Raw genomic sequence first — 572,922 nt, forward strand, 5'->3', positions numbered from 1 at the left:
CTTTCTCAGATCTCACGGATGGAAGGTGAACATAGAAAAAAGTTCTCTGTCTCCGTCAACAAGAGTTCCCTTCTTGGGAACAATAATAGATTCCTTAGAAATTAGGATTTTTCTGACACATGTCAGAAAGTCAAAACTTCTAAGCACTTGTCAAGTTCTTCACTCTGTTCCACGTCCTTCCATCGCTCAGTGCATGGAAGTAGTAGGGTTGATGGTTGCAGCAATGGACATAGTTCCTTTTGCACGAATTCATCTAAGACCATTACAACTGTGCATGCTCAAACAGTGGAATGGGGACTATACAGACTTGTCTCCAGTGATTCAAGTAGATCAGAAGACCAGAGATTCACTCCGTTGGTGGCTGACCCTGGACCATCTATCCCAGGGAATGAGCTTCCGCAGACCAGAGTGGGTCATTGTCACGACCGACGCCAGTCTAGTGGGCTGGGGCGCGGTCTGGGAATCCCTGAAAGCTCGGGGACTATGGTCTCGGGAATAGTCTCTTCTCCCGATAAACATTCTGGAACTAAGAGCGATATTCAATGCTCTCAGGGCTTGGCCTCAGCTTGCAAAGGCCGGATTCATAAGATTCCAATCAGACAACATGACGACTGTTGCGTATATCAATCATCAGGGGAGAACAAGGAGTTCCCTAGCGATGAAAGAAGTGACCAAAATAATACAATGGGCGGAGGATCACTCCTGCCATCTATCTGCGATCCACATCCCAGGTGTGGAAAACTGGGAAGCGGATTATCTGAGTCGTCAGACATTCCATCCGGGGGAGTGGGAACTCCACCCGGAGATCTTTGCCCAGTTGACTCAATTATGGGGCATTCCAGACATGGATCTGATGGCGTCTCGTCAGAACTTCAAGGTTCCTTGCTATGGGTCCAGATCCAGAGATCCCAAGGCGACTCTAGTGGATGCACTAGTAGCACCTTGGACCTTCAACCTAGCTTATGTGTTTCCACCGTTTCCTCTCATTCCCAGGCTGGTAGCCAGGATCAAACAGGAGAGGGCCTCGGTGATCTTGATAGCTCCTGCGTGGCCACGCAGGACTTGGTATGCAGACCTGGTGAATATGTCATCGGTTCCACCATGGAAGCTATCTTTGAGACAGGACCTTCTTGTTCAGGGTCCATTCCAACATCCAAATCTGGTCTCCCTCCAGCTGACGGCTTGGAGATTGAACGCTTGATTCTATCAAACCGTGGGTTTTCAGATTCTGTGATAGATACTCTGGTTCAGGCCAGAAAACCGGTAACTAGAAAGATTTACCATAAAATATGGAAAAGATATATCTGTTGGTGTGAATCCAAGGCATTCCCATGGAATAAGATAAAAATTCCTAAGATTCTTTCCTTTCTGCAGGAAGGTTTGGATAAAGGATTATCTGCGAGTTCTCTAAAGGGACAGATTTCTGCTTTATCTGTCTTACTTCACAAACGACTGGCAGCTGTGCCAGATGTTCAAGCATTTGTTCAGGCTCTGGTTAGGATAAAGCCTGTTTACAGACCTTTGACTCCTCCCTGGAGTCTAAATCTAGTTCTTTCAGTTCTTCAAGGGGTTCCGTTTGAACCTCTACATTCCATAGATATTAAGTTATTATCTTGGAAAGTTTTGTTTTTGGTTGCTATTTCTTCTGCTAGAAGAGTTTCAGAGTTATCTGCTCTGCAGTGTTCTCCGCCCTATCTGGTGTTCCATTCAGATAAAGTTGTTTTGCGTACTAAGCCTGGTTTTCTTCCAAAGGTTGTTTCCAACAAGAATATTAACCAGGAGATAGTTGTACCTTCTTTGTGTCCTGAACCAGTTTCAAAGAAGGAACGTTTGCTACACAATTTAGATGTAGTCCGTGCTCTAAAATTCTACTTAGAAGCTACAAAAGATTTCAGACAAACATCTTCTTTGTTTGTCGTCTATTCTGGTAAAAGGAGAGGTCAAAAAGCAACTTCTACCTCTCTTTCATTTTGGCTTAAAAGCATCATCCGATTGGCTTATGAGACTGCCGGACGGCAGCCTCCTGAAAGAATCACAGCTCACTCCACTAGGGCTTTGGCTTCCACATGGGCCTTCAAGAACGAGGCTTCTGTTGATCAGATATGTAAGGCAGCGACTTGGTCTTCACTGCACACTTTTGCCAAATTTTACAAATTTGATACTTTTGCTTCTTCGGAGGCTATTTTTGGGAGAAAGGTTTTGCAAGCCGTGGTGCCTTCCGTTTAGGTAACCTGATTTGCTCCCTCCCTTCATCCGTGTCCTAAAGCTTTGGTATTGGTTCCCACAAGTAAGGATGACGCCGTGGACCGGACACACCAATGTTGGAGAAAACAGAATTTATGCTTACCTGATAAATTACTTTCTCCAACGGTGTGTCCGGTCCACGGCCCGCCCTGGTTTTTTAATCCGGTCTGATGAATTATTTTCTCTAACTACAGTCACCACGGTACCATATGGTTTCTCCTATATTTTTCCTCCTGTCCGTCGGTCGAATGACTGGGGTGGGCGGAGCCTAGGAGGGACTATATGGCCAGCTTTGCTGGGACTCTTTGCCATTTCCTGTTGGGGAAGAGATATTCCCACAAGTAAGGATGACGCCGTGGACCGGACACACCGTTGGAGAAAGTAATTTATCAGGTAAGCATAAATTCTGTTTTATGTAAGAACTTACCTGATAAATTAATTTCTTTCATATTAGCAAGAGTCCATGAGGCCCACCCTTTTTATGGTGGTTATGATTTTTTTGTATAAAGCACAATTATTCCAATTCCTTATTTTTTATGCTTTCGCACTTTTTTCTTATCACCCCACTTCTTGGCTATTCGTTAAACTGATTTGTGGGTGTGGTGAGGGGTGTATTTATAGGCATTTGAGGTTTGGGAAACTTTGCCCCTCCTGGTAGGAATGTATATTCCATACGTCACTAGCTCATGAACTCTTGCTAATATGAAAGAAATGAATTTATCAGATAAGTTCTTACATAAATTATGGGGTTTTTTTTGTTTTGTTTTTATCTTCCGTGATAAAAGGAGAATAACTCTTTGAGCACTATATCAAGATCTTGGTTTTCTGCTATCCTTCCTTCCTTTTTTTTTTTTTTTTTTTTTAAGGATACATAATCTGTTTTCATTCATTTCCATATTGAAAATGGTTTGTGAGGGCTTCCAAAGTCTACATTTTTTTTTTTTTAATGTATATTTTTTTTTCATTCTGGCTGTGGAGCCAAAGCATTTCCCAACCAAAGAAGGCAACCATTAATGAATGGAGACCCCTCTCTGGTCTCAAATGGTAGATCTCGGTTTTCTAGTTTAGTTGGATATATGGTAAACTCTTGATGAGGTAAAAATAGAAACTCGGGGCCAGGGAATCTTCCAGGGATGCATTTCCTTTGTTTTGTTTATCATGTAAAGAGAAAGTAGCAGAACAAGAATAGTTCTATGAATAGTCAAATAGATGGCGGGAATAATACAAATTATAAACTTTATAACACCGATAGCATGTTCTTCTTGGAAAATATTTCAGTCCTAGACTGATAAGGAGCCAATACAAAGTTAGGAGCTGTTCTGGGCCTTATAACAACTAGTATGTACCTCGAAATAGGCGGATTATTTCCAATCCTAATCTTATATCTGAGCAATAAGGAATACATATCGTGCACATCACTTGACCACTCTATAGTTGTATAAAGAGGTAGTGCGTGATTCTGAGATACCCCTTGATGCTGTTAAAGCGAAGGAATTCCTGCTACATTGGTAGGCCTATTGCGAAATTATTTCAGTCTAGTGGGGTAACTCTGAGTCTATGGAAGATCCCAAGGCAATTTACTAAAAAGCCATCGTCTATCTAGGGAACCTTTCTCATGCTTCACCATTGAGCATTGCCTCTTATCATTGGGTCAACCAATATGTTCGACTAGCTCTCAGCAACGCATTACTGCTCGGGGGCTGACTTTATTTGTGTGTTTAACCCATATACAAGGATTAAATGTGTAGTTAAGGCATTTTAGCATTGCACTGTTGTCTGCACTTTTATCTGCCTTTATAAGTTCTGCATTCTCACTAATAAATAACAGCAAATGTTTGTTAATCTTTATTTGAACCTTAAAAGTTTTTTTTTAATTATTTTATTTATTTCTAGGGAAAAGAAATGGGTAACCGTTGGGGACACTTCCCTTAGGATCTACAAATGGGTGCCTGTGGCAGAACCTAAAGTAGATGATGTAAGTGCTAGTAAAATGTTTTTACGCCTCTCATTTTATCATCAAATATATAAATATATATTAACAGTTGTTGCATATCACATAATGACGTTTCTTGAAAATAAATGGATTTAAAAATAAAATATCTCTGTTTGGAAATAACCTTGGTACACACATGCAGTATAATATATAAAAAGACACAGTATTTTTTGTGCAATTGTGTAGTTTTTATTTTTTTTATTTTAAAAGTGTGTGTGTATATATCTCTATTCCTCTATTTCTCTATATCTCTATTCTCTAATCCTCTATTCACTAATCTCTTGCACACATTAATAGCATAATTTCTCGTAAATATTTGCTAATATTGGCTTAAATTGTAACCATGTGGGTAAAATAATTTTGAATATGGCTGCAGGCTGTGGCATTCAGCTATTTATTTTATTAGATGGTTAGAGTCCGTGAGTCATCACGTGCGGGAATTCTCCTGAACACTAGGGGGAAGCAAAGATACACACCAGAGCTTTAAATCTCTCATACTTCCCATGATCCTTGGTCCTATTTGGTTGCAGGAGAACTCCCCAAGAACATTACTGCTCATTCTACTAGAGCAGATTTTGTAACAAGGCTTCTATTGATCAGATTTGCAAGGCAGTGACTTGGTGGTCTTTGCATACTTTTTCTCAAAGTTTTATCACTCGTCTGAATCTGCTTTTGGCAGGAAAGTTCTGTAGTGATTGATCAGTAATGTACCTGCCTTCATTCTTTGTCTGTCCTTATTTCATGGAGATGTTGTGGACTTCACTGATTCCCATATGTGATGACTTGTGGACTCCCACCTGATGAAAGAAAACATTTACACAGATATTTGTGTGTTGTACTTTTACACTTTTTTCTCTTTTTTTAATTTTTTTTTTTTTATTTATTTCTCTTTTTTCTTTCTTTTTCTTTCTTTTTTTCTTGTGACTAGAGCATCAGTCTTTAAACACTATTTACTAGAAACATTTTTGCTAATGGAAGCTGCTGCAAAAAAAGTTTCTAATCAAAATTGAAATGCTCCCATGCACTCCAATTTTTACCTTTCTAATATTTTAAATGCTCGTTGCATTATGTGCTCATATTTCTGCCATTGGGTGTCTCTTCTCCAAGCAGTTGTTGCACATCCTTATGTTTATAATATTGCCACAGCAACCCTGCTTAATGTTTTCTACACACAAATGAAACCTTTTTTACAAGGTAAAAAAAAATAACTTGCACACAGTTGGGAAGTTTGTTTTTGTGATCACTGCAAAATTAAAGCCAATACACTTTCTTAGTTGCAAGTTTAAAGGGACATGAAACCCAAAATGTTTCTTCATAATTCAGATAGAGAATACAATTTTAAACAACATTCCAATTTACTTCTATTATCTAATTTGATTCAGTCTTTTCGTATCCTTTTGTTGAAGAAATAGCAATGCACATAGGAAAGCCAATAACACGAGGGATCTATGTGCAGCTACTGATCCTATTTAGATATCCCTTTCAACAAGGAATATTAAGGGACTTAAAGGGACATTAAACACTAAATACATGCTAGATTGAATGATGCATTCAAAGAAAAGATTAGTCCATGAGTAACATGTAGATGTATTTTTTAAAGTTTCATTAGTTGTTTAAAAAGTGACAAAATAAGTGTAAAGTTTTAGTGTCTATAAAACACTGGGAGCTGCCATGTTGTAACTTGTGTTACCTTCTCTGTTGTGGCCAATTAGGGACCGTTATAAATAGGTCACTAGAGTGTGCAGCCAATGGTTGTGCTGGATTTAACAGTGTTCTGCACTTCCATTTCTAACAGGAACTGAAAAGCTCACAATTTCAGAATGAAATTACAGGCAAAGAGGACAAAATAAATAATAAAAGTATATTGCAGAGAAGGGCGGAGCCGACCATGGACTGAAATGGTCGCATAGTACTGAAGCTCTGTAAATCAATAGACACAGTTGGGGCATAAAACCTTATTTATTCATGCTTTACTCAAAGAAATATGTTCTGCAACATCACCAAACTCTACAGAACAGAGAAAGCTAATTATAAAGTGTGAGTATCAAAGCAATCACTATTTGTAACGGAGCACAGTTATCCAGCAATCAGCCTTTACCTATTAGGGAAGCTAAATTCGTAGTGACAGGACCGCAAGTCAATCTAAGTGTCACTCCTAAGAAAAAGTAATCACCCGTTCACTAAGCGAGTGAGCCGGTGTTTTGACAGATCGGGTATCGATGAGAAGCTACAGGAAGCGGCCGTCTCGTCGCTAGCGCAAGTGAAAGGTGAGCGCCGTCTTTACACGCAGCAAAATATAAGCGACCAGACTTACCCTCACCGCTGCAAACATAAATACATGCCATACGGAGTTTATCGCCACAAGCACCGGGTGGGAAGTCCTCCGCTACAACTAGCGCTGCCGGCCACACGGCTAATAGGAGCTGTTTTGGATCCACTGTGTCAGACACAGCGGTAGGCCTATGCATATTGACCTCGTGGTACCGGATCAGATTATCTGCACATTAAGGTTTGACACCTACCTCCCCACTGCATAGCGCCCAAATGACTGACTCCCCAGATAGATTTTAATAAGTTGGCTCATTTTAAGAGAGGTTTGGGAGAAGGTTTGGGCTGTTCTCTTTCCCTTGCACCTAATCATCCAGAGGCCTTTACTGTTCACGCAGAATTCACTGCTGTGAGATCAAAGAGAGATTACAGCTTTATGCTCTGGTTATAACCTACAACATAATTCAAGAGACATATAATCAAACAGCATAAACCTGAAAAGGGTACACATAGAGAACAGAGGTGAGGGAAGGAGAGTGAAGCAAAGAAAATCAAAGAAAGGAGAGAGAGAGGGAGAGTGAAGGAGAGAAGAGGAAAGGGAAAATTGATAACAATCTGGAACATAATATTTCCTTCAATTTAAGCTGTACTCTCACGACAAAAGCCTATATCCTGGGGAGGAAAGCTGTATTGTTTAACACCCGCTAAGACCTCAAATATGGCATCAAGGAGGTCAGTTAAAGGGGATAAAAATGCAAAAAACAACCCCAATAAGATGAGTATGTTCTTTAAAACGACACAGGCGTTGACAATGGAAGATGATGATTCATCTCAGACCCCAGAAGAAATAGAAATCCATCAAGATGTGGCGATGGATACCCCACTCACCAGAGCTGATCTAAAAGATCTTCCCACGAAGGGAGATTTCACCTCATTTATTCAACAAGTAGGTCGCATGATTAAGGATGGGCTGGCGGAGGTGAGGAAAGAAGTTAATGAGCTTGGAAATAGAGTGGAGTTTCTGGAGGAACAGACAGAAACTCATCCATCTGATATGGATCTAATAAACAGAAAACTCCTGGCACAAGAATCACAAATATCCTTCCTGCAGGAAAAATTGGAAGATTTGGACAATAGAGGGAGGAGACAGAACATAAGGATAAGAGGATTGCCAGAAAGGATTTCCACTGAAAACCTGCACTCCTCCCTCCAAGATTTGTTCAAAACCATCCTACGAGAATCTGAGTATGAGATACCACTTGATAGAGCCCACAGGGCATTACGTCCACAACCCAAAGAAAAAGATCCCCCAAGGGATGTAATCATAAAGTTCCATAAATACTCGGATAAAGAGAGGATAATGAAAGAGTCGAGACAACAGAAATCCATATCCTATCAGGACCACCAGTTACAACTTTACTCTGACCTTAGCCCACTCACGCTACAGAATAGAAAAGAAACAAGATTTTTGACGCAGCATCTCCAAGACAACGGAATCCCTTACAGATGGGGGTTTCCCTTTAGTGTTAAAGTGTTGAAAAACAACCGCATACATATCTACAAATCAGTCGACGACTTGGAAACCTTTTGCACTCAACTTGGAATACCTCAACCCTCCTTACCATCTCTGCATGAAACAAGGGCCCCAGTGGAACCCAACCCACTACAACAAAGACTACGCTGGCAAACTGTACAGCGAAAACGTCCAAGGGCTCCTGCCACAGGGGGTCCATCTACAGCACAGGACTCTGAGGATGGTTGACTCATTGCATTGTAAATAAAGCATAGATCTTTTGGAGAAACCGGGGGTTTGAAAATATCCCTCTGGTTCACCTCTGCCTTGAAGAGGCTGATTCTCATCTGCTCAGGTAACTCTGTTGATGTTTTTTATGCTGTTTTGTTCAGAGCCCTCCAGGAACAGGTATCACCTTTACACACTAAAGACTTAGATGTGGACTCAAACGCAGTTATAGTTTGTTCTTTTCTTTTTTTTAAAAAAAAAAAGGGAAAAAATTCTTTATTGTTGATGTCACTGACAGATTTTGCATTCATAATCAATCACCATAGTCTCTAGAGCCTACTGAATAACTATTCAATATAGGTATTGAAAGTATTAATAAACAAAAAAAAAAAACAAAAAAATTACAATAGAAAAATTTTGCAAACAGTGAGCGTAATTTTTTTTTCACTTTGTTCCCCAACTGTGTCTAGACCTAATATGGTCTTTGGATTCCCCTGCTCTTTTCTTTTTCTTTTCTTTTTTACTTTTTCCTCTTGTCTCTATATCTCAAGAGAAAAAATGATACTGACAATGAGGTTTATAGTTTCAATGTTGAAATTGTTATATATTGTTTTCAAGTTATGTTTGGTTTTTATGTATTGTCGATCACCACTATATATGAGGTATTACTGTATTGTCCACCCGATTGAACGCATATATATACTAGGTCTTAATCAATGTCTCAAGAGATAAAATTAATATCACAAAACTGTAAAGGTTTGAACTCCCCCACCAAGAGATCAATCGCCCTGACGTGGTTTCAAAAATCCCAGGGATCGATAGTGTTTCTACAAGAAACTCACTTCCCCAAACAGAGAGAACCAACGCTATACTCCAAATATTACACTCAAAATTTCTTCAACTCTAACGTCAGTAAAAAGAATGGGGTCGGCATTCTAATAAGCAAAGATGTACCTTTCCAAATTTTAGATAAATTCTCAGATGAAGAAGGCAGGTACTTAATACTAGTGGGTACAATATATAACACTCAGTTAACCATGATGAATATATATGCGCCCAATACAGGACAGCGGGCTTTCTTAAATAAGGCTTTAACCAAATTGGGAGAAGTTCGAAAAGGGGTGGTATTAGTGGGCGGGGATTTAAACATTACTTTGAATCCACTTATAGATTGCTCCACAGGGGAAAGCCAAATAACTCAGAAAAATAGAATGGGGCTCCTCCAAAAACTAGATACCCTTTTACTGATGGATGTTTGGAGGCTACACCACCCCAGAACCCGTAGTTATTCCTTTTACTCACACCCGGGTCATTCTTATTCTAGAATAGACTACTGGCTGTTAGACCATAATAATATAGCTCTAGCCTCTGACACAGAGATTCTGCCGATATCATGGTCCGATCATGCTTCTATTACCCTAGAACTTAAATGGCCATCAATGCCCAAACGCCAACCTTTGTGGCGGATGGACTCTACTCTATTACATAATCCACCTATTAAAAATCAGATAAGCGAACATATAAAAGAATTTTTTCGACACAACACTTCAGGAGACACAAATAATATGAATAATTGGCTAGCACACAAAGCAACTATTAGGGGAGAGCTAATCAAACAAAGAGCAACCCTCCGCAAACAATATGACACAGAGTTTCAAACACTACTCTCTAATTTAAAGATAGCAGAACAGCGACATAAACTCAACCCCACAAACGATGTTCTCACAAGGTTAGTGTGCGAGGCAAGAGTCGCCTTGCGAACATTACTACAAAAAGATGCCAACAAAAAAGCATTCTATCTTAAAAAAATGTATTTTCACAACAGCAATAAAGCTGGTACGTGGTTGGCTAAATCCCTAGCAAAAAAGATATATCAGGCCCATATTTTCAAAATTGAAAATGATAAGGGACAGACCGAGACGGAGCCGAAAAATATAGCAAATGTATTTGGTAACTATTATGCTAAATTATATAATATAGCGAATCAAGATGCATTGGGAAACTCAGAAGCCCTTAATCAATACCTACATTCGGTTGATACACCTAAAATTTCAGCACAAGAGGCGGATGCCCTGGATTCCCCAATCACACTGAAAGAGGTCTTAGATGCTATTGAGTCGCTACCCAATAATAAAAGCCCTGGCCCAGATGGCTTTTCGAATAGTTATTATAAAATGTACAAAACACTTATAGCCCCACATCTATTAAAAGCATTCCAATACATTGATGAATTGGGGAGTTTCCCAGCAGAGTGTTTAGAAGCCTATATTTCCGTACTCCCTAAACCAAATAAGCCAGCTAATCAACCAAGCAGCTACAGACCCATATCTCTACTCAACACAGACCTCAAACTTTACGCAAAGATTCTGGCTGGGCGTATCAATAAAATCTTACCCCAAATTGTACACTTGGACCAAGCAGGTTTTGTCCCGGGGAGGGAAGCGAGAGACAACACCATTAGAACACTACAACTAATTGACTACGCTAAATTTAATAAACTAGAAATGGTGGTTGTCTCCGCTGACGCTGAAAAAGCGTTTGATCGCCTAGACTGGAGATTTTTACAAGCAATATTACGGAAAATGGGATTTGGGGATACAATTATAAAAAGAATCTTTAGTTTATATCACAATCCCTCAGCTAAAGTGAAAGCAAATAATATATTATCTGATAAGTTTTTCATCCAGAATGGAACCCGACAGGGATGTCCTTTGTCCCCCCTTTTGTTTGTGTTGAGTATGGAAGTTCTGGCCCACAAAATTAGACAAAACAAGAAAATCTTAGGAATAAAAATAGGACAAAATAACTATAAACTGTCGCTTTATGCTGATGATGTGCTACTCACATTATCTAATCCGTCTGAGTCGATCCCAGAAGTGCTGAGGGAGTTTAAGGAATTTGGGGTTTTCTCCAATTTCCTATTGAACGATCAAAAATCGGAAATTTTAAATATCACCATGCCAAGTAAAGAATATTCTGAATTATTAAAGAAATGCCCTTTCATTCCCCAGAAAAAAGCCATCAAATATTTGGGGATCCACTTGTCGCCTAGGCCCAGCACCCTATTTGAGAAAAACTACCAAAACTTATACAATGATTTAGCTAAAGACCTAAATAGATGGAGCGATAAATCGATCTCGTGGTGGGGCCGTATGCAGGCAGTAAAGATGACCGCATTGCCCAAAGTTCTATATATGCTCCAAACTGTACCAATTGCACTAACTATTCCATTCCGCAATAAACTCCAAAAACTGTTCAATACATATATATGGGGTAAAATTAAACCAAGAATCAATAAGTCCACAATGTATAGACCTACAAGTAGTGGAGGTCTAGGACTCCCAAATGTCGAATTATATTATAAAGCAAAATGCCTACAAAAAATATTAGATTGGCACCGAAATGCAGACAATAAGGCCTGGGTGACAATGGATTCCCATATTCTGAGGGCCCCTTCTCCGGGGTGCTGTGCTGGATAGAAAGAAAGAGTCGCCCAACTTGGATTAAAACTTATCCATTGTATCAACATGTATTCGACATTTGGGATAGCACTATAGCGGGCAAAAATAGTATATCGTCCCTTAGGTCCCCAATGTCTCCAGTTTCACCTAATGCAGAACTACATGGAGGCTTAGAACAAAAACTTAGTAAGCAGCTCGACTGGGAAATAGGATACACAACGCCCATACATAAATTTTTAACTAGCGGTAAACTTAAGCCGAGAACAGATCTTGGGGACATAATGGGGGGAGCCTTCTCGAGGTGGCTGAAATATTTGCAACTTCAGCACTTCCTGACCACCTCCCCAGATAAGGAAAAACTTACTAGACAGCCCACTTTGTTCGAACAACAATGTCTCAGTAATCAACCCCTGTGTCACACTTTGATGTGGGCCAAAAAGGCATTGTCACTTGGTGAATTAACCAAAGTTCCTAACTATGTGGGTAGATGGCAAAGGGAGTTGGGGAAAGAACTAAATGAACAGGAATGGAAATATATTATACAGAATACCAGAAAATCCTCGACATCTGCTAGAGCCTTAGAATTAAATTTTAAAATCCTGACAAGGTGGTACCTAACCCCGGCGAGAATCAAGACAATATACCCGACAGCCTCTGATATGTGCTGGAGGGGGTGTGGAGGTAGGGGTTCCATGTTACATATCTGGTGGTCCTGTTCCAAGTTGCAACCTTTCTGGCTTAAGATAGGGGAATATATTAAATCTGTTAGTAATCAAAACGATGAGTATCAAATGCAACCCACAACAGCATTACTAAACTTACTCCCAAAATGCAAATGCAAGATACGTAGGAAATTAATACAATTAGCTCTAAATTCAGCTAAATCCCTAATAGCTACTAAATGGAAATCACAAGAAATCCCCACATATGAGGCCTGGGAGGCGTCAATGAATCATACAATCCAATTAGAGGAATATGGCTACTTTATAAGAAAAGATATGGAAATGTTTAACAATGTAAAGTTCTATTGGGAAACACGAATGCACGCACATTAACTACAAATATATAAATTAGGAGCAACTTTATAGCAAATGGGAGAAGAGAGCTCGGTTAGAAATCTTATAGACATTGTATAATTCATTATAATCTTATATCGGGATAGACATGAGAATCTTCAGTGTTCGCATAGATGTGGTGATCGACTTTTGGTTTTATATTTCTTAGTAAGTTGTATAAGTTGTTTGATAACCCTCGAAAATACAATACAGGATGTTAAGCTTTTGTACAGCATAATTTGACATGCCTACATGTACTCACTTTGCTCTGAAATGTATCACGATGTATTGTCATAATTTCTTTCATCCAATAAAAATATATTTAAAAAAAAAAAAAAAAAAGTATATTGCAGAGTTGTTTTATTATATACAATTTATCATTTTATATTAGCATCTCAAAGTGTTTAATGTCCCTTTAAGCAACTTGGATAATAGAAGTAAATTGAAAAGTTGTTTAAAATTGCATGCTCAATCTGAATGAGAGAAACATCTGGGTTTCATGTCCCTTTAAGTAGTGTTAGAAAAGAGTAAAGTGACAGAGCAGCCTGTGAGGATGCAGCTTTTTTGCTAAGAGCTCAAAACAAGTGGCTGCCACCCAGCCAGTGAATTTCTCTGAACACCACTGCAAAGCGCATGGGCATGTTTACTGGCGCATGCACCTCTTCTTGTCTGTCGCTCTCTGCAAGAGCCACTATACCAGGAGGATTCTCAGAAGTGAGCCAGGAGGAAGAGCGCACGTCTTCCGTTTTTGCCAGGTGTACATAAAACACAGAGGAGGAGCTGAGATTGCTAGTTCTGCAACTTACTGCTTCCGAGTTTTTTTGTTGTTGTTTGTTTTTTAAGGCACTCTGGCACTTTTGTCTTATTCTATATCTTCTATATCCTAAAATAATAATAATCTACATAAGATAGGTGCTGTTTTAGTTTGTGCAGTGTGGTTAAGCTCAGCTTGTTTTATCTGAGTTTGTCATGCAGTGTGATATGACTGCATTTGACACATTGTACACCTATATTAAAGGGACATGAAACCCCAAATTTTTCTTTCATGATTCAGGTAGAGAATACAATTTTAAACAACTTTCCAATTTACTTCTATTATTTAATTTGCTTCCTTCTCTTGTTATCCTTTGCTGAAATGTTTATCTAGGCAAGTTCATTAGCAGCAGAGAACCTAGATTCTAACTTGATTGGTGGCTGAATATATATAAATATCTCTCTCTCTCTCTCTCTCTCTCTCTCTCTCTCTCTCTCTCTCTCTCTCTCTCTCTATATATATATATATATATATATATATATATATATATATATATATATATATATATATATATATATATGAGATTGGTGATAGAGAGTATTTTTTCTAATAGCGCTTGCAGAAGATGTTCCTCATAGGTAAGAAATTGGAGAGAGGAAAACAAAAATGGGAAATTTTTCCCAGATGAATATGGGTAATGAAAGGTAATTAAAGACAATAATAAATGCTCACCTGTTAGATCACAGGGACCAGCAATCAACGACGAATGGAAATGGATGGTGTGTATAAACACCAAAATTCAAGGATAGGACACAAAAAACAAATAAATATGTGCCCCAAAGGGATATCAATATGTATATATGAACCGGAGACTGCTTGTGGGAACCTCTAGTTCTTACCACACTGTATTTGTGAACAGAGGGTAAAGAGGAAAGAAGTTCCTATTTATTATAAGCTGATACACAAAAACCATAACATTTTGAAAAATATTAATGCGTGAATATTAAAAACAATGGTAATTTATTAATAGACTATTAAAAACGAAATACTTATTAAAAAATATATATATATATATGTGACAGGTTTAAAAAATGTGACAGGTTTAAAAAATGGGGAAGAGTATGAAAACAGGATAAAAAAGGGGGTTAAATACATAAACCGTTAAAAGGAAACAATGTGGTAAAATAGCCACGGTGCGAGTAAGGTGCCGTCAAATGGCAGAAATAACTTACTATGAAAATAACAAAAATGCTGCTGCTGATGGAGTAAGCCCTATGTGGGGTTCCAAAAATATCTGAAAAGCGATCGATTAGGAGAGAAATAGAGACCACCAACGCTGCCCGGTGCAGCTCGGTCTCTGTTGGTAATTCGGAATTCGGAATTCCTGAAGTGACGTCACGAACGTGCGTCACGTGCCTTACGCGTTTCGTGAGCGTATCAGCTCACTTCATCAGAGGCTAGCACCGGGCAGCGTTGGTGGTCTCTATTTCTCTCCTAATCGATCGCTTTTCAGATATTTTTGGAACCCCACATAGGGCTTACTCCATCAGCAGCAGCATTTTTGTTATTTTCATAGTAAGTTATTTCTGCCATTTGACGGCACCTTACTCGCACCGTGGCTATTTTACCACATTGTTTCCTTTTAACGGTTTATGTATTTAACCCCCTTTTTTATCCTGTTTTCATACTCTTCCCCATTTTTTAAACCTGTCACATTTTTTAAACCTGTCACATTTTTTAAACCTGTCACATATATATATATATTTTCTCCAACATAGGTGTGTCCGGTCCACGGCGTCATCCTTACTTGTGGGATATTCTCTTCCCCAACAGGAAATGGCAAAGAGCCCAGCAAAGCTGGTCACATGTTCCCTCCTAGGCTCCGCCTACCCCAGTCATTCTCTTTGCCGTTGTACAGGCAACATCTCCACGGAGATGGCTTAGAGTTTTTTAGTGTTTAACTGTAGTTTTTTATTATTCAATCAAGAGTTTGTTATTTTAAAATAGTGCTGGTATGTACTATTTACTCAGAAACAGAAAAGAGATGAAGATTTCTGTTTGTATGAGGAAAATGATTTTAGCAACCGTAACTAAAATCCATGGCTGTTCCACACAGGACTGTTGAGAGCAATTAACTTCAGTTGGGGGAACAGTGTGCAGTCTCTTGCTGCTTGAGGTATGACACATTCTAACAAGACGATGTAATGCTGGAAGCTGTCATTTTCCCTATGGGATCCGGTAAGCCATATTTATTACGATCGTAAATAAGGGCTTTACAAGGGCTTATTTAGACTGTAGACTTTTCTGGGCTAAATCGATTCATTATTAGCACATATTTAGCCTTGAGGAATCATTTTATATGGGTATTTTGATATAATAATATCGGCAGGCACTGTATTAGACACCTTATTTCTTAGGGGCTTTCCCAAAGCATAAGCAGAGTCTCATTTTCGCGCCGGTGTGGCGCACTTGTTTTTGAGAGGCATGGCATGCAGTCGCATGTGAGAGGAGCTCTGATACTTAGAAAAGACTTTCTGAAGGCGCCATTTGGTATCGTATTCCCCTTTGGGCTTGGTTGGGTCTCAGCAAAGCAGATACCAGGGACTGTAAAGGGGTTAAAGCTTATAACGGCTCCGGTTCCGTTATTTTAAGGGTTAAAGCTTCCAAATTTGGTGTGCAATATTTTTAAGGCTTTAAGACACTGTGGTGAAAATTTTGTGATTTTTGAACAATTCCTTCATGTTTTTTCGCAATTGCAGTAACAAAGTGTGTTCAGTTTAAAATTTAAAGTGACAGTAACGGTTTTATTTTAAAACGTTTTTTGTACTTTCTTATCAAGTTTATGCCTGTTTAACATGTCTGAACTACCAGATAGACTGTGTTCTGAATGTGGGGAAGCCAGAATTCCTATTCATTTAAATAAATGTGATTTATGTGATAATGACAATGATGCCCAAGATGATTCCTCAAGTGAGGGGAGTAAGCATGGTACTGCATCATTCCCTCCTTCGTCTACACGAGTCTTGCCCACTCAGGAGGCCCCTAGTACATCTAGCGCGCCAATACTCCTTACTATGCAACAATTAACGGCTGTAATGGATAATTCTGTCAAAAACATTTTAGCCAAAATGAACCCTTGTCAGCGTAAGCGTGGCTGCTCTGTTTTAGTTACTGAAGAGCATGACGACGCTGATATTAATATCTCTGAAGGGCCCCTAATCCAGTTTGAGGGGGCCAGGGAGGTTTTGTCTGAGGGAGAAATTACTGATTCAGGGAACATTTCTCATCAGGCTGAATCTGATGTGATTACATTTAAATTTAAGTTGGAACATCTCCGCATTTTGCTTAAGGAGGTATTATCCACTCTGGATGATTGTGAAAAGTTGGTCATTCCAGAGAAACTATGTAAAATGGACAAGTTCCTAGAGGTGCCGGGGCTCCCAGAAGCTTTTCCTATACCCAAGCGGGTGGCGGACATTGTTAATAAAGAATGGGAAAGGCCCGGTATTCCTTTCGTCCCTCCCCCCATATTTAAAAAATTGTTTCCTATGGTCGACCCCAGAAAGGACTTATGGCAGTCAGTCCCCAAGGTCGAGGGAGCGGTTTCTACTTTAAACAAACGCACCACTATACCCATAGAGGATAGTTGTGCTTTCAAAGATCCTATGGATAAAAAATTAGAAGGTTTGCTTAAAAAGATGTTTGTTCAGCAGGGTTACCTTCTACAACCCATTTCATGCATTGTCCCTGTCACTACAGCTGCATATTTCTGGTTTGATGAACTGATTAAGGTGCTCGATAGTGATTCTCCTCCTTATGAGGAGATTATGGACAGAATCAATGCTCTCAAATTGGCTAATTCTTTCACTCTAGACGCCACTTTGCAAGTGGCTAGGTTAGCGGCTAAGAATTCTGGGTTTGCTATTGTGGCGCGCAGAGCGCTTTGGTTGAAATCTTGGTCGGCTGATGCGTCTTCCAAGAACAAGTTACTAAACATTCCTTTCAAGGGGAAAACGCTGTTTGGCCCTGACTTGAAAGAGATTATCTCTGATATCACTGGGGGTAAGGGCCACGCCCTTCCTCAGGATAGGCCTTTCAAGGCAAAAAATAGACCTAATTTTCGTCCCTTTCGTAAAAACGGACCAGCCCAAAGTGCTACGTCCTCTAAGCAAGAGGGTAATACTTCTCAAGCCAAGCCAGCTTGGAGACCAATGCAAGGCTGGAACAAGGGAAAGCAGGCCAAGAAACCTGTCACTGCTACCAAGACAGCATGAAATATTGGCCCCCGATCCGGGACCGGATCTGGTGGGGGGCAGACTCTCTCTCTTCGCTCAGGCTTGGGCAAGAGATGTTCTGGATCCTTGGGCGCTAGAAATAGTCTCCCAGGGTTATCTTCTGGAATTCAAGGGACTTCCCCCAAGGGGGAGGTTCCACAGGTCTCAGTTGTCTTCAGACCACATAAAAAGACAGGCGTTCTTACATTGTGTAGAAGACCTGTTAAAAATGGGAGTGATTCATCCTGTTCCATTAAGAGAACAAGGGATGGGGTTCTACTCCAATCTGTTCATAGTTCCCAAAAAAGAGGGAACGTTCAGACCAATCTTAGATCTCAAGATCTTAAACAAATTTCTCAAGGTCCCATCGTTCAAGATGGAAACCATTCGAACTATCCTTCCTTCCATCCAGGAAGGTCAATTCATGACCACGGTGGATTTAAAGGATGCGTATCTACATATTCCTATCCACAAGGAACATCATCGGTTCCTAAGGTTTGCATTCCTGGACAAACATTACCAGTTTGTGGCGCTTCCTTTCGGATTAGCCACTGCTCCAAGGATTTTCACAAAGGTACTAGGGTCCCTTCTAGCGGTACTAAGACCAAGGGGCATTGCAGTAGTACCTTACCTGGACGACATTTTGATTCAAGCGTCGTCCCTCCCTCGAGCAAAGGCTCACACGGACATCGTCCTGGCCTTTCTCAGATCTCACGGCTGGAAAGTGAACGTGGAAAAGAGTTCTCTATCCCCGTCAACAAGGGTTCCCTTCTTGGGAACAATTATAGACTCCTCAGAAATGAGGATTTTTCTAACAGAGGCCAGAAAGACAAAGCTTCTGGACTCTTGTCGGATACTTCATTCCGTTCCTCTTCCTTCCGTAGCTCAGTGCATGGAAGTGATCGGGTTGATGGTAGCGGCAATGGACATAGTTCCTTTTGCGCGCATTCATCTAAAACCATTACAACTGTGCATGCTCAGTCAGTGGAATGGGGACTATACAGACTTGTCTCCAAAGATACAAGTAAATCAGAGGACCAGAGACTCACTCCGTTGGTGGCTGTCCCTGGACAACCTGTCACGAGGGATGACATTCCGCAGACCAGAGTGGGTCATTGTCACGACCGACGCCAGCCTGATGGGCTGGGGCGCGGTCTGGGGATCCCTGAAAGCTCAGGGTCTTTGGTCTCGGGAAGAATCTCTTCTACCGATAAATATTCTGGAACTGAGAGCGATATTCAATGCTCTCAAGGCTTGGCCTCAGCTAGCGAGGACCAAGTTCATTCGGTTTCAATCAGACAACATGACGACTGTTGCGTACATCAACCATCAGGGGGGAACAAGGAGTTCCCTAGCGATGGAAGAAGTGACCAAGATTATTCTATGGGCGGAGTCTCACTCCTGCCACCTGTCTGCTATCCACATCCCGGGAGTGGAAAATTGGGAAGCGGATTTTCTGAGTCGTCAGACATTGCATCCGGGGGAGTGGGAACTCCATCCGGAAATCTTTGCCCAAGTCACTCAACTATGGGGCATTCCAGACATGGATCTGATGGCCTCTCGTCAGAACTTCAAAGTTCCTTGCTACGGGTCCAGATCCAGGGATCCCAAGGCGGCTCTAGTGGATGCACTAGTAGCACCTTGGACCTTCAAACTAGCTTATGTGTTCCCGCCGTTTCCTCTCATCCCCAGGCTGGTAGCCAGGATCAATCAGGAGAGGGCGTCGGTGATCTTGATAGCTCCTGCGTGGCCACGCAGGACTTGGTATGCAGATCTGGTGAATATGTCATCGGCTCCACCTTGGAAGCTACCTTTGAGACGAGACCTTCTTGTTCAGGGTCCGTTCGAACATCCGAATCTGGTTTCACTCCAGCTGACTGCTTGGAGATTGAACGCTTGATTTTATCGAAGCGAGGTTTCTCAGATTCTGTTATCGATACTCTTGTTCAGGCCAGAAGGCCTGTAACTAGAAAGATTTACCACAAAATTTGGAAAAAATATATCTGTTGGTGTGAATCTAAAGGATTCCCTTGGGACAAGGTTAAGATTCCTAGGATTCTATCCTTCCTTCAAGAAGGATTGGAAAAAGGATTATCGGCAAGTTCCCTGAAGGGACAGATTTCTGCCTTGTCGGTGTTACTTCACAAAAAACTGGCAGCTGTGCCAGATGTTCAAGCCTTTGTTCAGGCTCTGGTTAGAATCAAGCCTGTTTACAAACCTTTGACTCCTCCTTGGAGTCTCAATTTAGTTCTTTCAGTTCTTCAGGGGGTTCCGTTTGAACCCTTACATTCCGTTGATATTAAGTTATTATCTTGGAAAGTTTTGTTTTTAGTTGCAATTTCTTCTGCTAGAAGAGTTTCAGAATTATCTGCTCTGCAGTGTTCTCCTCCTTATCTGGTGTTCCATGCAGATAAGGTGGTTTTACGTACTAAACCTGGTTTTCTTCCAAAAGTTGTTTCTAACAAAAACATTAACCAGGAGATTATCGTACCTTCTCTGTGTCCGAAACCAGTTTCAAAGAAGGAACGCTTGTTGCACAATTTGGATGTTGTTCGCGCTCTAAAATTCTATTTGGATGCTACAAAGGATTTTAGACAAACATCTTCCTTGTTTGTTGTTTATTCAGGTAAAAGGAGAGGTCAAAAAGCAACTTCTACCTCTCTCTCTTTTTGGATTAAAAGCATCATCAGATTGGCTTACGAGACTGCCGGACGGCAGCCTCCCGAAAGAATCACAGCTCATTCCACTAGGGCTGTGGCTTCCACATGGGCCTTCAAGAACGAGGCTTCTGTTGATCAGATATGTAGGGCAGCGACTTGGTCTTCACTGCACACTTTTACCAAATTTTACAAGTTTGATACTTTTGCTTCTTCTGAGGCTATTTTTGGGAGAAAGGTTTTGCAAGCCGTGGTGCCTTCCATTTAGGTGACCTGATTTGCTCCCTCCCTTCATCCGTGTCCTAAAGCTTTGGTATTGGTTCCCACAAGTAAGGATGACGCCGTGGACCGGACACACCTATGTTGGAGAAAACAGAATTTATGTTTACCTGATAAATTTCTTTCTCCAACGGTGTGTCCGGTCCACGGCCCGCCCTGGTTTTTTTAATCAGGTCTGATAATTTATTTTCTTTAACTACAGTCACCACGGTACCATATGGTTTCTCCTATGCTATTATTCCTCCTTAACGTCGGTCGAATGACTGGGGTAGGCGGAGCCTAGGAGGGATCATGTGACCAGCTTTGCTGGGCTCTTTGCCATTTCCTGTTGGGGAAGAGAATATCCCACAAGTAAGGATGACGCCGTGGACCGGACACACCGTTGGAGAAAGAAATTTATCAGGTAAACATAAATTCTGTTTTTTAATAAGTATTTCGTTTTTAATAGTCTATTAATAAATTACCATTGTTTTTAATATTCACGCATTAATATTTTTCAAAATGTTATGGTTTTTGTGTATCAGCTTATAATAAATAGGAACTTCTTTCCTCTTTACCCTCTGTTCACAAATACAGTGTGGTAAGAACTAGAGGTTCCCACAAGCAGTCTCCGGTTCATATATACATATTGATATCCCTTTGGGGCACATATTTATTTGTTTTTTGTGTCCTATCCTTGAATTTTGGTGTTTATACACACCATCCATTTCCATTCGTCGTTGATTGCTGGTCCCTGTGATCTAACAGGTGAGCATTTATTATTGTCTTTAATTACCTTTCATTACCCATATTCATCTGGGAAAAATTTCCCATTTTTGTTTTCCTCTCTCCAATTTCTTACCTATGAGGAACATCTTCTGCAAGCGCTATTAGAAAAAATACTCTCTATCACCAATCTCAAAATTCTAGTCTGACTCAGGAGGAATCAGACAACACTAATAGCAGCAGGCACTGGACATCCTCTAAGGGTATTTAACTACTATACTCTTGTTGTGGCGCAACTACCAAAAACCCTCACCCTACTATATATATATATATATATATATATATATATATATCTATATATATATATATCTATATATATATATCTATATATATATATCTATATATATATATCTATATATATATATCTATATATATATATCTATATATATATATCTATATATATATATCTATATATATATATCTATATATATATATCTATATATATATATATATATATATATATATATATATATATATATATACCCATGACTCACCCATGAATTCAGTTAGAAACCATTAGTGCATTGCTGCTTCTTCAACAAATGATACCAAGAGAATAAAACAACTTAGATAATAGAAGTAAATTAGAAAGTTGTTTAAAATTGTATTTTCTATCTGAATCATGAGAGAAAAACATTTGGGTTTCATGTCCCTTTAAGGTACAAAAGTTACCTGGTTTATGCTGCATCAAAAATGTAGGAAAACTCTAGGATATATTAAATTGTATAACAATGTCGATTATCCACAGAATACAAATTTGTTTTAATCTATAAATGCAGTATCATTTTTATGTTTTTAAATAATTGAACACTGTCTTATATACTACTGTTTGTAATCTGTATTGCTAATTTGATTAAAATGTTTTTTTTCTTTTAATGTTCAATATTATGTTTTTGCAAACCTGAAAATGAGACCTCATTCCCAGTCCTGTTCCAGATTACCATCAGCAAGGGCTGCCTTTAAATTTATTTATATTTTTTTAATAAAAAGCAAAGTTCACAAATTGATGACTGCATTAGACAGTTAATTTTCAAATATTCTTTCTAAATTTTACATAGACCTTTTTCCTCAAAATCTGAATTGGATCATTTACATTTCTACATTTCTTTTCCTTCAGATTGATTTGAAAGTGACAGATGAGAACTCTGGACTCCTGAGGCGGACAAAACCCTGTGGAAAAGTCAGATTCTGCCTTTTCTACCACCTTTTTTTTCTTGAATCTATTAGGAGTGTGCTTTTATGTACTAACAAGCATGCATTGAAAGCTTCCTCTAACATGAGTTTGATCTGCAGGAAATGGTTAATATGCTTCATGGAACAGGGATGGAGCAATTCTTAATTACTGTCATATAGCAAAACCTATTTCACCATTGTTCTTTTGAATCTCTTCTCACACTAAGACCATAATTTATGTTTTACATTGTCTGTTACCTGACTTCTGAATAAGAGGAGACTACACTTTTAATCATCTGTATAAAAAAAAACATAAAACTTAAAAGGGCATTGTACTGTAAAATGTTATCCCCTTTTAATGTATTCCCAATGGTCAAGTTTACCTGCTTAATGTATTCAATTGTTTACATAAGAACAATTTACCTTTATTTTGTCATTTAAAATAGCAGCTTTTTTTGTTGATATTACCACATATACTGAAATTTAATACTGCAGTTTTGGCTTTAGAAAAGATACGTAACAAGAGAACACAATCTACGTCCTGCTGGGGTGCGAGAGTTCCTGTAACAATTAACTCTTGTCAGCAGTTTTCCTGAGTCCCCTTTAATGTTTTTAATAAAACTGCAAAGCAATGCCAAAGAGAGACTTATCACAGAGAACATTTTTTATTTAATGGACCAGAGTGTAGCTTATACCTAAGAGTAACAAATAAAGCATAATCTATGGTCATGAAGCTCTTTGATTCACAGTCCTCGGGAGTCACAAACAAGCCCAGGATTACAGTATTTAACTGCCTTCATAAATTACTAATTTGATTATTAAGCTGGCCTGTTTGTGACTTCTAAGTTTGATATTTAAACCTTTCTTTTTTTAGTAATTGGAGATCTGTACCTGTAAAGCACAAATCGGTTGCACATATCAATTCCACTTCCCTTTGCTTCTTTTACCTGACTCTTTTGCTTTGGGTTTCATGTAAACTGTCCCATATTATTGATATTTCATGTTGCTTCTGTTCTGTGGAGATGCAGCAGGGACTAAATTCACTGATTTTTCGTTTTTATTTGTAGAAAACCAAGAATAAGAAAAAGTCTAAGGATGAAAAATGTGGCTCTGAACTCACTACCCCTGAAAATAGCTCTTCTCCAGGAATGATGGATATGCAGGGTAAACTAACACAAATCTACTTCTCCAGTAATGCAGTATGAGGTTTATGTTACTACTGAACTCGGAAAATGATCTTATTTGCTATGCTAGCTTCCCTGCAATACATATGGATTACCCCATCTAACTGTAATTTTTTTTTAAATGTTATGCAGTAGTGGGATAACCTCATGGGGGGGGGGGGGGAAGTGTTTCTCAAAATATTTTTTTTAAAACAAATGCCTTATTTTTTTCCTAATGGGAAAGACTCCACAGCCGCATTCATTACTTGTGGGAGATAAGAATCTGGCCACCAGGCGGAGGCAAAAACACACCAGCCAAAGGCTTAAATACTCCTCCCACTTCCCATATCCCCCTGTCATTCTTTGTCTTTCGTCCCAGGAGGTTGGCAGAAAACGGTCAGTTTTATTTTTTTAAAGAAAATACTTTTGTTAATTTTTACGTAAAGTGTGTCTCTCATGGAGGGTAGTACTCTTTGCAATGGGGCAGGAGTTTTAAGTAGTCCTGTTAGTCTCTCAGTGAGGGCCTGGGCGAATGTTAGTTGGGAGATGCAGTGGGAGTTCTCTCTGCGACACCATCCCGATTCGTATTAACAGCTCCTCTAGCACTTGGCGTTGCCGATCCTTCGCTTCGCTACCTGCTGTCTTCTCACAAGTCCATGACTGAGGCGACACTACTATCCGTCACACTTGAAGGGCCGTTTTCCTGTTCTACGGTGTAGATTCCTGTAAGATCGTTTTATTTTATCAATATGAATGTTGTGACAGATAGGTATGGGACTCAGTGAGACTCCTCTGTACGGATCTGGGAATCATGGGATAATTCCTTCCTTAGGAGGGATTTGTGAACAGGGTGCAGGGTGGGGGGGGGGTTCCTTAATCATGTTTCTTATGTTATCTCCCTGCTTTGTGTAGTGGGTATTGGCTCTGGGGCTGAGACAGGAGAATTGCTTGAAGGATTTAGTGGGCCTAGTTGCCGCTTTTTTGGACTATACGGTTCACCTTCTGACCGGGCGTTGTTATGCTGAGTTTTCACACTTCCGCATTACTGACCGTGTGGCGACAGACTTTCTGCTTCGTTTGGATCTGGTCAGAGGAGGTGGTGAGTGCCCCAGCCATTGTGGGTGTCGGTGCTGTTCTGTTTTTTTTTTTTTTTTATTGTCCTAATTTTCTCTTTGGTTTTAACCATGGAGGATTCTGAAGCTGAGACTGTTGTTTCTGATTCCGATTCTTCCTCTTGTGAGGAAGATACTTCGGCCCCACTGACGCAAGTTTATCAGTCCTGTCTCCTGTGCCTTCTTAGAGCGCCTGGTTCCTCCAGGCTCAGGGAACCAGGGGCCTATTGAGCCATCAGCCTCTGGGAGCTCTGTCCCTTAAGCAGCGGATTCCCAACAGCACCCTTCTTCTACATTTGCGGGTAGCCCTAATATTAATTCTCCCTCCGCACAGGGTGGCTTGTTTCCACTGGAGATGGCGGGTCATTACCGCTTCAATATATTGATGGCACTGGTTCGCCTGCAGGATCCGGAGGTTTCTGCATGGTTGTGTTCTTGCCTGGGTGTCCAGACATCGGGTGGGTCTATTCAGTTCCCTCCGGGGGTAAATATTCCTCCATGTTGCACCTTTCGTTATCGGATCGCGTGGATGTTCGTTCTACTCAGTCGTCTTTTCGACTTACTGGGGGACCCTCTCCTCTATCAGTCGGGGAATGTGTCCTCGAATGGTGCTTCGAGCTAGACTATTGGGGATGTTGATATTCTCCTGTCGGTCCCTCGTGTCCTTTTCCCAGAGTTTTTTTGGCGTATGCCTTCAGGCTGCCTTATTTTCTTTCATCTGGTTAGGATATTTTTTTTTTATTTGAGGATTCCTTTGGGAAATTCTGGGATGGACTTGCTTTTTGTTACTTCCTTGGAAGTTGTTCGCTGACTGTTGGGTCCGGGTGTTTGTGTGCACTTTGTTGTGTTGTCATTGACGCCTGTTGTACCTGGTGGGTCCGGCGGGACCTCAGGTGTGTTGTTTTATTGTTTTGTTTGTTTTCACAAACTACACTATACAGCTACATCTGGACTTTTGGGCCCGCATACCGGGAGAGATTGGGCATGCCACTCTATTCCCGGGACTTGGTCGGTGACTTCGCTGCGTCGCTTTAGTTCTCCTTTCAGGGGGCGGGGCCTTCTCCGCTATGGCGGTTTTTGAGCCTTGGTCTTCTTGCTACCCTTTGGGGGGTGGTTTAGACTCCTAGGGTCTCTGGACCTCGTTTCGTTACGCTTTTAATGGATCCTCTTCGTGAATTAGCAGTGGAGCGCTTGATTGGTATCCGAGACATAGCGGGATCATGCCTGCATTCTCTGTGATCCGACAACTGTGCTGTGGGGTGGCTAGCCTGTGACTTCCAACGCGGGGGCCTGGTTTGCCGCCTTCGCTGCTGGAGGTCTCTTCTAGCTGGAACCCGGTTTTATTGGGGTCGCCTTATTTCGGTTCTGTTTTTTTTTTCCAGAATTTTATCCACCCTTTAGGGTCGGGTGCCAACGTGGGACCATAGTTTCTGAATGTCGCAGAGTTTGGTTTTGTGTTGTGGGTTCTGTCGCCTTGAGATCAGTTCTGCTTTTTTTCGCGGCCTTTTTCTTAGGGTTCTGATAGAGTTCCCGTTGTTTTCAGGTTCCTTCCTCGGGTGAGGAGTGTCTGACCGGAATTTTGGTTAGGGTCCTCTTCTTCAGGTCTATTAGTGGGTCTGGGATTGGGCTGGGGTTCTGGGGGAGGTTGGTATAGCTCTGTCTATGCTTGTCCCGGTTTTTCCCTCTGTTGTTCGGGTTGCATCTGGAAGGGGTTCTTTTTCTCTCTTTAGAGAGCCTGGTCCCCTTCTTATGGATGCTCGGGGCCTTTTGTTTTATGTGTGGGAATGTGTTCTGGACTTCCTTTGGGGACCGTTGTTCTGGTGCTCTGACCTTGCATCAGCATTCCTGTGTAGTGCCTTGGTAAGGGTCACTTTGTCCTCATATCTTCCCCACCAGTATCTGTTGTGGGAGCCAGAGATTGCTACCCTGGGTAGTCTCTGCTCCTTTGGGGGCTGGCTCGTTTTGGGTTCGTTTTGACTCCTGTGTCGAGTTTTGTGTCGGGGGGGGGGGGCAAGGTTTCCCTTGTACTCAGTCTTCCCTTGGGGGACTTTTGTCTCTGGGGGGTGTGTTCCTATTTGTCCCTGGTTCAGGGATGGAGATGCCCTTGTGAATAGACTTCTGGGTTCAGTGTACCTCTGGTTCTGGTGGGACTCTGCCCGTGTTTCTGGTCACACTCTTTCGAGGTGGCTGGTGGTGTTCCACCCTCTCGTTCAAGAGGGGGGTGAGACGCTGTCCCTGGACTTTTTACTGTCGTTGACTGTGCGTGGGCGGTCCTCGGTAGTTGAGGGCGGATCTGCGGTAGTTGAGGGCGTCCCTGTTTATCTCAGGATCCTAAGCTGTGGTTCTGGTTATCTTTTGACTTTTCAGATGTCTGTTTCATTTGGATACAGTGGGTCCCTGTTGAGGTGCTCTCGGGGGGTTTTGGATCTCTGATGTTTCGTCTAGGAACTTTGGTTTTTGCTGGTTCCTTTTCTCCATGGTTCCCTCCAGCTGGGGAGCTGGTCAATGGTTTTTGTCCCCTTTTATCTGTGGCTGCACTATAGCGTGCTACTTAATCGTCTGTGCGGTTTCTGTTTCTCAAGATACTTTTTGTTCTTTCAGTCTCCGACTTGGTCATGTTTGGCTGATGCCCTTTTTTTCTGGCGTTTCGTGAGGCTTTCTGGAGTCTCCCGAGCTAGTTTGATCTGTCTTTTGGAAGACAGGGTTCTGGTTAGTTATCCCTCTACCTTGCTTCTTCCTTTGGGGAGTTGTTGGTCAGGGTTCCCTTATGGGAGCGTGTGTATGGGATCTGCCTTTGCGTTTAGAGTCCTGTTGGCTCGGTGCTGTTGAATGTGGTTTTTTACCCAGGCTTGGGACTGTCGTTTGTGTTCTTGGGGCCCTTTTTTTTTTTCCTCATGTTTTTGTTCCCTGCTTTTGGATGTAGCAGGACTTTTTTGTTTATGGGATGTGGTTCAGTCCTGGTGCCCTCAGATTGGGCTGCCTCTTACCCTCCCGTTCTTGGCATTCATTGTCCTCTTTGGCTTGGGTATCATTTTCCCACAAGTAATGAATGCGGCTGTGGATTCTTTCCTATTAGGAAGAAAAACATAAATTATGCTTACCTGATAATTTCATTTTCCACTGCCCCCCGCCTGTGTTTTTTTTTTTTTTTTTTTTTTTTTTTTTTTTTTTTTTTAGGCGTTTTTAGTGTATAGTCTTCTGGCACCCTTTCATCTTGATATTTCTTCCACTGATCCTTGTTCCTCGGCAGAATGACTGGAGGATAGGGGAAGCAAGTTTTTAAGCCTTTGGCTGGTGTGTCTTTGCCTCCTCCTGGTGGCCAAGTTCTTATTTCCCATAAGTAATGAATGCGGCTGTGGACTCTTTCCTACGCAAGAAAATTAAATTATCTGGTAAGCATAAATTTGTTTTTACTGTGCTTAAGATCTGCAGAGTTGGTTATGTACTAAGGCAAAGTTCATTGCTGCTGCTAGAAAAGAAACAGCCTGTGGTTGGTGGGTACATACATACTCAACTCCTGTGTCCTTTCCAGTAGCAATAATATATTGCTCCTGGCTCTGTGACTTCATGTGTTTTAATTCCTTTGGCTGAGCTAAATACACATTGAAACAAGGATATCTGCCACTTTTAACTATCATGAATGATTAAAAGGTATGAAGCTAGTAACATTATAGTGAAATTATAGATTGCTATATAAAATATTGCATTTTACAAATTAATACAACTTTGCAATATGAGGTGCCGGTTTGCCCTTATTTCCTGTAATTTGGAAGCAGACTCACAAACCTAACCCTGTCGCACATCTTTCTCTGACTTTAGCAGAGGGATATGGGGGAGCAAGCTCTGTCCACTCTAGTAAAAAGGCTGCATCGGCTCCTCAAAATAAGGCAGGTGGTGAAAGGGAAGTTTGGCTATTGAAAAACAATTGCAACAAAATGTATTCTGAAATATGCATATGGATACACGTATTCCTTTTAAAGCCCACAGTTGTGCAAATGTTTTGTATTACTGAAGACAAGTACGTTTTCTAGCTGTGTTTTTTTTTTTTTTCTACTTTATTTGATCAGTTCTGCACAAAAATTTTAAGGAAAAATGCAAACCTTTAGAATTTAATTTTACTTTAATTTTGTTTCAGATGAAAACAGCAACCAGAGTTCCATAGCGGATGCCTCACCAGTAAAGCAAGAGAACAGTAGTAATTGCAGCCCTGCACCTGAGCTGGGCTTACCCTCACAAACAGATGGCACTGAAGTCAAATCTGAAGAGGTTCATTCTAATGCCAGTGAGCCCCACGATTCTGAAGGTAAATGGAAAACGCTCTCAGAAATGGCAGCATGTTTTTTTTTTTTCTCTTTTCCCTTTTCTTTGAAAAGAACAGTGTACCCTTTTTAAAGAGGGTTAACACAACATTTTGTATCAAAGGTGTGGAGCATTATGATCTTTCTTACATGCAGGACTTTTTATACAACCCAGTAGATATTTTATTGTCCTCGTCTGCTACCTAGAAATGAAATCCACCATTTGAAAGAGGTTAAATTAATTTACACATTAATAGTGCTGTGGTGTAGATTAGTTTTTTTACCTGCCCATACTGTAAATACATTAGGTAGTTTGCTATCACTAATCACCTACCACTAAGAGAAATCTGTGCTTAATATTGTTGGTAGCCTTTGAGACTCTATTCTCCTACAGGAGGCCCTTAATATCTTGTGAAAAAAATACATTTACAGCCATTACCTACAGCTTAGTGGCATTAGACTCTACATTGGACTGTTGCAGTTGGTAGAAGTTTTATTAGAGCCCTATGTAGCATTCTTATATGGTGTCTTGCACCAATGCATTATTATAGCACTATTCATCACGTGCATTATCAAATGAGGGATCAGATGAGTTTTTTTCCACCTCCAGATAGTAACACTGATAGGGACATAAAACCCACATTTTTCCTTCATGATTCAAATAGAGCATGTCATTTTTATACTACTAATTTACTTCTATTATCAAACTTTCTGGTACACTATATGGTAGCAGTTTTGCAGGAATGATTCTATTTGTGAGAGCACTAGATGGCGGCACTATTTCCTGCCATATAGTGCCCCAGACACCTACCTAGGTGTATCTTCAACAAAGAATATTATTGGAACAAAGCAAATTTGATTAGAAGTAAATTGAAAACCTTTTTAAAACGTCCAAGGGTCCAAATAATTTTTGTACCTCACATTCACAGCATTGCATTTAAAGTGCCATAAGCCTTTTTTCAGATATCTTTTCTTCTTAAATGAACAGAAACCCCCAAAATGTTCTTTCTTGATTCAGATAGAACATACAATTTTAAACAACTTTCCAATTTACTTCTATTATCAAAGTTGCTTAAAGCGACACTGAACCCAAATTTGTTCATTTGTAATTCAGAAAGAGCATGCAATTTTAAGCAAATTTCTAATTAACTCCTATTATCAATTTTTCTTCGTTCTCTTGCTGTCATTATTTGAAAAAGAAGGCATCTAAGCTTTTTTTTGGTTTCAGTACTCTGGACAGCACTTTTTTCTTGGTGGATGAATTTATCCACCAATCAGCAAGGACAACCCAGGTTGTTCACCAAAAATGGGCCGGCATCTAAACTTACATTCTTGCATTTCAAATAAAGATACCAAGAGAATGAAGAAAATTTGATAATAGGAGTAAATTAGAAATTTGCATAAAATTTCATGCTCAGTCTGAATCACGAAATTAAATTTTTGGGTACAGTGTCCCTTTAATTTTCCTTTGCTGAAGGAAAAGTATTGCATTACTGGCAGATAGCTGAACACATATAGTTAGCCAATCACAAGAGACAAATGTGTCAGACACCAATCAGCAGCTTAACTCCCACTAGTGTAGGATATGTGCATATTTTTTTTTCTCAAAAAGTGAAACTAAGAGCACGAAGTACAATTGGAAATAGAAGTGAATTTAAAAGTGCCTTAAAATGACATGCTTTATCTGAACCATGGACGTTTTATTTGGACTTTCCTAATCCCTTTAAGTTATCGCATTTCTGCTTGTATGAGTGCTCCAAACCGACTTAGGGCTTTTACCAGTTACATTGGAGGCAAATGCACACGTATGCGATTTACCACTGAATATGTATATATCAAGTCACATGAACACTACATTTATTGTAGCAGTGATATTTTTAAGAAAACTTTAGGATGTGTTTGTTCAAACACAGGACTATTGCAAAATGCTTCTAATAGTAAGTTTTTGAAGTGTACTACTCTGCAATTTTCATATATAGCTTTTGTTAAAGGGACATGAAACCCAGATTTTTTTTTCTTTCATGATTCAGATAAAGCATATGATTTTAAACAACGTTTACTTCTATTATCAAATTTGCTTAAAGGGACAGTCTACACCAGCAGTTTTATTATTTTAAAAGATAGATAATCCCTTTTATTACCCATTCCCCAGTTTTGCATAACCAACACAGTTATATTAATATACTTTTAACCTCTGTGATTATCTTGTATCTAAGCCTCTGCAAACTGCCCCTTTATTTCAGTTCTTTTGACAGACTTGCAGTTTAGCCAATCAGTGCCTGCTCCCAGATAACTTCACGTGCACGAGCCCAGTGTTATCTATAGGAAATACATGAACTAAACACCTCTAGTGGTGAAAAACTGTTAAAATGCATTCTGAAAAGAGGTGGCCTTCAAGGTCTAAGAAATTAGCATATGAACCTCCTAGGTTAAGCTTTCAACTAAGAATACCAAGAGAACAAAGCAAAATTGGTGATAAAAGTAAATTGGAAAATTGTTTAAAATTACATGCTCTATCTGAATCATGAAAGTTTATTTTGGCCTAGACTGTCCCTTTAATTGTCTTGGTATATTGTGTTGAATGAACAGTAATGTACTACTGGGAGCTAGCTAAACACATTTAGTGACAAGAATTATATTTGCAGCCACCAATCGTCAGCTAGCTCCCAGTAGTGCATTGCTGCTCCTGAGCATACCTAGGTATGGTTTTAAACAAAGGATACCAAGAGAACAAAGCAAATTAGAAAATTGAGCGTGCATTTTAAAACAAATTTCCAATTTACTCCGATCTACTTCATGAAGTTTAATTTTGACTTTATTATCCCTTTTTAAAGCCTGTTATATTTATTCATCTATTTTGAACCAAGAACGTTTGCTTAATCCTGTCTAGGGAAAGCTACCTCACAGGCAGTCAATATTTATAGTGCATCCTTCACAGCAAAGTTGTAAGACTTGTATCTCCCTTGAAGCTTGGCTATGCATAGAAGGTGAAATAGTGATTATTTTGTATCAGCTCTGAGATAGTCTGCTAAAAATGCTTCATTTCTAACTGCCACATGCTGTCACACTGTGTAAGGAAAGATTTATTTGTACTTTGTTATTGGGAAGAATATATAGATATGACATAGCAATGGTAATTTATTCAGTTTACCCAAGCAAGATGTCAGTGAATATCATTTTTATCTGCCTTTCCTTTAATATCGCCTAAAGTGACCTGTTCATATCTAATCTTGACCTTGGTTTTTTTATACATCTTCAGCACAGGCAAGTGTATCTGCCAAGCCAAAAGTACATACCCAAAGAATTAGTATCACTAAACCTTGTGTGATAACCACTCTTAAGTTTATCAGTATGTAACTCTCTGTATATACTTTTTCTGAATAGTACACTTGGTGGGTGTCTACAACTAACCAGTATTTTATTTTCAGTTACTTCAGGACAAAATTCCCAGTCATCAGTTGAAAGCTCACTAACCAATTCAGAGAAAGCGGATAATCAATCCTCTGGGGATAAAGAAATAGCTACAGAGGGATCCAAAAATTCTCAGGTAACGATGCAGATTTGCACAGCAAATTCAGTGAAGTTGGAAATTGTAATATATTTTTTTTATTTTAAGCAAAATTATTTCCACTTTTTTTTTTCTGATTGTATTTCTTCTGTTAAGTGTGATCAGTCCACGGGTCATCATTACTTCTGGGATATTACTCCTCCCCAACAGGAAGTGCAAGAGGATTCACCCAGCAGAGCTGCATATAGCTCCTCCCCTCTACGTCACTCCCAGTCATTCTCTTGCACCCAACGACTAGATAGGATGTGTGAGAGGACTATGGTGATTATACTTAGTTTTATATCTTCAATCAAAAGTTTGTTATTTTAAAATAGCACCGGAGTGTGTTATTACCTCTCTGGCAGAGTTTGAAGAAGAATCTACCAGAGTTTTGCTATGATTTTAGCCGGAGTAGTTAAGATCATATTGCTGTTCTCGGCCATCTGAGGAGTGAGGTAAACTTCAGATCAGGGGACAGCGGGCAGATGAATCTGCATAGAGGTATGTAGCAGTTTTTATTTTCTGACAATGGAATTGATGAGAAAATCCTGCCATACCGATATAATGTCATGTATGTATACTTTACACTTCAGTATTCTGGGGAATGGTACTTCACTAGAATTACACTGTAAGAAATACATAAAGCTGTTTAATAACTAGAGATTATGTTTAACGTTTTTGCTGGAATGTAAAATCGTTTTCATTTGCTGAGGTACTGTGTGAATAAATGTTTGGGCACTATTTTTCCACTTGGCAGTTGCTTAATCTGTTTTCTGACAGTTTCTGTTCTCCCTCACTGCTGTGTGTGAGGGGGAGGGGCCGTTTTTTGGCGCTTTTACTACGCATCAAATATTTCAGTCAGCAACTCATTGTATTCCCTGCATGATCCGGTTCATCTCTACAGAGCTCAGGGGTCTTCAAAACTTATTTTGAGGGAGGTAATTTCTCTCAGCAGAGCTGTGAGAATTATAGTTTGACTGAGATAAAAAACGTTTATTCTGTAATTTGTTTCCTGCTTTCAGAATTTGTTATCTTTGCTAATGGGATTAAACCTTTGCTAAAGTGGGTTGTTTACAAGGATTGAGGCTATAACTGTTTCAATTTATTAATTTTCAACTGTCATAGATCTTCTGTGCTTCTTAAAGGCACAGTACGTTTTAATATTATTCTAATTGAATTGTATTTCCAAGTTGCAAGTTTATTTGCTAGTGTGTTAAACATGTCTGATTCAGAGGATGATACCTGTGTCATTTGTTGCAATGCCAAAGTGGAGCCCAATAGAAATTTATGTACTAACTGTATTGATGCTACTTTAAATAAAAGTCAATCTGTACAAATTGAACAAATTTCACCAAACAACGAGGGGAGAGTTATGCCGACTAACTTGCCTCACGTGTCAGTACCTACATCTCCCGCTCAGAGGGAGGTGCGTGATATTGTAGCGCCGAGTACATCTGGGCGGCCATTACAAATCACATTACAGGATATGGCTACTGTTATGACTGAGGTTTTGGCTAAATTACCAGAACTAAGAGGTAAGCGTGATCACTCTGGGGTGAGAACAGAGTGCGCTGATAATATTAGGGCCATGTCAGACACTGCGTCACAGGTGGCAGAACATGAGGACGGAGAACTTCATTCTGTGGGTGACGGTTCTGATCCAAACAGACTGGATTCAGATATTTCAAATTTTAAATTTAAACTGGAAAACCTCCGTGTATTACTAGGGGAGGTGTTAGCGGCTCTGAATGATTGTAACACAGTTGCAATACCAGAGAAAATGTGTAGGTTGGATAAATATTTTGCGGTACCGACGAGTACTGAGGTTTTTCCTATACCTAAGAGACTTACTGAAATTGTTACTAAGGAGTGGGATAGACCCGGTGTGCCGTTCTCACCCCCTCCGATATTTAGAAAAATGTTTCCAATAGACGCCACCACAAGGGACTTATGGCAAACGGTCCCTAAGGTGGAGGGAGCAGTTTCTACCTTAGCTAAGCGTACCACTATCCCGGTGGAGGATAGCTGTGCTTTTTCAGATAAAATGGATAAAAAGTTAGAGGGTTACCTTAAGAAAATGTTTGTTCAACAAGGTTTTATATTGCAACCCCTTGCATGCATTGCGCCGATCACGGCTGCAGCGGCATTCTGGATTGAGTCTCTGGAAGAGAACATTGGTTCAGCTACTCTGGACGACATTACGGACAGGCTTAGAGTCCTTAAACTAGCTAATTCATTCATTTCGGAGGCCGTAGTACATCTTACTAAACTTACGGCGAAGAATTCAGGATTCGCCATTCAGGCACGCAGGGCGCTGTGGCTAAAATCCTGGTCAGCTGATGTTACTTCTAAGTCTAAATTGCTTAATATACCTTTCAAAGGGCAGACCTTATTCGGGCCCGGGTTGAAAGAGATTATCGCTGACATTACAGGAGGTAAAGGCCATGCCCTGCCTCAGGACAAAGCCAAAGCCAAGACTAGACAGTCTAATTTTCGTTCCTTTCGTAATTTCAAAGCAGGAGCAGCATCAACTTCCTCTGCACCAAAACAGGAAGGAGCTGTTGCTCGCTACAGACAAGGCTGGAAACCTAACCAGTCCTGGAACAAGGGCAAGCAGACTAGGAAACCTGCTGCTGCCCCTAAAACAGCATGAATTGAGGGCCCCCGATCCGGGATCGGATCTAGTGGGGGGCAGACTTTCTCTCTTCGCCCAGGCTTGGGCAAGAGATGTTCAGGATCCCTGGGCGCTAGAGATAATATCTCAGGGATACCTTCTGGACTTCAAATACTCTCCTCCAAGAGAGAGATTTCATCTGTCAAGATTGTCAACAATCCAGACAAAGAAAGAGGCGTTTCTACGCTGCGTACAAGAGCTCTTGTTAATGGGAGTAATCCATCCAGTTCCACGATCGGAACAGGGACAGGGGTTTTACTCAAATCTGTTTGTGGTTCCCAAAAAAGAGGGAACTTTCAGACCAATCCTGGACTTAAAGATCCTAAACAAATTCCTAAGAGTTCCATCGTTCAAGATGGAGACTATTCGGACAATTTTACCTATGATCCAAGAGGGTCAGTACATGACCACTGTAGATTTAAAAGATGCTTACCTTCACATACCGATTCACAAAGATCATTATCGGTACCTAAGGTTTGCCTTCCTAGACAGGCATTACCAGTTTGTGGCTCTTCCATTCGGATTGGCTACAGCTCCAAGAATCTTCACAAAGGTTCTGGGTGCTCTTCTGGCGGTACTAAGACCGCGGGGAATCTCGGTAGCTCCATACCTAGACGACATTCTGATACAAGCTTCAAGCTTTCAAACTGCCAAGTCTCATACAGAGTTAGTGCTGGCATTTCTAAGGTCACATGGATGGAAGGTGAACGAAAAGAAAAGTTCACTCGTTCCACTCACAAGAGTTCCCTTCCTGGGGACTCTTATAGATTCTGTAGAAATGAAGATTTACCTGACAGAGGACAGGCTAACAAGACTTCAAGGTGCTTGCCGCACCCTTCATTCCATTCAACACCCGTCAGTGGCTCAATGCATGGAGGTAATCGGCTTAATGGTAGCGGCAATGGACATAGTACCTTTTGCACGCTTACACCTCAGACCACTGCAACTGTGCATGCTAAGTCAGTGGAATGGGGATTACTCAGACTTATCCCCTTCTCTGAATCTGGATCAAGAGACCAGAAATTCTCTTCTATGGTGGCTTTCTCGGCCACATCTGTCCAGGGGGATGCCATTCAGCAGACCAGACTGGACAATTGTAACAACAGACGCCAGCCTTCTAGGTTGGGGTGCCGTCTGGAATTCTCTGAAGGCTCAGGGACAATGGAGTCAGGAGGAGAGTCTCCTGCCAATAAACATTCTGGAATTGAGAGCAGTTCTCAATGCCCTCCTGGCTTGGCCCCAGTTGACAACTCGGGGGTTCATCAGGTTTCAGTCGGACAACATCACGACTGTAGCTTACATCAACCATCAGGGAGGGACAAGAAGCTCCCTAGCTATGATGGAAGTATCAAAGATAATTCGCTGGGCAGAGTCTCACTCTTGCCACCTGTCAGCAATCCACCTCCCGGGAGTGGAGAACTGGGAGGCGGATTTCTTAAGTCGTCAGACTTTTCATCCGGGGGAGTGGGAACTTCATCCGGAGGTCTTTGCCCAAATACTTCGACGTTGGGGCAAACCAGAGATAGATCTCATGGCGTCTCGACAGAACGCCAAGCTTCCTCGTTACAGGTCCAGATCCAGGGATCCAGGAGCAGTCCTGATAGATGCTCTGACAGCACCTTGGGACTTCAGGAAGGCTTACGTGTTTCCACCCTTCCCGTTGCTTCCTTGATTGATTGCCAGAATCAAACAAGAGAGAGCATCAGTGATTCTAATAGCACCTGCGTGGCCACGCAGGACTTGGTATGCACACCTGGTGGACATGTCATTCTGTCCACCTTGGTCTCTACCTCTGAAACAGGACCTTCTGATACAGGGTCCCTTCAAACATCAAAATCTAACTTCTCTGAAGCTGACTGCTTGGAAATTGAACGCTTGATTTTATCAAGACGTGGATTTTCTGAGTCAGTTATTGATACCTTAATACAGGCTAGGAAGCCTGTTACCAGAAAGATTTACCATAAGATATGGCGTAAATACCTATATTGGTGTGAATCCAAAGGTTACTCTTGGAGTAAGGTTAGGATTCCTAGGATATTGTCTTTTCTACAAGAAGGTTTAGAAAAGGGTTTATCTGCTAGTTCATTAAAGGGACAGATCTCAGCTCTGTCCATTCTGTTACACAAACGTCTGTCAGAAGTTCCTGACGTCCAGGCTTTTTGTCAGGCTTTGGCCAGGATTAAGCCTGTGTTTAAAACTGTTGCTCCACCATGGAGTTTAAACCTTGTTCTTAATGTTTTACAGGGCGTTCCGTTTGAACCCCTTCATTCCATTGATATAAAGTTATTATCTTGGAAAGTTCTATTTTTAATGGCTATTTCCTCGGCTCGAAGAGTCTCTGAATTATCAGCCTTACATTGTGATTCTCCTTATTTGATTTTTCATTCGGATAAGGTAGTCCTGCGTACTAAACCTGGGTTCTTACCTAAGGTAGTTACTAACAGGAATATCAATCAAGAGATTGTTGTTCCTTCTTTATGCCCAAATCCTTCTTCAAAGAAGGAACGTCTACTGCACAACCTGGATGTAGTCCGTGCTCTAAAATTTTACTTACAGGCAACTAAGGAATTTCGACAAACGTCTTCTCTGTTTGTCATTTACTCTGGGCAGAGGAGAGGTCAAAAAGCTTCCGCTACCTCTCTTTCTTTTTGGCTTCGTAGCATAATTCGTTTAGCTTATGAGACTGCTGGACAGCAGCCTCCTGAAAGAATTACAGCTCATTCTACTAGAGCTGTGGCTTCCACTTGGGCCTTCAAGAATGAGGCCTCTGTTGAACAGATTTGCAAGGCTGCAACTTGGTCTTCGCTTCATACTTTTTCCAAATTTTACAAATTTGACACTTTTGCTTCATTGGAGGCTATTTTTGGGAGAAAGGTTCTTCAGGCAGTGGTTCCTTCTGTATAAAGAGCCTGCCTATCCCTCCCGTCATCCGTGTACTTTTGCTTTGGTATTGGTATCCCAGAAGTAATGATGACCCGTGGACTGATCACACTTAACAGAAGAAAACATAATTTATGCTTACCTGATAAATTCCTTTCTTCTGTAGTGTGATCAGTCCACGGCCCGCCCTGTTTTTAAGGCAGGTAAATATTTTTTAATTTATACTCCAGTCACCACTTCACCCTTGGCTTTTCCTTTCTCGTTGGTCCTTGGTCGAATGACTGGGAGTGACGTAGAGGGGAGGAGCTATATGCAGCTCTGCTGGGTGAATCCTCTTGCACTTCCTGTTGGGGAGGAGTAATATCCCAGAAGTAATGATGACCCGTGGACTGATCACACTACAGAAGAAAGGAATTTATCAGGTAAGCATAAATTGTTTTTTTTTTGCATCAATGGGAGTTTGCGTTTGCAAATTATTATTTTTAAAATGCATTTTCACTGTATTGTGCTTTTAATTCATTGTCATTTTATAAAATTGTTGCTTTTGTGATACATATATATTGTATTAAAGGAACCACTAAACACAGTAGAATAGCATAAACAATAAACACATTATAAAGAGGCTATGCAAAAGTGCTTAGTTTAAATCTCAACTGAGTAGTAGATTATTTGCATTTTTCTTCCTAACGCATCATGTGACAGCTATCAGCCAATCACAAAATGCATGTATGTATATCCTGTGAATCTTGCACATGCTCAGTAGGAGCTGGTGCCTCAAAGTGTTAAGTTTGTGCACATCTAGATAATGGAAGTGAATAAGAAAGTTGTTTAAAATTGTCTACTCTATCTGAATAATGCAAGTTCAATTATGACTTGTCCTTTTAATTCATAGATTACTTTCTTTCTCTTCTGTTTTAGGATTTAGATGATGGAGCCCCGCCTTGCAAAAAAGTTAAAGGAGACGGTTCTCAGCAAAACACTGAGACAAACTAGACTTGCTCTATTTAAATGTATTTCTTTGGGTTCAGTTTACTGTAAGGTACATTGGTTATCTTAACTATAGGACAGCCTTACTTGCATCTTCTCTTGAAAGAGAAAAGGACTTTTTACGGTTTTAACCTACAAAGCAAAAATCCAACCATGCCTGGGAAAGGAGACCAGGACTTCAAAGAAACTGAAAAAACTTTTGAGCACTCAAGACTGCCAGTGACTTTGAAGGGGATTAAGTAAACACTCAGGAGGGTCTACGCACTGTTTTCTGTAGTCAATTTTACATGTATTGCTGCTGTATATATATATTTTTTTTCCATTTCTCTATTTAACATGTATGATATTTAAAATATGGTACCAAGTTGGTTTTAACCTTCATGTGAATTTTTATTTGTTTTTGCTTTGGTTTTTTGTGCCTTGTGCCCTAGATTTGATTTGCATACCTACCAATTCACAATGCCACGGTAAAATCAAATAATTGTAGCAATGTTAGAAGTGGTAACAAGCCATTTTCACCTCTGATATAACCATTTTTATTTCTTTATTCATTATTTGTGGATGCCTTCATTTTCAAGACTATGATTATTGTTGATACATTCCAAAATCCGCATCTGAAACTTGTTTTAATCTTTGGCATATGTTACAGAAATCAGACTCTTAAATGTCTCACTTTTGGGAAACTAAATGTTACAGACCAATGATGGTTTACACAACATTGTGGATTTCTGTAAACAAATATCAATTTGTGTTTTGCATTCAGTTCCAAGATCAAGTGTTAATCCAAGTAGTATCATGTTCTGTAATAAACGGCTACTTTTTAGTAAATTCCTTTTTATTGCTCTTTTTTTCTGTTTACACTCCCAATTGTTGTTTAGCACTTATAATTTGTTTCAATTTACTTCTATTATCAAATTTGCTTTGTTCTATTGGTATAGTTTATTGAAGAGGATGCCACTATGTGGCAGCACAGCTTGTTGCACTGTTTAAAGGGACATTAAAATGCTGAGTAAAACTACAATCAAATGGTTACTACTCATAATGCTATTGTTTTCTTTCATAAAGGTGGTAAGAGTCCATGATCCATTACTCCTGGGAAATACCTTCCCTGCCACTAGGAGGCAAAGATTCCCAAACCCCAAAAGCTCTATATAACCCCTCACACCTCTGTGATCGTTAGTCTTATCTTTGGAAAGTGATGAATGGTGATGTGCAGATTTCTTAATTGAGAGGGGTTCTCAGACCAAGTTGAGGCCCATTTCCCCTCAGAGCAGTGTTTGTCAAGAGGTAAGTTTAACCCCTTAGTGACCAGACCATTTTTCAATTTTCTTACCTTTAGGGACATTTCTGCAGTGTTTGTTTAGCTGTAGTTTTCCTCTCTCATTTAATGTACCCACACATTATTTTTCTAACTTTGACCCCTAAAATCTGTTACACATCTACAACCACCAAAAAACACCCATGCTTAAAGGGACATGAAACCCAAAATTTTTCTTTAGTACTTCAGACAGAGCATATAATTTTAAACTACTTTCCAATTTACTTCTATTATTAGGTGGCCAGCAACGAAGTTGCAGCACAACCTATTGTTAGGATTATTAATAATAATAATAATAATAATAATATTTTTCTTTTTATTCAATTGCCCATAAATGCTTAACTGTTTGTGCAAAGCTCTTGAAATCAGGTATACCGATACAGCTTATTGCTCTGCTACATCTCATGCAAAATTGAACTCATAGGTCACATGCTTTGGCAGCCATGTTGCTTTTTACGACTAATTTCGAAAAACGCTTAAAAATCTTTACCTCTGGAACTGCTTATGTTACAACTTTGAAACTTGCTGTGCTTAGTGCTACTATAACCTAGATTTTCTATTGCTCAAGAGAAGTGCCTTGGTCACATGATGTGGCAGCCATCTTGCATTTTGCGAAAATCTTTAAACATCTCCTCTTAAACTGCTTAGTGCCATGATGCGCAATTTTGCACATATAGGCCCCCATTTATCATTGTGCGGACGGACATGATCCGCTATAGCGAACCATGTCCGTTGCACATCGATAAATGCCAACAGCATACGCTGTCTGCATTTATCATTGCCAGAAACACGGGTCATCAAGCTCCTTGCAAGGTCCTCTACCAAGTTTGTTCAAACTGATTTTTCAATAATCAACATGGCTGCCGTGAGACATTTAACCTTTTTATCGACATTTAATTGCGTAAATTTGCACTTTATACATTTATAAAAAAGCTTCTTCTCTGAAACCGTTTGAGACAGACGTGAAATTTTGGTTTATAGAGTTATCTTATGACCAAAATTCAGATTTGTTCAAGAGAAGTCAATTGGTCATGTGGTTTGGCAGCCATTTTGAATTGTTCAAAATTGGTTAACAATATTTTTAAATTAATAATAAAACAAAAACCGTTGACCAAAATGCTTTATTGTTGCCTTGCTTATTGACATCTATGGTGAGCAATATTGTGCGTAATATGTAGGCTGTATATCTTATGATCGAGCAGCCATCTTGGTTTACGCGAAAATATCGAAAGTCTATTTTCTCTGCAACCGCTTTATGTAAGAACTGAAATTTGCTGTATAGTCTTATATGGTGACCTAGATTCACAATTGCTCCTTAGGAGAGAATCAGTCACATGATGCGGCAGCAATATTGGTTTTATGTTTATCGTAATTATTTGTAATTCAATACCTGCCTCTTGAGTCAATTACTCACAAAACATTACTTATGCTAAACTTTCGAAATCGGGTATGCTGGTACAGCCTATTGCAATGCTACATGCAACGTTGAACTCATAGGTCATATGGTTAGGCAGCCATTTTGTTTTTTGCAACAAATTTCGAGAAATGCTTAAAAATCTTCAGCTCTGGAACTGCTTATGTTACAACTTTGAAACTTGCTGTGCTGAGTGCTGCTATGACCTAGATTTGCCATTGCTCAACAGAAGTGCCTTGGTCACATGATGTAGCAGCCATCTTGCATTTTGCGAAAATGTTTAAACATCTTCTCTTAAACCGCTTAGTGCAATAAAGCACAATTTTGCACATATACTTCATGTAATGTCCTCTACCAAGTTTGCTCAAACTGCAATTTTTCCATAATCAACATGGCTGCCGTGGGACAACCTTTTTTTTATTGACATTTAATTGCGTAAATTTACACTTTATGCATTAGTTTTAAAATATTTAACAATATTACAGTGTAATAGAGTGTATACAAAAGTGATGATAAGAGTATCAAAGTGAATCATAAAAAAATAAAATAAGACTCCCAATATTTGAAAATCAAAACAGTGTGATAAAATCCTAAAAAGTTTAATTGTGATCAAATTAAATGTTTCTGGGTCTATTTAAAACAGTGTAAATAGAAATGTGCTAGATAGCTAAATTAGGGGTAGACGGTAAAATCTACACTACCATATTCGTATGCTGATGGAGGTTATTACACACAAGCAAGTCTAAAGGACTGTGTTGTTTATATCGGATCCTACGCCGCTGGATGTCATAATTGTTTTTGGAGATAATCACATGGAAGACATTACAACACTGTTACACAACAATATATAAATATATATATATATATATATATATATATATATATATATATATATATATTAATACATTATATCTCTTAAGGTGGTATTTTTTTCTTGGTGCTTATTGGGAGACGTCCCTAATAGGTTCTTTACTGGACTTGTTATTGGTTTTAGTGTTTTAAATACTGTATATGTATGTTTTCCTATATTGTTTTTATATTCATCTGCATGAGATTACATGCTGCATTGTGACATAAAATTTCTCACACAGAGATTATAGCACCTATAACTGTATGGTACCATCTTTACTAGGACTTTACTTCTAGCAGTTACTTGAATTCTTATTTTGTCCATGCATATGCAAGATATCCTATAATATAAAAGGCCAAGTGTGTTTGTCTGAAGCTGTCATGCGTAGTAGAGCCAGCGCAAGGACAAACGCACCTGATCTGCTGTCCGCCACACGAACAGTGGGCGGGAATGGCTGAGACGGGGAAGGGCGTGCTGGAAGCAGGCGTTGCAGGGCGGGAGCTGACGTGGGGGTGTGGCTGGGTGGGAGTGGGCATGTTCGTGAGAGCGCAAAAGAGGGGGGAAGGGGAGCAAAAGAGAGGAGAGAGTGCAAAAGAGGTGTGAGAGGGGGGAGAGAGAGCAAAAGAGAGGGGGGGGGGGAGAGAGAGCAAAAGAGAGAACAGTGCAGAATATGGGGAGAGAGCAAAAGAGAGGAGAGAGCAAAAGAGGTGTAAGAGAAAAGAGAGGGGGGAGAGAGACAGCAAAAGAGAGGGGAGAGGTGAGAGAGCAAAAGAGGGAGGGAGAGAGCAATAGAGGGGAGAGAGAGCAAAAGAGGGGGGAGAGATCAAATGAGAGAGGAGAGGGACAGAGCGCAAAATATGGGGAGAGCAAAAGGGGGGAGGGAGAACAAAAGAGGGGAGGGAGAGCAAAAGAGAGGGGGGAGGGGGAGAGAGAACAAATGAAAGGGAAGACGGCAAAAAAAGGGGAGAGAGAGCAAAAGAGATGGGAGAGCAAAAGAGGCTGAAAGAGAGAGCAAAAGAGAGGCTAAAAGAGAGGAGAGAGAGCAAAAGAGGTGTAAGAGAAAAGAGGGGAGAGAGAGACAGCAAAAGAGAGGGGAGAGCAAAATATGGGGGAGAGAGCAAAAGAGGGATGGGAGAGAGAGCAAAAGAGGGGGGAGAGATCAAATGAGAGAAGAGAGAGAGCGCAAAATATGGGGGGGGGGAGCAAAAGAGGGGGGGGAGCAAAAGAGATGGGAGAGCAAAAGAGAGGGGGGAGGGAGAACAAAAGAGGGGGAGAGAGCAAAAGAGATGGGAGAGCAAAAGAGAGGGGGGAGGGAGAGCAAAAGAGAGGGGGGAGGGAACAAATGAAAGGGAAGACGGCAAAAAAAGGGGAGAGAGAGCAAAAGAGAGGGGGAGGGAGAGCGCAAAAGAGATGGGAGAGCAAAAGAGGCTGAAAGAGAGGAGAGAGAGCAAAAGAGGTGTAAGAGAAAAGAGAGGGGAGAGCAAAATATGGGGGAGAGGGCAAGAGAGGGGGGGAGGGAGAACAAAAGAGGGGAGGGAGAGCAAAAGAGAGGGGGGGGAGGGAGAGCAAAAGAGAGGGGGAGAGAGAACAAATGAAAGGGAAGACGGCAAAAAAAAAGGGGACAGAGAGCAAAAGAGATGGGAGAGCAAAAGAGAGGGGGAGGGAGAGCGCAAAAGAGATGGGAGAGCAAAAGAGGCTGAAAGAGAGAGCAAAAGAGAGGAGAGAGAGAGAGCAAAAGAGGTGTAAGAGAGGGGAGAGAGAGACAGCAAAAGAGAGGGGAGAGCAAAAGAGGGAGGGAGAAAGCAATAGAGGGGAGAGAGAGAGAGCAAAAGAGGGGGGAGAGATCAAATGAGAGAGGAGAGAGCGCAAAATATGGGGAGAGCAAAAGGGAGGGGGGAGGGAGCAAAAGAGATGGGAGAGCAAAAGAGAGGGGGGAGGGAGAGCAAAGGAGAGGGGGAGAGAGAACAAATGAAAGGGAAGACGGCAAAAAAAGGGGAGAGAGAGCAAAAGATATGGGAGAGCAAAAGAGAGGGGGAGAGAGCAAAAGAGAGGCTGAAAGAGAGAGCAAAAGAGAGGCTGAAAGGGGAAGAGTGCGAAACGGAGAGGAGAGAGAGGGGGAGACAGAGATCAAAGGAGAAGGGGCAGAGAGAGCAAAAGAAGGGGGCAAAAGAGAAGGGTGGGACCGCTGAACTGAAAAAATGGTCCGTGTACACGGGCTTTGGGACTAGACCTATATAATAAAAGGCCAAGTGTGTTTGTCCGAAGATGTCATGCGCTGTAGAGACTGCGCGCAAGGACAAACACACCTGGCCTTTCAACTGACCTGGCGTGTTGTGGGGGTGACTGGGGGTGTGCAATGTGGGTGGGGCCCGGGCGTGACATGGGCACGGCGCAGGCGGGGCCAGAGGCCGGGTCCAACAGAGAGCTCTAAATAGAGGGATAGAGAGAGCAGAAGAGGGGGAATAAAGAGGGGGAGAGAGACAGCAAAAGAGAGGGGGGAGAGAGCGCAAAAGAGAGGGAGGGAGAGAGAGAGCAAAAAAAGGAGAGCGCAAATGAGAAGAGAGAACAAGAGGGGGGGGAGAAAGAGAGCGAGAGAGAGCAAACGAGAGGGGAGAAAAAGAGAGGGGGGGATAGAGAGAGAGCAAGGGGTGGGACCGCTGTACTGCAAAAAATGGCCCGTGTACAGGGGCTTTAGGACTAGTATTTAATAAACTATAAGTTATTATACATCCTTCTGTTTTTGTTTCTATTTCTTCTGTTATGTGTGATCAGTCCACGGGTCATCATTACTTCTGGGATATAACTCCTCCCCAACAGGAAATGCAAGAGGATTCACCCAGCAGAGCTGCATATAGCTCCTCCCCTCTACGTCAGTCCCAGTCATTCTCTTGCACCCAACGACTAGATAGGATGTGTGAGAGGACTATGGTGATTATACTTAGTTTTTATGACTTCAATCAAAAGTTTGTTATTTTACAATAGCACCGGAGCGTGTTATTACTTCTCTGGCAGAGTTTGAGGAAGAATCTACCAGAGTTTTTTACTATGATTTTAACCGGAGTAGTTAAGATCATATTGCTGTTCTCGGCCATCTGAGGGAGGTAAAAGCTTCAGATCAGGGGACAGCGGGCAGATGAATCTGCATTGAGGTATGTAGCAGTTTTTATTTTCTGAATGGAATTGATGAGAAAATCCTGCCATACCGTTATAATGACATGTATGTATACACTTCAGTATTCTGGGGATGGTATTTCACCGGAACTACTCTGTTAAAAGTCACTAATCCTTTTAATAAGTATTTATCATGTTAAACGTTTTTGCTGGAATGTAGAATCGTTTACATTTCTGAGGTACTGAGTGAATAAATATTTGGGCATTATTTTCCACTTGGCAGTTGTTTGGTTTTAATTGTGACAGTTTCGTTTCTCTTCACTGCTGTGTGTGAGGGAGGGGCCGTTTTTGGCGCTCTTTGCTACGCATCAAAAATTTCCAGTCAGTTACTCTTATATTTCCTGCATGATCCGGTTCATCTCCGACAGATCTCAGGGGTCTTCAAACTTCTTTAGAGGGAGGTAGATTCTCTCAGCAGAGCTGTGAGAATTTTATATTGACTGTGAATAAAAACGTTGCTCTGTAATTTTTATGTCAAATTTAATTATTGTTATTTTACTATGGGAACAAAACCTTTGCTAAAAGTTGTGTTGTTTTAAAGTTTGATGTTATAACTGTTTTTTCAGTTCATTATTTCAACTGTCATTTAATCGTTTAGTACCTCTTTGAGGCACAGTACGTTTTTGCTAAAAAAGATTATAACCAAGTTGCAAGTTTATTGCTAGTGTGTTAAACATGTCTGACTCAGAGGAAGATATCTGTGTCATTTGTTCCAATGCCAAGGTGGAGCCCAATAGAAATTTATGTACTAACTGTATTGATGCTACTTTAAATAAAAGTCAATCTGTACAATTTGAACAAATTTCACCAAACAGCGAGGGGAGAGTTATGCCGACTAACTCGCCTCACGCGGCAGTACCTGCATCTCCCGCCCGGGAGGTGCGTGATATTATGGCGCCTTGTACATCTGGGCGGCCATTACAGATAACATTACAAGATATGGCTACTGTTATGACTGAAGTTTTGTCTAAATTACCAGAACTAAGAGGCAAGCGTGATCACTCTGGGGTGAGAACAGAGTGCGCTGACAATACTAGGGCCATGTCTGATACTGCGTCACAGCTTGCAGAGCATGAGGACGGAGAGCTTCATTCTGTGGGTGACGGTTCTGATCCAAACAGATTGGATTCAGATATTTCAAATTTTAAATTTAAATTGGAGAACCTCCGTGTATTACTAGGGGAGGTTTTAGCAGCTCTCAATGATTGTAACACCGTTGCAATACCAGAGAAACTGTGTAGGTTGGATAAATACTTTGCGGTACCGGCGAGTACTGACGTTTTTCCTATACCTAAGAGACTAACTGAAATTGTTACTAAGGAGTGGGATAGACCCGGTGTGCCGTTCTCACCCCCTCCAATATTTAGAAAGATGTTTCCAATAGACGCCACCACTCGGGACTTATGGCAAACGGTCCCTAAGGTGGAGGGAGCAGTTTCTACTTTAGCTAAGCGTACCACTATCCCGGTGGAGGATAGCTGTGCTTTTTCAGATCCAATGGATAAAAAATTAGAGGGTTACCTTAAGAAAATGTTTGTTCAACAAGGTTTTATATTGCAACCCCTTGCATGTATCGCGCCGATTACGGCTGCGGCAGCATTTTGGATTGATTCTCTGGAAGAGAACCTTAGTTCATCTACGCTAGACGACATTACGGACAGGCTTAGAGTCCTTAAACTAGCTAATTCATTCATTTCGGAGGCCGTAGTACATTTAACCAAACTTACGGCTAAGAACTCAGGATTCGCCATCCAGGCACGTAGGGCGCTGTGGCTAAAATCCTGGTCAGCTGATGTTACTTCTAAGTCCAAATTACTTAATATACCTTTCAAGGGGCAGTCTTTATTTGGGCCCGGTTTGAAAGAAATTATCGCTGACATTACAGGAGGTAAGGGCCACGCCCTACCTCAAGACAAAGCCAAAGCTAAGGCTAGACAGTCTAATTTTCGTCCCTTTCGGAATTTCAAAACAGGAGCAGCATCAACCTCCACTGCACCAAAACAGGAGGGAGCTGTTGCTCGTTACAGGCAAGGCTGGAAGCCTAACCAGTCCTGGAACAAGGGCAAGCAGGCCAGGAAACCTGCTGCTGCCCCAAAGACAGCATGAACCGAGAGCCCCCGATCCGGGACCGGATCTAGTGGGGGGCAGACTTTCTCTCTTCGCCCAGGCCTGGGCAAGAGATGTTCAGGATCCCTGGGCGCTAGAGATCATATCTCAGGGATACCTTCTAGACTTCAAATTATCTCCCCCAAGAGGGAGATTTCATCTGTCAAGGTTGTCAACAAACCAGATAAAGAAAGAAGCGTTTCTACGCTGTGTACAAGATCTGTTATTAATGGGAGTGATCCAGCCGGTTCCGCGGTCGGAACAAGGACAAGGGTTCTACTCAAACCTGTTTGTGGTTCCCAAAAAAGAGGGAACTTTCAGGCCAATCTTAGATTTAAAGATTCTAAACAAATTCCTAAGAGTTCCATCGTTCAAAATGGAAACTATTCGGACAATCTTACCCATGATCCAAAAGGGTCAGTACATGACCACAGTGGATTTAAAAGATGCTTACCTTCACATACCGATTCACAAAGATCATCACCGGTATCTACGGTTTGCCTTCCTAGACAGGCACTACCAGTTTGTAGCTCTTCCATTCGGATTGGCTACGGCTCCAAGAATCTTCACAAAGGTTCTGGGTGCCCTTCTGGCGGTACTAAGACCGCGAGGGATTTCGGTAGCTCCGTACCTAGACGACATTCTAATACAAGCTTCAAGCTTTCAAACTGCCAAGTCTCATACAGAGTTAGTTCTGGCATTTCTAAGGTCGCATGGATGGAAAGTGAACGAAAAGAAGAGTTCTCTTTTTCCTCTCACAAGAGTTCCATTCTTGGGGACTCTTATAGATTCTGTAGAAATGAAGATTTACCTGACAGAAGACAGGTTAACAAAGCTTCAAAATGCATGCCGTGTCCTTCATTCCATTCAACACCCGTCAGTAGCTCAATGCATGGAGGTGATCGGCTTAATGGTAGCGGCAATGGACATAGTACCTTTTGCACGCCTACACCTCAGACCGCTGCAATTGTGCATGCTAAGTCAGTGGAATGGGGATTACTCAGATTTGTCCCCTACTCTGAATCTGAATCAAGAGACCAGAAATTCTCTTCTATGGTGGCTTTATCGGCCACACCTGTCCAGGGGGATGCCATTCAGCAGGCCAGACTGGACAATTGTAACAACAGACGCCAGCCTACTAGGTTGGGGCGCTGTCTGGAATTCTCTGAAGGCTCAGGGACTATGGAATCAGGAGGAGAGTCTCCTTCCAATAAACATTCTGGAATTGAGAGCAGTTCTCAATGCCCTTCTGGCTTGGCCCCAATTAACAACTCGGGGGTTCATCAGGTTTCAGTCGGACAACATCACGACTGTAGCTTACATCAACCATCAGGGAGGGACAAGAAGCTCCCTAGCAATGATGGAAGTATCAAAGATAATTCGCTGGGCAGAGTCTCACTCTTGCCACCTGTCAGCAATCCACATCCCGGGAGTGGAGAACTGGGAGGCGGATTTCTTGAGTCGCCAGACTTTTCATCCGGGGGATTGGGAACTTCATCCGGAGGTCTTTGCCCAAATACTTCGATGTTGGGGCAAACCAGAGATAGATCTCATGGCGTCTCGCCAGAACGCCAAACTTCCTCACTACGGGTCCAGATCCAGGGATCCGGGAGCGGTTCTGATAGATGCTTTGACAGCACCTTGGAACTTCGGGATGGCTTATGTGTTTCCACCCTTCCCGCTGCTTCCTCGATTGATTGCCAAAATCAAACAGGAGAGAGCATCAGTGATTCTAATAGCGCCTGCATGGCCACGCAGGACTTGGTATGCAGATCTAGTGGACATGTCATCCTGTCCGCCTTGGTCTCTACCTCTAAGACAGGACCTTCTGATACAGGGTCCATTCAAACATCAAAATCTAACTTCTCTGAAGCTGACTGCTTGGAAATTGAACGCTTGATTTTATCAAAACGTGGTTTTTCTGAGTCGGTTATTGATACCCTGATACAGGCTAGGAAGCCTGTTACCAGAAAGATTTACCATAAAATATGGCGTAAATACCTATACTGGTGCGAATCCAAACGTTACTCCTGGAGTAAGGTTAGGATCCCTAGGATATTGTCCTTTCTACAAGAAGGTTTAGAAAAGGGTTTATCAGCTAGTTCATTAAAGGGACAGATTTCAGCTCTGTCCATCTTGTTACACAGGCGTCTGTCAGAAAATCCAGACGTCCAGGCCTTTTGTCAGGCTTTAGCTAGGATCAAGCCTGTGTTTAAAGCTGTTGCTCCGCCATGGAGTTTAAACTTAGTTCTTAACGTTTTACAGGGTGTTCCGTTTGAACCCCTTCATTCCATTGATATAAAATTGTTATCTTGGAAAGTTCTGTTTTTAATGGCTATTTCCTCGGCTCGAAGAGTCTCTGAGTTATCAGCCTTACATTGTGATTCTCCTTATCTGATTTTTCACTCAGACAAGGTAGTTCTGCATACTAAACCTGGGTTCTTACCTAAGGTAGTCACTAACAGGAATATCAATCAAGAGATTGTTGTTCCATCCTTGTGTCCAAATCCTTCTTCAAAGAAGGAACGTCTTCTACACAATCTGGATGTAGTTCGTGCCCTCAAGTTCTACTTGCAGGCAACTAAAGATTTTCGCCAAACTTCTTCCCTGTTTGTCGTTTATTCTGGACAGAGGAGAGGTCAAAAAGCTTCTGCTACCTCTCTCTCTTTTTGGCTTCGTAGCATAATACGTTTAGCCTATGAGACTGCTGGACAGCAGCCTCCTGAAAGAATTACAGCTCACTCCACTAGAGCTGTGGCTTCCACTTGGGCCTTTAAGAATGAGGCCTCTGTTGAACAGATTTGCAAGGCTGCAACTTGGTCTTCGCTTCATACTTTTTCCAAATTTTACAAATTTGACACTTTTGCTTCTTCGGAGGCTATTTTTGGGAGAAAGGTTCTTCAGGCAGTGGTTCCTTCTGTATAATGAGCCTGCCTATCCCTCCCGTCATCCGTGTACTTTTGCTTTGGTATTGGTATCCCAGAAGTAATGATGACCCGTGGACTGATCACACATAACAGAAGAAAACATAATTTATGCTTACCTGATAAATTCCTTTCTTCTGTTGTGTGATCAGTCCACGGCCCGCCCTGTTTTAAGGCAGGTAAATATCTTTTAAATTATACTCCAGTCACCACTTCACCCTTGGTTACTCCTTTCTCGTTGATTCTTGGTCGAATGACTGGGACTGACGTAGAGGGGAGGAGCTATATGCAGCTCTGCTGGGTGAATCCTCTTGCATTTCCTGTTGGGGAGGAGTTATATCCCAGAAGTAATGATGACCCGTGGACTGATCACACAACAGAAGAAAGGAATTTATCAGGTAAGCATAAATTATGTTTTTGAGCTGCCCTTTGTGCCTATTCAGACATCAGGGCTTCCATTACATATGCAGCCGGCGACGCCAGTTTTTACACGATTTTGGTATTTCATATACGGCGTAGCACACAAGTTACGTGCGTATATTTCACCCGTCGCTCGCAATTATTACTCCCATAGGCTAACATGGGACCGCGTCATAAATCTGTATCCAATATCCAGTGCAAGGCCTTACGTGGCGAAAATGGAGAAATCTTACTCCATTTTTACCTCACCATAAAAGGCAGCCGTAGCAGGCCTTGCGCTGAGTATGGGAGCACCGTAACTCCCGAAAATGCCTGTGCAATGTGTCTCTACCTGTCAACCGTAATCCCCCACCGCAATAACTAATAGTCTATTAACCCCTATATCCGCCGCAAGTAATAACTAAATTATTAACCCCTAAACCGCCATAGCCCACAACGCAATTAACCTATTCAAGTATTAACCCCTAAACCGCCATAGCCCACATAGCCTATTAAATGTATTAACCCCTAATCTGCCGCCGCCAACGTTGCTGCCACTATAATAGTTATTAACCCCTAAACCTAAGTCTAAGCCTAACACCCCCCTAACTTAAATATTATTTAAATAAATTTACTATTATTAACTAAATTATTCCTATTTAAAACTAAATACCTATAAAATAAACCCTAAGATAGCTCCAATATAATTAATAATTACATTGTAGCTATTTTAGGATTTATTTTTATAGTATAGTATTATTTTTATAGTATATATTTAATAGCTACCTAGTTAAAATAAATGCAAATTTACCTGTAAAATAAATCCTAACCTAAGTTACAATTACACCTAACACTACACTATCATTAAATAAATTAAATTAACTACAATTACCTAAAATTAAATATAATTAAATAAAATAAACTAAAGTACAAAACCCCCCCACTAAATTACAGAAAATAAAAAATTTACAAGAAGTTTAAACTAATTACACATAATCTAAGCCCCCTAATAAAATAAAAAAGCCCCCCAAAATAATAAAATTCCCTACCCTATACTAAATTACAAATAGCCCTTAAAAGGGCGTTTTGCGGGGCATTGCCCCAAAGTAATCAGCTCTATTACCTGTAAAAAAAAAAAATACAATACCCCCCCAACATTAAAACCTACCACCCACACACCCAACCTTACTCTAAAACCCACCCAATCCCCCCTTAAAAATCCCAAAAACTAACCCCTTGATGATCACCCTACCTTGAGCCGTCTTCACCCAGCCGGGCAGAAGTCTTCATCCGATCCGGGCAGAAGTCTTCATCCGATCCGGGCAGAAGAGGTCCTCTAGATGGGCAGAAGTCTTCATCCAGGCGGCATCTTCTATCTTCTTCCATCCAGAGCGGAGCGGGTCCATCTTGAAGACATCCGACGCGGAGCATCCTCTTCCATCCGACGGTGACTGAAGAATGAAGGTTCCTTTAAATGAGGTCATCCAAGATGGCGTCCCTTCAATTCCGATTGGCTGATAGAATTCTATCAGCCAATCGGAATTAAGGTAGGAAAAATCCTATTGGCTGATGCAATCAGCCAATAGGATTGAGCTTGCATTCTATTGGATTGAGCTTGCAGCCAATAGAATGCAAGGTCAATCCTATTGGCTGATTGGATCAGCCAATCGGATTGAACTTCAATCCTATTGGCTGATTGCATCTGTATAACCTTATATTGTGGCCTAGAGTTACAGAATTAGTCACAAGCTGTGGCAGCCATATTGGTTTACGTGAAAATTTTGAAAATGTGTTTACTTTCCAATCGCTTATGTTAAAGTTTTGAAATTTGCTGTATAACCATATATTGTCACCTAGAGTTTGTTCATGTTGAAAGTATAGGTCATATGGTGTGGCAGCCATTTTAAAAAATGCAAAAATTTTGAAAATGTTTTTTTTCCAAATGCTTGTTAGAACTGTAAAAACTTGTGTAGCTTTATATTGTGACGTAGCTGCTTGTATGCCATTGCAAAAGTGATGCGCTTGGCCACCTCTATTGCTGCTTGCAGCTATATTTTAATTTGCTTCTTTCTCTTGTTATTCTTTGCTAAAATGTTTATCTAGGTAAGCTCGGGAACAGCAAAGAACCTAGGTTCTAGCTGCTTATTGGTGGCTGCAGAAATAACGATTGTCTTTAGCTCACCTATGTGTTCAGTTACAAACCAGTAATGCATTGCTGCTCCTTCAACAAATAATACCAAGAGAATTAAACAAATTAGATAAAAGTAAAATAGAAGGTTGTTTAAAATTGTATTCTCTATCTGAATCATGAAATAATTTTTTGGGGGTTTCATGTTCCTTTAAAATGTTTCCAAATTTTGTCCTGAGTTTAGAAATACCCAATGTTTACATGTTCTTCTTTTTTGCAAGTTATAGGGCAATAAGTACAAGTATCACTTTGCTATTTCCTAACCCTCCTCCCTCTACCTATTAGCTGCTATATTATGTAATGGCAGCTGTCTGCCAGTACCCAATTTGCTATATTTTTTATATATATATATATATATAGTTTATATATGAGATCTTTTAATTAAACTATTATCCCCTTCTCCTTCCTTCCTACTTTTTCCTTAGTATAAGTGCTCCCGCCCCTCTTACAACCCTTCTGCCCCCTCCAGCGATGACCCGCCTTCCTCCTATCCCTCCCACGCCACCAACGATCGGCACCATCACTGACCAATGCAGAGAGGGCCACAGAGTGACCCTCTCTGCATCGGTTGCTTACCAGAGAGTATTGCACGATGCCTCAATATCGAGGCATCACTGCAATACCCTGGAAGCAATCACGATCACTTCCAGTGCTTAAAACCCCTGAGGACGTACAGCGTAGGACGTACCCTGTGTGTCCTTGGTCGTTAAAGGGACATGAAACCCAAAAATGTTCTCTTATTATTCAGGTAACGAATACAATTGTAAACAACTTTCTAATTTTACTTCAATGATCTAATTTGCCTCATTCTCTTGGTATCCTTTGTTGAAGGAGCAGCAATGCATCACTGGATACTAGCTAAACACATCAATAAGCAATCACAAGAGGCATAAATGTTCAGACAACAATTAGTAGCTCCTGAGCCAACCTAGGTATCTTTTTTTTTTTTTTTTTCAACAAGATACCAAGAGAACAAAACAATATTGATAATAGAAGTAAATTGGAAGTTGTTTAAAATCACATGCTCTGCTTAAATCATGAAATAAGATTTTTAGGTTTCATGTCCCTTTAAAGGGACATGAAACCCAAACATTTTCTTTCCTGATTTTATATAGAGCATGTAATTATTATTATTTATTTTACTTCTATTGTCAATTTTACCTCATTCTCTTGGTATCCTTTATTGAAGGTGCAGCAATGCACTACTGGGAACTACCCGAAAACATTTAACCAATGACGAGGTGTGTGTGTGTGTGTGCAGCCACCAATCAGCAGACAGCTCCTGAGCCTACCTAAGTATCCTTTTCAACAAAGGATACATAGAGGACAAAGCAAGTTAGATAATAGATGTAAATTGGAAAGTTGTTTAAAATGTAATGCTGTATCTAAGTTTAGGGTGTGCCTGATTTTTTTTTCCCCCATGAAAATTGAAGTCCCTATACTTGCAAGGATGTCGCAGGGACTTGCCTTTTGCCTCCTCCTATTGGGTCTATGGTTAACTCGTATAGTGTGTCCTCTGCCGATATGTTTTGAGTACAGGACTGTTTTTGTTTTTTTCCTGCTATCAAGCAAAGTAGGAGAGTGTTTTAGGTAAGTGACTATTATTGATGTTGAATAACTTAACACTAGTTTAAAACCTATACCTGGCATTTACAATTGATATATAGTCGCGGACCTGAATACGTTCTCCAAAGTTACCAAAAAAACTGTCAAAAGGCAGCGCACCAAGTACGGGGCGATGAGCAGCGGACTGTTGTTAACTAACAGTCATCGATCTCGCTGCTATTCGGCTTTTTCCCAGCTTTATTGGTATACTGTCACAAAACACCCAGACTATACTATACTGTTTACCCCCTATACCGCCGCTCCCGGAGCCCACCGCAACTCTAATAAATGTATTAACCCCTAAACCACCACTCACGGAGCCCACCGCCACCTACATTATACTTAATAATCCCTAATCTGCCGCCCCCTACACCGCTGCCACCTACATTATACTTATTAACCCCTAATCTGCCCCCCTACACCGCTGCCACCTACATTATATTTATTAACCCCTAATCTGCCGCCCCTACACCACCGCCACCTACATTATACTTATTAACCCCTAATCTGCCCCCCCCCACACCGCCGCCACTATATTAAATTTATTAACCCCTTAACCTAAGTCTAACCCTAACACCCCCTAACTTAAATATAATTTAAATAAATCTAAATAAATATTCCTATAATTAAATAAATTATTCCTATTTAAAACTAAATACTTACCTATAAAATAAACCCTAAGATAGCTACAATATAACTAATAGTTACATTGTAGCTAGCTTAGGGTTTATTTTTATTTTACAGGCAAGTTTGTATTTATTTTAACTAGATAGAATAGTTATTAAATAGTTATTAACTATTTAATAACTTCCTAGTTAAAATAAATACAAAAGTACCTGTAAAATAAAACCTAACCTAAGTTACACTAATACCTAACACTACACTATAATTAAATTAATTCCCTACATTAAATACAATTAAATACAATTATCTAAAGTACAACAAAAAACAAACACTAAATTACAGAAAATAATAAACAAATTACAAGATTTTTAAACTAATTACACCTAATCTAATCCCCCTAACATAATAAAAAAGCCCCCCCAAAATAAAAAAAAGCCTTACCCTACACTAAATTACAAATAACCCTTAAAAGGGCCTTTTCCGGGGCATTGCCCCAAAGTAATCAGCTCTTTTACCTGTAAAAAAAATTACAAATCCCCCCCAACTTTAAAACCCACCACCCACACAACCAACCCTACTCTAAAACCCACCCAATACCCCCTTAAAAAAACCTAACACTAACCCCTTGAAGATCACCTTACCGGGAGAAGTCTTCACCCAACCAGGCCGAAGTCCTCAACGAATCCGGCAGAAGTGGTCCTCCAGACGGGCAGAAGTCTTCATCCAGACGGCATCTTCTATCTTCATCCATCCGGCGCTGAGCGGCTCCATCTTCAAGACATCCGACGCGGCCAATCGGACTTAAGGTAGAAAAAATCCTGTTGGCTGATGCAATCAGCCAATAGGATTTAAGTTTAATCCTATTGGCTGATCCAATCAGCCAATAGTATTGAGCTCGCATTCTATTGGCTGTTCCAATCAGCCAATAGAATGCGAGCTCAATCCTTTGGCTGATTGCATCAGCCAATACGATTTTTTCTACCTAATTCCGATTGGCTGATAGAATTCTATCAGCCAATCGGAATCTAAGGGACGCCATCTTGGATGACGTCACTTAAAGGTACCTTCATTCAACAAGAAGACGTCGGCCGAAGAGGATGCTCTGCGTCGGATGTCTTGAAGATGGAGCCGCTCCGCGCCGGATGGATGAAGATAGAAGATGCCGTCTGGATGAAGACTTCTGCCCGTCTGGAGGACCACTTCTGCCCCTCTGGAGGACCACTTCTGCCGGATTCGTTGAGGACTTTGGCCCGGTTGGGTGAAGAGTAAGACTTCTCCCGGTAAGGTGATCTTCAAGGGGTTAGTGTTAGGTTTTTTTAAGGGGGTATTGGGTGGGTTTTAGAGTAGGGTTGGTTGTGTGGGTGGTGGGTTTTAATGTTGGGGGGGGGATTTGTAATTTTTTTTTTTTACAGGTAAAAGAGGTGATTTCTTTGGGGCAATGCCCCGCAAAAGGCCCTTTTAAGGGCTATTTGTAAATTAGTGTAGGGTAGGGTTTTTTTATTTTGGGGGGGCTTTTTTATTTTGTAAGGGGGATTAGATTAGGTGTAATTTAGTGTTTGTTTTTGTACTTTAGATAATTTTATTTAATTGTATTTAATTGTATTTAATGTAGGGAATTCTTTTAATTATAGTGTAGTGTTAGGTGTTAGTGTGGGGGGGGGCAGATTAGGGGTTAATAAGTATAATGTAGGTGGCGGCGGTGTAGGGGGGGCAGATTAGGGGTTAATAACTTTATGTAGATGGTGTCGGGGCGGCAGATTAGGGGTTAATAAGTATAATGTAGGTGGCGGCGGTGTAGGGGGGGCAGATTAGGGGTTAATAAGTATAATGTAGGTGGTGGCGGTGTCGGGGGAACAGATTAGGGGTTAATAAGTATAATGTAGGTGGCAGCAGTGTAGGGGGGGCAGATAAGGGGTTAATAAGTATAATGTAGGTGGTGGCAGTGTGGGGGGGCAGATTAGGGGTTAATAAGTATAATGTAGGTGGTGGCAGTGTGGGGGGGGCAGATTAGGGGTTAATAAGTATAATGTAGGTGGCGGCGGTGTAGGTGGCAAATTAGGGGTTAATAAGTATAATGCAGGTGGCGGCGGTATAGGGGGGCAGATTATTGGTTAATAAGTATAATGTAGGTGGCAGCAGTATCGGGGCGGCAGATTAGGGGTGTTTAGACTCGGGGTACATGTTAGGGTGTTAGGTGTAAACATTACCATAGGAATCAATGGGATATCGGGCAGCAGCGAACATAAGCTTTCGCTGCTTTCAGACTCCCATTGATTCCTATGGTATCCGCCGCCTCCAGGGCGACGGATTGAAAAGCAGGTACGCTGGGCTGGAATAGTGACGAGCGTACCTGTTAGGAATTTGTTAACTAGCAAAAGTAGTCAGATAGTGCCGAATTTGCATTCGGAACATCTGTAATGATGTAAGCATCGATCTGTGTCGGACTTTGCCCGGCGGAACGTATGTTACGTCACAAAATTCTACTTTTGCCAGTCTGCAGGCTTTGATAACTAAGGGGAATCAGGCTCGCCACAAATACGCTGCGGAATTCCAGCGTATTTGCGGTTGACGGCTTGATAAGTAGATGCCATAGCCTGGGATCAGATTCATTACACCCCATATATAAGGGACTCTGTTTTGGTTTAATACTCCTGGGTGATATTATTTAGAACTATAAAACATTGAATTTTTTTAAATTTGAAAGAACTTTTTCCTGGCCACACGTGTGCTTGCGGGTGCGCATATTGCTGGATGTGCGCTCTTAAATTTGCCATTTGTTTAGGTGCCTCCAGCTATAGCTGTGATCCCAGGAGGGGGTATTGTAAACGCATTCCCTAAGAGCTTGTTTGTTTTTTGGGGTTATTATTTTTGTGTTTTCTATATGGAATCTTCTGAATCTGTCCCTAATCCTCCTCTGGAAGCTGAAGTTTCTGAACACCTTTCTACCAACATTAAGTGTGTTTACTGTAAACAGACTTGAGTTATAACCTCCTTATTTATATGATACCTGTTAATGTTTTGATGCATTCAGATCAATCTAATGTACTTGCTTTCAAAGTTATTTATTGCTTCTGTTTGTTCATTACAGGAAGGTCCAGCTCAAATCCCTCCTGGCATATGAGTTTGAGGCTACAGTATCTGAAATTAGCATGGTTTTATGAGAAATAGATCATGTCAAACTAATCTAATTAGATTTTACAAGGAAGTAAAAATATAGATAAAGGGGAATCACTGGATGTGATGTACTTGGATTTTGCGAATGTAATACAGTGCCAGAGGAGATTAATGTACAAAATTAAAAGACTGGGGATAGCTGAAAATGTTAGCTCATGGATAAATAACTGAATAAAAGGCAGGAAGCAACGAGTAGTCGTAAACGGATCATACTCAGATTGGAATGGGCCCTGTTCTTTTTAATATTTTTATTGATGACTTGGAGCAAGGATTAAATAGCAGCATCTCAATTTTTGCAGATGATACAAAGTTGTGTAAGGAGATTTAGGTCAAGGCAGGATGAATTTGCTTTACAAGGGGATCTACAAAAATTTCAAGAATGGGCAGGTAAATGGAAAATTATATTTAATACTGGAAAATGCAATGTTTTACATTTTGGTAGGAAAAATAAGCAGGCAGTCTATAATTTAAATGGGACTAGACTAAGCCAAACAGAGGAGGAAATGGATTTGGGAGTATTAATAGTTAACAAGCTAAAGATGGGTCCACAATGCAGGGCAGTGGCTTATAAGATGCTAGCATGTACTGAGGCATTGATGCAAGGGAGGGAGCATAATTCTGTCACTGTATAAATCCCTGGTAAGTCCTCACCTTTAGTATGGAGTGCAATTCTGGGCACTGATCTAAAAAAAAGACATTGCAGGGAAAAAGTTCAGAGAAGGGCCACAAAACTAATAAGGGGAATGGAGAATTTAAGCTATGAGGAGAGGTTAGCCAAACTGGGTCTGTTTTCTCTAGAAAAAAAGACGCTTGAGAGGTGGCATGATTACTTAATATTTTTTTTTATTAAAGGCCCATATACAGAGATGGCAGAAGCTCTGTTTATTCCAATAAAATTGTTTGTAACAAGGGGTCACAATTTAAGGCTGGAGGAAAGGAGATTTAATCTCCTGCAACATTTTTTTTTCTTTCCTAAGATATGGTAAGTCTAAGGCAGAATCTTCTATTACTGTTGGGAATATCACTCCTGGCCAGCAGGAGGAGGCAAAGAGCACCACAGCAAAGCTGTTAAAGGGACGCTGAACCCAAATTTTTTCTTTCATGATTCAGATAGAGCATGCAATTTTAAGCAACTTTCTAATTTACTCCTATTATCAAATTTTCTTTGTTCTCTTGCTATCTTTATTTAAAAAAAGAAAGCATCTAAGCTAAGGAGCCAGCAATTTTTTGGTTTGGAACCATGGACAGCATTTGTTTATTGGTGCTGTCCAATCAGCAAGGACAACCCAGGTTGTTCACCAAAAATGGGCCGGCATCTAAACTTACATTCTTGCTTTTCAAATACAGGGAGTGCAGAATTATTAGGCAAGTTGTATTTTTGAGGATTAATTTTATTATTGAACAACAACCATGTTCTCAATGAACCCAAAAAAACTCATTAATATCAAAGCTGAATAGTTTTGGAAGTAGTTTTTAGTTTGTTTTTAGTTATAGCTATTTTAGGGGGATATCTGTGTGTGCAGGTAACTATTACTGTGCATAATTATTAGGCAACTTAACAAAAAACAAATATATACCCATTTCAATTATTTATTTTTACCAGTGAAACCAATATAACATCTCAACATTCACAAATATACATTTCTGACATTCAAAAACAAAACAAAAACAAATCAGTGACCAATATAGCCACCTTTCTTTGCAAGGACACTCAAAAGCCTGCCATCCATGGATTCTGTCAGTGTTTTGATCTGTTCACCATTAACATTGCGTGCAGCAGCAACCACAGCCTCCCAGACACTGTTCAGAGAGGTGTACTGTTTTCCCTCCTTGTAAATCTCACATTTGATGATGGACCACAGGTTCTCAATGGGGTTCAGATCAGGTGAACAAGGAGGCCATGTCATTAGATTTTCTTCTTTTATACCCTTTCTTGCCAGCCACGCTGTGGAATACTTGGACGCGTGTGATGGAGCATTGTCCTGCATGAAAATCATGTTTTTCTTGAAGGATGCAGACTTCTTCCTGTACCACTGCTTGAAGAAGGTGTCTTCCAGAAACTGGCAGTAGGACTGGGAGTTGAGCTTGACTCCATCCTCAACCCGAAAAGGCCCCACAAGCTCATCTTTGATGATACCAGCCCAAACCAGTACTCCACCTCCACCTTGCTGGCGTCTGAGTCGGACTGGAGCTCTCTGCCCTTTACCAATCCAGCCACGGGCCCATCCATCTGGCCCATCAAGACTCACTCTCATTTTATCAGTCCATAAAACCTTAGAAAAATCAGTCTTGAGATATTTCTTGGCCCAGTCTTGACGTTTCAGCTTGTGTGTCTTGTTCAGTGGTGGTCGTCTTTCAGCCTTTCTTACCTTGGCCATGTCTCTGAGTATTGCACACCTTGTGCTTTTGGGCACTCCAGTGATGTTGCAGCTCTGAAATATAGCCAAACTCGTGGCAAGTGGCATCTTGGCAGCTGCACGCTTGACTTTTCTCAGTTCATGGGCAGTTATTTTGCGCCTTGGTTTTTCCACACGCTTCTTGCGACCCTGTTGACTATTTTGAATGAAACGCTTGATTGTTCGATGATCACGCTTCAGAAGCTTTGCAATTTTAAGAGTGCTGCATCCCTCTGCAAGATATCTCACTATTTTTGACTTTTCTGAGCCTGTCAAGTCCTTCTTTTGACCCATTTTGCCAAAGGAAAGGAAGTTGCCTAATAATTATGCACACCTGATATAGGGTGTTGATGTCATTAGACCACACCCCTTCTCATTACAGAGATGCACATCACCTAATATGCTTAATTGGTAGTAGGCTTTCGAGCCTATACAGCTTGGAGTAAGACAACATGCATAAAGAGGATGATGTGGTCAAAATACTCATTTGCCTAATAATTCTGCACTCCCTGTAAACATACCAAGAGAATAAAGAAAATTTCATAATAGGAGTAAATTTGAAAGTTGCTTAAAATTGCATGCTCTATTTGAATCATGAACGAAAAAATTTGGGTTCAGTGTCCCTTTAACCCCTTAATGACCGAGGACGTGCAGGGTACGTCCTCAAAAAAAAGGCAGTTAACGCCTGAGGACGTACCCTGCACGTCCTCGGTGTGGAAAGCAGCTGGAAGCGATCCTGCTCGCTTCCAGCTGCTTTCCGGTTATTGCAGTGATGCCTCGATATGGAGGCATCCTGCAATAACCTCACATGGCCATCCGATGCAGAGAGAGCCACTCTGTGGCCCTCTCTGCACCGGACATCGATGGCCGGTATCGTTGGTGGGTGGGAGCCGAATTGGGAGGCGGGTGGGCGGCCATCGGTGTTGCGCGTGACGTCACGGGGGGCGGGATCGGGGGCGGGACCGTCGGGGGCGCGCACGGGCACGGAGGGTGGCGGGCGGGCGCGTGCACGGGGCGGGAGCGGGTGGGAACCGCTACACTACGGAAAATCTTTTCATAAAATCTGCCTAATCTTGTTTGTGCAAAAGCACAAAAAGCGATCGTGGAGGGGTGGGGGGTTGGTTTGTGTGTGGGGAAGCTAAACTTTCAACAAATTAAAAAAACAAACAATTTTTTCTTCTAAACTGGGTACTGACAGACAGCTGCCAGTACCCAAGATGGCGCCCATTAAGTTAGAGTGGGAGGGGATAGAGCTGTTTGGGGGGGGGGGGGGATCAGTGAGGTTGGGGGCTAAGGGGGGATAGTACACAGCAGCATATGTAAATATGCTTAAAAAATCATTAAAAAAAATATATATAGCTTTTATTTTAGTACTGGCAGACTTTCTGCCAGTACTTAAGATGGCGGGGACAATTGTGGGGTGGGGGAGGGAAGAGAGCTGTTTGGGAGGGATCAGGGGGTCTGATGTTTCAGGTGGGAGGCTGAGCTCTACACTAAATCTAATATTAACCCTGCAAGCTCCCTACAAGCTACCTAATTAACCCCTTCACTGCTAGCCATAATACACGTGTGATGCGCAGCGGCATTTAGCGGCCTTCTAAATACCAAAAAGCAACGCCAAAGCCATATATGTCTGCTATTTCTGAACAAAGGGGATCCCAGAGAAGCATTTACAACCATTTGTGCCATAACTGCACAAGCTGTTTGTAAATGATTTCAGTGAGAAACCTAAAATTGTGAAAAATTTTACGTTTTTTTTAATTTGATCGCATTTGGCTGTGAAATGGTGGCATGAAATATACCAAAATGGGCCTAGATCAATACTTGGGGTTGTCTACTACACTACACTAAAGATAAAATTAACCCTACAAGCTCCCTACATGCTCCCTAATTAACCCCTTCACTGCTGGGCATAATACACGTGTGGTGCGCAGTGGCATTTAGTGGCATTCTAAATACCAAAAAGCAACACCAAAGCCATATAAGTCTGCTATTTCTGAACAAAGGGGATCACAGAGAAGAATTTACAACCATTTGTGCCATAATTGCACAAACTATTTGTAAATAATTTCAGTGAGAAACCTAAAGTTTGTGAAAAAAATTGTGAAAAAGTGAACGATTTTTTTTATTTGATCGCATTTGGCGGTGAAATGGTGGCATGAAATATACCAAAATTGGCCTAGATCAATACTTTGGGTTGTCTACTAAAAAAAAATATATACATGTCAAGGGATATTCAGGGATTCCTGAAAGATATTAGTGTTCTAATGTAACTAGCGCTAATTTTGAAAAAAAAGTGGTTTGCAAATAGCAAAGTGCTACTTGTATTTATGGCCCTATAACTTACAAAAAAAGCAAAGAAGATGTAAACATTGGGTATTTCTAAACTCAGGACAAAATTTAGAAACTATTTAGCATAGGTGTTTTTTGGTGGTTGTAGATGTGTAACAGATTTTGGGGGTCAAAGTTAGAAAAAGTGTTTTTTTTTTCAATTTTTCCTCATATTTTATAATTTTTTTATAGTAAATTATAAGATATGATGAAAATAATGGTATCTTTTGAAAGTCCATTTAATGGCGAGAAAAACGGTATATAATATGTGTGGGTACAGTAAATGAGTAAGAGGAAAATTACAGCTAAACACAAACACCGCAAAAATGTAAAAATAGCCTTGGTCCCAAACGGACAGAAAATGGAAAAGTGCTGCGGTCATTAAGGGGTTAAATATCACTTCCCTACCCACAACCCCCAGTCATTCTCTTTGCCTGCGGTGCAAGGAGGAGGTGAAGTTTTTTTGGTGTCTGAAAAGAAGTTCAATCAAGATTTTATTATTTTAAAAGCAGAGTAGGTTTGCTCTGATCTTTCCTTGGGTCTAGCCGGACCCCATGCCAGTCTCTTCAGTAGGGCAGTGGTGGCTTTTAAGCAATTGGGAACTTGTGAGGTACAACCATCACTGCGTTTTCTTAACAGGTTTGCTGCCCTATTCAGAAAGCCTGAGTAAGTTTACTCTGATCTATCTTTATTCACAGGTCCATGTGAGGAGTGGCATCCTCTCAAACCAGGTGAGCTGTCCTTTCTACCGCACAGCCTGAGGTGCAGGTAAGTGCTAAAAAGTTTTGTTATTTACATAAAGGGACTATGGCACTTTAAGAAGATTGCTGCATAGGGACATTTACATTTAATCCTGGGGGGATTATCTGTTTTATGGTAGAAGAGCGGGCATTGGTGACTTGTTAGAGAAGGGTTTTGTGTTTAACCCTACTTTGGTGGCTCAGACTGAATTTTTTTTCCTTATTCTGGTGTAGCTACCGGTTACAGGAGTTTTCTAATTGCGGTGGCAATTTTTGTTAACACAGGAGTGCCGTGTTTGTTTAATGGCCGCCGGGACCGCCCATGTTACAATGAGAGAGGTGGTCCGTTTCACTGTGGCGGCAGTTTAATAGAGTGTGCACGCTTTTCAGAAGAGGAAAAATGCAGTTTATATTGACAGCCAGAAGTAGTCTCCGGCTTCGCATCTAGATCGGAAAGATCAGGAGTTCCGGAGTGAGCTGGGACTGCTACGTTTTAATTTGCTGTCAGCAGGGGCAGGTAGGCACCTCAGCTGAATGGTTGAGGTGTAGAGTGTCAGAGGGGTTTCGTTAGTCCTGAATCTCAGTATATTTGAGATATTTTGTGCCTTAAAGGGACAGTAATCGATATTGTTTGCTAATAAAAAAAAGTTTATTTTTTAAATCTTAAGTGTTATTGTTGCAAGATGGACCAAGAGGCCTTGCTTAATGTTGCATGCACGCTCTGTTTTAACTCCCAAGTAGAGCCCCCTCTTCCATTCTGTTCATCATGTATTGAAATAACTTTATTTCACAAGGATAGACTTTTTGTATCTGAGCCATCATTCTCTAAGGCTGATGCTGTTCAGGTTTCTCCTGTATCAGATATGCCGCAGCTTTCTCCTCAAATGTCCCAATCCTTTTCGTCACCTCATGCAGTGCCCTGCGGTTCCTCTCATGCTCCTGTAGGAGTTTATTTGCAAGACATTGCTGCCCATGTATCCTCTGCGGTATCTGAAGCATTATCTGCCTTTCCTATGCTTCAGGGAAGACGCAAGAGGAAATTTAAAGATTCAGTTGGTAAGGTTTCTGATCCAGTTGTGGCTAAACAGGTTGCTCTTTCTCAGAAGTCTGAGGAGGAAGACACATCGGTAGCCTCTGAGGGTGAAATCTCAGAGAGTATAATTCCTTCTGCTGATGCTGAAGTTGTATCCTTCAGATTTGAGCTAGAACACCTTCGTATGTTGTTAAAGAAGGTTTTGGCTATCTTGGACGACCATACAACTATCGTAGTTGACCCTAAGAAATCTAGTAAGCTAAATAAATACTTTGATGTATTTGGAGGTATTTAGAGGTATTTCCTGTTCCGGACCATGCTACAGAAATTATTGCACAGGAGTGGGAGAGGCCTGGAATTCCTTTTTCTCCATTTCCAATTTTCAAGAAAATGTTTCCAGTGGCTGATTCAATTAAGGAGTTGTGGCAGACGGTTCCTAAAGTGGAAAGAGCAATCTCCACCTTGGTTAAGAGAACCACTATTCCCTCAGAGGATAGATGTTCTTTCAAGGATCCAATGGATAAAAAGCTTGAGGCCTTGCTAAAGAAGATGTATGTCCATCAAGGCCTTCAATGTCAACCTGCAGTGTGCTTTGCCACTGTGACCAGTGCAGCAGCCTACTGGCTATTTATTCAGAAAATCCCCTGGAGGAGATTAAGGCTCTTAAATTAGCCAACTCCTTTATCACTGATGCTTCCTTACAAGTCATTAAGTTGGGAGCAAAAATATCTGGTTTTGCTATTCTAGCCCGCAGAGCCTTATGGTTGAAATCCTGGTCTGCAGATGTTTCATCTAAGTCCAAGCTTTAGCAATTCCTTACAAGGGTAAGACCTTGTTTGGACCTGGCTTGTCTGAGATCATTTCAGATATCACAGGTGGAAAAGGATGGCAGAGAAATTTTCGTTCCTTTTGTAACTTCAGAGGTAAGCCTTCCCCTCCCTCTTCCAAGCAGGATCAGTTCAAGCCTTCTTGAAAGCCCAATCAGTCTTGGAACAATGGGTAGCAATCAAAGAAACCAGCAGCTGATTCCAGATCAGCATGATGGGTTTGCCCCCAATCCGGGATCGGATCCATTGGGGGGCAGACTTTCTCTTTTCTCTCAAGCTTGGATACCGGATGTCCCAGATCTCTGGGCAGTGGACATCGTATCCCTGGGCTACAAGTTAGAATTCAAGACCTTTCCTCCCAGGATTTTTCTGACAGAGGTCAGAAAGTCCAAGATCTTCGACTCTTGCCCTGCCCTTCAGTCCTCTCTTTGGCCATCAGTGGTGCAATGCATGGAAGTTGAAAGAGAAGAACAGAAGTGCCACATGGCCCAATATTGTAGGGTAATAGGAGTCAGATAAAAGTGATGGTTTCACTCACATGTGGTAATACACCCCTAATGGTGTGAAAGGAGCAGTCTGGGATCAATTGACAGTCACCCAGAAGACTGGCCTTCGATCAAGGTGTAGTGACCTGAAGAGGGTAGTATAAAGCACAAAAGGGTGTCTATATGGCCTAGTCCCGTTGGAACAAAATATATAATATATGTGTATTATATTCACTCACATTTGGTAGAGCACCTCCCTTGGTGCTGTAGAGGCAAGCTGGGATCAATATGGTCACCCAGTAGACTTAAAACTCCAGCAGATCAGGAACTCTCAGTAGTCCAAAAAATTTGTAGGGAACTTACTTTTAATAAAAAGATAAAATATTAGCAATGCGTTTCTCAGCCAGACAAAGGCTGTTTCATTAATTAATTAATTAATTAATTAATTAAGCCTGATGAAACAGCCTTTGTCCTTCTTCTGTGTCCTCTAGCTTGGGTATTGATTCCCAACAGTAATTGAAGATTCTGCCATGGACTCACCATATCTTAGGAAAGAAAACAACATTCATGCTTACCTGATAATTTTCTTTCTTTCCGTATATGGTGAGTCCACAGCCCCACCCTTTAATTTACAACTGTTATTTTTACGGAAACCTCAGGCACCTTTACACCTTGTGTTGCTTCTTTTTCTCCAGTGATACTTAACAGCTTTGCTGTGGTGCTCTTTGCCATCCTCCTGCTGGCCAGGAGTGATATTCTCAACAGTAATTGAAGATTCTGCCGTAGACTCACCATATCCGGAATGAAAGAAATTTATCAGGAAAGCATAAATTTTGTTTTTTCACTGTAAGAACAATCAAATTGTGGAACTCATTACCTGAGGAGGTAGTAAATGCCAATACCTTAGATACATTTAAAAATGGCTTTGATACATTTCTAGCTAGAAACAGAATTCAGGGATATGATTGCTTGTGTTAAATGGGTCACCTTTTTAAATGGGATTAATTTAAACTCAAATGAAGCTTTTTTGTAAGTAAATTAAGATTTGTATAGGTTGAACTTAATTGACTTTTTTCAACTACTATGCTACCATGTTAAATGTTGGCAGTCATTCTGCCTTTAGGTAAGCATAAAAGGTCAGTACAAGATATTCCTTTTACTAGTAGCAATATTCCTGTGTCTCATGAGGCTAATACAGCTTCTGAGTGTGTTTCTTTTTTTTCTGATGATCAGGGGCCGACCTCTGATCCTGAGCTTGCTTCTTTCTCCTCTTTAAGATTGATCACATTCATTCATTATTAAGAGGTTTTGCTTATGTTAGAAATTAAGGATATTTCTGTTTCTGAAGAGGGCCTTACCAGTCGTTTAGATTTTTATCATTAACCTACTAAGGATTCTTCTGAAGTTTTTTCCAGAGGCTGATGCTGTGGCTGGGATTATTTCTTAAGAATGGTCAAACTTCAATCAATATAAAGCATCAGCAATGTCCTTTTGTGTAAAGTGCATTTTTTAAGCAGAGGCTCACTGCTTTGCCTCAAAAGTATCCAAGTATACAGAGTAGCACCAAAACAGCAACACTGTTGCAAAACAAACAGTAGTATTTTATTGGCAGAATACAGATCCAACAGGAATCCAGAAACGTTTTGAGCTCTCAACCCTTAGCATGACTAAGGGCTGAGAGCCCAAAACATTGCTGGATTCCTGTTGGATCTGTTTTCTGCCAATAAAATATTACTTGTTTTGCAACAGTGTTGCTGTTTAAGTGCTGGGAACCTACTCTGTATAGCTTTTAAGAATGGTCTAAACCTTGTAGTTCATTTAATATTTCTGCAAGGTTTAAAAAGATGTATCATGGGGGCGGAGCTATACACCAGTGCGATAGGTCGCACAGAGAAAGAGCTCCTGCAAATATTACTTAATTTTATGGCTTTTACACAAAATAAGTATATTTCGTTTGGATTCTACCTAATATAGAAGAAACCACCCTGTGATGCATCCTAATGAACCTCAAGGTACCAACTAAGCATAAGACCCTAGTGTCTGCTTCTATATGAGGCATGGGGCGGTCAAGCCTATAAATCTACATATATATATTGAGGAGCTTTTACTGAGATCAAAGGAACCAGAAAATTAGATTACTGTTTCCCAATTAGGGCACTGATCACAGTAAGTGGAGATCTAACTGAATCTCAGCCCAATATTTTATGGAGACAGTACCCGATACTCAAAATGGAGTCCAGTACTTTGATTCAGGAAATCGGCTTTATGTTACAGCGATATCAAGAGGACTTAACAGCTTTGTTTAAAGCTGCATATAACTCCTATTACTACTACCTCTGCCACGCTCTTCGGTGACAGTTCTACTAGTGAGCTTCACAATGGCAATGTTTTGGGGGCCCAGCAACCATCATCTTGTGAATTATTGGATCTACAGATACAGAGGCACACTAGCCTATCTGCGAGGGATTGTAGTTATTCGGCAGCCACTGCTGATCTGTTTCAAGACGACGCAACTGACTTGGACTTTACCAGCACAGATCTAAGAACGGAGAGGTAGTTGGTTTTCCTACGGCAGACCGAGGAGGAAGAAAACCATGTATTGAATGGGACTCTACTAGGGATGCACAGCAGTAAACTATTGATTGTCAACCTCAGTCACTCAAGAATACATGGCTGATTGCCCATGGTTTACCCGTATGTTTATGAAGACATGCCTCTGAAGATTGTCCCGTTTTGCTTTAGCTTCTTTCACACATCTACACAGGATGATTTGCCTAGAGGTAATCGGCATTACGGACATTCATCGACATTAGCACAAGATGGCTTCAAACTAGGCATTGGCTAAACTCACTACAGGAATATATCTCCCTTTTTACTTGCTGATTGGCAAGCTATTTGTAATGGATGTCACTGGCAATTAACGCCACAACATTTCTTCTTATATTAGCTAGTAGATTTCTCTTATTACAGTTAAATATGTTAATTTTGTGCTCATTTTTCAAAGACAAAAAAAGTTCCTGGTTATATAATTTAAGATTAACTCTCTATCACATTTTTTGGCTTAACATATTACTATCACTCTGGAGAATAGCTCTTCTTTTTATGGGCCCTTTGGATAGAAAACTTCAAACATTTCCTAGAAAGGCTTATCTGCAGGCAGTTTATCTTTTCAGACCAGCTATCGCTGTTTCTGCTGCTGCTTCCAGTTGGTTGGATAGTCTTTCTGATCAGACTTCTTAGGATTCTGACAGTGAAGATTTTCATAACCTTTTACGTTTGCTTAAAGGTCCATGATACCCAACTGTTGAAACACTTGAAAGTGATACAGCATAGCTGTATAAAGCTGACTAGAAAATATCACCTGAACATCTCTATGTAAAAAAAAAAAGATATTTTACCTAAAATGTCCTAAGTATTCGCATCCCATTGTAAAGGACTTTAAGCAGCAAATCAGTATGCCTGTCCCGGGACATGCAAGGGAGCGAGCCTCGTGCACACTCATTTTATTTCCCTATTCAGTTTAAGGAAGTTTACTGTTAAATCTCATGAGAGTTAAGTGAAATCTCATGAGATCACAGTAAAAGAGTTCATGACCTCAGCACTGCTGATGCTGATTGGCTGCTGTGAATTTCTTTCTTTTATTTTTTTTTATTTTTTTAACCTGCAGCTGGGCAGTAACATTTTACACAGCACTTACTCTGCTGAGCTAAGAAAATTGTGAGGTAAAATATCTTCCTTTTTTACATAGAGATTCTCAGGTGATATTTTCCTGTTTTACAGTTATGCTGCATAACTTTCAAGTGATTTAGCTTATGAGTATTATGTCCCTTTACATGTGCTAATTCCTTTATTGGAGATACTATTTTGGATATAATTAGGATTAATGCTAAGAGGATGTTCTTATTTGTCCTTTCTAGATGGGCCTTATGGTTAAAATCATGGTCTGCTGATGCAGTTCCTAAACCAGACACTGGTCAAGGAAAAAAATTGTTTGGGGTGGACCTAGATTACATTATTTCGATCATTACTGGTGGTAAGAGAGCTTTTTTTCCCCCCAAGATAAGAAATCTACGGGTACATTTAAGTCTTCTAATAGTTTTTGTTCCTTTCATCAATATAAGGAGCAAAAATCATATTCCTCTACATCTAAGCAAGGTTCCTCAGGTTGGAAACTAAGGTCTAATTGGAAAAGGCCTAAGCAGCCCAAAAAGTCTACTCCTGCTCCCAAGTAAGCATGAAGGTGCTGCCCTCAATCCAGATTCTCTGGTAAGGGGCAGCCTATTTCTCAGGAGACATGGGAGGGGTTATATAAAGATCTTGACTTTTGGGAATCTTTGCCTACTCCTAGTGGAGAGTGGAACTCAAGTGCAGGAATAGATACAAAGGGAGCAAAAAGTTTATTAAAGGGCTTTAATAAAGTAAGACAAACTGTGACTGAGAATTGGCCAAAGGTTCAAGTACCAGGAGATTAGTACAGCAACAAGGTACCAATGGATAAGGCAAGAGCAGAGTCCAAAGACGGACCAAAGTTCGGGTGCCATGAGATCAGTCCAGCAACAAGGTACCAAGATGTAAAGCAGGAGCAAAATCCAAGGAAAGGCCAAAGGTTGGGTACAGTGAGATCAGTCCAGCAACAAGGTACCAAGGAAGAAAGCAGGAGCAAAGGCCAAGGACAGGACAAATGTTAGGTACAGGTATATCAATCCAACTACAAGGTACAAGAGATTCAGCAGGAACAGGAAACCCAGCAGGTACAGGTGGTGGGGCTGATATGGGATACCAGATAGGTACACAATGATACAGGTAAGTTGCTACTGGTACATCAAGTACAGGAGACTCAGTAGGCACAGGAAACTGAGCAGGTACAGTTGGTGAGGTTGGTACAGGATAGTAAGTTACCACTGGTACAGTAAGTACAGGAGACTCAGCAGGCACAGGAAACCTAGCAGCTACAGGTGGTGAGGCCGGTGTGCTCATGGCACACTTCAAGTTTGCATCATACCAGTTAAAAAACATTTGTAAAGAACTGCTTTATTTTAATTTAAGCATGCTACATTTACATTAAGGACAATGTATGAGGAGGGAGAGGGAGGGGGGAATAAATGTTGGGAAAGGGATCTGGGAGGGGTAGGGGTAGGGTATTGAGGGGGGAGCAGCTACACTACAGAAAATTTGTTTATTTTATAAAAAAAAAATATATATATATATATATATATATATATATATATATATATTTTTTTTTTAGCAAACTGGGTACTGGCAGACAGCTGCCAGTACCCAAGATGGCAGCAAATAGGTAGAGGGGGGGAGGGTTAGAGAGCAGTTTGGGGTGGGATCAGGGAGGTTGGGGGCTAAGGGGGGATCCAACACTGCAGAATAAATATAAAACTAAAAATAAATAAAATTTTAAAAAAATGCCTTTTATTTTAGTACTGGCAGACTTTCTGACAGTACTTAAGATGGCGGTGTCAATTGTGAGGTGGGGGAGGGAAGAGAGCTGTTTGAGGGGGGGTCAGGGAGGGATCAGGGGTGGGATGTGTCAGGTGGGAGGCTGAGCTCTACACTAAAGCTAAACGTAACCCTACAGGCTACCTAATTAACTCCTTAACTGCTGGGCATAATACAAGTGGGGTGCGCAGTGGCATTTAGAGGCCTTCTAATTACCAAAAAGCAATGCCAAAGCCATATATGTCTGTAATTTCTGAACAAAGGGGATCCCAGAGAAGCATTTACAACCATGTGTGCCATAATTGCACAAGCTGTTTGTAAATAATTTCAAAATTCATTAAAATTATGGGGGGAGATAAAAAACTGAAATTAAAATTCTCCATGTCTCAAAATTAAATCAATGTAAATATTTGCATAGGAAATTAGCAAATCTAGGCAAGATTCCCCGCTTGCTTTTTCCCAGAAATACTTAATATACAATGTTAGCAATGCACAAGAGAATTCTGTGTAAGATATGCAAATTAGATATGCAAATTCTCAGGTTTTTTGCTTCAAAATACTGTTTTAACACAGCGATCCTTTTAACAGGATTATTGCAGCAAACCAGAAATCACTCACTAGACAGCCTGTTTCGTTCTTTTTGGAACTCATCAGTAGGAGATAGATTTCTGGTTGCTACATTGGTAAAGCTATTTTCATGGTTAAACCAAAATTCATTAAAATTATGGGGGGAGATAAAAAACTGAAATTAAAATCCTCCATGTCTCAAAATTAAATCAATGTAAATATTTGCATAGGAAATTAGCACATCTAGGCAAGATTCCCCACTTGCTTTTTCCCAGAAATACTTAATATACAATGTTACCAATGCACAAGAGAATTCTGGGTAAGATATGCAAATTAGATATGCAAATTCTCCGTTTTTTTGCTTCAAAATACTGTTTTAACACAGCAATCCTTTTAACAGGATTATTGGAGCAAACCAGAAATCACTCACTAGACAGCCTGTTTCGTTCTTTTTGGAACTCATCAGTAGGAGATAGATTTCTGGTTGCTGCATTGGTAAAGCTATGTTCATGGTTAAACCAAAATTCATTAAAATTATGGGGGGAGATAAAAAACTGAAATTAAAATCCTCCATGTCTCAAAATTAAATCAATCTAAATATTTGCATAGGAAATTAGCACATCTAGGCAAGATTCCCCGCTAAAGCTATTTTCATGGTTAAACCAATAACCATGAAAATAATAATCCTGTTAAAAGGATCGCTGTGTTAAAACAGTATTTTGAAGCAAAAAAACTGAGAATTTGCATATCTAATTTGCATATCTTACCCAGAATTCTCTTGTGCATTGGTAACATTGTATATTAAGTATTTCTGGGAAAAAGCAAGCGGGGAATCTTGCCTAGATGTGCTAATTTCCTATGCAAATATTTACATTGATTTAAATAATTTCAGTGAGAAACCTAAAGTTAGTGAAAAAGTTAACAATTTTTTTTATTTGATCGCATTTGGCGGTGAAATGATGGCAAGAAATATACCAAAATGGGCCTAGATCAATACTTTGGGTTGTCCAAAAAAAAAATATACATGTGAAGGGTTATTCAGGGATTTCAGACAGATATCAGTGTCCCAATGTAACTATCGCTATTTTAAAAAAAAAATAAAAAATGGTTTGGAAATAGCAAAGTGCTACTTGTACTTATTGCCTTATAACTTGCAAAAAAAGCAAAGAACATGTAAAAGTTGGGTATTTCTAAACTCAGGACAAAATTTAGAAACTATTTAGCATGGGTGTTTTTTGGTGGTTGTAGATGCGTAACAGATTTTGGGGGTCAAAGTTAGAAAAAGTTTGTTTTTTTTCAATTTTTTCATCATATTTTTTTTAATAGTAAATTATAAGATATGATGAAAATAATGGTATCTTTATAAAGTCCATTTAATGGCGAGAAAAACGGTATATAATATGTGTGGGTACAGTAAATGAGTAAGAGGAAAATTACAGCTAATTACAAACACAGCAGTAATGTAAAAATAGTTCTGGTCCCAAACGGTAAGAAAATTGAAAAATGCTCTGGTCACTAAGGGGTTAATATAACTAAACAAAGTTCACACAATTGGCATAAAGCCATTTTCTATTGAGTAACATGCACTGATTATGGTCCAAGATTGGCTCCTTTGAAAACCTTATTCATATTCTTTTAGATCCTGTTGTATATTGTTCATCTACAATCCCTTTTGTTCATAAAATAGTTAAGTACAGTTACAAAAAAGTTCAATGTACATTATTATTATTACTTTACCAATAATTTACCTAAACTCCTCCTCTCTTTTGTCTCTCACTTTCTCTTTGTCCTCTCTGCTCCTTCTCTCTCCCTTTGTGTTTTTTCTCTTTCCTTTTTTCTTCTTCCGAGGTTTCTCTCTCCTCTCTTCTGTGTCCTCTATCCTCCCCTTCTGTTTTTTTCTCTCTCCTTTTTCTCTCTTTGTCCTCCTTTTCTCTCTCTCACTCCTCTTCCTCTTATTTTTCTCTCTTCTCCATCCTCTTTCCTCATCTTTGTTTATTCAATTCTCTCTCTCTTCTTTCTCTGCCATCAATTATCTCTCCTCCTCTCCCTCTGTTTTTTCTCTTTTTTCTCCCATCTCCTCTTCCTCTCCCTTCTCCCTTTTCTCCCTCTCTACCCCATTTTTCTCTCTCTATCTCCCTTCCTCTTCTCTTTTCCATTTCTTCTCCTCTCTCTGCCCTCTCTTTTATCCTCTTTACTCCCTCTTTTCTTTTGTCTTCTCCTCCTCCTCTGTTTTCTTTGCCATCTTTTTTGTCCTCCCTCTCTGTTTCCTCTCCTTTCTTTTTCTCTCCCTTTTCATTTTCTCTCCTTTCTCTGCCATCTCTTTTCTGCCCACTATGTGCCCTCTATTTTCTCTCTTCCATCTCTTTCTTTCCACTCTCTCTTCTCTCTGTTTTCTTCTGTGTTTTCTATCTTTTCTCTCTGTCCTCTCTCTCACCTCTTCTCTATTCTCTGTTCAACTTTGTTTTCTCTATTCTCTCTCTCTCTTCATTTTCTCTCTCTCCTCCTCTCTTCTCTGTACTTTCTCCTCTATTTCTCCCTCTGTGGTTTCCCTTTTCTTCCTCGTCCATTTACCTTCTCTTTCTCCTGGTGTATTGTTTAATTCATCATATTGTATATAGAAATAAAATAGATGTTTATATTTAAATAGAGAACATACTAGATGATCTGCTCCTATATAAAGCATCCATCACTAGGTTATTACCTTTAAAACATTTTCAGGTTTGGCGAAATTTAAGGTTAAAGTGTGCACATATTTTAGCCACTTGGTCAAGAATTACACATGGCAAACTTTTTGCACTTAGGGCTCAAAAAAATTAAGGAAACTAGGTTGTTGCAACACAGGATACAGGGTGAGCTGATCGCAGGTAAGAACAAGGTGATCTGCTCAATACAGGAATTCCCCTCACCTGTTGCCATTTAGGTAGGAGTTCCTATAATAGGCATGGCCCCTTTAAATTAGCGTAGCCACTGCAGGCGTCATGCTTCGTCATTTCATGTGGAAGAAAGCTGAAACAGGAGCCCTTCGCTGGAGCGTTGCCAATAAGTACCTGACATGGTGTCATCCTAGGCCTGAACAGCCTGGATATGAATGGCAGAATAGAATCTTAAAATGGTTACACTCATCAGTTCTTCTAATAATACTAATAATAATAATGCAGAAGCTCTATATTGATACACAGATTAGCTGATACGACACATTCACAGCTACTCCATCACAGTCACTGATATTTCTTCCTGCCATGACACACTCAACTCATTATCTATGTTTTTAACAACAGTATTCTGATACATTGGTAAACTATCTGTACATATTTAGTTGCCATTAAACAGTTATGGCTGATAGCATATGACCATCAACATTGCTGCATACTAAATGCTCACTCTCTATAACCTATATGTCACCCCCTTAATTAGCTTCTTTAACGCCAAGCTACAGTACTGTTACTTTGCTTACTTTGTGCATTGGTGTTTGCTGTCATGTCACCATGCCTTACCTACTCCAGTTTTTCATAACCAATACAGTTATATTAATATACATTTTGCTTCTGTAATTACCTTGTATCTAAGCTTCTACTGACTGCCCCCTTATTTCAGTTCTTTTGACAGACTTGCATTTTAGCCAATCAGTGCTCACTCCTAGGTCACTTCACGTGCATGAGCTCAATGTTATCTATATGAAACACATGAACTAATGCCCTCTAGTGGTCAAAATGCATTCAGATTAGAGGCAGTCTTCAAGGTCTAAGAAATTAGCATATGAACCTCCTAGGTTTAGCTTTCAACTAAGAATACCAAGAGAGCAAAGCAAAATTGGTGATAAAAGTAAATTGGGAAGTTGTTTATAATAGCATGCCCTATTTAAATCATGAAAGTTTTTTTTGGACTTGACTGTTCCGTTAAAGTTCAAAGAAGAAATCATAATTTACAACAGTAAAAATTGTAACCAAAATATGAGTTATAACACCCGTGTATGGCAGGAGGGCCATACACGGGTGTTCCTTGATGTAAATATTCACAGTTGATATTATATTGCTTAATTCTGTAGATATCACTGATATAACTAATTGTATGCTGGTGAGTGTGTATCTAAATGGACATAATGCTTATTACAATGACATAACTATATGTATATACAAGATAAAATACAATGCAACCACCGCAATTTGATTTGTTTTTGCTTCAGCAGTAGGTGCTCTCTCAGTTAGAGAGCTTTATTGTTTTCTATGGGAAGCAACTCACACATCTCTCTGGGTCTGGACTTGCAAGTTCAGTAAGTGTTCTATGACAATGTCTGCCATTGAGAAATCTGCAAGATGATTTCATTTCATGCTGACAAGTTTTTGAGAATAAGGCCCTAACTTTTTCTCAGACCAAGGCAAAACAAGGTCTTCCAGAATACAAACTTACTAAACATTATGGGCTACATTACAAGTGGAACTAAAAAAAAAAAAAACAGAACCCATAGTTTTTATTTATTTATTTTTTGCCTCATGATAATTTTGTTAGCAGTAATTATCTATCCTGCTAGCAAAACCATTAACCCCTAAACTGCCACAGCCCCCCGCTACCAAAAGTCCGTAAACTGCCAAAACCTCAGCACAAAAACCCTTTGCTAAAACTCCCTAACCACTAAACCCCTAAACCGCGAGGGGAAAAAATCCTCCGCTACTAGCCACTAAAAAGTTAACGCATCCAATGCTAAAATCCCATAACCCCTACACCAATAAATCTTCCAAAGCAAACTCTCCTATGCTATTAGCTCTTATATCGCCAAAACCCTTATGCAAAAAAAAATGTTTTAACCACTAAAATAATAAAATACCCTAAGCGCTCTCACATTTAAACTCTCCTCATCACTATTAACTCCTAATATAAAAACAAAACAGTAATCGCCTAAAACTACCTAATATGACCCCTAACCTATTTCCCAACCTACCCTACCTAATATGACCCCTAACCTTTCTCCCAACCTTATGTTCCCTCACCTAGCTCCCAACCTACCCTACCTAATATGACCCCTAACCTAGCTCCTTACCTACCCTAGCTAATATGACCCCTAATTTAGCTCCCTACATACCCTACCTAATATGACCCCTAACCCAGCTCCCAACCTACCCTACCTAATATGACCCCTAACCCAGCTCCCAACCTACCCTACCTAATATGACCCTTAACCTAGCTCCCAACCTACCCTACCTAATATGACCCCTAACCTAGCTCCCAACCTACCCTAGCTAATATGACCCCTAACTTAGCTCCCTACATACCCTACCTAATATGACCCCTAACTTAGCTCCCCACATACCCTACCTAATATGACCCCTAACTTAGCTCCCAACTTACCCTACCTAATGACCCCTAACCCAGCTCCCAACCTACCCTACCTAATATGACCCCTAACCTATCTCCCAACCTACCCTACCTAATATGACCCCTAACCTAGCTCCCAACGTACCCTACCTAATATGACCCCTAACCTAGCTCCCTACCTAATATGACCCCTAACCTAGCTCCAACCTATCCTACATAATATGACCCCTAACCTAACTCCCAACCTAACCTATCTAATATGACCCCTAACCTAGCTCCCTCCCTACCTACCGTACCTAATATGACCCCTAACCTATTTCCCAACCTACCCTACCTAATATGACCCCTAACCTTTATCCCAACCTTATATGTTCCCTCACCTAGCTCCCAACCTACCCTACCTAATATGACCCCTAACCTATCTCCCAACCTACCCTACCTAATATGACCCCTAACTTAGCTCCCTACATACCCTAGCTAATATGACTCCTAACTTAGCTCCCTACATACCCTACCTAATATGACCCATAACCCAGCTCCTGACCTACCCTACCTAATATGACTCCTAACCTAGCTCCTGACCTACCCTACCTAAAATATGTTTCCAATTTACTTCTATTATCAAATTTGCGTAGTTTTAATGGTATTCTTTGTTGAAGAGATACCTAGGTCAGTGTCTGGAGCACTACAATGCAGGAAATAGTGTTCTGGCAAATGGATAACAGCTGTCATAAAGTGCTCAAGACACATGCACTCTTGTGATCTTTTTTCAACAAAAGATACCAAGAAAACAAAACAATTTAATAATAGGAGTAAATTAGAATGTTGTGTAAAATTGCATGCTCTATGTGAATCATGAAGGAAACATTCTGGGTTTCATGTCCCTTGAAGCTTTTATATTTTCAGTTTTATCATTGCCACTAGGTGGTGCCACTTTTATGTATTTTGTTAAAATCACGGCAAAATGCTTTGGATAAAAAAGGCATCAATGAGCAAAGGCAATCAGTACAAACGTCAGTATTGCTGCTGTTATTGCCATATGCCAAGCAGCCTCTGAAGCAAAAGGTTTGTACCAGGACCTTTGTGCCACATTCATTTTAGGCTTTGCCATAGCAAACACGTGTGTATATATACAGTATATATGTGAAAATGAGTCCATCTGCCTTGCTCATGAGAAAATGTGTTTTAAACTGTAACAACTTCTTGTGGACACTTCTCATAACCAATGTTATCATTTGTTGAAATGAATGTAACTTTCAGTAGATTTTTATACATTTTAATAGAACAACATATAAGATGTTGCATTTGTTAAAGGGATATTAGAGTCAGAATGAAACTTCCATGACAATTTTTAAAAAAAGGTTCTAATTTACTTCTTTTATGTGTTTGCAATAATGGTTATGCATATAGAGCCCGATTCTCATAAATCTGCTGGCATGGATATAAATCAACAGCTTATTTTACTGGGCATTATATTGTAAATAAAGTGTCTCTCCTTAAAGTGAATGTCAATTTTTATGCTAAAGTGCCTGTTTTTTAAAAATTCGATTAAAAACAGGGGCACTTTAATTCATCAAAATTTACATTTCACACCTGTTGAGAAAAACAACTTACCTTTTAAACTTGACAGCCGCTCCAGCTTCCTCCACCTGTTGCAAAGCCTCTTCCTGGATCTAAAATGGGGAATCCGGCTTCCTCCAATCACAGCATTGAATCAGACACTGATTCCCCCGGGGGGGAAGCCATGATTGAAGGATGACCTATCCATCATTTCTGATGTCAGAAATGGCTTGCAACGACCGGAGGAAGCTGGAGCTGCTGTCAATATTAAAAGGTAAGGTTTTTTCACAACAGGAGTGAAATGTAAATTTTGATAAATTAAAGTGCCCCTGTTTTTAATCAAATTTTTAAAAACCGGGCACTTTAGCATCAAAATTGACATTCACTTTAACATAAAGCATATTAGTGGCTTCTTTCTTTAAAATACTCCCTGCTGGGCCTCATAATAATGAAAAGGCATCTTACAGAATCGACCCAGACCAGAGAGCTTTAGAGAATCAGGCGTAAAGTTCACAAGATGTGCACACTAGTGAAACTACCCCAGTATGCTCTCATGTATATGATATCATGATTCATACCTGATGTTAAATCACATTCTGATTGCATGGTAAAAAAAGATTATAGAACCCCATGGTATCTCTGTATTGGTATTAATCCATTACTGACAGTCTTCTAACAAATGGGCAGCCTGATAATCAAAATCTGGTCCTCCTGGTGAGCAATCGTGCAATATCCTGGAGGGGGGATAGACCCTATTACTGTAATGTATGTGTCTCTCCTTCACAACCAGATCCCTGCATAGATAGATAAAGAACTATCTATGTAAAATCTGCCTTTTTTTCAATCATATGAGGGACCTCTGACAAGACTTCTGAAACTCAGCAGAGAGTCTGAGTCTGTAATGCCTATTTCTTTAGAAAGAGAGACACAGAGACTGCTAATAGTGTCTATATGGATAACAGGCTTTTCAAATTTCTATTTTATAAAAACAATGATTGAAAGTATCCAACATGTCTTCAAAACTACACTGTCTGCAGATCTAATAAAAACATGTTAAACTGTTATGTAAATCATAATTAATACCTAGACAGTTGGCTAAACAGTGCCCCAATGTTTCAAGTGTCACTTCCCAAGTCAAACATTCAACTACAAAATGCATCAATTCTGCCAGAATTTTTTTGTCTCAAAAAATATGCGAAAGTTCTGTTTCAAGCTAAAAACCCAAATTTTTTTTCTAGACATTGATAAACAACATTTAAAATATTTTAATATGATTGAAACACTTAACCATTTGAGTGCCATTTGAGGGAGATCTGGGGGCTGGGTGTACCCTCTGTCTGTTCCAGAGAATTGTGCTATGGAGAAGTATGTTGCAGATGCTCTGTCATGGGGGATCATCCGCAAATCCTGCTCTCCTGCAGGGGCTGACTTCTTCTTTGTGAAGAAAAAGGGTGGTGAGTTAAGGGACCATGCATCAATTATAGTGGTCTTAATCGTCTTACCATTAAGAATGCTTACCCTATTCCGCTTGTTACTGAACTCAAGGGAGCTTCAGTCTTTACTAAACTTGATTTGAGAGGAGCGTACAATCTCGTTAGGATTAAGGAGGGCCACAAATGGAAAACAGCATTTAACACCAGGAGCGGGCATTATGAGTATCTTGTAATGCCCTTTGGCCTATGTAATGCTCCTGCTGTTTTTCAGTAATTTATTAATGATGTCTTACGATATATGTTGCAACAGTGTGTTGTGGTGTACTTAGACGACATCCTCATACACTCACCCACACTTGAGGCTCATCGTTCTGATGTTACACGGGTTCTTCAGAGACTATGTGAGAACAGCCTGTTTTGTAAACTCGAGAAATGTGAGTTCCATCAGACTCAAGTAACCTTCCTAGGTTATGTTATCTCCGTTGCAGGGTTCTCCATGGATCCTGACAAGTTATCTGCAGTTCTGCAGTGGCCTCACCCAGTTGGTCTTCGGCCTATTCAACGTTTTTTGGGGTTCGCCAATTACTATATTACTTATTAAAAAACTTTTCTTCCTTGGTCAAACCTATCACAGACATGACCCGTAAAGAGAATGATCCACTCCATTGGTCACCTACTGCCATTAAGGCCTTTGATAGTCTTAAGAATTTGCCTTTGCTGCCGCTCCAGTTCTGGCTCATCCTAACCCTGTCCTGCCTTTCATTCTTGAGGTCGATGCGTCTGAGAGTGGAGTAGGTGCCCTCTTGTCTCAACGTCCTACGCCTGACGGTTCTTTGCATCCATGTGGTTTCTTCTCTAAGAAATTGTCTCCAGCGGAGTGCAATTATGAAATTGGCGACAGGGAATTACTGGCCATAATTTTGGCACTCAAGGAATGGAGGCATCTTCTCGAGGGTACTAGCATGCCAGTGCTCATTCTTACTGACCACAAGAATTTAACTTATCTATCTGAAGCAAAACGTTTGTCGCCCCGACAGGCCAGATTAGCGCTATTTTTGTCTCGGTTTAATTATGTGGTCTCCTACCTGCCTGGTAGTAAGAATGTTAGGGCTGATGCCCTCTCTCAACAATTTTTGCCTCTGTCCAAGGAGGAGTCTGTACCTACTCCTGTTATACCTCCTGACCATATATTGGCTACCATACATCCTAATTTGACTTCTTCCTTGGGGGAGGAGATCCTTGCTGCACAAACCAATGTATCTCCTGAGAAACCTAGTGGTAAGTGTTTTGTTCCTGAGAATCTTTGAACTAAACTTTTGCACACTTTCCTAAAGCCGCAGGTCACCCAGGCAAGAACCAAATGATTTGGTCTGTCACTCGACAATTCTGGTGGCCAGGTCTTTGTTCTGATGTTGCTGCGTATGTTGCCTCCTGCTCAGTTTGTGCACAGAATAAGACTCCTCAACGTCTTCCTGTGGGTCTTCTTCAACCTATTGCTAATGGTGAGCATCCTTGGACACATCTATCCATGGACTTCATTGTTGAGTTCCCTGTTTCCAATGGCAATACTGTTATCCTTATGGTGGTTGACCGTTTTTCTAAAATGTCACATTGCATTCCCTTGATGAAGCTGCCTACCGCTCAGGAGCTTGCTTCAATTTTTGCCCGTGAGGTCTTCCGTTTACATGGGTTACCCAAGGAGATAGTGTCGGATCGGGGTAGCCAGTTTTTCTCCATATTTTGGTGCTCCTTTTGTGCTCAAATGGGGATCCACCTTTCCTTCTCCTCGGCATATCACCCTCAATCCAATGGGGCTGCAAAATGGTCTAATCAAGCTCTGGAACAGTTCCTCCGTTGCTATGTCTCAGATCACCACAATAATTGGTCTGAACTGTTACCTTGGGCAGAGTTTGCTCGTAATAGTGCTATTAATGCTTCCTCCAAGTTATCCCCATTCATGGCGAATTATGGGTTTCAACCACCCAATTCATTCATGTCTCAGGGTATTCCGGCTTTGGAGGAGCATCTCCGGCAACTCCGTTCCACATGGGTGCAGATTCAGTTCTATGCAGCGCCAAAAGTTCCAGGCTGATCGTAGGCGTCTGCCTGCACCTTCCTACCAGGTTGGTGAGAGAGTTTGGCTGTCCTTCCGCAACTTGAACCTTCGTGTGCCTTCCAATAAATTGGCTCCCCATTATGTTGGTCCTTTTCGAATACTCCGACGGGTTAATCCTGTGGCCTACGCTCTTGACCTTCCTCCTGCTATGCGCATCTCCAATGTTTTTCATGTCTCCCTCTTGAAACCATTGGTTTGTAATCAGTTTACCACTGTGTTGCCTCGTCCCCGTCCTATCTTTGTTGACAACCATGAGGAGTATGAGGTCAGCAGCATTATTGACTCTCGTATGTCCAAGAACCATGTACAGTATTTGGTTCATTGGAGGGGCTACGGTCCGGAGGAGCGTTCTTGGGTTCCCTCCTCTGATGTTCATGCTCCCGCCCTCCTCCGTGCCTTCCATGCCCGTTTCCCCAATAAGCCTTTTGTCCTCCCGTGGGGGAGGGGTCGTTGAGGGGAGAGTACTGTCAGGGTTTTTTCCCTGTTTTGTTTGCCATGTGTTGCTGGCAGCCATTTTACTCACTTCTCTTGCTGACTATGGTGCATTGTGGGGGATGCTGCTCATTTCCTGCACTTTCTTTTATGGCCAGACTGGTGTGCATCATCCGTGTGAGACAGGATGCAGTCTCAGAATTGTGATGTCATCACTTATTATTTAAAGGGCCTCTGTTCAGTATGCTTTGCCTTTGCGTTGTCTCAGACCTGTTTGTGAGAGTTCCTGTGTATTACCTGGCTGCCTGACGTCCTTCTTGGTTCCTGATCCCTGGCTTGTTCCGGACCCTGCTGTTTTCCTTGTTCCTGATTCCGGCTCATCTGACTATTCGCTTTGGCTCCTGAATCGGCTCGTCTGACTACCAGCTCTGGTTTTGACTCCTGGCTTGTTATTTTTTGCTATTAATAAAGGTGTGATTATTTTTGCACTTCTCGTCTCAGTCTGATTCCTGGCACCCTGACAGGAAGATCTAATTCTCATGATCGCAGCTTCAGATGCAATTCCATTTACATGTTTTGACATGAGGCCTTTTCATTTTTGTATGTTTGTTTGTCAGTGGTGCAGAGATTATACTCAGCTGTTTTAAAGGATATTATTGGATCCCAGTACAAGTCAGTCTCTAACTTGGGGGCTGGGTCATCAGTTTATTATTCAGGGGGCTTCTTTTGCTTGTCCTACCTAGACTGTAATCACTAAAGATGCAAGTCTCCTAGGTTGAGGAGCTATTTGGGGGCCTCTGAGAGCACAGGGAGTTTGGGATCCTTGGGAGGCAAAGTTACCAATTAATATTCTAGAACTCCATGTAATTTTCAGGGCTCTTCAAGCTTGGCCTCTGTTGAAAAGAGAGTCTCATCTCTGTTTCCAGACAGACATTGTCATGGCAGTAGCTTATGTCAACCATCAGGGGGGAACTCACCATTTCTTAGCAATGATGTAGGTGTCTTGAATTCTCTCATGGGCACAAACCAATTCCTGTCTAGTCTCTCTGATTCATATTCCAGGGGTGAAAAACTGGGAGGCAGACTTTCTCTGTCGTCAGTCTCTGCATCCAGGGGAGTGGTTTCTTCACCAGGATGTGTTCAATTGGGTTTTCCCAGAGATAAATCTGATGGCCTCTCATTTGAAGAATAAACTTCCCAGGTACTTTGCAAGGTACTGGGATCCTCAGGCACAGTTGGCGGATGCTCTAGTAGTTCCTTGGTCTTTTCAGCTTGCTTAACTGTTTCCTTCTCTGGTTCATTTTCCCAGACTGATCTCCAAGATAAGCCTAGAGAAGTCACCAGTAATCCTGATTGCCCCAGCATGGCCTTGCAGGATTTGGTATTCAAATATGGTTCAGATGTCCACCTGTCCGCCTTGGCCTCTGTGGTCAGACCTTTTGTATCAGGATCTCAGGTTTCTAAACTTGATGGCATAGAAATTAAACATTTAGTCCTTAGATATAGGGGTTTCTCTGATTCTGTAATTGAAACCTTGATTAATGCTCATAAACCTGTAACTAGGAGAATCTATCACAAGGTCTGGAAGGCCTTTATTTCTTGGTGTATAGATCATGGTTTTTTTGTGGAATTATAAAAGAATTCCCAGGATTTTGCAGTTATTGCAGGATGGTCCTCTGAAGGGGCAGATTTCTGCTCTTTCAGTTTTGTTTATTTTCCTGATATTCATAGTTTTGTTCAGGCTCTGGTCCATATTAAAACTATAATCAAGCCGATTTCTACTCCATAGAATCTTAACTTGATTTTAAGGGTTTTGCAGGCTTCTCCCTTTGAGCCTATGCATAAGATGGATATTAAACTATTTTCTTTGAAAGTGTTATTTCTTCTGGCTATTTCTTCTGCTAGAGGAGTTTCTGAGTTATCTACCCTTTCTTGTGATCCTCCTTATCTGATTTTTTTTAAGGCTGTTTTACTGACTATTTTATTTTTTGCCTAAGGTTGTTTCTTCAGATAAAATTAGCAGAGATGGTTGCTCCTTATTTGTATCCTAATCCTAAGAATGCTTCAGAGAGATCATTGCATTCTTTCAACATTGTTAGGACATTGAAATATTACATTGATGATACTAAGGATTTTAGACAAACTTCTAGTTTGTTCATTCATTTTTCTGGTCCAAGAAAGGTCAGAAAGTTTCTGCTGTTTTTTTTTTTTTTTGGCCTCTTGGTTGAAATGTTTGATTCGCAAAGCCTATTTGGAGGCAGGCCAGCCTCCACCACAGTGGATTACTGCTCATTCTACTCGTCAGTTGACACTTTGTGAGCTTACAAGAATGAAGCTTTAGTTGATCGAATTTGTACGGCAGCTAGTCTTTTTAGCATACTTTTAAAAATGTCTACCATTTTGATGTTTTTGCTTCTTCTGAAGCAGTTTTTGGTAGGAAGGTTCTTCAGGCAGCTGTCTCAGTTAATTTTTTTGCCTGTTTATTTGCATGTTGATTTATTTTAAGTGCATTAAAAAAAACATTTTCTTGGGGTTGTGGATTTAATTTCTCAGTGAAAAAATATGTTTTTAAATCCCTCCCTTTATGTTATTACTCGTGTAATATATATATATAAAAAGAACTATGAATAACAGTGCTTTGAAGATAGTATATGGAATTGTGTACACATGAAAGAAGCAGGGAGCTTGAACACCTGAAGAAATTGCTTCAAGTTCCCACACTTTCAAGCAGAAATCTTTCAGGAAGTCAAAACTTTGTACCGTCTGTAAACAGCCTGTGGGCAATCAAGGCATTTCATGCAGAGTTTGCAAGTATGTTTTGCCAAGGTGTTGACTCCATGCTTTTTACCAGTGAATTATGAATTGAATACACAAAGAGGAAATCTTTCTGCAAGGGGCATTGAAGGAAGCAGATCTACCTTAATTCTAAACACATGAATAGAATTAATTGATTAATTTCTGGTAACAGACATTATTATATTGGTTTAGTATTTAGTTAAATTAAAACGCTAATACAATTTTGACAAACAAGAGTAAAAAATATTATATTTTCAAAAATATTAATATTAATTTTGAAATATGAAAAATCAATTTTTAAAAAAAAATTGTTTTAATAATATTTCAAGATATTAATATTAATTTTGAAATATTTAATCACAAAAAATAATAATAATTTTTTTTTTTTAGATTCATTTTTTTTTTCTCTTTTTTTTATTTTATAATTTCTATTTACTGAAAATATATCATATCAATGGGATAAATATTAATAATATCTAAGCAGTGTGCCTCCAAATAATATGTCAGTATATGGCCGGGTTATAATACAATATATTTAATAATTATTCTTATATACAAAACAATCAAAATTAATGTAAATTCCTAAATTCTTTATATTCGTTAAAATTTATAGACACATTGAATTATATTTATAGGAACACGGTTATGAATTAAACTATACACGTTTATGTTGTTATAATATGCTATACAAAGATCATAAAAATTATATACCAAAAGACAAAAGAAAGAGCGGAGTCTACCGGTGTAAGGTAAACCCCATAAAAAGACCAGGGTACCTGCACTCTCTTAAAAAATAATAATAGTAACTATGACACACAGATATTAAACCAAATGTGATTTATTAGTGCACAATTGTGCAGCACCACAACACTGGGATTCCCCCAGCCTAAGCCGTGCCTTTAACTGGTGCCTGTGTGGAGGAGGAGTGAGTCGGACAAAAACCGCAACCAGTCTGATATATGTAGTCAGTTGAAGAGAGGTAACAGCTGGGCTCACTGAGTCTATTAATTATTGTATCTCCACGGATGAATCTTTGTTGATGTACCTCACTGACACATATCCATTACTCATGTGGATACCCCACACAGGGCGTGTATAAGAAAAAGGAGAGACACTTTACACAATAATCAATCAATTGCTAATAATTTGTCTTTGCACCAGTCACTTTACTATCGTGCTGTTCAGTATTAACATGCTGTCTGTTGGCTGATGAACTGCATATGACAAACTGCAGCCTTGCACTTTACTATGAATTTTGCATTGCAACAATAACACGCTGCTTGCTGGCAAATTAACTGCTTATAACAAAACTGCTGCTTTGCACACTGTTTATTAAAAATCCTGCATCTAACATACTGCTTGCTGACCTATGAACTGTGTATCACAAATTGCTGCTTTGCTTGCTGGCAAATGAACTGTGTATAACAATTTGCTGCTTTGCACATTACTCATTAAGAATTTTGGATTTCAGCATTAATATCTTGCTTGCTGGTAATTGAACTGTGTATAACAACCTGCTGCTTTGCACATTATTTATTAACAATTCTGGATTTCAGCATTTAACATCTTGCTTGCTGGCTAACAGTTTTTTTTTTAGCACAGTAGCACTTTAACAGTGTCTGTACCTATTTGCTGCCGGCTTGTATAACTTAGGTGGTGTATGTGGGGCCCAGTGTTGTTGTTGTCCTTTGTATGTGTTGTCATATATGTTCTATTCATGAATTCATTTTTGGGTAATTTATTTATTTATTAATTGTGCACTAATAAATCACATTTGGTTTAATACCTGTGTGTCATAGTTACTATTATTATTTTTTAAGAGAGTGCAGGTACCCTGGTCTTTTTATGGGGTTTACCTTACACCGGTAGACTCCGCTCTTTCTTTTGTCTTTTGGTATATAAATTCGTTACCAGATTGCACCTCTTTATATATTGATGGTTTAAGATATATCACAAAGAAATGCAAAGGTATGGTTTGTAAACTCCAAGACAAATATACTTAAAGGGCCACTGAAAGTAAATATTTTCTATGCCTGTTACTAACTAACTACCCCAAATACGCTTTTTATCAATAGCATTTCATTAACATATCTCTACCGTATATCAGAAATCTTGTCTGCAAATTTAATTGTTTTCCAAACCCACTCCGTGGGTATCCTTTGCTCTGTACCAATCCGTTTACAACACCTAGGTTTCAAAATGGTGCTTTAAACACAAAGTAATTGGTTTAAGTATTTTGAACACACAGTGCTGAAAATAGTGGGCAGGATAACGTGACATCATCGGCGAATAAAAGATATAACTTTTAGAACGTTATGAAACTTTGTTTTGGTGAAAATATAGGTCAGTAGGTTTTAATTAATGTTTATTAACTTTAATATGTTGGTTGTTTAGCTTAAAAATTATAACAGAAAGTAATCCTTTAAGCTATTTAGCCCACAAATGATTCTATACAACTCTAATTAAAACATCAAAAGTTATATATATTCTTAATGTAAACAGACAGTTTATGTGCCAATTTACCTAAGCTGAATTAAATTCTTAATTATCTACAATTAAGACAAATTCTAAAATATATTTATATAGCTACAATTATAAATTCGATTTAGAGTCTTTTTATGCAAGCTGAAAACATCAAGGCTACTATTTGGGATCTAAAGTGTATGCTGGAACTGCTCTCTGGTTTTAAATACACTTTTTATTTGCTTAAAGCATCAAGACTGCTGTTTGTGATCTGATTTGCAAACTGGAACTACTCTTTTGGATTTAAAGATACTTCAGGGTACTGATTGCGATCTGACTTATGTGCTGTTCTGTTTACTTCGTGGATACACTGCCTAATGGGAAAATTAGGCCTTGCTCAGACCAGCATTGTGGCAGCTTCTGAAAATAGCAGATTTTAGGCCCGCTTGAAATTTTGGATTTCCTATTAAAGATAGGGGAGTTGAGGATAGCTATCTCTTCAGGTGAGGCCGAGGGGCAAGTAATTTTATTCCAGAATTCTGTGGCTTGAGAAGCATCATATCCTCTGCTGGTGTATATATTTCAAAAGTATTCAGTAAATACTAATCCACAGGAAGCTCAAGGGATATATCTACCATCAGAAGCACATCCCTGCATACTCCAGGAGGCTAACGAAAATCCAAACAGCCACTTCATCTGGATACAAGGAGGAGATCAAATTCTCTACATATACCCCCAGTGCGGCATACTTACCTCATTAGATTGGGGTAATATCTGGTAAGGGTATTATATACCACCTATTACTTCATCACATCTGAATGTTGGAGATATACCATGGACCTAATACATCTAAATGACCTAAATGAACTATTTGTTTATAATTTCTTTATTCATATCATTTCACATATCTGATATACGTAGTGGATATATAGGCGCTGTCTAATCCTTGTACCTACATTCTCTCCTACTGTCTGAGGTTACATATCTCATTCAGTATTTGTCCTACATAGCTGCCACTATATCCTATCCATTTTTTGACTAGCGCCTACTATAGAATAACGCTTGCATCTACTCAGTATGCTGAGTGGATTCACTCTACTTGCACCTCTACAATTATAAATTACTTGGCAAACAAAAGATTAGTTTTAAAACTACACAGGATTATGAATGCAAGCTAAAATACAAAGTGTCCTTTTAAAATTACTAACTGCAATTTAGTTATAGCTACCAAATACCTTTGATTTAAATATTAAAAATATAGAACAGTCATACATCACCAAATAAGTAAATAATTTTTTTCCAGGGTTCCACTGATAAATCCAATTTCACCTCATAAATTAAAAGAGGTAAGTTTTGCAAGATGGATAAAAATCAGGCCCAGGTTGCTTTATAATAGACTGGATCCCAAAACAGCAGTTTGTCAGTCAAAAATTCAGCAGCAGCCCTCTTTTTCTCTCTTGCCTGGGGTTATATCACGCAATATAATTCCTCCCCTTTTTATTTTACTCATTAGTAAAATTAGGATTATAGGCCCTTCAGAAGCTTGTTCCTGATTGGTTATTTGGGAGATGCCTCCCTGATTGGCTACTGGGAAATTTCATTTTCAACAGCCAAATGTCTTTTGGCTGTAATACTGGATTTAGGCCATAGGGAACAGAAGATAGAGACAAACAGTTTCATTCAAATATTGCTGCAGTTCAATTATCTAATCTATAAAATGTTTATCAAATACACTATTTCTTTATATTAATAAACCTGTCTGGTCATATGTTTAATATACATTGATAATATTTTATCATTTGAATATGAAACATCAGTATTATTTATTTTTGAGTGTATAAAACATATGATATTATTTAAAACACCAACCATACATGTACTTATTAGATGCCTGAAAAATATAAAGAAATAGGCCATTAAAATTGGACATTTTAAATTGACTGCATTGCTATCTATCAAATTCAGCATATATATCCCAACTCATCCCCCAGATGTCCGGCACTGCACTGTATCTCAATAGGAATGCAACATATTTCATATTTCTAATAAATTTTGATTGCATGGAACACCAGATGCAGGTCTAAAATTAAAGAAATATTGTTGTTAAAAATGTCAAATATTTATACATCTATTTGCAATTATTCATTTAATTCCAGTATACACTTATCTAATATGCTACTGTTAGGCATTTCTTCTCAGGATAAATATATATATATTTATACAGTCTGAGAATCAATTATACTTGAAATTTAAATACAAGTTGTATTTTAAAAATTAATTTAACAGCCACAACACAATATATGTTTCTGCCTGGCCAAACCTTCATCTAGAAGTAACTTCTAGAATTTGTGGATTCAACACAACAGGGGCAATCAACTTTTGCATACATTTAGGCCATGTCTATTTATTTACAGGGTCTGATAAGTTTATTACCCATCCTGGGCAGGAAATAAAAAAACAGAGCAGCCACGTGGTTATTGTCTAATCTTTGAAATGACTGCCTGCACTAATTAGACCAAATATTTCAGAGCAAGAAGAAGGGGGATGTCTCACCCAGCCAAGACCATCACATATCACATTGGATTTTTAGCTACAAAATGAAATATTAAATATCTATGATATATCTGTAGTTTATTTAATTTTACTTACAGATACCCTGACAACTTGTAAATACGTGCTCAGTTAGATAGGATGGGCCATGTATTGGACATATAGTTTATTAAAGCTAGGAAATTATGAGTGCCAAAAATAGACATTTTTATAAATATATATATATATATATATATATATATATATATATCCCTGTAATTGAGAAACAGAATATTTTAAAAAGGTGCATGTCTCATTCCCATTCCTGTTGTTGTTCCCCCGATGGGCTAAAACCAGTACTACAGCCAAAAGGTTTGGCTGTTAAGAGAGCTACATTTCCCAGTAACCTATGAGAGGTGAGCTCCGGCTCAAAGGGCATATCTAGATTCTATAAGGAATGATTAGAGAATGGAGTGGCTTATCACTGATATAAGCTGCCACTATGCAAGAAAAAACATAATTTATGTAAGAACTCACCTGATAAATTCATTTCTTTCCATGAGCTAGTGACGTATGGGATATACAATCCTACCAGGAGGGGCAAAGTTTCCCAAACCTCAAAATGCCTATAAATACACCCCTCACCACACCCACAATTAAGTTTAACGAATAGCCAAGTAGTGGGGTGATAAAAGAAAGGAGTAAAAAGCATCAACAAAGGAATTTGGAAATAATTGTGCTTTATACAAAAAAATCATAACCACCATAAAAAGGGTGGGCCTCATGGACTCTTGCCAATATGAAAGAAATTAATTTATCAGGTAAGGTCTTACATAAGTTATGTTTTCTTTCATGTAATTGGCAAGAGTCCATGAGCTAGTGACGTATGGGATAGCAATACCCAAGATGTGGAACTCTACGGAAGAGTCACTAGAGAGGGAGGGATAAAATAATAACAGCTATTTTCTGCTGAAAATTAATCCACAAACCAAAATATAAGTTATTCTCATGAAGAAAAGAAAAAACGTAATTATAAGCAGAGGAATCAAACTGAAACAGCTGCCTGAAGAATTTTTCTACCAAAAACTGCTTCTGAAGAAGCAAATACATCAAAACAGTAGAATTTAGCAAATGTATGCAAAGAAGACCAAGTCGCTGCTTTGCAAATCTGATCAACTGAAGCTTCATTCTTAAATGCCCATGAAGTAGAGACTGATCTAGTAGAAAGAGCAGTAATTCTCTGAGGCGGGGCCTGGCCCGACTCTAAATAAGCCTAATGAATCACAAAGCTTTAACCAGGATTCCAAGGAAATAGCAGAAGCCTTCTGACCTTTCCTTGAACCAGAAAAGATAACAAATAGACTAGAAGTCTTCCTGAAATCTTTATTATCTTCAACATAATATTTCAAAGCTCTAACCACATCCAAATAATGTAAGGATCTTTCCAAAGAATTCTTAGGATTAGGACACAAAGAAGGGACAACAATTTCTCTATTAATGTTGTTAGAATTCACAACCTTAGGAAGAAATTTAAATGAAGTCCGCAAAACTGACTTATCCTAATGAAAAATCAAAAAAGAGATTCACAAGAAAGGGCAGACAATTCAGAAACTCTTCTAGCAGAAGAGATGGCTAAAAGGAACAACACTTTTCAAGAAAGTAGTTTAATGTCCAAAGAATCCATAGGCTCAAACGGAGGAGCCTGTAAAGCCTTTAAAACCAAATTAAGACTCCAAGGAGGAGAGATTGATTTAATGACAGGCTTGATATGGACCAAAGTCTGTACGAAACAGTGAATATCAGGAAGCTTAGCAATTTTTCTGTGAAATAAAAAAGAAAGAGCCGAGATCTGTAATTTCAAGGAACTTGCAGACAAACCTTTATCCAAACCATCCTGAAGAAACGGTAAAATTCTAGGAATTCCAAAAGAATGCCAGGAGAATATGATAAGAACACCATGAAATATAGGTCTTCCAAACTCGATAATATATCTTCCTAGAAACAGATTTACGAGCCTGTAACATAGTATTAATCACTGAGTCAGATAAACCTCTATGACTAAGCACTAGGCATTCAATTTCCATACCTTCAAATTTAATGATTTGAGATCCTGATGGAAAAATGGACGTTGAGACAAAAGGTCTGGCCTTAATGTAAGTGGCCAATGTTGGCAAATTGACATCCGAACAAGATCCGCATACCAAAACCTGTGAGGCCATGCTGGAGCTACCAGCAGCACAAACGATTGTTCCATGATGATCTTGGAAATCACTCTTGAAAGCAGAACCAGAGGCGGAAAAATATAAGCAGGTTGGTAACACCAAGGAACTGCTAATGCATCCACTGCCTCCGCTTGAGGATCCCTGGACCTGGACAGGTACATGGGAAGTTTCTTGTTTAGATAGGAAGCCATCAGATCTATTTCTGGAAGTCCCCATATCTGAACAATCTGAGAAAACACAACTGGATGGAGCGACCACTCCCCCGCATGTAAAGTCTGACGGCTGAGATAATTCACCTCCCAATTGTCTACACCTGGGATATGAACCACAGAAATTAGACAGGAGCTAGATTCCGCCCAAGCAAGTATCTGAGATACTTCTTCATAGCTTGGGGACTGTGAGTCCCACCCTGATGATTGACATATGCCACAGTTGTGATATTGTCTGTCTGGAAACAAATGAACATCTCTCTCTTCAATAGGGGCCAAACCTGAAGAGCCCTGAAAATAGCATGGAGTTCTAAAATATTGATTGGTAACCTCGCCTCTTGAGATTTCCAAACCCCTTGTGCTGTCAGAGATCCCCAGACAGCTCTCCAACCTGAAAGACTTGCATCTGTTGTGATCACGGTCCAGGTTGGATGAACAAAAGAGGCCCCCTGAAACATACAATGGTGATCTAACCACCAAGTCAGAGAGAGTTGAACATTGGGATTTAAGGATATTAATTGTGATATCTTTGTATAATCCCTGCACCATTGATTCAGCATACAAAGCTGGAGATGTCTCATATGAAAACGAGCAAAGGGGATTGCATCCAATGCTGCAGTCATAAGACCTAAAACTTCCATGCACATAGCCACTGAAGGGAACGATTGAGACTGAAGGTTCCGACAAGCTGAAACCAATTTTAATTGTCTCTTGTTTGTTAAAGACAGAGTCATGGACACTGAATCTATGTGGAAACCTAAAAAGGTGACCCTTGTCTGAGGAATCAAAGAACTTTTTGGTAAATTGATCCTTCAACCATGTCTTGAAGAAACAACACTAGTTGATTTGTGTGAGATTCTGCAGAATGTAAAGACTGAGCTAGTACCAAGATATCGTCCAAATAAGGAAACACCACAATACCCCGATCTCTTATTACAGAGAGAAGGGCACCTAGAACCTTTGAAAAGATTCCTGGAGCTGTGGCTAGGCCAAACGGAAGAGCGACAAATTGGTAATGCTTGTCTAGAAAAGAGAATCTTAGAAACTGATAGTGATCTGGATGAATCAAAATATGAAGATATGCATCCTGTAAGTCTATTGTGGGCACATAATGCCCTTGCTGAACAAAAGGCAGAATAGACCTTATAAACACCATTTTGAAAAATTGGCACTTTTACATATCGATTCAAATTTTTTAGATCCAAAACTGATCTGAATGAATTTTCTTTCTTGGGACAATGAATAGATTTAAATAAAACCCCAGACCCTGTTCGTGAAATAAAACTGGCATGATTACCCCAGATAACTCCAGGCCTGAAACACACTTCAGGAAGCCTGAGCCTTACTGGGTTTGCTGGAATGCGTGAGAGAAAAAAAAGTGGTCTTACTCTGAATCCTATTCTGTACCCATGAAAGACAATACTCTGAATCCAATGATTTTGGACCGAATTGATCCAAACATCTTAGAAAAATCTTAATCTGCCCCGTACCAGCTGAGCTGGCACCTTCATGCGGACTTGGGGGCTGGCTTTAATCTCTTAAATGGCTTGGATTTATTTCAATTTGAAGAAGGCTTCCAATTGGAAACAGATTCCTTGGGGAAGAATTAGATTTCTGTTCCTTATTTAAGAAAGAAAACGGTTAGAAGCTTTAGATTTACCCTTAGATCTTAATCTTGAGGCAAAAAAACTCCCTTCCCCCCAGTGACGGTTGAAATTATTGAATGCAACTGTGATCCAAATAATTTATTACCTTGGAAGGAAAGAAATAGCAATCTCGACATAGAAGTCATATCAGCATTCCAAGATTAAAGCCACAAAGCTCTTCTAGCTAAAATAGCTAAATACCTAGATTTAACATCAATCTTGATGGTATCAAAAAAGGCATCACAAATGAAATTATTAGCATGTTAATAATGGTAGACAAATCATGATCTGATACTTGTTGCGCTAATGTTTCCAACCAAAAAGTTGAAGCAGCTGCAACAATAGCCAAAGACATTACAGGCCTAAGAAAAAGACCTGAAAATAAATAAACTCTCCTTAGATAAGATACAAGTTTCCTATCTAAAGGATCTTAAAATAAATACTATCTTCCATAGGAATAGTAGTACGTTTAGCAAGAGTAGAGATAGCCCCATCTTTGTTTTTGTTTTTCCCAAAACTCCAATCTTAATTGCTGACAAAGGATACAATTTTAAAAACCTTAAAGAACGAATAAAAGAAGTACCAGGCCTATTCCATTCCTAAGAAAACATATCAGAAATAGCATTAGGAACTGGTAAAACCTCTGGAATAACCACAGGAGGTTTATAAACATAATTTAAACGTTTACTAGTTTTAATTTCAAGAGGACTAGTCTCCTCAATATCCAATAATGAACACTTCTTCAACAAAGAATGAATCTACTCAATTTTAATTAAATAAGTAGATTTGTCAGTGTCAATATCTGAGAAGGATCTTCTGAATCAGATAGATCCTCATCAGAGGAGGATAATTAAGTATGTTGTCAGTCATTTGAAATTTCATCAACTTATGAGAAGTTTAAAAAGACCTTTACATTTATTAGAAGGCGGGATGGTGGACAAAAGCCTTCTGGATAAAAACAGCAATAAATTGTTATAAATTCAAAGGTATATTTTGTACATTAGAAGTTTAAAGAACAACAACAGGCAATGTACTATTACTGATGGACACATTCTCTGCATGTAAAAGTTTATCATGACAACTTATTACAAACCACAGCATTACAACAAATGTACTTAGCTTTGGAAGAACTGATATCAGTTAGCAGGATTCCAACAGTGACTTCTGAGACAGGATCAGAATGAGACATCTTGCAAATGTAAGAGAAAAAACAACATATAAAGCAAAATTATCAATTTATATGTCAGTTTCAGGAATGGGGGAAAAATGCAAACAGCATAGCCCTCTGAAGAAAAAAAGGCAAGAGGCATATAGGAATGGGGTTTAAAATAATGAAAATATTTGGTGCCAAGTATGACACACAAACAAACAGAAACATTTTTTGGCGCTAACAACATCTGGAAATGACACACTCGCGTCATTGAAGACGCAACCTTGTGAAAGGAAATGACAAATTTGCGTCATCAAACGTAACTTTGAGCCAAAAAAAATCTCACGCCAAAAATGACGCAATATAGTTTGGCATTTTGCGCCCTTGCGAGCCTAATTCTGCTCGCGAATTTAAAATGTCAGTCGATTTGAAAAAAGACTATACCCCAAGTAAGAAATAAGTTTTCCTAAAAAATACATTTCCCAAATATGAAACTGACAGTCTGCAAAAGGAAATATACTGAAACCTGAATCATGGCAAATATAAGTACAATACATATATTTAGAACTTTATATTAATGCATAAAGTGCCGAACCATAGCTGAGGTGTCTTAAGTAATAAAAACATACTTACCAAAAAGACACCCATCCACATATAGCAGATAGCCAAACCAGTACTGAAACAGTTATCAGTAGAGGTAATGGTATATATGAGAGTATATCGTCGATCTGAAAAGGGAGGTAGGAGATGAATGTCTACGACTGATAACAGAGAACCTATGAAATATATCTCCCGTGAGGAAAACCATTGCATTCAATAGGCTTCACATCCCTCTGACATTCACTGTACTCCAAGAGGAACAGGGATTCAAAAATGCTGAGAAGTGTATATCAACATAGAAATCTTAGCACAAACTTACTTCACCACCTCCATAGGAGACAAAGTTTGTAAAAACTGAATTGTGGTTGTGGTGAGGGGTGTATTTATAGGCATTTTGAGGTTTGGGAAACTTTGCCCCTCCTGGTAGGATTGTATATCCCATATGTCACTAGCTCATGGACTCTTGCCAATTACATGAAAGAAAGACAGACTCACTTTGTAAAAGAGAGATACACATGTTTGGGGCCTACTTTTCTCTGAATCCTGGCTTGGACAAGAGAAATACACTGTGACCTGTGCCCTTGCAATACAGTGATACCTTCGCGTATGACCATAAGAAATATCTTGAATATTGGTTACTGCTAATGTATTAAGCATTTTGATGTTTTATATTTTAATGTTTTAAAGCAAAGATATTCTTTATTGCTGTAGTTTAATTGAAGCTGGTATTTAAAGAGGTACTTTATAGTTGCAACGCTAGTATTAAATAGACCAGTGTATTTAATATATTAAATATACTAGCGCTAAGGCAGTTATTATTGAGAAAAGGGTCAGGCATTAATATTTATTAAGTCGTTGGAGCTACTGTGATATATTTTAAAAATTGCATGTATTATTGTGGTTAAATCTCTGGTTGCTGTTAATTAAGCATTGTAAGTTAGTAATCCATATTTTGGCATTGAACTAGGGCTAATTACAAATTGTTCTTGTAAAATTTAATGATAATACTTGATGTTTAATTAATTTTGGGTCAAGGTTAATTTATAGACATATTGTGTCCATAATATAAAGGTACCAGACGAGTAATTGAATATTGATTAATCTAAATATTCTTATAGCTTGCTTTATATTGAGTATTGTTAAAACTAGACATATATATTTGGTCATAATTAATACACTATTTTCTGCATAAATATAATAATTTTTTTTATAGATATTAACTGGTCAGAACTCAGGAATTAATTTAATTTGAGATAAAATATTAATGTTCATAATAATTTTGTCATAATTTCTAGATACCTCATTAGCATTTTAGAATACACTACAGAGATTATATAACATTTCACTGGAGTGTATTGACAAATTCTACCATATCAGAATTGATATTGCTGACGATAATTTTATGATTGATTATTAATATTCATAATTCCATTAATCAAACATATTGTTACGTAAATATATAATACGTTGGAGGTTACTGCTGAGATAGAATTAAATAAATATTGTAACCTAGGATATATAAAACATTGGAGGCACTGAGCTGTAGATAATTATTCTTTATCACATTGATATAATATATTTTGTAAATAGAAATTATAAATAAAAAAAAAATAGCAAATTTTTTAAATTGTGTTGGTGATTTAAGTTAATTAAATACTAAGCTAAAATCAAAATGTCTATCACTAGAAGTGACTCAAATGAATCTATACACAGTATTGAAATGTCCCCCCCCAAGATTACCCCTTACAAAGGCTGACTCCCTTAGAGTGGGGCTGAAATGGGGCCTACACAGCTGACGCCATCTTGCAGCCTGGAACAGCCGACTGAGAACTGCGCCACCACAGAGGCTGAGACTATCCAGATGTATATTAATTTAAGTAAGGCAATGGTATAAAACTTGTGGCATAAACGGACCACCAATCTTTCATTATGGCAGTTTGAGCATCGCAGCCATGTCCGATGGGGATCACACAAATGTTCTTTAAACTGTCTGAAAACTGCAGTAGATTCTAAGACACAGGGGGCATGTATAAACAACAATTTCCACAAGCTAGTTAAACAATACCCCTATTACAACAAATGTAAATCACAATAGTGTCCACAACACTCCTTTATATATATATAATTATCCACAACACCATCAGAAGATGAAGATTATGACACAGAAGATACTATGCAAATACCTAAAGCACTACTAAACGTTATGCCTTCAAAACAAGATTTTGATAACTTAGTGGTGCAGGTCCACCAATGTATTAAGGAAGAGATAGCAGGTCTCAGAAAAGAGGTTACAGAAGTGGAAGCATTAGAAGAAGATAATGACTATAATCAGTCTGAACTATCTACCCTGCAAACCACAACAAATACACACGATTTGCAGGTTATCCAACTCCAAGATAAAATAGAGGACCTGGAGAACAGGGAGACGCAGCAAAACCTACGTATAAGAAGAATATCAGAAACAATTATTCCTAACACCCTCCCTGAGTTTTTGAAAGGACAGTTCTCCCATCTTTTAGGTCCATCCACAACCTGCAACATAACTATGGACAGAGCGCATAGGACGATTAGGCCTAAACTTTCAGATCAAGCACCACCAAGGGATGTTGTATTAAAATTGAAAGATTATCAAGCACAAGAAGACATTCTAAGGGCTGCAAAACAGCATAAAGCAATTACTTATCAAAACTGTCACATTCAAGTCTTTGCAGACCTGGAGCCACGTACCCTGCAGAGAAGAAGAGAGTTCCAACCCCTAACTACAATTTTGAGGACATGGGGAATTCCCTTGCTTCCTCACAATTATGCACCAAAGTGGAAAACACATCTGCAAATCCATGGAAGAAGCGTTGATTCTTTGTATAACACTAGGAATACCTCCGCCAAAAGAACTTTCTACACCAGAAGATCAGGCAACATCATGACAATCTTCTCAATCCCGACCTCCACAAGCCCTGTGACAATTAGCCATTGCCAAAAAATCCAAGACACATCCTTCGGCACCTCCAAAAGATCATACTTGAAGGACAGGACACTATGCTTTAATGCAAGTAACAAGGTATTTGTGGATGCCATACTGTTTGTGCAGCTTTATTTGTCTTTAAATAGATAACTTCTTTGTTAGTTAGTTATTTGATGGTTCAACATGTTTAAATAACTGTACTTAATTATTTTTATAATTACAAAAGTTCAATCTATGTAATCCCCTTAAAGTGATTACACAGTTATGTGCCTCCTACTTTGCAACACATAATGTCGTTTTTCTTGTTTTTATTTTCATTGTTTAATTGTTGTTTGTTAGTAATTGACAGAAATCACTCATTGATAAAATGTCTCTCACTTCACATTGAGTTTGATGATTTTGTTTGTATGTACATTATAATTCTCTGTTCACAGTGTTATAGAACACGCATTATTACCACTCATAACTATAAACATTGTATTGCAAATAAACCATGATTAATAGCAACAGAGGAAAACCACTACAACTTCTCACACTGAATGTTAAAGGACTAAATGATTCCCACAAAAAGCGTATAGCTTTTAATGATATCAACCACAAACAAATAGATATCTTATTTATACAAGAAACTCACTTCATAACAGGGAAAGAACCCCCATTCTATGCATTCCCTACACATAACCACAGCAGCCACAAGTCCAAATAGATCTGTGGAGTTGGTGTTCTAAAACACAGATCTATTCCATTCCAGCTACAACAGATGGAGAAAGATGAAGAGAGGAGATATATAGCAATTTTGGGGCTTCTGTTTAGCAGACCAATAACCTTAGTAAACATCTATGCCCCAAACAATCACCAAGCTCATTTTTTTCATAAAATCACTAATTCAATTTTATCTTTTTACAAAGGCCCATTAATCATTTGAGAAGATCTTAATACTCCTTAATACCCTAGATAACTCAACCAGCCAGTCTCATATCTCTGAACGAACACTCAAATCCATACAAGAAGACATATTATTAATGGGAGGTCATGATACTTGGAGATACCAGCATCCCAACACCAAAAATTATACTTATTTCTCCGCACCTAGCCGTACATATACACATATAGATTATTTCTCAATAGATCATATCACGTTATCCTTATTACTCGATACTCAAAACATGCCCATTGTCTGGTCAGACCATTCAGCAGTCCTATTTAAAATAAATTGGTCAGTAACTTCCCTACAGCCTTTCCAATGGTGCCTTGATGATACATTATTAAAAGATAAACTTATATCTCAACCGATCGAACAAGCCCTACAATAATTTTTTTTCAAATAAATAACACTCCAGAAATAAACCCATACACATTATGGGAAACTCATAAATGTTTTTTAAGAGGAGAACTAATTAAAATAAAATCAGCACAAACTAAAGAAAATATGAAAATGTATACCGATTTAATTAATCAATTACAACACTGGGATAAAGCACATAAACTTAAACCAAATGACGATATAATTTCAACAAATTTAGACCAAACAAAAGCTAGGCTGAAAGAATTCTTACAACACACAACACAAAATTAAGCATTCAGATTGCAACAAAACAATTTATCAAGGGAAATAAGCCAGGTAAAATGCTAGCAAGAGCCCTGAAAACTAAGCAAACTGCCAATTATGTTATCCAAATACAAGACACTCATAATAACCCAATAGTAGACTCCATAGGGATAGCGACTAGTTTTAGAAATTTCTACTCTAAACTATACAACTTAACCGCTGATAGAGATGGAACAAATTATACCCACAAATGCGACTAATATTTACAATCTATGAATCTACCTATCATACCACAAGAACGTATAGACCAGCTTAAACAACCAATTGTAGCAAAAGAAATTGAAATAGCAATAAAATCATTGAAAAATTGAAAACAGGTAAAAGCCCAGGACCGGACAGTCTCACAGGAAGCTACTATAAGAAATTTAAGCATATCTTGATTCCGCATTTGCTAACTATGTTTAATCACATAGATAAAGGCAACAACCTATCCCCATCCATGTTAGAGGCAATAGTCACTGTAATACCCAAACCAAACAAAGATCCAATGCTTCCCTCCAGCTATCGCCCCATATCACTTTTAAACGTTGATATAAAAATTTGTTCCAAAATATTGGCCAATAGATTAAATACATTTTTGCCCTTACTTATTCACCCAGACCAGGTAGGGTTAGTGTCGCGGAGAGAAGCGAAAGACAATACAGTTAAAGTTCTACACCTTATGCAATATGCAACACAACACAAGTTCCCTTTTGTTCTATTATCGACTGACTGTGAAAAAGCATTCAAGAGACTGGACTGGACATTTTTAAAAATAACCCTGAAAAAAATTGGTTTCCCTGAATGCTTCATACACAGAATTTTTGCATTATACTCCTCCCCTACAGCAAGAATAAAAGTAAATGGAATTCTGTCTACCCCCTTCAAAATTACAAATGGCACGTGTCAGGGATGCCCCTTGTCGCCTCTATTATTTGTCTTATCGATAGAAGTACTAGCAACAAAATTACGCATGAACCCCGACATACAAGGAATCATATTAGACAACAATCATTATAAATTTGTATTATATGCATATGATTTACTACTGACATTGACATCACCCACTTCTCTCTGTGCAGTGCAGACCACATTGGAAACATATGGATCATTGTCAAATTATTCCATAAACTTTAATAAATCAGAAATCCTCCCTATTAACTTTACAGACATAGCCATTAAGAAACTGCTGCAACAAACACAATATTCGGTTCAAGGTAAATACCTAAAATATTTAGGAATACACCTTTCTACATGTTCACAACAACTATTTGATCTAAATTCTAAAAACACTTACTAAAGATACCTCTAACTGGCTACATAAAAATTATCTCCTGGATAGGAAAAGTCAGTGTAGCAAAGATGACTCTCCTCCCCAAATTTCTTTATGTGTTCCAAACTCTCCCTATACCACTCCCAGATACATATATTCCCAAATTACAAAATATGATGAACTCATATAGCTGGAAAAAAAATGCCTAGAGTTGCCAAAGCCACATTGTATCTCCCTAAACTAGCGGGAGGTCTGGGAATGCCAGACATGACGATATACCGAACATCTGTATTCTTGAGGAGAATCCTTGAGTGGTGCACCTATACAACTGATTGCAACAAAACATGGATACACCTAGAACACGCAATCACTGCAATACCTCAACTAGGTGCGTTCTGCTGGCAACTACCAGCTAACTATCTGAACTCTTTAAAGACGTACCCAGTCATAAAGGAGACATTGGATGTATGAACAAGCTTAATACGTAAATACCCTAACTTATCTTCAATTCCCTCCCCAATGACAACAATTTTCTCAAATCCAGATTTCCCGATAGGAACCTCTTTAACACCACCCCAAATAAATAACCTACACAATCTCTTGCCGTTCTACACTTTGATATATTCGGATAGATTAATCTCAAAACAACATCTCATAGCTTTTAATATCAAACAGTTCTCACAATTGTTCAGATACCTTCAATTAAGGCATTTCTTTGACACCCATAAATATAAAAATCTTATAATAAGAGATCCTATGTACATCAGAAACACCACCTTCTCATACAATATCCATACTTTACTCACTATTAATAACCCCCTCTACAATAATGCACACTACCACGGTTGTCTCCTGGCACAAAGATTTACCATACACACTAACCGAAAAAGAATGGTTCACAATATTTTCTAGAACAAACAAATCTGCTCACTCTACTACCCTTTTAGAAACAAACTACAAATTCCTTCTTAGGTGGTACCTCACCCCACAGCGAGTAAAATATAGATTTCCCGAAGCTGCTGATCGTTGCTGGCAAAAGTGCACAGGAAAAGGCACATCTTATCACATATGGTGGACCTGTTCAAAAATAAAGAAATTTTGTCAAGACATCAATGCCTCTATAAGTGCCATTTTAGATTTTGAAATCACTTTAGATCCCTTAATATACTTGTTCCTTACAATTCCTACATTACCCTCCAAACAACATGTAGCTCTCCTCCAAATAGCCATATGTAGTGCTAAACAACTAATTCCAAGACTGTGGAAGTCAGAAACTACCCCTACCTTTAACATGTGGAATACCCAGATGAACCAAAATTTGACCCTAGAGAGATATTTCTACTACACAATTGACAAACTAGACTTTTATGCCAAAATTATGTATTACTGGGAAACACAACATCCTCCCAGGCCCTGATAGATTAGTTCAGATTACAGCTAATATTAACTATGACCCTCCTGAGAAAATATACCCTGACACCTGAATCAGAGAAAACAAACATTAAATACAGGGAGTGCAGAATTATTAGGCAAGTTGTATTTTTGAGGATTAATTTTATTATTGAACAACAACCATGTTCTCAATGAACCCAAAAAACTAATTAATATCAAAGCTGAATAGTTTTGGAAGTAGTTTTTAGTTTGTTTTTAGTTATAGCTATTTTAGGGGGATATCTGTGTGTGCAGGTGACTATTACTGTGCATAATTATTAGGCAAGTTAACAAAAAACAAATATATACCCATTTCAATTATTTATTTTTACCAGTGAAACCAATATAACATCTCAACATTCACAAATATACATTTCTGACATTCAAAAACAAAACAAAAACAAATCAGTGACCAATACAGAGAGTGCAGAATTATTAGGCAAATTAGTATTTTGACCACATCATCCTCTTTATGCATGTTGTCTTACTCCAAGCTGTATAGGCTCAAAAGCCTACTACCAATTAAGCATATTAGGTGATGTGCATCTCTGTAATGAGAAGGGGTGTGGTCTAATGACATCAACACCCTATATCAGGTGTGCATAATTATTAGGCAACTTCCTTTCCTTTGGCAAAATGGGTCAAAAGAAGGACTTGACAGGCTCAGAAAAGTCAAAAATAGTGAGATATCTTGCAGAGGGATGCAGCACTCTTAAAATTGCAAAGCTTCTGAAGCGTGATCATCGAACAATCAAGCGTTTCATTCAAAATAGTCAACAGGGTCGCAAGAAGCGTGTGGAAAAACCAAGGCGCAAAATAACTGCCCATGAACTGAGAAAAGTCAAGCGTGCAGCTGCCAAGTTGCCACTTGCCACCAGTTTGGCCATAATTCAGAGCTGCAACATCACTGGAGTGCCCAAAAGCACAAGGTGTGCAATACTCAGAGACATGGCCAAGGTAAGAAAGGCTGAAAGACGACCACCACTGAACAAGACACACAAGCTGAAACGTCAAGACTGGGCCAAGAAATATCTCAAGACTGATTTTTCTAAGATTTTATGGACTGATGAAATGAGAGTGAGTCTTGATGGGCCAGATGGATGGGCCCGTTGATGGATTGGTAAAGGGCGGAGAGCTCCAGTCCGAGTCAGACGCCAGCAAGGTGGAGGTGGAGTACTGGTTTGGGCTGGTATCATCAAAGATGAGCTTGTGGGGCCTTTTCGGGTTGAGGATGGAGTCAAGCTCAACTCCCAGTCCTACTGCCAGTTTCTGGAAGACACCTTCTTCAAGCAGTGGTACAGGAAGAAGACTGCATCCTTCAAGAAAAACATGATTTTCATGCAGGACAATGCTCCATCACACGCGTCCAAGTACTCCACAGCGTGGCTGGCAAGAAAGGGTATAAAAGAAGAAAATCTAATGACATGGCCTCCTTGTTCACCTGATCTGAACCCCATTGAGAACATGTGGTCCATCATCAAATGTGAGATTTACAAGGAGGGAAAACAGTACACCTCTCTGAACAGTGTCTGGGAGGCTGTGGTTGCTGCTGCACGCAATGTTGATGGTGAACAGATCAAAACACTGACAGAATCCATGGATGGCAGGGGATTTCTATAGTGAGTCAGAGGGCGGAGCCATCTACCCAGATAGCCCATATAATTATAATACACATAAGGGATCTCCCCATAGTAAAAATAGGACAGATAGGGGGCGCTCCAGCCCTAATAATAAGTCCCCTAGGAGAACCCAAAATGTACCGCATAAGGTGTATGACACCTCTCAAGTAATTCAATTCTTAAGCAATGCAGTACCAGTGGGGGACCACTTCTATAATTGATCACTTAGAGGCCTATGAAAGTGCTTTGTCTATACTAAATGTTAATAGTGAGCAGTAAAAAAAATAATTTCTGCCAGGGGTATTTGATGCTAAACACCGGAAATTCTTTGCTTCACTAAAAGATATAAATATCAATTCTTGGAGTAAAACAAAGCAACAGTGTAAAAGGGAATTCGGGCAGAATCGCACCGCCACCGCGGCGTAAGCGGCTGTATACGGTTTGAAATGTGGCTCCAACCAAAGCCCAATCAAATTCCTTTCTACACTAAAAGGTGCTTACAGTATGGCTGAAAACAATCCCAAATTTGAAAGCTCAGAATTTGTAAATTTATTTTATGAAGCACTACCCTCACACATCAAAGTAAATCTGGCTAGAGACTTTGATAATAACTTTTCATTGGATTGGCTGATTAGAGAGAGTACCAAATTATACTCTATTCAGCAGTCCAGTGAACAGGGGGTTAAAAGAGGGGTTAAGAGGGGTTAAAAGAGAGCAAAGGCCCAACCCTAAAGTAGTAGCCCCCTCAATTTTGAATCCAAAAGCAAAACATATACAAAAGTGGCCAGAGGAAACCGGCCTTCCCCACAAAGTTTTGCGTCTGTCCCTCCCCCACCAAGGGCTGAGGCGCAGAATACGCAAGCTGATAGAAGGGAATACACTCAAAATGGGTGGCATACCCAGATAAATAGGTATCCCCAAAGAGACAAACACCCACAAGGTAATCAGTATCCCCGTAGAAATAGACACCATAAGTGGAGCAGATACTCTCAGGATAACCATACACCCCAATTAAATAGTGCACCCCAGGATATTAACGCCAGACAAGTTGAACCCCAAAGACAACCACGTCAAGATAAACAAAACAGCTATGATTCTGGAGGATACCAAGGATCCAGGAATCAATACCCTGGGGCATAAAAAAATCGGTCCATGTGTAGAAATAGCTTGTATAATCAAGTCAGTCAACTAGGTAAGCAACTGGCTAAATTATCTGAACAATTTGCTAATATGAGTCAAGCTCTTATGGCTCAGCAACCTAATTATCCTTTTTTAGGGGTACCGCCAGTGTCCAATAGTGCGCCACAGGTACAAGCATAAATACCTGGGGGGGGGAGAGAAATACCAAAGGGGATAATGAATGTTAATAATGATACTAATCAAATTCTCTCCCTACAGACCAGCAACGGAAAGCCTGACTGTGATGATGTGTGCTCAGCCTGGAAGTATTAATAACTCTCCTCTTTTGCAGTTGTCCCTAAGCCTTATTCCCACAGCTGCAGTACACAGGAATCCTGTCATCCCTATTGTAGAGGAAGCGACTTGCAAGAATGAAAATTCCTGCATCAGGTAAAGTGGCTGATTCAGGTAACTCGTGGCAAAGCCCACAAATGTGTAAATATGCTAATTTTATGTGTGAAATGGTAGAAACTGCAGGGAGATATTATGTATTAGCTGAGCTCCAGAATTCAGTTACCAACCCTATCATGGGACTAATTGATACTGGATCTCAGGCAACTATTTTATCCCACAGGTACTACACACAGTTAAATGAGCTAACACCCCACAAACCTAAACTCAGGGAATTTGATGTGGTTTTTTTTTTCAAAAAAGCTTTATTAAATGAACTTGCTTAGCAGTACATAATTATACATTTTGCAGATCTAACAACATACAGTAATGAATATTTGCAAATCTGGAGCTTCAGATCTTATATAATTGCTAATAGCTCCGACAAGTATATTATGTTTGTTCATTGCTTATAATAGAATAAATAACTATACATAACAAATAATATAAATTTGGAAACTGTGCTTATTAATTTTCTCGGCAGACCAGGTATGCCGGGTTTAGTTTGCCTTAGATATGCATACTCATGTTCCTTGATTCATAGAATAGGAGTAGGTTGATAGCACAACCGGTCTACCCAATAGCCTACTATAGTAGCAGACCTAGAAGTAACAGAGGGGGGAAGGTAGAAAAAAGTGTGCCAAGAAAGGGGGAGAGAGGAAAGAAAAAAGGCGAGAGAAAAAAAAAAGGGGAGGGGAGGGGGAGGAAAGGACTAAGAGTGGGAGAGAAAACAATGGGCATGACAGGGAAGCAGATACTTATACTTAGCCACTCTAAATGTTAGTCATTCCAGAATTCTTCTCCTGGGACAGTGTTCTATCTCTACAATATTTTACCTTCCCAGAGTAGTAACATGTATTCATGTGTTGCCAATTTTACTATTTTGAGATAGTGATATCTTTCCAAATTAAGCAAGTCCCCAACTCTAGTTCTCCATTCTCCTAAACTGGGTACCTGTGTTGATTTCCAGTGCCTTGGGAAGAGCCCCTTAGCACAGTTCAGCATCAGTGAGAACAATCTTTGTTTTGCTTCCTCAGAGATTTTAAGGAGTTTATGAAGCAGTAAGTAGTTTGGGTCGGGGGGTATGATAATAGTCAGGATCCTACTGCATTCCAAGAACACACTTTCTTAAAACGGTCTCATGAGGGGGCATGTCCACCAAATGTGAAGCAGTGTGCCTTCCTTGCCACAGCCCCTCCAGCAATCCCACCCAGTGTGAGGATAGATCTTTTTTAACTTTTGAGGAGTGAGATACCACCTACTAAGAAACTACTAAGTGCATCTCTTGCATGCGTGCCGAGACAAAGTTTTTTTTGCTTTATCAAAATGTTTTAACCATGCTTTGGTGTCAAGGTCAGTGCCAAGCTCCTTGTGCCATGCATCCACATAGGAAGGTAGGGTGCCCTCATCTCTAAGCAGCAATAGTTTATATAGATATGAGATTAAATGACCAGGTGTCCTGTCTATGGTGCATAGCACCTCAAAAGGCGTTTTCTGCCTGGATAATGATGTCCTATCTTTAAGGCTATCATAACAGTGATGAAACTGCACAACACGAAACCACGATGCAAACATCCATCCATCCCACTCAACAAGATCGGCTTGGGTCTTAATTTTCCCCTGATGAATCGAGTTGGATATGGCTGCTTCTGCCAGGGTATAGGGCGAGCCCTGGAAGTATGGTTTATTGGCTAAACCATTGTCTGGGTTATCCCGCACCGGGGTGACAGGTGCATTCGGAGTTGAGATTTTGCTGTCAGCTTTGATTAGCTCATCCCAGGTTCGAAAGACATCTCCCAGAAGGGGATACTGTTGGATCTGCCCGGGGCGCTTAGGGGCCGTAACCCAGGTCAATGAGCCAACATTACCCCTCTGTAATATTTCATTGTCCAATCCTATCCAGGCCTTATTGGTGGAATTGTGACACCATTCTATTAGGCGCTGCAGGTCTATGGACTTACGATAGGTGGGCAGGTGGGGGACTCCCAGTCCTCCCCTGTCTCTTGGAAGATATAGTGACCTTCTGCTCACCCTAGGTTTAATCCCATTCCAGATATAAGTTTCAATTGCCGATTGTATTTGATGGATTATATGCGATGCAGAGGAGAGCGGGATCATCTGGATGATGTACAAGACTCTAGGCAAGATGTTCATCTTGGCAACGTGTATACGCCCAATCCAGGATATTGTTTTATTTTTCCATGTATTCAGATCTCGTATAACATCATCTCTGATACTCTTATAGTTCATGTCTACAACTTCTCTTACCGTCGGGGCAAGTGTGATTCCAAGGTACCTCAGACGCCCAGGGGAAATCTGGAGTAGGCCTTGTGCTAGTAATGTGTCTATGACACTCTGTGGTTCCGAAATGTTGAGAATTTCTGACTTAGCCGGATTAAGCAAGAAGTTGGACACTTCCCCGTAATTTTTAAATTCAGTAATGGTGGCCTGAAGAGAAGAGGTGGTATTGGTCAATGTCAGCATAGCCAGCTTGTGTTCTGTACTGCCGATTTTAATACCCTGAATATAAGGGTTGGCGCGGATCTTGCATGCTAGCACTTCTGCAACTAGTGCAAATAATAACGGGGAGAGAGGACACCCCTGTGTCTTGAAAAAGGCCCCATCAAAGGGTCGAAACGCGTAGACGGATTGGAAAGATTTGTGAGGCTCATTTACTATCAGGACCATGGCATTTTGGGTAAGTCTATTACCAATAGACTCTATCTCATAGGCCTTCTGTTTAGTGTACTTTTGTTTATTTTTCTAGGTTATTTGGATATCATTGGACAAAGGATTTGGGACTCTTGTCACTGATTTCAGACTGTTGTTTTTCATCGGACATTTTGGATATTTTTCTGGGACTTTGTTGGGGACTTTTACCACTAATAATTTTATGTTTTGGGGCCACCCAAACCACCATTTTGTGATACACCTGTGTTATTTGATGTTCATTTAATCTTTTGTATTTGTTTATTTCTTGTACGATTTGGTTTGAGTTATATCTGTAGAAGAGAAATTCCTACAGATAAGGTTATTGTAATAATTGTTAGTCAGTTTCAATGTGTTAAGTTACACTGGGATATTCACATATTTATCCACCATATTACTACGATTCATTTGAACAATAATTCGTAAGGTTTTTTTGATCATACCGTTATTCGATCCTGCCACATATATACTTTTTTAATTTTTATTCACATTTTTTTTCACATTTAATTTTGTCACATTGATCACTAAGCATTTTTTATGTAGTTTTTTTCCCTTTACCACATTTGTGTGTTGATTTTATCGTTTCTCTCATAGTTTGGTCACCACCTCCACAAAACACATTTAGTTGTCAAACGTTCAGCTGTCACCAAATTTGAAATAGGAGTACATTATACACTATCCTTGAATCAATTCTCTCCACTTGGAATTGTTTGTGATAAGAGATGACTAGAGGTCATTAATTGATATCATATAATCTATTGATTGATACCTAATTTTTTAAGTCGATCTTATTAGTAATAAGATTTGGTCTGCATTCAGATCTCATTGAGATCACAATAGCTTTTCCCACTATACCGATTGTTTTTATCTCTTTTAAATTCTGTTTTTAATGTTCTTATGTTCTTTATATATGAATTAAATGTTTGTAAATTTTCTGTACATTGGTATAGAAGTGTTATTTAGTACCATCAATACACCTAAGCATACTTTTAGGTGTTGTTGGATAACAGACCTGCAGTTTACCTTAGCCATTGGCGCTCCTATACTAACTTTCAACTTGTACAAATTAGGACCTTATTAGGGGGTCTGTTTATAGTGCAGCAGGTAAACAAATCTAGGCGCTAGTTGTCTAATCCCCAATATAGAGAGGACACCCCTGCCTGGTGCCGTTCGTAATCTGAAAAGGTGTAGAGAGAATGCTGTTTACGCATACTCTCGCCGTAGGCGCTGAGTATAGCGAGAAGACTCTTTGAGTAAAGCTAGGACCGAATCCAAATTTTTCAAGGGCATGTTTCATAAACATCCAGTTAACCCGGTCAAATGCCTTCTCCGCATCCACTGACACTAATGCCAACGGTGCGGAGGTAGCCCGAGCATGGGAGATCACCTGAAAGACCTCAAGGTGTTATCTCGCGCCTCCCTGGATGGAATGAAGCCAGTCTGGTCCATAGCTATCAGACGGGGTAAGATGCTTCTGAGTCGGTTGGCGATAACTTTTGCCAAAATCTTGACATCAGAATTAAGAAGAGAAATTGGTCTATAGTTCCCAGGCAAATCAGTAGACTTGCCAGGTTTGGGTATCACTGTAATGAATGCCTCAAGCATTGTGTGTGGCAGGACTGGTTTCTCTGATAGTTGATTAAACATATGAAGCAGGCGAGGTACCAGCACGTCCAAAAAGGAATTATAATATCTGATGCCAAATCCGCCTAGACCAGGGCTCTTGCCCGTAGGGAGGTCTTTAACCGCCAGTGCAATCTCCTCCGCTGTGAATGGTGTCTCCATTCGATCCGTTTCTTCTTTAGTCAGCGCAGGGGTTTCAACTCCCGAAAGATAGTCTATTATCGCTTGCTCAGCAGCGGAGACTCCTCCTTGTCCCGGTCGCTTATTGCTAGGTGGGTGAATGTTGTAAAGTGTTTTGTAGTACTCTCCGAATGCATTCACGATTGACTGTCCATCCCTATGATTGTTCCCTCTTTGATCTGAAAGCTCATATACATATTTCTTGAGTCTTCCCCTTGAGTTTCCCCGCTTTGTTGCCTTGCTCAAAAAAAAGTTGTCTGAGTTTCAGCGCCGTAGCCTGATTCTCCGCTTGTAGGTAGTGCAAGAGTGCTTTCCTAGCTAGAACTAAGTCATGCTTTAATGTATCATTCGCAGGTGAGTTTTTGTGTGCTTGCTCCGTTTGCGAAACTTTAGATAAGAGAGTCTCATATTGCTCTCCTCTTGCGATTTTGTATTGATTTGTTCCTGATCAAAATGCCCTGAATCACACATTTGTGTGCCTCCCACACAGTGGTAGGGCACACAGAACCATCTGAATTTAAACAAAAATATTCATCAGTACTACTGCGTAGTTCTTGGCTGAGTAGGGGATTATCAATCATGGAATCGTCCAGTCGCCACACAAAAGGAGTAACTGGCATATCAGGCCAGTCTATTGAACATTTCACAGGTGCATGATCTGACCATGTGATCGGACCAATGCTACTACTGGCTATCAAAGAGAGCCCTGCTGAATCGGTAAAAAGGTAGTCTATTCTTGTGTACTTCCCATGTGGATGTGAATAGAAGGTATAGTTCCTAGTGGTAGGATGAAACATGCGCCAAATATCATGCAAAACTAGGTCTCTAAGGGTTCTGGTGAGGTGTTTAAGCACTTTGAGGGAAATGCTAGAGAGACCATCCAAGGTGTCTATCTCAGGGCTAAGCGAAGCATTAAAGTCTCCTCCCACAAAAAGGGTCCCTTTCTGTATCTCTAAGATCTTATGTGCAACTTTTTTAAGGAATATGTCCTGTGAGGAGCTTGGAGAATATAAATTAGCTAGGGTGATGGGTCTGTTGTAGAGTACCCCAGTTAATACCAGATATCTACCCTCAGGATCTTTATAAATTTGATCAAGTTGAAAAGGAATCTTGAAATGAATTAAGATGCCCACCCCATTTTTTTTTATGGGGCCCGAGGCAAAATATGCCGTTGGGTATTGATAGATATACCATTTGGGCTCACTATGTCTGGAGAAGTGAGTCTCCTGAATGAAGACCACGTCTCCTCCCATCTTGTGGAGGTCCCTGGTGACAATAGATCTTTTCCCTGGGTTATTGAAGCCTTTTACGTTTATGGTGATGAGGTCTATGGGACTAGGTCCCCTGTGTTTCCCTGTAAGGGGGTCATTGTGGGAGGGAAGGTCTGGGGGAGAGGGGGAGGGAGGGAGAGGGGGGTATGGAGAAAAAAAAAAGAGAAGGGGCGGCACACCACCATCCCATATATATACATACATACATACATACATACATACATACACACACACACACTGTACTGTGCTGTCATTCCATGCCTTCTACAAACTATACATGACATATTGACATTCCTTCACAAACAATCATAATGAGTGTCTGTGAATGAATGTCAATATGTCATGGTTGTAAATGATGCCTGATGAGTCTGTCACATACCTCCCAATATTTCAAAATTTGAAAGAGGGACACCCCCGCACTGGAAAAAGTCGTCCCCCTCCCGCGCACCGGGAAAAGTGTTATCTGTGGAGCACAAGATTATATGTGGAGCACCTCCCTCTAACTCTCCAGTGAGTCTCCAGTCCTCCAGTCATGTTCCTTGTGCTGAGAAGGAACGTGAGTGACGTGACCTGGTTGGAACTGTTCTGGAGGAGGAGCAAAGCTGCGCCAGCATGCATGGGGGATTGAAGTGTCGCGTGGTGCTGAGTGTAGAGCCGGCACTAGGCACATGTTGTAGTGGGTGGGGTTTCCTTCTAAGTGTGAACACGGGTCGGGGAGGCGAGCTGTCGCTGCGCAGTTACCCTCAGTCATCATCTCACTCAAAATAAAAAAATGGCCCAGAATAAAAAACAATCAAAATTTAAAAAATATGTCACTCTGTTGTCAGTCTGCCACAGCACACCTGAGGATCTCTCAAGGCACACTAGTGTGCCACGGCACACTGGTTGAAAAACACTGCTGTGTAGTATTAGAGGAACTGATAAATGTTAGTAGGGATCAGTGTAGTTTTCCTCTGATCTTTAAGATAGTGCAATAGTGGGATAGTTGGATTCTAGGAACTCCAAAGACCAATGGTCCTATTAGGGTCACCAGATAGTAGAGTGAAAGCAAGAAAGGAAAGATTAGCAATCAAATAAACTTACAAAGTATAAAATTAACGAGGGGTAGTAACCCCATTACTCTCAGTTATTGAAATATGTATTTATATAAAAACCTTTGTAGGTTAATGCAACCTAATACTTTTAACATGCTAGTGCAATTGCAAGAAATCTCAAACATTTTCAAACATTTAAACCTTAAGTTATGTCCTATATTCTTCCTAAATAGCAAAGAGTGCCTGCGCTAGGTCACCTGAGTCATATATAGTTACATGTGTAGCTTTAACCCAAGGAATCACTAATATCTCTCAGAGTTGCTTCTCTAGCACCCCTCTTACCTGTGGGCATTCAGGGCTATATTATTAGTGCTAATGCTGTAATGCATGGATAACGTATAGTAGATGACCTCTCTTATGTCTATAAATAAAAACCCATAACAGGATGCAAAGTTGTATATTACCATTTCTTGATCACTGATGAATCCCATTTCTGGCCTGCTGACCAAAGCCGTATGATCCAACTAAACATATATAAACTATACATAAACAAGACAACAATACATGCATTTTAATAACAGAATAAGCATTGCAGTAAAAAGTGCACAGAATATCATTTAGGATTCTTATTCTTCCAAATAGTCATAATTTCTCAATGTCCCAGAAGCATACGAACACTATCAGTGGTATATGGCCAAGATCTCAGCAGGGCAACGACCACATGGTCAGCACCTTGAGAAGCAGATTATTAACATCCCTTTACATGTAAATATAATGGGAAAGGGTTGTGACGGGAATAGCCACATACATTTCTTGGCAATTGGACACCTATTGCTTAAATAAAAGTGTGTAATAAGATGCAAAAGTCTCTTACGACTCCAAGAGTCCATACAGTTCCCAAACCTCTGATGTGATGGCAAGTTATCTATGATGGATGGGAGGCCAAGGCCCCGACATAACAAGGGCCACACATCTATCAACTGAATAAGTAGGCTACACTAAGGACTCTGCGTAATCAGGCACTATTGTTGAAAATAGGAACTTTTCTGTCTGATGATTGAGTAAAGGATGTCTCTCCGGCAATCCAAAAAGGTTAGCGGGCCACACTGGAACAACTGGGCCTTTATTCAGCCAGGGCGGATTTCATCTTCATGAGCTCCAGGGGCAAGGGGAGCAGGGACTATTATCTGATTCAGAGGCTGTATTTGTATGCCCAAAGCTTGGTTAAATGCAGGCAAGTCCGCTGGTGTTTTAAAAGTGGCTGTAACTCCATCCTTGGATGCTATAAGGCAGGTGGGAAATCCCCATCTGTATGATATGTTCTGAGCTTGTAGAGCTGTTGTGATGCATCTGAGATCCCTTCGCTTTTGAAGAGTAGCCGGGCATAAATCAGTAAACACCTTGATCTCAGTGCCGTCATATGTGACATGTTGTTTGTTTCTGGCGTGTCTGAGGATCTCCTCTTTATCACGGTATGATAGGAGCTTAACAATAATGTCTCTTGGCGGTGCTCTGGATGGCGGTTTAGGCCTGAGGGCTCTATGCGCCCGTTCTATTTGGACATTTTCGGCATTAGGTGTGTTCTTTATAAATTTAAAGAGCTCTTGAATGTAGTGTGTTATCTCAGGTGGGTTAACTGACTCAGGGATCCCTCTAAGTCGCAGATTGTTACAGCTACTTCTGTTCTCAAGATCTTCTATTCTCTCAGTCAGATTATGTACAATTGTTTCTTGAGATTGAAGACAGCTGGACTGGTGCTGGCAGAGATTCCTGTGTTTCTTCCACCACCACTACTCTGTGGTCTATTGCAGTAATATCTTGTTTAAGTTCCCCAAACATCCGCTTTACATCAAGCATGACTTCCCTGATATCATGCTTAGAGGATAGGTGTTTAATGTCCTCCTTAGTAACGTAATCATGCTGTGGCTGTTCTGCATGTTGTATCTGAGCTACAATGTCATGCCCACATGGCTTGGAATGGTCTTTAGCCAAACCTGATGCTGTTTCAGGTGCTATTAGGTAGCTTTCCAGATTTGAGGATTGAGAACCTTTAGAAGGTTTAGCCACTCTTTTATTGGCCATAATAATATAACTGAGGAGCCAGACTTATATGTTTTACAAAAAGTCCACAAATAGTGACCAATGGATAAGCAGTGTTATTGTCCACTTTCTTCTCTGTTTATTTTAGCCTAATAGGTGTAAGTCAGCCAAATTACATTCACAGGGTGTGCTGCTGGAGAGACCAATATTCCTTTACATGTGTGATAGCAAGGAACAGGTCTGTGTGGTAGCAGTCTTACCAGTCTCTTCAGATTGCTTGCGATCCGTGCTTTAAGTAAGGCCCACTGTAAGTTATATGCTCCAAATATGAACGGCACCCCTGCTCACTGCATTCACCACCGCAAGTCAGTCTGTCGCCGAGATGCAGATCCACACTTGATCCGGACTTTAATTACAGCCACCGCCGCCACCAGCTTTCTATTTTCAGTCCAGGAGTCGTAATTCACTCCAGCGTTAGAGCTGTGCAGTTGTTGCTCCGTCACAACCAGGAGGAGGTAGGCCCAATGCGCGCAGTTATCAGGCTGTTAGTTAGCTTGTTGTCTAACTCTGTCCTGCCCGGATAAGACAATCCCAATTATCCAGAGCAATACCGGCACCTTTAGATTAATTAAAAATGAGGTATTGTAGGTTCTAGGTTGCACAACTCTGTATCTGAGAGCTTTGGAGTTTCAGAGCGCGATCAATATGCGGCCATTAGGTATTGTGGCCAGGCTCCGAACCCCAGGGAATTTGATGGTTTACTAATAGGTGTTGAGGGTGACTCTCTCAAAGTCTGGGGTACTACATGGTTAAAGCTAAAACTGGGATACAGGATAATAAAAAACCCTGTCATTATAGTGGATCTGCCAAATGATCGTTTAATAATTGTTATTGATCTTCCTAAGCGATTAAGTACTGTAATTGATTGCATAAATAATATTATTTGGTCGCAAGTCAAAAGACCTATTAATTATGAACGGTCCAGCATACCTCACACCAGACATAACTGTCATGTGGTGGAAGGGAAGCCAGATGCTGTTGAGATTCATTTCAGGAATAGCTCTCCTGAAATAACTGTCCTACAAATAGATGATCAGACTCCCCTAAGTGGCTCTGATGGTCATACTATTACATTTTTGCCTGGGAAAATAGCCAATAATTACCTAGACAGCGATGTATTAACCATATCACTACACAAAGGAGATCCTAAATTCCCTAAAGGGGGCGATCACTCAATTCCTTGCAGAAATTGAGAAAATGAAGGATGATTTATTTATCCCTATGCAAGTGCATGACCTGGGAAAAAACAAGTATGCTAAATTAAACTTAAAACAGGAAGCTAGCTATATAAGCAAAGGCTTATTGGCGCAGATAGCTGAACCTAAAGTAATTAAATATCTTTCTATCCAAGATCACTGGGTCCATGACCTAGATGATTACTCTGAAAGCTATAGCATTACAGGTAAATGTTTATTATCTATCTCCATAGGTAATAAATCAGTGAAACACCTGTTTTTAGTTTTAAATATTCCCCATAATCAAATATACATTGGCAATGATCTCTTGCATAGATATGTCATACAAATAGATTTGATTAACCTTTGTCTCTGGAGCAGGTTTAAAGGGGACCCTGAAATCAAACCAGCAAATGCCATATGCTGTGAATATGCAGGTGTCTAATAATATTGTAATCCCTGCTGAGGCTGATAAATTTCTCTTACCCTTACAGGTAAAAAGGGGTCAGAAGTTAAAATCTTCTGAAGCGCTAATTTGCATCTCCCAGAAAATGCAAAATATGGGTATGACAATGACACATACTCCTATGGTAAATATTGTAACTATTCCTATACATGCTATTGTGCATAACATGACCCCACAGGATATCACCTTATCCAAGGGAACTACCATAAAATATGCTCTGAAATCCAGTTATTACACTTTTGGATTCCAGAATGATGTAATCGGGCTAATACCTGAAAGGTACTTAACTGAAGAGCAGTTAATAGAACAAGCATATGCATTGTCAGTATTTATGATAAGAATCTAAGTAGTGCTCTCCAAATAATATATCAGCTTATGGCAGGGTTATAACACAATACAAATAATAATTATCCTTAAAAATAGAAACCCTTAACTAACATGCATCTACTAGAAACATACAATTAATATAAATACCTGAATTCTTTTATTTAGTTAATATCCATGAACATTTTGAAATATATATAATATGAAACACTATTATACACGTTAAAAACAACTATTAAGATATGCTTTACTTCTTACAAACCCCAGAGAAATTTTACCTTTAAAACCAGCCTTATTTACAAATAGCCTTTAATTCAGTTTACACGATGAGACTAAAATCTTTATCTTTTAACATCCAAGCAATACAATTCTAACAGTGCTTATAATCGATAGGATAATATATATATTCTGCTATTTAACTGCAATTTATCCTAATACAATATTAATTTACAATATCAGAACTTGCACAGATAGGTTACTTAGCCTACCAGATACAAATTTAAACAATATATAGGCTGTGACTACCAATTTAAAATACAATTTATTTCTCTGACTCTGCCAAACCCAGCAACAATGAATGCTTATTTTAAATTGTTTTTGCATACAAACAGGCCAGCTGTCAGGGATTTTTCTCTTTTCATGCTGTACCTTTAAGAAAGTGAACTCACTAGCCCTATTTAAGGCTCCTCCCAACAGAACTCATTCCTTGGTAATTTGTTGCTCAGTGACAAGCTGCTTCTGAAGAGACCTAGCCGTTTATACAATTCTGTATTTCACTTCATTGCTCTCCAAACTCACCCTGAGTTTCTGCATGCTTGAATCAACCTGCAGATGATCTTTTGTGCCTGAAGATTTTCACAGTTTATTCCAGTCAGAGACTTCTCTCCTGTATTGAAGTTACTCCCTGCAGCGTGTGACGTCACGCCCGACATTCTCCCGCCGCGGTTCTCTGTCAGACTCGCTGTGATACCGCTGGGACTGTTTGCTGTCTGGTAACAGTATTACTCCGTTCATTTGCCATCTCCTGTAATACTGGTCTGTATATATTGCATTATATGAAGTGTGTGTACTACTGCAACTTCATTATACTCAAGCTTGCCATATTAACTGTGTAACTCTCACCTGCTGAGGATTCATATACACTTCAGATGACAAATATGCACTAAACTATTTCTTCTACTTACTAACTTGCATACAAATAACTGTGACAAAGATTCATATTGCTACCATTTCTCATAAACGGACTTCCTAAGCATACTTCAGTCTTTATCACAATTCACCTTCATATCTGCTTGCAAATAACTGTTTGTATAACTTCAACTTTACCTGTTTCATGAGATTAACACAGCTTCTTATGCTTTCATTGAACAAGTTTGGAAATAACTAATATTCATTATCAAATTATGGATTATATAATGCCCTCAGCTTAATTTTTTCATTCAGATAACAAAGTACTGTGTGAATTTTGGTGTGTTTGCTAAAGCCTGCTGCATAAACTATTTTACACTGCTTGTGTGAGTGAATCAAGGCATCTGCAGTAATTAACTCTTTCACTACTGCTGAAGTTACATTCCTCTAAGAATTACTCTCCTTTCTGCTGCTAGCAGTTATTGTTGCGTGAAGGTTCCGTTTTCACTCAGCTACCCTGCTGTAGTGACCCTCAGATCAATGAGCATATCAGGGTTCCCTTAAGTTCAATCTGTGGGAATCCGAGGTAAGGTGTGAGACTGAGTGGTCCTACATTAGTAGTAAGCTGTTGTAGTAGTGTTTTCTAAAAGAACTTAGCAAATCCTAACATATTACCAAGCCTTAAAAAAAAGAATACTACTAACAGCTAAAATCATGGATATAAGTGAACTGTCCAGGAGAGTTGGTTCTCTAGCTCAGAGTATGGATCACATGATTCAAGGCTTAAGGGATATTCAATTAGAGAATCAGAATATAAAAAAAATTATTAATGATCACCTTGCTAACAAAACTCCTAATGTTGAGTCAACCCCAGAACCCATTGTTAGTCCGCCTGAAAAGTTCTCTGGGGACAGATCTATGTTCAGGGATTTCAGGAATTCCTGCACTCTGCTTTTTACTTTGAAACCTAAGTCATACCCAACTGACAGGATTAGAGTTCTAACTGTAATTTCATTTCTCAGAGGTGAGGCCAGGTCATGGGCCAATGCTTTTTATGAAAAATATGATCCCATCTTAAATTCCCTAGAAGATTTTTTTTCTGCTATGTCTCTCTTATATGAAGATCACAATAAAAAAAATACTGCTGAAACTGCCATTAGATCTTTAAGGCAGGGCAAAAGAATGGTAGAAGATTACATTACTGAATTCAAAAGATGGGCTCCTGACACCCTTTGGAATATTCCTGCTCTACGCAATCAGTTCCATTTGGGGCTCAATGATGCTGTTAAGGATGAGTTGGCAAGGGGTGTGATTCCAGAGGACTTGGATGCCTTGATGACTCTCTCTATTGGCATAGATTGTCGACTTAGGGAAAGGAAGTCAGAAAGATCTTATTCGGAGAGTACCACCAGAAGGACTCCCAATTATTATCACTCAACTCCTTCCACAGTATCCACTAGATCCATAGAAGAACTCATGGATGTTGCAGTTTTTAGGGGACCCTTAAGACCTGAAGAGAAAGCAAGGCGTAAGCTTCTAAACTTATGTTTATACTGTGCTGAAAAGAACCATGGAGTTAGGGACTGTCCCTCTCTGATTCGACAAAAGAAGGGTAAGACTTCATCTAATGACCATACAGTTAATTTGGTTAACAGCATAAAATCTCATCTATCTATTTATGTCTTCTTACAGTGGTCCCATCAGAAGATAAACGTTCAGGCCATAATTGACTCTGGGGCTTCTGGGAATTTTGCTGATAACACTTTTGTTGTTAATAATCACATACCCCTAATAAAAAAGAATGTTGCACTAGCTATTCGTCTGGTTGACGGTTCATTCTTTAGCTCTGGTCCCATAACTCACCACACTATCCCACTCAAAGTGGTTACCCCTTCAGGTCACACAGAGCTTATTTCGTTTGATGTCCTTCCATCTTCTGTTTATCCACTAATTCTTGGGTTGAATTGGTTAATAAAACATAACCCCACTATTTTGTGGTCTACAGCATCAGTGGTTTTCGATTCAAATTATTGTAAGCAATCCTGTTTTGGGGTACACACACTTTGTCAAATCACTGAACATAAGTTACCAGAATGCTATAGTGAGTTTGCTGATGTTTTTGATAAAAAAGAGGCTGAGTCCTTACCTCCACACAGAGACTATGACTGTCCTATTGATCTTATACCTGGAAGCTCCATACCATACGGTCATATAAATCCGTTGTCACAGCCAGAGTTAAATCATTTAAAAGAATATTTAGATGACAACTTGAAAAAAGGGTTTATTAGACCTTCCACCTCCTCTGCAGCTGCAGCAATGTTCTTTGTAAAAAATAAAGATGGCAGTCTTAGGCCTATCATCGATTATAGGCAGTTGAACAAATGCACAAAAAAGAACAGATACCCCCTGCCCCCCATACCTGAACTTATTGAACGTTTACAAGGTGCCACAGTTTTTACTAAACTAGACCTCAGAGGTGCCTATAATTTGATCAGGATGAGGGCAGGGGATGAATGGTTAACTGCATTCCGTACTAGATACGGTTTGTATGAATACACTGTAATGCCCTTCGGGTTGTGCAATGCCCCAGCGACATTTCAATGTTTTATAAATGATGTCTTTCATGATTTGTTAGATGTCTGTATTGTCGTATACTTGGATGACATCTTGGTTTATTCAAATTCTCTACAGGCTCACATTGTACATGTCAAACAAGTATTAACACGTTTAAGGGCACACCATCTCTTTGCAAAGCTTGAAAAGTGTATTTTTAACACAAACACCATATCATTCCTTGGATATTGCATCTCACCAGCTGGAATTTCAATGGAGTCAAGCAAAGTGGACGCTATCACTAACTGGCCTATTCCACGTAATAAAAAAGATGTTCAAAGATTCCTTGGCTTTGCGAACTTTTATAGAAAGTTCATTAAAGATTTCTCTCTTATTGTCAGACCTCTCACTACGCTAACACGTAAGCAAGTTAAGTTTGTTTGGAATCAAGATGCTGATCATTCCTTTAATATTCTAAAAAGTAAATTTGTCTCAGCCCCTATTTTACAATTTCCAGATCCCACATGTCAATTTACGCTGGAAGTTGATGCTTCTGAGTTTGCTGTGGGGGCTGTTTTATCTCAAAGACATTCTGATAAAGAACCTTTGCATCCTGTCTCCTACTATTCTAGAACCATGAGTTCAGCGGAGATAATTTATGGAATTGGTGATAAGGAACTTCTTGCAATCAAATCAGCTTTGGAGTTTTGGCGACACCTCCTGGAGGGTGCAACATATCCAATCACCATCTATACTGATCACCGTAATTTAGAATATTTAAAATCAAACAAGACCCTTACTACTCGCCAGGTTCGATGGAGTTTGTTCTTTTCTCGTTTTGATTACATTATAACTTATAGACCAGGATCCAAAAATATGAAAGCCGATGCTCTTTCTAGAAAGACCCTCGTCCTACTGATGTGGTTTCTCCTTCATCTATCATACCTTTGGATAGAATTATTTGTCTAACAACTGATTTTAAAACCACTCTACAAGAACATCTAAGGTATGATTCATCTTTGGATCAATTGGATGTACTAAAACATTCGGACAACTTATACTACCATGGCACTCTATTATATATACCTCCTTCTCTCAGTAATGAGGTACTTACCTTTGCCCACGACTCCTTGTTGGCTGGTCATCCTGGAGTTCATAGAACTGCTCATTTGATTAAAAGGAATTATTGGTGGCCTAAGATGCATGATACTATTCAACAGTAGATTGAATCCTGTGTGGTATGTACAACTAAGAAACATCAGCATAAGAGTCCCTATGGTTACCTTCTCTCCTTACCAGTACCAGATAGACCTTGGGCAGCGATTGTTATGGATTTCATTGTTGATCTACCTTCATCTGCTAATTATAACACCATATTAGTAGTAGTGGACTTATTTTCTAAAATGGCACATTTCCTACCACATAGAGGATTGCCTACAGCTTCAGAAACTGCCTCACTTTTTCTGAATCACATTTTGAAATTACATGGTCTACCTGAGTCAATTACCACAGATAGAGGTACGCAATTCACTTCAAGGTTTTGGAATCAACTGTGCTCCTCTCTCAACATTTCCAAACGTTTGAGTACCGCTTATCATCCACAAACGAATGGTCAAACAGAAAGGACAAATCAAACATTAGAGCAGTGCCTTCTTTGCTACTGCACCCAACAACAAGATAACTGGCATTCTCTACTTGCTACTGCCGAATTTGCCCATAATAATGCTGTAAATTCGTCAACTAAAATGACACCATTTAACATCAACTATGGATTTCATCTTTCATATTACCCAAATCGGACCAACAATTCCGACATGCCTATAGTCAATGATCTTGTTAACACCATTGCCACTAATTTCACAACATTGAAACAAGTCTTACAAGAAGCTCAGGCTGTTCAGAAACACCACTATGATCTACGTAGATCCAAGCCCCCAGATTACAAGATTGGCGACAAAGTCTGGTTAAGCACTAAACATTTAAGGTTACAAGTTCCTTCTAAAAAACTCGCTTCTCTATATTTAGGGCCTTATCCAATACAAAAGGTTGTCAATGTTAATGCTGTAACACTTCAGCTACCAGATTCTCTAAAGATACATCCCACATTCCACGTTTCTCTCTTGAAACCGTACAGTACAAACAGAGAGACGACTCAGAATGACACGGTGGATCCTTCAGTTATTGATGGCATGGAGTATGAGATTGAGTCTATCCTAGACTCTCGTTACCATCATAATCAACTTCAATATCTTGTCAGTTGGAAAGGGTTTGGTCCGGAGGAGGACTCTTGGGAACCTTCCACTAATGTCTCTACTCCCCGTCTTGTCTCCTTGTTTCATCGTAGGAATCCTGATCGTCCTGGTCCTTGATCCGCGGAGCGGCTCCTTGGAGGGGGGGTGTCCTGTCAGGGATTTTTCTCTTTTCATGCTGTACCTTTAAGAAAGTGAACTCACTAGCCCTATTTAAGGCACCTCCCAACAGAACTCATTGCTTGGTAATTTGTTGCTCAGTGACAAGCTGCTTCTGAAGAGACCTAGCCGTTTATACAATTCTGTATTTCACTTCATTGCTCTCCAAACTCACCCTGAGTTTCTGCATGCTTGAATCAACCTGCAGATGATCTTTTGTGCCTGAAGATTTTCACCGTTTATTCCAGTCAGAGACTTCTCTGTCTCTCTCCTGTATTGAAGTTACTCCCTGCAGCGTGTGACGTCACGCCCGACATTCTCCCGCCGCGGTTCTCTGTCAGACTCGCTGTGATACCGCTGGGACTGTTTGCTGTCTGGTAACAGTATTACTCCGTTCATTTGCCATCTCCTGTAATACTGGTCTGTATATATTGCATTATATGAAGTGTGTGTACTACTGCAACTTCATTATACTCAAGCTTGCCATATTAACTGTGTAACTCTCACCTGCTGAGGATTCATATACGCTTCAGATGACAAATATGCACTAAACTATTTCTTCTACTTACTAACTTGCATACAAATAACTGTGACAAAGATTCATATTGCTACCATTTCTCATAAACGGACTTCCTAAGCATACTTCAGTCTTTATCACAATTCACCTTCATATCTGCTTGCAAATAACTGTTTGTATAACTTCAACTTTACCTGTTTCATGAGATTAACACAGCTTCTTATGCTTTCATTGAACAAGTTTGGAAATAACTAATATTCATTATCAAATTATGGATTATATAATGCCCTCAGCTTAATTTTTTCATTCAGATAACAAAGTACTGTGTGAATTTTGGTGTGTTTGCTAAAGCCTGCTGCATAAACTATTTTACACTGCTTGTGTGAGTGAATCAAGGCATCTGCAGTAATTAACTCTTTCACTACTGCTGAAGTTACATTCCTCTAAGAATTACTCTCCTTTCTGCTGCTAGCAGTTATTGTTGCGTGAAGGTTCCGTTTTCACTCAGCTACCCTGCTGTAGTGACCCTCAGATCAATGAGCATATCAGGGTTCCCTTAAGTTCAATCTGTGGGAATCCGAGGTAAGGTGTGAGACTGAGTGGCCCTACATTAGCAGTAAGCTGTTGTAGTAGTGTTTTCTAAAAGAACTTAGCAAATCCTAACACCAGCTAAGAACTATCCAAAACAATGACACACAGTTTAAAAGTGCAATCTGCTCTTTAAATCTATTCATTATAGCAATCTCTTAATACATTACCAAAAAGGGTACCAAATCGATATCCAATATTCCTTGATAGGAATATTTTCACCTCAGAAAATACCAATAAGTATAATTTGCAGTCAATGAGAAGAATAGATCAGCTTTGCTTGAGTAAATGGTATTTCACGCCCAGCAGGAACCAGTTACAAATTTAGCTCAGCAGGAATCTCTTTCTCTTTCTTGCCTTAAGCTTATATGGGTTTCTCCTCATTGGTGAAATTATGGGTGGCCCTCCTTGTCTCTTCTGATTGGGTATTTGGAATACCTGATTGGATTGGCCCTTAACGGAGTTGAGCATGTTTACCATGGCAACGCATCTTTTGAACAGTTAAATTCCCTTAACTGTCCTACCGGTATTGGCCCTTAGGTGGCAGCAGACATACAGACAAAACAAATTCACCTTTAACATTTCTAAGCATTTTTAACAAGTTAATTATTCTCATAAGATGGTTATTTAATCAGACCACAACTCTCTGCATTAATCACATATAACGCCAATTATAGATGGGTAGTATTAGATAATTTTTTCTGATTATTCTGATACCAAATATGTTATATTATTAACCTTGTATTATATTAAGGCAATTTAATACTGCTAATTATTAGCTTAAAATGTATTACAATTTTATCAGTATCCTGTCATTTCTATATCTAATATGTTTTCACATAATATAGTATGCTCTATGTCTCGCACAATTCTTGCATGCAGGAATTTTGCCCATGGTCCACTTGAAATGAAATAATAAGTGTCATTAATCATTTCTTTTTGGGTCCACAAATATCTATTTATATTCGTTAAAAACACAGAGGCTAAGGTATTCATGCTTTCAAAGAGATACATATATATATTTACATACATATACACACACATATATATATATATATATATATATATATATATATATATATATATATATATATTACATTTTAAAATGTGCCTTTTGTTAAAAGCCATTTTTTTTTAAACCCCCATTGCTCTTTCTTCTAAATCAGTTCCCAGACTCTTCGTCTTTTACTCACCACATGGGGTCTTTTTGCACCTGAGAGTAATGCTGAAATTCTCACAAAACATGTCATTTTGGAGATCATATCACACCTTTCCAGTTTGAAAGACAAATGGTATCCTGAGATGCTTGTCAAAGTTTAACAAGCCAAATGTTTATTTCCCTCACTGGGGTGTTAGAATAATTTCTGCATACTAAATGGGGGGGAGAGCTGAACAATGAGTTTGCACTTCCAATTAAGAGCAAATGTTGCCTTTTGAATAACTTTACCTGTTCAGTGGGGGGAGAATTACACATGATTGAAGTCAGTTTGTCTGACAGAAATGAATCATTTTCTACTGACCAGTCAGATCTGAATAAATATATATATTTATTAACCTTAAAATATATGATTAAAATATATATTTATTAACCTTACATATACCTTGACAGCATCCATGCCAGAAGGATTATTCACAATTCAGTCTATTTATCCTTTCAGCTCAGAGGAAGGCATCTGCAAAATTGAAGAAGCCTCCCTGGTATTTGATGAACCGATCGTAGAGCAAGAATACCCCAATACCCAGAATCACCCAGAACTCCTAATGGAATACCAGGATATTTTTGCTAGGGATTCTTATGACTGTGGGCCTACAGACCTACACATTGCAAGAATCCAAACAGATCCCATGCACCACCTGTATTTGTTAAACAATACAGACTTCCCTTAGCGTCCTATGATTCTCTAGCAGAAATCATAAGGAACTTGGAAGAAAGGGGTATCATCAGACAGGTGCATAGCTCTTATAATAATAATTCTAGGTTTTCTTAAACCCAATGGACAATGGCGTTTGTGTACTGACTTAAGACAGCTAAACAAATGAGTGTACATGTCTGGCTGGCCTGTGCCATATATTGACCAGTGCCTAGCGCAGATGCAGGGATCCAAAATATTTACTGCCATTTATTGTGCCCAGGGATATTGGACCATAAAGGTGCATGAGGAAGACCAGTATAAGCTCGCATTCTCCTTTCATTCAGTAAAAAAATATTTTTTCAGACGTGATAACCAGTGCTTGATGTAATGCTAATACATATTATATCAGATACAAACTTATTCTTCTCAGTGTAAATCCAAAGGTGTAAGCACACATCCAAAGTACATCAGAGTCCAGCAGCTCCTCTTAATACGGTCAGTCCTCAGACCTCAAAGAATAACACTATAAAGAAAAGAAGGAGAGGAGCGCAAACTCAAATGCAGAGTATAAATTATTTTAATACAGCCACACGCAAGACAAGTGGCAACTTACAAGATAAAAAGATAAAAATAGCATTTGATACAATATATGTGATGTACATATATAACTTATCCCCACGGCTTCCACTGCAAAGGCACCTCCAGTTAGAAGGGAATCCCTCTGACGTCCGGAACCGTTCAGTAACGTGATCTCCAGAGGCAGTTCCCAATGCATAAGTGTCCGTGATCTCAGTACAGCAGCCAATACATGTCTCTAACACACCGGTGTCCAATAATACTACCAGTATCAAATGTTCACATACGATCCTCGGCTCACAAACCAAACCGTTCCTTCCAACAGTCCGGGAACGTTTGGCGGCTTCACAGGATCCAATAGCTAGCTAGATGGGCGGTCCTCTACGTGTTTCATCTCGTCACAGCGAGACTTTGTCAAAAATAATTCACTCAGGTATCACCCGGCTCTTTTGAAGGAAATTTGAATATGCACTCCCATATATTTAGACCAATCAGAATATGTCTAGGAAAAATATCAGAAGTTATAAAAAGAGTGAGGCAGGGGGCGGAGCCAGCTATAGAAGCGATAAGACGTCTACATCTCGAGCTCCTGCAAAATTCATTGATTCATAGCATATAAACTATATAATTTTTACTTTTGAACCTTTTTCCAGATTGCCTCTATCATAAAAGGGAGAGCAACTTCCATATAACTATATTTCAGGCGTTTTTAGTACCTACTCTGACTCCTAAACAGTGAAAACCTACAAGACAGCTTCATATGGCATCGGGGATACAGAGCTATACCGCATTCTATATTGGATTCTAGGCTATACTACTAGCCATGGCGGACTTCACTGAGCTGGTAAGAGAGTCGCTGCAGAAATTGACCCAGCAACTGGACGCCAACTTTCAGAGTCTGGTATCTATACTTAAAGAGCAACGTGGCGCATTCACTAATTCTGCAACTAAAATGGCGGCTCCTGTCGACCCCGACGGGAGTGATGAGGCCTCACAGATAAACAACAGAGAGCCAAGTACTGAGCTGGGGCTGCCACGAACATGCATAGAATCTACTACACGGGAATCGCATTTAGGAGTAGATGCGAGCCTGGCAGGTGAGGTGAACCCAATTTCACTCGGAAAGGAGCTGAGGGCTAGGATCGGAACAGCTAGACTGGCTGCAATCCCGCTGCAGGCAGGCGGCTCTCTCCTATTATTGGAGAACTTGATCCCCAGTTGGGATGGATCTTTTGATACCGTGCACATCGGTGGAACTGGTAGCTTACCCGCTGTGACAGAGCCGCTCTCACTGGATTTTAGTGATGCCTCCTGTCTTCAAGAAACTATGCCGCTCTTTGCTTGGAGAACCGTAGTGAAATACATCAAACCGGGTGAGCTTGACAGCACTACAGACAGCACACTATACTCCTTTGGCAAGATATCACCTACCGCAGCCTGTATAAGGGTAAATCAGGCTTTATATGATTATAGCAGGGAGCTAACACCTGTGTTTTGGCGCAAAGTACCTAGAAATGGTGTAGGATAAACGAAGCGTAATTTGACCAACGATATACCTACTGACAGTTACTATGATTCACCCTATTCCCCCTCATTTTCTGAGAGAACCAGCAGTTTGTTTCCCCTTATGCGCTTCCCGGATGGGTATCTAAATGGTCTCTGAGCTGGAGGAGGCTGGAGTGACTGATGAGATTTCAGCAGACATCTATCTTTTCAGAGAATTCTACCCCTATGACTTCTTTACAGATGGGGGTTCCACAAGTATGACTTATTGGTATGCACCAGCGAACTGCCAGTTTAACATGTTTTGCTATACCTATGGGTGGCTGTCTCCAGTGGCAACCCATGTTTATATAGAGCTACACTTAGAGACATTGACCCTTTATCAAGCATATAGTTGTTAAAAGTTCTGTTTAATAATGTTTTCCTTCTTCCTCTACACCTGAGTTTATCGTAGCTGATTCATTTGTAGTGAACATGGAGTAAGTTTCTAAACAGCTGCAGAGGGAATGAGCTTCTCTTTGACAATTGCCCCTATATCCCACAGAGGTGAATGACTTAAGACAACAGACGAAGCCAGAGTCCCAGTTTCTTTATATAAAATGTTTAGAATTTTATTTGCTCTGGCTCTTATGCTAATCAACAGATGCCTAGATAGCTTTGTTTATTAAATAAAAGGGTTGGAGGCGTGGTATTAATACTCTATGTGCATGGGTCAACTATTGCTTTTCTGAATTTATGTAAATGCCCACTGCAGGACCACTACAACCTCCATCTATATTTCTCTAGGGCATAGTGCTTGTGGCAAGACGATATACTAGATATCTATCTTATAGTGCCCAAACACTGAACACCGCCTAATAATTTATATAATGATTAACATCTCATTTACCCTAATACTCTGTAGAATAGTCTCTTTTACATATGTACTATTCTTCTAAGCATTTCACATGGTTAATGTTTGATCAATGAACATAAGCTAACTTACTTAATACCTATTTTCTCGGCTCTCAAATTTCTGGGATATAGTATAAGTCCTCGCCATTTCCACACATATTTGCCTGTATATCCAAGCAGATACAGGGGCTATTTGCTCAGTAGTTTAGATACGAACTGTGATAATGTAGTGCTCTTTATGCTGGGGTTTTGTATGTTTGATTATTTTACTATTGCTTGATATCAAGCTATGAAGGCAGAAGCTTACCTTCACAAAGTTTGCAATATTCTTTCTGGGATAAGGTGAACCTTCTTGGATAGCCACTAGATTAGACTATTATCTGAAACAGAGAATTTAAGTTCCATATTTCTGGCTGACATGTATTACATGAATTCATTCACCTTAATCCTCTTCTATTGCTGCTAGTTACTACTTTAACTCACGGTATTAAGCACTTGTTTATTTGATTGGGTCAGTTATAATACAGGCTTAACTTGTGTAGAATAATAAATATGTCATACCCAGGTATGTTCCTTAGCCTACTTTAGTTATATTTTCACATTGGCGATACATGGTGTTTTATGCTATTTACATATATGAATAAGACCATTTTAGAGTAGTGGCAATTCAATTTTCACAGTTGAAAGCTTATTTTCACCTATTATACTATATACCCAAGTGTTTAATCAATATTTTTGCCCTAGTTTACCATCCAATATTACAGTTAACTTGTGACCTGGGCTCCGAAAAATGCTATTCTTCTGATCACACTAATGTAGATTATATATGCATTGGGTTCATTTACATGTTTTTGATTCCAATTGTCAGCGTGCTTGACAATTTAGCTAGTTTATAAACAAATTCATAATTCTATTACTCATGTTTAATGTTTTGTATGATAGGGGACTCCTAATCATAAATGTGAATGTCTATAATATTGTTGATATTTATCAGTGTCGCCCTACAGCTTGTACAGATTGTATTCAAAGTTGCATGTTTTAGATAATGGCATACCCCCTACGTAGAGTTAATCGGTTACACAAACTGTCTGCCCTTGCTGAGCTCCTCTCTTCCCTTTCCCGCCGGTGCATGGTGTCTGCGGGTCATATCCCTACTCCTTTTTCCCACATCGCTTATAGCTAGCACTCCCCCAGGAGAGGAGCTCACCTAGAAGTCTTTTATGCCCCATACTTACTAATATACCCCATATTGCATAGCCTTATTCTGGTCACAACCAACATAATCCCCTAACCTTCTGTCCCATAGCTTATAAACCTTACGGTTATGACAATGCTAAGCCATTTTAAGCCCTGATCCACACTTTCTATCTACCCCGCTCTTACAGAACTTCACTATGGTCAAAACCAACCTATTCTCATAATCTCCTGGCCAGCAGTTTATAAGTCTTGCTGTGATGACAGTATTAAGCCATTCTATGCCCTGATAATGTCCCTCTATTAGCTAACTTCCCTTTAACACTATAGTTACAACCATATTAATAGAGGGGAAGCTTATTGACAGGGAATTCCCTAACCCGCTAATTGATAGATATAATATTCCTTAGAAAACCCTAGGACCCCCTCTCTTGGGCATTTCTAATATCCCAGCACATACTCTAAACTCTACATACACATATAAGGCTCCGTCCCACCCCCCTCCCCCCTTCCCCTATATGTATAGCGGTGCTTACCCGCTGACTATCCCCCCCCCCTGTATTTCTCAGCCCAAGAGTGGCTGACGCATAAGCTAATTCTCCACAGCCTGACATCCCTAACTCTGATACTCTATTGATTATTTTCTACAGTACTGTGGATATCATTCATTAATAATATAATATAAAATGAAGTTATATTCCACCTCGCCTAAACTTATTGTCTATTTTCAGGTTGCGATTTGATATGTAATTATATTGTTACATGTATATCCTGTTCTTCTCCTTCTAATAATGTCAACTTATAGACAATGTATTATTTACACTGGTGTAACTTTGGCCTCAGGGCGAAGCTTGTATGTTATTCTATAAGTTAAACTTCAATAAAAAGTGAGTGAGGCAACATCTGAACCCTACAGAAAAACATTATATTTACGATAAATACACTTCTTACATATTAACTCTATACATATAAAAAGACATCCAAGGGTTATACAAATACATCCATATTATAAAAACAGACCTTAATTTTATACATACCTACATACAATTCATATTGAATAAAAAAAGTTAAAAAGAAAACTAATAAAATTCATTAAGATAGTGATTATGCAAATCATATACTTGCATGAACACCCATATCTTAAGACTCATACTTATTTCGATAAAACCCTAATAAATATATTTAAAAAATACAAAAGCAATATTCAGATAAATACTAAGATTAATAATTATATGGTTACAAAAAGGCTTACAAATCTATTTCTATGTTTAACCCATTGGGTTCCAAGCTATTTAATGTTTTGATCCAGAAGGTTTCCCTTCTTATAAGTCTCAAAAGCCTATTGGTTTTCCCAAACACTTGGTTTAACCCATTCTATGATTTCCACATTTAGCTCGGAGGGGTAACGATTATGGTAGATATTAAAATGGCGAGAAACACCATGGTTATCAAAACCTGACTTTATATTATTAATATGTTCTCTTATCCTATACTTGATTTTACGTTTTGTGCGCCCAATATAAATAAGCCCACATCCGCAGGTTAGCTGATATACCACATAAGTGGAGTGGCAAGTGCATCTGTCTTTACAGACAAATTTTTTTGTGCCATTATAGTTGGCAAACTGAGTGCTATTATTCAGTATCACAGGACACATCACACAATCTGTTTTTTTACATGCGTAAAGGCCATTTTTTCCCCCACACCAACTGTTGATGGATTCGACCTTCTTTGTAGATTTTCAGACGGATAGATTTAGAGTTTGGCGTTAGCCGTCAAAACCAGCGTTAGAGGCTCCTAACGCTGGTTTTGGGCTACCGCTGGTATTTAGAGTTAGTCAGGAAAGGGTCTAACGCTCACTTTGCAGCCGCGACTTTTCCATACCGCAGATCCCCTTACGTCAATTGCGTATCCTATCTTTTCAATGGGATCTTTCTAATGCTGGTATTTAGAGTCGTGGCTGAAGTGAGCGTTAGAAATCTAATGACAAGACTCCAGCCGCAGAAAAAAGTCAGTAGTTAAGAGCTTTCTGGGCTAACGCCGGTTTATAAAGCTCTTAACTACTGTGCTCTAAAGTACACTAACACCCATAAACTACCTATGTACCCCTAAACCGAGGCCCCCCACATCGCCGCCACTCTATTAAATTTTTTTAACCCCTAATCTGCCGCTCCGTACACCACCGCCACCTACGTTATCCCTATGTACCCCTAATCTGCTGCCCCTAACACACCCCTATATTATATTTATTAACCCCTAATCTGCCGCCCCCAACGTCGCCTCCACCTACCTACAATTATTAAGCCCTAATCTGCCGACCGGACTACACCGCTACTATAATAAATGTATTAACCCCTAAAGCTAAGTCTAACCCTAACCCTAACACCCCCCTAACTTAAATATAATTTAAATCTAACTAAATAAATTAACTATTATTAAATAAATTATTCCTATTTAAAGCTAAATACTTACCTGTAAAATAAATCCTAATATAGCTACAATATAAATTATAATTATATTGTAGCTATTTTAGGATTAATATTTATTTTACAGGCAACTTTGTAATTATTTTAACCAGGTACAATAGCTATTAAATAGTTAATAACTATTTGATAGTTACCTAGTTAAAATAATTACAAACACTACACTATCAATAAATAAATTAAATTAAATACCTTCAATTATCTACAATTAAACCTAACACTACACTATCAATAAATTAATTAAATAAATACAATACCTACAAATAAATACAATTAAATAAACTAACTAAAGTACACAAAATAAAAAAGAACTAAGTTACAAAAAATAAAAAAAATATTTACAAACATTAGAAAAATATTACAACAATTTTAAACTAATTACACCTACTCTAAGCCCCCTAATAAAATAACAAAGACCCCCAAAATAAAAAAATGCCCTACCCTATTCTAAAATTAAAATAGAAAAGCTCTTTTACCTTACCAGCCCTGAAAAAGGCCCTTTGCGGGGCATGCCCCAAATAATTCAGCTCTTTTGCCTGTAAAAAAAACATACAATACCCCCCCAACATTACAACCCACCACCCACATACCCCTAATCTAACCCAAACCCCCCTTAAATAAACCTAACACTAAGCCCCTGAAGATCTCCCTACCTTGTCTTCACCACACCGGGTCCCGATCTGTCCAGAAGAGCCTCCGAAATCTTCATCCAAGCCCAAGCGGGGGCTGAAGAGTGACGTCCCTCCTCCGGCTGAAGTCTGGATCCAAGCGGCGGCTAAAGAATTCCATCTTCGGGCAGAAGTCTTCATCCTATCCGGGCAGAAGAGTCGATCCGGACCGGCAAACATCTTCATCCAAGCCGCATCTTCTCTGTTTTTCCATCCGATGACGACCGGCTCCATCTTGAAGACCTCCGGCGCGGATCCATCCTCTTCTTGCGACGTCCTAAGTCCGAATGAAGGTTCCTTTAAATGACGTCATCCAAGATGGCGTCCCTCGAATTCCGATTGGCTGATAGGATTCTATCAGCCAATCGGAATTAAGGTAGGAAAATTCTGATTGGCTGATGGAATCAGCCAATCAGAATCAAGTTCAATCCGATTGGCTGATCCGATCAGCCAATCAGATTGAGCTTGAATTCTATTGGCTGTTCCGATCAGCCAATAGAATGCAAGCTTAATCTGATTGGCTGATCGGATCAGCCAATCGGATTGAACTTGATTCTGATTGGCTGATTCCATCAGCCAATCAGAATTTTCCTACCTTAATTCCGATTGGCTGATAGAATCCTATCAGCCAATCGGAATTCGAGGGACGCCATCTTGGATGACGTCCCTTAAAGGAACCGTCATTCGTCGGGAAGCCGTCGGTGAAGATGGATGTTCCGCGTCGGTGAGATGACCATGGATCCGGAAGAAAGAAGATTGAAGATGCCGCTTGATAGAAGACTTCAGCCCGATCATGAACCTCTTCAGCTCTGGCTTGGATCAAGACATCGGAGGCTCTTCTGGATCTATCGGTGAACCCGGCGTGGTGAAGACAAGGTAGGGAGATCTTCAGGGGCTTAGTGTTAGGTTTATTTAAGGGGGGTTTGGGTTAGATTAGGGGTATGTGGGTGGTGGGTTGTAATGTTGGGGGGGTGGTATTGTATGTTTTTTTTTTACAGGCAAAAGAGCTGAATTCTTTGGGGCAGGGCCCTTTTCAGGGCTGGTAAGGTAAAAGAGCTTTTCTATTTTAATTTTAGAATAGGGTAGGGCATTTTTTTATTTTGGGGGTCTTTGTTATTTTATTAGGGGGCTTAGAGTAGGTGTAATTAGTTTAATTAATTGTTGTAATATTTTTCTAATGTTTGTAAATATTTTTTTATTTTTTGTAACTTAGTTCTTTTTTATTTTTTGTACTTTAGTTAGTTTATTTCATTGTATTTATTTGTAGTGATGTCGCGAACCTAAAATTTTCGGTTCGCGAACCGCGGACTCGAACTTCCGGTATTGTTCGCGAACGCGCGAACCGCGCGAACCACCATTGAATTCAATAGGCAGGCGAACTTTAAAACCTACAAGGACTCTTTCTGGCCACAATAGTGATGGAAAAGTTGTTTCAAGGGTCCTAACACCTGGACTGTTGCATGCTGGAGGGGGATCCCTGGCAAAACTCCCATGGAAAATTACATAGTTGATGCAGAGTCTGCTTTTAAGCCATAATGGGTCTAAATCAACTAACATTCCCAAAGTGGCTGTCTCAAAACATCCCGGACAGAAGATAGATTGATAGTGATAGATAGGATAGATAGATATACATAGATTGATAGTTAGATAGAATCGATAGAAGAGAAATAGATATATTTGTTAGATATATAATTACCCTAATAAATTCTAATAATCAAACATGCGTTCTTGGACCCAACTAGCTTGTGTCAATTAGTACTTTTCTTAGCACTTTAATCCCTGTTCCCCCCCCCCCCCCCTATCGTGGGAGTTCTATATGGCCTGCCAGATTACCCTGAAAAATTATAATAATAAGACATGTGGTCTGCTACCTATTTTAACGAGGTTGTGTTTTAAGTACTACCATTCTTAGCACTTTAATCTCTGTAACTCCCCCTATTTGGTGAGGTCTATACGGCCTGGATGATTACCCATACAAAATATAATAATAAGACATCTGCTCTTGGTCTGCGACCCATGGTAACTATGTTGTGTTAATTAGTAATGTCCTTCGCATTTTAATAGCTGTTACTCATACTCACCCTATCGGTGGAGGTCTATATGGCCTGCATGATTACCCTTACAAAATATAACAACCAAACATATGTTCTGGGACCCATGCTAAGTAGGTTGTGTTATGTAGTACTGTTCTTTGCATTTTCATACCTGTTACAACACCAAATGGTGGCAGGTCTATCTGTCCTTCATGATTAGCTGCACCCAAACCCAAAAAAAAGCCGAGTGGTCTTAGACTAACACCCATGGCTAACTCTGTTGTTTCAATTAGTACTATTCTTAGCACTTTCATCCCTGTTACGGGCGGTCTACATGGCCATCATGATTAGCCGAACAAAATACTACAATCCAACCTTTGCTCAGTCTTCATAGGCCCTTCATTGTCTGTATTTTGATAGTACAGTTCTTATTATTTTTGCAAACTGACGATTCAAATCACAGCAACTATTACCAAAAATTTTAATTTTTAATTATTAGAATACTGTCACAACAAATATGATTGGTGTAAATATTTTTTAAGTAGGCCTGGCACACAGGCTTGGAAGGCTGTAGACAACTGAATTCAAAGGCACGAGCAAACTGAGGGTTAAGATCATCAACAATAAAGATTTTTTTAATTATAATTAGTAACTATACTGTGACAAAAAATTAGGATTGGTGTAAATAGTTGGCAAGACGGCCTGGCACAAAAGGATGGCAGGCAGGAGGGAGATGCAATTCAAGAACACTAGAAGACTGATTACTGACAGTCTAAACAGTGATGATTGACAATTTTTGCAATACTGTTAACAGAAATATGATTGCTGACAACAATTGGCTAGGTAGGGGCCTGGCTCACAGCAGGCTGCAAGGCAGGAGGAAAGTGCGTTTCAATGGCACCAGCAAACTGACGATTCAAATCACAGCAACTATTACCAAAAATTTTAATTTTTAATTATTAGAATACTGTCACAACAAATATGATTGGTGTAAATATTTTTTTAAGTAGGCCTGGCACACAGGCTTGGAAGGCTGTAGAAAAGTGCAATTCAAAGGCACAAGCAAACTGAGGGTTAAGATCAACACTAAAAAATGTTTTTATTTAAATTAATAACTATACTGTCTGACTGTGACAACAATTATGATTGGTGTAAATAGTTGGCTAGACGGCCTGGCACAAAAGGCTGGCAGTGGCAGGCAGGAGGTAAATGAAATTCAATGGCCCTAGGAGACTGAATATTTGCAGTCCAAAAAATTATGATTTTTTTTATTTTTATTACTGTTACAAGAATTGTGATTGGTGCCACTAATTGGCTACTTGGGCCTGGCAGACAGGCTGGCAGATATGAGTCGTGGATGGTAGGTAGGGCAGTAATTGAACACAGTATGCTGTGTAAGTGACAAAAACACAGGACTGATAGAAAATTAAGTTACATTACACTAGCAAAATATTTTAAAATTTTAGATTTTAATATTAAAATTATGTTAAGAAGTGCAATGCACATATGACTCTATGAGTGGTCGCACTTGCTGGCTGCTACGTAGGGCAGCAATTATAACAACAGTATGCTGTGTAAGTCAGATAGACAGTTAGACACAGGCCTGATAGAAAATACAATTAGATTACACTAGCATAATGATTTAAAGACTTTTTTTTGGAAATTTTAAGAAAAAGGTTAAGCACATACATATGAGTCGTGGCTGATAGCCTTGGAAGGGCAGCTATTAAAAACAGTAGGCTATGTATGTCGGATACACACACGCCTGATAGAAAATACTATTAGATTACACTAGAAAAATGATTGAAATTATTTTTTGGGGGGGGAAATTAAAAAAAGGTTAAACACATATGAGTCGTGGCTCATAGACTAGGGAGGGCAGCAAGTAAACACAGTAGGCTCTCTATGGCCTAGATTTGGAGTTCGGCGGTAGCCGTCAAAACCAGCGTTAGAGGCTCCTAACGCTGGTTTTGGCCGCCCGCTGGTATTTGGAGTCAGTGATTAAAGGGTCTAATGCTCACTTTTCAGCCGCGACTTTTCCATACCGCAGATCCCCCTACGCCATTTGCGTAGCCTATCTTTTCAATGGGATCTTTCTAACGCTGGTATTTAGAGTCGTTTCTGAAGTGAGCGTTAGAGCTCTAACGACAAGATTCCAGCCGCCTGAAAATAGCAGGAGTTAAGAGCTTTCTGGCTAACGCCGGTTTATAAAGCTCTTAACTACTGTACCCTAAAGTACACTAACACCCATAAACTACCTATGTACCCCTAAACCGAGCTCCCCCCACATCGCCGCCACTCGATTAAAATTTTTAACCCCTAATCTGCCGACCGCCACCTACGTTATACTTATGTACCCCTAATCTGCTGCCCCTAACCCCGCCGACCCCTATATTATGTTTCTTAACCCCTAACTTGCCCCCCACAACGTCGCCGCAAGCTACTTAAAATAATTAACCCCTAATCTTCCGACCGCAAATCGCCGCCACCTACGTTATCCCTATGTACCCCTAATCTGCTACCCCTAACACCGCCGACCCCTATATTATATTTATTAACCCCTAATCTGCCCCCCTCAACGTCGCCGACACCTGCCTACACTTATTAACCCCTAATCTGCCGAGCGGACCTGAGCGCTACTATAATAAAGTTATTAACCCCTAATCCACCTCACTAACCCTATCATAAATAGTATTAACCCCTAATCTGCCCTCCCTAACATCGCCGACACCTAACTTCAATTATTAACCCCTAATCTGACGACCGGAGCTCACCGCTATTCTAATAAATGTATTAACCCTTAAAGCTAAGTCTAACCCTAACACTAACACCCCCCTAAGTTAAATATAATTTTTATCTAACGAAATAAATTAACTCTTATTAAATAAATGATTCCTATTTAAAGCTAAATACTTACCTGTAAAATACATCCTAATATAGCTACAATATAAATTATAATTATATTATAGCTATTTTAGGATTAATATTTATTTTACAGGTAACTTTGTAATTATTTTAACCAGGTACAATAGCTATTAAATAGTTAAGAACTATTTAATAGTTACCTAGTTAAAATAATAACAAAATTACCTGTAAAATAAGTCCTAACCTAAGATATAATTAAACCTAACACTACCCTATCAATAAAATAATTAAATAAACTACCTACAATTACCTACAATTAACCTAACACTACACTATCAATAAATTAATTAAACACAATTCCTACAAATAAATACAATTAAATAAACTAGCTAAAGTACAAAAAATAAAAAAGATCTAAGTTACAGAAAATAAAAAAATATTTACAAACATAATAAAAATATTACAACAATTTTAAACTAATTACACCTACTCTAAGCCCCCTAATAAAATAACAAAGCCCCCCAAAATAAAAAATTCCCTACCCTATTCTAAATTAAAAAAGTTACAAGCTCTTTTACCTTACCAGCCCTGAACAGGGCCCTTTGCGGGGCATGCCCCAAGAATTTCAGCTCTTTTGCCTGTAAAAGAATAAATACAATACCCCCCCCCAACATTACAACCCACCACCCACAAACCCCTAATCTAACCCAAACCCCCCTTAAATAAACCTAACACTAAGCCCCTGAAGATCTTCCTACCTTGTCTTCACCATACCAGGTTCACCGATCCGTCCTGAAGAGCTCCTCCGATGTCCTGATCCAAGCCCAAGCGGGGGCTGAAGAGGTCCATGATCCGGTCAAAGTCTTCATCCAAGCGGGGCAGAAGAGGATCTTCCATCCGATTGAAGTCATCATCCAGGCGGCATCTTCGATCTTCTTCCATCCGGAGCGAAGCGGCAGGATCCTGAAGACATCCAGCGCGGAACATCCATCCGGACCGACGACTGAACGACGAATGACTGTTCCTTTAAGGGACGTCATCCAAGATGGCGTCCCTCAAATTCCGATTGGCTGATAGGATTCTATCAGCCAATCGGAATTAAGGTAGGAATTTTCTGATTGGCTGATGGAATCAGCCAATCAGAATCTAGTTCAATCCGATTGGCTGATCCAATCAGCCAATCAGATTGAGCTCGCATTCTATTGGCTGTTCCGATCAGCCAATAGAATGCGAGCTCAATCTGATTGGCTGATTGGATCGGCCAATCGGATTGAACTAGATTCTGATTGGCTGATTCCATCAGCCAATCAGAAAATTCCTACCTTAATTCCGATTGGCTGATAGAATCCTATCAGCCAATCGGAATTCGAGGGACGCCATCTTGGATGACGTCCCTTAAAGGAACAGTCATTCGTCGTTCAGTCGTCGGTCCGGATGGATGTTCCGCGCTGGATGTCTTCAGGATCCTGCCGCTTCGCTCCGGATGGAAGAAGATCGAAGATGCCGCCTGGATGATGACTTCAATCGGATGGAAGATCCTCTTCTGCCCCGCTTGGATGAAGACTTTGACCGGATCATGGACCTCTTCAGCCCCCGCTTGGGCTTGGATCAGGACATCGGAGGAGCTCTTCAGGACGGATCGGTGAACCTGGTATGGTGAAGACAAGGTAGGAAGATCTTCAGGGGCTTAGTGTTAGGTTTATTTAAGGGGGGTTTGGGTTAGATTAGGGGTATGTGGGTGGTGGGTTGTAATGTTGTGGGGGGGGGGGTATTGTATTTATTCTTTTACAGGCAAAAGAGCTGAAATTCTTGGGGCATGCCCCGCAAAGGGCCCTGTTCAGGGCTGGTAAGGTAAAAGAGCTTGTAACTTTTTTTAATTTAGAATAGGGTAGGGAATTTTTTATTTTGGGGGCTTTGTTATTTTATTAGGGGGCTTAGAGTAGGTGTAATTAGTTTAAAATTGTTGTAATATTTTTATTATGTTTGTAAATATTTTTTTATTTTCTGTAACTTAGATCTTTTTTATTTTTTGTACTTTAGCTAGTTTATTTAATTGTATTTATTTGTAGGAATTGTATTTAATTAATTTATTGATAGTGTAGTGTTAGGTTAATTGTAGGTAATTGTAGGTAGTTTATTTAATTAATTTATTGATAGGGTAGTGTTAGGTTTAATTATATCTTAGGTTAGGACTTATTTTACAGGTAATTTTGTTATTATTTTAACTAGGTAACTATTAAATAGTTCTTAACTATTTAATAGCTATTGTACCTGGTTAAAATAATTACAAAGTTACCTGTAAAATAAATATTAATCCTAAAATAGCTATAATATAATTATAATTTATATTGTAGCTATATTAGGATGTATTTTACAGGTAAGTATTTAGCTTTAAATAGGAATCATTTATTTAATAAGAGTTAATTTATTTCGTTAGATAAAAATTATATTTAACTTAGGGGGGTGTTAGTGTTAGGGTTAGACTTAGCTTTAGGGGTTAATACATTTATTAGAATAGCGGTGAGCTCCGGTCGGCAGATTAGGGGTTAATAATTGAAGTTAGGTGTCGGCGATGTTAGGGAGGGCAGATTAGGGGTTAATACTATTTATGATAGGGTTAGTGAGGCGGATTAGGGGTTAATAACTTTATTATAGTAGCGCTCAGGTCCGCTCGGCAGATTAGGGGTTAATAAGTGTAGGCAGGTGTCGGCGACGTTGAGGGGGGCAGATTAGGGGTTAATAAATATAATATAGGGGTCGGCGATGTTAGGGCAGCAGATTAGGGGTACATAGGGATAACGTAGGTTGCGGCGGTTTACGGAGCGGCAGATTAGGGGTTTAACAAAATATGCAGGGGTCAGCGATAGCGGGGGCGGCAGATTAGGGGTTAATAAGTGTAAGGTTAGGGGTGTTTAGACTCGGGGTACATGTTAGAGTGTTAGGTGCAGACGTAGGAAGTGTTTCCCCATAGGAAACAATGGGGCTGCGTTAGGAGCTGAACGCTGCTTTTTTGCAGGTGTTAGGTTTTTTTTCAGCTCAAACAGCCCCATTGTTTCCTATGGGAGAATCGTGCACGAGCACGTTTTTGAGGCCGGCCGCGTCAGTAAGCAACTCTGGTATCGAGAGTTGCATTTGCGGTAAAAATGCTCTACGCTCCTTTTTTGGAGCCTAACGCAGCATTTGATTAAACTCTCGATACCAGAGTTAAATTTATGGTGGGGCCAGAAAAAAGCCCGCGGAGCGTTAGCAGCCCTTTTACCGCCGAACTCCAAATCTAGGCCTATGTCAGCAAAACACACAGGCCGGATAGAAAATTAGATTTGATTACACTAGCAAACAAATTTAAACTTTTTTTTTTTTATATTAAAATTAAGGTGAAAGAAAAATAGATATGAGTGCTGGGTGGCTGCCTGGCACAGACCAATTAACCAAAAGACTGAAAAAAAAGAAGTATATTAATGCTGAGTGAGCCTGACAGACACAGGCATGATAGTAAATGTAATTAGATTACACTAGAAAAATATTTTTTTGTGTTTTTTTTTAAAATTAAAAATAATGTTATAAACGGATATTAACACTGCTGGCTGGCACAGAGCAATGAACCAGAGTATATGCTGTGTGACACAGGCCTGATAGAAAATGAAAAAAAATTACACTAGAAAAATAATTATATTTTTGGGTTAGTTAAATTTAAACTAATGTTGTTAGGGAGATATCAGTGGTGGCAGTAGTCACAGCATATGCTGTGAGCCTTAAACACACAGCTGAAAGCCAGGCAAATGCTAATAAAAAAACAAAAAAACAAAAAAAAAACGGCACGAAATATAGCCCTAAAAAGGGCTTTTTGGGGTGCTGTGCTTGCAGCAGAGATGACTGGAGTCCTTCTGGACTGTAAATACACTAGCCTAGCTATGTTTTTACTATTAATGTCAGGAGCGAAAACACAACACGTCCTCTCATTAAAAAGGCAAGGTCGTTATGAGTCTAAAATGGCGGATTCCGAGTAGCTGGGAGTGTCTGTGAGGGAGTGTCTGATGTTGATTGGCTCTAATGTGTCAGGCGGCTGTGACATAAAGGGTCAAAGTTTCCACAATGATGACACATAGGGGCGGATCGAACATCGCCATGTGTTCGCCCACAAACGCGAACGCGAACAAGCTATGTTCGCTGTGAACCGTTCGCGGGCGAACAGTTCGGGACATCACTATTTATTTGTAGGTATTGTATTTAATTAATTTATTGATAGTGTAGTGTTAGGTTTAATTGTAGGTAATTGTAGGTATTTTATTTAATTTATTTATTGATAGTGTAGTGTTAGGTTTAATTGTAACAGGTTAGGATTTATTTTACAGGTAATTTTGTAATTATTTTAACTAGGTAACTATTAAATAGTTATTAACTATTTAATAGCTATTGTACCTGGTTAAAATAATTACAAAGTTGCATGTAAAATAAATATTAATCCTGGGGGGGCGGAGCTAGCCTTCAAGGGAGCAAGACGTGTTCCGATGTAGCTCATGGCTATATGTGCTTAGTAATAGATAACATCCCTATAAATTCCCACTTAGTGTGTCACAAATTCAACTAAAGAAGGGACAACAGCAACTTCTGATATAAGAGATGACCGGAGGCATAGAAATCTTCAGAAGAATTAGATATTCTGTCTGAGACATCCACGCGGCCTCCCACATCACTACCTAGAGAACTGTTAGGTGCCGAGGTCCGTGGGAGGCAGTGACTTGACTAATGAACATCTGAACAGCGCTACTATTGATATTCCAACAACGCGCAACATACTATCTTTTAAAGCTAATCACTCGATAGGCCCACTTTACTATTATTGACCTAAATCCATACTCAAGATGGCGCAGATACTCCTACTACTACAACGGCTGGGGGATAAAATGGACGCTCACTTTCTCAAGCTGCGGGCAGAAATTATATTGCAGCGGACTCCTATAAAAGAGGATTGCGGACCCAGCGGGGAGAACACTCAGATTCAGGACAATCTACCAGTTACCTCCTCTGCCTTCCTAGCGCAGGGACCTGAGGATGATTGCTGCTTTGCTGGCCCGTGCACGGACGCTTATCAATCCACTCCCCTAGAAGCCAATGTGTGGTTTTTACGGCATACGCCTATCTGGACAAAGCAGCCTGACTCATTCTCTGATAACAGTGAGCACCACTCGGAACTTGCTGAACTAGTCTGTCCAACGGATCCCTATGTTCGAGGAGGTAATCACACTGTTCCCCCAGATACTGATATCAAGGCTTCAGACACCGGTCAGAGCTTGTCAGTGCATATCATTCCAGATGACGACTTCATCATACAGAAGGTGAACACCGACACAGACAGACACTGGCGACCAACGGAGCTTCTCCTATATACCGAAGCTACACGAGAATATTACAAGACTGCATATAAAAGAACTCTAATGTATCCCTCCAGAGCCCAGAGACTGCTGCTTATGGCTCTCTACTCAGGCCTCCTCACTACAGGAGTTGGGTAAAGAACTCAATTGTTTTAAGTTGGCCCCGTTGAGGACATATGTCGCAGAGGCTCTATACCCTAGCTTAAAAGTTCATAATAGTTTATTGGTTATTCTAGTTTTATTCTACAACACATGGGACTTCCTCTTTTGTACCTTCTGGTTGCTGAAGACTCATAGCAATGTTTTTTCTTAATTATAGATTAGCATATAGTTTTTATGTTTTATGAAGAGGGTTTAATGTTCATAGCGAGCCCTGATCTTTGACCCCCTATTGTTCCTTACTTCAGTTCTTTTTTTTTTTTCTTCTTTTTCTAAATGACCCTAAAACTACCTTCTTTGTAAGACCTTTATATTATGTAGCCCCCCTTGATTCACGGGTCATCTGTGAATATATAACGAGTGGACATTTCTGTGAGAACATTACAGTTGCCTCAGTTTGGTTGTTTAACTGAATTTCAATGTTTCATAGTATAACTACCAGCAGCTATTAAATGTGGTAGTATAGGTTTGGTTCTCAAGTGTTTGTAGAAACTTCTGGGATTCTGCCTAGGTTAAACCAGACTGTAAGGCTATAACATGTTTTGATATAACCTGTATTTGCATTACCTATCTTAACTTATATAAGTGTATAGTTTAGTATGTTTCCTTCTCTATGCCGTGATATCTCCTGTAGTTTGCAAATGTTCTAGCAGAAGTTATATAGCTAGGCACAATTTGTTTATCAGTATGTGTGTGTGTTCTGTTTATTCATTATTATAGTCTGAGAGCTATCTCCATGTATATCTATCACAGTTTAAATTGCCTTCTGTGTAATTGAACTATCTCAACCATACATCTTACACGTTTGCTTTGTGTTGGAGCACAACTTTTCTTCCCTGTTGAGTATGCTCTTGCTGTATTTTAAATCTAGCAACTTAAAGCTTCTGATTTATAGCTGGTCTACTCAGAGGTGTTCAGTCTTAAGCTCATATATTTATTTTAGTCGCAGATACTATTATCTCTTGACTCATAAGCCTTGACCATGCTTAACTTAGTAATATGTATTACTCGGCCCCTTCTTGCTTGATAATTTATCTTCTTAAGAAATATACTATACTCAAAAGCCCGCCATGTCATACTCACACATAGTATAAGTTTACAGCTTCATTAGACCCCAGCAGAGGTTATGATAATATAGATATCTCATTAGCTATACCATGTGATATCTTAATTTTCCTTCAGCTAACTCTCTCTATTTTTAATTATATGTAGTAGTTAGGGCTCAATTAACAATGACAGGTAGGTGCTGCTTATATTATATATGCTGTATGAGACTGCAAAAGCCCCCCCCGTTAGTATCCCCTTTGGCAATTTCCCTTACATCCACGTGCCCTAGTTTTCATATTTTAGAGATGTTTTTCAGGAGTATACTCAAAAGCCCTGAGATCCTACTCCATTCCATTTCACATTGCCCTGTAGTTTATATTTTTAAGACAAATTATCTAGCTCCACCCCCCCTTCCCTTCCCCTCTCCCCTCTCCCCCCCATTATGAGCGGCTCTTGCCCGCTGCATCCCTCATCCCCCTATATACGCAGGCCTACGGGAGGCCTGATAAATGCCAGCTCCCTTCCTCTCACTATTTCCAGCGTATAGAATACCCCTTATTTGAGAGTAGGGACCACTAGTTACCTGTATTATAAAACTGAGACTTCATTTCTATATGCCCCAGTCACACATGTTTTGATCTCACTGTGCGCATTCAGTATTTAAGGTCATAAAGTCGGTGCTATAATTAACATCAAATGTTATCTCTCTGTTCTCAACCTAGATATCTTCCATATCATTGACTCCTATTATTATATAAATATTGAAACTTTATTGTCTAGATAATATCTTAACAAATCTTATATTAGCACACCAATGTCTTATGTACCTTTCATATGTGATCTGTAACAGTTACTTTTCTTTTTGTATTTGTCTTGTGCTGGGACACACTCCCTTTTCTGTTACTTTTATCCATTGTCTCAATAAAAAATTATTTAAAAAAAAATTAAAAAAAAATAAATAAATATTAATCCTAAAATAGCTACAATATAATTATAATTTATATTGTAGCTATATGAGGGTTTATTTTACAGGTAAGTATTTAGCTTTAAATAGGAATAATTTATTTAATAATAGTTAATTTATTTTGTTAGATTTAAATTATATTTAAGTTAGGGGGGTGTTAGGGTTAGGGTTAGACTTAGCTTTAGGGGTTAATACATTTATTATAGTAGCGGTGTGGTCCGGTCGGCAGATTAGGGGTTAATAATTGTAGGTAGGTGGAGGCGACGTTGGGGGCGGCAGATTAGGGGTTAATAAATATAATATAGGGGTCGACTGTGTTAGGGGCAGCAGATTAGGGGTACATAGGTATAATGTAGGTTGCGGCGGTGTACAGAGCGGCAGATTAGGGGTTAATAATAATATGCAGGGGTCAGCGATAGCGGGGGCGGCAGATTAGGGGTTAATAAATATAATGTAGGGGTCGGCGGTGTTAGGGGCAGCAGATTAGGGGTACATAGGGATAATGTAGGTGGCGGCGGTGTACGGAGCGGCAGATTAGGGGTTAATAATAATATGCAGGGGTCAGCGATAGCGGGGGCGGCAGATTAGGGGTTAATAAGTGTAGTTAGGTAGCAGCGACGTTGGGGGCGGCAGATTAGGGGTTAATAAATATAATATAGGTCTCGGCGATGTTAGGGGCAGCAGATTAGGGGTTTATAGGGATAATGTAGGTTGCCGCGGTGTAAGGAGAGGCAGATTAGGGGTTAATTTTAATATGCAGGGGTCAGCGATAGCGGGGGCGGCAGATTAGGGGTTAATAAGTGTAAGGTTAGGGGTGTTTAGACTCGGGGTTCATGTTAGGGTGTTAGGTGCAGACTTAGGAAGTGTTTCCCCATAGTAAACAATGGGGCTGCGTTAGGAGCTGAACGCTGCTTTTTTTGCAGGTGTTAGGGTTTTTTTCAGCTCAAACTGTCCCATTGTTTCCTATGGGGGAATCGTGCACGAGCACGTTTTTGAAGCTGGCCGCGTCCGTAAGCACCGCTGGTATCGAGAGTTGAAGTGGCGGTAAATATGCTCTACGCTCCCCGGTATTTAAAAGGTGCGGGGGAAAAAAAGCATGCGTAGCTAACGCACCCCTTTGGCCGCAGAACTCTAAATCTAGCTGTTAATTTGGTAGGAGCAATATAATTTTTAATGTCCTTGTTTTTTCTAAAAACAACCTCTGGTTTATCCCCTAAAATCTGATTCAAAACAGGATCTAGTTTAAGGACTTTCCAATGTTTATTTAGAATCTGCTTTATTTTATAGTGTTGATTGTTATATTGTGTCACAAATTTAGGATTTTTCTTCTTATTCTTTTGAAATTTCTTTTCAGACTGGTTATGTACAAGGGAAGGTCTATCCATCATTGCAACTTTATTTCTACTCTCTTCTAACAGTGTTACATTATAGCCTTTCTCTTGAAACTTACAAGTGAGGATTCTAGCTTCCTCATTAAAATCCTCTATCGTAGTGCAATTACGCCTCAGTCTTTGATATTGACCTAACGGGATGTTTTGCTTCCATTGTTTCAAATGGCCGCTTTTAATGTTGAGTAGACTATTCCTATCTGTCAGTTTATGATAGTTCTTAACAGCTACGGAGTGGGTATCTGTATTCTAATACAGTATCAAGTCTAAAAATGAAATTGACGTAGGTGAATGTTCGTAACTGAATTTCAAATTATATGTATTATTATTTATATGGTCCAAGAACTTACTAATTACTAATCTGAAATTCACTCACGAACATTCACCTACATCAATTTCATTTATCAGCAATAATTTACACTTGTTAAAGCACCTCATATCTCTCACTCTCCTAATACTGGGTTAACAATGTTTATATAAGCAATTTAGTTCAAGCATATATCCTTATGGTCTTGCAACAAAAGGATTATAACATGTGCATTATATAGCTCATTATTGTATCTGAGTCCGGTAGATCACCTTACATGTAGTACCTATGTACCACACATCTAACCATAGGTTGTGTGGCATTTGAGATATTTCCGTTGACTAAGTCTTATTTATCAGAGTACTAAATATAACATTTGAATCACAGGGACAGACCATAATTGAAATAATATAAGTAACTATTTGCAAAGTGTTCATGCACTTTACATCATTCACTCCTCCAACTACCGAGGAGAATACTTCAATACAGCAATTCTATTGTAGTACTTTTATAGAATTATGAACCCATACTAGCCCCAGGATATATACTATACATTTATATTTGGAACCCCGGCTATGTATATGACTCACAAGTAAACAATATTTACTGTTAGGGAAATATTAATCTACGGGATAGAATTTCAGTGTTTACCAATAAACACCTTATGTCCCAGTGATATATATTTACTACCTAGTACTCTATACTGTTAGTTTATATGTGACCACACTTTATTATCAATCCCATACTATTTATGGCAATCCTGTGTTAGATACTAGTACCCCCCCCCCCCCCCCCACAAGGTACTGACAGTTAGGAGATCAAATCTTGACCGTTTATAATAAACACATATCCACTATATCTAGTCACGATTATAAGTGTATGCTATTACCTGAATTATTACTTTGGCTATCACACCACAGAGGCCTATTTGATTAGACTGAAACCAGCTAATCTATCTATGACCACCCAATCCTAGGTTTTTAAATTTATTTTTTTGTAGTAATTCCCTTTTTATTATTGCACAATAAAAGTTATGTTTTATAATTACCTACACTATCCCGCCTTCTTGTAATCAGGACAGTGAATGCTAATTTCGCATTCTTAGTGGGAATCTCTCTTGTATTCCCACACCTTTGCTATTATTGATTTTGTGTGAAGCACCCCTCCCTCTTAATAATAATCTATCACGTATTACAATACTTTCAATCTATTATTGATATAGATTGGGGAGCTTGTCCATTTGCAGTGCCACTGCTCTATCTTTTTGTCACTAATATTCTTTATTGCTGTAGTTTAATTGAAGCTGGTATTTAAAGAGGTACTTTATAGTTGCAACGCTAGTATTAAATAGACCAGTGTATTTCATATATTAAATATACTAGTGCTAAGGCAATTATTGAGAAAAGGGTCAGGCATTAATATTTATTAAGTCATTAGAGCTACTGTGATATATTTTAAAAATTGCATGTATTATTGTGGTTAAATCTCTGGTTGCTGTTAATTAAGCATTGTAAATTAGTAATCCATATTTTGGCATTGGACTAGTGTTGCTGGCTAATTACAAATTGTTCTTGTAAAACTTAATGATAATACTCAATGTTTAATTCATTTTGGGTTAAGGTTAATTTATAGAACTATTGAGGCCCATTTATCAAGCTCCATACGGAGCTTGAGGGCCTGTGTTTCTGGCGAGCCTGCAGGATCGCCAAAAACAACAGTTATGAAGCAGCGGTCTAAAGACCGCTGCTCCATGACCCTGTCCGCCTGCTCTGAGCAGGCGGACAGAGATCGCCACAATTCAACCCGATCGAGTATGATCAGGTTGATTGACACCTCCCTGCTGGCGACCAATTGGCCATGAGTCTGCAGGGGGCGGCGTTGCACCAGCAGCTCTTGTGAGCTGCTGCTGCAATGCTGAATACGGAGAGTGTATTGCTCTCCGCATTCAGCGATGTCTGTCGGACCTGATCCGCACTGTCAGATCAGTTCCGACAGACATTTGACAAATGGGCCTCATTGTGTCCATAATATAGAGGTACCAGACGAGTAATTGAATATTGATTAATCTAAATATTTTTATAGCTTGCTTTATATTGAGTATTGTTAAAACTAGACATATATATTTGGTCATAATTAATACACTATTTAAATGCTAAATATAATCAATTTGTTTATAGAGATTAACTGGTCAGAACTAAGGAATTCATTTAATTTGAGATTAAATATTAATGTTCATAATAATTTGATTGTCATAATTTCTAGATACCTCATTAGCATTTTGGAATACACTACAGAGATTATATAACGTTTCACTGGAGTGTATTGACAAATTCTACCATATCAGAATTGATATTGTTGAAGAAAATGTTATGATTGATTAGTAATATTCATAATTTAATTAATCAAAAATATTGTTACGTAAATATATTACACGTTGGAGGTTACTGCTGAGATAGAATTAAATAATATTGTAGCCTAGGATATATAACAATACTGGCAAACAGACTCAAGAGAATCCTTCCAGAATTGGTTCGCTCAGACCAGGTAGGCTTTGTGACAGAACGTGAAGCACCTGACAATGTCAGTAGAACATTAGCTTTGGTAGACTACCTGGTTGGGACTGGAATGCCTTCTCTGCTCCTATCGCTAGACGCAGAGAAGGCGTTTGATAGAGTAGACTGAACCTACATAACAACAATATTGACGGAGATGGGATTTGAGGGATCCTTTATGCAAGCTATAAAAGGGATATATTCAGTGGCATGGCAGTTATCAGAGCAGCAGGATACCAATCCAAAACCATTAATATTCTACATGGCACACGACAGGGGTGCCCACTGTCACTATTGTTGTTTGCACTTTGTATCGAACCTTTAGTTGCACACATCAGGAACACACCAGAGATAACAGGAGTAAAAGGGATTCTGAATACAAACTTTTGCTTTTTGCAGAAAACATCCTATTAACTCTTACCAGACCATTAATTTCACTCCCTAATTCACACCAAACCCTACATGATTTTTCCAGAATTTTAGGATACAAAATCAACCTAGATAAGTGTGAAGCACTGCCCCTTTCATTACCTCTACATATGAAGAAATTAATTGAAGCTAATTTTGAATTTACATGGGTATCAAAATCTCAGATTCCTACACAAACTTATATAATCTAAATTATATACCAATCTACAAGACAATTAATAAAGATCTAGGAAAATTGAGAAAAGGCAAATTCTCATGATATGATCGCTTATCAGTCATTACATATCCTTCCGAGAATCTTATATCTTATTAGGGCCTTACCAATTAAGATTCCCAAACTAGACCTACAAAAATTACAGTCAGCTCTTAACGCGATCCTGAGGAGAGATAGACAGGCGAGAACAGCTTCTTATACCCTGACTCAACACAGACAGATGGGGAGGATTACCTAATTTGATGAAGTACTACGAGGCAGCTAGGTTGGCTCAAGCCTCTCTACTAAACAAGAATACAAATAATATTCTCTGGACAAAAATTAAAGCAAACCTAGGGGGATATGACACCCCAGCAGAAAGGCTATCGGACTTTCTATAAGTCACCTGTCATAGCAGACACAATCCAACTTTGGAAATCACTCCCGGGTTCACTAAATTTAATACATCAAAAATCTAGAGCCATACCAGTTAAAATCCTATTACCCTCAGAGTTAAATAGGCATATAAGGAAATGAACAAATAAGGGACTATAGGGATTAACTGACGTTTTAGAAAAAGGACGCTTATTAACATTCTCACAGTACAAGACAAAATGCACTCTTTTAAAATTACATTAGTTCTTATATCTTCAAATATCTGCAGCTATCACAAAACACTGTGCCCCATGGGCACAAAAATCTTATACCACCCTAGAAAGGATTTGTAGTTCTCCTAATAGACAGAATTCGATGATATCTGGGCTGTATTTAACCCTACAGGGTGGTAAAAGTACCAATAAATCAACCTTAATAACAAATTAGGAAAGATATACAGACTTAGACCTTCCAAAAGATAAATGGGAACAGATATTCTATGACTCTTGTAGGGGGTTGATTAGTGCTGATCTCAGAGAAAACTGTTTTAAAAATGTCTTTCAATGGTACCTCACTCCAGAGAGAACATCCCACTGTTCTCAGACGGTTTGAGTCTTTTTCTATAGAGGATACAGGGAAAGTGGTACCTATCTCCACATGTGGTGGGAGTGCCCTAGTATTAAAACTATATGGGACCAACTTCAGAAACTATTGAGTAGGACACTACAGGAACCTATCTCTTTGACAGTATCTCAGGCTCTCCTGAATCGACACCTTAAGCCCTACAACTCAGCAATCAATAAATTCATTAAAACCTTCTGTAAAGCTACTAGAATCTGCATTGCCAGACACTGGAAGGTAGGGTCCCCAACATAGCAGGAGATTCTAGATAAAATAAATCAGACTTACACTATGTCAGAAATGGCCTCTACAATTCAAGGAACTAGGGACCACTTCACCAAGATCTGGTTTTATTGGATTATGAGGGGAGATGGGGACACAGACTTTAGTGAGGAGACAGAAAGGAGACGTACAGGAACTGAACAGGGAACAGATTAGTAATATTCAGCAATTAAGCTACACCCAGTCCAGTTTGTTTAAAAGCTCATCAGGTAAACTTCAATATATCGCACCCTTCTCCGGTTGGAACAAATTGTATTCAATTATCTTTCAGTTTGAACGACTGCACAAAACACCACAACACTGTTATGAATTGGTTTATTGGTTAAGTAGTTTGGTTTATTTATTTATTTTCAAAAAAAGATGAGAACAATAAGATGACTAGCGATATAAATAAGTTCACAAGAGAGTTAAGTATAAAGAATAATCAACAATATTAATGGAGACAGTCCAAATCTCAAGAAAAATTATACCCCAACACCCAAAGAGGAAAGGAGGAGAGACTTGTATATGAACAGCAATAAACTACAGGATTTATCTGGCTCATTAAAAGGACTCTAAGACGGCATATAAGGAATTGATTCCAGAGATTAACTATATTATGCTTTCTCCTCTAACACTCAGAAGTTGAATAGTTTATTCCAAGGTTGGGAATGCTAAATGTAAATTCCTTTGTCTCTCATTGATATGCGTTCTAGTGCGATCTTGTTTTTATAATATCAATAAAATATATTTTAACTAAATGTACATGGCCTTGAGAAAAAGATTTGATTGTTTAAATGAGCAAAAATAGCTATTTAAAAATATTAATAATTTACCACACATTTAATACCCTGCAGTAGGTATAACAAGCCATTTGTAACACATTAAGGGGAAACACATTTTACAGTACACTGTCCCTATAAAGCATTGTTTCGAAGTATTGTGTTCATTAGGTTTTTTCAGTACAATAAAATATGATTTTCCGATAATGAATTATCTTCCTTTTTACATAGAGATATTCAGGTGATATTTTCCTGTCAGCTTTCTACAGTTATGCTGCATCACTTTCAAGTGATTTAGCATATGAGTATTATTTCCCTTTTAAGTTTTCCCTTATCATTCCTTCCTGCTGAGGACAATTAGGGAAAGATATAAAGCAAATAGAAACAAAGTAAAGGAGACAGGAGCACCGGTAGATGAAATAATAGCGTTTATTTTCCACAATAATGCTAAGTATAATTTATCACAAATTTAGTTGATTATAAATACAAGCTGTTCTTAAGCTGTGCTCAATAGACACTGACAGCAGCTGGTTGTCCAAAGTGGTGATAGAAGGGGGGGCGGAGCCAACTGTGAAGCTGCTAGGTCGCACATCTTAGGAGCTCCGGTTATTTCAAAAATACTTGATCAATTTGGTGCATATACAAGCTTGCAATTTGAACCATCATTGAAGACCAACTAGCAGGGTTGACTTCTGCACTTATTCTTACAGCGAATGTCGCTGCACTGTTGAATTCTTACAGACATCGGGCACAATCTGAGAGCAAGCGGCTGGAGGAGCCGCCATCTTTTGGCCTACAAAGTGATTGCGGGGATGCATAAGGCTGTCTAACGGAAAGTGAGATTCTCCTAAACCTGCCGCTTCTCAACACTCTTAACCATGGCCACTGCTGAGCACATCATGGAAGAGATTCACTACTTCTTAAACGGCTGCCTCGAGGCACTTACCCGTTCTAGCACATCCACATCGCGACAGCCAAAAACAGTCCCTAACGCTCGCCCTGATCACGCCTCTGCTGTTCATGCTATGCCCGAGAGGGAGGATGCTGTGGGGCCCCGGCATTCCTCACCTACTCGGCACCTTTCACAGAGCACTTTGAGTACGGAGAGCGTGATGGCAGTGGCTCACCTGCGTGCACTTGAAACTGGAGACGGCCTGTCTAAAGTTGAACTCTTCTCATCCCTGAACACTATTAACATCGCCCACAACGCATCGGCTCTAGTGGATCATAACCTCCTGGCATGGCCCCATGTATTTTCTACCGTGACCCGTAGTGGAGTGTTTGGTCTGAGACATGCGGCCTGGGTAGTTGAGAACACAGCCCGACATGGACTTTACGTTACTATCTTGGATCCCTCTTCACTCTTGGTCTGCCCTGCACAGATTAATCCTTTTACCACAACCCAGTATCTCAAGCTTCACGAATGCCCTATGAAGTATACCTTGAAATCCGGAGGGGATTTACAATCATGGCCACACTTGCAGCGCTCATCTAGCTGTCTCTATGCAACAGGCATTGGGTAAAGAAATAGAGTCTACCATAGTAAGCTGGAGATAAACTTTCTGAACATTCCAGACTTTCCCTCATCGAACTTTGTGACATAAGTCTTCTGTTGTTAAAGCATTATATCTTTTGACACCTAAGGTCATTATCAGTGCGGTTATTATAGTTTCAAATGTCTTAATGTTTGCAGAAATTCTTTCAAGCCCTTGTGACTGTTTGAGCTTGACTATATTTGCTTTTAGTCCTGAAGCCCTGACTGGAGAAATCCAGGTTAAATTGATGAAAATGTTATCAGTTTACATAGGTTTTACATTATTCTTTCATTTTGCATATTATGTCTTTTGCACACTGTATCTGACATACTGAGGTATGTATTTCTTTATTGTCTCATATGCTTGACTAACTACCTGCAAGCTAATATACCCACCTATGTATGCTCCCATATAACCCTTATACGCATCTTTCCTCACTGTGCTTAAGGATAACATATGCTGAGGTCCCTGAGCTATATGCTGTCCCCGTATAAAGTGAGATATCCTAGTATATGAGATTATAGGGATAGTTTAGTTTAGCTTAGTTTGTAAGAAATGTATTAAAATAGTGTTGCTCTTGTGTAAGAACTAAATTAAGCCCATTAAGCATATGACACACTTGCCTATCTATCTTATACAGCCGATATTTTTCTGCTTTTATATTCTTTGAATGTTGAGTCCTATTTCCCTATAGCATAGGCGTAGCCAGCGGCCAAGGCAGCGCCTTAACATTTCCTATACTCAGCATTATAGCTATCATATCAAGCTCAATTGTCTTGCTCCATTTCTTATTATGCTACTATTCCTCTAGTACTAGTATCTAATTTGTACCGCAGTGTGTTGTTTGTTCCCACAGTCCCTCAAGCTATGGGGTTCAGCTGATACTTTAGGAGCAGTCTTTCATAATTAGAGACGTTTTCTACTATAAGGAGCTCATTCTAATTCTCACACTCCACCTTTGCCTACACTATGTATACCTTCTCCTATGAGTCACTTCTCCTACACTTAAAGTAAACAGCAGCAAATAGGTTGGCTGCCAACACATAGTACATGCTTGATATCCCTTACTTCATATATATTAGTTCTACGCAAATAGTTCTTGACCTACTCTAATATATTTATACTGTGCAGGTTCACCATACCTGTCTATAGCCGGTACCTAACGTTTAAAAATTCAACTTACCACCTCCCCCCCCCCCACATAATATACCTCCTTACTTAGGAGGTCTACCTACGCGGCTTATCTAACCTATGCCGCAACCTAATTATTGGTTTCTATTAATAATCCCTGTGGTTCTGTAAGATGTTGACCTTGTTTATTATAATTAGTGTCTCAGGATTGCTCGAGTTTCTAGCATAATTCTACCTATATATTTTATCATACTATTTACATAAGTTTATAAACCCAAATGTGACCATTCAAACTGCTAGTTCTAATTTATGTAAAATAGAGAAAAAGAGGTTCCATTTTTTTCTTTTCTTCCATTAGATTTATTTTCGTTGGGAATTTTATCCTTCTGTATATATGGAAGTCGACATTTTGAAATGTAATATGTATGTTTGCTTTCATGATATGTCGGTTCTTATAAGTTGTATTGTTGTCGCACAACCTCAATAAAAATTATAATAAAAAAAATAATAAAAAAAAAACTTTTTTGACTGTTAAAAAAAAAAAAAAAAAAAAAAAACAAAGTGGTGATAGAAGGTGCCAAACAGCTGACGCGTTTTGGCTAGAGAGGCATAGTCTTAGCTGATAAAATAACTAAAAACAGGCCCTCTTTTTCAAGGGCTAACCCTCATCCCATTGGGCAACCAGTTGAGCCAATCCTAGCTCATTTGTAATTAACAAGAAAATCACGCTTTAATGCACTTGATTAAATTTCATTCATAATTCCAAGAAGTAAAGTAACAATGGCTTAATATTGACTGTTCCATACGGTATACATATTTAACCTAAAGGTGCATATTACCTGATGAATATTTTTCATCCATACCATAGCGGTACATTGAACACTCCTCCGCTAACAATGTCTATTGTAAAACAACATAAATTATTGTAGTTGCTAGCCTGGGGGTACAAATATTCTGTCATCAGCTAAGACTACGGCTCTCTAGCCGAAATGCGTCAGCTGTTTGCCACCTTCTATCACCACTTTGGACAACCATCTGCTGTCAGTGTCTATTGAGTCCAGCTTAAGAACAGCTTGTATTTATAATCAACGAAATTTGTGCTATATTATACTTAGCGTTATTGTGGAAAATAAACGCTATTATTTCATCTACCGGTGCTCCTGTCTCCTTTACTTTGTTTCTATTGACTTTTGGATTCCCTCACAGTGAGCACGGACACAGGCTTTCCCTACAGTGAAGAGCCTCCTCCCCTCCCCCTCTCCCGGATTGGACCGGCGATATACTAAGCAGTGACGTCCAGGGTTGTCGACCAATCAAGTGAGCCGCACGTGTCTGAGGAGGGCGTGGTCTGAACAGAGACGTGTAGCTGGCAGAACCGAGGAGTTCCTGGGCACCACGGACGAAAAGGCATCGCAGGATAGAGAAAGGGTCCCTGAGGAGCAAGGACCGTCAGCATCCTGTGTCCAAAAGCCATACCGGGAACAGATCACCCCCAATGACCGGACACAGTGAGTCAGCCTATTGGGTCGCAAAAGCTTTGTTTATGGTGTGTAGGACTTTTGACTTTTCTGACAAAGATATAAAGCAGCCAATAAAAGTGACTGTCCGAACAAGGCCTTATAGAACTTAGGATTTTCCTTAAGGGTTTCTACAAGAACAGCACAAAGTTCAAACAAAGTTTATAGTAACTAAAGTAATTTATAGAAACTAAACCTCTAACTTACATTTTCAATATTTAACAACTAATATAATTGTAAAACATACATCTACATATTATTCTGTGGCTAATCTTAGCATTGAGTGCATCACTAGCATTTATTTTCTGTTTAACAACCCTTTAAAGTAATTCTAAAGAGTAATCAGCAGCTTTGTGAAATTTGGATCTCATTCAGCAGTTCTCAAATAATTTGTCAAGCCAAGAAAGCTATAGTTTATTATTTAATTTAGCCTCCAAGCTACACTCAGATAATAAGGCTTATTCAAGGTCATCTGGAGCCAGCCTATGTCTGTGAGGTCTCTCTCTATCTCTCTTAATGCCAGTCATTTTTATTTCCTGCTAAAACCATCAAAAAAATATTCAGAGGACAGAATAACATTTCTTTTTGTTTACATGCAATGAAATGTAGGTGAAGGGTGGATCATTTTAAAGGGACATAAAACCTAAACATTTTTATTTCATGATTCAGATAGAGCATGCCATTTTAAACAACTTTCCAATATACTTAAATTATCAAAATTTCTTAGTTTTCTTGTTATCCTTTGTTAAAAAGCAGGTATGTAAGCCTCAGAGTGTGCACGTGTCTGCAGCACTATATCACAGCAGTTTTGTAACAATATTATACATTAGCAAGAGTACTAGAGGGCAGCACTATTTCCTGTTATGTAGTGCTTCAAGCATGTGCACGCTATCTACCTAGGTATCTCTTAAACAAAAGACAGAAAAGGAGGCGCCACATCGAACAATATCGTCAGGACTAATGAAACAAAAACGACAAACAAATGGCAACTCACATGAGAAGGGGCACAAACAGTGCCATCAACAGCAAGCCGGGACCTCTTAGTCGCCCGACAGACACACTCTCGGTATCCATAGACCGGTCACATGGTGTCGTCTCACTAACCAGGAAACGTCGGGCCCCAGTGCGTTCAATGCCTGCACCAATCAGCTGGATCAGAACCGGGGGTTCTACAGCCTGATGAAATGGCACTGTTGGCCAAGAAACACGTTGCTGTGTTTTAAACTTGTTTTTAATAAACTTGTTTTTTATATATTCACCCTTGCTCTGTTAATAAATCCACTTTTGCTTGTGTGTGGGGTTCACTGTGTCTATATCGTATATACGAGAGGCGAACCTAGCCCTTCACACACCCCCGGTTCTGATCCAGCTGATTGTTGCCCCTTCTCATGTGAGTCGCCATTTGTTTGTCATCTTTTGTCATTAGTCCTGACGATATTGTTCAATGTGGCGCCTCCTTTTCTGTCTCTACAGGATCTTCACTTGACTACATCTTCTGGGAGAACGGCCACCATTGCGAGTTTCTGTCCTTCAAGCACTCCCTGGATTGGACTATATTTCTTTTTGTCTTTATTTAAGCGCACCTCTATAGGGTTCCCTAATCCTATTTTGTACCATATCTCTTCAACAAAGAATAACATGAGAACAAAGCAAACTTTATATTAGAAGTAAATTGGAATCTTTTTTTTAAATTGAATTCTCCATCTGATTAATTAAATAATTGTTGTGGGTTTCATGTCCCTTTAATCATATCTCTTGCTCTTTATAAAAGAGGAAGTATGGCATATCATTCTTTTTTGAAGATCTGAAGTAAAGAGGAACAGAGAAATATTGTATTTGTTTATTAGATGAAATAGGGAAAATACATATGTATTTAATAAAGAGTTTATAGCATTCATCTATTGAACATTGTCAGTGATCCAAGCCGCCCAGTGTTTTATGGGCAAGTACTGGTTTGGGAACTCTGTCCCTTACCCCAATCCCTATTTATATTTATTTATATACAATGTCCTTGATGCCACTGCTATTAGGTGACCTCTCTGTACCAGGATCACTAAGTACATGAACATTTCCTCTCTGAACATTATTTCCTCTCCGAACATTAAATATGACAAATGGGCATTAAATTCCAGTGTTTGTGGAACTCTGGTGTGCAACAATGTGCTGGGTACATATAGATATCTTTTTTTCACTTTTTTTCAATTTTGTAGAATCCCTCTAATTTATACAAACCCATAAATACACACACACACACACCTAGATCCAAATCTCGTTAGCAGAATACACTGTTAACAGGCCAACCAAGTCTACTGCATTACAAACCCTTCCACACCCTGCTGAGTCTAACTCTTTTTTAACAGTAACACCTGAATATGTTGCATCCACTCTCACAAATATAACACAGCTTGGTCCTGTTTGTTTTAGGTGTCATTTTTACAAATATATCATAGCAATTCAATGATAAAATGCTCTAACTGTTCCAGTATTTTATTATTGTACAAATATTCCTTGTGTTGTACCCACTCAAAGGGGTGAAACACATACTTATGCTCACTCGCAGCTGAATATGGTGACTAGCGGTTGTATGCATGTTACTAATGATTGTCTCAGTGGTCAAGTCCTGCTCAGAAGTGGAAATGAATTGCAGCTCAAAAGCCAGATGTTTACAATTTGCATAACCAATTTGAAAGGGATAAACATATCTACAAAGGACATTTGGGCACAAATCGAATGGCATAACATATATGAGCATCATATTATTGCATTACCACACCCCCTTAAGTACACAAACATTTTCTTACATCTACATAAAATACTCACAATTATACTTGCATACATTTAGGTCCTCAAAAAAGAATGCGTAATTTGTCAAACATATGCTCTTAATCCACATACAATTCATTGTGTTGGAGAAACACAATGAGGAACCATCATTTTGTGTATTCAACCCTATACAAAATCTCTGCGTTATGAATTGAAGATGTCAAAGTTTGATTAACCAGTCCGTAAAACCTTTTTTCCAGACTTCAGTAGACCACTGATGGTACTTAATGACTCAAACAAGCATCTTTTTCTTATTTTTCCAATGGCTTTCTTACTGCCATTTCTCTTCCCAGTTGAAAGTGACACTTGCTTATTTCGATCAATGTTAAGCTGTGCTTGAAGCTGTGTTAAATATTTTCCATGCAAACTGTTGACCCTCAGAAACTTGTCTTTTGTTTGTGGATTTGGGTCCCCAAGACTTCTCTCTGTTCAAGTTCCCTTCAGTTTCCAAATGCCTTTTGATGGTGTAGGAAACTGTACGTACCGACACCTGAAAAGGCCTATGTTTATAACTCTAAAATGTGCATTATTTTTCAGACTTTGGCAACCAAAACATGTTTCTTTAACAGAGCTTACCTTTGTAACATTTCAGGCAATTTACTGGACTTAAATTTCAAATAAAAACTGGAAAATGTTAGGAGTTCTAAAACTTTTATACTTTTTCATACATACAGAATCCCACAAAAGTGAGTACACCCCTCACATTTTTGTAAATATTTTATTGTATCTCTTCATGTGACAACACTGAAGAATTGACACTTTGCTACAATGTAAAGTAGTGAGTGTACAGCCTGTATAACAGTGTAAATTTGCTGTCCCCTCAAAATAACTCAACACACAGCCATTAATGTCTAAACCGTTGGCAACAAAAAAGAGTACACCCCTAAGTGGAAATGTCCAAATTGGGCCCAATTAGCCATTTTTCCTCCCCGGTGTCATGTGACTCATTAGTGTTACAAGGTCTCAGGTGTGAATGGGGAGCAGGTGTGTTAAATTTGCTGTTATCGCTCTCACAATCTTTCATACTAGTCAGTGGAAATTCAACATGGCACCTCATGGCAAAGAACTCTCTGAGGATCTGAAAAAAATGATTGTTGCTCTACATAAAGATGGCATTGGCTATAAGAATATTGCCAAGACCCTAAAACTGAGCTGCAGCACGGTGGGCAAGACCATACAGCAGTTTCACAGGACAGGTTCCACTCAGAACAGCCCTCACCATGGTCGACCAAAGAAGTTGAGTGCACGTGCTCAGCGTCATATCCAGAGGTTGTCTTTGGGAAATATATGTATGAGTGCTGCCAGCATTGCTTCAGAGGTTGAAGGGGTGGGGGGTCAGCCTGTCAGTGCTCAGACCATATGCCACACACTGCATCAAATTGTTCTGCATGGCTGTCATCCCAGAAGGAAGCCTCTTCTAAAGATGATGCACAAGAAAGCCCACAAACAGTTTGCTGAAGACAAGCAGACTAAGGAAATCATGGATTACTGGAACCATGTCCTGTGGTCCGATGAGACCAAGATAAACTTATTTGGTTCAGATGGTGTCAAGCGTGTGTGGCAGCAACCATGTGAAGAGTACAAAGACAAGTGTGTCTTGCCTACAGTAAAGCATGGTGGTGGGAGTGTCATGGTCTGGGCCTGCATTAGTGCTGCCGGCACTGGGGAGCTACAGTTCATTGAGGGAACCATGAATGCCAACATGTACTGCAACATACTGAAGCAGAGCATGATCCCCTCCCTTCGGAGACTGGGTCGCAGGGCAGTATTCCAACATGATAATGCCCCCAAACACGACCACTGCCTTGCTAAAGAAGCTGAGTGTAAAGGTGATGGACTGGCCAAGCATGTCTCTAGACCTAAACCCTATTGAACATCTGTGTGGCTTCCTCAAATGGAAGATGGGGAAGCGCAAGGTCTCTAACATCCACCAGCTCTGTGATGGCGTCAAGGAGGAGTGGAAGAGGACTCCAGTGGCAACCTGTGAAGCTCTGGTGAACTCCATGCCCAAGATGGTTAAGGCAGTGCTGGAAAATAATGGTGGCCACACACAATATTGACACTTTGGGCCCAATTTGGATATCTCCACTTGTACTCATTTTTGTTGCCAACGGTTTAGACATTAATGGCTGTGTGTTGAGTTATTTTGAGGGGTCAGCAAATTTACTCTGTTATACAGGCTGCACACTCACTACTTTACAGTGTAGCACAGTGTCATTTATTCAATGTTGTCACATGAAAAGATATAATAAAATATTTACAAAAATGTGAGGGGTGTATTCACTTTTGTGGAATACTGTATGTATGACTACCGGTCAAATGTTTTAGAACTCCTAGCATCTTCCAGTTTTTATTTGAAATTTGTGGAATACAGTATATGTGATTTATATAATAATAAAGTATGTGATACTTAGAATATCATCTCCATTTTATGGAGTTCATATAAATGTATGTTATACAGTGAGTGCAGAATTATTAGGCAAATTAGTATTTTGACCACATCATCCTCTTTATGCATGTTGTCTTACTCCAAGCTGTATAGGCTCGAAAGCCTACTACCAATTAAGCATATTAGGTGATGTGCATCTCTGTAATGAGAAGGGGTGTGGTCTAATGACATCAACACCCTATATCAGGTGTGAATAATTATTAGGCAACTTCCTTTCCTTTGGCAAAATGGGTCAAAAGAAGGACTTGACAGGCTCAGAAAAGTCAAAAATAGTGAGATATCTTGCAGAGGGATGCAGCACTCTTAAAATTGCAAAGCTTCTGAAGCGTGATCATCGAACAATCAAGCGTTTCATTCAAAATAGTCAACAGGGTCGCAAGAAGCGTGTGGAAAAACCAAGGCGCAAAATAACTGCCCATGAACTGAGAAAAGTCAAGCGTGCAGCTGCCAAGATGCCACTTGCCACCAGTTTGGCCATATTTCAGAGCTGCAACATCACTGGAGTGCCCAAAAGCACAAGGTGTGCAATACTCAGAGACATGGCCAAGGTAAGAAAGGCTGAAAGACGACCACCACTGAACAAGACACACAAGCTGAAACGTCAAGACTGGGCCAAGAAATATCTCAAGACTGATTTTTCTAAGGTTTTATGGACTGATGAAATGAGAGTGAGTCTTGATGGGCCAGATGGATGGGCCCGTGGCTGGATTGGTAAAGGGCAGAGAGCTCCAGTCCGACTCAGACGCCAGCAAGGTGGAGGTGGAGCACTGGTTTGGGCTGGTATCATCAAAGATGAGCTTGTGGGGCCTTTTCGGGTTGAGGATGGAGTCAAGCTCAACTCCCAGTCCTACTGCCAGTTTCTGGAAGACACCTTCTTCAAGCAGTGGTACAGGAAGAAGTCTGCATCCTTCAAGAAAAACATGATTTTCATGCAGGACAATGCTCCATCACACGCGTCCCAAGTACTCCACAGCGTGGCTGGCAAGAAAGGTATAAAAGAAGAAAATCTAATGACATGGCCTCCTTGTTCACCTGATCTGAACCCCATTGAGAACCTGTGGTCCGTCATCAAATGTGAGATTTACAAGGAGGGAAAACAGTACACCTCTCTGAACAGTGTCTGGGAGGCTGTGGCTGCTGCTGCACGCAATGTTGATGGTGAACAGATCAAAACACTGACAGAATCCATGGATGGCAGGCTTTTGAGTGTCCTTGCAAAGAAAGGTGGCTATATTGGTCACTGATTTGTTTTTGTTTTGTTTTTGAATGTCAGAAATGTATATTTGTGAATGTTAAGATGTTATATTGGTTTCACTGGTAAAAATAAATAATTGAAATGGGTATATATTTGTTTTTTGTCAAGTTGCCTAATAATTATGCACAGTAATAGTCACCTGCACACACAGATATCCCCCTAAAATAGCTAAAACTAAAAAAAAACTAAAAACTACTTCCAAAACTATTCAGCTTTGATATTAATGAGTTTTTTGGGTTCATTGAGAACATGGCTGTTGTTCAATAATAAAATTAATCCTCAAAAATACAACTTGCCTAATAATTCTGCACTCCCTGTATTGTTAAACAAGTGCTTGTAGCCATGTGAATATATGATCGGGGATCAATAAATAAAATAAATCTCCTCTATTTCAAAGGGAGCTTTATTAATTTTTAACTGAAACCAACTTTTGTCTGTCCATACCAAGATTGGTTATTGATATCTGAGGTATATGAATAGATTGCCAAGCAGCAAGGGAAGATGAAAGTTGGCAAAAAGTGCAGGATTTACCAAGAAGGAGTGTGTGTGTGGAGGTAAGGACTGTGGGCCTGATGATATAAAGCTCTCTGCTCAGACAAGATGATATAAAGTGGTCTTCCAGCAGCGCAAGTGAAACTCTAAAAAGGCAGATTTTGCTATACTTCTCCAAATAAAACTGAAAAACTGACAGCTTCAGTGCAGAATTCACAGGGGCTGAACTCACTGTATTCATAGAGATATGAGAGATGCCTTCCGTAGAAAGTAATGAGGCTCTCTGGGATACAGAATTTTACAGGGGAGAGAACAGTTAATAGGAGAACACCTGGGGCTGATATAAAGTCTCAGTTTGCAGCAAATACAAATTAAACTGAAATGTTTTCATTACAATTTAACTTGTTTTCCCCAGTAGTATACATTTAGTATCTATTACAGTACTTGTATGTCAATTAACCCCTTAATGACCACAGCACTTTTGGGCCCGTTTGGGACCAAGGCTATTTTTACATTTTTGCTTTGTTTGTGTGTTAGCTGTAATTTTCCTCTTACTCATTTACTGTACCCACACATATTATATACTGTTTTTCTCGCCATTAAATGGACTTTCTAAAGATACCATTATTTTCATCATATCTTATAATTTACTATAAAAATATTATAAAATATGAGGAAAAAATGGAAAAAAACACTTTTTCTAACTTTGACCCCCAAAATCTGTTACACATCTACAACCACCAAAAAACAACCATGCTAAATAGTTTCTAAATGTTGTCTTGAGTTTAGAAATACCCAATGTTTACATTTTCTTTGCTTTTTTTTGCAAGTTATAGGGCAATAAGTACAAATAGCACTTTGCTATTTCCAAACCACTTTTTTTCAAAATTAGCGCTAGTTACTTTGGGACACTGATATCTTTCAGGAATCCCTGAATATCCCTTGACATGTTTATAAAAATTTTTAGAAGACATCCCAAAGTATTGATTTAGGCCCATTTTGGTATATTTCATGCCACCATTTCACAGCCAAATGCGATCAAATAAAAAAAATCGTTCACTTTTTCACATATCTTTTCACAAACTTTAGGTTTCTCACTGAAATTATTTACAAACAACTTGTGCTATTATGGCACAAATGGTTGTAAATGCTTCTCTGGGATCCCCTTTGTTTAGAAATAGCAGACATATATGGCTTTAGTTTTGCTTTTTGGTAATTAGAAGGCCGCTAAATGCCACTGCACATCACACGTGTATGATGCCCAGCAGTGAAGGGGTTAGTATGGGAGCATTTAGGGAGCTTCTAGGGTTAATTTTAGCTTTAGTGTAGTGTAGTAGACAACCCCAAGTATTGATCTAGGCCAATCTTGGTATATTTCATGCCACCATTTCAACGCCAAATGCGATCAAATTTAAAAAATCATTAAATGTTTCACAATTTTAGGTTTCTCACTGAAATTATTTACAAACAGCTTTTGCAATTATGGCACAAATGGTTGTAAATGCTTCTCTGGGATCCCCTTTGTTTCGAAATAGCAGACAGATATGGCTTTATCATTGCTTTTTGGTAATTAGAAGGCTGCTAAATGCCACTGCGCATCACACGTGTATTATGGCTAGCAGTCAAGGGGTTAATTAGGTAGCTTGCAGGGTTAATTTTAGCTTTAGTGTAGAGATCAGCCTTCCACCTGACACATCACACCCCCTGATACCGCCCCAAACAGCTCCATTCCCTCCCCCACCCCACAATTGTCCCCGCCATCTTAAGTACTGGTAGAAAGTCTGCCAGTACTAAAATAAAAGCTATCTTTTAATTTTTATATTTTTTAGCATATTTACATATGCTGCTGTGTAGGATCCACCTTAGCCCCCAAACATCCTGATCTCCCCCCCAAACAGCTCTCTAACCCTCCCCCTCTAACTTATTAGGAGCCATCTTGGGTACTGGCAGCTGTCTGCCAGTACCCGGTTTACAAAAAAATATTTAATTTTTAATTATTTTTTTTTTCTGTAGTGTAGCTTCCCCCCCTAAAGATCAACCCCCACCCCCTCCCAGAGCCCATAGACACATTTGATTTTTATTTCCCACCCCCCTCTCTCCCACTTTTCATACAAACATTTTCCATAGTATAGCGGTTCCCACCCGCTCCCTCCCCGTGCACCCACCCGCCACCCCCGTGCGTGTCCGTGCATGCCCCCGGTGACCATGCCCCCGATCCCGCCCCCCTCTCTCTATAACAAGCCATCAATGGCCGTCCACCCGCCTCCCACTTCGGCTCCCACCCCCCAACGATTGCGGCCATTGATGGCCAGTGCAGAGAGGGCCACAGAGTGGCTTTCTTTGCACCGGAGGGGTAAAAAAGGTTATTGCAGGGTGCCTCGATACAGAGGTATCACTGCAATAACCGGAAAGTGGCAGGAAGCGATCAAGATCGCTTCCACTGCTTTCCCAGACCGACAACGTACAGGGTACGTCCTCGGTCGTTAAGGGTGTTTTTTTGGAGGACGTACCAAGAGTGGCTCTCTCTTCACCGGAGGGGTAAAAAAGGTTATTGCAGGATGCCTCAATATCGAGGTATCACTGCAATAACTGGAAAGCGGCTGGAAGCGATCAGGATCGATTCCACTGCTTTCCCAGACTGACGACGTACAGTGTACATCCTCGGTTGGTAAGGGTATTTATTTAAAGGACGTACCCTGCACATCATCGGTCATTAAGGGGTTAAATAAGTGTATTGTGAATTTTGAGAAAACTTCACCTGCATACAGCTGGTGAGATAATTCAGTGAGACCAGCTTGTTTAAATTGCTAACAGCATTTTACAACTCCCCTGTTCGGCCCAGGGAACTCCGCTGTCCCTCCCACTTTCCAAATCTTTGTTTTATTTTACAGTAAAGAAAAGTTGTAAAATATGCACAGAAATATACAAAGTATCCTAATTTGTTAAATGGACAGTCTACACCAGAATTTTTATTGTTTAACCCCTTAAGGACAAGGCCATTTTTCAATTTCTTTCCCTTAAAGACCAGGGCTTTTTTTACATTTCTGGGGTTTTTGTGTTTAGTTGTAATTTTCCTCTTACTCATTTACTGTACCCACACATATTATATACTCTTTTTCTCGCCATTAAATGGACTTTCTAAATATAACATTATTTTCATCATATCTTATAATTTACTAAAAATAAATTATAAAATATGAGGAAAAAATGAAAAAAACATACTTTTTCTAACTTTGACCCCCAAAATCTGTTACACATCTACAACCACCAAAAAACACCCATGCTAAATAGTTTCTAAATTTTGTCCTGAGTTTAGAAATACCCAATGTTTACATGTTCTTTGCTTTTTTTGTAAGTTATAGGGCAATAAATACAAGTAGCACTTTGCTATATCCAAACCACTTTTTTTCAAAATTAGCGCTAGTTACATTGGGACACTGATATCTTTCAGGAATCGCTAAATATGCCTTGACATGTATATATATTTTTTTAGAAGACATCCCAAAATATTGATCAAGGCCCATTTTGGTATATTTCATGCCACCATTTCACCGCCAAATGCGATCAAATAAAAAAAATTGTTCACTTTTTCACAAATGTTTTCACAAACTTTAGGTTTCTCACTGAAATTATTTACAAACAACTTGTGCAATTATGGCATAAATGGTTGTATATGCTTCTCTGGGATCCTCTTTGTTCAGAAATAGCAGACATATATGGCTTTGGTGTTGCTTTTTGGCAATTAGAAGGCTGCTAAATGCCACTGCGCACCACACGTGAATTACGCCCAGCAGTGAAGGGGTTAATTAGGGAGCATGTAGGGAGCTTCTAGTGTTAATTTTAGCTTTAGTGTAGTGTAGTAGACAACCCCAAGTATTGAGCTAGGCCCATCTTGGTATATTTCATGCCACCATTTCACCGCCAAATGCGATCAAATAAAAAAAAATGTAAAATTTTTCACAATTTTAGGTTTCTCACTGAAATTATTTACAAACAATCCCCTTTGTTCAGAAATATCAGACATATATGGCTTTGGCGTTGCTTTTTGGTAATTAGAAGGCCGCTAAATGCTGCTGCGCATCACACGTGTATTATGCCCAGCAGTGCAGGGGTTAATTAGATAGCTTGTAGGGAGCTTGCAGGGTTAATTTTAGCTTTAGTGTAGAGATCAGCCTCCCACCTGACACATCCCACCCCCTGATCCCTCCCAAACATCTCTCTTCCCTCCCCCAGCCCACAATTGTCCCCGCCATCTTAAGTACTGGCAGAAAGTCTGCCAGTACTAAAATAAAAGGCTTTTTTTTTTTATTAATTTTTTTTTTTTTAAATATCTGTCTAGCTGTGATGGACCCCCCCCCCCTTAGCCCCCAACATCTCTGATCCCCCCCAAACAGCTCTATAACCCTTGCCCACTACCTATTTGCTGCCATCTTGGGTACTGGCAGCTGTCTGCCAGTACCCAATTTGCCTCCCAAAAATGTTTTTTTCATTTTTTTTTTTATGTTACTAATTTTTTTCTGTAGTGTAGCTGCCCCCCATCAATACCCTCCTCCCTCTCCAACTCCCAGATTCTTTTAATGGTTATTTCCCCCCCCTCCCTCTCCCTGTGTCCCATTCACTCTTTCATTGGTGGCAGTGGTTGTTGCGCAATTGTGCGCACACATGCGCACGCTCCCTGCAGGCCCCCCGCATGCTTCCGGCACCCGGCGTGCACATTCCACATTCAGGAACCGGATGCCGGGTAGCGATGGGCCGCCCACCCGCCTCCCTGCAGCTGCTCCCACCCACCAACGATCGGACCCATCGCTACCGGTGCAAAGAGGGCCACAGAGTGGCTCTCTCAGCATCGGTTTTGGAAAAAAGGTATTGCAGTGATGCCTCAATATCGAGGCATCACAGCAATACCTTGAAAGCGGCTGGAAGCGATCAGGATCGCTTTCAGACGCTTTAAACCCTGATGTCGTACAGGGTACGTCGCTGGTCTTTAAAGACCAGGTTGTGTGCGACGTACCCTGTACGACATGCGTCGTTAAAGGGTTAAAAAGATAGATAATCCCTTTATTACCCATTCCTGGGTTTTGCATAACCAGCACTGCTATAATAATACACATTTTACCTCTGTAATTACCTTGTTCCTAAGCTTCTGTAGACTGTCTGTTTATCTCAGTTCTTTTGACAGACATGCATTTTAGCCAATCGATGCTGACTCATAAAAAAACTCCACAGTAGTGAGCACATGAACTAGCGCTGTCTAGCTGTAAAAAAAAAATAGCAAAATGCACTGAAATAAAATGTGGCCTTCAAGGGCTTAGAAATTAGCATATGACCCTACCTAGATTTAGCTTTCCACAAAGAATACATTTGATGATAAAAGTAAATTGGAAAGTTGTTTAACATTGCATGCCCTATTGGAATTGTGAAAGTTTAATTTTGACTAGATTGTCCCTTTAAAGTAATGCAGAGGCTTTCAACGCATAATCAGAATTTGTAAAAAGCACTGCTGGATGTAAATCTAAATATTAATGTATTAAAATATAAAATAGAAAGTCTAAAGCTTAAATGTAATAATACTGAAAGGACCCAATCTGAAGTGTATAGAAATATAGAATACAAAGCTCAAAGGGTACGTGTAACAAAACTCTCATATCATGCAGTGCTATATTGCAAAGGGTGTGTCTTTCCTTCACATATAGAAATGCAGAGAATACCCTTTAGACAAGTAAAGCAACATTTCCCTGTCTAGAATCTTGTGAGAAATCTCGCAGTGCTGGAAGATTCCACCCTTTTTCTTTTAGCATTCAGTGAGATCAGCCCCTTTGAAGTCTGCACTATAATTTATCTCAAAGCAGGAGAATCTTTTAACATCAGGCCCTGTGTCACAGTTGGTGATTAAAAAGGGAATAGCTGTGTGTTGTAGATTTGTAGGTGTGGGGCTTGGGAGTGACCCCAGATATTTTCAGTGGAAGTCTGGCTCTTTTCCACTAAGCCATTAGAGAACTGATTCTTTTCAAGAGTATTGGGAGTTGGTTGCCTGTGTAATTCCCAGTTGTGCTGTGTTCCCTCCTTAACAGTTTATAAAATGTTTCTCTCCTTCTACCAGTCCTTCGACAGTGCGGTGAATAATTCCTATGTTGTGATCTGAATTCTGTGATTGACTTGTTTCATAGCAAACAGTCAATATCACTGTCCAGCACCTTCCTTGTTCCTCACGTGCAAGCTGCAGGGGCCTGCAACCCTAAAAAAATCAAGATAATAATACAATACCAGCAGCACTGTGAATTTGAAATATGTATTCAACTTTATTCCAGCATAGAGGGAACAGAGAAAGACAATGTTTTGTGCTCTCTGCCCTTATTCATGTCATAACAGGTAATACCAAAAATGCTCACCTTTATACACAACACCATACCTGGTGGTTAATTAACCATCTCATTAACATTCTAATTAACTCCTTCATACCTTTTACAGAGCTACTTATGTTATATCCCCACCTAGTGTTGTCTAATATAATTACATTAAAAACAAAATATTACATTTTAGCAGCGAATACCTACACAAATAAATTCCACTCCATATCCCTATTCATTCCTTTTGGATACATAGAATCTAACGTATAAATCCAGTGCGCTTCTCGCCTCTTAAGATATAGCTTTCTATTACCACCCCTTCTTAAAGAGGCAACATTCTCAATAATCTGGAACCTGAGTTGAGAGACAGAATGACCAGCTTCAACAAAATGGTGGGCCACAGGGGCTTCCTTATCTTATCTTATTGTCTTATTACTGATTTATGCTGTATCATTCTGTCCCTCACTTTTTGGGTCGTCTCGCCCAAGTAAATAATCCCACACGGACATTTAATTAAATAAACTACATAAGTAATGTTAGACGTGTGGAATCCAGAAATTTTACATTTCTGACCTGTCAGGGGATTTATAAACGTGTCTCCTTTAATCATGCTGTTACAATTTGAACAAGATAGGCAAGGGAAGCAACCGTTCCTCTTAGATGTCATATATCCTGTGTTGTCTCTTTTGTTAGTGCCTACTTCTGCCCTCACCAATCTATCTTTAATATTGCAAGACCTTATGTAAGCTGAAAGGGGATAATTCTTAAAAACCTCATATAATGGATGACAATCCCTTAATATATGCCAGTATTTCCTCACAATCCCTGAAATATGTTTACTTAACACATTATACTTAGAAACAAAAACCATTATATCTTGTTTTTTATTTTCCCCTTCATTTATTTTGGTTCTCAACACCTCTGTTCTGGGAATTTCATGGACATTTTTGATAGTTTCCTGAATATTTGATTTAGGGTAACCCCTTTCAATAAATCTCATCATCTTGTACAATCTGTCTCACTCTCAGCAATTGACTATATGGAAGGGACTTGAGTAGGGTCTCCAGATGTGCACTAGTAAAGTGCAACAAACTATTACAATATGTCTCCTTAGTATATAAATCTGTTTTTAAAACATTACCTTCTTTATATACTAACGTATCCAAAAAAGGGACAGATATTTCACTATGTGTCAAAGGGAACTTAATATGGAATGTGGCAGCATTAAGGGTAGATACAAATTTCTCCAGGGATCCAATATCCCCCCACCATACACCAAAAATGTCATCTATGTAGCGCCACCAGGTGGCACCACATAATAAGAACAATTCATTTTCAAACACAAATTTTTCTTCAAATTGGTTCATGTATATATTGGCGTAGGTAGGGGCGACATTGGATACCATGGAAGTTCCCTGTCTCTGCGTATAGAAAGTAACAATTCTATGATGAATTCCTGTTGGATAATAGAGTAATCATTTGTAGAGGACAATGTTTTCCTTATAGCTCCTAACCCACTAGAGTGGGTAATAGATGTATATAAGCTAGTTACATCTAGGGTATACAATATACATTTATTGGAAGCAATATCTAGATTTTCTAATTTCACCAAGCAATCACTAGTGTCTTTTATATATGACATAGATTTAACCACATACGGTTGTAATAGTTTTTTTTAAAAAAAAATGGAAATATTTGAGAATATAGAGTTTGTACTAGCCACAATGGGTCTCCCAGGTGGTGTAGATCTATTTTTATGAATCTTTGGGAGCGTGTAAAATACAGGAATAACAGCATCCTCAACCAACAAAAACTTTTTGGTCTCTAAATCTATAATGCCATTTTCTTCGGCTCTTTCCACACACTCAAAGATTTCTTTCTTAATTAATCCTGTGGGGTCATTAGTCAATTTTTTTCATCAAATAATTTTTATTGTTTTCAAAAAGAAGAACAAAGAATCAAATACAAACAAACAATAGACAAATCAGTTCAGATGTACCAAAAAATCATAAGCAGCAGATTACAAATATTTGACAGATAGTGATCACATGTGTAGCTTAGGTTAAATGCTAGATGAAGGCTTAAAATCAGTTTTAAACTCGTGAATACAGCTGAGACAGTTTAACCTAGATCGGAAATGGTCTCGCAAGGAGATACATTAGTCAGGCAAGTCACATTGAGCCAGATTACATGGCGGATTCCACCCTAAATGTATTATCATTATTTTGCTGTTCCCAAATGAAAATTACGTCTGAGATAACATCTTGCTTCCCTTTGTACGTATAGTACAACTTTTCTAGATCTAACATGTAGCTCACTTCTTTTATCCACATATTGTAGGTAGGAGGGGTGGATTTTTTCCAGAACCTAGGGACCAAACGTCTAGCGCAGCCAAGCATACAATGCAACAATTTCTTTCGATATAAGCAGGGTATTTTAGGGATGTCACTCAGTAGCACTAGGCTAGGGGTAAATGTGATTGGTCTCCCCAGTATTCAGTCCACATGTCTATTTATGTTGTCCCAGTAAGAGTTAAGAAGTGGGCATGACCACCAAATATGTGAGAGTGTACCCACCCCCCCACAGTGTCTCCAGCATAGGGAAGAGGAGTTAGGGAATATGCTTCGAAGGCGATGTGGGGTAAGATACCACCTTGAAAGTAGTTTGTAATTCATTTCAACCATCGTCAGAGACAGAGAGGATTTTTTAGTTTCAGAGAAGATATGAAGCCATTAGGCCTCGGTGAATTCTATATTTAACTCCCTCTCCCATTTCACAATAAATGTTGGTTTCTTATAAGGGAAGGAACCTCTAAGCAGCTTGTATATAGTAGAAACATGGGATTTGGCGATTGTAGGAGATGTACACAGAGTTTCAAAGGGGGTCAGGGGTCCTACAAGGTCTGACTTATAAGTGCTAGTAGAAATAGTATGTCTAATTTGCAAATACAGGTACCATAAGTGAAAGGGGGCTCCCAGTTGGTGGTGTAAGTCCGCTTGAGTCTTAATAATTCCGTTGTGTAACACTATGTGCGTCAGGATGTTAGTAGGGATGCCTGAAATAAGTGGCGAAGGAAAGGTATGTGGTTGCAACATCAAGGGGTTGTTAAGTAAAGGGGTTAAGGGGGAGATCCGTGACGAGAACTGCTTATCCTCAGATAGAAGTCTATCCCATGTTCTAAGGGTGGCAGCAATGTAGTGATTCCCCCAAACGTCTGTTGGTCTTTGTTTACTTGGTATCCAACATTGGTCACCCAAATTCAGACCACCTGCTAAGCAGGATTCTATTTGGATCCAGGGTTTCCCAGCCGGGGAGTGCTTCCATGCAACTATACGGGCCATGTGGGCCGACTTGTTATAATTCAGGAGGTTCGGAGAACCCAATCCCCCATCTTCTTTGTGTAAAAATAAGGTGTTCCTAGCTACTCTGGATCTCTTATTATCCCATATAAATGTGTCTAGCATTTTTTGTTGTTTTCTTAAATACTGTAAGGGGAGGTCTATGGGGAGTACTTGAAATAAATATAGGTACTTAGGGAGAAGGTTCATTTTTATAGCGTTAATATGCCCCATCCACGAAAGATGGCCCCGTTTGCTCCAGAGTTCTAATGACTTACTAGTTTCCTGTTGAAGGGGCATGTAATTAAGGCTGAACAGCTCTGTATACTTAGGTGATATGTCAATCCCCAGGTAATGTATTTTATTCGTCATTTGAAATGAGGTGTGAGTCGAAATAAACTGTAGTTCTTCCTCCCTAAGGTGTATCGGCATTAACATTGATTTTCCCATGTTAATAGAAAAATTTGAGACTGATTTATAATCCTCCAGTTCATGTAGGAGGGTGGGGATAGATATTAGCGGGGAATGTATTGTAAATATAATGTCGTCCGCATACAGAAGACATTTTTGGTGGATCTCCCCAAAGGAGACTCCACCAATAAGAGGGTTATTTCTGACTCGTACAGCCAGTACTTCCACCACTAAGGCAAATAGTAGTGGAGAAAGAGGGCACCCTTGTCGAGTGCCGTTATTTATATAAATTACTTGCGAGAGTGTGCTGTTTGCGCTAACTCACGCCGATGGGCTCACATACAGAGACTTAATGCGGGATATTAAAGTATGTGAGAATCCAAATTTTGACAGGGTGGACCAGAGGAAGTCCCAGTCCACCCTGTCAAAAGCTTTTTCCGCATCCGTGGACAGTATGGCTAGGGGCTTTTCCATAGATGATGCAGAAAGTAAAGTATGCAACACCCGGATGGTATTGTCTTTAGCCTCTCTGCCTGGTATAAATCCGGTTTGGTCCGGGTTCACCAGGAAGGGTAAGTATTTATTTATTCTGGTAGCGATCAGTTTGGCGTATAGTTTAATATCTATATTTATTAGGGAAATGGGGCGGTAGTTAGATACTTTGTCACAAGGTTTATTTGGTTTGGGGATAACTGAAATAGTTGCTTCCAAAAGGGATGGGGTCAATTGTCCTTCCTGGTCTAAGGAGTGATACATATTTAATAAAGGGGGACAAAGCAGGGACTTAAACTGATGATAAAATTTAGGTGTAAACCCATCGGGGCCTGGGGCTTTGCCTTGAGGGAGGTTTTTGATAGCTATCATAAGCTCTTGGCCCGAGAATTTCTCGTCTAATGCCTCGCAGTCCGACGCAAGTAGTGTAGGGAGTTGATTCTCTGACAAATAATTGTTAATTTTAGCAAGTTTGGTCTCTGTGTCTAGAGTTGGAAGGTTATACAGTGTAGAGTAATATTGCGCAAATTGATTAACAATGTCAGCATTTGTGGTATAAATTACGCCCTCCGGATCTGTTATTTTATCTATGAATGTTTTGTAACGCTTCTTCTTCAGGGACCTAGCAAGGAGGCGCCCCGCTTTATTGCTCTCAATAAAGAATTTTGATTTGGATGTTAAGGCCCGCATGTAGGCGTTCTTAATTAAGTATTGGTGTAACTCCTCTCTAGCCTGTTGAGATTTCTGCAACAATATTTGGGACTGCGGATTTTGCTTAAGTTCTCTTTCACAGTTATTGTAGTTAGAGGTCAGTAAGTTATATTGGGCTCTTCGTTGCTTGCGCTGTTTATGTGTGTGCCCCATTATTACCCCCCTGATAAAACACTTATACGCTTCCCAGTTGTTGGTTGCTGAGGTAGCTAAAGGATCGTTAAAGGAAAAGAACTCGGCTGTCTTTTCAGCCAAGTCCTTCGTGATCAGAGGGTCTAAGAAAATTTGGTCGCTCAGTCTCCAATTTTGTTGGTATTGTGGCTTAGTTGACCACTGGAAGCTAGAGCATACCATACTATGGTAAGACCAAGCGGTATGGTAGAGCCTGGATTCACATAGGGAGGAAAGCGTCTGCTGTTCGCAGAAGATATAATCTAAGCGGGTGTATGAGCGTTGTGGGTTTGAGAAGAATGTGAAGTCCCTGGTGGTTGGATTAGCCACTCTCCAGGAGTCAAATAAGGGCATGGCTCTTATAGCCTGCCAGTTAGCTTTTATTTGCGAGCTCTGCATGTATGAACGGCCTGAGGAAGTGTCTAGCATGGGGCTCATTGGGAAGTTAAAGTCGCCGCCTAAGAATACCGGGCCTTTCGAAATGTCTAGGATTTGATTGATTACTTTGCGAAAAAATGGGGGTCTAGGGCGAATAGGGGCATATATATTTACTAGGGTAATGGGCCTGCCATAAAAAAGTCCTACTAGAATTAGTATTCGTCCATCTGTGTCTGAGTATTTATCGAGTAATACAAATGAGGTGCCCTTTCTAAAGGAAATACACACACCATTGTGCCTTGTCGGCCCTGAGCCTAAAAAGTGTTGGTCATAGTGGAGCTGTGAAAGCTTGGGCTCATTAGTTTTTTTAAAGTGAGTCTCTTGCATCATAATGATGTCGACTGTCTTTTTATAAAAATCATGGAATGCTATTGATCTTTTCTGTGGGGAGAGAAAGCCCTTTACATTTTGTGTGGCTATGCGAAACTGGTTAGGTCGGTCTCGGTCTGTCATGTAGTTCTAGCTGCGATTGTCACAATCAGTACAACAAGTGATGGAAACAGTTATGTGTGGTCGTAATCTTCCTGCCACTGCCTGAACACAGATAAATACTGATTTTTCAAGTACACTTCAAACAAAACAAACAATTAAACAAATAAACAAACAGTTCTCTAATACCTCCTACTCCTTGGACTGCAATTTGAAAAGAGACTGAGGAAAGAGAAAGAAGGTCCAGAAGTAGAGAGTAAAGAGTAGAGGGATTGGAGAAAAGGGTAGTAGGGTAGGAAAGCAACTAGGGAAGAGAAGGAAGGAGCAAGTTGGGTTAGAAAAGAGGTAAAGATTAAGTAGAGGTTGTAAGAGGGGAAAGAGCAGCACGACGGAGCCTCCTCATCAGGCCAAGATCAGGAGGACACAAAATCAAGAACCCATACTCAGAACTAGAGCAGAGATGTGCAACAATGTAAACGTTTGAAACATGGTTAACTGTAGATTGAATAGACTGTGGAACATACAGTTACATAAAACGTATAAATTTCAATGCAAAAGTCTTCTCATATAAATTAGTCAATTTTTTATATACACTTTTGTTATTAAGCTGTGTTAATATTTCATTGACATAATACCCCTTGTCCAAAAGAACAGTTGCACCGCCCTTATCTGCCTGTTTGCAAATAATATTTCTATTTTTCTTTAGATTATCTAATGCAGCATATTCCAATTTAGACATGTTTTTATTAAACCTTAATGATTTCTGTTTCAACTTTAATGCTTCAATATCTTTATTGACTAAATCAATAAATGTATCCACGCTACTGTGGTAGTTATTGGGTGTAAATTTGCTCTTATTCCTTAAGCCCACTGATTTTATGCTTAAGCAACCAACAATATCAGCATTATTAACATTATTGAATTCAAGGGTATTGGAATTTTTGATGTATTAACAGTCCCAGTGTCCATCATGCATTGCAGTCCAAAAAATGACTTTAACTTAAGATTCCTGTAGAATGACTTGTTTCATGATTCCTTTGTTTGCTGCCTGACCTATGGGGAGTTTCTGGCTTTGCCTGCTTCTGGAGCCTTCACTGCTTTTGGCTTACTGGGACTTTATGGATTCCTGCCATAGATCTGCGGCCTGCTGGTACTCTAGGTTCAGTATCTTTTCTGCTACAGACTTCTGTCTTTGGTAGGGTGACCATATTGCAGCTTTAAAAGGGACATATTTGAAAAATACATATGTAAGGGCTGTTTAAAGAAAGGTTTTAAATAAGTTCCATTAAAAGAACCCTTACATATGTATTTTTCATATGTGTCCCTTTTTAAAGCAGCAATATGGTCACCCTAGTCATTGGCCCACCAGCAAGGGCAAAACTACTATTGGTGCAGCAGGAGTTGTGGCACCAGGGCCCGAGTGTTGGGGATGCCCATAGTAGCAGTCTATATACAGACAAATGCAGAATGTGTATAATCCTAATGCAGGACAGCCTTCTATCCTCAAAATCATTATACAGAGTAGCATGTATATTATTACTATTGCTTACTACTTAGTTACCTTGGGGGATCCAAAAATGTTTTTGCACCAGGACCCTCTGTTGAGTAGTTTCACTACTGCAGTCACCCGATAACTTCCACTAGCTCCCAGTAGTGATTTGTTGTACCTTCAACAAAGGATCCCAAGAGAATGAAGCAAATTTTATAAAATAAGTACATTTGAGAGTTTTATGCTCTATCTAAATTGTGAAAGAAAATCTCTGGGTTTCATGTCCCTTTACTGCCATCCACATTGATGTAACTACACAGCCACCATTCAGTCCTATGTTTCTGTAGATAAATAGATTATAACCCAGAATTTGGCAAAAACATATGTAAAAACTCAATACAGTTATATCTGTATCTTCAGTAACATAGATCATATATTAGACAAATCCAGAGCATAATAAATACATATTTAATATGAACAAAAAATATTCACTGTGCATTTAAATTGAAACAATTAACATACAAAATTACATAACACAAACAAATTAAAATAAAAATGAGAATATAGCAGAACGTATTACTTTACCAACATAATTTTCTATCCCAAGGGAGATTGGAGAAAGAAATGTCCTTCCATGTAATTGTCCATTGCCTCCCAAGTGAATTTCACAGTGTGCATTAAATACAGTTTGGGCTCATATCTATTTACTGGCCATGCCCTTTTTTCAAGAAGGAAAGGTGTTTAAACCCCTCTTTAGGGCAGAAGATAAACCAGTCCCCAAAACATAGATAAAAATATGAAATATATATCTACCTATTGGTAATGATCATACTGAACCTTATAATGATACTGAGTATCTGTGCACTGGTACACTGGCAGTGACCACACTGTGCTGTATAATTAAATGTATAGACTGGCTGCTATGCCTCCCCAAGCAACTGAGCCCTGGTGCCACTGCACCTGCTGCCCCTGGACACAATGTACTACTAGGACTTAGCTGAACACATCTGTTGAGCCAATAATAAGTGGGATATGTATGTAGCCACCAATCACCAGATAGCTTTCAGTAGTGCATCGCTGATGATCCTGAACCCACCTAGGTATGTTTTTCAACAAAGGATACTAAAATAAAAAAATAAATGGGACAATAGAAATAGATTGAAATGAAAAGTCTCTTAAATTGGATGTTGTGTCTCAACCATGAAAATGTTATCTTGCCTTCCTGGCCCTTTAATATAAAATCATTATCCTGAGATATCAGTTGTCTATTAGCAAATATGACTTTTTTTTCTCTTGGACAACTCTAGCCATGATACCCAATCCAGTGAAGAAACTAAATAAATTGTGGTAAAAGAATCAATCAATGAAAGATACTGAAGAAACAATTTTAAATTGGTTACCAGACCTTCAAGAAACAATGAGGGCCTGATCACTGGCAGTCTGAAGGCCCAATGAGAGACTTCAGTCAGTGAAAAACACAAATACAGAGGCACACGTATTACAATAAGATGAAACTGTCCTTGTGTCACACCCTCAAGGACCTAAAAATGTAGCTGGAAGAGATTCTATGTAATGGACTTTACTTGTTTTTTATAGTATATATTGTTGTGTTATTGATATTATTTGTTTGTTTGCAAGTCTTTTTGTCTTTATTTGTTAGTCTGCTCTTTCTTTTATTGAGAAGGGTGATGTGATGTGCAGTATACTGACAGCTGTGTAACACACATCGATACCTTACTTGAAAAGTAGAAAAATGTTTTCAGTGGACTTGGTAAACTCCCCATTAAATATATGTAGCTCTTTGTCATTTTGCTTCAGGGATTAACTGCACTTTGCCCTTTGCTCAACCCTGCATCACATGGTAGTGAGAGCCAATCAGAGGCTGGCAGTTTTTCAGAGACTTCCTGTGAGGAGAGTTTAGTCAGAGCTGTTCAGGGCTGCTAAAAGATGTGTGTGTGATTCTGCCTGGGATGATAAAGGCTGCATCCAGGACCCTGCATGCTGTGAACACTCAGCCTTATGTCACAGTAAGAAGCAGCTACAGTAGGACTAGAGTGAGCTGTCATTTCAGACTGTCAGCACATAGGTGGAAATAAAGCATCCAGGACCCTGCATGCTGTGAACACTCAGCCTGATGTCACAGTAAGAAGCAGCTACAGTAGGACTAGAGTGAGCTGTCATTTCAGACTGTCAGCACTTAAGTGGAAAAGCAAGCAGCAGAGAAAGCAGCCAGACCTTTTCTAGAACATTCTACAGGAGGATTCAGGTAGTGGAACAGTTACAGTTATCCCTCACACTACAGATATCTGAAACTTACTAAGGGCCCCAACGTGCACCACCACAAGGGACTTTACTTAGCAGTGTATTTTGGGAAAAAGGGTACCCTGCAAAGTGTGGGACTGTTATGTTATTTATATGTTGTTCTATTTGCATTTAAATATATTCTGTGTTACTTTATTATCTGCTTCTGTTTATTATTGCATGTTGTGGGGAACTCATTGTCTCCGTGTTGTGGGTTCCCTGAGAATTGTTATCACTGAGTGGAGGCACTGTACGTTACATTAATCAAGATGTCCCAGACTCCCTACTCCAGCGGAGACTTAGGTCATTCCTGTGAAGCCACAGCGTCAAAGGTGACCGTCCAACCTGTATCATTCTCACCAAAGATAGATAAGGAAGGGGTTACAGATGGAGGCAACGCTGAGATGAACTGGGACAGTAAGAAGTGTTTAAGCAAGACCCCTGTTCCATCACCCAGAGATGTTAGAGAGTGGGCTAGAATAATGAGGGTTCCTCCCCAGAAGGTTGTGGCTGTGCAAACTCCTATTGGACTCAGCAGGAGGAAGTTTATAGATGCCCTAAAACTGATCCCTGGGTTGGAAAACCCTGCCATAGTTCAGGCGAAGAAAACAGGAACTCATGGTGTGACCCTTGTTCAGGGGGACCAGGATATAAATCCAGAAAAAGGAACAACTAGAATCCCTATACCTGGAGCAGACCCTAAAGGGTTCCTGATAGTATACCCAGAAGGAGATTCTGACCACGAGGAGGGTGATGATTCTGACCTGATATTTCAAAATAGTGACAGTGAGTCTGAAGATGATTTAAATGTAAATGATTCTGAAGGCAGTTCTATAGTAAGTGAAAGGAGACTAAAGAATGATTCTCCTAAGCAAGAGATTTCTTCTCCCATAACAAATGTACTTAAACAATTAGCGGTGGAACTGACCCAAGCTCAACACATTCACAATTACAAGAGATTGAAGATTTTCTCTGGGATTGACCCTACTCCTGTTGGAGAAGAGTGCTTCAAATCCTGGAGAGACACTACTTTGCAGCTTCTTAGAGAATGGGCTTGTTCTGAGGATGTGAAACGACAAAGGCTCATAGAAGGTTTAAAAGGTCCGGCCTTAGATCTGGTAAGGCACCATCAAATTATCCATCCTCAAGCTTCTGCATCAGAGCTCCTTCAAATTATAATGACTGCATATGCAGAGGAAGAAGATGAGTTTGAGTTGAGAGAACGATATGCAAATACAATTCAAGTAAAAGGTGAAAAAGTGTCAGCCTATGTTGTGAGAGTAGAACTCATAGTAGGAACATTAGTGGAGAAAGGGATCATTCCCGCATCTGAAATTGACAAATACCGGTGCAAACAGCTCCTTAGAGGAACACTACCTGGAGACTCCTGTGCAGCCACCTTGGAGAATCTTTTATGTATTAAAAAGGTTCTATCTTTTGCTGAAGTAATGAAGGAAGTAAGGACTATAGAGAAGACTCATCTTACTCGTTCACGGATAAGAGCTCCTGAGAAATCCTCTGCTCAGGACAGTTCCCAGAAAATCAAAAGTACAAAAGAGAAAAAAGAACCTCAACCCAGAAATTGTGAATCAATCAATTCAACTACCCAGGATAATAAACATGACAAACCTCTCAGGTGTTTTAGATGTAATGGGCTTGGGCATATAGCATCCCATTGTACACATAAAGAAGATGTTCTTCAGGTTGAAACCTTTGTCACAGATACCTTACCCAAAAGAAAAGTTTCTAGAAAAAAAAAGTGGACTCATTGGAAGAAGTGTCACAATAAGAACCTTGAAACAGCTGCAAGTATCAGAGTTGGACCCAAGCCACTGGTATCACTTATGGTTGAGGGCATCCCAGCTTCTGCATTGCTAGACACTGGATCCCAGGTGACCATTATCTTCAGATCATTTTATGATGCTCACCTACGTCACTTACCTATTGCCACAGCTAAAGATGTCAGTTTATGGGGGCTAGGTTCACAAGCCTGTACAGTAGAAGAAGTAGTCAGAGTGCAGATTGTCATCCCACAACTGAACACTGGAAAGACTTGCTCCATGGATGTGGAGGCTCTGTTGTGCCCTACCCCTAAACAATCAAGTTTCTCCATTCTCCTGGGAACCAATACTAGTATGGTTCGAAACTTGTTTAGATCCTACTTGCAAGAGGTAGGAAATGTATCCATTAATCAGATGGCTGAATTGGAGCCTGCCCTAAGACACGAATGTCACAAATTAGTTCAAGAATCACTGACTGGGCAGTTCCATTACTGGGGCCCCCAGCCTTTGACTTTACGACCTGGAGAAATGAAATCTGTTAAAGCTGTGCCCACCTTACAGGAGGGTATGATTAATTGTGCACAGATCTACTGTGTAGAATCTATTCCTGAAGAGGACATTCGAAAGGGCTGGACGATAATGCCTGAAGTCAAGGATTGGCAGAAAGGCACAACAGGCATTTTTGCTGTAACTGTCTGTAATATGTCCCCAAGAGATGTCCATATTGATCATTGTCAAGAATTGGGAATCCTTCACCTCTTAGAGGAAATAACCCCTATTTCTGCCCTTCCCATATAACCAGCAGTCAACTCCTCAGGAGAATTGGAGTTTGATTTTGAAGACTCAAGTTTACCATTTGAATGGAAAGAGAGATTGCTTAAAGCTCTAAAAACCAGAAGAGGAGTCTTCTCAACTAAAGACATGGATGTAGGGTGTTGCAAGAGTGCACAACACACCATAAGATTGATGGACTCTGCTCCCTTTCGTGAGAGGTCTCGACGTATAGCACCACGAGATGTGGAGGATGTGAGAAACATCTTGCAAGAAATGGAAGATACTGGCATTATCAAAGAATCTAGAAGTCCCTATGCTTCTCCCATTGTAGTGGTGAGGAAAAAGAATGGCTCTGTGCGATTGTGTATAGACTATCAAACTTTAAATAAACGAACAATTCCTGACCAGTATACACTACCCCGAATAGAAGATCTACTAAATGCTCTATCTGGTAGCAAATGGTTTAGTGTATTGGATCTCCGCTCTGGATATTATCAAGTTCCCATGAAAAAAGAAGACCAAGAGAAAACAGCATTCATCTGCCCTTTGGGTTTCTACCAGTTTACCTGTATGCCACAAGGGATTACCGGGGCCCCAGCAACTTTCCAGAGATTAATGGAAAAGACCCTTGGGGACCTTAGTCCAAGAGAGTGCCTTGTTTATCTGGATGATATAATAATTTTTGGAAGAACCCCTGAAGAACACGAAAATCGGTTGCTGAGGGTGTTAGATCGATTGCAAGCTGACGGTCTGAAGTTATCAGTTGACAAATGCAAATTTGCAAGAAGCTCAGTGACTTATGTTGGACATATAGTTTCTGCAGAAGGTGTGGCCACAGACCCAGCAAAAATAGAAGCAGTGGTAAATTGGCCAAGACCAAAGAATATTGAAGAGCTACGTTCATTCTTGGGGTTCTGCGGTTACTACCGTCGTTTTGTAGAAGGTTATTCCAAGATAGCCAGAAGTCTTCACAATCTTCTGAAATTGGAGCCTGGAGAGAATGCCAAGCAGAAGAGCCTGCATTCCAAGAAACCCATAGGAGATAAGTGGACTAATTCCTGTGAAGAGGCTTTTCAACTACTTAAAAGTAAGATGACTGAAGCTCCTGTACTGGCATATGCAGATCTTGAGAAACCATTTGTGCTTCATGTAGATGCCAGCATGGAAGGGCTTGGAGGCATTCTCCACCAGGCACATCCTGAGGGGCTGAGGCCTGTTGCCTACATTAGTCAGAGCTTGTCTAAAGCTGAAAAGAATTACCCAGTGCATAAACTAGAATTTCTGGCATTGAAGTGGGCTATCGTAGATAAACTACATGATTACCTGTATGGTGCAGAATTTGAGGTGAGGACCGACAACAATCCCCTCACCTATATCTTGACCAGAGCTAAACTAGATGCCACTGGACATCGCTGGCTTACAGCTTTGTCCAACTATAGCTTCTCATTGAAATACAAGCCTGGATCTACTAATGTGGGAGCTGATGCTTTATCTCGGAGACCTGGACTTCCTCCAGAGACAGATAAAGAAGATTGGATTGAAATTCCTGGCCCTGGAGTAAGGGCATTGTGTCAGACCTCTATCACTGAAGATGGGTGGGTTAACTTTTCTGAATTGAGATGCATCGACTCACTCAGTTGTAGTGCTGAGGCAGTTCCAGAGGCTATGTGTTACCCAGTTAACCTGCCCCAGTGGACAAGCATCAGTAATGAGGATAAACAACAAACTCAAGCTCAAGATCCAACAGTGGGCCCCTTATTAAAAGCTGTTAAGAATGGGTGCCAAAAATACTTGAACTGTTTACCTGCTGAGTTGCAACAACTATTCAAGAGAGAATGGAGCCGTTTCCGTATTGAGAAGGGACTTCTCTATAGGCTCATTCAATATCATGATCACCCAGGACGAAGACAGTTGGTATTACCAGAAATGTATAGAGGAATGGTACTAAGATCCTTGCATGACCAACATGGACACCTGGGGGTGGACAAAACTTTTGGATTGATGCAAGATCGTTTCTTCTGGCCAAAAATGAGAGAGTCTGTGGAGAGGCATTGTCATAATTGCCGAAGGTGTATTCAGAGGAAAACTCTACCTACCCGAGCTGCACTAATGGGCCACCTAAAGAGCTCTGGCCCCATGGATCTAGTCTGTATGGATTTTCTGTGTATTGAGACTGATTCAGCAGGAGTAGGAAATGTACTGGTAGTGACTGATCATTTCAACAGGTATGCTCAAGCTTACCCTACTAAAGACCAGAAAGCCACCACAGTTGCCAAAGTGCTATGGCAGAACTTTTTCATTCACTACGGGTTACCTAGACGAATTCATTCTGATCAGGGTCGTGACTTTGAAAGCAGACTCATAAAAGAACTTTTGAAACTTCTAAACATTGAAAAGTCCAGAACTACCCCTTACCATTCTGAAAGGGATGCTCTTCCTGAAAGGTTCAACCGTACCCTGTTGGACATGTTAGGGACCCTTAACGATACAGAGAAAAGAACCTGGAGTAGGCATGTTGAAGCCATGGTTCACGCATACAATTGTACAAGACATGAATCTACAGGATATTCTCCTTATTACTTGCTTTTTGGTCGAGAAGCAAGGCTTCCAATAGATCTTCAGTTTGATGTCTCTTCTGATGGAATGGCCCATGTCCCACATTACCAATATGTTTGCAACTTGAAACAGAGTCTACAAAGAGCCTATGACCTGGCAGAGAAGGCTAGTTCCCGGATTAACGAAAATAACAAAAGATGTTATGACGCTAAAGTCAGGCATAGTGAAATTCAGCCAGGAGATAAGGTACTCCTTAAAAACCTAGGTATTATTGGAAAACACAAACTCGCTGACTGGTGGAAAGGCACCCTTTTTGAAGTGGTTTCCAAGCTTCCAGGACTTCCTGTATACAAAATAAAAGGGCCTGAAGGCCGAATTAAGGCATGGCATCGAAATCATTTGTTACCTGTTGGTCAACCGGAAGTGAAGGAAGCAGATAATTCTAGTGAAGGAAACCATGACAATTCAGGTTTAGATCAAGAGTGGTGGACACCTCCTGATGCTCAGCCAGAAGCTTCTGACCCTCCTGTTGCTTCTCCTCAATCAGATCTTAATCCTGAAAGCCCCAACTTCATCCCTAGATCTACTGACACAGATACACATTCTATGGGGAGACCTAGGCCTCAAGCTATAGCACCTTTTCCAAACAGAGCAGTGAGAAGATCTACTTCTGGAGGAATTCAACAGTTGCCACAAAGAGACTCAAGAGGAAGTCAAAGACATAGGCGTCCACCAAGATTATTCACTTATGACCGAGTAGGGGAACCCACATACTGGCAAGAGTCCCACTCCAAGGTCATACAAGTATTACATGCCCTTGACACCTTGAATACATTGTTAGGTACAGGAACACAGCTGTATTAGATTAGTTGTTACTTGTGCCAGAGTGATGTTTAATTATTTAATGTATCTGCCCTGCCAGTGGAAGGCGGGAATTTTACAGGGGGGAGAATGTAGCCCTTTGTCATTTTGCTGCAGGGATTAACTGCACTTTGCACTTTGCCCTTTGCTCAACCCTGCATCACATAGTAGTGAGAGCCAATCTGAGGCTGGCAGTTTTTCAGAGACTTCCTGTGAGGAGAGTTTGGTCAGAGCTGTTCAGGACTGCTAAAAGATGTGTGTGTGATTCTGCCTGGGATGATAAAGGCTGCATCCAGGACCCTGCATGCTGTGAACACTCAGCCTGATGTCACAGTAAGAAGCAGCTACAGTAGGACTAGAGTGAGATGTCATTTCAGACTCTCAGCACATAGGTGGAAATAAAGCATCCAGGACCCTGCATGCTGTGAACACTCAGCCTGATGTCACAGTAAGAAGCAGCTACAGTAGCACTAGAGTGAGCTGTCATTTCAGACTGTCAGCACTTAAGTGGAAAAGCAAGCAGCAGAGAAAGCAGCCAGACCTTTTCTAGAACATTCTACAGGAGGATTCAGGTAGTGGAACAGTTACAGTTATCCCTCACACTAAACAGATATCTGAAACTTACTAAGGGCCCCAACGTGCACCACCACAAGGGACTTTACTTAGCAGTGTATTTTGGGAAAAGGGTACCCTGCAAAGTGTGGGACTGTTATGTTATTTATATGTTGTTCTATTTGCATTTAAATATATTCTGTGTTACTTTATTATCTGCTTCTGTTTATTATTGCATGTTGTGGGGAACTCATTGTCTCAGTGTTGTGGGTTCCCTGAGAATTGTTATCACTGAGTGGAGGCCCTGTACGTTACATTAATCAAGATGTCCCAGACTCCCTACTCCAGCGGAGACTTAGGTCATTCCTGTGAAGCCACAGCGTCAAAAGTGACCGTCCAACCTGTATCATTCTCACCAAAGATAGATAAGGAAGGGGTTACATATAAAATTGCTTTAAAGCCAGGAGCATTGCCTGTGATTCCTGCTCCATGCAAAGTACCAGTACCCTTACGAGAAAAACTTAAAAAAGAACTACAGTGCTTGATAAAGATGGATGTTCTAGAGCAGGTAAATGAACCAATGAAATGGGTTCATTCTTTGGTTATTGGTTATTGTGGCATTGGGGAAAGAATTATGAGGCTGAATTTGTATTACTAAAGGAATTGCTAATGACAGCACCTACACTACAGTTTTTTGATGCTTCATGTAAAACAAAAATTTCCACAAATGCATCCAAAGATGGACTTGGTGCAGTGCTGTTACAACATGATGGCACAGAGTGGAGGCCTATTGCATATGCAGGCAGGGCTTTTACAGAAACTAAATACAAGTATGCTCAGATAGAAAAGGAGACGCTTGGCATAGCATTTGGCTGTGAAGCATTTCACAATTTTGTTTACGGGACTTCATTTGTAATTGAAACTGATCATAAGCCCCTAATAACAATTTCTCAGAAAGAGTTATGGAAAGCTCCACCTAGAATTCAGAGACTGCTGCTCAAGCTGCAAAAATATGACTATATATTGAAGTTTTCTCCTGGCAGACATCTGTTAATCGCAGATACCTTGTCAAGAATTTGGTCTAAGCCGACCAGGTCTCTGGATGATGGCAGGGATGCTGATGTGGATGTGCATATTAACAGCATCGTGATGTCAGTCATTTCAGCCAGCCAGTCCAAAATAACCTTTACTGCAGGAAGGTATGATAAAGATTCCTTGGCATACAGTGGGAGTAGATTTGTTTTCACTTGATGGACATGATTACCTAGCAATGCTGGACTCTTACTCATCATACACAGAGGTTGCCAAACTCAGGAATACATCATCAGAGCATGTATGCAGGAAATTACTAGCTATATTTTCAAGGTTTGGCATCCCTACAATCCTAAAAACAGACAATGGACCCCAGTTCTCCTGCAGGTACTTTAAGGCATATTCTGAAGAGTTTGGATTTCTTCACAGAACATCAAGTCCCAAATATTCTCAAGGGAATAGATTAGCCGAGTGCGGAGTCAAAATCATTAAGACTATTTACAAAGGCTAGTCACTCAGGTGAGGAACCACAGATAGCTTTGCTTAATTATCGAGCAACACCTTTGGAAGGGGGCAAATCTCCTGCAGAATTATTCTTCGGGCATCAGATAAAGACAAAGCTACCACAATTGCATTTTACACAGTATCATTATGGCAGAAACTTGCATACTTCCTACATAGAAAAGAAGGAAGGAATAAGGGAACATCAGAAAAGGAACTATGACAAAAGTGCAAGGAATGTAAATATGCTGCACGTTGGGGACACCGTAAAGATCTAGACAGGTCAATGCTGGATGAATGAAGCTTGTCCAGAACTGCAACAGAATGTAATTGATCGGGATACATTTCTGGTAAATGAACCTGACGAAGAGTCATCTTTTGAGGAAACTGACAGTACAGAGGACATTCCTTCCCCAGTACAGTATCCAGGAGGAACACTACAAAAGCCCTCACAAGGGGGCCAACATACTACAAGTGGCAGAGCTGTCAGAAGGCCGCAAAGACTCATTGAAGAATGTTAACTGCATTTGACGCTAACTCATTGCTACTACATTTTGTGTTATACTTAGTTTAGTTGTTCTAGGTTTATTGTCATGCCAGAAAATGTAGACATCTTGTTTTGTGAAAACTTGTCCTATAGTTAATTATGAATGTTTGTTTTTGCGTTGTTGTTTGTTTTGTTTAGAAAAGGAGAGATGTGCTGAGCTGACCCTGTAATGCAGATGCATAATGGTCAGATAACAGGAAGGGAGCTGATGCCCCAGGAAGCGATCAGCTCTGCAACATTCAGTGTCATTCTCAGTGCCACTTTTATTATAAGTAAAGTTGCTATGTGTTTTTAAAGTGCACACATTCACATATTTTATTTTTAACTTATGTTGATTTAATAAAAGTTATGTTTTAATTTTCTTCTCAACCCTTTGGCTTACAGTGGTTGTTTAAGTTTCATATTAATATCAATATCTTCTCCAGGAACTGAAGTGCTACTTAGGTGCATTCTTTTAGTCTCTATCTTCTCTGATATAGACTACAGTTGTAACCAGTATCGTTTTATGCACCAGCACTCAAGCTCACTAGGTATATATGTATATACCTATTAAAAATACAGAAATTTAATAAATCCACACATGGTATCCTAATATACCCATAGAAAAGGATACACAATTGAAAATAACTTGAACACATTTTCTGTATATACTAAAGTATTAAATTGAGCGTTCCTATCTCATCAGTGTAGTGCTCTTGCTACTTTTTGCTAAACTAATTACAATATATTCCTATATCTTATATAGGATTCCAGCAACTACAGCACATACCATTATTATATTGAAGCTATGGCTAGTAAGTTCGAGACTGATAGGCAAACAAGAGAGCAAAAAAGGCTTGCCGATATGAATGAGGTTTTCAATAATTCCATAACTACCAGTACAGATACTACACCAAACAATCTAGATACCTTACTGAGAGAATTACACAAAAACCTCTTTAAACAAGACAAACTCTGGTGGGACAAACAATTCTGTGAGCAGTATATTCAGAGGAACCTAATACCTAGGGGCCTAAGAATACAACTCTTCCCAGCATTCGAATTCAAACAAAAAAATTTAAGTATGGAATGGGAAGAAGCCCTAAGCGAATGCTCTGCAAAATTAATGAAAATTCTCATTAAACATGATTCCTCTGAATATGAGAGACTGGAAGAGATAATTCAAAGCCAAAATGAGCAACTAAAACAATTTGAGCAAATGCAAGAATTTGAAACTGCATACAAAAAATATCAAAAAGAATTGGATAAGTACGAAAATGAAATTAAGACAACTAAAAAGGGCAAATTACAAAGAGACATACAGGATTTCAACAATAACAAAGTCTACAAATTGCGAAATAAAACCAATACAACCAACTTCAGATCACAGAGAAGAGTAAACATTGTGGAAACTGACATATCCGATACAGATAATGAAGACACAGACCAGGAAACAGCTCCTCAAGCATCCACTTCCAGCAACACAACTATAGTGGAAAATAGAAAAAGAAAATCTTTTTTAGAAGAGGATTCAAGTACCGATTCAGAACCACCAGAAGAGGCGGGTGGAAAAAACAAAAGACAAACCAGAAACAAAAAGAATCAGAAAGACAAACAACAGACCAGCAAACCACCCAAAAGGAATCCGAGCCCATTCTCCCTAATAAGGATGAGAAATTAAGAATTATAAATCTATCTAATCGGGTCTTAACCTCTCTTCACATTAATGTGCTATCAAAAGGCTTGTCCTTCTGTCCACACAATAATCTGGACACATTTGAGGTAATCAAAGATATACAATTGTTTCTGCGTAAACTTCTTCTAAAAAGACATTTCACTAACAAAGAACCAGATATTCCACCTGTTGACTGGACTGAAGATGAATTGGAATCTTTACAAATATTAAATGATCTCAGTTCAGAACAAGATAATTTTGAAAGACCTAATTGGCGAAAGACGCTGAAAACCAAATCAAAATACGTTCCCCCTAACAATACATGTCCTAACATTGAAGTCTTCAACCAAATTGTATGTCAAAGTATCAACAAATTAGATATTACTTCCAACAACAAAATCTATCTAAAAGAGAAAGAGACACTCTTACTGAAATGGAATCCTGGAATGATGTCATAATTCGCAATGCCGACAAGGGTGGTAATATTGTAATATGGCCCATAGAAATGTATTTGGATGAGGCTAAACTGCAATTAAAGAACAAAACCTGTTATAAAGAACTATGGAGTAACCCTACAGGTGACTTCCACATGCAATACAATAAACTGATGGACTCAGCCTTCAAAAATGGCTTAATCAACACTAAGGAAAAGAAGTTTCTGACTATAATGCACCCTAAAGTGGCTACATTTTACCTGATCCCAAAAGTTCACAAAAAAATGCCAAAAACCACCGGGCAGACCCATCGTTTCCGGTAATGAGAACTTAACAGAAAAGGCGAGTCAATATGTAGATTTAAGATTAAGACCATTTCTAACACAACTATCATCTTATGTGAAAGACACCATGGAAGTGCTACAAATAATACAGGATATTAACATCTCTAAAAACACCTGGTTAGTCTCCTGTGACGTGGAATCGCTGTACACCAGCATTGACCACAAACTTGGATTACATGCCATCCAATACTTTCTTAATATGTCTTCTGATGAAAGTCCAGACCACAACCAATTCACATTTAACTTGCTCAAATTTGTGCTAACCAAAAATTATTTTCTCTTCAACAATAAGTTCTACCTCCAAACCCAAGGAACTGCCATGGGCACGGCTTGTGCTCCCACCTACGCTAATTTATTCTTGGGGTGGTGGGAGCAAACCACGGTATTCTGTGACACAAATGATGAGTATTCAGACAAAATTCCAGTATGGATTCGATACATAGACGACATCCTGTTCTTATGGGAAGGCACTGAAGAAGATCTCGATACCTTTCTATTAAGATTAAACCAGAATAATCTGAATATCAAATTAACCCATCACAAAAGTCAGACAAATATCTCCTTTTTGGATTTATTAATCTGTAAGGAAGAAGATGGCTCCCTAAGCACAGACTTGTATCGAAAGGATACAGCTACCAACAATGTCTTATTTGCCACCAGTGCCCATGCACCCAACACTACAAAATCTTTACCAGTCGGAGAATTTTTAAGACTAAGGAGAAATTGTTCACAAGATATGACTTTTAAGATAAGAGCCGCAGAATTGGAAAAACGTTTACTCCTGAGGGGCTACAGCAAGAGATCTATTCACAAGGCTAAAACGAGAGCATTAAAAACTGCTAGATCTGAACTATTAAGAACTAAAACCAAAAAAGGTGACAATAAAACCAGACTAGTATTAACGTATAACCAGCAAACAAAGCAAATTGTGAATATAATTAACAACCACTGGCATATACTACAAGCGGACCCCCATCTAAAGGACTTAATAGGAGAAAGGGTTCAACTGAGCTATCGTAGAAATAGAAACCTAAAGGAAATGCTGAGCCCTAGTCATTTTGTACAAAAAAACAACCAAACCAGGCCTCCAGAAAAAGGTTCATTTTTATGTGGAAACTGCTCTTCATGCGGCAATATGATCAAAAAGAAATCAATCACTGATAGGTTTGGTAAAGACCACCAAATTAAGAGTTACATCAATTGCAACTCCAGTGGAGTAATCTATGTCCTCCAGTGTAAATGTCCCAGATTGTATATCGGTATGACTACTAGAACTATACATACCAGACTGATGGAACATTTGCAAAATATTCGCAACGCCCCGAAAGATCTATCTAAGGACAAAAAAATTACGTCCGTAGCTTCGCATTTCTTTAAACACCACCAATCTAAAACCTCTGAATTAAAATGTTTTGGAATCCAGAAGATATCTCTGGGATTAAGAGGAGGTGACCTTGAAACAGCGCTACTCAAGGCAGAAGCAAAATGGATATACTTAATGGATAGTGTATACCCCAAAGGCATGAACGAACAGAACAATTACTCGATGTTCATATGAAGGAAGATAATATCTTTGATACATTAAATAAGAAGAATTGTTGTAAACATATATCATAACACTAAGTGTATAAAATAAAATCTAGGTTAAGATTCAAGAACAATCTTGTTCAATATAGAGCTTCGAATATTAAATAAATAATATATAAAGCTATACAACTAAAACAAAAAAAAACAATATCTAAATCAATTTAGTTTTTCCATCTCTACTTTAATCAGTATCTCTCAAATTGATATTATAAGAGAGATACCGTAATCAATTATTGTAGGATGTTTTCATCACTTCCCTTATCACCATTCATTGGTAATCACATTCACTACCATCTTCACCTTCACTTTTATTTTCATTTTTTATCTTATTTTATTATTTTTTCCATTAATGTATCCCTAACATCACTACCCTTTTTTTATTGTTTATTTATTTTGTTTTCAAAAAGTTTACATCCAGTAGAATGTGCACAACACCATCACACTTTTATTCCCCAACACATTTGGCACGGGGTCATATATTTATTTCTCAACCCTAACCTTAATATATTACAACTCTCCGCCATACATACCTTTTATACTCCCTTCGTTTGTATGTATTGACTCATTTAATTATTTAACACAGTGTTTTATATAAAAATAAATTAAGTGGATATTTATAGTAGTATATCACCCCAGTAATTTTAAATCACTTTCATTCTAATAGTTGAAATCACGCTACACTGTTTTTACCTATATACATAATTTTTTCTCTCTCTTTTAGTATAATATTAACAACATCACATTCCCCCATCACTGTTCCTCACATGACAGTTCACATCCAGAAGATCCAATAAATACCATATATATATAACTTTTTTTATATGAGAGAATCATAGCCAGAAGTTTTTTATTTTATAACATTAGATATGTAGTAACAATATCTGAATTCCATCTTCAGCATAATAAATATTGTTTACAATTTCAATTTATGCCAAAAATGATATGAGGGTGACTTTAATGGAGGGCAATACGGACATGCTTATAATGGAAAGAATAGAATTTACAGAATATGACCCAGATTGAAAAGTATAACGGATGGTCTCACAAATAAATATATACACATATCCTGGATACAACTCATGAAGGGTATATAATTCAGGGAACAAACAATAAATCTATCCTAAGGAATATACTTCTCCCATAGAGAAAGGGAAGAAATAAATCATTACCTAACACTCGACGGGCACATACGATCATAATATAAATTTTCCTACGTTATACAAGGTCAGTAAGAAACCCCATTATAGTACACTCTATGTCACTTTAATGTCATGAAACTTCTGTCACATACTTAATCCAATTCCATCAGCAAGTACGGCAAAAAGTTTTGTAACATCACAAATGCCAATCATGTTCAAATCACGCCTCCTCAAGGTTTCAGAGGGCAATGATTGGTTGAAATGTAACCAATGGGTTTCTTTCCATGCATTTAAATACCCTGAGACGCCGGCGCGCGTCACCTTTGAAAAAGCCGAAACGATATCGGCGAAACATGTTAGGGATGGGTATCTGTTAATACCCTGTTGTTGTTTCTCTTTTTTAATGGCATAGCTAACTTTAAATTAATATACAGATATAGTGGCAACTGGGTCTATACTATTAATATTTTGGGCATTATCTCTAAACTACCAGTGGCAACTGTTAAAGGCAATCTATATGTTAATATTATAACAGCCACAACCGACAACCGCTGAAATTAGCTGCCTTTGATATAAATCCAAACAACTATGTGCTGATATTATAAGGCTACAGCGGCGAGCCAGTGGCAACGGCTAATGGCAAATTAAGGGTCATTATTTTAATGTTATAATTGTTAGTCACTTACTTTGGCAGCTTCAAGATATACCCTAAAAATCATCTGTTGGTAGTACAAACTTATAGAAGCTAGGCGCTGAGACTGACAGTGTCAAACCTTACTTCGATAATACAACTATAAGCATCTCAAACGATATAAAGCCATAACAATCAACCGCTTATTACGGCTACTTTAGAAGAAATTAAAGATAAATACATTTTTTGCTAGTTCTAAGCAACAGCGGGTAGACGCTTATATTGACTATCTAAACCTACACCGTAGCCACTAACAACTGGCCACAGATACGCCAACAAGTGGATTGCATATACACAATATTTAAAATATACTTATATAAATATTTAAAATATTGCTTTCCACTTATCGAATGCTGTATATAATAAAGGCAAAACACGGAAAGTCCGCCAAGTGACTAGATATTACATTTGATATAGAAAGCTAGATAACTTTTGCCACAAGGTATAAATCAATCAAGTTCGAAAATTAGTGAAATATATATACCACTACTGACTATAACACAAACTTTAAACCTACAAGATAAGTTGTGTCAAAGTACACCAAGCACCTATACATGCCATATATAAATTCAAGTCCTCACAAAAAAACCCTGTTACAATAACTGTTTAACTATACAGTATATATTATTAATAAAATATATTTATCTAGGCTATTCAAGCCATTTTTTGATATTCCATTGAAGAATAAAATGGAACAGTGAAAAATTATATACTGTTATTATATATTGTATATACACACAAACAATAGAATTTATTGCAACAGAAGTGAGAATACATCAATACTAAATGCAATCTGCATTGTGAATTTACAATTATCAGAGACCCAGTGATTTAACTGAAGGAGTGAATAATCCTTATAAAAACACTCACAGATAGCAGATACCAATCTGTTATTTATGTCTCACAAATGGTTGCTCAAATGTATATGATAATATCTGCATGATGAAATCTTGAACTTTATAATACAATGTGTACAATACTAAAGGATATAAGCCAAGTATCCATCAGATAGATTCACATTAATTAGTATTAGTATAATCTAAGAACACTTCAAATCAGAGGTAATCTACCCACTAGATTCTCAGTGCCACTTTTATTATAAGTAAAGTTGCTATGTGTTTTTAAAGTGCACACATTCACATATTTTATTTTTAACTTATGTTGATTTAATAAAAGTTATGTTTTAATTTTCTTCTCAACCCTTTGGCTTACAGTGGTTGTTTAAGTTTCATATTAATATCAATATCTTCTCCAGGAACTGAAGTGCTACTTAGGTGCATTCTTTTAGTCTCTATCTTCTCTGATATAGACTACAGTTGTAACCAACATTCAGGAAGCGCTCAGCAGACAGAAAGCAGCTCAGGTGTCAGGGCTCAGATATAATAAATACATTTATTTAAAGGAACCTTGTGGATCATTTCAGTACATTATACAGCTGAACAACACAGTGGTGACCGTTGTCAGGTCAAGAAGCAAGTAAAGGAGTTGCCAGTTCCTAGGAGGTCAGTGAAAGAGCAACACATATATCTGTCCTGTCCAGAACATCTTGCTGGGTATAATTTATTCCTTCTGATCATTTATTCTACAACTGATTAAGTCTTGTAGACATATTTATAGCACTAAATAATACTTCAGAGGCGAGGTCTTACTGTACGTGTCACCTGATGCTACTAAAGTGTATCTACTCTATGTAGTCATAGTCCTTCAAGATAACAGGCAACAAGCACTTTTCATCATGTCTCAGCTACATTAACAGAAACAGACACCACAGTATATAGTTTATAGAAATGTATATGCTTATCATGATTTAAGACTCCTGCTATATCATGATTTAAGACTCCTGCTATATGATGATTTAAGACTCCTGCTATATGATGATTCAAGACTCCTGGAAACTTGAAGAAAAACACAATTACATAATGAAATAATGAAAGTGCATTACAAAAGGTGCTATACACAGTTAAACATTACAGTTCAGATTAAAATGTAAGCACTAAAATGCAAGAGGTCAGGAGTATGTATTACAAGTATATGGTTAATTTTTATTGTGTGCACTACACTTTTCATTTTGTATAGCACAAATGAGTAATTTCCTTTAGATAACATATTTATCACTAAAATGTATTCTTTCATAAAAAGGGATCATTTTATTCACTATACACCTGGTGGTGGGGGTAATCACCCATCTTGTACTAGCCTTGTGCTCCTTATAGATAGATATACTCTTGCACTTCATGGAGGTCTGTGGCCATTGAGCTGCAGTTTGGGAGTAGAGTGCTTTTGTGTAAGTGTTTGGTTTTTTTTGTTTGTTTTTTTAAAAGCTTTATTTTGTTAAGTGCAATAACATGTCATAAAAAACAATATTTTAAATTAGTGTACAGAACCTTTTGATTCTTTTTGTCTGCAATAACATATATACATCACAGTCCTTATAAGCTTCTGATTGTTTTGCTTCATTGATCAAATGCACTTTTATAACCTTGATGTTCTTGGCTGTGGGTTAAAAAGTCCCCAGCCACAATATGTGTCCATAGTTATGTTTTCAGAAGCTTCTGCAAATTTCTTCAGGTTTGCTTTATGTATCATCATATTTCTACAACTTACTTTACACACACAGTTGTAGGTGCACAGAAACCTGAACTGGTCACCGAATAAGTGACCAGGGGTGGGAGGGGGAGGGGAATGGGTTGGAGTGGTTGGGGTAGTGAAATAAAGTGTGCTTTTGTTGAGTGGGATGGATTGGTGGGAGAGGAAGAGAGGAGAAAAAAAAAAAAGGGGTAGGGAAAGGACTGATGGGGGTGGGGGGGGGGGGAGATGAGAAGGGGTGGCGGTGGGGAAGCAAAATTAGATCATTACAAGCCTGTACTTAGTTTTCTAGGCGTTCAGAGGTTATTTAGACTCCTTTGCCCTCCCATGTCAGTACCATCATTTTGTGTGTACCGATTTTGCAGATTTTGAGGTAATGGTACCTTTCCAGTCGAATCAGTTCCCCCACCCTTTGCCTCCATTCTTGCAGGCTGGGAGCGCGCTGTTTTTTCCACAGTGCAGGTATGAGTCCCTTTGCCCCATTTAACATTAACAGAAACAGGAGATACCTGTCCTCGCCTATTATCTTAGGCAATTCGTGATATATCAGATACGATGCTCTGGGTGGGATTATAATCTTGAGTAGTCTGCTAATCTCACCAAACACCCCTTCCCAGAATGGGTGGATAAGTGGACACGTCCATCATATATGGAGGTATGTTCCCCCCTCGCCACAACCCCTCCAGCACCCCCCATTTGCATGTGGATATATTTTTTGGAGTCTTTGGGGCGTCATGTACCATCTGCTCAGAAACTTGTAATGCATTTCTTGGATGCGCATGGAGACTGACGCCCTCTTGGCTTTGTCGAAAATTTTGATCCAGTCCTTCAAGTCAATGTCTAAGCTCAATTCGGTTTGCCAGGCTTCTGCATAGGTCGGGAGGGCAGTCTTCCCACCGGTCAGGAGAAGTCTGTAAAGTTGTGAAATTAGGTGCTTGGGGGCTTGTGTCATTATGCATAGTACCTCAAATAGAGTCCTATCTCTCGTCAAGTCTGATCTTTCTTTGTGCGTACTAAAAAAGTGTGTGAGCTGTGCCACTCTAAACCATGAAGCATATATGTCGGGTCTCAGGTCAGCAAGGTCACTTTGAGTTTTAAGTCTATGTTGATGGATAAGGTTAAAGAACGCTGTTTCCGCTAGCGCATATGGAGCCTTATGGGATCCGCAATCCCCCTCAATGCCCATGTCTGGGTTTTCTTGAGCCGGGGTCACCGGTGAAGTTGGAGTGGAGACGTGGGGCGCCCCCCCGATTAATTTGTCCCAGGTCTTAAACACTTCCGCGATAAGGGGATATTGTGCAATGCTAACTGGACGATTTTTGTGCGTAATCCAGGCAAGCGCACCCACGTTCCCCCTCCGCAGAATCTCTCTATCTACCTGCGTCCAGGCCTTATTTGGTGAATTATGACACCACTCAACCAGTCTCCGTAGAGATATTGCTCTCAGGTACTCTGTCAAGGTCGGCACTCCCAAGCCTCCTCTGTCTCTGGGCAAGTATGTGGTGCTCTTGCGGATTCGCGGTCTCTGCCCATTCCAAATGTAGGCCTCAATTGCTAATTGTATGTGATGGATTTGTTGTGAGATCGGCCGAACCGGGACAGTCTGCATGATGTAAAGCACTCTTGGTAGGATGTTCATTTTGACTACCCCAATCCGGCCCATCCATGAGATAGTTTTGTTTTTCCAACTAGCTAAGTCACTTACTACGTCTTCCGCAATTTGTCTGTAGTTAGTCTCTACTATGTCTTTAAGAGAAGATGTGAGTGTAATCCCAAGGTATTTTATGGAATTCTTAGCTATTTTTATCGGGCAGTTAGACTTGAGGGCCTCAAAGCTTTCAGGGGTCTCTGGGATGTTCAATATTTCTGATTTCATGGGATTTAGTAGGAAGTTGGATACCTTTCCAAATTGAGAGAATTCGGTCAGAACCTCCCGGAGCGAGTTTGATGTGTCCGACAATGTCAGAAGGACATCATCAGCGTACATGGCAAGTTTGTGCTCATGTTCACCTACCACTATCCCCTTTATCAGTGCATTAATTCTAATTTTCCCAGCCAGTACCTCCATAACAAGGGTAAACAGTAGGGGCGAAAGTGGGCAGCCCTGCCTAGTCCCGTTTTTTATCTGGAATGTTTTGGATAGAGTTCCGTTAACTCTCACTCTTGCGTTTGGCGTGGAGTAGAGTGACATGACCATATTAACCATCTTAGGGCCAAACCCGAACTTATTCAGGGTGTGTCTCATAAATGACCAGTCAACCCGGTCGAACGCCTTTTTGGCGTCGGTTGTAACTAAGGTTAATGGTTTCTGGTTGTTCTGAGCATAGGTTATTAATTGCAAGACTTTGAGAGTGTTATCTCTTGCCTCACAGGCTGGGATAAAGACGACCTGGTCAGTAGAGACCAGCCCAGGGAGATATTTGTTTAGACGGTTGGCCAGGGTCCTGGCGAGTATCTTTACATCAGAATTGAGCAAAGATATCGGTCTATAATTCTCCGGTTTGTCAGGAAGCTTCCCCGGCTTGGGGATTACAGCTATGTAGCCTTCAAGCATTGTGTGCGGTAGTGTAGGATGGTCAGGAAGGGAGTTAAAAATAGTTACCAATTCAGGGCCAATGTATTTACAAATAGTTTGTAGTACTTGATTCCAAAGCCATCCGGACCCAGGCTTTTCCCTGTCGAGAGATCTTTTATGGCCTTTTTCACTTTGTTTACCGTAATGGGAGACTCAAGCGAGTCCCTCTCCTGTTCCGAGAGGCTAGGGAGAGTCACCCCGCCAGTGTATGTAAGGAGATCCTGCTCTGTTGGTAATTCTTGCAGGACAGCTCCTTCTGCTCTGCGCTTACCCTGGATATTATACAAAGACTCATAGTATTCACTGAAAACATCAGCCACAGACGCCCCCGTCAGCCTTGACCTCCCCATCCTGATTCCGTATTTCATAGACGTAAGTTTTAAGCTTTTTACGCGCTATTGCCCTGGCCAGCAATCTACCGGCTTTATCACCGTGTTCAAAGTAACTCTGTCTTAGCATTAGAGCCTTTTTTTGATATCCCTCTTGTAAATACACAAGTAATTCCGCCCTTGCATGCGCAAGCGTTTTTAATAGGTTCTCATCCACCGGGGATTTCTTATGCTCTTTCTCTGCATCTGATACCCGCTTCAAAAGGTCCTGGTAGCGCTCTCTCCTCTGCCTATTTAGGTATGCCCGCTTCCTAATCATTAGACCTCTAATGGTGCATTTATGGGCCTCCCAGACAGTACAACTCTGCATTTGATCGTTTGCATTTGTTTGGAAGAACTGAGTCAATGATTCTTGGGTCTCCGCGTGAAAAACCGGGTCATCGAGCAATGTGTCGTCCAGCCTCCAAACATATGGAGTGACCGGCGTGTTTGGCCATTGAATGGCGCAACTAACCGGCGCGTGGTCTGACCAAGTGATCAAGTGAATGTTACTGCTAGTGGTTATCGTGAGGCCTGTCGTGTCCATAAATAGGTAGTTGATTGTAACTAAGGTTAATGGTTTCTGGTTGTTCTGAGCATAGGTTATTAATTGCAAGACTTTGAGAGTGTTATCTCTTGCCTCACAGGCTGGGATAAAGCCGACCTGGTCAGTAGAGACCAGCCCAGGGAGATATTTGTTTAGACGGTTGGCCAGGGTCCTGGCGAGTATCTTTACATCAGAATTGAGCAAAGATATCGGTCTATAATTCTCCGGTTTGTCAGGAGGCTTCCCCGGCTTTGGGATTACAGCTATGTAGCCTTCAAGCATTGTGTGCGGTAGTGTAGGATGGTCAGGAAGGGAGTTAAAAATAGTTACCAATTCAGGGGCCAATGTATTTACAAATAGTTTGTAGTACTTGATTCCAAAGCCATCCGGACCCAGGCTTTTCCCTGTCGAGAGATCTTTTATGGCCTTTTTCACTTTGTTTACCGTAATGGGAGACTCAAGCGAGTCCCTCTCCTGTTCCGAGAGGCTAGGGAGAGTCACCCCGCCAGTGTATGTAAGGAGATCCTGCTCTGTTGGTAATTCTTGCAGGACAGCTCCTTCTGCTCTGCGCTTACCCTGGATATTATACAAAGATTCATAGTATTCACTGAAAACATCAGCCACAGACGCCCCCGTCAGCCTTGACCTCCCCATCCTGATTCCGTATTTCATAGACGTAAGTTTTAAGCTTTTTACGCGCTATTGCCCTGGCCAGCAATCTACCGGCTTTATCACCGTGTTCAAAGTAACTCTGTCTTAGCATTAGAGCCTTTTTTTGATATCCCTCTTGTAAATACACAAGTAATTCCGCCCTTGCATGCGCAAGCGTTTTTAATAGGCTCTCATCCACCGGGGATTTCTTATGCTCTTTCTCTGCATCTGATACCCGCTTCAAAAGGTCCTGGTAGCGCTCTCTCCTCTGCCTATTTAGGTATGCCCGCTTCCTAATCATTAGACCTCTAATGGTGCATTTATGGGCCTCCCAGACAGTACAACTCTGCATTTGATCGTTTGCATTTGTTTGGAAGAACTGAGTCAATGATTCTTGGGTCTCCGCGTGAAAAACCGGGTCATCGAGCAATGTGTCGTCCAGCCTCCAAACATATGGAGTGACCGGCGTGTTTGGCCATTGAATGGCGCAACTAACCGGCGCGTGGTCTGACCAAGTGATCAAGTGAATGTTACTGCTAGTGGTTATCGTGAGGCCTGTCGTGTCCATAAATAGGTAGTTGATTCTTGAGTACTTTCTATGTGGGTGTGAGTAGAATGAGTAATTTCTTGTGAGGGGGTGGTGTAGGCGCCAAATGTCATGTGTGACAAGTTCAGTCAGGGAGTCGTGGATGCGTTTAAGGATCTTGTGAGGGGTGCTGGAGATTCCGTTGGACGTGTCAAGTGTGGGGTCCAAGGGCGCTTTAAGGTCCCCTCCCATATACAACACTCCCCTTTGAACTTCAAGTAGTTTGCGCGTAACTTCTTGTAAAAAGAGGTGCTGGGATTGATTAGGGCAATATATGTTGGCCAAAGTGATTGGCCTACCAAAAAGGCAGCCTGTGAGTATGATGTATCTGCCGTCTGGGTCTCTAAAGACTTGGTCGACCTGAAATGGCATATTTGCACTAAGTAGTATTCCCACCCCATTTTTCTTTTTGGGCCCCGATGCAAAATATGCTGTTGGGTATCTACGGCTGTACCACTTTGGTTCATGATTCCTGGCAAAATGAGTCTCTTGTAGATATACTATCTCCCCTCCCATTCTGTGTAGGTCATTGAGGGCAATGGATCGCTTACTGGGGCTGTTAAATCCCTTAACATGTGATAAGTTCTACTGAGAGAGTTTTCCCCCTTCTCGGCTGGAGGGCCATATTGTGTTAGTGTGTCCGGATTGGGGGGGGAATGAGAGGAGAGAAGAAGGAAAAAAAAAAAGAAGAAAAAAAAGGGGGGGTTAAGGAGGAGGGGGGGAAAGAAAGGAGAGGGACTGAGTAGAATAGGTGAAAATTAGAGGATTGAAAAAAAGGGGGGTTAAGGAGGAGGGGGGAAAGAAAGGAGAGGGACTGAGTAGAATAGGTGAAAAGGAGAGGATTGAGTCAGTGGGTAGAGGGTGATGGGAAGGGTTTGGATCCAATATATGTAGCAAGCAAATGCAACAATTGTGTCTCAAGCCTTTGGCTCAAGACAAAAACAATATTTATAATTTAAGAGAAGAAAAAACAGAAAATCAGGGGTAGTTATCCCTGAGCGAACATAAACTTTTGAACATTTTCATTTGTTTCAGAACGTACAAGAAAATAATTATAAGTTGAACAGTTCTATGTACATAGCCAAGCTATTGATCCTAGCATTACCATGTCCTGCATCTCGTGCAATGTACCTGTTGTTAGGTGCTATATGGGGGGGGGGGGGAGTGTTGCAGGTAATGTTTAACCATTAATGTTATCTTGACAGGGGGGACCAGGGGAGTTATCTAAAGTTCTAATCTGCAGGCTACTGGGTCTGGAATGGAGTCCTGCGTGAAGTGGCAGTATGTATATGCTTCCCTGTCTAAGGGTGAAGTGTGAGTTATGTGGATGTGTTAGGGGTTAGGGGATAATGGATAGGTGTTGGTAAATGGATAGGCCGGTTGCGTCCTTTTTACGGGCGCACCTAACACACCGGTGTCTTTTAGGGTATGAATGATTTGTGTATCAGTCATCTTATAAAACTTGTGATGGTCTCGTAAGTGAGGTGTGGTTAACAGCTGTCTCGCCATATGTGTCTTTGGAGCCATGATGTGTCTTTGTGTCATTTGTATGAGTAAAGGGTCTCGTGCCTATCAATTTTTACTTAGGCCCCTTCATCTGTTCTCATGGGTTACTTTTGAGAGACCTCTGCACCCCTGCCCAATCTGCCCCATTAGTGTTATTATGTGGCCCCCCTCCTCTTCATCCTTACCTCCCCACGTCCCGACAACAGTCCACGGCAGTAGAAATAAATTGTTCTTTTTCAACCATAGTTAACTCTATATAAACAGTATCTTCTTTTAAATAATATAACATAACTTTGGATTACAACAAGCTCAGCTTACTAACTTAATTTTAAACTTATCTGTGTGTGTTTGCTGAGTGCAGTCCATGATAAGCCCAGGTTTATCATAATGGTAGGTGGCTTGGGCCGCAAGGCTCTGTGGGCTCTTTCTATGGGGATTTCTGTTGCTGCTTCATTATTTTTAAGATATTTGATAAAGTCCTGTATATATTCCAAAAGGGCAGGAGGGTCAACACTTTCTGGAACACCACGCAATCTTATGTTGTTCCTCCTGCTCCTGTTTTCTAAGTCCTCTATTCTATCCATTAGCGTATGAACCACACTTTCCTGCGCTTGAGAAACACTAGACTGGTGCTGTAGGTCAGAGCAAATGGATTCCTGCTTCTCTTCAATATATGTGACTCTTTGCTCCACAGCCGAAATTTCATTTTTAAGTTCCCCGAACATAGACTTAAAGTCCTTCATTGCCTCTTTTATGTCATCCTTTGATGAGAGGTGCTTGATGTCGTCTTTTGTGAGATAGTTCTGATGCTGTGTGCTGTAGTCCGCATTATGAATCTGGGCCTGCGTGTTGTGTGTGCCCATAGTGCCTGTGTCATCTGTTACCCTGGATTGCTGTGATGCGGCTTCTGCGGATATCAAATAATTTTCTTTTGCTGTGTTCTGTGAGCCTTTTGCTGGCTTGACGCTTCTCTTTCCTGACATTATATTGTTCTGTTTTTTCTGACTGATAACTGGCAAGCAGGATGTCTTTCCTATTTTGTGTGTGAGGCTATTTGTTGTCCCTGAGTACCTTCTTTTACTCTTCTAATAAAGCGTGGCAGTCCGTTAGTAAATTGCTTTTGCAGGAGTTTTTGCCGCAATTGAATTTGCAGGGTTGCACTAGGGAGAAAGCTCTTAATCTTGTAGGCCACTGCTGCCAAGCATGGAGACTGGATCAGTGTCTTAGTTCTGTTTTGTACTTGGGCCGCTTTTTCACTAGTTGTTCTCAGTGATTGGCCTGCTTCTATACCAGGCCTCAGGCCCTGGAAGTTCGATCTAGCTCTGAGCTGTCCTGAGAGCAACCTCTTTTAGTGTTAGTTAGGGTCCCCACATGTGTAGCTTGTATGTTGGGCCAATCTAGTTATGAGGAGGCTCCGTAACAGGTGCACGTATGTGCCCCAAATTACCTCGTGGCAGTGGCCTGCTGCTACTCCCGGTCCGGTCTTCCGTGTGTGCCCGCTGCTGTTTTCTCGCCTGGGCTGGTGTTAGTGCCTGGGAGGATGCTCCCTGTGTGTCGGGTTGTCAACTGGCCGAGGTGACAGCGATTTTATGTTGCGGCGTCCTGATCTTTAGGCCCCGACACCGCCGAGTCTCGCTGGAGCCCCCCTCTCCTGACTCCCTTCTGAGTGTTGCCGCGGTCTTCCGGAGTAGTAATAACAGCAGTCGGTGCTTCACTGAGGATCTGGGGAGTCTTTGTGCCCCAGCTGTGCTGATTGTACGTTCTGGATTTAGGTGTTTCACATCAGGGACTACAGAGCTCCGTTAGTGAGCAGCCATCTCTGATCGTGGCTAAGCTCCACCCCCTGTGTAAGTGTTTTTTAATTGATTTTAATAAATCCTTATTTTTTGCATAATAAATAAAAGTTATGTTTTATTTTATAGGCTCTCCATTTTCATGTGTATGCTAAATATATTGATATTCACTGTTTTGTACACTACACCCATGGTATATAGCACCTTAGTGTGCCAGTATATGCCTCTTTTCTTTCTTTTCTCTTTTATACAAGATATTTGCTATACATACGTATTTTTGAATGAACCGTAGCAAGTGATAACTGTACCTGGATTTTAAAAGCAATAAAAAAACAACATAATTTATGTAAGAACTTATTTGATAAATTCATTTCTTTCATATTGACAAGAGTCCATGAGCTAATGACGTATGGGATATACAATCCAGCCAGGAGGGGCAAAGTTTCCCAAACCTCAAAATGCCTATAAATACACCCCTCACCACACCCACAATTCAGTTTAACGAATAGCCAAGTAGTGGGGTGACAAAGAAAGGAGTAAAAAGCATCAAAAAAGGAATTTGGAAATAATTGTGCTTTATTCAAAAAAATATAACCACCATAAAAAGGGTGGGTCTCATGGACTCTTGCAAATATGAAAGAAATTAATTTATCAGGTAAGTTCTTACATAAATTATGTTTTCTTTCATGTAATTGGCAAGAGTCCATGAGCTAGTGACATATGGGATAGTAATACCCAAGATGTGGAACTCCACAGAAGAGTCACTAGATAGGGAGGGATAAAAATAAAAACAGCCATTTTTTGCTGAAAGAATTAATCCACAACCTAAAATATAAGTTTATTCTCATAAATGAAAAGAAAAACTTAAACATAAGCAGAGAAATCAAACTGAAACAGCTGCCTGAAGAACTTTTCTACCAAAAATTGCTTCCGAAGAAGCAAATACATCAAAACGGTAGAATTTAGTAAATGTATGCAAAGAAGACCAAGTTGCTGCTTTGCAAATCTGATCAACTGAAGCTTCATTCTTAAAAGTGGAGACTGATCTAGTAGAATGAGCAGTAATTCCTGACCTGACTCCAAATAAGCCTGATGAATCAAAAGCTTTAACCAAGATGCCAAGGAAATGGCAGAAGCCTTCTGACCTTTCCTAGAAACAGAAAAGATAACAAATAGACTAGAAGTCTTCCTGAAATCTTTAGTAGCTTCAACATAATATTTCAAAGCTCTTACAACATCCAAAGAATGTAAGGATCTCTCTTAAGAATGCTTAGGATTAGGACACAAAGAAGGAACAATAATTTCTCTATTAATGTTGTTAGAATTCAAAACCTTAGGTAGAAATTTAAATGAAGTCCGCAAAACTGCCTTATCCTGATGGAAAATCAAAAAAGGAGATTCACAAGAAAGAGCAGATAATTCGGAAACTCTTCTAGCAGAAGAGATGGCCAAAAGGAACAACACTTTCCAAGAAAGTAGTTTAATGTCCAAAGAATGCATAGGCTCAAACGGAGGAGCCTGTAAAGCCTTCAAAACCAAATTAAGACTCCAAGGAGGAGAGATTGATTTAATGACAAGCTTGATACAGACCAAAGCTTGTACAAAACAGTGAATATCAGGAAGCTTAGTAATCTTTCTGTGAAATAAAACAGAAAGAGCAGAGATTTGTCCCTTCAAGGAACTTGCAGACAAACCTTTATCCAAACCATCCTGAAGAAATTGTAAAATTCTAGGAATTCTAAAAGAATGCCAGGAGAATTTATGAGAAGAACACCATGAAATATAAGTCTTCCAAACTCGATAATAAATCTTCCTAGAAACAGATTTACGAGCCTGCAACATATTATTAATCACTGAGTCAGAGAAACCTCTATGACTAAGCACTAGGTGTTCAATTTCCAATCCTTCAAATTTAATGATTTGAGATGCTGATGGAAAAACGGACCTTGGGCCAGAAGGTCTGGTCTTAAAGGAAGTGGCCAAGGTTGGCAACTGGACATCCGAACAAGATCTGCATACCAAAACCTATGAGGCCATGCTGGAGCTACCAGCAACACAAACAATTGTTCCATGATGATCTTGGAGATCATTCTTGGAAGAAGAACTAGAGGCGGAAAAATATAAGCAGGTTGGTAACACCAAGGAACTGCTAATGCACCCACCGCCTCTGCCTGAGGATCCCTGGACCTAGACAGGTACCTGGGAAGTTTCTTGTTTAGATGGGAAGCCATCAGATCTATTTCTGGAAGACCCCACATCTGAACAATCTGAGAAAACACATCTGGATGGAGGGACCACTCCCCCGGATGTAAAGTCTGACGGCTGAGATAATCCGATTCCCAATTGTCTACACCTGGGATATGAACCGCAGAAATTAGACAGGAGCTGGATTCTGCCCAAACAAGTATCTGAGATACTTATTTCATAGCTTGGGGACTGTGAGTCCCACCCTGATGATTGACATATGCCACAGTTGTGATATTGTCTGTCTGAAAACAAATGAACGGTTCTCTCTACAACAGAGGCCAAACCTGAAGAGCCCTGAAAATAGCACTGAGTTTTAAAATATTGATTGGTAACCTCGCCTCTTGAGATTTCCAAACCCCTTGTGCTGTCAGAGATCCCCAGACAGCTTCCCAACCTGAAAGACTTGCATCTGTTGTGATCACAGTCCAGGTTGGGTGAACAAAAGAGGCCCCTTGAACTATACAATGGTGATCTAACCACCAAGTCAGAGAGAGTCGAACATTGGGATTTAAGGATATTAATTGTGATATCTTTGTATAATCCCTGCACCATTGATTCAGCATACAAAGCTGGGGAGGTCTCATATGAAAACGAGCAAAGGGGATCGCCTCCGATGCTGCAGTCATGAGACATAAAACTTCCATGCACATAGCTACTGAAGGGAATGATTGAGACTGAAGGTTCCGACAAGCTGAAACCAATTTTATTCGTCTCTTGTCTGTTAGAGACAGAGTCATGGACACCTAAAAAGGTGACCCTTGTCTGAGGAATCAAGGAACTTTTTGGTAAAGTGATCCTCCAACCATGTCTTTGAAGAAACAACACTAGTTGATTCATGTGAGATTCTGCAGAATGTAAAGACTGAGCTAGTACCAAGATATCGTCCAAATAAGGAAACACCGCAATACCCTGTTCTCTGATTACAGAGAGTAGGGCACAGAGAACCTTTGAAAATATTCTTGGAGCTGTCGCTAGGCCAAATGAAAGAGCGACAAATTGGTAATGCTTGTCTAGAAAAGAGAATCTCAGAAACTGATAATGGTCTGGATGAATCGGAATATGAAGATATGCATCCTGTAAGTCTATCGTGGACATATAATGCCCTTGCTGAACAAAAGGCAGAGTAGTCATTATAGTCACCATTTTAAAAGTTGTTGACTCCAAACTAACTGCTGGCAAAGGATACAATTGTTTAAACCCTGAAGAAGGGATAAAAGAAGTACCAGGCCTATTCCATTCCTTAGAAATCATATCAGAAATAGCATCAGGAACAGGAAAAACCTCTGGAGTAACCACAGGAGGTTTATAAACAGAATTTAAACGTTTACTAGTATCAAGAGGACTAGTTTCCTCAATATCCAATGTAATCAACACCTCTTTAACAAGGAATGAATATACTCCATTTTAAATAAATAAGTAGATTTGTCAGTGTCAATATCTGAGGAAGGATCTTCTGAAACAGATAGATCCTCATCAGAGGAGGATAATTCAGTATGTTGTCGATCATTTGAAATTTCATCAATTTTATGAGAAGTTTTAAAAGACCTTTTACATTTATTAGAAGGCGGGATAGCAGACAAAGCCTTTTGAATCGCATCACCAATAAAATATTTTATATTCACAGGGATATCATGTACATTAGATGTTGAAGGAACAACAGGCATTGTACTAGTACTGATGGATACATTCTCTGCATGTAAAAGTTTATTATTACAACTGTTACATACTACCGCTGGAGATATAATCTCAACTAATTTACAACAGATACACTTATCTTTGGTAGAACTGTTATCAGGCAGCAGGAATCCAACAGTGGTTTCTGAGACAGGATCAGATTGAGACATCTTGCAAATGTAAGAGAAAAAACAACATATAAAGCAAAATCATCAATTTCCTTATATGGCAGTTTCAGAAATGGGAAAAAATGCAAACAGCATAATAACCCTCTGACATAGAAAAAGGCAAGAGGCATATAAGAATGGGGCTTTAATATGAAATTATTTGGCACCAAGTATGACGCACAACGCAAAATGAATTTTTTTGGCGCTAACAACTTCCAGAAATGACACACTTGCGTCATTGCAGACGCAACCTTGTGCAAGGAAACTCGGCGTCAACTAAGACGCCGGAAATTACGAATTTGCGTCGCCAGATGTACCTTTGCGCCAAAAAAATTCTCGAGCCAAGAATGATGCAATAATCATCAGTATTTTGCGCCCTCACGAGCCGAATTTTGCCTGTGAAAATTTAATGAAAAGCAGTCAATTTGAAAAAAGACTATACTCCAGGTAAGAAAAAATATTTTCCTAAATATGTTTTTCCCAAATATGAAACTGATAGTCTGCAAAAGGAAATATACATAAACCTGACTCATGACAAATATAAGTACAAAACATATATTTAGAACTTTATATTAATACATAAAGTGTCAAACCATAGCTGTGTCAAGGTGCCAGGAATCAGACTGAGACGAGAAGTGCAAAAATAATCACACCTTTATTAATAGCAAAAAATAATAAAAAGTTCACAAGTCAAATAACAAGCCAGGAGTCAAAACCAGAGCTGGTAGTCAGACGAGCCGAGTCAGGAGCCAAAGCGAATAGTCAGACGAGCCGGAATCAGGAACAAGGAAAACAGCAGAGTCAGGAACAAGCCAGGGATCAGGAACCAGGAAGGACGTCAGGCAGCCAGGTAATACACAGGAACTCTCACAAACAGGTCTGAGACAACGCAAAGGCAAAGCATACTGAACAGAGGCCCTTTAAATAATAAGTGATGACATCACAATTCTGAGACTGCATCCTGTCTCACATGGATGATGCACACCAGTCTGGCCATAAAAGGAAGTGTAGGAAATGAGCAGCATCCCCCACAATGCACCATAGTCAGGAAGAGAGGTGAGTAAAATGGCTGCCAGCAGCACATGGCAAACAACAGGGAAAAAACCCTGACAGTACCCTCCCCTTAACGACCCCTCCCCCGCAGGAGGACAAAAGGCTTATTGGGGAAACGGGCATGGAAGGCACGGAGGAGGGCGGGAGCATGAACATCAGAGGAGGGAACCCAAGAACGCTCCTCCGGATCGTAGCCCCTCCGGTGAACCAAATACTGTACACGGCCCCATGACATATGAGAGTCAATAATGCTGCTGACCTCATACTCCTCATGGTTGTCAACAAAGATAGGACGGGGACAAGGCAACACAGTGGTAAACCGATTACAAACCAATGGTTTCAAGAGGGAGACATGAAAAACATTGGAGATGCACCATAGCAGGAGGAAGGTCAAGAGCGTAGGCCACAGGATTAAACCGTCAAAGTATTCGAAAAGGACCAACATAACGGGGAGCCAATTTATTGGAAGGCACACGAAGGTTCAAGTTGCGGGAGGACAACCAAACTCACTCACCAACCTGGTAGGAAGGTGCGGGCAGATGCGTACGATCAGCCTGGAACTTTTGGCGCTGCATAGAACGATGAAGGCAATCCTGAATCTGCACCCACGTGGAACGAAGTTGCTGGAGATCCCGGAATACCCTGAGACATGAATGAATCGGGCAACAAGGATGGTTGAAACCCATAATTCGCCATGAACGGGAAAACTTGGAGGAAGCATTAATAGCACTATTACGAGCAAACTCTGCCCAAGGTAACAGTTCAGACCAATTATTGTGGTGATCTGAGACATAGCATCGGAGGAACTGTTCCAGAGCTTGATTAGACCGTTCCGCAGCCCCATTGGATTGAGGGTGATATGCCGAGGAGAAGGAAAGCTGGATCCCCATTTGAGCACAAAAGGAACGCCAAAATCTGGAGACAAACTGGCTACCCCGGTCCGACACTATCTCCTTGGGTAACCCATGTAAACGGAAGACCTCCCGGGCAAAAATTGAAGCAAGCTCCTGAGCGGTAGGCAGCTTCATCAAGGGAATGCAATGTGACATTTTAGAAAAACAGTCAACCACCATAAGGATAACAGTATTGCCATTGGAAACAGGGATCTCGACAATGAAGTCCATGGAAAGATGTGTCCAAGGATGCTCACCGTTAGCAATAGGTTGAAGAAGACCCACAGGAAGACGTTGAGGAGTCTTATTCTGTGCACAAACTGAGCAGGAGGCAACATACGCAGCAATATCAGAACGAAGACCTGGCCACCAGAATTGTCGAGTGACAGACCAAATCATTTGGTTCTTGCCTGGGTGACCTGCGGCTTTAGGATAGTGGTAAGTGTGCAAAAGTTTAGTTCGAAGATTCTCAGGAACAAAACACTTACCACTAGGTTTCTCAGAAGGTGCATTGGTTTGTGCAGCCAGGATCTCCTCCCCCAAGGGAGAAGTCAAATTAGTACGTATGGTAGCCAAAATATGGTAAGGAGGTATAACAGGAGTAGGTACAGACTCCTTCTTGGACAGAGGCGAAAATTGACGAGAGAGGGCATCAGCCCTAACATTCTTACTACCAGGCAGGTAGGAGACCACATAATTAAACCGAGATAAAAATAGCGCCCATCTGGCCTGTCGGGGCGACAAACGTTTTGCTTCAGATAGATAAGTTAAATTCTTGTGGTCAGTAAGAATGAGCACTGGCACGCTAGTACCCTCGAGAAGATGCCTCCATTCCTTGAGTGCCAAAATTATGGCCAGTAATTCCCTGTTGCCAATTTCATAATTGCACTCCGCTGGAGACAATTTCTTAGAGAAGAAACCACACGGATGCAAGGAACCGTCAGGCGTAGGACGTTGAGACAAGAGGGCACCTACTCCAGTCTCAGACGCATCGACCTCAAGAACAAAAGGCATGACAGGGTTAGGATGAGCCAGAACTGGAGCGGCAGCAAAGGCAGTCTTAAAACTATCAAAGGCCTTAATGGCAGTAGGTGACCAATGGAGTGGATCATTCTATTTACGGGTCATGTCTGTGATAGGTTTGACCAAGGAAGAAAAGTTTTTAATAAACTTTCTATAGTAATTGGCAAACCCCAAAAAACGTTGAATAGACCGAAGACCAACTGGGCGAGGCCACTGCAGAACTGCAGATAACATGTCAGGATCCATGGAGAACCCTGCAACGGAGATAACATAACCTAGGAAGGTTACTTGAGTCTGATGGAACTCACATTTCTCGAGTTTACAAAACAGGCCGTTCTCACGTAGTCTCTGAAGAACCTGTGTAACATCAGAACGATGAGCCTCAAGTGTGGGTGAGTGTATGAGGATGTCGTCTAAGTACACCACAACACACTGTTGCAACATATCTCGTAGGACATCATTAATAAATTCCTGAAAAACAGCAGGAGCATTACATAGGCCAAAGGGCATTACAAGATACTCATAATGCCCGCTCCTAGTGTAGTGTTAAATGCTGTTTTCCATTTGTGACCCTCCTTAATCCTAACGAGATTGTATGCTCCTCTCAAATCAAGTTTAGTAAAGACCGTAGCTCCCTTGAGGCGTTCAAAGAGTTCCGTAATGAGCGGAATAGGGTAAGCATTCTTAATGGTAAGACGATTAAGACCCCTATAATCGATACATGGTCTTAACGCGCCACCCTTTTTCTTCACAAAGAAGAAGCCAGCCCATGCAGGAGAGCAGGATTTGCGGATGATTCCCCGCGACAGAGCATCGGCAACATACTCCTCCATAGCACAATTCTCTGCAACAGACAGAGGGTACACCCGGTCCCGAGGGTTGCAGGTCTATGGCACAATTGTAAGACTGGTGAGGAGGCAACGTACCAGCACGCACCTTGTCAAAGACGTCTAAGAACTCTCTGTACTCCTCTGGCAATTGAGATACCGAAGAAGTGCACAAGACTTTAACTGGTTTCCGAAGACAAGTGGAAATACATTGCGGGAACCACGACAAAATTTCAGACCTGTCGAGACTGGAATTGTGCTTTTGGAGCCAGGGATAATGCAGAACAACCGGAAAATGCAGAGAGTTTATCACCTGGAACTGGAGGGTTTCAAAATGGAGAGCCCCAACAGCCATGGACAATGGAGCAGTTCCGTGAGTAATGAGTGCGGGCTGAAGGGGCCTGCCATCAATGGCCTCAATAGCAAGCGGAACAGACCGAGGCAAAACAGGAATGGAGTGCTTTGATATAAAAGCACTGTCAATGAAATAGCCCGCAGCACCGGAGTCAACAAGAGCCTGAGTGACTATGGAGGAGTCCACCCAGGAAAGGACAACTGTGACAAAAGGTTTCTCCTTAAGCGGCTCCGGGGACGAGGATAAACCACCTAAGGTCTGCCCCACGACAGGACCTTAGGTGTGAGCGTTTCCCGGCCGTGTAGGACAAGACTTCAAAAGGTGGCCCTGTAACCCACAATAGAGTCAGAGCCCCTCCCTCCTCCTAAAGGCCCTCTCCACCGCGGAGAGACGCGTGAATCCAAACTGCATTGGCTCAGCACTACCTTGTGACTCGGGACCAGGAGGCATAGGAGGAGAGGGAGGCATGGGTGGGAACGAACACGTAGGAGACAACGGAACAGGAGGCTTCCGCAAGCGTTCCTTGAAAGAGGGCCTCTCTCTGAGTCTGATGTCAATTAGGATAAAAAAAGACACCAATGCCTCAAGATCCTCTGGTAAATCTCTGGCAGCAACTTCGTCTTTAATCGCATCAGAGAGCCCATGAAAGAAGGCGGCAACAAGGGCTTCATTGTTCCAACCTACCTCTGCGGCAAGCGTACGGAACTCAATAGCATACTGAGCAACAGATCTTGTACCTTGCTGAATGGACATGAGTCGTTTAGCAGCAAAGGAGGAGCGAGCTGGAACATCAAATACCCTTCGAAAGGAGGCCACAAATTCAGGGTAATTTGAAATCACAGGTTTATTAGTCTCCCACAAGGGATTAGCCCAGGCAAGAGCTGTGTCAGAGAGTAACGAGATGAGAAATCCCACCTTAGCTCTGTCAGAGGGAAACGCCTGAGGTAACATCTCAAAGTAAATGCCCACCTGGTTCAAAAACCCTCTGCACTGAATAGGATCGCCTCCATATCGCTGAGGTTGAGGTGCAGAACCGGACATGCTCCTGGTAGGCATAGGTGCAGCAGCGGAAACAGGAGCAGCCATAACTTGTGGGACACTTTGGTCCAAATGTGCAGTGCGAGTCAGCAGAGTTTGCAGGGCTAGTGCAAATTGATCCAAGTGGTGATCCTGTTCATCCATCCTGGAAATGATGGCAGGTAAAGGTGGGTTATTAGCACCATCAGGATTCATGGCCTTTGCGTAATGTCAGGGTGCCAGGAATCAGACTGAGACGAGACCTTTATTAACAGCAAAAAAATAATAAAAAGTCCACAAGTCAAATAACAAGCCAGGAGTCAAAACCAGAGCTGGTAGTCAGACGAGCCGAGTCATGAGCCAAAGCGAATAGTCAGACGAGCCGGAATTAGGAACAAGGAAAACAGCAGAGTCAGGAACAAGCCAGGGATCAGGAACCAGGAAGGACATCAGGCAGCCAGGTAATACACAGGAACTCTCACAAACAGGTCTGAGACAACGCAAAGGCAAAGCATACTGAACAGAGGCCCTTTAAATAATAAGTGATTACATCACAATTCTGAGACTGCATCCTGTCTCACATGGATGATGCACACCAGTCTGGCCATAAAAGGAAGTGTAGAAAATGAGCAGCATCCCCCACAATAAACCATAGTCAGGAAGAGAGGTGAGTAAAATGGCTGCCAGCAGCACATGGCAAACAACAGGAAAAAAACTCTGACAAGCTGAGAGTGTCTTAAGTAATGAAAACATACTTATCGCAAGACACCCATTCACATATAGCAGACAGCCAAACCAGTACTGAAACGGTTAACAGTAGAGGTAATGGAATATGAAAGTATATCATCGATCTGAAAAGGGAGGTAGGAGATGAATCTCTACGACCGATAACAGAGAACCTATGAAATAGATCTCCCGTGAGGAAAACCATAGCATTCAATAGGTGATACTCTCTTCACATCCCTCTGACATTCGCTGTACTCTGAGAGAAATCGGGCTTCAAAATGCTGAGAAGCGCATATCAACGTAGAAAATCAAGCACAAACTTACTTCACCACCTCCATAGGAGGCAAAGTTTGTAAAACTGAATTGTGGGTGTGGTGAGGGTGTATTTATAGGCATTTTGAGGTTTGGGAAACTTTGCCCCTCCTGGTAGGAATGTATATCCCATACGTCACTAGCTCATGGACTCTTGCCAATTACATGAAAGAAAAGCTGTGTTTCAAATACAGCACAAGCTCAACAATTAACTGACAACTTGTAAAACGAGCACAATAGGCACGCTATTACCGCTTCCCATTGAAAGTATAGTGTGTTGATGTGTTGCTTAAACATTTTAACCAATAACTTGTAACACCTAATCATACTTCATTGATTGTGCAAGCCAGAGTACAAAATAACTCACGTGCCGCCAATAGAACTCAACTTGTAATCTAGGCCTTTACGCCTAATAGATTTTCAATTTAATGTCCCTTTAAATTGTTGTTTACCGGGGGAGTACTATAAGGCATTTAGGGAGGTCTTAGTGCCACATTTAATAACGTTTGCAAATCACATTATGAAGGGAGGTCCAATACCAGAGGAACTTCTTAGAGCCAAAATCGTGGTCATACCAAAACAGGGGAAAAATACTAATTTGTGTAGCAGTTACAGGCCCATCTCCCTTATTAACCAAGATGTTAAAATAGTGACAAAAATCCTGGCCAACCGACTCAAAAATATTCTACCCAATATTATTCATCCTGACCAGGTGGGATTTATTAAAGATAGGGAAGCCCCAGACAATATCCGCAGGATGGTATCGATAATAGATTTACTGCGAGATAGAAAAATGCCTTCTCTGATCCTTTCATTGGATGCGGAGAAGGCATTTGATAGGGTTGATTGGAAATACATGTTAGATCTTCTATCACGTATGGGATTTGAGGGCAATTTCCTGAAAGCGATACGAGGGCTATATTCCAGACCCACAGCTTTTGTTCGGGCAATAGGGCATCAATCAAATAATTTTCCCATACTTAATGGCACTAGACAAGGCTGCCCTCTTTCACCTCTGATCTTTGCCATATGCATTGAGCCATTGGCAGCATATATACGCAACTGTCCGGATATATCAGGCCTAGTGGTAGGAAAACTCCATCATAAAATCACCCTATTTGCGGACGATGTGTTACTGACTATCTCTAAACCCCTACAGTCATTGCCGTATGTATATCAAGCAATACAGCAGTTCTCTCAAATATCGGGATACAAAATTAATATAGACAAATGTGAGGCACTTCCCCTTTCCATTCCTAAACACACTATCAAATTGATAGAAGCAAACTTTGATTTTAAGTGGGCTCCAGATGGGTTGAAATATTTGGGTATTAAATTAATGTCACATTCCTCGAAGCTGTATGAAGCAAACTACACCCCTTTACTTAAAATGATCAGATCCGATCTGGGAAAATGGAAGAAAATGGGTTTTTCTTGGTATGGGAGACTATCTGCGGTAAAAATGACGATCCTACCCAGAGTGTTATATTTATTCAGGGTGCTCCCGATTAGAATTAATGTTACAGAAATAACCAACCTTCAGAGAGACATACATAGCTTCTTAAGAGATAATAAACATCCGAGAATACCCCACACTATCTTAAACAGACACCGGCAACTGGGGGGGATCGGTATCCCCAACTTACTTGACTACTATAGGGCAGCAAGACTGGCTCAAGACTCCCTCTTAGGTAGGAGACAGCAATATGTAACATGGCCTCTTTTAGAGGCAGAGATGCTGGGACAGGAGACTCCGGATGGCATCCTTTGATGTAAAGACCTGACTAAGGGACACGTTATATACCGAAACAAAACCACATTACTCACTAGACGACAGTGGCCAACCTCCAGAAACATGGAAAGAATTCTCCCTTCGCGTTCTAGGATGCTACCCCTGAAATATATAGTTAATGACGAATTTAAATATCACATTAGAAAATGGGAAAACAAGGGACTATATAGAGTAGCTGACATATACTCCCAAGGTAATCCGCTAACTTTCACCCAGCTCCAACAGAAATGTGACTCTAAAACAACATTAATGGCAAATTGGGAGGCAGACCTAGATAAAGAACTAGAGCGAGACAGATGGCAAGAAACATTGCACCAAACCTGTAAGGGCCTCATTGGTGCTGACCTGAGGGAAAATGCACTTAAGACATCTTTCAGATGGTACCTAACCCCAACTAAAACAGCCCACATGGGAAAAGAAAGCTCTAAATTCTGCTACAGAGGGTGCAGAGAGGTAGGTTCATACCTTCACATGTGGTGGGAATGTCCTAAAGTGTATCAGGTTTGGCAGAACTTGTCTTTACTACTTGAGAGGGTGTTAGACGAGAGGATCAGTCTCACTCCCGCCCAGGCTCTCTTACATGAACGCATCCCTAGATTGAACAAACACATTAATATGTTTATTAGAATACTGTGCACTACGACTAGGATAGTGATAGCCAAATATTGGAAAACAGAGGTACCGTCGTGGTTAGAGGTAATAGCCAGAATTAAATTGGTGTACTCAATGTATGAGTCAGCAGCACAAATTCAAGACACAGAGGTCCAATTTCAGAAAGGATGGTTTTATTGGATATTATCTGGGGATAATGGCCGTACCTCGGCAGTAGCTGAGGGGGAAGTGGAACGGGAAGGAGTGAGAGGTACTGATCAAGAGGAGAGGAGGGGTGGCGGGGATTAGAATCAGCTGGTTAGATTAGGAGCAAAACAGGATGAGCAAATAACTCCTTAGAGTGTTAAAACGATAAAATACAACGCTGAAGTATTGAGATTTGAGTTTGAATCGTGCATTGATGGTTATTGTTTTTATGTTTACACAGTTTTTAGTTCTAAGTTTTTTGTTATAGGGATTGAGAACCCTCGATAGTTATGCCTCATACATATCACGTGCTCCCCAAACGGATAAAATATGATGGGCACTGTTAAGAAAATGTTTGGGGGATCGTGGGTTTATGTTTAAACAACACACTTCTGGCTGAAAATGTACAGCAGACTCCATAAAACGAAGGGGACTGTTCTGGTCAAAATTACAGAGTGGAAATCCGTCTACTGTCCTTGGTAGTAGCTTAATATAGCAACATGGATGTACTTTCAAATACAGGAGAGACTTTTTGAAATCAGAAGTGACATTGAAAGACACTCTTTTTGAAATATGATTACTGTTCCCCAAGCAATGATGCTATTTAATGATTGAAAGTCTGTATTTTCTTTGCTGTTGGAGGAGTGTGGTTAATAAAAATATATTTCAACTAAATTGTTGTTTACCTCTATAGAATAGCTCTCAATTACAGATAAAAGTGGGCCATAACCTTAAAGAGGAAGGGAAATTTAACCAAGTTGAATATTTATGAGCTGTGTAAAGTGGCTGCATTAGCTCTGTTAAGATTACATATTAAAAGGCAGCAAACTATCTGGATGAAGTGCATGCAAATAAAACAAGCTTGTGCCTACTAGTTAGCTATTTTTGAAAGCACAAGATAGAAGAGTCAAACAGTTTGGGACATATAAGAGTTGCATCATTACAACATTGTAAAAATACCAAAGTCAATCAGGAATTATAATTGTTATTCGTATTTGTTGTTTCCCCTTTGTTTTTGCATGATCAGTGTTTATTAATATATTTTTTAGCAAGGGTTGCATACACTACATGGTGTTGTGATTCAGTTTAAAACGTTAGTTTATAACTAATGAGGCAAAAAAAAAATCTGTTCACATATCATAAAGATGTTTGTTTATTTAATATGGAAATCTTTCCCAGCCAGATTTAATCCATGTAAAATATTATCAGAATCCTAGTCACCAGCTACCAAGAAACCCAAGTCAAATCCCTGATGTATAAATATCCACCTAAAATGAGAGACAATAGCAGCATTACATTACCAAATGCGAACACATAACACAGAGCTAAAATTTTAGACGACTAGTGTGTGCTTCTTAGTAATTGATTCTGTAAACGTAAAAATCTATGTAGCATGCACTTAACTGATTATTAATAACAGCGAATACTATACTATAAATAGGTGTAGGCTGTGCTCTTTAAACAATAGAAAGTGGAAGTAGCTCTCTTTTTTTTTGTCAACACATTTCACAACACATTATCTGGCACTTCTGCCGTCAACGTCATTTAGTAGGCGTTGTCGGGGCTGGTTAACATCTGGACCAATCAAACACAATGCCACGCCCCGCTTGATGGTATGCGCTCATTCAATTGGATATTATTTTCTGTGACGTTAGCTGCGCCCCCTCCGAATTCCCCGGCCTCGTCGGCTGTCTGTAGCGACAATAACGCAGCCAGAATTGGGCTCTGTGGACGGGGATGTCCCGGGGCTGGGATACGGAGGGATGATGATGATGGCTAAAGCATATCCCGTGCCCTTGTCTCACACCCACGTGATGGTCAAGCAGGAAGCGGACGATGATTCGGACACAGACGAGCCCAATATGTTGCTCAAGAAGTCGGATAGCAACGAGGCTCAAATAATCCACAGCGGCCACTTCATGGTGTCCTCCCCGCACAGCGAGCACCCGCCCAAGAAAGGATACGATTTCGATACGGTCAACGAGCAGGCCTGCCAGACATACAGCTTCGGAAAGACCAGCACATGTCACCTTTCTATAGACGCGTCACTCACTAAACTGCTGGAGTGCATGACACTGGCATACAGGTACCGGCTGCTGAGATTCTTATACCCGCTATATATACCATGCTGCTCTTGTCCATTATCCGCCTTGATTGACAACTCACATCTGTCTGCCTATGTTTCTTGTAAATAACTTGTATGTATGTATGTATGTATGTGGGTGTGGGTGTCACCCAGGGTGTGTGTGTGTGTGTATGTCTGTGTGTGTGTGTATGTCTGTGTGTGTGTGTATGTCTGTGTGTGTGTGTGTGTATATATATATATATATATATATATATATATATATATATATATATATATATATATCCACATAATAAAGCAGGCACTCTCCGTTTTAATTTTATCGTTTAATGGTAAACGTTTTCGGGGTCTCCCCCGTCCTCAGGGTCTGAGGACGGGGGAGACCCCGAAAACGTTTACCATTAAACGATAAAATTAAAACGGAGAGTGCCTGCTTTATTATGTGGATATTTGTTTGCTTGCAAGTGCACCCCGGCAGCTGAATATAAAGAAAGTGTGCTGGTTCCCTGCTTCTGGTGGTATTTATATATATATATATATATATATATATATATATATATATATATATATATATATATATATATATATATATATATACACTCAACATTGGTATCACATAAAGGCAATGTAAACACAGATTTGTGTATATAATTGTACCTTGACTAGAAGTGGGCTATCCAGTGTGCAAGATCTCATCAATTCTAACTTTTATTGTTCATGTCCCCAATCCTATGGTTTTACATCCCTGAGTTACACACAGAACAAATAATTAACCAGGGAAATATTCCAAAACATAAGACCATACTGCTGGCACATGCATTTTCTATAAAAAGGTTTGAAAGTACAGAGGTCATTGCTTCTAAAATTCTGGTTATATCTCTAAACTTTCAAAATTTGCTGCATTCATTTTATATAAAAATAAAAAAAGCATTAAATGTGCTTTTTGTTCCGCTTAAAAATAAGATTATTCAGTATTATGGGTTTCTAAAAATTCTTCTGTATTTTGTGAATGTAACACATGCATGTTATGATCTATTGAAGATAGGGACTCATAAAGCGACATAAATCTGTATTTTGCAAGTTGAAACTGCAACTCCATAATGAAAATTGGAATTTGTCCTTGTGTATAGAAAAGATTAGTGGATCTTCCTTCCGTGCAGACTCAGTATATTTGAATGGGCATTCTCTTGAAGATTGTGGTTTCAATTAGTAAAACAAACTATTTCATATAAAATAATAACCTAAAGCAATTTCCCTACATTTAATACTTGCAGCTGGTATAACAAGTCAGTGCGTGGGGACTTATTTCACAGTAGTGTCCCTTTAACGTGAGACAATAGTAGTGTGTTTGTGGAGAGCATTATTTTTGTTTGCATTTCAGCAAAAAGCCCATCTAATCAACATGCTTATCCAGCAAATGCATTCTAGAATAAACCTTTATGCAAAGCAAACATTTGCTGGAAAAAAAAGAGACCAGTTGTGTGTCTTACATTTGGTTTAACTCCTTTGCTAACAAATGTGTCGGTTTATTAAAAAAAAAAAAAAAATGAGAACCCCCCCATCCCCCAAAAAAACAAACCTGCCAGACATGGTTCTCTTTTATATGTGTGTGTGTGTATGTATGTATGTATGTGTATATATATATTTTATTCCCCCCCCCCCCCCCCCGCCTGTAAATCACAATCTTCTGTCTTTGGTTTAATGTTTGTGTTATAAAATGCAAATATTAGTCTATAATTATTTAAAGCAACAACTAATACCGTTTTGATTACAGTACTGTACAATCTTTCTGCGGGTACCATGTGTACAAAAGTATTACAAATGATATAAAACTACCTTTAGGTTGTATGTATAAGCTGTATTATGACGTGTAAATATTGCCTGAATGACCGAAGATATGGTTGTTTTACACACGGTCCCATCCCCTTTTTTAAACTGTCCTATTTTACAGATGCAAATATTCCAAAATTCAAACCTCTTCTGGCCCAAAGCAGTTTTGGATAAACTGTATATACAGTGTTTTCCCCATGACCTTTTTATGGGTATACCACCCAGCTACAATGTTAGCCAATATTAAGCTAAAATTAGCTGACATTACATTTTATTTTAATTTTTATTGCACAAATTATCATTAATTATGCAATTATTTTGTGTCTTGGATAGCAGAAAATATTAAAGTATTAAACTGTCCTCACCCAGCTACTTCATAACGCCACCAGGCTGGAGAACACTGATATATATATATATATATATATATATATATATATATATATATATTATATATTTTTCTGTGAAAGTAAAAACTCATATTTGGCATAATAAGCTTTATGCCATTTCTGTACAAGGCTCTACTTGGACTGGAAATTTATTTTTGGGTGCTCTACAATTTTGTTTTTTAGTGCCCCACAAATAGGGTTGTTAGCTGTCTTCCATAAAAATACTGGGGTGGTAGGTGGGGGCCAAGATTCATCCTCAGATGAGTTCCCATGGCTCTGTAGCACCTCGTGAAGACACATGCTTGCATCGGATATCAGGTCAGACCCTTGCCCTGCTGATGATTGCATCCGTCCTCAGATTAGAATGGTGGTACTGCAGCCTCTGTACCAGCCCCACGCCTGCATCAATCCTCGGATAAGACTCGTTGGCTCTGTAGCTACAGTGTCACCTATGTGAGTACAATAGTTCCCCTGTTAAACACTGCTTGAGACTTTTTGTGCAATGGGAGTAGGAGTAAGAGACCACTGGGTCTTGCTCTCTCACTGCATGATAGGCTAACAAAAACAAAAAAAAAGTTATAGGTAGCGAAAAGTGGTATCACCAAAAGCCCCCTCAATAACCCCCATCAAATTTTGTAAAATGAAATATCCTGCAGTTTGTAATCTCTTCTGGGCAGTTTTTTTATGCCTTATGTATTTTTGTTTAGTAGGTATCTGTTTTCCTTTTTTTGTGCCATGAATCAGTGTGATTGTGTAGCCAGCACTATGACAATTTGCATTGCTCTACAAATAACAGTAATACTAATAACAATTTGCTTTACTTGACAACCATTTGAAATATCTGGCAATCCTACTCCTGAACCCAACCGTAAAGAGATGAAGTTCTGGTATGTCCTCCTTTTCTTTTGCTCTAATCTTTATAGCACAGTGCTGCATCAGGTTCCCATGTAGAGAAGCCCGGGGAGAATACCTCGGGCATGGTATTCCTTATCAGCATGAAACAGAAAAGGCAGTATTTTTCCTATCCTAATAGTGCAATCAGTTGCTGAATGTAAAAATGAAACTCTTATTTAACTCTGCTTAAAGTGAATGTAAACTTTAATCAATTAGTGCCCATTTTTTAAATATACTGTTAAAAACAGGGGCACTTTCATTGATGAAAGTTTACATTGCACTTCTTTAAAGCCGGATCGGCATCCCCCGCTTCCACGTCCTCTGTAAATACGTCCCCAATGATGAAACCGGCTTCTTCCAATCACGACAGGGCCTCATGAGATGGACGCTCTGGGGGTGAAGCCGTGATTGGAGGAAGCCGGTTTCGTCATTGGTGACGTATTTACAGAGGACCTGCAGGCGGGGAATGCCGATCCGACTTTGAAGAAGTAAAAGGTATTTGAAAAAAAATACAGTGCAATGTAAACTTTCATCATTGAAAGTGCCCCTGTTTTTAATAGTATATTTAAAAACTGGCACTAATTGATGAAAGTTTACATTCACTTTAAAGGAATAGGAAAGTCAAAATTAAACTTGCATGATTCAGATAGAGTATGTCATTTTAAGACACTTTTTTAAAAAAAATTCAATTCTATTTTCAAATGTTTCGTTCTCTTGCTATCCCTTGTTGAAAAAGAATATGCACTTATCCTACACCAGTGGGAGGTATTATCCCTTGTTGAAAAAGAATACGCACTTATCCTACACCAGTGGGAGGTATCTGCTAAATTGGTGCCTGCCCACATTTGTCTCTGTGATTGGCTAACTAGATGTGTTCAGCTAGCTGCCAGTAGTGCAATGCTGTTCCTTCAGCAAAGGATAACGAGAATGATCAAATTTGATAATAGAAGTAAATTGGAAACTTGTTTAAAATTGTATGTTCTATCCAAATCATGAAATAAAATGTTGGTGTTTTTCTGTCCCTTTAAGAATCTTTAAAGGTACATTCTAGTGTACAAAAGACATGGTTTCATTTGTTAAAAAATACTATGTTGTGACTGAGGTGCTAACTCTGTACAGTATTTAACAGCTGCAAAGGGTTTAAGCACATTGTAAAAGTTCTGCTTTCCTTGGCAGCTGCAGATCGTGCGGGTCTGAACAGAGTTGGGGCGTCAATAGAGCAAAATTTGTGTGCTCTAATTCCTTAGAGCATGTAATTTTTGGTTTAGAATGTCCCTATTTGGAAGGTAGAACATATGTTCCCCCTTCATATTTTGGTTTTGCCACCAAATGTTTGTATAGAATAAATATTTGAATGTTCTATTCTGTTTGTTGAATGGATATTCAGAGTGTAAGTGAATCAAGTGCAGATGTTCATTTTCTATTTTCTTCCTCTAGTTGTTAAAGGTATATGAAACAGTGCTCCTTTGGTAAAAACAACTATGTTGAATCAAAGTAGACAGAAAAAAGAAACAGATTTTGTAAAAATCCGCAAACTACTTGTGTTTTTTACCATAATGAGCACATGGAAATTCTCAGTTTAGCTGCTGCCCCCCTGTGATAAAAGAGCTGACATGTTGGAAACTTAGGTTACGTTCTGACTTATCTGAGCATGAGCAAATCTGACTCCCTGTTACCAAGTGTGCTCACTTTATAGTAAACAATCATGTTATTCTAGAAGTTATGTGACATCAGGCTACATAAACCTTCCTGGTTGAGGCCACAGCCTCCTTGTATAGCTGTGACAGAAAGTAATGGACACTGCACAGATGTAGTGTAAACCAAAGAAATAAAAGGTAAAATCTATTTAAAATGATGAATATTACATATTGCAGTGCTTTCTAATAAGTATAACTGCTTTTAGTATTTTTTTTTTTAATTACAACAATTAAACAGAATGCTTAACATTCCTTTTAAAGGACCACTAATTACAGTGGAATTGAATAGCTGACAAATACACAACAAAAAGGCAATGCAATAGCACTTAATTTGAAATGAGCAGAAGAATGTTTTCTGGCATATTTCAAAGTGAATTCAATTTTCTCTCCTCCTGTACCATATGACAGCCATCAGCCAATCACAAAATGCATATACGTATTTACTATGCACTTTTGCACATGCTCAGTAGTAGCTAGAGCTTTAGAAAGGGCACATATAAAGAATGTGCATGTTTTGATAATGGAAGTATATAGGAAAGTTGTTGGTTTTTTTTTGTTTGTTTTTTAAAAGCTTTATTGGGTTTTCAAATATAATAAACAAGTACAACATTAGTACAGCTAAAGCGTACAATTTCAATGACATAACATAAATAACTGACACACAGAGAAGCACAGAATGTGCATGAAATGATCATAAAAACATACTTCACTTAAATCTGAAGTGAGTGTAGAGGGGGGGGGGAAGGGGAGGGCTGGGGGGGGGGGGAAGGGGATCATCCATGGGAAAGGGGGGGTCAGGGGGGGGGGGAAGGGAACAGGACCTGGAAAAAAGGGTATGGGCTTACTAAGGACTTTATCAAAGTGGAATAGGTGTGGGAAGTGCACCAAGACTACTGAGGAAGGATATATTGTCTTAAGTCTCAAAGCTAGGCAGCCATGTTGTGTCAAACCTATTCTTCCATTCAGCCCAAATTAGTTCAAATAAGTCTACTCTACCTTTAGAGTAATATATAGTCTTTTCCATGGTGTAGATATAGGCCATGGTTTGGGTAATGTCAGACCAAGATGGGGGGTTAGTTCTCTTCCAAGCTCTGGCAATATTAAGCTTAACAGCCGAAAGGAGGTAAATACATAATGGCGCGTAGTGCCTGGGGTGCCTGCTAGTACCTATATGAAGCAGGGCGGCTTCTGGGGTTCTGGGGAGAGATATACCCATGTTCGAGAGCTGTGAAAAGCACTTGCTCCAGATGGGACCCAGCTTGGGGAAGGACCACCAAGTGTGCGTCATGTCATCTACCATGCCACAGCCCCTCCAACAAATGGGAGAAGCCTCAGGGAAAATTGCAGTTAATCTAGCAGGCACAAAATACCATTGTGTGAGCAATTTGATATAGTTCTCGTGCATAGTGACACAGTGAAGAGTTTTATTTGTGAGAAGAAGTGTACGGTGCCATTCTTTGGCGGAGGCAGTGAACTCGAGTTTCTGTTCCCATTTAGTGATGTGCAATGCTTTGTCTGTGGGGGCTGCTCCCTCCATGATAGAGTAATGGAAAGATAGCGGCTTTCCCAGCTTCAGACCCTGTTGCCACCTGGCCTCCCAGATGGTTAATGGCCGAGAGAGGGATGGTTTGAAACCCCAACTAGACAGAAAGCTGAGGACCCGTACGTATTCAAAACGCATATAGGGCGGAGGAGGCGACGGACCGCCTATTCGGTCAAAGGAAACAAAAGAATCACACTTGTGCGAGGGCCAAAGGTCTGCTACTCTCAGAACGCCAAGTTTCAGCCATACTGATGGGTGCGAGTCAGGGATGCCAGATAGGAGGCCAGTGAATGAAGTGATGGGAGATGGATGGGGAGCCACATGGGGATAATGTCTCAGTTGCTCCCACATAGCAAGGCAGGAAAGTTGTTTTATGCTCTATCTAAATCAGGGCTCGACAAACCCAGGAGCCTGGGAGCCACTGGCTACTAGAATTTTACCCTTGGCTCCTAACTTTCTGTGTTGTTCTCCATTTATCTATATTCAAATAGCACTATCTGGCTCCTAAAAGTATGTCTAAATCTCCTTACTGGCTCCTAATTTTTAAACAAATTTGTCGAGCACTGATCTAAATCATAAAACTTAAATTTTGACTTTAGTGTCTCTTTTATGGAAACTTGAAATAGTAGCAACAACAACAACAAATGTAGCACAGATTTAAATTTCTATCAGAAGGAAAAATGTAGCATAGTTATTTAAAATGAACCATATATACACAATCCTTTCTTTGTCATCTCATAACTTTCCTGCTTTCATTGTTCTAGTCAAGTCCCCTTTTCAGACATATTTTTGTGTGTGACTTGCTGTCATCAATACTGCAGGCCTGATGATCGGTTATTCTTTCTTGGCCATTTAATGTATTAGGAGTATGGATGTCCATTTCAAACAGCTGTTAGTAGCTGCTGGTCTGTTCCTGGGTTTAGCACAAGCAAGCGGCGTGTGCCAGGCATGTCTTCGGGGATTAATGCTCACTGCTGCTCCCGGCTTGCCTCTGAAATAGGTTTTTCCTATATCTATGTCTTTGCAAATCCTCCCCTCAGGGTGATGCTGCCTGGCACAACTCCTCTTTAGTGTGGGTCATGACCTTATTAGGAAGCTCACTTGGCATAACTACAGCTCCTCTGCAACCTACCAGATCATTTCAGGGGATACAGAATTTAGCATTACTGTGAGCAGCACTGATGCTGTCATCATGCACATACATTTTATAGTATCTTTGAAAACATTTTTAAGAGACATGGAAAGTATAATTTTTCTCACATGATTCAGATAGATCCTACAATTTTAAACAACTGATTTGCATCATTCTGTTATCCTTTGTTAAAGAGCAGCAATGCACTACTGGGAACTAGATGGGCATATTGGGTGAGCCAATGACAAGAGACATCTGTGCAACCACCAATAGGCAGCTAGCTGCCGGTAGTACATTGCTGCTTTTGTGCATACCTAGGTATGCTTTTGGACGAATGCTGTGGAGTCAGAACACAAAACTTCTGACTCCTCAATGTTATAAATCTCCAACTCCTTCATAAAGTTCAATATGTACTAAAAATAGCAAACTAATAATACTCCTAAGACATTTCCCCACCACCATCTGAATAATCAGAATACTTTTTTAGATTTCTAACTTTAAGTAGACTGTTTGATCAATAAGAGGTATATTTGTGTATGCTCTCCCACTAGTGTGCACTACCTGTCTGTGTCAAAATAAACAGCTTGAAATTAATCTTGAAACTTTGAAATATTGCATGTACATACTCTTTTTAGGCTTAGTTCACTTTATTTTCATTTTTGAAAAAGCATTTAGAAATGAAGGCTGTTACATTAGATACATACAAATGTATTAATAATGCTCCAGCTTGTTACTATATATATATATATATATATATATATATATATATATATATATATATATATATATATAGTAATTTCACAAATAGTTTAACCCCTGTAAAAGGAGCAATCTTGTTCTGTTTCTTTGTGTGTGTGTGTATATACATACATACATACATACATACATACATACATAGCCCTCGGTTTACAACGGTTCAATTTGCACCGTTTCAGAATAACAACCTTTTTTTTCAGTCATGTGACTGCTATTGAAAAGCATTGAGAAGCAGTGCATTGATTAAAATAGCCAGTAGGTGGAGCTGTCCGCTTGTGTTGCAGCAAAGGTATGCAAGCCAAGCAAGCTGAAATTAATCGGTTTAACAGACCTGAGCTATCAAGCAGCTTGCAAAGGAACAAAATCTTCCTGTCTATAAATCAGTCCAGATTGGAATGCATAGAAAGAACTGTTTGCAGAAAAATGCAAGTAAAGTCTGTGTTGTGTGATATTTTATTAGGTTTATAATGCTGTTTAGCATTTAAAGTCTTCATTTCATAGCTTTAAAAATAATGTATTAGGTATTACTTATGCCAATTTTGAGAGGGGCCTGGAACCGAACTCCCTCACTTCCCATTGACTTACATTATAAACTGGGTTTCAATTTACAACGGTTTCGATTTACAACCATTCCTTCTGGAACCTAACCCCGGTGTAAACTGAGGGCTACCTGTATATATACTTGTTTTTAGTTATATTACATTTTTCATTAGAATTTTTTGCTTTTAACCCCCCCCCCCATCAATATGCTTTAAAGTTGCTCACCCAATATTATGCTCCTGTGTTGCTTCTAAGTAGGACGCAGGTGGTGATAGGTGAATACTTACATATATTGCTTCTGATTGGTTCTGTGCCTGTGTCCTCGGGAGTGGCATTGGTTTACAGCTCCTGAGATCACCTTTATGGGGTCACAAACACCTTTCCTTATGTGAAGGAGCCAATCGAGACTTGAATCTGCAGATGACATTACTGCAGCAGTAATAAAAAGATAACTACAAATTAGGGACATATGTGGCAGGGTTAGGCTTATTAAGCCTGTCATGTGCAATGGGAGCTTTTTATTATTACACTTAAAGGGCCATAATACCCAAATGTTTAAACACTTGAAAGTGCTGCAGCATAGCTGTAAAAAGCAGACTAGAAAATATCACCTGAACATCTCTATGTAAAAAAGAAAGATATTTTACCTCAAAAGTTCCTCAGTAGCCACCTCCCATTGTAAAGGATTTCTAAGCAGCATTTTAGTGTGTCTGTCCTGGGACATCTGAAGGGACTAGCATCGTGCACTCTCATCTTATTTCACCAATCAGGTAAAGGAAGCTTACTATGAAATCTCATGAGAGTTAAGTGAAATCTCATGAGATCACAGTAAAAGAGTTCATGACCTCAGCACTGCTGATGCTGATTGGCTGCTGTTCATTTCTTAATTTTTTTCATTGTTTTACCTGCAGCTGGGAGCAGCTGAGTATAAGTTTTTACACAGAACTTACTCTGCTGAGCTGAGGAGATTGTGAGGTAAAATATCTTCCTTTTTTACATAGAGATGCTCAGGTGATATTTTCCTGTCAGCTTTTTACAGTTATACTGCATCAGTTTCAAGTGATTTAGCATATGAGTATTATGTCCCTTTAACTTCATTATTACATCACCAGTGTTTGTAAAGAGAATAATCAGTACCAGAATAAATGTAATTTGTAATGTAGTAAGCAGCAATTGTGGTACTGTCACAGGTATCTGGTTAGACCAAAAAAGTTAATTATCAGTAACTTTATAGCTTAGTTTAGCTTTACCCCTTTATCAACCTTGAATTTTGCAAGCAAAAGCGTCGTCTTATTTTGTGTATATATAGGTGATTTTCCTTTGTATTTAGCACTTGTCTCATATATGAGAAAATAAATTATTCTCTTTTGCTTGAGGTGCGTTTTTGCCTCAAAGCTGTAACTGTTTGTCGTAAGTGATTTAAAATCTGTTGCACGCAAACCCTGTTAAGTTGAATGATAAAACTTTTCTAAGAATTTTTGCACAAGCTTTTAGAGAACAGCTGTCTGTCCTGCCCTTCAGGATTTCAAGGTTTCTTGAGGATGGATTAGCTGCTGATAAGGAACCTAAATGCTTCGTTCAGATTGGCTGATGCAAAATAATGAACCACAGTGTCTTGATGTGAGCGCTTTCTATATTTGCTGACCCCAGGTTCAAGGAAAGCAGCAAGAAGGGAAGTTGCAAAGTATATATTGTATTTTTATTTAGATTTAGTTAGATGGGGGGAAAAAAAGTTTACTTGCTCTGGTTTAGTACTAGCAGATTTAGTTCAGGTAACTTGTGACTTGTTCTTTATTAACCCCTTAGTGACTACAGCACTTTTCAATTTTCTTACTGTTTGGGACCAGGGCTATTTTTTTTTACATTTCTGTGGTGTTTGTGTTTAGCTGCCACTACTAAAATAAAAAGCTTTTTTTTTCTCTCTTTTTTTTATTTTTATATTGATTCTGCAGTGTTGGATCCCCCCAAACAGCTCTCAAACCTTCCCCTCTCTACTTATTTTCCACCATCTTGGGTACTGGCACCCCCTCCCTCTCCCTCTCATCCCATACATTCCCACCTCCTCGAACACACTTCAGTGTAACAGGGCCTCCTGAAATGGCTCCCACACACCGTCGTCGTCGGTGGCTAAAAAAAGGATATTGCAGGATACCTCAATATCGAGGCATCACTGCAATATCCTGGAAGCGCTTCCAGCGCTTGAAACCCCAGATGACGTGTCAGGCACGTCCTTGGTCCTTAGCTGACACTTTTTGGAGGATATGCATCTGATGCTTTATGGCTTAGTTAGGAGTCTGATAATCAGCACAATGTTATTAAAAATAAATAAATAAGAAAAACTATGTCACAAAACACTCCCAGATGGGCTATATAAAAAGATCTACAAAACATTTATACAAAGAAAAATCTAGTGTACAATGTCCCTTTAATAACAAGATGGCCACTCAGTGCTAATAATAATATTTATTTAAAGTTGCTGCAACTCTGTATGGGGAAGTGAGCTTAAAGGGACAGTCTACACCAGAATTTTTATTGTTTTAAAAGATAGATAATCCCTTTATTACCCATTCCCCAGTTTTGCATAACCAACACAGTTATAATAAAATACTTTTAACCTCTGTGATTATCTTGTATCTAAGCCTCTGCAAACTGCCCCTTTATTTCAGTTCTGTTGACAGACTTGCAGTTTAGCCAATCAGTGCCTGCTCCCAGATAACTTCACATGCACGAGCACAGTGTTATCTATATGAAATATGTGAACTAACACCCTCTAGTGATGAAAAACTGTTAAAATGCATTCTGAAAAGAGGTGGCCTTCAAGGTCTAAGAAATTAGCATATGAACCTCCTAGGTTAAGCTTTCAACTAAGAATACCAAGAGAACAAAGCAAAATTGGTGATAAAAGTAAACTGGAAAATTGTTTAAAATTACATGCTCTATCTGAATCATGAAAGTTAATTTTGGCCTAGACTGTCCCTTTAAAGGGCCATGATACCCAAATGTTGAAACACTTGAAAGTGATGCAGCATCGCTGTAAAAAGCTAACTAGAAAATATCACCTGAACATCTCTATGTAAAAAAAGAAAGATATTTTACCTCAAAATGTCCTAAGTATTCACACCCCATTGTAAAGGACTTTAAGCAGCAAATCAGTATGTCTGTCCCGGGACCTGCAAGGGAGCGAGCTTAATGCACACTCATGTTATTTCCCTATTCAGTTTAAGGAAATTTACCATGGCCGCGCTCGGCAAGTGTTCAGAGCCAGAGATGACGTGGCGCTAGGAGACGTCACAAGTGAGGGAGCTTAGAAAAAACGCTTGCATGCGCAAAGGGATCTGCTACACAATAAGGAAGTACTCCAATATAATTCATATGTGAGAAGCTTAGACGCTTCTATTTGCATGCAATATTTCTAATACCTTTTAAGTATTAGAAATATTGCATGCAAATAGAAACGTCTCACATATGAATTATATATATGTACTCCAATATTGTGCAGCAGATCCCCTTGCACATGCATTGTATAAGATATATATATATATATATATATATATATATATATATATATATATATATATATATATATATATATATATATATATATATATATATATATATATATATATATATATATATATATATATATATATATATATATATATATATATATATATATATATATATATATATATATATATATATATATATAATGAAGATAGAAAAAATACCAGGGTATATAAGATTACCCTAGAACAGCAAGGGATAAATACACGGCACACATAAAAGACCTTCAAAAATTTATTTATAATTGGTTCCCAAAAAATACACTCAAGTATATAGCGGTATCTTATCTGTCAGTTTCAGTCACCACTATAGACGGCAAAATCTAAAACATTTAAAGTGCACTGAGACCTAGTTCTTTCCCTGTACTATAAATAAAAAAAAAACAACAACATCAAAAACAATAAGGGGTTAACCAAAAAACTTATATTTCTAACAAATAGTACATTGAAACTAATGTTTATAGGACATATATGGTAAGTAGGCAAAATACATGTCCAAACAGAGGTGAACTATATTTTGTATAGAAAAGCGCTTATTTTCACTCTTTGTATATACCAGGGAATCTCCTCTTAAGGCAGATAGACGTACCGCAATTAGTACTGCTGGATAAAGAGTCACTAGCGAGTATAATAATTAGGTGGAAAACACAGCATATACTTAGCTTAAGTCCTCCGGTTTTTGTTGTTTCCACTTGTCTTCTGCTTGCAAGCACCTGTGATGATTACTTGGCGTGTGACGTCAACAACTGTGGGAGTGGTGTAGCGTCACCAGGGACTGTGAGTGGCTGTAAACAGAAGGATCCAGTTGAATCGATATTGCGTTGTGAATTTTGCCAAGAGCTTTGGCAAAGTTATGTGTACATTCACCTATCGTATAGGCACATCTTCCATTGCATTCCAATAGCACACTCCTCAAACCACTTACTCCACTGTCGGAGTCACACCAGAAAAACTCGTAGCTCACTTGAGATGTACAGCTGCATGTATAAAGCCAAAATGTCTCTGAAGAAACATGAGATTCAGGGAATAGGTCTAGACAGGTGCACTAGAAATCCTGGCCCACGGTACATTCGACAGGTACCTGGGTTCTCATAAACACATAGTGCCAACGCACGTTTCTCCCCCACCTCCAGTATGTGTTACAGGGGATCATCAGGGCATGTAGAGTCCTCAATGGACTTCCTCTTTTATGCAGATACCTAATTGCTTACAGGTGTTTTTCCCAAGTATCCTTGCAACACCTTAAAGCTGTATCACTTTTAACCCTGTATTCAAAAAAGCCTATCAAAACTCTATATTGTGTTAGAAAGTAATAACTAAATATATTTTGGTTCAACCTAATTCCTGGTTACCCCCAGTACTTTCAAATACACAACAGAAGATAGATAGAAATTACCCTCTATCCTGGCGCACACTTCAAATAGATGTTTATTACATTTAAAAATAGATATTTATAAAAAGTGGACAAATTCAAGCTTATCATTTAAACCTTTTGGTAATCTAGTTCCCAGTCTGTAGATCCATTTCGCCTCTTTTTGCAGGAGGACCCTATCATTATTACCACCACGTCCATTTGTGATGCCTTTACTGGGGGTAACCAGGAATTAGGTTGAACCAAAATATATTTAGTTATTACTTTCTAACACAATATAGAGTTTTGATAGGCTTTTTTGAATACAGGGATAAAAGTGATACAGCTTTAAGGTGTTGCAAGGATACTTGGGAAAAACACCTGTAAGCAATTAGGTATCTGCATAAAAGAGGAAGTCCATTGAGGACTCTACATGCCCTGATGATCCCCTGTAACACATACTGGAGGTGGGGGAGAAACGTGCGTTGGCACTATGTGTTTATGAGAACCCAGGTACCTGTCGAATGTACCGTGGGCCAGGATTTCTAGTGCACCCGTCTAGACCTATTCCCTGAATCTCATGTTTCTTCAGAGACATTTTGGCTTTATACATGCAGCTGTACATCTCAAGTGAGCTACGAGTTTTTCTGGTGTGACTCCGACAGTGGAGTAAGTGGTTTGAGGAGTGTGCTATTGGAATGCAATGGAAGATGTGCCTATACGATAGGTGAATGTACACATAACTTTGCGATACAGCACTTTGCCAAAGCTCTTGGCAAAATTCACAACGCAATATCGATTCAACTGGATCCTTCTGTTTACAGCCACTCACAGTCCCTGGTGACGCTACACCACTCCCACTGTTGTTGACGTCACACGCCAAGTAATCATCACAGGTGCTTGCAAGCAGAAGACAAGTGGAAACAACAAAAACCGGAGGACTTAAGCTAAGTATATGCTGTGTTTTCCACCTAATTATTATACTTGCTAGTGACTCTTTATCCAGCAGTACTAATTGCGGTACGTCTATCTGCCTTAAGAGGAGATTCCCTGGTATATACAAAGAGTGAAAATAAGCGCTTTTCTATACAAAATATAGTTCACCTCTGTTTTGGACATGTATTTTGCCTACTTACCATATATGTCCTATACACATTAGTTTCAATGTACTATTTGTTAGAAATATAAGTTTTTTTGGTTAACCCCTCATTGTTTTTGATGTTGTTTTTTTTTTTATTTATAGTACAGGGAAAGAACTAGGTCTCAGTGCACTTTAAATGTTTTAGATTTTGCTGTCTATAGTGGTGACTGAAACTGACAGATAAGATACCGCTATATACTTGAGTGTATTTTTTGGGAACCAATTATAAATAAATTTTTAAAGGTCTTTTATGTGTGCCGTGTATTTATCCCTTGCTGTTCTAGGGTAATCTTATATACCCTGGTATTTTTTCTATCTTCATTATATATTTTTTATATTTACTAGAAGGGTGGCACCATTTAGAGCAAATTAGCAATATTACCTACTCTCTCACACCCTATATATATATATATATATATATATATATATATATATATATATATATATATATATATATATATATATATATATATATATATATATATATATATATATATATATATATATATATATATATATATATATATATATATATATATATATTATACACCACACGTGTTACTTGTGGAGGCTGCCATGTTTACAAGCGTCTGAGCTTGCTCTGAAAAGTTCCAGCTGGAAACGCTGGGACTTTCATCATCAGTGCACTGAGCGAACACCCAGCGCTGAGCTTTGAAGTCTTCACAAAACGCTCTAAGCGAGCTCTGAGTAGCTTGGAGCGATTGCCGAACGTAGCTATAGAGATGTTAAGTTGATATTTTCCTGTCAGCTTTTTACAGTTATACTGCATCAGTTTCAAGTGATTTAGCATATGAGTATTATGTCAGAGGCAGGGGTTGACAATTTTTTTTTAAATTTAGTAGCGGTAAGAATATCTAGGAGCCAGACAGTGGTATTTGTATATAGATATATGGAGAATAACCCAAACAGCTACGACAGGAGCCAGGGGTAAAATTCTAGGAGCCATTGGCTCCATGGCTCCTGGGTTTGTTGAGCCCTGGTTTAAGGGGATATAACAATTGTGCAAAAAGAATATTCTTTAATATGTTATAGCATGTTGATATTACACTATTGCTTTCATGTATTGCTTGCCTGAAAAGGGGTTAAACAAAGTTAAAATCGGTTCCAGAGCAACAGTGCACTGTTGGGGCCTGACTGAACACATCTGGTGAGCCAATGACAAGTGGTACTTGTGTGTGTAATCACAACTAGCTCCCAGTAGTGAATTGCTACCTAGGTATACTTTCAATAAAGGATACTAATATAATGAAGTAACCTGGATAATATAGTAAACTTAAAAATGCATTCTGTATCTGAATCAAGACAATGTGACCTTCATGTCTCTTTAACCCCTTAACGACCAAGGACGTTTCAAGCGGTGTAAGATATCACTTTGCGCCCCTTTCCAGGTATTGCAGTGATGCCTTTTTTTTTTTTTCCACCGATGCACAGAGAGCCACTCTGTGGCCCTCTCTGCATCGAACAGTGATGGTGCCGATCGTTGGTGGGTGGGATCCATAGCAGGGAAGCGGGTGGGCGGCCCATCGCCATTGCGAGTTCCGGATCCTGTTTGCAAGTGTCCGTGAGCATGCAAGGAGGCGGGGGGCAGGGCTTGGGAGATCAGCCGAAGGAGGGAGAGGGGAAAAGGGATAAGGTAGGGGGGAAAATTGTTTGGAAAGGGATCTGGGAGGGGGAGAGGGGGTAGGGTATTGAGGGGAGAAGCTGCACTACAGAAAATAGGGGGTTTATATTTCTCCAACATTGGTGTGTCCGGTCCACGGCGTCATCCTTACTTGTGGGATATTCTCTTCCTCAACAGGAAATGGCAAAGAGTCCCAGCAAAGCTGGTCACATGATCCCTCCTAGGCTCCGCCCACCCCAGTCATTCTCTTTGTCGTTGCACAGGCAACATCTCCACGGAGATGGTTAAGAGTTTTTTGTAGTTTTATTCTTCTATCAAGTGTTTGTTATTTTAAAATAGTGCTGGTATGTACTATTTACTCTGAAACAGAAAAGGATGAAGATTTCTGTTTGTAAGAGGAAGATGATTTTTAGCAGACAGTAACTAAAATCGATTGCTGTTTCCACACAGGACTGTTGAGATGAAGTAACTTCAGTTGGGGGAAACAGTTAGCAGTCTTTTCTGCTTAAGGTATGACTAGCCATATTTCTAACAAGACCATGTAATGCTGGAAGGCTGTCATTTCCCCTCATGGGGACCGGTAAGCCATTTTCTTAGTTAAACATAAAAGAATAAAGGGCTTCAAAAAGGGCTTAAAAACTGGTAGACATTTTTCTGGGCTAAAACAATTGCTTTACTAGGCATATTATGCAGATTCTAACTAATTATTGGTATTATAATCTTGGGGAACGTTTAGAAAAACGGCAGGCACTGTGTTGGACACCTTTTTCAGATGGGGGCCTTTCTAGTTATAGACAGAGCCTCATTCTGGGACTGAATAGGGGTTAAATGTAAAAACGGCTCCGGTTCCGTTAATTTAAGGGTTAAAGCTCTGAAATTTGGTGTGCAATACTTTTAATGCTTTAAGACACTGTGGTGAAATTTTGGTGAATTTTGAACAATTCCTTCATACTTTTTCACATATTCAGTAATAAAGTGTTTTCAGTTTGAAAGACAGTAACGGTTTTATTTTAAAACGTTTTTTGTGCTTTGTTGACAAGTTTAAGCCTGTTTAACATGTCTGTACCATCAGATAAGCTATGTTCTATATGTATGAAAGCCAATGTGTCTCCCCATTTAAATTTGTGATAATTGTGCCATAGTGTCCAAACAAAGTAAGGACAGTAATGCAACAGATAATGATATTGCCCAAGATGATTCCTCAAATGAGGGGAGTAAACATGATACTACATCATCCCCTACTGTGTCTACACCAGTTATGCCCACACAGGAGGCCCCTAGTACATCTAGTGCGCCAATACTTATTACCATGCAACAATTAACGGCTGTAATGGATAACTCCATAGCAAATCTTTTATCCAAAATGCCTACTTATCAGAGAAAGCGCGATTGCTCTGTTTTAAACACTGAAGAGCAAGAGGACGCTGATGATAACTGTTCTGACATACCCTCACACCAATCTCAAGGGGCCATGAGGGAGGTTTTGTCTGATGGAGAAATTTCAGATTCAGGAAAAATTTCTCATCAAGCTGAACCTGATGTTGTGACATTTAAATTTAAATTAGAACATCTCCGCGCACTGCTTAAGGAGGTGTTATCTACTCTGGATGATTGTGACAATTTGGTCATTCCAGAGAAATTATGTAAGATGGACAAGTTCCTAGAGGTTCCGGTGCCCCCCCCGACGCTTTTCCTATACCCAAGCGGGTGGCGGACATAGTAAATAAAGAGTGGGAAAGGCCCGGCATACCTTTTGTTCCCCCCCCTATATTTAAGAAATTATTTCCTATAGTCGACCCCAGAAAGGACTTATGGCAGACAGTCCCCAAGGTCGAGGGGGCGGTTTCTACTCTAAACAAACGCACTACTATTCCTATCGAAGATAGTTGTGCTTTCAAAGATCCTATGGATAAGAAATTAGAGGGTTTGCTTAAAAAGATTTTTGTACAGCAAGGTTACCTTCTACAACCAATTTCATGCATTGTTCCTGTCACTACGGCAGCGTGTTTCTGGTTCAAGGAACTAGAAACATCGCTCAGTAAAGAATCTTCGTATGAGGAGGTTATGGACAGAATTCAAGCACTTAAATTGGCTAACTCTTTTGTTTTAGATGCCGCTTTGCAATTAGCTAGATTAGCTGCGAAAAATTCAGGGTTTGCTGTCGTGGCGCGCAGAGTGCTTTGGCTAAAGTCTTGGTCAGCGGATGTGTCTTCCAAGACAAAATTGCTTAACATTCCTTTCAAAGGTAAAACATTATTTGGACCTGATTTGAAAGAGATTATTTCAGACATCACTGGGGGAAAGGGCCACGCCCTCCCACAGGATAGGTCTTTTAAGGCTAATAATAAGCCTAATTTTCGTCCCTTTCGCAGAAACGGACCAGTCTCTAATTCTGTATCCTCTAAGCAAGAGGGTAATACTTCACAACCCAAACCAGCCTGGAAACCAATGCAAGGCTGGAACAAGGGTAAGCAGGCCAAGAAGCCTACCACTGCTACCAAAACAGCATGAAGGGATAGCCCCCGATCCGGGACCGGATCTAGTGGGGGGCAGACTTTCTTTCTTTGCTCAGGCTTGGGCAAGAGATGTTCAGGATCCTTGGGCGCTAGAAATAGTTTCTCAAGGTTATCTCCTGGAATTCAAGGAACTACCCCCAAGGGGAAGGTTCCACAGGTCTCAATTATCTTCAAACCAAATAAAGAGACAGGCATTCTTACATTGTGTAGAAGACCTGTTAAAGATGGGAGTGATACATCCAGTTCCAATAAGAGAACAAGGAATGGGATTTTATTCCAATCTGTTCATAGTTCCCAAAAAAGAGGGAACATTCAGACCAATTTTGGATCTAAAGATCCTAAACAAATTTCTCAGGGTACCATCGTTCAAAATGGAAACTATTCGAACGATCCTACCTACTATCCAGGAAAATCAATTTGACTACCGTGGATTTAAAGGATGCGTACCTACATATTCCTATCCACAAGGAACATCATCAGTTCCTAAGGTTCGCTTTTCTGGACAAGCATTACCAGTTTATGGCACTTCCATTTGGATTAGCCACTGCTCCAAGGATTTTCACAAAGGTACTAGGGTCCCTTCTAGCGGTTCTAAGACCAAGGGGCATTGCAGTAGTACCTTACTTGGACGACATCCTGATTCAAGCGTCGTCCCTGTCAAAAGCAAAGGCTCATACGGACATCGTCCTAGCCTTTCTCAGATCTCACGGATGGAAGGTGAACAAAGAAAAAAGTTCTCTGTCCCTGTCAACAAGAGTTCCCTTCTTGGGAACAATAATAGATTCCTTAGAAATGAGGATTTTTCTGACAGAGGTCAGAAAATCAAAACTTCTAAGCTCTTGTCAAGTACTTCATTCTGTTCCTCGTCCTTCCATAGCGCAGTGCATGGAAGTAATAGGATTGATGGTTGCAACAATGGACATAGTTCCTTTTGCACGAATTCATCTAAGACCATTACAACTGTGCATGCTCAGACAGTGGAATGGGGATTATACAGACTTGTCTCCGACGATTCAAGTAGATCAAAAGACCAGAGATTCATTCCGTTGGTGGCTGACCCTGGACAATCTGTCACAGGGAATGAGCTTCCGCAGACCAGAGTGGGTCATTGTCACGACCGACGCCAGCCTAGTGGGCTGGGGCGCGGTCTGGGAATCCCTGAAAGCTCAGGGTCTATGGTCTCGGGAAGAGTCTCTTCTCCCGATAAACATTCTGGAACTGAGAGCGATATTCCATGCTCTCAGAGCTTGGCCTCAACTAGCAAAGGCCAAATTCATAAGGTTTCAGTCAGACAACATGACGACCGTTGCATATATCAATCATCAGGGGGGAACAAGGACTTCCCTGGCGATGAAAGAAGTGACCAAGATAATTCAATGGGCGGAGGATCACTCCTGCCACTTGTCTGCGATCCACATCCCAGGAGTGGAAAATTGGGAAGCGGATTTTCTGAGTCGTCAGACATTCCATCCGGGGGAGTGGGAACTCCATCCGGAAATCTTTGCCCAAATAACTCAATTATGGGGCATTCCAGACATGGATCTGATGGCGCCTCGTCAGAACTTCAAGGTTCCTTGCTACGGGTCCAGATCCAGGGATCCCAAGGCAACCCTAGTAGATGCACTAGTAGCACCTTGGACCTTCAACCTAGCTTATGTATTCCCACCGTTTCCTCTCATCCCCAGGCTGGTAGCCAGGATCAATCAGGAGAGGGCCTCAGTGATCTTGATAGCTCCTGCGTGGCCACGCAGGACTTGGTATGCAGACCTAGTGAATATGTCATCGGCTCCACCATGGAAGCTACTTTTGAGACAGGACCTTCTTGTTCAGGGTCCATTCGAACATCCGAATCTGGTTTCCCTCCAACTGACGGCTTGGAGATTGAACGCTTGTTTTTATCAAAGCGTGGGTTTTCAGATTCTGTAATAGATACTCTGATTCAGGCTAGAAAGCCTGTAACTAGAAAAATTTACCATAAAATATGGAAAAAATATATCTGTTGGTGTGAATCTAAAGGATTCCCATGGAACAAGATAAAAATTCCTAAGATTCTATCCTTTCTACAAGAAGGTTTGGAGAAAGGATTATCTGCAAGTTCTCTGAAGGGACAGATCTCTGCTTTATCTGTTTTACTTCACAAAAGACTGGCAGCTGTGCCAGATGTTCAAGCGTTTGTTCAGGCTCTGGTTAGGATCAAGCCAGTTTACAGACCTTTGACTCCTCCCTGGAGTCTAAATCTAGTTCTTTCAGTTCTTCAAGGGGTTCCGTTTGAACCCTTACATTCCTTAGATATTAAGTTATTATCTTGGAAAGTTTTGTTTTTGGTTGCAATTTCTTCTGCTAGAAGAGTTTCAGAGTTATCTGCTCTGCAGTGTTCTCCGCCCTATCTGGTGTTCCATGCAGATAAGGTGGTTTTGCGTACTAAGCCTGGTTTTCTTCCGAAAGTTGTTTCCAACAAAAATATTAACCAGGAGATAGTTGTATCTTCTTTGTGTCCGAATCTAGTTTCAAAGAAGGAACGTTTGTTACACAATTTGGACGTAGTCCGTGCTCTAAAATTCTATTTAGAGGCTACTAAAGATTTCAGACAAACATCTTCCTTGTTTGTTGTTTATTCTGGTAAAAGGAGAGGTCAAAAAGCGACTTCTACCTCTCTTTCCTTTTGGCTTAAAAGCATTATCCGATTGGCTTATGAGACTGCCGGACGGCAGCCTCCTGAAAGAATCACAGCTCACTCCACTAGGGCTGTGGCTTCCACATGGGCCTTCAAGAACGAGGCTTCTGTTGACCAGATATGTAAGGCAGCGACTTGGTCTTCACTGCACACTTTTGCCAAATTTTACAAATTTGATACTTTTGCTTCTTCAGAGGCTATTTTTGGGAGAAAGGTTTTGCAAGCCGTGGTGCCTTCCATTTAGGTGAGCTGATTTGCTCCCTCCCTTCATCCGTGTCCTAAAGCTTTGGTATTGGTTCCCACAAGTAAGGATGACGCCGTGGACCGGACACACCAATGTTGGAGAAAACAGAATTTATGCTTACCTGATAAATTACTTTCTCCAACGGTGTGTCCGGTCCACGGCCCGCCCTGGTTTTTTAATCAGGTCTGATTAATTATTTTCTCTAACTACAGTCACCACGGTATCATATGGTTTCTCCTATATATATTTCCTCCTGTCCGTCGGTCGAATGACTGGGGTGGGCGGAGCCTAGGAGGGATCATGTGACCAGCTTTGCTGGGACTCTTTGCCATTTCCTTTTGGGGAAGAGAATATCCCACAAGTAAGGATGACGCCGTGGACCGGACACACCGTTGGAGAAAGTAATTTATCAGGTAAGCATAAATTCTGTTTTTTTTTTACAAAAAAAGGGCAAATTTGCCAGTACCTAAGATGGTGGCCAATAGGTCGAGGGGGGGGGATCAGGGAGGTTGGGGGGTAATGGGGGATCCTACACTTTATATAAAATATATAAAAAAAAAAACTCCTTTATTTTTATAATGGCAGACTTTCTGCCAGTACTTAAAGGACATTAAACCCCATCAATACAGTATTCAGATACAGAATACAATTTAAAAAAAGTTTCCAATTTACTTCTATTATCAAATTTGCTTTGTTCTCCTGTTATTCTTTGTTGAAGGGATACCTAGGTAGGTAGCGTGCACATGCCTGAAGCACTACAGGACAGGAAATAGTGCCCACATCTAGTGCTCCTGCTAATGTATAACATTGTTGCAAAACTGCTGCCATATAGTGCTGTAGACACATGCACACTCATGAGCTTGCATCCCAGCTTTTCAACAAAGAAAATTTGATAAGGGAAGTAAATTGGAAAGTTGTTTAAAATTGTATATTCTGTCAGACTCATGAGAGAACATTTTTGGGTTTTATGTCCCTTTAAGATGGCGGCGACAATTGTGATGTGGGGGGTGGGATGCTGCTCTCTACACTAAAGCTAAAATTAACCCTACAAGCTACCTAATTAACCCCTTCACTGCTGGGCATGATACAAGTGTGGTGCGCAGTGGCATTTAGCGGCCTTCTAATTACCAAAAAGCAATGCCAAAGCCATATATGTCTATTTCTGAACAAAGGGGACCCCAGAGAAGCATTTACAACCATTTGTGCTATAATTGCACAAGCTCTTTGTAAATTAATTTCAGTGAGAAACCTAAAGTTTGTGAAAAAGTGAGATTTTTTTTTTTTATTTGATCGCATTTGGCGGTGAAATGGTGGCATGAAATATACCAAAATGGGCCTAGATCAATACTTTGGGTTGTCTACTAAAACAAAAAAATATATACATGTAAAGGGATATTCAGGGATTCCTGACAGATATCAGCGTTCCAATGTAACTATCGCTAATTTTTGGGGGAAAAAATGGTTTGGAAATAGCAAAGTGCTTCTTGTATTTATTGCCCTATAACTTACAAAAAAAGCACAGAACATGTAAATATTGGGCATTTCTAAACTCAGGACAAAATTTAGAAACTATTTAGCATGGGTGGTTTTTGGTGGTTGTAGATGTGTAACAGATTTTGGGGTCAAAGTTAGTTAGAAAAAGTGTGTCTCCCCCCCCCCCCCATTTTTTTTTTTTTTTTTTTTTTTTTTTTTTAATAGTAAATTATAAGATTATAATGAAAATAATGGTATATTTAGAAAGTCCATTTAATGGCTAGAAAAGCTGTATATAATGTGTGGGTACAGTAAATAAGTAAGGGGGGAATTACAGCTAATTACAAACACAGCAGTAATAGTTCTGGTCCCAAACGGTCAGAAAATTGAAAAGTGCTCTGGTCACTAAGGGGTTAAACTTGTAGACTCTATGGAATGTAATCTTTGTTTTAAATTAATTTTGTAATTACATTTGTCTACAAGCTACACTTTTATGAAAGACAGAGAGATCTGTGTCCAAAGTTAACATTTTAATAAAAAAAAAAGAATGGCAAGTTGTTGCTACAGTAGGTGACCTATGAAGGGGTTTAGCTTAAAGGGGCATTTTACAGCTCGGCATAGTTAAATATATGGGTTAGAGTGCACTAGAGCTTTACATTTTTTTGCAAAATCTGGATTAGTCCTATATTATTCCTAAGGGCTTTTTAATACATTATGTAACTTTTCAACTGTTATAAAATAATAAAAAAATTGCACAGGTGTAAAGCGTCTGCTTTATATTGTGCACACTAAACCAAAGCACATCATACAGCTGTCAAAAAGCCGGTAACTTCACTGATCAATGTGACAGCTTCTGTCACCAAGCTGATGGTGCCCAGAATTAAGATGCTGAGTTTCACCAATCGGTGCTTGTATGGGGTTAAAATAGGAGCACAGCTTTTGAGGAGATCTGCAAGCATAGAAGGAAAAACAATTGCATAAGGGATAGTAACCATGCTATTGTACATGGGACCAGCAGTTTAATGTCCCTTTTAATAAGTTAAAGGGATATGAAACTGAAAGAATTTACTTTTGTGATTCAATTTTAAAAAAATAAAAAGTTTCCAGTTTACTTTAAATTTGCTTTGTTCTTATTGTATTCTTTGTTGGAGAAATACCCTCACTCCAGCTCTTACTCACATATTTAACCTATACCTTTCTACCGGCTCATTCCCTGCCCGGCTCATTCCCTGCCTCCTTCAAACATGCAAAGGTCACCCCCATCCTCAAAAAACCCTCCCTTGACCCTAACTCCCCTGCAAACTACCGCCCCATATCACTGCTCCCGCTAGCTTCAACATTCATTGAAAAACTAGTTTTCAATCGCCTAACCCACTTCCTGTCCTCCAACTCATTGCTCGACCCCCTGCAACCTGGTTTCCGTCCCCAACACTCAGCTGAGACTGCCCTCACCAAGGTTACTAGCGATCTCCTTTCTGCTAAAAACAAAGGGTACTACTCTATACTCATCTTAGTTGACCACTCTGCTGCCTTTGACACTGTTGACCATCCCCTTCTCCTACGGATTCTCAGCTCTCTTGGTCTCTGTGACACTGCCCTCCTGGATTCACTCTTATCTCTCTAACAGATCCTTCTCAGTCACTTTTGCTGGTGACTCCTCCTCTCTATTGCCCCTGTCTGTTGGAGTACCTCAAGGCTCCATCCTGGGTCCTCTACTTTTCTCCATTTATACTTCTTCACTGGGTAAACTTATTAACAGCTATGGCCTCAGCTATCACCTCTATGCTGATGATACCCAGATCTACCTTTCCACCCCTGCACTCTCCCCTTCTGTCAACTCTCACATCAGCGACTGATTATCTGGCATTTGGCCTCTCACCACCTAAAAATAAATATGTCCAAGATCGAACTACTTCTAATTCCCCCCTCTAACTCTACCCCAGTTTCTAATTTATCACTGTTGGCGGCACCACTATCTCCCCATCACCCCGAGTCCGCTGCTTCGGAGTCACGCTTGACTCAAATCTGTCCTTCATTCCCCACATCCAACTGCTCTCTTCATCCTGCCGCAACCACCTACGCAATATCTCCAAAATTCATCCATTTCTGAGTGCTGAAACTACTAAACAGCGAATCCACTCCCTGGTAATTTCCCGACTTGACTACTGTAACAACTTATTAACTGGCCCCCCTCTCTCCCGCCTCTCTCCCCTCCAATCCATCCTAAATGCATCTGCCAGGCTAATCCACCTCTCTCTCGACGCTCTGTTTCTGCTGCGCCTCTCCGTGAGTCCCTTCACTGGCTCCCCATTCACAACAGAGTTAAATTCAAAATTCTCACCCTGACCTACAAAGCCCTTGCCAATGCTGCCCCACCCTACCTGTCCTCACTCAACAACAAATATACTCCTGCCCGTCCCCTAAGATCCAACAACGACCTGCTTCTTGCGTCCTCTACCATCACCTCCTCTCATGCTAGATTACAGGACTTCTCTCGTGTGGCACCAACCCTCTGGAACGCACTTCCTCAAGATGTCAGACTTGCCCCAAACCTCTCCTCCTTTAAACGTTCCCTAAAGACCTTTCTGTTCAGGGAAGCTTATCACCCGACTTATTAACAAACTAACTTAACTAACAGTTGCCCTCATCTATCTCCTCACTAATATCATTCTCACCTCTGCAGTCCCCACCTCCTTTTTCCCATCCTCCTACCCATCTAGATTGTAAGTTCCCACGGGAGTAGGGCCCTCAATTCCCCCTGTATTTGTCTGTAAAATTTTGTCTTTTATCGTATTGTTTCTCCATTGTACCGTTATCCTTGTACCCATGGGCAGCGCTGCGGGAATCTGTTGGCGCTTTACAAATAAAGAATAATAATAGGTAGGCATCTGGAGCACTGCATGGAAGGAAATAGTGCTGCCATCTAGTGCTTTTGTAAATGGATAACATTCTTGCAAAATTGTTTCCATATAGTGCTACAGAAATGGGCAGACTCCTAAGCACAGGTACCTGCTTTTCAACAAAAGATACCAACAGAACACAGAAACAATAATAGAAGTCAATTAGAAAGTTGTTTAAAATTGCGTGCTCTATCTGAATCATGAAATTAAATTTTTGGTATTCATATCTCTTTAAGGGAAAAATTGTATGTCTATGAGAATAACCATCATTAATCCTTTTATAGACAATCTTCTTGTTTCCCTTGCCTCTCCCAGTAAACTCTCTCCAGCGATGTTCCCTGTTATACGCTCTTCTTTACATCGTGTGGGCCCCAATGTTGTAGTACAAGCTGTTTCATTTTTTTTTTATTTTTATGGTGCGTGTGTGTGTGTGTGTATGTGTGTGTGTATATATATATATATATATATATATCTCAGTGTGGAAGAAGGGCACTCTCAGGATTTGTATAGAGAAGAATATTTTCTTTATTCTTAGAACATTAATACATGGTCGACGTTTCGGCCCTCATTTGGGCCTTCATCAGGACAGGTATGATCTTTAAACTGCCGAGTGGCAGTAATCATAGATCCAAACAGGCTATCAGAACCCTACTTTTTTTTTATTTTCCGGTCTGTCCTTCTCTTCATCCCGTTACACTCACATTGTACAAACAACCTGCTGTGCTGCCCGTGTCTGCGCTGGGCTGTGCTGTGGGATGTAATGCTGCTAAACTCAGTGAGACGTTCATATCTCCACTCCAAGCACTCAAAATTTGTTAGGTCAGATGAAAAATGAAAATATGTAACATAGATTTATTAAAAAGATATTTTACACTAGATTTTTCTTTGCATAAATGTTTTGAATATGATCCATTTATATAGCCCACCTGGAAGTGTTTTTGTAACAATGTATAGTTTTGCTTATTTTTTATTAACAATGTGCTGATTTTCTCCTAACTGTTAGATGTATACGTTTGTTTTATAGACTCCTGTTTATATAATCTGTCTTTTCATATGCAGGGTGTATGGTGTTCCCAGCCCCTTATACTGGGTGTCCCAGCCTAACAACATCAACCGTGCTAAACTGGGAGATTCTAAGTAAGGTTTTAAGGCAACCTTATATTAGTGGTTAGCCTTGTTGTCTGTGTGCTAAAGCCCAAATAGGCAGATGGTGGGTGATGTTTGACTATTGTAAAATAATTACAGTAAAAGGGTGTTCATTTGTTTTAAGAACATTAGGACTTGGCTGATATGTTTTTCTATAGCAACACAACAGAAATATTTTGTGATTACAAGGTGTTTACTGACCCTTTTAATGCACATGGTTTTGGAATAGGATGTATAATAAGCTCATATAAGTGAGATGGTCAGGTGTCCACATACTTTTGGCCATATAGTTTATCATCTTTAACATACCTTATGGGGTTCCTTCTATGTCCCCAGGAATATAATGACCTCTTTGCTCATATATGCTATTTAATGCACCCTCACCCTGAAGTATTTTTTGTCCCTTTTCATTATGCCATCTAAGGAATTGTCAGATACTTCATACCGCAGTCATGCAGAGCAGTTCCTTAGGCTGATGCTGTAATAATGACTACAAAGGGCTTAAAGTGAGGGTAAATCTGAGCATTTAACTAACACTCGGGTTTACCATCCCTAAAAATCAAGTGGGAGGTTAAGTAATCAAATATGTACAAAAGGGTGTTAAACTAAGTGGCTCCGGCCGCCCGCGGCACATTGGTCTTCTACTAATGAGGTGCTGCTCGTTCCTCTGAACCAATAGCCGCGTGTGCATACAGAAACCTGTAAGTTGACACGCACGGCTATTGGTTCAGAGGTGTAAACATCACCTCATTAAAGGAGATAAATGTACTGTGGGCGGCCAGAGCTTCTGAGCTTAGCTCTGTGCAATGGCACAGAAAGGGTGAGTTTATCACCCTTTTTTTTTTTTTTTTTTTTTTTTTTTTTTTTTTTTTTTTTTTACATATTTGATCGCTTAACCTCCACTTTATTTTTAGTGATAGTAAATCATAGCATTTGTTATACTCTTGGATTTACCATCAGTTTAAACTGATTATTGTAATTTGTAGCAAATTAATGTATTTATCAGTGTTCAGATTATAGAAATAGTTATCCTCTTTAAGAACATGTCAGATCCAATTTAATCAAACTGTTCTCGATCTCCCAAAGCAAATATTTAATTCAGAATTAAAGCCACGTAAAAGTGCAAAATGAAAGTGCTTTAATATGTTCGAGTATTTTATTATTGCTCTGTTGCATGTATTTAAAGGGACAGTCTACACCTTAGTCATCTTAAAGTCTTACCTTAGATGAAGCTGCAAATAGACTCTTGCACCCCTTTCTATATCATGCCGCAGGAACAGTTAAAAAGTTTTTTTTTATTTTAAATAATGATCTGGGCTGCATCTAGGCTTAGCATTGCCAGTCTGTGAGCCTTTTGTGATTGGATGCCATATGCAGCCCAGAATGTGATGTTATCAGTGGCGAATCTTGGCAGCCATTTAAAAGTGGCCAGACACAATATTCATTTTAAAATAACTTTTACTGCATGATATAGAAAATGTGCAGGAGGCTATTTGTAGCTTAATCTAAGGTAAGACTTTAAGATTACCTATGTTTCACCAATTAACGTTTGGCTTGTCAAGAATCTGACAAACCCAAGCGTTAATTGGTGAAACTTACGTCGGAATTAATTGTGTGACGTCACTGTATGGGCGGAGACTGACCTGAGCCATACACTGTAACAAAGACCTTGTTCAAGCTATTAGGGTCTGTGTTAGCGGATGCACTTGCCTTGGTTTGTTCTCTTGTAAGCCTGGTGATATCCACGTTTTGTTTTAATAAATGTTTTATGAGTATCCAGCTTGAGTTCACTTCTCTGTCTCTGTTTATAAGTGCTCAGTGGAGACTCCTATCTAGAGCTTGATATGAAGCTCTAGAATATGTGAGTATACTGCTTGCATATATTTCATATCTGAGTATATCACAGGACTTCACCATTGCAGCATTTTTCTTTTTTTCCTTGAGGTGCAATCCCTGGAAGCTGTCAGCAAATCCTATATTTGGGACTGAACCAAACAGATTTTTTATATATCCTTATAGCCAGGGCTCGACAAACACAGGAGCTAGGGAGCCACTGGCTCCTAGAATTTTACCCCTGGCTCCTAACTTTTTGGGTTATTCTCCATATTTCTATATAGAAATACCACTGTCTGGCTCCTAAATATTCTTACTGGCTCCTAAATTTTAAACAGATTTGTCGACCCCTGCTTATAGCACTAACACATTGTTTTGGTTTTTGAAATAATAGAATGAGCACGTTCCAGAGGTGTTCATGGTATTCTCGTTAGGGCACGCTCCTTCTAGACCTACAATCTTTGGTTGGGTTGTACAGATGATCTCTAAGGCTTACAGACATTATCTTAACTTTATCTTATCTTCTCTACGGTGGCCATGTAAGGACAATAATAATTGTATAACCAGTGTAACATTCTCCCAATGTTTTAATGCCCTTTTAAATAGCCATGGATATTCAGCTTACAGAGCGATGTCTTTTCTCTTCTCGAACCTGCAGAAATATGTATCTCTATTTACGATTTTTGGTCCTTGATTTTGAGGTTTTATTAAAGGGATAGAAAGGTGAAAACTGAAATGTGCATGGGTTCATTTCAGTTTTAAATAGTAGCATTTAAAAAAAAATATATTTCCATTAGCAAAAATGCTTCTAGTAAAAGTTATTACTGTTTATCAGCGACATACGCACATATGCTGTCAGGGCCTGTACACCAGTATTCAAATGCCATGCCTGCTCAGAAAGTCAGCAGTGGCTTGTATTACACAAATTAAAGGGACACTGAACCCAAAAAAATTATTTCACGATTCAGCTAGAGCATGAAATTTTAAGCAACTTTCTAATTTACGCCTGTGATCAATTTTTCTTCATTCTCTTGCTATCTTTATTTGAAAAGCAAGAATGTAAGTTTAGAAGCCGGCCCATTTTTGTTTCACAACCTGGGTTGTCCTTGCTGATTGGACAGCACCAATAAACCAGTGCTGTCCAGGGTCTGAACCAAAAATTGTCTGGCTCCTTAGCTTAGATGCCTTCTTTTTCAAATAAAGATTACAAAAGAAAATTGTCAATAGGAGTAAATTTAGAAAGTTGCTTAAAATTGTATGCTCTTTCTGAATCCTAAAAGAAAAAATTTGGTTTTAGTGTCCCTTTAAGGCTTCAGAGACATAATACCCACCAGCAGCTATCTGAGCTTGAATACTGGTGCTTGTTTGTGTTTGGATGGCTAAAGCAAACTAGAACTGTGTCTGTGGTTAAAACAGATGATTTTTGTGTCTCACATGCCCTAGAATTAGCACTTTTGTGGTTTTATTCTACAGGAGACATTTAGGTCTGATGATTTAGTTGTGACAATCTGGGGATGTGGCATGCTGATTCTTTTCTATAAACAGTACACAAGTATTGAATCATTCAGTATAGGTAGGAAATGCACTCCAGCAAGTAAAATGGATCATTGGGAGAAAATGTTTACAAAATGTTGTCCCTTTTTAAGGAATAAACCTATGACATTCTGACATGACATTTGAACATACATGGTTTGAGGCAATAAGGGTGTAAACTGTTTTCTGGTTTGTGACAAATATAACTGCCATTGCAAATCTTACATTTATGGTATGTGCTACAGGACAAAATCAAGTTTAACCCTGTCTGTCTCCCTGCATCACACAATATAACTGCTGCTTTTTTTTTTTTTTTCCTTCCTTTGTCTTCCACTTTTGATAAGAAAAGTACCATCTGCATTGTTTGTTTAGGCCTTGTTTCATCCTGCTGTAATTTTATTACCTATGCTAATTACAACCATGTGACTGCTATTACCCATAAATTGAATACCCCTAGCTTGTGTGTGTGTGTGTGTAGTTCTCTAAGAGCTCAATTTATCAAGCTACGGCGGACAGGTGTACGTATGCGCCCCTGTCCACTGCAGCTTGACTCTGGTGGACAGAATTCCGCTGGCGGAATTTAGCATTGCACAAGAACGCTATTTTACGCTCTTGTACAGCGCCGCCCCTCTATCCGCGCACAGCCAATCACCCGTGGGCAGGAGCTGTCATTCTCCCTGGTCAAACGAGACCTTGGAGATTGAAAGTCTCCACCTAAGAGGTGGAGAAGAGTTAGGGAAGCAGCGGTCTGATGTCTGCTGCTTCATAAATATGGACTGCAGGTTCTCTTGGGAGAACCTGCAGTCGAAGGAAGGAGAAGGCAGGTGAAGCCTTTGATAAATCGACCCCTAAGTGTGTTAGTTCATAAGTGTAGGGACTCGGGGAGTTATAACAAGGAGTTAGACAAAGGAGTGGACAATTTAGAAACAAGTACTTTCAAATCTCCCTAAATTTCTCTGCAAAAATGCTACTCTTTCTCCTGTTTGCCTTTACCTTCTCCTCCTTTCTTCTTAAAATCACAGCTCTTCCTTTTCACAAAAAGCCCTCAGATCATTCATATCTGTCCTTCTCTTCTACCTTCGCCCCTCTACAATAACGTAACCCTCTCAACCTCATATATTGCACTCCTGTTAATTAACTGCAATTCTCTTGTCCTCTTTGGAATGCACAATCTGTATGCAATAATCTTGCTATCTATTCACGACCTAGTGATATCACAATCACTTAACCTGTTTAGCCCTCTATGAAACTTGGCTCTCCTTCTCTAAAGCAACTGCTATAGCCTCTCTGTCCTATGGCAGCCTACACTTCAGTTACACACCCAGGCCAGGAGACAAACAAGGAGCGGGAGTAGGAATTCTTCTGTCTTCATACATTATCTTCCACTGCATTCCTTCACACGCACCCCCCCCCCCCCTTTCGTCATCTTTGAGGTTCACTCTATTCACATCTTTTTCCCTGGAGCTCTCCCTGTTGCTATCTATTGGCCCCCTGGCTCAGCATCACAATTTCTGGGCCACTTTGAAGTCTGGCTTCCAAACTTTCTCTCTTGCAATGTCCATTCTCTCATCTTAGGGGGACTTCAACATTCCTGTTGACAATTTTAACATGCTTGCTGCCTCTAAACTTCTATCTCTTGCCATCTCTTTAAGCCTGATCATCTCCAACCCACTGTGAAGGCATCTAAATTGACCTGGTCTTCACCAATCTCAAACTTCCCCTTTCCTTTCTCTGACCACCATCTGCTAGCTTTCTCTCTTTCTTTATCTGCTGCTTCTTTGCAAGCCTGCAAACAACTGCTACCTTATAGGAATTTAAATTATTTGGATCTCAGACTTTCCACTCAACTGAATCCTCTACTCTCCAACATTTCACCCCTCTCTTGCCCAGACCTTGTAGCCTCACAGTATAATTTGGCACTAAAATCAACACTTCACTTGACAAAGCTGCACCATACACCATTCACTCAACAACCGTGGCACACCAAACAGCCCCGATATCTTCAGCAATGTTCAGACTGCTGAACGGCAATGGAGGAAATCACGAACTGTGCCGATTTCTTGCATTTATAAATTCATTAAGTCATACAACTCTGCCCTCAGCCTGGCCAAACAAACAAGTATTTTTCTCCTTCCTTGTGTTAACTCGCGCATTAAACCCCAGTAAGCTGGTTTTAACCTTTTTAACTCCCTTCTACGTCCACCTGCACCCACTACCAAACTCACTGTTCAGATTATTGCTGATCACTTCAAAAATAAAATTGACACAATTAGAACAGACATACTCTGTCTCCAGAATACAATTTAAATTATTAACCCTAACTTACAAAGCACTCAACAGCCTCACTCCCAACTATATTTCCTCTCTCATCTCCAAATATTCCCCGACCTATCCTCTTTGATCAACCTCTGACCTAAGTCTCTAAATTCCTATTATCTCTACGTCCCACTTCCACCACCAAAACTTTTCATGTGCTGCTCCTGTCCTCTGGAATGCTCTACCCCTCTCCATAAGATTGTCTCCAAACTTGTATAGCTTCAGACGCTCCTTGACAACTCGCCTATTCAGAGAGGCTTACCATCTCTCCTCCATCTCTCTCATCCTAACCAAAATAATTCTTGAACTGCGTTGACTCACTGCTGCAACTACAATCCATGTGACAAGCTAACCCCAACCTTATGTCTCTGCATCCCCAACCTGTAGACTGTAAGCTCTCCCTCTTCCTCCTGTACTAGATTTGTTTAGTCTGTTATGTTTTGTATCTTTTCACAAATCCTTGTATACACCTATCTCTTGTACCCAGCACTACGTAATTTTGCGGTGCTATACACATTGATGGTAATGGTATTATTTCTTTGTTATTTGACTAAAAACAAAAGATGAAAAATACATTGATTATACCCATTTAAAAGTATAGGAAATCAAAAGTAAAAATAAGTATTTAGTAAAATTTGCTATTTTTATTCAAAAGCTAAAATATCAGCCCAGATGTGCCACCCGTAGCCATAGGCTATTATACACTAGCATTATGAACACCCTGGTTAAGAATCACTTCTTGAGATGAAGATGAGATGATGGTCTTAAAAGGAGGTTCTATGCTATAATTACTCTAACTGGATTGCACATTATATTATTGCATAATTGCTTGCTGGTAAATACCTGCAGCAGGGTTAAACGCAGATTAAGTCAGCAATGCATTGCTGCATCAACCAGTGAGCCAATCAGGAGCTGTGTATTCTTCACTGTATTGTGACCATCTTGGAAATGCATCTGATTTGCAAGAGTAAAAGACCATTACATACAGTAGAATTGCACGATCCGCAAGTGTATAATAAAAAAACAATGCAAAGCATTTAGGGCGAGATTACATATGAGGTGCAGGCTTCAGCGCAACTACTGAAACCCGTGTCGCCCGTAAGTTCACCTCGCACATCGGGTGAATCACATATACGGCGCAGTCAGATCATAAACTGCCGTAAGTCGGATAAACTGGCGATGTTCATAAATGTGCGCAAATACACTTTATTTATTTTAATGGCCAGCAAGAGAGCTGAGGTGTTTATTATTTTTTTTATTTTTTTTTTTTATTGGGGGGGGGGGGGGGTTGTTGGGTTGGGGTTATTTTTAAGGGGTATTAGATTAGGTTTAATTTTTATTATTTTGGATAATTTCATTTATTTTCTCACTGTAATTTTTAGATTTTATTTTTTTGGAAATTTAGATTAATTTTTTTTAATGTAATGTTAATATTTTAATTTTAACTTAGTATTTTTTTTATGTAATTGGGGTTAATTTAGGGGGTGTTAGGTTAGGGGGCTTATTAATTAGATTAGTTCTTTGTGTTGTCGGGGATGGCGGTTTAGGGGTTAATAGTTTAATTAGGTTTATTGCGTTATGGGGGGGGATGGCGGATTAGGGGTTAATAGATTTTTATAGTATTTGCGGTGGGGTATGGCGATTAACAGGTAGATATTGCGCAGGCGTTAGTTGTTAATACTTTAAGGGAGTTACGGTGCTCACATATTCAGCGCAAGACTTGCTGTGCCTGCCTATGTGTTGCAAGGTGAAAATGGAGTAAATTTTCTCCATTTTCGCTGCGTAAGTCCTTGCGCTGAATATCTGATACCGACAGCCAACATCGGTTCTGTGTTAGTTTATTGGAGTAAAAACGGCAGGCAATGTAAATGTGATCGCTCACTTCAACTAAAAACTGCCATCGCCGGCTTTTGCGAGTGACGCCGCATATGTAATCTATGTCAGAATTTCAAATGAGTAGTAGCTTTATTTTTCTGACAAATTTCAGTTAGTTCATTTTCCTTCCCCTTGCATCAGCCATCAGCCAATCACAAAATGTATATACAGTACTCTAGCTGCTCATTAGCAGCAGAAAGTGTGCATATAACAGATTACACATTTTGATTTTTATTGTATGCTGTCATGCATGCTTTTTTTTGTAGTTAATGTCTTTCAACATTTTTTTTTTTTTTTCTTGCTTTCTTTAGTGCGAACAAACACTTTGTCAAGGCTAATTATAACAGAAGTGACCAATGTATTGCTGTGAACCTTTTTTAAAAAAAAAAAAATAAAAAAAAAAAAATGTATGTATATATATATGTGTATATATATATATATATATATATATATATATATATATATATATATATTTGTGCTCATAAGTTTACATACCCTGGCAGAATTTATGATTTCTTGGCCATTTTTCAGAGAATATGAACGATAACACAAAAACTTTCCTTTCACTCATGGTTAGTGTTTGGCTGAAGCCATTTATTATCAATCACCCGTGTTTACTCTTTTTAAATCATAATGACAACAGAAACTACCCAAATGACCCTGATCAAAAGTTTACATACCCTGGTGATTTTGGCCTGATAACATGCACACAAGTTGACACAAAGGGGTTTGAATGGCTATTAAAGGTAACCATCCTCACCTGTGATTTGTTTGCTTGTAATTAGTGTGTATGTATAAAAGGTCAATGAGTTTCTGGACTCCTGAAAGACCCTTGCATCTTTCATCCTGTTCTGCACTGACGAGTCATGGGGAAAGAAAAATAATTGTCAAAGGATCTGTGGGAAAAGGTAGTTGAACTGTATAAAACAGGAAAGGGATATAAAAAGATATCCAAAGAATTGAGAATGCAAATCAGCAGTGTTCAAACTCTAATCAAGAAGTGGAAAATGAGGGGTTCTGTTTGATAACATACTGCATTCATCTTGCCATCAATTCTGACCAAATTTCCTGTGCCTTTTTGTAGCGCACATATCCCCAAAACATCAGCGATCCACCCCCGTGTTTCACAGTAGGAATGGTGTACCTTTCATCATAGGCCTTGTTGACTCCTCTCTAAATGTAGCGTTTATGGTTGTGGCCAAAAAGCAAAATTTTGGTCTCGTCACTCTATATGACTTTGTGCCAGAAGGTTTGAGGCTTGTCTCTGTGCTGTTTAGCGTATTGTAAGTGGGATACTTTGTGGCATTTGCTTAGTAATGGCTATCTTCTGGCGACTCGACCATGCAGCCCATCTTTCTTCAAGTGCCTCCTAATTGTGCATCTTGAAACAGCCACACCACATGTCCTGTATTTCACCTGAAGTTATTTGTGGGTTTGTCTTTGCATCCCGAACAATTTTCCTGGCAGTTGTGGCTGAAATTTTAGTTGGTCTACCTGACCGTGGTTTGGTTTCAACAGAACCCCTCATTTTCCACTTCTTGATTAGAGTTTGAACACTGCTGATTTGCATTCTCAATTCTTTGGATATCTTTTTATATCCCTTTCCTGTTTTATACAGTTCAACTACCTTTTCCCGCAGATCTTTTGACAATTCTTTTGCTTTCCCCATGACTCAGAATCCAGAAACGTCAGTGCAAGCACTAGATGAAAGATGCAAGGGTCTGTCAGGAGTCCAGAAACTCTTTGCATATTATCAGGCCAAAATCACCAGGGTATTTAAACTTTTGATCAGGGTCATTTGGGTAGTTTCTGTTGTCATTATGATTTAAAAAGGGTAAACACAGTTGATTGATAATAAATGGCTTCAGCCAAACACTAACCATGAGTGAAAGTAAAGTTTTTGTGTTGTCATTCATATTCTCTGAAAAATGGTCAAGAAATCCTAAATTCTGCCAGGGTATGTAAACTTATGAGCACAACTGTGTATATATGTAACTATATATATTATATATATATATATATAGATATATATATATATATATATATATATTATAATATCCAACAAGCACTCCAGAGAGAGAGACCCTGTGAATGTAGTAACAAAAGGCGCACTCCACAGGTCTTGTATAAGATAAATGGACACTTTATTGTGAACGTTTTGGTTTCAGAAGAACAGTGAGTGTGTGCACGTATATTAGAGAGCTATAGATATGTGTATATATAATATACGTGCACACACGTATGTTTGTGCACAATAAATCACATACTGAAATATGATACAAATTACTACTGAGCAAATAAATAGACTACATCAACAAATTGCGCAAGAGCAGGGAATGTCGATCACTCCGAATAAGCGAGAGTCGGGGGATTGCTCTCGCCACCTCTAAAGTGGCAGAGAGGCGCAAAAGCAGTTTCTGTTTCTTAAATTTGTGACAGCGAGCCTGCTCCTCATAGCCTCAAAAGCTGTAAATGCTGCTTCAGAAATCCACCCAGTGATGTTTGACTTCATATAGGTAAATCTCACAAAATAAAATAGTGTCCTAAATTAGTTTTTACTGCTCCATCATTAAGTGGACGTGTTAGGCGGTAATGTGCTTTGACACTATCATGAGTGAGTTGACATAAAGCAGTGTTTTAGAGATAGCACTGTGTGTTGTGCGTTCTCTGGCAAGATTTCTTGCAGTATTATGCTTGGTCTGTACAGCTGTGCATACTATTGACTACTGGATACTTTCAACACTCCAGATATTTACTTTGCTTTGTTTGCTTAGAAGGATTTTAGAACATTGTGTATGTTTTCAACATTGGTGACACGTTCTTGATGATCTGGAGTGGTGCTTTAAATGATAATTGCTGTGAAGGTTTAACATAGCTCTCTTATGATGTTTTGAAAGGCCTCTTGAGTCATTATCTGTATTTTGTATTTGGCACATTAAAGGGACAGTAAAGTAAAAAATTAACTTTCATGATTCAGATAGAGCATGCACTGTTAAAGTGAAGGTAAACTTGAACATAGTCGCTCAAATCATAAGAAAGAATTTAAAAAAAATGAATGAGACTTTCATTCAGCAAATGTGTAGGATATACTTATCTTCTGCGAATTTTACCTTGTAATGATAGGATAAGCGCCGTTCCTCCGCCCACCATATTCATCAATTGATTGACAGATGACGAACCTGCAATCAACAAATTCAGCCACTTTGCAAAAACGTCATGGCCCGGGGGGGAAAAAACGATTGGTGAATCATCTGTCAATCAATTGATGAATATGACAGGCGGAGGAACATCTTATATCACATAGACAGATAAAATATAAGAAAGCAAGTGTGTGCTGTGTATACAAAGTGATAAAAAAAAATCTGATTTTTGCCTTCCGCTAACCATAGATCCATCAAGTCTTCCCAAAATCCCCTTAAAGTGTAAGCTTATTTAGTAATTAATTGTCAAGAAGTGTGGTGATCGCTGACTATTCATCCCCTTTGCTGGCACAGCCTCTCACTACTTACATCTTCCTAACTGCCTCAGGCTTACTGCTTTCCTTCTTCCCTGAAATCTTGGACACAGCTCTGATGGCCAATAGCAAGGCACCGTGTACAGGTAACCTGCCTTAGCGGTTAATAAAAACGTTAAATCACTGCTTTGAATGTGTTCTGGAAAATCCAGTGTAAAATCACAACTGCGTATCTTTTTTTTTTTTTTTTTTTTATTTTGTGAGGGGACCATTAATCACTGCTTTAAGTATGTAATTGACAGTAAGGGGTTAAATCACTGCTGCTTTTATGTTACTAGAAACTAATGCATTTTGGTTAGTAATAAACAGACAAGTGTAAAGGTTTTTTTCGATAAAGTTATGATTGCCACCATGTTTAAACTTTTTTCCCCATAATCTACCTGCTGAGGATCGTTATAAAATGGGCAGTAAGGATTGTGCAAAACAAGGATGTGTGTAAACCTACTTTAAAACATAGCCTTGTTGCATTTATATTGATCTCTATCCTAATTGTCTTCAGCAGGAAAGATAGATTAGGGGCACCCACTACTTTATAGAGACTCAGTGGTATATAGAACACTGACCGGTTTCAGAGTTAATTTACAGGAAAGGGGACAAAATGAATAATGAAAGTATATTGGAAAATGTTATAACTATGCATAATTAAACATTTTACATTACAATATTATACTGTTTAATCCGTTTAAATAGCAAGATGCTAATGGGCCACTTTATCAGGGCTGTATTATTTGCAAACAACTATTTACACATTAGTGTTTATTTTTAAAATATTAATTTAAGTGATCATAGTGTATTTTAATTCTGACTTTACTGTCAGAAGGTAGCGCTTCCAATTCTCAGAATTGGGAAAACCCATGGTTTTCAAAACTAAATTGCATTTGAAGAGGGCAAAATAAATGATTATAGTATACCACTGTGTTTTTTTTTTTCTTTTCTATGTATAAATAAATATTTAATGTTACCCTCTTAAAGTTACAGTAATGTTTTGTTCTAAAAGAAAACTTTATATGATACTTCAGGTTTCCGGGAACGGAGCAAGCCCTGGTTTGCTTGCCGAGTCTTATTACAAAGATTCTGACTTGCTTCTAGCAGTGAAGCTGTGGCAGATGGTACATGAGTATGATCTGTCTCCCTTAAAGGAGTTGATAGCTGAAATAACTTGCAGCAACAGCTGTATTACTGTTTACTATACGGGGACCTTACTGAGTGTCACATTCTTATTACATAGTGGACATTATACAGTAATTCTCATATACTCAGTCAACTATTTCATATTTAAACACAAAATGATTACCAGATTCAGTAAATAGTATATAATTTGTAAAACCCTGCATTAAAGGGACAGTAAAGTGAAAATGAAACCTTCATGATTCAGATAGGGCGTTCAATTTTAAACAACTTTCCAATTTACTTCTGTTATCAAATTTACTTTGTTCTCTTTGTATCTTTTATTGACGAGTAACACTAGGCAGGCTCATAAGAAAGAGCTCAGGAGTGTGCACGTGTCTTTAGTACTCTACGGCACCAGTGTTTTGCAGCATTATTTGTAGCTTTGTTATACAATGTTGCTAAATACTGCTGCCAAAGAGTACAAAGACACGTGCACATTCCTGAGCTCTCTTATATTAGCCTACCTAGTGTTACTCTTTTTATATGCACGCTCTCTGAGGCACCAGCTCCTACTGAGCATGTAAAAGAATTCTCAAAATACGTATATGCATTTTGTGATTGGCTGATGGCTGCCACATAATGCAGGGGAAAGGAAAATTGAACTAATTTTGAAATTTGTCAGAAAAAGTTCTACTATTACGTTGAAATTTAAACAATTCACTGTTGGTTATGCAATTCTACTGTATTTAAAGGGCCATAAAACCCAATATTTTTATTTTATGGTTCAGATAGAATATAGAATTTTAAACAACATTACAATTTACTTCTATCAAATTTCTTGTTACCCTTTGTTGAAAAACAGGAAGGTGAGTTCAGGAGTAGGGATTAGCGAATGTGGTCAAAGGGACAGTTTACTCAAAAATTTATCCCCTTTAATTTGGTTCCCATTGAGCCACTTTACTGCTGGAGTGTATTAAATTGTTTACCAAGTATTTCCATTACCCTTATAATGGCATTTGAAATAGATTATTTAGCCTGTGGTATCCCCACCCATCTGAAGTTTTTGGCCTCAAGGCCAAGCTGTGTAAGGGACAGTCAACACCCAAAATACACTTACTTTATTGTGATAGTTGCCACCCGATTAGTCTATACATTGTTATTCACAGGAGTAGTCCACACGGAATAGTTACTTTCTTCTGTTAAGTGTGATCAGTCCACGGGGTCATCATTACTTCTGGGATATTACTCCTCCCAACAGGAAGTGCAAGAGGATTCACCCAGCAGAGCTGCATATAGCTCCTCCCCTCTACGTCACTCCCAGTCATTCTCTTGCACCCAACGAACTAGATAGGATCGATGTGAGAGGGACTATGGTGATTATACTTAGTTTTATATCTTCAATCAAAAGTTTGTTATTTTAAAATAGCACCGGATGTGTTATTACCTCTCTGGCAGAGTTTGAAGAAGAATCTACCAGAGTTTTGCTAGTGATTTTAGCCGGAGTAGTTAAGATCATATTGCTGTTCTCGGCCATCTGAGGAGTGAGGTAAACTTCAGATCAGGGGACAGCGGGCAGATGAATCTGCATAGAGGTATGTAGCAGTTTTTATTTTCTGACAATGGAATTGATGAGAAAATCCTGCCATACCGATATAATGTCAATTATGTATACTTAACACTTCAGTATTCTGGGAGAATGGTACCTTCACTAGAATTACACTGTAAGAAATACATAAAGCTGTTTAATAACTAGAGATTATGTTTAACGTTTTTGCTGGAATGTAAAATCGTTTTCATTTGCTGAGGGTACTGAGTGAATAAATGTTTGGGCACCTATTTTTCCACTTGGCAGTTGCTTAAATCTGTTTTTTCTGTCAGTTTCTGTTCTCACCTCACTGCTGTGTGTGTGGGGGAGGGGCCGCTTTTTTGGCGCTTTACTATGCATCAAATATTTCAGTCCAGCAACTCATTGTATTCCCTGCATGATCTGGTTCATCTCTACAGAGCTCAGGGGTCTTCAAAACTTATTTTGAGGGAGGTAATTTCTCTCAGCAGAGCTGTGAGATTGTAGTTTGAACTGAGATAAAAACGTTTATTCTGTAATTTGTTTCCTGCTATTCAGAAATTGTTATCTTTGCTAATGGGATTAAACCTTTGCTAAAGTTGTGTTGTTTACAAGGATTGAGGCTATAACTGTTTCAATTTATTAATTTTTCAACTGTCATAGATCTTCTGTGCTTCTTAAAGGCACAGTACGTTTTAATATTATTCTAATTGAATTGTATTTCCAAGTTGCAAGTTTATTTGCTAGTGTGTTAAACATGTCTGATTCAGAAGATGATACCTGTGTCATTTGTTGCAATGCCAAAGTGGAGCCCAATAGAAATTTATGTACTAACTGTATTGATGCTACTTTAAATAAAAAGTCAATCTGTACAAATTGAACAAATTTCACCCAAACAACGAGGGGAGAGTTATGCCGACTAACTCGCCTCACGTGTCAGTACCTACATCTCCCGCTCAGAGGGAGGTGCGTGATATTGTAGCGCCGAGTACATCTGGGCGGCCATTACAAATCACATTACAGGATATGGCTACTGTTATGACTGAAGGTTTTGGCTAAATTACCAGAACTAAGAGGTAGCTTGATCACTCTGGGGTGAGAACAGAGTGCGCTGATAATATTAGGGCCATGTCAGACACTGCGTCACAGGTGGCAGAACATGAGGACGGAGAACTTCATTCTGTGGGTGACGGGTTCTGATCCAAACAGACTGGATTCAGATATTTCAAATTTTAAATTTAAACTGGAAAACCTCCGTGTATTACTAGGGGAGGTGGTTAGCGGCTCTGAATGATTGTAACACGTTGCAATACCAGAGAAAATGTGTAGGTTGGATAAATATTTTGCGGTACCGACGAGTACTGAGGTTTTTCCTATACCTAAGAGACTTACTGAAATTGTTACTAAGGAGTGGGATAGACCCGGTGTTGCCGTTCTCACCCCTCCGATATTTAGGAAAAATGTTTCCAATAGACGCCACCACAAGGGACTTATGGCAAACGGTCCCTAAGGTGGGGGAGCAGTTTCTACCTTAGCTAAGCGTACCACTATCCCGGTGGAGGATAGCTGTGCTTTTTCAGATCCAATGGATAAAAAGTTAGAGGGTTACCTTAAGAAAATGTTTTGTTCAACAAGGTTTTATATTGCAACCCTTGCATGCATTGCGCCGAACACGGCTGCAGCGGCATTCTGGATTGAGTCTCTGGAAGAGAACATTGGTTCAGCTACTCCTGGGACGACATTACGGACAGGCTTAGAGTCCTTAAACTAGCTAATTCATTCATTTCGGAGGCCGTAGTACATCTTACTAAACTTACGGCGAAGAATTCAGGATTCGCCATTCCAGGCACCGCAGGGCGCTGTGGCTAAAATCCTGGTCAAGCTGATGTTACTTCTAAGTCTAAATTGCTTAATATACCTTTCAAAGGGCAGACCTTATTCGGGCCCGGGTTGAAAGAGATTATCGCTGACATTACAGGAGGTAAAGGCCATGCCCTGCCTCAGGACAAAGCCAAGCCAAGACTAGACAGTCTAGTTTTCGTTCCTTTCGTAATTTCAAAGCAGGAGCAGCATCAACTTCCTCTGCACCAAAACAGGAAGGAGCTGTTGCTCGCTACAGACAAGGCTGGAACCTAACCAGTCCTGGAACAAGGGCAAGCAGACTAGGAAACCTGCTGCTGCCCCCTAAAACAGCATGAATTGAGGGCCCCCGATCCGGGATCGGATCTAGTGGGGGGGCAGACTTTCTCTCTTCGCCCAGGCTTGGGCAAGAGATGTTCAGGATCCCTGGGCGCTAGAGATAATATCTCAGGGATACCTTCTGGACTTCAAATACTCTCCTCCAAGAGAGAGATTTCATCTGTCAAGATTGTCAACAATCCAGACAAAGAAAGAGGCTTTTCTACGCTGCGTACAAGAGCTCTTGTTAATGGGAGTAATCCATCCAGTTCCACGATCGGAACAGGGACAGGGTTTTACTCAAATCTGTTTGTGGTTCCCAAAAAGAGGGAACTTTCAGACCAATCCTGGACTTAAAGATCTAAACAAATTCCTAAGAGTTCCATCGTTCAAGATAGAGACTATTCGGACAATTTTACCTATGATCCAAGAGGGTCAATACATGACCACTGTAGATTTAAAAGATGCTTACCTTCACATACCGATTCACAAAGATCATTACTCGGTACCTAAGGTTTGCCTTCCTAGACAGGCCATTACCAGTTTGTGGCTCTTCATTCGGATTGGCTACAGCTCCAAGAATCTTCACAAAGGTTCTGGGTGCTCATTCTGGCGGGTACTAAGACGCGGGGAATCTCGGTAGCTCCATACCTAGACGACATTCTGATACAAGCTTCAAGCTTTCAAACTGCCCAAGTCTCATACAGAGTTAGTGCTGGCATTTCTAGGTCCACATGGATGGAAGCGTGAACGAAAAGAAAAGTTCACTCGTTCCGCTCACAAGAGTTCCCCTACCTGGGGGGACTCTTATAGATTCTGTAGAAATGAAGATTTACTGACAGAGGACAGGCCTAACAAGACTTCAAAAGATGCTTAGCCCGCACCCTTCATTCCATTCAACACCCGTAGTGGTCAATGATGGAGGTAATCGGCATTAATGGTAGCGGCAATGGACATAGTACCCTTTGCACGCTTACCCTCAGACCACTGCAACTGTGCATGCTAAGTCAGTGGAATGGGAATACTCAGACTTCATCCCTTCTCTGATCTGGATCAAGAGACCAGAACTTCTCTTCTATGGTGGCTTTCTCGGCCACATCTGTCCAGGGGGATGCCTTTCAGCAGACCAGACTGGACAATTGTAACAACAGACGCCAGCCTTCTAGGTTGGGGTGCCGTCTGGAATTCTCTGAAGGCTCAGGGGACAATGGGAGTCAGGAGGAGAGTCTCCTGCCAAATAAACATTCTGGAATTGAGTGAGCAGTTCTCAATGCCCTCCTGGTTGGCCCCAGGTTGACAACTCGGGGGTTCATCAGGTTTCAGTCGGACAACATAGACTGTAGCTTACACTCAACCCTCAGGGAGGGACAGAAGCTCCCTAGCTATGATGGAAGTATCAAAGATAATTGCTGGGCAGAGTCTCACTCTTGCCACCTGTCAGCAATCCACTCCCGGGATGTGGAGAAACTGGGAGGCGGATTTCTTAAGTCGTCAGACTTTTCATCCGGGGGAGTGGGAACTTCATCGGAGGTCTCTTGCCCAAATACTTCGACGTTGGGGGCAAACCAGAGATAGGATCTCATGGCGTCTCGACAGCACGCCCAAGCTTCTCGTTACGGGTCCAGATCCAGGGATCCAGGAGCAGTCTGATAGGATGCTCTGACAGCACCCCTTGGGACTTCAGGATGGCTTACGTGTTTCACCCTTCCCGTTGCTTCCTCGATTGATAGCCAGAATCAAACAAGAGAAGAGCATCAGTGATTCTAATAGCACCCTGCGTGGCCACGCAGGACTTGGTATGCAGACCTGGTGGACATGTCATCCTGTCCCCTCCATGGTCTCTACCTCTGAAACAGGACCTTCTGATACAGGGTCCCTTCACAACATCAAAATCTAACTTCTCTGAAGCTGACTGCTTGGAAATTGAACGCTTGATTTTATCAAGACGTGGATTTTCTGAGTCAGTTATTGATACCTTAATACAGGCTAGGAAACCTGTTACAGCAAGATTTGCCATAAGATATGGCCGTAAATACCTATATTGGTGTGAATCCAAAGGTTACTCTTGGAGTAAGGTTAGGATTCCTAGGATATTGTCTTTTCTACAAGACGGTTTAGAAAGGGTTTATCTGCTAGTTCATTAAAGGGACAGATCTCAGCTCTGTCCCATTCTGTTACACAAACGTCTGTCAGAAGTACCTGACGTTCCAGGCTTTTTGTCAGGCTTTGGCCAGATTAAGCCTGTGTTTAAAACTGTTGCTCCACCATGGAGTTTAAACCTTGTTCTTAATGTTTTACAGGGCGTTCCGTCTATGAACCCCTTCATTCCAATTGACTATAAAGTTGTTATCTAGGAAAGTTCTATTTTTAATGGCTATTTCCGCGGCTCGAAGAGTCTCTGAATTATCAGCCTTACATTGTGATTCTCCCTTATCTGATTTTTCATTCGGATAAGGTAGTCCTGGTACTAAACCTGGGTTCTTACCTAAGGTAGTTACTAACCAGGAATATCAATCAAGAGATTGTTGTCCCTTCTTTATGCCCAACATCCTTCCTTCAAAGAAGGAACGTCCCTACTGCCCAACCTGGATGTCGTCCGTGCTTCTAAATTTTACTTACAGGCAACTAAGGATATTCGACAAACGTCTTCTCTGTTTGTCATTTACTCTGGGCAGAGGAGAGGTCAAAAAGCTTCCGCTACCTCTCTTTCTTTTTGGCTTCGTAGCATAATTCGTTTAGCTTATCGAGACTGCTGGACAGCAGCCTCATGAAAGAATTACAGCTCATTCTACTAGAGCTGGGCTTCCACTTGGGCCTTCAAGAATGAGGCCTCTGTTTGAACAGATTTGCAAGGCTGCAACTTGGTCTTCGCTTCATACCCTTTTTCCCAAATTTTACACATTTGACACCTTTTGCTTCATCGGAGGCTATTTTTGGGAGAAAGGTTCTTCAGGCAGTGGTTCCTTCTGTATAAAGAGCTCTGCCTATCCCTCCCGTCATCCGTGTACTTCTTGCTTTGGTATTGGTATCCCAGAAGTAATGATGACCCGTGGACTGATCACAACTTAACAGAAGAAAACATAATTTATGCTTACCTGATAAATTCCTTTCCTTCTGTAGTGTGATCAGTCCACGGCCCCCGCCCTGTTTTTAAGGCAGGCTAAATATTTTTTAATTTTACTCCAGTCACCACTTCACCTGGCTTTTCCTTTCTCGTTGGTCCTTGGTCGAATTACTGGGAGTGACGTAGAGGGGAGGAGCTATATGCAGCTCTGCTGGGTGAATCCTCTTGCACTTCCTGTTGGGGAGGAGTAATATCCCAGAAGTAATGATGACCCGTGGACTGATCACACTACAGAAGAAAGGAATTTATCAGGTAAGCATAAATTGTTTTTTTGTAAAAGTTTAGTGCCGTTTCGAAAAAAACATGGATCCCAAACTCCTCCTCATAGTCTTCTTCCCCACAGCTTCTTTTGCTTTTTTTTTTTTTTTAATGCTCTCGTGCCTGGCAAAGTTGATGACATCAGGAGGCCGAGCTTTTAGCTTAACGCATGCGCATTCTCTTCGCTTTGTGTAATACAATGGGAACCTTTCCATAGTTCCGTGCATAAAAAACAGAGCGACGATTTGAACAAACTGCGCATGCGCAATTGACTGTGAACAAGGAGTCGTCGTCGTGGCCGACACTTAGGCGATTTGCGGGGAAAATCAGGATCAAAGTGACATAGATGTAGGAGGAGTTTGGGATCCATGTGTTTTTTTTTCCAAAACGGCACTAAACTTTTACAAAAAAAAGTAGCTATTGCGTGTGGACTAATCCTGTGAATAATGATGTATAGACTAATCGAGTGGAAACTAATACAATAAAGTAAGTGTATTTTGGGTGTTGACTATCCCTTTAACACAGCCAGTAGAATAAATAACACTCCCAGTGGGTTATAGAAGAGATAAGGTAATAACATCTTAATTTTATAGTATACTGTCCCTTTAAAGTGCTATTCATTTGGTAGAACGAATAGTCCTGTGGACATTTGTCTTGGACAATCAAATGTTAAGAACGAAAATCCATTACAATTCGGTAACCAAATGTTTCTGGTTTTCGAATGTTACTTTCTGGCTCGACTGTTCATAATTAGATCGAATATTCATATTAGAAATTTTACATGTTTTCGATTTAACAAATACTATTCAGAAGTTCAGTAGTTTTATGTGGTAGATAATTTAGTAAATTGATACATAATAGATACATTTGAATCAATATATTTGTATCTATTTAGAATATAGCATAAATATTACATTTTAAAGGTAAAGTATAGTCAAATTTAAACTTTTATGATTCCGATAAGGCATGCAATTTTAAACGATTTTCCAATTTACTTTTATCAAATTTGCTTTGTTCTCTTGGTATTCTTAATGGAAAGCTAAACCTAGATTGGCTTATATGCTAATTACTAAGTCCTTGAAGGCCACCTCTAATGTCAGTGCATTTGGACCGTTTTTCACAGCTAAAGGGGGTTAGTTCATGTTTGCCATATAGATAACATTGTGCTCACGCTGTGGAGTTACCTAGGAATCAGCACTGATTGGCTAAAATGCAAGTCTGAAATGCAAGAACTGAAATAAGGGGGCAGTTTGCAGAGGCTTAGGTACAAGGTAAATTACAGAGGTAAAAAGTATATTAATATGTGTGTTGGTTATGCAAAACTTGGGAATGTGTAATAAAGGGATTCTCTATCCTTTTTTTTTAAACCATGAACATTTTTGGTGTTGACTGTCCCTTTAAAGACAGCATTAGAAATACTATAACTCAATTCAAATTTTTCTAATTTAAATATTGCATAACTCTTTTCGAATTATGCAATATTCGAATTAAGTATTTTTAATGCTGTCTTTAAATGCAATATTCAATTTGAATTGATCTATTACATTAAACAAATGTTCGAATTTTGTACAAACATTTAAAACGAACAATGTGTTATAATTCGTTTCATTTGCATTCTCTATGTGAATCATGAAAGAAAAAAATGGGGTTTTCATGTCCCTTTAATGAGCTACAGAAACTACTGTAAGTGAGCCAGTGACAATAGATGTGTGTAGCCAACAATCACCAGACGTGTATATCTCTGGAACACAAGTGCGTTGCTGCTTTGGAGCTGATTTTAACCACTGCATAGTTGGATGCAAGTATCCGTGCAATAATAAAATGTTCTATTTTCTTATTGTATTTATCTCCCTTCAATGCAGGGTAGCAAAGATGTTCTGGAGTTTTACCTATTTGTCCATCACCTTTTATTTATTTATTTATTTATTTTCCCCCGTCAGTAAATATCCAGTCTACTAGATTAACTAGTAACCCCCCAGTGGGAAAAACATTCATTCAAATCATGTGGAAATGATCTGTGACTGAGGGTTCATGTTAGTAGCAACTACCTCCATTAACCCCTTCCCGTCTGTACTTATTTGTCTACATCGCAACAAAGTTCTAATGTAAACAAATAAGTAAAAACATTAAATTGATTCCAGTGATGGGATTGGTTGGTTCAGGGGGGAGTGGCTATGATGCTAGGCATGCCCTCCAGCTCGCAATACCATTTATGTAGAGTCTTTGACTTTAGTACAGCATAAGGGCTATGACGTTCTATACCGTTCTAAGGGCTTTAACGTCTGTGTGGTTAGGATGGCATAGAATGTCATAAGGTCGTGAAGGGGTTAAAGTATTAAACCATCTAGTACCTATTGTTTACTTTGTACCCTTTGACAAAGTTTGCAACTGGAATGCAAACCAGCTCTTATTGACATCTAATGTTGATGGACTAACGCTAACCAACGTTTGCACCCCTGTAAAAACACAGACTGTGTACACACTAGACGTGATCAAAGTAATGCTCAATGTTCATTCAGCGGTTTTTATTTAGTTTGAATTTTTCAGCCGAGATGTCCTGCGCCTGTTTTAGCCACGAGTTTCTCTCAATTGGTATGTGCATTTCAGAAGAAATTAAATGTTTTGCATTTTGTTAGTAAGCACAGCAGATTTATTTTTCTTTCTGCATTTTTGTGTCGGGTGTCATTTTTAATTGTAATATAAAGTTTTGTTGAATTGAACATGAAGCTGTTTTACTATAAAAGGTTGTTAAAGACCAAATTGGATCTCAAGTTTTACAACTGTTTGGTAAAGTAAGACTGTTGCCTGAAATTTCTATCTGTGCATGAGGCCTAGGAATGGTAAAGAGAACTCTACATTACTAGAAGGTCGTAGTTCAAGGCTTATCATAGTTCTGACACTTTTTTATCTTTGGGTACAACCATTTACTGTACTTGTGATGTCCTGACATGCACCACTAGAAACTATTCTAGAGCATAAACTCTGCACGTGAATCATAGGTAGTAAGTGAAAGGGAACACTGAGTAGGATAGGCCTCCCTTAAAGGAGTTGAATGCTGTAATACAATTAAAGGGACAGAATACACTAATTTTAATTGAAATGCATGTAATAGACACAGCTATAAAGAATAATATGCACAGATAGTGATCTAACAATTCAGTATAAAACCGTTTAATAACTTACTTAGAAGCTCCCAGTTTAGCTCTATTAAAAAGGTAGCTGGAAGACCCACTGCAAATGGGGAAAAACAGACCTCCCCCTTCCTTTGCATATGAAAAGACCCTTTACACAAACAGGAGCAAGCTGGAGAAGGTATACGTCGGTAATCGCCTAAAACTTTGGAGTCTGAAAATCAGAGCAATGTTATTACAAAATAAGCAAACTATACCTTTAAAAAAACCCCCACCTGTATGGGCTATATAAATGGATCATCTACAAAACATTTATGCAAAGAAAAATCTAGTGTATGATGTCCCTTTAAGGAGCAGCTGTGTTACTGTTTTCATTGTACTGGGACGTTGGTGTCTTATAACATAATTCTACAATAGTGGATATATCATATTATACAGTAACTCTCATATACTCTATTTTAGTATTTAAACTTAAAATAATAACCAGATCCAGTAAATAATTTGTAACTCCCTGTATTAAATATTACTTCAGATCCAAGTGCCAACAAGAACATTGAGGGCATAGCCACACCATTGTTTGTGTTTTTATAGAGGAAGATGTAGAACAGTCCAAGATACATTCTATACAAAGGCTTTAACAGTGATTCTCATATATTCATTTGTTTTAGTATTTGAACCCAAAATGATCACCAGATCCAGTAAATACATTATAAATCCCTGTATTAACCCCTTAACGACTGAGGACGTGCAGGGTACGTCCTCAGAAAAAAGGCAGTTAATGCCTGAGAACGTACCCTGCACGTCCTCAGTGTGGAAAGCAGCTGGAAGCGATCCTGCTCGCTTCCAGCTGCTTTCCGGTTATTGCAGTGATGCCTCGATATGGAGGCATCCTGCAATAACCTTTTTAAGTAATCCGGTGCAGAGAGAGCCACTCTGTGGCCCTCTCTGCACCGGAGATCGGTTGCTCCCTGTGTTGGTGGGTGGGAGCCGGACCGGGAGGCGGGGGTGGCGGCCATCGATGGGCCCTGTGGATGTGAAGGGGGGCGGGATCGTGGGCGGCTGGGGGCGCGCACGTGCACGGGAGGGTGGGGGCGGGCGCGTGCACGGGGCGGGAGCGGGTGGGAACCGCTACACTGCAGAAAATGTGCAAATAAAAAAGATAAAAAAATTGAAAATTAAAATAATCAGCAAGGTGGTGGGGGTTTGTCTGTGGGGGGTGGGGGGGGGGAAGCTACACTACAGGAAAAAAAAAACAAAGAAAAAAAAAGCACTTTTTATTGTAAACTGGGTACTGGCAGACAGCTGCCAGTACCCAAGATGGGCCCCCAATAAGGCAGAGGGGAGGGTTAGAGAGCGGTTTTGGGGTGGATCAGGGAGGTTGGGGCTAAGGGGGGGATCCTACACAGTAGCATATGTAAATATGCTAAAAAAAAAATTTCATTTTTTTTTTAAAACCCTTTTATTTTAGTACTGGCAGAAAGTCTGCCAGTACTTAAGATGGCGGGGACAATTGTGGGGTGGGGGAGGGAAGGGAGCTGTTTGGGAGGGATCAGGGGGGTGGGATGTGTCAGATGGGAGGCTGATCTCTACACTAAAGCTAAAATTAACCCTGCAAGCTCACTACAAACTCCCTAATTAACCCTTTCACTGCTAGCCATAATACACGTGTGAGGCGCAACAGGATTTAGTGGCCTTCTAATTACCAGAAAGCAACGCCAAAGTCATATATGTCTGCTATTTCTGAACAAAGGGGATCCCAGACAAGCATTTACAACCATTTGTGCCATAATTGCACAAGCTGTTTGTAAATGATTTCAGTGAGAAACCTAAAATTGTGAAAAATTTTACGTTTTTTTTTAATTTGATCGCATTTGGCGGTGAAATGGTGGCATGAAATATACCAAAATGTGCCTAGATCAATACTTGGGGTTGTCTACTACACTACACTAAAGCTAAAATTAACCCTACAAGCTCCTAAAAGCTCCTTAATTAACCCCTTAACTGCTGGGCATGATACACTTGTGGTGCGCAGTGGCATTTAGCGGCCTTCTAATTACCAAAAAGCAACGCCAAAGCCAATATGTGTGCTATTTCTGAACAAAGGGGATCCCAGAGAAGAATTTACAACCATTTATGCCATAATTGCACAAGTTGTTTGTAAATAATTTCAGTGAGAAACCTAAAGTTTGTGAAAAAATTTGTGAAAAAGTGAACAATTTTTTGTATTTGATCGCATTTGGCGGTGAAATGGTGGTATGAAATATACCAAAATTGGCCTAGATCAATACTTTGGGATGTCTACTAAAAAAAATATATAAATGTCAAGGGATATTCAGGTATTCCTGAAAGATATCAGTGTTCTAATGTAACTAGCGCTAATTTTGGAAAAAAATGGTTTGGAAATAGCAAAGTGCTACTTGTATTTATGGCCCTATAACTTGCAAAAAAAGCAAAGAACATGTAAACATTGGGTATTTCTAAACTCAGGACAAAATTTAGAAACTATTTAGCATGGGTGTTTTTGGTGGTTTTAGATATGTAACAGATTTTGGGGGTCAAAGTTAGAAAAAAGTGTGTTTTTTTTCCATTTTTTCCTCATATTTTATCATTTTTTTTATAGTAAATTATAAGATATGATGAAAATAATGGTATCTTTAGAAAGTCCATTTAATGGCGAGGAAAAACGGTATATAATATGTGTGGGTACAGTAAATGAGTAAGAAGAAAATTACAGCTAAACACAAACACCGCAAAAATGTAAAAATAGCCTTGGTCCCAAACGGACAGAAAATGGAAAAGTGCTCTGGTCACTAAGGGGTTAAAGGGACAGTCTACATCAGAGTTTTATTGTTTAAAAAGATAGATAATCCCTTTTATTACCCATTCCCTAGTTTTGCACAACCAACACCACAGTTATATAAATACACTTTTTACCTCTGTGATTATCTTGTATCTAAACCCTTTGCAAAACTGCCCCTTATTTCAGTTCTTTTGACAGACAACCATTTTAGCCAATCAGAACTGGCTCACCTGAACTCCATGTGCGTGAGCACAGTGTTATTATCTATGTGGACACACATGAACTTACACCCTCTAGTGGTGAAAAACTGTCAAAATGCCCTGAGAGAAGAGGGGGCCTTCAAGGGCTTAGAAATTAGCATACGAACCCTCCTAGGTTTAGCTTTCAACTAAGAAATACCAAGAGAACAAAGCAAAATCGGTTGTTATTATTATCATCATTTATTTGTATAGCGCCGCCAATTTTCGTAGCGCTGGGTACAATGATAGGGGTATACAATGACAACATTTTTGCTAAAAATACAAAACGTAAAACTAAACAACTCAGTAGTACAGGAGGAAGAGGGCCCTGCTCTGGAGAGCTCACAGTCTATAGGTTTAGGGTGCAGAGACATAAGGTTGGGGTAGCTTGTTACCATCAGTTGTATTTGCAGCAGTGAGTCAGGCAGTTCATGTATTAGTTTGGTTTGGATGAGAGATGGTAAGCCTCTCTGAATAGGTGGGTTTTCAAGGAGCGTCTGAAGCTATACAAGGTTGGAGACAGTCTTATGGAGCGTGGTAGAGCGTTCCAGAGGACAGGAGCAGCACGTGCAAAGTCTTGGAGACGGGGAGTGGGATGTAGAGACTACAGGAGTGGAGAGACCGTAGGTCAGAGGTTGATCGAAGAGGACGGGATGGGGTTTATTTCACGATAAAGAGAGGAAATATAGGTTGGGAGTTAGGACTGTTTAGTGCTTTGTAAGTTAGGGTTAATAACTGTATTCTGGAGTGTATGGGGAGCCAGTGTAGAGATTTGCAGAGCGGAGTCGCTGATGTAGATCGGCAACTTAAGTGGATGAGTCTAGCAGAAGCATTCATAATAGATTGGAGGGAGGAGAGGTCGGTGTTTTGGAAGGCCATTTTAGGAGTAGGTTGCAATAATCAATGCGTGACAAAATGAGGGAATGAATAAGTATTTTTGTCGTTTTTTGAGTAAGAAAGGGGCGAACTCTAGAAATGTTGCGTAGGTGTGAATGGCAGGATTTGGTAAGCGCTTGTATATGTGGGTTGAATGTGAGCTCTGAGTCTAGTGTGACCCCAAGACAGCGGACCCTGGGGTGAGGTGTTGAGAATAGTCTCCAACATCCAAGAGTAAATTGCAGAGGCGCAGTTGGAAATCTGGTTGAGTAAAGAGGGAGAAATATCAGGAGAGGAAAGATAGATTTGGGTATCATCAGCATATAAGTGGTACTGGAATTCAAAGGAGGCTATAAGTTTTCCAAGGGAGGATGTATAGAGAGAGAAAAGCAAGGGACTCAAGACAGAGCCTTGCGGTACTCCAACTGAGAGAGGCATAGGATCGCAAGATATGTTTAAGGAAACTGAAAACGAGCGGTTTGAGAGATATGAGGCAAACCAGGAGATGGCTGTGTCTCGGATGCAAATGAATGTAGTATTTCTTCTGTTAAGTGTGAATCAGTCCACGGGTCATCATTACTTCTGGGATATTACTCCTCCCCAACAGGAAGTGCAAGAGGATTCACCCAGCAGAGCTGCATATAGCTCCTCCCCCTCTACGTCACTCCCAGTCATTCTCTTGCACCCAACGACTAGATAGGATGTGTGAGAGGACTATGGTGATTATACTTAGTTTTATATCTTCAATCAAAAGTTTGTTATTTTAAACTAGCACCGGAGTGTGTTATTACCTCTCTGGCAGAGTTTGAAGAAGAATCTACCAGAGTTTTGCTATGATTTTAGCCGGAGTAGTTAAGATCATATTGCTGTTCTCGGCCATCTGAGAGTGAGGTAAACTTCAGATCTGGGGGACAGCGGGCAGATGAATCTGCATAGAGGTATGTAGCAGTTTTTATTTTCTGACAATGGAATTGATGAGAAAATCCTGCCATACCGATATAATGTCATGTATGTATACTTTACACTTCAGTATTCTGGGGAATGGTACTTCACTAGAATTACACTGTAAGAAATACATAAAGCATGTTTAATAACTAGAGATTATGTTTAACGTTTTTGCTGGAATGTAAAATCGTTTTCATTTGCTGAGGTACTGTGTGAATAAATGTTTGGGCAACTATTTTTCCACTTGGCAGTTGATTATCTGTTTTTCTGACAGTTTCTGTTCTCCCTCACTGCATGTGTGTGAGGGGGAGGGGCCGTTTTTTGGCGCTTTTACTATGCATCAAATATTTCAGTCAGCAACTCATTGTATTCCCTGCATGATCCGGTTCATCTCTACAGAGCTCAGGGGTCTTCAAAACTTATTTTGAGGTGAGGTAATTTCTCTCAGCAGAGCTGTGAGAATTGTAGTTTGACTGAGATAAAAAACGTTTATTCTGTAATTTGTTTCCTGCTTTCAGAATTTGTTATCTTTGCTAATGGGATTAAACCTTTGCTAAAGTTGTGTTGTTTACAAGGATTGAGGCTATAACTGTTTCAATTTATTAATTTTCAACTGTCATAGATCTTCTGTGCTTCTTAAAGGCACAGTACGTTTTAATATTATTCTAATATGAATTGTATTTCCAAGTTGCAAGTTTATTTGCTAGTGTGTTAAACATGTCTGATTCAGAGGATGATACCTGTGTCATTTGTTGCAATGCCAAAGTGGAGCCCAATAGAAATTTATGTACTAACTGTATATGATGCTACTTTAAATAAAAGTCAATCTGTACAAATTGAACAAATTTCACCAAACAACGAGGGGAGAGTTATGCCGACTAACTCGCCTCACGTGTCAGTACCTACATCTCCCGCTCAGAGGGAGGTGCGTGAATATTGTAGCGCGCGAGTAACATCTGGCGGCCATTACAAATCACATTACAGGATATGGCTACTGTTATGACTGAGGTTTTGGCTAAATTACCAGAACTAAGAGGTAAGCGTGATCACTCTGGGGGTGAGAACAGAGTGCGCTGATAATATTAGGGCCATGTCAGACACTGCGTCACAGGTGGCAGAACATGAGGACGGAGAACTTCATTCTGTGGGTGACGGTTCTGATCCAAACAGACTGGATTCAGATATTTCAAATTTTAAATTTAAACTGGAAAACCTCCGTGTATTACTAGGGGAGGTGTTAGCGGCTCTGAATGATTGTAACACAGTTGCAATACCAGAGAAAATGTGTAGGTTGGATAAATATTTTGCGGGACCGACGAGTACTGAGGTTTTTCCTATACCTAAGAGACTTACTGAAATTGTTACTAAGGAGTGGGATAGACCCGGTGTGCCGTTCTCACCCCCTCCGATATTTAGAAAAATGTTTCCAATAGACGCCACCACAAGGGACTTATGGCAAACGGTCCCTAAGGTGGAGGGAGCAGTTTCTACCTTAGCTAAGCGTACCACTATCCCGGTGGAGGATAGCTGTGCTTTTTCAGATCCAATGGATAAAAAGTTAGAGGGTTACCTTAAGAAAATGTTTGTTCAACAAGGTTTTATATTGCAACCCCTTGCATGCATTGCGCCGATCACGGCTGCAGCAGCGCATTCTGGATTGAGTCTCTGGAAGGAAACATGGTTCAGCTACTCTGGACGACATTACGGACAGGCTTAGAGTCCTTAAACTAGCTAATTCATTCATTTCGGAGGCCGTAGTACATCTTACTAAACTTACGGCGAAGAATTCAGGATTCGCCATTCAGGCACGCAGGGCGCTGTGGCTAAAATCCTGGTCAGCTGATGTTACTTCTAAGTCTCTAAATTGCTTAATATACCTTACAAAGGGCAGACCTTATTCGGGCCCGGGTTGAAAGAGATTATCGCTGACATTACAGGAGGTAAAGGCCATGCCCTGCCTCAGGGACAAAGCCAAAGCCAAGACTAGACAGTCTAATTTTCGTTCCTTTCGTAATTTCAAAGCAGGAGCAGCATCAACTTCCTCTGCACCAAAACAGGAAGGGAGCTGTTGCTCGCTACAGACAAGGCTGGAAACCTAACCAGTCCTGGAACAAGGGCAAGCAGACTAGGAAACCTGCTGCTGCCCCTAAAACAGCATGAATTGAGGGCCCCCCGATCCGGGATCGGATCTAGTGGGGGGCAGACTTTCTCTCTTCGCCCAGGCTTGGGCAAGAGATGTTCAGGATCCCTGGGCGCTAGAGATAATATCTCAGGGATACCTTCTGGACTTCAAATACTCTCCTCCAAGAGAGAGATTTCATCTGTCAAGATTGTCAACAATCCAGACAAAGAAAGAGGCGTTTCTACGCTGCGTACAAGAGCTCTTGTTAATGGGAGTAATCCATCCAGTTCCACGATCGGAAACAGGGACAGGGGTTTTACTCAAATCTGTTTGTGGTTCCCAAAAAAGAGGGAACTTTCAGACCAATCCTGGACTTAAAGATCCTAAACAAATTCCTAAGAGTTCCATCGTTCAAGATAGAGACTATTCGGACAATTTTACCTATGATCCAAGAGGGTCAATACATGACCACTGTAGATTTAAAAGATGCTTACCTTCACATACCGATTCACAAAGATCATTATCGGTACCTAAGGTTTGCCTTCCTAGACAGGCATTACCAGTTTGTGGCTCTTCCATTCGGATTGGCTACAGCTCCAAGAATCTTCACAAAGGTTCTGGGTGCTCTTCTGGCGGTACTAAGACCGCGGGGAATCTCGGTAGCTCCATACCTAGACGACATTCTGATACAAGCTTCAAGCTTTCAAACTGCCAAGTCTCATACAGAGTTAGTGCTGGCATTTCTAAGGTCACATGGATGGAAGGTGAACGAAAAGAAAAGTTCACTCGTTCCGCTCACAAGAGTTCCCTTCCTGGGGACTCTTATAGATTCTGTAGAAATGAAGATTTACCTGACAGAGGACAGGCTAACAAGACTTCAAGTGCTTGCCGCACCCTTCATTCCATTCAACACCCGTCAGTGGCTCAATGCATGGAGGTAATCGGCTTAATGGTAGCGGCAATGGACATAGTACCCTTTGCACGCTTACACCTCAGACCACTGCAACTGTGCATGCTAAGTCAGTGGAATGGGGATTACTCAGACTTATCCCCTTCTCTGAATCTGGATCAAGAGACCAGAAATTCTCTTCTATGGTGGCTTTCTCGGCCACATCTGTCCCAGGGGGATGCCTTTCAGCAGACCAGACTGGACAATTGTAACAACAGACGCCAGCCTTCTAGGTTGGGGTGCCGTCTGGAATTCTCTGAAGGCTCAGGGACAATGGAGTCAGGAGGAGAGTCTCCTGCCAATAAACATTCTGGAATTGAGAGCAGTTCTCAATGCCCTCCTGGCTTGGCCCCAGTTGACAACTCGGGGGTTCATCAGGTTTCAGTCGGACAACATCAACGACTGTAGCTTACATCAACCATCAGGGAGGGACAAGAAGCTCCCTAGCTATGATGGAAGTATCAAAGATAATTTGCTGGGCAGAGTCTCACTCTTGCCACCTGTCAGCAATCCACATCCCGGGAGTGGAGAACTGGGAGGCGGATTTCTTAAGTCGTCAGACTTTTCATCCGGGGGAGTGGGAACTTCATCCGGAGGTCTTTGCCAAATACTTCGACGTTGGGGCAAACCAGAGATAGATCTCATGGCGTCTCGACAGAACGCCAAGCTTCCTCGTTACGGGTCCAGATCCAGGGATCCAGGAGCAGTCCTGATAGATGCTCTGACAGCACCTTGGGACTTCAGGATGGCTTACGTGTTTCCACCCTTCCCGTTGCTTCCTCGATTGATAGCCAGAATCAAACAAGAGAGAGCATCAGTGATTCTAATAGCACCTGCGTGGCCACGCAGGACTTGGTATGCAGACCTGGTGGACATGTCATCCTGTCCACCTTGGTCTCTACCTCTGAAACAGGACCTTCTGATACAGGGTCCCTTCAAACATCAAAATCTAACTTCTCTGAAGCTGACTGCTTGGAAATTGAACGCTTGATTTTATCAAGACGTGGATTTTCTGAGTCAGTTATTGATACCTTAATACAGGCTAGGAAACCTGTTACCAGAAAGATTTGCCATAAGATATGGCGTAAATACCTATATTGGTGTGAATCCAAAGGTTACTCTTGGAGTAAGGTTAGGATTCCTAGGATATTGTCTTTTCTACAAGAAGGTTTAGAAAAGGGTTTATCTGCTAGTTCATTAAAGGGACAGATCTCAGCTCTGTCCATTCTGTTACACAAACGTCTGTCAGAAGTTCCTGACGTCCAGGCTTTTTGTCAGGCTTTGGCCACAATTAAGCCTGGTGTTTAAAACTGTTGCTCCACCATGGAGTTTAAACCTTGGTTCTTAATGTTTTACAGGGCGTTCCGTTTGAACCCCTTCATTCCATTGATATAAAGTTGTTATCTTGGAAAGTTCTATTTTTTAATGGCTATTTCCTCGCTCGAAGAGTCTCTGAATTATCAGCCTTACATTGTGATTCTCCTTATTTGATTTTTCATTCGGATAAGGTAGTCCTGCGTACTAAACCTGGGTTCTACCTAAGGTAGTTACTAACAGGAATATCAATCAAGAGATTGTTGTTCCTTCTTTATGCCCAAATCCTTCTTCAAAGAAGGAACGTCTACTGCACAACCTGGATGTAGTCCGTGCTCTAAAATTTTACTTACAGGCAACTAAGGAATTTCGACAAACGTCTTCTCTGTTTGTCATTTACTCTGGGCAGAGGAGAGGTCAAAAAGCTTCCGCTACCTCTCTTTCTTTTGGGCTTCGTAGCATAATTCGTTTAGCTTATGAGACTGCTGGACAGCAGCCTCCTGAAAGAATTACAGCTCATTCTACTAGAGCTGTGGCTTCCACTTGGGCCTTCAAGAATGAGGCCTCTGTTGAACAGATTTGCAAGGCTGCAACTTGGTCTTCGCTTCATACTTTTTCCAAATTTTACAAATTGACACTTTTGCTTCATCGGAGGCTATTTTTGGGAGAAAGGGTTCTTCAGGCAGTGGTTTCCTTCTGTATAAGAGAGCCTGCTATCCCTCCCGTCATCCGTGTACTTTTGCTTTGGTATTGGTATCCCAGGAAGTAATGATGACCCGTGGACTGATCACACTTAACAGAAGAAAACATAATTTATGCTTACCTGATAAATTCCTTTCTTCTGTAGTGTGATCAGTCCACGGCCCGCCCTGTTTTTAAGGCAGGTAAATATTTTTAATTTATACTCCAGTCACCACTTCACCCTTGGCTTTTCCTTTCTCGTTGGTCCTTGGTCGAATTACTGGGGAGTTGACGTAGAGGGGAGGAGCTATATGCCAGCTCTGCTGGGTGAATCCTCTTGCACTTCCTGTTGGGAGGAGTAATATCCCAGAAGTAATGATGACCCGTGGACTGATCACACTACAGAAGAAAGGAATTTATCAGGTAAGCATAAATTGTTTTTTTGTAAAAGTTTAGTGCCGTTTCGAAAAAAACATGGATCCCAAACTCCTCCTCATAGTCTTCTTCCCCACAGCTTCTTTTGCTTTTTTTTTTTTTTAATGCTCTCGTGCCTGGCAAAGTTGATGACATCAGGAGGCCGAGCTTTTAGCTTAACGCATGCGCATTCTCTTCGCTTTGTGTAATACAATGGGAACCTTTCCATAGTTCCGTGCATAAAAAACAGAGCGACGATTTGAACAAACTGCGCATGCGCAATTGACTGTGAACAAGGAGTCGTCGTCGTGGCCGACACTTAGGCGATTTGCGGGGAAAATCAGGATCAAAGTGACATAGATGTAGGAGGAGTTTGGGATCCATGTGTTTTTTTTTTCCAAAACGGCACTAAACTTTTACAAAAAAAAGTAGCTATTGCGTGTGGACTAATCCTGTGAATAATGATGTATAGACTAATCGAGTGGAAACTAATACAATAAAGTAAGTGTATTTTGGGTGTTGACTATCCCTTTAACACAGCCAGTAGAATAAATAACACTCCCAGTGGGTTATAGAAGAGATAAGGTAATAACATCTTAATTTTATAGTATACTGTCCCTTTAAAGTGCTATTCATTTGGTAGAACGAATAGTCCTGTGGACATTTGTCTTGGACAATCAAATGTTAAGAACGAAAATCCATTACAATTCGGTAACCAAATGTTTCTGGTTTTCGAATGTTACTTTCTGGCTCGACTGTTCATAATTAGATCGAATATTCATATTAGAAATTTTACATGTTTTCGATTTAACAAATACTATTCAGAAGTTCAGTAGTTTTTATGTGGTAGATAATTTAGTAAATTGATACATAATAGATACATTTGAATCAATATATTTGTATCTATTTAGAATATAGCATAAATATTACATTTTAAAGGTAAAGTATAGTCAAATTTAAACTTTTATGATTCCGATAAGGCATGCAATTTAACGATTTTCCAATTTACTTTTATCAAATTTGCTTTGTTCTCTTGGTATTCTTAATGGAAAGCTAAACCTAGATTGGCTTATATGCTAATTACTAAGTCCTTGAAGGCCACCTCTAATGTCAGTGCATTTGGGACCGTTTTTCACAGCTAAAGGGGGTTAGTTCATGTTTGCCATATAGATAACATTGTGCTCACGCTGTGGAGTTACCTAGGAATCAGCACTGATTGGCTAAAATGCAAGTCTGAAATGCAAGAACTGAAATAAGGGGCAGTTTGCAGAGGCTTAGGTACAAGGTAAATTACAGAGGTAAAAAGTATATTAATATGTGTGTTGGTTATGCAAAACTTGGGAATGTGTAATAAAGGTATTCTCTATCCTTTTTTTTAAACCATGAACATTTTTGGTGTTGACTGTCCCTTTAAAGACAGCATTAGAAATACTATAACTCAATTCAAATTTTTCTAATTTAAATATTGCATAACTCTTTTCGAATTATGCAATATTCGAATTAAGTATTTTTAATGCTGTCTTTAAATGCAATATTCAATTTGAATTGATCTATTACATTAAACAAATGTTCGAATTTTGTACAAACATTTAAAACGAACAATGTGTTATAATTCGTTTCATTTGCATTCTCTATGTGAATCATGAAAGAAAAAAATGGGGTTTTCATGTCCCTTTAATGAGCTACAGAAACTACTGTAAGTGAGCCAGTGACAATAGATGTGTGTAGCCAACAATCACCAGACGTGTATATCTCTGGAACACAAGTGCGTTGCTGCTTTGGAGCTGATTTTAACCACTGCATAGTTGGATGCAAGTATCCGTGCAATAATAAAATGTTCTATTTTCTTATTGTATTTATCTCCCTTCAATGCAGGGTAGCAAAGATGTTCTGGAGTTTTACCTATTTGTCCATCACCTTTTATTTATTTATTTATTTATTTTCCCCCGTCAGTAAATATCCAGTCTACTAGATTAACTAGTAACCCCCCAGTGGGAAAAACATTCATTCAAATCATGTGGAAATGATCTGTGACTGAGGGTTCATGTTAGTAGCAACTACCTCCATTAACCCCTTCCCGTCTGTACTTATTTGTCTACATCGCAACAAAGTTCTAATGTAAACAAATAAGTAAAAACATTAAATTGATTCCAGTGATGGGATTGGTTGGTTCAGGGGGGAGTGGCTATGATGCTAGGCATGCCCTCCAGCTCGCAATACCATTTATGTAGAGTCTTTGACTTTAGTACAGCATAAGGGGCTATGACGTTCTATACCGTTCTAAGGGCTTTAAACGTCTGTGTGGTTAGGATGGCATAGAATGTCATAAGGTCGTGAAGGGGTTAAAGTATTAAACCATCTAGTACCTATTGTTTACTTTGTACCCTTTGACAAAGTTTGCAACTGGAATGCAAACCAGCTCTTATTGACATCTAATGTTGATGGACTAACGCTAACCAACGTTTGCACCCCTGTAAAAACACAGACTGTGTACACACTAGACGTGATCAAAGTAATGCTCAATGTTCATTCAGCGGTTTTTATTTAGTTTGAATTTTTCAGCCGAGATGTCCTGCGCCTGTTTTAGCCACGAGTTTCTCTCAATTGGTATGTGCATTTCAGAAGAAATTAAATGTTGTGCATTTTGTAGTAAGGCACAGCAGATTTATTTTTCTTTCTGCATTTTTGTGTCGGGGTGTCATTTTAATTGTAATATAAAGTTTTGTTGAATTGAACATGAAGCTGTTTTACTATAAAAGGTTGTTAAAGACCAAATTGGATCTCAAGTTTTACAACTGTTTGGTAAAGTAAGACTGTTGCCTGAAATTTCTATCTGTGCATGAGGCCTAGGAATGGTAAAGAGAACTCTACATTACTAGAAGGTCGTAGTTCAAGGCTTATCATAGTTCTGACACTTTTTTAATCTTTGGGTACAACCATTTACTGTACTTGTGATGTCCTGACATGCACCACTAGAAACTATTCTAGAGCATAAACTCTGCACGTGAATCATAGGTAGTAAGTGAAAGGGAACACTGAGTAGGATAGGCCTCCCTTAAAGGAGTTGAATGCTGTAATACAATTAAAGGGACAGAATACACTAATTTTAATTGAAATGCATGTAATAGACACAGCTATAAAGAATAATATGCACAGATAGTGATCTAACAATTCAGTATAAAACCGTTTAATACTTACTTAGAAGCTCCCAGTTTAGCTCTATTAAAAAGGTAGCTGGAAGACCCACTGCAAATGGGGAAAAACAGACCTCCCCCTTCCTTTGCATATGAAAAGACCCTTTACACAAACAGGAGCAAGCTGGAGAAGGTATACGTCGGTAATCGCCTAAAACTTTGGAGTCTGAAAATCAGAGCAATGTTATTACAAAATAAGCAAACTATACCTTTAAAAAAACCCCCACCTGTATGGGCTATATAAATGGATCATCTACAAAACATTTATGCAAAGAAAAAATCTAGTGTATGATGTCCCTTTAAGGAGCAGCTGTGTTACTGTTTTCATTGTACTGGGACGTTGGTGTCTTATAACATAATTCTACAATAGTGGATATATCATATTATACAGTAACTCTCATATACTCTATTTTTAGTATTTAAACTTAAAATAATAACCAGATCCAGTAAATAATTTGTAACTCCCTGTATTAAATATTACTTCAGATCCAAGTGCCAACAAGAACATTGAGGGCATAGCCCACACCATTGTTTGTGTTTTTATAGAGGAAGATGTAGAACAGTCCAAGATACATTCTATACAAAGGCTTTAACAGTGATTCTCATATATTCATTTGTTTTAGTATTTGAACCCAAAATGATCACCAGATCCAGTAAATACATTATAAATCCCTGTATTAACCCCTTAACGACTGAGGACGTGCAGGGTACGTCCTCAGAAAAAAGGCAGTAAATGCCTGAGAACGTACCCTGCACGTCCTCAGTGTGGAAAGCAGCTGGAAGCGATCCTGCTCGCTTCCAGCTGCTTTCCGGTTATTGCAGTGATGCCTCGATATGGAGGCATCCTGCAATAACCTTTTTAAGTAATCCGTGCAGAGAGAGCCACTCTGTGGGCCCTCTCTGCACCGGAGATCGGTTGCTCCCTGTGTTGGTGGGTGGGAGCCGGACCGGGAGGGCGGGTGGCGGCCATCGATGGCCCTGTGGATGTGAAGGGGGGCGGGATCGTGGGCGGCTGGGGGCGCGCACGTGCACGGGAGGGTGGGGGGCGGGCGCGTGCACGGGGAGGGAGCGGGTGGGAACCGCTACACTGCAGAAAATGTGCAAATAAAAAAGATAAAAAAATTGAAAATTAAAATAATCAGCAAGGTGGTGGGGGTTTGTCTGTGGGGGGTGGGGGGGGGGAAGCTACACTACAGGAAAAAAAAAACAAACAAAAAAAAAAGCACTTTTTATTGTAAACTGGGTACTGGCAGACAGCTGCCAGTACCCAAGATGGCCCCCAATAAGGCAGAGGGGAGGGTTAGAGAGCGGTTTTGGGGTGGATCAGGGAGGTTGGGGGCTAAGGGGGGGATCCTACACAGTAGCATATGTAAATATGCTAAAAAAAAAATTTCATTTTTTTTTTAAAACCCTTTTATTTTAGTACTGGCAGACTTTCTGCCAGTACTTAAGATGGCGGGGGACAATTGTGGGGTGGGGGAGGGAAGGGAGCTGTTTGGGAGGGATCAGGGGGTGGGATGTGTCAGATGGGAGGCTGATCTCTACACTAAAGCTAAAATTAACCCTGCAAGCTCACTACAAACTCCCTAATTAACCCTTTCACTGCTAGCCATAATACACGTGTGAGGCGCAACAGGATTTAGTGGCCTTCTAATTACCAGAAAGCAACGCCAAAGTCATATATGTCTGCTATTTCTGAACAAAGGGGATCCCAGACAAGCATTTACAACCATTTGTGCCATAATTGCACAAGCTGTTTGTAAATGATTTCAGTGAGAAACCTAAAATTGTGAAAAATTTTACGTTTTTTTTAATTTGATCGCATTTGGCGGTGAAATGGTGGCATGAAATATACCAAAATGTGCCTAGATCAATACTTGGGGTTGTCTACTACACTACACTAAAGCTAAAATTAACCCTACAAGCTCCCTAAAAGCTCCTTAATTAACCCCTTAACTGCTGGGCATGATACACTTGTGGTGCGCAGTGGCATTTAGCGGCCTTCTAATTACCAAAAAGCAACGCCAAAGCCATATATGTGTGCTATTTCTGAACAAAGGGGATCCCAGAGAAGAATTTACAACCATTTATGCCATAATTGCACAAGTTGTTTGTAAATAATTTCAGTGAGAAACCTAAAGTTTGTGAAAAAATTTGTGAAAAAGTGAACAATTTTTTGTATTTGATCGCATTTGGCGGTGAAATGGTGGTATGAAATATACCAAAATTGGCCTAGATCAATACTTTGGGATGTCTACTAAAAAAAAATATATAAATGTCAAGGGATATTCAGGTATTCCTGAAAGATATCAGTGTTCTAATGTAACTAGCGCTAATTTTGGAAAAAAATGGTTTGGAAATAGCAAAGTGCTACTTGTATTTATGGCCCTATAACTTGCAAAAAAAGCAAAGAACATGTAAACATTGGGTATTTCTAAACTCAGGACAAAATTTAGAAACTATTTAGCATGGGTGTTTTTTGGTGGTTTTAGATATGTAACAGATTTTGGGGGTCAAAGTTAGAAAAAGTGTGTTTTTTTCCATTTTTCCTCATATTTTATCATTTTTTTTATAGTAAATTATAAGATATGATGAAAATAATGGTATCTTTAGAAAGTCCATTTAATGGCGAGAAAAACGGTATATAATATGTGTGGGTACAGTAAATGAGTAAGAAGAAAATTACAGCTAAACACAAACACCGCAAAAATGTAAAAATAGCCTTGGTCCCAAACGGACAGAAAATGGAAAAGTGCTCTGGTCACTAAGGGGTTAAAGGGACAGTCTACATCAGAGTTTTATTGTTTAAAAAGATAGATAATCCCTTTTATTACCCATTCCCTAGTTTTGCACAACCAACACCACAGTTATATAAATACACTTTTTACCTCTGTGATTATCTTGTATCTAACCCTTTGCAAACTGCCCCCTTATTTCAGTTCTTTTGACAGACAACCATTTTAGCCAATCAGAACTGGCTCACCTGAACTCCATGTGCGTGAGCACAGTGTTATTATCTATGTGACACACATGAACTTACACCCTCTAGTGGTGAAAAACTGTCAAAATGCCCTGAGAGAAGAGGGGGCCTTCAAGGGCTTAGAAATTAGCATACGAACCCTCCTAGGTTTAGCTTTCAACTAAGAATACCAAGAGAACAAAGCAAAATCGGTTGTTATTATTATCATCATTTATTTGTATAGCGCCGCCAAATTTCGTAGCGCTGGGTACAATGATAGGGGTATACAATGACAACATTTTTGCTAAAAATACAAAACGTAAAACTAAACAACTCAGTAGTACAGGAGGAAGAGGGCCCTGCTCTGGAGAGCTCACAGTCTATAGGTTTAGGGTGCAGAGACATAAGGTTGGGGTAGCTTGTTACATCAGTTGTATTTGCAGCAGTGAGTCAGGCAGTTCATGTATTAGTTTGGTTTGGATGAGAGATGGTAAGCCTCTCTGAATAGGTGGGTTTTCAAGGAGCGTCTGAAGCTATACAAGGTTGGAGACAGTCTTATGGAGCGTGGTAGAGCGTTCCAGAGGACAGGAGCAGCACGTGCAAAGTCTTGGAGACGGGAGTGGGATGTAGAGATAACAGGAGTGGAGAGACGTAGGTCAGAGGTTGATCGAAGAGGACGGGATGGGGTTTATTTCACGATAAGAGAGGAAATATAGTTGGGAGTTAGACTGTTTAGTGCTTTGTAAGTTAGGGTTAATAACTGTATTCTGGAGTGTATGGGGAGCCAGTGTAGAGATTTGCAGAGCGGAGTCGCTGATGTAGATCGGCAACTTAAGTGGATGAGTCTAGCAGAAGCATTCATAATAGATTGGAGGGAGGAGAGGCGGTGTTTTGGAAGGCCATTTTAGGAGTAGGTTGCAATAATCAATGCGTGACAAAATGAGGGAATGAATAAGTATTTTTGTCGTTTTTTGAGTAAGAAAGGGGCGAACTCTAGAAATGTTGCGTAGGTGTGAATGGCAGGATTTGGTAAGCGCTTGTATATGTGGGTTGAATGTGAGCTCTGAGTCTAGTGTGACCCCAAGACAGCGGACCTGGGGTGAGGTGTTGAGAATAGTCTCCAACATCCAAGAGTAAATTGCAGAGGCGCAGTTGGAAATCTGGTTGAGTAAAGAGGGAGAAATATCAGGAGAGGAAAGATAGATTTGGGTATCATCAGCATATAAGTGGTACTGGAATTCAAAGGAGGCTATAAGTTTTCCAAGGGAGGATGTATAGAGAGAGAAAAGCAAGGGACTCAAGACAGAGCCTTGCGGTACTCCAACTGAGAGAGGCATAGGATCGCAAGATATGTTTAAGGAAACTGAAAACGAGCGGTTTGAGAGATATGAGGCAAACCAGGAGATGGCTGTGTCTCGGATGCCAAATGAATGTAGTATTTCTTCTGTTAAGTGTGATCAGTCCACGGGTCATCATTACTTCTGGGATATTACTCCTCCCCAACAGGAAGTGCAAGAGGATTCACCCAGCAGAGCTGCATATAGCTCCTCCCCTCTACGTCACTCCCAGTCATTCTCTTGCACCCAACGACTAGATAGGATGTGTGAGAGGACTATGGTGATTATACTTAGTTTTATATCTTCAATCAAAAGTTTGTTATTTTAAAATAGCACCGGAGTGTGTTATTACCTCTCTGGCAGAGTTTGAAGAAGAATCTACCAGAGTTTTGCTATGATTTTAGCCGGAGTAGTTAAGATCATATTGCTGTTCTCGGCCATCTGAGGAGTGAGGTAAACTTCAGATCTGGGGACAGCGGGCAGATGAATCTGCATAGAGGTATGTAGCAGTTTTTATTTCTGACAATGGAATTGATGAGAAAATCCTGCCATACCGATATAATGTCATGTATGTATACTTTACACTTCAGTATTCTGGGGAATGGTACTTCACTAGAATTACACTGTAAGAAATACATAAAGCTGTTTAATAACTAGAGATTATGTTTAACGTTTTTGCTGGAATGTAAAATCGTTTTCATTTGCTGAGGTACTGTGTGAATAAATGTTTGGGCACTATTTTTCCACTTGGCAGTTGCTTAATCTGTTTTTCTGACAGTTTCTGTTCTCCCTCACTGCTGTGTGTGAGGGGGAGGGGCCGTTTTTTGGCGCTTTTTCTATGCATCAAATATTTCAGTCAGCAACTCATTGTATTCCCTGCATGATCCGGTTCATCTCTACAGAGCTCAGGGGTCTTCAAAACTTATTTTGAGGGAGGTAATTTCTCTCAGCAGAGCTGTGAGAATTATAGTTTGACTGAGAGAAAAAACGTTTATTCTGTAATTTGTTTCCTGCTTTCAGAATTTGTTATCTTTGCTAATGGGATTAAACCTTTGCTAAAGTTGTGTTGTTTACAAGGATTGAGGCTATAACTGTTTCAATTTATTAATTGTCAACTGTCATAGATCTTCTGTGCTTCTTAAAGGCACAGTACATTTTAATATTATTCTAATTGAATTGTATTTCCAAGTTGCAAGTTTATTTGCTAGTGTGTTAAACATGTCTGATTCAGAGGATGATACCTGTGTCATTTGTTGCAATGCCAAAGTGGAGCCCAATAGAAATTTATGTACTAACTGTATTGATGCTACTTTAAATAAAAGTCAATCTGTACAAATTGAACAAATTTCACCAAACAACGAGGGGAGAGTTATGCCGACTAACTCGCCTCACGTGTCAGTACCTACATCTCCCGCTCAGAGGGAGGTGCGTGATATTGTAGCGCCGAGTACATCTGGGCGGCCATTACAAATCACATTACAGGATATGGCTACTGTTATGACTGAGGTTTTGGCTAAATTACCAGAACTAAGAGGTAAGCGTGATCACTCTGGGGTGAGAACAGAGTGCGCTGATAATATTAGGGCCATGTCAGACACTGCGTCACAGGTGGCAGAACATGAGGACGGAGAACTTCATTCTGTGGGTGACGGTTCTGATCCAAACAGACTGGATTCAGATATTTCAAATTTTAAATTTAAACTGGAAAACCTCCGTGTATTACTAGGGGAGGTGTTAGCGGCTCTGAATGATTGTAACACAGTTGCAATACCAGAGAAAATGTGTAGGTTGGATAAATATTTTGCGGTACCGACGAGTACTGAGGTTTTTCCTATACCTAAGAGACTTACTGAAATTGTTACTAAGGAGTGGGATAGACCCGGTGTGCCGTTCTCACCCCCTCCGATATTTAGAAAAATGTTTCCAATAGACGCCACCACAAGGGACTTATGGCAAACGGTCCCTAAGGTGGAGGGAGCAGTTTCTACCTTAGCTAAGCGTACCACTATCCCGGTGGAGGATAGCTGTGCTTTTTCAGATCCAATGGATAAAAAGTTAGAGGGTTACCTTAAGAAAATGTTTGTTCAACAAGGTTTTATATTGCAACCCCTTGCATGCATTGCGCCGATCACGGCTGCAGCTGCATTCTGGATTGAGTCTCTGGAAGAGAACATTGGTTCAGCTACTCTGGACGACATTACGGACAGGCTTAGAGTCCTTAAACTAGCTAATTCATTCATTTCGGAGGCCGTAGTACATCTTACTAAACTTACGGCGAAAAATTCAGGATTCGCCATTCAGGCACGCAGGGCGCTGTGGCTAAAATCCTGGTCAGCTGATGTTACTTCTAAGTCTAAATTGCTTAATATACCTTTCAAAGGGCAGACCTTATTCGGGCCCGGGTTGAAAGAGATTATCGCTGACATTACAGGAGGTAAAGGCCATGCCCTGCCTCAGGACAAAGCCAAAGCCAAGACTAGACAGTCTAATTTTCGTTCCTTTCGTAATTTCAAAGCAGGAGCAGCATCAACTTCCTCTGCACCAAAACAGGAAGGAGCTGTTGCTCGCTACAGACAAGGCTGGAAACCTAACCAGTCCTGGAACAAGGGCAAGCAGACTAGGAAACCTGCTGCTGCCCCTAAAACAGCATGAATTGAGGGCCCCCGATCCGGGATCGGATCTAGTGGGGGGCAGACTTTCTCTCTTCGCCCAGGCTTGGGCAAGAGATGTTCAGGATCCCTGGGCGCTAGAGATAATATCTCAGGGATACCTTCTGGACTTCAAATACTATCCTCCAAGAGAGAGATTTCATCTGTCAAGATTGTCAACAATCCAGACAAAGAAAGAGGCGTTTCTACGCTGCGTACAAGAGCTCTTGTTAATGGGAGTAATCCATCCAGTTCCACGATCGGAACAGGGACAGGGGTTTTACTCAAATCTGTTTGTGGTTCCCAAAAAAGAGGGAACTTTCAGACCAATCCTGGACTTAAAGATCCTAAACAAATTCCTAAGAGTTCCATCGTTCAAGATGGAGACTATTCGGACAATTTTACCTATGATCCAAGAGGGTCAATACATGACCACTGTAGATTTAAAAGATGCTTACCTTCACATACCGATTCACAAAGATCATTATCGGTACCTAAGGTTTGCCTTCCTAGACAGGCATTACCAGTTTGTGGCTCTTCCATTCGGATTGGCTACAGCTCCAAGAATCTTCACAAAGGTTCTGGGTGCTCTTCTGGCGGTACTAAGACCGCGGGGAATCTCGGTAGCTCCATACCTAGACGACATTCTGATACAAGCTTCAAGCTTTCAAACTGCCAAGTCTCATACAGAGTTAGTGCTGGCATTTCTAAGGTCACATGGATGGAAGGTGAACGAAAAGAAAAGTTCACTCGTTCCACTCACAAGAGTTCCCTTCCTGGGGACTCTTATAGATTCTGTAGAAATGAAGATTTACCTGACAGAGGACAGGCTAACAAGACTTCAAAGTGCTTGCCGCACCCTTCATTCCATTCAACACCCATCAGTGGCTCAATGCATGGAGGTAATCGGCTTAATGGTAGCGGCAATGGACATAGTACCCTTTGCACGCTTACACCTCAGACCACTGCAACTGTGCATGCTAAGTCAGTGGAATGGGGATTACTCAGACTTATCCCCTTCTCTGAATCTGGATCAAGAGACCAGAAATTCTCTTCTATGGTGGCTTTCTCGGCCACATCTGTCCAGGGGGATGCCATTCAGCAGACCAGACTGGACAATTGTAACAACAGACGCCAGCCTTCTAGGTTGGGGTGCCGTCTGGAATTCTCTGAAGGCTCAGGGACAATGGAGTCAGGAGGAGAGTCTCCTGCCAATAAACATTCTGGAATTGAGAGCAGTTCTCAATGCCCTCCTGGCTTGGCCCCAGTTGACAACTCGGGGGTTCATCAGGTTTCAGTCGGACAACATCACGACTGTAGCTTACATCAACCATCAGGGAGGGACAAGAAGCTCCCTAGCTATGATGGAAGTATCAAAGATAATTTGCTGGGCAGAGTCTCACTCTTGCCACCTGTCAGCAATCCACATCCCGGGAGTGGAGAACTGGGAGGCGGATTTCTTAAGTCGTCAGACTTTTCATCCGGGGGAGTGGGAACTTCATCCGGAGGTCTTTGCCCAAATACTTCGACGTTGGGGCAAACCAGAGATAGATCTCATGGCGTCTCGACAGAACGCCAAGCTTCCTCGTTACGGGTCCAGATCCAGGGATCCAGGAGCAGTCCTGATAGATGCTCTGACAGCACCTTGGGACTTCAGGATGGCTTACGTGTTTCCACCCTTCCCGTTGCTTCCTCGATTGATTGCCAGAATCAAACAAGAGAGAGCATCAGTGATTCTAATAGCACCTGCGTGGCCACGCAGGACTTGGTATGCAGACCTGGTGGACATGTCATCCGGTCCACCTTGGTCTCTACCTCTGAAACAGGACCTTCTGATACAGGGTCCCTTCAAACATCAAAATCTAACTTCTCTGAAGCTGACTGCTTGGAAATTGAACGCTTGATTTTATCAAGACGTGGATTTTCTGAGTCAGTTATTGATACCTTAATACAGGCTAGGAAACCTGTTACCAGAAAGATTTACCATAAGATATGGCGTAAATACCTATATTGGTGTGAATCCAAAGGTTACTCTTGGAGTAAGGTTAGGATTCCTAGGATATTGTCTTTTCTACAAGAAGGTTTAGAAAAGGGTTTATCTGCTAGTTCATTAAAGGGACAGATCTCAGCTCTGTCCATTCTGTTACACAAACGTCTGTCAGAAGTTCCTGACGTCCAGGCTTTTTGTCAGGCTTTGGCCAGAATTAAGCCTGTGTTTAAAACTGTTGCTCCACCATGGAGTTTAAACCTTGTTCTTAATGTTTTACAGGGCGTTCCGTTTGAACCCCTTCATTCCATTGATATAAAGTTGTTATCTTGGAAAGTTCTATTTTTAATGGCTATTTCCTCGGCTCGAAGAGTCTCTGAATTATCAGCCTTACATTGTGATTCTCCTTATTTGATTTTTCATTCGGATAAGGTAGTCCTGCGTACTAAACCTGGGTTCTTACCTAAGGTAGTTACTAACAGGAATATCAATCAAGAGATTGTTGTTCCTTCCTTATGCCCAAATCCTTCTTCAAAGAAGGAACGTCTACTGCACAACCTGGATGTAGTCCGTGCTCTAAAATTTTACTTACAGGCAACTAAGGAATTTCGACAAACGTCTTCTCTGTTTGTCATTTACTCTGGGCAGAGGAGAGGTCAAAAAGCTTCCGCTACCTCTCTTTCTTTTTGGCTTCGTAGCATAATTTGTTTAGCTTATGAGACTGCTGGACAGCAGCCTCCTGAAAGAATTACAGCTCATTCTACTAGAGCTGTGGCTTCCACTTGGGCCTTCAAGAATGAGGCCTCTGTTGAACAGATTTGCAAGGCTGCAACTTGGTCTTCGCTTCATACTTTTTCCAAATTTTACAAATTTGACACTTTTGCTTCATCGGAGGCTATTTTTGGGAGAAATGTTCTTCAGGCAGTGGTTCCTTCTGTATAAAGAGCCTGCCTATCCCTCCCGTCATCCGTGTACTTTTGCTTTGGTATTGGTATCCCAGAAGTAATGATGACCCGTGGACTGATCACACTTAACAGAAGAAAACATAATTTATGCTTACCTGATAAATTCCTTTCTTCTGTAGTGTGATCAGTCCACGGCCCGCCCTGTTTTTAAGGCAGGTAAATATTTTTTGATTTATACTCCAGTCACCACTTCACCCTTGGCTTTTCCTTTCTCGTTGGTCCTTGGTCGAATGACTGGGAGTGACGTAGAGGGGAGGAGCTATATGCAGCTTTGCTGGGTGAATCCTCTTGCACTTCCTGTTGGGGAGGAGTAATATCCCAGAAGTAATGATGACCCGTGGACTGATCACACTACAGAAGAAAGGAATTTATCAGGTAAGCATAAATTATGTTTTTTAGGAGGAGAGGATGGTTGACTGTCAAAAGCAGTGGATAGGTCAAGAAGAACTAGTAAGGAGTAGTGGCCTTTTGCTTTAGCTGATAACAGGTCATTTGTTACTTTAGCAAGAGCAGTTTCTGTTGAGTGTTTAGGGCGGAAACCAGATTATAGTGGATCAAGTAAGGAGTTGTGAGAAATTGAGTTAGCCGATTGTAGACCAGTCGTTCCCTTTGCTTCAAAATTATTGGTAGTAAGGAGACCGGTCGATAGTTAGAAGGGGTGGAGGGGTCAAGCGAGGGCTTTTTTAATATTGGTATGATTGACACATGCTTGAATGTATCTGGAAATGTGCCGGCGGTGAGACATTGGTTAAAGAGATTAAATAGGGTAGGGGTTAGTGAAGCAGAGAGAGATGGAATAAGTTGTGAAGGAATAGGGTCAAGAGGGCAGGTTGTGAGATGAGCCTAGGATAGGAGTACAGAGACTTCTTCCTCTGTTATGGGGGGAAGTAGCATAGAATTTTGTTATTAGAAGGGGTGGGTAGGATTGCTGGGTTTGAAGGGTGTGATGTGCAGATCTCTTTTTCTAATGGTGCCAATTTTATTTTTGAAGTGATCAGCAATAATCTGAGCAGTGAGGTTGGTAGTGGGCAGGGGTGCAGGCGGACGTAGAAGGGAGTTAAAGGTTAAAAGTAAATTGGAAAAATGTTTAAAATTACATGCCCTATCTGAATCATGAAAGTTTATTTTGGGCTAGACTGTCCCTTTTTAAATATTATTTCAGATCTAAGAGCAAGCCACACCTGTGAACAGGTTCATGTGGAGTCTCTCTAATTGATCACCTTTTCCCAGGTCACAATGAATGGTTTTAAAAGATGCTAAAAAATAAATGTATCTGGTGCTTGCACACCTTGCATTACAGCACTGACCTTGAGAGATGGCGAAAAGCTGCCTCTGTTTGAAATGAATTTTATACAGAAACTGGAAAATTAGTTTTGATTTTTTTTTATATAAAGCATATAACTATATTAAAGAGACTTGCAAGTCATCACTCAATGCCCCTTGCCTCAGGCAGTTTTTGGGTTTCCTGGCTATTAAGGGATGTTTGGAGTCTAAATTTTGCATTATTTTAATTGACATGCAGTGTAATGATCCCCAGAACCTTTTTAATGGGTGCATCACATGGCTAATTTAACTGACTACCTTGCTAAAATGTTAGCCATAAATAAGCTCAAATCAGTTATTGCTCTAATCACTATTAAATGCATTTGTTAAATTATGCAATTGATATGTGCTTTGGATAGCAGAATGTTATCATACTTGAAGGTATTACATTGCTCCCACATGGCTACTTTATAATGCCATTCAGCTGTCTAACTTTTCTGTGGAGAACTGGATGAGATATACATTGTGACCAATTTACAAATATTTTGGGAAATGGCTTATTTGTGGAATTTGTTGTCATTAAATTATACGAGTGAACCTGTTTTTTATTTAACGGGACAGTAAAGTCAAAATTAAACTTTCCATGGTCAAGATAGTGCATGCAATTTTTTAAACATTTTAATTTATTTCTAATATCAAATTTGCTGATGAGTAACCCTAAGTAGGCTCATGGTAGGAAGCCCAGGAGTGTGCATGGCCTTAGTACTCTGACAGTACTGTTATACATAGTTGTAAACACTGCCATAGAGTACTAAAGACTCATATATACTCTTGACTTGAAGTCCTAGGGGCTTACCTAGGTTTACTCTTCAACAAAGGAAACCAAGAGAACAAAGTAAATTTGATATAAGTAAAATGAAGTTGTTTAAAATTGCACACTCCATGTGAAGAAGTTTTAACTTTACTGTTTGTTCTGTGTAAGTTATCCTCTACATAACCACCTACTATAATTTAATTTATCTTCACATCCTTATAATAATGTTTATTTAGATATGTGTTGGCCTATTCACGTGTTCAACAAGCCCCCCCCCCCTTCCCTTGCTCCACTGGCTGGGGGTTTCCTTTTTTGCTCAGCCCTAAGATAGATAACTTCTGATTGCATGTGTGATAACTGAATGTGACAGCTGCACAACAAGTAGGTAGTAATGAGGATAACAAAACAGTCAACATACCATTACCCTAGGTCAGAGCTTTCCAAACTTTTCATGTTGGTGACACACTTTTTAGACCTACATCATTTTGCGGCACAGTAATTCAGTTGTACTAGCAAACAGGAGGTTAAACTAATTTGTTTTAAGAGATACGGACACATACATAAATGATAACTAAATGTATTTACAAGTAACAGTAAGTATGTGCAATCATTAAAACAAAGTTTAATAACACCAATAGCTACTTACTATTTTAATGGAATGTACTGTATGAGGTTTATGGGATGAACACAGTTTCTGAATATTTGGTGAAATATTAGATAAAGACACTCGCATTTCATCATCAAGCATTTTTAAACTTCCACTTCCTATCCATATATCAAGAGCAGGAGCAGCAATGCACTTCTGGGAGCTAGCTGCAAAAAAAAAACACAACCCTTTGACTTTTGACTTCAGCTAAGCATTTAAGATGCCACCCTTAGAGCTCTGCGAGTCCGACTGACTACTGCCCGCGTAGCAAACACACTGCTGTCCCACTCACTGACTACACATGCAGTCACGAGCCGATTGAGGAGACTACATGTGCAGTCAGGAGATAATGTGCCGCCAATGGGAACAGTTTCAGTTCCCGCTGAGCTGCGCCAATAGGTTAAGATGATCTGTTACCCACTAGGTATCAAACACGTGTCAACCACGTGATATGCGTAGCATTCAGGCAGAAAGTCAGAAACCCAATTTTTTTTTTAAAATTCAAAACAATTTGTGTTGAAGCAGGGACACACCTACACACTGCTGCCGACACACTGTGTCCCGACACACAGTTTGGAAAGCACTGCCCTAGGTCCTAGGAAATGTCCTACAACTCTTAAAGGGACACTGAACCCAAATTTTTTCTTTTGCGATTCAGATAGAACATGCAATTTTAAGCAACTTTCTAATTTACTCCTGTTATCAAATATATATATCATTTGGATTTGGAATTTATACTGCTGTATTGTGCATTTTGTTTGACAGATACAGGTCCCAAGCTGTAGAGTCAAACACAGCATGGTACAATAATGAAGCTGCCTGTAACTGAATATCTGGCCCTAGCCTACTAGTACATTTTAAAATATTGAAAACCATAATAATAGAATTATATTATATATATTTAATATGAGAGGGAGATATCCCCCACCCAAGATTTTTGTTGTATGTGTGTTTTTATATATTTGTTTTTGGTATTGTATCTCTGGGATATTTTTGGTACTAGACAGGAACTTGATCCTTGGGAATGTTGGCTTCATTATTATGAATTTGGAAGGTGATCCTAGCAGTGTCATAATCTATATTTATCCCTCTCCTCTTGTAATGTGCAGAATGTAACTATCTTTTTTTTTTTTTGGGAGAGTGGGGAGAGTGGGGAGATTGGGTGTTTCTACTCTTCAGTTGCAGAGTAGTAATTTAGAAGTACATTTTGGTGACGTAGAAATGAAATTGTAGGGAAGAAAAACTAGAGCAGTTTTTAAAAAAAACTATTCTAATATAATGGTTGTGGTTTTCAATATTTTAAATGTACTAATAGGCTAGGCCCAGACATTCAGTTACAGGCAGCTTCATTAGTGTACCATGCTGTGTATGACTCTACAGCTTGGGACCTGTATCTGTCATACAAAATGCACAATACAGCAGTATAAATGCCAAATTATATGCAATTTTAAACATCTTTCCAATTTACTTCAATTAACAAAATGTGCATAGTCTTTTTTTTTAGATTTACACTTTGGGAGTCACCATTTCCTACTGGGCATGTGCAAGAATTCACAGAATATACGTATATGCATTTGTGATTGGCTGATGGCTGTCACATGATGAAGGGGGAGTAGAAATAGACCTAACCCTGAAATTTGTAAGAAAAAAAAATCTACTAATTTGAAGTTTAGACAAACTGCTATTGGTTTTGTACATGCAATTGCTTTTTTTTTCTAATTGAAAACACAACTCTTTTCAATGGGATGAGCTTGCAGAAAGAGCAGACATCCCTATCTCTCTATAAATATGCGATTCCTTATATTATCTTTGTCTATAAATAGACTGATATTTAGCAGTTGTCGCTGAAAATAAGTTGGATATTTATGTGAGAATACTGCAACCATCTTGTAGTATTTTAATTGTAAAGTGATATTGACCTATCGGGAACACTAATCTGTAATAGGTGAAGTCTATCTTGCACTATTACCGGTTTAATGATACCAATGCTACTACAGTTTATCAGCCTTCCTTTTCATAAACACAGCAAAATATCTACAAACTAAATTTGTAAATTCAATTACATTCTTTTAAAATTAGAATTTAGAAGGTTTCTTTCACAAACTGACTTGTTTCTTGGACAGCTACAGCGTTTACTGGGTAATTACATTGTTTTAAACATGGCTAAAGGGACAGTGAACACTTAAAGATTTTAGTATAAAACGATTTTGTTGTGTAGTTAAACTTTGTTTATATACGTTCATGATTTAGTTTGCCCTTTTCATGTCATTTAGGTCTGATAATTGTGTGGCTTTTCTATTAAAGGGACATAATACTCATATGCTAAATCACTTGAAACTTATTCAGTATAACTGTAAAAAGCTGACAGGAAGATATCACCTGAGCATCTCTATGTAAAAAAAGGAAGATATTTTACCTCACAATCTCCTCAGCTCAGTAGAGTTAGTTCTGTGTAAAAAGTTATACTCAGCTGCTCCCAGCTGCAGGTAAAAAAAATTAAAAAATGAAGAAATGAACAGCAGCCAATCAGCATCAGCAGTGCTGAGGTCATGAACTCTTACTGTGATCTCATTATATTTGACTTAACTCTCATGAGATTTCATAGTAAGCTTCCTTTACCTGATTGGTGAAATAATATGAGAGTTCACGATGCTCATCCCTTCAGTTGTCCCGGGACAGACACACTAATATGCTGCTTAGAAATCCTTTTACAATGGGAGGTGGCTACTGAGGATTTTTTGAGGTAAAATATCTTTCTTTTTTACATAGAGATGTTCAGGTGATATTTTCTAGTCAGCTTTTTACAGCTATGCTGCATCACTTTCAAGTGTTTAAACATTTGGGTATTATGGCCCTTTAAGACTAATCCTGCTATATATATTTCCCTAAAACAAGACACGTTATACTAACATAATGACCATGGCTACCTTTGTTGGGTTGGCGGTCCTAATAAGACACATGGTAGATGAAGTTTGGCTTTTGAAAAACAAATGTTTAAACTTGATCTGTCGTCTTGCTATAGAATAACATGTCTTGTAATTTACAAGCTGTTTTATTGTCCCTTTTTAATAACTGTGTAATTCAATCTCATAGTCTCTTGATTTATTATCATATGCAAACCAATGTAATTAATTGCCATGCTGTGAGCAAAATATTGTCAATACAGGGCGTTCAAAGCTTATTGTGCAGCCAACTTGGATAAAGGTTAAACAACTCCACGTGCTTTGTGTGTGCAGTGGTTAAAGATCCATGCACATAATGGTCTCTGGAATAGCATATTCAAATTCATTCTGCTAGTAGCTTTAGCAGGTTTACATTTTGCAAATGAACCTCTCTAAAAATGTTACTGCTTTTGTAAGTAAATCTACTGTCATAAAAATGTTATAGTTTTATAATTGTTTAAATATCAAATCATTTAAAAACACACACACACTTCTTTCTCCCCATGACACCACTCGGCTAAAATGTAAGCCAAATTAGCCAAAATGATATTTTTCAATGTTTATTGCACAAATTATCATTAAATACATGTGTTAAATGATGCAGTCAGTTTATGCTTTAGGTAGCAGAAAAAGTTATAATATTGAAAAGTATTACACTGCCCCACCCCGACCACTTCATAATACCACCCAGCAGGCAATATTGTCACTCACATTAAAGTACCATTAAATACAGTAATTTGCATAATCAACAAATACATAATAACCAGACAACGCAATAGCTTTTAGTCTGAACTTCAAATGAGTAGTACATTTTTATTTTTATTTTTTTTCAGACAAATTTCAGTTATGTCTATTTCCACTCCCACTGCATTATGTAACGGCCATCAGCCAATCACAAATGCATATAATATGTATATTCTACGAATTCTTACACATGCTCAGAAAGAGCCGGTGATTTAAAAAGTTTAAATATTAAATGGCTGTGCACATTTTGTTAATGGAAGTAAATTGAATCATGAAAGTTTAATTTTGACTTGAGTGTCCCTTGAAAGAATATGGTCTGATGTCAGGAATTATGTCATTGTCTGATGTCAGCAATGTTTTAAATTATATCATGCCTGTGATGCCTATACATTTAATACTTATTTAAAAAAAAAAAAAAAAAAAAAAAAGATGCGAACGTTGTAAGCAGATGGTTTTTGTTGGCCATAGATCCCAATCCCAAACTGGGATTATGTCCTGCAAGCCTACCCACCACCTTGCATGTTTAGGCTTTGTATAGGCAGACTGGAACAGTTGTAACTGTGCCCTAAACCACAAAGAAACTCCGTCCTATACCCTTACTGACCATCATCATCCTACTAACCCTTATTTAAGCACAAAAAAATGTATTTTCTCTTGTAAGATGTATCGAGTCCACGGATTCATCCATACTTGTGGGATATTCTCCTTCCCTACAGGAAGTGGCAGAGAGAGAACCCACAGCAGAGCTGTCTATATAGCTCCTCCCTTAGCTCCACCCCCAGTCATTCTCTCTGCCTGCTTAACTGCTAGGAAGGGCAAGTGAGTGTGGTGACAAAAATGTTAGTTTTTATTTTCTTAAGCAAAAGTTTGTTATTTTAAATGGTACCGGTGTGTACTATTTACTCTCTGGCAGAAAAGGGATGAAGATTTCTGCAGGGAGGATGATGATTTTAGCACTTTGTAACTAAAATCCACTGCTGTTCTCACAAGGGCTGAAGAGTACAGGAAAACTTCAGTTGGGGGAACAGTTTGCAGGCTAAACTGCTTTGAGGCATGTTCAGTCTAATTTTTTCTAGACAGACTGTGTTAATACTAGAAAAGGCTGACAATATCCCCATGAGGGAAGGGTAAGCTGTATTCAGAGACTTAGTAAGAATCTCACCTTACACAAAGGGCTCATTAGTTACTGGTGACACTGATAAGGATAAACGTTTTTGTTATTATTGCAATAAAGTTTTTTTGATGGACTTTAAGGGGTCTTTGTGGCTTGTTTAAGGGTTATTAACCCACATGGCTAGTTTAGGAGACACTCTGTTGTTTTTCCTTTAGGCCCCATGACATCGAGTGAGGTGGGAGGGGCCTATTTTCGCACCTCAGTTGTGCAGTTTCTTTTCCTCAGAGACATCCAACTGCTTCTCCAGAGGGTCCTGCTGTGTTTGAGGGCTGTAAAGAAGTTTTTTCCCCCACAAATCGTTAATAAAGGGCAGGTAGGCACCACAGCAGAGCTGTGGCAAGGTGCTGAATGTTTTTTACCGGTTTTTGACGTTTTGTCAATCCGGTTTTTACATTAAGGGGTTAATTGTTTATTTGCATAGCTGTGCAAAGTTACTAAGGCTTTATGATGCTACTGTCAAAAAAATGTTGAGTTTAATGCTTTTTACACTGTTTTGCAGAGTTTGTGCAGCTTTTTTTCTCTTAAAGGCACAGTACCGTTTTTTTCTAAGTATTATTTACTTTGAATAAAGTGTTTTCCAAGCTTGCTTGTTTCATTACTAGCCTGTTTAAACAAGGATTTTCCTTAGTGTCAGACATGTTAATGTGTTTGGAAGCCATTGTGGAACCCCCTCTTAGAATGTGTCCCACTTGCACTGATATGTCTATAAATTATAAAGAGCATATTTTAGCAATGAAAAATATAGCAATAGATGATTCTCATACAGAAGGAAATGAGTTTTTGACATCTATCTCTCCCCAAGTGTCACAACCAGTAACGCCCGCACAAGTGACGCCAAGTACCTCTAATGCGTCAAATTCATTTACTTTACAAGACATGGCCACAGTTATGAATAAAACCCTCACAGAGTTTTTTTCTAAACTGCCTGGTTTACAAGGAAAGCGTGACAGCTCTGGGTTAAGTAAAGCTGAGCAGTCTGACGCTTTAGTAGCCGTATCTGATATACCCTCACAATGTTCTGAAGTAGGGGTAAGGGATTTGTTATCTGAGGGAGAAATTTCTGATTCAGGAAAGACGCTCAGTCAGACAGATTCTGACATGACAGCCTTTAAATTTAAGCTTGAACACCTCCGCTTATTGCTCAGGGAGGTATTGGCGACTCTAGATGATTGTGACCCCATAGTGGTCCCAGAGAAATTGTGTAAAATGGACAAATACTTAGAGGTTCCTGTTTACACTGATGTTTTTCCAGTCCCTAAGAGGATTGTGAATATTGTTACTAAGGAGTGGGATAAACAAGGTATTCCGTTTGCTCCCCCTCCTGTTTTTAAGAAAATGTTTCCCATATCTGACACCATGCGGGACTCGTGGTTAAGGCTCTTAAGTTGGCTAATTCTTTCATTACAGATGCCGCTTTCCAACTGGCTAAGTTAGCGGCAAATAATTCAGGTTTTGCCATTTTAGCACGCAGGGCGTTATGGCTTAAGTCCTGGTCTGCTGATGTATCATCAAAATCTAAACTTTTGAACATCCCTTTCAAAAGGAAAGACCCTATTTGGGCCTGAACTGAAAGAGATTATTTCAGACATCACTGGAGGGAAAGGCCATGCTCTCCCTCAGGATAAGACAAATAAATTGAGGACCAAACAAAATAATTTTTGTTCCTTTTGGAATTTCAAGGGTGGTCCCACTTCAGCTTCCCCTGCTGCAAAGCAAGAGGGGAATTTTACCCAATCCAGGTCAGTCTGGAGACCTAACCAGGCTTGGATCAAGGGCAAACAGGCCAAGAAGCCTGCAGCTGCCTCTAAGACAGCATGAAGGGGTAGCCCCCGATCCGGGACCGGATCTAGTTGGGGGCAGTCTCTCTCTCTCTCTCTCTCTCTCTCTCTCTCTCTCTCTCTCTCTCTCTCTCTCTCTCTCTCTCTCTCTCTCTCTCTCTCTCTCTCTCTCTCTCTCTCTCTCTCTCTCTCTCTCTCTCTCTCTCTCTCTCTCTCTCTCTCTCTCTCTCTCTCTCTCTCTCTCTCTCTCTCTCTCTCTCTCTCTCTCTCTCTCTCTCTCTCTCTCTCTCTCTCTCTCTCTCTCTCTCTCTCTCTCTCTCTCTCTCTCTCTCTCTCTCTCTCTTTCTCTTTCTCTTTCTCTTTCTCTTTCTCTTTCTCTTTCTCTTTCTCTTTCTCTTTCTCTTTCTCTTTCTCTTTCTCTTTCTCTTTCTCTTTCTCTTTCTCTTTCTCTTTCTCTTTCTCTTTCTCTTTCTCTTTCTCTTTCTCTTTCTCTTTCTCTTTCTCTTTCTCTTTCTCTTTCTCTTTCTCTTTCTCTTTCTCTTTCTCTTTCTCTCTCTCTTTCTCTCTCTCTTTCTCTCTCTTTCTTTCTCTCTTTCTCTCTCTTTCTTTCTCTCTTTCTTTCTCTCTTTCTTTCTCTCTTTCTTTCTCTCTTTCTTTCTCTCTTTCTTTCTCTCTTTCTTTCTCTCTTTCTTTCTCTCTTTCTCTCTCTCTTTCTCTCTCTCTTTCTCTCTCTTTCTCTCTCTTTTTCTCTCTCTTTCTCTCTCTTTCTCTCTCTTTCTCTTTCTTTCTCTCTCTTTCTCTCTCTTTCTCTCTTTCTTTCTCTCTTTCTTTCTCTCTTTCTTTCTCTCTTTCTCTCTCTCTTTCTCTCTCTCTTTCTCTCTCTCTGTCTCTCTCTCTCTCTTTCTCTCTCTTTCTCTCTCTTTCTCTCTCTTTCTCTCTCTTTCTCTCTCTTTCTCTCTCTTTCTCTCTCTTTCTCTCTCTTTCTCTCTCTTTCTCTCTCTTTCTCTCTCTTTCTCTCTTTCTTTCTCTCTTTCTTTCTCTCTTTCTTTCTCTCTTTCTTTCTTTCTTTCTTTCTCTCTTTCTTTCCTTTTTTTTTTTTTTTCTCTCCTTTAGAAATTGTGTCCCAGGGATATCTTCTGGACTTCAAAGACTCCCCCCCCCCCCCCCCCCCAAAGGGGAGATTTCACACTTCTCAATTGTCTGCAAACCAGACAAAGAGTGAGGCGTTCTTACGCTGTGTAGAAGACCTACATACCATGGGATGATCCGCCCAGTTCCAAAAGGGGAACAAGGGCTAGGGTTTTACTCAAACCTGTTTGTGGTTCCCAAAAAAGAGGGAACTTTCAGACCAATCTTGTATCTCAAAATTCTAAACAAGTTCTTCAAAGTACCATCATTCAAGATGGAGACTATTCGGACTATTCTACCTCTGATCCAGGATGGTCAATATATGACTACCGTGGACTTAAAGGATGCGTATCTACACATCCCTATTCAAAGTTCATCATCAATTCCTCAGAGTCGCCTTTCTGGACAGGCATTACCAGTTTGTGGCCCTTCTCTTCGGGTTGGCCACGGCTCCCAGAATTTTCACAAAGGTGCTAGGGTCCCTTTTGGCGGTTCTAAGGACGTGGGGCATAGCAGTGGCGCCTTATCTAGACGACATCTTAATTCAGGCGTCGACTTTCCAACTAGCCAAGTCTCACACGGACATCGTGTTGGCTTTTCTGAGATCTCACGGGTGGAAGGTGAACATAAAAAAAGAGTTCTCTCTTCCCTCTCATAAGAGTTTCCTTCCTAGGGACTCTGATAGACTCGGTAGAAATGAAAATATTTCTGACGGAGGTCAGAAAATCCAAACTCTTAACCACTTGCCGAGCTCTTCATTCCATTCCTCTGCCATCAGTGGCTCAGTGCATGGAGGTAATCGGACTCATGGTAGTGGCAATGGACATAGTCCCTTTTGCCCGCCTACACCTCAGACCACTGCAACTATGCATGCTCAAACAGTGGAATGGGGATTATGCAGATTTATCTCCTCAACTGCATCTGGACCATATATATTCAATGCGCTTCAGGCGTGGCCCCAGCTTGCTGCGGCCAAATTCATCAGATTTCAGTCGAACAACATCACGACTGTAGCTTATATCAGTCATCAAGGAGGAACACTGAGTTCTCTAGCGATGATGGAGCTAACCAAAATAATCCGATGGGCGGAGGATCACTCTTGCCATCTCTCAGCAAACCATATCCCAGGAGTAGAAAACTGGGAGGCGGATTTCCTAAGTCGTCAGACTTTTCATCCGGGGGAGTGGGAGCTCCATCCGGAGGTATTTGCCCAGCTGACTCGGCTATGGGGCACACCAGAATTGGATCTGATGGCGTCCCGTCAGAATGCCAAACTTCCTCGTTACGGGTCCAGGTACCGGGATCCCAAGGCGGTACTGATAGATGCTCTAGCAGTGCCCTAGTCCTTCAATCTGGCCTATGTATTTCCACAGTTTCCTCTCCTCCCACGTCTGGTTGCGAGAATCAAGCAGGAGAGAGCTTAGGTGATTCTAATAGTACCTGCGTGGCCACGCAGGACTTGGTATGCAGACCTAGTGGACATGTCATTGGTTCCACCGTGGACTCTGCCAATCTAATCCAAGGTCCATTCACGCATCCAAATCTAATTTATCTGCGTCTGACTGCTTGGAGATTGAACGCCTGATTCTATCAAAGCGTGGTTTCTCTGAGTCGGTCATTGATACCCGGATTCAAGCTAGAAAGCCTGTCACCAGGAAGATCTATCATAAGATTTGGCGCAAATATTTTTATTGGTGTGAATCCAAGGGTTACTCATGGAGTAAGATTAGGAGTAAGATTAGGATTCCTAGAATATTGTCCTTTCTCCAAGAAGGATTGGAGAAGGGATTATCAGCTAGTTCCTTAAAAGGACAAATATCGGCTTTGTCTATTCTTTTACACAAACATCTGGCAGATGTCCCAGACGTTCAAGCCTTTAGTCAGGCCTTGGTTAGGATCAAGCCTGTATTGGTTCTTAAAGTTCTTCAAGGGGTTCCGTTTTAACCTATGCATTCCATAGATATTAAGCTTCTATCTTGGAAAGTTTTGTTTTTAGTAGCTATCTCTTCGTCTCGAAGAGTTTCTGAGCTATATGCTTTACAGTGTGATTCACCTTACCTTGTTTTCCATGCAGATAAGGTGGTTTTGCGTACCAAACCTGGGTTTCTTCCTAAGGTTGTTTCTAATAGGAATATCAATCAGGAGATTGTTGTTCCTTCACTGTGTCCTAATCCTTCATCAAAGAAGGAACGTCTGTTGCACAATCTTGATGTGGTTCATGCTTTAAAGTTCTACTTACAAGCAACTAAAGATTTCCGTCAAACATCTTCATTGTTTGTTGTTTATTCTGGTAAACGGAAAGGTCAAAAGGCTACGGCTACCTCTCTTTCCTTTTGGTTGAAAAGCATCATCCGTTTGGCTTATGAGACTGCTGGCCAGCAGCCTCCTGAAAGAATTACTGCTCATTCTACTAGAGCAGTGGCTTCCACATGGGCTTTTAAAAATGAGGATTCTGTTGAACAGATTTGTAAGGCGGCGACTTGGGCGAAGCTATATAGACGGCTCTGCTGTGGGTTCTCTCTCTGCCACTTCCTGTAGGGAAGGAGAATATCCCACAAGTATGGATGAATCCGTGGACTCGATACATCACAAGAGAGAGAAATTTATCAGGTAAGCATAAATTCTGTTTTTCATACTCTTAATTAGTTTGAAAGAAGAATTTTTCACTTTTTCAAAAAAGCAAAAAAAAAAACAAAACACATTAACTGTTCCATGTTCTGACTCAGTAAGTTGCCCATTCTATCTTAATATATCCTAACTCATGCATTGCGCATTTTGCCACCCCGAGCTACTACATTTACTGGTTTTATGTCTTCCATTTATTAGAATAAACCATAACTGGGTTGCACTTTTACTGCTAACCCTAGAGCAGACTGGATTCAAAATCCTTTAGGGAATCACTGCAAACTAAATTCTTCTATGCACTCTTGGACATAAAGCAGCACATGTTAAAATGTAACATGAAAAAATTAAGTTCCAAATGTTGGCACAGCCCTTTCCTAACTTTAGTCTTCATTTTGGTAATCCTAAAACGGTGGCACTCAAACCATAACCTGTATTCGCAAATGCAGAGATGAAGGATCATATGTTTTACTCACTCAGCATGTCCACTGTTCCGAGGACCAGTGGGAACTGTGGTACGTAACCACTCCCTTCCCTCTATACCGGTTTCACAATCCACGACAAAGAATACCATAACCACCTCTGCCAGAACCTCCATTAATCCTCTTTGCCCACCTCTCTGCTCCCATGCACACTGCAGTCTCCTACGGGATCAAGAGGTGGCTGTGAGCATTGCAATCTAAATGCTTGGTGTCAGTCCAATTACAAACGCCAGTCTAGGTTATCTATCTTTATTTGAAAAAGCAGAAATTTAAGCTAAGGAGCCGGCCCATTTTTGGTTCAGCACCCTGGATACTTACATTTAGCCACCAATCCGCAAGCGCAACCCAGGTGCTGAAACAAAAATGGGATGGCTGCTATTAGAAGTCCTTTGGAAAGCATTTAAAGGACAGTATAGCTGATATTGACCAAATCTATTCTTGAGGATCTTACCCTGTCTGATGTTGAGGCCTCAGCAGCCCAATATAGGATAGACCTTCAGCCTACAGTGTGTTCATCTGCTTACCCTGAGGGACGTCGACTGAAATACCACCAACTTTACAAGCGGTGCAGTAGCTACCTTTGGGACATTGCTTAGAGAACAGCTTTACCTGTGTGATGTGATTCCCCCCTTGAGTGTTTAAGCATGTTATTAATGTTGGCTCCTTTAAGGATTTGAACACCCTCTATGGCCCCTGTAGACGCAGTAACTCTTTCCTTGCTGGACACAGCTGCTATAATCTTTATAATTGATCTAATTATCTAAGCTTATGTATCAAGTGTATTTATACATTTTTAATGATCTAAGGAACTTGAAATCTAGCACAGTTGTTTATAATAGTTATCTTTCCTAATTGACACATGTTCACTGTTGGTTTGTGATAGTTTGTCAAGTATAATGAGAACACTATGATCTGCAACTGTGTGATATAACCGTCTAGTCTGTATATTGCTATGTGGATAGGCTTGTTTCAATTTTACTTTTGCAGAGGATTGACAGCTGGACTATAGTTTAAATTTGTTTATTAGCATTTGAAATGGTTTTCTAATAAAACTTTATGCTGTGCAGTGGTTATATTTATTTATTGATAAGTTTTTTTTACTGTTCTACATCTATCTGGCTGATTAAGTATTTTTTTGTTTGACCTTGATTTGTTAATGAGAGCTTATACATCTGCATTGAGTCGGTAGTCTAATTGCTAAATTATATAATGCATAAAGTGCTCATCCTGGTGGAAATGTTTTATTAGACCTATGGTGATACCTACATGTTATATCTAACCACAATTTCTTCTGTTATGTGTGATCAGTCCACGGGTCATCATTACTTCTGGGATATTATCTGCTCCCCTACAGGAAGTGCAAGAGGATTCACCCAGCAGAGTTGCTATATAGCTCCTCCCCTCTACGTCACCTCCAGTCATTCTCTTGCACCCAAAGACTAGATAGGAGGTGTGAGAGGACTATGGTGATTATACTTAGTTTTTATAACTTCAATCAAAAGTTTGTTATTTTACAATAGCACCGGAGCGTGTTATTACTTCTCTGGCAGAGTTTGAAGAAGAATCTACCAGAGTTTTTCTTATGATTTTAACCGGAGTAGTTAAGATCATATTGCTGTTTCTCGGCCATCTGAGGGAGGTAAAAGCTTCAGATCAGGGGACAGCGGGCAGTTGAATCTGCATTGAGGTATGTAGCAGTTTTTATTTTCTGAATGGAATTGATGAGAAAATCCTGCCATACCGTTATAATGACATGTATGTATACTCTACACTTCAGTATTCTGGGGATGGTATTTCACCGGAATTACTCTGTAAAAGTACATTAAACCTTTTAATAGGTATTTAATTCATGTTAAACGTTTTTGCTGGAATGTAGAATCGTTTGCATTTCTGAGGTACTGAGTGAATAAATATTTGGGCATTATTTTTCCACTTGGCAGTTTGCTTGTTTTGATTATGACAGTTTCGTTTCTCTCTCACTGCTGTGTGTGAGGGGGAGGGGTCGTTTTTGGCGCTCTTTGCTACGCATCAAAAATTTCCAGTCAGTTACTCTTGTATTTTCTGCATGATCCGTTTCATCTCTAACAGAACTCAGGGGTCTTCAAACTTCTTTGAAGGGAGGTAGATTCTCTCAGCAGAGCTGTGAGACTTATGTAGTGACTGTGTTTTAAAATTGCTCTGTGATTTTTATGTTTAAAATTTAATTAGTGTTACTTTACTAATGGGAACAAATCTTTGCTAACAAGTTGTGTTGGTTTTTAAAGAGTGATGCTATAACTGTTTTTCAGTTCATTATTTCAACTGTCATTTAATCGTTTAGTGCTTCTTTGAGGCACAGTACGTTTTTGTTAAATAAGATTGTAACCAAGTTGCATGTTTATTGCTAGTGTGTTAAACATGTCTGATTCAGAGGAAGATACCTGTGTCATTTGTTCCAATGCCAAGGTGGAGCCCAATAGAAATTTATGTACTAACTGTATTGATGCTACTTTAAATAAAAGCCAATCTGTACAAATTGAACAAATTTCACCAAACAGCGAGGGGAGAGTTATGCCGTCTAACTCGCCTCACGTGTCAGTACCTGCGTCTCCCGCCCGGGAGGTGCGTGATATTATGGCGCCTAGTACATCTGGGCAGCCATTACAGATAACATTACAAGATATGGCTACTGTTATGACTGAAGTTTTGGCTAAGTTACCAGAACTAAGAGGCAAGCGTGATCACTCTGGGGTGAGAACAGAGTGCGCTGATAATTCTAGGGCCATGTCTGATACTGCGTCACAGCTTGCAGAGCATGAGGACGGAGAGCTTCATTCTGTAGGTGACGGTTCTGATCCAAGCAGATTGGATTCAGATATTTCAAATTTTAAATTTAAATTGGAAAACCTCCGTGTATTACTAGGGGAGGTCTTAGCGGCTCTTAACGATTGTAACACTGTTGCAATACCAGAGAAAATGTGTAGGTTGGATAAATACTTTGCGGTACCGGCGAGTACTGACGTTTTTCCTATACCTAAGAGATTAACTGAAATTGTTACTAAGGAGTGGGATAGACCCGGTGTGCCGTTCTCACCCCCTCCAATATTTAGAAAGATGTTTCCAATAGACGCCACCACACGGGACTTATGGCAAACGGTCCCTAAGGTGGAGGGAGCAGTTTCTACTTTAGCTAAGCGCACCACTATCCCGGTGGAGGATAGCTGTGCTTTTTCAGATCCTATGGATAAAAAATTAGAGGGTTACCTTAAGAAAATGTTTGTTCAACAAGGTTTTATATTGCAACCCCTTGCATGCATCGCGCCGATTACGGCTGCGGCAGCATTTTGGATTGAGTCTCTGGAAGAGAACCTTAGTTCAGCTACGCTGGACGACATTACGGACAGGCTTAGAGTCCTTAAACTAGCTAATTCATTCATTTCGGAGGCCGTAGTACATTTAACCAAACTTACGGCTAAGAATTCAGGATTCGCCATTCAGGCACGTAGGGCGCTGTGGCTAAAATCCTGGTCGGCTGATGTAACTTCTAAGTCCAAATTACTTAATATACCTTTCAAGGGGCAAACTTTATTTGGGCCCGGTTTGAAAGACATTATCGCTGACATTACAGGAGGTAAGGGCCACGCTCTACCTCAAGACAAAGCCAAAGCTAAGGCTAGACAGTCTAATTTTCGTCCCTTTCGGAATTTCAAAGCAGGTGCAGCATCAACTTCCACTGCACCAAAACAGGAAGGAGCTGTTGCTCGTTACAGACAAGGCTGGAAACCTAACCAGTCCTGGAATAAGGGCAAGCAGGCCAGAAAACCTGCTGCTGCCCCTAAGACAGCATGAACCGAGGGCCCCCGATCCGGAACCGGATCTAGTGGGGGGCAGACTCTCTCTCTTCGCCCAGGCTTGGGCAAGAGATGTCCAGGATCCCTGGGCGCTAGAGATCATATCTCAGGGATACCTTCTAGACTTCAAATTATCTCCCCCAAGAGGGAGATTTCATCTGTCAAGGTTGTCAACAAACCAAATAAAGAAAGACGCGTTTCTACGCTGTGTACAAGATCTATTATTAATGGGAGTGATCCATCCGGTTCCGCGGTCGGAACAAGGACAAGGGTTTTACTCAAACCTGTTTGTGGTTCCCAAAAAAGAGGGAACTTTCAGGCCAATCTTGGATTTAAAGATCCTAAACAAATTCCTAAGAGTTCCATCGTTCAAAATGGAAACTATTCGGACAATCTTACCCATGATCCAAAAGGGTCAGTACATGACCACAGTGGATTTAAAGGATGCTTACCTTCACATACCGATTCACAAAGATCATTACCGGTATCTAAGGTTTGCCTTCTTAGACAGGCATTACCAGTTTGTAGCCCTTCCATTCGGATTGGCTACGGCTCCAAGAATCTTCACAAAGGTTCTGGGTGCCCTTCTAGCGGTTCTGAGACCGCGAGGAATTTCGGTAGCTCCGTACCTAGACGACATTTTGATACAAGCTTCAAGCTTTCAAACTGCCAAGTCTCATACAGAGTTAGTTCTGGCATTTCTAAGGTCGCATGGATGGAAAGTGAACGAAAAGAAGAGTTCTCTCTTGCCTCTCACAAGAGTTCCATTCTTGGGGACTCTTATAGATTCTGTAGAAATGAAGATTTATCTGACAGAAGACAGATTAACAAAGCTTCTAAATACATGCCGTGTCCTTCATTCCATTCAACTCCCGTCAGTAGCTCAATGCATGGAGGTGATCGGCTTAATGGTAGCAGCAATGGACATAGTACCCTTTGCACGCCTACATCTCAGACCGCTGCAATTGTGCATGCTGAGTCAGTGGAATGGGGATTACTCAGATTTGTCCCCCACTCTGAATCTGGATCAAGAGACCAGAAACTCTCTTCTATGGTGGCTTTCTCGGCCACATCTGTCCAGGGGGATGCCGTTCAGCAGGCCGGACTGGACAATTGTAACAACAGACGCCAGCCTTCTAGGTTGGGGCGCTGTCTGGAATTCTCTGAAGGCTCAGGGACAATGGAGTCAGGAGGAAAGTCTCCTGCCAATAAACATTCTGGAATTGAGAGCAGTTCTCAATGCCCTTCTAGCTTGGCCCCAGTTAAAGACTCGGGGGTTCATCAGGTTTCAGTCGGACAACATCACGACTGTAGCTTACATCAACCATCAGGGAGGGACAAGAAGCTCCCTAGCAATGATGGAAGTATCAAAGATAATTCGCTGGGCAGAGTCTCACTCTTGCCACCTGTCAGCAATCCACATCCCGGGAGTGGAGAACTGGGAGGCGGATTTCTTGAGTCGCCAGACTCTTCATCCGGGGGAGTGGGAACTTCATCCGGAGGTCTTTGCCCAAATACTTCGACGTTGGGGCAAACCAGAGATAGATCTCATGGCGTCTCGCCAGAACGCCAAACTTCCTCGCTACGGATCCAGATCCAGGGATCCGGGAGCGGTTCTGATAGATGCTTTGACAGCACCTTGGAACTTCAGGATGGCTTATGTGTTTCCACCCTTCCCGCTGCTTCCTCGATTGATTGCCAAAATCAAACAGGAGAGAGCATCAGTGATTCTAATAGCGCCTGCATGGCCGCGCAGGACTTGGTATGCAGATCTAGTGGACATGTCATCCTGTCCGCCTTGGTCTCTACCTCTAAGACAGGACCTTCTGATTCAGGGTCCATTCAAACATCAAAGTCTAACTTCTCTGAAGCTGACTGCTTGGAAATTGAACGCTTGATTTTATCAAAACGTGGTTTTTCTGAGTCGGTTATTGATACCCTGATACAGGCTAGGAAGCCTGTTACCAGAAAGATTTACCATAAAATATGGCGTAAATACCTATACTGGTGTGAATCCAAAGATTACTCCTGGAGTAAGGTTAGGATTCCTAGGATATTGTCTTTTCTACAAGAAGGTTTAGAAAAGGGTTTATCGGCTAGCTCATTAAAGGGACAGATCTCAGCTCTGTCCATCTTGTTACACAGGCGTCTGTCAGAAAATTCAGACGTCCAGGCCTTTTGTCAGGCTTTAGCTAGGATCAAGCCTGTGTTTAAAACTGTTGCTCCGCCATGGAGTTTAAACTTAGTTCTTAACGTTTTACAGGGTGTTCCGTTTGAACCCCTTCATTCCATTGATATAAAATTGTTATCTTGGAAAGTTCTATTTTTAATGGCTATTTCCTCGGCTCGAAGAGTCTCTGAGTTATCAGCCCTACATTGTGATTCTCCTTATCTGATCTTTCACTCAGACAAGGTAGTTCTGCGTACTAAACCTGGGTTCTTACCTAAGGTTGTCTCTAACAGGAATATCAATCAAGAGATTGTTGTTCCATCCTTGTGTCCAAATCCTTCTTCAAAGAAGGAACGTCTTCTACACAATCTGGATGTAGTTCGTGCCCTCAAGTTCTACTTGCAGGCAACTAAAGATTTTCGCCAAACTTCTTCCCTGTTTGTCGTTTATTCTGGACAGAGGAGAGGTCAAAAAGCTTCTGCTACCTCTCTCTCTTTTTGGCTTCGTAGCATAATACGTTTAGCCTATGAGACTGCTGGACAGCAGCCTCCTGAAAGAATTACAGCTCATTCCACTAGAGCTGTGGCTTCCACTTGGGCCTTTAAGAATGAGGCCTCTGTTGAACAGATTTGCAAGGCTGCAACTTGGTCTTCGCTTCATACTTTTTCCAAATTTTACAAATTTGACACTTTTGCTTCTTCGGAGGCTATTTTTGGGAGAAAGGTTCTTCAGGCAGTGGTTCCTTCTGTATAATGAGCCTGCCTATCCCTCCCGTCATCCGTGTACTTTTGCTTTGGTATTGGTATCCCAGAAGTAATGATGACCCGTGGACTGATCACACATAACAGAAGAAAACATAATTTATGCTTACCTGATGATAAATTCCTTTCTTCTGTTGTGTGATCAGTCCACGGCCCGCCCTGTTTTTTAAGGCAGGTACATATTTTTTAAATTATAATTCAGTCACCACTACACCCTTGGCTTCTCCTTTCTCGTTGGTCTTTGGTCGAATGACTGGAGGTGACGTAGAGGGGAGGAGCTATATAGCAACTCTGCTGGGTGAATCCTCTTGCACTTCCTGTAGGGGAGCAGATAATATCCCAGAAGTAATGATGACCCGTGGACTGATCACACAACAGAAGAAAGGAATTTATCAGGTAAGCATAAATTATGTTTTTGAACATTTGGTGATGGACGCAATATTGGTTATCTGTACCTGTGTTTCTTTGTGATTATTTCCATCTTAATATGAGGAAAGTTCACGGCTTCATTCCTTACTTGTGGGAAATACAGAACCTGGCCACCAGGAGTAGGCAAAGACACCCCAGCCATAGTCTTAAATACTTCCCCCACTCCCCAGTCATTCTTTGCCTTTCATCACAGGAGGATGACAGAGAAGTGTCGGAAGATTCGGAGTAGTCTCTTATGGAGGGTAGTACTCTTTGCTATGGGACTGGAGTTTTAACTAGTCTTGTCAGCCTCTCAGTAAGAGCATTGACGAATGTTAGGGTCTGGAGATGCAGGGAGAGTCTTTCTGCGAAACCATCCTGACTCGTATTAACAACTCCTAAGCAATCGGTGTTGACGAGTTTCACTACCTGCTTCTCTCACTCAAGTCCATGTCAGGTGCAATGCTACAAGACTGTCAAACTTGAGAGGCTGTGTGTCTGTTCCACGGCGATGATTACGGTAAGATTGTTTCATTTTATCTTATATGATGACTTAAGAAGACAGGGTCACAGTGTGACGCCTTTATCTGTATGGAATTGAGGGTTAATATCTCCGGAAGGGGATTATTGAACAGTGGGGATTATACATGATTAGGGCTGCAACTAACGATTATTTTCATAATCGATTAATTGGCCGATTATTTTTTCGATTATATGAATACATTTTTTCCTATATTTAAAATAAAATCCACAAACTGAGTGTTATAAATATAAACTTCCAACTAAAACTTTACAGTAACACAACTGTTGGTCCAATTTTTTTAAGCAGCAGAGCACATTTTTATAATTAAGCAAAACAAAACCACAAACTGTTTGAAAAGAGGTAGAACTAGTAATAGGTAGACTATCACTGTTAAAAACATTCTGTTATTCACTCTTTCAGAAACTTTGCATTGAAATGCAAAAATGTCAACATGTTCACATGCTCCTGGCTGATCTTTTTTTCCGTGATTTTGCCTACAGCAGAGAAGAGGCACTCAGATGGTGTTGAGGTGCCTGAGATGCATAAATAGGGTTTTGCCAATTTCACCAAGGTGGGCTATTTATCTTTGTTAGCCTCTCAACAAAGTAAGCCTGGACTTAATTTTAACATAAAAATATCTTGAATGTCTATATGAAGTGGTAAATAACCATCTATAAGGTTTTTGGGGAAAATATCTATTCCACTCTTAAAATAACAGATATATACTTACAGAGGTTGAATTTGGTACATATTCCAATTAATTAAAAATAGAAAAAAAAGGCAAAAGGGCTAAATACTATATATCCGTAACAGGGCACAGCCTTACACATTTATCTTTAGAGTACATATATCGGCAATAGCAAGCAATCTGCTAAAAAATTGTCCAAACAGGTAATAGTGACATCAATTCATATAACAAATGCCATCAATCTAGGGCTAAGTGTAAATAACAAGCTCAACACTATATCATGCAAAGCATAGTCCCAAATAACCTGATTTAATATAAACAATACAAATTATGACTCCTATTTTATTTCTGGGTTGCACATAAGACCGGAGTAGTTGTAAACTTAAAAAGAAACTTGGTGTCCTAAAAAAGTGAAAAGTAAAAGCCTAAAGGACGTCTACAGACAAAGGGCATAACCTTAAAAGAGAATACCATGTGCAGGAGCTCATTGGAGTAAAGCAGCTGGTGCTGTGCACAGACCAACTAATTGCAAACCAACTAATCGATTATCAGATTCGTTGACAACTATTTTCATAATCGATTGTTATCGATTATGCCGATTAGTTGTTGCAGCTCTATACATGATTTACTTTATTATGTTTAATGCTGCGACATGTGTAAGATGTAGCTGTGGCAGATGTGAGAACATTCAGGTTTTACTTTAATTTTGGATAAATGTGCAGCCTGTCAGTTTGGCACGCTTTTCTCCTTGCAGCAGGGGCTGTCCTGCATGGCACTCCATGTGACCGGGTGTGGCCTCATTAACTTCCTCTTTACTGACCATGCGGTGGCTGTAGCCGCTACCTATTGGTGTGATTCTCTGTCTGAGATGATCGAGGTGGAAACTCTCCTCTATGAAATCCAGGAAAGAATTAAAGGGACAGTTCACCCAAAAACTTTCTCCCCTTTAAATTATTCCCAATGATCCTTTTTACCTGCTAGAGTGTATTAAATTGGTTGCAAGTAGCTCCTTTACTCATATTTCAGCATTTGAAATAGCTTGTGGTTTCCCAACCTATACTGAAAGTTTTGATACTGGCGTATACGCTATTGACAAGCCTAAGTAAACACAGCCAGCAGAAGAGATTACACCCTCAGTGGGGGGCATGATAGTTAAGTAGTAAAATTATAATTTTCCATTGTTCTCTCTATGTATTGAGCTTTGGTGTTCCAGACAAATATAAGATAAGGAAGCAAGTCTGTTTACATAAAAGTGATAACATAATGAGATCTGATATTACCTGAAGCTCAACGCATTGTAATAGGCTGTGGTTTCAAAGCACACAACCAGCTACTTCAGATACACAAATAAACCCGAAAATGCAATTTCTCAAATATGTTATACTCTGCAGTTGGTATAACAAGTAATTTAAAATACTTTTATGGAAAAACAATTTTACAGTGTACTGTCCCTTTAAGGCTTTGAGGGTAGCTAATTTGTTTATTTGTAATGCAAATATGCAGATTATCCGCTTGAATGCCAAGACATCATGCTTTTCTGTTCTAGCCCATAGGACTCTATGGTTGAAGTCTTGGTCTGCTGACCTAACTTCTAAATCTAGATTACTTTGCCTTACATTTAAGGGTAAGGTTCTTTTCAGTCCAGGATTGCAATAAAGCTAAAGGACAGGGTCCTAATTTTCGTCCTTTTCGTTCGGATAAATCCCAACGCCAGCAGCCTTCCGCGAAGCCTGATTAGTCCAAGGGAACTTGGAAACCTCAGTCTTGGAAAAACTCCAAGCAGACCAAGAAGTCCACCGAGACTAAATCGGCATGAAGGGGCGGCCCCCGATCCATCACTGGATCTTGTTGGGGACAGACTATCTCTTTTTGTGGAGGCTTGGCTGGGAGACGTGCAAGACCCTTGGGTTCTGGAGGTCATTGCTCAAGGTTACAGGATAGGTTTCAAATCTCTCATCCACTTATCAAACCTGTCTTCAAGACCAGAAAAACAGGATGCCTTTCTAGGGGGCGTAAGGGGTCTCTCCTCCCTAGGAGTCATTGTACCAGTGCCTCGAGCAGAGAGGTCTGGGATACTACTCAAATCTTTTGGTAGTCCCAAAGAAAGAGGGTACGTTTCGCCTGATTCTGAACCTAAAGTGCTTAAACAAGTTTCTGTCTGTGCCATCGTTCAACATGGAGACGATAAGGTCTATTCTGCCTTTGGTTCAAGAGGGAGAGTTCATGACCACGATAGACTTGAAGGATGCTTACCTTTATGTGCCAATACACAAGGATCTTGTCAAGTTCCTACAATTCACTTTTCTGGATCAGCAATTCTAGTTTGTAGCTCTCCCCTTTGGTCTGGCTACTGCTCCAAGAGTCTTTATGGGCTCTGCTCACGGTGGCGAGATCCAGAGGTATTGCAGTAGCACCTTATTTGGACGACATTCTGGTCCAAGTTCCGTCCTGCCAGCTGGCAGAAGAATAATCGAGAGCTCTTCTTCAAGCTCATGGATGAAAGATAAACTTAAGAAAGAGTTCTCTGGTTCCCAGTACCTGAGTGGAATTCCTGGGCACGATAATAGATTCCAGATCTATGAAGATTTTTTTTCTCAGACCAGAGATATTGCAAAATTACTTCCAGTTGTCTTGCCCTACAGACCTCCTTAAGGCCATCTGTGGCCCAGTGTGTGTATGGAGGTGATTGGGCTCATGGTGTCCAGCATAGATATCATCCCATTTGAAAGGTTCCATCTCAGACCTCTACAGTTGTGCTTGCTGAGGCAATGGAACGGCGATCACTTGATCTATCCCAACAGATTTCTATGGACAACCGATCGAGAGAATCACTCTCTTTTGGTGGCTTTGTCCAGATCACCTGTCCCAGGGGACATCCTTCTTAAAGGGACAGTAAAGTAAAAACAAAAATATTTCATGATTAAATAGGGCATGTCATTTTAAACAACTTTCCAATTTACTTGTATTACCAATTTTGCTGAGTTCTCTTGGTATTCTTAGTTGAAAGCTAAATCTAGGAGGTTCATGTGCTAATTTCTTAGACCTTGAAGACTGCCTCTAATCTGAAAGCATCATGACATTTTTTCACCACTAGAGGGCGTTAGTTTATGTGTTTCATATAGATAACATTGAGCTCAGGCACGTGAAGCTCCTAGGAGTCAGCAATGATTGGATAAAAATGCAAGTCTGAAATAAGGGGGCAGTTTGCAAAGGCATAGATACAAGGTAATCACACAGGTAAAAAGTATATTATTGTAACTGTGTTGGTTATACAAAATTGAGGAATGGGTAATAAAGGGATTATCTACCTTTTTTAAACACAAATTCTGGTGTTTACTGTCCCTTTAAGACCATCCTGGGAGATTGTGACTACAGATGCGTCTATTCAACGCTCTGAAGGCTTGGCCTCTTCTGGGTTTGTCCCAGTTTATCAGATTCCAATTGGACAACATTACTTCGGTGGCTTACATCAACCATCAGGGGGGAACGAGAAGCTCCCTAGCCATGAGGGAAGTATCTCAGACTTTGGATTGGGCGGAGGCCCACAACTGCTCGCTGTTAGCGATCCACATTCCGGGTGTGGACAACTGGATAGCGGTTTTTCTCAGCAGACAATCATTTCATCCGGGGGAATGGTCTCTCCATCCCGAGGTGTTTGTGGAGATTTGCAACAGACGGGGGACCCTGGAGATAGATCTCATTGCGTCCAGACTCAATACCAAGCTACCCAGATACAAGTTGCGGTCCAGGGATCCCCAGGCAAAACTGATGGATGCCTTAGCAGTACCTTGGGGGTTCAACCTAGTTTACATTTTCCTCTGTTGCCTCTTCTACCTCGAGTAGTGGCCCACTTCAAGCAGGAGCAAGCTTCAACTATTCCAATTGCTCCATCGTGGCCATAAAGGATGTGGTTTGCGGACCTGGTGGGGATGTCTTTATCTCCTCCATGGAGGTTACCTTGTCGCAGGGATCTGCTGGTACAGGGTCCTTTTGTTCATCAAAATCTAGATTCTCTGAGGCTGACTGCGTGGAGATTGAACGCCTAGTCCTAGCCAAGAGAGGTTTTTCTGAGAGGGTGATCGATACCCTCATTCAAGCTAGAAAGCCGGTCACCCATCGCATCTATCATAAGGTGTGGAGGACCTACTTTTACTGGTGTGAGGAATGTGGCTTCTCTGGGCATAAGGTCAAGGTATCCAGGATTCTTTCCTTTCTCCAGGATGGTTTGGAGAAGGGACTTGCTGCTAGTTCCTTTAAAGGGACAGATTTCGGCTCTATCTGTGTTATTGCACAAGAGTCTCGCTGAGCTTTCTGATATACAGTCTTTTTTTTTTTCAGGCTCTGTCTAGAATCAGGTCTATGTTTTAGACATTCTGCTCCTTCTTGGAGTTTGAATTTAGTTCTTAAGGTTTGACAGAGGACTCCATTTGAGCCCATGCATTCGGTTGACATTAAGTTACTGTCTTGGAATGTTCTTTTTCTATTGGCTATTGCTTTGGCACGCAGAGTCTGAGATGGCGGCCTTGCAATGTGAGCTTTCTTACCTAGTTTTTCATGCTGATAAGGCTGTTCTTCGCACTGGGTTGGATTTTCTCCCTAAGGTTGTGTTTGATCGCAGCATCAATCAGGAGATCGTGGTTCCTTCTTTGTGTCCTAATCCTCCTCCTTCGAAGGAGTGATTACTTCATAATTTGGATGTGGTTCCGGCTTTGAAATTCTATCTTCAGGCTACAAAAGATTTTAGACAGACTTCTTCATTGATTGTTGTATATTCTGTGAAGGGCAAGGGGCAGAAGGCTTCTTCAACTTCCCTATCTTTTTGGTTGAGGAGCATTATTCGCTTAGCATATGAGACAGCGGGACTTAAGCCTCCTCAGAGGATTATGGCTCATTCAACTAGAGCTGTGGCTTCTTCTTGGGCCTTCAAAAATGAGGTCTCTATGGAACAGATTTGTAGGGCGGCTACCTGGTCCTCCTTACATACTTTTTTCAAAAGTTTTACAAATTTGATGTGTTTGCTTTGGCTGAAGCGGCTTTTGGGAGAGAGGTTTTGCCTGCTGTGGTGCCCTCAGAATAGGGTCCGCCTCCTTTTTTGCCCTCCCGTTTTCATTCAGTATGCTCTAGAGCTTGGGTATATGTTTCCCACAAGTAAGGAATGAAGCCGTGGACTCTCCTCATATTAAGATGGAAAACATAAATGATGCTTACCTGATCATTTAATTTCCATATGTATGAGGAGAGTTGACTGCTCCCACCCGTTTTCTCCATTAGACGGACCTACATTTTTGTTGGTTTATCTGGCACCATTTATACCATGATATTTCTCCTACTGTTCCTTGTTCCCTCTGCAGAATGACTGGGGAATGAAGGGAGTGGGGGAAGTATTTAAACCTTTGGCTCGGGTGTCTTTGCCTCCTCCTGGTGGCAGGTTCTGTATTTCCCACAAGTAAGGAATGAAGCCGTGGACTCTCCTCATACAGCTGGAAATGAAATTATTAGGTAAGCATAATTTGTTTTTGTTTTTTTTCTTATCCTTATGTCTTCCTATTGCAAACACACAGAGAGCGTCACACAGTTATGTCAGTTATGTCTGCCAGGAACGAACAGCAGCATCAATAGCTTGTTCTATGGCCCGGTTACCACCTGGAAGTAGCTTCTTTCTGCTCAATTCTGCTTTTCACAGAGGAAAACTTTCCTTTAGTATATCAGTCTGATCCCGCCGACATGGTGTGCTTAGAGGGATATGGCTGCACCTCTCTGACGAGGCCCACAGAAGGCCGAAACGATCATCTGGGGTTGCCTTTTCCTTTTTCAGAGGAGAATTGCCTGGTATTTCGGGGCTGGATTAACCATGTCGGCGGGATCAGACTGATATACTACAGGAAAGTTTTTCTCTGTGAAAAGCACAATTGGGCAGAAGCTACTTCCAGGTGGTAACCGGGCCATAGAACAAGCTATTGATGCTGCTGTTCGTTCCTAGCAGACTGCTTCTCTTTCTGTTTTGCATGTGTGTGTTCTATGGTCTGAAAGTGGATACTTTAAAGGGACACTAAACCCCAAAAAATTCTGTGATGATTCAGATATAGAATACAATTTTAGACAACATTCCAATTTACTTCTATGATATATTTTGCTTTATTTTTTAGATATCCTTTGTTGAAGGAATAGCAATGCACATGGGTGAGCCAATCACATGAGGCATCTATGTACAGCAACCAATCAGCAGCTACTGAGCATATCTAGATATGCTTTTCAGCAAAGCATATAAAAAAATAAAGCAAATTAGATAATAGAAGAGAATTAGAAAGTTGTTTAAAATGGCATGCTCTTTCTAAACCATGAAATAAAAAATTGGGGTTTCATGTCCCTTTAATATTTTAAGGGATCACTAGTAATTTTTTTTTTTTTCTTTTTTATATTATATTCTGTTTTGTATTTGTAACTTTTTCTTTTATTATATATCCCTAAGTAATTAGTCCTTTTGCTCCTTAGTTTAATTAATTTGCCATATAATTAACTGCTCTCTTACCCACTTGTGCCAATGCCAAGATATTATGTTTAGTTTTCAGTAACAGATTATGCTGCTAATATAAAAAAATAACTATCAAAATGCCAAATAAATGTTATTCATGTGGCAATTTTTGAGCTATATAATAGGCATAGTAATGCGCACAAGTATTTTTGGGATAAAAGGATAGGTTTTATTAATGTTTTGTTTAGATTGCTATCTTTCTCTTTTTACACAAAGGCTCCCCTTTTCTTATCTTTGTATACACACAATATCCATACATACAGAGAACAATTGAACATGAACATTTTAGTACCTCTCGCACCGGGGCTGTGATTACTTCTGCTGCTGCCTGTTTACATAGCTTTTCCTGCAGCCAATATCGCAGCAGTGACATTTCAGACAAAAGCAGGTATTTTAAATGTAAAAATAAATGTAAACAAGCTATCAATGTGAACATATTAAAGGGGAGAAGATTTTACAGTGCACTGTCTCTTTTTAACTTTATAACAAGCCCAGTAACAGACAAGAAAATACAAACCCAGGACAGTGTTACATCAGATTGTTTTCTGAATTGTAGTTTAAATTAACGTGATTTACCCGAGACGGAAGCAGCAAATAGCAGTTTCATAGCTACAGCCTTGATTCCCTGCATGCGATCCTGTGCTAGAACTTGTCAACGTGCAACTTTATGGGAGACTTTAAACACTAATATCTAGATCAGGGATGTCCAAGTATGGCTTTAAGGGACTCTACTGAGTTTATCTTCATTAGTTAGAATTAGTTCGACCAGGGGGAAAAAATAACACATGATTTTAATGGAAATAAATAAATCCTAAAGAGAGAGATATAATAGTGGTTGCAGGTATTTCACATGTTGGGCTGCTCTTTGTAATAAATTGCAGGTCAATATAATTTAGCTTTCATTAGCATAAATAATTATGCAATAATAAGATACCCACACACTTTAGAGTTTCACCATAATATAGATTTTATTTCTTTATTTATTTTTCATTATCTACATTAACCTAATCTTTCAAAATATAGACCACACGGACAAGTAAAATAGGTGCATGGCGTCAGACCCACCTGCTTCATGCTGAACACTCCCAAACTAGGACATGTGTCCTGCTATCCCACGAATCCCACCCTACCCTGCACTTTCCCTTAAACATTTTTGACAGGAGTGCTCAACCTTGACACTTCCCATGATGCTTACACACTTTAAGTTGGGCAAGCATCATCTAGTTCCAAAACCTCTGGAGTGCCAAGGTTGATCACCCGTGATTTTTGGGGTTCCCCACAAGATAATGTACTATGCACAGGGAGAAAGGAGAACAGAGGGGTCCCTGGTACAATGGTAGGCTTGGTTGCCATTACTAACCAAACTGCAGTGAAGTAATTCGGCAGAAAGGAATAGGAGGTTGCTTTGACCCCTGCTTCTTCTTCAAATGTACATTTTTATTTGGCTAAATATCTTCCACTCTTCACACAACCCTGTTAATAAAGGAAAATTTAATGCAGATACAATTATTTGTATTAATGTCATGGGACACTCAGGTGATGTGTATGTATATTTATGTGAGTGAATGTGTGTGTTTAGGAGTGCGTATGTGTTTTGTGTATTAGTAATAACTTTTATACAATATTTTCCTTAATGTGAGGATAGGCACATAGCTATTTAAAAAAAAAAAAAAAAAAAAGTACATTTTAAAATGCCTTTTTTTTTTTTTTTTTTTTTTTTTTTTTTTTTTTTTTTTAATGATTTTCTTTATTGAAGTTTTAATTTATAACAAATAGAACAAAATGACAGTATAGAATACATCATATCATTTTACTATTCTCATCCGCATGGGAAGGGGAGAAAAGTAAGTTAGAAATAGATATGGCAACTTGGTGATTTAGTCTTTCACATCCGGGGTTTAGTCCATGTTTTGTTCCCCCCCCCCCCCCCCCCCACATTGCTTGAAAAAATTAGAGGAAGCATTACAAGCAGAGAACACACAGGGCTCAATTTATCAAACACTGGCGGACAGGGGCATCCATAGTCGTCTGGCAGGCAGCAATGCACTGCCCGCATTTACCATTGCTCATAAGTGCTCATTTGGGCTTGCATGCAACCCCGCCCCCTGCCCGCGCTGTCAATCTCTCTGGTCAGAAGAGACTGGGGATATTGAAATACTCCACCTAAGATGTGGTGAACAGGGCTGGGATGACCGCTACTTGATAAATAGTGACTGCAATCAAAGTGGAGAAAAGGGCTTGATAAATCTAGCCCACAGTGTGTGAACATTGCTCGTCTACACAGAAAGTCCACGGCGTTAGACAATGAGTCTAACCGTTAGTGACTAACAATGGTCACGAGGGTTGAATTTAGTTTTGCTAATAATCCCCTTACTTTTGTGGTCTATGTATAAAAATAACATTGTACACCTGTCTCACAAGGGGGTTGTTTTGGACTTTATTATAATCATGGGGTTGTGAAAGTGGTCCCAGCTAAAATAAACTTAAAGGGACACTTTACCCAAAAAAATTCTTTCATGATTCAGATTGAGCATGACATTTTAAGCAAGTTTCTAATTTACTCCTATTATCAAATTTTCTTCATTCTCTTGGTATCTTTATTTAAAATGCAAGAATGTAAGTTTAGAGGCCGGCCCATTTTTGGTGAACAACCTGGGTTGTCCTTGCTGATTGGTGGATAAATTCATCCACCAATAAAAAATTGCTGTCCAGAGTACTGAAATCAAAAAAAGCATAGATGCCTTCTTTTTCAAATAAAGATAGCAAGAGAACAAAGAAAAATTGATAATAGGAGTAAATTAGAAAGTTGCTTAGAATCGCATGCTCTTTCTGAATTACAAAACAAAATTTTTGGGTTCAGTGTCCCTTTAAGAAGCTCTGCGCTAGACCCCAATGACTTATTGATATTTACTAAGGCAGGCCTTATTTAAGCAAGAGTAGTTGGTGAAAATTGAATTTTCATAATTTTTGATTGGAGTGCACTTTTTCCTTTTCATATAAAGAAATGTCCATCACACCACCTTTGTGTGTGTGTGTGTGTTCTGCTTCTGGCTATTTACATCCTGAGCTGAGTGATTTTCTCTTTTTCTTTGTTTTTCCAACATCTCATGGAATGTTTTTTTTTACTGTTTAATATTTTGTCTGGGGTCACTAGTAACACAGTATTATGACTAATGCTGTTACGTGGTAATATTGGACACCCTTGAAAGTCTGTTTTATATTAGTTCTAAGAACTCATGTTCCAAGGTCAGCGATACAGATTCCAAAGAAATATCTGCAATTCAAGATAATCACACTCCTGTGACCGAAAACTTCAGTCTAAAGTTGATGTAAGGACCATTAAATGTACTAACTTTGAACAATCAACAAAGGCATAATAAACTGCTGCATTTAATTCCATTATCAAATTGTTTTTTTTTTTTAAATTGAGTAGCAATTTGGCTTCAATGTCCCTTTTTAATGTTGCTGCTGGTTTTTTATTTATATACAGTGTGTATATATGTGTGTGTGTGTGTATGTATATATATATATATATATATGTGTATACGCCGGGGTTAGGTTCCAGAAGGAATGGTTGTAAATCGAAACTGTTGTAAATTGAAACACAGTTTATAATGTAAGTCAATGGGAAGTGAGGGAGTTGGGTTCCAGACCCCTCTCAAAATTGTCATAAGTAACACCTAATACATTATTTTTGAAGCTTTGAAATGAAGACTTTAAATGCTAAACAGCATTATAAACCTAATAAAATATTCACACAACACAGAATATATAATTAAACTAAGTTAAATGAACAAAAACATTTGCTAAACGGCATTATAAACCTAATAAAATAATTACACAACACAGATTTCACTTGCATTTTTCTGCAAACAGTTCTTTCTGTGCATTCCAATCTGGACTGATTTATATATATAGGATTCAGTCAAACCAGCTCAAAGAACCACCCGATATAATATGATATTGGTAGGAAAACCTAAGACCACTAGTATCTGAGTCTAAGGGTGCAAGGAGGAATTAAAAAAATGGGAATAAATCTAAAAAAAGATAGAAAAAATAAGAAAAAGGAAAAGGTAGAAAAAGGATTCCTTAGCCAGCACTTTCCTATTCTATATTACCATCTACAAATTGGATATATGACCTCCAGGGGGTAACAACATCAAAAACAAAGCAAGAATTCACGAGTGCACACCTGTAATGTCAAAAATTGTTACTTTATTAACTACTATCGTCTAGAGCAAAAAAATACTCAAAATACCCTAACTAAATAAAACAAAAATAAAACAAACCTATGGCCATAGGGAAAAAGAACCAAAAATATATGGCATCAATCAGACATATATATGTATATATTCCCTAGGTTCGATACCTTAGTAAGGAAACGGATGAAATTCAATACATAATTAACAGTATAATCTGTATACAAGAACTGATGTCATAATAAAAGGCAGTCCAGCAATGTCCATGCAAATACTTGTAGCAGTAGAAATTCAATATAGCTTGCAGGTAATAGATTGTTATATAAGCAGTTCATGCAAACATAGCCGTTGGTTAGTTAAAGCAGTTCATGCATCAATGAATATGTCAAGTTAGTTTCCACATATTGTTGTCGCAATAAGCTGCAAATTAATAATGCGGTTTAAGAGAACAGTTCATGCAGATTTGGTGACTTCATATATTTAGGCAATTCATATGCAGGTACACAGTCATATGTTTGGTGTATCATAAATTAGGGATAATCCTACTAAGAGCTATACTCTCATCTAAGGGTCCTGTGTAAGATCTCACCACCTCCTCAACTGTGCTGTCATCCTTTGATATCCGTGTGCCAAAGTGACATCCGTCGCATGGGTCCATTTCTCTTTTGCAGCTAGACGTGCCGACTGTGTGGATTTCCTTTCCGGGCCGGTTTGTAACACATTAGATCCCCCCCACTCCTCTAAAAATGTATCTGTCGCTGTGATTCGTTAGGGCTACAGGCATATGTACTAAAATTGCAATTCTGAAAAGTACTCCTGCCAGTATGTTTTTTATCAACTATTTAATGCCTAGGTATCGTAGTCATTTTCAAAGCAAATCAACACAAAACTGCTTATATTAGTATTGATATTCTACAAAAAAGGTGTGCGCTCATAAATCCTACAATATGGAATCTACATTAATTGGATACTGTGACCTAGAGTATCATCTTAGTCGTTTGCAAATACCAACTTATTATTATATTTACATAAACTGACACCACCAGTCAGTCGGGAATGTCTCAGTAATTATCAATTGTGCTGGCTAAGGAATCCTTGCGTGCTTTTTCTACCTTTTTTTTCTGTTTCTTATTTTTTCTATCTTTTTTTAGATATATATACACACACACACGCTCTTCTGTCATGTTTCTCAGTGCACATTTGCCGTTTAGAGAATACTACTGTTATTTTACATGGTTGGTAAAATATCAGGAAACAAATTACTAGAATACATAATGTTGTATTTAGGGAACAAAACTAATTTCCAACTTGTCTGCTGCATTGTCTGACTAGTCCAGGTTTAGTGGACAAACTCTATCCTTAAAGGGACAGTAAAGTCCAAATTAAAATGACATGCTCTATCTGAATCGTGTAATTTTAAACAACTTTCCAGTTTACTTTTATTAAAAAAAAAATTCTCTTGGTATTTTTCTGTTAGACATTATAGTCAAAAACTAAAATACATTAATTTAATAGAGAAAGATGTGTAGACAAAATTTGCCATTGACGCTTATTAAAAACGATGCTGCTAAACTAGTTAAAATGAGCATAAAGTCTCCTGTTTTTAGCAGCTCTGATAAGAACTTTGAATACGGCTTATGGGCTGATTTCTAAGACTCAGCAGTCCATCCTCTTATCTCACAGTCTGGCTGTGAATAGCTAATAACATGCAATATTTGTTCATATGTGCCACACAGATAACATTGTGCTCATTCTAGTGGAGCTATTTAAGAGTCAGCCCAAATTGCATGAAATGCAAGTCTTTAAAAATATGAGATAAAGAGGCCGTCTGCAGAAGCTTAGATAAAAGTTAATCATAAAGGTGAAAAAGTATATTTATATAACCGTGTTGGTTATGCAAAATTGGGGAATGGTAAATAAAGTGATTGTCTATCTTTTTATTAAGGTAAGGATCAAACAATAGAATCAGAGTAACGTGTCGTCGCACATATTTCACATACAAACTATACAACATACATATTTGATTTGTATACATATCTAACATAATAGGTTGTGTGGTCACAACCTCTTAAACTGCATAGTAACCAAAGCTTCATCACCTTAGAGAGAGACAGACACCTCTTACGTAAATTATTTCACCTAATGTAATGATATAACTATTATCAGCATGAGAAACTGAAATCTATCTTATTTAAGACTCATCTGAGATGTAGGATTGCAGGTGTATAGCTCTCAATTATTAATTTAGATACAGTTTGAGAAGAACAGTCACTATGATATACTTGCTATTTTATTCATATATTGTTTTGTTAGGAAAGTGAGAAGTGGGGTGTGAGGGGATGGGAGGTGAGAGAGAAGCAAAACCCCCCCAAAAAACACACACACACATACACACACACATCCTGCGTGTGTGTGTGTACACTCCCCCTCTCTTTTGAGCTCTCTCTCTCCCCCCCCTCTCTCTCTCTCCCCCTCTCTTTTGAGCTCTCTCTCTCCCCCCCCTCTCTCTCTCCCCCTCTCTTTTGCGCTCTCTCCCCCCATCTTTTGCTCGCTCTCTCGCTCTCTTGCTCTCTTCCCCCTCTCTTGCTCTCTTCCCCCTCTCTTGCTCTCTTCCCCCTCTCTTGCTCTCTTCCCCCTCTCTCGCTCTCTTCCCCCTCTCTCGCTCTCTTCCCCCTCTCTCGCTCTCTTCCCCCTCTCTCGCTCTCTTCCCCCTCTCTCGCTCTCTTCCCCCTCTCTCGCTCTCTTCCCCTTCTCTCGCTCTCTTCCCCCTCTCTCGCTCTCTTCCCCCTCTCTCGCTCTCTTCCCCCTCTCTCGCTCTCTTCCCCCTCTCTCGCTCTCTTTTGCTCTCTTCTCTCTCTCGCTCTCTTTTGCTCTCTTCTCTCTCTCTTGCTCTCTTCTCTCTCTTCTCTCTCTCTTGCTCTCTTCTCTCTCTCTTGCTCTCTTCTCTCTCTCTCTCTCTCTCTCTCTCTCTCTCTCTCTCTCTCTCTCTCTCTCTCTCTCTCTCTCTCTCTCTCTCTCTCTCTCTCTCTCTCTCTCTCTCTCTCTCTCTCTCTCTCTCTCTCTCTCTCTCTCTCTCTCTCTCTCTCTCTCTCTCTCTCTTCTCTCTTCTCTCTTCTCTCTTCTCTCTCTCTCTTCTCTCTCTCTCTCTCTCTTCTCTCTCTCTCTCTCTTCTCTCTCTCTCTTCTCTCTCTCTCTCTCTCTTCGCTCTCTTCGCTCTCTTCTCTCTCTTCGCTCTCTTCTCTCTCTTCGCTCTCTTCTCTCTCTTCGCTCTCTTCGCTCTCTTCGCTCTCTTCGCTCTCTTCGCTCTCTTCGCTCTCTTCGCTCTCTTCTCTCTCTTCGCTCTCTTCTCTCTCTTCTCTCTCTTCTCTCTCTTCTCTCTCTTCGCTCTCTTCTCTCTCTTCGCTCTCTTCTCTCTCTTCGCTCTCTTCTCTCTCTTCGCTCTCTTCGCTCTCTTCTCTCTCTTCTCTCTCTTCTCTCTCTTCTCTCTCTTCTCTCTCTTCTCTCTCTTCTCTCTCTTCTCTCTCTTCTCTCTCTTCTCTCTCTTCTCTCTCTTCTCTCTCTTCTCTCTCTTCTCTCTCTCTCCGCTCTCTCCGCTCTCCCCTCTACAAATAGGTCCCTCACCAGCAGGGAACCTATGCTGGACCAGAATGATCCATGTATTTCTTGGAGACACCACATAACATTCTTAATGGAGTTTATCGGAGACGGATGTGGTGCAATATTCTCTAGATGTTTAAACCTATCACAAAAACAAAGGTTATCTGTCATAATTGGGTGGTCAATTCCTTATTTTTTACTATAGTATGACGGAATCCATATTAAGTCTGAGAGTTGGGTGTTGTCAGGTACAAGGGCTGATTAAACATCTTGCCATCTCGGAGGGTCAGAAGTGTTACTCCATCCGAGGATATGTGATAAGCGTTAGGCTACATGGTATAGTATTATGTTAGGAAGAGCTAGACCCCCTTGTCTAGTCGGTTTTTGTAGTGTGGTCTCTTACCTTTCCATATATATTTAGAGATCATACCTTGTAATTTAAGAATCATTCTCGGAATTTTAATGGGAATGCATCTGAACAAATATGCGATCCTTGCAAGCAATGACATTTTTTTTTTAGCTGCAATCCTCCCTTCCCAGGATATTTCTGAGAACTCCCATGACTCTCTAAGCACTTCCTAAATTCAGGCATCTTATCTGTAAAGTTCTTGGAAATCACCTTTGATATTTCAGGGCTAATAAAAACCCATAAGTGTTTGATATAGTTTGGAGACCAACTGAAAGAGTGCCTACTTTGCAGGTCGGAAAGATCCTCTCTAGTTAAATAGATATGCAATACTTCTGTCTTGGCAACATTTAAATTTGTAATAACTAATTCTTCCAAAAAGTGTGAGAAGGTCTAGAACTTCTGGCAGAGAAGTCTATCTTTTTAAACAATAACATTTTAGGTGTTGACTGAAGTATGAGACCTAACTCAAGGGTGCACTTGCCTACATTATAATAGAAATACAATAATAATAACAAACTGTAATATACGGGAACAAAAATAATGAAAATAAACAAGGTACAAATAGATGTCGGTAGGAAGTACTACTACTTCTTTCACAAGGCAGCACTCGGATCAAGGCACAGCAATAACCTCAGGTGACATCTAAAATAAATAACTGGAGCCACAATATCCAGAGATCCTGTGTATTTCGCCCACTGCTCTGATCTTTAAAAATACAGACCACACAGTAAAATAGCTGCCCTGTCCTGCCATTGAGGCTTTGACTGCTGTTTGGTGCATTGCTCAGTAACTGGTATCATGCCTATCTCCTAGTCTGCTGAGGAAGTGGAGCATTGTGGGGCTTGTTGTTGCTTAGCCGGAGGTGAGTCTACCGGGTGGTTACCAGCTTGCGGTATTCTCAACTTGTGTGCATCCCACTTGTGAGTACCTCTCATTTGTGTATTTAATCTCTGTATTTGGAGCATACTACACTATGGTGTGCCTCATCTCTGAAAAGATTGGGCACCCATTCCTTTAGTTGTTTATTTCTTGTGATTTAGGGCAGCGGTCGCCAACCAGTGCTCTGTGGTCCACGAGAAGATGTTGGTGGTCCTTGATTCCATCAAGCAGTAATTAATCTCCTCTGATGGTGTCACCCCCGTTGCACCGCAACTCCCTACAGTGCCTGGCTGGACATGAGTCAAAACCGATGGAGGAGTAAAAATTACAATCTCCCTATGCATGTTGCGTAGTACTGCGCAACTTGTGCAGCTAGATTATATTTTTAACTCCTCTCGCCCGGCAGGCTGCTCAGAGGAAGATGCTTCAATTCTAAAGCCAGCAGAGGTTGGTATAGTCTTGGCTTGAAATAATGGAATTAAAGTATATAAAGAGAGAAAATCTTACAATCAAAAATTCTCTTATTTCATTTATTTTCTTCCCTTTACCTGTCTCTTTGTAGTAGTTTTCCTAATTCCTTCAGATGGACTTACATCGCTGTTTGTCTTTCTGTCTTTCTTTCTTTCTTTCTCTCGCGCACAAAAACCATTCCACCTGAATTCCAGTAATTGCCATCCAGCAGATCACTCATATCCCGCCAGTATTATAGTAATAGCCAGTAACATCAGTCGTGGTTAGCTCACATCCATATTGAGAGCTTTCTGATATAAACTTAATTTATAAATACAATGTCTGTCCATGATCATAAGTAGTTTTGAATAATTCCTAACTGGGGAGGTAACTTGCAAGTCTTGTGGTCCTTTTAAACATTTTTTTTCCCACTTTCTGCCTCTCTGTTTCCAGCTCAAAAGTTGGCACTCACCCTTCATCTGTCATTTGGAAGTATTCTCTCAGTTCTGTCATTTAATTAGTTAATTCCAAAAAATAATTCTTAATGTGTAAATTTGAGGTGCTCTGAGGCGGATGACAGGAATCAACCCGATCGAATACGATCGGGTTGATTGACACCCCCTGCTAGCAGCCAATCGGCCGCGAATCTGCAGGTGCTTTGAACTGCTGGTGCATTGATAATTGCCAACAGCATATGCTGTCGGCATTTATCGATGTGCAGCGGCCATGATACGCTACATTGTATCATGTCCGCTCGCACATTAATACATTGACCCGTATATATATATATATATATCTCCACGGCTTCATTCATTACTGTTGGGAATTAAGAACCTGGCCACCAGGAGGAGGCAAAGACACGCCAGCCAAAGGCTTAAATACCTCCCCCACTTCCCTCATCCCCCAGTCATTCTTTGCCTTTCGTCACAGGAGGATGGCAGAGGAGTTTCAGAGTAGTCTCTTATGGAGGGTAGTACACTTCGCAATGGGACTGGAGTTTTAAGTAGTCCTGTCAGCCTTTCAGTGAAAGCCTGGGCGACAGAGTCCGGAGATGCAGGTAGAGTCTTTCTGCAAAACCATCCCGACTCATATTAACTGCTCCATAAGCAGTTAGCGTTGACGAGTTTCACTGCCTGCTTTCTTCACTCAAGTCCATGTCAGGAGCGAGGCTACTAACCTTTCACACTTGAAGGGCCGTGTTCCTGTTCCATGGCGTAGATTCTGGTAAGATTGTTTAATTTTTTTATTAATAATGATAACATAGAAGAGAGGGTCACAGTGTGGCGACTTTTTATCTTTTACAGAATCAAGGGTTAATATTAATGGAAAGGGGGATTATTGAACAGCTGGGGTTTATACATGATATTGTTTGTGTCATCGCTGCATTATGTGCGAGATGAGGCTCTGGCTATGTGTGGATCTTTCAGGTTACTTGCGGAAATTTTGCGCTGCCATTTTTTGGTGGATGGGGCCATTTCTATGCTCGCAAAGCTGAAGACTATTCCCCTCGAGGATAGTTTGTCGTTTAAAGAGCCCATGGATAAAAAGCTGGAAAACATGTTGAGAAAGATGTTTCAGCACATGGGGTTTGTTTTTCAGCCAGCAGCGGCCGTTGCGGCGGTCGCTGGAGCTCCGACATATTGGGGTGAAACCGTGTGAAATGGTCGAGGGGGAGACATCCATCGACGAGATACAGGAGAAGATTAAGGCGCCGAAGGTCGCCAATTCTTTCATCTGTGATGCCAATATGCAAATTCTTCGCCTTAATGCCAAGGTGTCAGGTTTTTCTGTTTTAGTGTGCAGGGCTCTGTGGCTAAAATCTTGGTCTGCAGATATGACCTCTAAAGCGAGGCTGCTGTCCCTTCCTTTTCAAGGAAAGATCCTGTTCGGTCCAGGATTGGATTCAATTATATCCATGGTTACGGGAGGCAAGGGAGCTTTCCTACCGCAGGATAAGTATGCTAAATCTAAGGGATCTACTTTTCGTCCCTTTCGTCCGGACAAGGCTCAGCGCCAGCAACCCTCCACAAAAGTGGATCAGTCCAAAGGATCTTGGAAGCCGGCTCAATCTCTGAATAAGTCCAAGCAGAGCAAGAAGCCTGCCGACACGAAATCGGCATGAAGGGGCGGCCTTGGACCGGTCTCCGTATCACGTAGGGGGCAGATTATCTCTATTCTCAGACACATGGTTGCAGGATGTTCAGGACCTTTGGGTGCTAGAAGTTGTCTCCCAGGGTTACAGGATAGGGTTCAGAACCCATCCGCCCGAGGGCAGATTCCTCCTGTCAAACCTGTCTTCAAGACCGGAGAAGAGAGGCCTTTCTAGAGTGTGAGAGAGATATTGCCTCTCTAGGGGTTATCGTATCAGTAACCCTAGCCGAAAGGGGTCTAGGGTACTATTACAACCTTTTTTGTGGTTCCATGGGAGGAGGGCACATTCTGCCTGACTCTGGAATTCAAGTGTTTAAATAAGTTTCTGAGTGTTCCATCGTTTAAAATGGAAATGATCAGATCTATTCTGCCCCTAGTTCAAGAGTTACAGTTCATGACGACTATAGACTTGAAGGACGCTTACCTTCATGTGCCAATCCACAGGGACCACTTCAGGTTCCTAACATTTGCATTTCTGGACCAACACTTCCAGTTTGTGGCCCTTCGTTTTGGTCTGGCGACGGTACCCAGCAACAGGGTGGAGTTCCTGTGGACAAGATAATAGACTCTATGTCATGAAGATATTTCTCACTGATCAGCGGCGCAGGAAGCTTGCGTCCACCTGTCTTGCCTTTCAGTCCTCCTCAAGCCCATCGGTGGCTCAATGTATGGAGGTGATAGGTCTCATGGTGTCAAGCATAGATGTCATCCCATACGCCAGGTTCCACCTCAGATCTCTTCAATTGTGCATGTTGAGACAGTGGAACAGCGATCATTCAGATATATCACATCTGATATCCTTGGATGCTCGGATTTGGGACTCCCTCTCTTGGTGGATTCGTCTGGAGCAACTGTCCATGGGGACATCCTTCTTGAGACCGTCCTGGGAGATTGTGACCACGGACGCCAGTCTGTCAGGATGGGGAGCTGTTTGGGGTGCCAGGATGGCACAAGTAAAGTGGTCCAGGGAGGAGTCTCTCCTTCCGATCAACATCATAGAACTAAGAGCAATCTACAATTCTCTGAAGGCTTGGCTTTCTCTGTGGTCGGTCAGTTTCATCAGATTTCAGACCGACAACATTACCTTGGTGGCTTATATCAACCATCAGGGGGGTACGAGGAGCTTCCTCGCGATGAGGGAGGTGTCTCGGATTCTGGAGTGGGCGGAGTCCCACGACTGCTCGCTCTCAGCGATTCACATTCTGGGTGTGGACAACTGGGAAGCGGACTTTCTCGGCAGACAGTCCTTCCATCCGGGGGAATGGTCTCTTCACCCCGAAGTGTTTGCGGAGATTTGTCACAGATGGGGAACGCCGGAGATAGATAACGTGTCCAGACTGAATTGCAAACTTCCTCGATACGGGTCGAGGTTCAGGGATCCCCAGGCAGAGCTGATATATGCCTTAGTGGTTTCTTGGGGATTCAGCCTACCTTACATTTTTCCTCCGTAACCACTTCTAGATCGCATAGTGGCACGCATCAAACAGGAGCGTGCCTCGGCCATTCTGATTGCTCCTTCGTGGCCGCGGAGGATGTGGTTTGCGGATCTTGTGGGGATGTCATCCTCTCCGCCGTGGAGGTTACCCGGTCACAGGGATCTGCAGTCACAGGGCCCCTTTCAGCATCAAAATCTAGATTCTCTGAGGCTGACTGCATAGAGATTGAACGCATAGTCTTAGCCAAGAGAGGCTTTTCTGAAAGTGTGATTGATACTCTAATTCAGGTGAGGAAGCCAGTCACTCGTCGCATCTGCCATAAGGTGTGGAGGACTTACTGGTCCTGGTGTGAGAAGCATGGATATCCTTGGCATAAGGTGAAGCTATCCAGGATTCTGTCCTTTCTCCAGGATGGCTTGGAGAAGGGTCTTGCCGCTAGTTCCTTAAAGAGACAGATTTCGGCATTATCAGTCTTGTTGCGTAGGAGACTCGCTGAGCTCCCTGACATCCAATCTTTTGTTCAGGCTCTGTCTAGAATCAAACCTGTCTTTAGGCAGTCGGCTCCGCCTTGGAGCTTGAACTTAGTCCTTAAGGTTTTGCAGAGGGTCCATAGACATTAAAGTTCTGTCCTGGAAGGTTCTCTTCCTGTTGGCTATTGCATCGGCACGCAGAGTATCGGAGCTAGCTGCCTTGCAATGTGACCCTCCTTATCTGGTGTTTCATGCGGATAAGACTGTACTGCGCACTGGGTTGGGGTTTCTCCCCAAGGTGGTGTCTAACCGTAACATCAATCAGGAAATAATTGTTCCTTCTTTGTGTCCTAACCCTTCTTCTTCAAAGGAGAGGTTACTTCATAACCTGGATGTGGTTTGTGCCTTGAAGTTTTATCTTCAGGCTACCAAGGATTTCAGACAGTCTACATCTCTTTGTGGTGTATTCTGGGAAGCGCAAGGGGCAAAGGGCCTCTGCTACTTCTTTGTCTTTTTGGTTGAGGAGTATGATTCGCTTGGCTTATGAGACAGCGGGACATAAGCCTCCTTAGAGGATTACGGCTCATTCATCTAGAGCTGTGACTTTGTCTTGGGCCTTCAAGAATGAGGCCTCTATGGAGAAAATTTGTAAGGTGGCTAACTGATCCTCCTTACACACTTTTACAAAGTTTTACACGTTTTTGCATCTGCGGAAGCTGTTTTTGGGAGAGAGGTTTTGCAGGCTGTGGTGCCCTCTGATTAGGGTCTGCCTTTTTACCCTCTGGTTTCATTCAGTGTCCTCTAGAGCTTGGGTATATGTTCCCAACAGTAATGAATGAAGCCGTGGACTCTCCTCCCCTTTTAGATATAAAAAAAAAAGAAGATAAATTATGCTTACCTGATAATTTAATTTCCATTGAGGGGAAGAGAGTCCACGGCTCCCACCCGTATCTCCCATGGGCGAACCTAAATTAATACTCTTCTGGCACCATTTATACCCTGATATTTCTCCTACTGGTCCTGGTTCCTTTGGCAGAATTACTGGGGGATGGGGGAAGTGGGGGAGGTATTTAAGCCTTTGGCTGTGGTGTCTTTGCCTCCTCCTGGTGGCCAGTTTCTTAATTCCCAACAGTAATGAATGAAGCCGTGGACTCTCCTCCCCTCGATGGAAATTAAGTTATCAGGTAAGCATGATTTATATATATATATATATATATATATATATATATATATATATATATATATATATATATATATATATATATATATATATATATATATATATATATATATATATATATATATATACACACTCACACATTATATACGTTATAGAGGTTGGTACCTTTTTAAAAAAAATTATGTTAGTGGTCCCTGAGGTCCGAAAGGTTGGCGACCCCTTATTTAGGGAGTGAAGAGAGCATGAGTTTAGTTATTATGTGGTTGTGTAAATAGTAAATTGGTGCATTCCCGCAATAATGCTCAGGATTATTTTCTTCTTATCCTGACTAGTACATAAGCCTTGAATTGTAACTTTGTAAGCTCTGACCTGTGCAGGATCCTCATCTTTGTATATTTATCTAATGATTTATTTGAATGTGTTCAGTATACTTAGTGCTGCAGTAATGTATTACACCGTTTATTCATGCACAGTTTATAATTCCCATGACTATGTAAGATCACTATATTTGGCTCTAGGCTATGAAAGGGAGTCATGTGTGCTTTATAAAATTACTGAACACTAACAATATATTTTGTCTTAGTGGGAAGCTGGTTTCACCAAAATGGAAAAACTTCAAGGGCCTGAAGCTTCAGTGGAGGGATAAGATCCGGCTGAACAATGCTATTTGGCGCGCTTGGTACATGCAGTGTAAGTACCTCTGAGATAGACCTTTTCCTCTTCTTGTACAAATTGTATAACAGTTTCCAGTTGTAGTATTAAAGGGATATGAAACCTCATTTGAATTTATTTAAATGGTAACAGAAAATAATTTAATTTGAAATTAGAGTTTTTGCAAAATTAGGCTGATGAGGCAAACTCTCAGATCTATAATGGCTGACTGGGTCATACCTCCCAAGCAAATCAAAATTTCGATTATTTTGTAGTGGAAAAATAAGTAAATCTTTATTTTTGTATGTGGTTACCATCCCTGGGTTAATGTTCTTAATTCTATTAAAGTGCTGATTGCCTAAATAATGAAGCTAGATATAAGCCAAGACAACATTAGCTGTGACATAATTAATTCAGCATGAAATTCAGACTTATTGGAGCTGTTTGACCAAGTATAATCATTTTAAAACATTTCATTTTTCATGTTTTAGCGCACAGATACTTATTGCACATAATGTTTGCATTACTGATCACTGATGCAAACTGAGTCATTACCAAATGATACAAGCAACTTAGGTACTTTGTGCGAGTGCTATATATAAAATGCTAGTGCACAGAGCATACTTTAATACACTCTTGATGTAGCTATAGCTTTTATTTGAAACATTTTTGCTAATAAAAGCTTATTGCTTTATGCTTGACTATCCCTTTAATTAGCACTGCAGAATCTGTTGGCGCTCTACAAATAAACGCTTTTAATAATTATGCATTTTGCAATACGTGTTCATACCTTGGGATTCCTGGCTCTAGAAATGAGCTAAGTCAGACTTTCATCTTTCTGAAATACTATTGATTAGTTATCAGTTATTACTAATTAATAAATAAACTATCTTAAGCACCTTGGTAGTTTTTGGAAGGAAAAATATATACTTAGCAAAAGTTACATTATTATCCACTCAAATTACTTAAGACTGATTGATTTCTTTTATTTTTAGATATAGAAAAACGCCAAAACCCAGTGTGTCATTTTGTGACCCCCCTAGATGCAACTATTGATTTCGAAGAGCATAGACGGCCAGAGGTATGTGGTATATACACACACATACACATACGCACATACTTTGCTGTTCATGCTCACAATAAAGTAAACAGGAACATATCTGCACATTATCTGCATGCTTTTTGCATAGCTAAATACATTGAAGATTATCATTTATTTATTTTAAACAAACAACCCCTTTTTCTTTTACAAGATATACCGAGTTCACGGGTTTCGTCCTTTACTTGTGGGATATATTCCTCCTGCTAACAGGAAGTGGCAAAGAGCACCACAGCAGAGCTGCTATATAGCTCCTCCCCTAACTCCTCCCCCCAGTCATTCTCTTTGCCTATGCTAGCAATAGGAAGGGTAAAGTTTAAAAAATTAGAGGGTCTTCTAAAGAAAATATTTGTTCACCAGGGTTTCCTCTTACAGCCTATAGCTTGCATGCCTTTTGGTTTGACGCCCTGGAAGAGTCTCTGAAGGTTGAGACACCTTTAGAGGACATTTTAGACAGAATTAAGGCTCTTAAACTAGCAAATTCTTTTTTGACTGATGCTGCTTTTCAACTTGCAAAATTAGCAGCGAAAAACGCAGGCTTTGCCATTGTAGAGCGTTATGGTTAAAGTCATGGTCAGCTGATGTATCGTCTAAATCTAAGCTTTTATCTATTCCCTTAAAAGGTTAGACCCTATTCGGGCCTGAGTTGAAGGAAATAATCTCTGACATTACTGGAGGTAAGGGTCACACCCTACCTCAGGACAAGCCCCTCAAGATGAGGAGTAAACAAAATAATTTTTCGTTCCTTTCGAAATTTTAAAGGAACATCCTCTGCTTCCTCTTCCTCCACTAAGCAGGAAGGGAACATTGCTCAATCCAAGGCGGTCTGGAGACCTAACCAGGCCTGGAATAAAGGTAAACAAGTCAAAAAGCCCGCTGCTGCTACCAAGACAGCATGAAGGGGCAGCCCCCGATCCGTGACCGGATCTAGTAGGGGGCAGACTCTCTTTCTTTGCTTGGGCAAGGGATGTACAGGATCCCTGGGCATTGGAAATTGTGACCCAGGGGTATCAGTTGGAATTCAAGGACTTCCGCCCCCAAGGGGAAGATGTCATCTTTCACGTTTGTCTGTAGACCAGACAAAAAGAGAGGCGTTCTTACACTGTGTAAAAGACCTCTACACCATGGGTGTAATTTGCCCAGTGCCAGATCGGGAACAGGGGCAGGGGTTCTATTCAAATCTATTCGTGGTTCCCAAAAAAGAGGGAACCTTCAGACCGATTTTTAGATCTCAAATGTCTAAAAAAGTTTCTCAGAGTCCCATCGTTCAAGATGGAGACTATTCGTACAATTTTGCCAATGATCCAGGAGGGTCAATACATGACCACGGTGGACCTGAAGGATGTGTACCTTCACATTCCTATCCACAAGGATCATCATCAGTTCCTGCGATTTGCATTTCAGGACAAACATTATCAGTTTGTGGCCCTTCGGGTTGGCCAAGGCTCCCAGGATCTTCACAAAGGTTCTAGGGTCTCTTCTAGCGGTTCTCAGGCCGCGAGGCATAGCGGTAGCGCCCTATCTGGACGATATCTTGATCCAGGCGTCCACCTATCATCTGTCCAAATCTCACACGGACATTGTGTTCTCTTTTCTGAGAACTCACGGTTGGAAAGTGAATGTAGGAAAGAGTTCACTAGTTCCACAGACAAGAGTTCCATTCCTGGGAACTCTGATACACTTGGTAGACATGAAAATATTTCTGACAGAAGTCAGAAAATCAAAGATACTAAATACTTGCCGGGCTCTGCAGTCCGTTCATCGGCCATCAGTGGCTCAGTGTATGGAAGTCATTCGACTAATGGTAGCAGCAATGGATATCATCCCGTTTGCTCGCGTTCATCTCAGACCACTACAACTGTGCATGCTCAGTTAGTGGAATGGGGATTATGCAAATTTATCTCCTCAGATAAATCTGGACCAAGAGACCAGAGACTCTCTTCGGTGGTGGTTGTCGCAGGACAGTCTTTCCCAAGGGATGTGCTTCCGCAGGCCATCTTGGGTAATAGTAACGACGGACGCCAGTCTTCTGGGCTGGGGTGCAGTCTGGAATTCCCTGAAGGCTTAGGGTGTGTAGACTCAGGCGGAGTCTCAATTGTCAATCAATATTCTGGAACTGAGAGCGATATTCAACGCGCTGCTAGCATGGCCTCAGTTGGCTTTGGCCAAATTCATAAGATTCCAGTCGGACAATATCACGGCTGTGGCATATATCAATCATCAGGGGGGAACAAGGAGTTCTCTAGCGATGATAGAAGTATCAAAGATAATTTGATGGGCGGAGGCTCACTCTTGCCATCTGTCTGTGATCTATATCCCAGGAGTAGAAAACTGGGAAGCGGATTTTCTAAGTCGTCAGACTTTTCATCCGGGGGAATGGGAACTCCATCCGGAGGTGTTTGCAGCCTTGACTCATCAATGGGGCACACCGGAATTGGATCTGATGGCATCTCGACAGAATGCCAAACTTCCACGCTACTGGTCCAGGTCAAGGGATCCCCAGGCTGTACTGATAGATGCTCTAACAGTACCTTGGTCGTTCAACCTGGCTTATGCGTTTCCACCGTTTCCTCTCCTTCGTTGTGTGATTGCCAGAATCAAACAGGAGAGGGCTTCAGTAATTCTAATAGCGCCTGCGTGGCCACGCAGGACCTGGTATGCAGATCTAGTGGCTATGTCGTCTCTGCCACCGTGGAGACTGCCATTGAGAAAGGACCTTCTCATTCAAGGTCCTTTCCAGCATCCAAATCTCACTTCTCTGCAGCTGACTGCTTGGAGATTGAACGCTTGATTTTATCTAAGCGGGGTTTCTCTGAGCCGGTCATTGATATCTTGATTCCGGCTCGCAATCCGGGCACTAGAAAAATTTACCATAAGATATGGCGTAAATATCTTTCTTGGTGCGAATCCAAGGGTTACTCATGGAGTAAGATTAGGATTCCTAGGATTTTGTCTTTTCTCCAAGAAGGATTGGAGAAGGGATTATCCGCTAGTTCCTTGAAGGGACAAATTTCTGCTTTGTCAATTTTGCTTCACAAGCATCTGGCAGATGTCCCGGATGTTCAGGCATTTTGTCAGGCTTTAATCAGAATCAAGCCTGTGTTTAAACCAATTGCTCCGCCATGGAGTTTGAATTTAGTTCTTAATGTTCTTCAAGGGGTTCCGTTTGAACCCATGCATTCCATAGATTGCGGACTAAACCTGGATTCCTTCCTAAGGTTGTTTCAAATAAAAATATTACGCAGGAAATTGTGGTTCCTTCCTTGTGTCCTAATCCTTCCTCTAAGAAGGAACGTTTGTTACATAATTTGAATGTGGTTCGCTCTTTAAAATTTTATTTACAAGTGACCAAGGATTTCCGTCAAACATCTTCCCTGTTTGTTGTTTATTCTGGGAAGTGTAGGGGTCAAAAAGCTACGGCTACCTCTCTATCTTTCTTTTTGGCTGAGAAGCATCATCCGCTTGGCATATGAGACTGCTGGACAGCAGCCTCCTGAAAGGATTATGGCTCATTCCACTAGAGCTGTGGCTTCTACTTGGGCTTTTAAGAACGATGCTTCTGATGAACAGATTTGTAAGGCTGCGACTTGGTCCTCCCTTCATACTTTTTCCAAATTTTCCAAATTTGATACTTTTGCTTCTTCTGAGGCTATTTTTGGGAGAAAGGTGCTTCAAGCAATGGTGCCTTCCGTTTAGGTTCCTGTCTTGTCCCTCCCTTTCATCCGTGTCCTAAAGCTGGTATCCCACAAGTAAAGGATGAAACCTGTGGACATGGTATCTTGTAAAAGAAAAGGAAATTTATGCTTACCTGATAAATTAATTTATTTTACGATATACCGACTCCACGGCCCACCCTGTCATTTTGGGACAGGATTTATTTTTTTATAAACTTCAGTCACCTCTGCACCTTGTTAGTTCTTTCCCTTTCTCTTCCTATACCTTCAGTCGAATGACTGGGGGGAGGAGTTAGGGGAGGAGCTATATAGCAGCTGTGCTGTGGTGCTCTTTGCCACTTCCTGTTAGCAGGAGGAATATATCCCACAAGTAAAGGATGAAACCCGTGGACTCGGTATATCGTAAAAGAAATTAATTTATCAGGTAAGCATAAATTTCCTTTTCTCCTGTTAAGTGTAGTCAGTCCACGGGTCATCCATTACTTATGGGATTATATCTCCTCCCTAACAGGAAGTGCAAGAGGATCACCCAAGCAGAGCTGCTATATAGCTCCTCCCCTCTACGTCATACCCAGTCATTCTCTTGCACCTTACTAATAGATAGGACGTGTGAGAGGACTGTGGTTGTTAAACTTAGTTTTTATTTCTTCAATCAAAAGTTTGTTATTTTAAACAGCACCGGAGTGTGTTGTTCTTTCTCAGGCAGCATTAGAAGAAGAATCTACCTGACTTTGTGTATGATCTTAGCGGTCGTAACTAAGATCCATTTGCTGTTCTCGGCCATTCTGAGGAGTGAGGTAACTTCAGATCAGGGGACAGCGGGCAGGGTTCACCTGCAAGGAGGTATGTTGCAGTATATTATTTTCTAAGGAATGGAATTGACTGAGAAAATACTGCTGATACCGATGTAATGTAAGTGCAGCCTTAAATGCAGTAGTAGTGACTGGTATCAGGCTGATATGTATGTATGTTTACACTGAGGTATTTCTAGGGAATGGAACTTCACTAAGAAAATACTGTATACATTTAACTTATATTTGAGCCTCCACTGCAGTGAAAGCGACTAGCAGCAGGCTTATTAATAACATTTCATAATTTTTTATTTAAAACGTTTACTGGCATGTTAATCGTTTTTCTCTGAGGTACTTGGTGATAAAACTTTATGGGCATTATTTTTCCACATGGCTGTCGTTTGTTTATGAATAAAATCAGTTTACTGAGCTTCCCCACTATTGTATTATGAGTGGGAGGGGCCTATTTTGGCGCTTTATTGCGCAGCAAAAATTCAGTCACAGTCTTCCTATTTCTTCCTCCATGATCCAGGACGTCTCTACAGAGCCCAGGGGTCTCCAAACCTAGTTTTGAGGGAGGTAATCTCTCACAGCAGACCTGTGAGACTGTGTTTTGACTGTGATAAAAACGCTTATGTTAAATTGTTATCCGTTTTTGGGTACTAAGGGGTTAATCATCCATTTGCTGGTGGGTGCAATCCTTTGCTAACTTAATGCATTTACTGTGAAAATTTGGTTGCTATAACTAATTTGGTTCATTGTTATTTCAACTGTGATAGTTTTTTTGTGCTTCTTAAAGGCACAGTAACGTTTTTTATATTGCTTGTAAATTTGTTTGAAAGGTATTTTCCAAGCTTGCTAGTCTAATTGCTAGTTTGTTTAAACATGTCTGACACAGAGGAATCTCTTTGTGCAATATCTTTAAAGGCCAATGTGGAGCCCAATAGATATTTGTGTACTAATTGCATTGATGCTACTTTAAATAAAAGCCAATCTGTACATGTAAAGAAAATTTCACCAGACAACGAGGGGGAAGTTATGCCGACTAACTCTCCTCACGTGTCAGTACCTTCGTCTCCCGCTCAGGAGGTGCGTGATATTGTGGCGCCAAGTACATCAGGGCGGCCCTTACAAATCACTTTGCAAGACATGGCTAATGTTATGACTGAAGTATTATCTAAATTGCCAGAATTTAGGGGTAAACGCGACCACTCTGGGGTGAGAACAGAGTGCGCTGATAATAATAGAGCCATGTCTGATACTGCGTCACAATTTGCAGAACATGAGGACGGAGAGCTTCATTCTGTGGGTGACGGATCTGATCCAAGTAAACTGGACTCAGACATTTCAAATTTTAAATTTAAGCTTGAGAACCTCCGTGTTTTACTAGGGGAGGTTTTAGCGGCTCTGAATGATTGTAACACGGTTGCAATTCCAGAGAAATTATGTAGGCTGGATAGATACTATGCGGTACCGGTGTGTACTGATGTATTTCCTATACCTAAGAGGTTTACATAAATTATTAACAAGGAGTGGGATAGACCCGGTGTGCCTTTTTCACCCCCTCCTATATTTAGAAAAATGTTTCCAATAGACGCCACCACACAGGACTTATGGCAGACGGTCCCTAAGGTGGAGGGAGCGGTTTCCACTCTGGCTAAGCGCACCACTATCCCGGTGGAGGATAGCTGTGCTTTTTCAGATCCAATGGATAAAAAGTTAGAGGGTTACCTTAAGAAAATGTTTGTTCAACAAGGTTTTATATTACAACCCCTTGCATGCATTGCGCCTGTCATGGCTGCGGCGGCATTCTGGTTTGAGTCTCTGGAAGAGACCATTAGCTCAGCTCCATTGGATGAGATTATAGACAAGCTTAGAGGCCTTAAGCTAGCTAATTCATTTATTTCTGATGCCGTAGTACACTTAACTAAGCTTACGGCTAAGAACTCCAGAGCGCTGTGGCTTAAATCCTGGTCAGCCGATGTGACTTCTAAATCTAAATTGCTTAACATACCTTTCAAAGGGCAAACATTATTCGGGCCCGGTTTGAAAGAAATTATCGCTGACGTTACTGGAGGTAAGGGCCATGCCCTGCCTCAAGACAGAGCCAAACCAAGGGCTAAACAGTCTAATTTTCGTGCCTTTCGTAACTTCAAGGCAGGAGCAGCATCAACTTCCTCCGCTCCAAAACAGGAAGGAACTGTTGCTCGCTACAGACAGGGCTGGAAACCTAACCAGTCCTGGAACAAGGGCAAGCAGGCCAGAAAACCTGCTGCCGCCCCTAAGACAGCATGAAGTGAGGGCCCCCGATCCGGAAACGGATCTAGTGGGGGGCAGACTTTCTCTCTTCGCCCAGGCTTGGGCAAGAGATGTCCAGGATCCCTGGGCGTTAGAGATCATATCTCAGGGATATCTTCTGGACTTCAAAGCTTCTCCTCCAAAAGGGAGATTTCATCTTTCAAGGTTGTCAGCAAACCAGATAAAGAAAGAGGCGTTTCTACGCTGTGTACAAGACCTTTTAATAATGGGAGTGATCCACCCAGTTCCGCGGTCGGAACAGGGACAAGGGTTTTACTCAAATCTGTTTGTGGTTCCCAAAAAAGAGGGAACCTTCAGACCAATCTTGGACTTAAAGATCCTAAACAAATTCCTAAGAGTTCCATCGTTCAAAATGGAAACTATTCGGACAATCTTACCTATGATCCAAAAGGGTCAGTACATGACCACAGTGGATTTAAAGGATGCCTACCTTCACATACCGGTTCACAAAGATCATTATCGGTACCTAAGGTTTGCCTTCCTAAACAGGCATTACCAGTTTGTAGCTCTTCCCTTCGGGTTAGCTACGGCTCCAAGAATCTTTACAAAGGTTCTGGGCTCTCTTCTGGCGGTACTAAGACCGCGAGGAATATCGGTAGCTCCGTACCTAGACGACATTCTGATACAAGCGTCAAGTTTCCAAACTGCCAAGTCTCATACAGAGTTAGTTCTGGCATTTCTAAGGTCGCATGGGTGGAAGGTGAACGTAGAAAAGAGTTCTCTATTGCCACTCACAAGAGTTCCCTTCTTGGGGACTCTTATAGATTCTGTAGAAATGAAAATTTACCTGACAGAGGACAGGTTAACAAAACTTCTAAATGCTTGCCGTGTCCTTCATTCCATTCAACACCCGTCAGTGGCTCAATGCATGGAGGTAATCGGCCTAATGGTAGCGGCAATGGACATAGTACCTTTTGCACGCCTGCATCTCAGACCACTGCAATTGTGCATGCTAAGTCAGTGGAATGGGGATTACACAGATTTGTCCCCTATGCTGAATCTGGATCAAGAGACCAGAGATTCTCTTCTATGGTGGCTTTCTCGGCCACATCTGTCCAGGGGGATGCCCTTCAGCAGGCCAGATTGGACGATTGTAACAACAGACGCCAGCCTGCTAGGTTGGGGCGCTGTCTGGAATTCCCTGAAGGCTCAGGGATCATGGACTCAGGAGGAGAAACTCCTTCCAATAAACATTCTGGAATTAAGAGCGGTTTTCAATGCTCTCCTGGCTTGGCCTCAGTTAGCAACTCTGAGGTTCATCAGGTTCCAGTCGGACAACATCACGGCTGTGGCTTACATCAACCATCAGGGAGGGACAAGGAGTTCCCTAGCGATGATGGGAGTCTCAAAGATAATTCACTGGGCAGAGTCTCACTCTTGCCACCTGTCAGCGATCCACATCCCAGGAGTGGAGAACTGGGAGGCGGATTTCCTAAGTCGCCAGACTTTTCATCCGGGGGAGTGGGAACTTCATCCGGAGGTATTTGCCCAACTGCTTCGGCGTTGGGGCAAACCAGATCTGGATCTCATGGCGTCTCGCCAGAACGCCAAGCTTCCTTGTTACGGATCCAGGTCCAGGGACCCGGGAGCGGTACTGATAGATGCTCTGACAGCACCTTGGGTTTTCAACATGGCTTATGTGTTTCCACCCTTCCCGATGCTTCCTCGATTGATTGCCAGGATCAAACAGGAGAGAGCATCGGTGATTCTAATAGCGCCTGCGTGGCCACGCAGGACCTGGTATGCAGATCTAGTGGACATGTCGTCCTGTCCACCATGGTCTCTGCCTCTGAGACAGGACCTTCTGATTCAGGGTCCTTTCAAACATCCAAATCTAATTTCTCTGAGGCTGACTGCATGGAGATTGAACGCTTGATTTTATCAAAGCGTGGATTCTCGGAGTCAGTAATTGATACCTTAATACAGGCTAGGAAACCTGTTACCAGGAAAATTTACCATAAAATATGGCGTAAATACTTGCATTGGTGCAAATCCAAGAGTTACTCATGGAGTAAGGTTAGGATTCCTAGGATATTGTCTTTTCTACAAGAAGGTTTAGAAAAGGGTTTATCTGCTAGTTCGTTAAAGGGACAGATCTCAGCTCTGTCTATCCTTTTACACAAACGTCTGTCAGAAGTTCCAGACGTTCAGGCTTTTTGTCAGGCTTTGGCCAGGATTAAGCCTGTGTTTAAAACTGTTGCTCCGCCGTGGAGCTTAAACTTAGTTCTTAACGTTTTGCAGGGTGTTCCGTTTGAACCCCTTCATTCCATTGATATCCAGCTGTTATCTTGGAAAGTTCTGTTTTTAATGGCTATTTCCTCGGCTCGAAGAGTCTCTGAGTTATCTGCCTTATATTGTGATTCTCCTTATCTGATTTTTCATTCAGACAAGGTAGTTCTGCGTACTAAACCTGGGTTCTTACCTAAGGTAGTCACTAACAGGAATATCAATCAAGAGATTGTTGTTCCATCATTGTGCCCTAACCCTTCTTCAAAGAAGGAACGACTTCTGCACAATCTGGACGTCGTCCGTGCCCTGAAGTTTTATTTGCAGGCAACTAAAGCTTTTCGCCAAACTTCTTCCCTGTTTGTCGTTTATTCTGGACAGAGGAGAGGTCAAAAAGCTTCGGCTACCTCTCTCTCTTTCTGGCATAATACGTTTAGCCTATGAGACTGCTGGACAGCAGCCTCCTGAAAGAATTACAGCTCATTCTACTAGAGCTGTGGCTTCCACTTGGGCCTTTAAAATGAGGCCTCTGTTGAACAGATTTGCAAGGCTGCAACTTGGTTTTCACTTCACACCTTTTCGAAATTTTACAAATTTGACACTTTTGCTTCTTCGGAGGCTGTTTTTGGGAGAAAGGTTCTTCAGGCAGTGGTTCCTTCCGTGTAAAGATCCTGCCTGTCCCTCCCGTCATCCGTGTACTTTTAGCTTTGGTATTGGTATCCCATAAGTAATGGATGACCCGTGGACTGACTACACTTAACAGGAGAAAACACAATTTATGCTTACCTGATAAATTTCTTTCTCCTGTAGTGTAGTCAGTCCACGGCCCGCCCTGTTTTTACGGCAGGTCTAAATTTTAAATTAAACTCCAGTCACCACTGCACCCTATAGTTTCTCCTTTCTCGTTTGGTTTTCGGTCGAATGACTGGGTATGACGTAGAGGGGAGGAGCTATATAGCAGCTCTGCTTGGGTGATCCTCTTGCACTTCCTGTTAGGGAGGAGATATAATCCCATAAGTAATGGATGACCCGTGGACTGACTACACTACAGGAGAAATAAATTTATCAGGTAAGCATAAATTATGTTTTTATCCTTCTGAAGAGGTTAAGCATTAGGTCAGACTGGTGAAATCTCCCTTTCTCTTGTAAGGTGTATCAAGTCCACGGGTTCATCCATTACTTCTGGGATATTCTCCTTCCCAACAGGAAGCTGCAAGAGGACACCCACAGCAGAGCGGTCTATATAGCTCCTCCCCTAACTGCCACCCCCAGTCATTCTCTTGCAGCTCTCGACAAGATAGGAAGTATCAAGAGAAATGTGGTGACTTAGTGTAGTTTTACCTTCAATGAAAAGTTTGTTGTTTTTAAACGGTACCGGCGTTGTACTGTTTTACTCTCAGGCAGAAATTAGAAGAAGAGTTCTGCCTGGAGGTTGATGATCTTAGCGGTTTGTAACTAAGGTCCATTGCTGTTCTCACACATAACTGAAGAGTATGGGACAACTTCAGTTGGGGGAACGGTCTGCAGATTACCTGCTTTGAGTTATGTTCAGTATATTTATTTCTAGAGAGATGAATGAGTTCTAGAAAATGCTGACAGAGCCTTGTGTATTTGAGGTAAGCCTGATGCAGTGATTTAACAGCGACTGGGATCATGCTTACAAAACAGGGTAATACTCTTATTACTTAGTGACAGTTAAACGTTTACATGAATTCAAAAATAGAACGTTTTTTCTCTGAGGGAGATAACTCTTTATTTGGGGCTAGTTTCCACATGGCTTATCGGATACTCCTAGGAGTATTTTCTTAAGGCCCCTCTGGCATCCAGTACATGGTGGGAGGGGCCTATTTTAGCACTCTAAATGCGCAGTTTTAATTCAGACTGAGACATCCAGCTTCCCTAGAGGAGTCCTTTGGCACCTGAGGACCATTATAAGGGGTTTATTTCTGCACAAAATCGTACTTGAGGGCAGGTAGGAGTCTCAGCAGAGCTGTGGCAGGGTGCATAACTGTCTTGTAACGTTTTTAAATCCGGTTTGGGGCCTAAGGGGTTAATCATCCATTTGAAAGTGGGTGCAATGTTGCTTTAGTCCCTTACACACACTGTAAAAAGACTTTACTATATTTTTACACTGTTTTGCAGTTTAAGTGTTAGTTTTTTTCTCTTAAAGGCACAGTAACGTTTTGCAGTTTAATTGCTGTTTCACCTTTATTAAAGTGTTTTCCAAGCTTGCTTGTCTCATTACTAGTCTGTTAAACATGTCTGACATAGAGGAAACTCCTTGTTCAATATGTTTAGAAGCCATGGTGGAACCCCCTCTTAGAATGTGTACCAAATGTACTGAAATTTCTATAAACTAAAGACCATATTATGGCGCTTAAAGATTTATCTCCAGGGGATTCTCTGACGGAAAAAATGGAGATTATGCCATCTAGCTCTCCCCATGTGTCAGAACCTATAACTCCCGCTCAAGTGACACCAAGTACATCTAGCGTGTCTAATTCTTTTACCTTACAGGACATGGCGGCAGTTATGAATGCTACCCTCACAGAGGTATTTTCCAAACTGCCAGGGTTACAAGGAAAGCGAGACCGCTCTGGGGCTAGAACTAATACAGAGCTTTCTGACGCTTTAATGCCTGTGTCCGATATACCCTCACAATACTCAGAAGCCGAGGCATCTGTGGGTGACATTTCAGACTCAGGGAAGGCGTTACTTCAGTCTGATTCTGAAATGACAGCGTTTAAATTTAAGCTTGAACACCTCCGCTTTTTGCTTAGGGAGGTTTTAGCGACTCTGGATGATTGTGACCCCATTGTGGTTCCAGAGAAATTGTGTAAAATGGACAAATACTTTGCAGTGCCTGTTTACACTGATGTTTTTCCAGTCCCTAAGAGGTTTTCGGAAATTATTACTAAGGAATGGGATAGACCAGGTACTAGATGCCGTCGTACGGGACTCACCGTACGGGACTCGTGGCAGACGGTCCCTAAGGTGGAGGGAGCCGTCTCTACCCTAGCTAAGCGTACAACTATCCCCGTCGAGGACAGTTGTGCTTTCCTAGATCCTATGGATAAAAAATTGGAGGGTCTCCTTAAGAAAATTTTTATTCATCAAGGTTTTATTCTCCAGCCTCTTGCATGCATAGCCCCAGTTACTGCTGCAGCGGCTTTTTGGTTCGAGTCTCTTGAGGAGGCTCTACAGGTGGAGACTCCGCTAGACGACATTCTAGACAGGATTAAAGCTCTTAAGTTAGCCAATTCCTTTATTTCTGACACCGTTTTTCAGTTAACCAAACTATCGGCTTAGAATTCAGGTTTTGCCATTTTGGCGCGTAGGGCGCTATGGCTTATGTCCTGGTCAGCAGACGTTACTTCAAAGTCTAAGCTTCTTAACATCCCCTTCAAGGGACAGACCCTATTCGGGCCCCGTCTGAAGGAGATCATTTCTGATATTACTGGAGGAAAAGGTCACGCCCTTCCTCAGGATAGGTCCAATAAGTTAAGGACCAAACAGAATAATTTTCTTTCCTTTTCGAAACTTCAAGAGTGGCGCAGCCTCAGTTTCCTCTAATGCAAAACAAGAGGGGAATTTCGCCCAGTCCAAACCAGTCTGGAGACCTAACCAGGCTTGGAACAAGGGGAAGCAGGCCAAGAAACCTGCGGCTGCCTCTAAGACAGCATGAAGGAGTAGTCCCCGATCCGGTACCGGATCTAGTAGGGGGCAGACTTTCTCTCTTCGCCCATGCTTGGGCAAGAGACGTCCAGGATCCCTGGGCGCTAGAGATTGTTTCCCAGGGATATCTTCTGGAATTCAAAGGTTCATCTCCAAAGGGGAGATTTCATCTCTAACAACTATCTGTAAACCAGATAAAAAGAGAGGCATTCTTACGTTGCGTTAAAGACCTACTGGTTATGGGAGTGATCCACCCAGTTCCAAGAGAGGAACAGGGGCTGGGTTTTTATTCAAACCTGTTTATAGTTCCCAAAAAAGAGGGAACTTTCATACCTATCTTGGATCTCAAGATCCTAAACAAATTTCTCAGGGTCCCATCCTTCAAGATGGAGACAATCCGAACCATCCTCCCTATGATCCAGGAGGGTCAATATATGACTACCGTGGACTTAAAGGATGCTTATCTCCACATTTTGATTCATAGAGATCATCATCAGTTTCTCAGGTTTGCCTTCCTAGACAGGCATTACCAGTTTGTGGCTCTTCCCTTCGGGTTAGCCACGGCACCAAGAATCTTTACGAAGGTTCTAGGGTCCCTTCTGGCGGCTCTAAGGCCGCAGGGCATAGCGGTAGCCCCTTACCTAGATGACATTCTGATTCAGGCGTCGACTTTTCAAATCGCCAAGTCCCATACAGACATTGTTCTGGCCTTTCTGAGGTCTCACGGGTGGAAAGTGAACATAGAAAAGAGTTCTCTCATCTCACAAGAGTTTCCTTCCTATGAACTCTGATAGATTCAGTAGAAATGAAGATTTATCTGACAGAAGTCAGGATATCAAAACTTCTAACTTCTTGCCGTGCTCTTCATTCCACTTCTCGGCCATCAGTGGCTCAGTGTATGGAAATTATCAGCCTAATGGTAGCGGCAATGGACATAGTTCCGTTTGCCCGCCTACATCTCAGACCACTGCAACTTTGCATTCCCAACCAGTGGAATGGGAACTACACAGGTTTGTCTCCTCTGTTAAATCTGGATCAAGAGACCAGGGATTCTCTTCTCTGGTGGTTATCTCGGGTCCATCTGTCCAGGGGAATGAGTTTCCGCAGGCCAGAGTGGACTATAGTGACGACAGATGCCAGCCTTCTGGGCTGGGCGCAGTCTGGAACTCCCTGAAGGCTCAGGGTTCGTGGACTCAGGAGGAAGCCCACTTTCCGATAAACATTCTGGAACTAAGAGCGATATTCAATGCTCTTCAGGCTTGGCCTCAACTAGCTGCGGCCAAGTTCATCAGATTTCAGTCGGACAGTATCACAATGGAGGTTTCCAAGATAATTCTATGGGCAGAGGTTCACTCTTGCCATCTCTCAGCTATCCATATCCCAGGAGTAGAGAACTGGGAGGCGGATTTTCTAAGTCGGCAGACTTTTCATCCAGGGGAGTGGGAGCTCCATCCGGAGGTATTTGCCCAGCTGATTCAACTTTGGGGCAAACCAGAACTGGATCTGATGGTGTCTCGTCAGAACGCCAAGCTTCCTTGTTATGGGTCCAGGTCAAGGGATCCCCAGGCAGCGCTGATAGATGCTCTAGCAGCGCCCTGGTCCTTCAGCCTGGCTTATGTGTTTCCACCATTTCCTCTCCTCCCTCGTCTGATTGCCAAGATCAAGCAGGAGAGAGCTTCAGTGATTTTGATAGCGCCTGCGTGACCACGCAGGACTTTGTATGCGGATCTGGTGGATATGTCATCCTTCCCACCATGGACTCTGCCGCTGAGGCAGGACCTTCTACTCCAAGGTCCATTTAACCATCCAAATCTAATTTCTCTGTGTCTTACTGCTTGGAGATTGAACGCTTGATTTTATCAAAACGTGGTTTCTCCGAGTCGGTCATTGATACCTTGATTCAGGCTCGAAAGCCTGTCACCAGGAAAATCTATCATAAGATATGGTGTAAATATCTTCATTGGTGTAAATTCTATTCTTTTGCACAAGCGCCTGGCTGATGTTCCAGACGTTCAGGCGTTTTGTCAGGCTTTGGTTAGAATCAGGCCTGTGTTTAAACCTGTTTCTCCGCCATGGAGTTTAAATTTAGTTCTTAAAGTTCTTCAAGGGGTTCCGTTTGAACCCTTGCATTCTATAGATATCAAGCTTTTATCTTGGAAAGTTCTGCTTTTAGTAGCTATCTCTTCGGCTCGAAGAGTTTCAGAGTTATCTGCCTTGCAGTGTGATTCCCCTTATCTGATCTTCCATGCAGATAAGGTAGTTTTGCGTACCAAACATGGGTTTCTCCCTAAGGTAGTATCTAATAGGAATATCAATCAGGAAATTGTTGTTCCGTCACTGTGTCCTAATCCTTCTTCAAAGTTTTATTTGCAAGCTACTAAGGATTTTCGTCAAACATCTGCATTGTTTGTCGTCTACTCTGGAAAGAGGAGAGGCCTAAAGGCTTCGGCAACTTCTCTTTCTTTTTGGCTGAGAAGCATAATCCGTTTAGCTTATGAGACTGCTGGCCAGCAGCCTCCTCAAAGAATTACAGCTCATTCTACTAGAGCGGTAGCTACCACATGGGCTTTTAAACATGAGGCCTCTGTTGAACAGATTTGTAAGGCGGCGACTTGGTCTGCGCTTCATACTTTTTCTAAATTCTACAAATTTGATACTTTTGCTTCCTTGGAGGCTATTTTTGGGAGAAAGGTCTTGCAGGCAGTGGTGCCTTCCGTTTAAGTGCCTGCCTTGTCCCTCCCTTCATCCGTGTCCTAAAGCTTTGGTATTGGGAACCCGTGGACTGGATACACCTTACAGGAGAAAACAAAATTTATGCTTACCTGATAAATTTATTTCTCTTGTGGTGTATCCAGTCCACGGCCCGCCCTGTCACTTTAAGGTGTTTTTTATTTTTAAACTACAGTCACCACTGCACCCTATAGTTTCTCCTTTTTCTTGCTTGTCTTCGGTCGAATGACTGGGGGTGGCAGTTAGGGGAGGAGCTATATAGACAGCTCTGCTGTGGGTGTCCTCTTGTAGCTTCCTGTTGGGAAGGAGAATATCCCACAAGTAATGGATGAACACGTGGACTGGATACATCACAAGAGAAAGAAATTTATCAGGTAAGCATAAATGTTGTTTTTAATCTGTCTGTTTTAACCCTTCAGGCTATTGCCACAGAAGGAAAATACTGGAAAAGGCGAATTGAAATAGTTGTACGGGAGTATCACAAGTGGAGAACATACTTCAAAAAAAGGGTAACTAAATCTTGCATTATCTTGTAAGTAAAGCCCGTGATGCTTCTTTGAGAGGTTTAGAACAGTTCAGAAATTGATGTTACTTTTTGTATTTTGTGTCCTGGATAATATTAACAGTCCAGCTAAAAAATGCAGCCAAATCTGCCTGCTTGAGATCCTACATCCCAGATGTAGGTTACATTTATCTGGGTGGTGTTAGTGAGGTGCAGCTGATTTTGAAGGCTACACTAATAAAATATCAGATCAGTTTGAGGATAAACAGTGGGACATTGCAGTGGATTATTTCTTTACATTTCCCCAAAATACAAGAAACTCCATCAATAAGATGATAATTATGAAAAATCTGTCCTATCTGTAATACATTACTTCCCTAAGCATCTTTATCTTACATTGATTCCCTCATCAAATGCCAAATTGCTTAGCTATGCTGGCTGCTGTCTGTTCATATGTTTTTGTCCCAGACTGCAGGTAAGAATTTCTTTATTCTATCACTTAACCCCTCTATCTCACTCTGGTTCTTACTGTTTTTGTAGGATAAATGGACTACAGACTTGTACTAATATGGATCACTAGATAGCCCTTGGCTGAATGTCCAGCATTGCATTCTTTGAAATCAATAACCTCTAATGGATAATTGCATGAAGACAATATGGTTCTTCCTATTTTGATTTTGTTTTTTGGAAACATTATATACTTGACCATTCACCACAATTTCTCTTTACTGCTAGATATAGCAGTGATTTTGTTTTTTAAATTGAAGGGGGAAAAAAACTGTATTTTTATAATTTAAATTATTGGAAAATCCCTTATCAGGAGCGGGCTATCCATAACTATACATATTTTAGCAGTGTTCTCTACAGAAAACGTGGCCAACCCAATGGCATTGAGAAGTAGTGGGGGTGGAGGGGCAGTATAATACTTTGTCAAATTATAACCATTTGTTCTGTCTAAAGCACAATTTAATTTTATTAATGGTTTTCTTTCATAGACGTGTTGAGAGACCACAATCCATTATTCCTGGGAATTTCCTGACAACTAGGAGGAGGCAAAGATTCCCAAACCCCAAGAGTTCTATAAAACCCGTCCCCCGCCTTAGCAGAAACCAGTCTTGTCTTTGCCTTCACTAGAGGAAGGTAAACAATGAAGATGATTCTTCAGTGAGAGGGGCTTACAGTCTATGTTGAGACCTATTTTACCTTCAGAGTACAGTGTTTGTCAGAGGACTGTATATGGGGTTTTGTTAGTGGCTCTTTTTCCACTCATGGGAAATTTTCTCACAAACCTTCCATAGTGGTTACAGGGACTTGTCTTTTTGCCTCTACAATATACTCTTATTCCAAAACCTCTAGTACTGGTTTGACTTTCCACTAATATTTTTAATAGTAGATGAGTGTCTGTTGGCAAGTATCATATTTTTATTTATATGACACTCAATTGCCCAAACTAGGCTACAAACGTTATATGAGACAAATTTGGAATCCTGGGAGGGATCCAAACAATTGGGGTGCGCTAGAAAATGTGTAAATCAGTCAATGCACAAACCGTCAATAAGATGATTAGATTGATAATGCCAAATGGCTCCTGTGAGACGAGAAGAGTGGAGTGAATGCAGTTCCGTGGTGGCTGCTGTTCCGTGATGGCAGCTCCTCTGATCCTCGGTGTGGGGATTCTGTAGGATTAGAGTTGAAAAAGAGGGCGCCACATAGCGTAATAAAGTTTGAACAAAATGCAAGTTGAAATGGATCAAAAATGCTTACCAAATGAATATGCACCGTACTGTGACCGGTGCTGACAAGCCGGCTAACACTCACAGTGGTTAGTACACTGGTGTCTGTAGTATACTGCGTCTGGATGAAGGTCAGGTGATTCTGTCTGACTCCATGTTGGGTCAATCACTTTCTTTACCAACGTGAGATTACTATGTTAGATTCACACTGCAAACAATGTGACCGACCTTGACCCTTGCAAATTGAAGATAAAAGCAAAGGACAACTTCCGTGAAAGTAAAAAGATATTTATTCCATACAAGTACCGCTACGCGTTTCTCGACCGTAACTGGTCGTTTCCTCCATTATTTCATGCCTGAGGAAACGACCAGTTACGGTCGAGAAACGCGTAGCGGTACTTGTATGGAATAAATATCTTTTTACTTTCACGGAAGTTGTCCTTTGCTTTTATCTTCAATTTGCAAGGGTCAAGGTCGGTCACATTGTTTGCAGTGTGAATCTAACATAGTAATCTCACGTTGGTAAAGAAAGTGATTGACCCAACACGGAGTCAGACAGAATCACCTGACCTTCATCCAGACGCAGTATACTACAGACACCAGTGTACTAACCACTGTGTGAGTGTTAGCCGGCTTGTCAGCACCGGTCACAGTACGGTGCATACAAACGTTATATATTTATAATATATATAGCCTGGGTACAGATTCTTTTTCCCGTGCTTCAACTTTCGGGTTAGTGCACGCATGCCCTTTAGTATGCGCATGTCTGGTTTTGGCACTCTAATCTTTTTTTTCTTTTCTTTTCTTTTTTTTTTTTTTTAAAACCATATTTTGTGTGCGCCCTCCTACTCAGCTGAGCGCTATCCAGACTTCGGGTGTGGAGACTACTCTCCATATCTTAGGGGAAGAAAAAAACAAAACAAAAAAAACATGACTTATGCTCCTCCTAAAGTAGCTTAATTAAAAAATTGTTTTAAAAAAAACGTACTAGGCCAAAGCACGCAAAGCCTAAATAAAAAAAGCAGTAGTCTACTGCTTTTTTTAGCATCAACATTCATACAAAGATTATAAAATACACTATTGTCGGCAAAACGGTATTAGTCGCTAGATTCACTCTGAGTGATGTTAATGTGCAAGCGTATAGTGATTCTGTAAAATATGTATATGCTGTGTGCATAGAAGATAGGTGACTTTATATATTCACTTCCAACTCTTGATGCGTATCACAACCTGGTATACTCAATATAAGTGACGTCTCAGTTACAGAGCCTCAAGGTATAAGTGAACATGTAGAGCATATGAACCAGCAGGTATTAATTCGCTATTACACCAAATCACAGGTACAGTCTATAGCAAAAAATTCCTTATCTTTTCATCACAAGGAACAAACAAGTTCTTCACAAAGTTTAGGCAGTTTACCCCCACACCGGACAATACCTTGTAACTTCAGACTATTCGTCCTGTCGGTCCTACTCACTGCAGGGAGGGGAAGCGTGATGCTAGCAAACTCTGTTAATCTCCTTGTGTTTGGAACGCTGTACGCACCTGATGTTCAGCTCAATTGATTGCACGTTACCAGCAGCACTTACACTTGCACTATCACCTCAGAGCCTAGGCTGAATGCACAATCCTTTCAGTACAGCGATTTCCCAACGCTGAAATAACGAGCAACACAACCACTTAGATGGAAAGGATTGCAAACTGCACTGTAGATGGATAGTTAAAACAACAATTTATTAGTTACAGTTTAAAAATGAAAGCACACATCATAGTAATTACACCCAAGCACACAGGAGAGGCTGCTCTCCGACGCGTTTCCTGCTACAAAAAGCACTTCATCAGGGATAGCAGCTGATTCCCTGTACTGCCCTTTATACCGGTATATTTAATTTAATTTAACCCCTTCGGCACCTGAACACATTTCAATTTTCACAACAGCATGTGATGTGTTGTTGGCAGATAAATATCAATTTATTTTAAGTGTCAGAGGGGCTACATCACTACCGGACTAAAGGGCATATTTACATACTCTATTAAGAACAAAGGTAATAGAAATGAAAAAATAAAAACATTAATATACTATTCTAGATGTCTGATAAGGAGAAATATTTACATAATTCGATTAATGGGGTAAACTTAGTATATATATATTATTTGTGAGAAAGGGTATATGTAGCGTTACCGAAGTACAATCTGATACAAGCTACTTTTTACTTTTCAGCGCGTATGGAACAGAGTGACAGAGTTTTTATATTTCTTATGATACATATGCAATATTATTTGTACTAATTTTTTGCATATATTAGATATTATATGCCTTAATAATTTCATTTCAGGCTTCATAATACTAAATTTGGAGATAAGGGTAAAAAATTTTGGGGACTTTCAACAGAGTATAATTCTACAAAATTCAGATTAGATCTATATACCTGTGTACAATTTAAGATCCCAAATTTTATTCATTCCCTTAGGACTACCAGTTTCTAATTTAAAGATCCAGAAAGCTTCCTTTTTGTTTAGTTTAGCTAATCTATCTCCCCCTGTATTGAGTTTGGGAATCCTATCTATTACTTGAAATTGAAAAAATGACAGAATCTGTTCTAACATGGTTTTAGTGTATGATTGGCCTACTCGATGTTTCGCAAAATGCTTGGCCACCGGCGTTTTTGGCTCCAAAGCTTCCAAAGACAAAAGATGTTCTCGTATACGATCCTTTATGGGTCTTATAGTTCTTCCTGTATACTGACAGCCACACATTTTGCAAGAAATGACCACATAGTCAGACTGACAAGTAAAATGTCTATAAATTCGAAATTCACTTTTAGTAATGTGAGACACAAAGAATTCACCTGGTTTCACATATTGACAAGACTTACAAGGTCTGACTCCACATTTAAAAGTCCCATTCTTAGATCTAAGCCAGCTTTCTGTCCTAGGCATAGATAGTGTATCTGATTCTGAAAAATTCCTATTTACATATTGACTCAACGTCTTAGCCCTTCTAGAGACTAATTTAACACCATTGGTCGAAATATTAGTTAGTGTAGGTTCTTTCTCCAAAATCGGAAGATATCTTTTGACTATATTACATATCTTGTTATATTGTTGGCTATATTGTGTAGAGAATACAATAGTCTCCTCAGAGTTCTTAATTCTAGGTTTATATTTGTCCTGAAGTAGTTCATTCCTATCCATTAACCTTACATTCTCTTGTGTAGTTAGTAAAAGATTCTTATTATAGCCTCTCTTTGCTAGACATGCATTTAGGAGATTTGCATGTTTATCATAGTCCTTAATATCACTGCAGTTCCTGCGTAGCCTCATAAATTGGCCTTTGGGAATGGCCATTTTTAAGTGTTTGGGATGGTTAGACTCCGCTCTTAAGATGGTATTGCCAGCTATTTTCTTTCTGAATGCCTCCATTGCTACTGTTTTACCCTCTTCCTCTACTTTTATCGTTAGATCAAGAAAACTAATGCTTTCTTTACTCCAACTATAGGTAAATTTGAGATTCATGCTGTTATTATTCAATGATTTCACAAATTCATCAATTTGTGACACATTCCCCTGCCAGATTATCAACACGTCATCGATAAATCTAGTGTAGAATTTAATGTTGTCCTTAAAGTGATTAAGGTCACCAAATATTTTAAACAATTCAAAGTAGCTAAGGTATATGTTAGCATATGAGCGCGTTCCATACGCGTTGAAAAGTAAAAAGTAGCTTGTATCAGATTGTACTTCGGTAACGCTACATATACATATATCCTTTCTCACAAATAATATATATATACTAAGTTTACCCCATTAATCGAATTATGTAAATATTTCTCCTTATCAGACATCTAGAATAGTATATTAATGTTTTTATTTTTTCATTTCTATTACCTTTGTTCTTAATAGAGTATGTAAATATGCCCTTTAGTCCGGTAGTGATGTAGCCCCTCTGACACTTAAAATAAATTGATATTTATCTGCCAACAACACATCACATACTGTTGTGAAAATTGAAATGTGTTCAGGTGCCGAAGGGGTTAAATTAAATTAAATATACCGGTATAAAGGGCAGTACAGGGAATCAGCTGCTATCCCTGATGAAGTGCTTTTTGTAGCAGGAAACGCGTCGGAGAGCAGCCTCTCCTGTGTGCTTGGGTGTAATTACTATGATGTGTGCTTTCATTTTTAAACTGTAACTAATAAATTGTTGTTTTAACTATCCATCTACATATTATCCCCAAAAGTAATATCAAATACACTAACAAACATTTCTACCCTTCACAGTCTAGAGGTGACAATATAGAATTATTCCATACTATTGTTGAACAGGAATTGACTAAACTCTATGACTGTGAAAGAGAGAAACATCAGAAAACAAGAAGATCTAATAACTTATCTGGAACAGAGTGGAGGGCATTACAAGACTTAAAACTAAATAAAAATCTGGTTATTACCAATTCAGATAAGGGTGGGTCCATAGTGGTCCAAGATAGGATCTCCTATGTGATGGAGGCCCTTAACCAATTAAATGACAATGACACCTATAGACCACTTACGTTTAATCCCACTATAAAATTTGTTAAAGAATTAGAGAGTATTCTAGAGGAGGGGATAAAATTGGGTATCCTAAATGAAAAAACTGCAGATGCATTGCTAGTAAAATTCCCTGTTATCTCCACCTTTAAACACTTACCAAAAATTCATAAGAATCCCTCTAAGCCACCAGGCAGACCTATCATTTCTACAATTGGTACGCTAGGTGAAAAATTAGGAGCATGGGTAGATTAATTTTTGCAGCCCATTGTAACCAACATGCCAGGCTATTTACGTGATACAAAACACTTTCTCAGAAAACTAGAGGGCCTAAAATTAGACGATACATGTCTCTTTCTCACCATAGACGTAGTTTCATTATACTCCTGCATTCCACACAGCCAAGGCTTATTAGCCTTGGAAGAGACACTAAAGTTTTATACGAACTTTGATATCATCTTCATTAGTTACCTGGTTGATGATGTTGGCTATTTACTAACCCATAATTACTTTGTTTTTGAAGGCAAAATGTATTTACAGCATAGGGGTACAGCTATGGGGGCGAAATTCACCCCTTCATATGCTAACATATACCTTAGCTACTTTGAATTGTTTAAAATATTTGGTGACCTTAATCACTTTAAGGACAACATTAAATTCTACACTAGATTTATCGATGACGTGTTGAGAATCTGGCAGGAGAATGTGTCACAAATTGATGAATTTGTGAAATCATTGAATAATAACAGCATGAATCTCAAATTTACCTATAGTTGGAGTAAAGAAAGCATTAGTTTTCTTGATCTAACGATAAAAGTAGAGGAAGAGGGTAAAACAGTAGCAATGGAGGCATTCAGAAAGAAAATAGCTGGCAATACCATCTTAAGAGCGGAGTCTAACCATCCCAAACACTTAAAAATGGCCATTCCCAAAGGCCAATTTATGAGGCTACGCAGGAACTGCAGTGATATTAAGGACTATGATAAACATGCAAATCTCCTAAATGCATGTCTAGCAAAGAGAGGCTATAATAAGAATCTTTTACTAACTACACAAGAGAATGTAAGGTTAATGGATAGGAATGAACTACTTCAGGACAAATATAAACCTAGAATTAAGAACTCTGAGGAGACTATTGTATTCTCTACACAATATAGCCAACAATATAACAAGATATGTAATATAGTCAAAAGATATCTTTTCCGATTTTGGAGAAAGAACCTACACTAACTAATATTTCGACCAATGGTGTTAAATTCGTCTCTAGAAGGGCTAAGACGTTGAGTCAATATGTAAATAGGAATTTTTCAGAATCAGATACACTATCTATGCCTAGGACAGAAAGCTGGCTTAGATCTAAGAATGGGACTTTTAAATGTGGAGTCAGACCTTGTAAGTCTTGTCAATATGTGAAACCAGGTGAATTCTTTGTGTCTCACATTACTAAAAGTGAATTTCGAATTTATAGACATTTTACTTGTCAGTCTGACTATGTGGTCTACTTGATTTCTTGCAAAATGTGTGGCTGTCAGTATACAGGAAGAACTATAAGACCCATAAAGGATCGTATACGAGAACATCTTTTGTCTTTGGAAGCTTTGGAGCCAAAAACGCCGGTGGTCAAGCATTTTGCGAAACATCGAGTAGGCCAATCATACACTAAAACCATGTTAGAACAGATTCTGTCATTTTTTCAATTTCAAGTAATAGGATTCCCAAACTCAATACAGGGGGAGATAGATTAGCTAAACTAAACAAAAAGGAAGCTTTCTGGATCTTTAAATTAGAAACTGGTAGTCCTAAGGGAATGAATAAAATTTGGGATCTTAAATTGTACACAGGTATATAGATCTAATCTGAATTATGTAGAATTATACTCTGTTGAAAGTCCCCAAAATTTTTTACCCTTATCTCCAAATTTAGTATTATGAAGCCTGAAATGAAATTATTAAGGCATATAATATCTAATATCTAATATATGCAAAAAATTAGTACAAATAATATTGCATATGTATCATAAGAAATATAAAAACTCTGTCACTCTGTTCCATACGCGCTGAAAAGTAAAAAGTAGCTTGTATCAGATTGTACTTCGGTAACGCTACATATACATATATCCTTTCTCACAAATAATATATATATACTAAGTTTACCCCATTAATCGAATTATGTAAATATTTCTCCTTATCAGACATCTAGAATAGTATATTAATGTTTTTATTTTTTCATTTCTATTACCTTTGTTCTTAATAGAGTATGCAAATATGCCCTTTAGTCCGGTAGTGATGTAGCCCCTCTGACACTTAAAATAAATTGATATTTATCTGCCAACAACACATCACATACTGTTGTGAAAATTGAAATGTGTTCAGGTGCCGAAGGGGTTAAATTAAATTAAATATACCGGTATAAAGGGCAGTACAGGGAATCAGCTGCTATCCCTGATGAAGTGCTTTTTGTAGCAGGAAACACGTCGGAGAGCAGCCTCTCCTGTGTGCTTGGGTGTAATTACTATGATGTGTGCTTTCATTTTTAAACTGTAACTAATAAATTGTTGTTTTAACTATCCATCTACAGTGCAGTTTGCAATCCTTTCCATCTAAGTGGTTGTGTTACTGCTTTTTTTATAGGCTTTGCGTGCTTTGGCCTAGTATGTTTTATTTATTGATTTTTTTAATTTAAGCTACTTTACGAGGAGCATAAGTTGTGTTTTTTTTGTTTTGTTTTTTTCTTCCCCTAAGATATGGAGAGTCCACGACATCATTCCAATTACTAGTGGGAATATCACTCCTGGCCAGCAGGAGGAGGCAAAGAGCACCACAGCAAAGCTGTTAAGTGTCACTCCCTTACCCATAATCCCCAGTCCTTCTCTTTGCCTCTGTCAATGGAGGAGGTGAAGTTTGGTGTCTGAAGAAATTAATTCTTTTTTTGGGTACTTTTCCCCGCAAGCAAGGATTTGGGTCTAGCTGAGTCCACATCAATCTCTTCAGTAGAGTAGTGGTGGCTTTTAAGCAGTTAAGGAGTTGTGAGGTGGTCCTTACTTTTGTTTCCTAACATATTTCTGCCCTTGTTATAGAAAGAGTTGGTTACTCTGGTCTTTCTTTTTTCTACAGATCTCTGTAAGAAGTATGTGTATGTGAGCTGTCTCCCTGCCGGACAGCTAGATGGCAGGTAAGTGCTTTGGTCTTCTAGGTACTGGGGGCTTACACTTAAGAGTTTTCCTCTGCATTATTTATCTGGCACATTAATCCTTAATAAAGGATTTTATTCTGGCAGTGTGCAGGCACTAATATATGTGAATTGGAGACTTAGAGGGTTAATTTTCTTCTATGGCATAGGAGGAGTTAATCTAAAAAAATGTGTGGCTCTGTTTATTTTAGTCAAGCTTAATGGGGATTTAGTATTATACATTTTAGGAAATCAAAGAGGCTGTTTTTTTACTATTTGTTTCCAAACGATAAGTCAGAGGAATGACTGGTAAATTTGTTTCAAACTGCAGTTTATATTTGTCAGTTTGCGGCTCTAGTCTGACTCAACTTCAGAGACACGCGCTTTTTCTTCACTGTGCAGTTTCTTTTTAGCCAGTCACATGACCACCTTCTCTTCCATTCTGAGATCTGTATCGGAGTGGTGCTGGCTGCATGATGTCTTTTCTGTGAGAAGGAAAGGACTTTGAAATCGACTGTCAATTTTATTCCTCCAGTGGGGCAGGTAGAGCACCTCAGCCTGCTGAGGTGCAGAGGTCCTATTTGAGGGGTACATTTTTGAGCGCTATTCCTCTCTGTATACATTTTAAAGTGACAGTGTAAAAATGTAATACATTTAATGTGACAGTGTCTAATTTGAAATATTTATTTTAAAATCCTCTTGTCTTTCCATTATTTCTGGGAATCCCTTAAGCTTTAGTCATGGAGCAGGAGTTTGTTCCTATGGACAAATGTTTGTGTCTTGAGGTCCAAATCGTGTTACCCATGCAATTTTGTTCCTCATGCTTAAAAAGGACTTTGAAATGTAAAGAAACTTTTTGTCTCTCAGTATGATGCTGTTCAGGCAATGCCACAGCTTTCTCCTCCCACGTCCCAAGCCTCTATGACGTCTCATACAGTGCCCTGCAGTTCCTCTCAGCCTCCTGGAGGAGTTTATTTGCCTGCAAAGTTTGCTGAACAGGTATCTTCTGCGGTATCTGCAGCATTATCTGTTTTTCCTATGCTGGGAAAAAAGAAGAGGAAAATTAGACATTCAGATAGTAAGGTTTCTGTCCCATCTACTGCTACGTAGGTTGCCCTCCCTCATAAGACTGATGAGGAGGATACGTCGGTAGCCTCTGAGGGTGAAATCTCAGATTCAGACAGTATAATTCCTTCATCTGATACTGAAGAAGTAAACTTCAGATTTAAGCTTGAACACCTTCATGTACTGTTAAAGAAGGTATTGGCTACTTTGGACGACTCTGACACTTCTGTCGTTGTCAACCCTAAGAAGTCTAGTAAACTTAATAAATACTATAATGTTCCTTCCTCTTTGGAAGGGTTTCCTGTTCCATACCGTGTGACGGAGAATTTTTCACAGAAATGGGAGAAACCAGGGATTCCTGTCTCCCGTCTTTAAAAAGATGTTTCCTGTTGCTGACTCCATTAAAGATTCATGGCGCACGGTGCCTAAAGTAGAAGGGGGCTATTTCTACTCTGGCTAAGAGAACTACGATCCCTATAGAGGATAGCTGCTCCTTTAAGGATCCCATGGACAAAAAGGCTTATTTGAAAAAGATGTATGATCATCAAGGTCTTCAATGGCAACCTTCAGTTTGTATTGCCACAGTAGCAAGAGCAGCATCTTATTGGTGCAGCGCCTTGTCTGAATCAATTTTAGTAGAGACTCCGTTGGAGGAGATCCAAGATAGGATTAAGTCTCTTAAACTAGCCAATTCCTTTATTTCTGATGCTAACATGCAAGTTATTAGACTGGGATCCATGATGTCTGGCTTCACTGTCTTAGCCCGCAGGGCTTTGTGGCTAAAATCTTGGTCAACTGATGTTACCTCCAAGTCCAAGCTTCTGGTCTGGCAGAAATAATTTCTGATATTACGGGTGGAAAAGGGTCTATTCTACCACAAGACAAGAAGAACAGACCTAAAGTAATTTTAGTTTCTTTCTTACTTCAAAGGTAAAAAGTCTTCCTTTCCCGCTTCAAAGCAAGAACAATCCAAGCCTTCTTGGAAGCCCAATCAGTCTTGGAAAAGGGGAAGCAATCAAAGAAACCCTCAGCTGAGTGTGTCAGCAAAGGGTCGGCCCCCGATCCGGGATCGGATCAAGTGGGCAGACGTTCCCTTTTTTTGTCAAGCGTGGATACGAGACGTCCCAGATCCTTGGGCTGTGGACATAGGATCTCTGGTTTACAAAATAGAATTCAAAATTTTCCCTCCCGGGGCAGATTCTACCTCTCAAGATTATCTGCAGACCAGGTAAAAAGAGAGGCATTCTTGAACTGCGTTCAGGACCTTTCCTCCCTGGGAGTGATAGTTCCAGTAAGGGACCAGGGTCTAGGATTCTATTCAAATCTTTTTGTGGTTCCCGTAAAAGAGGGAACCTTTCGACCCATTTTAGACCTAAAGTGTGTCAACAAGTTTCTCAGGGTACCGTCCTTCAAAACGGAAACCATACTTTCAATTTTACCTTTGGTCCAAGAGGGTCAGTTCATGACGACCATAGACCTGAAGGATGCGTATCTTCATGTTCCCATCGACAGGGATCATCACCAGTTCTCATACAAAGATCTTGTTGTCTTTTCTACGTTCCCACAGATGAAAAGAGAATCTGAAGAAGAGTTCCCTTGTTCCAGCTACAAGAGTGGTTTTCTTAGGAACCATAATAGATTCCCTACCTATGACAATTTTTCTGACAGAAATCAGAAAATCGAAGATTCTTGCCTCTCTCTGCAGTCTACTGTTCGGCCATCAGTAGCTCAATGTATGGAGGTAATTGGTCTGATGGTCGCTTCCATGGACATCATTCCCTTTGCCTGATTCCATTTGAGAGCTCTGCAGTTATGCATGCTCAGACAATGGAATGGATGTTTATGTAGTTTGCATATCGTCGGCTAAAAAGGTCAGCACTGTAGGATATTCTAGAATCCAGGGACCTGCTTCCAGGGTCTGCAACAAGATATTACATAAATATCATAAAATAATTAAGGGGTGATAAAGGGAGATGAGAACAGTAAGAGAGGTTTATATTGAAATATGAGTAATAAACAAAAGAAAGCCCAGAGGTAGGTATAGACATAGAACACTGAGGCAGATCCGCCGATAAGCGCAGCTCTCCCACCCGCCATATTGTCTAATTGCTTGACAGCTGACGGTTCCTCAAACAACTAATTCTTGTTTCCCCCCGGGCCGGGCCGTGACGTTTATGCAAAGGGGATGAATGTCCCAGGGGGGAAACAAGGATTAGTTGTTTGAAGAATCAGCAGCTGTCAATCAATTAGACAATATGGCGGGCGGGAGAGCTGCGCTTGTTGGCGGATCTGTAAAAATGTAGGAAAATCATGAATTTCATGAATTAAACACCGGCTAATTTTTAAAAGTTTATATGATGCCGTGAGGCATCTGTGTTAACTTTTACATTCACTTTAAAACCATATTCATAGAATAGGTATATATAGGTGGTGATATACCACATGTACCTAGGACCATAAATCCCAGGTAAGACAATAAAGTTCAATTTTAGATGTGAATTGTAAATATGTAGGATTCTGTTGATTTAAGGTAGTTAATTTTATTAGAAACTTGTGACCATGAAGGAGGTTCTTCTTGAAGCCAAGCTCGAGCCAGGGCCAGTTTGAGGGCCATAAATAAGAAGATACAGAAGTGTTTTTGTGGAAGAGTTTTTTGGAAAAATATGGAACAATCCTGACGATGGGGCTTGGGACACTTGTATATTCTTGGATAAGCAATAGGAAAACTTCTGGGTTCATATAGAGATAATATGAGGATAGTCCCAGCCCATGTGGGTTGAAGTCCCCAAGGCATAGCAGCCACGCCAGCATTTAGGAGAATTAGTCAAAGACATTTAAAACGTCTAACAGGGGTGAGATGCCATTGGAGCAGGAATTTCAAATATAACTCATATATAGGGTGGTAGAATGGATGGATTTTTTTTTTATTCAAAAGAATGGCTTTGCCCCGAGTGGATTGCTTATGAGTAAGAGATAGAGAAGTCTCCCATAAACGAATGGAGCAGACTTGTAAAACTGAAGAGGTTGTATGATATCTTGGCAAAACTAGCTTCATCAATGAGTGCCCAGTATCACTTCACAGTTTGTCCTAGTTGGAATGGGAAATTTGGGAATCCCTAGGAATTAAAAAATAAAATAAAAAAAAAAAAAATGCAAAGGTACTGAGGGTGGAATTTCTCTTTAAACTGACAGAGGAATTAGAGTCAATGGAACTAGATCAGCAACTGAAGGAGAAGCTTGAGGAATAATAGATGGGAGTGTGGCAGATCTTATCTAAAGCATAATTTAAATGTAAAAGTATTTAAATATAATTTTGTGCACTAAGCCTTGAATAATAATAATATTCACCTGAATACTGATGCTCTGGCCTGGTGGTCCGTAAAATCAGCCAGGTGGTATACCCATTAAAAAGGTCCTGGGGAGAACACGGTTTAGAGACCTGTACTTGAGCTAATTCTGTCCTCCTTATGACAACACATGCCAGCTATTAGGGTAATTGTATTTAAGATGCTGGAATGTAGCCAATGAATTAATTAAAGCTTATGCAAAATCATTAACTCTACCATAGCAAAGGCTGGCTCATATACCTTTTTATAAACCTTTTTATAATGGTCTTCTATTCTCAGAAACTGTCAGAATTATCCAGTGTAGCAGGGTGACACTCCTGCAATAAAATAAAGGACCCTCAGAGAGAAAATAGGGTTAACTTATTACTGCCATTCAGGTTATATCCTAAGGGGTTTTCTTTCTTTTTTTTCTTTATAGTTGCAGAAGCACAAAGATGAAGATCTCTCAAGTTTGGTTAAAGTAAGTAACGCTCCCAGTGATGAATCCAAACAAACTGGTTAGACCAGAATGTGCAAAGGATGCTCTAATGTTAGGTGCTGGATTTCAGCCAGGAACATATTGCTTCATTCCCTGCAAACAATCACTTTCTTTAAGAGTCTTCCAGTCTTATGGTTTTCATCTGGTTTTAAAGTCTATTGAAATCAACAGCAGCACAGAACAGCAGAAGCATACCTCATTTAATATGTTTGTGTTTCAGCTTTGCCTATGATACCCAATCATTAATCCATTTATTATTGTGGCTTAAATTGTGATTAACTAAATTATAAAACGGTTTATGGTTGTTATGGCCAGGAACAAAAAAATGGCCCCATTAATATTTTATAGTAAAACCCTTCATACTTCTGTTTCACCTCCTAAATAAAAGATTTACCCTCTTACCTTTTTATATGGCCCTCTCCCTACTGGGCAGATGTTTTTTGTGATATTTCAGAAGCAGAGGAATACATCGAACCCGAATCTGCAACACCCGCTTCTATTGAGGTTGAGGGCTTTTGCTTACACTGCCTCTAATCAGTCTCTGCACAGTGTAGGGTCACTTTTTCTGTAGAGTTCTGCTTGTGGAGAAATTTTTTTCAAAAATCACACTCAAAAATCTGCCATTTTAGGAGGGTGGTGTATAAGGTGCGGTAAAGAAGGGATGTGATTTTTTTTTTAAATCCTCCATTAACATGCATTTCATATATTCAAGGAAATAAAAAATAAGTATGTAAGGTTTTTATTATGTTTTAAAGGGATTGAGTTACCTATGGCCCATAAAAAAAAAAGAAAAAAATGCATGCAATCCCCCACCCCCCAATCATAAATACTTTAAAAAGAACTGCAAACTAATTTACACATGCACTCCTGTTTAGCTACATATGTGAAGTGGCCTATTAAATGTATGGAATCTTTATAGGCCATAAAAATGGTTGTGTAGTGGCTTAGGTCTTGTGACCTAAGAAAAAAAATCATATTTTAAAAAGCAAACAAAAAGACAGAATAACACATGAAAATATTGCTCTGTTTATGTAGAAATGTCTAAATAAGATTCTAGCCCCTTGCTGTTTTCATAATGCTGATCATGCCAGATATACAGGTGTTTGTACAATATAGTGTTAAACTATCTTTCTTTTGGGTGCTATCTGGCAGGATGATGACGACATGGCTCCATGGCATAACATTGCAGATGACCGAGATTCCCCAGTGCCGATGGAAGAGGAGCCTCTTCTCGACATGGAGATGCTTATGGCCGAATTTAGCGACACTTTATTTTCTACTATTTATACCCATCAGCATAATCCAAAAGAGATAGGTATATCATTTGTTTTTCATAGGTTGCCTAGTGTCCGAATGTCTATAATAGCGTTAGTGTCTTCCTGTGTGTCTCCGTAGTCGTGCTCAGTGGTATAGTAGGGCCACGCCATTGTGTGCTTCTTCTTTTGCAGATGGACCTCTTCCTAGTGTCTGATCTTTTAGTGAACTCGGAGAATAGAAAAGCCAGTTTAGTTTGACTGTGCTCCAGTCTGGTTTAATTAATTAATCATTAATTCATTGCATTTTATTGTTGAGATATCACGTAGCTACTCTAATTTCATTTACTGCACATTTCAAATTTTTCTTTTATATCCATTTAAAGGGACATTATACACTCATTTTTTAATTTGCATAAATGTTTTGTAGATCTGTTTATATAGCCCACAAAGGGTTTTTTTGTGTTAAAAATGTATAGTTTTGCTTATTTTCTAATAACATTGCTCTGATTTTTAGACTCCTAACCAAGACCCAAAGTTTTATGAGAATACCGTCAGCTACCTTCTCCAGCTTGCTCCTGTTTGTGTAAAGGGTCTTTTCATATGAAAAAGAAGGGGGAGGGGGGAGTGTCTTATTTCCCACTTGCAGTGGGCTTTCCAGCTACTTTTTCAACAGAGCTAAACTGAGAGCTTCTAAGTAAGTTTTTAAACAATTTTATACTGGATTTTGATATCCATATCTGTACATATTATTTTTTATAGTAGTGTGTATTACGTGCAGTTATATGAAAATGAGTGTATACTGTCCCTTTAACTAAAAATATTTAAAATATACCTAAAATATAACTTTATGTAACATTTAAACATTTGGTTCAGTATTTCTCCAACATAGGTGTGTCCGGTCCACGGCGTCATCCTTACTTGTGGGATATTCTCTTCCCCAACAGGAAATGGCAAAGAGCCCAGCAAAGCTGGTCACATGATCCCTCCTAGGCTCCGCCTACCCCAGTCATTCTCTTTGCCGTTGTACAGGCAACATCTCCACGGAGATGGCTTAGAGTTTTTTAGTGTTTAACTGTAGTTTTTATTATTCAATCAAGAGTTTGTTATTTTAAAATAGTGCTGGTATGTACTATTTACTCAGAAACAGAAAAGAGATGAAGATTTCTGTTTGTATGAGGAAAATGATTTTAGCACCGTAACTAAAATCCATGGCTGTTCCACACAGGACTGTTGAGAGCAATTAACTTCAGTTGGGGGAACAGGGTGCAGTCTCTTACTGCTTGAGGTATGACACATTCTAACAAGACGATGTAATGCTGGAAGCTGTCATTTTCCCTATGGGATCCGGTAAGCCATGTTTATTAAGATAGTAAATAAGGGCTTCACAAGGGCTTATTAAGACTGTAGACTTTTTCTGGGCTAAATCGATTCATTATTAACACATATTTAGCCTTGAGGAATCATTTAATCTGGGTATTTTGATAAGATTATATCGGCAGGCACTGTTTTAGACACCTTATTCTTTAGGGACTTTCCCTAATCATTGTCAGAGCCTCATTTTCGCGCCGGTATGGCGCACTTGTTTTTGAGAACAATGGCATGCAGCTGCATGTGTGTGGAGCTCTGATACATAGAAAAGTCTTTCTGAAGGCATCATTTGGTATCGTATTCCCCTTTGGGCTTGGTTGGGTCTCAGCAAAGCAGATTCCAGGGACTGTAAAGGGGTTAAATATAAAAACGGCTCCGGTTCCGTTATTTTAAGGGTTAAAGCTTCCAAATTTGGTGTGCAATACTTTTAAGGCTTTAAGACACTGTGGTGAAATTTTGGTGAATTTTGAACAATTCCTTCATACTTTTTCGCAATTGCAGTAATAAAGTGTGTTTAGTTTAAAATTTAAAGTGACAGTAACGGTTTTATTTTAAAACGTTTTTTGTGCTTTGTTATCAAGTTTATGCCTGTTTAACATGTCTGAACTACCAGATAGATTGTGTTCTGACTGTGGGGAAACCAAGGTTCCTTCTCATTTAACTATATGTATTTTATGTCATAAAAAAATTTAGTAAAAATGATGCCCAAGATGATTCCTCAAGTGAGGGGAGTAAGCATGGTACTGCATCATCCCCTCCTTCGTCTACACCAGTCTTGCCCATACAGGAGGCCCCTAGTACATCTAGTGCGCCAATACTCCTTACTATGCAACATTTAACGGCTGTAATGGATAATTCTATCAAAAACATTTTAGCCAATATGCCCACTTATCAGCGAAAGCGCGACTGCTCTGTTTTAGAAAATTCTGTAGAGCATGAGAACGCTGATGATATGGTTTCTGAAGGGCCCCTACACCAGTCTGAGGGGGCCAGGGAGGTTTTGTCTGAGGGAGAAATTTCAGATTCAGGAAACATTTCTCAACAAGCTGAACCTGATGTGATTACTTTTAAATTTAAGTTGGAACATCTCTGCGCTCTGCTTAAGGAGGTGTTATCCAATTTGGATGATTGTGATTATCTGGTCATTCCAGAACCACTATGTAAAATGGAAAAGTTCTTAGAGGCCCCGGGGCCCCCCGAAGCTTTTCCTATATCCAAGCGGGTGGCGTACATTGTTAGTAAAGAATGGGACAGGCCCGGTATACCTTTAGTACCTCCCCCCATATTTATAAAATTGTTTTCCTATAGTCGACCCCAGAAAGGACTGATGGCAGACAGTCCCCAAGGTCGAGGGGGCGGTTTCTACTCTACACAAGCGCGCCACTATACCCATAGAAGATAGTTGTGCTTTCCAAGATCCTATGGATAAAAAATTAGAAGGTCTGCTAAAGATGTTTGTTCAGCAAGGTTCCCTTCTACAACCAATTGCATGCATTGTCCCTGTCACTGCAGCCGCGTGTTTCTAGTTTGATGAGCTAGGAAAGGCGATTATTAGTAATTCTTCTTCTTATGAGGAGATTATGGACAGAATTCGTGCTCTTAAATTGGCTAATTCTTTCACCCTAGACGCCACCTTGCAATTGGCTAGGTTAGCGGCGAAAAAATTCTGGGTTTGCTATTGTGGCGCAGAGCGCTTTGGTTAAAATCTTGGGCAGCGGATGCGTCTTCCAAGAACAAATTGCTTGACATTCCTTTCAAGGGGAAAACACTCTTTGGCCCTGACTTGAAAGAGATTATCTCTGATATCACTGGGGGCAAGGGCCACGCCCTTCCTCAGGATAGGTCTTTTCAAGACCAAAAATAAACCTAAGTTTCGTCCCTTTCGCAGAAACGGATCAGCCCCAAGGGCTACGTCCTCTAAGCAGGAAGGTAATACTTCTCAAGCCAATCCAGCCTGGAGACCTATGCAAGGCTGGAACAAAGGAAAGCAGGCCAGGAAACCTGCCACTGCTACCAAGACAGCATGAAATGCGGGCCCCCGATCCGGGACCGGATCTGGTGGGGGGCAGACTCTCTCTCTTCGCTCAGGCTGGGGCAAGAGATGTTCTGGATCCTTGGGCGCTAGAAATAGTCTCCCAAGGTTATTCTCTGGAGTTCAAGGGGCTTCCTCCAAGGGGGAGGTTCCACAGGTCTCAGTTGTCTTCAGACCACATAAGAAGACAAGCATTCTTACATTGGGTAGAAGACCTGCTAAAAATGGGAGTGATTCATCCTGTTCCATTAGGAGAACAAGGGATGGGGTTCTACTCCAATCTGTTCATAGTTCCCAAAAAAGAGGGAACGTTCAGACCAATCTTAGATCTCAAGATCTTGAACAAGTTTCTCAAGGTTCCATCGTTCAAGATGGAAACCATTCGAACACTTCTTCCTTCCATCCAGGAAGGTCAATTCATGACCAAGGTGGATTTCAAGGATGCGTATCTACATATTCCTATCCACAAGGAACATCATCGGTTCCTAAGGTTTGCATTCCTGGACAAGCATTTCCAGTTCGTGGCGTTTTCTTTCGGATTAGCCACTGCTCCTAGGATTTTCTCATAGGTACTAGGGTCCCTTCTGGCGGTGCTAAGACCAAGGGGCATTGCTGTAGTACCTTACTTGGACGACATTCTGATTCGAGCGTCGTCCCTTCCTCAAGTAAAGGCTCACACGGACATTGTCCTGGCCTTTCTCAGATCTCACGGATGGAAAGTGAACGTGGAAAAGAGTTCTCTATCTCCGTCAACGAGGGTTCCCTTCTTGGGAACTATAATAGACTCCTTAGAAATGAGGATTTTTCTGACAGAAGCCAGAAAAACAAAACTTCTAGACTCTTGTCGGATACTTCATTCCGTTCCTCTTCCTTCCATAGCGCAGTGCATGGAAGTGATAGGTTTGATGGTAGCGGCAATGGACATAGTTCCTTTTGTGCGCATTCATCTAAGACCATTACAACTGTTCATGCTCAGTCAGTGGAATGGGGACTATTCAGACTTGTCTCCGAAGATACAAGTAAATCAGAGGACCAGAGACTCATTCCGTTGGTGGCTATCCCTGGACAACCTGTCACAAGGGATGACCTTCCGCAGACCAGAGTGGGTCATTGTCACGACCGACGCCAGTCTGATGGGCTGGGGCGCGGTCTGGGGATCCCTGAAAGCTCAGGGTCTTTGGTCTCGGGTAGAATCTCTTCTACCGATAAATATTCTGGAACTGAGAGCGATATTCAATGCTCTCAAAGCTTGGCCTCAGCTAGCGAGGGCCAAGTTCATACATCAACCATCAGGGGGGAACAAGGAGTTCCCTAGCGATGGAAGAAGTGACCAAAATCATTCTATGGGCGGAGTCTCACTCCTGCCACCTGTCTGCTATCCACATCCCAGGAGTGGAAAATTGGGAAGCGGATTTTCTGAGTCGTCAGACATTGCATCCGGGGGAGTGGGAACTCCATCCGGAAATCTTTGCCCAAGTCACTCAACCGTGGGGCATTCCAGACATGGATCTGATGGCCTCTCGTCAGAACTTCAGAGTTCCTTACTACGGGTACAGATCCAGGGATCCCAAGGCGGCTCTAGTGGATGCACTAGTAGCACCTTGGACCTTCAAACTAGCTTATGTGTTCCCGCCGTTTCCTCTCATCCCCAGGCTGGTAGCCAGGATCAATCAGGAGAGGGCGTCGGTGATTTTGATAGCTCCTGCGTGGCCACGCAGGACTTGGTATGCAGATCTGGTGAATATGTCATCGGCTCCACCATGGAAGCTACCTTTGAGACGAGACCTTCTTGTTCTAGGTCCGTTCGACCCACTCCAGCTGACTGCTTGGAGATTGAACGCTTGATCTTATCAAAGCGAGGGTTCTCAGATTCTGTTATTAATACTCTTGTTCAGGCCTGAAAGCCTGTAACCAGAAAAATTACCACATAATTTGGTATATCTGTTGGTGTGAATCTGCAGGATTCCCTTGGGACAAGGTTAAGATTCCTAAGAGTCTATCCTTCCTTCGAGAAGGATTGGAAAAAGGATTATCTGCAAGTTCCTTGATGGGACAGATTTCTGCCTTGTCTGTGTTACTTCACAAAAAGCTGGCAGCTGTGCCAGATGTTCTAGCCTTTGTTCAGGCTCTGGTTAGAATCAAGCCTGTTTACAAAATTTTGACTCCTCCTTGGAGTCTCAACCTAGTTCTTTCAGTTCTTCAGGGGGTTCCGTTTGAACCCTTACATTCCGTTGATATTAAGTTATTATCTTGGAAGGTTTTGTTTTTGGTTGCAATTTCTTCTGCTAGAAGAGTTTCAGAATTATCTGCTCTGCAGTGTTCTTCTCCTTATCTGGTGTTCCATGCAGATAAGGTGGTTTTGCGTACTAAACCTGGTTTTCTTCCAAAAGTTGTTTCTAACAAAAACATTAACCAGGAGATAGTTGTGCCTTCTTTGTGTCCTAATCCAGTTTCAAAGAAGGAACGTTTGTTGCACAACTTGGATGTAGTTCGTGCTCTCAAATTTTACTTAGCAGCTACTAAGGATTTCAGACAAACTTTGTCTTTGTTTGTTGTTTATTCTGGTAAACGGAGAGGTCAAAAAGCAACTTCTACCTCTCTCTCCTTCTGGATTAAAAGCATTATCCGATTGGCTTATGAGACTGCCGGACGGCAGCCTCCTGAAAGAATCACAGCTCACTCCACTAGGGCTGTGGCTTCCACATGGGCCTTCAAGAACGAGGCTTCTGTTGATCAGATATGTAAGGCAGCGACTTGGTCTTCACTGCACACTTTTTCTAAATTTTACAAATTTGATACTTTTGCTTCTTCTGAGGCTATTTTTGGGAGAAAGGTTTTACAAGCCGTGGTGCCTTCCATTTAGGTGACCTGATTTGCTCCCTCCCTTCATCCGTGTCCTAAAGCTTTGGTATTGGTTCCCACAAGTAAGGATGACGCCGTGGACCGGACACACCTATGTTGGAGAAAACAGAATTTATGTTTACCTGATAAATTACTTTCTCCAACGGTGTGTCCGGTCCACGGCCCGCCCTGGTTTTTTTAATCAGGTCTGATAATTTATTTTCTTTAACTACAGTCACCACGGTAACATATGGTTTCTCCTATGCAAATATTCCTCCTTAACGTCGGTCGAATGACTGGGGTAGGCGGAGCCTAGGAGGGATCATGTGACCAGCTTTGCTGGGCTCTTTGCCATTTCCTGTTGGGGAAGAGAATATCCCACAAGTAAGGATGACGCCATGGACCGGACACACCGTTGGAGAAAGTAATTTATCAGGTAAACATAAATTCTGTTTTTTTCTTTATAATTGAAAAGAGTCCACAGCTGCATTCATTACTTTTGGGAAATAAGAACTTGGCCACCAGGAGGAGGCAAAGACACCCCAGCCAAAGACTTAAATACTCCTCCCACTTCCCTCATCCCCCAGTCATTCTTTGCCTTTCATCCCAGGAGGTTGGCAGACAAGTGTCAGAAGTTTGTTTTGCCTCTTATGGAGGGTAGTACTCTTCGACATGGGACGGGAGTTTTAAGTAATCCTGTCAGTCTCTCAGTGAGGGCTTGGATGAAATCCAGAGTCCGGAGATGCAGGAAGAGTCTTTCTGCAAAACCATCCCGACTCATTTTAACCACTCCACAAGCAATCGGCGTTGTCGAACTTTGCTGCCTGCTTTCTTCTCTTAAGGCCATGGCGGAGGCGAGGCTACTATCCATCACTTTTGAAGGGCCGTGTTCCTGTTCCACGGCGTAGATTCCGGTAAGATTGTTTCATTTTACTTCAGGATTGTACTGTAACTCATTTGTTCCTACGAACTCACATGAAAAATACAGGGTTGCAGTGGGACTCCTTTAGTATCTTGGAATCAAGGGTTAATATCTCCTGAGGGGGATTATTGAACGGGGTTTTTTTTAATCATATTTGTTATGTGATTCAATCGGCTTATGTGTAGTGTTAACTGGGCTTGTAGCTTTTGGAACATAACAGCCTTTCGAAGTGATGCGACCTTATGGTCGGGCACACTTTTTTTGTACTGTACGGTTCAGCTTGTGAGTGGGCGTGTTTACGTTCTGGTCTCCCATTTCCGCATTCCTGACTGTGTGGCAACGGAGAATTCTAGTCCGCTGGTGTCTGGTTCATAGGAGGTGGTGAGTGCCCCAGCCATTGTGGGTATCAGGTGTCGTTTAAATTGTTCTATATTTAGTCCATTCTTTTGGTATCCTTTATCCAGTTATGGAGGATACCGATGTTAAGATTGTTCAACTTTCCGAATCAGATTCTTCGTCCTGTGACGAATGCGAATTAGCCCCATTGACTCAGGTCAGTCAGTTATGTTCTTTAGGCCGTTATAGAGCACTTTGTTCCTCGGGCACGGGGATTCAACGGACTTCTGAGCCATCTGCCTCGGGGGGCCCTGTCCTCTGGGAGGCGAGTTCCCTACCGCTACCTACTACTACACATGCGGGTAACCCAAGTTATGTTTTTTCCTCCACGGAGGGTGGATTGTTCCCCCTGGAGGTTGTGGCACGTTTTCGCTTTTACTTTTGCCGCTTGTGCGTCTACAAAGTCCAGATGATTATTTGCGATTGTGTTCGTGCCCGACTGCCCCAGGTCTCTCGGCCACAGGAGGGTATGTGCAGTTCCCTGTGGGTGTAGCTGTTTCTGAGTGTTGTGCCTTTCATTACAGGCTGGCTCGCCTTCGTGTTCTACTCAGACAAGTTTTTGAGCTGTTTGGGGACTCTATCCTTCTCAGTTATGGGACTCATCAGTCTCCTCCTTTGAATGGCTCGCCTTGTTAGACATGAGGGGATGAAGTAATCTCCTTTAAGTCTTGGTATCGAGATCCTTCCCAGTTTTGTTGGAAGAATAGGGTTTCCGTTAGGGTAGTCCTGCGGCTCTTTCTGTTCTTCTTGGGTGTTAACCCTCGGATTGCCTGTTATTTTATTTTATCCGGTTAGGATGAATTTTCTTTTTCATACTAAGTTTCCTGCGGGAACTTTCTCTGGTAATGATACTCGCTGTTTGCTTCTACGGAAGTTGTTCGGGACATGTTAGTCCCATGTTTGTCTGTTTTTTCTTCCTCACTCTCTGAGGGCGGATTTAGCCAGCTTGACAGTTATGACCCTGGTTGCAGACTGGTCCTGCTTGGGTTCAGATCTTCTGTCTCGAGGGTTATTCAGACACGTGGCGCCTATTATACCTTGCTGGTCAGGTTGGGGTGCTGAGTGGTATTAATATTATTTATGTTTCTTGTTATTTGTTTCACAAGTTTCAGCTACGCATTCTCAAGAGGATTTGCGGGTCCGTGCGGCTCTCGGGATTGTTCCAGTCCTATATAGCCATCTCTCTGATGACTGGGTCAGTGAATTTTGCTGCATCACTCTGTGGCTTCTGATACCCTTGGAACCTAGAGAATTCCTTCCCACGTGGTGGGAAAATTAGAGGGTTTAGCGCCTCCTTTCCACCGGTCGAGGCAGTGTTGCTTTAGGAAATTGTCCTTTTTGGACTTGTTTCTTTAGTGGTTCTCTTCTTCATTGAGACCTCTGGGATTGTCCGTTTCTCCTTGTGGATGGGTTCCCTTCGGGAGTTGGTTGTTCCTTATTCGGGACATTAGACAGTGAGGTATTTTCGGGCTCCGGTTAGGAGTCCTTCCCCGGTGTTGGGAATGCTCGGCATCTCCTTCTTGGGATAGAAGAGGTCCTAGTGGTTTTCCACTCATATGGTTCAGGTATTGCCATCCAAGCGGCATCCAACCCATGTTTTTCTGTCCTCTAACTTTGAATCTCCTGTGATGTGGCGGCTTGATGTTGCTCTGTTCGGGTGACTTGTCCTCACTGTTCCCCTTGTGTCTGGAGCTCGTGGCTAGCTGGACAGCTAGCTCAGCATACTAATGCTCTGTGGCTACTCTGTACTGTAGCAAACCGAGGGTTGCTAGTTCGATCCCTGACGAGGTCTACTCAGCCTTTCCTCCTTTCGAGGTTGACAAAATGAGCAGCACCTTGTGCCCCTTAGAGGGATTGGCCGCACTTTTCAAGCACAATCATGTTAATGATGCTTGGATGCCTGTTAGCTCTTGTGTCCTTTATGGCCCTGGCTCTTTGGAGTGTTAGGCTCCTGCAAGGGGTGGTCTCTTCCTTTTGGGTCGGGACTTGCAAGGGCTTCTTGCGCTTGTTATCCGGGTTATTCTGGATTTTTCCCTGGGAGGTCTGTTTTGTTTTGTTTTTTTATATCAGACGAGGGATTTATGTGCCTGGAAGATTGTTTAATCTAAACATTTGTGGGGTCCGGGCTTCTTGTCCTGATCTTCCGGTTGTCGAGGGTTTTACTCTGCGTTTTCTCTTTGTGGATCCCGCCGTGGGATGTTACTGGACCTTATGATCCTAGAATTGGCCTGGGGGTTCCAGTTTCCGGGGTACTTGGGCTTAGCCCAACTGGATGTTTCTGCTCCTTGATGATGCCCAATTGCTCCTTGTGGGTTGGGCGTCTTCTCCCCTTGTTCTCGGGATCCATTCAGGTCTCTGTGGACTTGGCCTTCCTTTGAAGGGGGTTTTTCCTTTATGGATTTTGCTGTACCTTTTGGGTATCCCTTGGTTTACTCTTGTCCTCACCCTTTTGGGGATTTTGGTACTATACTAGTAAGGCGACCGACTGCTGAGCGACAGTTCTCCTGGAGGAATGTTGGCTCAGTGAGTCTGCTTGCGGTCTCTAGTTAGGCTTTCCGACTATCTGCGGGTCAGTGTCCTTGGGGCCTTTTCCTTCTAGTTCTTTTGCCTGGCTCCAACGAAGCGGGGTTTGGTTGGGTTGTGGTTTTTTCAGGCCTGGTGCCCTCAGAATGGGCCACCTATTGTACCCTCCCGTTTTTGCATTCAGTGTCCTCTATAGCTTGGGTATTGTTTTCCCAGAAGTAATGAATGCAGCTGTGTACTCTTTCCATTTATGAAGAAAAACTTAAATTATGCTTACCTGATAATTTTCTTTCTTCAGATGGAAAGAGTCCACATCTCCCCACCCGTATTTTTTCTGTGGGGCGTCTCGTTTTTTATTTTTCTGGCACCTTTTCACCCTGGTATTTCTTCTACTGTTCCTTGTTCCTCGGCAGAATGACTGGGGGATGAGGGAAGGGGGAGGAGTATTTAAGCCTTTGGCTGGTGTGTCTTTGCCTCCTCCTGGTTGCCAGGTTCTTATTTCCCAAAAGTAATAAATGCAGCTGTGGACTCTCTCCATCTGAAGAAAATAAAATTATCAGGTAAGCATAATTTAAGTTTTTTATTATTTGTGTTGGTTTGGTTTTACAGAATGGTACCAAACCAAGGTGCTAGACATACCTTTTTCTAAAAATTCAGAACTGGTTGTTTGTATAAAATAACTGCAAAAAATCGCAAGAAATTGAACTTGGGCGTTGTGAATCCAGATTTCTGCTGATCACTGCGTTTATAGTCTTGGTTAAATATAAGACTTAAATGGATATTAAACCCAAAAATTATCCTTTTTGTGATTTAGACAGATAATACCATTTCTAAAAAGTTTCCAATTTACTTCTATTATCAAATGTGCTTCGTTCCCATGATATTCTGTGTTGAAGAGATACCTAGGTAGGCATCTAGAGCACTACCTGGCAGGAAATAGCGCTGCCATCTAACGCTCTTGCAAATGGATAACATTTTTGGAAAACTGCTCCCATATAGTGCCCCAGAAATGGGTCGGCTCCTAAGCATGTCCTCGCTTTTCAACAAAAGATACCAAGAGAACGAAGAATATTGATAAATAAGACAAATAGAATCTTGTTTAAAATTGCAGGCTCTATTGGAATCATGATTGGAAAATCTTGGGTTTCATATCCCTTTAAAGTAAATTGAGTAATAATGTAATTATTCTGGCAGTAATTGTTATGCTGTTTGACTACTAATCATTATAGCGGAGACTTAAGTTATATTCTACACCCATGTGCGCATTAACTTCTTTTCTACACATAATATTTTCTGGGTTCTCTTGTATGGTTCTGTGTCTACAGAAAAAGTTGAAAAGTGTGCCTCTGAGCAAGCAAGAGAATTCTTTCTTACGTAAATGATTAACTCAAATGTGAATGCACATACAATTTAAATAGCTGAATGGTTTCAAATTTGTGGAAAAAATATATACAACAGTGTGTTTCAATTTAGAAAAAATGATGTCGGTATTACCTTAATTTCGTCCACTTATTCCTATACGATTGTGTTAAACTGCTATGCTGTGTAACTCTTTCTTCCATTGTGTCTGATTGAAAAAATATTTGACCTGTCATGAATGTGTTCATTTAATAAGCTGTAGGTGTGTTTAATTAAAATTTCAATTAAACATTTTTTTCTCATAGTTTTCCTACAATGTGTATTACAGAGCATGCTGGGAATGCTGATATGATCCAACCAGAACTTTTTCCACTACAACCTAACCTGGATTTGATGGATACTTTTGAATCCTTCCAGGGTGAGTGCTTTTGTATTGTTTCTCAGTGTGTCCTATAGGTTTTTTATCACTGTTGTTTAGTGGGATTAACAACACGGAGCAATAGAGACCACTACATTATTTTGTATACATACAACTTTTGGTTGTCATATTAGTGTAAACCAAAATGGTTTTATTTTTAAAATGTGAGTTTAGTACTAAAAATAATGGAAGGTACAGTTTAATGGAATTGATCAGTTTCTAATGTGCAGGTGAGGGAGACAACACATTCAGTATTTGGACATCTTAGGAATTCAGGATTTATTTACCGAAGGAAATGTGCACTAGTCCTGATCAGCCTCTGTGCTTAAACTGTACCCAGACAGAGATTCCAGTTTGCCCATAGATTTCAACACATACTTAACCACTTAAGCAAAGTGGACGTAGCTATTGCCCCAACTACCCTATTAAAGTAGTAGCTACACCCTCCACTTCTCTGCATATTGTAGCATTGTTAACGATGTTAACACAACTGCTGAGCAAACCTTCCAAGTGTAACAAAAGGTTGACGGTGCCTACTTACTCTGGTATGGAGATAATATTAATATCAGTTATTTGTAGAGCGCCAACAGATTCCGCAGCACTTTAGGAACTAACATATAAGTAAAGTTGTCACTAGGTATTTATATCCCCTTATTTATCTTGCAGTTCCCCAATTTTTTTGCACATTTTGATATCTCATATGACCCATAAAATATTTTGAGGATACTCCGCTTCCAAATCATCATATTAGGCAAATATGCCTAAAAGACCCTGTTGAATAGAACTTTATTACATGCAAAGCTTTTCTAGAACATTTATTTGCATATTCACATTTATTCAAATTACTTCCGTACTTTAGTCACTTGGGTAAAATGAAGAGTGAGCAGATATAAATTTATATTCGCTTTTAGATAGTTTTAAGCTCATACTGCAGCTTGTACTTTTTGTATTTGGCTGGTGTGAGTGGTGTTCACTATTTTAACAGTGGCCACAAAGTTACCAAAGGCAGATAAAGGTGACTGGTGCTCACTTAGTGTTTCTTTATTTGCAAAAGCCATATTGGGCTGTGTGACCACTACCATGACCCAAGTCTGTGTGGTTTGATGGCTGTGTGAAACATATTGAGTGTCTTATAAGTAACACTGGTGATTTTACGATTAGTGGTGACCACAAAGTGTAGATATATTTATGAATGACAAATCACTGCTAAGTAACTCATATCTGTATAGTGACTAGAGACTATTGATTGACTTGTGTTACCATGGGGAATAGGGGTCATTTAGTGATCTTTTGGTTATTGGCGACCCCTGAGGCTGGTGATTTTTCAAAGACAAGTGGAATGGCTTGTGATTGTTTGAACATTGAATGATCTTGACCGTTGAGTGACCTTTGACTATTGAGGGACTGTAGACTGGTGGCTCCAGAGTAACCACTAATGACCAGTTACCATTGAGTGACCGGTGACTACTAAGCGACCTGTGACCTCTGAGTGAGCAGTGATCACTCGGTAACCAATTACCTCTGAGTGACTGGTGACCACTGACCACTTGGTTTGTCTACTTTAAAAATATGTATAGTTTTGAGGACAATTTTCAGAATGCAGACAGTAATGCTATACCAAATAGGCCCTGGATCGATTACCATGTTTCAGAAAATCCTGCAACAGCTGCTCTGCTGAATTATCAACTGGAGGCATGCTCTGACAATTGGTGATGTCATGCCTGAAACCTATAATAAAAATGTTTCAAGTCAATTTTGAAATGCGAATGTGCTTTTTCAAATTTGATTTTTATCAATTGTTTGTTTATATATTCCATGTTGAATACTATGTTGTTGTTGTGTTAATATTATTATTATTTATGAAAATTAAGGTGAGCAGAGAGGTACCTTTTTTACGTTGTGTGTGTGGTTGACTTTACTTCTAGTTTATACTGCTTTTACGTAGATAAAGCCACAGGCTACCATTAAATTATTTAGATTAATTTAATTGTGTTTTTATGTTGATTAACCTTTTGGATAATCATATTCTTGTCTTAACCTTTCTGCTGGGTGGGGATACTCTAATTTGTGATGATCTAAATTTTGTGATTTCTCTCCTAGATATTTTCCCCCCTAGTCGTCTGTTATCTGCAGGACTTTTTGGTACTATCCCTGTTGTTCCTGCCACCCCCCTGCCTGACACGGCTTTACGTTCTTGTGGTCCGGTTTCGCAGGTAAGAAGGTTTAATAAAGAAGGTATAGCTTTACCCCCTTTGTTTAAAGGGCCAGTGTAGTTACACACTAAAAAAAATGCATCAAGTAATAATGTAAGAAGTCAACAAAAGATAATAAAAGCATTGAAAAAATAGTAAGTTTATTTTTATTTATTTTTTACTTGAAAGTATCCCACTCCACTGTAATGGCCGTGCAGTGCTGGGCGCCCTCAGAAAAGGGCTGAGCATAGATGTAGTCGTGACACACACCCCTATTCATTCGGATTCATTATGGTAGTCCTAAGAATGCCTAAACGTATAAAAAGCGCATGAACGCAGTAGCTGAGAGGGGTTGCTTGTCCCGCAAGTGTATGCGCACAAGCTCATTCCCATAATCTGGATCATTTATGGTCTCCTTAGAAGCAGAGGATAAGAGGGCTTTATTCTGGTAGTGTTGCGTCACATCTGGCATATATATTCCCTTTTGATGGGGGTTTGTAATCGTGTACGAATATGGAAATGGTAAAATGTGCCACAATAAAGAGAGAGAAAGAACACTTGTCTACCCCATCCACTACAAAGCACAAACACATAGACCTAAAATTACACAGTCTCTGCTGAGGTGATGAAGGGACGCACTCATCTACAGCTGACACGCTCCCTGCCAATCAGATAGTCCATGTAAAATAACAGACGATGCCTAGCGAATGCAAACTACTTTCGGTGAGTGCGCATCCTCTGATGATAAAGTAGAATAAGCTTTCATGTCAAAATTGTCATCTGCAAGTAATAGCTTTTCACAAAATATTACATAGCCTTTTCACCCAAACAAAATACATAGTTGATTAAATTTCTGTCTGCGTAAAGGTATATGATGCATTGCTTAGCAGTTTTTCAATGTCAGTTTATAACAGCTTAACCCCTTTGCTGCCATATACTGTATAGTATAATCTGGCGATCGATTGACCATGTACGAGCACTTATCCTGCTCGGCTTAGTGTTCACATAGGCAGGCATGTGCAGACAGCAGATACCGAGCGAAGCAGAGCTATCGGACTCTGTTTTGTATGTATATATAAAATTAAAAATTTGGTAGTTGTAAGAGGGGTTAAAATCATTTATTTTTGTGATTAAAAATATACATAAAGCTACATTTTTGGGAGATTGCAAACACTCATCTATGTTCTATGGTTTAGTTTCATCTTATAATAGTAAATATTTGACTACACTGTCCCTTTAAGCTCAATAAATTGGGGATTTCTGCTGTAATTAAATTGGATTGCTTATTTGTGTAATTCCTCCATGGTTAGCTGCTCTTGATATCTGCAGGTTACATGTTATGATATTATACAAGATGTTTGTAGAAGAACCCAATAACTTTTTTCAGTAGATTTTATATTTTAAATGTCTGCTATATCTTAGAGCCCTGAGCTTAGCGTACCTTTTTATTAAATGTTCTCTTATGGTCCTAATCCCGCATAGTGTAAAATTCTGGGCATTTTCCAGCCTCCTGTGTTGACCAGCAGAACTCCTGTGAATCTAGAGGAGGAGTTAATCCCGTCCCCAAGTCCTCCATCCATCCTCCCACGGGTTCCAGAAGGCAGAAGAGAGCGTGCATCAAGTGTTGGCAGCATCCCTACTGTTCAAGAGCCTGTTAAGTTCAATTCAGAGACTTCAATAACCAGACAGGGTTATGGCCCGCTGTTCCCCCCTCCAGTTACGCTCTTCCAGTCCACTTCCTCACAGACTGTACCTCCAAATCCCAGCCTGGCACCCCAGCCTTCCTTTGTTACACCGGACACTGAGAAGTTTGCTCTTTGCAGCACCTCTGTTATCACGCACACTGCCTCTGCCACACATACCCATAACCCTGCTGCAACTACCTTCAGCCAGAGCCAGAACCTCATTCTAACTACCCAACAAGTGCCTTGCAACATTTCACTGCAACCTGCAGGGGTCCCTCAGCAAAATACCCCTCAGTCCCACACGTACTTTACCGTCTCCAAAACTGGAGTTAAACAGAAAAAGCAGCCTCAAAAAATTGTGCCTGCTCCTCAGCCTTTACTTTTAAAAAATGCCTTCCTCACTCCTGGTAAGTTTTTTTTCCTCTGGCTTTCTTATCCATGGCATTTGATTAAGATTATTAGTAAAACCTTCCTCTTGCTCTGTGAATTACTGTTCAATTTGTAGACAGTTGTCCAGCTTTGTAAATACTTTAGGAAATCTGGCCCAGAATAAATATTCAAGCACCATCAAGATCAAAAGTGTTAATCAGATTGGCCTTGTTCAGTTTTTATACAGTTTCCATTGGTCTAACAACGACAACCTAGAACATTATGACCAAGGTTTGTATATATTCTATTAGTATTGGTAATGGTTTCATAACCTGAAGATGTATAAATTATTGCAAACTGGAGTAAGGTTATTGCTCTTCATAATCTACTTTGTGTGTGTGTGTGTGTGTGTATATCTGTTTCTGTAAGTGTGCAGTTATTTGTGTCAGTCCCCCCCCCCCCCATCCCCTATTTTAATGGAGTGATAAATATGTTATTGGCTTTTGTTTCCAGTATCCTTTGTTAAAGAGTAATCCTAGGTGAGCTCAGAAGCGTGCACGTGTGCTTGGCCATCAGGCAAGTGTTTGCAAAAATGCTTTTATAAATGTTGTACATAGTTACAAACTCTGTTGTCATTGTGTCTAACACTATTGCAGCTGTGTTTGCAACTATGTATAACATTGCTATAAACATTGTTGCAAAAACTGCTGCCAGATGGCCAAGGACACGTGCACGCCCCTGAGCTCTTACCTATGGTTACTCATTAACAAATGATACCAAGAACTAAGCAAAATTGATAATAGAAGTAAATTGGAAAGTTGTTTAAAATGTCATGCTCTATCCATTCCATTTGGCTTTCATTTTGACTTTACTGTCCCTATAAGTGGCTGACTGTATAAGCAGCAATACATAATTCATCTCTGGGTTGCATGTTCTAATCCAGCCTTTCCTCCTTTCATGTTTAAAGCAAAGATTCCTTTTAAAGGGACATTAAATTCAAAATTAAACTTTCATGATTTAGCTAAAGCATACAAATTTAAAGGGACAGTCTACTTGAAAAAATGTATTGTATAAAAATATAGATAATTCCTTTTTTTAACGTTCCCCCAGTTTTACATAACCAACACTGTTATATTAATACATGTTTTACCTCTGTAATTACCTTGTATCTAAGCCTCTGCAGATTGCCCCCTTATCTAGGTGCTTTTTACAAACTTGCATTTTAGTAATTTGGTGCTGGTTCCTGCATAACTCCATGGGAGTGAGCACAATGTCATCTATATGGCACACATGAACTTGCACTGTCAGGCTGCAAAAGTCTGCAAAGGGGTAATAAATTGCACTATAGAGATAAGAGACAGCCTGTAGTGGCTTTGAAACAGGCAGATATTTAGAGGTTATAAAGTATAGTAATAGAACAATGTTGGTGGAATGGGTAGTAAAGGTGTTATCTTTTTAAACAATAACAAAATAAAGTATACTGTCCCTTTAAACAAATTTCCAATTTACTTCTATTTAATTTGCTTGGTTTTCTTGGTGTCCTTTTTTGAAAAGCATATATAGGTAGGCTCAGGAGCAACAATTCACTACTGGGGTCTAGCTGCTGATTGGTGATTGCACATATAGGCCTCTTGCCATTGGCTCACCTAATGTGTTCGGCTGCTCCAAGTAGTGCATTGCTACTTCTTTGGACAAAGAATGAGGCAAATTTGATGATAAAAGTAAATTGGAAAGTTTTTTTTTTTTTTTTTTTTTTTTTTTTTTTTTTAATTGTATGCTCTATCTGAATCATGAATAAAAAAAATGTGAGGCTTTCTTGTCTCTTTAACCCCTTAATGACTATGACATACCCTGTACCGTCGCTGGTGGTTAAAGTGATATTAAAACCTAGCATTTTTGAAATGCTAGGGTTTACCAGTGGAACAAATAAAGGGGACTTTCATTCATGAAGTTTAAAATACTTTATGCTGAAAGTTCCTTTACTTGTCTGGAGCGTTCGCTGCGCTGAGCTCCTCAGTCAGCCCACGGCAGAACGCTATTTTTCAGTAAGGTGACTTTTCCACCTCTTAGCCAATAGCTGTGCAGGCCACATGGTATTATGCCGGCTTGCTATTGGCTGAAATCACCTCAGTGATAAAATAGTGTTCTGCCTTGGCTGCCTGAGGCGCTCAGCGCTGTGAACGCTGCAGACAAGTAAAATAAATTTCAGCATGAAGAATTGAATACTTTGACTGAAAGTCCCCTTTATTTGTTGCACTAATAAGTCATAGCATTTCACAAACTCTAGGATTTTCTATTATTATTATACTTTATTTATGAAGCGCCAACAAATTCCACAGCGCTGTCCATGGGTACAATTAATTTAAATAAAACAATGATATAAAACTTGTAAGAGACAGGACAAAATTTACAAACACAGGCGTAATTAAGGGCCCTATTCCCATGGGAACTTACAATGTAGAAGGGAGGAGGTTGAGAAACAGGAGGTTAGGACTGCAAGCTTGAAAAAGATTAATGCAGAGTTAAATGAGGGAAGTGAAATTAATTTATTGAGTTGGGTGGTAGGCTTCTCTGAACAAAAAAGCCTTCAGGGAGCATTTAAAGGAAGAGAGATTAGGGAAAAGCCTGACAGCACGAAGGAGAGTGTTCCAGAGGGTAGGTGCTGCACGACAGAAGTCCTACAGTCTAGCATGGGAAGAGGTAAAGATGCAAGGAGCAGGTCATTGTTGGATCTCAGTGGGCGGGCTGGAGTATACTGGTACTTGTTTATTAGAGAGGATAGGTAGTGGGGAGCAGCATTGGTGAGTTTTTTTATGTAAGGGTGAGAATTTTGAATTTAATTGCAGCAGATACAGAGCGACGGGAAAGGTAGATTCGCCTGTCAGAGGCATTTAGGATGGATTGAAGGGGGGAGAGGCGGGAAAGAGGAAGGCCAGTAAGTAGGTTATTGCAGTAGTCAATTCGGGAAATAACAAGGGAGTGGGTTATTTGCTTTGTGGTGTTAGTGTTTAGAAAAGGGCGAATCTTGGAAATATTGCGTAGGTGGTTGCGGCAGGATGTGGGGGACGAAGGATAGATTTGAGTCAAGTGTAACTCCGAGGCAGCGAGCTTGGGGCGATGGAGAAATGGTGATGCCGTCGACAGGGATAGAGAATTTGGAAGTCGTCGTAGAGCTTGAGGGGGGCATTAGAAGAAGTTCAGTCTTGGACATGTTGATCTTTAGGTGGTGAGAGGCCATCCAGGAAGAGATACCAGATAAGCAGTCGCTGACATGAGAAAGGACAGAGGGAGATAGAGCAGGGGTGGAGAGGTAGATCTGGGTGTCATCAGCATAGAGGTGATATTTTAAGCCATAACTGTTGATAAGTTTACCCAATAAAGAAGTATAAATGGAGAAGAGTAGAGGACCCAGAACAGATCCTTGAGGTACTCCGATAGAGACATTGGAGAGGAGGAGTTGCCGGCAAATGACACAGAGGAAGACCTGTGAGAAAGATAGGAGTGAATCCAGGAAAGAGCAGTTTTACAGAGGCCAAAAGAGCTAAGGGTCTGTAGGAGGGGGTGGTCAACTGTGTCGAAGGCAGCTGAGAGGTCAAGTTAGAGGAGTATAGAGTAGTGGCCAATACTTTTAGCAGAGAAAAGATCGTTAGTAACCTTGGTAAGGGCAGTCTCAGTTGAGTGTTTGGGCGGAATCCAGATTGCAGGGGATCAAGAAGGAGTTGGTGGACAAGAAGTGGGTTAGGCGATTGTAAACTAGTTTTTCAAGGAGTTTTGATGTTAGTGGAAGCAGTGATATGGGGTGGTAGCTTTCAGGAGAATTAGGGTCGAGGGAGTGTTTTTTTTTCTGGTAGAGAGAGATAGGTTAAAGATGTGAGTAAGAGCAGGAGTGAGGATGGAAGACAGGGAGGGTATTAGATGAGAAGGGATAGGGTTGAACAGGCAGGTAGTGAGGCGTGAGGAAGATGGTAATGAATAAACTTCATTCTCAGTGGCTGTATGGAAGATGCAGAGGGAGTAACTGCGCCTGTTGTTCGAATATTGCAGGTTGGTGATGGGATGTTGCTTCGGATAGTACGTGTTTTGTTTAAAAAGTAGTCAGCCAGGTCTTGAGCACTAAAGACAGACGGGGGTGGTGGAGCAGGTGGGTAGAGGAGAGAGTTAAAGGTGGAGAAGAGTCGTTTAGGGTTTGAGGAAAGAGTAGATTTGAGTGAAGAGAAGTAGGTTTGCTTGGCTAAGTGAAGGGCAGAAGTGTATGAACGAAGAATAAACTAAATCAGGTTCAGAGTGAGTTTTCCTCCAGACACGCTCAGCAGTACGGGAGCATTTTTGCAAATAGTGTGTTTGCTGAGCGTGCCAGGGCTGTAACTGACGGCGTGATGGTTTGCGCAGTCGGGGAGGGGCAAGTGTGTCTAGTGCAGAGGAGAGAGTTTTGTTATAGTGGGCTGTAGCGAGATCAGGGCAGGTTATAGTGAAAGAGTGAGGGAGGAGATCTTGAATGATTTTTGAAAACTGGAGCGGATCCACAGCGTGTAGATTTCTACAGGTGCGGAAGTGCGATGTAGAAGTGGGTTTAGCTGTTGCAATAATATTATAGGTGAACAGGTGATGGTCTGCAATGGGAAAAGGGTGACAGGTAAGGTGAAATATAGCGCAGAGGTAGGGAAATACCAGGTCGATGGAGTGTCCATCACAGTGAGTAGTGAATAGGGTGGATTATGAGAGACCGAAGGAGGATGTCAGTGAAAGAAGTTTAGAGGCAGCAGGGGCAGATGGGTTGTCAATAGGAATGTTGAAGTCCCCAAGAATTAGGGTTGGTATATTTGTAGAGAGAAAGTGAGGAAGCCATGTGGCAAAGTTGTCAATGAATTGGGAGGTCGGTCCAGGAGGGCGATAGATGACTGCCTTTCTGAGGGAGATGGGGGAGAACAGGCGAATACAGTGGACTTCAAAGGAGAGAAATGGGATTGGAGGTAGGTACTGATAAAGGCAAAAGAGGGGGAGAGCAGGATCCCAACACCGCAGCCATGTTTCTCACCTGGCTTAGGGGTATGGCTAAAGTGAAGACCACCAGTGGAAACGGTGTCAGAAGAAGATAGCCAGGTTTTGGTAATTGCTAAAAGTGTGAAAGCATTTGATATAAACAGGTCATGAAAGTTTGTTGCAGACAGAACAAGAGTTCCATAGTGCACAAGAGAAAGGAGTGTGTGCGTATGGGATGCATTGGATGGAGATAAGGTTATGTGTGTTGCTTTTATTAAAGTTTCTATAAGGAGTGCGTGATTGGGTAATGGTGGAAATGTGGGTGGGCCCAGGATTTGGAGAGATGTCGTTTGATGCTAATAGCAAAAAGATGGAAAGTAAGAATAGGTGAGAAAGAGATTTATAGCAGTGTGTTTCTAGTGACATAGATTTTAAAATAGAAAGTAGTCCTGTGGTATAGACGTGAGATTGTTAAAAAGAAAAGCAGTTCTGAAAACATAGCAGAATGTTAAGTGCAAAAGATTGTTTTTGAAATGAAAATATTTAGCTTGCCTCAAGTCTTCTTCAAATCTTGTTCAGTTCTTGTATAATTCTTAGTGCTGCTACTTAATGATGGTCACTTAGACCACTTAGAGGGGAACTTAGAGAGATGGAATGCTCTGCAGACGCTACACCCCTACACTACTATAACTTCAAAGGGATAGTCTAGTCAAAATTAAACTTTTATGATTCAGATAGAGCATGCAATTTAAGCAATTTTCTATTTTACGCCTATTATCAATTTTTCTTCGTTCTGTTGCTATCTTATTTTGAATGTTAGCTTAGTAGCCAGCCCATTTTTGGTTCAGTACCTGGGCAGCACTTGCTGATTAGAGGCTACATTGAGACATCAATCAGAAAGCGCTAACCAGGTGCTGAACCAAAAATGGGCTGGCTCCTATGCTTACATTTCTGTTTTTTCAAATAAAGATAGCAAGAGAACGAAGAAAAATGGTAATAGGAGTAAATTAGAAAGTTACTTAAAATTGCATGCTCTATCTGAATCATGAAAGTATCATTTTGACTAGACTATTCCTTTTAAGGGTTTTTCATGCCATAATAGCACGGGTCTCGCCACAAGTGGCAGGGTGGCTCTATTTATTACCTCCCTGCAGCAGGCATCCTGGAATAGTGCGAAGCTGCATTATCAAAAAAGCAATCACCATTCAGTAAACATATGTGCAGAATAATGTAACTAAAGGATAACCTTTCCTATGGATAAAAAAAGACATACTTTTCAGCCTAAAACTATACTTGCAGTGTTAGCAAAGCTATCCAATAGCCGTGCGGTAAATCCGACTCCCAGGGGCGCCAAGCCGGATTTACCGCACGGCTATTGGCTAAGAGGTGAAAACTCCCCTCTTAGTAAAAAATTTTTTTAGCCGTGGGCTGCTGTAGCAGCTAAGAACGGCGATCGGTTGAAACAAATAAAGGAGATTTCTACATGAAGTATCTTATACTGTATGAATGAAAGTCCCCTTTGTTTGTTTCAATAGTAAATCTTAGCGTTTGTACAATGCTAGGATTTACTTTCACTTTAAGTGGAGAGAAAATACATCCTTTTTGCAGACTTGTCTGAAAAATAGCCCAAGGTTTTCACTTTCCTAAAATTTTACAAAATGGGTGCACTGAAGAAGCACTCCTCCCAACACACACAAACCACCTCTTTCTAAACACATTTTCTTTTTAACCAATTTCTTCCACGTTGTTTACACTCAAAAGCATAAGCATTCTTCTTTGTAAGAATTTCTGCTGCCCTGTTTCCAGGGGTACTGCTCATGACTGTGCTTTTCTATAAAAGCCTACACGGTTTTATAAGCAGCTTTACAATAGTTTGCCTTAGAAATGCACTTATCCTTAAGTTCTGGTTACTAGATGAATCTGTTTTACCGATATTGAGTAACCCATTGCACAGGGAATATGTTACATATTAATTAGTCACCCCAGTGTTAAGTTTTGCATTTTTAAATATAAACTCTAGGGAAATTAAACCAAAGTTACATTTATATACAATAACTATAAACACACAGTTAACACTTTCAAACAATATTAGATCTAAAGAAATCCAACATGCAGCTGTTTTTTATTCCTGTGATCTATGACTTTACATTATAATATTAGCCAGTCGGGTTATTGGGGTTCATTGATGCACACAATGCCTTTTCCATTAATGCCCTCAAAAATAAAATATGTACATTGTTAAAGGATCATTAAAGTCATTTTGTATGCAACATAAATGAATTGCTGCACTGCAAAAAGACATTCATACAAAGTAAATGCTTATAAACACTTGCGGTGTTTAGCTTATCTTTGTAGTGACAAATTGGAGAGCGATCTGCATGAGCTCCTTCACATATCAATCAATCACTGGGCATCATTTTGGAGGATCAGGAATCTGAATACCATGGTATGTCCTACATCCTCTAACTTGGGACAGTGGAAAAACTACAATTTTTAAATTACAGTAGAGCAGGCAAAGTAATCTAAGTGCATTACAAAGTTGTATTCCCTATGCATAAACAAACATTTTATCTGGGTTTTAAACTTAAAGGAACATGAAACCCTTTTTGTTTTATCGTTCAGATAGATCTTGTGATTTTAAACAACTTTACAATTAACTTCTATTTTGATTTTTGTCCTTTTGGTTTCCTTTGTTGAAAAGGATACCTAGGTAGGCTCAGGAGCTGGTGATTGGTGGCTGCATGTTATATATTAGCCTACCCAGTGCATTAACTAGCTCCCAGTAGTGCATTGCTGCTTGTTCAACAACAGATCCCAAGACAATGAAGCCAGTTAGATAATAAAAGTAAATTGGAACGTTGTTTAAAATAACAAGCTCTATCTGAATCATTAAAGAAAAATGTTTGGTTTCATGTCCCTTTTTAATGTACATTTAACCAAATCTGCCATTTTTTCAGTAAAAATATATTGGGTTTTATATTCAAAGCGTGTAAAATAAGTATTATGCAACAATACCAACAATGAGGTACCACACAAGTAAAAACATGATTGGTTAAATTCTTTTTTTCTTCTTCTTTGATGTCAGCGATGTTAGTGGACAAATATATTGGCCCTTCACACACACACAAAATCCTCCATCCTAGCTCAACCGTATACATTTCTTACATCTCTGCAATGTTTTGCCCCCAATTCTTGGCTTCTACTAATATGCACAATAGAATATTGGCTCCGTCCATATGGATGCCAGTAACTGCAGTACAGGGAGTTTTACTTCCTGTTAGCTTCCATGAACACACAAAGCAATATGACATCCCACCCTCTACTTACCAGCAATTCACACCAAGCAGAGGTTTAACTCTTTATGGCAGTAACATACAGAGTAGTGCTCCATTCATACCATCTACCTTTATAAATGTAAGAAATGTTGCAGACAGTTGTCTCTTGGGAAGGTCACCAATATGTTTGTAAGGCAGAAGCGTCATCCTTAGCATAAGCATAGCGGAAAGTGATTGAATTCACATTTGTGGCATTAGTGCCAACAGCATAAGGCTAGATTCCGTAGTAGTTCCCTTTTGTACAACACATTTTTTTGTAAAGTTTTTAGTGAGTTTATAGCCTACATGAATATCTGGAAAATTACATATAATGCTTCAGAACTTTTTTTTTTTTTATTGCCCAAATGATTTAGGGCACAGAACCACATATTTAACCCCTGCAAAAGGGCTGACAGTACTAGTCTGGAACTGAATTCTGTCACTAAGCCAATCAGAGGTTGGCTTATGTGTGTAGCCAATAACCACCAATGTACATGTGTAGCACTCTATGGCAGCAGCATTTGCAATAATGTATAACATTGTTACAAACATTATTGCAAACACTGCCGCCATAGAGCGTTAGATACATGCATGCTCCTGAGATCATCATGCGCCTCAGGTCCACATGCATACTCCATTTATACCATGAATGTCCTGTTTAAAGGGAAAATGTATCAAGACTGCAGGCAGACAAGTTCTCAAGTAAAGAACCTGTATACCTGCAATGATCCCCCCCCCACCAATGTCTCCCAACCAATTGCATAAGAGCAATGCACGTCAATCACTCCAAACAAGCAAGTGTCTGAGCTGGCAAAGAAGTTATAGAAGCAATTTGTTTGATATATTTATTGCATATTATTCAAAACACTATAAATAAAGGTTTACCATGCAACACAGTCAATACATTACTCTCTGTATTTTATTACTTTCATTTTATCCACAATATTAAAGGGCCAGTCAACCCAAATTTTCAAATATGTAATTCCTATAAAGTTGCTAACAATGTTTCTCTTGTTAAGTGTATCCAGTCCACGGATCATCCATTACTTATGGGATATTAACTCCTCCCCAACAGGAAGTGCAAGAGGATTCACCCAGCAGAGCTGCTATATAGCTCCTCCCCTAACTGCCATTACCAGTCATTCTCTTGCACCCAACGAATAGATAGGATGTGTGAGAGGACTGTGGTGATTATACTTAGTTTCATACCTTCAATCAAAAGTTTGTTATTTTATAATAGCACCGGAGTGTGTTATTCCTTCTCTGGTAGAATTTGAAGAAGAATCTACCTGAGTTTTTCTATGATTTTAGCCGGAGTAGTTAAGATCATATTGCTGTTTCTCGGCCATCTGAGGAGAGGTAAACTTCAGATCAGGGGACAGCGGGCAGATTAATCTGCAAAGAGGTATGTAGCAGCTTATTATTTTCTGACAATGGAATTGATGAGAAAATTCTGCCATACCGATATAATGTAAACTCAGCCTTAAATGCAGTAGCAGCAACTGGTATCAGGCTGTCATGTATGTATATTTTACACTTCAGTATTCTGGGGAATGGCACTTCACTGGAATTATACTGTATGCATAAAACTTTAGCCTAATTTGCAGGGACTAGCAACAGGCTTTTTAATAACACTCAATTTATTAATGTTAAACGTTTTTTGCTGGCATGTAAAATAGTTTAATTTTCTGAGGTACTGGGTAAAAAAATGTTTTGGGCACTATTTTTTTCCACTTGACAGTCGTTTTATTTAATTTATGACAGTTTACTGATCTCTCTCACTGTTATGTGTGAGGGGGAGGGGCCTTTTTTGGCGCTTTTGCTACGCATCAAAAAATTCAGTCAGAAGTTTGTCTTCCCTGCATGATCCGGTTCATCTCTACAGAACTCAGGGGTCTTCAAAACTTGTTTTGAGGGAGGTAATCACTCACAGCAGAGCTGTGAGATTGTAGTTGACTGTGATAAAAAAAACGTTTATTTCTGTATTTTTTTTCTGCTATCAGGGTTAGTTATCCTTTGCTAATGGGAGCAATCCTTTGCTAAAATTGTGTTTTTTACAAAGATTTGATGCTATAACTTTTCAGTTTATTAATTTTCAACTGTCATAACTTTTTCTGTGCTTCTTATAGGCACAGTACGTTTTCATATTATAGTAAATTACTTGAAAAGTATTTCCAAGTTGCTAGTTTATTTGCTAGTGTGTTAAACATGTCTGATTCAGAGGAAGATATCTGTGCTATATGTGCTAAAGCCAAAGTGGAGCCCAATAGAAATTTATGTACTAACTGTATTGATGCTACTTTAAATAAAAGTCAATCTGTACAAATTGAACATATTTCACCAAACAACGAGGGGAGAGTTATGCCGACTAACTCGCCTCACGTGTCAGTACCTGCATCTCCCGCTCGGGAGGTGCGTGATATTGTAGCGCTGAGTACATCTGGGAGGCCATTACAAATCACATTACAGGATATGGCTACTGTTATGACTGAAGTTTTGGCTAAATTACCAGAACTAAGAGGTAAGCGTGATCACTCTGGGGTGAGAACAGAGTGCGCTGATAATATTAGGGCCATGTCAGACACTGCGTCACAGGTGGCAGAACATGAGGACGGAGAGCTTCATTCTGCGGGTGACGGTTCTGATCCAAACAAACTGGATTCAGATATTTCAAATTTTAAATTTAAGCTGGAAAACCTCCGTGTATTACTAGGGGAGGTGTTAGCGGCTCTGAATGATTGTAACACAGTTGCAATACCAGAGAAAATGTGTAGGTTGGATAAATATTTTGCGGTACCGGCGAGTACTGACGTTTTTCCTATACCTAAGAGACTTACTGAAATTGTTACTAAGGAGTGGGATAGACCCGGTGTGCCGTTCTCACCCCCTCCGATATTTAGAAAGATGTTTCCAATAGACGCCACCACACGGGACTTATGGCAAACGGTCCCTAAGGTGGAGGGAGCAGTTTCTACTTTAGCTAAGCGTACCACTATCCCGGTGGAGGATAGCTGTGCCTTTTCAGATCCAATGGATAAAAAGTTAGAGGGTTACCTTAAGAAAATGTTTGTTCAACAAGGTTTTATATTGCAACCTCTTGCATGCATTGCGCCTGTCACGGCTGCAGCAGCATTTTGGTTTGAGTCTCTGGAAGAGACACTTGAATCAGCTTCATTAGATGAGATTACACACAAGCTTAAAGCCCTTAAGTTAGCTAACTCATTTATTTCAGATGCCGTAGTACATTTAACTAAACTTACGGCTAAGAATTCCGGATTCGCCATTCAGGCACGCAGAGCACTGTGGCTAAAATCCTGGTCAGCTGACGTTACTTCTAAATCTAAATTGCTTAATATACCTTTCAAAGGGCAGACCTTATTCGGGCCCGGGTTGAAAGAAATTATCGCTGACATTACAGGAGGTAAAGGCCATGCCCTGCCTCAAGACAGAGCCAAACCTAAGGCTAGACAGTCTAATTTTCGTTCCTTTTGTAATTTCAAAGCAGGAGCAGCATCAACTTCCTCTGCACCAAAACAGGAAGGAGCTGTTGCTCGCTACAGACAAGGCTGGAGACCTAACCAGTCCTGGAACAAGGGCAAGCAGGCCAGGAAACCTGCTGCTGCCCCTAAGACAGCATGAATCGAGGGCCCCCGATCCGGGAACGGATCTAGTGGGGGGCAGACTTTCTCTCTTCGCCCAGGCTTGGGCAAGAGATGTCCAGGATCCCTGGGCGTTAGAGATCATATCTCAGGGATACCTTCTAGACTTCAAATTCTCTCCCCCAAGAGGGAGATTTCATCTGTCAAGGTTGTCAACAAACCAAATAAAGAAAGAGGCGTTTCTACGCTGCGTACAAGATCTTTTATTAACCCTTTCGTGACAGGGTTAAAGTGCCTACATCGGAACAACTGTTCCGATGTAGACAAATTGAAACTACGCGATCGTGCATACGATCGCGAGATTTCAATTATTGGATCGCATCTGGGGGGCGTCCCTACAATCCTAGGAACGCCCTCCAGACCGCGATTAAATCCCTGAAGCACAGAAGGCTTCAGGACAGCCGTTAGTTTTGACGTTCCATTCCGTCATAACGGCTTTAAAGCCCAGTCTAATTATGACGGAATGGAACGGCATAACGGCTTTAAAAGGTTAATGGGAGTGATCCATCCGGTTCCGCGGTCGGAACAAGGACAAGGGTTTTACTCAAATCTGTTTGTGGTTCCCAAAAAAGAGGGAACTTTCAGGCCAATCTTGGATTTAAAGATCCTAAACAAATTCCTAAGAGTTCCATCGTTCAAAATGGAAACTATTCGGACAATTTTACCCATGATCCAAAAGGGTCAGTACATGACCACAGTGGATTTAAAGGATGCTTACCTTCACATACCGATTCACAAAGATCATTACCGGTATCTAAGGTTTGCCTTTCTAGACAGGCATTACCAGTTTGTAGCTCTTCCATTCGGATTGGCTACGGCTCCGAGAATCTTCACAAAGGTTCTGGGTGCTCTTCTGGCGGTACTAAGACCGCGAGGAATTGCGGTAGCTCCGTACCTAGACGACATTCTGATACAAGCTTCAAGCTTTCAAACTGCCAAGTCTCATACAGAGTTAGTACTGGCATTTCTAAGGTCGCATGGATGGAAGGTGAACGAAAAGAAGAGTTCTCTCTTTCCACTCACAAGAGTTCCCTTCTTGGGGACTCTTATAGATTCTGTAGAAATGAAGATTTACCTGACAGAAGACAGGTTAACAAAGCTTCAAAATGCATGCCGTGTCCTTCATTCCATTCAACACCCGTCAGTAGCTCAATGCATGGAGGTGATCAGCTTAATGGTAGCAGCAATGGACATAGTACCCTTTGCACGCCTACATCTCAGACCGCTGCAATTGTGCATGCTAAGTCAGTGGAATGGGGATTACTCAGACTTGTCCCCTACTCTGAATCTGGATCAAGAGACCAGAAATTCTCTTCTATGGTGGCTTTCTCGTCCACATCTGTCCAGGGGGATGCCATTCAGCAGGCCGGACTGGACAATTGTAACAACAGACGCCAGCCTACTAGGTTGGGGCGCTGTCTGGAATTCTCTGAAGGCTCAGGGACAATGGAATCAGGAGGAGAGTCTCCTACCAATAAACATTCTGGAATTGAGAGCAGTTCTCAATGCCCTTCTGGCTTGGCCCCAGTTAACAACTCGGGGGTTCATCAGGTTTCAGTCGGACAACATCACGACTGTAGCTTACATCAACCATCAGGGAGGGACAAGAAGCTCCCTAGCAATGATGGAAGTATCAAAGATAATTCGCTGGGCAGAGTCTCACTCTTGCCACCTGTCAGCAATCCACATCCCGGGAGTGGAGAACTGGGAGGCGGATTTCTTAAGTCGTCAGACTTTTCATCCGGGGAAGTGGGAACTTCATCCGGAGGTCTTTGCCCAAATACTTCGACGTTGGGGCAAACCAGAGATAGATCTCATGGCGTCTCGACAGAACGCCAAGCTTCCTTGTTACGGGTCCAGATCCAGGGATCCGGGAGCGGTTCTGATAGATGCTTTGACAGCACCTTGGACCTTCGGGATGGCTTATGTGTTTCCACCCTTCCCGATGCTTCCTCGATTGATTGCCAGAATCAAACAGGAGAGAGCATCAGTGATTCTAATAGCGCCTGCATGGCCACGCAGGACTTGGTATGCAGATCTAGTGGACATGTCATCCTGTCCACCTTGGTCGCTACCTCTGAAACAGGACCTTCTGATCCAGGGTCCCTTCAAACATCAAAATCTAATTTCTCTGAAGCTGACTGCTTGGAAATTGAACGCTTGATTTTATCAAAACGTGGTTTTTCTGAGTCAGTTATTGATACCTTAATACAGGCTAGGAAGCCTGTTACCAGAAAGATTTACCATAAGATATGGCGCAAATACTTATATTGGTGCGAATCCAAGAGTTACTCATGGAGTAAGGTTAGGATTCCGAGGATATTGTCTTTTCTACACGAAGGTTTAGAAAAGGGTTTATCCGCTAGTTCCTTAAAGGGACAGATTTCAGCTCTGTCCATTCTTTTACACAAACGTCTGTCAGAAGTTCCGGACGTTCAAGCTTTTTGTCAGGCTTTAGCTAGGATCAAGCCTGTGTTTAAAACTGTTGCTCCACCATGGAGTTTGAACTTAGTTCTTAATGTTTTACAGGGGGTTCCGTTTGAACCCCTTCATTCCATTGATATCAAGTTGTTATCTTGGAAAGTTCTGTTTTTAATGGCGATTTCCTCGGCTCGAAGAGTCTCTGAGTTATCTGCCTTACATTGTGATTCTCCTTATCTGATTTTTCATTCAGACAAGGTAGTTCTGCGTACTAAACCTGGGTTCCTACCTAAGGTGGTCACTAACAGGAATATCAATCAAGAGATTGTGGTTCCATCTTTGTGTCCTAATCCTTCTTCGAAAAAGGAACGTCTGCTACACAATCTAGATGTAGTCCGTGCCCTGAAATTTTATCTACAGGCAACTAAGGATTTTCGACAAACGTCTTCCCTGTTTGTCGTTTATTCTGGTCAGAGGAGAGGTCAAAAAGCTTCGGCTACCTCTCTCTCCTTTTGGCTTCGTAGCATAATACGGTTAGCCTATGAGACTGCTGGACAGCAGCCTCCTGAAAGAATTACAGCACATTCTACTAGAGCTGTGACTTCCACTTGGGCCTTTAAGAATGAGGTTTCTGTTGAACAGATTTGCAAGGCTGCAACTTGGTCTTCTCTTCATACTTTTTACAAATTTTACAAATTTGACACTTTTGCTTCTTCGGAGGCTGTTTTTGGGAGAAAGGTTCTTGTCCCTCCCGTCATCCGTGTACTTTAGCTTTGGTATTGGTATCCCATAAGTAATGGATGATCCGTGGACTGGATACACTTAACAAGAGAAAACATAATTTATGCTTACCTGATAAATTTATTTCTCTTGTAGTGTATCCAGTCCACGGCCCGCCCTGTCACTTTAAGGCAGGTAATTTTTCCATTAAACTACAGTCACCACTGCACCCTATGGTTTTCCTTTCTCTGCATGTTTTCGGTCGAATGACTGGTAATGGCAGTTAGGGGAGGAGCTATATAGCAGCTCTGCTGGGTGAATCCTCTTGCACTTCCTGTTGGGGAGGAGTTAATATCCCATAAGTAATGGATGATCCGTGGACTGGATACACTACAAGAGAAATAAATTTATCAGGTAAGCATAAATTATGTTTTAGTTTGCACTGTAGCCTAATTCATTACCCTAAATAGTTTATAAGCATTTCCTACTTACTTGTTTCTTCTTTGCAGTTCAAAATGCCCGCCTGCCCCCTCCCATATTTCGTCATCAAGATCCTAAGGTTGCTCAGTCTCCAGCTCTATATCGGCTACTTCTCGTAAATCCACGCTCCTGATTTTTTGCGCATTGCGTTGCTAACACTAGGGGGAAGGAACTCAAAATACTTTCTCAAGTTCTGACACTTCCACCCGCCTAACAGGGAGAGAGGATCAGCCGGTGCAGGAGCTAATTTGTTATAGCGCAAAGCTGAGTATAAGATGGGCACTGGTGTGTGTGCACTGCTCAGCCGGTGCAGGAGCTAATTTGTTATAGCGCAAAGCTAAGTATAAGATGGGCACTGGTGTGTGTGCTCTGCTCAGCCGGTGCAGGAGCTCATTTGTTATAGCGCAAAGCTGAGTATAAGATGGGCACTGGTGTGTGTGCACTGCTCAGCCGGTGCAGGAGCTCATTTGTTATAGCGCAAAGCTGTGAATAAGATGGGCACTGGTGTGTGTGCACTGCTCAGCCGGTGCAGGAGCTCATTTGTTTTAGCGCAAAGCTGTGAATAAGATGGGCACTGGTGTGTGTGCACTGCTCAGCCGGTGCAGGAGCTCATTTGTTATAGCGCAAAGCTGTGAATAAGATGGGCACTGGTGTGTGTGCACTGCTCAGCCGGTGCAGGAGCTCATTTGTTTTAGCGCAAAGCTGTGAATAAGATGGGCACTGGTGTGTGTGCACTGCTCAGCCGGTGCAGGAGCTCATTTGTTATAGCGCAAAGCTGTGAATAAGATGGGCACTGGTGTGTGTGCACTGCTCAGCCGGTGCAGGAGCTCATTTGTTATAGCGCAAAGCTGTGAATAAGAAAAAAACATAAGTCTGCTTTGTTTTATTTTTGCAGTGGAAGCAATACATTATAGTGCATACATCGTTTGAATGTCTGTTCAGAAAATACAGTATACAATGCAATGAATAATGTTACCGTAAACAATTGCTATCATCACATTTGTTTTGAAACTGTAATAGTTTTATTGTTTATTTTGTATTTTTACACAAAAAAGATATTTCTCTGGTCTAGAAAATGTAAACAGTGTTATGTTTTTTTGTGTTATATGTTTGTTGTTTTATAAAAAAGAAAAAAATTTCTTGTATGGCTCAGTGTTCTTTTGATTATTGAGGGAATAGAGGGAGCATAGAAATCCTTCAGGCAGGGGAGGATTGGTGATGTGTTTTGCAACAAAATAATAAAATAAAGGAACATGACAAACGAAGTACATTAGTAAGCAGCCTTAGCTGAGCCATACAAGAAAACTGTTTCTTTTTTATAAAACAACAAACATATAACACATAAAAACATAACACTGTTTACATTTTCTAGACCAGAGAAATATCTTTTCTTTCATGTAATTAGCAAGAGTCCATGAGCTAGTGACGTATGGGATATACATTCCTACCAGGAGGGGCAAAGTTTCCCAAACCTCAAAATGCCTATAAATACACCCCTCACCACACCCACAAATCGGTTTTACAAACTTTGCCTCCTATGGAGGTGGTGAAGTAAGTTTGTGCTAGATTCTACGTTGATATGCGCTCCGCAGCAGGTTGGAGCCCGGTTTTCCTCTCAGCGTGCAGTGAATGTCAGAGGGATGTGAGGAGAGTATTGCCTATTTGAATTCAATGATCTTCTTCTACGGGGTCTATTTCATAGGTTCTCTGTTATCGGTCGTAGAGATTCATCTCTTACCTCCCTTTTCAGATCGACGATATACTCTTATATATACCATTACCTCTACTGATTCTCGTTTCAGTACTGGTTTGGCTTTCTACTACATGTAGATGAGTGTCCTGGGGTAAGTAAGTCTTATTTTCTGTGACACTCTAAGCTATGGTTGGGCACTTTTATATAAAGTTCTAAATATATGTATTCAAACATTTATTTGCCTTGACTCAGGATGTTCAACGTTCCTTATTTCAGACAGTCAGTTTCATATTTGGGATAATGCATATGAATCAATCATTTTTTTCTTACCTTAAAATTTGACTTTTTTCCTGTGGGCTGTTAGGCTCGCGGGGGCTGAAAATGCTTCATTTTATTGCGTCATTTTTGGCGCTGACTTTTTTGGCGCAAATTTTTTTTTTCTGTTTCCGGCGCCATACGTGTCGCCGGAAGTTGCGTCATTTTTTACGTTTTTTTTGCGCCAAAAGTGTCGGCGTTCCGGATGTGGCGTCATTTTTGGCGCCAAAAGCATTTAGGTGCCAAATAATGTGGGCGTCTTTTTTGGCGCTAAAAAATATGTGCGTCACTATTGTCTCCACATTATTTTAGTCTCATTATTTATTGCTTCTGGTTGCTAGAAGCTTGTTCACTGGCATTTTTTCCCATTCCTGAAACTGTCATTTAAGGAATTTGATCAATTTTGCTTTATATGTTGTTTTTCTATTACATATTGCAAGATGTCCCAGATTGACACTGAGTCAGAAGATACTTCTGGAAAAACGCTGCCTGGTGCTGGATCTACCAAAGTTAAGTGTATTTGTTGTAAACTTGTGGTATCTGTTCCTCCAGCTGTTGTTTGTAATGAATGTCATGACAAACTTGTTAATGCAGATAATATTTCCTTTAGTAATGTTACATTACCTGTTGCGGTTCAGTCAACATCTAATACTCAGAGTGTTCCTGTTAACATAAGAGATTTTGTTTCTAAATCCATTAAGAAGGCTATGTCTGTTATTCCTCCTTCTAGTAAACGTAAAAGGTCTTTTAAAACTTCTCATTTTTCAGATGAATTTTTAAATGAACATCATCATTCTGATTCTGATAGTGGTTCCTCTGGTTCAGAGGATTCTGTCTCAGAGGTTGATGCTGATAAATCTTCATATTTGTTCAAAATGGAATTTATTCGTTCTTTACTTAAAGAGGTCTTAATTGCATTAGAAATAGAGGATTCTGGTCCTCTTGATACTAAATCTAAACGTTTAAATAAGGTTTTTAAATCTCCTGTAGTTATTCCAGAAGTTTTTCCTGTCCCTGATGCTATTTCTGAAGTAATCTCCAGGGAATGGAATAATTTGGGTAATTAATTTACTCCTTCTAAATGTTTTTAAGCAATTATATCCTGTGCCATCTGACAGATTAGAGTTTTGGGACAAAATCCCTAAAGTTGATGGGGCTATCTCTACTCTTGCTAAACGTACTACTATTCCTACGGCAGATAGTACTTCCTTTAAGGATCCTTTAGATAGCAAGATTGAATCCTTTCTAAGAAAAGCTTACTTATGTTCAGGTAATCTTCTTAGACCTGCTATATCTTTAGCGGATGTTGCTGCAGCTTCAACTTTTTGGTTAGAAGCTTTAGCACAACAAGTAACAGATCATAATTCTCATAGCATTATTAATCTTTTTCAACATGCTAATAACTTTATTTGTGATGCTATCTTTGATATCATTAGAGTTGATGTCAGGTATATGTCTCTAGCCATTTTAGCTAGAAGAGCTTTATGGCTTAAAACTTGGAATGCTGATATGTCTTCTAAGTCAACTTTGCTTTCCCTTTCTTTCCAGGGTAATAAATTATTTGGTTCTCAGTTGGATTCTATTATCTCAACTGTTACTGGAGGGAAAGGAACTTTTTTACCACAGGATAAAAAATCTAAAGGTAAATTTAGGTCTAATAATCGTTTTCGTCCCTTTCGTCACAATAAGGAACAAAAGCCTGATCCTTCACCCACAGGAGCGGTATCAGTTTGGAAACCATCTCCAGTCTGGAATAAATCCAAGCCTTTTAGAAAACCAAAGCCAGCTCCCAAGTCCACATGAAGGTGTGGCCCTCATTCCAGCCCAGCTGGTAGGGGGCAGATTACGATTTTTCAAAGAAATATGGATCAATTCAATTCACAATCTTTGGATTCAAAACATTGTTTCAGAAGGGTACAGAATTGGCTTCAAAATAAGGCCTCCTGCAAAGAGATTTTTTCTTTCCCGTGTCCCAGTAAATCCAGTGAAGGCTCAAGCATTTCTGAAATGTGTTTCAGATCTAGAGTTGGCTGGAGTAATTATGTCAGTTCCAGTTCTGGAACAGGGGCTGGGGTTTTATTCAAATCTCTTCATTGTACCAAAGAAGGAGAATTCCTTCAGACCAGTTCTGGATCTAAAAATATTGAATCGTTATGTAAGGATACCAACATTCAAAATGGTAACTATAAGGACTATCCTGCCTTTTGTTCAGCAAGGGCATTATATGTCCACAATAGATTTACAGGATGCATATCTGCATATTCTGATTCATCCAGATCACTATCAGTTTCTGAGATTCTCTTTCCTAGACAAGCATTACCAGTTTGTGGCTTTGCAGTTTGGCCTAGCAACAGCTCCAAGAATTTTTACAAAGGTTCTCGGTGCCCTTCTGTCTGTAATCAGAGAACAGGGTATTGTGGTATTTCCTTATTTGGACGATATCTTGGTACTTGCTCAGTCTTCACATTTAGCAGAATCTCATACGAATCGACTTGTGTTGTTTCTTCAAGATCATGGTTGGAGGATCAATTTACCAAAGAGTTCATTGATTCCTCAAACAAGGGTAACCTTTTTAGGTTTCCAGGTAGATTCAGTGTCCATGACTCTGAATCCATCTCCTGTCTAGTTTCTGCGGTTCATATCCCAGGTATAGACAATTAGGAAGCGGATTATCTCAGTCGCCAAACGTTACATCCGGGCGAATGGTCTCTTCACCTAGAGGTTTTTCTTCAGATTGTTCAAATGTGGGGACTTCCAGAAATAGATCTGATGGCTTCCCATCTAAACAAGAAACTTCCCAGGTATCTGTCCAGATCCAGGGATCCTCAAGCGGAAGCAGTGGATGCATTGTCACTTCCTTGGAAGTATCATCCTGCCTATATCTTTCCGCCTCTAGTTCTTCTTCCAAGAGTAATCTCCAAGATTCTGAAGGAATGCTAGTTTGTTCTGCTGGTGGCTCCAGCATGGCCTCACAGATTTTGGTATGCGGATCTTGTCCGGATGGCCTCTTGCCAACCGTGGACTCTTCCGTTAAGACCAGACCTTCTGTCGCAAGGTCCTTTTTTCCATCAGGATCTCAAATCCTTAAATTTAAAGGTATGGAGATTGAACGCTTGATTCTTAGTCAGAGAGGTTTCTCTGACTCTGTGATTAATACTATGTTACAGGCTCGTAAATCTGTATCTAGGAAGATATATTATAGAGTCTGGAAGACTTACATTTCTTGGTGTCTTTCTCATCACTTTTCCTGGCATTCTTTTAGAATTCCGAGAATTTTACAGTTTCTTCAGGATGGTTTGGATAAAGGTTTGTCTGCAAGTTCCTTGAAAGGACAAATCTCTGCTCTTTCTGTTCTTTTTCATAGAAAGATTGCTAATCTTCCTGATATTCATTGTTTTGTACAAGCTTTGGTTTGTATAAAACCTGTCATTAAGTCAATTTCTCCTCCTTGGAGTTTGAATTTGGTTCTGGGGGCTCTTCAAGCTCCTCCGTTTGAACCTATGCATTCATTAGACATTAAATTACTTTCTTGGAAAGTTTTGTTTCTTTTGGCCATCTCTTCTGCTAGAAGAGTTTCTGAATTATCTGCTCTTTCTTGTGAGTCTCCTTTTCTGATTTTTCATCAGGATAAGGCGGTGTTGCGAACTTCTTTTGAGTTTTTGCCTAAGGTTGTGAATTCCAACAACATTAGTAGAGAAATTGTGGTTCCTTCATTATGTCCCAATCCTAAGAATTCTAAGGAGAGATCATTGCATTATTTGGATGTAGTTAGAGCTTTGAAATATTATGTTGAAGCTACTAAGAATTTCCGAAAGACTTCTAGTCTATTTGTTATCTTTTCCGGTTCTAGGAAAGGTCAGAAGGCCTCTGCCATTTCTTTGGCATCTTGGTTGAAATCTTTAATTCATCATGCTTATGTCGAGTCGGGTAAAGCTCATTCTACTAGGTCAGTTTCTACTTCCTGGGCGTTTAAGAATGAAGCTTCGGTTGATCAGATTTGCAAAGCAGCAACTTGGTCTTCTTTGCATACTTTTACTAAATTCTACCATTTTGATGTGTTTTCTTCTTCTGAAGCAGTTTTTGGTAGAAAAGTACTTCAGGCAGCTGTTTCAGTTTGATTCTTCTGCTTATAATTTCAGTTTTTTTCATTATAAGATTTAAACTTTATTTTGGGTGTGGATTATTTTTCAGCGGAATTGGCTGTCTTTATTTTATCCCTCCCTCTCTAGTGACTCTTGCGTGGAAGATCCACATCTTGGGTAGTCATTATCCCATACGTCACCAGCTAATTCATTTCTTTCATATTAGCAAGAGTCCATGAGGCCCACCCTTTTTTGTGGTGGTTTTGATTTTTTTGATTTTTTTTTGTATAAAGCACAATTATTCCAATTCCTTATTTTTTATGCTTTCGCACTTTTTTCTTATCACCCCACTTCTTGGCTATGCGTTAAACTGAATTGTGGGTGTGGTGAGGGGTGTATTTATAGGTATTTTGAGGTTTGGGAAACTTTGCCCCTCCTGGTAGGAATGTATATCCCATACGTCACTAGCTCATGGACTCTTGCTAATATGAAAGAAATGAATTTATCAGGTAAGTTCTTACATAAATTATGTTTTTTGTGTAAAAATACAAAATAAACAATTTTCTTATACTCAGCTTTGCGCTATAACAAATGAGCTTCTGCACCGGCTGAGCAATGCACACACACCAGTGCCCATCTTATACTCAGCTTTGCGCTATAGCAAATGAGCTCCTGCATCGGCTGAGCAGTGCACAAACACCAGTGCCCATCTTATACTCAACTTTGCGCTATAACAAATGAGCTCCTGCACCGGCTGAGCAGTGCACATCTTATACTCAGCTTTGCACTATAACAAATGAGCTCCTGCACCGGCTGATCCTCTCTCCCTGTTAGGCGGGTGGAAGTGTCAGAACTTGAGAAAGTATTTTGAGTTCCTTCCCCCTAGTGTTAGCAACGCAATGCGCATGCACAAAAAATCAGGAGAGTGGATTTACGAGAAGTAGCCGATATAGAGCTGGAGACTGAGCAACCTTAGGATCTTGATGACGAAATATGGGAGGGGGCAGGCGGGCATTTTGAACTGCAAAGAAGAAAGAAGTAGGAAATGCTTATAAACTATTTAGGGTAATGAATTAGGCTACAGTGCAAACTAAACATCGTTAGCAACTTTATAGGAATTGCATATTTGAAAATTTGGGTTGACTGTCCCTTTAAGACCTGAACAAATATATTTTGAAAGTTATTTTTGAAGGAGTGAAGAAGCCAAGTGCACATTGCAAAGCTGGGACATGAACCCCAAAGTGTTTCTTTCATGATTCAGATAAGAAAAAAAACTATTTTAATGAGTGCTAATGACAGCTCTGAGCCGTCATTAGCACTCAACTACCTTTTATGCAATCTGGGGGCCCCCACCCGCTCCTACGCCGGGGCTTCCCGTTACGTGCGGTGACATCATGCTCGATGACATCACCGCACAACTTTATTTAAAATTGTCAATACAAAGTGTAGGGAAAGGGGGCATGCTGCTTAGAAACCTGTATCTCAGGGATCTAAGCAGCTACAGACCCCCCAAGACACACCATTGGAAAGGTAATCACATAGCTTTTTCAATGGTATAAGTCTTGGGGATCTGGGGGGGGATAAAGTAAAAACACAGATATATATTAAATTCAGCTTAGCACTCAAAGGGTTAAAAAAAGTTTCCAGTTTACTTCTCTTATGTTGTTCTTTGTTGAAGAGATATTTAGATAGGTGGCGTGCTCTTGTCTGGAGCATTACATGACAGGAAATAGTGCTGCCCTCTAGTGCGCTTGCAAAACTGCTGCCATGTAGAGCTGCAGACACGTGCACACTCCTGAGCTTACCTTTCTCCTTTAAATGGTGTGCTATTTAAAACTGCATTGCTTTGCTATAGAAAAGGCTTTAGAGCGCTCATTTTCATGCCAATAATATCTTGTAATGCTTAGAAACCTGGTGCTTTACAATTACCTGCAGACGCACTATATATGCAACATCCCAGAACTGCTGGTACCTCATTGTCTTTGCCACTTCCTCTGACTAATGTGCGATTATTAGCAAACTGTCTGGTTACAGGTGGCTACCAAGGCTGTTAGAGGAGACGCCAACATCCATCTGATCTGTTGATTTCCAATGGACTTGTCAGTCATTTCATCTTTGGTATCAAAGGCACAGCAAACCCCTTGTAATTACATTTCTCTTGTGCTGCTAAAGAACATATCAGACATATTTTATTTTTTAAAACAAATTAACATCCTATTTATCTGCAATTTTTCAATAGCCAAACTCCATCCACCATTTGCTTTATTTGAAGGGGCCATTCTGAGTTTTAGCCAGCAGACTACCAGCCTAACCACGGTCATAACGATAGTATACAATGCATTTATTTGCCATTGTTAGCAGTTAAACCCAATTAGGGACAGATTTATACCGGAGTTTGCCTTGAAAAGTCAGCAGCTGCATCTCAAGTTCTGAGTATTCAAAATTGCTCATTTTTCAGAGCTTAATTACACGAAAAAGGGGCAAAATAAATAATGACATTGCAAATGTGTTTACTAATCCATAACTAAACATTTTATATACAAATCTCAAGGTGTTTACTGTCCTTTTTAAGCTGTGATCATTCATTATTACAATTTATACTCAAAACTCCATAACGTGCAGAAAATTCTATTCTTATCAAATCTTCTGATAAATACTCAGTTTTCCCATAGGGATGTGGTATTTTATTATGCCTCTGTGGTGCCAATTTACCTTTCCCAATTTGATGCTTTAAATTGTGATTTGGAAAATCACAGGAGCCAAGAAATCACATCTCTTAAATTATTTCAGCCTCCAAACATTTGGATGGTTCTGTATGCATACTTTTATGAAATCCTGCCTTTTGCTGAATTCTCCATATTCTGTCTGGCTCTTGTTTAACAGACCCCCTCTATAATAATCCCTTTGTTTATTTGAAACACTAAAGTCAAATTTTAACTTTCATGATTCAGATAGAGCATGCAATTTTAGGAAAGTTTCCACTGTACTTCTTTTATCAAATTTTGCACATTCTTTTTATTAACCCACTTTTTGAGGCACCAGGTTCTAATGAGCATGTGCACATGTTCAGTATATGTATACTAGTCTGTGATTGGCTGATGGTTGTCACATGAAACAGGGGCTGGTAAATGGGGCGTGGGATTTGCTTATTTGAAATTCAGAGTAAGTGTTATTGCATTGTCTTTTTTTATTATGCACTTGTTAATTATGGGATTCTATTGTATTTAGTGGCCCTTTAAAAAGTGCTGCCTTGTCTCATTTATCCAGTATACAACATATAATGCTTAGAGAGTCTGTCGTTTTGCTCTGCTATGTCTATTTTATGCATCAATGTTTGAATTATCAGGATTCTTAAAGAGCTCTTATTTAGTTATTCTTTTACAGTTTAATGTTTGTAAAAAGAGACAGTTTTCAGTCTGCTCATGTTTTTGTTATACAACATACATTTTTTTTATATGTAATTACTTTGTCTTTTGTAGCTTCCTTTCCAGGGCAGACTCAAGCTGTGATAGTGTCTCCTGCACCACTTAAAACAGACACCATGCTGGCTCCCAGGATTACTCAGTCCAATGTGGTTATTGCTCCAGCTGGAATTGCAGGGGTAAGACTAATCATTACTAATGAGTTCTTCAGAGCTACTGCTGCTTAGCAAGAAGAATTAACTACTTTTGTTACTTATTTCACTTTTTTTTTTTTAAAGCATAAATCATGCTCATATCACTATGTTGTGTTGAGTAACTAAGATTATTAGTGCTATGAGTTGCCAAATTATATGGAGTTAAAGGGACAGTCTACACCAGAATTTTTATTGTTTTAAAAGGTAGATAATCCCTTTATTACCCATTCCCCAGTTTTGCATAACCAACACAGTTATAATAATATACTTTTAACCTCTGTGATTATCTTGTATCTAAGCCTCTGCAAACTGCCCCTTTTTCAGTTCTTTTGACAGACTTGCCGTCTAGCCAATCAGTGCCTGCTCCCAGATAACTCCACATGCGCGAGCACAGTGTTATCTGTATGAAATACGTGAACTAACACCCTCTAGTGGTGAAAAACTGTTAAAATGCAATCTGAAAAGAGGTGGGCTTCAAGGTCTAAGAAATTAGCATATGAACCTCCTAGGTTAAGCTTTCAACTAAGAATACCAAGAGAACAAAGCAAAATTGGTGCTAAAAGTAAATTGGAAAATTGTTTAAAATGACATGCTCTATCTGAATCATGAAAGTTTATTTTGGCCTAGACTGCCCCTTTAAACGGACAGTCAACTCCAAAATGTGTATTGTTTAAAAAGATAGATAATCCTTTTATTACCTATTCCACAGTATTGCACAGCCAACATGGTTAGATTAATATACTTTTAACCTCTGTGATTACCTTGTATCTAAGCCTCTTCTGACAGCCCCCTTATCACATGGCTATTTATTATCTATTGACTTGCATTTTAGCCAGTTAGCGTCCTGCACAACTCCAGGAGTGAGCACAATGTTAACTATATATCTCACATGAATTGGCAGTCTCTTGTGAAAAGATCATAAAAAAGCATGTGATAAGAGGATTCTGTAGCGGCTTAGAAACCGGCAGAACGTTAGAGGTTTAAATGTTATAAAGTATATAAATATAACAATGTTGGTTGTGCAAAGCTAGGGAATGGGTAGTAAAGGTTGTGACGGATCTCCGGCTACCCCAACTGAGTAGCTCTGCCAACGGGTCCTTTCAACCCCTGGAATCAGCCAAAGTGATTATAGCAACAGCCCACCCAAATAACCAGCATTTAGGTGAACAAAGAAGAACCTTTTATTGAGGAAAACGCACATCTTTTATACATTAAACTCATCTTGATAAGAGCCATGGCCGTCCCACAATTTTCCCGCCATTCCCACCCCTCCAGACAGGCTGGCGCCATCTCTAGAGTCCATTGTTCCATAGTGTCTAGTGGGTATATGGTGGATGATTCCGGGATGATCCTGGGAGAGCGGCAGCACTTCCAGGGTGTCTTTGGTACAGTCCAAAAAGCAACGTGATCCGTGGCTGGGGACCGGAGTTAGGCGTAGGCAACCGGACACCGGGAAGGCCAGAGGAAATGGGGGTTGTAGGGGATCCGGAACCCTCGATTCCCAATGGAGCTCCCCTCCGGCAATCACCCCATCTCTTGCCCGCCCTAAGGGGAACCAAACCCCAAAATAGCGGAGCTCTAGGACAAAGGGCCACTGGAGCGACCTGGGTCAAAGGACACCGGTAATTTGGGATGCTGCGGCCGACCAGTAGTACCAGGGGTCCGGCTGGCTGAAGGGGAATGTGGCGGTCAGGGACCGGCTCCTCCAAGATGGGATCCCACACACAAGATAAGGGGAACAAAGGGTTTGGGGAATCGCAGTTGCTCTGAGTAGCCCAAAACCACGGAGAATAGGAGGGGTAGAAGTTTAACCCTTGCAGCCCCATATCCGTGACAACTCCCCCCTTCCAGTTTGGCAGACCCGGCTAGATCCAAACACGTGTTGGCCTGGGGCTGTCCGAGGAGCTATGCCACTTCAGTTTGCCGGGAAAGGCAATTAGCATTTCCATTGTTCTTTCCCGGCCGGTACTAAATGTCAAAGTTAAAGGGCTGCAGTGCTAAACTCCACCGCAACAATCTCCCATTATCTCCAGATACTCGGTTAAGCCAGGCGAGAGGGTTGTGATCTGTGAGGACAGTGAAAGGTCTTCCATTCAGGTAGGGCTGTAGCTTCTTCAGAGCCCATACCAAAGCAAGACATTCCTTCTCCACTGCCGCGTAGCCTACCTCTCGTGGCAGCAGTTTATGGCTAATGTAGGCTACGGGGTGGTCATGTTCTGGCTTAGGACTGTTCCTAACCCGAACATGTATGCATCTTTATGGACATAAAAATGTTGAGTTGGATTTAGGAGTGGTCAATACTGGGGCAGAGACCAAGGCAGACTTGAGGCTCTTGAAGGCCTGTTTGCATTCGGGGACCACAGGACTTGTCGGGGTAGGTTTTTACTGGCAAGGTCAGTCAAGGGTTTGGCTAGAGCACTGTAGTTGGGGATGAGGAATGCAAGTACTTGGGCATTTGTCCTGGGGGCCAATTCGCTATGGCCTCGACCTTAGCCGGCTCAAGTCGTTTCCCGCAGCCCACTCGGTGGCCCAGGTACTGGACTTCCGAGCGCCCTATGGTGCACTTGTCGGGTTTCAGGGTTAAGCCGGCGGCTCTAAGGCGATCTACAACTATGCCTAGGTGGACCAAGTGGTCCTCCCAGGTGTCGCTATAGATGGCAAGATCATCTAGTTAGGTACAGGCATAGTCCTGGAGGTCATCTAGGAGGCGGTCTACCATACGCTGGAAGGTAGCTGGGGCATTCTTCATCCCAAACGGCATGACCTTAAACTGGTAGAAGCCGAAGGGGTTGATAAAGGCAGACTTGGGAATCGAGTCGGAGGAAATTTACCAATACCCCTTACAGAGGTTGAGGGTAGTCAGAAAGTGGCCTTGGGTGATCCTGTCTAACAGGTCATCGACCCGGGGCATAGGGTAGGCATCGGTGGTGGTTCTGTCATTGAGATTGCAGTAGTCGACGCAGAACCAAGTAGTCCCGTCTTTCTTGGGCACTAGCACCACCGGGGAGGTCCAGGGACTGTTGGATGGTTCCACAACACCGAGGTCCAACATTCCCTGGAGCTCCCGGTGCATATTGTCTCGCACTGCCCCTGGGACCCTATAAGGGACCTGTTGCAAGGGAGGCTGTCCCGGGGGTTTCTACTTGGTGGGTGGCCACCGTGGTGTACCAGGGAATATTAGAGAACATTTTGCGGCGACGTTCTAGCAGTCGCCGGATCTGCCCTCTCTGTTCTGTTCCTAATCGTTCATCTAGGACAATGTCATCTACCCCCTGGGGAGTATCGTGAGGTTCAGGAAGCTCCGGCATAGGGAGACTCTACGAGTCTTCCACGGCCGGAGTACAAATAGGAGACACGTCCTGTGTCTTGTCTAAACATGCCTTTAGCATGTTCACATGAAAGGTCCTGCGGACCCTGTTATCTGAACATTAGGCCACTAGTTATGTGGTGTCATTCAGCTGTTCTATGACCTGGTAGGGTTCCTGCCAGGAAGCCTGTAGTTTATCGGTTTTGACAAGGGCAGAACTTTTGGCCTACGGTTAAGGTACCAGTACATGCACTTCTGTCGTACCATCATTTCTGTCGACTCTGAGCAGCTTGCAGGTTCTCCCATTCCTTCAGCCTCAAGGAGTCGGAGGACGTACTCCACAATGGAGGGTCCCCCCTCCCCTGTGTCCCCCCTCCCAGTGGCTCTTAACTTAGTCCAGGGGTCCCTGTACCTTCCTTCAATAGACTAGTTCAAAGGGGGAGAATCCGGTGGATTCCTGAGGCACCTCTCTATATGCAAAGAGATGTGGTAAGAATTTCTTCCAGTCCTTGTGAGTGGCCAAGAACGTTTGGAGCAACTGCTTCAGGGTCCCATTGAACCTCTCACATAGGCCATTTGTTTGGGGGTGATATGGAGCGCTGTGCAGGGGCTTGATCCTGGATAGCTTCCATAACTGCCGGGTAATTTCCGCAGTGAACTGGGTTCCCTGATTGGAGATTACTTCCTGGGTGGAAGCCTACCCTGGTGAATATCCGGAGCATAGCGTCAGCCACTGTCTCCTCCTGAATATCAGTCAGAGGGATTGCCTCCAGGTATCCACATCCGTAAGAATGTACTTTCCGGTGGGACTGGGTCTAGCTAGGGGACCCACTATATCTACGGCTACCCTGCTAAAGGGTTAGCCTATAATGGGAAGGGGCTGCAAGGGAGCTTTAGTGTGTTCCCCGGTTTTCCCTACTTTCGGACATACCCTGCACGTTCTACAGTAATCTTTAATGTCAGCTGTCATTCCAGGCCAAAAGAATGTCTGGGTTAGACAATGGTGCATCCTCTTTTGTCCCAGATGCCCCGCTAGGGGAATGTCATGACCAGTTGTTCCCTCTACGGCCAGTTTTGTGAGCAGCCCAGCAGTGAAACGGTTAATAAGGTAACCACACATTGTAGTTTGCTAATTGCTGTAATTAACTGTTTCACTGGGGAAGCCCAGGGTGTTCGGTCAGGGGAAGGGATAGGAGAGGGAACTGACGGGTGGGGAGTAGGGGGAGTCAGGACGGGCCACTGGGGATGGGAAGGAGTCGAAGCGGTTGTCTTACCTGGGTCCCCAGAAGTGGAGCGGTTGGTTGATGTCTGGCCTGTTGGCGTGTGGTCACAGGACAAGTATCCGGGAAGTTATTCCCCACAAAGGCTGATGCAAGGTGGCTGAGGTGGTTCCCCAGTAGGACATTGGCAGCCAACTCTGGCATTATGCCCACCTCTACGGTACGGGAACTGGCACCCCAATTCCCACCCGTGCTGTGGGAATGCGGATCACCGCTCCTCCAGCCGCTCGAACAGTCAGGGTCCTCCCGGTGTGGTGGGAGACGGTGGTCAGGTGAGGCAGGATCAAGGTGACAGTGGCTCCGGTATCTCACAAACCCTGGGCCGCCTGTCCATCCACCCAGACGTCCTGGTAGTGATGTTGTCGGTTGTCTGCGGTTGCGGTGTGTACCTCCTGCACAACTCAACTTCCTCCTCTGGCCAGTCAGCATACTGGGACGAACTGTCTCCATATAGACAGTGAGCGGCGGCTTGATAGCCGAGGGCTGGTGCTCATACCCACTACGATGGTGGCGGGGTTCCTTGGGGCCTGCCCTGGACAGTACCATTGAATGTGGCCGTGCTGTCCACACCTATAACATCCCTTGCTTTTCCGAGACCCGGCTGGGAAAACAGGAGCCGGTCGAATCTGGGGTTGTCTGGAAGCTACTGTAGGGTGAGCTACTAAAGGAGTGAAGTTAGGGGCTCAGAGCGGACTTGATGTCTAGCATCCATGTACTGGTCCGCCAGGAGGGCGGCCTAGTCTGCAGTGTCAGGTCTCCGGTCATAGACCCATTCTTTGACCTCTATCGGGGAGTGATTGTAAAAATGTTCCAGCAAAAAGAGCGGTCACTTCAGCTTCTGTGGTGGCCTTGCAATCGGCGCGCTAAGAGTCCATGGCAGGGGTGAAAATGGCTGGCCCGCTTGCTTCATCAGTCCCCTGAACTTCTGCCGGTGAGCTTCCGGCGTGAGGCCATATCGGGCAAAGATGCGCTCCCTTACTTTGTTATAGTCCCTTTTGTCCCTGACAGGAACAGTGTGAAAATCCTCCAAGGCTCGACCAGACAACTTGCCGAGCAGAATGGAGATTGTTGGCATAGGCGACTCCCTGTAGCCCACACTGCGTCTCAAAGACCTGGATGTAGATATTGATCTCCTCCTCGGTGAAGGCTCGGAAAGCCTCATGCGGCTGGTGGGTTAGACCAATGGAGAGCCAGTTGCCACTGAACATCTCTCTGGAAGTCGACATCGTAGTCTCTTGGGTCGAGGCTCTACTGGGTCGCTCGCTGTCCTGGTCACTATCAGACCCACCGGTCAGTTTGTTAGCCCAGTCATCCTCCATCAGTTCAACTGCGATTACCGCCTTGGTCTTGTGACCAGCACTTTTCCCTCTGGCCTCCAGCAAGGTCCATAATTCTAATACAGCTCCATCCGAAGACGTCTTCAGGTGGTGGTTTGGACGTTGTAGGAAGATGGAAGCATCCCACTGCTGCCACCAATGTGACAGATCTCCGGCTACCCCGACTGGGTAGCTCTGCCAACGGGTCCTTCCAACCCCTGGAACCAGCCACTATGTAGCGGAGAAGCGATTATAGCAAGAGCCCACCCAAATAACTAGACATACCAGCATTTAGGTGAACAAAGAAGAATTTTTTATTGAGGAAAACACACATCTTTTATACACAACTCATCTTGATAATGGCCCTTGCCATCCCACAATTTTCCCGCCATTCCCGTCCCTCCAGACAGGCTGGTTCCATCCCTAGAGTCCCTTGTTCTATAGTGTCCAGTGGTATATGGTGGATGATTTCGGGGTGATCCCGGGGGACCGGCAGCACTTCCAGGGTGTCGCCGGAAAGCTCTCTTAAAAGCTACAGTCCAAAAAGCGGCGTGATCCGTGGCTGGGGACCGGAGTTAGGCATAGGCAACCAGACACCGGAAAGGCCAGGGGAAATGGGGGTTGTAGGGGATCCAGAACCCCCGGTTCCCAATGGAGCTTCTCGAACCAAACCCCAAAAGAGAGGAGCTCTGGGACAAAGGGCCACTGGAGTGAAGTGGGTCAAAGAACATCGGTAATTCCAGGGGTCCAGACAGCTGAAGGGGAATGTGGCGGTCAGGGACCGGCTCCTCCAAAATGGGATCCCACACACAAGACAAGGGGAAAATATGGTCTGGGCAATCGCGGTTGCTCTGAGGAGCCCAAAACCACGGAGAACAAGAGGGGGTAGGCTATAGGAGGGGTAGGAATTTAACCCTTGCAGCCCTGTATCTGTGACAAAGGTGTTATCTATATTTTAAAAATATAAACAATTTTGGTTTAGACTGTATCCCTTTAAAGAACTTTGCAATATACTTTCATTATTTATTTTATCCCCCATTCCTGTAATTGTAAATTGTTGGTACACTGAATTTCTATAAAGTAATGGATGCTGCCGTATTTTTTTCAATTACTCGCTAAGAACAATTCTGAACCATAGACAATAAGAGTGTCCAATAAGGCTGTGTGGAACATAGGGTTATCTAGCAGGATTTCCTTACAGCCTTGTTTGCACAACATTATTATATTGCCTCATTTATATCTGTCCCTTATTGTTTTTAGCAGAAGACAAAGATAAATAGAAAATTATCTGAAACATGGTGGCACCTATTACTTTATAGAAAACTAAACTTTTACACTTGACATGACATGAATCTTTTATATGTTTGGCTCCAATCTGTAGGTGTCTGCAGTAGCAGAGTTCCATGGCAGTATTCTTGTGGGACCAGCTCCACAACCTCAGGGCAACCAGAAGTCTAAACCTGCAGGTCCTCACATTTTCCCCAGCCCTTCAACTGAAGCTTTGGTGAAGAGAGAGGGTGTGCCATCCCAGTCCAGTAACATACCTTCTCCTTCTTCCTGTGAGTTGTTGGGGTGTAATTATTTATTAATCGGTTTTGTTACACAACTTAATTTCTACACATTAAAAACATAAGCTTAAAGTGATTGTAAAGTTTAATGAATATGTTCCCTGTATCTAAAACTATTCTTAAAAACAGGGGCACTTTCATTAAACTTTACAATGATTTTTTTTTAAAAATACTTACCTTTCTTTATGGAAAGCAGACTGGCGATCCTCCAACCGCAGCTCCTGCTGTAGTTAGCACAGCGATGACAAATCCAGCTTCCTCCAATCGTTGCATGCCCCCTTTGGCGTCCAGCTCGTGAGGCATGCAACAATTGGAGGAAGCCGGATTTGTCATCGATCTGCGAACTACAGCAGGTGCAGCGGGTGGAGGATTGCCGGTCTGCTTTCTATAAAGAAAGTTAAGTTTTTTTTTAAAAAATGCTTCATTGTAAATTTTAAAGGGACAGTCAACACCAGATTTTTTGTTGTTTAAAAAGATAGATAATCCCTTTTTCCTTCTTAATACAAGGAGAGTCCACGGCTTCATTCCTTACTGTTGGGAAATACTGAACCTGGCCACCAGAAGGAGGATAAGACACCCCAGCCAAAGGCTTAAATATCTCTCCCACTTCCCCTATCCCCCAGTCATTCTTTGCCTTTCGTCACAGGAGGATGGCAGAGAAATGTCAGAAGATTTTGGAGTTTTTCCTCAGGAGGGATATATGTCTTTCGTTATGGAACTGGAGTTTTAAGTAGTCTTGTCAGCCTCTCAGTGAGAGCATTGACAGAAGTTAGTCTGGAGATGCAGGGAGAGTCTTTCTGCTAACCCATCCAGACTGCCTGCTAACAGCTCCGTAAGCAAACAGTGTTGACGAGTTTCACTGTCTGCTTTATTTACTCAAGTCCATGTCAGGAGAGATGCTACAAGACTGTCACACTTGAGAGGCTGTGTTTCTGTTCCACAGCACGGATTTTGGTAAAATCGTTTACATTTTTACTTATGTTGAAATTGCTGAAGACTGGGTCACAGTGTGAATCATTTTATCTTTTATAGAATCATGGGTTAATATCTCCTGAGGGAGGTTATTGAACAGTGGGGATTAATCAAATGTGTTACTTTTTTTACTATAATGTGTTATAATTAATATTATGCTGCCTTTATGTGAGATTTATTTTTTGGGCTCATAGACTGTTGTTATGCAGTAACAGAACATACAGGTGTTTTACTTTCACTTTGAACGCTGCGCAGCTTGATAGCATTGGCACGCTTTTTCTCATAGCAGGGGCAGTCCTGCATTGTGCACCATGTGCCCGGTGTGTTTTTTCAATTTCCTTGCCGTGCTAACTGTCGGAGAGGTTGCTTCTTCTCTGGGTGCCTGGGTCTAGGAGGTGGTGAGTGCCCCAGTCATGGGGGTGTTTAGGTGCCGTTTTTGAGAAAAATAAAAAGTTTTATTTGTATACTACTGTTGGCTCAAGCTATGGAGGATCCTGATATGCTTGAGGGTACTCCCTCTATTCCTAATAGAAATACCTGTCTATATTGTGAGGAGGCCTTGGTGTGCCCGCCCTCTCAACTGTGTTTCATATGCATCAACAAGGTTATTTGGTCTAAGAAGGATAACCCCTTTAGTACAACTGAGCCGTCCACCTCTGAGGACTCGCTGTCCCGTGAGGTGCATACCCATCAATCATCTCCATTGTCTCATGCAGCTTCCCATAGCACGCCTGATCCTCCATCTGGAGGGAGCCTTTTACCATCAGACTTTACCACGCAGTTAAAGATGGTGGTATCTGAGGCCCTTAGTGCTTTACCTCGCCCTGCTAAGCATAAGCGAAAGGTTAAACATAGCTCTCCGGTCCAGGGGACATCCAGTGATCTACTTGATTTGTCTGCCTTTCAGGTATCCCAAGATGGGTCACACTCTGATTCTTCAGTGGGTGAAATTTCTGAATTGGAGTCTGCTACCTCTAAGACTCCGGCTGCGGAGGAGCCAGCCTTTAAATTTAAAATTAAACACTTGAGTTTTCTTCTAATGGAGGTTCTGTCTACATTAGAGGTTCCAGAGGCCAAGTTGCCTGATGAACCTTTGATCCCTAAATTAGACAGAGTGTACGAGGACAGGGTAGCGCCGCTAACTTCTCCTGTACCCGTAAAATGGCGAATATTATTAAAAATGAATGGGATAGAATTGGATTTTCCTTTTCTCCTTTGTCTGCCTTTAAAAAATTGTTCCCGGACTCTCAGCTAGAGTTGTGGGGTTCCGTCCCTAAGGTGGATGGTGCTATCTTCATGCTAGCTAAGCGTACTACTATCCCTCTTGAGGATAGCTCGTCTTTCAGAGAGCCGATGGATAAGAAAATGGAAACTTTTCTCAGGAAACTGTTTCAGCATACGTGATATTTATTTCAACTGGCAGCGGCTGTTGCCTCGGTTGCTGGAGCCGCAGCCTACTGGTGCAACTCCTTAGCGAAATTGATCAAGGTGGAGGGTCCCCTCGACGTTATCCAGGAAAGAATTAAGGCTTTGAGAATTGCTAATTATTTTATATGTGATGCAAACATGCATATTATTTTCCTGAATGCTAATATCTCTGGTTTCTCAGTGCAGATGCGTCGGGTGCTCTGGCTGAAGTCCTGGTCTGCGGACATGACTTCTAAGTCTAGACTACTTTCCCTCCCTTTTACCCTCCCTTTTAAGAGAAACATTTTTATTTGTTCCAGGCCTGGACTCCATTATCTCCACGGTTACATGGGGCAAGGGTGCCTTCCTACTGTAGGATAAAAAGAACAAATCTAGGGGACAAGGATCTAATTTTCATTCCTTTCGTTCTGAGAAGTCCCAACGTCAGCAGTCCTCCTCTAAGCCCGAGCAAACCAAGAGCACTTGGAAGCTGGCTCAATCCTGGAATAAATCTAAACATAACAAGTAGACTGCCCAGAATAAGTCAGCATTAAGGGGCGGCCCCCGCTCCAAAGCTGGATCGTGTAGGGGCAGACTGTCGCTATTTTCAGACGCTTGGTCCAGGGACGTACAGAGCCCGTGGGTCCTGGAGGTCATAGTTTAGGGATATATGTTTCAAATCTCATCCACTCAAGGGCAGATTTATCCTCTCAAGCCTGTCTTTAAAACCAGAAAAGAGGGAAGTCTTTCTGGGGTGCGTGCAGGATCTGTCCTCCTTAGGGGTCATTGTCCCGGTTTTTATTGCAGAAAGAGGTTTGGGATACTACTTAAATCTGTTTGTGGTCCCAAAGGAGGGGGGAACTTTCCTCCCAATTCTGGACCTAAAGTGCTTAAACAAGTTTCTAAATGTCCCGTCTTTCAAGATGGAGACAATAAGGTCCATTCTTCCTCTAGTTCAGGAAGGACAGTTCATGATCACTATAGATCTGAAGGATGCAGAAATGAATGATAAAGAAAGAAGGCGCCACCATAGTGCACAATCAGATGTGTAAAACACGCCAGTTAAAAAAGTAAGACCGTACTTACAAGCTGTAAGACACTTGAGAAGTGTCACAAACGCCTTCTGGACTATTAATCGAGTCGTCCAGCTAACTCCCACTGGTAAATCTCAGAAGTCCTCTGATGTCCTCTGGAGTGTGAGGGTCGTGATGGCAGACAAAAACCAGCATCCAGCAATGGCAATTACCACAGAGCCGGCTTAAACCTATACTATCCACTATAGGTGTAGATACAATGTATCAGATGGATAGATAGAATGAATAAATAAAAGATACTTCGTGGCAAAAGTCTTGTGAAAGCATACAGACTTTATTTGGGGTACATAAGCAACGTTTCTCGGTGCACCTGAGAAAACGGTCAGGAGAGACCGAGAAACGTTGTGCTTATGTACCCCAAATAAAGTCTGTATGCTTTCACAAGACTTTTGCCACGAAGTATCTTTTATTTATTCATTCTATCTATCCATCTGATACATTGTATCTACACCTATAGTGGATAGTATAGGTTTAAGCCGGCTCTGTGGTAATTGCCATTGCTGGATGCTGGTTTTTGTCTGCCATCACGACCCTCACACTCCAGAGGACATCAGAGGACTTCTGAGATTTACCAGTGGGAGTTAGCTGGACGACTCGATTAATAGTCCAGAAGGCGTTTGTGACACTTCTCAAGTGTCTTACAGCTTGTAAGTACGGTCTTACTTTTTTAACTGGCGTGTTTTACACATCTGATTGTGCACTATGGTGGCGCCTTCTTTCTTTATCATTCATTTCTGCAGAACATAACATCTTGGGACACCAACAAGAAATTCGAAGAAGCAGCTTGCCACCCGCTCCAGATTTCTGGATTTGGAATTGGACTAGATGAACTGTCCATTATAACGATCCCATCACTTGCATCTATGGTTTGATTGAACTGAGTTTACAACCACATTGTTTTTTCATTTGTATTTACATGTACAAGCGTTTTTACTTTTGATGCACTATATGTTCATAGATTTTCTATATATAGGTATTTGGCGCACTGATTTTTTTATATAGATCTGAAGGATGCCTACCTTCACGTTCCAATCCACAGGGACCACTTCCAGTTCCTAAGGTTTGCGTCCTGGATCAGCACTTCCAGTTCATTGCACTTCCGTTTGGTCTAGCTACGGCCCCAAGAATCTTCACAAAGGTTCTGGGAGCTCTCCTGGCTGTCGCCAGAACCCAAGGTATAGCAGTAGCTCTCTACTTGGATGACATTCTGGTTCAAGCGCCGTCCTTTCGTCTAACAGAGGACCATTCGGTTTCTCTTCTCTCTCTCTTCTTCGATCACATGGATGGAAGATAAACTTAGAGAAGAGTTCTCTCAGGCCTCCTTAAGGCCATCTGTGGCTCGGTCTATGGAGGTTATTGGTCTCATGGTGTCCAGCATGGACATAATTCCTTTTGCCAGGTTCCGTCTCAGACCGCTACAGCTGTGCATGCTGAGGCAGTGGAACGGCAATCATTCGGATCTGTCTCAACAGATTTCCCTGGACAACCGGTCGAGAGAATCACTTTCTTGGTGGCTCTGTCCAGATTATCTGTCCCGAGGGACATTCTTTCTCAGACCATCCTGAGAGATTGTGACTACGGACGCGAGCCTCTCAGGATGGGGAGCTGTTTGGGGTGTCAAGAAGGCAATAGGGCCTTTGGTCACAGGAGGAACGCTCCCTCCCGATAAACATTTTGGAGCTTTGAGCAATCTACAATGCTCCTGAAGGCTTGGCCTCTTCTGGGTTTGTCCCAGTTTATCAGATTCCAATCAGACAATATAACCTTGGTGGCTTACATCAACCATCAGGGTGGAACGAGAAGCTCCCTAGCGATGAGGGAAGTATCTCGGATTCTGGAGTGGGCGCAGGCCCACAGATGTTCGCTGTCAGCGATCCACATTCCATGTGTGGACAACTGGGAAGCTGACTTTCTCAGCAGGCGATCCTTTCATCGGGGGAATGGTCTCTCCATCCCAAAGTGTTTGCAGAGATATGCTTCAGGTGGGGGACGCCGGAGAAAGATCTCATGGCGTCTCGTCTCGGTACCAAACTACCCATATATGGGTCGAGGTCCAGGGATCCTCAGGCGAAGCTAATAGATGCATTAGCGGTGCCTTGGAGGTTCAATCTAATCTACCTTTTTCCACCTTTACCACTCCTTCCTCGAGTAGTGGCCAACATAATGCAGGAGCAAGCGTCCGTAATGCTGATTGCTTCATCTTGGCCGCAAAGGACGTGGGTCGCGTACCTAGTGAGGATGTCATCTTCTCCTCCATGGAGGTTACCTTGTCGCAGGGATCTGCTGGAACAGGGTCCTTTTTGTTCATCAAACTCTAGATTCTCTGAGGCTGACTGCATGGGGATTGAATGCTTAGTCCTAGCCAAGAGCGGGTTTTCTGAGAGAGTTATTGATACTCTTATTCAAGCTCGTAAGCCGGTTACTCGTCACATCTATCGTAAGGTGTGGAGAAAATACTTGTTCTGGTGTGAAGAGCGTGGATTTCCTTGGCATAAGGTTAACGATGCCAGGATGGTCTGGAGAAGTGTCTTTCGGCCAGTTCCCTGAGGGGACAGATTTCGGCCTTGTCTGTTTTACTGCACAAGGGGCTCTCCGAGCTTCCAGATGTTCAGTGCTTTGTTAAGGCTCTAAATAGAAACTGTGTTCAGATCTTCGGCTCCCCCTTGGAGTCTGAATCTGGTTCTTAAGGTTTTGCAACGGACTCAGTTTGAGCCTATGCATGAAATTGATATTAAGTTGTTGTCCTGGAAATTTCTCTTTCTACTGGCTATTACTTTGGCGTGCAGAGTATCTGAGATTGCCGCCTTGCAATGTGAGCCTCCTTATCTTATCAGATAATTTAATTTCCTTCTGTACAAGGAGAGTCCACGGCCCCCGCCCATGTTCTCCAATGGGCAGCCCCCTAAATTAGAATTTTCTTCTGGCACCTTTTATACCCTGATATTTCACCTACTGTTCCTTATTCCCTTGGCAGAATGACTGGGGGATGGGGGAAGTGGGAGAGGTATTTAAGCCTTTGGCTAGGGTGTCTTTGCCTTCTGCATATACAATCGTGTTCAATCATGTGATGACGTCACCGCTCACTATCTACAGCGGTCCCCGGCATCCCGCTCTGTCTGATCGCCTGCATCAAACCAGATGATCCCTTAAGTTAAAGAGACAGCCCACCCTTATAGAAATACAGTGACTAACTTCTAAATACTACTTAAAGAAACAATGCTGTACATACACACAGGGGCTAAAGTTTACTGACAACTTCAAATCTCAAGGAATATGGTATAGACCCATGTCAGTGTCACAGACCCAGGACAGCAAACATCATGTCCAGGATTCCTATTGGGCCATACTTTTAACTAAGCTAGCTCAGTTAATTCATATAAATAGACTGAGATCTAGCATTGTATTAAGTCCCTTTGGGACTACAGTGTCCAATCGATTAATCCATTGGTTCTCAGTTTGGAGCAGCTTCTTGTGTCTATCCCCTCCTCTTTTTATTGGAGGTATGTAATGTATCAGCATTGTTTGTATACTGGCTGATGTGTTTCTATCTTTTTAAACAGTAACAATTTCAGTGTTGACTGTCCCTTTTAAGAAGAGTTCAGAAATCAATATTTTGTGAAATAACCTTGATTTTCAATCACAGCTGTCATGCGTCTTGACATGCTCTCCACAAGTCTTCCACATTGCTGTTGGGTGACTTCATGCCACTCCTGGCACAAAAATTCAAGCAGTTCGGCTTTGTTTGTTGGCTTGTGACCATCCATCTTCCTCTTGATCACATTCCAAAAGGTTTTCGATGGGTATCAGGTCTGGAGATTGGGCTGGCCATGACGGGCTCTTTATCTGGTGGTCCTCCATCCACACCTTGATTGACCTGGCTGTGAGGCATGGAGCATTGTCCTTCTGGAATAACCTTGTACTTGGCTTGATTCATGGGTTCTTCACAAAGATATATGTGAGAGGTGCAGGAGCAGTAACATTTTGTGCTATCCTTTGAAAACCACAAGCAGTAGCTGACTTTTGGTAAAACATAGAACTGTTTTTTTACGGACGACACCTATGTCGTGGTGGAATAAGGCAAAGAGCGGAATGTAATTGGGGGGGGCACGGAGGTCGAAATCACTCAGACTGTGTTGTGTTTGTTGTCTTGATCGGTAACTTGTGTTTAACACAGGAGTAACAAAATGCAAATTGAAACGTGTGAAGCTCACTTTTGTTTGAGTAGCATTAGCTCTTGAGAGCTGTGTGTGAACCCCCCTCCCCCAAATTAAAACTATAAATAATAATTACAGTTTTCTTTAGGGGAAAAATAACGTAACATCTATTATAGGGGGGCACTGTCTTGTAAATTTTGTCAGAGGGGAGGCCTACTGCCTAAGACTTAGAAAACTCCTGATTTAAAGGGATAGAAAGGTCAAAATTTAAATGTGCATTTCAGTTTAAAATGGCATTTTGCAATATACTGTACTTTAATTCGCAAAAAATGCTTCTTTTATGTAAGCTCTGATTTTCAGAGGCACACGCACAAATGCTGTGTGTCTTGTGCACCACCATATAAACAACACACCTTTTCAGAAAGTCTGCAGTAGCTCGACACAAATAAGTCTATACTGACACACTAACGCCTGCTTTCTGAGCAGGCATGGAGTTTAAACAGAACTTTTACTAGAAGCATTATGGTAATGGAAGTATATTACAACAATTATTGTATTTATGCACCCATGTACTTTTCCATTTTTACCTTTTCTATCTCTTTAAAGCAATATTTATTATTAAAAATGTGAATTACTGCTTTCCATGTGTAGATATTATTGTGTGTAATAGACTGTGTTGGTCCGGAATACACAAGCTAGCAAGTCCTTTAATGATGAGATTTTTTTTTAATTATTAATTTTTTTTTTATTATTTTTTTTTTGTACCTCAATACACTTTTTTTTTTTTTTTTTTTTTTTGTAGGATTATGATTCTCTCTCTTCCATTCCTAGAGTAAACAAACTCCAGAATGCTATGATAGAATTTACTTATGTTTATGTATATATACATTATTATTTTTTTTTGTGCTGTCCTGATTTATTACCATTTTTTCTCTCAAAGGCAGAGATTGCCAGAATTCAGTTCAAGGATCCCCATGTGCATCTGAACACAGCCTCAGCCCCCCACATAGCTCAGGAAAAAACACAGCAGGCTCTCGTAACGTCACTTTAAAGGTACGAAAAAACATGAAAACGGTATTATATTCGACTCTGTATTGTTCTGTATGTTAAATATGAGATTTTTTTTTTAATGTTCTAATAAAGTTTAGACTCTTCTGATATGTTACTCTATTAGAAAACTGCAGAATTAAAAAATAAACTAAATTTCAAGGTATTTACTGTCCCTTTCAATTTAAACAAATGAGTATGAAGTACCTAGAACTCAATGAACCTTAGTAGGAATTGCACATCAAACAGTGAGCATTAACAGGAAGTAGCTGCCAGCCAATTAGCATACGTAGGTAGTCGGTGAGTATTAACAGGACGTAGCTACTAGCCAATGAGCATACATAGGTAGTCAGCATTAACAGGAAGTAGCTACCAGCCAATGAGCATAAGTAGGTCATCAGTGAGCATTAAAAGTAAGTAGCTACCAGCCAATGAGCATAAGTAGGTAATCAGTGACCATTAACAGGAATTAGCTACCAGCCAATGAGCATACGTAGGTAGTCAGTGACCATTAACAGGAATTAGCTACCAGCCAATGAGCATACGTAGGTAGTCGGTGAGCATTAACAGGAAGTAGCTACCTGCCAATGAGCATAAGTAGGTAGTCTGTAAGCATTAACAGGAAGTAACTACCAAAGAGGATTAGTATGAAGTATGACTGAAACAGTTATTACTTTTGTTACTGTTTTATTACTCGTGATATTAAAATTAATATTTTTAACCTAAAAATGTAAACCTGTTTAGATGCTGCACTTTTACATGAATCACACACTTCTTGAGTACAGAATCCCTTTAAATATAATAAGCAAATGCCCTTGGTAAATGCCCCAGACTACTAAGAAGTTGCTCTGGACAAGTAAGGGAGGGAATAGGCTTTTCCCCCTATATTATATATTGAGTGGACTGTATTTAACTCCATGTAAAACAAAAACAAAAAACATACATACATTTTTTACAATAAACAATAGGTTTTCTTTCCATAAGGCAGGGAGAGTCCAATACTTCATTCCTTACTGTTGGGAAATACAACACCTGGCCACCAGGAGGAGGCAAAAACACCCCAGCCAAAGGCTTAAATATCCCTCCCACTTCCCCTACTCCCCCCCCCCCCGTCATTCTTTGCATTTCGTCACTAGAGGAGGATGGCAGAGAAGTGTCAGAAGATTCAGATAGTCCTTAAATGGGTATGTTCCCTTCAAGAAAGGACTGAAGTTTTAAGTAATCATATAAAACTCTGTGAGAGTATTGATTAAAGTTAGTCTGGAGATGCAGGGAAAGTTTTGGCGAAGCCATCCAGGCTGTCTGTCTAACAACTCCTGAGCAATCAGTGTTAACAAGTTACACTGCTTGCTTTTCCACACTCAGGTCCCTGTCAGAGCATCACTACAAGGCTGTCACACTTGAGAGACTGTATCTGTTCCACAGCACAGATCCTGGAGGGTAAATCTGTTACTTTCATATAGCATGGACGCCTTATATAGGGTCACAGTGTGACTCCTTTATACCTCAGTAAGATCGAGAGCCAATATCTCCTTAGTGGGAGTTTATTGGGAACAGTTTGGGGAGTTTATATACTGCTTTAACATTTGTGAAAAACGTTTTTAGGGCTTATTTAGACTGTACTTTTGGCTGGAACAAGCAGGTTTCACTTTCACTTTTGTGGGTTGCACAGCTCCTAATAGCTTTGTGCACTTTTTTCATAGCAGGGGAGGTTCTGCCTTGCGCGCCATGTGACTGGGTGCGGCTTCATTCACTTCCTTACGATCCTGATATATGTCCTCATCTCCTCCATGAAAATTACCTTGTCTCAGGGACCTGCTGATACAGGGTCCTTTCCTTCATCAAAATCTAGATTCTCTGAGACTGACTGCGTGGAGATTGAACGCTTAGTGTTAGCCAGGAGAGATTTCTCTGAGTGTGTCATCGACACTTTGATTCAAGCTTGTAAGCCAGTTACTCTACGCATCTACCATAAGGATTTGGTGGACTTACCTGCACTGGTGTGAGGAGCGTAGTTTTTCCTGGCATAAGGTTAAAGTTGAAATAAAAAATAGAAAAGTCCAAATGTAGTGCTTTATGTATCTGCTACAAGATATTTATATCCAGACCAAATGCCACTTAAAATATTCCCATCAAATGTAAAGGACTCTCATTAAGCTCAACAGTTTATAATGCTGAATAGGTGAAATCACCTGATTGGATAAATACTTCCTTGTAATAAATGTATGGACCAATGTACCTTAATATCGTTTTTGGTTAATGTCAACAATCGGCTCATAAGCATGAGGGGCCAAGATAGTAATATGCTTTAACGTCCATAAATACGAACCAGTTCTTATACACTGTGTGCAGAATTATTAGGCAAATGAGTATTTTGACCACATCATCCTCTTTATGCATGTTGTCTTACTCCAAGCTGTATAGGCTCGAAAGCCTACTACCAATTAAGCATATTAGGTGATGTGCATCTCTGTAATGATAAGGGGTGTGGTCTAATGACATCAACACCCTATATCAGGTGTGCATAATTATTAGGCAACTTCCTTTCCTTTGGAAAAATGGGTCAAAAGAAGGACTTGACAGGCTCAGAAAAGTCAAAAATAGTGAGATATCTTGCAGAGGGATGCAGCACTCTTAAAATTGCAAAGCTTCTGAAGCGTGATCATCGAACAATAAAGCGTTTCATTCAAAATAGTTAACAGGGTCGCAAGAAGCGTGTGGAAAAACCAAGGCGCAAAATAACTGCCCATGAACTGAGAAAAGTCAAGCGTGCAGCTGCCAAGATGCCACTTGCCACCAGTTTGGCTATATTTCAGAGCTGCAACATCACTGGAGTGCCCAAAAGCACAAGGTGTGCAATACTCAGAGACATGGCCAAGGTAAGAAAGGCTGAAAGACGACCACCACTGAACAAGACGCACAAGCTGAAATGTCAAGACTGGGCCAAGAAATATCTCAAGACTGATTTTTCTAAGGTTTTATGGACTGATGAAATGAGAGTGAGTCTTGATGGGCCAGATGGATGGGCCCGTGGCTGGATTGGTAAAGGGCAGAGAGCTCCAGTCTGACTCCCGCCAGCAAGGTGGAGGTGGAGTACTGGTTTGGGCTGGTATCATCAAAGATGAGCTTGTGGGGCCTTTTCGGGTTGAGGATGGAGTCAAGCTCAACTCCCAGTCCTACTGCCAGTTTCTGGAAGACACCTTCTTCAAGCAGTGGTACAGGAAGAAGCCTGCATCCTTCAAGAAAAACATGATTTTCATGCAGGACAATGCTCCATCACACGCGTCCAAGTACTCCACAGCGTGGCTGGCAAGAAAGGGTATAAAAGAAGAAAATCTAATGACATGGCCTCCTTGTTCACCTGATCTGAACCCCATTGAGAACCTGTGGTCCATCATCAAATGTGAGATTTACAAGGAGGGAAAACAGTACACCTCTCTGAACAGTGTCTGGGAGGCTGTGGTTGCTGCTGCACGCAATGTTGATGGTGAACAGATCAAAACACTGACAGAATCCATGGATGGCAGGCTTTTGAGTGTCCTTGCAAAGAAAGGTGGCTATATTGGTCACTGATTTGTTTTTGTTTTGTTTTTGAATGTCAGAAATGTATATTTGTGAATGTTGAGATGTTATATTGGTTTCACTAGTAAAAATAAATAATTGAAATGGGTATATATTTGTTTTTTGTTAAGTTGCCTAATAATTATGCACAGTAATAGTCACCTGCACACACAGATATCCCCCTAAAATAGCTATAACTAAAAACAAACTAAAAAATACTTCCAAAACTATTCAGCTTTGATATTAATGAGTTTTTTGGGTTCATTGAGAACATGGTTGTTGTTCAATAATAAAATTAGTCCTCAAAAATACAACTTGCCTAATAATTCTGCACTCCCTGTACACAATTATATTTAAGCCTTTGGCTGGGGTGTCTTCCTCCTCCTAGTGGCCAGGTGTTGTATTTCCCAACAGTAAGGAATGAAGTTGTGGATTCTTCCTTCCAGGAAAGAAAGGAATTTATCTGGTAAGCATAAATTGTTGTTCAATGTCCATAAAAAAAAGAAAATCTTCTTTTTTGCCAATATTATATTGCATTCCTACTGTATTCAATTTGTCTGTGTTGAGGGAATTCAAGTCCAAAATGTTCATACCTTTTTAAATGCTTTGAACTTAAAGGAACATTAAACACATATTTTTTCCTTCATGATTCAGCTAAAGAATACAATTTTTAACAACAATCAAATTTACTTCTGTCCTTTTCTTCATTCTTTAGATGTCCTTTGTTGAAGAAATAGCAATGCACATGAGTGAGCCAATCACACTAGGCATCTATGTGCAGCCACCAATCAGCAGCTTCTGGGTCTATCTAGATATGCTTTTAAACAAAGGGTATCAAGAGAATGAAGCCAATTAGATTATTGAAGTAAATTAGAAAGTTGTTTAAAATTGCATACTCTTTCTATATCATGAAAGAAAAAATGTGGGTTTCATGTCCCTTTAAACTCTTACATCAATGTAAGTTGTTTTTTTTGTTTGTTTTTTATTGTAAAAAATTTGTGTGTGCTCTCAGGTAATATGAGTTCCATGTAGCAATGATAATTTTCTCCATATTATAATATTGCTGTGTACCAAATCTTATATCCAATATCCAATTCTCTATGGCTTGGTTACTTCAGCCAATAACAGAATGGAAAAAAAATCCACTTCAATATATCAAACAAGTTTGATCGATAATTGGTATGTGATTTATTAGCAATCAGGCAGAGCAGTCATAAATGTAAACATTTAACCAACTTTTATTCAAAGCTTTATTAAAACAGCATTTTGTAGCAAGGTTTAGCAACAACCCTCCAGCATCTCTGAATGACTTCCATGACACTATGTATAGTATGTATACATGCTATAGCTAACAGAACACTACTGCAGGTACTTCCTGTCTTGTTGCTTCCACCACAAAAGCACCTCCTAGACCATAAAATATATCTAAATGCCAAATGTATAAAGATTAGTACAGTAGTTTTTGGCTAATTGTTTGAAATGTTAGGACAAATTGAAAACTTTTTTTTTTTTTTAAACCAATATACCGTTGAAAGACAAATGACAAGCAAACTAAGCTCTAACCAAATGGGTTGCTGCAGAATGCTATGGAAGCCATGCTAGTTAAGTGTGCCTTCAGCAAAGTACCCACACACCATCATACCTCGTCCCCTAGGGGGCAGCTCATCCTGACATCAGCCTTTCACCTTTTCTGCATATCACAAAGATACAGTGGTTGGAAACAAAAACCTCAGGTTTGGACTCATTAGACCAAAGGACAGATTTAAACTGGTGGGTTCTGTGGCCCCAGCAAGTCGCTTCCTATTAGGTCACTTTCAGTAGTAGTATTAAGCAATTTATTCAGCTTGACTGGTGTCTGCAGTCTGATAGCAGTATAGAAGAGAAAGTGATAAATGATCACCCATATTTTTAAACAATACTGTTCAACATTTGTACTTTGAAATATGGGACTAACATTTTGCCCAACAGAAGGTCCTGATATGTTTTTATTCCAAATTCTTTTTTATTGAGAAATTGAGATCACAGTATTAGAAACAGATCGGCAGTAACATACGAGAAAAATAAACAAATAACTGTTCTCACATTTGAACTCAAGTGAGTATAATATTATGTATATACAATAATCTCAAACTAGTGTTCCAGTTATATATCGATTAGGCGTACATATAGTTGTTTTCTACAGCTACTGTGTTTTATTCCATTCTTGATTATCTTGTCACTCTACTGTCTAGAATGGGTGTCTGGGAGGTAATTGTCAACGGTTTTGTTTGAGCTTCAAGTATTGAGCCCATAAATCTTGTGCTATAATAAAAAGGTCTCTGGTATCCGTCCTATAATATCTATACTCCTCTAGTTCTATTAGGTCTGTGACTTTCTGCCTCCACATTGCCATGGTTGGGGGAGCATCAGATTTCAAGTTTTTGGCAATAAGAGACTTTGCGCTGTTAGTATTCTAAACAATATACTGTGAGCTTTGGATGGGCGTTTTAGGTGGTTGTTGAGTAGGAACATTAGGGGGTCTAGGGGCAGTAGTCTCTGGAAGATCTCATCTATTTCTCCCGCCAAAGCCCTCCAAAATTGGTTTATGCTATTACACCACCACATATGTCCCATTCCACTACCGACGTGGCCACATCACCAGCAGCGATTTCTTGTTGTAGGGTACAATTTGTGTAAGCGCCTTGGGATAAAATACCATTTATTAAGTATTTTATAATTAATTTCAACTATGACCGCTGAAGATGAAGACGACTTAGTGTTATTAAATATGGAGGATGCTGTCTGGGGAGGATAATAACCCCCAATTCCCTTTCCCAAGATTCTATGGAGCATGGTAAGTTGCCGGGGGGGGGCTGAGATAAGATATTATATATTTTGGATAGTGTGTGCTTTAGTGGGGTTTTAGAAGTGGGTCCTGATATGTTTTTATTAAATGTGGACATGATTTTATGGGTCATTGAAATTAAAAGCCTTTTTTAGCGATAAGACAGGAAAGACTCTACTAATATGTGGGGACTATGACATTTAGATCCAAATTAATGATATGCTAGATATTGCAGAATTTGGACTCCATAATAAGTCACTTTAGTCCTCCATGCAATAATCATGGTGAGGAAGCATATATTAAAGTGGTTGAACAGGTTAAAAAAACTTTGATAAGTGTTATAGCAGCAAATTTGTGCATAACTTATCTGCTTCTGAGAGAGAGGCTTTATATAAATTGCAGAATGATACATCTGTAACCATCAAATGTGCTAAGTGTGGGGCGGTAGTCATTATGAATTCTACTGATTACAAAGCTGAGGTGTTACGTTAGCTGCAAGATACAGATCTATATAAACAACTACATAGTGATCCCACTATTAAAATCCAGACACAATTAAAATTATTGTTTGATAATGCTGATCAGCACCATATTATTAGTAGAAAACTCTGGGCTTTTGTACCTAAAACATCTCATTATTCAAGCTTTTTATGTTATGCTTAAAATACACAAATACCCTGTTAAACCTCCTGGCCGGCCAAATTTCGGGATAAAGTACTTGCCCCATTAAGTAAAATTAGGTAAATCATATGTGGACACAAATGACTTTTTTAGATAAAATCAAGGATCTTGCAAAGTTGGGGAACAATATTGTGCTTTTCACATGCGATGTGTCCACCCTCTATATGGTTATTCCACATGAAGTGGGAATTAAATGTGTTTAAACAAATTGGAGGCATGTGGAAAATACAGTAGTTAACAAAGTAATTTTATGATTGAGGCTTTTACAGCTTATTTTGACACAAAATTATTTTGTATTTGATGGTACATTTTATTTACAAAAAAAACTTGGACGGCGATGGGGTCCAATGTAGCACCATCATATGCCTCTAGTGATGGACAGAATAGAAGTTAAAGTGATCACCCATATTTTAAACAATACTGTTAAACATGGTATCGCTATATAGATGACCTGTTCATAGTATGGACATGTCCTCTCCAGTTGTTAACATAATTCAAGTTGGAAATTGAAATGATGTCCCTTTTTTTTATAAAGCTTACATCTAGATATGATGAGTGTCAAATTGAGTTCCTTGATACATTAGTCTTCAAAGAAAGCGGAAGCCTTAAAACAGACTTATATACCAAAGCAACAGGAAGAAGGAACACACTTCTACATAGAAAAAGCTTTCCCCCAAATGTATTTAAATCCATACCAAAATCACAATTTCTGAGAGTAGACAGAATTGTGTCAGACCCTGCAAAAATAGATTAGATTAAATGAGATACAACAAAAATTTGAGAAATGTGGCTATGGTAAAACTGAATTGATAGATATTAGATCTAAAATGTATGATAGGACACAAAAAGCTAGAGACAAAAAAAAGTACCTTTTGTGAGGACATAAAATTTGTTGAGTAATAAAATATTTGAGATATTAAAACAAAATTGGTATATTTTGAGAGAATCCTGCTCAGAAATTCAAGAGTTTAAGCAGCTGCCGAAAGCAGCATACTGCAGGGTATATACATGTGGTAAGAGAATAGTTAAAGCCATGTTACCCTCACAGAAAAGAGATGCCATTTTTTGGGACACCCAAGGATGGTAAATATCCTTGCTTGGGATATGCCCATTGCCATAGTGTGATTAAGGGAGGTGAGATATCACATCCATACACAGGGTACAAATATAAAATCAGAGGTTTCTTTACTTGTAATTCGTCGTATGTGAGCTATGCCCATGTGGGCTATTATGTTGGCGAGACTACTCCAAAGGGTAAGGGACCGTATAGGACAACAAGTCTAATATAAGAAACCCTGACTTAAGTTATTTACCGGTACAAGCACATTTCCACCAGATGGGCCATCAAGTGAGTCAATTGAGTTTCATGGTTCTAGATCATGCTAAAAAGGGAACTAGAGGAATTTGGAAATTAGACACTATGCACCCAAAAGGCATGTATAGGGAATTTGATTTAAATCCCTTAATTTGAATATAGTTATGTAATATATCCCTCTGGTTTTCTGTTGCAATATATGTATCTCTTGTGTTCCTTATTTTTAGGTGTGTTTTAATGTTACCAATCCTAGCCATTGAAAAATAATGTTTTGGTTCTATATGGGTTAACAGTGATGTCAGGGCATTTTCACTATGATGCTTTGTAACCCCTCCTACTACTAGAGCTGTGATTGGTTATGTTTTAACTGATATGGATTTAAATGTTCACTTTGTACATTATGTGTTTAGCTTGACAAAGGGACAGGAGCCTTGAAACGTTTCTTGTCAATAAAGTTTTTCACTTCCTTGACTTGGAGAGTGCAGCTTTTACTTGGTTTGAATGTATTTGTACAACTGCTTATGCTTTTCTAATTGGTTTTGATTTTTCTTGTAGAATCAAAGACTGAAGCATATTTCAGCAGAACAGAAGCGGAGGTATAACATAAAGAGCGCATTCAGCACATTAAACAGTTTTGTGTCACCCAGTACCAAACCGGTAATTAACCTTTTTTCTGTCAGAGTTTTAGTCTTTGTTGTACATCCCAACAGATAACTGCAATTCTTGATTATACTAAACTATCTCACGTTAATATTTGTTGTACATAATATCCTATGATAATTAAAGGGAAAATGTACTTTCTAATTCCTCCCTTTATGATCTGGTCTAGTATATTTAGTGCTTTTTTACCCTCTGCATGTTGTATACTTTGCAATAGCATAGAAAGTGTCAGTTATTTTTATTGCTAATTGGTGACATATTCAAGAAAAGGCGATGAGACAGAAAAAATTATATATTTATTTATTTTTGTCATTACCTTGTATATGTAAAGTGAAAACCCAATTGCAAATCTAGTGTTTGAAGAAAAAAAATAGAAATTCCTAATTTAGTATCAGGAAAGGATTGTTGAATTGCTAGTCTTAGCAGAAGCAACTGTACACGGCAGTATATGAATATATATGAGAAGTAAACTAAAAATGCCAACAGCTAGTACCCAAGTGTTGGACACAGTCTGTATTTTTGGGTTGGAGTTATAAAAAGTGCCCTGGAAATCAGGTCTTGTGACAGGTTTTTTGATTAAGTTCTATTGCTAGTGGAGCATGTGTTTATATGCAGAGTAGCTCTCCTGCAGCCTCAGTTTCTATGCAAGTCTTCTAAACAAATGATCAATTCTTTCAGGGAAGAATTCAGTAATCAATGCTTTATTTAATGTTTCAGATCAGCCATGCAATAACTCTACAGAAGACTGTGGAATACATTGCCAAACTGCAGCAGGAGAGAGCCCATGTAGTGGAAGAAACCAGACGACTCAGGGAAGAGGTGGAGGAGCTCAATATTGCCATCAAGTGGGTGACTTCACTCTGTCAAGTTGTTAATAAAATATTTTTTTATTTTTTTAATAGTTTATGTGGCATATTAAATATTCTAGTTTTATTATGTCCTTTAAGGACTGGGATAGGTTTGATTTCAAAGACCGTTTTTCTTTAGCATTTCATGTACTGACATGGTTCAGGTTGTTGAGCGGGTGGGCATATGAGGCAGGGAGTCAATTAGCTCCCTGTACATGCGCCAACCCAGATTGCCTACAGATCAGCCCACAGAAAAGCAAGTCCTCACACAATCAAATCTTGCATTTGTATTTATATGGTCCCTAAAAGCCTAGAACTGTGTGATGTAGATATAAAGACATACAAATTGCCAATATTCAGTTAAATATATCATTTTCTTTCATAGAGCTGATCCACAATCCATTTATCCTGGGAATTACTCTTCCCTGTCACTAGGAGAAGGCAAAGATTCCAAAACCCCAAGAGCTCTATAAAACCCCTCCCACCTCACTTGCAACTCAGTCTTGTCTTTGTCTCTGCTGGAGGAGGTTGAAGAATGAAGATGTGCATTTGATTCTTCAGTGAGAGGGGTTTTCAAACTGAGTTGAGGCCCATTTCCCCCTCAGAGTACAGTGATTGTTGTAGGGATGTATTTAGAGTATAGCTATTGGGATTTAGTCATAGGGACTTGTCCTTTGCCACCTCCTGTTGATTCGTTTATATACTCCTATTCTAGATCCTCTGTTTCAGCAGTTTTTTTTTTTAAAGGTTTCTTAAACAGACAGTCTAGTCAAAATTAAACTTTTCATGATTCAGATAGGGAATGCATTTAAAACTACTTTCTTTTACAAAGATATGACGAGTCCACGGATTTCATCCTTACTTGTGGGATATTAACCTCCTGCTAACAGGAAGTGGCAAAGAGCACCACAGCAGAGCTGTATATATATAGCCCCTCCCCCTCCACCCTCAGTCATTCTCTTTGCCTGTGTTATACTAGGAAGACATGGTAAAATGAGGTGTTAGTTTTAGTTTCTTCAATCAAGGAGTTTTTTATTTTAAATGGTACCGGTGAGTACTATTTTCCTCAGGGGGATATGGAAGAAGATTTCTGCCCTGAGGTTTGATGACCTTAGCATTTGTAACTAAGATCCACGCTGGTTCCCACAAAGACTTCTGAAGGCAACCATGAGACATCTTCAGTGTGGAGACCGGTTTCATGCTACAAGCAGCATTAAGGTATGTGCAGACTTTTTTTCTGAGGAGACTTGGTGTATCAGAACTGGCTGGCATTATTTCCCTCTATGGGAATGGGGTAAGCAGTAAAACCTTTTTTAATAAGAGGGGTGTTACTGGAGTCCCTATATTATATTTATCATTAGTTGATATTTGGGCATTATGTGACATGGGAGACCATATAAAAAACGATGTTTTATGTTTTTTGTTTTTGGCATTTAAAACTTAAGTGTTTTTATGCTTGAGGGTTGTATTGTGTGTGTATTTTTACTTTAGTGCAAAACCGCATTCCCATGCTGTGTTGTTTGGGCCTACTCCAACTTTTGACCTTAAGGGGCGGAGCCTATTTTGGCGCATTTCCTTCAGACTTAGCAGCAGCAAACAGTAACTCGGTGGCTCCTGGACTGTGTAGCTGGTCTGAAGGGTTGGAAACTTGATTTGAAGTACCCTGGGGGCAGGTAGGCACCACTGCAGAGCTGTGGAGAGGTGCAGAGTATATTTGTATCTATCTTTTGACTAGATGTTGATATAAGTACTTCTAAAGCCTTATTTCTGCCCTTGCTTCTGGGTGCAGTAATTTTTGGATTAACCAATGATATTAAGTTAAATTTGGGAATAATTTAACGTTTTTTGTGCATTTTTGAAAAATTGTTCACTTATTCTTTTCTTAAAGGCACAGTACACGTTTTTTCTAATGTTTATTTTATGCTATAAATAAGTGTTTAAACGACTTTTGTGGTACTACTAGTCTGTTCAACATGTCTGACATTGAGGTTTCTCATTGTTCTATGTGTTTAGAAGCTATTGTGCAACCCCCTCTAACATTGTAAAGCCCTTTCAGTACAAAAGTTAAACAATGTAAAAAGCATATTTTAAATAAAGTAAGTGTGCCTAAGGATGATTCTCAGTCTGAAGAGAATCAGGATATACCATCCCATTCTCCCCAAGTGTCACAACCTTTAACGCCCACACAAGCGACGCCTAGTACTTCTAGTGCATCTAATTCCTTTACTCTGCAGGAGATGGCTGCAGTTATGTCAACTACCCTTACAGAGGTATTATCTAAATTACCAGTGTTGCGGGTAAACGCAGTAGAGCAAGTATTAATGTAAATACTGAATCCTCTAATGCTTTATTAGCTATTTCCGATGTTCCCTCACAGTGCTCTGAGTTGGGGATCAGGGAATTACTGTCTGAGGGTGAAATTTCTGATTCAGGGAATGTTTTGCCTCAGATTCGGATGCTATGTCATTTAAATTTAAGCTTGAACACCTCCGCCTGTTGCTTAGGGACGTTTTAGCGACTCTGGATTATTGTGATCCTATTGTGATTCCTCCAGAGAAATTGTGTAAAATGGATAAATATTTGGAAGTTCCTACTTAAACTGATGTTTCTCTTGTTAAGTGTATCCAGTCCACGGATCATCCATTACTTGTGGGATATTCTCCTTCCCAACAGGAAGTTGCAAGAGGATCACCCACAGCAGAGCTGCTATATAGCTCCTCCCCTCACTGCCATACCCAGTCATTCTCTTGCAACTCTCAACAAAGATGGACGTAGTAAGAGGAGAGTGGTGTATTATAGTTTTTTTTTAACTTCAATCAAAAGTTTGTTATTTTTAAATGGTACCTGAGTGTACTGTTTCATCTCAGGCAGCATTAGAAGAAGAATCTGCCTGTGATTTCTATGATCTTAGCAGAAGTAACTAAGATCCATTGCTGTTCTCACATATTCTGAGGAGTGAGGTAACTTCAGAGAGGGAATGGCGTGCAGGTTTTCCTGCAATAAGGTATGTGCAGTTAATATTTTTCTAGGGATGGAATTTGCTAGAAAATGCTGCTGATGCCAGATTAATGTAAGTAAAGCCTTAAATGCAGTGATAGCGACTGGTATCAGGCTTATTAATAGAGATACATACTCTTATAAAAGTGTAATATAAAACGTTTGCTGGCATGTTTAATCGTTTTTATATATGTTTGGTGACAAAACTTATTGGGGCCTAGTTTTTTTCCCACATGGCTGGTTTGATTTTTGCCTAGAAACAGTTCCTGAGGGTTTCCACTGTTGCAATATGAGTGGGAAGGGCCTATTTTAGTGCTTTTCTGTGCAGCTAAAAATACTGACAGAGACATTCAGCTTCCCTCTGCATGATCCAGGACATCTCTGAAGGGCTCAAAAGACTTCAAAGTCGTGTTTGAGGAGGGTAACAATCACAGTAGACTGTGGCAGTTGTTGTGACTGTGTTTAAAAAACGTTTTTGTCATTTATTATTCTGTTTTTGTTATTAAGGGGTTAATCATCCATTTGCAAGTGGGTGCAATGCTCTGCTGACTTGTTACATACACTGTAAAAAATTTGTTAGTGTAACTGCCTTTTTTCACTGTTATTTCAAATTTTGTCAAAATTTGTTTCTCTTAAAGGCACAGTAACGTTTTTTATATTGCTTGTTAACTTGCTTTAAAGTGTTTTCCAAGCTTGCTAGTCTGTACAAACATGTCTGAAACAGAGGATACTTGTTCATTATGTTTAAAAGCCATGGTGGAGCCCCATAGGAGAATGTGTACTAAATGTATTGATTTCACCTTAAACAGTAAAGATCAGTCTTTATCTATAAAAGAATTGTCACCAGAGGGGTCTGTCGAGGGGGAAGTTATGCCGACTAACTCTCCCCACGTGTCGGACCCTTCGCCTCCCGCTCAAGGGACGCACGCTAATATGGCGCCAAGTACATCAGGGACGCCCATAGCGATTACTTTGCAGGACATGGCTGCAATCATGAATAATACCCTGTCAGAGGTATTATCCAGATTGCCTGAATTGAGAGGCAAGCGCGATAGCTCTGGGGTTAGACGAGATACAGAGCGCGTAGATGCTGTAAGAGCCATGTCTGATACTGCGTCACAATATGCAGAACCTGAGGACGGAGAGCTTCAGTCTGTGGGTGACGTCTCTGAATCGGGGAGACCTGATTCAGAGATTTCTAATTTTAAATTTAAGCTTGAGAACCTCCGTGTATTGCTTGGGGAGGTATTAGCTGCTCTGAATGACTGTGACACAATTGCAGTGCCAGAGAAATTGTGTAGGCTGGATAAATACTATGCAGTGCCGGTGAGTACTGATGTTTTTCCAATACCTAAAAGGCTTACAGTAATTATTAGTAAGGAGTGGGATAGGCCCGGTGTGCCCTTTTCCCCACCTCCTATATTTAGAAAAATGTTTCCAATAGATGCCACTACACGGACTTATGGCAGACTGTCCCTAAGGTGGAGGGAGCAGTTTCTACTTTAGCAAAGCGTACCACTATCCCGGTTGAGGACAGTTGTGCTTTTTCAGATCCAATGGATAAAAAAATTAGAGGGTTAACTTAAGAAAATGTTTATTCAACAAGGTTTTATTTTACAGCCCCTTGCATGCATTGCGCCTGTCACTGCTGCGGCGGCATTCTGGTTTGAGGCCCTGGAAGAGGCCATCCATACAGCTCCATTGACTGAAATTGTTGACAAGCTTAGAACTCTTAAGCTAGCTAACTCTTTTGTTTCTGATGCCATTGTTCATTTGACTAAACTAACGGCTAAGAATTCCGGATTCGCCATCCAGGCGCGTAGGGCGCTATGGCTCAAATCCTGGTCAGCTGATGTGACTTCAAAGTCTAAATTACTCAACATTCCTTTCAAGGGGCAGACCTTATTCGGGCCTGGTTTGAAAGAAATTATTGCTGACATTACTGGAGGTAAGGGTCATACCCTTCCTCAGGACAGGGCCAAATCAAAGGCCAAACAGTCTAATTTTCGTGCCTTTCGAAATTTCAAGGCAGGTGCAGCATCAACTTCCTCTGCTTCAAAACAAGAGGGAACTTTTGCTCAATCCAAGCAGGCCTGGAAACCTAACCAGTCCTGGAACAAGGGCAAGCAGGCCAGAAAGCCTGCTGCTGCCTCTAAGACAGCATGAAGGAGCGGCCCCCTATCTGACAACAGATCTAGTAGGGGGCAGACTCTCTCTCTTCGCCCAGGCGTGGGCAAGAGATGTTCAGGATCCCTGGGCGTTGGAGATCATATCTCACGGATATCTTCTGGACTTCAAAGCTTCTCCACAAGGGAGATTTCACCTTTCAAGATTATCTGCAAACCAGATAAAGAAAGAGGCATTCCTAAGCTGCGTACAAGATCTCCTTGTAATGGGAGTGATCCATCCAGTTCCGCGGACGGAACAAGGACAGGGGTTTTATTCAAATCTGTTTGTGGTTCCCAAAAAAGAGGGAACCTTCATACCAATTTTGGATTTAAAGATCCTAAACAAATTCCTCAGTTCCGTCATTCAAGATGGAAACTATTCGAACCATTTTACCCATGATCCAAGAGGGTCAGTACATGACCACAGTGGACTTAAAGGATGCCTACCTTCACATTCCGATTCACAAGAATCATCATCAGTTCCTGAGGTTTGCCATTCTAGACAGGCATTACCAATTTGTAGCTCTTCCATTCGGGTTGGCTACAGCCCCAAGAATTTTTACAAAGGTTCTGGGCTCACTTCTGGCGGTCCTAAGACCGCGAGGCATAGCGGTGGCTCCTTACCTGGACGATATCCTGATACAGGCGTCAAGCTTTCAAATTGCCAAATCTCATACAGAGATAGTTCTGGCATTCCTGAGGTCGCATGGGTGGAAAGTGAACGAAGAAAAGAGTTCTCTATCTCCTCTCACGAGGGTTTCCTTCCTAGGGACTCTAATAGATTCTGTAGAAATGAAAATTTACCTGACGGAGTCCAGGTTATCAAAACTTCTAAATGCTTGCCGTGTTCTTCACTCCATTCCGCGCCCCACGTGGCTCAGTGCATGGAAGTAATCGGCTTAATGGTAGCGGCGATGGACATAGTGCCATTCGCGCGCCTGCATCTCAGACCGCTGCAATTATGCATGCTCAGTCAGTGGAATGGGGATTACACAGATTTGTCCCCTCTACTAAATCTGGATCAGGAAACCAGAGATTCTCTTCTCTGGTGGTTATCTCGGGCCCATCTGTCCAAGGGTATGACCTTTCGCAGACCAGATTGGACAATTGTAACAACAGATGCTAGCCTTCTAGGTTGGAGTGCAGTCTGGAACTCCCTGAAGGCTCAGGGTTCATGGACTCAGGAGGAGAAACTCCTCGGCTCGAAGAGTCTCTGAGTTATCTGCCTTACATTGTGATTCTCCTTATCTGATCTTTCATTCAGATAAAGTTGTTCTGCGTACAAAACCTGGGTTTTTACCCAAGGTGGTTTCTAACAAGAATATCAATCAAGAGATTGTTGTTCCATCATTATGTCCTAATCCTTCTTCAAAGAAGGAACGTCTTTTGCATAATCTAGATGTAGTCCGTGCCTTGAAGTTTTACTTACAGGCTACTAAAGATTTTCGCCAAACATCTAACCTGTTTGTTGTTTACTCTGGACAGAGGAGAGGTCAGAAGGCCTCGGCAACCTCTCTTTCTTTTTGGCTTCGGAGTATAATCCGTTTAGCCTATGAGACTGCTGGACAGCAGCCTCCTGAAAGGATTACAGCTCATTCAACTAGAGCTGTGGCTTCCACCTGGGCCTTTAAAAATGAGGCCTCTGTTGAATAGATTTGCAAGGCTGCAACTTGGTCTTCCCTTCATACTTTTTCCAAATTTTCAAATTTGATACTTTTGCTTCTTTGGAGGCTGTTTTTGGGAGAAAGGTTCTACAGGCAGTGGTTCCTTCCGTTTAAGTTCCTGCCTTGTCCCTCCCATCATCCGTGTACTTTAGCTTTGGTATTGGTATCCCACAAGTAATGGATGATCCGTGGACTGGATACACTTAACAAGAGAAAACATAATTTATGCTTACCTGATAAATTTATTTCTCTTGTAGTGTATCCAGTCCACGGCCCGCCCTGTCCTTTTCAGGCAGGTCTAAATTTTAATTAAACTACAGTCACCACTGCACCCTATAGTTTCTCCTTTCTCGGCTTGTTTCGGTCGAATGACTGGATATGGCAGTGAGGGGAGGAGCTATATAGCAGCTCTGCTGTGGGTGATCCTCTTGCAACTTCCTGTTGGGAAGGAGAATATCCCACAAGTAATGGATGATCCGTGGACTGGATACACTACAAGAGAAATAAATTTATCAGGTAAGCATAAATTATGTTTTTTCCGGTTCCTAAGAGAATTTCGGAAATTATCAGTAAGGAATGGGATGGGACCAGGTATACCGATTTCTCCATCTCCTAATTTTAAGAAAATGTTTCCTATATCAGTTACCATTCGGGGGACTCATGGCAAACGGTCCCTAGGGTAGAGGGAGCTATTTCTTCCCTAGCTAAGCGTACTACTATACCCATTGAGGATAGTTGTGCTTTCAAGGACCCTATGGATAAGAAATTAGAGAGTCTACTTAAGAAATTATTTGTTAAATCAGGGATTTCTTTTACAACCTACAGCTTGCATTGTTCCAGTAACTACTGCAGCAGCTTTTTGGTTTGAGGCTATAGAAGAGTCTCTTAAGGTTGAGACTCCATTAGATGACATTCTAGATAGAATTAAGGCTCTTAAGTTAGCTAATTCTTTTATTACTGATGCTGCTTTTCAAATTGCTAAATTAGCAGCAAAAAATGCAGGATTTGCTATTTTAGCACGTAGAGCATTGTGGCTCAAATCTTGGTCTGCTGATGTGTCATCAAAACATAAGCTTTTAGCTATTCCCTTTAAAGGTAAGACCCTTTTTGGGCCAGAATTGAAGGAGATCATTTCTGATATTACAGGAGGTAAGGGCCATGCCCTACCTCAGGATAGGTCGGTTAAAATGAGGGGTAAACAGAATAATTTTTGTTCCTTTCGGAACTTTAAAGGAGGACCCCCCGCTGCTTCTTCTTCCACAAAGCAGGAAGGGAATTTTTCCCAATTTAAGTCAGTCTGGAGACCCAATCGGAACTTGAATAAGGGTAAACAATCCAAAAAACCCACTGCCGGTCCTAAGACAGCATGAAGGGGTGGCCCCCGATCCGGGACCGGATCTAGTAGGGGGCAGACTTTCTTTCTTTCTTTGCTCAGGCTTGGGCAATAGATGTTCAGGATTCCTGGGCACTAGAAATAGTGACCCACGGTTATCAGTTGGAATTCAAGGATTTTCTCCCAAGAGGGAGATTTCATCTTTCAAAATTATCTGCAAACCAGATAAAGAGAGAGGCGTTCTTACGCTGTGTAAAAGACCTTTTTACTATGGGAGTAATCTGTCCTGTTCCAAAATTGGAACAGGGACAGGGGTTTTACTCAAACCTATTTGTGGTCCCCCAGAAAAGAGGGAACGTTCAGACCCATTTTGGACCTCAAGTGTCTAAACAAATTTCTCAGAGTTCCATCATTCAAGATGGAGACAATTCGAACAATTTTGCCAATGATCCAGGAGGGTTAATATATGACTACCGTGGAATTGAAGGATGCTTACCTTCATATTCCAATCCACAAAGATCATCATCGGTTTCGAAGGTTTGCCTTCTTGGACAAACATTATCAGTTTGTGGCTCTTCCTTTCGGGTTGGCCACAGCACCCAGAATCTTCACAAAGGTTCTAGGGTCTCTTTTGGCGGTTCTCAGACCGCAAGGGATAGCGGTGGCGCCTTATCTGGACGATATTCTGATCAGGCGTCAACATATCATCTGACAAAATCTCACATGGACACAGTGTTGTCTTTTCTGAGAACTCACGGCTGGAAGGTGAACATAGAGAAGAGTTCACTTGTTCCACAGACAAGGGTTCCTTTCTTGGGAACTCTGAGACTCGGTAGCCATGAAAGTATTTCTGACGGAGGTCAGAAAATCAAAGATTTTGAATACTTGCCGAGCACTCCATCAGTGGCTCAGTGTATGGAGGTAATCGGATTAATGGTAGCAGCAATGGACATCGTTCCGTTTGCTCGCTTTCATCTCGGACCACTGCACTGTGCATGCTCGGTCAGTGGAATGGGGATTATGCGGATTTATCTCCAAAGATAATTCTGGATAAAGAGACCAGAAACTCTCTTCTTTGGTGGTTGTCGCCGGATCATCTGTCCCAGGGGATTTGTTTCCGCAGACCCTCGTGGGTGATAGTGACAACAGATGCCAGCCTTCTGGGCTGGGGTGCAGTTTGGAATTCCCTGAAGGCTCAGGGTGTTTGGGCTCAAGTGGAGTCTCTACTTCCAATCAATATTTTGGAACTGAGGGCAATATTCAATACGCTTCAGACGTGGCCTCAGTTGGCTTCGGCCAAATTCATCAGATTCCAGTCGGACAACATAACTACTGTGGCATATGTCAATCAGGGGGGAACAAGGAGTTCCTTAGCGATGATAGAAGTATCCAAGATAATCATTTGGGCAGAGGCCCACTCTTGACGTCTGTCAGCGATCTACATCCCAGGGGTAGAGAACTGGGAAGCAGATTTTCTAAGTCGACAGACTTTTCATCCGGGGGAGTGGGAACTTCACCCGGAGGTATTTGCCTCATTGATTCTCAGATTGGATTTGATGGCATCTCATCAGAATGCCAAGCTTCCAAGATACAGATCCCGGTCAAGAAATCCTCAGGCCGAACTGATAGATGCCTTGGCAGTACCTTGCTTATGTGTTTCCGCCGTTTCCTCTCCTCCGTGATTGCTCGAATCAAACAGGAGAGAGCTTCAGTGATCCTGATAGCGCCTGCGTGGCCACGCAGGACTTGGTATGCAGATCTAGTGTACATATCCTCTCTGCCACCGCAGAAGCTTCCGTTGAGACAGGACCTTCTCATTCAAGGTCCTTTCCAACATCCAAATCTAATTTCTCTGCAACTGACTGCGTGGAGATTGAACACTTGATTTTATCGAAGCGAGGATTCTCTGATTCAGTTATCAATACTTTGATACAGGCTAGAAAGCCTGTCACTAGAAAAATCTATCATAAGATATGGCATAAATATCTTTATTGGTGTGAATCCAAGGGTTACTCATGGAGTAAAGTTAGGATTCCTAGGATTTTGTCTTTTCTCCAAGAAGGATTGGAGAAAGGGTTATCAGCAAGTTCCTTAAAGGGACAAATTTCAGCTTTGTCAATTCGGTTTCACAAACGTTTGGCAAATGTATCAGATGTTCAGTCTTTTTGTCAGGCTCTATCTAGAATTAAGCCTGTATTTAGACCTATTGCTTCTCCCTGGAGTTTGAATTTAGTTCTTCGAGTTCTGCAAGGGGTTCCGTTTGAACGTATGCATTCCATAGATATTAAACTATTATCTTGGAAAGTTCTGTTTTTGGTTGCTATTTCTGCTGCTCGAAGAGTTTCTGAGCTTTCAGCATTACAGTGTGATTCGCCTTATCTCATATTTCATTCTGATAAGGTGGTTTTACGTACCAAACCTGGGTTCCTTCCTAAGGTTGTTTCGAATAAGAATATTAATCAGGAAATTGTTGTTCCTTCCTTGTGTCCTAATCCTTCTTCTAAGAAGGAGCGCATGTTACATAACTTGGACGTGGTCCGTGCCTTAAAGTTTTACTTACAGGCAACTAAGGATTTCCGTCAATCATCTTCATTATTCATTGTTTATTCTGGAAAGCGTAGGGGTCAGAAAGCTACGGCTACCTCTCTTTCTTTTTGGCTGAGAAGTATCATCCGCCTGGCATATGAGACTGCTGGACAGCAGCCTCCTCAAAGAATTATGGCTCATTCTACTAGGGCTGTGGCTTCCACATGGGCCTTTAAAAACTATGCAACAGATTTGTAAGGCTGCGACTTGGTCGTCCCTTCATACTTTTTCCAAATTTTACAAATTTGATACTTTTGCTTCTTCTGAGGCTATCTTTGGGAGAAAGGTTATTCAAGCAGTGGTGCCTTCCGTTTAGGTTTCTGTCTTGTCCCTCCCTTTTCATCCGTGTCCTATTGCTTTGGTATTGGTTTCCCACAAGTAAGGATGAAATCCGTGGACTCGTCATATTTTTGTAAAAGAAAACTAAATTTATGCTTACCTGATAAATTACTTTCTTTTACGATATGACGAGTCCACGGCCCACCCTGTTTTTTTTAAGACCGTTTTTTCTTTATAGTTTTTTCTAAACTTCAGTCACCTCTGCACCTTTTAGCCTTTCCTTTTTCTCTTCCTATACCTTCGGCCGAATGACTGAGGGTGGAGGGGGAGGGGCTATATATACAGCTCTGCTGTGGTGCTCTTTGCCACTTCCTGTTAGCAGGAGGTTAATATCACACAAGTAAGGATGAAATCCGTGGACTCGTCATATCGTATGCTGATTTCTAAGCTCTTGAAGGCTGCCTCTTATCTCATTGCATTTTGACAGTTTATCGCAGCTAGACAGCATTAGTTCATGTTTGCGATATAGATAACATTGTGCTCCATCCCGTGGTTATTTATGAGTCAGCATTGATTAGCTAAGATTAAAGTCTGTCAAAAGAACTCAAATAAGGGGGCAGTCTGTAGAAGCTTAGATACAAGGTAATCGCAGAGGTAAAAAATATATTAATATAACTCTGTTGGTTATGCAAAACTGGGGAATGGGTAATAAAGGGATTATCTATCTTTTTTTTATACCATAAAAATTCTGTAGTAGACTGTCCCTTTTACATTTTTCAGAAGCTAAGATAAAATCTCTTAAGGTCAAAACATTTTTCTTTGTTTTCCAGGTCATGTCAGCAGCAGCTCCCAGCCACTGGGGTCCCTATAACGCCTCAGAGGTTTGATCATATGAGGGATCTATTTGATAAATATGTGAAAAGCAGGACCCTTCAGAATTGGAAGTTCTGGATTGTATCCTTTCAGTATGTTTTCCCTTAGTGATGCAGTTTTTCTCAATTCCAGTCCTCAATAAAACCTAACAGCCAGTTTTTGATATTTTTCCTTCATGAGCTAATCAGTAGCACATTTATTGTAATAATCACAACTGCGCTCAAGTAGTCTGTTATAGTTTCTAAAACAGAAAAATATAAAATATTTCTCTTGTAAGGTGTATCCAGTCCACGGATTCATCCATTACTTGTGGGATATTCTCCTTCCCAACAGGAAGCTGCAAGAGGATCACCCACAGCAGAGATGTCTATATAGCTCCTCCCCTAACTGCCACCCCCAGTCATTCTCTTGCAGCTCTCGACAAGAAAGGAAGTATCAAGAGAGATGTGGTGAATTAGTGTAGTTTATCTTCAATCAAAAGTTTATTTTTAAACGGTACCGGCGTTGTACTGTTTTTACCTCAGGCAGAAATTAGAAGAAGAGTTTTGCCTGAGGTTTTTGATGATCTTAGCAGGTTGTAACTAAGGTCCACTGTTGTTCTCACAAATAACTGAAGAGTATGGGAAAACTTCAGCTGGGGGAGCGGCCTGCAGAATTAACTGCGCTGAGGTATGTTCAGTATATATTTTTCTAGAGAGATGATAAGGTCTAGAAAATGCTGACAGTGCCTGATATATTTAAGGTAAGCCTGATTGCAGTGAGTTAACAAACAACTGGCATCATGCTTGCAGTAAAGGGTAATATTCATGTTACTTGCTCTTATGGCTTAGTATGTTAAACGTTTGCATGATTTATAAAGAACGTTTTTTACTAAGGGTGATAAATCTTTATTTGGGGCCTAGTTTTCCACATGGCTGACTAGATTTCTCATAGGAGTAGTTATTTATGGCCCTTTCACTTTGAGTGCATGGTGGGAGGGGCCTATTTTTGCACTCTAATTGTGCAGTAGTTTTTACATTCTGAGACATCCAGCTTCCCTGAAGGAGTCCCCTGACATATTGGACCTCTGTAAAGGGTTTTTGTGCCTACAAAAGTCGTTTTATGGGAAGGTAGGAGCCACAGTAGAGCTGTGGCAGTTTGCTTGTGACTGTTATAACGGCTTTACTGTTTTTTTTGCTTAGTTTTTGAGCCTGAGGGGTTAATCATCCATTTGCAAGTGGGTGCAATGCTATTTTAGTCTATTATACACACTGTAAAAATTTCGTAGAGCTAACTGCTTTTTTTCACTGTTTTGCAGTTTTTATGATTGTTTTTTTCCCTTAAAGGCACAGTACCATTTTTTTATATTCTGCTTTTTTACATTAATTAAAGTGTTTTCCAAGCTTGCTGGTCTCATTACTAGTCTGTGAAACATGTCTGACATAGAGGAAACTCCTTGTTCATTATGTTTAGAAGCCATTGTGGAACCCCAGTGTACCAAATGCACTGATCTTACTATAAGTTATAAAGACCATATTCTGGCTTTAAAAGATTTATCACCAGAGGAAATTGACAAGGGGGAAGTTATGCCGACTATTCCTCCCCACGTGTCAGAGCCTATAAATCCCGCTCAAGGGACGCCAAGTACATCTAGCGCGCCCATTGCGTATACTTTACAATACATGGCGGCAGTTATGAATCATACCCTTACAGAGGTATTGTCCAAACTGCCAGGGTTACAAGGAAAGTGAGACAGCTCTGGGGCTAGAACAAATACAGAGCTCTCTGACGCTTTAGTAGCTATGTCTGATATACCCTCACAGTGTGAAGAAGCCGAGGCAGGAGAGCTTCTATCTGTGGGTGATTTTTCTGACTCAGGGAAGACACTTCAACCTGATTCTGATATGTCTACATTTAAATTTAAGCTTGAACACCTCCGCATGTTGCTCAGGGAGGTTTTAGCAACTCTGGATGACTATGACGCCATTGTAGTCCCAGAGAAATTGTGTAAATTGGATAAATACTATGCAGTGCCTGTTTACACTGATGTTTTTCCAATACCTAATAGGTTTTCAGAAATTATTACTAAGGAATGGTATAGACCAGGTGTACCGTTCTCTCCCCCTCCTGTTTTTAAAAAGATGTTTCCCATAGATGCCGCTACACGGGACTTGTGGCAAACGGTCCCTAAGGTGGAGGGAGCAGTCTCTACACTAGCGAAGCGTACAACTATCCCTGTCGTGGACAGTTGTGCTTTTCTGGATCCAATGGACAAAAAATTAGAGGGTTACCTTTAAGAAAATTTTTATTCAACAAGGTTTTATTCTCCAGCCCCTTGCATGCATTGCCCCTGTCACTGCTGCTGCGGCCTTCTGGTTTGAGTCTCTAGAAGAGGCTCTACAGGTAGAAACCCCATTGGATGATATCCTTGACAAGCTTAAAGCTCTTAAGCTAGCCAATTCATTTATTTCTGACGCCGTTGTTCATTTAACCAAGTTAACGGCTAAGAACTCAGGTTTTGCTATTCAGGCGCTATGGCTTAAATCCTGGTCAGCTGACGTTACTTCAAAGTCTAAGCTTCTCAACATTCCCTTCAAGGGGCAGACCCTATTCGGGCCTGGACTGAAGGAGATCCTTTCTGATATTACTGGAGGAAAAGGCGCAGCTTCAACTTCCTCTAATACAAAACTAGAGGGAAATTTTGGCCAGTCCAAGCCGGTCTGGAGACCTAACCAGGCTTGGAACAAAGGAAAGCAGGCCAAAAAACCTGCTGCTGCCTCTAAGACAGCATGAAAGATCAGCCCCCGATCCAGAAACAGATCTAGAAGGGGGCAGACTTTCTCTCTTCGCCCAGGCTTGTGCAAGAGATGTCCAGGATCCCTGGGCATTGGAAATTGTGTCCCAGGGATATCTTCTGGACTTCAAAGCTTCTTCCCCAAAAGGGAGATTTCATCTCTCACAATTATCTGCAAACCAGATAAAGAGAGAGGCATTCTTACATTGTGTTCAAGACCTCCTAGTTATGGGAGTGATCCACCCAGTTCCAAAGGAGGAACAGGTGCAAGGCTTCTATTCAAATCTGTTTGTAGTTCCCAAGAAAGAGGGAACCTTCAGACCAATCTTAGATCTCAAGATCCTAAACAAATTTCTCAGGGTCCCATCCTTCAAGATGGAGACTATTCAAACCATCCTACCTATGATCCAGGAGGGTCAATATATGACTACCGTGGACTTAAAGGATGCTTATCTTCACATTCCGATACACAGAGATCATCATCGGTTTCTCAGGTTCGCCTTCCTAGACAGGCATTACCAGTTTGTGGCTCTTTCCTTTGGGTTAGCTACGGCACCAAGAATCTTTACGAAGGTTCTAGGGTCACTCCTAGCTGTCCTAAGGCCGCGGGGTATAGCAGTAGCCCCTTACCTAGACGACGTTCTGATACAGGGGTCGAATTTTCAAATCGCCAGGTCCAATACGGACATTGTTCTGGCATTCCTGAGGTCTCATGGGTGGAAAGTGAACGAAGAAAAGAGTTCTCTATCCCCTCTCACAAGAGTTTTCTTCCTCGGAACTCTGATAGATTCTGTAGAAATGAAGATTTACCTGACAGAGGCCAGGTTGTGAAAACTTCTAAATTCCTGCCGTGTTCTTTATTCTACTTCTCACCCTTCAGTGGCTCAGTGTATGGAAGTAATCGGCTTAATGGTATCGGCAATGGACATAGTGCAGTTTGCCCGCATACATCTCAGACCGCTGCAACTCTGCATGCTCAGTCAGTGGAATGGGGGTTACACAGATTTGTCCCCTCTACTAAATCTGGATCAAGAGACCAGGGATTCTCTTCTCTGGTGGCTATCTCGGGTCCATCTGTCCAAGGGTATGACCTTCTGCAGGCCAGATTGGACAATAGTAATGACAGATGCCAGCCTTTTGGGCTGGGGTGAAGTCTGGAACTCCCTGAAGGCTCAGGGCTCGTGGACTCAGGAGGAGGCACTCCTTCCAATAAACATTCTGGAACTAAGAGAGATATTCAATGCTCTTCAGGCTTGGCCTCAGCTTGCTGCGGTCAGGTTCATCAGATTTCAGTCGGACAATATCACGACTGTAGCCTACATCAACCATCAAGGGGGAACAAGGAGTTCCCTAGCAATGTTGGAGGTTTCAAAAATAATTCTATTGGCAGAGTTTCACTCTTGCCATCTATCAGCTATCCATATCCCAGGAGTAGAGAACTTGGAGGCGGAATTTCTAAGTCGGCAGACTTTTCATCCGGGGGAGTGGGAGCTCCATCCGGAGGTGTTTGCACAGTTGATTCAACTTTGGGGCAAACCAGAACTGGATCTCATGGTGTCTCGTCAGAACGCCAAGCTTCCTTGTTACGGTTCCAGGTCCAGGGATCCCAAGGCAGCGCTGATAGATGCTCTAGCAGCGCCTTGGTCCTTCAACCTGGCTTATGTGTTTTCCGTTTCCTCTGCTCCCTCGTCTGATTGCCAAGATCAAGCAGGAGAGAGCTTTGGTGATTTTGATAGCACCTGTGTGGCCACGCAGGACTTGGTATGCAGATCTCGTGGACATGTCATCCCTTCCACCATGGACTCTGCCGCTGAGGCAGGACCTTCTACTTCAGTGTCCTTTCAACCATCAAAATCTAATTTCTCTGCGTCTGACTGCTTGGAGATTGAACGCTTGATTTTATCAAAACGTGGTTTCTCCGAGTCGGTCATTGATACCTTAATTCAGGCTCGAAAGCCTGTCACCAGGAAAATCTATCATAAGATATGGTGTGAATCCAAGGGTTACTCATGGAGTAAAGTCAGGATTCCTAGGATATTATCTTTTCTCCAAGAAGGATTGGAGAAGGGATTGTCAGCTAGTTCCTTAAAGGGACAGATTTCTGCTCTGTCTATTCTTTTGCACAAGCGTCTGGCGGATGTTCCAGACGTTCAGGCGTTTTGTCAGGCTTTAGTTAGAATCAAGCCTGTGTTTAAACCTGTTGCTCCGCCATGGAGTTTAAATTTAGTGCTTAAAGTTCTTCAAGGGGTTCCGTTTGAACCTCTGCATTCCATAGATATCAAGCTTTTATCTTGGAAAGTTCTGTTTTTGGTAGCTATCTCTTCGGCTCGAAGAGTTTCAGAGTTATCTGCCTTACAGTGTGATTCCCCTTATCTGATCTTACATGCAGATAAGGTAGTTTTGCGTACCGAACCTGGGTTTCTTCCTAAGGTGGTATCTAATAAGAATATCAATCAGGAGATTGTTGTTCCATCACTGTGTCCTAATCCTTCTTCAAAGAAAGAACGTCTATTACACAATATCGACGTGGTTTTTGCCTTAAAGTTTTATTTACAAGCTACTAAGGATTTTCGTCAAACATCTGCATTGTTTGTTGTCTTCTCTAGACAGAGGAGAGGCCAAAAGGCTTCAGCAACTTCTCTTTCTTTTTGGTTAAGAAGTATAATCCGCTAAGCTTATGAGACTGCTGGCCAGCAGCCTCCTGAAAGAATTACAGCTCATTCCACTAGAGCGGTGGCTTCCACATGGGCTTTTAAAAATGAGGCTTTGTTGAACAGATTTGTAAGGCGGCGACTTGGTCTTCGCTTCATACCTTTTCTAAATTCTACAAATTTGATACTTTTGCTTCTTCGGAGGCTATTTTTGGGAGAAAGGTCTTACAGGCAGTGGTGCCTTCTGTTTATGCGCCTACCTTGTCCCTCCCTTCATCCGTGTCCTATAGCTTTGCTATTGGTATCCCACAAGTAATGGATGAATCCGTGGACTGGATACACCTTACAAGAGAAAACAAAATTTATGCTTATCTGATAAATTTATTTCTCTTGTGGTGTATCCAGTCCACGGCCCGCCCTGTCATTTTAAGGCAGGTGTTTTTTATTTTTAAACTACAGTCACCACTGCACCCTATAGTTTCTCCTTTCTCTTGCTTGTCTTCGGTCGAATGACTGGAGGTGGCAGTTAGGGGAGGAGCTATATAGACATCTCTGCTGTGGGTGATCCTCTTGCAGCTTCCTGTTGGGAAGGAGAATATCCCACAAGTAATGGATGAATCCGTGGACTGGATACACCACAAGAGAAATAAATTTATCAGGTAAGCATAAATTTTGTTTTTGAACCGTTGTTACTTCACCGTATCAGACTATTCCTTTATATACTATTGATAGTCCAAATAATACCTTGTTACTATACTATAAAGTCTTATTACATCCTATACACCACTATCTCTTTAATAATTCATGTAGTACAAAATATTCTTTTGTAGTTTTCCTTAACATGGTTTGTGAATTCAGTTTAGCATCATTATAAAACCATTATTTGAGTCTTTCAATGATATGGTGTCAACAACCAGTTTAGAGGAGATGTACAAAACAACACTAGAATGGCTGGAACAACACTGCTCTCTACTTGCTTTGAGACCAAGTAAGTACATTCTCCTTATTTACATATCTACTCTTGTATGCAGGGCCACCATCACGGGGTCCCCATAAGGCAAGAGCAACTAAAAAAAAATATATATATATATTTTTTTATTAAAAAGTGCCAAGTCTGTCTCACACTGTGCATAGTGGTTTAGTGCACACTCAGAAATCCTCTTAAATGCTAATACTTTACTCCTTGTAATAACATTTCCCATGCTCAATTAGCACTCTGCTGTAGTACCCACTGGTGGCTGCCAAAATTTTTAAAAAAAAAGTTGTTCTTGCCTCATGGGTCCCCTGACAGGAGTCGCCCCCTGATGGCGGCCCTGTGCACAGTGTGAGACAGACTTGGCACTTTGTTTGTACAGTGTGTGCCTGAGTCAGACGGCAGATCACTTTCATTTGCAGAGGAGGTAGGACTTACTTAGTAAATGTTTTTTATTTCTTTGTGCAATTTTGGATTGTAACTTCAGTGTGGTAGTAGTTGTTTGGTGGGGCTAGGGGTCCATAAAAACACATTTTTTTAGCAGCAGTGTATTTATGATTATTTGAAAATGCTGTAGAAATTTTATATTTAAAGCCATGCAGAAATGTTTCCTCATCAGTACACAAATGATAGGTGCCCTTTTGGCAGATATGCGTTTTTTATTTATATATATATATATATATATATATATATATATATATATATATATATATATATATATATATATATATATATATATATATATATATATAACATTCCAGTTTACTGCCCCTTTATGCAAGGACTTTCCAGATGCAAGGAGGCATTTTATCTAAGATTTTTACATCTGCATAAAAAATACTCTCAGACTGATTGCTCAGTGTCTGAAATGAGACAGGTTAACTTAAAACTGTTCAGTTTACACTACAGCTGCATTTTGAAATACATGCAAACAAGCCTAAATCCTGCATTTAACCAGATCTAATGGTATGAGTACCACAGCTTATGCTTCCACCAAGATCATATAGAGTACAGCATTTTCAAAATACATAAGTACAGCTGACAGATGGGAACATTTTTACACTACATTTGAAGTGGTGCTCTTGGTTGGGAAAAATGGGGGGGGGGGACCAAACATATGTCAACCTTTTAAAAGTACTTTTCTTCACCTAGCCATCTACTCAGATCATTTAATGTACAATTTTGAATTCACAGAATTATTTTTGTTTGCACATTTACAAATATGATTCTTTAAAAAGTAATCTCTTAATTTCTGATTTTTTTTTTTATCATGCATGTCACACAATATTGATTTAGGGAATGCAATGTACAGACATTTTACCTCCTGTGAGTGTTTCTGTGGGTGTCTGTGTTTGTCTTTGTGCTTTTGTTTGTGTCTATGAGTGTGTATGTATTTTCTTTCTGTGGGTCTCTCTGTGAGGGTGGGTGTGTATGTCTTTGTGCATTTTCTGTGGATGTCTGTGAGGGTGTGTGTGTGTCTTTGTGCTTTTTCTATGGGTGTCTCTGTGAGGGTGGGTGTATGTATGTCTTTGTGTATTTTCTCTGGATGCCTCTGTGAGGGTGGGTGTGTGTATGTGTATGTATGTCTGTTTTTTCTGTGGATGTCTCTGTGAGGGTGTGTGTTTTCTGTGGGTGTCTCTGTGAGGGTGTGCGTGCATTTTTTGTGGGTGACTCTGTGAGAGTGTGTGTATGTCTTTGTGTGTTTTCTGTGGATGTCTCAGGGTGTGTGTGTGTGTGTGTGTATTTATGTCTTTCTGTGTTTTATGTGGTTGTCACTCTGTGTATGTATGTCTTTGTGTGTTTTCTGTGGGTGTCTCTGTGTGTGTGTATGTCTTTGTGTGTTTTCTGAGGCTGTCTGTGTTTCCTTGGGTGTATGTGTAAGTTTGTGTTCGAGTTTGTGTGTGTCCATTGTATGTTCCTTTTTAGGACATTTTGACCTTACTATACTGGACATTTTGACCTTACTACTGGTTATTCACATCTTGCTACAGACTTTGAGACTGAGACCTTTCCGGAAGTCACCAATCCACCATTTAACCTTTAAATTATTGTTTAGGCAGTTCAGGGCCCTTCATTTCAGCCACTGCATGCTGTTGGCATCATTTAGTTGGCATCTTCCTTGACAAAAAGATAATCAGAACTCCATATTTTGTTTTGTAAATCTCCTTTTTGACAAAACTGTAGTCTACCTCATTACTTGTCAGGTCAATGTAAACAAGTGCTGAGTGTCTGTTTGGGTGTCTGTGTCTGAGATTGTTTGTGTTTCTTTGCGTGTCTGCTAGAGTGCCTATATGTGAATACTTATGTGTGAGTGTGTGTATGTTTCAGTGTATGAGTGTGTCTGTGTGTTTCTGTGTTACTACCTTTACAACATTTCCAAGTTTGACTATACTTAAAGGGACACTCAATCAAAATTAAACTTTCATGATTCAGATAGAGCATGCCATTTTAAACAACTTTCCAGTTTACTTCCATTATCTAAATGTGCACAGTCTTTTTATATTTAAACTTTTTTAGTCACCAGCTCCTACTGAGCATGTACTAGAATAAGTGTGTATGCATTTGTGATTGGCTGATGGCTGTTACATGGTACGTGTATGCATTTGTGAATGGCTGATGGCTGTCACATGGTACAGGGGGAGTGGAAAAAGACATAACTTTTTAAATTGTCAGAAAAAAAATCTACTACTCATTTGAAGTTCAGACTAAGTGCTATTGCATTGTCTTGTTATCTTGCATTTGTTGATTATGAAAATCTACTGTGTTGACTGGTCCTTTAAGAATAAAGTGCCTATAAGTTTTAGTCACTAGGTCAAAAATTAAGTCAGGGGCCCCAAAATTTCTAGCGGTGGCCCTGCTTGTATGGCCTATTGGGCTTTTTAACTTTATTGTTTTAGTTTAGTTTGTATTGTAAAGCTGCCTGTTTTGATAGATTGGTTATTTTATCTGAGTGAACATAAATAATACTTTCTTTCATGTAATTAGCAAGAGTCCATGAGCTAGTGACGTATGGGATATACATTCCTACCAGGAGGGGCAAAGTTTCCCAAACCTCAAAATGCCTATAAATACACCCCTCACCACACCCACAATTCAGTTTTACAAACTTTGCCTCCTATGGAGGTGGTGAAGTAAATTTGTGCTAGATTCTACGTTGATATGCGCTCCGCAGCAAGTTGGAGCCCGGTTTTCTCCTGTTAAGTGTGATCAGTCCACGGGTCATCATTACTTCTGGGATATTAACTCCTCCCCAACAGGAAGTGCAAGAGGATCACCCAGCAGAGCTGCTATATAGCTCCTCCCCTCTACGTCACACCCAGTCATTCTCTTGCACCCAACTAATAGATAGGATGTGTGAGAGGACTGTGGTGATTATACTTAGTTTTTATAACTTCAATCAAAAGTTTGTTATTTTAAAACAGCACCGGAGTGTGTTGTTCCTTCTCAGGGAGAATTTGAAGAAGAATCTACCTGAGTTTTTTCTGTATGATTTTAACCGGAGTAGTTAAGATCATGTTGCTGTTCTCGGCCATCTGAGGAGTGAGGTAAACTTCAGATCAGGGGACAGCGGGCAGGTTCACCTGCAAAGAGGTATGTAGCAGCATATTATTTTCTGAGAATGGAATTGACTAGAAAATACTGCAAATACCTATATAAAGTAAGTTCAGCCTTAAATGCAGTGGTAGCAACTGGTATCAGGCTGTCATGTATGTATATTTTCACTTCAGTATTCTGGGGAATGGCATTTCACTGAAATAATACTGTTTACATAAAACTTTAGCCTATTTTGCAGTTAAAACGGCTTGCAGCAGGCTTTTTATGACAAATACATTTATTGATGTGATGTTTATTTGCTGGCATGTAAAATCGTTTATATTTCTGAGGTACTGGGTGAAAACTTATTTGGGCATTAGTTTTATCCACTTGGCGGGCATTTTGTGGGATTTATGACAGTTTACTGATCTCCCTCACTGTTGTGTGTGAGGGGGAGGGGCTGAATTTGGCGCTTTTACTACGCATCAGAAATTCAGTCACAAGTCTGTTCTTCTTCCCTGCATGATCTGGTTCGTCTCTACAGAGCTCAGGGGTCTTCAAAAGTTATTTTGAGGGAGGTAATCACTCACAGCAGACCTGTGAGATTGTGCTTGACTGTGATAAAAAACGTTACATTCTGTGCTATTATAGGGCTAGTTATCCATTACTAATGGGAGCAATCCTTTGCTAAGATTGTATTTTTACTGAGAAAAAAGTTTGTTTTTCATAAAATTATCTGTTTTATTGTACTCAACTGTCATATCCTTCTGTGCTTCTTAAAGGCACAGTGCGTTTTTGCATACTATTTATAAAAGTGAATTGAAAAGTTTTTCCAAGTTTGCTGGTTATTTGCTAGTGTGTTTAACATGTCTGACTCAGAGGAATATCTCTGTGCTATATGTGCTAAAGCCAAAGTGGAGCCCAATAGAAATTTATGTACTAATTGTATTGATGCTACTTTAAATAAAAGTCAATCTGTACAAATTGAACAGCTTTCACCAGACAACGAGAGGAAAGTTATGCCGTCTAACTCCCCTCACGTGTCAGTACCTGCATCTCCCGCTCGGGGGGTGCGTGATATTGTAGCGCCGAGTACATCAGGGCGGCCATTACAAATCACATTGCAGGACATGGCTAATGTTATGACTGAGGTTTTGTCAAAATTACCATAACTTAGAGGGAAGCGGGACCACTCTGGGGTGAGAACAGAGTGCGCTGATAATACTAGGGCCATGTCAGATACTGGGTCACAGTATGCGGAACATGAGGACGGAGAGCTTCAATCTGCAGGTGACGGTTCTGATCCCATTAGAGTGGATTCAGACATTTCTAATTTTAAGTTTAAGCTTGATAACCTCCGCGTACTGTTAGGGGAGGTATTAGCGGCTCTGAATGATTGTAACACCGTTGCAATTCCAGAGAAATTATGTAGGCTGGATAGATACTATGCGGTACCGGCGAGTACTGACGTATTTCCTATACCTAAGAGGCTTACAGAGATAATTACTAAGGAGTGGGATAGGCCCGATGTGCCCTTTCCCCCCCCCTCCTGTATTTAGAAAAATGTTTCCAATAGACGCCACCACACGGGACTTATGGCAGACGATCCCTAAGGTGGAGGGAGCGGTTTCGACTCTGGCTAAGCGTACCACTATCCCGGTGGAGGATAGCTGTGCTTTTTCTGATCCAATGGATAAAAAATTAGAAGGTTACCTTAAGAAAATGTTTGTTCAACAAGGTTTTATATTACAACCTCTTGCATGTATTGCGTCTGTCACGGCCGCATCAGCCTTTTGGTTCGAGTCCCTGGAAGAGACTCTTGACTCAATAACTATAGAGGAAATTTCAAACAAGCTTAAAACAATTAAGCTAGCTAATTCTTTTGTTTCAGATGCCGTTGTACATTTAACTAAACTTACGGCTAAGAATTCCGGATTCGCCATTCAGGCACGCAGAGCACTGTGGCTAAAATCCTGGTCAGCTGATGTTACTTCTAAATCTGTTACTCAACATACCTTTCAAAGGGCAGACCTTATTCGGGCCCGGTTTGAAGGAAATTATCGCTGACATTACAGGAGGTAAAGGCCACGCCCTGCCTCAAGACAGAGCCAAGCCGAAGGCTAGACAGTCTAATTTTCGTTCCTTTCGTAATTTCAAGACAGGAGCAGCATCAACTTCCTCTGCACCAAAACAGGAAGGAGCTGTTGCTCGCTACAGACAAGGCTGGAGACCTAACCAGTCCTGGAACAAGGGCAAGCAGGCCAGAAAACCTGCTGCTGCCCCTAAGACAGCATGAATTGAGGGCCCCCGATCCGGGACCGGATCTAGTGGGGGGCAGACTTTCTCTCTTCGCCCAGGCTTGGGCAAGAGATGTCCAGGATCCCTGGGCGTTAGAGATCATATCTCAGGGATATCTTCTGGACTTCAAATCCTCTCCCCCAAAAGGGAGATTCCATCTGTCAAGGTTGTCAACAAACCAAATAAAGAAAGAGGCGTTTCTACGCTGTGTACAAGATCTTTTATTAATGGGTGTGATCCATCCGGTTCCGCGGTCGGAACACGGACAGGGGTTTTACTCAAATCTGTTTGTGGTTCCCAAGAAAGAAGGAACCTTCAGACCAATCTTGGATTTAAAGATCCTAAACAAATTCCTAAGAGTTCCATCGTTCAAAATGGAAACTATTCGGACAATCCTACCCATGATCCAAAAGGGTCAGTACATGACCACAGTGGATTTAAAGGATGCTTACCTTCACATACCGATTCACAGAGATCATTTCCGGTATCTAAGGTTTGCCTTCCTAGACAGGCATTACCAGTTTGTAGCTCTTCCATTCGGGTTGGCTACGGCTCCAAGAATCTTCACAAAGGTTCTGGGGGCTCTTCTGGCGGTACTAAGACCGCGAGGAATCTCGGTAGCTCCATACCTAGACGACATTCTGATTCAAGCTTCAAGCTTTCAAACTGCCAAGTCTCATACAGAGTTTGTACTGGCATTTCTAAGATCGCATGGGTGGAAGGTAAACGAAAAGAAGAGTTCTCTCGTTCCACTCACAACAGTTCCCTTCTTGGGGACTCTTATAGATTCTGTAGAAATGAAGATTTACCTGACAGAAGACAGGTTAACAAAACTTCAAAACGCCTGCCGTGCCCTTCATTCCATTCAACACCCATCAGTGGCTCAATGTATGGAGGTGATCGGCTTAATGGTAGCGGCAATGGACATAGTCCCCTTTGCACGCCTACACCTCAGACCGCTGCAATTGTGCATGCTAAGTCAGTGGAATGGGGATTACTCAGACTTGTCCCCCACTCTGAATCTGGATCAAGAGACCAGGAATTCTCTTCTGTGGTGGCTTTCTCGGCCACATCTGTCCAAGGGGATGCCATTCAGCAGGCCAAATTGGACAATTGTAACAACAGACGCCAGCCTGTTAGGTTGGGGCGCTGTCTGGAATTCCCTGAAGGCTCAGGGATCATGGACTCAGGAGGAGAGTCTCCTGCCAATAAACATTCTGGAATTGAGAGCAGTTCTCAATGCCCTTCTGGCTTGGCCCCAGTTAACAACTCGGGGGTTCATCAGGTTTCAGTCGGACAACATCACGACTGTAGCTTACATCAACCATCAGGGAGGGACAAGAAGCTCCCTAGCTATGATGGAAGTATCAAAGATAATTCGCTGGGCAGAGTCTCACTCTTGCCACCTGTCAGCAATCCACATCCCGGGAGTGGAGAACTGGGAGGCGGATTTCCTAAGTCGTCAGACTTTTCATCCGGGGGAGTGGGAACTTCATCCGGAGGTCTTTGCCCAAATACTTCGACGTTGGGGCAAACCAGAGATAGATCTCATGGCGTCTCGACAGAACGCCAAGCTTCCTTGTTACGGGTCCAGATCCAGGGATCCGGGAGCGGTTCTGATAGATGCTTTGACAGCACCTTGGACCTTCGGGATGGCTTATGTGTTTCCACCCTTCCCGATGCTTCCTCGATTGATTGCCAGAATCAAACAGGAGAGAGCATCAGTGATTCTAATAGCGCCTGCATGGCCACGCAGGACTTGGTATGCAGATCTAGTGGACATGTCATCCTGTCCACCTTGGTCTCTGCCTCTGAGACAGGACCTTCTGATTCAGGGTCCTTTCAAACATCAAAATCTAATTTTTCTGAAGCTGACTGCCTGGAGATTGAACGCTTGATTTTATCAAAGCGTGGATTCTCTGAGGCAGTAATTGATACCCTGATACAGGCTAGGAAACCTGTTACCAGAAAGATTTATCATAAAATATGGCGTAAATACCTGTATTGGTGCGAATCCAAAGGTTACTCTTGGAGTAAGGTTAGGATTCCTAGGATATTGTCTTTTCTACAAGAGGGTTTAGAAAAGGGTTTATCCGCTAGTTCTTTAAAGGGACAGATCTCAGCTCTGTCCATTTTGTTACACAAACGTCTGTCAGAAGTTCCAGACGTTCAGGCTTTTTGTCAGGCTTTGGCCAGGATTAAGCCTGTGTTTAAAACTGTTGCTCCGCCATGGAGTTTAAACCTTGTTCTTAACGTTTTACAGGGCGTTCCGTTTGAACCCCTTCATTCAGTTGATATAAAATTGTTATCTTGGAAAGTTCTATTCTTAATGGCTATTTCCTCGGCTCGAAGAGTCTCTGAGTTATCAGCCTTACATTGTGATTCTCCTTATCTGATTTTTCACTCGGATAAGGTAGTTCTGCGTACTAAACCTGGGTTTTTACCTAAGGTAGTCACTAACAGGAATATCAATCAGGAGATTGTTGTTCCATCCTTGTGTCCTAATCCTTCCTCAAAGAAGGAACGACTTCTGCACAATCTAGATGTAGTTCGTGCCCTAAAATTTTATTTACAGGCAACTAAAGATTTTCGACAAACATCTTCCCTGTTTGTCATTTACTCTGGTCAGAGGAGAGGTCAAAAAGCTTCGGCTACCTCTCTCTCTTTTTGGCTTCGTAGCATTATACGTTTAGCCTATGAGACTGCTGGACAGCAGCCTCCTGAAAGAATTACAGCTCATTCCACTAGAGCTGTGGCTTCCACTTGGGCCTTTAAGAATGAGGTCTCTGTTGAACAGATTTGCAAGGCTGCAACTTGGTCTTCGCTTCATACTTTTTCCAAATTTTACAAATTTGACACTTTTGCTTCTTCGGAGGCTATTTTTGGGAGAAAGGTTCTTCAGGCAGTGGTTCCTTCTGTATAAAGATCCTGCCTATCCCTCCCGTCATCCGTGTACTTTTGCTTTGGTATTGGTATCCCAGAAGTAATGATGACCCGTGGACTGATCACACTTAACAGGAGAAAACATAATTTATGCTTACCTGATAAATTCCTTTCTCCTGTAGTGTGATCAGTCCACGGCCCGCCCTGTTTTTTATGGCAGGTCTAAATTTTTAAATTATACTCCAGTCACCACTGCACCCTTTAGCTTCTCCTTTCTCGTTGGTTCTTGGTCGAATGACTGGGTGTGACGTAGAGGGGAGGAGCTATATAGCAGCTCTGCTGGGTGATCCTCTTGCACTTCCTGTTGGGGAGGAGTTAATATCCCAGAAGTAATGATGACCCGTGGACTGATCACACTACAGGAGAAAGGAATTTATCAGGTAAGCATAAATTATGTTTTCCTCTCAGCGTGCAGTGAATGTCAGAGGGATGTGAGGAGAGTATTGCCTATTTGAATGCAGTGATCTCCTTCTACGGGGTCTATTTCATAGGTTCTCTGTTATCGGTCGTAGAGATTCATCTCTTACCTCCCTTTTCAGATCGACGATATACTCTTATTTATATACCATTACCTCTGCTGATTTTCGTTTCAGTACTGGTTTGGCTTTCTACAAACATGTAGATGAGTGTCCTGGGGTAAGTAAATCTTATTTTCTGTGACACTCTAAGCTATGGTTGGGCACTTTATTTATAAAGTTCTAAATATATGTATTCAAACATTTATTTGCCTTGACTCAGAATGTTCAACATTCCTTATTTTCAGACAGTCAGTTTCATATTTGGGATAATGCATTTGAATCAATCATTTTTTCTTACCTTAAAAATTTGACTTTTTTTCCCTGTGGGCTGTTAGGCTCGCGGGGGCTGAAAATGCTTCATTTTATTGCGTCATTCTTGGCGCGGACTTTTTTGGCGCAAAAAATCTTTTCTGTTTCCGGCGTCATACGTGTCGCCGGAAGTTGCGTCATTTTTTGACGTCCTTTTGCGCCAAAAATGTCGGCGTTCCGGATGTGGCGTCATTTTTGGCGCCAAAAAGCATTTAGGCGCCAAACAATGTGGGCGTATTATTTGGCGCCAAAAAATATGGGCGTCTCTTTTGTCTCCACATTATTTCAGTCTCATTTTTTCTTTGCTTCTGGTTACTAGAAGCTTGTTTATTGGCATGTTTTCCCATTCCTGAAACTGTCATTTAAGGAATTTGATCAATTTTGCTTTATATGTTGTTTTTTCTCTTACATATTGCAAGATGTCTCACGTTGCATCTGAGTCAGAAGATACTTCAGGAAAATCGCTGTCTAGTGCTGGAACTACCAAAGCTAAGTGTATCTGCTGTAAACTTTGGTAGCTATTCCTCCGGCTGTTGTTTGTATTAATTGTCATGACAAACTTGTTAAAGCAGATAATATTTCCTTTAGTAATGTACCATTGCCTGTTGCAGTTCCCTCAACATCTAAGGTGCAGAATGTTCCTGATAACATAAGAGATTTTGTTTCTGAATCCATCAAGAAGGCTATGTCTGTTATTTCTCCTTCTAGTAAACATAAAAAATCTTTTAAAACTTCTCTCTCTACAGATGAATTTTTAAATGAACATCATCATTCTGAATCTGATGACTCTTCTGGTTCAGAGGATTCTGTCTCAGAGATTGATGCTGATAAATCTTCATATTTATTTAAAATGGAATTTATTCGTTCTTTACTTAAAGAAGTACTAATTGCTTTAGAAATAGAGGATTCTGGTCCTCTTGATACTAATTCTAAACGTTTAGATAAGGTATTTAAATCTCCTGTGGTTATTCCAGAAGTTTTTCCTGTTCCTAATGCTATTTCTGAAGTAATTTCCAGAGAATGGGATAAATTGGGTAATTCATTTACTCCTTCTAAATGTTTTAAGCAATTATATCCTGTGCCGTCTGACAGATTAGAATTTTGGGACAAAATCCCTAAAGTCGATGGGGCTATTTCTACACTTGCTAAACGTACTACTATTCCTACGTCAGATGGTACTTCGTTTAAAGATCCTTTAGATAGGAAAATTGAATCCTTTCTAAGAAAAGCTTATCTGTGTTCAGGTAATCTTCTTAGACCTGCTATATCTTTGGCTGATGTTGCTGCAGCTTCAACTTTTTGGTTGGAGACTTTAGCACAACAAGTAACAGATCATGATTCTCATAATATTATTATTCTTCTTCAGCATGCTAATAATTTTATCTGTGATGCCATTTTTTGATATTATTAGAGTTGATGTCAGGTTTATGTCTCTAGCTATTTTAGCTAGAAGAGCTTTATGGCTTAAAACTTGGAATGCTGATATGGCTTCTAAATCAACTCTACTTTCCATTTCTTTCCAGGGTAACAAATTATTTGGTTCTCAGTTGGATTCCATTATCTCAACTGTTACTGGTGGGAAAGGAACTTTTTTACCACAGGATAAAAAATCTAAGGGTAAAAACAGGGCTAATAATCGTTTTCGTTCCTTTCGTTTCAACAAAGAACAAAAGCCTGATCCTTCATCCTCAAGAGCAGTTTCAGTTTGGAAACCATCTCCAGTCTGAAATAAATCCAAGCCTTCTAGAAAGGCAAAGCCTGCTTCTAAGTCCACATGAAGGTGCGGCCCTCATTCCAGCTCAGCTGGTAGGGGGCAGGTTACGTTTTTTCAAAGAAATTTGGATCAATTCTGTTCACAATCTTTGGATTCAGAACATTGTTTCAGAAGGGTACAGAATTGGTTTCAAGATGAGACCTCCTGCAAAGAGATTTTTTCTTTCCCGTGTCCAAGTAAATCCAGTGAAAGCTCAAGCATTTCTGAATTGTGTTTCAGATCTAGAGTTGGCTGGAGTAATTATGCCAGTTCCAGTTCTGGAACAGGGGATGGGGTTTTATTCAAATCTCTTCATTGTACCAAAGAAGGAGAATTCCTTCAGACCAGTTCTGGATCTAAAAATATTGAATCGTTATGTAAGGATACCAACGTTCAAAATGGTAACTGTAAGGACTATCTTGCCTTTTGTTCAGCAAGGGCATTTTATGTCCACAATAGATTTACAGGATGCATATCTGCATATTCCGATTCATCCAGATCATTATCAGTTCCTGAGATTCTCTTTTCTGGACAAGCATTACCAGTTTGTGGCTCTGCCGTTTGGCCTAGCTACAGCTCCAAGAATTTTTACAAAGGTTCTCGGTGCCCTTCTGTCTGTAATCAGAGAACAGGGTATTGTGGTATTTCCTTATTTGGACGATATCTTGGTACTTGCTCAGTCTTTACATTTAGCAGAATCTCATACGAATTGACTTGTGTTGTTTCTTCAAGATCATGGTTGGAGGATCAATTCACCAAAAGTTCATTGATTCCTCAGACAAGGGTAACCTTTCTGGGTTTCCAGATAGTTTCAGTGTCCATGACTCTGTCTTTAACAGACAAGAGACGTCTAAAATTGATTTCAGCTTGTCGAAACCTTCAGTCACAATCATTCCCTTCGGTAGCCTTATGCATGGAAATTCTAGGTCTTATGACTGCTGCATCGGACGCGATCCCCTTTGCTCGTTTTCACATGCGACCTCTTCAGCTCTGTATGCTGAATCAATGGTGCAAGGATTACACAAAGATATCTCAATTAATATCTTTAAAACCGATTGTACGACACTCTCTAACGTGGTGGACAGATCACCATCGTTTAATTCAGGGGGCTTCTTTTGTGCTTCCGACCTGGACTGTAATTTCAACAGATGCAAGTCTCACAGGTTGGGGAGCTGTGTGGGGATCTCTGACGGCACAAGGAGTTTGGGAATCTCAGGAGGTGAGATTACCGATCAATATTTTGGAACTCCGTGCAATTTTCAGAGCTCTTCAGTCTTGACCTCTTCTGAAGAGAGAATCGTTCATTTGTTTTCAGACAGACAATGTCACTACTGTGGCATATATCAATCATCAAGGAGGGACTCACAGTCCTCTGGCTATGAAAGAAGTATCTCGAATTCTGGTTTGGGCGGAATCCAGCTCCTGTCTAATCTCTGCGGTTCATATCCCAGGTATAGACAATTGGGAAGCGGATTATCTCAGTCGCCAAACGTTGCATCCGGGCGAATGGTCTCTTCACCCAGAGGTGTTTCTTCAGATTGTTCAAATATGGGAGCTTCCAGAAATAAATCTGATGGCATCTCATCTAAACAAGAAACTTCCCAGGTATCTGTCCAGATCCCGGGATCCTCAGGCGGAAGCCGTGGATGCATTATCACTTCCTTGGAAGTATCATCCTGCTTATATCTTTCCGCCTCTAGTTCTTCTTCCAAGAGTAATCTCCAAGATTCTGAAGGAATGCTCGTTTGTTCTGCTGGTAGCTCCGGCATGGCCTCACAGGTTTTGGTATGTGGATCTTGTCCGGATGGCCTCTTGCCATCCGTGGACTCTTCCGCTACGACCAGACCTTCTGTCGCAAGGTCCTTTTTTCCATCAGGATCTCAAATCCTTAAATTTAAAGGTATGGAGATTGAACGCTTGATTCTTGGTCAAAGAGGTTTCTCTGACTCTGTGATTAATACTATGTTACAGGCTCGTAAATCTGTATCCAGAGAGATATATTATAGAGTCTGGAAGACTTATATTTCTTGGTGTCTTTCTCATCATTTTTCTTGGCATTCTTTTAGAATTCCGAGAATTTTACAGTTTCTTCAGGATGGTTTAGATAAAGGTTTATCCGCAAGTTCTTTGAAAGGACAAATCTCTGCTCTTTCTGTTCTTTTTCACAGAAAGATTGCTAATCTTCCTGATATTCTTTGTTTTGTACAAGCTTTGGTTCGTATAAAACCTGTCATTAAGTCAATTTCTCCTCCTTGGAGTTTGAATTTGGTTCTGGGGGCTCTTCAAGCTCCTCCGTTTGAACCTATGCATTCATTGGACATTAAATTACTTTCTTGGAAAGTTTTGTTCCTTTTGGCAATCTCTTCTGCCAGAAGAGTTTCTGAATTATCTGCTCTTTCTTGTGAGTCTCCTTTTCTGATTTTTCATCAGGATAAGGCAGTGTTGCGAACTTCTTTTGAATTTTTACCTAAAGTTGTGAATTCTAACAACATTAGTAGGGAAATTGTGGTTCCTTCATTATGTCCTAATCCTAAGAATTCTAAGGAGAAATCATTGCATTCTTTGGATGTTGTTAGAGCTTTGAAATATTATGTTGAAGCTACTAAGTCTTTCCGAAAGACTTCTAGTTTATTTGTTATCTTTTCTGGTTCTAGAAAAGGCCAGAAAGCTTCTGCCATTTCTTTGGCATCTTGGTTGAAATCTTTAATTCATCTTGCCTATGTTGAGTCGGGTAAATCTCCGCCTCAAAGGATTACAGCTCATTCTACTAGGTCAGTTTCTACTTCCTGGGCGTTTAGGAATGAAGCTTCGATTGATCAGATTTGCAAAGCAGCAACTTGGTCCTCTTTGCATACTTTTACTAAATTCTACCATTTTGATGTATTTTCTTCTTCTGAAGCAGTTTTTGGTAGAAAAGTACTTCAAGCAGCGGTTTCAGTTTGAATCTTCTGCTTATGTTTTTCATTAAACTTTATTTTGGATGTGGATTATTTTCAGCAGGAATTGGCTGTCTTTATTTTATCCCTCCCTCTCTAGTGACTCTTGCGTGGAAAGATCCACATCTTGGGTAATCATTATCCCATACGTCACTAGCTCATGGACTCTTGCTAATTACATGAAAGAAAACATAATTTATGTAAGAACTTACCTGATAAATTCATTTCTTTCATATTAGCAAGAGTCCATGAGGCCCGCCCTTTTTTTGGGGTGGTTATGATTTTTGTATAAAGCACAATTATTCCAATTCCTTATTTTATATGCTTTCGCACTTTTTTATCACCCCACTTCTTGGCTATTCGTTAAACTGAATTGTGGGTGTGGTGAGGGGTGTATTTATAGGCATTTTGAGGTTTGGGAAACTTTGCACCTCCTGGTAGGAATGTATATCCCATACGTCACTAGCTCATGGACTCTTGCTAATATGAAAGAAATGAATTTATCAGGTAAGTTCTTACATAAATTATGTTTTCTTTCCTCATAGTGGTGCTAACTACATTGCGACAGCTGAGCACAACTACATCCATCTTGTCTGACCCAGCGAGTTTGCCCCAGCAAGCCAAGCAGGCCGTGTGTAAGAACAGAAAAAGTGGGGGAGAAACCTAAGTGATGAACTTAGCTTGGTGGGATCCCCATATGCAAAAGAGAAGAGCGTCATGTCCTGCGTTGCTTTGCTTTCCTTGAGTCATCTTGACACTCCACCTTGTGATGCAAAGTGTGTTCCAATGGTCGTTTTCAGGATTTATTACCAGGAATTCCAAGCTCTGTGAATACACAGTGTGTTCCTTGATGTGGCAGAGATAACAAGAGTTTCTGCATTTACAAGCTCACCAAACTCTGAGTTCTGACTTCAGAATCACTGAAAGAAATTAAAGGGAAAGGCATTTTGGTGACAATGAATAAATGCCTTTTTTTTTTTTTTTTTTTTTTTTTTTTTACTGTTGGATTGTCAACATAAGGTTCTAAGAAAATATCATTTTAAATATCTCCATAGTGGAGCATTTAATAAAACAGGAACTGAGTGCTGGATTATTGATCAACTGAAGAAATCCTTTCTACGCTGTTGCTGTAATGATATGTTGAGCAATCAAGAGGGCAATTAATGTCTTAGAAAAGGACAACATCAATGTTGAATAATACAATTTACCTGTGACTTGATTTAAAACAAAAAAACTAAAAGAGTACTCTATTTTGTTCCTGGTGGAACTACCACATTACAGGTTTATGTCCAGAAGACTTTTACCAACAATGCAATCTCTACTTTTTCTTTTTATGGAAAGGTTCATCTGCACAACAGTGAATTACACCTGGTGATTTGTCTCAGGGTCAGATTCTGATTTTGCATATTAGGTAGCTTTCCCTTTTATAAATAACAACAAACCCTTTCTGCTAAAGGCGCACAGATATGTCAAAGTGCAAACTTTTTCTACGTAGGGATTGTTTCAATTAAATTAATTTGGAGGGAAGGATAACATATGTAGCTCCTCCGAAAAATGTCATCAGGAGACAAATTATTTTAAATTTCAATAAATATAGGTTCTAGGTTTTTTTTCATGATGCAGTTTTTACTGCAGACCCATTAAAGGGGCATTGAAGTGAAACAGGAGTCCTCTAAAATTTTGATTACCCCCATACCGGTTGTCAAACACCTTTTTAATACATGCTAACATTTCAGTGCTGGATGGTATATAGTTCCTCACCCCATTGGAATGAATGTGGATTGTGTTTTTCCCAGAAGTCATTAGGACTCTCCTTTTCCCCTGTATACTCTCTTCCCTCCTGTCAGTTTCAATTCTGTTTTAACATATTTGAAGTATTGTAGTATGAGCGGTAACTTTGTTTTATCATGAAGCTTGCTCTCTCTCTCAATATGATCTGAACTGAAGCTGACTGGAAGTGGAGGGCACATAAAGGGTAAATTAAGTGAGAAGAAAACTTGTTTTATTTTTAGTATCCACCACCCTCTGATTTGGTCATTTTCAATCCTTCCCTTGATCTTATATGTTGTGGAAGCTAGTGATATTGGCTGTATCACGTGTATGTACATGTTATATAGCTATTCAAGGAACTAAATAAGGTCATGTTGGTGGGACCCCAAAGAGGAAGAGTTAATATTAAAATAAAAAAAGAGTAAATACAATTTATTTTTAAAGTGCTGCTACATGCTGGTAAAAAAAAAACACAAAAACAGCTGAATTCATAGTCATCTAACAGTATAGTGGGCTTAAATGTTTTATAGCGACCTTTTAATCCAAGGCTTAAAAGGACACAAGTGGTTGGCAGACAAGTTTTAATAGTTCATGGGTTTTAAAATATATTACCTACTTATTAGTTTTTAAAATATGCACAGCCTACTTTTTTAAACACTGGAGTGGCTTTTCCAACATGTACAATAGTGGCATTTGATTGACTGCAGGTGGTAGCTATTAAAACATTATTTCTGCTGGACACTTGTCCCTTTACTCTATCCATATTATAGTGTCCCCTTTGTTAAATAATCTCTTCACTCAGGCATCTTCAGTTTTGTTTCCAAAAAAACATGTTAAGTTAAAAATGTGATGTTCAGCTTTGTTAAACTGCTAACAATTAGACTGTAATCAAACAGGCATTGGTAATATATGAAAGGCTGATTAATTGCATTTCCTGGTTATTGTTGAATTTAGGAATTCAAAAGAAAATTCAGTTTCAATCTCTGAAATTGGTGTCACTGCTTTTCTGGAAAAAGGGGGTACATTTGTTTGCACTAGTTGATAAACTGCAAAGAAATAGAAATTAAGTCCTGCCTAATTTCTCATTGTGCTGTAGGTGCAGCCAGAAATATGCTATTGGATAAAATGTCCCAATGCTGCTTAAATAGTATTCAAAAATATACAATGTGCAATTTTGAATTTGTGAACACAGACTTAATACGTTGCCACTATGTTATGTTGGCCACATTTCCCTAACCATCAAGTTTGAAAGCAATATTCTTGCTCAAAAGTCTAAAAAGAAGGAAGAAAATGTGATTTAAACTGACAATGCTGTGTCGTGTGAGGCATTGGGGTCAATTTACTATAGTGCCAGCAGACATGATACGATGTAGCGTATCATGTCCGCTGCACATCGATAAATGCCGACAGCATACAGATTTGGTGGCAATCAACCCGATCGTATTCGATCGGGTTGATTTCTGTCCACCGCCTTAGAGCAGGGGCGGACAGGTTATGGAGCAGCGGTCTTGATAAGTTGACCTCATTGGGTTTAGTAGTACATATGGAAAACTTTGGTCTTAAAATTAAACACCTGTTTTGTTTGTTTGTTTTTTGGGGGGTTTTTTTGGGGGGGGGGGGGTTGTATGAAAATGTGCATTGTTCCCTGCTCCTTGGTCTAAAAAGCAAAATTTGTTATCTGTGTTTTAAAATGCTGCAAATGCCTACAGCAGCTATCCGATTTGCAAAATTTCCTTTCTGGCCTTCTAGGGAGCATAGAACAAACACAATTATTTCACAAAAGCAAGAAGCGTTTAATGTCCTTTTAATCGTATTTTTTGTTACACGCAGTATTTTTTATTTAAAGAAAGGCAAATGTTACATCTGTGTTTGTCACCTAATATGAGATTTGTTTTAACTGTTGCTGCAGATAAAACAGTTCAGGATAAAAAAGAACATATCACTGTATAATGCAAGAAAGTAGCTTTTCTGAAAAGCTACAACCAGCACAACAAAATGGGCATTGAAGCCTTTTAAGATGGAGAAGCCAGAATATCTCATTCTGTCCACTGTTGAATGACCTATTGGTCCAATATAGTCTTTTATTTAGTATTCAGTGGGAAAATAATTTGCAACCTGACTGGCAAATCAACAGTGAATAGTAACAATAAATGAAATTGAGATTTTTTTTCTATGTAATAAGCTATGCTTTAATGGGTTTCCCATTTACAGTATCTGTTACCTCTTACATTTATTTTACAGTTGTTTTTATTTCCTGCACACTAAAATATATACATATATAAAAACATCAAATTATATTTGCTGTTGAAACTTATTGTTCAGTGCATGGTTTTAATGTTTACTGGCAAAATAAAGCAATAGACATCCTCCAAACTCCAATGCTTCTTGTGGTCTTTTTGGCAGTGTATCTTGTACTGTTGTAGCTAGAGTTTAAAACCATTTAGCTTGAATTATTCTATAGGAATCTGGTGTTGTACCCAAAGGTCACTTTGAAAACATGAAAGAAAAAAAAAAAGCGTGTACAGGGCTACAGTAACTGGTGCATAAAATCCAGCACATAGCCAGGAAACCTCATAGACAAACATTGGCATTATAGTTTTTGACGGGTTAGGGTATGTGGAACAGTTGGTAGTTCAGATTGAAGATCACAGGAACAGCAACTTTGAACATAGGTCTATCCAAAACACTAAAGTCCAATACAAGGTTCAGAATACTTTGCTGTAACTAAGTCCAATAGACACTGATACTTGTATTGAACAGTAAAGGGTGATGTTGACACAGAATACCTGATAGGTAGGTGCAGCTGGTTTGAGGAAGGCTGTCACTGGTAAGGTAGACCCAGGCTCAACAGGCACATATTTTAAATAACTTTCCAATCTACTTACATTAATAAAATGCACCTTTTTTTATATTTACACTTTTTGAGTCACCAGCTCCTACTGAGCATGTGCAAGAATTCATAGAATATATTTATATGCATTTGTAATTGGCTGATGGCTGTCACATGATGCAGTGGGAGTGGAAATGAATATAACTTTGAAATTTGTGAGAGAAAAAAATCTCATTTAAAGGTCAGACTAAGTGCTATTGCATTGTCTTGTTATCATGCATTTGTTGATTATGCAAATCTACTGTATTTACTGGTCCTTTAAGTGCTGCCCAGCTGTCAGGTCACACACACAAAATTCTGCTTAGGGTAGTCGATGGTCCGTACAACTGTAAAAAAAAAAGTTTTACATTGGCAGGCACAGCTGGTTTGAGGAAAGGCTACCACTGGTATGGTAGACACGGGTTTCTCAGCAAGGTGAGCACATGCAGGTACAAGGCAAGTATGCTTGGTCTCAGGAGCAAGGTGAGCATACACAGGTATCGGGTAAGTATGTGTGGTGTCTGGAGCAGAGACCGTAGGGCCCGGATCTGGGAGCTCTGGTAAGTACCCTCACAATAGTTGGTTGTACTGAAGAGTTCAGTGACTCAAAATGTGACACAGTCGTAAGACTCCACCTTTGCCACAATTCAAGTTTGTGAAATTGCTTCTCTTCTATATCTGCTTCAGTCAACTGTAAATGCTATTATTGTGAAACGGGAGCAGCTAGAAGCAACAACAGACCACGTTTTGTATTGAGGACCTTGAGTGTCCTGCACGGAGCCCTGACCTTACCCCAACATCAGTGCCTGACCTCACATTATTTTTTTGGCTGTATGGGCATAAATTCTCACACACGCTACAAAATCTTGTAGAAAGCCTTCCCATAAGAGTTGATAAAGATCCTGTAGAAAACAGAAACAGAGAGGCGCCAAATAGAGCAGTAGCTTCAGGTGTAATAAAGGTACAGCACAACATAGGATAGCCCCCCTAAAAGGACCTACTCACAGGGGCAGCAGCACAACCGGAGTGCCAAACACAGCAGATCGGAACTGTTAAGAGTTGTCTGACAGACACGCCAATACGTCACAGGTGTGGATGCAGGAAGTCAGACGGCCATATGATCCGCTCCAATCGCAATGATCTGCCAAGGAGGTGTGACAGAAAGCCGGTCCTGGATAGGTTGTTTGACCGTAGCCTAAAAAAACCAAGTAGAAATATCAATAGATCGAGCAGGCAGGTTAAAAAGTCCAATAAAACCAGCAACGCGTTTCTCAGCTAAAACTAACTCCTCCTGCTCTATATAACTAGTACATGATCCAATCAGAGGACAGTAACCTACGCACACCCCACCGGCAGGTACAACAACATGTTGTGGGCATTACAACCAATAGAAAATATTAAGTGATCAAACCTTAAAGGGGGTGTGTACTGGTGCCGCCTGTTGATGCAGATCTATAAATTAGGACATGCTATAAGCAGGTGATTGGCAATATATAGGACAGATCTGATCATCAATAATACAACATAACAACATAATGCATATATCCACACTTCATAGATTACAGTATACAAATAAAAAGGATAAAAGCATGTCACAATTCATAGTATCAACACATATTATATAAGCATTGGCATATTATCATCGTGGACCGTATTGTAGGCTAAATTTACAATAGATAAGACATATTAATGAAACAGCATAAAAAATGCATAAATCTACAATAAGTGGAATACAATACCAATAAAAAAAAGCTCAATGCATATTACAAAAACAAATAAATAAGATAAACAATAAAGCGCAACAAAAACGTAAAATCATAATAGACCGCATGCAACAAAACCAATCGAGGGACGGTGGAGATACACACACCCCTAAGATGGGAGCGAGCAAAATAATCTCGTCCAGCACAAAACGAAAACAGCCGAACCCACCCCAGGGGGGCGCATATCGCCCACAATCCGTCGATGGAAGCCTAACTTATAAAAATCAAATATATCATTCTGCAGGAGAAACCCTACCGGACCTCTAGTCCCAGATCACTGAAAAGCAGCTAGGTCTATGTTCAAATTAAGACCCACAGGATGCAAACTCCTGAGTACATGGATCCTGTAGGTTTCTCTCTGCCTGAGCCTAGATAATCTATTATATAGTTGAGATTTGGGGACAAATTCAATCTGAATAATGGAAAAACATCCACTATCACCATTATGTCGCAAATTACAGTGTCTAGAAACAGTTTTTTTTATAGTTATTTTTCAAATTACGTATATGCTCCGACCATTTGATACTAAGTCTCCTACAGGTGCGGCCAACGTACTGTATCCCACAAATACATGAAAGTAAATAAACCACATAATGTGACGCACAAGATATATGACCAATGATGGAAAAGTATTGTCCAGTCACATTAGATTTAAATGTCTCTTGCTTGTGTGCAATGTGAACACACAGCTTGCATCTACTGACTCCACATCTAAAAGACCCCAAAGGTAACGATCTCGACCCAATGTTAGTGGAACTCTCAGTTCTTCTTTGTTTCACTATCTTACTAGGGGCCAAAATAGTCTTTAAATTAGGTGCTTTTTTAAAAACTATTTTTGGTCTGGTCCCTATTAAACTGTTTTGTGATGATTTGTTTTATTAAGTTATCGTGACAATTAAATTGGGTAATAAATAAGGCTTCATTATTATTGATATTCGGTTCGATTTCATTCTTTTTGAGGAAATATCCCTATTATCAAATTTTGCTCTTCTATAGCTACTGTCTACAATATGAGAGGGATAATTCTTCTCATTGAACCTTTCTTTCAAGATCCTCAAGTGTGCTACAATTGCGACAAATGTGTTTAAACTGACCATAGGGCATATTCCGTTTCCACGGATAATAATGGTGACTTGTAAAGTCTATTTAGTTGTTACAGTGCACAGTCTTAAAATGAGTGGTACTTGTAACCTTCCCACAGTCTGTTATAGCCACAAAAGGGAGGGGCAACTCCATATTTATTTTTTTGTTTTGTAATGAGATGTCTAGCAAGACAAAAAAAAAAAATATATATATATATATATATATATGCACAGTATCTCACAAAAGTGAGTACACCCCTCACATTTTTGTAAATATTTTATTATATCTTTTCATGTGACAACACTGAAGAAATTACACTTTGCTACAATGTAAAGTAGTGAGTGTACAGCCTGTATAACAGTGTAAATTTGGTGTCCCGTCAAAATAACTCAACACACAGCCATTAATGTCTAAACATGTAAGTACACCCCTAAGTGGAAATGTCCAAATTGGGCCCAAAGTGTCTATTTTGTGTGGCCACCATTATTTTCCAGCACTGCCTTAACCCTCTTGGGCATGGAGTTCACCAGAGCTTCACAGGTTGCCACTGGAGTCCTTTTCCACTCCTCCATGATGACATCACGGAGCTGGTGGATGTTAGAGACCTTGTGCTCCCCCACCTTCCGTTTGAGGATGCCCCACAGATGCTCAATAGGGTTTAGGTCTGGAGACCTGCTTGGCCAGTCCATCACCTTTACCCTCAGCTTCTTTAGCAAAGCAGTGGTCTTCTTGTTTGGGGTCATTATCATGTTGGAATACTGCCCTGAGGCCCAGTCTCCAAAGGGAGGGAAACAATGCTCTGCTTCAGTATATCACAGTACATGTTGGCATTCATGGTACCCTCAATGAACTGTAGCTCCCACCACCATGCTTGACTGTAGGCAAGACACACTTGTCTTTGTACTCCTCACCTGGTTGCCGCCCCACATGCTTGACACCATCTTAACCAAATAAGTTTATCTTGGTCTCATCGGACAACAGGACATGGTTCCAGTAATCCATGTCCTTAGTCTGCTTGTTCTCAGCAAACTGTTTGCGTGCTTACTTGTGCATCATCTTTAGAAGAGGCTGACCCCCCACCCCTTCAACCTCTGCAGCAATGCTGGCAGCACTCATACGTCTTTCCCAAAGACAACCTCTGGATATGACGGTGAGCACGTGCACTCAACTTCTTTAGTCGTCCATGGCGAGGCCTGTTCTGAGTGGAACCTGTCCTGTGAAACTACTGTATGGTCTTGCCCACCGTGCTGCAGCTTAGTTTCAGGGTCTTGGCAATCTTCTTATAGCTTAGACCATCTTTATGTAGAGCAACAATTTTTTAATTCAGATCCTCAGAGTTCTTTGCCATGAGGTGCCATGTTGAACTTCCAGTGACGAGTGTGAGAGTGATAACACCAAATTTAACACACCTGCTCCCCATTCACACCTCAGACCTTGTAACACTAACGAGTCACATGACACCGGGAGGGAAAATGGGTAATTGGGCCCAACTTGGACATATACACGTAGGGTTGTACTCACTTTTGTTGCCAGCAGTTTAGACATTAATGGCTGTGTGTGTTATTTTGAGGGGACATCAATTTTACACTGTTATACAGGCTGTACACTCACTACTTTACATTGTAGCAAAGTGTCATTTCTTCAGTGTTGTCACATGAAAAGTTATGATAAAATATTTACAAAAATGTGAGGGTGTACTCACTTTTGTGAGATACTGTATGTATCTCGATCATTTCGGGTATTGGCTCATTATTTGAGCCATTATCGCAATGGGTAGATTCTATTTTACAGCCCTTGGTAAAAAACCTGAGTAGCGATCTTAGAGACTCGGGCCATCTTATTTCACTCCTTGAGAATGTTGAGTGGTGTGAGGGTTTTGGGTGGGTGGTGATAGATGGGGTATCACTTTATTCTAATATCCCCCATGCTTTGGGACTAAAGGCAATTGAATTTTTTCTTAGGAATAGAATGGACTATTCTGATGTGTTTTGTGCTTATATTTGTGACTGTGTCGAGTTCCTACTGTCCCATAATTTCTTTATGTTTAATAATGAGTATTTCTTACAAGTTTGTGGAACAGCGATGGGGGCTAAATTTGCCCCATAATTTGCTAATTTGTTTATGGGATGGTGGGATCTCGACACAGTGTACAATGTGGAAAACCCCTTTAAGGACGATATACATCTATATATGCGTTATATAGATGATCTCATCTTTATTGTCAAATGGGATTTTGTTTTTGATGATTTCCTGTGTTACCTCAATGAAAATGAATTCAGTTTGGGGTTCACGGGTGGCATGCACTCGAATGAAGCCCAGTACTTGGACTTAAAACTATAATTTAATGTCCCTGGAAAAGAGTCTATCAGAAGTAAGGGAGGAATATTGTGTAAATGTGAAAGAGAAAAAGAGAAATACTAGAAAGGAGATAGATGGTTTCTCAAAATCAATAGTTTTCTCTACACAATACTCCTCACAATACAATGAGGTCTGCAATATTTTAAAGAGGAATTTAATTCTCCTGGAGGGTGATGAGATGCTGACTCCATATTTAAAGCACATCAAATTTGTCTCAAAAAAAGCCCCCACATTACATGCTAGCGCCCAGCTTAGTATCAAACCGCTCTGATAAGAAGAAAAAGAATTGGCTGAATCGTAAGGGCACTTTCTCATGTCTGTCACTAAATTGTGGCACTTGTGAAGTTGTCTCCGGTGGTGACTCTTTCAGAAGCTTCTCAACCGGTCTCAGCTATAAAATTAATCACTATGTGAACTGTTCTTCCACTTTTGTTGTCTACTTGTTGGAGTGCAATATTTGTGGGGTACAATATGTTGGTCAGACCTCGCACCCTGAGAACGCGAGTGGGAGAACATAAGAGATATAAAAAACTATGTAAAAACGTTGAGTGTTGCCAACCACTTTAATTGGCACTACTTTACCAATGTTTCCAATTTAAGTGTAAAGGCAATAGATAGTGTTTTTACCACCAAGGGGTGGTAATAAATTTAACATTCTCACAAAAAAAGAATTATTCTGGATTTTTACACTATGTACAAGGGAACCCTATGGTTTAAATAAAGAATGGGATATCAGCCTATTCACAGATTAACTAATTAATAAGATATTTAAATTACGTGTGTTTTTTATAAAGACATATACTTTTTAGGAGTGTTCTTCACCTTCATATCTGATGTACTCTTCATGTGCATTCTGTATTTATGATCATTATTAATTTTTTCATCTGTCGTACTATATTCTCTTTTTCTATGTATGAAATATACTGAAATATCAATGTGCCAGTTAATCTTTGAGTCCCAGTTGTTAAAAGCACCAATTGGATAAGTAATTGTGGGTTTATCAATCTTTTTACCCCATCACTTACAAAGTTGATTTTTTTTATGTATATGCACAGTGAAAATGACTGAGACTCATGAAAGATTTAAGTGCACAAAGACAACTATCTGATGAAATTATACACATTTTTTCTGAAAAGCAATGAATTTTTTGAATTATTAGGTATTGCACTTAGTCTGATGCTAATTTTTGTGCCAATCATTGTGTCAAAGTAAGTCCTTAGTAACCAAATATATGAAGTGTAAATTTATGATTCTGAAAAACATTTTGTACTTTGTATTTGGCAGTGGTAATATCCAGATCTTAATAACTGTATCTTTTAAGAGCGAAACTGTTAGCAAGCCCTTTTGTCTTCCCCTTGCTGTAAGTAAACACACTGTAAAGGGACAGATTAGCCCGTTGATATATTGTTTTAACTTTTTTAACCTTTTTTCACATGTGCCTGAGTGATTCCAATCCTGTTCACGAATGTGATTGGTGCAGGTTGGTATTTACTCAGGCTCTGTACAACAGGTTAACATCCTGTGACTAAGTGCCTGGCGGCATGAAACGCGTAAGGACACGCCCCCTTTTACCTCCTCTCCTGTGTGTAACGTTGTATCCATATGAACTGACTACTGGATTAAAACATCCTATTTTATTTGCAATACGAACATTGTGCTGCCTCTTTTGTTCTATTGTCTATCCCAGGGACGGCTTGGTCCTCAATTTGTGCCTGCACCTTTCTGTTACACCGCAAACCTCTCTCTGAATGAAAACATCGCTAACAATTTCCACAGCACCGGAAGTCTTCACTCGGTCTCTGTAGGACTAACCCGGCTACGCCTCTCACCACTACACCCTTCACCACACCCACAATTCAGTTTTACAAACTTTGCCTCCTATGGAGGTAGTGAAGTAAGTTTGTGCTTGTTTTTTTTATGATTTCTTCTATGATGAGCGCTTCTAAGCATTCTAAAGCCCAATTCCTCTCAGTGTTAGAGGAATGTGAAGAGAGTATCGCCCATTGATTTTATGGTTTTCCTCGTAGGAAATCTTTTCAAGGGTTCTCTGTTATCGGTCGTAGGGATTCATCTCCTACCTCCCTTTACATATCGACAATATACTCTTATATGCCATTACCTCTGCTGATAGTTTTCAGTACTGGTTTGGCTATCTTACTTTTACAAGCTTTGCCTCCCTATGGAGGTGATGAAGTAAGTTTGTGCTTGATTTTCTAAAGTGATATGCACTTCTCAGCATTTTGAAGCCCGATTCCTCTGAGTACTGTAAATATCAGAGGGGTGTGAAGGGAGTATCACCTATTGAATTCTATGGTTTTCCTTGCAGGAAATCTTTTCGCAGGTTCTCTGTTATCGGTCGTAGAGATTCATCTCCTACCTCCCTTTTCAGATAGACTATATGCTCTCATATTCCATTACCTCTACTGATAACTGTTTCAGTACTGGTTTGGCTATCTGCTATATGTGGATGGGTGTCTTTCGGTAAGTATGTTATCATTACTTAAGACACTCTCAGCTATGTTTTAGCACTTTATGTATTAATGTAAAGTTCTAAATATATGTATTGTACTTATATTTGCCATGAGTATATTTCCTTTTGCAGACTATCAATTTCAAAATTGGGAAAATATATTTAGGAAGTTATTTTTTCTTTTTTTTTTCCAAAATTGACTGTTTTCATTAATTTTCGCGGGCAAAATAAGGCTCACGAGGCCGCAAAACGCTTAGTAAATAAACCACATAATGTGACGCACAAGATATATGACCAATGATGGAAAAGTATTGTCCAGTCACATTAGATTTAAATGTCTCTTGCTTGTGTGCAATGTGAACACACAGCTTGCATCTACTGACTCCACATCTAAAAGACCCCAAAGGTAACGATCTCGACCCAATGTTAGTGGAACTCTCAGTTCTTCTTTGTTTCACTATCTTACTAGGGGCCAAAATAGTCTTTAAATTAGGTGCTTTTTAAAAAACTATTTTTGGTCTGGTCCCTATTAAACTGTTTCGTGATGATTTGTTTTATTAAGTTATCGTGACAATTAAATTGGGTAATAAATAAGGCTTCATTATTATTGATATTCGGTTCGATTTCATTCTTTTTGAGGAAATATCCCTATTATCAAATTTTGCTCTTCTATAGCTACTGTCTACAATATGAGAGGGATAATTCTTCTCATTTAACCTTTCTTTCAAGATCCTCAAGTGTGCTACAATTGCGACAAATGTGTTTAAACTGACCATAGGGCATATTCCGTTTCCACGGATAATAATGGTGACTTGTAAAGTCTATTTAGTTGTTACAGTGCACAGTCTTAAAATGAGTGGTACTTGTAACCTTCCCACAGTCTGTTATAGCCACAAAAGGGAGGGGCAACTCCATATTTATTTTTTTGTTTTGTAATGAGATGTCTAGCAAGACAAATATATATATATATATATATATATATATATATATATATATATATATATATATATATATATATATATATATATATATATATATATATTTAACAAATAATTAATCACAGCACCACTAAAGCATTCTATCCACTGTCAAAAAATAAATAAAAAGTTATTTATATATTTAGGGTGCAAGAGTTTAGTAAAACCTCCAATTCTACCATCTACAAATAACAAAAAAGAACTCAGCAATAATACAGGTAGATTGAATCTAGCATAATATTCAACAAGTTGAGTGAGAATTTAATCCCTTATAAAGGGACCTTATTCGTATAATCGGGTCTGTACATGTTTAAGTAACAAAAAACATGTAGGCTACGAACGAACTTTTATTTACATATGTTCGTTTGGTTTGTGATGACTCTGTCATTTTGTTGCATCGTTGCGGCATCAATAAATATCAATCTCTTGTAGTGAGATTATCACATTTAGTTAGTTTTAATATAGTCTTAAGTTATACTCTTTATGTTTCACATGATAGCTGAATGGGTGACGTATTAGACAGGTGTGTGTGAATGCACCAATAGAAACACGCTTGGGCCTTTCTAAAAGAGGCCGTTTCCATGATGACGTATACTCCTTGAAAAAGGGCGGAGTCCCGAAACGCGCGTCTGAGTGTAAGGCAGCTCACTGAACCGCTTGTCGATACAAGGACTTTGATGCAAAAAGATTATAGAAAAGAGCCGTTGTTCCATAAGGATACAAGACCGAATCAAGTGGTTTTTGTTCTCCCGTCCACACGAGTGGATAAAAGTCGGGGGCATCTCCATTTGTTCAAAAGGATATGAAATCGCAAGTATTATAAAGCTAATTAACATGCATGTTCTAACTGGCCAGCTTCTATACTAATACAGACGCAATACAGATGATTGGTGATACACTTGCTGATTTAACTCACGGCTTCTACCACATTAGAGACGCTATAATTCATTAACACTCTAATACTGGGAAGTGATAGAAACTTTATGCATATGTTATAACATGAACTGTTAGAATAGTTAAGCACCGATACCCGGGCTGAATACTACCCAACCGCAAGTGTGGTTTAAAGAGGGGAACTTGGAAAGAGCCTTGGAGTATACTGAGTGTTAACACAAGATTAAGTTTAATACATATGCTGGATGAACTAACGGCTTTTGTCTTGTTCTGCACTAACCCATAAATGTGTTTATACTTATCATGAAAAGGTGTATGCTGAACAAGGGAATGATTACATATTTCAAAATGTTATTCAAATCTCATTCCTAAGAAGATTTATTTGTAATCAAGGAGAAAGAAAAAAATCTTTTTACAGCAACTATATCTGAAAAATTGCATCAAAGATTATATATTTAAAAATAACTGTGAAAGTTCTGCATGTCTAAGGGACTGTCCATTTTTTCATCTAAATTAACTTTCTAAGACATAAATAGCGGTTTTTTGAGAGCCTTTGCTGATTCTTCCAGGGACGCCTGTGTTGAATCTGATTGTTTTATGAATGAAAGTGTTTTGCATGTGTGGATGGACTGAAAGTTGTGGATTCATACTATAGAATTGTATTTAGATACTTTATAATTGCATTTACACTTTTGCTAAATTGAGGTGTGCTGAGTTCTTTTTTGTTATATATATATATATATATATATATATATGCACAGTATCTCACAAAAGTGAGTACACCCCTCACATTTTTGTAAATATTTTATTATATCTTTTCATGTGACAACACTGAAGAAATTACACTTTGCTACAATGTAAAGTAGTGAGTGTACAGCCTGTATAACAGTGTAAATTTGGTGTCCCGTCAAAATAACTCAACACACAGCCATTAATGTCTAAACATGTAAGTACACCCCTAAGTGGAAATGTCCAAATTGGGCCCAAAGTGTCTATTTTGTGTGGCCACCATTATTTTCCAGCACTGCCTTAACCCTCTTGGGCATGGAGTTCACCAGAGCTTCACAGGTTGCCACTGGAGTCCTTTTCCACTCCTCCATGATGACATCACGGAGCTGGTGGATGTTAGAGACCTTGTGCTCCCCCACCTTCCGTTTGAGGATGCCCCACAGATGCTCAATAGGGTTTAGGTCTGGAGACCTGCTTGGCCAGTCCATCACCTTTACCCTCAGCTTCTTTAGCAAAGCAGTGGTCTTCTTGTTTGGGGTCGTTATCATGTTGGAATTGGGAAAATATATTTAGGAAGTTATTTTTTCTTTTTTTTTTCCAAAATGGACTGTTTTCATTAATTTTCGCGGGCAAAATAAGGCTCACGAGGCCGCAAAACGCTTATATTTATTGCATCATTTTTGGCGCGAGAATTTTTTGACACAAAGGTACGTTCAGTGACGCAAATTCACTTGCAGGTTCCTTGCACAAGGTTGCGTCTGCTATGACGTGAGTTGCATCATTTCCGGATGTTGTTGGCGCCAAAAAATTTCATTTTGCGTTGCGCATCATATATGGCGCCAAATAATTTAATTATTTAAACCCCACTTCCTATATGCCTCTTGCCTTTTTCTATGCTCAGAGGGCTATGCTGTGTGCATTTTTTGTCCCATTCCTGAAACTGCCATATAAGGAAATTGATAATTTTGCTTTATGTTGTTTTTTCTCTTACATTTGCAAGATGTCTCAATCTGATCCTGTCTCAGAAACCACTGTTGGATTCCTGCTGCCTGATAACAGTTCTACCAAAGATAAGTATATCTGTTGTAAATTAGAGGAGATTATATCTCCAGCTGTAGTATGTAACAGTTGTCATGATAAGCTTTTACATGTGTCCATCAGTATTAGTTAAATGCCTGTTGTTCTTTCAACATCTAATGTACATGATATCCCTGTGAATATAAAAGATTTTATTGCTGAGGCAGTTCAGAAGGCTTTGTCTGCTATTCTGCCTTCTAATAAACATAAAAGGTTTTTTAAAACTTCTCATAAAGTTCATGAAATTTCAAATGACTGACAACATACTGATTTATCCTCCTCTGATGAGGATCTATCTGATTCAGAAGATCCTACCTCAGATATTGACACTGACAAATCTACTTATCTCTTTAATATGGAGTATATTCGTTCCTTGCTTGTTAAGAGGTGTTGATTACTTTGGATATTGAGGAAACTAGTCCTCTTGATATTAAAGCTAGTAAACGTTTAAATTCTATTTATAAACCTCCTGTGGTTACTCCAGAAGTTTTTCCAGTTCCTGATGCTATTTCTGATATGATTTCAAAGGAATGGAATAGACCTGGTACTTCTTTTATTCCTTCTGCTAGGTTTTAAAAGTTGTATCCTTTGCCAGCAATTATATTGGAGTTTTGGGAAAAAATCCCCAAAGTTGATGGGGCTATCTCTACTCTTGCAAAACGTACTACTATACCTATGGAAGATAGTACTTCCTTTAAGGACCCTTTAGATAGCAAACTTGAATCTTATCTAAGGAAAGCTTATTTATATTCTGGCTATCTTCTCAGGCCTGCCATTCTATGGCTGATGTTGCAACTGCATCAACTTTTTGGTTGAAAAGTTTAGTGCAACAGGAAACAGATCCTGATTTGGCTAGCATTGTTAGCTTCAACATGCTAATCATTTTATCTGTGATGCTATTTTTGATATCATCAAAATTGATGTTAAATCTATGTCTTTAGCTATTTTAGCTAGAAGACCTTTGTGGCTTAAATATTGGAATGCTGCCGTCGTATCTCAGTCTAGATTACTATCTCTTTCCAAAGTAACAATTTATTTGGTTCTCAGTTGGATTCAATTATTTCAACTGTTACTGGGGGGAAGGGAGTTTTTTTTACCTCAGGATAAAAGATCTAAGGGTAAATCTAAGGCTTCTAATCGTTTTCGTTCTTTTCGACAGAATAAGGAACAGAAAGCGAATCCTTCCCCCAAAGAATCTGGTTCCAATTGGAAACCCTCTTCAAGTTGGAATAAACCCCAAGCCTTTTAAGAAACCAAAGCCAGCCCCCAAGTCTGCATGAAGGTGCGGCCCTTATTCCAGCTCAGCTGGTGGGGGGGCAGATAAAAAAAACATTCCAAAACATTTGGGCAGATTCTGTCCAAAATCAATGGATTCAGAGCATTGTCTCTCAAGGGTATCGAATAGGATTCAGAGTAAGACCTCCTGTGAAAGATTTTTTCTATAACGCGTTCGGGCAAATCCAGTGAAGGCTCAGGCCTTTCGGAAGTGTATTTCAGATCTAGAGCTTTCAGGGGTAATTATACCAGTTCCATTTCAAGAACAGAGTCTGTGGTTTTATTCAAATTTATTCATTGTCCCAAAGTGTCAGGGTGCCAGGAATCAGACTGAGACGAGAAGTGCAAAAATAATCACACCTTTTATTAATAGCAAAAAAAAATAAAAAGTCCACAAGTCAAATAACAAGCCAGGAGTCAAAAACAGAGCTGGTAGTGAGACGAGACGAGTCAGGAGCCAAAGCGAATAGTCAGACGAGCCGGAATCAGGAACAAGGAAAACAGCAGAGTCAGGAACAAGCCAGGGATCAGAAACCAGGAAGGACATCAGGCAGCCAGGTAATGCACAGGAACTCTCACAACGCAAAGGCAAAGCATACTGAACAGAGGCCCTTTAAATAATAAGTGATTACATCACAATTCTGAGACTGCATCCTGTCTCACATGGATGATGCACACCAGTCTGGCCATAAAAGCAAGTGCAGGAAATGAGCAGCATCCCCCACAATGCACCATAGTCAGGAAGGGAGGTGAGTAAAATGGCTGCCAGCAGCACATGGCAAACACAACAGGGAGAAAACCCTGACAGTACACTCCCCTCAATGACCCCTCCCCCACAGGAGGACAAAAGGCTTATTGGGGAAACGGGCATGGAAGGCACGGAGGAGGGCGGGAGCATGAACATCAGAGGAGGGAACCCAAGAACGCTCCTCCGGACCGTAGCCCTTCCAGTGAACCAAATACTGTACACGGCCCCTGGACATACGAGAGTCAATAATGCTGCTGACCTCATACTCCTCATGGTTGTCAAAAAAAGATAGGACGGGGACGAGGCAACACAGTGGTAAACCGATTACAAACCAATGGTTTCAAGAGGGAGACATGAAAAACATAGGAGATGCGCATAGCAGGAGGAAGGTCAAGAGCGTAGGCCACCGGATTAACCCGTCGGAGTATTCGAAAAGGACCAACATAACGGGGAGCCAATTTATTGGAAGGCACACGAAGGTTCGAGTTGCGGGAGGACAGTCAAACTCTCTAACCAACCTGGTAGGAAGGTGCGGGCAGACGCCTACGATGAAGGCAATCCTGAATCTGCACCCACGTGGAATGGAGTTGCCGGAGATGCTCCTCCAAAGCCGGAATACCCTGAGAAATGAATGAATCGGGCAACAAGGGTGGTTGAAACCCATAATTAGCCAAGAACGAGGATAACTTGGAGGAAGCATTTATAGAACTATTACGAGCAAACTCTGCCCAAGGTAACAGTTCAGACCAATTATTGTGGTGATCTGAGACATAGCAACAGAGGAACTGTTCCAGAGCTTGATTAGACCGTTCCGCTGCCCCATTGGATTGAGGGTGATATGCCAAGGAGAAGGAGAGCTGGATCCCCATTTGAGCACAAAAGGAACGCCAAAATCTGGAGACAAACTGGCTACCCCGGTCCGACACTATCTCCTTGGGTAACCCATGTAAACGGAAGACCTCCCGGGCAAAAATTGAAGCAAGCTCCTGAGCGGTAGGCAGCTTCTTCAAGGGAATGCAATGTGACATTTTAGAAAAACGGTCAACCATCATAAGGATAACAGTATTGCCATTGGAAACGGGGAGCTCGACAATGAAGTCCATGGAAAGAGGTGTCCAAGGACACTCACCATTAGCAATAGGTTGAAGAAGACCCACAGGAAGACGTCGAGGAGTCTTATACTGTGCACAAACTGAGCAGGAGGCAACATACGCAGCAACATCAGAATGAAGACCTGGCCACCAGAATTGTCGAGTGACAGACCAAATCATTTGGTTATTGCCTGAGTGACCTGCGGCTTTAGGATAGTGGTAAGTGTGCAAAAGTTTAGTTAGAAGATTCTCAGGAACAAAACACTTACCACTAGGTTTCTCAGGAGGTGCATTGGTTTGTGCAGCAAGGATCTCCTCCCCCAAGGGAGAAGTCAAATTAGTACGTATGGTAGCCAAAATATGGTCAGGAGGTATAACAGGAGTAGGTACAGACTCCTCCTTGGACAGAGGTGAAAATTGTCGAGAGAGGGGATCAGCCCTAACATTCTTACTACCAGGCAGGTAGGAGACCACATAATTAAACCGAGACAAAAATAGCGCCCATCTGGCCTGTCGGGGCGACAAACGTTTTGCTTCAGATAGATAAGTTAAATTCTTGTGGTCAGTAAGAATGTGCACTGGCACGCTAGTACTCTCGAGAAGATGCCTCCATTCCTTAAGTGCCAAAATTATGGCCAGTAATTCCCTGTTGCGAATTTCATAATTTTACTCCGCTGGAGACAATTTCTTAGAGAAGAAACCACACGGATGCAAGGAACCGGCAGGCGTAGGACGTTGAGACAAGAGGGCACCTACTCCAGTCTCAGACGCATCGACCTCAAGAATGAAAGGCAGGACAGGGTTAGGATGAGCCAGAACTGGAGCGGAAGCAAAGGTATTCTTAAGAATTTCAAAGGCCTTAATGGCAGTAGGTGACCAATGGAGTGGATCATTCTCTTTACGGGTCATGTCTGTGATAGGTTTGACCAAGGAAGAAAAGTTTTTAATAAACTTTCTATAGTAATTGGCAAACCCCAAAAAAACGTTGAATAGACCGAAGACCAACTGGGCGAGGCCATTGCAGAACTGCAGATAACTTGTCAGGATCCATGGAGAACCCTGCAACTGAGATAACATAACCTAGGAAGGTTACTTGAGTCTGATGGAACTCACATTTCTCGAGTTTACAAAACAGGCCGTTCTCGCGTAGTCTCTGAAGAACCCATGTAACATCAGAACGATGAGCCTCAAGTGTGGGTGAGTGTATGAGGATGTCGTCTAAGTACACCACAACACACTGTTGCAACATACCTCGTAGGACATCATTAATAAATTCCTGAAAAACAGCAGGAGCATTACTAGGGCCAAAGGGCATTACAAGATACTCATAATGACCGCTCCTGGTGTTAAATGCTGTTTTCCATTCGTGGCCCTCCTTAATCCTAATGAGATTGGATGCTCCTCTCAAATCAAGTTTAGTAAACACCGTAGCTCCCTTGAGGCAGTCAAAGAGTTTCGTAATAAGCGGAATAGGGTAAGCATTCTTAATGGTAAGATGATTAAGACCCCTATAATCGATACATGGTCTTAACTCGCCACCCTTTTTCTTCACAAAGAAGAAGCCAGCCCCTGCAGGAGAGCAGGATTTGCGGATGATCCCCCGCGACAGAGCATCAGCAACATACTCCTCCATAGCACAATTCTCTGCAATAGACAGAGGGTACACCCGGCCCCAAGGAGGAATGGCTCCAGGTTGCAGGTCTATGGCACAATCGTAAGACCGATGATGAGGCAACGGCACGCACCTTGTCAAACAAGTCTAGGTACTCTCGGTACTCCTCTGGCAATGGAGATACAGAAGAAGTGCAGACTTTAACTGGTTTCCGAAGACAAGTGGAAATACATTGCGGGGACCACAACAAAATTTTGGACCTACGCAAGTCGAGACTGGGATTGTGCTTTTGGAGCCAGAGATAACCCAGAACAACCGGAAAATGCGGAGAGTTTATCACCTGGAACTGGAGGGTTTCAAAATGAAGAACCCCAACAGCCATGGACAACAGAGCAGTTTCGTGAGTTACGAGTGCGGGCTGAAGGAGCCTGCCATCAATGGCCTCAATAGCAAGCGGAACGGACCGAGGCAAAACAGGAATGGAGTGCTTTGATACAAAAGCACTGTCAATGAAATAGGCTCTTGTTGACTCCTGTGCTGCAGGCTGAGTGACTATGGAGGAGTCCACCCAGGAAAGGACAACCGTGACCAAAGGTTTCTCCTTAAGCGGTTCCGGGGACGAGGATAAACCACCCAAGGTCTGCCCCCGACAGGACCTTTGGTGTGAGCGTTTCCCGGCCGTGTAGGACAAGACTTCAAAAGGTGGCCCTGTAACCCACAATAGAGGAAGAGCCCCTCCCTCCTCCTAAAGGCCCTCCGCCGCAGAGAGACGCGTGAATCCCAGCTGCATCGGCTCAGCAGTACCTGGTGACTCAGGACCAGAAGGCATGGGAGGAGAGGGAGGCATGGGTGGGAACGAACACGTAGGAGACAACAGAACAGGAGTCTTCCGCAAGCGCTCCTTGAAAGAGGGCCTCTCTGAGTCTGATGTCAATTAGGATAAAAAAAGACACCAATGCCTCGAGATCCTCTGGTAAATCTCTGGCAGCAACTTCGTCTTTAATCGCATCAGAGAGCCCATGAAAGAAGGCGGCAACAAGGGCTTCATTGTTCCAACCTACCTCTGCGGCAAGCGTACGGAACTCAATAGCATACTGAGCAACAGATCTTGTACCTTGCTGAATGTACATGAGTCATTTAGCAGCAGAGGAGGAGCGAGCCGGAACATCAAATACCCTTCGAAAGGAGGCCACAAATTCAAGGTAATTTGAAATCACAGGTTTATTAGTCTCCCACAAGGGATTAGCCCAGGCAAGAGCTGTGTCAGAGAGTAATGAGATGAGAAATCCCACCTTAGCTCTGTCAGAGGGAAACGCCTGAGGTAACCTCTCAAAGAAAATGCCCACCTGGTTCAAAAACCCTCTGCACTGAATAGGATCGCCTCCATATCGCTGAGGTAGAGGTGCAGAACCGGACATGCTCCTGGTAGGACTAGGTGCAGCAGCGGAAACAGGAGCAGCCATAACTTGCGGGATACTTTGGTCCAAATGTGCAGTGCGAGTCAGCAGGGTTTGCAGGGCTAGTGCAAACTGATTTAAGCTGTGATCCTGTTCATCAATCCTGGAAATGATAGCAGGTAAAGGTGGATTATTAGCACCATCAGGATTCATGGCCTTTGCGTAATGTCAGGGTGCCAGGAATCAGACTGAGACGAGAAGTGCAAAAATAATCACACCTTTATTAATAGCAAAAAATAATAAAAAGTCCACAAGTCAAATAACAAGCCAGGAGTCAAAACCAGAGCTGGTAGTCAGACGAGCCGAGTCAGGAGCCAAAGCGAATAGTCAGACGAGCCGGAACAAAGAAACAGCAGAGTCAGGAACAAGCCAGGGATCAGGAACCAGGAAGGACGTCAGGCAGCCAGGTAATACACAGGAACTCTCACAAACAGGTCTGAGACAACGCAAAGGCAAAGCATACTGAACAGAGGCCCTTGAAAAAGTGATGGCATCACAATTCTGCATCCTGTCTCACATGGATGATGCACACCAGTCTGGCCATAAAAGGAAGTGCAGGAAATGAGCAGCATCCCCCACAATGCACCATAGTCAGGAAGAGAGGTGAGTAAAATGGCTGCTAGCAGCACATGGCAAACACAAGACCAACTGGGAGAAAACCCTGACACAAAGAAAGAAAATTCTTTCAGGCCAGTTCTGGATCTGAATATTTTGAACCGTTTTGTCAGAGTGCCTACTTTCAAAATGTTGACTATAAGGACTATTATGCCTTTTATTCAGCAACATCATTATATGGCCACGATAGACGTACAGGATGCATATCTTCATATTCCGATTCATCCAGACCACTATTGGTAATGCTCGTCTGGAAAAAGAGAATCTCATAAACTTTCATGTAATTGGCAAGAGTCCATGAGCTAGTGACGTATGGGATATACAATCCTACCAGGAGGGGCAAAGTTTCCCAAACCTCAAAATGCCTATAAATACACCCCTCACCACACCCACAATTCAGTTTTACAAACTTTGCCTCCTATGGAGGTGGTGAAGTAAGTTTGTGCTAAGATTTCTACTTTGATATGCGCTTCTCAGCATTGTTGAAGCCCGAGTACAGCGAATGTCAGAGGGACGTGAAGGGAGTATCACTTATTGAATACGATGATTTCCCTAATGGGGGTCTATTTCACGGGTTCTCTGTTATCAGTCGTAGAGATTCATCTCCTACCTCCCTTTTCAGATCGACGATATACTCTCAATTTACCATTACCTCTACTGATAACTGTTTCAGTACTGGTTTGGCTATCTGCTACATGTGGATGTGGATGGGTGTCTTTTGGTAAGTATGTTTTTTATTACTTAAGACACCTCAGCTATGGTTTGGCACTTTATGCATTTATATAAAGTTCTAAATATATGTATTGTACTTATATTTGCCATGAGTCGGGTTCATGTATTTCCTTCTGCAAACTGTCAGTTTCATATTTGGGGAAAATAAACATTTTTTAAGAAAGTTTTTTCTTACCTGGGGTTTAGTCTTTTTTTCAATTGACTACTTCCTTGCAAATAGCGGACGGTATTAGGCCCGCGGGTGCGCCAAATGCTAGACTTTATTGCGTCATTCTTGGCGCGAGAATTTTTTTGGCGCAAAAAATACGTCTGACGCAACTTTGTCATTTCCGGCATCATAGTTGACGCCGAAGCCTTACACACGGTTGCGTCATTAGTAAAGCGAGTGTGTCATTTCCGGTTATTATTGGCGCCAAAAAAGTTTTCAGTTATGTTATGCGTCATACTTGGCGCCAAACTTTTTCATTATTTCAATACCCCATTGATCTTTGCCTCTTGCCTTTTTCTCTATCAGAGGAATATGCTATTTGCATTTTTCCCCATTCCTGAAACTGTCATATAAGCAAATTGATCATTTTGCTTTATATGTTGTTTTTTCTTTTACATTTTGCAAGATGTCTTAATCTGATCCTGCCTCAGAAGTTTCTGCTGGAATATTGCTGCCTGACATCGGTTCTACCAAAGCTAAGTGCATTTGTTGTAAGATTGTGGAAATTATTTCACTGATTGTCATTTGTAATAGTTGTCATGATAAACTTTTACATGCAGATAGTGTGTCCATCAGTAATAGTACATTGCCAGTTGCATATCCTTCAACTTCTAATGTACATGATATACCTATGAATTTTAAAGAATTTGTTTCTGATTCTATCCAGAAGGCTTTATCTGCATTTCCACCTTCTAATACACGTAAAAGGTCTTTTAAAACTTCTCATTCAGTTGATGAAATTTCCAACAACATATGTTGACCAACAACATAATAATTTATCCTCCTCTGATGAGGATCTATCTGATACAGAAGATCCTTCCTCAGACATTGACACTGACAAATCTACTTATTTATTTAAAATAGAGTATATGCATTCTTTATTAAAAGAAGTGTTAATGACTTTGGATATTGAGGTAACCAGTCCTCTTGATGTTCAGTCTAATAAACGTTTAAATGCTGTTTTTAAACCTCCTGTGGTTTCTCCAGGGGTTTCTCCTATTCCTGAGGCTATTTCTGATATGATTTCTAAGGAATGGAATAAGCCAGGTACTACTTTTATTCCTTCTTCAAGGTTTAAAAAATTGTATCCTTTACCAGCAAATTCTATAGAGTTTTGGGGAAAAATCCCCAAAGTTGATGGGGCTATTTCTACTCTTGCTAAACGTACCACTATTCCTATGGAAGATAGTACTTCCTTTAAGGATCCTTTAGATAGGAAGCTTGAATCTTATCTAAGGAAAGCCTATTTATATTCAGGTCATCTTCTCAGACCTGCAATTTCTTTGGCTGATGTTGCGGCTGCATCAACTTTCTGGTTGGAGAATTTAGCGCAACAAGAATTGGATTCTGACATATCTAGCATTATTCGCTTACTGCAATATGCTAATCATTTTATTTGTGATGCCATTTTTTATATTATCAAAATTGATGTTAGATCCATGTCTTTAGCTATATTAGCTAGAAGAGCTTTGTGGCTTAAATCTTGGAATGCTGATATGACATCTAAATCTAGATTACTATCTCTTTCTTTCCAAGGTATTAATTTATTTGGTTCTTAGTTGGATTCTATTATTTCAACTGTTACTGGGGGAAAGGGAGTTTTTCTGCCTCAGGATAAAAAACCTAAGGGTAAATCTAAGGTTTCTAACCGTTTTCGTTCCTTTCGTCAAAATAAGGAACAAAAACTCAATCCTTCCCCCAAGGAATCTGTTTCCAATTGGAAGTCTTCCTCAAATTGGAATAAATCCAAGCAATTTAAGAAATCAAAATCAGCCCCTAAGTCCGCATGAAGGTGCAGCCCTCATTCCAGCTCAGCTGGTAGGGGGCAGATTAAGGTTTTTCAAGGATATTTGGATAAATTCTGTCCAAAATCAATTAATTAAGAGCATTGTCTCTCAAGGGTATTGAATATGATTCAGAGTAAGACCTCCTGTGAGAAGATTTTTTTCTCTCACGTATCCCAGCAAATCCAGTAAAAGCTCAGGCTTTCCTGAAGTGTGTTTGAGACCTGGAGTCTTCAGGGGTAATCATGCCAGTTCCTTTTCAGGAACAAGGTTTGGGGTTTTATTCAAATCTATTCATTGTCCCAAAGAAGGAAAATTTATTCAGACCAGTTCTGGATCTGAAAATTTTTAATCGTTATGTAAGAGTACCAACTTTCAAGATGGTGACTATAAGGACTATTCTGCCTTTTGTTCAGCGAGGACATTATATGTCCACAATAGACTTGCAGGATGCATACCTTCATATTCTGATTCATCCAGAACATTATCAGTTCCTGAGATTCTCTTTTCTAGACAAGCATTACCAATTTGTTGCTCTTCCATTTGGCCTAGCAACAGCTCCAAGAATCTTTTCAAAGGTTCTAGGTGCCCTACTCTCTGTAGCCAGAGAACAGGGTATTGTGGTGTTTCCTTATTTGGACGATATCTTTGTACTAGCTCAGTCTTTACGTTCTGCAGAATCTCACACGAATTAACTAGTATTGTTTCTTCGGAAACATGGTTGGAGGATCAATTTACCAAAAAGTGTCTTCATTCCTCAGACAAGGGTCACCTTTTAAGGCTTCCAGATAGATTCAGTGTCCATGTCATTCCCTTCAGTGGCTATGTGCATGGAAGTTTTAGGTCTCATGACTGCAGCATCGGACGCGATCCCCTTTGCTCGTTTTCACATTAGACCTCTACAGCTTTGTATGCCGAACCAATGGTGCAGGGATTATACAAAGATATCACAATTAATATCCTTAAATCCCAATGTACGACACTCTCTGACGTGGTGGATAGATCACCATTGTTTAGTTCAAGGGGCTTCTTTTGTTCGGCCAACCTGGACTGTGATCACAACAGATGCGAGTCTTTCATGTTGGGGAGCTGTTTGGGGATCTCTGACAGCACAAGGGGTTTAGAAATCTCAAGAGGCGAGATTACCAATAAATATTTTAGAACTCCGTGCAATTCTCAGAGCTCTTCAGTTTTGGCCTCTGTTAAAGAGAGAACCATTCATTTGTTTTCAGACAGACAATATCACAACAGTGGCATATGTCAATCATCAGGGTGGGACTCACAGTCCCCAAGCTATGAAAGAAGTATCTTGGATACTTGCTTGGGCGGAATCCAGCTCCTATCTAATCTCTGCGGTGCTAGCTCATGGACTCTTGCCAATTACATGAAAGAAAACATAATTTATGCAAGAACTTACCTGATAAATTAATTTCTTTCATATTGGCAAGAGTCCATGAGGCCCACCCTTTTTATGGTGGTTATGATTTTTTGTATAAAGCACAATTATTTCCAAATTTCTTTTGTTGATGCTTTCTACTCCTTTCTTTATCACCCCATTGCTTGGCTATTTGTTAAACTGAATTGTAGGTGTGGTGAGGGGTGTATTTATAGGCATTTTGAGGTTTGGGAAACTTTGCTCCTCCTGGTAGGATTGTATATCCCATACGTCACTAGCTCATGGACTCTTGCCAATATGAAAGAAATGAATTTATCAGGTAAGTTCTTACATAAATTATGTTTTGTCGCTCTTCCATTTGGCCTAGCGACAGCTCCAAGAATTTTTTCAAAAGTTCTTGGTGCCCTACTCTCTGTAATAAGAGAACAGGGTATTGCGGTGTTTCCTTATTTGGACGATATCTTGGTACTTGCTCAGTCTTTACATTCTGCTGAATCTCACACAAATCAACTAATGTTGTTTCTTCAAAGACATGGTTGGAGGATCAATTTACCAAAAAGTTCCTAGATTCCTCAGACAAGCGTCACCTTTTTAGGTTTCCAGATAGATTGAGTGTCCATGACTCTGTCTCTAACAGAAAACAGACAAATGAAATTGGTTTCAGCTTGTCAGAACCTTCAGTCTCAATCATTCCCTTCAGTGGCTATGTGCATGGGGTTTTTAGGTCTCATGACTGCAGCAAGGACGCGATCCCCTTTGCTCATTTTCATATGAGACCTCTCGAGCTTTGTATGCTGAAGCAATGGTGCAGGGATTATACAAAGATATCCCAATTAATATCCTTAAATCCCAATGTTCAACTTTCTCTGACTTGGTGGTTAGATCACCACCGTATAATTCAAGGGGCCTCTTTTGTTCGTCCAACCTGGACTGTAATCACAACAGATGCAAGTCTTTCAGGTTGGGGAGCTGTCTGGGGATCTCTGACAGCACAAGGGGTTTGGAAATCTCAAGAGGCGAAGTTGCCAATCAATATTTTAGAACTCTGTGCTATTTTCAGGGCTCTTCAGGTTTGGCCTCTGTTGAAGAGAGAACCAGTCATTTGTTTTCAGACAGACAATATCACAATTGTGGCATATGTCAATCATCGGGGTTGGGACTCGCAGTCCCCTAGCAATGAAAGAAGTATCTTGGATACTTGCTTGGGTGAAATCCAGCTCTTGTCTAATTTCTGTGGTACATATCCCAGGTGTAGACAATTGGGAAGTGGATTATCTCAGCCGTCACACTTTACATCTGGGGGAGTGGTCGCTCCATCCAGATGTGTTTTCTCTTGTAAAGGTGTATCCAGTCCACGGGTTCATCCATTACTTGTGGGATATTCTCCTTCCCAACAGGAAGTTGCAAGAGGACACCCACAGCAGAGTTGTCTATATAGCTCCTCCCCTAACTGCAACCCCCAGTCATTCTCTTGCAGCTCTCGACAAGAAAGGAAGTATCAAGAGATATGCGGTGACTTAGTGTAGTTTTTACCTTCAATCAAGAGTTTGTTATTTTTAACGGTACCGGCATTGTACTGTTTTACTCTCAGGCAGAAATTGGAAGAAGAATTCTGCCTGGAGGTTTGATGATCTTAGCGGTTTGTAACTAAGGTCCATTGCTGTTCTCACACATAACTGAAGAGTATGGAAAGAAAACTTCAGTTGGGGGGAACGGTCTGCAGATTACCTGCTTTGAGGTATGTTCAGTATATTTTTTTTCTAGAGAGATGATAAGGTCTAGAAAATGCTGACAGTGCCTGGTATATTTGAGGTAAGCCTGATACAGTGATTTAACAACGACTGGGATCATGCTTGCAAAAAAGGTAATATTCATGTTAATACTCATATTACTTAGTGTAAAAACGTTTGCATGGTTTATAGAAAAAACGTTTTTTCTCTGAGGGTGATATATCTTTATTTGGGGACTAGTTTTCCACATGGCTACTTAGATTACTCCTAGGAGTACTTTTTTAAGGCCCTCTGACATTGAGTGCATGGTGGGAGGGGCCTATTTTCGCGCTCTAAATGCGCAGTTGAATTTCAGACTGAGACATCCAGCTTCCCTAAAGGAGTCCTCTGGCATCTAGGACCACTATAGAGGGTTTTTTTTCCTGCAAAATCGTGTTTAAGGGCAGGTAGGAGCCACAGCAGAGCTGTGGCAGTGTGTTTAACTGTTTGTTAATGGTTTTAACGTTTTTCTAATCCGTTTTTGGGCCTAAGGGGTTAATCATCCATTTGCAAGTGGGTGCAATGCTACTTTAGTCCCTTATACACACTGTAAAAATTTCGTAGAGTTTACTACTTTTTATCACTGTTTTGCAGTTTATGTGGTAGTTTTTTTCTCTTAAAGGCACAGTACCGTTTTTGTATAATTGCTTTTTCACATTTATTAAAGTGTTTTCCAAGCTTGCTGGTCTCATTACTAGTCTGTTAAACATGTCTGACATAGAGGAAACTCCTTGTTCATTATGTTTAGAAGCCATTGTGGAACCCCCTCTTAGAATGTGTACCAAATGCACTGACATTTCTATAAGTTATAAAGACCATATTATGGCTTTTAAAGATTTATCACCAGAGGTTTCTCAGACTGACAAAAGGGAGATAATGCCATCTAGCTCTCCCCACGTGTCAGAACCTATAACTCCCGCTCAAGTGACGCCAAGTACATCTGGCGCGTCCACTGCGTTTACCTTACAAGACATGGCGGCAGTTATGAATCATACCCTCACAGAGGTATTGTCCAAACTGCCAGGGTTACAAGGAAAGCGAGACAGCTCTGGGGCTAGAACAAATACAGAGCTTTCTGACGCTTTAGTAGCTATGTCTGATATACCCTCACAATGTGCAGAAGCCGAAGCAGGAGAGCTTCTATCTGTGGGTGACATTTCTGATTCAGGGAAGGCGTTACTTCAGTCTGACTCTGAAATGACAGCATTTAAATTTAAGCTTGAACACCTCCGCTTGTTGCTCAGGGAGGTTTTAGCGACTCTGGATGACTGTGACACCATTGAAGTCCCAGAGAAATTGTGTAAAATGGACAAATACTTTGCAGTACCTGTTTACACTGACGTTTTTCCAATCCCTAAGAGGTTTTCAGAAATTATTACTAAGGAATGGGATAGACCAGGTGTACCGTTCTCTCCCCCTCCTGCTTTTAAAAAGATGTTTCCTATAGATGCCGCAACACGGGACTCGTGGCAGACGGTCCCTAAGGTGGAGGGAGCAGTCTCTACCCTAGCTAAGCGTACAACTATCCCTGTCGAGGACAGTTATGCTTTCCTAGATCCAATGGATAAAAAATTAGAGGGTTTCCTTAAGAAAATCTTTATACAACAAGGTTTTATTCTCCAGCCTCTTGCATGCATTGCCCCAGTCACTGCTGCAGCGACTTTCTGGTTGAGGAGGCTCTACAGGTAGAGACCCCGTTGGATGATATCCTAGACAGGCTTAAAGCTCAAGTTAGCCAATTCATTTATTTCTGACGCCGTTTTTCATTTAACCAAGCTAACGGCTAAGAATTCAGGTTTTGCCATTCAGGCGCGTAGGGTGCTATGGCTTAAATCCTGGTCAGCTGACGTTACTTCAAAGTCTAAACTTCTCAACATCCCCTTCAAAGGGCAGACCCTATTCGGGCCTGGACTGAAGGAGATCATTTCTGATATTACTGGAGGAAAAGGCCACGCCCTTCCCTAGGATAGGTCCAACAAATTAAGGACCAAACAGACTAATTTTCGTTCCTTTCGAAACTTCAAGAGTGGCGCAGCTTCAACTTCCTCTACTACAAAACAAGAGGGAAATTTTGTCCAGTCCAAGCCAGTCTGGAGACCTAACCAGGCTTGGAATATGGGGAAGCAGGCCAAAAAACCTGCTGCTGCCTCTAAGACAGCATGAAGGAGTAGCCCCCGATCCGGGACCGGATCTAGTGGGGGGCAGACTTTCTCTGTTCACCCAGGCTTGGGCAAGAGACGTCCAGGATCCCTGGGCTTGTGAGATTGTTTCCCAGGGATATCTTCTGGATTTCAAAGCTTCATCTCCAAAGGGGAGATTTCATCTCTCACAATTATCTGCAAACCAGATAAAGAGAGAGACATACTTACGTTGCGTTCAAGACCTACTGGTTATGGGAGTGATCCACCCAGTTCCAAGGGAGGAACAGGGGCAGGGCTTCTATTCAAGTCTGTTTATAGTTCCCAAAAAAGAGGGAACTTTCAGACCAATCTTGGATCTCAAGATCCTAAACAAATTTCTCAGGGTCCCATCCTTCAAGATGGAGACTATTCGAACCATCCTACCTATGATCCAGGAGGGTCAATATATGACTACCGTGGACTTAAAGGATGCTTATCTACACATTCCCGATACACAGAGATCATCATCAGTTTCTCAGGTTCGCCTTCCTAGACAGGCATTACCAGTTTGTGGCTCTTCCCTTCGGGTTAGCCACGGCACCAAGAATCTTTACGAAGGTTCTAGGGTCCCTTCTGGCGGTTCTAAGGCCGCGGAGCATAGCAGTGGCCCCTTACCTAGACGGCATTCGCCAGGTCCCATACGGACATTGTTCTGGCATTCCTGAGGTCTCACGGGTGGAAGGTGAACGAAGGAAAGAGTTCTCTCTCCCCTCTCACAAGAGTTTCCTTCCTAGGAACTCTGATAGATTCAGTAGAAATTAAAAAATTTCTGACAGAGGTCAGGTTGTCAAAGCTTCTAACTCCCTGCCATGCTCTTTATTCCACTTCTCGGCCGTCAGTGGCTCAGTGTATGGAAGTAATTGGCTTAATGGTAGCGGCAATGGACATAGTTCCGTTTGCCCGCCTACATCTCAGACCACTGCAACTTTGCATGCTCAATCAGTGGAATGGGGATTACACAGATTTGTCCCCCCTACTAAATCTGGATCAAGAGACCAGGGATTCTCTTCTCTGGTGGCTATCTGTCCAGAGGAATGAGTTTCCGCAGGCCAGAATGGACTATTGTGACGACAGATGCCAGCCTTCTGGGCTGGGGTGCAGTCTGGAACTTCCTGAAGGCTCAGGGTTCGTGGACTCAGGAGGAGGCCCTCCTTCCGATGAACATTCTGGAGCTAAGAGCGATATTCAATGCTCTTCAGGCTTGGCCTCAGCTAGCTGCGGTCAGGTTCATCAGATTTCAGTCGGACAACATCACGACTGTAGCCTACATCAACCATCAGGGGGGGGAACAAGGAGCCCCCTGGCAATGTTGGAGGTTTCAAAGATAATTCTATGTGCAGAGGTTCACTCTTGCCATCTCTCAGCTATCTATATCCCAGGAGTAGAGAACTGGGAGGCGGATTTTCTAAGTCGGCAGACTTTTCATCCTGGGGAGTGGGAGCTCCATCCGGAGGTATTTGCCCAGTTGATTCAACTATGGGGCAAACCAGAACTGGATCTCATGGCGTCTCGTCAGAACGCCAAGCTTCCTCGTTACGGGTCCAGGTCCAGGGATCCCAAGGCAGCGCTGATAGATGCTTTAGCAGCGCCCTGGTCCTTCAGCCGGGCTTATATGTTTCCACCGTTTCCTATGCTCCCAAGTCTGATTGCCAAGATCAAGCAGGAGAGAGCTTCGGTGATTTTGATAGCTCCTGCGTGGCCACGCAGGACTTGGTATGCAGATCTGGTGGACATGTCATCCTTTCCACCATGGACTCTGCCGCTAAGGCAGGACCTTCTACTTCAAGGTCCCTTCAAACATCCAAATCTAATTTCTCTGCGTCTGACTGCTTGGAGATTGAACGCTTGATTCTATCAAAGCGTGGTTTTTCCGAGTCGGTCATTGATACCTTAATTCAGGCTCGAAAGCCTGTCACCAGGAAAATCTATCATAAGATATGGTGTAAATATCTTCATTGGTGTGAATCCAAGGGTTACTCATGGAGTAAAATCAGGATTCCTAGGATATTATCCTTTCTCCAAGAGGGATTGGAGAAGGGATTGTCAGCTTGTTCCTTAAAGGGACAGATTTCTGCTCTATCTATTCTTTTGCACAAACGTCTGGCTGAGGTTCCAGACGTTCAGGCATTTTGTCAGGCCTTGGTTAGAATCAAGCCTGTGTTTAAACCTGTTGCTCCGCCATGGAGTTTAAATTTAGTTTAAAAATGAGGCCTCTGTTGAACAGATTTGTAAGGCAGCGACTTGGTCTTCGCTTCACACTTTTTCTAAATTCTACAAATTCAATACTTTTGCTTCTTCTGAGGCTATTTTTGGGAGAAAGGTCTTACAGACAGTGGTGCCTTCCGTTTAAGTTCCTGCCTTGTCCCTCCCTTCATCCGTGTCCTAAAGCTTTGGTATTGGTATCCCACAAGTAATGGATGAAGCCGTGGACTGGATACACCTTTACAAGAGAAAACAAAATTTATGCTTACCTGATAAATTTATTTCTCTTGTGGTGTATCCAGTCCACGGCCCGCCCTGTCATTTTAAGGCAGGTGTTTTTATTTTTTAAACTACAGTCACCACTGCACCCTATAGTTTCTCCTTTTTTCTTGCTTGTCTTCGGTCGAATGACTGGGGGTGGCAGTTAGGGGAGGAGCTATATAGACAGCTCTGCTGTGGGTGTCCTCTTGCAACTTCCTGTTGGGAAGGAGAATATCCCACAAGTAATGGATGAACCCGTGGACTGGGATACACCACAAGAGAAATAAATTTATCAGGTAAGCATAACATTTTTTTTTTCAGATGTGGGGTCTTCCAGAAATAGCTCTGTTGGCTTCCCATGTAAACAAGAAACTTCCCAAGTACCTGTCCAGGTCCAGGGATCCTCAGGCAGAGTCGGTGGATGCGTTAGCAGTTCCTTGGTTTTACCAACCTGCTTATTTCTTTCCGCCTCTAGTTCTTCTTCCAAGAGTGATCTCCAAGATCATCATGGAACATTCTTTTGTGTTTCTGGTAGCACCAGCATGGCCTCACAGGCTCTGGTATGCGGACCTTGTCCGGATGTCCAGTTGTCAACCTTGGCTACTTCCTTTAAGACCAGACCTTCTGTCTCAAGGACTGTTTTTCCATCAGGATCTTAAATCGTTACATTTGAAGGTATGGAAATTGAATGCTTAGTCATAGAGGTTTCTCTGACTCAGTGATTGATACTATGTTACAGGCTTGTAGATCTGTTTTTAGGAAGATTTATTTTGAGTTTGGAAGACTTATATTTCATGGTGTTCTTCTCATAAATTCTCCTGGCATTCTTTTAGAATTCCTAGAATTTACAGTTTCTTCAGGATGGTTTGGATAAAGGTTTGTCTGCTAGTTCCTTGAAGGGACAAATCTCTGCTCTTCCTGTTTTATTTCATAGAAAGATTGCTAAACTTCCTGATATTCACTGTTTTGTTCAGGCTTTGGTTCGTATCAAGCCTGTCATTAAATAAATCTCTCCTCCTTGGAGTCTTAAATTGGTTTTGAAAGCTTTACAGGCTCCTCCTTTTGAGCCTCTGCATTCTTTGGATATTAATATACTTTCTTGGAAAGTGTTGTTCCTTTTGGCTATCTCTTCTGCTAGAAGAGTTTCTGAATTATCTGCTCTTTCTTGTCAGTCACTTTTTCTGATTTTTAATCAAGATAAGGCAGTTTTGCGGACTTCATTTAAATTTTTACCTAAAGTTGTGAATTCTAACAACATTAATAGGGAAATTGTTGTCCCCACTTTGTGTCCTAATCCTATGAATTCTTTGGAGAGATCCTTACATTCTATGGATGTGGTAAGAGCTTTGTAATATTATGTTGAAGCTACTAAAGATTTCAGGAAGACTTGTAGTCTATTTGTTGTCTTTTCTGGTTCTAGGAAAGGTCAGAAAGCTTCTACCATTTCCTTGGCATCTTGGTTAAAGCTTTTGATTCATAAGGTTTATTTGGAGTCGGGTCAGGCCCCACCTCAGAGAATCACAGCTCATTCTACTAGATCAGTCTCCACTTCATGGGCTTTTAAGAATGAAGCTTCAGTTGATCAGATTTGCAAAGCAGCGACTTGGTCTTCTTTGCATACATTTACTAAAGTCTACTGTTTTGATGTATTTGCCTCTTCGAAAGCAGTTTTTGGTAGAAAAGTTCTTCAGGCAGCTGTTTCAGTTTGATTCCTCTGCTTATATTTAAGTTTTTTTTTCTCATTTATGAGAAAAACTTTATTCTTTTGGTTGTGGATTTAATTTTTTTCAGCGGAAAATGACTTTTTTTTTTTTTTTTATCCCTCCCTCTCTAGTGACTCTTCTGTGGAGTTCCACATCTTGGGTATTACTATCCCATACGTCACTAACTCATGGACTCTTGCCAATTACATGTAAGAAAACATAATTTATGTAATAACTTACCTGATAAATTAATTTCTTTCATATTGGCAAGAGTCATATTGGCAAGAGTCCATGAGACCCACCCTTTTTATGGTGGTTATGTTTTTTTTTGTATAAAGCACAATTATATTTCCAGTTCCTCTTTTTTTGTATGCTTTTTTACTCCTTTTTCTATCACCCCACTACTTGGCGATTCATTAAACTGAATTGTGGGTGTGGTGAGGGGTGTATTTATAGGCATTTTGAGGTTTGGGAAACTTTGCCCCTCCTGGTAGGATTGTATATCCCATACATCACTAGCTCATGGACTCTTGCCAATATGAAAGAAATCAATTTATCAGGTAAGTTCTTACATAAATTATGTTTTTTTATTGCGTATTTTTTGTCGCAAAAATTTTTATCACAAAGTTGCGCTTTTGGCGCAAATTTCGTAATTTTTTGCATCTTTGTTGACGCTAGTTGTTGTTTTTGCGCAATGCGCCATTCTTGGCGCCAAAATTTAGTTATTTTACCCCTCTCCCTCTATTGCTCGCTTTTTTCAGGAACTTTGAAAGCTATTATGCCTGCTTTTGTTTTTCTCTACTGAAACTGTTACACAGTGGAAATTGAATGTTTGAGTCTGATCCTGACTCTGATGTTACTGTAGAAACTATGGTGCCTTGGAACACAATTCGACAAAGATATGCGTGTTCTTTTCATTTTTTTAGCTGTTATTTCTTCAGCTCAATTATGTGGCATTTATGTATTATGTTTTATGCTAGCAATGTTTCTACATGTACGATAACATTTACTGTTTTTTACATATTCAGTTCATGTACTTGATTTCATCTGCAAACATCACATGTTGTTGCTTAAATGATTAAAGGTTATGACTGCTATTATGCCTTTAAAGGGACAGTCAAGTCCAAAAAAAAAATCATGTTTCAAATAGGGCATATAATGTTAAACAATTTTCCAATTTACTTTTATCACCAAAAGCTCTGTAACGCAGCCCCATTGATGTCTATGGGGAAAAAAATGTATGTTTAAACCTAACACCCTAACATAAACCCAGAGTCTAAACACCCCTAATCTGCTGCCCTGACATTGCCAACACCTACATTACACTTATTAACCCTTAATCTGCCGCCCCCAACATCGCCGACACCTACATTACACTTATTAACCCCTAATCTGCTGCCCCAATACTATACTTAAGTTATTAACCCCTAAACCTCTGGCCTCCCACATCACTAACACTAAATAAATATATTAACCCCTAACGTAACCCTCAGTCTAATCCTAACCCTAACGTAACCCTAACACCCCATAACTTTAACATAATTCTAAATAAAATAAAACTTACTATTAATAACTAAATAATTTCTATTTAAAAATAAATACCTGTAAAATAAACCCTAAGCTAGCTGCAATATAACTAATCGTTACATTGTAATTAGCTTAGGTGTTATTTTTATTTCACAGGTAAGTTTGTATTTATTTTAACTAGGTAGACTAGTTAGTAAATAGTTATTAACTATTTACTAGCTACCTAGTTAAAATAAATACAAATTTACCTGTCAAATAAAACCTAACCTGAGTTACACTAACACCTAACATTAAAATAAAATTAAATACATTCAATTAACAACAAAAAAATACACTAAATTACACAAAATAAAAAAAAGAAATTATCAAAAATAAAAACTAATTACTCCTAATAGCCCTATCAAAATAAAAAAAAACCTAGCCTACACTAAACTGCCAATGGCCCTTAAAAGGGCCTTTTGCGGGGCATTGCCCCAAAGAAATCAGCACTTTTACCGGTAAAAAAAATACAAACAACCCCCCAACAGTAAAACCCACCACCCACATAACCACCCTCCCCCCCAAATAAAACCCTATCTAAATAAACCTAAGCTCCCCATTGCCCTGAAAAGGGCATTTGGATGGGCATTGCCCTTAAAAGGGCATTTAGCTCTTTTACATTGCCCAAAACCCTAAACTAAAAATAAAACCCACCCAATAAACCCTTAAAAAAACCTAACACTAACCCCCGACGATCCACTTACAGCAGGGGTGTCCAAACTTTGCTCTCCAGAAGTTTTGGAACTACATTTCCCATGATGCTCAGCTAGATAAAATGCTGGCTGAGCATCATGGGAAATGTAGTTCCAAAACCTCTGGAGAGCAAAGTTTGGACACCCCTGACTTACAGTTTTTGAAGACCGGACATCCGTCCTCATCCAAGCGGGCAGAAGTCTTCATCCAGACGGCTTCTTCTATCTTCATCCATCCAGTGCGGAGCGGGTCCATCTTCAAGCCATCCGGCGGGGAGCATCCTCTTCTTACGATGGTTGCTGAAGAATGACGTTTCCCTTTAAATGACGTCATCCAAGATGGCGTCCCTTACATTCCGATTGGCTGATAGTATTCTATCAGACAATAGGAATTAAGGGCGGGGGATCCTATTGGCTGTTGCAATCAGCCAATAGGTTTGAACTTTCATCCTATTGGCTGATCCAATCAGCCAACAGGATTGAGCTTTCATCCTATTGGCTGATCCAATCAGCCATTAGGATTGAGCTCGTATTCTATTGGCTATTCCAATCCTTTTCAAATCTGGATATTAACATTTTTTGCTTTTGATGTTTTTTCCTATCCATTATACTATCTATTATAATCTAGAGAATGGTTATTCCCTCTTGGGACTTTACTACTATTTCTATGGAAATTGGTACTTTTTTTCAGGATTCTTTAGAATTTGAATATAACCTTAGTAGAGCATATTCACGTACTGTTTATATTTTTAGCTCAGCTTTATCTGTGCCTGACATTACTGTTCTCTCATCTTTTGTTGAACAATTAGCATAAGCAGTTTTCAGATATATAACTCTGTTTATTTACTTTAGATGTATTCATTCAATTATGTTTACTATATCTATTATTATGATTTCAAATATATTTTATTATATCTCTCTTGTTAGGATAATAATTTATTTGATTTCTATTATCTACATTATTTCTAGAGGTTTAGAGTTTTTTTCTGCCCTACTTTTAGTCCGGTGATGTAGATCAGTTGGTCAATGTCCTGATTACAAACGCTTGTTCTAGACCCAAGGGTTATAGATTCCTTTCCGGACGGGGCTAATACAGCCCATTGGCCTTTGAGGTCAGTTTATTGTATACCATTTATTTGGGTAATAATAACTACTGTTTTTATCAGCTGCTAATTTGGTTAACTCCAAGTGTAAGCACTGAAGAAGCGTTTTTTTTTGTATCCTTCTGGGAGTAAAATGCTATATAATTACTAGTTATTAGACTGCATGAAGGTGCGGTTTTCAAACCAGTCCTTCTGGTGGGGGGCAGAATAAATTGTTTTTGGATGAACTTAGTCCAAATCCTATATTATTCTTAGTTTGAATAGATTTTTAGAATGAGACCTCCTATGGGAAGAATCTTTCTTTCTAAGTACACTCTGTGAATTTTTTTCAGGAGTGACTGTGCCAGTTCTTTTTGCAGGAACAGGATTTGGGTTTCTATTTAATTTCTATTCTTTGTCTCTAAGAAGAAAGGTTTATTCAGTCCATTCTTGGATCTGAAGACTTTTTTATTGTTTTGTTAGAGTCTCAACTTTTAAGTTGGCGATTATAAGGACTATTATGCCTTTTTCTTAAAGCCATTTCATGTCCACTCCATTTTTTAGGATGTTTATCCTCATATTTTATTTCATTCAGACCACTTGTGGATTCTGAGATTTTCTTTTTAAGCTTTACCAATTTGTCGCTTTTCCGTTTGGTTTAGTCGCAGCTTTATGAATCTTTTCAAAGGTTCTTGGTGCCCTTCTTTCTGTCTTCAGCCAGTAGTGTATTGTGGGGTTTCCTTATTTGGATGCTATCTTGGTATTAGCTTAAACTTTTGTTTTATTAAAGTCAGACAGATAGCTCAGCATGCTAATGCACTGAGCTCTGTAGCAACTTGAGGGTTGCAGGTACGATTCCCGGCGAGGTCCATTCAGCCTTTCATCGTTCTGAGGTCGATTAATTGAGCAGCGTCTTGAGTCCCTTACGGGTGATTAGTACCCAATACATACATATGACAGAGCAGTATTCAAATATTTGGACTTTTTCTTTTTGTGGAATCCCTCATGAATCAGTTTTTGTTTCTTCAAAACATGGTTAGAGGATTTAATTTACCTAAGAGTTTCGTGATTCCTCAGACATGGATCACTTATTTTTGGGTTTCTAGATAGATTCTGTGTTCATGTCTTTGTCTTTTTCAGACAAAAGTCAATTGTAAGTGACATTAGCTTGTCTAACTTACAGTCTAGAACATTTCTTTCAGTAGCTATATGCATGGAAGTTTTTAGCTCTCATAACTGCAGCATCGGGCGTGGTTCCCTTTGCTCATTTTTCATCTGAGATCTCTTTTTGATTTGCATACTGAATCAATGATACAGGGTTTGTTTTTAAATATCACAGTTGATATTTTAAAATCCTAACACATTACTCTCTCTGTTTTGGTGATTAGTCTATCATCATTTTATTCAGGGGGCCTCCTTTTGTTCGTCCTTCCTGGACTGTATTCTTAATGGATGCAAGTCTTACAGGTTGGGGAGCTGTCTGAGGGTCTTTTTGACAGCACACAGGGGGTTTGGAATATTCAAGAGGTGAGGTTTACAATTCATATTTTGGAACTCTGTGCTATTTTTCAGGCTTGACCTCTTTTATGAGAGAACTTTTTCAATTTTTGATTTCAGACATTCAATATCACAACTGTGGTATATGTCAATCAACAATAGGGACTCGTAGTTCCTTAGCAATTAAGAAGTATCTTGAATACGTTCTTAGATGGAATTAATCTCCTGTCCATTTTCTACGATTTTAGACATTTGGGAGGTTGATTATCTCAGCCGTCAGTCTTTACATCCAGGAGAGTGGTGTCTCTATACAGATGTGTTTTCTCAATTTCCCAGGTACTTTTTCAGGTACAGGGACCCTAAGGTGGAGATGGTGGATGCATCTTTCTGCCTTTGTTTTTTACTTCCAAAGGTGATTTTTAAGATCTTATTGGAACAGTGTCATGTGTTTCTGATAGCATCAGCATGGCCTCACAGGTTTGGTATGTGGATCTTGTTCGGATGTCCAGTTGCCATCATTGGGCGCTTCTCATTGGCCAGCCCTCTTGTTTTAGGGGCTATTTTTCCATTGGGATCTCAAATTACTAATTTGGAGGTATGGAAATTGATTAGTGTTTAGTCATAGAAGTTTCTCTGACTCAGTTTTTATTATGTTGCAGGCTTATAAGTCTGTTATCAGGTTTGGAAATCCTATATTTTATAGTGTTCTTCTCATAAATTCTCTTGGCATTCTTTTAGAATTCCTAGGATTTTACAGTTTTTCAGGATGGTTTAGATAAGTTTGTCTGCAAATTTTAACTTTCTGATATTCACTGTTTTGTTCAGGCTTTGGTTGGTATCAAGCCTATTCATTTATTAATTTCTCCTTTTTGGAGTTTTATTTGGTTTAAAGATTTTGCAAGCTCTTTTTTTTTATTTTGAGCCTATATTTTCTTTGAAGATGATCTACTTTCTTGGAAAGTCTTGTTTCTTTTGACTATCTCTCTGCTACAAGAGTTTCTGATTTATCAACTCTCTCTTGTGTGTCTCCTTATGGATTTTTTCATCTAGATAAGTTGTCTTGTGGACTTCTTTTTTTTCCTAAGGTTGTGAATTTGAACAACATTAGTAGAGAAATTGTCATCCCTTCTTTGTGTCCTAATCCTAAAGAATTCTTTTAGAGTTCTTTACATCTTTTGGATGTGGTAAGAACATTATAATTCTGTATAGAGGTTACTAGGATTTCAGAAGACTTCTAGTCTATTTGCTGTTTTTAAATTATGGTTCCAGAAAAGGTTAGGAAGCCTCTGCCATTTCTTTAACATTTTCGTTGAAACTTTTGATTCACAAAGCTTATTTGGAGGTGGGACAGTCTCCGCTTTAGAGAATTACAGCTCATTCTACAAGATCAGTTGCCACATCTTGGGCTTTCAAGAATGAAGCTTCAGTTGATCAAATCTGCAAAGCAGCCACTTTGTATTCTTTGCATACCTTTACTAAATTTTACAATTTTGATGTTTTTGCTTCTTCGGAAGCAGCTTTTGGTAGAAAGGTTCTTCAGGCAGCTGCATCCGTTTGATCCTAGTGCATATTATTTGTTTTTTTTAATTTTAAAGAAACGTAATTATTTTTTTGATTTAATTTCTCCGCGGAAATAGCCGTTTCTGGATGTTTTTGGCACCAAAAAATATTTTTCTGTTTGTTGTGCGTCATACTTGGCGTCAAATATTTTCATTATTTAAGACCACATTCCTATTTGCTTCTTGCCTTTTTTCTATGTCAGAGGGCTATGCTGTTTGCATTTTTTCCTATTCCTGAAACTGCCATATAAGAAAATTTATCATTTTGCTTTATATGTTGTTTTTTTCTCTTACATTTGCAAGATGTTTCAATCTGATCCTGTCTCAGAAATCACTGTTGGAACCCTGCGGCCTGATAACAGTCCTACCAAAGCTAAGTGCATTTGTTGTAAACTTGTGGAGGTTATACCTCCAGCTGTGGTTTGTAATAGTTGTCATGATACACTTTTACATGCAGAGAATGTATCCATCAGTAGTAGTTCAAGAATCTTTTCAAAGGTAATCAGAGAGCGGGGTATTGCGTTGTTTCCTTATTTGGACGATATCTTGGTACTCGCTCAGTCTTTACGTTCTGCAGAATCTCACACGAATCAACTAGTGTTGTTTCTTCAAAAACATGGTTGGAGGATCAATTTACCAAAAAGTTCTTTGATTCCTCAGACAAAGGTAACCTTTTTAGGTTTCCAGATAGATTCAGTGTCCATGACTTTGTCTCTCACAGACAAGAGACATTTGAAATTGGTTGCAGCCTGTCGAAACCTTCAGTCTCAGTCATTCCCTTCAGTAGCTATGTGCATGGAAGTTTTAGGTCTCATGACTGCAGGATCGGACGAGATCCCCTTTGCTCATTTTCATATGAGACCTCTCCAGCTTTGTATGCTGAACCAATGGTGCAGGAATTATACAAGGATATCACAATTAATATCCTTAAATCCCAATGTTAATTTTTCTCTGACTTGGTGGTTAGATCACCATCGTATAATTCTAGGGGCCTCTTTCGTTCGTTCAACCTGGACTGTAATCACAACAGATGTGAGTCTTTCAGGTTGGGGAGCTGTTTGAGGATCTCTGACAGCACAAGGGGTTTGGAAATCTCAAGAGGCGAGATTACCAATCAATATTTTGGAACTCCGTGCAATTCTCAGGGCTCTTCAGTTTTGGCCTTTGTTGAAGAGAGAACCGTTCATTTGTTTTCAGACAGACAATATCACAACTGTGGCATATGTCAATCATCAGGGTGGGACTCACAGTCCTCCAGCTATGAAAGAAGTATCTTGAATACTTGTTTGGGCGGAATCCAGTTCCTGTCTAATTTCTGCGGTTCATATCCCAGGTATAGACAATTGAAAAGCGGATTACCTCAGTTGTCAGACTTTACATCTGGGAGAATGGTCTGTCCACACAGATGTGTTTTCTCAAATTGTTCAGATGTGGGGGCTTCCAGAAATAGATCTGATGGCATCTCATCTAAAGTAAAAAACTTCCCAGGTACCTGTCCAGGTCCAGGGATCCTCAGGCGGAAGCAGTGGATGCATTGACACTTCCTTGGTGTTATCAACCTGCTTATATTTTCTTTCATGTAATTAACAAGAGTCCATGAGCTAGTGACGTATGGGATATACATTCCTACCAGGAGGGGCAAAGTTTCCCAAACCTTAAAATGCCTATAAATACACCCCTCACCACACCCACAAATCAGTTTTACAAACTTTGCCTCCAAGGGAGGTGGTGAAGTAAGTTTGTGCTAGATTCTACGTTGATATGCGCTCCGCAGCAAGTTGGAGCCCGGTTTTCCTCTCAGCGTGCAGTGAATGTCAGAGGGATGTGAAGAGAGTATTGCCTATTGAATGCAGTGATCTCCTTCTACGGGGTCTATTTCATAAGGTTCTCTGTTATCGGTCGTAGAGATTCATCTCTTACCTCCCTTTTCAGATCGACGATATACTCTTATATTTACCATTTCCTCTACTGATTCTCGTTTCAGTACTGGTTTGGCTTTCTACAAACATGTAGATGAGTGTCCTGGGGTAAGTAAGTCTTATTTTCTGTGACACTCTAAGCTATGGTTGGGCACTTTATTTATAAAGTTCTAAATATATGTATTCAAACATTTATTTGCCTTGACTCAGAATGTTCAACTTTCCTTATTTCCAGACAGTCAGTTTCATATTTGGGATTATGCATTGAATTATCATATTTTTCTTACCTCAAAAATTTGACTTTTTTCCCTGTGGGCTGTTAGGCTCGCGGGGGCTAAAAATGCTTAATTTTATTGCGTCATTCTTGGCGCGGACTTTTTTGGCGCAAAAATTATTTTCCGTTTCCGGCGTCATACGTGTCGCCGGAAGTTGCGTCATTTTTTGACGTTATTTTGCGCCAAAAATGTCGGCGTTCCGGATGTGGCGTCATTTTTGGCGCCAAAAGCATTTAGGCGCCAAATAATGTGGGCGTCTTATTTGGCGCTAAAAAATATGGGCGTCGCTTTTGTCTCCACATTATTTCAGTCTCATTTTTCATTTGCTTCTGGTTGCTAGAAGCTTGATGTCTGGCATTTTTTCCCATTCCTGAAACTGTCTTATAAGGAATTTGATCTATTTTGCTTTATATGTTGTTTTTTCTCTTACATATTGCAAGATGTCTCACGTTGCATCTGAGCCAGAAGATACTACAGGAAAACCACTGCCTGCTGGATCTACCAAAGCTAAGTGTATCTGCTGTAAACTTTTGGTAGCTATTCCTCCAGCTGTTGTTTGTAATAATTGTCATGACAAACTTGTTAAAGCAGATAATATTTCCTTTAGTGATGTACCATTGCCTGTTGCAGTTCCCTCAACATCTAAGGTGCAGAATGTTCCTGATAACATAAGAGATTTTGTTTCTGAATCCATAAAGAAGGCTTTGTCTGTTATTTCTCCTTCTAGTAAACGTAAAAAGTCTTTTAAATCTTCTCTCTCTACAGATGAATTTTTAAATGAACACCATCATTCTGATTCTTTGGACTCTTCTGGTTCAGAGGATTCTATCTCAGAGATTGATGCTGATAAATCTTCATATTTATTTAAGATGGAATTTATTCGCTCTTTACTTAAAGAAGTACTAATTGCTTTAGAAATAGAGGATTCTAGTCCTCTTGATACTAATTCTATACGTTTGGATAAGGTTTTTAAAGCTCCTGCGGTTATTCCAGAAGTCTTTCCTGTTCCTAATGCTATTTCTGCAGTAATTTCCAAGGAATGGGATAAATTGGGTAATTCATTTACTCCTTCTAAACGTTTTAAGCAATTATATCCTGTTCCGCCTGACAGGTTAGAATTTTGGGACAAAATCCCTAAAGTTGATGGGGCTATTTCTACCCTTGCTAAACGTACTACCATTCCTACGTCAGATGGTACCTCGTTTAAGGATCCTTTAGATAGAAAAATTGAATCTTTTCTAAGAAAAGCTTATCTATGTTCAGGTAATCTTCTTAGACCTGCTATATCATTGGCTGATGTTGCTGCAGCTTCAACTTTTTGGTTGGAAACTCTAGCGCAACAAGTAACAAATCGTGATTCTCATGATATTATTATTCTTCTCCAGCATGCTAATAATTTCATCTGTGATGCCATTTTTGATATTATTAGAGTTGATGTTAGGTTTATGTCTCTGGCTATCTTAGCCAGAAGAGCTTTATGGCTTAAGACCTGGAATGCTGATATGGCTTCTAAATCAACTCTACTTTCCATTTCTTTCCAGGGAAACAAATTATTTGGTTCTCAGTTGGATTCTATTATTTCAACTGTTACTGGTGGGAAAGGAACTTTTTTACCACAGGATAAAAAGTCTAAAGGTAAAAACAGGGCTAACAATCGTTTTCGTTCCTTTCGTTTCAACAAAGAACAAAAGCCTGATCCTTCATCCTCAGGAGCAGTTTCAGTTTGGAAACCATCTCCAGTCTGGAATAAATCCAAGCCTGCTAGAAAGGCAAAGCCTGCTTCTAAGTTCACATGAAGGTACGGCCCTCATTCCAGTTCAGCTGGTAGGGGGCAGGTTACGTTTTTTCAAAGAAATTTGGATCAATTCTGTTCACAATCTTTGGATTCAGAACATTGTTTCAGAAGGGTACAGAATTGGTTTCAAGATGAGACCTCCTGCAAAGAGATTTTTTCTTTCCCGTGTCCCAGTAAATCCAGTGAAAGCTCAAGCATTTCTGAATTGTGTTTCAGATCTAGAGTTGGCTGGAGTAATTATGCCAGTTCCAGTTCCGGAACAGGGGATGGGGTTTTATTCAAATCTCTTCATTGTACCAAAGAAGGAGAATTCCTTCAGACCAGTTCTGGATCTAAAATTATTGAATCGTTTTGTAAGGATACCAACGTTCAAGATGGTAACTGTAAGGACTATATTGCCTTTTGTTCAGCAAGGGAATTATATGTCCACAATAGATTTACAGGATGCATATCTGCATATTCCGATTCATCCAGATCATTATCAGTTCCTGAGATTCTCTTTTCTAGACAAGCATTACCAATTTGTGGCTCTACCGTTTGGCCTTGCTACAGCTCCAAGAATTTTCACAAAGATTCTCGGTGCCCTTCTGTCTGTAATCAGAGAACAGGGTATTGTGGTATTTCCTTATTTGGACGATATCTTGGTACTTGCTCAGTCTTTACATTTAGCAGAGTCTCATACGAATTGACTTGTGTTGTTTCTTCAAGATCATGGTTGGAGGATCAATTTACCAAAAAAATTCTTTGATTCCTCAAACAAGGGTAACCTTTCTGGGTTTCCAGATAGATTCAGTGTCCATGACTCTGTCTTTAACAGACAAGAGACGTCTAAAATTGATTACAGCTTGTCGAAACCTTCAGTCTCAATCATTCCCTTCGGTAGCCTTATGCATGGAAATTCTAGGTCTTATGACTGCTGCATCGGACGCGATCCCCTTTGCTCGTTTTCACATGCGACCTCTTCAGCTCTGTATGCTGAACCAATGGTGCAGGGATTACACGAAGATATATCAATTAATATCTTTAAAACCGATTGTTCGACACTCTCTAACGTGGTGGACAGATCACCTTCGTTTAATTCAGGGGGCTTCTTTTGTTCTTCCAACCTGGACTGTAATTTCAACAGATGCAAGTCTCACAGGTTGGGGAGCTGTGTGGGGATCTCTGACGGCACAAGGAGTTTGGGAATCTCAGGAGGTGAGATTACCGATCAATATCTTGGAACTCCGTGCAGTTTTCAGAGCTCTTCAGTTTTGGCCTCTTCTGAAGAGAGAATCGTTCATTTGTTTTCAGACAGACAATGTCACAACTGTGGCATACATCAATCATCAAGGAGGGACTCACAGTCCTCTGGCTATGAAAGAAGTATCTCGAATTTTGGTTTGGGCGGAATCCAGCTCCTGTCTAATCTCTGCGGTTCATATCCCAGGTGTAGACAATTGGGAAGCGGATTATCTCAGTCGCCAAACGTTGCATCCGGGCGAATGGTCTCTTCACCCAGAGGTATTTCTTCAGATTGTTCAAATGTGGGGGCTCCCAGAGATAGATCTGATGGCCTCTCATCTAAACAAGAAACTTCCCAGGTATCTGTCCAGATCCCGGGATCCTCAGGCGGAGGCAGTGGATGCATTATCACTTCCTTGGAAGTATCATCCTGCCTATATCTTTCCGCCTCTAGTTCTTCTTCCAAGAGTAATCTCCAAGATTCTGAGGGAATGCTCGTTTGTTCTGCTAATAGCTCCGGCATGGCCTCACAGGTTTTGGTATGCGGATCTTGTCCGGATGGCATCTTGCCAACCATGGACTCTTCCGTTAAGACCAGACCTTCTGTCACAAGGTCCTTTTTTCCATCCGGATCTGAAATCCTTAAATTTAAAGGTATGGAGATTGAACGCTTGATTCTTGGTCAAAGAGGTTTCTCTGACTCCGTGATTAATACTATGTTACAGGCTCATAAATCTGTATCTCGAGAGATATATTATAGAGTCTGGAAGACTTATATTTCTTGGTGTCTTTCTCATCATTTTTCTTGGCATTCTTTTAGAATACCGAGAATTTTACAGTTTCTTCAGGATGGTTTAGATAAGGGTTTGTCCGCAAGTTCTTTGAAAGGACAAATCTCCGCTCTTTCTGTTCTTTTTCACAGAAAGATTGCTATTCTTCCTGATATTCATTGTTTTGTACAAGCTTTGGTTCGTATAAAACCTGTCATTAAGTCAATTTCTCCTCCTTGGAGTTTGAATTTGGTTCTGGGAGCTCTTCAAGCTCCTCCGTTTGAACCTATGCATTCATTGGACATTAAATTACTTTCTTGGAAAGTTTTGTTCCTTTTGGCCATCTCTTCTGCTAGAAGAGTTTCTGAATTATCTGCTCTTTCTTGTGAGTCTCCTTTTCTGATTTTTCATCAGGATAAGGCGGTGTTGCGAACTTCTTTTGAATTTTTACCTAAAGTTGTGAATTCCAACAACATTAGTAGAGAAATTGTGGTTCCTTCATTATGTCCTAATCCTAAGAATTCTAAGGAGAAATCGTTGCATTCTTTGGATGTTGTTAGAGCTTTGAAATATTATGTTGAAGCTACGAAATCTTTCCGTAAGACTTCTAGTCTATTTGTTATCTTTTCCGGTTCTAGGAAAGGCCAGAAAGCTTCTGCCATTTCTTTGGCATCTTGGTTGAAATCTTTAATTCATCTTGCCTATGTTGAGTCGGGTAAAATTCCGCCTCAGAGAATTACAGCTCATTCTACTAGGTCAGTATCTACTTCCTGGGCGTTTAGGAATGAAGCTTCGGTTGACCAGATCTGCAAAGCAGCAACTTGGTCCTCTTTGCATACTTTTACTAAATTCTACCATTTTGATGTATTTTCTTCTTCTGAAGCAGTTTTTGGTAGAAAAGTTCTTCAGGCAGCGGTTTCAGTTTGAATCTTCTGCTTATGTTTTTTGTTAAACTTTATTTTGGGTGTGGATTATTTTCAGCAGGAATTGGCTGTCTTTATTTTATCCCTCCCTCTCTAGTGACTCTTGTGTGGAAAGATCCACATCTTGGGTAGTCATTATCCCATACGTCACTAGCTCATGGACTCTTGTTAATTACATGAAAGAAAACATAATTTATGTAAGAACTTACCTGATAAATTCATTTCTTTCATATTAACAAGAGTCCATGAGGCCCACCCTTTTTTGTGGTGGTTATGATTTTTTTGTATAAAGCACAATTATTCCAATTCCTTATTTTATATGCTTCGCACTTTTTTTCTTATCACCCCACTTCTTGGCTATTCGTTAAACTGATTTGTGGGTGTGGTGAGGGGTGTATTTATAGGCATTTTAAGGTTTGGGAAACTTTGCCCCTCCTGGTAGGAATGTATATCCCATACGTCACTAGCTCATGGACTCTTGTTAATATGAAAGAAATGAATTTATCAGGTAAGTTCTTACATAAATTATGTTTTCCCGCCTCTAGTTTTTCCAAGAGTGATGTCCAAAATCATCATGGAGCAATCGTTTGTGTTGCTGGTGGCTCCAGCATGGCCTCACAGGTTTTGGTATGCGGATCTTGTTCGGATGTCCAGTTGCCAACCTTGGCCACTTCCATTAAGGCCAGACCTTCTGTCTCAAGGTCTGTTTTTCCATAAGGATCTCAAATCATTAAATTTGAAGGTATGGAAATTGAACGCTTAGTACTTAGTCGTAGAGGTTTCTCTGACTCAGTGATTAATACTATGTTACAGGCTCGTAAATCTGTTTCTAGAAAGATTTATTATCAAGTTTGGAAGACTTACATTTCATGGTGTTCTTTTCATAAATTCTATTGGTATTCTTTTAGAATTCCTAGAATTTTACAGTTTCTTCAGGATGGTTTGTCTGCAAGTTCCTTGAAAGGAAAAATCTCTGCTCTTTATGTTTTATTTCACAGAAAGATTGCTAAACTTCCTGATATTCATTGTTTTGTGCAGGCTTTAGTTCGTATCAAGCCTGTCATTAAATCAATTTCTCCTCCTTGGAGTCTTAATTTAGTTTTGAAGGCTTTACAGGCTTCTCTGTTTGAGCCTATGCATTCTTTGGACATTAAACTACTTTCTTGGAAAGTGTTGTTTCTTTTGGCCATCTCTTCTGCTAGAATAGTTTCTGAATTATCTGCACTATCTTATGAATCTCCTTTTCTGATTTTTCATCAGAATAAGGTAGTTTTGCAGACTTCATATAAATTCTTACCTAAGGTTGTAAATTCTAACAACATTAATAGAGAAATTGTCCCTTCTTTGTGTCCGAATTCTAAGAATACTTTGGAGATATCTTTACATTCTTTGGATGTGGTGAGAGCTTTGAAATATTATGTTGAAGCTACTAAAGATTTCAGGAAGACTTCTAGTCTATTTGTTATCTTTTCTGGTTCCAGGAAAGGTCAGAAGGCTTCTGCCGTTTCCTTGGCCTCTTGGTTAAAACTTTTGAATCATCAAGCCTATTTGTAGTCGGGTCAAGCCCCGCCTCAGAGAATTACAGCTCATTCTACTAGATCAGTTTCCACTTCCTGGGCTTTTAAGAATGAAGCTTCAGTTGATCAGATTTGCAAAGCTGCTACTTGGTCTTCTTTGCATACATTTACTAAATTCTACCATTTTGATGCATTTGCTTCTTCGGAAGCAGTTTTTGGTAGAAATGTTCTTCAGACAGCTGTTTCAGTTTGATTTTTCTGCTTTTGATTTAAGTTTTTTCCTCACATTTATGAGAATTAACTTATATTTTGGGTTGTGGATTATTTTTTTCAGCGGAAAATGGCTGTTTTTATTTTCATCCCTCCCTCTCTAGTGACTCTTGCGTGGAGTTCCACATCTTGGGTATTGCTATCCCAAACGTCACTAGCTCATGGACTCTTGCCAATTACATGAAAGAAAACATAATTTATGTAAGAACTTACCTGATAAATTAATTTCTTTCATATTGGCAAGAGTCCATGAGGCCCACCCCCTTTTTTATGGTGGTTATGATTTTTTTGTATAAAGCACAATTATTTCCAAATTTCTTTGTTGATGCTTTTTACTCCTTTCTTTATCATCCCACTTCTTGGCTATTCGTTAAACTGAATTGTGGGTGTGGTGAGGGGTGTATTTATAGGCATTTTGAGGTTTGGGAAACTTTGCCCCCTTCTGGTAGAAATGTATATCCCATACGTAACTAGCTCATGGACTTTTGCCACTATGAAAGAAATGAATTTATCAGATAAGTTCTTACATAAATTATGTTTTTAAACTTTCCAATTTAATTCTATTTTCAAATTTTCTTCATTCTTTTGTTATCCATTGCTGAAGGGACAGCATTGCACTACTGAAAGGAAACTGAAAATATCTATTTAGCCAATCACAAGAGACAAATGTGTGCAGGCACCAATTAGCAGCAGCTCCCACTAGTGTATGATATGTGCATATTCATTTTTTTAACAAGGGATACTAAGAGAATGAAGCACATTTGAAAATAGAAGTGAATTTAAAAGTGTCTTAAAATGACCTGCTCTATCTGAATAATGCAAGTTTAATTTTGACTTTCTTATCCCTTTAAGTAAAAGTTGTCAAAAGTTAACTTAAAACTAGCAGGAAGTGCATCTATGTGTACTACTGATATGGTTGTATTAATGCTCACTTATTGGAAAGGAAAACCCCAATAGTTCTATTAGTGGACTAACAAGCTTCAACAAGGCTAATAACAAAATGTTTCAGAATACACAGAAATGATGACAATGTGCCATTTAAGGTATATAAAATCACACACATGCTATGGTGTATGAGTGTTTTATGATTGTATTAGTGTTTGCATTTAAATATGTATTTAGCCTCTACATAGGGATTTAACTAAATCAAAGTCAACTCCAGAGCAGAAATGCACTACTGGGAATTAGCTGAACACAACTAGTGAGCTAAAGACAAAAAAGGCATGTTGTATACCCACCAATCACCAGCTCCCAGTTGTGCATTGTTTTTCAGGACCCTGCCAATGTATGTTTTTCAACAAAGGATACCAAGAGATAAAAGTAAATCAGAAGTACAGAAGTAAACTGAAAAGTCTCTTAAACCTGCATGTTCTAACTGAGCCATGAGTTTAATTTTAATGTTCATGTCCCTTTAAATGTATACATTAGTCAATAAAGCTTTCTTTGTGTCCTCAGCCAACATTGGCAATGGGCCATGGCTAAACAGGAACTAAGGTGGTTTGGGCTAATAATATTCTGTCTCCTAAACGAAAATATATTGCTCATAACTGGAAGCTTTCCTCCTATTTTGAAGGTCATTCCTATTTGCAAAATGACAAGGAAATACCTGGCATTAAGTTGTGCCGTGCACAGGTGGAATTACTCATGGGTCACATGCTATTTTAGTTGTGAAATATCACCATTTGCATCTCAATAAGGAAGATAACAACTGGAAACTCTGGCTTTGTCCAAACTGTTAATTACGTTACTGAAGCAGAGAAATGTGACATTGGTTGCAGTAGAATTTAAAAAAGAACATAGATTAGAATGAACCAAAGCTATATCTACCTTTGCTGTTTCTGTACTTTTAAATTGCAGATTTCTTCTGTACGACTTTTGTCTTGCCAGCAATCCCTCTTGCTAACTCGTTTTTATCAGAACTCCATGGATCATCTAAAATATGTCATGCTATGTTCTAGACAAAGTTGACCTTATGAGGCCCATTTATCAAGCTCCGTGTTTCTGGCGAGCCTTCAGACTCGCCAGGAACAGCAGTTATGAAGCAGCGGTCTAAAGACCGCTGCTCCATAACCCTGTCCGCCTGCTCTGCGCAGGCGGACAGACATCGCCACAATTCAACCCGATCGAGTTGATTGACACCCCCCTGCTGGCTGTGAGCTGCTGGTGCAATGCTGAATACGGAGAGCGTATTGTTCTTCGCATTCAGCGAGGTCTTGCGGACCTGATCCGCACTGTCGGATCAGGTCCGCAAGACCTTTGATAAATAGGCCTCTATATATTATCATCTGATAAACCCAAGAGAGCGTGGATTAGTAATTCCTTAGTGGTGGTTCAAACAATACCATGTTCTGCCCTCTAATCAGCTTTTGGATGTACTGAGCGACAGACAACTAAGTAAATTTATTAAAGGCTGCATCTGCCTTCGCTTCTCTACGACTGCAGGTTCTCACAATAGACCTGCAGTCCGTACTTATCAAGCAGTGGTCATTAGACGGCAGCTTCCCTAACCTCTTCTCCACCTCTTACGTGGAGAATTTCAATCTCCCCGGTCTCGTCCGATTGGGGAGATTAACGGCTCCTGCCCGCTAGTGATTTGCTGTGCACAGGCAGGGGGCGGTGTTGCACAAGAGTGCAAAATGTAAAAATGTTTAGTCAAAGTTTTTTCATGTGCCCAATACATATGTAGTGCACTCTATACTTTCAATGAATAGCACAAAGTGGTAGTCGCACACTGACAGCGCTTGTATCACATTTAACATGTTGGAAAACCTGGTATTGACTTTTATTTCTTGCTATTGTGCATTAAAATACATCCTGAAATGCTATAGCGATAAATGAAAAACTGCACCAAACATATAGGGCTAGATTACAAGTGGAGCGCTAATTTATCGTGTGCCCGTAAATGGGAAAATGTATTCCGTTTACTTGCGCACAATAAATAACCAGCCTTTAAAAGTGGCTGGTTAATGCTACCGCAAGCTCACGGTAGCAATTAAGCGCTCTAAGAACTTACCAGAGATCAGATTTCTGGTTAATTTTAGAAATGTCCCCCAATTTCCCCCAAAATAAAGTGTAATATTGTTTTTGAAAATTAAAAAGTAGCTTTTTTTTTTTATTAAATCATAACTGCACAAAGCAGTTTTAATGAGTGGGTGTGGGGTGTTAAAAAAAAAAAAAAAAAAAATGGCACTAAAAAGTGCCTTTACATTGCGGTCTATGGGGAACTGTGTTATTCCTATAAATTTGTATGCATATGCTTATATACATATATATTTAAAATTTGCTGAGCATCCCTCCCTGTGCTAGGCTCTCTAAAGCAGTGTTTTTCAACCAGTGTGCCGTGAGAGATCCTCAGGTGTGCCACGGCAGACTGACAACAGTGTGACATATTTTTTAAACTTGCTTGTTTTTTACTCCCAGTGCAGGGGTAGTTTGTAGGAGGCATGGCATAACAGCACAATACATACAGTATGTGTGTGTATGTGTATATATATATATATGCTGTTTTAGGCTACAATGTGTGATTTTTTTTAAATTTTGGGATGGTGGTGTGCCACAGGATTTTTTTAATGTAAAAAAGTGTGCCACGGCAAAAAAAAAAAAAAGGTTAAAAATCACTGCTCTAAAGTGTCTTATGATGTGAGAACGAGGCTCCCTTTGGAACCTATGGAAGCGTGCTCTTGTGAGCGAAAAGCATTCCTGCACTGCGAAGCTGTAATACCAGAACACATTTGCATGTGCTGGTATTACTTAGAGGAGAGTAAATATCTTGCAAAAGCGCAATTTTGCGCTCCACTCGTAATCTAGCCCATATCTTTTTCTCCGCTGGCTTTGCATATAGACATTAGCCTACATGAATAATAAGGTAACCATAACAAGCACAAAATATTCTAAAAAGAGAAGCTATGTTGAGAGTTAATAAATCCAGTGATAATGAAGATAACTTGTAAAGGATTTTTAAATATTGTTCAATAGTTTGATTTGTTCTCTTAGAGACTTAGACTGGATGAAAAATTGTAGAGCATTTAAACCGACATAATATGTAATTAATGCTGCAATGCATTTTATTATTGCACTATTGGCACCTATAACTATGTGACTGACCTCACAAACAAATTAAACATTAACATATTGAGCCAATGTCCCTTTCCCAGCAATAATCTCCTCAGCAATGTGGTGTAATTGAAACACTTCTATAATAATTAGGTCTATGGTTTGTCTGGCTGTAGAAAGACAACCCACAAAATGTCACTTCTATCAGAATAGTGGTGAACCCTCTTAAAATCTACAACGAAATCCATAGATAATAAACCATAAGTGAGAGTAGGTGGATGAAGCGGCTACAGCAATCTTGGTATAATAGATCAAAGAGACATATTTGGAAAAGTCATCTTGGTATTTATGCCACCAGAAAGATAGAAAAGAAAGTTATTGAGTCTTTAGATTATTTGATGACCCGCTGTCTTGGAATAATGACATAGATGATATACCGCTAGTCTTAATGATTCTGGTACAAGTAATCAATCCTAGAGGACCCATTATCCAATGATAATGACCATGCCAATGTATTGATATAGATTATTTTCTTTAAATGATCAGTTTAACTTCCTACATAAAGAGTCTGTCTGTCTAACTGATGATTTAATCGAACAGCGCTCCCTATTGAGCGTCGCAGTTGCTACGCAACGGTCTCCTAGAAACAAAGGACGCTAATCACGCCAAAGTCGGAACTAGCGCACGTGATTTGTTTACCATCCGTACTGTGGAAAAAAGTGAAGATAAACGCTGTTTGGAGCTGCGTACTTTTCAGTTATGTCTAATTTTAGTCTATCCGCAGTTCTAAAAAAACAGCAGAGAGATTTGTGTTTGAATTCTTTCCCATGTGGCACGGGGAGCTGGGTAATTATTGAGTACTATTTAATTTAAAATTAAATAAGATATTTGTTTATTGTTTCCTATGTTTCTATACAGTCAGGTTAAATGCGTTCCAAATAATAATCCATTTCCCAGCTATAAAACTCAGTTAATTATGTGCAATTAAGACATCAGAAGGTTTTAAGGAAAGGGATGACATCGGTACTGTTCTATTACATTTTTTACAAACACTCTAATACATTTCCACTTATGTCTGTTTCTCCTACTTCTCTTGGACCACAGTCACCCCATTATTGATTATCGGTTTTACATACTACTTTTGTTATTTTTATAGCTATTAATAGCATCATTCTATGTTACTCAGTCATAACTACATAATTGTAATATTTACTATTAAATAATTATTACTCTATCATCGCAATCCAAGCTACAATGTGATGATATATATTTAATTTATTGTATGCATGTAGCAATCCATTTAATAAAGATGCACAATACCCATTTAACAATTGTCTTTTTTTAATATTTCTGTTGTTGAAAACCTTGTACATTACTACAATTTCATTATATTACATTTTTTAAGCTGCTGTGTACTTCATATTTTTAATGTGTTTGAATTTCTATATTTCATATTGAAACATTTTTTTCTTTACAGAATAAGTTTAGGCTGAAGTCTGGGAACGCTGTGCATGCTGACTCCTACTGGGAAAGCAATGGCCCAGAAGTTGAAAATGTGGATACTCTGAATGATCTACTAACCTGTCCTTTTTCCCCTTGGGGACTAGATGACAGCTTCAGTCCTGATGCTCCATATCTGAAGCAGCTGGCAATTAAAGATCCCACAATCATATCTGAGAAACTCATCTATTCGTCCTTTAAATCTCTCCGGCTTGTGAACAAACATGTGAGTGATAATGCTTTGATGTATCCTTCCTTCAGTGAGTATGTGCTGATATACCATTCCTTCAGTGAGTATGCACTGATATACCCTTCCTTCAGTGAGTATGCACTGATATACCCTTCTTTCAGTGAGTATGCACTGATATACCCTTCCTTCAGTGAGTACCCTTACATGTATCCTTCCTTCAGTGAGTATGCACTGATATACCCTTCTTTCAGTGAGTATGCACTAATATACCCTTCCTTCAGTGAGTACCCTTACATGTATCCATCCTTCAGTGAGTATGCACTGATATACCCTTCCTTCAGTGAGTATGCACTAATATACCCTTCCTTCAGTGAGTTCCCTTACATGTATCTATCCTTCAGTGAGTATGCACTGATATACCCTTCCTTCAGTGCGTATGCACTAATATACCCTTCCTTCAGTGAGTACCCTTACATGTATCCTTCCTTCAGTGAGTATGCACTGATATACCCTGCCTTCAATGAGTATGCACTGATATACCCTTCCTTCAGTGAGTATGCACTAATATACCCTTCCTTCAGTGAGTACCCTTACATGTATCCTTCCTTCAGTGAGTATGCACTGATATACCCTTCCTTCAGTGAGTATGCACTGATATACCCTTCCTTCAGTGAGTATGCACTGATATACCCTTCCTTCAATGAGTATGCACTGATATACCATTCCTTCAATGAGTATGCACTGATATACCCTTCCTTCAGTGAGTATGCACTGATATACCCTTCCTTTAGTGAGTACCCTTACATGTATCCTTCCTTCAGTGAGTACATGCTGGTATATCCTTTCTTCAAAAAGTATGCTCTAATATGTCCTTCCTGTAGTGAGTACACTCTGATGTATCCTTCCTGCAGTGAGTATGTTCTGATGTTTCCTTCCTTCAGTGAGTACACTCTTATGTATCCTTCCTGCAGTGAGTACACTCTGATGTATCCTTCCTTCAGTGAGTATGTTATGATGTTTCCTTCCTTCAGTGAGTACACTCTGATGTATCCTTCCTTCAGTGAGTACACTCTGATGTATCCTTCCTTCAGTGAGTACACTCTGATGTATCCTTTCTTCAGTGAGTACACTCTTATGTATCCTTCCTTCAGTGAGTACATTCTGATGTATCCTTCCTGCAGTGAATACACTCTGATGTATCCTTCCTGCAGTGAATACACTCTGATGTATCCTTCCTGCAGTGAGTACACTCTGATGTATCCTTCCTGCAGTGAGTATACTCTGATGTATCCTTCCTGCAGTGAGTACACTCTGATGTATCCTTCCTGCAGTGAGTACACTCTGATGTATCCTTCCTGCAGTGAGTACACTCTGATGTATCCTTTCTTCAGTGAGTACACTCTGATGTATCCTTTCTTCAGTGAGTACACTCTGATGTATCCTTTCTTCAGTGAGTACACTCTGATGTATCCTTTCTTCAGTGAGTACACTCTGATGTATCCTTTCTTCAGTGAGTACACTCTGATGTATCCTTCCTGCAGTGAGTACACTCTGCTGCATCCTTTCTGCAGTGAGTACACTCTGCTCTATCCTTTCTTCAGTGAGTACACTCTGATGTATCCTTCCTTCAGTGAGTACACTCTGATGTATCCTTCCTTCAGTGAGTACACTCTGATGTATCCTTTCTTCAGTGAGTACACTCTGATGTATATTTTCTTCAGTGAGTACTCTCTGATGTATCCTTCCTTCAGTGAGTACACTCTGATGTATCCTTCCTTCAGTGAGTACTCTCTGATGTATCCTTCCTTCAGTGAGTACACTCTGATGTATCCTTCCTGCAGTGAGTACACTCTGATGTATCCTTCACTCTAAGCATATTGCAATGAGCTAAATTTGAGCCCTCTTATCTTTCCTCATATGTAAAATGTTCTCTAACAAGTTTTGCTCTGAAACCTACGGCTGCTAGCACTGTAATTAATGGGAGTCGATTGACCCAATAAAATCTTCCACAATCCGCTAATCTTTTTCTTCAAAAAGTATGCTCTAATATGTCCTTCCTGTAGTGAGTACACTCTGATGTATCCTTCCTGCAGTGAGTATGTTCTGATGTTTCCTTCCTTTAGTGAGTACACTCTTATGTATCCTTCCTGCAGTGAGTACACTCTGATGTATCCTTCCTGCAGTGAGTATGTTCTGATGTTTCAATAGTGAAAAAGGGGGTAGTGTACAAGCGCTAAGGTAATCCCCAAGCTGTATCCAAACAGAGATCCTAACCAACCTCCAAAAAATATGCACAAATAGTAAGAAGTGAATACAGCGCCAACAAGAGGCCAAGGGATAAATATACTCACAGAGAGATAAAAGAAGATTATTTAATGAACCATGTTAAAAAGCATCAGTAAAAAATGTAAAAAACACATATAGATAAAATTACAAAAACAGGAATATCTTGCAGGAGCGGCTAAAGCTGATAATTACAATAAAAACAGAGATAATCACAGGTGATCAGTGTGAGTGGTACACCAGATTAAGAGTGTAAACTAGTGAAACAGAATAAGCCTAAATACAACTATAACAAGTGCATCAAGCAAGAAATTAATAAACAATAGTACAAACAATAATGTTCAAAAAATAGTGTGTCAAAAAATATAGAAAAATGCACTGCAGTGCAAAAAGAGGGTCAAATAGTAAGTGAGTGCAAATGGATATAACAAATGCTAGCTACTAATCCAGTGAGGTAAGGATATAATTAAATATAATACACAATATGCAATAACATAAAAAATATATAAAATATGTTCCAAAAAAGTGTTCCAAAAAGTTGATCAACAAATGTTAGTGAAGAACAAAAATAAGTCAATCAAAACCAAAAAAAAAAAATGACAAAAAATGGGTGATGAAAAACAAGGTGAAAGTGAGGAAATTGGTTCCTTCAATATTAGTTACTTTAACAGATCCAAATTCCTGAGTGTGGTAGCTGAAGTAGCTGATTGGATCCTAGCACCTGTCAGCTGCTCCTATGGTATCCTAAAACGTGTCCCTGAAAAAAAGAAATTCACAACATAGTGTATCCAATATGAGAATGAAGTAAAGATTAAAGTAATGCTTACCAATATGTCAATGCGTTTCTGCCCTCAAAAAAGGGCCTTTCTCAAGAGTCTATTTTTTGAACATTATTGTTTGTACTATTGTACACTCTGATGTATCCTTCACTCTAAGCATATTGCAATGAGATAAATTTGAGCCCTCTTATCTTTCCTCAGATGTAAAATGTTCTCTAACAAGTTTTGCTCTGAAACCTACGGCTGCTAGCACTGTAATTAATGGGAGTCGATTGACCCAATAAAATCTTCCACAATCCGCTAATGTCTAAACTAATAAAATCTCTGTTTTTCATACAATGCAGGTGAGAGAAGTGGATGAACATTTGTTGAGATTCCATAAACTAGAAGAGCTTGTGCTAAGTGTAAACAAGATAAGGAATGTGACTTCATGTAACCTTCCTCAAACCCTGAAGGTGAGTTTTGTATGTATCTGTATTTTAATCAGTGTCACTGAATGTTGAAGGCATCCAGCTGCTATATCACAGCCAGACAATAGCCAGCCACAGTCATTAAGCCAGGGCAGAAATCATGTGCATGACACAATTTACACATTCATGGCCTCCCTGTGCAAGAACTATGTAGCTTGATGATCTTGACTTTAGGTAAAGTTTAGGTTTAGATACAGGGTTTAAGGTTAATCCATTGTATTCCGGAGAGGACTGTAGTTTAATGCAAATAATGCATTGCTGCCTACTGTGCCATACAATGGAGTTTAATAGGACTGTGCTATCACTCTCCCATAGCAAGGCCAGCAGTGACATATATGCATCAGCAACATTGCTGCAGCCACAATTTGGCTCTGGCCACATCACAGTTTTGACAGGTGTAGTACTACCAACAGGGTAATAGCCAGGTAGAACTCCCATTGGTAAACATAATGAGATATCGCTGTCTGGAATTAAAGCCATTCCTTTTCACATTAAGTATATTTCATTCTCCCTCTCACTTTTAGGTGCTTGAACTCTGTTCAAATGAGATATCCAGCTTAAAGGATCTATGTATAAACAAATCCCTGAAGTTGCAACATTTGGGTCTGGCCTATAACAGAATCCAGTGTTCTGCTGAGAGTACATACCTGACTGGGGACTTTTGGTAAGTATACAGGTATATACACAGTGCCCAAAATGACAGAGAATCTTAGAATAACACAAAAAAGCTAAACAGGAAAATGACAACTATGTAGAGCTACTTTAAAAATGAGTATTACATTCTGATTAACACAAACTCCTCAGGGGATAAATTAAATCTGCTGCATCGTAATCAAAGTAGCTAGAGAGGGCTAAAGAGTAAAATGTTTTTGAATTGGGCGTGTATGAACAAAATGTTGATTGCTATTTGTAGGAATATTGTATTTAAAGTGTTTATCCTGTCATGCACATGAAAGAGCAGCAATTAAACATATTCAATTTTCTTTAAAGGGACACTCAAGTCAAAATACACTTTTATGATTTAGATAGAGCATGCAGTTTTAAGACACTTTCCAATTTACTTCCATTATCAAATTTTTGTCCATTCTTTTTATATACACATACTTTCTGGGGAACAAGCTCCTACTGAGCATGTGCAAAAGCTCACAGGGTATACGTATACTAGTCTGTGATTGGCTGATGTCAATCACATGATACAAGAGTCCAATATTAGACCAGCAACAGGGCAATAATCTCTGTGGTAATGGTGCACCGTGGATAAGCTGGTGACCTCCAGCTCACTCATACAGCAATACAAAAGTTTCCACAGCACCAAATGTCTTCATAAATGTCTTTTATTGAAGCATAACAACAGCACAGGTATATCTGTGCTGTTGTTATGCTTCAATAAAAGACATTTATGAAGACATTTGGTGCTGTGGAAACTTTTGTATCACATGATACGGGGGGCCAGAAAATGGGAGAAAAAAATAAATTTGTAAGAAAAAATCTACTGCTTATTTGAAATTCTGAGTAGGTGTTATTATATTGTCTTTTTATTATGCACTTGTTAATTAGGAAATTCTACTGCATTGAGCGGTCCTTTAATAAAAACAAAAACTAAAAGGGACCTTCAAAGCTCTGGGATCGTTTTTTTTTAGGTAATTTAAAACACTTCCTAATTTGTCTTATAGAAACTGAGATATAAACAGGCATAGATTAATTATGAAATGGTGCTATACATTGCTTTATAGAAACCAAAACGTTACACTTATTTCTTTAAATTGTAAAGAACTTATATAATTAAAAAAAAAAAAATCTGCATATTATTCCCAGGCTACTCTTTGTTTTGAATATATCATCATGTTGAGCACTTTTTATTATTATTTGTCCCTAAATGTAAAATAATTTTAATTCTAAAGTGAAAATATTGTAAGTACAACTGATACCTAGGTATCTAATGCTCATTGGGTTATAGACACAATTCTCACATTTACTAAAACATGCACTGTAATATATTGACATATTCATGTTCCTTCAAAGCAACATTAAACACATTGAGATTGTGATAAATGTATAAAGGGACATGAAAAACATATTTCTTTCATGTAATTGGCAAGAGTCCATGAGCTAGTGACGTATGGGATATACAATCCTACCAGGAGGGGCAATGTTTCCCAAACCTCAAAATGCCTATAGATACACCCCTCACCACACCCACAATTCAGTTTTACAAACTTTGCCTCCTATGGAGGTGGTGAAGTAAGTTTGTGCTAAGATTTCTACGTTGATATGCGCTTCTCAGCATTTTGAAGCCCGTTTCCTCTCAGAGTACAGTGAATGTCAGAGGGACGTGAAGAGAGTATCACCTATTGAATGCAATGATTTTCCTAATGGGGGTCTATTTCATAGGTTGTCTGTTATAAGTCGTAGAGATTCATCTCCTACCTCCCTTTTCAGATCGACGATATACTCTCATATTCCATTACCTCTACTGATAACCGTTTCAGTACTGGTTTGGCTATCTGCTATATGTGGATGGGTGTCTTTTTGCTAAGTATGTTTTCACTACTTAAGACACTCTCAGCTATGGTTTGGCACTTTATGTATTTATTTAAAGTTTTAAATATATGTATTGTACTTATATTTGCCATGATTCAGGTTTTCAGTATATTTCCTTTTGCAGACTGTCAGTTTCATATCTGGGAAATATTTTTTTTATAAAAAAATGATTTCTTACCTGGGATATAGTCTATTTTTCAAATTGACTGTCTTTTAAATTGGCCGGCAGGATAGGCTCGCGAGGGCGCAAAAGGCCAAAGTTTATTGCGTCATTCTTAGAGCAAGATTTTTTTGCGCGAAGTTACGTTCGTTGTTCACAAGGTTGTGTCATTTCTGGACGTTTTTGGCGCCAAAAAATATTTTTCTGTTTGTTGTGCGTCATACTTGGCGCCAAATATTTTCATTATTTAAGACCCCATTTCTATTTGCCTCTTGCCTTTTTTCTATGTCAGAAGGCTATGCTGTTTGCATTTTTCCCATTCCTGAAACTGCCATATAAGGATAATTTTGCTTTATATGTTGGTTTTTTCTCTTACATTTGCAAGATGTCTCAATCTGATCCTGTCTCAGAAATCACTGTTGGAACTCTGCGGCCTGATAACAGTTCTACCAAAGCTAAGTGCATTTGTTGTAAACTTGTGGAGGTTATACCTCCAGCTGTGGTTTGTAATAGTTGTCATGATAAACTTTTACATGCAGAAAATGTATCCATCAGTAATAGTTCATTGCCTGTTGCTGTTCCCTCAACATCTAATGCACAAGATATACCTGTAAATTTAAGATAATTTATTTCTGATTCTATTCAGAATGCTTTGTCTGCCATTCCGCCTTCTAATAAATGTAAAAGGTCTTTTAAAACTTTTTATAAGGTTGATGAAATTTCAAATGACCAGCAACATACTGAATTATCCTTCTCTGATGAGGATCTATCTGATTCAGAAAATCCTGCCTCAGATATTGACATTGACAAATCCTCTTATTTATTTAAAATGGAGTATATTCGTTCTTTGTTAAAAGAAGTGTTGATTACATTAGATATGGAGGAAACTAGTCCTCTTGATATTAAAACTAGCAAACGTTTAAATTCTGTTTATAAACCTCCTGTGGTTTTTCCAGAGGTTTTTCCAGTTCCTGATGCTATTTCTGATATGATTTCTGAAGAATGGAATAGGCCTGGTACTTCTTTTATTCCTTCTTCAAGGTTTAAAAAAATGTATCCTTTGCCAGCAGTTAGATTGGAGTTTTAGGAAAAGATCCCCAAAGTTGATGGGGCTATCTCTACTCTTGCTAAAGGTACTACTATTCCTACGGAAGATAGTACTTCTTTTAAAGATCCTTTAGATAGGAAACTTGAATCTTATCTACGGAAAGCTTATTTATATTCAGGTCATCTTCTTAGGCCTGCAATTTCTTTGGCTGATGTTGCAGCTGCTTCAACTTTTTGGTTGGAAACTTTAGCGCAACAAGTATCGGATCATGATTTTGTCTAGCATTGTTAAGTTTATTCAACATGCTAATAATTTCATATGTGATGCATTTTTTATATTATCATAATTGATGTTAAATCTATGTCTTTAGCTATTTTAGCTAGAAGAGCTTTGTGGCTCAAATCTTGGAATGCTGATATGACTTCTAAGTCCAGATTGCTATCTCTTTCTTTCCATGGTAATTAATTATTTGGTTTTCAGTTGGATTCAATAATTTCAATTGTCACTGGGGGGAAGGGAGTTTTTTTGCCTCAGGATATAAGACATAAGGGTAAATCTAAAGCTTCTAACCGTTTTCGTTCCTTTCGACAAAATAAGGAACAGAAACCTAATCCTTCCCCCAAGGAATCTGTTTCCAATTGGAAGCCTTCGTCAAATTGGAATAAATCCAAGCCATTTAAGAGATCAAAGCCAGCCCCCAAGTCCGCATGAAGGTGCGGCCCTCATTCCAGCTCAGCTGGTAGGGGGCAGATTAAAATTTTTGAAAGATGTTTGGATCAATTCGGTCCAAAATCATTGGATTCAGAGTATTGTCTCTCAGGGGTACAGAATAGGATTCAGAGTAAGACCGCCTGTAAGAAGATTTTTTCTCTCACGCATTCCAGCAAACCCAGTAAAAGCTCAGGCTTTCCTTAAGTGTGTTTCAGACCTGGAGTTATCAGGGGTAATCATGCCAGGTCCGTTTCAGGAACAGGGTCTGGGGTTTTATTCAAATCTATTCATTGTCCCAAAGAAAGAAAATTCATTCAGACCAGTTTTGGATCTAAAGATTTTGAATCGATATGTAAGAGTACCAACTTTCAAAATGGTGACTATAAGGACTATTCTGCCTTTTGTTCAGCAAGGGCATTATATGTCCACAATAGATTTACAGGATGCATATCTTCATATTCCGATTCATCCAGATCACTATCAGTTCCTGAGATTCTCTTTTCTAGACAAGCATTACCAATTTCTTGCTCTTCCTTTTGGCCTAGCGACAGCTCCAAAATCTTTTCAAAGATTCTAGGTGCCCTACTCTCTGTAATCAGAGAGCGGGGTATTGCGGTGTTTCCTTATTTGGACGATATCTTGGTACTCGCTCAGTCTTTACATTCTGCAGAATCTCACACAAATCAACTAGTGTTGTTTCTTCAAAGACATGGTTGGAGGATTAATTTACTAAAAAGTTCTTTGATTCTTCAAACAAAGGTAACCTTTTTAGGTTTCCAGATAGATTCAGTGTCCATGACTTTGTCTCTAACAGACAAGAGACGTTTAAAATTGGTTGCAGCCTGTCGGAACCTTCAGTCTCAGTCATTCCCTTCAGTAGCTATGTGCATGGAAGTTTTAGGTCTCATGACTGCAGCATCGGATGCGATCCCCTTTGCTCGTTTTCATATGATACCTCTCCAGCTTTGTATGCTGAATCAGTGGTGCAGGGATTATACAAGGATATCACAATTAATATCATTAAATCCCAATGTTCAACTTTCTGTGACTTGGTGGTTAGATCACCATCGTATAATTCTAGGGGCCTCTTTCGTTCATCCAACCTGGACTGTGATCACAACAGATGTGAGTCTTTCAGGTTGGGGAGCTGTTTGGGGATCTCTGACAGCACAAGAGGTTTGGAAATCTCAAGAGGCGAGATTATCAATCAATATTTTGGAACTCCGTGTGATTCTCAGGGCTCTTCAGTTTTCGCCTCTGTTGAAGAGAGAACCGTTCATTTGTTTTCAGACAGACAATATCACAACTGTGGCATATGTCAATCATCAGGGTGGGACTCACAGTCCTCAAGCTATGAAAGAAGTACCTCGGATACTTGTTTGGGCGGAATCCAGCTGCTGTCTAATTTCTGCGGTTCATATCCCAGGTATAGACAATTGGGAAGCGGATTACCTCAGTCGTCAGACTTTACATCCGGGAGAATGGTCTGTCCACCCAGATGTGTTTTCTCAAACTTTTCAGATGTGGGGGCTTCCAGAAATAGATCTGATGGCATCTCATCTAAACAAAAAACTTTTCAGGTACCTGTCCAGGTCCAGGGATCCTCAAGTGGAAGCAGTGTATGCATTGAAACTTCCTTGGTGTTATCAACCTGCTTATATTTTTCCGCCTCTAGTTCTTCTTCCAAGAGTGATTTCCAAAATCATCATGGAGCAAATGTTTGTGCTGCTGGTGGCTCCAGCATGGCCTCACAGGTTTTGGTATGCGGATCTTGTTCAGATGTCCAGTTGCCAACCTTGGCCACTTCCATTAAGGCCAGACCTTCTATCTCGAGGTCCGTTTTTTATCAGGATCTCAAATCATTAAATTTGAAGGTATGGAAATTGAACGCTTAGTGCTTAGTCATAGAGGTTTCTCTGACTCAGTGATTAATACTACAGGGAGTGCAGAATTATTAGGCAAGTTGTATTTTTGAGGATTAATTTTATTATTGAACAACAACCATGTTCTCAATGAAACCAAAAAAATCATTAATATCAAAGCTGAATAGTTTTGGAAGTAGTTTTTAGTTTGTTTTTAGTTATAGCTATTTTAGGGGGATATCTGTGTGTGCAGGTGACTATTACTGTGCATAATTATTAGGCAACTTAACAAAAAACAAATATATACCCATTTCAATTATTTATTTTTACCAGTGAAACCAATATAACATCTCAACATTCACAAATATACATCTCTGACATTCAAAAACAAAACAAAAACAAATCAGTGACCAATATAGCCACCTTTCTTTGCAAGGACACTCAAAAGCCTGCCATCCATGGATTCTGTCAGTGTTTTGATCTGTTCACCATCAACATTGCGTGCAGCAGCAACCACAGCCTCCCAGACACTGTTCAGAGAGGTGTACTGTTTTCCCTCCTTGTAAATCTCACATTTGATGATGGACCACAGGTTCTCAATGGGGTTCAGATCAGGTGAACAAGGAGGCCATGTCATTAGATTTCTTTCATGTAATTAGCAAGAGTCCATGAGCTAGTGACGTATGGGATATACATTCCTACCAGGAGGGGCAAAGTTTCCCAAACCTCAAAATGCCTATAAATACACCCCTCACCACACCCACAAATCAGTTTTTACAAACTTTGCCTCCTATGGAGGTGGTGAAGTAAGTTTGTGCTAGATTCTACGTTGATATGCGCTCCGCAGCAGGTTGGAGCCCGGTTTTCCTCTCAGCGTGCAGTGAATGTCAGAGGGATGTGAGGAGAGTATTGCCTGTTTGAATTCAATGATCTCCTTCTACGGGGTCTATTTCATAGGTTCTCTGTTATCGGTCGTAGAGATTCATCTCTTACCTCCCTTTTCAGATCGACAATATACTCTTATATATATACCATTACCTCTGCTGATTTTCGTTTCAGTACTGGTTTGGCTTTCTACAAACATGTAGATGAGTGTCCTGGGGTAAGTAAGTCTTATTTTCTGTGACACTCTAAGCTATGGTTGGGCACTTTTTTAATAAAGTTCTAAATATATGTATTCAAACATTTATTTGCCTTGACTCAGGATGTTCAACATTCCTTATTTTCAGACAGTCAGTTTCATATTTGGGATTATGCATTTGAATCAATCATTTTTCTTACCTTAAAAAAGTTTGACTTTTTTCCCTGTGGGCTGTTAGGCTCGCGGGGGCTGAAAATGCTTCATTTTATTGCGTCATTCTTGGCGCAGACTTTTTTGGCGCAAAAAATCTTTTCTGTTTCCGGCGTCATACGTGTCGCCGGAAGTTGCGTCATTTTTTGACGTTCTTTTGCGCCAAAAATGTCGGCGTTCCGGATGTGGCGTCATTTTTGGCGCCAAATAATGTGGGCGTCTTATTTGGCGCTAAAAAAATATGGGCGTCGCTTTTGTCTCCACATTATTTAAGTCTCATTTTTCATTGCTTCTGGTTGCTAGAAGCTTGTTCCTTGGCATTTTTCCCATTCCTGAAACTGTCATTTAAGGAATTTGATCAATTTTGCTTTATATGTTGTTTTTTCTCTTACATATTGCAAGATGTCTCACGTTGCATCTGAGTCAGAAGATACTTCAGGAAAATCGCTGTCTGGTGCTGGAACTACCAAAGCTAAGTGTATCTGCTGTAAACTTTTGGTAGCTGTTCCTCCAGATGTTGTTTGTATTAATTGTCATGACAAACTTGTTAATGCAGATAATATTTCCTTTAGTAAAGTACCATTACCTGTTGCAGTTCCATCAACATCTAATGTTCAGAGTGTTCCTGATAACATAAGAGATTTTGTTTCTGAATCGATCAAGAAGGCTATGTCTGTTATTCCTCCTTCTAGTAAACATAAAACATCTTTTAAAACTTCTCTTTATACAGATGAATTTTTAAATGAACATCATCATTCTGATTCTAATGACTCTTCTGGTTCAGAGGATTCTGTCTCAGAGGTTGATGCTGATAAATCTTCATATTTATTTAAAATGGAATTTATTCGTTCTTTACTTAAAGAAGTACTAATTGCTTTAGAAATTGAGGATTCTGGTCCTCTTGATACTAAATCTAAACGTTTAGATAAGGTCTTTAAATCTCCTGTGGTTATTCCAGAAGTTTTTCCTGTTCCTGGTGCTATTTCTGAAGTAATTTCCAGAGAGTGGAATAATTTGGGTAATTCATTTACTACTCCTAAACGTTTTAAGCAATTATATCCTGTACCGTCTGACAGATTAGAATTTTGGGACAAAATCCCTAAAGTTGATGTGGCTATTTCTACCCTTGCTAAACGTACTACTATTCCTACGGCAGATGGTACTTCGTTTAAGGATCCTTTAGATAGGAAAATTGAATCCTTTCTAAGAAAAGCTTATCTGTGTTCAGGTAATCTTCTTAGACCTGCTATATCATTGGCTGATGTTGCTGCAGCTTCAACTTTTTGGTTGGAAACTTTAGCGCAACAAGTAACAGATCATGATTCTCATAATATTATTATTCTTCTTCAACATGCTAATAATTTTATCTGTGATGCCATTTTTGATATTATCAGAGTTGATGTCAGGTTTATGTCTCTAGCTATTTTAGCTAGAAGAGCTTTATGGCTTAAAACTTGGAATGCTGATATGTCTTCTAAATCAACTCTACTTTCCCTTTCTTTCCAGGGTAACAAATTATTTGGTTCTCAGTTGGATTCTATTATCTCAACTGTTACTGGTGGGAAAGGAACTTTTTTACCACAGGATAAAAAATCTAAGGGTAAAAACAGGGCTAATAATCGTTTTCGTTCCTTTCGTTTCAACAAAGAACAAAAGCCTGATCCTTCATCCTCAGGAGCAGTTTCAGTTTGGAAACCATCTCCAGTCTGGAATAAATCCAAGCCTTCTAGAAAAGCAAAGCCAGCTTCTAAGTCCACATGAAGGTGCGGCCCTCATTCCAGCTCAGCTGGTAGGGGGCAGGTTACGTTTTTTCAAAGAAATTTGGATCAATTCTGTTCACAATCTTTGGATTCAGAACATCGTTTCAGAAAGGTACAGAATTGGTTTCAAGATAAGACCTCCTGCAAAGAGATTTTTTCTTTCCCGTGTCCCAGTAAATCCAGTGAAAGCTCGAGCATTTCTGAAATGTGTTTCAGATCTAGAGTTGGCTGGAGTAATTATGCCAGTTCCAGTTCTGGAACAGGGGCTGGGGTTTTATTCGAATCTCTTCATTGTACCAAAGAAGGAGAATTCCTTCAGACCAGTTCTGGATCTAAAAATATTGAATCGTTATGTAAGGATACCAACATTCAAAATGGTAACTGTAAGGACTATCTTGCCTTTTGTTCAGCAAGGGCATTATATGTCCACAATAGATTTACAGGATGCATATCTGCATATTCCGATTCATCCAGATCACTATCAGTTCCTGAGATTCTCTTTCCTGGACAAGCATTACCAGTTTGTGGCTCTGCCGTTTGGCCTAGCTACAGCTCCAAGAATTTTTACAAAGGTTCTCGGTGCCCTTCTGTCTGTAATCAGAGAACAGGGTATTGTGGTATTTCCTTATTTGGACGATATCTTGGTACTTGCTCAGTCTTTACATTTAGCAGAATCTCATACGAATCGACTTGTGTTGTTTCTTCAAGATCATGGTTGGAGGATCAATTCACTAAAAAGTTCATTGATTCCTCAGACAAGGGTAACCTTTCTGGGTTTCCAGATAGATTCAGTGTCCATGACTCTGTCTTTGACAGACAAGAGACGTCTAAAATTGATTTCAGCTTGTCGAAACCTTCAGTCACAATCATTCCCTTCGGTAGCCTTATGCATGGAAATTCTAGGTCTTATGACTGCTGCATCGGACGCGATCCCCTTTGCTCGTTTTCACATGCAACCTCTTCAGCTCTGTATGCTGAATCAATGGTGCAGGGATTACACAAAGATATCTCAATTAATATCTTTAAAACCGATTGTACGACACTCTCTGACGTGGTGGACAGATCACCATCGTTTAATTCAGGATGCAAGTCTTACAGGTTGGGGAGCTGTGTGGGGATCTTTGACGGCACAAGGAGTTTGGGAATCTCAGGAGGTGAGATTACCGATCAATATTTTGGAACTCCGTGCAATTTTCAGAGCTCTTCAGTCTTGGCCTCTTCTGAAGAGAGAATCGTTCATTTGTTTTCAGACAGACAATGTCACAACTGTGGCATACATCAATCATCAAGGAGGGACTCACAGTCCTCTGGCTATGAAAGAAGTATCTCGAATTCTGGTTTAGGCGGAATCCAGCTCCTGTCTAATCTCTGCGGTTCATATCCCAGGTATAGACAATTGGGAAGCGGATTATCTCAGTCGCCAAACGTTGCATCCGGGCGAATGGTCTCTTCACCCAGAGGTATTTCTTCAGATTGTTCAAATGTGGGAACTTCCAGAAATAGATCTGATGGCGTCTCATCTAAACAAGAAACTTCCCAGGTATCTGTCCAGATCCCGGGATCCTCAGGCGGAGGCAGTGGATGCATTATCACTTCCTTGGAAGTATCATCCTGCCTATATCTTTCCGCCTCTAGTTCTTCTTCCAAGAGTAATCTCCAAGATTCTGAAGGAATGCTCGTTTGTTCTGCTGGTAGCTCCGGCATGGCCTCACAGGTTTTGGTATGCGGATCTTGTCCTGATGGCCTCTTGCCAACCGTGGACTCTTCCGTTAAGACCAGACCTTCTGTCGCAAGGTCCTTTTTTCCATCAGGATCTCAAATCCTTAAATTTAAAGGTATGGATATTGAACGCTTGATTCTTGGTCAAAGAGGTTTCTCTGACTCTGTGATTAATACTATGTTACAGGCTCGTAAATCTGTATCTAGAGAGATATATTATAGAGTCTGGAAGACTTATATTTCTTGGTGTCTTTCTCATCATTTTTCTTGGCATTCTTTTAGAATACCGAGAATTTTACAGTTTCTTCGGGATGGTTTAGATAAAGGTTTGTCCGCAAGTTCCTTGAAAGGACAAATCTCTGCTCTTTCTGTTCTTTTTCACAGAAAGATTGCTAATCTTCCTGATATTCATTGTTTTGTACAAGCTTTGGTTCGTATAAAACCTGTCATTAAGTCAATTTCTCCTCCTTGGAGTTTGAATTTGGTTCTGGGGGCTCTTCAAGCTCCTCCTTTTGAACCCATGCATTCATTGGACATTAAATTACTTTCTTGGAAAGTTTTGTTCCTTTTGGCGATCTCTTCTGCCAGAAGAGTCTCTGAATTATCTGCTCTTTCTTGTGAGTCTCCTTTTCTGATTTTTCATCAGGATAAGGCGGTGTTGCGAACTTCTTTTCAATTTTTACCTAAGGTTGTGAATTCCAACAACATTAGTAGAGAAATTGTGGTTCCTTCATTATGTCCTAATCCTAAGAATTCTAAGGAGAAATCGTTGCATTCTTTGGATGTTGTTAGAGCTTTGAAATATTATGTTGAAGCTACTAAGTCTTTCCGAAAGACTTCTAGTCTATTTGTTATCTTTTCCGGTTCTAGAAAAGGCCAGAAAGCTTCTGCCATTTCTTTGGCATCTTGGTTGAAATCTTTAATTCATCATGCCTATGTCGAGTCGGGTAAAACTCCGCCTCAAAGGATTACAGCTCATTCTACTAGGTCAGTTTCTACTTCCTGGGCGTTTAGGAATGAAGCTTCGGTTGATCAGATTTGCAAAGCAGCAACTTGGTCCTCTTTGCATACTTTTACTAAATTCTACCATTTTGATGTGTTTCTTCTTCTGAAGCAGTTTTTGGTAGAAAAGTACTTCAGGCAGCGGTTTCAGTTTGAATCTTCTGCTTATGTTTTCATTAAACTTTATTTTGGGTGTGGATTATTTTCAGCAGGAATTGGCTGTCTTTATTTTATCCCTCCCTCTCTAGTGACTCTTGCGTGGAAAGATCCACATCTTGGGTAGTCATTATCCCATACGTCACTAGCTCATGGACTCTTGCTAATTACATGAAAGAAAACATAATTTATGTAAGAACTTACCTGATAAATTAATTTCTTTCATATTAGCAAGAGTCCATGAGGCCCACCCTTTTTGTGGTGGTTATGATTTTTTTGTATAAAGCACAATTATTCCAATTCCTTATTTTATATGCTTTCGCACTTTTTTCTTATCACCCCACTTCTTGGCTATTCGTTAAACTGATTTGTGGGTGTGGTGAGGGGTGTATTTATAGGCATTTTGAGGTTTGGGAAACTTTGCCCCTCCTGGTAGGAATGTATATCCCATACGTCACTAGCTCATGGACTCTTGCTAATATGAAAGAAATGAATTTATCAGGTAAGTTCTTACATAAATTATGTTTTTCTTCTTTTATACCCTTTCTTGCCAGCCACGCTGTGGAGTACTTGGACGCGTGTGATGGAGCATTGTCCTGCATGAAAATCATGTTTTTCTTGAAGGATGCAGACTTCTTCCTGTACCACTGCTTGAAGAAGGTGTCTTCCAGAAACTGGCAGTAGGACTGGGAGTTGAGCTTGACTCCATCCTCAACCCGAAAAGGCCCCACAAGCTCATCTTTGATGATACCAGCCCAAACCAGTACTCCACCTCCACCTTGCTGGCGTCTGAGTCGGACTGGAGCTCTCTGCCCTTTACCAATCCAGCCACGGGCCCATCCATTTGGCCCATCAAGACTCACTCTCATTTCATCAGTCCATAAAACCTTAGAAAAATCAGTCTTGAGATATTTCTTGGCCCAGTCTTGACGTTTCAGCTTGTGTGTCTTGTTCAGTGGTGGTCGTCTTTCAGCCTTTCTTACCTTGGCCATGTCTCTGAGTATTGCACACCTTGTGCTTTTGGGCACTCCAGTGATGTTGCAGCTCTGAAATATGGCCAAACTGGTGGCAAGTGGCATCTTGGCAGCTGCACGCTTGACTTTTCTCAGTTCATGGGCAGTTATTTTGCGCCTTGGTTTTTCCACACGCTTCTTGCGACCCTGTTGACTATTTTGAATGAAACGCTTGATTGTTCGATGATCACGCTTCAGAAGCTTTGCAATTTTAAGAGTGCTGCATCCCTCTGCAAGATATCTCACTATTTTTGACTTTTCTGAGCCTGTCAAGTCCTTCTTTTGACCCATTTTGCCAAAGGAAAGGAAGTTGCCTAATAATTATGCACACCTGATATAGGGTGTTGATGTCATTAGACCACACCCCTTCTCATTACAGAGATGCACATCACCTAATATGCTTAATTGGTAGTAGGCTTTCGAGCCTATACAGCTTGGAGTAAGACAACATGCATAAAGAGGATGATGTGGTCAAAATACTCATTTGCCTAATAATTCTGCACTCCCTGTATGTTGCAGGCTCGTAAATCTGTTTCTAGAAAGATTTTTACAGTTTCTTCAGGATGGTTTGGATAAAGGTTTGTCTGCAAGTTCCTTGAAAGGACAAATCTCTGCTCTTTCTGTTTTATTTCACAGAAAGATTGCTAAACTTCCTGATATTCATTGTTTTGTGCAGGCTTTGGTTCGTATTAAGCCTGTCATTAAATAAATCTCTCCTCCTTGGAGTCTTAATTTAGTTTTGAAGGCTTTACAGGCTTCTCTGTTTGAGCCTATGCATTTTTTGGACATTAAACTACTTTCTTGGAAAGTGTTGTTTCTTTTGGCCATCTCTTCTGCTAGAAGAGTTTCTGAATTATCTGCTCTCTCTTGTGAATCTCCTTTTCTGATTTTTCATCAGGATAAGGCGGAAGCAGTTTTTGGTAGAAAAGTTCTTCAGGCAGCATTTTCAGTTTGATTTTTCTGCTTTTGATTTAAGTTTTTTCCTCACATTTATGAGAATTAACTTATATTTTGGGTTGTGGATTATTTTTTTCAGCAGAAAATGGCTGTTTTTGTTTTTTATCCCTCCCTCTCTAGTGACTCTTGCGTGGAGTTCCACATCTTGGGTATTGCTATTCCATACGTCACTAGCTCATGGACTCTTGCCAATTACATGAAAGAAAACATAATTTATGTAATTACTTACCTGATAAATTCATTTCTTTCATATTGGCAAGAGTCCATGAGGCCCACCCCCTTTTTTATGGTGGTTATGATTTTTTTGTATAAAACACAATTATTTCCAAATTCCTTTGTTGATGCTTTCTACTCCTTTCTTTATCACCCCACTACTTGGCTATTCATTAAACTGAATTGTGGGTGTGGTGAGGGATGTATTTATAGGCATTTTGAGGTTTGGGAAACTTTGCCCCTCCTGGAAGGATTGTATATCCCATACGTCACTATGCCAATATGAAAGAAATGAATTTATCAGGTAAGTTCTCAAATTATGTTTTTTTGTTTCATGATTCAGATAAAACATAACATTTAAAAAAAAGTTTCCTGTTTACTTTGTTCTTTGTTGAAGAGAATACCTAGGTAAGTAGTGTACATGTGGCTAGAGAACTATATGACAGAATTTTTTTTAATAATGCTTTTGAGCAGTAGATGGTAGCAGTATTTGCAGTATTTGCAGTTAAAACATTCTTGCCATATAGTGCTCCAGACACGGGCACACTCCTGAGCCTACCTACCTTGATATGCTTTTCAATAAAGAATACCATGATACCAAACTAAAGGTCAGATTACAAGTGGAGCGCTAAATATCACTTTCATGAAGTAGCAATAACCAGCTACTTGTAATTGCTGATTAATTATCGTGCGCCGGCAAATTTGCCTGTACAGGGGTGTGCGATAATTTAGCTCTCCACTTGTAATCTAGCCCTAAATGTGATAATAAAAGTAAATTGTATTCTATCTGAATCATGAAAGAACAAATTGTGTTTCTTGGTCTATAAATTACTAATAACATTTTTCTTTTCCAGGCCAAACTTGGTTTCCCTTGACCTGAGTTTCAATGATTTAACTGACCTCTTTGACCTGGTTCCCAGACTGTCCACCTTACCACAGCTCCGGATTCTTTTGCTGCAGGGTAATCCTCTGACTCTTGTCCCTGCATACCGAGGTTATGTTATCGACAGCCTCCCAACCCTGAGTGTTTTGGATGACATTCCCATATTACCAGATGAAAAGCATCAATTCACTGGCTTTAGTAACAAGCACAGTAAGTATGTAACAATTTGCTGTTTTTTGGAACAGAGGTGTTACACTAAATATACTGTCTTCATACATAATAGCATTATAATTTTTCAAGCTAAGAACAGAGCAAGATGCAGTATGTTTTGTTACAAAATATTTCAAAATCCCGCTTTAGATGCACCAAATAAAAAAAAAAAATTATGTTAATGGGCTCAATCTGCCAAATCAAAGAGAAGCAGAGATATAGCTACACAACTATTTTTTGTACCTACCTAGCTGGTACTTATATGATGAGACACCTCTCAGATGGGAAATGGACACAAAAAACAACAACTCACTTTCATGCATATAGATGATCTGGATTACCAATTCCCTCCTTCCTTGTTCTGTCTATCATACCTTGGGTGCATTGACTGATCTGTTGTCTCCTCTGAGTGTCCAGTAACTGACTCATGCCCACAGTACCTTTTTAAGAACCATCCTTTATTAAAGATCTGGCATAAAAACAATTGCAATGTTTCAGGACTTACCCTTTTTGCTTAAGACATTCACATTACTTGTTGCCTTTAAATAATTGATTTTCCCGTCATAAGCCGCACTATTTACATTTTATACAAATGTATAGTGTTAACAGCATATTAAATATGTTCAATCTTTACGTAAACTTTATAACTTTTCACTTATAGTGTTGCAAAAACAATTTAAAAGTAACTTATTAATAAATGTTTTAAAGGTTCATCTATATCCATCTCTATTCTACTAATTTAAACAAACCTTTCTGAATATTGCTTTTACAAATATATTAGCAAAAAATAGAAAGGTCATAATCCCTATTTTAACTCCCTATAGACCATGGTGAACTCATATATCCAATATATTTCTCTTTTCTTTAATAGTTTTTCACAATTAGCACCACTCCTCTGAGACTGTACATAATCTATACCATGCCTCTTTAACTGGCCAATGTTATGCTCTTTTAAAAAAAATATTGGACACCAGAGCTTGGAACTCTTTAAATCTTTTATATAAACAATGCTGACTTAATCTATCATGTAGTTTTATTGCCATCTGGCCTATGTAAATAAAAGAGTACAGGCACTTAGTTATATAAACTACATAGGCTGTTTCACATGTAAAAAATGGTTTGAACTTATACTTATGCCAACTTCTAGAGTGAGTAAATTCATCTTCTTTAATAATAGAGCTACAGCTCATACACCATAAACAAGGATAACAACCTAGATCAGGGGTATCAAGTGCATTGTATCCAGGGGCCACTGGCAAAGTGCTCTTCTCCCATGGGGGTGACTTGAACATTGTGTGCTCTGGAAGTGACATTTACCCAAGTAGTAGTGCATGGTAGGAGTTGTAGTCTACTATAGACAATACACAGTGTATATTTATCTAGTGAGTGCAAAGCAAAGTGATCATTCTGGAATTGAATATACAGTGACATTTATCCAAGCAGTGCATAATGGGAGTCTACAATGGACAACGCTTGCTTGTCTTTATATTTATCTTGTGAGTGCCTATATAGAACATCAACTTGTTACACCTCTTAGAACCCTAAAAAAATTGATGGTGTCAAATTAATAATTTCTTAATAAACAAGGGAGGGCCAGATGAAACTATCTTGAAGGCCAAATATGGCCCCAGGGCCGGTACTTTGAGACCACTGACCTAGATGTTCCTTTGTAATATAGATGTGATTTAAACAAATCTTTGGCCCACATCTGATCTTATCAAATGATCACGTAAACTCTTCACCTTTCTGTGTGCCATTAGGGGGGATTTTTAAATATTTCAACATTTTCATTGCAATCCCTTAGGATATGCCAATGTTTACACAATCTCTTCCATTGCATCTCTTAACCTCCAGGATCTTGTTTTTTACCCTATGGATGTTGAGGCCAAGTTGTGCTGATGTGGCTGCCACATTGTTGGTCTTCTCTTGATTCTGCTTATGGGTATGGGAGAGTAGGGTCAGGTCATCTGCAAAGTCCAGGTCAATGAGCTGTGTCCAAGGTGTCCACTGGATTACATCTCTTCTCCCTGTTGTATTCACTCAGTTTTTGTGCATCTTTGAGGAGAGTTGTGTTATATCACTGGTGTCGGTTTGTTGGTTCCATACATTAATTTTTTCAGCTTTAGCTTCAACCTAGCCACAACAAGGTGATGGTCTGATGCCACGTCTGCTCCCCTCATCACTCTGACATTCTGCAGGGATCTCTGGAATTGTTTTACATTGCAGACATGGTTGATCTAGTTCTCTGTTGAATGGTCTAGTGACACACACATTACCTTCTGAATTATTTTGTGTGGGAATACATTGCCATCTATCACCAGACTGTTTAAGGAGCAGAGATCTGCAAGCCTTTGACTATTCTCGTTCATGTCTCCAAGGCCATGGTTGCCCATGACTTCATACCCAGTGTTGTTGCATCCAATTTTGGCATTGAGGTCCCCCATCAGATTGGTGAGGTCTATCTCAGGGCATTTCTCTAGAATGGACTGGAGTCTGTTGATAAACTGTTCTTTTTCCGCTTCTACACTGTAATTTGTAGGTACATAGCACTGGATAACATTAATGTTAATCCTCTCTTTCTTTGAGTGAAAGGTTGGGCTTCACATCCAATCAGTGATCTGTTGGCGATAGCATCAGTGCTACTCCCTGAGTGTGTGTGGCATTATCTTTCTTGTGTCCAGAGTACAGTAGCATTCTCCCTGCAGCCAGTCTTTTCTGCCTGGACTGTGTCCATCTGGTCTTACCAAGCCAAACAGGGCAAGGTTGTAGTTTTTCATCTCCACTGCTACTTGGGCTGTCTTGCACATGGTCCTCACATTCCATGCCTCAATGGTGATGGTCCTCACATTTCATGTCTCAATGGTGATGGTCCTCACATTCCATGTCTCAATGGTGATGGTCCTCACATTCCATGTCTCAATGGTGATGGTCCTCACATTCCATGTCTTTATGGTGATGATCTTGGTCGAAAGCAAGTGAATTGGCTTTGTGGCTTCCAGGGTTCTCTGGCTTTCACCACAAGATGTCATAGATCTCCGTGAAGGAAATTCCTCTCTCCCCAAGGCCAGTATGTCTTTTGGTCAATGTTTCTGTAGCTAGGTTATTTTACATGGTGGGGTAGCTAGCCCCCAATCATAACCCTCCTTTTGCAGCCTTTTATTATCCAGAAAGATGTCTTTTAGGGGTCAAAAAAGTTTTTTTTGGTCATGCTCACTCCTGCATGTTTTATTACTTTAGACCTTGTGCTAACAGTCACTATTAATATTACACAGAAAGAAAATTAAGAGCATATGATACAATAATCAATGCCAATGTGTGACACGGGTTGCACTAAAGCTAAATGTTTTTACAACTATTATTATATTGTGTACACCTACAAAACACAGCGGTTTACATAAAAACTACTTGCACAAAACCTATAATAAAATATAGTTAGCTAAAAATGTTCATGAATATAAATATTTAAAGGAATAGTCCTTTAGTTTATACTGAGCACTTAGTGCTTGGTGCACACTCAGTAGCATATTCACCACCAATGTCCTCACTGGGACAACCCTGTAAAGTTCAAAGTTATTACCTCCTAGTTAGAAAAAAGGAAGAATTTTACCATATCCATAAGGAACCGTCTTCCTTTAAGTGCACATCAGGATCACGGCTCTAGCTCAGCGTACTTCTAATCCTCTGTAATTTCTGTGCAAATATTCCTTTTAATATTTATATGCATGAACTATTTTGGCCAAATATACGCCTAGATTTAGAGTTCTGCGTAAGCCGTCAAAAGCAGTGTTAAGGCGTCCTAACGCTGCTTTTGGCCGCCCGCTGGTATTTAGAGTCAGGCAGGAAAGGGTCTACCGCTCACTTTCAAGCCGCAACTTTTCCATACCACAGATCCCCTTACGCCAATTGCATTTCTGATCTTTTCAATGGGATCTTCCTATTGCTGGTATTTAGAGTCTTGGCTGAAGTGAGCGGTAGACCCTCTACCGACAAGACTCCTACCGCCCATGGAAAGGCTGTAGTTAAGAGCTTTATGGGCTAACGGCGGTATATAAAGCTCTTAACTACAGTGCTCTAAAGTACACTAACACCCATAAACGACCTATGTACCCCTAAACAGAGGTCCCCCCACATTGCCGCCACTATAATAACTATTTTTAACCCCTAATCTGCCGACCGCACATCGCCGCCACCTACATTATCCCTATGAACCCCTAATCTGCTGCCCCTAACATCGCCGACACCTACATTATATTTATTAACCCCTAATCTGCCCCCCCAACGTCGCCGCAACCTAACTTCAAGTATTAACCCCTAATCTGCCGACTGGACCTCGCCGATCAGCCAATCGGATTGAACTTAAATCTGATTGGCTGATTGAATCAGCCAATCAGATTTTTCATACCTTAATTCCGATTGGCTGATAGAATCCTATCAGCCAATCGGAATTCGAGGGACGCCATCTTGGATCACGTCACTTATAGGAACCTTCATTCGTCGGGTAGTCGTTGGTGAAGAAGGATGTTCCGCGCCGGAGGTCTTGAAGATGGAGCCGCTCCTCGTCGGATGGATGAAGATAGAAGATGCCGCTTGGATGAAGATGTCTGCCGGTCCGGATGTCCTCTTCTGCCCGGATAGGATGAAGACTTCTGCCGGTCTGGATGTCCTCTTCTGCCCCATTGGATGAAGACTTCGGCCCGGCTGGGTGAAGACGACTCAAGGTAGGGAGATCTTTAGGGGGGTAGTGTTAGGTTTATTTAAGGGGGGTTTGGGTGGGTTAGAGTAGGGGTATGTGGGTGGTGGGTTTTAATGTTGGGGGGGGTTGTATTTTTTTTTACAGGCAAAAGAGCTGATTACTTTGGGGCATGCCCCGCAAAAAGCCCTTTTAAAGGCTGGTAAAAGAGCGGATTACTTTGTAATGTAGAATAGGGTAGGGACTTTTATTTTTTTTATTTTTTTTTATTTTATTAGGGGGCTTAGATTAGGTGTAATTAGTTTAAAATTCTTGTAATCTTTTTTTATTTTCTGTAAGTGTTTTTTTTTTTTGTAATTTAGTTTATTTAATTGTATTTAATTGTTGTTATTGGTAGTTAATTTATTTAATTAATTTAATGATAGTGTAGTGTTAGGTTTAATTGTAACTTAGGTTAGGATTTATTTTACAGGTAATTTTGTAATTATTTTAACTAGGTAGCTATTAAATAGTTAATAATTATTTAATAGATATTGTACCTAGTTAAAATAAATACAAAGTTGCCTGTAAAATAAATATAAATCCTAAAATAGCTACAATATAATTATTCGTTATATTGTAGCTATATTAGGGTTTATTTTACAGGTAAGTATTTATTTAGTTTTAAATAGGAAGACTTTAGTTAATAAGATTTAATTTATTTCGTTAGATTAAAATTATATTTAATTTAGGGGGGTGTTAGGGTTAGACTTAGGGGTTAATACATTTATTATAGTAGCGGCGAGGTCCGGTCGGCAGATTAGGGGTTAATACTTGAAGTTAGGTGGCGGCGACGTTGAGGGGGGGGCAGATTAGGGGTTAATACTATTTATTATAGTGTTTGCGAGGCGGGAGTGCAGCGGTTTAGGGGTTAATACATTTATTATAGTGGCGGCGAGGTCCGGTTGGCAGATTAGGGGTTAATAAGTGTAGGTAAGGTAGCGGCGATGTTGGGGGGGCAGATTAGGAGTTAATAAATATAATATAGGGGTCGGCGGTGTTAGGGGCAGCAGATTAGGGGTTCATAGGGATAATGTAGGTTGCGGCGGTGTCCGGAGCGGCAGATTAGGGGTTAATAGTATAATGCAGGTATCAGCGATAGCGGGGGTGGCAGATTAGGGGTTAATAAGTGTAAGGTTAGGGGTGTTTAGACTCGGGGTTCATGTTAGGGTGTTAGGTGCAGACTTAGAGAGTGTTTACCCATAGGAAACAATGGGGCTGCGTTAGGAGCTGAACGCTGCTTTTTTGCAGGTGTTAGGTTTTTTTTCAGCCAGCTCAGCCCCATTGTTTCCTATGGGGATATCGTGCACGAGCACGTTTTGCCAGCTTACCGCTACCATAAGCAACGCTGGTATTGAGAGTTGAAGTGGAGCTAATTTAGGCTCAACGCACCCTTTTTTGAGCCTAACGTAGCCCCTCAGACAACTCTCAATACCAGCATTGTTGGAAAGGTGCGCTGGGAAAAAAAGCAGCGTTAGCTACGCGGGTCTTTACCGACAAAACTCTAAATCTAGCCGATAGTTTATTATACGTTTTGTGCAAGTAGTTCTTATGTAAACCACTGTGTTTTGTGCACACAATGTAAGTGTTAGCTAGGATGTGTAGGACAAAATAAATATATATATATATATATATATATATATATATATATATATATATAAAATCATTTTTAGTTGCCTTGCAAAAAATTTTAATAAGTAGCTCTTAATTTTACAACCCCAGTTGAGAACCAATTATTTTATTAGTTCCCAGCTGTATTTTTCAACATTTATACAGTATTCAGTAAAATCCTGATTCTCTATGTATTTATTGTATTCTGTCTACTTCATCTCTTACTATAAAACTACTATGTTTCTTGTTGTATAGTTCCACACTTACTTTTGTTTTGCTGTTATGATGTTTATATACATCTAAAACAAAAAAATAATATATTCTAATTTAAAAACCTGTGTTGCTTAGGTTGCATTTTCAATAGTAACCACTGGAAGTCACTGTTCATCTTGAAGTATGTAGTGCTATCTTGCACAAGCTTTTGCAAGCTAGTTTTGTATCTGTTTAGTGTTTGTCTAGTGAATAACACAAGGTATTGAAGATTGAGTACTAAAAAAAAAAAATAGATTTGCCCTGAACGTGCCTCTTAAAGGGACATAAAAAAATGTGCTGTTCCTGAAATTGTCTAAAAAGATCCATCAGTGCTACAAGGTACTTGACAGAATTCTGGAGACACACATACATTACAATATAGTGCTCAATAAAAAAACACTTAAAAATTGTATTGAATATATAAATATCCAACAGCATCATTATAAACTAATAATTCTTGATATCCCTTAAAATACAACACCATAAAGAACAAAATACGTCTGATCAGTCATAAACTACAAGAATGTGCACTTGCTATGTTTTGCAGTAATTCGTTATGGTTGTTTATAGTTTTACCATAAATGTTTACAGATGGTCAAAGGCAAGCTACACTTGCTAAATAGGAAAGCCACATAGCTACTTTGTAAACCATTTGTATCTAACAAAGACATCTTAAAGAAAAATAGTTCTAAAAATATGTCCCTCAAATGTATGGTAGAGCAGCAGCTAAAAATGTTAGACATGTGTCCAACTGATACCTAGGTATCTATTGGCCATTGACTGAGAGACAACTCCCACAGAAAGTTAGTTTATTCAGCACTATAGCAATATTTTCTTCTAGATAGAGTGCTAACTTTAAAGATGTTTTCAAAGTTTTTACAAAAATAAATAAATATTTAAACATTATCAAATAAAATATTTGATACTGGGGGTGGAGGGTAGAGCCCATTCTCACCATGCAGACACAGACGGCACTAGCATAGCAGGAACGCTCACCTGGACAATATTAACTGCTAGTCCAGTCTATCTACCCAATGGACTGTCACTAATGCCATCTTCTAGTTTATCTAATGTCCTCTTCTCTGTGTGTATTCGCAGTTCCGCCACCTGAGGCTCTACTCTCCCTCAACCAGGACCCCCCCCCCCCCACAATCTAAGGGCCAAATTACAACAAATTATATTATTTTTTTACGCTTGTGTGCACTAACTTCAGAACTTTGTATATTGCGACCGCATTAAAGGGACACTGAACCCACATTTTTTTATTTCGTGATTCAGATAGAAAGTTGCTTAAAATTGCATGCTCTAATTTAACCCTATTATCAATTTTTCTTCGTTCTCTTGCTATCTTTATTTGAAAAAGAAGGCATCTAAACTAAGGAGCCAGATGGCTAAGGACCATGGACAGCACTTGTTTATTGGTGGGTGACTTTATCCACCAATCAGAAAAAACAACCCAGGTTGTTTATCAAAAATGGTCCGGCATCTAAACTTACATTCTTAATTTTTAAATAAAGATACCGAGAGAATGAAGGAAATTTGATAATAGGAGTAAATTAGAAAGTTGCTTAAAATTGCATTATCTATCTGAATGACGAAAGAAAAAATTTGGGTTCAGTGTCCCTTTTACGTCTTCTAACCATAGACTCAGGACCGGCTCAAGGCATTGTGCTGCCTGGGTCCAAAAATGAAATGACGCCCCCCATAGTAAATTTACTGACTAACATATCAACCCACTAGCCTGGCCACCCCCTTACTAAGCATGCCTGCATGCAACCAGTGCTTATGCTCAATTATGAAATAGGTAGGAAGGAAGTTAAAGGGACAGTCACACTATACTGTAAAATTGTTTTTCCTTTAATGCATTTATAATGACTTGTCATACCAGCTGCAGAGTATAAAATGTGTAAGACCTGAGTGTTTTTAAACCACGGCTTACTGAAATGGGTTGAGCTTGCAGGCAATATCAGATCTCATTATGTTATCCACTTTCTGTAAATAGACTTGTTTCTTTATCTTATATTTGTCTGAAAAACTAAAGCTCAATACTTAGAGAGAACAATGGAAAATTAACGTTTTATTATTGAAGTATCCAGCATCCCACTGGGAGTGTAATTTCTACTGCTGGTTGTGTTTACATAGCCTGTCAATTGCCTGGACTTAAGACCAGAAACTTTCAGTATAGGTGGGGATACCACAGGCTAAGTCACCTATTTAAAATGCCAAAATAAGGGTAAAGGAGCTTCTTGTAAACCATTTAATACACTCCACCAAGTAAAATGCATAACTGGGAACAATTTAAAGGGGAGACATTTTGTTGGTAAACTGTCCCTTTAAAGTTGTGTGCTTGGCTCACCTTAAAAGTCACCCCTAACTGGCTCTTTTTGTCTTTGTGCATGATAAGGTTATGCTACAACTTTCTATTATACGTATAAAACAGCACTAAATAAACGTTAAAAAAAAAAAAATGGAAAACGGGTCTTGTTAGACAGACAGCAAAATTAAAAGAAAGGGGAGGAGAAATAAAGATGGGGAGGGATATATATATATATATATATATATATATATATATATATATATATATACACAGTATATAAATAACTTTACCAATCAATCTAATAGGATACTTGTTGGATTAGCCATGTAATATTTTAGGTACATGTATTTTAAAATATCTAACCAGTGCAAAACATTTCTTCATAGTTAATTATGCAAGAGGCACCTTGGACATTATTTTATATACAAATTAGAGAGAGCATGATTTTCAAAATATATGGCAAGACACATATTTGTGTGCCTTTTAACCCTATGTTAAAAAGTACTCTGACTGAAATGTTGTCTAGGCAGGTAAGACAATTGTACACTCATGTCCATATTATATACTAATAACCTTACAAAACACCATGCTTTTAACTTTTTGCAGAATTCATGAAAATCAATACCTAAATTATATGGATTTTGTGCACAAGCATTTAGGGTTTAAAATTCAAAAAAGCAACAAAATAAGGGTAGATGGGGCTAATTTAGAGCATTTACCTCCTTTGACAGAAATTTCCAACAACATTCAAAATAATAAAAAAAAAAAAACCATACAAACTGCACAATCATAGAGCAACTCAGACCGTTTTTAGAACCGTTTTTCAGAAGGAAGCACACTTTAATTTAACTTTTATTTGCATGGTGCAGCCGGTCTCTAACTCTGCAGTTAGTTCCACTGAAATTTAGCAACTCTACCAAGTCCCTCATCCCTTCCTTTCCCCAATATGTCAAAGCAGCCTGCCTAGTAAAATAAAAGGATTAGGTAAAACTGCCGTTCTGTAGCAGGAGATGAAGGCATTACCTGTCATTCTGCAGTTATCTAAACGTGCAGTGGAGGAGGGGTTAAACCCGGCAACCAGAAAAGGCAAAATAAACAAATATCCCTCATGTAGTGGCAGTCTCCTCCATCTTGAAGCCCAACCCCCCCATGGAATGTTAAAAGGACACTCTAGTTCAAAATAAACTTTAATTATTCAGATAGGGCATGTCATTTTAAACAATTTTCCAATTGACTTTTATCACCAATTTCTTTCATGTAATTGGCAAGAGTCCATGAGCTAGTGATGTATGGGGTTTACAATCCTACCAGGAGGGGCAAAGTTTCCCAAACCTCAAAATGCCTATAAATACACCCCTCACCACACCCACAATTCACTTTTACAAACTTTGCCTCCTATGGAGGTTGTGAAGTAAGTTTGTGCTAAAATTTCTACGTTGATATGCGCTTCTCAGCATTTTTTGAAGCCCGATTCCTTTTAGAGTACAGTGAATGTCTGAATGTCAGAGGGATGTGAAGGGAGTATCACCTATTGAATTCTATGGTTTTCCTCACAGGGATCTATTTAATAGGTTCTTTGTTATTGGTCGTAGAGATTCATCTCCTACCTCCCTTTTCAGATCGACGATATACTCTCATATTCCATTACCTCTACTGATAACCGTTTCAGTACTGGTTTGGCTATCTGCTATATGTGGATGGGTGTCTTTTGGTAAGTATGTTTTCATTACTTAAGACACTCTCAGCTATGGTTTGGCACTTTATGTATTTATATAAAGTTCTAAATATATGTATTGTACTTATATTTGCCATGATTCAGGTTTTCAGTATATTTCCTTTTTGCAGACTGTCAGTTTCATATCTGGGAAATGCTTTTTTATGAAAAAAGTTTCTTACCTGGGGTAAAGTCTCTTTTTTTTTCAAATTGACTGTCTTTTAAATTCGCGGGCAGAATTAGGCTCGCAAGGGTGCAAAATGCCAAAGTTTATTGCATCATTCTTGGTGCGAGTTTTTTTTGTGCAAAGTTACGTTCGTTGACACAAATTCGTCATTTCCGGCGTCTTAGTTGACGAGTACTTCTCAAGGTTGCGTCATCTATGACGCGAGTGTGTTATTTTCGGACGTTTTTGGCGCCAAAAAATATTTTTCTGTTTGTTGTACGTCATACTTGGCGCCAAATATTTTCATTATTTAACACCCCATTCCTATTTGCCTCTTGCCTTTTTTCTATGTCAGAGGGCTATGCTGTTTGCATTTTTTTCCCATTCCTGAAACTGCCATATAAGGAAATTGATAATTTTGCTTTATATGTTGTTTTTTTCTTTTACATTTGCAAGATGTCTCAATCTGATCCTGTCTCAGAATTCACTGTTGGATCCCTGCTGCCTGATAACAGTTCTACCAAAGCTAAGTGCATTTGTTGTGAACTTGTGGAGATTATACCTCCAGCTGTGGTTTGTAATAGTTGTCATGATAAACTTTTATATGCAGAAAATGTATCCATCAGTAGTAGTTCATTGCCTGTTGCTGTTCCCTCAACATCTAATGCACAAGATATACCTGTAAATTTAAAAGAATTTATTTCTGATTCTATTCAGAAGGCTTTGTCTGCCATTCCGCCTTCTAATAAACGTTAAAGGTCTTTTAAAACTTCTCATAGAGTTGATGAAATTTCAAATGACCAGGAACATATTGATTTATCTTTCTCTGATGAGGATCTATCTGATTCAGAAGATCCTGCCTCAGTTATTGACATTGACAAATCCTCTTATTTATTTAAAACGGAGTATATTCGTTCTTTATTAAAAGAAGTGTTGATTACATTGAATATGCAGGAAACTAGTCCTCTTGATATTAAAACTAGTAAATGTTTAAATTCTGTTTATAAACCTCCTGTGGTTATTCCAAAAGTTTTTTTTCAGTTCCTGATGCTATTTCTGATATGATTTCTAAAGAATGGAATAGACCTGGTACTTCTTTTATTCCTTCTTCAAGGTTTAAAAAAATGTATCCTTTGCCAGCAGTTAAATTGGAGTTTTGGGAAAAGATCCCCAAAGTTGATGGGGCTATCTCTACTCTTGCTAAACGTACTACTATTCCTACGGAAGATAGTACTTCTTTTAAAGATCCTTTAGATAGGAAACTTGAATCTTATCTAAGGAAGGCTTATTTATATTCAGGTCATCTTCTTAGGCCTGCAATTTCTTTGGCTGATGTTGCAGCTGCTTCAACTTTTTGGTTGGAGACTTTAGCGCAACAAGTATCAGATCATAATTTGTCTAGCATTGTTAAGTTGATTTGTGATGCCATTTTTTATATAATCAAAATTGATGTTAGATATGTCTTTAGCTATTTTAGCTAGAAGAGCTTTGTAGCTCAAATCTTGGAATGCTGATATGTCTTCTAAGTCCAGATTGCTATCTCTTTCTTTCCAAGGTAATACATTATTTGGTTCTCAGTTGGATTCAATAATTTCAACTGTCACTGGGGGGAAGGGAGTTTTTTTGCCTCAGGATAAAAGAGCTAAGGGTAAATCTAAAGCTTCTAACCGTTTCTTTCATGTAATTAGCAAGAGTCCATGAGCTAGTGACGTATGGGATATACATTCCTACCAGAAGGGGCAAAGTTTCCCAAACCTCAAAATGCCTATAAATACACCCCTCACCACACCCACAATTCAGTTTTACAAACTTTGCCTCCGATGGAGGTGGTGAAGTAAGTTTGTGCTAGATTCTACGTTGATATGCGCTCCGCAGCAAGTTGGAGCCCGGTTTTCCTCTCAGCGTGCAGTGAATGTCAGAGGGATGCGAGGAGAGTATTGCCTATTTGAATGCAGTGATCTCCTTCTACGGGGTCTATTTCATAGGTTCTCTGTTATCGGTCGTAGAGATTCATCTCTTACCTCCCTTTTCAGATCGACGATATACTCTTATATATACCATTACCTCTGCTGATTCTCGTTTCAGTACTGGTTTGGCTTTCTACAAACATGTAGATGAGTGTCCTGGGGTAAGTAAATCTTATTTTCTGTGACACTCTAAGCTATGGTTGGGCACTTTGTTTATAAAGTTCTAAATATATGTATTCAAACATTTATTTGCCTTGACTCAGAATGTTCAACTTTCCTTATTTTTCAGACAGTCAGTTTCATATTTGGGATTATGCATTTGAATTATTCATTTTTTCTTACCTTCAAAAATTTGACTCTTTTTCCCTGTGGGCTGTTAGGCTCGCGGGGGCTGAAAATGCTTCTTTTTATTGCGTCATTCTTTGCGCGGACTTTTTTGGCGCAAAAATTATTTTCCGTTTCCGGCGTCATACGTGTCGCCGGAAGTTGCGTCATTTTTTGACGTTATTTTGCGCCAAAAATGTTGGCGTTCCGGATGTGGCGTCATTTTTGGCGCCAAAAGCATTTAGGCGCCAAATAATGTGGGCGTCTTATTTGGCGCTAAAAAAATATGGGCGTCGCTTTTGTCTCCACATTATTTAAGTTTCATTTTTCATTGCTTCTGGTTGCTAGAAGCTTGTTCTTTGGCATTTTTTCCCATTCCTGAAACTGTCATTTAAGGAATTTGATCAATTTTGCTTTATATGTTGTTTTTTCTCTTACATATTGCAAGATGTCTCACGTTGCATCTGAGTCAGAAGATACTACAGGAAAATCGCTGTCTAGTGCTGGATCTACCAAAGCTAAGTGTATCTGCTGTAAACTTTTGGTAGCTATTCCTCCGGCTGTTGTTTGTATTAATTGTCATGACAAACTTGTTAATGCAGATAATATTTCCTTTAGTAAAGTACCATTGTCTGTTGCAGTTCCTTCAACATCTAAGGTGCAGAATGTTCCTGATAACATAAGAGATTTTGTTTCTGAATCCATCAAGAAGGCTATGTCTGTTATTTCTCCTTCTAGTAAACATAAAAAATCTTTTAAAACTTCTCTCCCTACAGATGAATTTTTAAATGAACATCATCATTCTGATTCTGATGACTCTTCTGGTTCAGAGGATTCTGTTTCAGAGATTGATGCTGATAAATCTTCATATTTATTTAAAATGGAATTTATTCGTTCTTTACTTAAAGAAGTATTAATTGCTTTAGAAATAGAGGATTCTGGTCCTCTTGATACTAATTCTAAACGTTTAGATAAGGTATTTAAATCTCCTGTGGTTATTCCAGAAGTTTTTCCTGTTCCTAATGCTATTTCTGCAGTAATTTCCAAAGAATGGGATAAATTGGGTAATTCATTTACTCCTTCTAAACGTTTTAAGCAATTATATCCTGTACCGTCTGACAGGTTAGAATTTTGGGACAAAATCCCTTAAGTTGATGGGGCTATTTCTACCCTTGCTAAACGTACTACCATTCCTACGTCAGATGGTACTTCGTTTAAAGATCCTTTAGATAGGAAAATTGAATCCTTTCTAAGAAAAGCTTATCTGTGTTCAGGTAATCTTCTTAGACCTGCTATATCATTGGCTGATGTTGCTGCAGCTTCAACTTTTTGGTTGGAAACTTTAGCGCAACAAGTAACAAATCATGATTCTCATGATATTATTATTCTTCTTCAGCATGCTAATAATTTTATCTGTGATGCCATTTTTGATATTATCAGAGTTGATGTCAGGTTTATGTCTCTAGCTATCTTAGCTAGAAGAGCTTTATGGCTTAAGACTTGGAATGCTGATATGGCTTCTAAATCAACTCTACTTTCTATTTCTTTCCAGGGTAACAAATTATTTGGTTCTCAGTTGGATTCTATTATTTCAACTGTTACTGGTGGGAAAGGAACTTTTTTACCACAGGATAAAAAATCTAAAGGTAAAAACAGGGCTAATAATCGTTTTCGTTCCTTTCGTTTCAACAAAGAACAAAAGCCTGATCCTTCATCCTCAGGAGCAGTTTCAGTTTGGAAACCATCTCCAGTCTGGAATAAATCCAAGCCTGCTAGAAAGGCAAAGCCTGCTTCTAAGTCCACATGAAGGTGCGGCCCTCATTCCAGCTCAGCTGGTAGGGGGCAGGTTACGTTTTTTCAAAGAAATTTGGATCAATTCTGTTCACAATCTTTGGATTCAGAACATTGTTTCAGAAGGGTACAGAATTGGTTTCAAGATGAGACCTCCTGCAAAGAGATTTTTTCTTTCCCGTGTCCCAGTAAATCCAGTGAAAGCTCAAGCATTTCTGAATTGTGTTTCAGATCTAGAGTTGGCTGGAGTAATTATGCCAGTTCCAGTTCCGGAACAGGGGATGGGGTTTTATTCAAATCTCTTCATTGTACCAAAGAAGGAGAATTCCTTCAGACCAGTTCTGGATCTAAAAATATTGAATCGTTATGTAAGGATACCAACGTTCAAGATGGTAACTGTAAGGACTATCTTGCCTTTTGTTCAGCAAGGGAATTATATGTCCACAATAGATTTACAGGATGCATATCTGCATATTCCGATTCATCCAGATCATTATCAGTTCCTGAGATTCTCTTTTCTGGACAAGCATTACCAGTTTGTGGCTCTACCGTTTGGCCTAGCTACAGCTCCAAGAATTTTTTCAAAGGTTCTCGGTGCCCTTCTGTCTGTAATCAGAGAACAGGGTATTGTGGTATTTCCTTATTTGGACGATATCTTGGTACTTGCTCAGTCTTTACATTTAGCAGAATCTCATACGAATCGACTTGTGTTGTTTCTTCAAGATCATGGTTGGAGGATCAATTTACCAAAAAGTTCTTTGATTCCTCAGACAAGGGTAACCTTTCTGGGTTTCCAGATAGATTCAGTGTCCATGACTCTGTCTTTAACAGACAAGAGACGTCTAAAATTGATTGCAGCTTGTCGAAACCTTCAGTCACAATCATTCCCTTCGGTAGCCTTATGCATGGAAATTCTAGGTCTTATGACTGCTGCATCGGACGCGATCCCCTTTGCTCGTTTTCACATGCGACCTCTTCAGCTCTGTATGCTGAATCAATGGTGCAAGGATTACACAAAGATATCTCAATTAATATCTTTAAAACCGATTGTTCGACACTCTCTAACTTGGTGGACAGATCACCATCGTTTAATTCAGGGGGCTTCTTTTGTGCTTCCGACCTGGACTGTAATTTCAACAGATGCAAGTCTCACAGGTTGGGGAGCTGTGTGGGGGTCTCTGACGGCACAAGGAGTTTGGGAATCTCAGGAGGTGAGATTACCGATCAATATTTTGGAACTCCGTGCAATTTTCAGAGCTCTTCAGTTTTGGCCTCTTCTGAAGAGAGAATCGTTCATTTGTTTTCAGACAGACAATGTCACAACTGTGGCATACATCAATCATCAAGGAGGGACTCACAGTCCTCTGGCTATGAAAGAAGTATCTCAAATTTTGGTTTGGGCGGAATCCAGCTCCTGTCTAATCTCTGCGGTTCATATCCCAGGTATAGACAATTGGGAAGCGGATTATCTCAGTCGCCAAACGTTGCATCCGGGCGAATGGTCTCTTCACCCAGAGGTATTTCTTCAGATTGTTCAAATGTGGGAACTTCCAGAAATAGATCTGATGGCGTCTCATCTAAACAAGAAACTTCCCAGGTATCTGTCCAGATCCCGGGATCCTCAGACGGAGGCAGTGGATGCATTATTACTTCCTTGGAAGTATCATCCTGCCTATATCTTTCCGCCTCTAGTTCTTCTTCCAAGAGTAATCTCCAAGATTCTGAAGGAATGCTCGTTTGTTCTGCTGGTAGCTCCGGCATGGCCTCACAGGTTTTGGTATGCGGATCTTGTCCGGATGGCCTCTTGCCAACCGTGGACTCTTCCGTTAAGACCAGACCTTCTGTCGCAAGGTCCTTTTTTCCATCAGGATCTGAAATCCTTAAATTTAAAGGTATGGAGATTGAACGCTTGATTCTTGGTCAAAGAGGTTTCTCCGCAAGTTCCTTGAAAGGACAAATCTCTGCTCTTTCTGTTCTTTTTCACAGAAAGATTGCTATTCTTCCTGATATTCATTGTTTTGTACAAGCTTTGGTTCGTATAAAGCCTGTCATTAAGTCAATTTCTCCTCCTTGGAGTTTGAATTTGGTTCTGGGGGCTCTTCAAGCTCCTCCATTTGAACCTATGCATTCATTGGACATTAAATTACTTTCTTGGAAAGTTTTGTTCCTTTTGGCCATCTCTTCTGCCAGAAGAGTTTCCGAATTATCTGCTCTTTCTTGTGAGTCTCCTTTTCTGATTTTTCATCAGGATAAGGCGGTGTTGCGAACTTCTTTTGAATTTTTACCTAAAGTTGTGAATTCCAACAACATTAGTAGAGAAATTGTGGTTCCTTCATTATGTCCTAATCCTAAGAATTCTAAGGAGAAATCGTTGCATTCTTTGGATGTTGTTAGAGCTTTGAAATATTATGTTGTAGCTACTAAATCTTTCCGAAAGACTTCTAGTCTATTTGTTATCTTTTCCGGTTCTAGAAAAGGCCAGAAAGCTTCTGCCATTTCTTTGGCATCTTGGTTGAAATCTTTAATTCATCTTGCCTATGTTGAGTCGGGTAAAACTCCGCCTCAGAGGATTACAGCTCATTCTACTAGGTCAGTTTTTACTTCCTGGGCGTTTAGGAATGAAGCTTCGGTTGATCAGATTTGCAAAGCAGCAACTTGGTCCTCTTTGCATACTTTTACTAAATTCTACCATTTTGATGTATTTTCTTCTTCTGAAGCAGTTTTTGGTAGAAAAGTACTTCAGGCAGCGGTTTCAGTTTGAATCTTCTGCTTATGTTTTTAATTAAACTTTATTTTGGGTGTGGATTATTTTCAGCAGGAATTGGCTGTCTTTATTTTATCCCTCCCTCTCTAGTGACTCTTGTGTGGAAAGATCCACATCTTGGGTAATCATTATCCCATACGTCACTAGCTCATGGACTCTTGCTAATTACATGAAAGAAAACATAATTTATGTAAGAACTTACCTGATAAATTCATTTCTTTCATATTAGCAAGAGTCCATGAGGCCCGCCCTTTTTTTGTGGTGGTTATGATTTTGTATAAAGCACAATTATTCCAATTCCTTATTTTATATGCTTTCGCACTTTTTTATCACCCCACTTCTTGGCTATTCGTTAAACTGAATTGTGGGTGTGGTGAGGGGTGTATTTATAGGCATTTTGAGGTTTGGGAAACTTTGCCCCTCCTGGTAGGAATGTATATCCCATACGTCACTAGCTCATGGACTCTTGCTAATATGAAAGAAATGAATTTATCAGGTAAGTTCTTACATAAATTATGTTTTTCGTTCCTTTCGACATAATAAAGAACAGAAATCTAATCCTTCCTGAAAGGAATCTGCTTCCAATTTGAAGCCTTCCTCAAATTGGAATAAATCCAAACCATTTAAGAGATCAAAGCCAGCCCCCAAGTCCGCATGACGGTGCGGCCCTCATTCCAGCTCAGATGGTAGGGGGCAGATTAAAATTTTTTAATTGATGTCCAAAATCATTGGATTCAGAGTATTGTCTCTCAGGGGTACAGAATAGGATTCAGAGTAAGACCGCCTGTGAGAAGATTTTTTTCTCTCAGGCATTCCAGTGAACCCAGTGAAAGCTCAGGCTTTCCTGAAGTGTGTTTCAGACCTGGAGTTATCAGGAGTAATCATGCCAGTTCCGTTTCAGGAACAGGGTCTGGGGTTTTATTCAAATCTATTCATTGTCCCAAAGAAAGAAAATTCATTCAGAGCAGTTTTGGATCTAAAGATTTTGAATCAATATGTAAGAGTTCCAACTTTCAAGATGGTGACTATAAGGACTATTCTGCCTTTTATTCAGTAAGGGCATTATATGTCCACAATACAATACAGGATGCATATCTTCATATTCCGATTCATCCGGATCACTTTCAGTTCCTGAGATTCTCCTTTCTAGACAAGCATTACCAATTTGTTGCTCTTCCTTTTGGCCTTGCGACAGCTCCAAGAATCTTTTCAAAGGTTCTCGGTGCCCTACTCTCTGTAATCAGAGAGCAGGGTATTGCAGTGTTTCCTTATTTGGACGATATCTTGGTACTTGCTCAGTCTTTAGGTTCTGAAGAATCTCACACAAATCAACTAGTGTTGTTTCTTCAAAGACATGGTTGGAGGATAAGTTTACTAAAAAGTTCTTTGATTCCTCAGACAAAGGTAACCTTTTAAGGTTTCCAGATAGATTCAGTGTCCATGACTTTGTCTCTAACAGACAAGAGACGTTTGAAATTGGTTGCAGCCTGTCGGAATGTGCATGGAAGTTTTAGGTCTCATGACTGCAGCATCAGACGCAATCCCCTTTGCTTGTTTTCATATGAGACCTCTCCAGCTTTGTATGCTGATCCAATGGTGCATGGATTATACAAGGATATCACAATTAATATCCTTAAATCCCAATGTTTGACTTTTTCTGACTTGGTGGTTAGATTACCATCGTATAATTCTAGGGGCCTCTTTCGTTCGTCCAACCTGGACTGTGATCACAACAGATACGAGTCTTTCAGGTAGGGGAGCTGTTTGGGGATCTCTGATAGCATAAGGGGTTTGGAAATCTCAAGAGGCAAGATTACCAATCAATGTTTTGGAACTCCGTGCAATTCTCAGGGCTCTTCAGTTTTGGCCTCTGTTGAAGAGAGAACCGTTCATTTGTTTTCAGACAGACAATATCACAACTGTGGCATATGTCAATCATCAGGGTGGGACTCACAGTCTTCAAGCTATGCCAGAAGTATCTTGGAAACTTGTTTGGGCGGAATCCAGCTCCTGTCTAATTTCTGCAGTTCATATCCCAGGTATAGACAATTGGGAAGCGGATTATCTCAGTTGTCAGACTTTACATCCAGGAGTATGGTCTCTCCACCCAGATGTGTTTTCTCAAATTGTTCAGATGTGGGGACTTCCAGAAATAGATCTGATGTCATCTCAGCTAAACAAAAAAACTTCCCAGGTACCTGTCCAGGTCCAGGGATCCTTAGGCGGAAGCAGTGGATACGTTGACACTTCCGTGGTGTTATCAACCTGCTTATATTTTCTCGCCTCTGGTTCTTCTTCCAACAGTGATCTCCAAAATCATCATGGAGCAATCGTTTGTTCTGCTGGTGGCTCCAGCATGGTCCCACAGGTTTTGGTATGTGGATCTTGTTCGGATGTCCAGTTGCGAACCTTGGCCACTTCCATTAAGACCAGACCTTCTCTCTCAAGGTCCGTTTTTCCATCAGGATCTCAAATCATTAAATTTGAAGGTATGGAAATTAAACGCTTAGTGCTTAGTCATAGAGATTTCTCTTATAAGATGTATCGAGTCCACGGATTCATCCATACTTGTGGGATATTCTCCTTTCCAACAGAAAGTGGCAGAGAGAGCACCCACAGCAGAGCTGTCTATATAGCTCCTCCCTTAGCTCCACCCCCCAGTCATTCTCTCTGCCTGCTTAACTGCTAGGAAGGGCAAAGTGAGTGTGGTTACAAAAATGTTAGTTTTTATTTTCTCAAGCAAAAGTTTGTTATTTTAAATGGTACCGGTGTGTACTATTTACTCTCTGGCAGAAAAGGGATGAAGATTTCTGCAAGGAGGATGATGATCTTAGCACTTTGTAACTAAGATCCACTGCTGTTCTCACAAGGGCTGAAGAGTACAGGAAAACTTCAGTTGGGGGAACAGTTTGCAGGCTAAACTGCATTAAGGTATGTTCAGTCTATTTTTTTCTAGACAGACTGTGTTATTTCTAGAAAAGGCTGGCAATATCCCCATGAGGGAAAGGTGAGCTGTATTCAGTAAAAGAGGAATCCAAGCTTGCATAAATGGCTCATAGTTACTGGTGACACTGATAGGAAAAAACGTTTTGGTTCAATTGCAAATATAACGTTTTTTGAGGGACTTTAAGGGGTCTTTGTGGCTTGTTTAAGGGTTATTAACCCACATGGCTAGTTTAAGAAACACTCTGTGGTGTTTCTTTTAGGCCCCATAACATTGAGTGAGGTGGGAGGGGCCTAGTTTCTTTACCTCAGAAGCAACCAGCTACTTCTCCAGAGGTTCCTGCTGTATTTTAGGGCTGTAAAGAGTTTTTTTCCCTACAAATTGTTCCTAAAGGGCAGGTAGGCGCCACAGCAGAGCTGTGGCAAGGTGCTGAATGTTATTTTACCGGTTTTGAAGTTTTTTCAATCTGGTTTTTACATTAAGGGGTTAATTGTTTATTTGCATAGTGGTGCAAAGTTACTAAGGCTTTATGATGCTACTGTAAAAATTTCGTTTTGTTTACTTACAAGCAACCAAAGATTTCCGTCAAACATCTTCATTGTTTGTTGTCTATTCTGGTAAGCGGAGAGGTCAAAAAGCTACGGCTACCTCTCTTTCTTTTTGGCTGAAAAGCATCATCCGTATGGCTTATGAGACTGCTGGCCAGCAGCCTCCTGAAAGAATTACTGCTCATTCTACTAGAGCAGTGGCTTCCACATGGGCTTTTAAAAATGAGGCTTCTGTTGAACAGATTTGTAAGGCGGCGACTCGGTCTCCGCTTCATACTTTTTCCAAATTTTTCAAATTCGATACTTTTGCTTCTTCGGAGGCTATTTTTGGGAGAAAGGTTCTACAAGCAGTGGTGCCTTCCGTTTAAGGTACCTGTCTTGTCCCTCCCTTCACCCGTGTCCTAAAGCTTTGGTATTGGTATCCCACAAGTATGGATGAATCCGTGGACTCGATACATCTTACAAGAGAAAACAGAATTTATGCTTACCTTATAAATTTCTTTCTCTTGTGATGTATCGAGTCCACGGCCCGCCCTGTCTATTTAAGACAGGTAGTATATTTTTATTTAAAAAACTTCAGTCACCACTGCACCCTATAGTTTCTCCTTTTTCTTCCTAGCCTTTGTTCGAATGAATGGGGGGTGGAGCTAAGGAAGGAGCTATATAGACAGCTCTGCTGTGGGTGCTCTCTCTGCCACTTCCTGTTGGGAAGGAGAATATCCCACAAGTATGGATGAATCCGTGGACTCGATGCATCACAAGAGAAAGAAATTTATCAGGTAAGCATAAATTCTGTTTTCTCTGACTCAGTGATTAATACTATGTTGCAGGCTCGTAAATCTGTTTCTAGAAAGATTTATTATCGAGTTTGGAATACTTACATTTCATGGTGTTCTTCTCATAAATTCTCTTGGCATTCTTTTAGAATTCCTAGAATTTTACAGTTTCTTCAGGATGGTTTGGATAAAGGTTTGTCTGCAAGTTCCTTGAAAGGACAAATCTCTGCTCTTTCTGTTTTATTCCACAGGAAAATTGCTAAACTTCCTGATATTCATTGTTTTGTTCAGGCTTTGGTTAGTATCAAGCCTGTCATTAAATCAATCTCTCCTCCTTGGAGTCTTAATTTGGTTTTGATGGCTTTACAGGCTCCTCCATTTGAGCCTATGCATTCTTTGGACATTAAACTACTTTCTTGGAAAGTGTTGTTCTTTTTGGCCATCTCTTCTGCTAGAAGAGTTTCTGAATTATCTGCTCTTTCTTGTGATAATCCTTTTCTGATTTTTCATCAGGATAAGGCAGTTTTGCGGACTTCATTTAAATTCTTACCTAAGGTTGGGAATTCTAACAACATTAATAGAGATATTGTTGTCCCTTCTTTGTGTCGTAATCCTAAGAATTCTTTGGAGAGATCTTTACATTCTTTGGATGTGGTGAGAGCTCTGAAATATTATGTTGAAGCCACTAAGGATTTCAGGAAGACATGTAGCCTATTTGTTAATTTTTCTGGTTCCAGGAAAGGTCAGAAAGCTTCTGCCATTTCTTTGGCATCGTGATTAAAGCTTTTGATTCATCAAGCTTATTTGTAGTCGGGTAAAGCCCCGCTTCAGAGAATTACAGCTCATTCTACTAGATCAGTTTCCACTTCTTGGGCTTTTAAGAATGAAGCTTCAGTTGATCAGATTTGCAAAGCAGCAACTTGGTCTTCTTTGCATACATTTACTAAATTCTACCATTTTGATGTATTTGCTTCTTCGGAAGCAGTTTTTGGTAGGAAGGTTCTTCAGGCAGCTGTTTCAGTTTGATGCTTATGATTTAAGTTTTTATTTTTATTTTTTGAGAATAAATTTATATTTGGGTTGTGGATTAATTTTTTTTCAGTGAAATGGCTGTTTTTATTTTGCTCCTCCCTCTCTAGTGACTCTTGCGTGGAGTTCCACATCTTGGGTATTGCTATCCCATACTTCACTAGCTCATGGACTCTTGCCAATTACATGAAAGAAAACATAATTTATGTAAGAACTTACCTGATAAATTCATTTCTTTCATATTGACAAGAGTCTGAGGCCCACCCTTTTTATGGTGGTTATGATTTTTTTGTATAAAGCACAATTATTTCCAAATTCCTTTGTTGATGCTTTTTACTCCTTTCTTTATCACCCTACTTCTTGGCTATTCGTTAAACTGAATTGTGGGTGTGGTGAGGGGTGTATTTATAGGCATTTTGAGGTTTGGGAAACTTTGCCCCTCCTGGTAGGATTGTATATCCTATACATCAATAGCTCATGGACTCTTGCCAATATGAAAGAAATTAATTTATCAGGTAAGTTCTTACATAAATTATGTTTTTGCTTTGTTCTCTTGGTATTCTTAGTTGAAAGCTAAACCTAGGAGGTTCATATGCTAATTTCTAATCCCTTGAAGGCTTCCTCTTCTCTCAGGGCATTTTAACAGTTTTTTACCACTAGAGGGTGTTAGTTCATGTGTGTTATATAGATAACACTGTGCTCATGCATGTGAAGTTCCTAGGAGCCAGCACTGATTGGCTAAAATGCATGTCTGTCAAAATAGCTGAAATAAGGGGGCAGTTGGCAGAGGCTTAGATACAAGATAATCACAGAGGTAAAAAGTGTATTTATATAACTCTGTTGGTTAGGCAAAACTAGGGAATGGGTAATAAAGGGATTATCTATCTTTTAAAACAATAACAATTCTGGTGTAGACTTTCCCTTTAAGTGCTACCTTCGGCATAGGAGGAGTTTAGTGTAGCAGTAGCACAAACTGTCAATATGCAGAAAACTCTGAATGGCTATACCGGCAGAAGAGCAGCTGTGATCTCTGCACTAATGCTAAGAAGGTTTTACCTTAGTCCCTGAATTGCCGCCACCTGGGTCCATAGGGTCCACTTGGTCCCATGGTTGAGCCGGCCCTGCATAGACTTTAAATTTTATATATATATATAGCAATCTCCATCGTAGAAAAGGCAGTCAATGGTCTTTATCAAAATGTCATATTTATTTCCAAAAGTATTACAAAGACATAACGTTTCGGTGTATTATTAACACCTTTGTCAAATGTCAAAAGGCACAAAACAAAACGTGTCCCCAAAGAAACTCCTGTAAGACTGTGCTTATCCTCTACTGGAGATTTTTATATATATATATATATATATATATATATATATATATATATATATATATATAAAATCTATTTAAAAATACAAAGAACATGTTATTCTAGAAGAACAGTGAAATATAAAATATTTACTGCTAGATTTAGAGTTTTGTCGGTAACGACCCGCGTAGCTAACGCTGGCTTTTTTTTCCCCGCACCTTTTAAATACCGCTGGTATTGAGAGTTCACAGAATGGCTGCGTTAGGCTCCAAAAAAGGAGTGTAGAGCATAATTTACCGCCACTGCAACTCTCAATACCAGCTGTGCTTACGGACGCGGCCAGCTTCAAAAACGTGCTCGTGCACGATTTCCCCATAGGAAACAATGAGGCAGTTTGAGCTGCAAAAAAACCTAACACCTGCGAAAAAGCAGCGTTCAGCTCCTAACGCAGCCCCATTGTTTCCTATGGGAAAACAGTTTCTAAGTCTGCACCTAACACCCTAACATGAACCCCGAGTCTAAACACCCTTAACCTTACACTTTTAACCCCTAATCTGCCGCCCCCGCTATCGCTGACGCCTGCATATTTTTATTAACCCCTAATCTGCCGCTCCGCACACCGCCGCAACCTACATTATCTCTATGTACCCCTAATCTGCTGCCCCTAACACCGCCGACCCCTATATTATATTTATTAACCCCTAATCTGCCCCCCCCAACGTCGCCGCTACCTACCTACAATTATTAACCCCTAATCTGCTGACCGGACCTCACCGCTACTCTAATAAATTTATTAACCCCTAAAGCTAAGTCTAACCCTAACACCAACACCCCCCTAAGTTAAATATAATTTAAATCTAACTAAATAAATTAACTCTTATTAAATAAATTAATCCTATTTAAAGCTAAATACTTACCTGTAAAATAAACCCTAATATAGCTACAATATAACTAATAATTATATTGTAGCTATTTTAGGATTTATATTTATTTTACAGGCAACTTTGTATTTATTTTAACTAGGTACATTAACTATTAAATAGTTAATAACTATTTAATAGCTACCTAGTTAAAATAATTACAAAATTACCTGTAAAATAAATCCTAACCTAAGTTACAAATAAACCTTACACTACACTATCAATAAATTAATTAACTAAACTACCTACAATTATCTACAATTAAACCTAACACTACACTATCAATAAATTAATTACATACAAATACCTGCAAATAAATACAATTAAATAAACTAACTAAAGTACAAAAAATAAAAAAAGAACTAAGTTACAAAAAATAAAAAATATTTACAAACATTATAAAAATATTACAACAATTTTAAGCTAATTACACCTACTCTAAGCCCCCTAATAAAATAACAAAGCCCCCCAAAATAAAAAAAATGTCCTACCCTATTCTAAAATACAAATAGAAAAGCTCTTTTACCTTACCAGCCCTTAAAAGGGCCTTTTGCATGCCCCAAAGAATTCAGCTCTTTTGCCTGTAAAAAAAACATACAATACCCCCCCCAACATTACAACCCACCACCCACATACCCCTAATCTAACCCAAACCCCCCTTAAATAAACCTAACACTAAGCCCCTGAAGATCTCCCTACCTTATCTTCACCACGCTGGGTATCACTGATAGGTCCAGGTTTTGAAGTCTTCATCCAAGCCCAAGCGGGGGCTGAAGATGTCCATGATCCGGCTGAAGAGGTCCATCATCGGGCAGAAGTCTTCATCCTATCCGGGCAGAAGAGGAGATCCGGACCGGTAGACATCTTCATCCAAGCGGCATCTTCTATGTTCTTCCATCCGACGACGAGCGGCTCCATCTTCAAGACCTCCGGCGCGGATCCATCCTCTTCTTCCGACGTCCTAACACAGAAGAGCTTTTCTATTTGTATTTTAGAATAGGGTAGGGCATTTTTTTTATTTTGGGGGGCTTTGTTATTTTATTAGGGGGCTTAGAGTAGGTGTAATTAGTTTAAAATTGTTGTAATATTTTTCTAATGTTTGTAAATATTTTTTTATTTTTTGTAACTTAGTTCTTTTTTTATTTTTTGTAACTTAGTTAGTTTATTTAATTGTATTTATTTGTAGGTATTTGTATGTAATTAATTTATTGATAGTGTAGTGTTAGGTTTAATTGTAGATA

At 40.2% G+C, this 572,922-nt stretch overlaps 3 protein-coding genes across 3 annotated transcripts in view; all 3 read left to right on the forward strand.

The window, feature by feature from the left end:
• The window catches only part of BCL7A (BAF chromatin remodeling complex subunit BCL7A), an 89,027-nt gene extending 48,874 nt beyond the window's left edge, over nucleotides 1–40,153 (forward strand). The window contains exons 2-7 of the mRNA XM_053701753.1: nucleotides 4,138–4,219; nucleotides 22,609–22,671; nucleotides 23,732–23,828; nucleotides 29,075–29,242; nucleotides 32,666–32,784; nucleotides 39,257–40,153. Of these exons, the coding sequence (XP_053557728.1) occupies nucleotides 4,138–4,219; nucleotides 22,609–22,671; nucleotides 23,732–23,828; nucleotides 29,075–29,242; nucleotides 32,666–32,784; nucleotides 39,257–39,331 (604 nt within the window). The 3' untranslated portion in view covers nucleotides 39,332–40,153. The remainder of the gene's footprint in view (nucleotides 1–4,137; nucleotides 4,220–22,608; nucleotides 22,672–23,731; nucleotides 23,829–29,074; nucleotides 29,243–32,665; nucleotides 32,785–39,256) is intronic.
• Nucleotides 40,154–221,365: 181,212 nt separating this feature from the next.
• MLXIP (MLX interacting protein) lies at nucleotides 221,366–475,753 on the forward strand. Its single transcript, XM_053701754.1, has 17 exons — nucleotides 221,366–221,792; nucleotides 338,943–339,049; nucleotides 340,006–340,091; nucleotides 355,944–356,033; nucleotides 370,288–370,329; nucleotides 371,500–371,662; nucleotides 383,373–383,462; nucleotides 385,563–385,675; nucleotides 387,161–387,746; nucleotides 412,852–412,973; nucleotides 420,273–420,450; nucleotides 429,027–429,139; nucleotides 438,070–438,171; nucleotides 438,892–439,019; nucleotides 450,880–451,003; nucleotides 457,205–457,334; nucleotides 472,156–475,753. The coding sequence occupies exons 1-17, from the start codon at nucleotides 221,470–221,472 to the stop codon at nucleotides 472,275–472,277; spliced, it is 2,619 nt and encodes an 872-aa protein (XP_053557729.1). The 5' UTR covers nucleotides 221,366–221,469; the 3' UTR covers nucleotides 472,278–475,753.
• A 49,822-nt stretch (nucleotides 475,754–525,575) lies between these two features.
• The window catches only part of LRRC43 (leucine rich repeat containing 43), a 258,073-nt gene continuing 210,726 nt past the window's right edge, over nucleotides 525,576–572,922 (forward strand). The window contains exons 1-5 of the mRNA XM_053699766.1: nucleotides 525,576–525,587; nucleotides 527,253–527,501; nucleotides 530,872–530,982; nucleotides 531,522–531,661; nucleotides 546,285–546,523. Of these exons, the coding sequence (XP_053555741.1) occupies nucleotides 525,576–525,587; nucleotides 527,253–527,501; nucleotides 530,872–530,982; nucleotides 531,522–531,661; nucleotides 546,285–546,523 (751 nt within the window). The remainder of the gene's footprint in view (nucleotides 525,588–527,252; nucleotides 527,502–530,871; nucleotides 530,983–531,521; nucleotides 531,662–546,284; nucleotides 546,524–572,922) is intronic.

The sequence above is a fragment of the Bombina bombina genome, chromosome 2 (assembly GCF_027579735.1).
Source record: "Bombina bombina isolate aBomBom1 chromosome 2, aBomBom1.pri, whole genome shotgun sequence".
Lineage (NCBI taxonomy): Eukaryota > Metazoa > Chordata > Amphibia > Anura > Bombinatoridae > Bombina > Bombina bombina.

Bases quoted from the DNA above. Each gene is read 5' to 3' on its own strand.
- MLXIP (XM_053701754.1), top strand. From the start codon at position 221,470: ATGATGATGATGGCTAAAGCATATCCCGTGCCCTTGTCTCACACCCAC. The intron at 221,793-338,942 runs GTACCGGCTGCT...ATTTTGTCTTAG, and splicing joins TGCATGACACTGGCATACAG to TGGGAAGCTGGTTTCACCAA. The intron at 385,676-387,160 runs GTAAGAAGGTTT...GGCATTTTCCAG, and splicing joins CTTGTGGTCCGGTTTCGCAG to CCTCCTGTGTTGACCAGCAG.